Here is a 409,972-nt window from a genome sequence, read left to right as displayed (position 1 = left end):
ATGGAGGTATCATGTGCTTAGCATGATTATGCCCCCACCTGTTATACCTGGTTATTTTTGATGCAGCAATATCATTTGTAACAGAAATTTTCTGCCACTGTTACATTTTCGATATTTACATTCCAAAGAATTCAAAATTCTTAGATGGGCGGTTCACTATTCTCAAATTCCATCGCTTTGTTCATTTCAGAAATCAGTTGTTTTTCCAGTAGGAAACTCTCTTTTATCATAAAATTCCAAAACTTAACAACTGAGTACGTTATAGACGAATTCGTCCATACCAGTTTTCTGTTTCTGCTTTTGCCAGGAGAACGAAACATGGCATTACCAGAAGTATTTTCCAATCATTTTGAGTCTGTTGGACTTCTTTGGTAAATACGAGTAACTCACTTCTAAGCTAGCATAATATTTTCACTGGCTAAGGGTGATCTCAAAAACTATTATACTATTCCAGTGACAAAGTCTTCTTCTCACCTTGCGTTGATAGACAAGTCCAAACTCCCGGAGATGTTGTAGAAATACGAGTAGTCCATCACTCATCCCCTCTGTACTGTAATCCTGTAAAGTAATGATAATACATATATATAATGCATACTACAAAATTTGCAATATCTTACACAGATATTCCAGGAGGAGGATCCAATTTACTGCACTTTTTAAATCTTTATAGGTCATACAGTCCTATTAGCTTCAGCTTTTCCATTTTTACGTGAAGTTCATTAACAATGCACAAACAATATGGCTCTGCTGGTAAAGTAGCAGACTACAGAATGGAAGAACCTGAGTTCAAGCTCAAGTAAAAGCGAGATTTTTCATTTCACCATAAGCTACAAAACGACTATAGACCACCTCTGCAGTGTAGGAGACAGCATGTTGGTCGATTCCCAGTCAGGTTAAATTTCCTGGTTGAGGTTTTTCAGGGCTTTCCCTCAACCTAAGGCAAATGCCAGGAAATTCGGGCCCTGAATGTCACCGGCTTCATTCATCACCAAAATCATATTCATAACAAATCAGTAATACATCTACAGACGCCATCTGGTTCACAACAATAGAACCAGTCTCAACAATAGTACACAAGCCTTTGGATTTCACCCAAAAGATTAACTCACGATATGACAAGAGATGTTAAAGCGAGTATAACAGCAAAAAAATGACTCTAGTATCTATGTAAGGCATCTATAAAACTAAAAAAAGAAAAAGAATGGACTAAGAAGGCCTGTATCTTTCCACGGTAATATATAATACAAATTAGCTAATTTTCTGAAAAAAGAAAATATTCATACCTCCTTCAAAACTAAGAACAGATTAACTAACATGATACTTACTTACTGGCTTTTAAGGAACCCGGAGGTTCACTGCCGCCCTCACATAAGCCCGCCATCGGTCCCTATCCTGAGCAAGATTAATCCAGTCTCTACCATCATATCCCACATCCCTCAAATCCATTTTAATATTATCTTCCCACCTACGTCTCGGCCTCCCCAAAGGTCTTTTTCCCTCCGGCCTCCCAACTAACACTCTATATGCATTTCTGGATTCGCCCATACGTGCTACATGTCCTGCCCATCTCAAAAGTCTGGATTTTATGTTCCTAATTATGTCAGGTGAAGAATACAATGCGTGCAGCTCTGCGTTGTGTAACTTTCTCCATTCTCCTGTAACTTCATCCCTCTTAGCCCCAAATATTTTCCTAAGCACCTTATTCTCAAACACCCTTAATCTCTGTTCCTCTCTCAAAGTGAGAGTCCAAGTTTCACAACCATACAGAACAACCGGTAATATAACTGTTTTATAAATTCTAACTTTCAGATTTTTTGACAGAAGACTAGATCACAAAAGCTTCTCAACCGAATAATAACAGGCATTTCCCATATTTATTCTGCGTTTAATTTCCTCCCGAGTGTCATTTATATTTGTTATTGTTGCTCCAAGATATTTGAATTTTTCCACCTCTTCTAAAGATAAATATCCCATTTTTATAGTTCCATTTCGTACAATATTCTGGTCACGAGACATAATCATATACTTAGTCTTTTCGGGATTGACTTTCAACCCTATCGCTTTACTTGCTTCAACTAGAATTTCCGCGTTTTCCCTAATCGTTTGTGGATTTTCTCCTAGCATATTCACGTCATCCGCATAGACAAGAAGCTGATGTAACCCATTCAACTCCAAACCCTGTCTATTATCCTGAACTTTCCTAATGGCATATTCTAGAGCAAAGTTAAAAAGTAAAGGTGATAGTGCATCTCCTAACACTACATTTATAAAATAAATTGTGTTAAATAATACAAAGAACACTGTGAATTAAAAAATTGCCTCTAAATCAAAACTATGGAGATGACAGATGTCCGTCTTCGATATTAAGCTACTCATATACTGTACATAATACTTTGTAACTCTGGTGTTTTCTTGTTTGACAATGATGTATAAATACTTAAAAAATCACACATGCACTCTACTCTAACATGCTCCTAAAAACTCGTTTGATTTTCTAGTTTTGTTGTAATGGCACAATTCACATATGTTGTAAGTTGTCAACCAGATATTCTATAATGTGTTTTTGTCATGTACCAATGAGACCTGATGATGCCGTAAGGCGAAAGCACTCATCGTAAAATAAAATAAATGTATTTTCATACTCAATGATATAATTCATTGTTTTAAGTGATAAGTATTGTCTGAACAGTAATCTAACAATTGAAATTTCTCAAATTAACTTGAAGCTCCGACTAATGAAGATAAATATGGAAGTCTCGTAAATACCGTACCTTGCCCATGGTGCTAAAACTGAGCTGAAAGAGGAAAGTGAGGCACTCCACCAGGTCCAAGCCACGCGACTCCACAGTGTCCAGGTACTGCAGGATGAAGTACCACACTTGTGAGGGCGTGTCTAGGAGCAGGAACTGAAATCCTTCCCTCGTAATGACAGGACTCCCATCATCTTCATCACTGAAAAATTATCACATTAAGGCCCGATTGTATAAACCATTTAATCTTAGATTAGAGGTTAAATTGATCCTTGTTTCAGCTGAACTTGGAATTTTGTGTTGTATAAAGTCTAATCTGAGATTAATTTGTCTCAAACTAAAGTCAACTTTGACTGAAGAAATTTCTCCGATTAAGTTCGATGATCCAAGTTCAGTTATTTCTTTTCTGTTTGAAATATACGAGTGACAGATTGTGCAAGTGAAATATCCATTATTATTAATATTAATAGGTATGATAGGTACATTTATATATATTTCTTTCAATTTCTTGCCTTAATACACAAACAATCTTATATTTTATAAGGCTCTATCGTGTTCAGCCGTATCAAATAACATAACCTATAATTATATTATGTTTATAACAACCATTAATTATTAATGGATATGATAGGTACATTCATAAATTTTCAATTAACTGTGTTACTAAACGAAAATTGTCGTTTTATAAAGCTTTATTATGTTTAGCAGTATCAAACACCATAACAAGATAACAACTCGGAGAACAGTCAACCTTCTTCTTATTGTCCGCCATTATTTACATTGCACAAAAAACCAGTGCCTCCAACAGAGTGTAATACGGAAAGTCGCCAAAAAGTAGTTGTAAAGTCGCTAGATTTCTCATTATCAACAAAGAAAGATTAAATTTTGTCACTATGGGGTGCTAAAAAGGTCACTAAATCCTATTTAAGCAATATAAAAGTTAAAAGAAATTGTTGTTGAAAAAGAGTTAAAGTCGCTAGATTGGCAACACTGAACAAACCTGTCCGCGCATCACGTATTTCACCTGTTTATGCGATGTTGCCAAATCCTTTTCACGTGAACTTAGATTGCATTTGAACCAAGGTAATTTGATCGCAGAAAAGTTTTATACAATAGAAGAAGTGTCTGAACTCGGTTCACTTTTCGATCTTCGATCAAAGTTGATCTTTAGTCAGGGAGTTTTATACAATTGGGCCTAAGTCTTCCACATAAACTATTTTATCAGTTATTTCCTGTGAATTTTCGTTTTAAGAATAGTCAGATAACTACACAAGCTATCCAGAGCTGACAAGGTGAAGACATAGTGACAATTAAGTAGTGGCACAATGAGAATAAACCTCCCTTGTCCTTTACAAATCTAATAGAACTCACCAGGAATCAAATCCTAGCCACGTCTTAGTGATTTCAACGACTGATTAAGTTAGAAAATAGGCCTTTATTTCTGGATCGTTCATGAATAAACGAAAAGATATTTGCTATGGACAACCTAACCACGAAATAGACGTGAGGAAAGACTATACAGTGGTGAGGTTTAGACTTTCCAGAGTTCTTAGTGTATTAGATATTTATATTTATAAATCCCAAAGATTTATAATTATTTTACTATTAATAGACTTTTATCCAAGAGTCATAGGTATTATTTATTTACAGAATTTCAGACTTTTATCTCTTCCACAAACTCAGGCAGAAGGACAAAACTTATGTTCTAAGTTTGACTGCACTGTCCCATGGCTTTACAGTTCAATAATTAATTTGTAATTTTTGTGTTTTGTACGCATTTAAGGAGAAGTGAGAATGTAGATAAGGACTGAATACTTACTTACTTACTGGCTTTTAAGGAACTCAGAGGCTCATTGCTGCCCTCACATAAGCCCGCCATTGATCCCTATCCTGAGCAAGATTAATCCAGTCTCTATCATCATATCCCACTTCCCTCAAATCCATTTTAATATTATCTTCCCATCTACGTCTAGAATACTTATGTATTTTAAATAACTGAGAAACAATTTTGAAAATGTACCGAGTGTGACAAAAAAGGATTGCTATGTATTAATGTGCATTTTAAAATAATTATTTCCTCACAATATATTTAACAAAACTGTTTCACAAACAGTTGTTAATTTTAATAGTTTCTAAAGCTGTTCATTATGTTATTACAAAAATTTCCTTAGTTAAAACATTAACAAAATTGTAAAAACCTGAACTATGGCTGGTATAAGCTACACTGTAGATGCAAAATAAGACTGAGTTATATACATATTGACTTTGTGTGCAATCTCTTTTACAGAATTCAGCAGACTTCATTAAAAACAATGTCTGTTGTTCAATAACTGTTGTGCTATTTATGAGTGAACATTGACAAATTGTGGCACATAAAGTCAGTGATTTTCATGGAAAGATCGATCTGCCTTTCTCTACAAACCTAACTTAACCCAAACTAAACAAACCTAATCTAACATCGTTCATTTCAGTTCAGTTTGAGTCATGTTTAGTCAAGAAGAAAGAGCGACCTTTCCTTCTTTGCAAAAGTCTTCTTTGTTGCACTCCTGGTTGAGTGTTAGAGAAGGCCATATGGCCTTAACTCTGTCAGGTTAAATAAATCATTATTATTATTATTATTATTATTATTATTATTATTATTATTATTATTATTATTATTATTAAAATCCAAGTTTTTACCATAGTCTTCATAAATACTGTTGTAATACAGAAGTTTATCATTTTTATATCATTCCTTATTTTAGCAAGCAGTATAACCTGGCACTGCAACTGAAATCCATTGTGGTTTAGTGGATAAAGCGTCAGCACATAGAGCTGAAAACCTGGGTTCGAGTTCCAGTGTCAGAGAGAATTTTTCTCTCTTCTATCGATCCTTCACCATATGGTAATGCAGAATTCCTGCACGGAAATATCATATGTACTTCGGTACATCATAATAATATGACATGCGTAAGTAATCACTTAGTGATTCAAGACGGCGCTCATCCTGTCAGAACCCGGCCACTTAGTCACTTGTAATGAGTGCACCTCTGCACATAGTGCACTGTCACATATCGTTGGATTAGAATGTAAACCTGCTAACTGCCAAAGAGAAAATTTTACAAGGGAAGCAAAAATGTAATACATCTTGATTACACAACTTTTAACACTGTTTCACTTCGGAATATGTATGGTGAGACTTTCCTGTGTTAAATTTCAACGTACCTGGTTTACATGTTTCGACCTATTTATGGGTCATCTTCAGAACTGGTCGTTGCTGGTCTTGGCGCCACTTGTTCTTTTTCCTGTGAGGGTGTGTTCCTGTGGTATAGTGTAGAGTCAAAAAGTGTGTGTGTTTTGAAGTTGAGTTGTGTGTTGAGAATTTAGTTGGGGTGTGTTTTTGTGAGTCTGTATATTTCATATTGTTCTAGTTTGTTTAGTTTCTAGCTTTTTGGTTGGATGTGTAGTATTTCCATGTCTGTGTTGATGTCTCTGTGGGTGTGGTTAGCATTTGTGATGTGTTCTGCATATGTGGAGGTGTTTTGTAATTTTGTTTAGAGGCAATTAAAAATAACAAAATTACAAAACACCTCCACATATGCAGAACACATCACAAATGCTAACCACACCCACAGAATCATCAACACAAACATGGAAATACTACACATCCAACCAAAAAACCAGAAACTAAACACACTAGAACAATATGAAATATACAGACACACAAAAACACAACCCAACGATATTCTCAACACATAACTCAACTTCAAAACACACACACACTCTTTGACTCTACACTATACCACAGGAACACACCCTCACAGGAAACAGAACAAGTGGCGCCAAGACCAACAACGACCAGTTCTGAAGATGACCCATAAATAGGTCGAAACATGTAAATGAGGTACGTTGAAATTTAACACAGGAAAGTCTTACCATACATATTCCAAAAATGTAAGTTTAAATTAACTCTGAAACTTTAGGACCAAATCCAAAGTACAGGTGGCATTTGTACCTGTACTTTGGATTTGGTCCTAAAGTTTCAGAGTTAATTTAAACTCAGTTTTTGCTTTCCTTGTAAAATTTTCTTTTTGGCGGCTAGCAGGTATACAGTCTAAGCCGACGATATTCTGTGACACAATATATGAGTGTAGGTCACCAAAGGGAAACTGAGAGGAAGAATTTAAGCTAAGAGGGATTCGATCTGGCATCGGAACTGGAATCTGGTGTGGCTCAGTGGATAAAGCGTCAGCACATAGAGCTGAAAACCCGGGTTCGAGTCCCAGTGCTGGAGAGAATTTTTCTCTGTTCTATCGATCCTTCATCAACTGATTGTATGCATCTGAAGTCTGATTAGTGTAATATATAGCTAATCGATGATGTATGCAATGAAGGGGGAAAGAAACTGGCCACCCTACCCCCATTATCTCCGGACCTAGTTGCCTCATAAAGTGGTGCCTTGTTGGTATTACTTGTGAGGTTCAAACTTGTCTTCAGACAGTTAACTAAACAACAACTTCATGATTGAACTCGCATTATGAAATGAGTGTGATTCTGTCCTTATGGGAAAGGAATTTTCTTATGATATTTCAGCCAGTGCATGAGACTAGTGCCCATCCAGCATTGTGATGAATTTGGGGAGATACGGTAGGTAGCGAAATCTGGTTTCGAAAACCAGCTATGGGATGTGAGGTCAGTGGTTGACTGGATGGCCTTGGCTCTTCATTGGGTGTCGTACCATACATTAAAAAATAATACAACTATTAAGTCACAGTTTCATCAGCAGATGAAATCATCACTCAGCCTCGAAAAATCGCTATGTGACATTTTGGTCAAAAATGGGTTATGTGGTGTGAAAAGATCAGACAGCTCTTGGGGGATTGTCTCTTACCCTCTGGTAAGCAAATATTCAATGGTTTCGCCTGTATAATAAATAAAAATAAAAACCACTTTCTATAACAGCTTTGAAAATGTATGTCTTTTGCTTCTCCTGAAATGTTTTGGTTTTTGCATGTAGTGGTTTTTGAGCCGCAATGACGAAATATAGTGTTGGCAGCTTACTCCAATGAAATCTATTAATTCAGTAGATGGTCTTTTCTTTGTTTACAGATACGTTCAATAATAACTAAAACTAACTTTGTTAGTCCTGGCAAAAGCAAAATCTAGTAAGCAGAAACCAAGTATGACCCTGCTTTTAATATCTATGTATAAATTTAAGAATGCAGTTATATTGTCAGACTCCAAAGCAGCTATTCTATCAATAGTCTCTAAACACACACCTTCATCTCAAACAGCAGAAATAACTAAAATGCTCTCTCAATTAATATCACTCAATAAAAGAATTGTATTCCAATGGATACCATCCCATTGTGGAATCCTGGGAAACGAGAATGCGGATGCTTTAGCAAAGAAGGGCAGCACTGCTACTTACAGACCTGTTACTAAATCTACGTATTACTCTGTGAAAAGATTTATTAAATCTACATACTTAGACTTCAACAAACAAAATTTGATAACACAATCACAAGGGAAAAAATGGAACTCTCTGCATCATAATCCACAGTTAATTCCCGATTTACCACGAAAATCGTCTGTAGCTGCATTTAGATTGGCAACAGGCCATGATTGTTTGGCCAAACACCTGCATAGAATTGGAATATATCAGTCCCCTAACTGCCCATTGTGCAACTCAAACCAAGAAATGGATTCGGAACACCTCAAAATCTGTGCTTCAGTGGCTGACCATGATAATATCTTTGAAAAATATTGGAGTGCAAGAGGTCAAATGACTTTATTGTCAAATGCCTGGCATTAGAAAACAACAACAACAACAACAACAACAACAACATATCTATGTATGATTTGCACTGTGATCCACATCCAATGCCTCACAATCTATTAGCAGAGTATCATCACTACTTCAGGCCATTTAAAAACAGAACCTTTCCAAGAAATCTATATATTATTCATTTCGTTATAATATCCTACAAAACAGCACAAGCATAATGAGGTAAATTTTTAGTGGCTGAAATTACACCTGATGTCTAAAGGCATAGAGGTTTAGAAAAAGAAAAAGAAGAACATATCTGAAAAATCCGTCATAGCAGAAAGCACAGCCATTAGCCACAAGATGAACTCACCGCTTCATGAGGCCTGCATGCAGCAGGATACGGACAGCATCTGCAGAAATGCCTTCTTGCTGCTGCGACCCCACCATGTAATGTAATACACACTCCCATCGCTCCATTGCATAGCTGTCTAAATATGGAATGTCACGTGGTTTGCTGTCAGTCTCCAGTTGCGATGACATGCTCCATGGTTTTCCTCTATAAAGAGAATTGGAATATATATCAATCCCCAAACTGCCCATTGTGCAACTCAAACCAAGAAATGGATTCGGAACACCTCAAAATCTATGCTTCAGTGGCTGACCATGATAATATCTTTGAAAGATATTGGAGTGCAAGAGGTCAAATGACTTTATTGTCAAACACCTGACATTAGAAAACAACAACAACATAAAGAGAGTTGCAATGATCAAATTAATTTTAAATCAGACTAATGCAATTTACTGCATATTATCTTCATCATCATCCTCACTCATTCCCTACACTACACTCTTACACATACACTCAGCCTAATACACGATATAATCCTCCACAGATACACATCATGTATAGCGTGGCCTGCCAAAGTGGTGTGCAACTTGAAAAATGGGTCACAGTCCTTCCATCTATCCACAATGTGTAGAACCCGAATCATGCAAATGAAAAAAATCTCCCTCCCCCTTCCCTATCCCCCTCGCTCTCTCAACACTGGATTTTATTTTATTTTATTTTATTGGGTTATTTTACGACGCTGTATCAACATCTAGGTTATTTAGCGTCTGAATGAAATGAAGGTGATCATGCCGGTGAAATGAGACCGGGGTCCAGCACCGAAAGTTACCCAGCATTTGCTCGTATTGGGTTGAGGGAAAACCCTGGAAAAAACCTCTCAACCAGGTAACTTTCCCCCACCGGGACCCGAACCCGGGCCACCTGATTTCGCAGCCAGATGCGCTGACTGTTACTCCACAGGTGTGGACTCAACACTGGATCTGCAAAGTTTGTTACTATATAATTTTTTTTAGGTTATTTAACGTCGCTGTATCAACTTTTAGGTCATTTAGCGTCGATGGGACTGGTGATAACGAGATGGTATTTGGCGACATTAGGCCAAAGATTCGCCATAGATTACCTGATATTCACCTTATGGTTGGGGAAAACCTCGGAAAAAAAATCAAGCAGGAATCGAACCCGTGTTCAAGCGCAACTCTAGATCAACAGGCAAGCGCCTTGGTCACTTGAGCTACACCAGTGGGATTACTATATAATTTTAGCAACTAACTGCAATATATAGATAATGTTTTTCGTAAATAAAAACCATAACACTATAATGCAGCAGATTCCAGTCATTATAACATATCTAGTAACAAGACAGTGGTTACGATAGAGATGCTTCACAATTGATATACACTCCAAAAACTTTCAAACAATTAGCTCCACCATTAACAAAATTAAACTTCTGCACATGTATACAGTCAATGACTGGCACTATTAAATAAAGCATGGAAACAGGTCTGTACTTCAACATAACCTTCAGAATGAACATAAATACAGGACTTGAAGAACAATTAACATATAGTATTGGTCTGCATCTTTTCATTGTCTGTTACAGTAAAACCTCGTTTTTAAGAAATGATTCCAAAAGTCCCAGCCGAACTACTATAAAAATAATGTAATTAATGCCTGCTTTAAGAATGGTGTCCGGTATGCAGTAAGTGTACAACAAATCATAGAAACTTGAGCATGCCAACACCAATTTCCTAAGAGATGTCAAGAATGTGTAACAGCAGGAGGACATCCTTTAGGCGCCATCATCAGAGGAGGCAAGGGAAAGGGAATTCTAGGAAGAGTTATTCTCTAGAATGATCTGCATCTCTGACATGTTACATAAAGCTAAACATTTCGTATCATGTTGACTAATGCGAAAGCCTGAACTCGTATAGAACTCAAAGTTCATTAAGTGGTTTGTTTCTAATTCCGAGCACTGGTCATTGACAACAAGACTATTGATTATTTATTCAACTGGTCTTTGATTAATTTATATTTATTTTCAATTTGTGCAACTAGTATATCGATGAAATCATTACACAGTTGACTCTGGACTAAAGACATTACTAATGAATATGTTCTCACTCTTTACGATCACAGATCTCTTCAATAGTTGTGTTACCAAGAGCTGACAATGGAGTAACAGTCGGCAAGGGTACAGAATTTAGCCTTTATTTGCCCGAGTATAGGCCGCATTTTTTTTACCCAAAATCTAAGTAAAAAATGTGCATGCAGTTTATACTCAACACATTCTAAACTAGAACAAATTTCTTATAAAATACAGTAACATACGGTACCTTATTACACATAAAAACACGTACTTCAACCATCTATCTCCATCTGTGTAAAGTTGCCTCGTTTAATTATTAGGCAGCAGCATTCCTTTTAAGATTTGTAGGTCTCTATTGCATGCACCGATAATAAAATGAAAATGCGACGTTGTCACGTCTTGTTTGTTGCTGCTATATATTAATATAACATGGATATGGGCTAGGCTTAATTGCTCAAAGCATGAGTTAATTTGAAGATTATTTATATTATTTAGATTATTTATTTTAAATTAATTATTTAAAGAAATAATTAAATGTTTCTCCATAAGGAAAATCGGAAAGTTTGACTTTTTGTAATAATTCTTTTATTGTTAAGGACTGGCCCTTATTGTAAGAACTATATATTTCACGGCGAATGTAATCACATGTAAAACCATCTACTTTATTAAATTTTGTGGCTTTGTGTCCACGCTTTTTAGGTGTCTTAGGTCCCTTTTTTACAATTTTACTTACAGTATTTCTATTTAATTTAAGAATTTTAGATGTCTCCGAAATTTTTCCTTGACCTAAATTGTTTCTCAGAACATACGTGTGAGCATTGCACACAAACGTTTGACACTGCTTACATAATATTGGTCTAGCTTTTGAATTTGAATTGTTATTTAACTCTGATATATTATTATTATTATTATTATTATTATTATTATTATTATTATTATTATTACCATCGTCGTTATTGACGTTCATGGGTATCGGTTCCGACACTTCACTCGCTTCCCACGGCCTCCACATTTTTATTATACACTGAACTGTAATATAATTAATTTTCACTGTGAACTAGAACAAGACACACTGCTAAAATATGCAACTCTGGTTTATACACTCCGCGTGGAGTATTGGAACAGCCTTCAAAAGACTTGACGACGACAATGGGCAGCGACATAATTAAAATTATTGAAACTACAAAGCTTCCGTCCTCTTTGACACCGCTAGCCTACTAATTGAACGTGGCTACTTTACCAGTATCTAGAATCTTTATATAACAATACAAAATGAATGTCAGTAGTATGACATACCCTCCTAACAATGCAATTTTCATATTTCTCTTGAAGGTACTGTTTAGAATCCAACCTGGAAGACCTCCAGGAATGGCCGCTTCCTGCCACACCCGCAAACCACTGAGCACCTGAGCCACTTCATTGTGTTCTCTGCAACGTATTTACAATAAAACATGATAGTATATAATGAAATAGAATAAATATAAGAATTCACTCTCGTGAACTGTCATGACAATTAAAATTTTTTCCCAAGTACTTTCCTCTAAAGATTCATGATACCTACCAAAGTTATCAGCTTATCACTTACTTATATATAAGTGGTCTAGGATTCTTCCTTTATCATAAATTACCAGTCATAAAAAAATTCCATTTCTAGACTTAAAGAAAATATGCACTTCTGAATAAACGTCTATCTATGCAAACATACATACAAGTCTTGTGAAATACTGTGGTCAAAACACTTGAAACAGCAACTGCCTAAAATTATTCTATAGCACTAATACAAGATATTTACTGGGTCATTAATATTTTTTTAGTTTTCTATAGCATGCAACACTGAAGGTTTTTTTTTTTTGACGAAAAAAGTGGAAAAATGGTCTAATTTTCATAGGGAAGGTAGTTTGAAATGTGAAGAATTCGTATAGGACGTCAGATGACTTGAAAACATTAGAAAATAGAAAAAAAATTGGAAAGAATTGATCAGTGTAGTTAACCTAGCCTTAAGTGCACAATACCAGAGCAGGCATATGGTAATTACATAGAAGTAACTAGTTGTTAACATATGCCACTTTTGAACTAGTCTTACATCTCGTAGGCATTACAGTTAACACTGATACTCGTACCTATGTTTGTTATGCATTATGTTGGTTTTTGACAGTTTAAGCATATTGACGAAGCTGTAAGTGCCTCGGCTGCATTGTATATGCAATGGATATTGTCCTTACTGGTAGACAAAGCATTAACAATCAAATATATAGATAATATTATGTCACTTCAGTACTCACCTTATATCTAACTCACTGTCTTCATTCATACTGTTCAATTGCCAATATGAACTTCATTTCATTCATTCATAGAGTTCTGTCTAAGGGCAGATTTCTCACTGCAAACCCAACTTTCTCCAATCTTTCCTATTTTCTGCCTTCCTCTTTGTCTCCGCATATGGTCCACATATCTTAATGTCGTCTATCATCTGATATCTTCTTCTGCCCCGAACTCTTCTCCCATTCACCACTCCTTCCAGTGCATCCTTCAATAGGCAGTTTCTTCTCAGCCAGTGAACCAACCAATTTCTTTTCCTCTTCCTGATCAGTTTCAGCATCATTCTTTCTTCATCGTCTTTCCAACACAGCTTCATTTCTTATTTTGACTGTCCACTTCACATGTTCCATTCTTCTCCATATCCAATGTGAAGTTCTGAAGCATTAATAACGTATACGGATATAGTTCAGGAAATTTAAATTGAAATAATTTCCATGTTACGGTACATGAATCGATCCGATAAATGCTTATCGACAGTTGAAATTGGTTGAAATACATTATCAAAGGTGTGTCTTGTAAAGAATTTTAATATCGAATTTTTTAACGATTTTGTGGTCTAATGATTACAATGACAGACTATTAAGCACAAAGTTTCTGGATCGATTTCTGGTGATTACAATGTATGGTAACATTAATTAATATACATATATGTTTATATAAAAATGCAGTGAAGGTAGTAGAAAGTATTTGGAAGTGAGAAGAAATGGAGAAAAACAGAAGAACATTACAGATAAAAGAGAAGAATTTTTATTCTCAACCTCTTTACTTTCACAACCCCATAAGACACTTTAGTTCATGCATAACTGGCATATGTGAAAAGCTGGCAGTTCCAGTAATGTGCACTTGTTCCATAATCGATTATTTAACACGTGAAATAAAGAGGTAGAACACTTCAAAATATAACGCGAAATGCACATTTTACTTCACTTAGTATATGCAAAGCATACAAAAAGACTAACCTAACCTAACCTGTTACATATTCGTATATGCAAGGCATACGAAAAGTTTAAACTAAGCTAATCTACTTAACCAATCACAGATTCCCACACCACAGAACTTAGAAAAATTAAGTTGGAAGTTTCAGCATTGCATGCTATAGAAAAGCCTTTTCTTTCTTTTTTTGCATAGACCAATTCTAATGGACAGTTTACTAAATTAATTAAAATAAGTGGATATAACATTTTCACTTCTTAAACGTCCATAATTCTGTACAGGGGCGCTACCAAAGGAAAGCAAATTCTAAGCGGAAAATATTTGAATAGAAAGCATCACTATTCATATAAACGTATTTAAGGTCCAGGGTAATTCTTCGAAGGACCATTGGATGAATTTATAATATGTTAGCAGTGCAAAATCGTACAAATGGAGGAATTGGATTTCAAGAGTCATTCGGTTGCAAACAAGGTGTGCTCAAGATGTCACATGAAGTTGTGTGAGAGTTTAGGCAATTAGATTGAAGACATAAGTAGTGGATTTTCGTTCTCAAATTGGTGTCGCCCAACAATTTTTCTTTTGTTGTCGGTATGTAAGTATAACTCGACTACAAACTAAATAGGTAAATAATCTGACTTATCTTTGGTAGCGCTCTTGTACAGAAAAAACCGAAATCCTTCAAACATCCTATTTTATATTTCATAATCATAATAAAATCTACATGTATAAAACACTTTATATCAAAAGTAAGGCGACTACATGACTTCGCTAAAATTATGAAGTTGGAAATAGATCTATTTAAAAATATCTCATTAAGCCAAACTCTAGAATACATGTAAGCAAACTGTTCCAGCATTAGTGACTGTGCCGTGTCGAGCATCGAACCAAAGAGGAGAAGAAACAAGTGAAGATCAGTAAAGATGGCTATGCAATGTACTCCGCATAAATATCCTTGGACCAAAGAGTTTTGATACCTTATTACAGGCTTGCAGAAATGAGCGCCAATTGTGACGTACGTCACCCATCGGAATACGTCACTCATCCCTTCCCTCCAACCCCGCGTCATTGACTTAGTAGGGGAGGGGATTTGTATTCAGTATGTGTTATGTGATTGCGTGCGGGTCACAGAGACGTCATTCAACGCCGATAGACTGTGGACGGGGAACCAATGCTTTCCCCATGCTTTCCACCCCTCTCTCGCCAGTTCTGCATCCCTGGCTTAGTAGATATTATTGTAAAATATGAAGATAAAATAAGAATGTGTTTGATCAGCGACCTTGGACCAAAAAAATTGTAGGTTTCCTTTACCTTGCACCACAAAAAGACAGCATATGGCAGGCAAGTATTTTCCTGGAAATAATTACTTCACAAACTTCGATGTGCAGTGGCCTTGATTACTCCCAATGTTCCGGAACGAGTTTCAGCTACTTACCTATATTCTAAGAGTCATTCCCCTTATCATATGCAGTGGCGAATACCTAAAGGCAGGGGATTGGGAAAACGGTTCTCTCACTATCAACAATTATTTTAAAACATTCCCAACTTGATAATTGTATGCTGTAACAATTGAAAGTCCTTAAATATTAACATTACCGCAAACAGGTACAAAACCTAAGGCTTACTTGGCATATGCCTGAGATATCCAAGAAGCGACCACAGCTTGTGGCACTGGCTGTTCAACAAAGAGTATTCGGATGACATAATGTCTTGCTATCTCCGGAAGTTCTCTAGAAAAAGAAAAATACATAACATAATTTAACCGCATAATACATAGAAAGTTTTAGGCGTTTTTACTTTTAACCATTACGTACTTTCCTAAACTGCTGTAAATTCTGTTTCTCACATAGGGGTAGGCCTACTGGTAGAGTGAGGTTAGATATTGTTAACGTACCTGTACACAGCTAAACATGTTGTTGGATGATTATACAGTCTATCGAGTATTTCTGTCGGAAGTGTCTTCAAATAATCATGCAGATTTTTACATTGTAAATTCTTTGTCTTAAGTGTCAATTTAAGTCCTTTACTGGACTCTGCCATAACTGTGTTGTATATTACTATAGCCTAGAGATGGGTAAAAAATAACACAACAGTTATTTTGGAACTGTTCCGGTCTCGGAACTGTTGCAAAAATGAACAGTAGGTCGGAACCTCCTGTTCCGAAATAACAGTGTTCCGACTCCGAGCTGCTCACTTGCCCAGCTGTTGCGAGCTCGCAGTACCGCGTTGCACAAGGTATGTTCCGACTCCCTCGGAACTGTTGCAAAAATGAACAGTAGGTCGGAACCTCCTGTTCCGAAATAACAGTGTTCCGACTCCGAGCTGCTCACTTGCCCAGCTGTTGCGGGCTCGCAGTACCGCGTTGCACAAGGTATGTTCCGACTCCGAGATAACAGTCGGAACGTCGGAGCTTGTTCCGATGAACCAACGACAGCAGCAGTTACACTGTTCTCGGTGTTCTTTATGTTGTACTTGGAACTTCGTTGGATGAAGTTGGTACTTGAAACTCTCACGTGGTTGGAGGGGGGCGCATGGAAATTGAAATCCTTGCGGTGGCGCGAACTTTAATATCAACATTTGTAAGACTGGCCAATCATCTGTAATGTTATAGTAAGTATTTAATAATCTGTAATATTCATTCCCGCTTTATGGTTTATTTCACCATTAGTTGACTAATTCTGTTTTATAAACATTCTACAAAGTCATAAAGTACGCATACTATTATTAATTCATTGATCAGCTGATTCTATACAAAGGTTAAAGTCGTAAATGGTAATGAGTGGTTTAGTTACAATGTCTGTATGTCGTTTGTTGAGGTTAAGTCTGACAAGCACAAGTTTTTGTGCTATCTTCTCTGTTATCAAAGAACGACAAAAATGTTGTAGCATTATTTGTTGGAAACTACCCATATAAGTACTGATTTGGAGAGCGAGGTTTAATGCGAAGTTTAAATTACACTTTGGTAAAGATGCGATTCCAACATTTTACTAACCCACTGCGGGGTTTCCAGGTTTCAGTACTGCCAATATATATCTTTTTTATTTATGAAATTGTAATATTTATTATTATTATTATTATTATTATTATTATTATTATTATTATTATTATAACTGTGCATTAAGAAAAGTAAAAATAAAAATTAATGATTTGTTTTTTTTTATTATGTAATAGAGAGAACATAAATTATATACCATATGTTTTAAATGTTATGTTATTTTTTTTTAGTTGGCTACCATGTCTTTATAACTTTATGTACGAAAACAAAGTGGTGTATTCTGTCCTTGTAGTCAACAGCTGTGTAATTACTAACATTAAGCTTTTGAGTTCTGTCCGCATGCACAGCAATTTTCCAAAATCGATTCGAATGTGCATTGCAGTGCCATCTATAGATAAGAATGTGTACTATGTCATGCCTATGAGTGCTCCAGTGTGAGCAGCATGTTGAAGAGGGACTATTATAACGTCTTTGGAAGAGGGAGGGTACTGTACCGTTCGTTTGAACGACTCAACGACTCCGACTCATCACCACTGGTGACTGTTATTTCGGAACTGTTATTTGGAACATAGTATTTTTTCGGAACCGGAACCGTCGGAACTGTTCCGGGAAAAGAACAACTTCGCCCATCACTACTATAGCCCACTTGAGTCTAGACGACGAGACATGGTCAGGGTCCAGTGTGCCCAACTCCAGAGACACGAAATCCGCTACTGAATTGCCAAAATTGCGCTATATTCCGCTACGGTTGCGGGTAATGAATACATATTTATGAACCCCTGATCACATATTAAATACGGAGCAACCGAAAATTTTGCATGAAAACAAATCGTGTGAATTATATGAAGTGCATTTCATAATATATTTACAAATGCACTTTAATACAGTCGTGTTGGTATCTTGTAAACAGAAATATAAGTAGAGACGAATGATAAAATTTTATTTTTTATTTTATTTTTAGTGGTTTATTTTACGGCGCTTTATCAACTGCTATGGTTATCTAGCGTTTGAATGAGATGAAGATGATAATACCAGCGAAATGAGTCCAGGATCCATTGCAGAAAGCTACCCAGCATTTTAATGGGTTAAGGGGAAACCCAGGAAAAAAACCTCAATCAGAATTTGAATCCAGGCCCGCTCGTTACACGTTCAGGCATGCTAACTGTTATTCCTCAGCGGTGGACAATAATTTTATTAAAACATATTTTGTTATAAAGACAAGTCTGAAAGCAAGTTGTTTACTCGCGCTTCACTCTAACACTGCAAATTTTAATTTACAGGTCTATATTATATAATGCTATTTAAATGTGGAATATATAGAGGCCTAATAAGTATATTATAATGTATTTCATTACTTACAAACCCCAGAATACACAATGCATATTATCTTATTTTTTAATTTTATTATCATATGGTTCTTCTACTACTAAAAAAAATCGTTAATGTACTGTATATATGGGCTATGCTTTTATGTAGATATTATAAAACTGAATCCTGTGAAGTTGATGGAGTAATTTGTTGGTTGAACCTGGTGATATGAATATCATTTATTTGTAGGTTTCACAGCATACATTTTTATTTTTCAGATCCAATTTTATTCTCAGTAAAGCACTTACAATGACAGGTTTTAGTCTATTTCTTTGCTGCAGTTGAGAAAGCAGTGATAATGAAACATTAATTTCTACATGTAATTACCCAGTACAAGCAGTAGCATCATCTCTTACGGAACTCTTACGGAGTTACGAAAAATCTTATAGAAAAACGAATAAAAAATTTATTGGGGAAGTTTAAGAGAAAATATACAAATTTAAGCTCATAACAACAGTTTCCCCCCCCCCCGCTACATTTTGGGAGGATTTCGATTATCGCCACTACGTCTTCCGAAATCTCCAAATTTCGCAACACGCTACAGTTGGGCGCACTGCGTTTGTAGCAAGAACCCAGTGTGCCCAACTCCAGAAACACGAAATCCGCTATGGAGCTGCCAAAATTCCGCTACATTTCGCTACGATTGTCAGTACTGAATAAATTAGAAACATGATTCATCACCAATAAATAAACCTAAATATTAAATTAAAACCACTGCCTGCTGGATTGCATCCTATAGCTGCGTAATTGCCTGCTCAATCAAATTCAAAGCATTTGACTGTATAAATCATAAAATGCTGCTAGATAAATTAAATTATTATGGAATTAAAGGTGTTGCACACCAATAGTTTCACTCATATCTCATAGATAGGAAACAGAAAGTTGAAATTAATAAAACTATGAAATCTGCATCGACATGGGGAACTATTAATAATGGAATTCCTCAAGGATCAATATTAGGTCCCCTACTTTTTCTAGTGTTTATAAATGATCTTGCCCCCCCTAATAAAAGAGGTAGGTCATCCCATATTATTTGCAGATGACACAAGTATAGTAATTACAGCCAATAACTCCAACACATTCCAATCTTCAACAGAGGAAATTCTCTTCAAAATATGTGACTGGTTCTCAGTCAATAAATTGGTATTAAATTGTAACAAAACTAACATAATTCAATTTAAATCCTATGCAAATTCAACCTCGCAAATTTCTAGCGCAATAATTAACAACAGATCCCTATTAGAAACAACGACAACCAAATTTCTTGCCTTAAAAATCGATAATGTGTTAAATTGGAAAAATCATATTAAAGAAATTACTCCCAAACTAAATTCAGCTTGTTTTGCTATTAGATCTATGCAAAAGATAGTAAATATCAATACCTTAAAAACAATATACTTTGCATACTTCCATTCGGTATTGAGTTTTGGAATAATATTCTGGGGAAATTCCACAGAGAGTAACAGTATATTTCTATTACAAAAAAGAGTAATTAGAATAATAGTAGGTGCCAAATCTAGGGAATCTAGTAGGACTATTTTCAAAAAACTACAAATAATGCCCATGGCTTGTCAGTACATCTTTTCATTAATAGTCTTCCTCGTATGTAATCGTGAAAACTTTGTAACTAATTCAACAGTTCATAGCATAAATACACGTCAAAAAATGACTTTCATACTCCATCGGCAAGTCTATCATGCTATCAAAAAGGAGTGCATTATATGGCAATAAAAATTTTTAATAGCCTCCCTATCGATATAAAAAATGAAACTCAAAACATAAGATTATTTAGGGCCAAATTAAAGAAGTACCTAATTTCTCACGCCTTCTATTCTGTAGGTGAATTCATGAGATTCAAAAACACTAAATGAAATTGATACTAAAACTATGTATTGTACTAGTAGACTATATTGTAAATCTCGTCTGCATATATATATTTCATCTAGACTGTGACTATAAATTAAGACTTTAAATAGTATTAAGTTTTTTGACTTGTTCCATATTCTAGCTGTAAAGCAATGTATGAATACCATGGAATGTTAATAAATACAATACAAAAGTTATTTTGCAGCCAGGTGGCAGGCAGTGCCCATTGCTATTAACATTATCAGTATATGCGAAGTCACTATCTGCCACCTAGCGGCTACTCACGCATAACCGTTGATTGGGCAGGCAGTGTAAGCAGCCATAGGATGTGATCCAGCAGGCAGTGATTAAAACAACATCGAATTCAGCCACATGAACACAAACCATATAACACATGAGAATGGAAACACCAACTCAGTAAGTCAATTGACCCAAAGATCCTACAAATGCCATATGACCATAGACAAAAAAATTATTTAAGATTTTTTTATTACAAATGTAATGCGCTAGTATAACTGAAGAAAGTCCGGAATAATTACACATGTCAATGTTTTTTGTGTCGACAAACACAATGCTGATTATCAAGTCTGATGCGCTGATTCGAATATGTAATCAGATTTTTTCCATCACGTTAGGTTTCTGAGCATTGCAACAATATTGTATTTTATGAATAGCCATAAATACAGTGCGGGCGGTTAGTGACTAGCTATTATTAATTGGCTGTAGAATTTTTTATATCGATGGAACCATAATGAAAACAATGTGTACCTAGACCTAGATCATTAAATAGAGTTTGAACTTTAGCACGTTCATAGTACTGATGGTGGCCGTGAGAGGCGGTTCGCGCAACAATAGCAAAAATGGTTGATCACCTGTTTGTTCACGAGCGAGCGACGATTGCTGCATGCTAGGAAGTGTGGAATTCCGTTGTTCGCGTTCAGAGATGGTGGCATACGGTAAAAGGAAGGAATGCCACAATCCGTCCAGAGACAATAAAGAATTGAAAGCAGGAATTCGGAGCATTATCACAAATGCCCCAAGCGACTTCCTCCAGAAGACTGTGGATTCTATTACCGGCCTCTTTGAGGAAATTGGTGGAAGCCACAGGTGTCTACGTTTAATTTTGAAGTATGCATACGTATTCGCATTTAACAAGGTACACATAAAATAAATTTCAATAATTTAGAGTTTTAAATATAGAACTCATATGCATTAATCAATACCTAGTATACATGTAGCATTGCTTTGGTTTCATCCATTATACCAAATCCCTCTTCACTTGACACATCTGAATCATTGTTTGTTGATATTTGAAACATAAGATAGATTTAGATGGTGCCTGGTAATGAAAACAGAGACAGTCTATATACTTTGTTTAGTTAGGGTGTAGAGGTTTTGTTAGTAGTATGAGCTGTTGTGTGAAATGAAAAGCAAAGGTGTAGTTGTAAAAATTCTCCGAAAATATTATCATACCTATGTGGTGAGTTTACTCCATAATCTCAGAGGCGCGAAATTACTAATCTTGTTGTACCCTATATAGTTAAGATATACCTGTACTAGTAGTTTTAATAATATTTCAACAAATGGTACCGAAAATTTGGGCTGAGGATTAGAAGAGGGAATAGCTATCTCTTACCTGCAATAGTATTTTTGAAGTGAAGGACTTAAAGTCAGCAAATGTGAAGGTGGCTCCCTTGAAGAATTCACATACGCCACAAGATTGGGAGATGTCTTGAATAATATGTGATTTGCAAAATGACCCTCACCCTGTCTCCAGACTGAAATTAAGTATTTCAGGGAGAGCCACTTTGATTATTTTATTATGTTTACATGAGGGCATGATTCACTGTGCAATATACACTAGCATAGTGCAATCTTATTATAAAAATAGTTATTTCAATAAATATGTGTAAATTATTGTTTGTATATATGTATAAAACTTTTGTTGTATATTATCAGATTATTAATTATGAAATTCAATTGTAATCAATGGCGTGGCAAACATTTATTCAAAATGTTTCGATTGTGCAAACCAGTAAAATTAAGTTGCAGTGTTGTCATGATATGCTCCATTATATTTAGATTGACAGTAGCCCTACTGTACCCCCACTTATGCATTGAGCATCAGAAATTTGAACTCCCTCTGTATAACGCTATATTCCTCTATAATTTCAGCACAACAAAAATGCGAAGCCTGGTAATGACATAGCAATTTGTTCTCGATAATATCTTACAAAGGGCACTATTTGGGACAGACAGGTGAATGGAATTATAACTTTCAATGTGTTCACATAATTTTTCTTAGATTGCTCTCATTTGCTACAGCACATCTAACTACACAGATATGCCTTCCATACTGTAGTAGAAGTTAGAAGTATGTAGCATTGGCATAAAGTAATATATCATTCATGAACTTTGTATGAGTAGGGACACCCGACTTTCTGCTAATTGAGTCATAGTTAAAATTACTGTATGTATGAACAAGAATTATTCTGTAGACATGTTTTACAATTGCGATGTAGCGCATTTTGCTCGTCTGTTTTTTTCTTTTTGCGAATTTGGCAATTGTGTTAAACGCAATTTTTTTTCCCTCTCCCTCCCCCGCCCCCCCCCCAGGAATATTGTTGAATCGTACATTTACTGGTCACGAAATTCCATTATTTTATTTTCTACAATGGAACATTCAGAATAAGTACGAAAATAGGTTTGTCTTTCACATTTTATCATGTGAAAAGCATGGCTGCTCAGTTATGAAAAATGAAAATCTGTCTCTTGTACATGCATAATGCCTAAGTTTCTTAACCTCTAACACAAGAACAGGAAATGTGTAAAAGATATTTTCCACATTTTCAGCAAGAATATGCAACAAAGACTTAAAAATAATGTAGGGGGAAGGAGTGTTTTATTACCAATTTTTAAAAAGTGATTTCCATGTTTAAATACCGACATTTTCATGAATTACATATTTAAATAACGACTTTTTCACGAATTACAGTAGTTTTATTTACTGACTTTGATATATTTTATTCACCATTTTACGATGTCCCTATGTATCAGCATTAATCCTAAATCCAAGTGTTTTGGGTAATTTTGCAGAAGAAACTACAGGACCACACATGAGTTCCTTACTGATTAGCTTTAAAATTAAGATTCTTGTAATTGAAGACAATTTCGATATTATTTACGCTATGAATTCCTCAAAATATCTACAAAGCCTTGAAATAGAATTTTGAATGGAGAGCAAATAAAGTTTCCTGACCTCATCAGGTAACCATATTCTTCCCATTAGTCCAATTATTATTACTTTCTGACCTTAAATTAAATAGGGTTTTTGTACAATATTAATATGTAAACATGCATACACACAGCTCCCATTTGTATCAAATAATATGTTAGACTAGATCTAGAAAAGGGAGGTGATGAGGAACAGTAGGGCATTGTGAAATAATTTAACAGTGTAAGTAGTACAAATGTAGATACCTCCAAACTATGCTCAATAATACAATTTTTATTAGAAAGGATGGGACAAAGTGAAAAGTCATCAAGACTGTCAAAAATGCACACTTTTAAGTGAGTCACTTTATTTTAGATATGGTTTATAATAATGTTTCTTTCACTGTTTCATAAATAACTTTTTTCCCTTTCCACAAGACAAAACTTATTTTACATGATTACTGATGATATCCAGAATATTTATCTTGCCACCTTTCCTCATTAATTAAATAATAAAATCTTTTTAAATATATTTTACTGCAAAGCATGTGCCTTGTGATTAGTTCTCCCGTAATGAAAATACTTCATTTTTACCGCTGGACTGTTGACTAGGTGGCAGAACAAGTGAAAGCTGAGGTTTGGGAGAATGTCGTCAGTCTAGTACCTTCATCGTAGCCATTCCTTTTCCGTCTCTGTGTCCATACTCAGTACAGAAATCCAGACTTTTTAAATAATAAATGGAATATTCAGAGTCGAAAGTAAACAGTATATTCAGTGGAGTACACGGAAAGGGAAGACCAAAACAAAGCATCTAGCATCGAAAGATTTAACCCAACTCGTTCTCCAGTACTTTAGCTTTCAGTTTCCGTGAAATTGTTGCCTTAAAAAAAGAAGTACTCGAAAAAGAGATAGAGAGAAAGAGGTCAAACTGAAAAAAGAAAGTCACAAAAATATATATATAACACTAGGAGACATATTAATAACAGAACAGTTTATACATCTTATTTCAACTCTTATTTATATTCTTTTTTCCTTAACATGTTTTATTTTTACCCTTCTTAGTACCCAAGTCTTCATTCGATTTACGCGTTCCATGAACACTTTCCCACATTACGCACTGCACAATCAGCAACATCTTCTCGTCAAACTTGTTTTGACTTCCCCATTTTGTTTAAACTGTACAAAACTTTACTGACTTTCACTCGCACGTTCATGCATAGAATTCATATATCGCCGACTCACTGCAGTCACTCGTTCAACAAAAACAACGCTATATATAGGTAAGCAATAATATTAATAGTATTATACACGATTTGCATTATTTTCATTTTGCTCTTTCACCTTTACAGTTCTTCTGAAAGAATCATTTGAGTCCAGCTCAAGCAGTTTACCTTGAGCAGCAAGAATGTCAAGACGCACATTGGAACAGAACAGTGGGCCATATAAGGCTGTATAAGGCGCATCGCAGGCTCACAGTTCCTTCTCTATTTATCGGTTCCAGGCACCAGACGAGGCCTGGCTCACGATTCCTCACAACTACTGTCCTCGTCACCCTCTCGAAGTGCTGTGAAGAATGTCGTTAATGACTTGAGTGCAACTCCTTTACCTCCCTGCTCAGCTGGGTCTGTACTCGATTCCCATGCAATAAAAGAGTCATTTGATATCGTACTGTCGTCCCAAAGCACCTGGAATATCTGGCACAGCAACCCTGCAATAGGAATGAAAATGTCTCTCATTATTTAGTGCTACCTTTAACGTTCACTGTACATGTAACATCACCATGTTGTACTACCATCTTACTAGACACACAATCACAGATCTGCAATGTGACTCACCTTGTGGGTGCTCCAGCTTGTTGATGAGGGACTGCACTGCATACAGACACTGAAGCTCTAATGCCTCATTGTTATCTACATACTTCAGCACTAATTTCTGATGCTGCTGGAAATGAGACTCATTCAACTTCCACGTCGATTTCTGACCTGCACATTAGCACAATGCATTTTAGTCGGGTACACTTGATCAAAGAATTCTAAAAATATTCTAAACTGCTGAATATTTTAAGAAGAAAAAAAAACCGGAAGGGGGGCAGTAAGTACATAGCGGATTACATCATGTTTTACTGCTGAGTGCAGCAAAATAAAACAGCACACAAAAGATATTCCTCTGCTCACTCATAGAAAATGGGAAAATAAAAACAGATTAAGGATACACGGCACTCAAAACGACTTTTGCACCAGAACAGAAATGGCGAATCTGAGATATTTTACAAATGCCTTAAAAAGCAATCAAAATCAATAATGGCCTGTTTCATCAACAGATGCCAAATGCTTAACAGGATGTTGGCATCTTAACAATTTTTAAGACTGAGTTCCACCAATTTTCTTCGGCAAAATGTTATTTAGGTTTAATTTAATTAGGTTATTTTAAAAATCATGTTTCTTTTAATGTAGGTTTCCATATCTGATTATTATGAAATGTAATTATTCAGTTTAATTAGTCACCACTGCCATCAGGTGTTTACACATTTGCAATGTAAATAAATACAATTCATCTTATTATACCTCTTGAAAATTACGAGTAGTACGAGGTATGAAGGCTCATTTGTGTGGGCTTTTGTTTAGAAACAACCGATAGAAATGGATTGAGGAATAACGAGGAATTGTGACACTAGTTTTACGACATTACAATTACTAACAAAATATATACATTGTTAAATCGCGGGTGCTTGTGTAAAGGGGGTTAAGTTGATTTGGCTAAACTGGAAAAGTACAGATTTGAACTATCCACAATTACTTTTTTCTTGTGTTAAAGGGGTTCAGTCATTCTTCCATCTATGATGCAGTTACAGTGCTCCATATTTTGTGACAAAAGAGTTTTGTTCAGTACCAAAGGAGAGAAGTTTACATACCTTGCAATTTGACTTAACCCCTTTACACGAGCACCCGCGAAATGTAAGAAAGTTTAAGTGAATATGAATATGAATTCTGACATTTCTTCTCTCACAAATTTTCTGGTTGACCGCTTGTCTCCACATCACTGTAGTAGCAGAATGTGTGCATAGGATATATCGTGACACTGATTATAAAGGCCAGGCTCCTTTATTGTGGAGAAGTAATGCAAAGATTAATGGATCAAAGACTTAAAAAATGGAGATGGGAATGAATACGGTAGAAAGTTTTCACACTCCATCTGTCCATAATTCGTTATTGCAATTAATATTGCAGATGCTCTGATGTCTTTCCAAGATCACAATAGATGAGTTTTTGCACCCCACTTGTTCATAATTCATTAATACTATTGTAATGTCACTAATCGCAGAGCCAATCAAAATCGAGATGCTTATGCTATTGTAATAAGTGGAGCAGCTATACTAAAGCAGATAATGTGAACCTCAATGTTGTGGTGAATGAGTTTCGTTTGAGTTTTACATAATACCACCACAATATTTGCTTCCTGATGGAGATATCAGCCATAAATCCTACTGCATCCCTCCGATGAAGAAACCAATGAAGCAATATGGAGGTCTTTCCAATCTTTTGCTACTTAAAATTAGTGAAAAGTGACTAATCTTCTTATTCATTTTGGCTGCTGATTAGTGCAACTGCTTCATTCTATTGCATAAAAACTCAAATTGAAGAGAGTGAGAGTGAGAGAGAATAATACAGCAGGAATCTTTGTCACACATTTTAACAAAATAAGCTCAATTGATAGCTCACGTGCATCATTCATTATTTTAATCAAGACATTTCCAAATACTTACTTTCAATTGCACTCCGGCAGATTGCAGTCATCAAGGCACGAATAAATTTAGGCTCCTTAACTTGGTCGCCTACATTTGCCTGCAAAAAATTTATTACAACACTGAATACTGGTCATTTCATACAATGTCCATTGTTACCTACATAATGAAAGATTCTTTGAAACTCCAGCAACGCTTCGTAAATGAATTTCTTTTTAGCACTTTAACGTAAGTTACTGGTTTTAGAATTCCAATGAAAACTATTGTTTGCATTTCCTACAAGCCAAGAAACATAGAAAAAATTCACTTTTCGTAAAACATAAAATTCACAAATTTTTCTTCTTGTTCAGAAAAGACCGACAAAAACATTTTTCTGAACTTTTACAATAACAAGGAAGTCGTATATAATAGTTATTTATGGTACTTGTGAGGTAAGTGCATCTTTATTGCGTGAGTGGAAAGATTTAAGCACAAGGCGTCAGCCGAGTGCTTAAATTACACGAGCGCAATAAAGATCACACTCACAAGTACCATACGTAATTTTATCCATGACAATAACGAAAAATTATATTTTATAAAAGAAAATATGTTGAAATAAGTCCTCATATAATCACATATCATGGCATGGATTTTAGAATCGATACATGTACTAGGTAGGTTATGATGTAGGAGGCCATGATTGATGAAGAATAGTATCTAAGGCGTTGGATAAATAACAAATTAGGCTATAATACTAATTATATAACTTTAATAGATTTTTTTTTTTTTCATTTTAAACGTGTATTTTCGTCTTTTTTAAGTTTCAGGGATTATTTAGAAGTGTTCACGGGAATGTGATTAAAATAATTTCTCCTTTTACTCTGTAAACTTAAGAGGAATATTAAAACATAATTTGCCATCATGTCTGTTTAGCTCAGTTGGCTAACGCGTGTTGTTTTAAAATCCTATAAACCCAACTTCGCAGGTTTAAGTCTCCTTGCATCCCAAAAAGTAAATTATTATGAATTTAAAAAAAAAAATACATATTAGATATGGATACAACGCACAAATTACGACGTAGTAGATAGAGATAAGAGAAGGAGATTGAGTGTATGTATATTTAAGAAATGGTAATAAAGAAGTAGAGGTAGTGACATCTAGTAACTAATATATTAACTTCCCAAGTAACAGTTCAATGGAAAAGTATACGTACTAGGAAAATACTAATGAACCGTGAGATAAAGTTCAAACTGTGAGGTAAAGTCTTTATCTCACTAGTGGAATAAAGTAATGTTGAATAAAAGCCTACTTTACAAACGCAAAAGTATTTAGTAAAGGCATGCTTTTCGTTATGGTCACGGATAAAAAGATTTTCCAAATGAATACAAGAATTACAACACCATACACCATGTCTAAGGAATGTATCGGAATGACGAGTTTTACTGCAAAAAAAGAGCTGAAGTGACAAAATTCATTTAAGTACTTACACCTATCCAATCACAGATTTGATCAAAGGAAGGGGGGGAGGCCTGCTCCGGTTTTAGGAACTGCTCAAGTTTCTGCTGGACATGGTCCCAGTTGATTGCAGCACTGGAAGAATGTGGACTCGGGACTGCACCACCCACAGTGTATTCCAAATTCTGTAACGGAAAACAGGTACATTGTGACAATTGCACAAATTTGCAGTGTACAATACACAAAATTATCAGTGCTGTGCTACAAAATTAAGGCCAACTACTCATCCGCATTTCAGTTATAAAAATTTAGTGTAAGTATACTGAAGGATGAAATCTTTCTTTTTTTTTTGTGTGTTTTGTCAACACTAATCCAACAAAGGAAAAAAAAACATAATCACAGCCTTCATATTCATTATGTTCATCAAATACCATAATCATAATTAACATATGGAAAGAAGTGTATTAAAAAATACTAAACCTTGTTTTTTCCTGCAGAAACAAATGAAATATAAATGAAATGTGATGTTGAGGTGTATGGTACCTGCATGGGCATGTCTGAATTTTTTTTCCACTAAGAGTTAGTCACCGAAAGCTTGCCTGTGAGTAAGTGTGTATAATAAAGGTCTGTTGAATTTTTACTTGCTGTGAAATGGTAAAATTTGAGCAGCAGTAAGTAGAAACTATTCAGAAGATTCAGCTGGCTTTTGGCGATGATGTCATAGGCATCACACAAAGAAAGTAATGATAAAGTATCTCGTAGCCCACCAACAAACCAAAACGTCAAGGTAATTGACCAAATGCGGATTTTGCTAATGCAGAACCATGATATCGCTGCCGAAAAACCTGCAGATGAGGTGAGGATAAGCATTGGTTTGGTACATTCCATTTTGAGAGGATTTGGCCATACAGAATGTGTCTGTTAAATTTGTACAGAAACTACTAACAGAGGAGAAAGAAACTCTTTTTGGAAGTCTTGCAGAACATGCTGGAATGCACAATTGGCAACCCTGATTTCCTGAACACCGTGATCACTGGAGACAAAGCTACAGTCGTCACAGCAAAAAAGACTGGTAAGCAGCAAAATGAAATTCATGTTGGCCATTCAGACTCCCGTGGAGTAGTGAATCAAGAGTATGCATCACAAGGTCAAAATATAACCAAAGAGTACCACCTAGAGGTCCTCCATTGACTTCGTGATACTCTGTGGCACGAACATTCACACCTGTGGCCAGCACTGCATCATGATAATGCACCCACACATTATTCACATATGATTTAAGTTTTCTTGGCCAATCACAATATTCTTCAATTTCGTCAGACTCCCTGTTCTCCCAACATGAATCCTATTTCTGGCTGTACTCAAAAGCTGAAAATGTCAATGAAAGAGATCCCATTCGAATCACAAGAAGAAATCAATGCAGAACACAATGGCTCAAACTGTATTCCATGCCATTCGTACAGAGACCTTTCAGAAATGCTCCCAAGAATGACAGGACAGCTGGCAGAAGTGCGTGGAGTCGACTTTGAAGGGGATTAGGGCTTTAGACTTCCAGATAAGTATACTTTTCTCAACCAAAGGTCGAATACTTCCCCAATAGGCCTTGTAGTATTGCAGACCACCATGATATAAAATATTTATACATCTTGATTACACAACTTTTAACACTGTATCACTTCGGAATATGTATGGCAAGTACTTTCTTGTGTTAAATATTAACGTACATTAAGTACACAAGAAAGTACATATCATACATATTCCTAAAATATTTAGTACATCAAAACAGATGACTATCATAGTAAAGTGATTTTAATGAGCACTAGCTTCAAAGGATTGGCATCTAGTTAACTACAGAAAAATGTAAAGTTACAATTATGAACTGAAGCAAAACTTTTCAGGTTTCCAACTACAAAAATCGATTCATAGAGGCACAACTGGAGTGAAGATAGCCTAGGTATGTACGTAGAAACTACGACCCCCCCCCCCACACAGTATTTTCTCGAATACCCCATGCCCTTTTGAAAGAAAAAGAAAAACTTTGAACAAATGCATTCAAGACAAATTAAAAACAAGCAAGCATAAATACATGTCCATTAGTAAATACATTTTATCCTGAAACAGGATGCACTTCCCATCCTATGCACTGCTGAATGTCAGTTTCTTGCTCAAATGCCATTTACACGATATCCTCCAATATTAATAGCACAAGTCACGATTTCCATGTTCCTCTGCATCTTTGATAATTTCAAATTTTTCCCTACAAGTAAACTATCACTATCTCATGCCTTTAATAGTACTCATTTTCAGAATTGAAAATATAAGACACACGAACTATACACTTATCACACTTGAACCTGATTCTGACACAAATACTGCTAATCCAAACGCCATTTAAGAATGTTAACAATTGAAATATCCGCACTGGAGCATTGCCTACTTCTGAACATAAAAATATAAAAATTATCCGAATGTTCACAAAATGATCACAAATATACAATATTAATGTCATACTATCAAAATATTACACAATACTAAATAAACTTTTAATCATTTCTCGCACAGAAGCAGCACCAACAGAAGCTACAAACAGACTACTGTGATTAACTGATTAGCAAAATGATGCAAGCTTACTACTCTCTGGAGAAGAATCTGAGCTCTCCCCTGAGAATCTTGATGGATTTAAAACGTTTATCCACAGAGTACAAAAAGAACAGAATACAGTAAACTCAAATGTGTTTTATTAGAGCCTAATGTAGCAATTTCTTTCTATGGAAATCAAATGAGGAATGATATGATCGACAAAAATTATCGTCCCCTCCTGTTTCTGAACTAGTCTTGGCCTCATTTCATGGGTGAAATTTGAATGACGACACTATTTAAAAAAAAAAAAAAATCAATCAACTTAAAACTCTCCACTTCTGTCAGCCAAGAGGATAGGTATCTATCTACCTTTCAAACTTCAAAAAACTTTATGTGATTTTCATTCATCGTTATTGTAATAAAAGGACACCAGTATGTATGTCATTTCATCAGAATAGATCAATGAGGACATCAGTCCGATCCTTAGATGTCTTAATTACAGAGCTTAATATTTGTCGAGAAAACTCCTATAATCAAAAGCACTTTCGAGACGTAAGTACATCAATATACAGATTAAATGTATGTACAAATACGGAATTAAAATTTGGAGTAAGTCTTGATGGGAATCCACCTGTATGTAGGCAACATAACTGTCCACAAGTAGCATATATACAAGGGCTCTTGTTTACTGCACATGCGCAGTGTGTTGTAAGCAAAACTTATACAATAAAGGTGCTCCAAATTTTATTTCCGTATCTGTACAGAATACGTTTTAATTAATGTTAAAGGACAGAAAAAAAATATGGTACTCACGTTTTGTTTAATAAAATCGTCAACCTGATCTGCAGGAAGGAAATCTGTCCACTTGAGGCCAGCTGCATCCCATTTCTCTCGGATCCAGCGTGGTCCCTAAAATTAAATTATGCATATATTATATACAACTAACAAAAGGAGTCTCCCTTCCAGATCACACAACTTGAACTTTAGTTTTGACCAACGTCCTTAGAAAAATAAAATTAGGTTATATCATGAATTTTACTCGTACCTACCACATTTAGTAATATGGATCTATTATTATCAAAGAATCTGCTTGGGGTAAATTACAGGAACACTCATCGGTGATCGAATCATAATACGTGTCAAAAATCTATTGTGGCAGAAATCAGACTTCTCACCCAGGAAGATTGTACAGCCAACCATCCATACGAGATCAGAATTTCGACTTCAAATAGTATGATATCCAACGCCCAAACATTAGACACATACCAACCAGATAATCAAATTTGAAATTCTAATCTAATGCCAAATAAAATCAAATACAAGAGCTGTGGTATCTGCAATAGTGAAAATTCCGTAGTGTCGGAAATACGTACATTAGGGGGAAAACACAGAAGTTGATACTTCTTCAAACCATAGTTTCGTGATAACCTTGAACAGCAAGAAGATGAATATGAATTCAGACCCTTGATGCAAGATAATGGTAACCCATAATTGTATTTCTACTTCAGCATGCTTCTTTAACAGTGTTTTTTGCAGCAAGAGTAAACAATTGTCTGAACAGATAACTAAGAGTCAGGAAAACATATCAATAATTATTATTCTTACATTTATTTATGAGTAATGACAACGTAAGTTTATGCTGAAGATATACCATTATCTTGCCCAGAGGGCTGAATTAATCCAATACGAAATTTTGATTTTGTGCATAAATGTCCATTCCAAAGTGAGAGGAACAAATACGAAGGATGTTACAAAAACATATCCACTCACCTTATCCTTGACTAGTAGCTGCAAAATCTCTAGAATTAGTTTGCCATGAGATGGCTGAGCAACTTCACGAAGGTTGGCAAATGACATTGCCTCAGACAATAACATTGGAACTGTAAAAATCAAATATGATTTTAGAATTTTCTTCTACATATCAGAAGCACAAAGACTTATATATTATAGAGAAATGCATCAGCCCTGTTGAGCTTATAAATTCCATCACAGTGTAATATGGTATAGAAATGTCATCATTTGCACATCTCAAGGGTAAATAAATACCAAATATTAATACTCTCAGAATCTGTAATACGATTATCAGATGTAATTCATCACACTCTCTACTTTTCTGTGTCCTTGTCAAAAAGCTGTGTCTGTTGGACTATCACTTTTAAATCTTTCTTTTTAACCTGTGACAATATTCGCACTCCCATTATGAGTAAACAAACATACAATATTGTATTTTCGGTATTTTATTAAATGAAACCTATAGGAAATACAATGCTCCATTGTTACGCATATGCTCTAAGCTACATGAACCAAAAACTGGTATCTTAAAAATCAGGTAACCTTCTAGCACGTTCTATTACAGAATGCGTAATGTGAAACAAATAGATCTATGGAAGAATTACGGGTAGTTGAGAATATAAGCACAATTCACGCAATTACTTTAATCGGAAGAAAAGTAATATTCTGAACTTAGAAGTGATTTTCGTTACGCAAGTAATGTATTCACAAAATTCAGACTCATTAGTAAAGTTGTCAAAGTGGAAATTAACTCTTTACAATACAAGCAGTATACAAAACAACGATGTAACTATTAATGACTAATAATTGTAAGTTACTTGCATTCTGAAACTTAACATATATGCTAATTTCAACCAGATAAAAAGTACTTCATGTTTTAGATACTTATATACATAAAATGTATAAAAAATTAAAATACAATAACTTCTATGATAAAATACAAATAATAATTTATAAATATTAGTGAAGATAAAAATGGAAGGTGATCTGATCTGTTGGTGAAGAGTAGAGAAAAATAATTGTTTCAAAATTATTCATCACAATAAGAATATAAAAGAATAATATAATATTTAATACGCAATCAATACACACCTATTACTTCGGCTAAATATGGCCAAAATTTTGGAACATCTATAGCTATGTCATCTGCACATTCTAAAAATTCATTTAACCTGAAACAAATTAAAAATCCACACTTATTAACAATACATAGTTACAGATGTTATTACAAATTAGAATAAGAAACTAACAAACAAACTGAAGTTAAAGGAAACTAATGTCCTCAGCCTTTAGTTGTTACAGATAATGACTTGCATCTTTTCGAAAATTACCTTAAGAATAAGTTGAACCACAGTATAAGGAATGTTACTGAATGGATAAAAAGAATACTAGTATAATTCCCGTCGAAATTATATGTAAGAAGTGTTATTAATGCGCTATTTAATACCACAAAGTAAAAAAAAAAAATCCTATTGGGGAAGGGAGAGAGAGAAGCTTTTAATACTACGGTTACCATTTCCTTCTGAAGTTTTGTGAACTCAGTATAAAATTATTAGAGTTCTTCATTTACGTTAACTTTAGAAACCGTGTTTCTTGGGAACCTGATTAATACACGTCTAAGATATACATACAAGACATGAGAAAGCATATGTCAATACAAGCAAAATAGTACATAATACAGGAAAAAACACAGTATAACCGGATTTAACGAAAACTTTTTCTGGACCCTGTAAATAAACCATATACATGTCGCTTAAAAATCCGCAAGTAAAGTCTGTTAAAAATACACCCATCTTTAACAGAATGCACAACTCGAACTGTTAAATTCAGGACGTGGAAATTCAGAAGCAGTAATTTGCACATGTTACTAATACAAGTGTCAGAGTAGTAGGTAGCACATGTTACAGGATGATATAGCATATTATCAATTTTGCGATAAATGAAATTTGCTCCACATTTTATTATTTGTCCTGCTAATTCATAAATGGAATTATTAAAAAAATAAATACATACAAAGCAAAACTGGTATTATTTCGCAAAACGAGGTAAAATTAGCTTGCAATGATCATGTACCAGAATGTATTAACGGATTTTTGATGAGATCAATAGAAACCCTTTTGGTTTTACAGAGAATTGTGAAAAACAAACACCTCTACCCAGAAGTAATGAATTCGATAAACGTGATGATAATAACCTCATCTCAGTTCAACCAATGTTCTGAAATTTCATCATAAATATGTGCAGAAGAAAGAAAGAGGCGAAAAAGGCAATTACATGAAATATTAAATCAAAATATACATTTTCCACCAAAACTGTTGAAATATGCACAATATGCAAAATAGAACTAGTCTTTATCATTCTTCGAAATGCTAAGATACAAGTACTTCAACATAATGTAACAATAAAAACCTGCCTTTTCATGCAAATCCTCGGTCTAACAGTAACCAACCTGCAAGTCAACCAACTTTAGTTGGTATGTAAACCTACCACGAACTTAATTTAAAGATAAAGATAAAAATGGTAGTCTTCAATGATTCATTAAATATGGGTTATACTGTAAGTATCATGCAAAAGATAAAAATAGGGGGAAAAAAAGCTTCTGTGTAGAACATGAGACACAATGTGTAGCGATGCTGGTGGTGGTGGTAGTGGTAGTGGTGGTGGTGGTGATAGTAGTAGTAGTAGTAGTAGTATGGTGTTAAAAAAAGGGGGAGGGGGACAATTCTCTTCCTCACTGTTTTCTCCCTCATTGAGAACGAGTGATTTAGTTACAAGATGGTTAAATTTTAACTTAATAGCATGTAGATGGAATAAGAAAGAAACATAAGATTGTATGTATCTACATTTGTACCAATATGAGCATCTTGGTAATAATTTTATAAGATCTTTAAAACTATTAACATCTAGTACTTCAAGCACTGCTTTAAGATACAAGATAAATTGGAAGCAAAAGATGTTGGGGGGGGGGGGATGAATTGTGTGAGAGTTTTTTTTTGTAGCAATGCACACAATGGCACGAATATGCTTGTATTTTGTCCTGGTAATGAGTACAAAATGTGAATTGAAAATTGTACATTTCTGCAGCCTAATATCGCTCCAGTTTAATTAATATCTCTAAAAGATTATAAATCATTTGTGTAGTTATAAACTCACCCCGTTAGATAGGTAGGAAGTGTTAAGATACCAGCCTTCACTACATGGCTTAGAAGTCCGCCAACATTTTGCCGTGCAGAGGATTTACGTTCAAGCATATCATTTAGGCTTTCACGAACAAATGTACTGAGATTTTCTGAGGAGAATGTCTCTGCAATCAATTCTCCACTCTCCTGAAAAATTAAGGTCATATTTATCAATACCAATGCCAGAATTATGTGACAGTAATAACCACTTTATGAACGATTAAAACAAGCACCTTGTAACTATTATTCAAAAGGAACTCTTCCAAGAGGTTAAGTGTCTTTTTCTGCACTTCCTCCAAAGTAAGTGTTGGGATTAATGGCGCAGAGGACACCACAGGACTCTTAGTGCCACTAATGTCCTCACTACTTGCGGACACTGAGGCTGGTTGCGAAGATCGCAATGAGCCAGAATCTTCTGCATTTCTTCTTGAATTATCACGGGATGACGACCTAGATGTACCACTTCTTGACTGCAGACTATCCGCTAGAACATAAAAACACACAACATGAACTACATCATTTCCTATGTTTCTCTCCTCTCTAAATCTTTAAGAGCCAATTTTTGATCCATAAATTTATAAAATGAGACCTTACTGAAGAGAGATATCACTTGAAGAGGTTTTGGTTGCAAATATGTTGCCTGTTTTGAAATGTTATCGACTTTCTCGTTTCCAGGTATACCACAATGACTAGGTATCCATTGCAATGTTATTTCCTTTTGTAGTTTTTTCAGTTTACTCAGTTGTTTCTGAATTGAAATAATTCTATGTGCCAGCGGCGGATTTTCAGGGGAGGCAAGGGAGGCCTGGCCTCCCTAAATATTTTGTCAGAGACAACACAAAATGTGTTATCCCAGCTCTCATGAGCTGAGATGGCAATATTCAAACTGACCGCGTTTCTAGTCTTAGGGAGGAACATGTAATTCGTGCTGCTAGCAACAGGAAGTGCTGCAGGTAGCACTATGGGCTGGAATACACAGAGTACAAGCATGGAAGTTACTGTACTACAGTGACATCTAGCGACCTTGCGTTCTAATAGTTCGGAGTAGGTAGGCAAAGCAGAACTCAGCTCCTGGTAACCATGACAACAGCTGTTTAGTCAATAGGGAAGCTGTCTTGTTCGCGTGCTTCATACCAAAGATGCCATGAAAGGAGTTGGTTTTGGCTTAGGCTCCTCGCTTCAGTCTGATGCAGTGAGCTTGTAGCAATGGATGTGAGTGATGATATTGTGGTTTCACTGTTGGAGGTTCCCTTTTCACGACGAAATGAAATCGACAGAAGAATTATACTACAGCAAGGTAGACCTACTCCGAAATTTTAATTTCTTCAAAATGATAAAGGTAAGACCAGAACATTTAAATCCTCGTGGTACGATCAACACAAGTGGCTGTGTGGTAGCAGTACGAAGGAGAATCTGTTTTGTTGGCCATGTATACTTTTAAGTAATAACAAAGGCGTCTGGTCATATGAAGGCTACAGTGACATGAAAAACTTGTCTAGGGCTGTAGTTAGGCATAGCTCAAGTAGAGACCACTTGAATTGTTATGTGGCATTTAAAGGACTCTGTAAACAAACCCTTAATATATCGGAAATGTTGAGCGAACAGAATAGACTGTTAAAAATTAAATACAATGAAGAAGTAAAACTCAACAGGGAAATTTACAAAATTTTAATTGATGTCACGTGTGCTCTGGCTGCACAAGAAATCGCGTTCAGAGGCCATGATGAAAAGGAATGCTCTCTAAACCCTGGAAATTTTAAAACTATATTTCTTCTAGTTCTAAGTAGGGATGTGGCATTAAAAAAACATTGGGAGGCTATGGGATACTTTAGAGGGGTATCGAAAACAATTCAGAATGAACTCATTGAGTGCATTGAAGAAGAAATACAAGATGCCATTGGAAAAAGAATTAACGAGGCCCCTTTCTTTGCCTGTATTGTTGACGAGACGACTAACATCACTGAAACATCTCAGTGGTCTATCGCTGTTAGGCTAGTTGACACTGAAGGTGATAGTCAAGAGTTTTTCCTTGGTTTTCATGATATTAATGAAAGCAGAAATGCTGAAGGCTTGTGTAATGTACTGTGTAATGTTCTTCAGAAATACGATGTTCAAAGTAAGTTAGTGGCTCAAACCTATGATGGTGGGTGAGTTGAATGGCTTGAAAGCAAAAGTTAATGAGCTTGCTCCACAAGCTTTATTTACTCACTGTTTTGCACACAGATTGAATTTAGTTTTACAACAGAGTTGTTCTAAAATTAAGTCTGTGAAAATTTTTTTCTCGACACTTCATGGAATACCTGCCTTTTTAAATCGGTCCTGCTATTCTCGACAAAATTGTGGAACAACTTATGCCTACAAGCAGTGATGTCAGGTAGAATTCTAATACCAAACTCATTTCTGTAGTTCACACAAAAAGGGTAAAATTAATCGAAGCGTTCAATGAAATAATAGATTTCCCGGATTCAAACGGTAATTCAGCAAGGGAAGCACAAGGATTTATAAACAACCTACGTGATTTCAATTTTTTATTTCTTCTCTTGACTTTCCAAGAAATATTTAATAAAACTGAGTTATTATTTAATATTCTTCAGAAGAAAACAAATGATATTCGGATGTGTATCAATGCAATTTCAGATTGTGTCTTGTACATAAGAAATTTAAGGAGTGATCAGCAATTCAGTGTATTCATGGAGGCTGCTGGAACTGCTACCAGGTCAGAGTCGTTGACTTCTTTAAGAAGAAATGAATTAATGGAAGAATGTGCCCCTTACAAGTATAAGCAACTGTACTTCGAAATTTTGGACAATATTTTAACACAGTTGGAATCAAGATTTCAAAGTTATGAGAATTTGAAGTTTCTTGAATTAGGTGACACTACTCGATTTTCAATTTATAGTCAGCATTTCCCTACTGAAGCACTAGATTCACTATTTCAGAATTATGAAACTTATTTTGACAGTGTGAAATTGCGTGTTGAGCTTCAAACTGTGTTTTCTCCACTGCACAAGGAGACATTCCATGGCAAGAGTTTGAGCGAACTGATAAAGAAGATGATTGAAAGTGAAATTCTTCCCAATGCCTTTAAACTTTTCTGTCTTATAGCCACAATTCCTTCCACAAGTGCTTCCGTGGAAAGGAGTTTTTCGTGTTTGAATTGCGTAAAAACTTTTTTGAGAAACTCCATGACTCAAGAACGGCTCTCAGCATTGGCATGTATATCTATTGAAAAGGGGATCCTCCACAAACTTCAGAGTCGACCCACATGGAATGATTACCTGACCGATCGCTTTGCAAAGATGAAGGATCGTCGAGTGAATTTGCTTTCAAGTAATGTGAGTACTGGTATATGTATTTTTAAATAGTTTTTATTTGTAACCCTGTATAAATGACACTCGGGAGGAAATTAAACGCAGAATAAATATGGGAAATGCGTGTTATTATTCGGTTGAGAAGCTCTTATCATCCAGTTTGCTGTCCAAAAATCTGAAAGTTAGAATTTATAAAACAGTTATATTACCGGTTCTTCTGTATGGTTGTGAAACTTGGACTCTCACTCTGAGAGAGGAACATAGGTTAAGGGTGTTTGAGAATAAGGTGCTTAGGAAAATATTTGGGGCTAAGCGGGATGAAGTTACAGGAGAATGGAGAAAGTTACACAACACAGAACTGCACGCATTGTATTCTTCACCTGACATAATTAGGAACATTAAATCCAGACGTTTGAGATGGGCAGGGCATGTAGCACGTATGGGCGAATCCAGAAATGCATATAGAGTGTTAGTTGGGAGACCGGAGGGAAAAAGACCTTCAGGGAGGCCGAGACGTAGATGGGAGGATAATATTAAAATGGATTTGAGGGAGGTGGAGTATGATGATAGAGACTGGATTAATCTTGCACAGGATAGGGACCGTTGGCGGGCTTATGTGAGGGCGGCAATGAACCTTCGGGTTCCTTAAAAGCCATTTGTAAGTAAGTAAGTAAGTAACCCTTCATCACATGCTGGCCTCCCCAAGTTTTGAACCCACCGTCTGCCACTGCTATGTGCATATAGGTTTGTTATATACTTGATTATATTAAATATAGCCCCTTGGAGTCGGTAAGTATGTAAATAGATTTTCAGAAATTTGAGTAACACACTGAAGAGCAGTATCAGTGTCAAGACTGGAGGAGGATGAGGTAACTCTTGATATTTTGGAATATAATACCCTGCTCCTGATGTCCCATCATTAGGATTTAGAGATTCATCTGTATAAATTTGAAGGTGATCCTTATATGTGCTGCAGAGTAGTTCCATGGCATATAACTTAAGAATGTATGGAGGATCATTTTTGGAATGATTTCCTGGAATCTGTATGCTATATTCTGGAATCACCATTTCCATGGAGAAATTTTGTTCACAAGCATCTAAATTAGAGTATCATACTCCTACACATATACCTGAAGTACTCTCACCTATAACTACTGCAAAAGGACCCAGTACACAAAATTATTGGTTTTCTGTAACTTTAATGAAGTCAAAATTGTCCAGAGGGAAGATAGTGTTCCATTATGCAAAAATGTAATGAAGTTAAAAGAAATGATTTTGAATAAATGAACCATTCACATTATATCTTACATTTAAATATCGAAAGTATCTAACCTTCTGGGGTGGATTTGAATGGGGCCAACATGCGTTCCTTCTCCATGGATGAAGAAGGTGTTGTTTTGCCCGTGGCAGGACGAGAACTGCAACAAACAAATGTTAATATTAATACCATTATGAGCCAAAATAAGTACGATGTTTTTTGTGCAAAAACAGGTGTGTGAAAACCACATTCTTATTATAATCGCTGTCTAATTTTTTTTTTCCAATCGTAAAGAAACAGACATTACACACAACACATGGACTGCATCAACTGATTCGTGCTGCATGTCTGTTGACCAACCTGTCAGAGTCGGACACAAGAAAAAAACCTTACTGCATTTATGGTGCTTTGATTTAATTAACTGCTAATATTTGCAACTGCTTCTGATTTCGTTAACACATTTAAGTTTACTAGGAGGTTTATTAGATCAAAGACAATTATAAAAACAAGCATCTACAAATTACTGTGTATGATTGTACTATGATGTATGTGCATTATTCGTATAGTCAACAATTCGTCAGCTGAAAATCAGTTCGTATTATCTCCATTTTTGGTCATTCTTAAGCTGTGTACATGACCATATTTCCATAATTTTCTTCACACAATTTTCAAGCATTTTCATATTTCAGGAAGAAAAATTATAGTGTGTATAATTAGTATGCGTATGTTCAATTAGCAGACATACACATATTTCTAGAATTGTTTTGTTCCATTTGGTGCTATCAATAATAATTCAATATTACAACACTCTCTTTCTTGAGATTTGCTTTTATAATTCCAGCCTTGACAATTCCTCTGTTTTCTTTAAAAATTATCATATAATTGGAATATAAAATAGTTCAATATTCAGACAGATGGCTTCACTGACCCTGTTTTCATACACTGATTTTGTTTTCTGTAAGTTAGCACATTGTTCTGTACTTAGATAAATCCCACAGATTCTGTTTTCTGTGGTGCTGTTCACTTATTTGGTGATATATAAAGATCAGTTTAAAGAAGAGCTTTAAAAAATTAATAACTAAAATATAATGGAAGATAAATCAAATGAAATTTTAACAAAACTCGATATGACACCTTCAGGTAACAAGGTTCCTTTTCATAACTTCTTTGTACAGTACTTGATTTAAAATTAAATTTATTCTTTCCTTGAGGCTATAAAATCATAATGAGCAAAATCTCGTTGTAGGGGTGACATGTGGTATTTACTATATATCCATCTATCACTATATTAGCTTAATTTTAATTACTAGGTTTACCTAATAATACAGGATCAGTTTCACCGGAAAAGATGATAAAGATTTCATCTCTAAACAATGATGAACCTTCTACTAGTGGACAGGAGCCTTGGGGAAGGAAACGCACATGAGGCCCACCTTCTTGGAAGAGTAACATTCGTAAAAGATTAAGAGTGGTAAGACTTATGTGTGTGTGTGTATATATAAAATCCAGGAAGGAAAGTTCACAAAGGGTGTGATGGTAACTGCAGATATAAATGCACAGAGCTAATAACATCTCAACAAAGGAAGGAAAATACATCAAATATTTTGGTCCCTTTCAGATACGAAAAAATGTCATTTTTACAGCAAAAATGTAGAAAGAATCCCAAAAAAAGGACTTGTATTTACTGTGACGGAAGTAAGAAGAAATTCACATTAATGTATTTTTGTAACATTATGATAATATATGATAAGGGCATGCAAATAATTTTTCTTAAAGACGCTAGATATTAGTCAAAGGAGAATGTACTTCTTTGAGGCATTTCAAAAAACAGACAAACATACTCCAAGCTTCCCATAAAAAAAAAAAAAAACTGAAGTTGTAAGGAAGCATATTGAGTCTTTTCTAAAAAATTAGTCTCATTATACAAGAGCTGAAAGTAAAAAGGAATATCTGAAGAGTTCTTTTAATTTGCATACAAATGTATTGTATTAGCAAATGATAAAAAATCCAGTGAAAGAAAATATTTATAGAAGAGTTTTCAATACAGGGTATATCATTTCCTTCCGAAAGCCAAAAAAGATCAATGTGACCTCTGTGAAGAATATAAACACATAAATCCATCTATAGATGCAATTGAATTTTGTGTATCATTATTTTTAACACAAAATAAATGACATATTTTTTTTATTACTCTGGTTTAAAACAAGAGTGTTTATGCCATCCATCATTCATGATTCTACATGCTCTCAAACTGATTTATTGAATTATGTTAAAAACTAGAAAAATCAACTTTTTTATTGAAATGCGGAGATAGTAAAAATCCATTGTAAATATAAATGAACAAAATTGCATATTTTGTTCTATCAATATATCATAATCTCTGCATTTCAGATGGATGTGGATTATTTATGTCAACTGCAAGGTGAGGTCAAGGATGAAGAGCAACCTGCTGTTGTAAATTTTGCTGCTGCTGTGGAGGGTCTGGACATGGTCGGGAGGTACTTCTCTTCCTTCAATGTTGATGGGAATGTAATAAACACCATCAACCAACTGCAATGCCAACTACTGACTCTAAGGCTTGCCGGAAAGAGGAAACAAGACTACTCTTCTGGACTACTTAAAAAAAAAAAAAAATGACAAGTAACTTTGAAAATTTAATTTACAGACTAAGCCTAACCAACTTTCACTTTTTCTTTAAAAGAAAATATCCAGTATTAATTAGGCCTAACTGATATCAAGGAATTTCATTTTCCTGTTGCTTCAGGTCAACTTCCACAGGAGCAGACAGGTGAATTATATTTCGTTAAATATATATTTATTGTAAATAATAATTTACTGTATGCCTAATTAAATTTTTATAACGTTTGGTATATTACACACGTATTAGTACTAGTTATTTTAGCCTCTCCTTCCCATTTTATGTAAACCCCTTTGAAAAACTCCTATTTAAGGTGAGGAGGGAAGTAATTTCTCAGAGATTCGTTAACCAGGGATTCTACTGTATATTGGGAGAACCAAAATCAACCTGCACATGTATCAATGAACAATTCTTATAAACTACCACTTCTAAAATACGAGCAATTGTCTGCAGTGTTAAACATATAGATGACATAAACCTGATGATTTTGAATACCAGATAAAGTAAATCCAAGATGATGACGATGATAACATATAGAATTGTCAGTGTTGCGAAAAATGAGTTTACTGAATACAAGATCAATGTACCTGGACAATGGAGGCGGTCTCCTTCCATCATCATTGGAATTTTCCAGTGCTGCATACATATTAGACGAACTATATGTTGAGCCAGGCGCAGGAGTCATAGGCTTCTTCGTACTATCCTTAGCTCCTTTCATGCTGGCTCCATGTCCAAAACCAGAAAACAAGTAACTTCCTCCTAAACTCAATCCAGGATCAAAACTTTCTTTGGGTTTCAGTTTAGTGGTGTCAACTGTGTAGCGTGATGGTCGACCTACAGTTACTTTGTTCCAACCATCCTCATCCATGCCACCACCACCGCCACCTCCTAAAAAAAAAAAAAAAAGAGAGAAGACAGTCTATTAAGTAATGGGCAACACTCATGCAGCTAACATTAATAAATGTTACAGTTCTGTATGCAAGAGTCCCTCATTTATAGTCAACTGGTCGATCTTCACCAACAATTTATTTTCCCAGTTGATGTATCACTAAAATGTAGGTTATTCAGTGAATTTGTCGGTGTAATCAGTCTCTTCTATTGCTCACAGTGGTTTGTTACATTTTAATCAGCGTGTACTTAGATATTTAACATTTCGGAGCTGCCTTATCAGATAAAGTAAGAAATCAGAAATCTATCAATTAGATCCATAGCCAATACGTAGCTCTGAAATGTGGATCTCCCTAAATATGACATGAAGCAAAGACTCTAAAATACCAATTAACAAATGTAAACCTCAGAAGATGTGATGGACAGGATTTTTCTATAGGGGGGGAATCACCGGGACAATATTAACAGAAAAATTTACACAAAATTGGGATCCAATTAAAAGTCTCCAAGAAAACCACTCATCCATCCATCTGGGGTTAAAACCACACATAACAATAATTTCATACGAGCATAATAGAATTGTAATGGCTACTTATATGCACCAGGATATTCCTACTGATAAGACAGCAATAGCTTGTTTTACAAACTGTTCTTGCAAATCTGTACAGACATAGCCTTAAAAACATTTTTTTTTTTTACAAATGGGTAATTTTTATCTTTTAGGAATTATGGATGTACAACATTTTAGACAACAATGTTAGAAAAACAAGAAGGTACAGTACATCCACATAATGACTTCACAGAACTTTGCAAGTGTACAAGTGTGGTTTACGTAAGATGAAGTGTTTAAATTTCGAAGATTATTATATTATGAGACAGCTGACACAGTGGTCTAGAGGCTAGACTTCTGGACTTATGATCCTGTTGACCCGCATTCATTATTCCGTGTACTCCAAATTTATAACTTGTGTCTGGCAAGCCTGTGATCCAGATTACACAGGGAGAGTTCCGGTTTTCCTGTGGCATCCCAACAAATCTCTATCATCTCATCTCATCGTGGGTGTAACGTAGACCAGTCTCCCATGGTGCACCCTGGGCAGTAACTGTAAATTGGTCTACACAAGTGTGGCTGCATATAGGTGAATAACAAACAGTCATCTACCCTCCATTCAGTGGATGAGATAGGTTTAAAACAAATGTGGTATTAAATAATGCTGTATCATGTGTATTTCAATGTTAATAACAAATTGGAAGTTTAAGTCATAAGAACAGAAAGGAAGCAGATCAGATTTATTTTGACGAGATTCAGGAAGTATATCCTGCTGGTGGTAGAAAGAAGTAAAATGTGGCAATGTGTTGCGGCACTACACAACTTGGACGAAGTCTTTTTCAATTTGAAAATATGTTGTTGTTGTTTTCTAATGCCAGGCATTTGACAAAGTCATTTGACCTCTTGCACTCCAATATTTTTCAAAGATATTGTCATGGTTAGCCACTGACGCACAGATTTTGAGATGTTCTGAATCCATTTCTTGATTTGAGTTGCACAATGGACGTTAGGAGACTGATATATTCCAATTCTATGCAGATGCTTGGCCAAAGTCATGGCCTGTTGCCAATCTAAATGCAGCTACAGACGATTTGCGTGGTAAATCTGGAATCAACTGTGGATTATGATGCAGAGAGTTCCATTTTTTCCCTTGAGATTGTGTTATCAAATTTTGTTTGCTGAAGTCTAAGTATGTAGATTTAATAAATCTTTTCACAGAGTAATATGTAGATTTAGTAACAGGTCTGTAAGTAGCAGTGCTGTCCTTCTTTGCTAAAGCATCCGCATTCTCATTTCCCAGGATTCCACAATGGGATGGTATCCATTGGAATACAATTCTTTTATTGAGTGATATTAATTGAGAGAGCATTTTAGTTATTTCTGCTGTTTGAGATGAAGGTGTGTGTCTAGAGACTATTGATAGAATAAGTGCTTTGGAGTCTGACAATGTAACTGCATTTTTAAATTTATTGATGTGGCAGAGAAGATTCCTGAGGCTTTCACTTATTGCAGTGATTTCTCCATCAAAACTTGTTGTTCCATATCCAAGAGATCTATAAAGTGAGAAGAGACAGCACGTAACACCTGCACCTTGTTCCCTGGGGATCAAGGATCCATCGGTGTATAAACAAAGCCAAATTTGTGGAGGGTACCTAATATTAATTGTCTCTAAAGACAATTGTTTCATTATTTCAGTGTTTACTTCTGATTTCAGTATTTCTTCTGTTAAATTTAGATTGTACTCTATATATATTTAATAGTGTTAAAGGGTTTGATTTAATTTGTAAGTTTTCTTTTAAATTCGGTATAATGACTGTTTTAATTCTTGAACCATGGATATGAAACTTTTTTGAGTTTTTAATCTACGGAGAGGACTGTATGAATGCCAATTGTTTCCTGGTAATCTGATAAGTTTTTCATATTGAATCAGTGCTTGAAAATATAATATAGCTACAACTCACGATTGCCTTGTTCGTCTGTTACTGCAAGGTAACACTATACAAACATGCCCGAATTTTCCATAACATCTAGGTAAGGCAAAATGCCCAGCGACTCGATGTGGCTAGGCTTCTATCAGTCATTGTCTGTTCAAAATAGGGTCCAAGCAGCATTATTAAACCAAGAACAGTTTTATTTCTATATCGTTTATTTCGAAATATCTGTTATTATTAAGGCTTAATTTGAGAGTTAAAACCGGATAGTCGTAAATGACTCTCTTGTTTTTCAAGAGTAATTTACTTCTTGAGGAAAAGAGAAATTACTCTATGCAACTGGTTTGATTCATAGCAAAACATTGCCAAACCACGACAAGAAGTATTAAATTATTCACTTGCAGATACAGTACCTATACTAAAAAGAAGTACAAGCTGTAAGCCATTCTTTATTTGTACAGTAACAAGCTAATCTGGGATTCAATACCTACAATTCCAATTTACCCAATAATGAAGTATAACTGCAGTGCAAAAGAAACTTAAGTCTAGTTAATTAAACAAAAGCAGTTTCGCATGTATGATTTTCCTTCTCTGTTTCATATAGCATACAAATAAAGGACTTCACAAAATCTGTTACTTACTACTTTTTCGGTTTTGAGGTGCTCTGTCATCTTGTCTTCGAGGAGTGGGTGGTGCAGAATTGAGCAATAGCTGCTGATCCATTCTTTCTGTCTCTGCTTCCCTCTGAATCTGATCCATTGTTTTGGGGTTTGATTCATCCCTCCTTGGAACCCAGTTATTTTGTCTAAGGTCTATCACATCCTGTAGCATGAATCTCACTCTACTAGACACCTCTCCCCTTTTCTGTGAAGTATCTTTCATTCTGCTGAAGTATTGAGATAGATCCTGAAAACAAAGTCTCATTAGCAACTGCAGGATATACATAATTAACGATTTCTTAAACAATGACGCACTTAATTTGGGATATATTTTACTATTGGCCCGAATCTAGTACGATGTTTTTCGCATGAAATCAGTCACATGAAGACCACACATCTCATAACTGCAGCCTAGCCCTTTCTGACGTGAAAGGAGTTTACTTTATAGGATATGCAGACTTTAGCCTATATTCTGAGTTACCTTTTTAGCAAGTTAGATACTAATTTTATAGAAACAGCATTTAGGAAGTAACAGCCTTCACCAAAATACTGTATTTATATCTAAACTAAATTTCACTTCAGAATAATTTAATAACCACTCGCATGCCAACAGTGAAGAAATTATAGACCTTAAGAATTTAATTATAATAACTCGCTAGCTCTGAAGATACTATTGTTATGTGTGGGGATGCATTTTAACATCAACTGAATCCATCACAATATTACATAGAACTATCTCAACAAAGGGAATATTGTTTTTGTATTGTAGTGTAAAAATAAAGTCTCAGGAGTTATATCCTACAATTAATTTACGAACATATTATGGAATTCATGAGTAACTACAAAAGCCATCAGACAGTGTGTAATGTTATGTTTACACAATTTGCATATTCATTTTATTGAGTAAAAATTAGAAACTCGTATTATTTCATACTTTGTAATCCCATACACATACCTGGTTCTTACTCTCGAGGTCCTTTCCAATAGTTGTAAGAAGTTTACACAAACATTCTAACGATTCCTCGTCTCCTTCAGACAGGAGATGCTTTATGCACCTCTGCATAATATTTGTTGTTAGCATTCCTAATTTGAAAAGTTCGCCAATAAACCTGAAAAATGCAAGAGAAAATCTGAGTGTATTTTTGACAACTGATGAAAGGAATAAAAAAATTATATCGCACTATGTAAAAAAAAAAAAATGCATAATTTCGGTTTATTATGGCACAAGCCACAATTGTACCTACCTGATTTCACATTTGAAGGGTACACGGGAATAACGATCAAGGTCCATTTTAGAAAGTTTCGAGAAAAACTAATTTTAAAATTTAAGCACTTAATAGTTAGTTATATGTGTATTTAATAGAAACTGACGTAGTGGAATGTCAAGAACGATGATTTCTTATTACTAGCTAGACTACATGATAGTACTTCCTTTCCACTATAAGATAGCATTATAACTCAATTTTGATTTTTGATGGATCTTGATCGGTTTCCCGTGTACCCTTCATTTCTCATAATCCTACTTGTCTGTGGTGCAATAATCATGATGAAGATCTGGAACACATTCTTCTATACTGTCCATCCATAAACCACAAAAGAAGTATTAAAATCAATCAGTACCAGTTGCAGAAGACACAGCCCTGCAGTATATAATGACTACACCTCAACTCTGGCTACTAGCAACAGGCATCTATAATGAACACCGATCAAAATACCCCTCATTTCTCGTGAAAAACAACAACTGAATAGATTACAGTGGACTACAGTGGATTTTATGTTGTCAGCAAACAACTGGATACATTAAGAAGATTGATTGATTGATAGCGCAAGCAGCTAAAAGTCCTTTCATTCTGTCCATTTCTTCTTGTTTTGTAAAGCCAACCTGAACTCCCTTGCATTCACATTTCACACATACCCCGACCTGACTTCGTGACTTGCAAAAAATAAGCATAATGGAAATGAGTGACAAATGCAGAACAGAACACACTGAAGTGAAAAACTAAAATTGATATTTAAAGAACCACAGAACTTACGACTATTGTCCACTCGCATTGTATGGAAAGACAAGGCCGTACAAGGAATGTAAAGCCAAGGAGTGAGTAAATTGCAAGGAGTTTATTTCATTATTACTATTAATTACATTATCATCATCGTTATTATAAATAATTTATCAACTTCACAAGACCATCTGATACGTCACATTGTACTGATACATCAGCAGCACATTAGTCATTCATTACTTAGAAAATTGACCCATTTTCAACAACATTTACCTTTTCCTTGAATGTGCGAAGTAATTACATTATTTCTATGGTAATTTGGCTGGGACGTAATAGATAATTCCTTAAAAAAATGGGAACGTTATAATGGGGTTTTAGTGTAATCCACTTTCAAATTGTATTATCGATTATTTATCAAGCTCCAAAACAGATATTGGCGATATATCAACCTGCCTCTGGTTAAAATGATCCAAACATGCCTGGATGCGTTCTCTCACTGCACCGTGGACAAGATCTAACAGCCCGTTTCATAGTCTGATGCAGCTGTATTAATTGGCTGGGGCAGTTGATCTGTCTGTAATTTCTGTAGCGTACACCTTTTCTTTCATGAAATCCCATACAAAGAAGTTCAGAGACGTTAAGTCAGGGGACCATGCTGGCCAGAACCCATAAACATAATGCATGCCTCGATATTCTGCGTTACTAAACATTTAGATGCATTCTCTTTTGGTACTGAACTACAGGTCCTACTGTAAGATGTGATGGGTGGCAACATTCCTCTCCTCTGTCTTCCATTACCTAATCATAACATTTCAAGGCGTGTGTTCTATTGTCATTCCATCAATGGTGGAAATCATTCTTTGTAAACAAACCTAAATAAAAAATCTTGCATGACTGAACATTCAATATATTTCAGCACATGCTTAGTTTATAGTTCAATTTAGTTGACAATCAAGACCCTTTTGTCATCTGACCATTTTTTAAACTGTGAAGACATTTAATAGCCTTACTTTCCAATGCATATAAAACGTGTACAGTGCTCCAATTGTAGCCATGTTTTATTTCCTCTCAGTATTTTGGGTTACTTCACGTATCAGTTCACTACTTTCAGGCATCACAGAGGAAATCTTACTAAAATACAAGTTATACACAGAAATGTTACTCACCTAATATTACCTACAGATTTCATTCGTATCCTACGCTCCTCTTCTTCAAAATTAAGCTGCAATTCTTTCTTTTTCTCCTGCAAATCATAAATAAACAATTTTGAAATTCAAGAACAAAAACTGGGCTTGTAGTACTCGTATAATTATGCTCGTCATTTATGGCATTCCAAGTGACTGTTCAAGCAGTTTCTGTGCAAGTGTATATTAAAAAAAAATGCTAATAAATGTATATTGTACTTTGTATTAAAAGATTTCAATGTAATTCACTGTTGAAGGTTAATCACATACCATAAACACGTCTCCAAATGAATCATACAAATTAAATAATTTTTGAATACACGCACAATGTCTGTTATTGGAATAGGAAAGTATGCCAGTAATGGATTTATGCTTAATAAAAATACTCAAGTTGTATACGAAACTATTCCTTGCAAAGGTGAATTCTCTTTTTCTTTCCATTTTTCAACCACAGCGAAGTTAAAATGACAGAATTGACTCAGATTCAATTATCCGACAATCTCTATAATTTGACCAACACTACTTATACATTTTCGCACTTGCATTATTTTATGAAACACGAGACACATCAGCCTATATATGAACTATACTGAGCATGATGAAACACTTACGGGGTCCGTGGTTTGTTCTATCTCTTTTTGCTTTGCTCCTCGATTCAGTTCTGATTCAGAATTCTTCTCAAATTCCATTTGACATCTGTTAACCAAGAGTTTCCGGAAATTGACAAACTCTGCCTCGTCCTTGTTCTTGCGCTCAGCAGGAACTTGCATTCCTGATAGCACCTTGCACATCTGTGCATATGCCACAGAAAAACTTGGCTCATCCACAGCCTAGGAAGGAAACACAAAGAGTGAAGACAACCTGTAATGCGACTTCAACTTCACAATCAATATATAGAAAAAGAATGAAGAGAAAGAAACAGACTATTTACTATAGGATATTTTATGGTTGTAGCGGGTACATTGACCAAAACTTAAAATGATAATGCAAGACACTGTGAAATAAATTTAAATTATGTTTTATTTAAAGATGCTCGCAACTGTCGCCAGTATGCCGAAATTTTGTCCTAGAGGAGTTCTTTTACATGCTATTAACTCTACTAAAACAAACCTTTCACATTAAAACATACTTAAATGCCATCGACTTTGGTTGGGATCGAACCCGCAACCTCAGGCACAGAAGGCCAGCACATTACTGATTGCGCCACCCAGATCGACAAGACACTGTGAAACAGGAAGTGTAACAACAAGAAGAAATGGCTGCTGAAATCAAGTGTCTATTTACTATTACTATCACACTGGTAAACACACACTTTGGTGCCTTCAATACTAGACCTGTTCCTGGGTATATTCGACTCGCTGATTCCAAAAATGGCACCAGTTTTTCCCTATCAGCTCTAATTCTCGAGATATAGCATAAATGCCATATACCTCTATTCACTCTGGTCGGTCGTCAAAATTCAAGATATTTTATGGTACTGTTTTAATTAATCTCTTTGTAACATGAAAGAAACATATTAAGAATTAAAATAAAAGTGAAATATACTAAATCTATAATTTGAAACGAAAAGCACGAGTTTATAATATAAATATTCCAGTCATTTCACACAGGAAAGGCTCCTAGTGGGATCTGCCAGGACAATCACGCATCATGTTCTCATTATAAGTTTTACACATTTCGCAATAACTCAGGTCTTTATCATGTTATAAAAAATATATCTTTCATTGTTCATTTTCTTAAACAATTATTCGAAGACACACCTAAATGAAATAATTGAATATAAATGCAAATAAAATGTGCTCTCGTTCTTTGGATTGCATACTCTTAACAAAATTAAGATATTTATATTCAGCTGGCCAGGCACATGCGTGGTGATAGGGCTTAAATTCAGGGGCGTATTTTGTGGGCTACCGGCGGTAGCCCAAGGAAATTACAAAAGAAAAAGTTTATAATATAACATAATGTAATAATTTTGTATTATTAGTTTTACCATAGTAATTAAAATTAAAGTAATTGTTAGATATATTTTGTGTAATAATAGGGTCAGCGGTAGCCCAAACCCTTTAACCAGTATATGCCACTGCTTAAATTAAAAGCTCTGTACTCGAAGTCAGTCATGGAGTTCAAGATCACTGACATCATTTTTAAATTATACAGTTACAATGGATCATTGTTCCTGTCCTGTACTCATTTCTAATAATGTGTCCCTGAAAATCGGTATTAAAGTGATACGATTGTTAAAATAAAGTAGCGATATGAGCTCCTTCGCTTTTACTCCAAATCTTTAAAACTTTACTTTAGTTTTGATCTAAACAATGAGAGAAGCAATGACCAATGGTGAATTTTTTACACGAGGTTTTCTTCATTCCCTCTTCCACCGCTATATGGCAGTACTTGCCCTATGCCATGTTCATACACACACAATTCTGAACTGATTTACTACACCCTGCTTACTTTCACCCATGAAGAAGTAGAGAGAAAAAAAAACCCGACATTATAGTATAACTACATATACTGTTTTTCTATTATTTATTCAGTTTTATTTTATTTTTCTTTCTGCATTTCTTTCATTCATATCATTCTCTCTTGGTACAATTATAATATATCTGTTTCTTTCCCATACACCCCCAAAATCTGCAAGTTTCCACTGAGCAGTCAAACAGATTAGTTGTCTGTAATGTGATCCCAATTTCTCATTTTTTTCTCACCTGAAACCGAGAACAGACCATCTTCAAAATGTTGTGTATTCTGTTTTCATCACCATCAATGGTCTTCCTCGTCTTTCTTTAGTTTATTTCAACGTGCAAAAAATTGGTTCAAATGGGATGGTATACACCTGACATCTTTGACATCCGGTTTCAAACTAGACTTGGGTATATGTAATGTAACTTTTATCTCAAAACTTAGGAATGTTTTGCTACTAAGGTATGGAAGAATTTCTCCAAAATATAAGAGTCTATGGACATACCAGGCACCTCAATTCATTTTATCACAAGCAAGAAACGGGATTTAAAAACTCAGGATACTTAGAGTTCATGGAGCTATACTTTGATTTAATTTGTATTTATTTTAGTTTTTACTAAGAGTTAAGCCTACCAAATTTCAAGTGCAATATTCCCAAATAAAATGGCTCACAGATACTATAAAAAATAAATAAACACTAACTCTCAAAACTATCTGGTGCATTATCTGAAATTACCAACTAACGACAATTCAATTGACTGAAATTTGTGTAAAAGCAGCAAGAATTTCATGTATAACTGTACAACCTACAGTAAAAATGAAGACTAAATGCAACGATTAAAGAATCGTTTAAAATTCTGTCACAGAAGAGTGACAATAATATGACATATTAATTTATTAGTTTTTCATGATAATGATAACAATGATGCAATTTCTTTCATGAAATGCTCCTAGTGCTAGAAAAACAATCAACAGTTCAGTATTTGCAATGACAACAGTTGGGATAACTCTTGAATTCAGATTTTCGAATGATCACTAAAACACTCATATACTCCAGTCTGGCATGACATTCAAATATCATCACGATCAAGAGAACATTTCCAAGGGAAGAACTCGCATATCCCAACTGCAAACAATAATGTAACAAAATCAATAGTTTTCTTTACAATTAAATTAAAATCACTTACCTTTTCAAATACAAGATTAATTACTCCTTGCAACCGCTCACTATTGTCAATTGGCAGATTCTTGACTTGAGATACCAGAGTTGAGAATTTCTGAGGTGTTAACTTGTTAAGAACACCTCGCACCTTCTTGTACAGATCCTAAAAAATAATGTTTTATTTTTATATAGTACAGATAACTTCATTACAATATTGCAACAGAAATGCACTAAGAATGAACACATTAAGAACTTCACAGCTCATCAAATATACCGAAGTTGACAGTTTCAGTGATGCAAAATTTGAAACGGTAAGATATGACTGAAAAATTTAGTAATCCTCTACTGACTGCAAATATTTAATGTGAAGAGGTATATTCTACAGTGAATTATACAGTCTTGGATATCATGCACCTATATTCAAAACTAAACACATATTTAATTTGCACACACTTGTATTGTCAGGAATAAAATCTTCAATATGCATCAAATGGAATTATTGAAAATGAGAAAGAGAGCCATTAGTTCTTACATGGAAGATTCTAACAAGAAATGAAGCTTTTCTTTGCAAACACTGCAGTTACTGGTAAATATTTGTAAAATAAATTGAGATGAAGAATGACTAAAAATTATGATTGGTTAACCAAATGTCTTTCATTGATTTATCAAATTTAAATCGATTTTAAGCAGTGTTTGTTTGAATGAAACACGTGATGTCATTTTACAATAATTCCGCATAGCCTACTATGAAGAACACATGTTTTTACAAATATTTTTAATTTTATTGATGCATATATGGCAAATAATTATTATGAACTATTGACACTGATGATGTATAAAGAGAGTTTGGAAGAAAGAAGTTCCCAGTTTACACTCATTTACAGTCACACCTCTTTGTTCCAGCCAAACACGTCAATACGTTGACAATACTTCAGAATTTTGTTCATTATTTATTAATGGAGAAAAATTAATTCCAGCACCGAAAATCAAAACTAGGACCCTCAGCTTGGCGCACTGAGGATTCTGGGTTCGATTCCCAGTGCCAGAACGAATTTTTCTCCATTAATAAATATCTACGTGAATGACTACATAAAGTCATTGGTTACACAATATTCAATAGAGGACTGTGAGGTTCTCATTTAAGTATATTTGTTACTTCAGTTTCTTTAACAGAGAATACAAGCTTCACTATTAGGTGCTCCAATGTTGATTGAGAAGATGAACTGGAAGTAGCAACGTTAGTAGCCATAGATCCACCTTTGAAAGGAGGAACATCTCTAAGATGATACTGGTGACTACTTGTGCTTCCACTATAACAGAATGATTTTTTCGAATTTCTTACAAAATGCTAGATTTTTTTACCTTCACCTTTCCATAATCGTTTAATTTAAGTCAAACTTTTACAACATTTTTCACGAAATGGCTCATATGCCGTAATTTGTAACTAAAGTTCCACAAATATGCAACACTGAATGCAATGACCTCTAACTAATCACCAATCATGCAAAATCTTTGGAAGTGAACTGATAATCTACAGCCAACGAAAACTGAGCTCTTCACAGTTTCATAAAGAAATGGCAAAGTCAGATGCAGATGGACGAAATAGAAGTATTTAATTCCAAGAAGACCATTACTAGGATGATTAACCCACTTCCAAAAACTGTAAACTTTCAATTATATTCGGGTGATTATACTGACAAAAAGACAACATGTCCGAAAATACAATACAATATACGATATGTTTTTTTCATAGTTTGTGAAAGTAAATAGTTGCGATTTCAAAGGGAAAAAACCTATCAAAGTGGGATTTGTGCATAGCAGTACTGCTTCTTTCCAAAGTAAGACGACAAGAACGTTAGTTTACACTAATCATCTGTCATGCACCAAATGATTTTGTGTCGAGACTTCACAAGGAAGTTATTTTTCCTTCAGTACACTATAATCTTTAACCGGTTCGACTAATAGATTAAGACATATTCGATCGGTTAGTAGGATTTTAAAATTAACCAGTTAATCGGTTCAACTGATTAAATCGACACCTCTAGAAATAAGCATTTCCGTAATATTCTGAGCCACTAAGTCAGTTTGTTGCCATGTCTAATCTAACAACCCACCTCAGTTTTGGCGTCCTGTTCATTGTTTGTTACAGGTTTCATGCGACCTGGCTTCCATGCATTCTCAGTTTCCCGCAGCTTCACATCTTCCTTCAAAGAAAGTGTTATGTGGATCGGATTGGACTTGTTACCCTTGGCTTTACTGCCTTGCTGGCTGTTTCTCTTTGGTATAGGTTGCTGAAACAATAATAGTCGATTTTAGAACCCTACAATGAATGAAACATCAAATAATCCAGTAATGTTCACATATTACAATTTTTATACACAGTATATGTACACTTATACAGCCCATATCAAAAGTTCATGACCATTCTGAAAATCTAACATCTCTTAACTCCAGATGAAAATTCAAACACATACCTTGTCTTATCATAAATACTGTTACTAATACTTCAGTGGATTATATGCACGGTTTTAAAGATATCTTCATATTTTTTTCGATATAGATTACTTACAAGTATTTTGAACATTGAGCACCAATCATTTTTCACAATCACCACCTTTGTCTTCACACGAACCTTAAGTCTCTGTGGCCACTCATCTATTGCATTACATACTGTCATTGCAAGTTATCTTGAACTTTCTGAGCGGGGACAGAGGGGCAGAGGGAAGGAAGCGCGTAACGTGGGTGGAGCCAACTGAGTTGTTTGCGCATGCTCCGCATCATAATCTCTTGTCAAAAAACATAGAACTATTTCCTTCACTGCGTACCAGTAGTGTTAACATGGAGCAGCAACCACATGGTAGTAATTATGGTGAAATCAGCGGAAAAAAAATAACGCTGTTATCCACAGCGGAGAAAGAGAAATTATCGCAAATATAATATAAGTGTTGCGAGGAAGAAAAATTAACGAAATGTTTGCTGGAACCTCTTGATAAGGGATATGAGAGAGCGACTAAATGCTCTGGCAAAAGTATTAGTTCCGTGAAGAGAATTAAGAATAATTTTGAATCACAACCGATTGAACCTCACACTACTCCGGGAAAGAATTGGTATGTAGGGGAGAGTCGGGTAGTATCGGACAGTGCATTTTTTTCATCTACCACCATATGGTAGTACCTGAATGATATGGTTACGTTTCTCTATACGACATCACAGAAACGTAACCATGTCAATCAGGTACTATCATCGTATGGTAGATGAAAGAAACTCACTGTCCGACATTACCCGATGTCCGATACTACCCAACTCTCCCCTAATGTTTAGAAATTATTGCTATAATAGTTATGTACAATAGTGAGGGTACTGTGAGCGACGTAATGAATTACTGTTGTAAGTTATTTTGTTATAGTTCTGCAAAACATACCATTTCATTCCAGAATTAGGACTTGTGTAAAGTTGAAGTGGACGACTTCAATCAACATGTCATTCGGGATACAATGAAGAATTCTATCTTGTTCAGAAAGTAGTACCTACGTTTAAGAAGATAATTCCGAATGGATGATGCCATTGACGAAATAATAATTAATTTTGGATCAAACGATGAAGACGATGACGATGATGGCAGCAATGATAGGGATATGGATTGTGTATAATTATAAATTAATGTAAATTCAAACCTACTACGAAGCTATGTTATCCTCTCAAAACCAGAGTGTCGTGAGATGATGTCTGTATTGAACAAAGTTATTTTACAGTAGAGAGCCGTGAAGTGAAAGAACCAACGTTTTCTGAAAAGAGTCACGTTACCCGAGGGAGGGGCATCCTTGCCGTGCCGTTACGTTGATGGGTACATGCCGTACCGAGCAGTTCGAAAGACAGACTTAGGGGATGTAAGGTTCAAGATAACTTGCAATAACAGTATGGTCTGTTGAGGGAAATCCGCCACTGTCTCCACCAAGGAATGTTTCAAACTCTCTATTGCTTGTTTTGCAGAGTCTCCTCAAACACTGCACAGAAATTGTAATTCAGTGAATTGAGGTCAGGGTTACTGGGGGGCCAATCACTAAGGAGCAAGGAAGTCTGGCATATTCGCCTTAAGCAGCTCTTTCATTGAATTCGCTTGTGGGCTGAAGACGAATCCTGCAGGAAGCTGCAGTGTTGACTGACAAACAAGGTGTTCAAAGGTTTCACAACAGAAGCCCTGTCATTTTGGCAGTAAAAAGAATCCTCTTTTGCCCACTATGACAGTAACACTGAAGGAACAGTCTTGATTTAATTTCTCTTTTCTGCTTCAACTGCGGACTGAGGAAATGACCTGTACTTCGCCAGTAGGCTTTTACCCTCAGGTCACTTCTAAATACTCTAGACATCAGCATTCTTGAAATCTGCAGTATACAACCCAGCACAGAGGGATTCCTGACAGGATTTCGCTGAATACGAGCCACCACTGTTGAACCAGGCTTTTGGTCCTCACAGTGCAAGAGCAACCTTGCCTGGGGCAGTCAGCTGTTGTCCCTAGATGATCGTATCTTCTAATGGTCCGAAAAACAAACATCCTGCTGATTTGAAGTTTTTTAAGGGTTGTGGAAATATCAGAAGTTGATCTCCCAACCCTACGAAGTGTGTCTAGTCGTCTACTTAATCGTTTATTCAAGTTTTATTTAAATATAATTCACAGGATATTTTTCTGTATGCCCATCCTTGTCTGTGCATTTGGATGTTGATTGAGCTTATCACTATATTTTACTCTTCTTAAGATTTACAGACTGTTGGAGGTCAATGTTTCCATTCAAGATTCCAATTCTTAGTGTCAGCCATTCCATGTCCTCAAATTTCTGAAAGAATTGACCTTACAATGGTGGTCAGGTTTTGATGGCACACTGAGACATTACAGAAAGAGTTTGCAGACTGTCCAACATTTTTAGATCCAAGAAGAGCTGTGAGTTCCATGACCAATTAATTACGGGACATTTCCAAGTGTTCAATTTGTACCATTCATTCTGATAAAGACGTGATGGACAATGCCATTCACAATTCATACCAGAGGTGCACTAAACTCATACATGTAAGCAGATATGTAACCTTAGGGTTACCTAATAATTATCATTCAGGGTACAATACATATTTCAATGAAAAGATCAAAGGAAGACGACTTACATCACTTCGTCCAACTAACCACATAAACCATACAGGCTACAGTACAATATTTGATTGTAAGGAAAAGCTTATGCTATCAGCAGTGAAACGAAATGCTGTTTGGTTGAGCTAGAAGTGGATGCATAGGGGAAATAACAATGAAATGCAGAAGCTCATACTTTGTTTTGATATTCACAACAGAAATAAAGTTTCAACTTAAATTGTTCATAGTCCCCAATACAAACCACTACACAACATACCAACATTTAATCTCAGCATCACAACCAGGTAAATTTAGCAGAATGACAAATATTGGAACATGCGAATTATAAATAAAGAGAAATACTTACACGTTGATTATTTTGCCTCATGAAGCCTGGAGTGAAAGTATCATGAGATGACCTCTCAGGAACAGGTCTACCAATGTTTGAGAATGACCGGTCACCCATTCGCTGCTGAAAAAAAAAAAAAAAAAAAAAAAACAAACAAACAAGTTATATTACTCTCACAAGAAAACAATATTGCAAAAGTTTAGTATAAAAATATTTAATTCTCAATAAATTATGTTACTAGCAGACCACTCTTTCCTAAAACAGAGAGAGAGAGAGAGAGAGAGAGAGAAAATGGCAGTCATCAGCAGAATGCAATCAATGGGAAGAAGAGGGCAATAATCTGCATCAGCTGACAACATTGAGATCAACAGGTAAATAGGGGTGGAAAGAGAAGGAAATGAGATAATGTTACTATAATACTGTTCTCCAACCACTAGAAAGTCTGAGGGGAATGAGATGGAGCGGGGTGATGCTGTGAATGAATGTTGATGTCATAAGGTCACACACGTGGGTAGACGCATCTCCATTGGCTATCTTTCAAAGCACAAACGATAAAATTGATACACATATTTATACTACCCTAGTTACAAAATTAGATCACGGTTAATTTCCTGGTCTTTTAATCCCTCCATAGAGGAAATAACATATGCAGGAGAGCGCATGTTTTTTAAATTGACGTTATAACGGTAATATTATCTATCTACTTCGCTCCAATAGATGATGCAATAGTAAGCACATTCCTTTCACAGTTGAACTCCTGGTTGGAAAACAGTAGAATAATGAAAGGAAATGGATACATTTCAACTGACAACTACACTTCAGATTCATACTTATCATCAGCATAGGTGATTTCTTGTTTGCGGAAGTGTACACTGAACAAATGTTTTACAACATTCAAAAGATCTTCAGTTACATTTTTATTATTCTGACATTCGTTTCCTATAACATGTAAACTCACCCTGTTAGTATTGTCCTTCAGCACAATTTCAAGATCAGGTAAATTTTCTGGTTTCTTCTTGGACTGAGGATCATTTTGAAGTTCCATAAGAAAGTCCCGCTCATACTTCTTCTTTCCTTCCAAGTTCAAAGGACTCCACTGGTCTGGAAAATATGCACTTTCTTTATCTTTACATCACCTGCTACACTGCATAGTGAACAAAATGAGAAGCATGAGCTACATGCCTCAGCAACGAGGAATTCCGGCTTTATATCAGCATAACAATCTGTAAAGCTTTCTCTCATCATTGGCATTTTCAGCAACAAATCTATCCAAAAAATCAGTTAAAATCATGATGCCCATTGTCTCAAACTCCTTTTACAATGCAATGCCAAGAAAAGACACAGGCCCCAGCACACTAGTCACCTCATCAAGCCAGTCTCTATTACAATGTGAGCCATAGCACAAGACTTGTGTGTTAATATTTTTAAGTGGTTTCTAATAATCTATGGATATAAAGTATTACAATTTATAACGCGCAGGTAACTTCGTATAGTCATATTTTAATAGTACATTATGCAACGAGCCTATAATGATAGTAATTAAGAAGCGAGTATGGATGTTTATGAAACGAGCACAAGCTCGTTTCATAATTTTCATACGAGCTTCTTAATTACCAGGGAAAGGATTTATATGTAAATACATATTTACTTATAAAGCTAATATAATTTATATTTTGCATTATCTTTATGTTTCACAATGTGTAGGGTTGAAAAATCCTACTTTTATTTTCCATATTTTTCCATATTTTAGAGTTTAGTACATATTTTCGTTAATTTCCATATATTTTCCATATTTCATATAAAACAGTCCATATTATATTAGGTTTAACAATAAAACAAAACAAAATTCCATTAACTTTTAAAAATACATTTCAACAATAGAGATTTAAACACATGTTCAGTAATCCCTTTAACATCAGAGTTATTTGAAAATTAGCAGTCCTATCAACAATGGGAAAGTAAGTTACAAAACTGTATTAATTTAATTTAAAATTTTTAACAGACTTCAGTTGTGCAGCTCAACAGTTAAATGCCAGTCAGAGTACACATAGGTTCAGTTTTGTAAATCATACTATAAAGACGGTAAATATGCCAAAAGTACGTCATTCAGTCAATTTAAAATCAAAACTAACAAGTTACATTTCAGAATTTAAAGAAGATGGTTTATCAACTGACAATAAAATATTATTTTGTAATTTGTGTCAGTGTGCAGTATCATCTACACAAAAGTTCCTGGTGCAACAACACATTACAACTAGTAAACATCAGGCCAACAAACAACTAAATTCCAAGCAGAGACAATTGTTTTTAACACAACCAACAACATCGAATGTAAGATCTGAGTTTAACATCGACCTGTGCCGTTCTCTCATCTCTGCTGATATTCCTCTCTACAAACTAAAGAATAAGGTCTTCAGGGAATTCCTTGAAAAATATACTCAACATACAATCCCGGATGAGTCAACACTTAGGAAGACGTATGCTCCATCCATCTACGATGAGACAATACAGAAGATAAGAGATGAAATTAAAGATAGTTCAATTTGGGTTTCCATTGATGAGACTCCCGACAAAGAAGGTAGACTTGTTGGTAATGTAGTTATCGGTTTGTTAAGTGAACAATATTCTGAACGAATTCTTTTACATTGTGATGTTCTAGAAAAGTGCAATAACAAAACTATAGTTAAACTGTTCAACGAAGCTATGGGTATCCTGTGGCCAAAGGGTATTATGTACGATAATGTGTTATTCTTTATTAGCGATGCTGCCCCTTATATGGTCAAAGCTGGACAAGCATTATCTGTTGTATATCCTAAATTGACTCATTTTACTTGTGTGGCGCATGCATTTCATCGTGTGGCAGAAGTGGTCAGAGACAATTTCCCTAAAGTAGATTTGTTGATTTCATCAGTGAAAAAAGTATTTCTCAAAGCTCCCAGTAGAGTTAACGTGTTGAAAGAAATGTACCCTGAAATTCCATTGCCACCAAAGCCAATTTTAACTAGATGGGGTACATGGCTAGAAGCAGTTGAATATTATGCCGAACATATAGACTCTATTAACAATGTTCTCCTTGCATTGGACTCTGAAGATGCAGTCTCAATTGATACTGCGAAAACAGTTACCTGTGACATAAGTGTGAAGAATGACTTAGCTCACATTCAGCATACATTTTCATGCATCATAAAAACGCTCAAAAGTCTCCAAAATAGGCACCTTTCACTATCTGAAAGTTTTGAAATTATAAATAGTACTGTGGAACAACTGAATCGTGGTAGAGGTAAAGTTGCAGATGCAGTAAGAGCTAAGGTGGACACTGTACTTTCAAAAAACCCTGGATATGAAGAACTACAAAAGGTTGTTGCTGTGATGAGTGGTGAATCAACAGTGAAGATTAACTTGGACTTATCCCCAGCAGACATTGTGAAATTGAATTATGTACCAGTTACTTCTTGTGACGTCGAACGCTCTTTTAGTCAGTATAAATCTATCCTCAGAGACAATAGAAGAAGATTCACTTTTCAGCACTTGAAAGAAATGTTTGTAACCTATTGTTATGGTAACAGACAATAAAAATTGTGTTTTGTTGAAACTACATTGGAAGATAAGGTACGTCCATTATATTTTTTGTTTAGTTTGATTAAAATGTACCAATATTTAACGTACATAGTCATTTTTTTATAATTTTAAGTCCATATTTAATTCCATATTTTGGTAAAAATCCATATTTAATTCCATATTTTGGTAAAAATAACTACATATATATTTACATATTTCATATATTTTTAGTCCATATAAATCCGTTCCCTGTTAATTACCATTATAGGCGAGTTTCATACGACGTTTTATGCTCGACCATATTTATAACTTGAAATTATTCACATGTATACATTTTATTTGTATCTGACAAGATCGGAAGTGACCTTGTTCTAGGTCGTGAATTGTGAGATGTGCGCAGACGCGAAAGTATTGATTTTTTCCGAGTAACAATTATGTCATTGACCTTGACGTAATCCCGTTAAACTTGCTATAACCTCGATTATTGAATTCGACATTGAAAAACGATTGCATATCCGAGAATAATCGATATTTGCGGTTTTATAACGGTACAAAGTTGACTTGTCATTGGCTGAACACCTGTAAGATGAGTTGTCATTGGCTGAAAACACCTGTACTTTAATGAGTAGGTGTACATGCATTAAAGGACTGCTACCAGGTGTATAATTACTACATTTCGGCATGGTCCAGCATAAAGTTAATTAAAGTCTAATAGACTTACTTCTATTGTAATAAGTATGGCGGTTATATTGTTGGTTAACTGAGGTTAGGGCGAGTATTTCGAAATTGCTCTTAATTGCCTATGTACGAGTAGTGTGTGTGTGTGTGTGTTTTGTGCATACTAGAATTTTCTGATCTTTACAAGATTACAATTAAATGTATCATTCAGGTTATGTCTTTTTCTTAGATACTAACGTCATTACTATGCTGCTCCAGCTGAACAATTAGCTTTTGTTGGACTTCCCGCAATGGTTCCAAAAATAGGAAAACCGTTGGGAGTCTGTGTATTCAAACACAAGGATTTTGAAGAAGATCCATCTCAACAATCTGTATGTACTGTCATTTGGATATTACAAGCCCAGTCTAAGAACTTTCCAATCACACTTCGTACAATACGATTTCGACAAGTTGCTGACAAAATATTAAGTTTAATATTTCATGACACAGTGTATGTATTGTACAAGACCAGTTATATTTAATTTATTTTGTTGGAAGTCATGTTTGAAATTAATTCAGGCATGATTTAAATTTTCAAAATCTGCTTTACTATATATGTAAACACTAGAAATAAAAGAATATACTCAAACTTCAAATAAGCACACGGTTTTGTATTTATAGGATAGCCATTATTATAGATGTACCACATACAAAAAATAATCGTGACGGACCCTTATCAACTGACTTTCCCCACCATATGTAGGATTGCATGCAGAACTAGCAATCACCAATCAGGAATCTGAACTGTCATTTGTACTGAAGACAGGACTGAGCCATTAACACATGACTTTTAAGGAGTAATAAGGTGAGAAACCATCCGCCCCGCTGGTTGACGACAGAACACATCCACAGATAAATTATTTTTTGTGTTCGGGTCACCTACACGCATTTATTATGAGAATACTGACCATCAAATGTATTATCATAAGAATTATTTGCAAGAGAAAGTTCGTTCTTATTCGCATTAAATTATTCATCAATTTACAAGATACTCAAACAGTTAGTGAAATATTTTAGTTGTTAACTGTAACAATTGAATATGTAAATATATTAAACTGTACAAGACTTTACTCTTAATTAATTTATTATACAAACCAAATGAAAACAAGCATGAGCACACAAAGAGAATGCAGAAAGATTATGGTAATCACACAGTCTACTATATACAGTCGCGAAGCTCAATACGTAGTAAATAAGCAAACATTAGGTAGTTGCTCATCACTATGATCGCTAATATCGCCTCATTACAGCCAATGCAAAATAGTACTATCACAGTCTATTGTTTCTAGCACCCTCAAAACTCAAGCTTCGTGACTGTATATAGTAGACTGTGGTAATCACATGGCCTTAGACAATGACTAAGTGACAGGATCTCATTGGCATCAGTTTGAGTACAATGCACAATGTAATGTTAAGTAATTTTTAAGTAAAATATGTTAGCATCAATGAACTTCATTTTGTTGATACACGAGTGTAGTTCTACAAATCACTCACAGCATTTCTAGTCTTATTTTTTAGTTTAAAATTGAACTATGTTTTATTTAACGATGCTTGCAACTGCAAAGGTTATATCAGCATCACCAGTGTGCCAAAATTTTGTCCCTCAGGAGTTCTTTTACAAGTCAGTAAATCCACTAACTTAAGCCTGTCGCATTTAAGCACACTTAAAGTGCTTAAATGCGATCGACCTGGGCGGGGATCGAACCCACAACCTCGGGCACAGAAGGTCTACACTATTTTTAGTTAAAATTTTATTTACCACATACAGTAGAACCTCTATTATCCGTGGTAATGAAGGGGAGTGGAGTGAATGCTTAATCGAAAAAATGGGATAATCCATAGTATAAAAGATTTTCACAACTTGAGTGCGTAGTACAGTACTTCGGCCTACAATTTCTTAATTTCTTTTGTGTTTATCATGTTAGGTAGTGGATTAGAAGTTCACTAATTTAAATCAGTTTGTCAATGACAGGGTTTTAAGGGCCAAGGGAACTCCTTGTGATGGTTGTCTGTGGAAAGACAGGAATAGTAGAGGTCTTCTGTTGTAGTTTTACATATATTTTATACACTTTAGTACAACGAATTTTATTTTGATATCCATGGAAGACACTCTGCACAGAAGTTATACAGTATGGCCACTCCAACAATAGGACAAAGGCTGAATGGTGCACGGGTTTGTAATTGTGTGAAAGTTCTTGGGATAATTTCTTTGAAAGCAGGTAGTGACTATTCTACAAGTTGGGAAAAAAACACCCACCTACTTCTAGAAGTAACTGTTCCTATTGTCCGACCCAAAAGCATCCCTACTACATACTGTGTAAAGGGTAAAGGCTTGTAATAACCCTCTGCAGAAGAAATAAGTACTAACATAACGTACAGTGCTTCATATTTTTTTTTTCTACAGATAAAAAAAAAAGAGCTAGAGAAAGACAGTCAGATAAGCCACCAATCGATTAATAGGGTGATGGATAATTGAGGTTCTACTGTATTCCAAACTACACAAATTGACCTATCTTTATCTATACTTACCCTCTTTATATGTACGTTTAAGGGCAGTTTTCATAGCAGTTGTAGTTTCTATCACGGGTGTGGAGCTGCTGGCATCCTCCTTGAGTGCTGCGGCAGAAACTTTGGTATTCTCTTCATTGCGAGCTGCTACCAACTTTTCTTCCTTGTCAACTTCTGCTTCTTCATCCTGCATAAACAAACCAGCAAACACAGTTGCAGTGAACTGTTGTTGTTGTTTTCTAATGCCAGGCGTTTGACAATAAAGTCATTTAACAGTAGTAATGTTAATTTTTATGAATTCAAGCCTTAAATCAGTGGTCAGTAAAAATGTTTATTTTATTGCACTTAACAGCAATTGCAGAACATTAAAAATGTATAAAGCGTGTGAGTATGTATTTAAATCAATGAGCTGGAGCGTCATTGTAATTAGTAATTACTAATTATTATGTAATTAGGCCTACACATTGCTTACCGCTGCTTTATGCACAGTCTTACCTATCCTATATCTGCCAGATATTGATATTAAATATTTTCATGATTTTACATATTTTGGTACATATTCAGTTTATTTTTCTTACATAAATATGTACATATTTCACACCATGTAAATTACATAAAAATCCGGTCCCTACTTGTGTGTAACTGATGTGTTTAATTAAAATGCTATGAACTTATACACCAACCTAATACAATACGTAACAGTACTAACAAATGTTCAATTAATTGGACGTACCATGCTCACAATCACTGAAAATGGCCCCTATTTGCCGTCACACACAACTGATATCTGATAAACGAATGAACAGCACCCTTTAAGTTCTACATCATTGATAGCCTTGATTTCTTCTCGATTTAAATGTTTTAGCGAGTGTTCTAATTGTTTTGGCAGAAGACACAGGTCTGTTTGGAAACTTTATTCGAAATTTACATCTTGTTTTCATACACGATCTTCTGTCTTTTATATATGCACTGTACATTTTCTTTTTAGTAGGTTATTTTACGACGCTTTATCAACATCTTTGGTTATTTAGCGTCTGAATGAGATGAAGGTGATAATGCCAGTGAAATGAGTCCGGGGTCCAGCACCGAAAGTTACCCAGCTGCACTGTACAAATACACATGTTCATGCAATGAGAATTTGTTGGTAGGCATTACCTAAATACACAATAATCACTTAACTTTATACACTAACTTTGTAAACTTGAAAATATGATTTGTGACTACAGCGAATGCCATATGGCAACTGAGAATCTACTACGCTGCACTTTAACAGCCCGCACAGGGAGTGGGGTCACCAATAACCAGTCATTTTCTCGCCTCTTGTCATAAAAATGTCTCTATACATACCATTATATTTCCTACGTGAAACAGGACAAATAACGAAAGTCCACAACATCCACTCTCTCCACATATTTAATCATTATAATAATGATTATAGTTCTGATAGAAGAATTGGAAATTGAGCTTAACACGATTGAAGGACATGCTTTATATTATTATGCTACTTGTGTGAACGCTCAGATTTCATATGCAATCAGTGAGTTTCAGAAACTCCAGTCTGGCATGACAATAAGATATCATCATTGCATCCGACACAATCATTTTCCACTGATGAGGAAGTAAACTTTGTAACATATGTAAATTACACTATTATATATACATATTCCTTTTAATTCCCTATTATTAATTTTTTCCCTACTTTACAAGGGGCTGTAATAGGTACAGATTAAATAGATCAGATAATGGACCCCTGCAACAATTTTTGTCTTATGTTCTCCAGCTCATTTAGAGTAACACATACATGAAAAATCTAGGAAACACAGACGCGTCACATACTTTGACAGAGCAAACTCTGGTTATGAAGAATGATTTTAGTCTTAAATTCTACTTCACTATTATAGACTGACTCTAAAACCTTTCTTGGCCATTGCTATCCTTCTTTTGACTTCCTGGCAGCAGCTCATGTTATTAGCCAATTATAGTAAATATATTTAATTTTTTTATGAAGCTTAAGACGTTAGATCTTTTAAAATATTTTTATCCAAATAATTTTTTTTTCAGCGTCCATGCGTGCCATTACACTGGTTGTTTTACATGGGCCCTCCGTCATCATTTACCACAAGCTGCAGTGAATGAGGTTCGAACCTGCCATCTTTAGGACGATAATATTGGCTGGACATATTTTGTCTTGACTGCATAGCTACGAACACAACACAGTCTGGCACATTTTTCTCATTATGCAATTAATATCTAAACTGGTTTAAGAGTTCAATACAAAGGTGGTACTATTTGCTAACTGTGAAGTGGTTAAAATAATTAACTTATATCTCAGACAAAACCTATGGATATTCTTCACAAAAAAAGAAGTAAAATGCAAGCAACAAAGTACAGACAAATGGCATTTCCAGTAATGTAAAATTTGCCTTGCCCTATTTGAAATAATTTATCAACAAATGTCATTGTCCTTAAATATTAAATTAATTAATTATGAATAATGAAATTGGAAACAAATAGGTACTTCCTAGAAGGCAGTCTATGTATGCTCACGATTAACTACAACCATTCATGAAGACATTTCTTTATATCTGACGATAGCAGGATGCAGAAAATAAGCTCAATACCTTATCAAAGTTATAATTTGTCACTCAACTAGCACAATTAATATAATTCACATTAAATAATTTCAATATGACAGCTTTTTAAGTAAATGCATCTTGAAATTATTTCAATTCTGTACAACGAACGAAATTTCAGAATAGTTTCTCAGAGCTTATTAATTCAATACCAATAAAACACTTGTGAATATCTACATGGAAAATAGAAGAACAAATTAAAGTTAACAAAAAAAGGTTGATGTGTTCTAAGGATAAAAATGTGCATCTAATAAGTACAAAAATTCGTAAAGATTAAATAAATTAATTTTACTATTATCCCTAACTTATACGAGTTTACACACCACATGTCGTCTTAAAATTCAATATCCCATACAATAGTACAATACTTACTTTTACAGATTGATTGTCAGCTACTTTGTTCGACTGAATTGTTGGCACCGATGGTTGAGAAGGTACCACCGGAAGGACAGGAAGAGTTGCCTCCTCAGATGAAGGCTCCACAAAGGCATCCATATCCGAACCACCCTCTTTCTCAGCTCCCTTCCGGTTGAGGTCACGGTCGCGCATCTTATGGTGGCGCGACTGTTTTGACTTCGAGCGTTGCGACGCCTTACCTGCAACAGAAACGAGAAGTAAAAAAGTTTAGTATAGTACTAAAGAGAAGCACTTTAATAAAATTATGTAAAGTCTTTCTTTGAAATCGAAAAACACACAATGGCGTTCAACTTCAAGAACTGTCTGAAAATTTCATTATTTTTTACGTAATATAAACTAATAAATGAAATGAGATGAAGTTAGCATTAGCATAAAATAGTTTGACTAATAGAAATTCATGATTAAAAACAAATTAATTTCTACATTTAATTACTGATTTGTTACAGTCCTGTTTACACCCCACCCTCTGCCAGAAATCAGGCGACAGAGCTGAGCAGAGTTTTACATAATTATTCAATGATTGCCCCGACTGTGAACACATTATGAATGTGGACTAATGAAGCGAGATCTGATATATGTATTTCGACATTCACATTACTCGTCACTGCAATGTTTCTAAACAGAGAGTAACAGCAATGCTTACAATACACTTATAACTATTAATCATAAATCAGTGCAAAACTAAGTACAAATAGACTTATGTTCTCATTTTTAAACAGAATGATGTGTAAGTGTAGTCCATGTATGTCTTGCTTCTGAATTACACATATTCCATATACTTTTCCATATATTTCCATATTCCATATATTTTTAGTAAATTCGTTCAAAATTACATGCATCTACTCAAACCTTACAATTTGTAAGTGAAATCATTACTTACTTACTTTTGGGATTATAACAAATACAGGAAACGAAAGTTTATCATATTATTTTAATATAGTAAATTGCGTGTCTCTCGAGAGAACAGTTCACAAAATAATAAAAACTACAAACAAGCAATATCATTTGCAGCATGCATCTTCATAACATTCCGTTTCATTTTTTATGTGGGCCAGAAAATATGCAGGCATGGCAGGACTTCCAAGATTGCATGAGGGGAAAATACAAAGAATTATTTAATTTCATATAATCACTAGTCATTATAGGGATTGAGTTCAATGGCCAGATCCGCCCTCTCTCATGTGATCAGGGTACAAGATGACTGTTCATGTCAATACTGTGTAGTATACAGTGCAAAACAGAAAATCAACTTCTGTACAGTAGCTTTACAATCACTTCATGTGAATCTATTTTTTCACACCTAACTTTCATTTTAAAGTACTTTTTTTTCCCCCAAAGAGCTCGCGTTTCTACACTAATCTACACTAAATACAATTTTTTCTTGCTCACACATAACACACAACATTTTCCCTTAAAATGATGAGGAACTTTGTAAATGAAAAACTTTGATTTGGTAGAATACTTCTACCTTCCTGGATATATCTGCAATTTATAACAAAGACGTCTTTTTTTTTTTAGCATGTGTTGCTCTAACACTGAATGGGCATGACTTAATTCATTTTTCCGAAGTAATTATTTTTGAAACTACAAACGCAACATCTCAACAATTTCCCATTTTTGTTCAAGATCATAGTTTCCCACTTTTACTGGCACTACAAGCAGGAGTACTTCCAATTATAAACTTAAAACTTACAAATTAATGATTCAAATATCCTGTGCTCAACTACAGAATTTTCCTTCATGTAGACCTAATTATCCCACATTCACCAACATTCTGATTGGGTATAGGAAGATATGTTACCCCCATATATGCCATGAAGACGCGGGGGGGGGGGGGGACACACACGAATGAATAGCTTCATGTTTCTTTGGCCTTGGCACTAGAACAAGGTGGTGTGGTCTGCACCATCCCCCCCCCCCCAAGAAAGACCCAGTACTCAATATGACGGCAAACTGATGGAATCTCGGTACGTTTTGGAAGTTTCGGCAACAAGAAAAATCCCGTTACCACCCAGGATTGAACCCATGACCTTCTAATCCGTAGTCACAATTACTCTAACAGCTAATTGTGTACAGGCAAAGTTAGTTTCATATCAAATATCAATCTTAAGATTTCCATGCATAATTATACTTCTCTTATACCCAGCAGGAAATATCTCTTAGATATAATCTTACGTTTTCCAAGAACTAAGTAAATCTGAACACTTGGGGAAGTTTTAAAACAAATAGTTGCAAGAATTCTGTCTGTTGCTGTTCGAGTTACTGAAATCACATGATTATTCCACCGCATAGTCCACTTCCGTTCTCTCCCACAATATGAATTGTCTTTCATGAATGTCAAACACTGGGTCTTCCATCAATAATGGGCAACAATAAACTTATCTTTCATTTTGAAATTTTAATAATTTCAGGTGAATTAAAATAATCAACAGTCAGTAATGAAATTTCAAGAACGACAGGATACAAAATTGAAAAAAACTATGAGATATTAAGATATGCCAGTCACAAATGTATGAAAAAAAGGTTTATCTTTACTAAATTCTTTACATAACATACAGCAACATTAATGCATTCCAGAATAAAAATGGTAGACAACTTCTAGTGTAGCTGTATGTTCACACCTCTATAAAGCCGAGACACAAGCAACATGTCTCAACCCAGATCAAAATAGCATTCAGTCTGAAGCACATCTAAATATAGCTAGCAAAACCGAGAGAGGGGCAGAGCACACAGCCAATGCAGCATAGCTTCCTGCCTCACTCCACAAAAACAAAATTACAATAGATTTTTGTGATTCCAAATTATTTTTGAAACAAATGCACCAACCAATAGAAGATAAATATAAACGTTAGTAGCTAAGACAAAACATAAGATATATATTAGGTATAAAGTAATTAAGCAGATCGAAAATGCATTAATGTAACGAGATTATTAATTTATTTCGATTTCCTCTTAGACTGAATGGTTGCCATTCTGTGAAAAGAAATGAGACTCTAATTACGCTACTGCTATAAACATTTAAAGTTCAAAACTGTCCTATTTATATAAACCAGAATAAGAAACGCGCAATATAAACATGCACGAATGTAAAAACTACAATATACAATCACATTAAATTAATTAAAGTAACCAATACAATATTTTTGAAGATAACTTAGTTTATTTCGCAAAATTTATTTCCGAAAGAGAAGGAAATCCGAACCCGAGATTGGCAGATAACTCAGATCAAAATATGGGACACTAGCTTAGAAATGGTTTTTAACGTATAAACAATTCAAATTATGCAGAAAAAATTGCATCGTTTACAACATTTAATAAACAAACTAAAGCCGCATTTTCAATCAATGTCGTAAACACTCAAAATCAGATTTGCCATATCTAAATAAGGACACAAGCTTATAATGGTTTTCAACATACGAATAATCAACATTTAAGAAATCTACAGCACTGATGAAGTTTAAACAAACCGAAACAGTTACATTAATTTGCATTTTACATTCTTTTTCTAAAACACAATGTCTGTAACATTGTTATTCAAAACACAAAACTATGCATTTGAATCATAATATCTTGTATATTATTTCTATTTATCACTAACAGAGACACATTTTGTAACAAGTGTATATAAATTTAACAAGATTCTCTCTTCCACAAATGCATTTGAAGCTAGTATGGTTAAACAAATGCTTACTAATTTACTAAAATTTGGTACTTCATTTCCCATATTTTTTAAAATCCCCACCAACATCTTTGCTCTCATCGGTGTTAAAGATTTTTAATGAATCTTTAATGATACAATATTCATCATAAGACCATGCTATATAAAATATGACTCAAACTTCAATGCCAACATGAAGCTTATTAGTATTACACTTCCAAGAAAAATCAATTTCTCAAAGTGCCCTTTAGCATTAAGAAATCCTGTAATTTTTCAAGCCTAAATTTTACATTTTATGGTACTCATTCCTCAGAAAATGCAAATTTCACGAATTTTTTCTTAAAGACTTTGAGGTAAAACAGAAATTTTATTATCTTGAAAATATGGGACATTATCTTTAAATATACAGACGTATGACAACCCTGTCCGAACCTGTGCCGGCTTCTTTCAAGGAACGTCAACACCAGGGCCGGGTATTTATGGAGATCGCGAAAATCACAACATACTAGATACAAGAGATTTTTTAATCTCTAAGAATTAAGTGATTCTGATTAATAATAGGCGGATAAAACAATCTCGCGACAAATCCCGAAATAGAGTTCTAATATCGAAATATGAATACATTCTCGAATTATTATGATTATTATTACTGCGTCATTTTATAGCGAATTTCATATTCTTCCGAGGTTTTTTTTTCGGTTCAGCATTACATACGTGTGACATATGGCAACAATGTACGCATTATTTCAGAGACTACTTCCAGGGAGCAGCGCAATCAGACAAGAGTTATTTCTCTTTCCCGCAACAACCGCCTTTGTGAGCTCAAGAAAGGCAGTCGAATGAAATTGAATTATGAATTTAATTAATGACGCAAACAATTTTCTGTTAGCTTCTGTCTCTCTTCCCCCTCCCCAAATAGTTACCGAAATCAAACCATTTTAACCACCGAAATCGGGGTAAAATAAGCACACAGAATCAGACCCCTTGTTATTATTTAAAGATGTTACACCTCTTTCATTGCGGACATTCGCAGAAAAACTGAAATAATAAATACAGACCAACGCCACATTTAATTCAGAAAACAAAAACTTCACTAGACACTTTGGGTGCTATTCATAGACAATTCGCTAGCCCGCGCTATGAGCGTGCTAAACAGGATTCATATCATATCATATCGCTGACATTGGTTTATGAATACGAAAAACGTTAGTTCGCTGATCATCCACCTAAAGCCCGCGCTAAGAATGTCTATGAATACGGCCCTTTTAGTCTAGTACATAATACGATATATGCAAATTGGTTAGCTGGTTAGTTCTGAATTTAGCGTCAGTTTTTGTTGGAACTGTTTAGTAAAGAGAGAAGAGACAGAAACTGGTTTAACTCAAGAAAATTTGGTGAAATCAATAAAGGCCAGTACAGTACGTCATTTACGAGCAACAGTTTTCGTGAAACCAGAATAGAGACTATACTGGGTGTTCAGTTCAAAGTGTGTCATGGCTTGCTGTATTCCGTCATGTGGCTAGCCGATGAGCCTAGAGAATTCAATCTTCCTACACTTCCGCAGAAGCGTATTACCTAAATGCGAGAGAAATTGCCTAGCAAGTACGGCTTTCATTCTGAAGAGTACGTACCGATTCGTACGCTAACGCCGGTAGTGGTAGGAATGTGAACTGTTTGGAAATACGTACTGTCGGGATATGGGGAGAGGGTTAAGACGATTACTTCCGTATTTGTTGACATTAACTTCGACTGTCAACATGGACACGGAGCATTTAATTTGTGTTGTGGAATGTTACCGTACGCAACCGATGATAACAAATACCCTGCGTACGACTTGGCCGCGCAAAACACAGTTCGAAAGAGGTTATGGTAGCACATAGACCGTACAGGCCGTCATCTGTTGCTACGACGTTCAAGTTATACCATACACGTTCTCAAGTTCAGATTGAAGAACGCCTTGAATAATAGGCAACTTCTCTGACATATAAGCTGAAACTCGCTTCAAATCGGTGACTCAACAACAGTGACGTCATGACACACTTTGAAATGAACACCCAGTATATTAGATGATCAGCGCTGGAGTCTCCATTCATAATCGGAAAGTTCAACGCAACAGAGAATTTCTTAAAGCCGTATGTTTTCTTGATAAACAAGCATTATCTTTTCGCAGTCACCATGAATCTGAAATCTCTACCAACAGAATGTAATACACGTAACTTTTTAAATACACAGCAGAATATGATCCTCACTAGCCTCTCGCTATTCCGGCGTCCTCCTACATAGTTTACTTTCTATCACTTCTACAGTAATAGTTTTGTGGGAAATTTGCGCTTATACCGTATTACGTATACACGAACATACAGTATTTATATACATATACACGCACCGGTCACGTGTGGAACGTTCTAGTTTCGATTTAGAAGTTCAAGTGGAGTGGTTGGAGCAGCTTGTAACATTAAGTTTAATAACATTTTAAGTACTCTCAGTAATACAGTACTCTCGTTAATCCGGCATCCCTCTATGTAAGAGTCAACTGAATTAAGCTGTCTGTAATAGTGAAATACAAGAACGATATTTAGGTTTCTCAGATATCAGTAAAAAAAAAAAAAAAAAAAAAAAAAAAAAAAAAAAAAAAAAAAAAAAAAAAAATCAAATACCTGGGACCAACAGTAAGAAATATAAATGGCACTCAGGAGGAAATTAAACACAGAATAAATATGGAAAATGCCTGCTATTATTCAGTTGAGAAGCTTTTATCATCCAGTTTGCTCTAAAAAAATCTGAAAGTTAGAGTTTATAAAACAGTTATATTACCGGTTGTTCTTTATGGTTGTGAAACTTGGACTCTCACTTTGAGAAACGAACAGAGGTTAAGGGTGTTTAATAATAAGGCGCTTAGGAAAATATTTGAGGCTAAGAGGGATGAAGTTACAGGAGAATGGAGAAAGTTACACAACGCAGAATTGCACGCATTGTATTCACCTAACATAATTAAGAACATTAAATCCAGACGTTTGAGATGACCAGGACATGTAGCACGTATGGACTAATCCAAAAATGCATATATAGTGTGTTAGTTCGGAGGCCAGAGGGAAAAAGACCTTTGGGGAGGCCAAGACGTAGATAGGAGGATAATATTAAAATGGATTTGAGGGAGGTGGGATATGATTGTACAGACTGGATCGATCTTGCACAAAATTGGGACCGATGGCGGGCTTATGTGAAGGAGGCAATGAACCTCCGGGTTCCTTAAAAGTCGTAAGTAAGACATCAGTTCACTATGCTCGAGTTATTGCAAAAGTAATGCAACAATATCGAAGTACAACTGCGACGAGAAATTAGAAGCCGAAGCATACGACGACGGCGCGGCTACCATGGTGGGCCATTTCAATGGAGTTTCAGAGTCGCATAAAACAAACGCATCCAGAAGCTTTGTTTATGCACTGTTACGTACACGTGCTAAACCTCGTTCTTTCTCAGAGTGCAAATCGAATACATGAACGTAATGTTTTGCATGCTTAACCGACTTGCAGCATTCTCCGCGAGATCTCTAAACACACAAAGATCTTGGACGAGTTTCTACATTGTAGGCTTCCAAATGTGTGCCCAACGAGATGGAACTATTCCTCAAGGATACCTAACCCTATCAAATGAACTATGTGATGTATTCTCGGCCATGTTAGAGCCTCCACGAGAAATTTAAAAATAAATTCTTTCTCCCGTAAACGAGCACAATTCAGATAAACGCTAAATGATTTTGAATTTTGCTTTCTACTTAACATATCTCTCAAATATTTTTCTACACTGATATCCTCTTCAGCATTCTTCAGAGTAGAAGTAGTGATATTTTGCATTGTCAGAATAAGATTCGTAAAACTCACCGTTATATCTCATTTTTAATGGACGATTACGAACATACTTATAAGGAAACAATGCTTCAAATTGGTAAACCGTCAGAAAGAGAAACAAATATAGATGTGTTTACTACGAAATCACTGACAACAAAGACAATCATCTTGACACGCGATTTCAGACTTTCACAACTTCAGTTTCTGCAGTTACTGTTCAATGAACATTTTCAAACATACAATTACAAATTCCCAAAAAAAGTCTCTTAGAACAGTATGGTCGATTTTTATGGTGTAGTTTCAGGTAAAACATAAATACTCAAGATTTCTTGGATAATGATCGGGTGATCACTGTCTTTTTGACGCAAGGAAGGATATAGTTCAACTTCCGATGAACTGATGATGCAGTATATGAGTCAACAGGTGGTGGTGGTGGTAGTGATAGTAGTAGTAGTGATGGTGGTAGTAGTAGTAGTAGTAGTAGTAGTAGTAGTAGTAGTAGCAGCAGCAATAATAATCTAGAAAATTGCTTCACCTATATTTTGGGTCACTGCTCGCCACTATATGCTATTTTTGTTATTTAAATCTGCAATATTTACAGAAATGTCAATATTATTCCATAAATTTACAAAGAAGGTGAGAGAACTTCAATTTTAATACAAACACACAAGAATGTACGAAAAACAGTATCAATTTTATTTCAATAGTCGTCACTTTACTGCCAGAACACGTATGTATGCACACACACATATAAATATAAAATATACCTAATTTAAAGGGACTTAAGCTGGATTATAATGTATGAGTATACTTGCTACAATGGTGAGCCCTCAGTCCTTGAACACAACTGTTGTCAGACGCATAACTGTGTTTGGATAATTTACCTAACAAACTAAATGACGCACTACATCACTGCATGTCATTTCATTTAATGTCAGAAAGATACACTTGACCAATGCAGGGAGGAAATTGCTCCTGTGCTGGGTGAAGACTCTCCAGATCCACAGCGAACAATATTCTGGTAGTATAAGGAGACCCTCGTTCTCGACGGCTCTAAGAAAAAAATTACTGAGGAAAACGGAAAACATCGAGGAAAATGATTAGCAGAACAGGCGACTCATATACCAACAGGCGAAAGAGAATCTCCATATCCCTCTTGCATCAGCTGTTAAGAAGAAGAAGACTTTGCGTGATCATCTCAGCGTGAGGAAGCTTTGAAGTCTCAGAGTGTCACACACAATCTTTCTGAAGAGCAAAGAACACGTAGCGTACAACAGGGGGTGGAAAATGAAGAAATTTGAAAATGAGAAATCACAGAACGTAAAGAACACCATCGCAGGTGACGAGATGTGACTTTATTATTATGACGTTACAACCAAAGCCTAAAACCGAGAGTGTGCCAATGACTGTGAGGAAGCAGACCAGTGAAGAGGAGTACGATTGCGGAGCATTGTGTAGCGAATTGTACACGAAGCACACAAAGCACGGTGACTACTAAGTGGTACAGTTAAGAGTGCTTGTCTCAAGTCATCCAGAGACTAAAGAATCTCCGGCCAATATCGTGGCTGAACAGTTGGCTACTACACCACAGTAAAGATATCTCATCAGAATTTCCTGCAAAATCAGGACAGATTGTACTTGATCATCCTCCATATAGCCCTGATCTTGTTCCACGTGACTCTGGACTCTTCCCAGAGGTGAACCTCAAGGGCAGACGTTTTAAGTGGATGAGGAGCTTCTGCCAGCATGGGATGAGGTGTGTGTAAAACTGAAGAGAAATGACAAAGTTGGTTATGACTGGTTTAGACGAATGGATAAGTGTACTGAGTGCGGTGGAAAGTATTTTGAAAAATGGCGAAAAGTATAGAGACATCGCAAAACTTTACTAATGACCTTTCTTAACAGGACGCTGACGACTGTTGACAAGGTTAGAGTGGGTTATATGAGAAGATATATAAGTTACAGGAGGTAGAGGACTATGGGTTAGGTTAGGGCAGCGTTTCTCAAACTTTTCTGAAGTGGGGACCACTTTTTAAGTCAGAACAGTTCCGCGGACCATCTTACTCTTGTTCCCTTCGAAAGCAAATTAATCACTTATGTAGCATATTTTAATATCAATGTACTTACATTTTAATGTAGAAATAATTAATTAAATTTAATTTGATTCCATTTTATATTAGTATTAACTAATTAAGTTAATGTTAATAGAAGAAAATTTCTTATATCGTCATCTGCAAAAAGAGAAATAAAAAAATTAATGCAGAAACATGCCCGATTTTCAACAAGTAAAGATGCAATTTTGCATGTAATATTATTGATGTACGACGTACAGTACGTGACCATTTCAATGTGCAAACTATTAAGAAAGTCATAAATACATGAAAAGGTTCGGTACTTTGGTCCTGTTACAGGCACGGCGCCAGATGTGGACGGAAAAGACAGCGAGAAACACCACGTTCATAGTGCTTTAAATCCCTCTTTTTTGCTGAGAGTAGAGTGGGAAGTCGATTGACGGGTAGGGTAAATAAATTTCATAAAATGTCAGTACTGGGAGAAAAAGTGAAAGGCGATTGTCATATGTCATTTACAAACTCTGAGATTTTCAGCTATAGTGTGATACGCAATTCGTTTGTATTTTATGTTTTCTTCTGTCTTTTTTGAAGGACTACAAGGGCAGACCTCGAGGACCACAGGTGGTCCGCGGACCATAGTTTGAGAAACGCTCGGTATGGGGATAACCAAGCGAGATACGGACAATATGCATCGTCACTTTTCCCTATTTTTCAACCTAGTCTATTAAGTAAAACAAAAATATCTTTACACTCTATAAATGCACACATTTTAAACGACATGCTACCAAAAACCTAAGCGTTTCGGGTAATTTTTCATCAAAAACATCATGTGCCCATCTCGTACGGAATCGCTCTCCATTTTTATTTTTTATTCTAAGAGTTAGTACTTAGTTAAAAAATTTAAAGTGCTTTTTCCCCTCAACAGTTGAATAGTATCGCATGCTTTGGTAATTACCCAGAAGAACGAAATCAAAGGATTCGCATTTTCTTTAATTAAACGTTTATACTACGAATAGCATAGAGAACTAAGCACGTGGTTTTACTTTCCGGCACAGAATACTTTCCATAGAATAACCTATAAATATTCAACTGCTATAGGTAGCAATGAATGGATGTATCGCCATCATATTGTCCACATCAGACGTCACGAGCGAACGGATGACCATTTACATGTAAAACACGACTGTTGTCGAAATATGACTTCATTCGACGATGACCTCTACCTCCAGTGGCACTAGAAATATGCTTTCTTGCTGTTGCGATGGAGACAGCCAGACAATCACTATCCAGAAATTTGCACCTAGAACTCTCGAGCTGAGTTCGGAGCACGAGACTCAGATAATAGACACATTAAGATATATGGATCGTAAGTGGAAATTAAGAGAAAGGCAGACAATAAGAAAGATTGGAGAATGCTGGGTTTGCAGTGAAAGATCTGCCCTTGAGAAAGAACGAATGAATGAATTAACAAATAAACTCTCGAGCAAACTTAACTTATGTGTCTCACCACAACTGTATGTTGACTGAATGGTTAAAACGTATCTGTCGAGAGTTCCAGAGGATAATGGGTCAAGTCTACCTGAATAAGTATAACAAACATTTGCAATATTTGAAACACAAATATGAGAAACGGAGAACATCAGAAGATTCGACAGAGAAATGGCGAGAAGGAAGATAAACAGAGACATCCGGCAATGGCATTAACAGAATCTCTCTTGATTCTGACAACAGATGTGGACAATACGACGACGATACATACATTCAAGGCTGCGTACAACAAAGGAATAGTTTAGGTTATTCTGTGAAAAGTATTGGGTGACGGGAAGTAAAATCACGAACTTATTACTGTATTCGATAGTATTTGTAGTACCAAAAAAAAAAAATGTTCTTTGGTCTGGAGTCTTTTTCGACATTTTAAAATAACTTTCGCACGATCCTCAAAATTCGTCACAGATTATCGTCTTGTAAAACAGTCAAAATTACAACTTCATGTTACTACGACGATCTCTACAACAGACTTCTGTATGATAAATGTCAGTATTAAACAATCAATTGAAACAGCGACTGCTTTCGCTAGTGCAACCCTATTTACAGATGGGATTTCTAACGACGTCATTACAGTCCTATGTAAACAATTGAAGGTGACATATCATTAGACTTAGAGTAACTCTCTTCTGGTAATAGTTCACTGTGATTTTTCCGAAATACTACTACAGTATAATACTATCAAGATACAGTACCGGTAATTCCAAAGACCACAGTATGATACTACGAAGAATCAAGTGTAGTCTAAAACACGTGAAGTGAAAATGAACGTCTCTAAGACGAATCGGAAATCTCTGAAAAAATATAATGCCATAAACCTTAAATTGTTTGTGAGAGAGTAAACATGTTCATAATTGAGCACCCACGTGCAATAATAGGGTAAGTATGCATGTAATCAGTATCTACTTACCCCACTATTGCACGTGGGTGCTTCAATTATTCTTCATAGGTGGATGGTATGTGAACTGAAATGTATAATAGCTTAGAAGAAATCGCCCGACACACGAGACAATGTAACTAAATCTATTTTCTCAGTATAAGCGTCTTTTAAAAATCTCGAAACCCATAAATCCACGTCACGAAAAATCCGAATATTTTACAAAGCAAAGTAAATAAAAGTACATGGAGTACACGCACACAATATGTACCACTGCACGACCCTTTTTGCCTGTCGTATAACTAACGTCAATAATATGAAAACAATACACACAAAATAAACTCTGTACGACAGAAAAATTATTAAACTACAAAATACGCGCACAGAAAACTTCATAAACTTGATCAAATATTTCCAAAACTCACAACACTGATAAAATGCAAAGACAAAATAATGAGTTAAGACAGCAACCACAACCATGACAAAATAGTACGCCGTTTCATATTTCATTCTTACATGAACTACAGCATGTTATCACATTCCCATCAGATCAATTCCATGATAATATGGCGAATGTTTCACAACGTAACCATACAATATCTACACTTCGCTCTGACACCGCACGGCACGGTTGTATTGCTGGTAATGGCAATGTCCATAAATAACACCCTGAAAGCGCCACCTCAATCACACGCATAGGATAAGATTTTTTTAATACAGCTACAATCACATTTAACACCTATGTCGGCAATTCTTCAGCGTCTAAAGAAACACTTCTATGATCATACTGGAGAACGTCGAAAGACAACATACCGACGGCAATGGGGACGTAAGAGGATGTATCCATCGATGAAATAGTAACCATGGGATATTAAGTAGCAGGCATTAGCATCAAGGAGGAACAGAAGATATTATGATCGCATGTTCGGTAAAGCTCAGTTTCGCTTGTCATCACCTCCATCTTTGGATCCGCGTCGACCTCCGACGTGGCGACCACGGCTGCCGCTGCGAGCACCTCGTCGACCCCAATCAGCAGCACTCGAGCATTCTGCATCGTCTTCCATTTTTTAAAACGGCAAACACAGAATATGAAGCGACGTTACGCCATAATAACGCGACGCTCTCCACCTCGCAGAAGCTCCTCGAGACTACTGTATTGTACAGTCTGTCGCTGCCGGCAGAATCTAAATCAGTTGCTAGGTTCGGCCGCCACCGGATAGGGGCGCTCCCGTAGTTTCGAGACCTTTTACCTCCGTACAAACTAGTGCCAAAACATGGCCAATGACACACATAGCTAGGTTAATGTACCATAACCGACAGTACAACTTCTCTGAACCCATGAAAATCCGTCGCCATATTGAGCCACTACGCACCAATGGACAAACTGTTAAAAAGGCTCCTGGTTCATATTAAACAGCAAACAAATCAAATCTGCTATCACTAATTAACAGACAGTGTAACTTTACCTTTCGTCACCAGAGTTGGTTGCTCGTGAACAAATGCTAATCGCATGGAAAATGCAGTATCATCGAATGGTAAGCACGTGCCAGGAACGATACAGGAACAGTTTCTGGGGTTCAGAATCAACGTAAATTGTTGTTACTGTTTACAATTAATATCTCTCGAACAAAAGGGGACAGGCAAAATACATATTTGTATAACAAGTAAAACGAAGTAGGCATTATATTGAGAAAATTGCCGTTTAACTCTTTATTACAAATACGTATCATAAGAAGCGCTTCGAAAAAACAGAAACTGACATCAAAACTGCTTTAAGGATTGCACAAGAACGCAAAGTTACGGAAAAATAAACTACCCCTTAAAACTTAAAAGAATCCACATTTCAAACACAATCATGCCGATATAAATCCAGTCTGTGTCCAGACGCAGCAACATTTGAATCGGAGTTACGAAGATCACACACTTTCTAATTCTACGTATGTACATACAATTTAAATGTTCTGCAACAATTCAGTACTTCAAGGTACTTACACTTTAATTCTGAAGACATGCTTACATTAAAACCGCATACTATGTTCCCGAAACATATTAATAACAGAAAAATAATAACACAGAACACTTTATGAACTGCACGGCTTCAGCATTACCCTGGCCGTTACTTTTGTACAAATCCACATCAAATTGATATTAAAAATTTATAACAGATTGTAATATTTCACAACACCTACTTTATAACGAGATTATAATAAAATACTACCTGCTAGAAATAAAATCAGAAGGCTTAGTGCGAAGATTAATACCTACTTCTGCCGTTCCTTTTTTCCGAACAATGATGTATTATAATACAAGCAGTAACATGAGCTGCTACCAAGAAGTCAAAATGAGATTAGCAATGGCAAAGGAAACTTTTAATAGAAAAAGGAGCATCTTCTGCGGACCTCTGGAGAAAGAACTAATGTAGCATTGTATGGGGCAGAAACATGGACATTACGACGAAGTGAAGAGAAGCGTGTGAAATTGACAGACAGAATAGGAAACGAAGCTGTGTTGGAGAGAGTGGATGCACTGGAAGGAATGGTGAACGGGAGAAGAGTTCGGGTCAGAAGATATCAGATGATAGACGACATTAAAATATATGGGTCATATGAAAACACAAAGAGGAAGGCAGAAAATAGGAAAGCCTGGAGAAAGCTGGGTTTGCAGTGGAAGACCTGCCCTCGGGCAGAACACTATAAATGAATGAATGAATACTGAACTAATAACGGGGGCATACAGAATGAATCGTAAGTAATGTCATTAATTTTAGGGCATTATTCTTCGAAATACTTGAAACAAAAAAGCTCAACACAATTTTGCTCGTTTTTACTTCCTTTTCGAAATAAAACTGTTTTATATGAAACATTTAATACAGTATTTTGAGAAGACCGTTGATTTAATTCCAATATGCTCAGTAAACTAAAGAAAACCTAGTACAGTATTATGATGATTAATTATTGAAAGAATTTTAGTTTTGTCCTCTTCCTTGTTAGAACGAAAAGTTGACAGTTAAAGTCAAAGTTCCTTAAATTTTTATTAAAGTTACATTTAATGAGCATCGTTTCCGAATTGACTCATTGATGCAAAGAACATAAACCCGTGGGCTGCAAACTATGATCGTGCAATAGCAAGAGTGCATAATGCATCAACCCCTGGCAAATGTCAATGCATGTTAACCCACTAACAAAGTTTGTATCTTGTGCCGTAACTAATTGTGTTACAAAGACGAACAGGTTGCTTTGCCACTAAGATCGCGATAACACGGGTTTAACGACCGGACATAATTAAGATCTCTCATTAAGTAAGTTTTAAATCTTCTTAAATTATACATACCGAAGAACATTTCATATTTCATCGAATATAAATTACAAGGAAGAAAAATTGCAAAATACAGGCTCTCTACATACCTTCATGAAGAGTAATCAATCATATACTGGAACTAAATGTAACAAACGTTGTAACGAGACAAACCATTGCATATAATTTCCAGATATCGAGACTCTTATGGTTATCAAAGACAATTTCAGATGTTCTGGCGTTAAGAATCTTAGAGACCTGTTATTTGTGGAGAAGGGAAATAAAACTACAAATCAAATTTCGAATATGAAGTCCCAACAAACGATGACTTGCTTGTGGACTTAAATTACATATTTTATCAATGTTTTTGGACCCATACAATGCTACACTCCATACAAAGCACTTCACTAGTCTCTTCCTTACTTATTTTTCCAGGGGTCCGCACAAGATGCTCCTCCTCGTATAAAAAGTTTCCTTTCCTCTTGTTTGCAGTTTTTCTTGAGAAGGATAAATGCGATAACTTCCCGTTGCTTTCTGTACACCACTGTCTGTTTCGCATCTTAATAGATCCCAGGGGGCCCAAGCGTGGAGGTGAGGTGAGTGGATTTGACTAATTGGGTCCTCCGGACTTCACCGCAAGGGTTAAGTATTAAGTCAATCAGGAATTTTGTTTCGATCAGAGACCGGGAAATCCCAATTAGCCTTTGCCCCCCGCATCCTGGACGAGCTTCTACAAATCAGAAAATCTTGGAGGGAGATTGAGCCAATTTTTCCGCAAATGTTTCTATACTTGTGCCCTCGCAGCTCAGTCGGAAGAACGTAGGAATTTAGATGTCAACGTTTCACGTTCAATTCCTCGTCACTCCTTTTCATTTTATTGTGTTTCAAGATAGTGTAATATAATATAAAAAGAAAAAAACTAACACCAATATTATGCAACTGTATTGCTCCAAACCTAATATTAAATTTATGTTACTTATATCGCTAAAGAACGATAACAGAATATATATATATATATATATATATATATATAGGTTTGTTTAATTTAAGATATTATATAATATATAATTAATTATATAAATAAAATATAATATTTTACAAAGAAAAATGATTTTATTATAATAATTAGTTATATAAAATACAGATAATTTATATCGCGAAAAACCAATAATGGAATATAAATAATTTTAATATTATTTATAACGGTAAAGAACGAAAACAGAATATAAACCATAACTTGAATATTATTTATATCGCTAAAGAACGATAACAGAATATAAACGATAACGTGAATATTATTTATATCGCTAAAGAACGATAACAGAATACAAATGCTAATTTGAATATTATTTATATCGCTAAAGAACGATAACAATACAAATAAGTTGAATATTATTTATATTGCTAAAGAACGATAACCGAATACCAATGACTGCAATATTATTTATATCCCTAAAGAACGATTATATAAATGACCAATTTGAATATTATTTATATCGCTAAAGAATGATTAAAAATAAAATGTAAACTTGCTAATCCTCAACTCAATCCACAAGCAAGGTATCTGATTCTTCAACAAATTTGTATATCAACTAGAAAAGAAATTACATCAAGGAAGGTTGTATGATCACCTATTCGCATGTCACTTCACATTCTGCCTGCATATTATGGCTATGATTGTTAATTTTTTCAAGCAATTTATATAGCTGAAAGTCAAAATTACTTCATAATGTTTACACTAGAGGCAACACCCCAAATTAATGCATCACACAATTCTCTGCATAAATACAGTTTACATTAGAGATGTCAAAGCGCACATTTCCTTAATAATGATGGCTGTACTTTTACTTGCTCCCCCTCCAACGTCTCATCACTTCAGCGTAATTTTCAAATATAATTCACTGTATTATAAAGGTAAAGGTACCCTCTATACATGCCATGAAGACACTTACTTGGGGGGAGGGGCATGGAGGTAGAGCACCATGCTTTCTTGACCTCGGCATTAGAATGAGGTGCTGTGATCGACACCACACTGTCTTTCTTTTTTATCCCAGGAAAGACCCCGTACTCAATCTGACAGGAGGCTGAGTGAACCTTGGGGCCGTTCTGGGAGTTTAGCAATGAAAAAATTTCGTCACCACACCTGGGATAGAACTCTGGGCCTTTCATTCCGTAGCCAATTGCTCTACCAACTGGGCTACCCGGCCGCCTCTTCGCATATACCACATAAAAATCACGTCTAAATGATGAGAAATCGCTGAAGCTAGAAAAAAAACGATAAATATATTATAGCGAGGGCAATATTGGCTCGTCGATGTGATAGCTGTAGAAAAATGTGAATTTTTGAGAATACGTCTACATTATTTTTTGTATAGTTTTCCTTGGTACCATCAGAAAGTGAAAGTTATTTAGGCACACTGTGCAAATCGAGTACAACTATGAGTCACTGCAGAGTAGGTAAGTATTTTATTAACGATGCAACATGTTCAACAGCACTGTGCAATAGTAAATATGACGTAATGGACGCGAGATATCTGGAAGACGTAATCCTGGCGTTAAAAGGTCTGAAAGTTACAATGATTGCAGCACATCTCCAAGAGATTGGAAGCTTATTAACATTTATAGGCTAGTCCAAGTCAGTTTCTGAACAATCATTGCCAATAAAGTCGCTGCGCCATACATAATGAAGTACAGAGAAATCCGCCACTATTAAACAAACCAGCTAATGCAATGAATCGTGTCGATTACTATCCTGTCTTTATCTATGGGCTCAGGACAGAACGAAATAACGATGTTTTTCTTCTTTACTTAATGAAGTACAGTATATATTAATGATATAAAGGGCCGGAATTTCCATGCACTATCATATGATAAAACATAGACGGCAAAAAAAAAGAGGACTACCAAAATTTGGGTTGTACATTATGTTACATTTTTATTTTATTTTATAACGAAGTACTACAACTAATGTCTCAGAATTTCCTTCACTTAAGTTCATGTGTTTATCTGAAGTACATTCTTGAACACACAAAATAATCTTTCTACGACACAGAAGTGACAGGTGCATTGCCTACTTCTGTAAAGAAATTTGGGACAAAGTGAGGTCTTTTGAATTTCCGCATGATCATGACCCCATAGGGAATCGAACCTGCGCCCGACTTCGCAGCGTTACGCCTTAACCAACCGCGGCGCTATCGCGCGCCCTAAATTACACATTTCGATTACAACAATGACGATAAACTATATCACAGTCCGTCATTATAAATTCCTTTCCCTCAATCCATTTTGACACAAGATTTCTTGCAGTACTAACAGAATTCGATACAAAAGTACACTACATTGCAGCTTGCAAGCATGCTGCTTTTGCCTTTCTGTCAATATTTTGATATCTGACTTGTTACGAGCGAGAGTTGGGAGTTGAAAATTTCAGCGTAACAAAAAAGGAATTTACGAACAGTTCCTAAACAGCAAATATTGTTTTGTCAATGTTGCCAACTGTTACCAGATATCACATGATTCTAGGTACTGAAGGACTTATTTACTTACCGTACTTTACCTTTGTGTTAGAAAGTTATTCTAAATACTTCAATAATTAGTAACATAGGCTATATAACTATACGAGAAAGGGATTAGGTATTTTGTCTGGCAATATGAAATTTATTCGTTTGACTAATCAATTGATTCACGAGACCTAACCTAAAAATGTATTTTGTTTGACCACATGAAATTATTAGTAGACTCCGAAAACTTACTTGACCAGTCTTGAATTATAACCACAACGCGGCACATAAAATTACTATTATGTATTAATATTAATACTGATATTAATTAATTATTAGTATGTTCACTAGCTTCAAGTGACCAGTTCTGAAATCTAGTAAAATTTTAATTTCATTGAATTCCAGTACCGACAACATTTGTCTCAGCTACCAACGTACCAGTTACAAAATCACTACCATTTGTAGTATTTTTCAGTATCGAAATTCGAAACGAAGTTGGCAAAAGAAAATTCAACCTGCAAACTAGGAAATCACCACAATCCACTAGCATATGTAGCAATGGGGGAAAAATGGTTAGGTTTCACACTTAGGGTATGAAGTAAGCTGACCTGGACTATAGTAGAAAGTCCAAAGACTAGTTGTCAGGTAGGATGCCACGAAACCATATTACCAGTAGCTTTCTTTTATTTATTTTTTCTCAAAATATTTATGCGCACGAGAATAAGTATCCTTTATTTTTTTATTTCCTCGCTCTAATATTCTTCCTCGACACAATTTTTGTACGCAAAGTTCAATTGCTTCTGCCGCGTTTCATTCTGCTCTTCCTCAAAAATAAAGCGCTTCAGGGTTCGAGACATTGACAGTATGTTTAAGTTTTCTCTAAGAAGCATCAAATACTATACTGTACTCAATAAACTTACATTATTATCTGAAAGAATAACAACATTACTGACAAGCATAACCTTGATAAACACTATTTTTACATAAACTTATCAAATACAATAAAATCAAGTGTTATAAAGTTCTCCTATCACTCGAAACCATCAGCTCTATCACTGCAGAATGATCAATGCAATGAAGCGTATTGTTAAAACTGATTGTATGGAAACTAAAATGTAATCTAATCAGGTATGTCAAGGACACGGAGAGTCTTCCCTGTATGTCCTTGCTAATATATTCTAGAAAGTGAATTACACATTGCCAACACACATTTATATACATGTTACATGTAACTGAGCTCTCATAGTGTATGTAGCCAAGGTATTTCTTACCACAAACTGAACTGACCTACAATCCAATAGTGAAAGAAAGTAATATGATCAAGCCCGGGTTTGGATTGTGCCATATTGGATCAGTACAGACACCATCAAGAGAAGTGCATCATCACTATGTCGGCTAGTGTCATTAATTAAACCCAATTCGTAGCGAAAGCGGATTGTGGGACTCCAATCCATGCTCCAATCGAAAGTCTAACAGAAATGCTTTATCACGGACTAGTCACGACATGGTTTATACATCTTACAATGCAGTTGACTAATCGGACACAAGGCAATTAATGATACATAATATCCGTATCCTACTTAATTATGCAATGTGTCCAGATACACGACCTTAAAAAATAATGCATGCCTATCTACACTTCATCAAAATTTGGCCAGAAAACGATGACAATTTATCTCTGAATGTATACAGCGTGATTCACAAGGATTTATCTCCACGTACAGAGGTTATTTCCGAAGACAATTTGAGCAAAGTATGTCATAAACCAGTGTCCTAATCTCAATATTTTCACAGTTCGTTAGTAAAATAACTTTTTTCTTTAGTTTTATGGGTAAAAGAATATTACAAATAGACAATGAACTATTCAGAAGTATTATTTCTTTAATTGGCTAGTGTTCTGAAGCTAAATATGTGTTGTTAATTGCTTTCCACATATTTTGTTTTTCAATTTTTAACTAAAAATTACATTATTCTTACACACTTATCACAAACATTGTTGCAAATCATAAGACTTTAGGAACTTGATTCTTTACAGTTTAATTATGCACATTGAAGTACAGTCTTGAAGAATTTACAAGAGTGGCGTGATTTGTAACAACTGTTGTGATAAATGCATAAGAAAAATGTAATTTTGTTATTAAAAAATCGAACAAAAAATCTGTACGAAGAAACTATGGAATTCACAACACATTTTCTGCTTCAGAATACTAATTAAAGAAATGATACTTCTGAATAGGCTAGTTCATTCTTTATCTGTAATATTTTTTTCTTACTCTTAAAAAAGAGTAATGGTATTTTACAAACTTAAAATTACTGTAACTCTGAAAATATTGAGATTAGGACACATGTTTATATGACATTTTTGCTCAGAATGTCTTCGGAAGTACGGATCTTATTCAGCCATTGGTTAATTTGAAATAAAATTAAACAGTATAAAAACGTGGTGGTCAAAATTCTTTACGAAGGAAGAATGTGAGCGATCCTTGTACACACCTAACAAAGTGACAAAAAATATTACATACGACCATTTTGATATTCTAGGGAAGCTGGTTTGTTTGTATGCATCTGAAGTCCGATTAATGTGACATGTCACTAGTCTACGATGTATGCAGTAGAGGGGGAAAGAAACTGGCCAGCCTACCCATTACCTCCTGGCTTAATTGCCTCATGATTGATGCCGTATTGGTGTCACTTGTGAGGTTCAAACTTGTCTTCGAACAGCTGACTAAACCAAACATTATTGCCGCGCAAGTAATTTTCAGCGTCGTCAGAAAGTACACACATTCCGACGATGTGGTAAGCCTATTGCTTGCATCATTGAGAAAAATGCATTCTACAGCCCGATACAAAGTAAATAAACCAGTATACACCTAAAGAAAGATTTGTTGGGACAGATACAGAAATTTTGTTGAGCTATTTTTCAACATATTCCTCACCTGAATTGACATTTCTCATACCATGGGATCAAAAGAGACGGCTGTCACACACTGGTTTCGATCTCAGGTGGTAGACTTCTACGACACAGGGATACAAAAGTTGATCCCACGGTAAGATAAATGTCTCATCTCCGGTGGAGAATATGTTGAAAAATAGTTTATCTGTATCTGGTCCCCTGGTAGAGGGGCAGAGAAGGCCTGACGGCCTTATCTCTACCAGGTTAAATAAATAAATACTAAATATTTTCATGATCACCCTGTGTGTGTGTGTCTCTGTATAAAGTTCATAAATACAAGTAACTTTGAAACGATTCTGTGTTCTCCTTGGCGAATGCTACTTCTTTACGACTAACAGAAAAATTAACCTTTATTCCAAACGTCATTATTAAAACTAATATTTCATGCTCATTATTCCCGGATAATTGACTTTTAGATACCGAGTATAAAGACGCATGCCTACAATCACTTTTTCGATAAGGATTGTGTTCAAAACTTGTATATCTGCGACAATTTTAAAATAGACTTTTTGCACTATCACAATTACTTATCTGTATACTTTGCATAATGAGAAAATAAAAATAGCTAATCTAAGAAAAAGTACAATATGAAACACTACTTATTAATATAATGTAAATATATTCGGTACTTCAGCTGAACAACAAGAAACTAAGTTCGTGAAAAATACTCTTGGTATGGGTAAACAATACTAATAATAATTCAACGTGTAAGTAAATTTTATGCAGATTTTTTTTTTTTTTGTAATTTTCTGTTTATGTAACCTTGTGCAACTCTCATCGGCTGTAATCATAAATAGCGGGTACAGTTCATGTACGATGTGTGATAAGACTTGATACTTGATAAGGAAGACAGTGTGATGGAAACGTGGACTGCGAAAGCAAGCCACTACAGTAGAGAGGAGGAATACATACAGATGAGACTTGTCCGCTCTATGCTACCTCTAACCAACTCCAACTTATGCATTTGCATTCGGTTTCATTACACATTACTTCCGAAACTTTCATCGTTTTGCAAATAGCATGTAACGTAATAGAATACGTGATCACATGTACAGGCTATATCTTTAAACATTTATAGGATTTGTAGTTTCCGTGTGCAGCATTAAGTTTCTTTCATATACTTATAATAAACAAAATAAAATGGTTAAAAAACTACATTCATACTAAATAATTGGTTTCCACACATTTAATGTAAAACGGTTATTCATAATAGTACATTATGCAACGAGCCTATAATGAAGGTAATTAAGAAGCGAGTATGGATATTTATGAAACGAGCGCAAGCGAGTTTCATAATTTTCATACGAGCTTCTTAATTACCATTATAGGCGAGTTTCATACGACTTTTTATGCTCGACCATATTTCTAACTTGATATTAATAATTTTCTTTGTATCTGACCTTGACCAATGTCCCGTATGTTGTGAGATGTTGGCAGACGCGATAGTATTGATTTTTTCCGAGGAACAGATGTTCACATTGACCTTGCTAGGCCATAAGAACCTACAGAGATAACATTGAAATTAAATTAGACATTGAAAAACGAGATGACAAATTGAATTTATTTGAATATTATTTACAATTAACGCTAATTATTATAGTAACAGAACATAACCTTCTGCGACAGTATTGGATTTCCAGCCTCCGTGACTTTTCGCTAATTCTCTTTCGATTGCATATCAGAGAATAATCGATACTTGCGGTTTTATAACGGTAGAAAGCTGACCTGTCATTGGCTGAACAGTTGTAACCTGAGTCGTCATTGGCTGAAAGACCTGACCTTTAATGAGTAGGTGTACTTTAATGACATGCATTAAAGGTCTGCTACCAGGTGTATAATTACTACATTTCGGCATGGTCGAGCATAAACGTTTATTAAAATATTTTTAATTCACTTCGTCTTTATGTTTCGGTTTTGTCACTGCTCGTGCCATATGTTGTTGTGTCAATTGAACGAAGACAGGTTGGAACCTCGTGACACCACTAAAGCATCACAAATCAGGCAACTAAGCCAAGAGATAATGGGTAGGATTGCCAGCTCTTTTTCCCCCCTTCGTCCCACATAGTAGATATTTAATATTTTCAATTCATTTCGTGTATCTGTTTCGGTTTTGTCACTGCTCGTCCAATATGTTGTTCAGTCGACTGTATGAAGAGAGGTTGGAATCTCGTGACACCAATAAAGCATCACAGATCAGGCAACTAAGCCAGGAGATAATGGGTAGGATGGCCCGCTATTTCCTCCTCCTTCGTTTCACATAATAGGCTACATAGAATGTTCTAGAAAATTAAAAAAACAAATGAAGCAAAGTATAATAAATGAAACATGATTTCATTTCCAGTGCTGTATTTCTAAACAAAAAAAAAAGTGCCCTGGCTCTGTTATTTCGGTATTACCTGTAGCAGTCTTCATCACCATCACCATCATTTCTGCAGTAATACTTATGTAATGTCAGACGAAAATACATGGATTCGAATGTAGATAGAGGTTGTTAGGCATGTGGAGTAGACCTGACAATAAAACTGTTTCTTAGAAAATTTAAATGTATCGCTTTAAGTGACCACCCTCCGCTTCCAAAGATGCTTTGGGACTTACTTCAAGCGTAATTCAATATCATTACCTCTTTCGTAAGTAAAGTTTTTATTTACAACAGTACTTTTTTTTTTATTACATACAGGTCCCGCAGATCTCCACTTATGAAGTAGTTTATAAGGGTAAGATTGTGAAGGAACGCAAGTTTCTGGATACTCTCGTCTAAAACGCCGCTTCTTTTTCTTTTAACCTTTCTTTCCAGCTAAATCTTCCACAATAATACTTCTCTGAACTACAAAAACATTAACACAAATAATTTCACAAAGAATACAACACGCGATCAATACATCTCCACTCCACCGGCCTAACAAGCAAACATTCTCATGGGGACAGATAAGTTATTTTTTTCTTACAGAAAGGAAACACAATATCATGAAAATATTTATTGGAAGAGATACAGATATTGTTGAACTATTTTTCAACATATTCTCCACGGATGAGACATCTGTCTTACCGTGGAATCAACTTTTATATCCCTGTGTCGTAGGTCTGCCGCCTGAGATCGGAACCAATGTGTGACAGTCTGCACCTATCTGTTGATCCCACGGTGTGAGAAATGTATCAATTCTGGTGAGGAATATGTTGAAAAACAACAACAAAATTGCTGTATCTGTCCCAACAAATCTTTCTTTAGGTGTATGCTGGTTTATTTATTCGGTACCGGACTGCAGAATGCATTTTCTCAATGATGCAAGCAATAGGCCTACCATATCGTCAGAATGTGTGTAATTCCTGACGATGGTGAAAATTACTTGCGCGGCAATAATGTTTTAGTCAACTGTTCGAAGACAAGTTTGAAACTCACAAGTGACACCAATACGGCATCAATCAAGAGGCAATTAAGCCAGGAGATAATGGGGTAGGCTGGCCAGTTCCTTTCTCCCTCCACTGACTAGTAAGTAACATATTACATTAATCATACTTCAGTTGCATGCAAACAAATCAGCTTCCACAGAATATCAAATGATCGTATGTAATATTTTTTGTCAATTTGTTAGGTACGAACAATGATCGCTCACATCCTTTCTTCGTAAAGAATTTCGACCATCACTTTTTTATACTCTTTAATTTTATTTCAAATTAACCAATGGCTGAATAAGATCAATAGAAATTACATTATTACATATGGTATCTCTGCTAAGGTAATTTCTCGCGATATTTGGGAACTGATCTAGGTGCTTGGTATTTCAATTTCGAACTCTTCAATTCTCAATTTGGAACAAGAATTGGTGAGAAGTGGACCTTACAGAAGCCATCTTAACAGGGGATCGACCTTAATGAAACGTCTATCGTGCGAGGCGAACGACATCTTCACCTCCCGTGTCTACACTGTGCCACAAAGCAACTTAAATACTGAAAAACTCCCATGAAAGTGTTTTTTCACATCGCACGTCATGATTTGGGCATGAGAAAAGCATCTGCTGAAAGGATCCGTAAATACCTGAACGCTGATCAGAATCGACTCTGAGTAACAAATCACTTGCCACTAAAATATCTCCTCATAACTTTAGCAGTAAACAATAGGGCTAATTGTCATTAAACTGTCTTCTCATCAAATCCTATATAACCTAATCACTGACAGTGGAACTACTTATCACCAATTATGTCCTCGTAAAATCCTATCTAACCTTGTCAATGACAGTATGACTACTTGCCACTAAGGGTGAAGAGGAAGAGGCACTAGTGAACGCCAGATCCATTACCCCTCTGTCCGCATTATTTCCCCTCCACAACAAATTTCGCTTGTAACTTATCGTTACTTCTATCGTGTGTCGAATACAACAATTCGTGACACACATTGTGAATATTTCCTGAATGAATTAAATGGCTAATCTTGAATAAGAACCAAAATGGTCCAATGAGAAGGAGATTAATGGCATATCAAAAGAAGTCATTTTATGTGCTTAAAACGAAAATTTTCCTAACTTCTCGAACTCAATTCATTGCAGCGCCATGACGTTTTCTATAACCTTTAAGAACATATAGGCCTATGTTATACACTGAAAAAGAATACCATAGCGTGAAAAAGAAGTACATGAAAATGTAATTTTTACTACGAATTTCGTATTTTCTGTAGCTATAGTTGCAGAAATCATGAACGAAGCAGCCAATTCACAGAAGTGAAAGCTACAGAAAAAATTCCCTCCACACCTCTTACGTTAACAAGACGGGAATGTCGCAGACTGGTTTCAACCCTGGGGGGCAGGCGCGGTTCGTGACGCAAAGCGTAGCCATAAGAGCACCCCGACAGCACACAACCATATTCTCCATACTGTAAACCCTAAGATGAACATATGGCATGGTTTCGAAATTCAATAATGTAATGCATAGGACACGAAATGAAGCACTACGAACGTACAATTAATAACCCGTTCCTAACATCTAACTTTTAATCCAAACTGGTTAACAAGAGCCAATAACTGCCATTATCTTAAATAAACAGAGCCTGCGTTGCTATCTCGGAATCGTTTCCTAACACTAATGTTACAGCACTTCATATTGTAATACCATTTTGCTACAAGCCATGTGTCAGACGGTCAAGATGGTAGACACAGCATTCCCACGCGCTCCGTAGTGGTGAAGATGGCGGCTACAAGGTCGCCATGGAAACAAGCTGGCGGTCCGTCTTGTTTGTACGGAACGGAAGAAAAATCCATACACTCGTAAAGGAGCTCCAACAAATACCTCACGTTCGAATACCATAACCATCCACACAAAGCATTCCTTGCAATTCTACTAAAAAATCGAACGTATAAATAATTACTAACTACCTTACGTACATGGCAGTCCTTGGAAACGTCTCAGCAGTCCACATCACAAGGTCGTCAGTGCATTTGCCTTTGGGAGGAGAGCAGCGGCAACGATCTGACATGTTTGAAACGATAAAATCACTTAAGATCTCAGGTAGCAGCCATCAGACGAACCACTACGCTTCCACATACGACACCATATCGATCTAGAACTATTTTCACCCTAAATGCTGCGTACAGCTAACTCAACGGCGTGCAATGCCGACACGTGCACAGTTCCAAAAGACTTCGTTGCTACCGGTGCCTGCTTATCATTCTAGTAACACTTCGGGAAATTTCGTACAAGTTCGTGTTTCTGACGTCACAAGCGACAGAGAACCTGTCTTTCTACATTGTGGTGAAATTTCAAAGGAGGGCACGTGCTCTTTCTTCCCCACCACCATCATGCATTTCAAAATTAATGTCCATGATTGAACTGGTAGCACTCAATGGTAGAATACCGTGACGCTCGCAACATTATCACAAAGGCGAAAATCAATTGCTTCGGTGCGTATGACACATGAGAACTCTGCCCTCGAAAAAATAAACATTATTAAAACAGAGAACTTTTAATATTTTCCACTCTTGAGTGTACGACACATTGGTAAAAAAAAAAAATTGGTTTTAACCCTAAAAAGTCCAAATAACTTCATTTCTTTGTCCCGACCTTCATTACCAATAGTAGGTTGTCAGCAATATCGAGAAGATATGATCCAAAAGATTTCTTGCTAGTGAAGTATGGTGCTCTCATGTATATAATCAATGATCAAATCAAATGTGCTCGAATTTTTAATTTTAATTATTTCGGCAAATTCAGTCCATTTCACAGAACGAACACACTAACAAACCATTTTTGTAAGCATTAAAACTTAAATTGGACTGATACGAACAATCAGCGAAAGAAACCTAGAGAAGAATAAAGAAATGTATATAGTATTTGTAGACCTTTTTTTATTTATTTTATTGGGTTATTTTACGACGCTGTATCAACATCTAGGTTATTTAGCGTCTGAATGAAATGAAGGTGATAATGCCGGTGAAATGAGTCCGGGGTCCAGCACCGAAAGTTACCCAGCATTTGCTCGTATTGGGTTGAGGGAAAACCCCGGAAAAAACCTCAACAAGGTAACTTGCCCCGACCAGGATTCGAACCCGGGCCACCTGGTTTCGCGGCCAGACGCGCTGACCGTTACTCCACAGATGTGGACTTTGTGGACCTAGAAAAAGCGTTTGACAAAGTGCATTGGAATAAACTGATGGAAATCCTGGACTGGAAAGAGACGAGGCTGTTCAATAACCATTATATGAAACGAGTCAAAGTCAGACTAGGAGAAGAAACGTCAGAAGGAAGTGAAATAGGGAGAGGACAACAAAGATGCCCTTTATCACCTATATTGTTCAACATCTGCTTGAAGGATTTAGTGAAGAAACTATTTTCAGAACATGGGAAGAGTGATAGTGGGAGGAAGAATAAAGTGCCTAAGATTTTCTGATGATATGACGTTGTTAGCAGAAGAGGAGATTATACTAAGGGATATGCTACTGGAGCTAAATGACAGCTGTAAGCAGTATGGTATAAAGATAAATGCAAACAAGACGAAGACCACGATTATAGGAAGAAAGATGAAGGTAAACTTACGAATTCTAAATGAGGCAGTAGAGCAAGTGGACAGCTTCAAATATTTGGGATGTATTATAAGCAGTAACATGAGCTACTGCCAAGAAGTCCAAAGGAGAATAGCAATGGCCAAGGAAGCTTCTAATAGAAAAAAGTGTCTCTTCTGCGGACATCTGGAGAAAGAACTAAGAGAGACCAGTGAAGTGCTTTGTGTGGAGTGTAGCATTGTATGGGGCAGAAATATGTACAGTAGTGACAAAAAAATCGGACCGACTCTTGTAGCTGATTTCAGAGCCTTGTTCACTCCAGAGCACGACAGACTAGTAACTAAGACTCTCGTGGTTCGAATCCTGCCTGGGAAAGAAACTTTATTTTGTTCCTTATTCAAATTTATTCCCAATACTTTTCGATTGCTGGTAAAATTCATGTTCTGGGAGTAAGTTAATTAAGTAGTAAAATATCGCTGCAATCGAAAATTATTGGGAATAAATTTGAATAAGGAACAAAAAAAAAGTTTCCTTCCCAGACAGGATTCGAACCACGAAAGTCTTAGTTACCAGTCTATCGTGTTCTGGAGTGAACAAGGCTCTGAAATCAGCTACAAGGGTCGGTTCGGTTTTTTGCCACTGCTTTACATTTACGACGAAGTGAAGAGAAGCGAATAGAAGCATTTGAAATGTGGATATGGAGAAGGCTGGAACGTGTGAAATGGACAGAGTAAGAAACGATGCTGTGTTGGAAAGAGTGGATGAAGAAAGAATGATTCTGAAACTGATCAGAAAGAGGAAAAGGAATTGGTTGAGAAGAAACTGCCTACTGAAGGATGCACTGAAAGGGATGGCAAACGGGAGAGGAGTTCGGGGCAGAAGAAGATATCATATGATAGACGACATATAGATATATGGATTATATGCGGAGACAAAGAGGGAGGCAGAACAATGAATGAATGAAGATTAACTACAGATACTTTATCTCTTTCAAGCAATTTCTGTAGACCGAGCCAGGTTACAATCCTTCTCAATTTTTATATTCCCGGAAAATATGTGAAGTTTGAATAGATAGCGATGTAGAGTATGAAACATTTCTTGGTGATAGAGGCCTACTAATTTTTTTTCTTACTTTTTTAAAGTTATGTACTGTATTATCGTTATTACTTATTTATTATGACTTACGGGAAAGCACACACGCTAGATGACCACCAAAGCACCATCTTCACATAAATATAAACAAACAATTTAATTTCTAACTCTAAGGTGCGCGGTAAAAAGTCGAAAGTCAGAAATGGGTGGTTTTGAGTTACGACCTCCATGTGTAAACAAAAAAATGTACTTCTTCCCACTGTATAAAAGGCATATATATATATATATATATATATATATATATATATATACAGGGTGTTTCAAAAATACGGGGCATAATTTCAGGTATGTATTTCCCACATGTAGAGAATCAAAATAATTCATTACAACATGTGTCCGGAAATGCTTCATTTCCGAGTTATGGCCTTCACAACATTGAAATTCACCGGAACGTTTTTCTTTCCGCAGCTCGTTGTCATTACAGAAGATGTTCAAAATGTCCACCTCCTGCTTGAATACAGACCTCACATCGATGTCTCATTGACCTGCGAACACGATCCCAAACTCCAGAAGTATTGCGTATGTCCTCAGAACTTGCCACAATTCGATTCCGAAGGGATTCCAAATCAGGCACCGGAGACGAATAAACCAATCATTTTAAATGGCCCCACAAGTAGAAATCGAGAGGGTTCAGATCAGGTGAGCGTGGAGGCCAAGCAATTGGGCCACCTCTACCTATCTATCGATCAGGAAACCTTCGATCCTAGTACCGGCGAGCCGTACTACTGAAGTGTGCAGGAGCGCCATCATGCAAGAAGTGAATGTGTTGACGATTGATCAGTGGAGTGTCTTCTAAAACATGAGGTATGGTGTTTTCCAGGAAGTTTGTGTACGCCTGCCTGTAAGTCTGATTTGAATACATGTCGCACAGTCTAATGCCTACACAACACTGAATGTAATCTTCGCCTCGGAATGAACTGTCAGAGTGCCCTCTTAATGTCCCCTTTGACGGCAACGACCTGCGGAAAGAAAAACGTTCCGGTGAATTTCAATGTTGTGAAAGCCATAACTCGGAAATAAAGCATTTCCGGACACATGTTGTAATGAACTATTTTGATTGTCTACATGTGGGAAATACATACCTGAAATTATGCCCCGTATTTTTTAAATATCCTGTGTGTGTATATATATATATATATATATATATCGTTTTGCATAATAATGCAGAGCGCCAGAATTCCTAGGAAAAACTAAAGGTAAATGTGCTATGCCATTAATGACAAATATAATTTTTTAAATAAATTTGGTGTGTGTGTGTGTGTGTGTATGTATGTAAAGCTCAAAAATTGCCATAATCCATGTTCTTTCGAGGAATGCCAGTTTTTATCTGGACGCCATTTTTATGCAGTTTGAGGTCATATTTAAATGTCTGAGGTACAGCATTTAAATGGTACTGTAAGTTCACGTCAACTTCCTAGCTATTTTTTCAGCATGTCTGCATGTACAAAATGCTCCTTGTGATGCATTTTTGTTAGATTTTATTGAAACGTTCAGGAAATGTACTCCAAAAGTTAAGAACTGACATTGGCCTGGGTTCTTATACACTTTTTAATTCTTAAAATAGCGCCAGTTTTTTTTTTTAACTTACATTAAATACAAAATTTAGAGAGAAAAACTGGTAGGATTCAGTCGAAATATCAAACTCTGCGTTTTCGGCACTTGTTAAAATCTAAAAAACCATCGCCATAAATGTGATAATCAGTTAATAAAACTGTAATTTTTCTCACGATATTGTGAATACTGTAAGATTCACTTCTTCCTGCATTACGTGTCTCACAAGATTAAAAAAAACTAAAGATTTTATGGTTATACATAAAGAAATTAATTTCGTTTTTGAGGCTTTAACGGCGTTAAATGTAGTGCGAAATATTGCGGAATTTGCATCGCGTCAGGAATAGAAAGACATCCTCCGTTAAGGAGCTAAGTAAGGCTCAATCATGAGAAAATGCGAAGAAAGAAGAAAACTTATCCAGTCTCCGATAATAGAATTTCGATAATGGAGCCAATCTATTTTCAGTTTCCCTATTTTCCTGCATTTCCTGATGGAGTCTATACATATCTCCAAAACAGTGTCTGTATCTATTGCGCAGTACAATGACCCGAAAGATACAGCCGAATAAGATGTTGTAAAAATGTACTGACATTAAAAGATTACACAATGGACGTACGATGAATGAAAAACGGATAAATATAATCAGGGTATTGTAATGTGTACGAAGTTTCTTGATCATTTGTGTTTTAGTGAAAGTGGAATTTTGATGTATTATACAAATAGATCTAAGTTGAGAAAAATAATATTAATTAGAATATATGTATATCCTGGACAAATTAAATGAATCGATAGAGAGCAAAATGTTGCATTTGGTGGCCTGGTATAAATGAAGTAACAGACATAACAAGATACCGAAATGCCCAGCTCGCTCTAAAGTATGCCACAAAAATGTCATACAAAAGGGCATTTTGCGAATGTATGCCATAAAAATGTAGAAGAGCTCGCAACAAGGACAGAGCAGGTCTAATAGGTCTATAAATTAAAATTAATCGATGGAGTTCATAAACTTTGGAGAATATGGGCTGACCTCATACTACATTACATCGAACTACTTCTAAAATGTTTGGACCGGCCAGGAATCTAATTAAGTGTATAGAGACGTAGGCCTATTCTATTGAAATATGGAGATAAAACATTTTATGTAGAAATTTCTGTGATTGCAGGCAGAGAAGAACCAACCAGCTATTAACAAAAATTATCATTGTTTTCAAAAGTTGATAATTTGGTAGGAGTGAAACTAATGTCTGATAAATATACAAAATTATTTCAAGGTATAGGAAAAATGGAGGAATATATTTCCCTTCAGGTACGAAACCACATGGCATTAATTTACAAAGAGGTAGGTAGTCCTTTTCCACTCAGAGATAAAGTTAAAAAAAAAGTTAGATAGTATGGTGAAAGAAGGCATAACGGAAGAAACAATATTAAACCAACTGGAATGGTAAGGTACGGTCACACATCGCTACTTTTGCAGAGCAACTTTTCTACTGCAGCTGCAAAAGTTGCGTATGGTGTTCACACGTAAGCCAAAAGTAGCGCGCTGCACACTACTTTTCGTGCTGCGCAACCCGAGTGCTGCAAAAGTTGCAACTGGAGGTTGCGAGTCTGTTCACACACAAGGCGCTATTTTTGCAGCCGCAGTCATGCTGCAGGTTTCCATCTCCGTGTTGACTTCTCAATATACATTTTGTGGTTATGTTCGCATTATTAAGAAACTCATTCGAAACCTTCCTTATCTATTATTTGCTTTCTGTCGTATCTAGTATTCAGAAATTGACATTATTTTTACTATAAAGCTTTTAAAAACGCCTATATATTTAAATGATAACCAACAGTATATTCACGTAATCAATGTTGGCAACCCTCCTGTTTGTAGCGTAGTGCTATGGAAAATTTAAAAAATGAATTACCCATATCGTCAGCAATTATGCTCAGACTGTGTTGTGTATTTAATAACTGTTACAAATAATTTATTTTCATCACATTTAACATTAAAATATATCCAAACAATAAAAGTATCACTGGCACATTTGGGTGGTAACACTGGTTGCAACCGCAGCAAAAGTTTCAACAAAACCGATATCAAAAATGCTGCGGCTGCAACCCTGAGAACCCTGTTCACACGTCGCTACTTTTAAGCTGCGCGCAGCATGGAAAAGTAGCGGGCAGCAGGTTCGGCAGCCGCTACTTTTCGGGTTGCACCGTTGTTCACACGTCGCAGTACAAGAGTTGCGCAGTTTTTTGTACTGCAGCGCTGCAAAAGTAGCGACGTGTGACCGTACCTGTAGTGTGCCTAAACCTAATGGTGCAAGTTAAAATTTGTGTCGATTACACATATTTAACCCGAAAGATTAATTAACTAACGATTAAATTCTTTTGAAGCTCAAAGGGGCAAATTTTTTTTTTATTTTATAAAATTAAGTGTCTGTCAAGTTGTCATCAAATTGCTTTACTAAGTCACAAGAATACAACTTTTGTAACACTGGAAGATATTTTTACAAATGGTTACCACTTGGTGTTGCAAGTGCATCAGAGCATTTTCACAGAATATTAATAAAAAAATACTTCAGAGATATGGAGGTGTTGTTACATTATCGGATGACACTCTATGGTCATAAACTAGGAGCATAATAGACTCCGTAAGATTTTAAGTTGGTTACAAGAGGAAGGAGTTACTCTGAACCAGGAATTTTTTTAAAATAAATGTTCAACACTAATATTTTTTGTTACATATTAATACAAACATCTTCGTTTTCTGTTGGTTCATATTTAGAACGCAGAATTGTATTAAGTATGATACTTCACCCAAATAAGTGTGCTTGTTTTGTATTTTCCTACATGAAAACTGTGTAATGACTATTTTTTAATCAAAACTCCATCCAATCACTGTTTCTTGAATACCAACAGTATCCATTTATGATTTTATAGTTACTGATTTCTGTAATGTCACTTTGAAGTGCGTCTGGTCTATGTGACACATTTCAATTACTGAGAATCGTATCCCCCCCCCCCCCGCCACCCGTAAATTCATTCAATTTAAAACAGTGCGATGGCAATTTGTCAATTCAAAAGCTAAGAGTTTATATATCAAGCTCAGAAAGCAATTATTATTATTATTATTATTATTATTGCGTTTACGATTAGAGCCATAATAATGTAAATGATTTTTTTAAATTAATTTTGGAAACATTCCACAATACAACCACGCACAAACTGCTACAACAGATATTGAATAAAACGCAGTGGTATTATTTCAAATAAAGAGTAATTTGTTTTAGTAAAATGATTCCATGTCATTCATTCTCGAATGAATGAAATGATAAGAAATATGTTCAGAAGGTTTGGAGATGTCACTGAACCCAGGAAAAAAAATATATAGAGAGAGATACAAAAAATCAATTGTCGGTACCAGAAACGTAAACAATGTTTCAGTGAAAAATTCGAAATCTATCCTTTTGCATCACAATTCTCTGTGTATTTGTCATAAGACAATTCTAATGCTAGATTGAATAATTTTAAGAGATCCTATTTCCATTAAGAAAAGTTGAGAGAACGCAGAAACCTATACCATAAAGTCAGCAAGTATTTATTTCCTTAGTGAATAAAACTTTAAAACATTCCGTCCAAGTAAATAAAGTGTTTATCCCAGAGAAATTTTCGACTAATTGTATATTAACTTTGCTTGAGAGGAGGAGAAATATATCTGAATTAATCCCTAAAATTTTCAGAGTTAAATGATATATGAGAGCGCGAATGTAACTGTGTCAGCTGCCGAATACCTGACGCATTACTCAGCCTGGTCAAATTTTAGTAAGAGAAAAAGTTCCTTGGGAGAACTGCTCACAATGTGCTCCTTTCAACACTCGTCCTTCACTCACCTTGTTCATACTCATTATAACACAATTTCTAACAACTCCCACAGCCTTCTGAATACGTCATAAGATTAAAATGGAACTGACTTCGCTATTCTGGAACGAATACTTCCGAGACGATAACTGAAAATGTGTAACACTGTCTTAAATTAAATGGTCGTCGACCTCGATGACAGCCATTTCATCGCTTCGGTTAATTTATTAACATTTCGCGAATGTTCACAAGAGACTATTGAGCATTTTTACTATTAACATTTGTACTGTCTGATAACGTACTCTAAAAAATTAAATATGGACGGTACCATAACTAATTTGTGGGCAACTCAAGCCACAGCCTATTTTAAGGACCACCCCAGCTGCAGCGCTCGAGAGAGAAAACCTAATATGTACGCTCGAACGCAAATCGTGTATTTACGGGATAAATTTAAAGGAATCTGAATGGAATTACGTACATGTGTTACACATCATTCACACGAATATCAACGCCGAATTAATACTCGTAGTAATATAACTAGTGAACAAGCTAATCGTCACGTTAAAATTCCCACTTACCCTTCCCCATGATGGGAAAGATCCTGAGAAGAACACTAATTCCAGAAGAGAGAAATTTCAGTAATCCAACATGAGCACACGAACATCGTCCGCACTGTATGAAACTGGAGTTCCTACTGAGTCACAAGGAGAGATGACGGAGATGATCGTTCTATTTTTGAATAGAGGCGGCAGCAGCAGTAGTAACGCAGTGTCTTGCACTTTGCACTCTCACTACACAATATGTCTGCCACGAAGTGACGTCGGAACCGAAAACATCTCTACGATTCAACGCTGTACAGTACTAACCGTGTTCGAAGGCACCAGTTACTAACAAATGGATAACCAACAAGACTCTCCTAATATGAGAATCAATTTATCACTGTACGAGTAAAACCGTGTTCGAATAACCACTAAGTATGGTCGAAACACATTACATATTATTATAATCCCGTTCAAGTACACAGTTTCTTGGATTTCGGTTCTATGACAGATTTTACAATACCAGTGATAGTAAGTACATGAATGTATTTCTATAAGGTATACTTGAGTAAAGACTCTCATGTCATGATATTTAGGCAATCTGTGCTACAGTATTCTCAATACATATGGACTGCATTATGTAGTACTCGTACGTATCATCTCTCGATTACAGTATACCAAACAGCACTGCGAGATTTATGAGACTAAAACAATTAGGCCATCTATCATTGGAATACACATTCCCATGAGCCTTCACATTTATCCGTAAATGCCTAAGTATAACAACTTTCAGCATCTGGAAATTTCATATAATAAGAATCAGGTGCAGTGTTCAATGCATGTTCCCTGTCAAATACTTCAACAAAATTACAAAATTATTCTACCTTATGTTATCGTTGTAAGACTGTATGTGTATACGCACGCGTTCAATCTCTTTTTAACAAAGACACGAAATATAAAACCACGAGTATAGTTCAAATAATTCAGGAGAGTACATCATACACTGACGTACCCATAGAGAAACAGTAAAAGCAGACGGACAAGACTACGAATATTACTTTTGATATTACGGAAGATTAAACGTTTATTTTAAAAATCACTGAACAGATTTTCTTGCAACACTCCCTCTGTTTTATAAAATTATCCACACGCAAATGTTGAATGAAGCAATGCCATATTATATTTCCATGTCTTAAAAATCTGGTACTATAACATACGTACGTAGTTCGAGAGGGCCTAATGTTACGACGAAAAAGCAAGTCGGCTCGCAGAAAACAGATGTTGCATTATTTTGCTCTTACGCACCTACCTACACGTGTGCTAAATTGCACATAGATTTTTCTTTTCCTCTCAAACGCCTGTAACAATGGGCAAATGGATTTGACAGCTCCGTTATTTCGCAAAATTGTTCTGAAACGTTGCTCCTAACCAAGATGAGGTTGAAAGATTGAAGTCGTAATCAAGTCACTGACCAAGTCGTCTACTGGATAACCTTGAGATCTGTTGCCATGTTGCTTCTCCAGCACAGTTATAGACCCAAAGGCGATACCGAAAGAGTTGAAGGCCAACGAATAACCGGACAAAGGGGGGAACATGTCGGGGAGAACAATACAACGATCACGTTACTCAACAGTCGACCCTTGACAAACATATATAAAAAAATAATAGTTTCCCTTACACTATATTGATACTATTCATAATGTTTTCTCTTGTTGCATTACGGGTTATTGAGAAAACTTATGCGTTTGAGGGGCAATATGGCTAAAGCATCAGCAACATATTCGAGATGTTTCATTTAAGTCCATCAGATTTTGCTTGAAATATTGCATGTAAAAAAACTTTACATCAAAACAATAAAAAATAAAAATACATACAACTCTCATTAGACGACTGTCATGTGGTATTTAACAGGTTCATCAGTAGCATCGTACTTTCATCAAAGCAAGTCGTAAGCAGCTTAACGGACTCACCAGATTATATTCTAAGGCTAATATAGAAAACTTCTGATAGATGAGTGCTTTCTTTAATTGGATGTCTCGTGTTGATACAGACGACAGTGGCACATTAATTGGGAGTTACAGGAATTAGGTATATTTTAGTGAAAACTGTTTACTTCTTTGTACAAGAAACTCCTTAAAGTGGCGGTCCATGTCCATGGAAAAAAGGAAATATTAAGAATCCAAATTATGTAAAAATGTTGCAGCACGATATAACACCTATTAACCGTAAGATACAGATTACTACCACGAACACAACAAAACACTTCTGTATAAATTATAAATTGAACAATGAATGACATACCTACAAACAGTTGATATCTGAAATAAAAAAGAACCAACGCAATTTCAGTTCATGGAAACAGGAAAGATGGATTAAAAAACCATCAAAACTGAGGTCTTCTTTTGTCCTAAACGCCTTAGGGTGCTATTCATAGACATTTCGCAGCACGCGCTACGAGCGTACTAAGCTAGCTCCGGCTATCCACTGGTTACTTGTACAGAATTCAAATCATATCCTATCGCTAACACTGGTTTATGAATACGAAAAACGCTGATCATCCACCGGAAACCCGCGCTAAAATGTCTATGTCTTAGATATTTGGTGAAAACTAAAATAATTTAGCGAAGAGGATATTATAGGGGAATGAGGGGAAGAGCCACGAATGTTGCATAAGGCGTCAACACATAGAACTTCCATAGTAAATACATGTCCTGTCAAAATTATAAACAACATTTCCATTTCTGAAATGATTCATTAATACGTAATACAACAGAAAGGCATAACACATTTCACATAATGCAATGTCCCATATCTAAGTAATATCTACACTTAATCAAATTGGTTTTGAATCTAATTTGTGCCACTAAATAACATCTCTTACTTTTATTTTAAAAGATATATTTACTGGAATCTCAGGAATGTAACAAATTACAGAATATGAAAATATTTTTTTTTTCTAAAATTTCAGCATAAGGAGTTAGTAATATCAATATCACGGACTATACAGGCCGTTGCTTACGAGATTATATTTATACAAGCTGGCGCATAGCGCTTGAAATAAGGGTCTAGAGTGGTTCCCTCGTAATGCCAATTCCGCCGCTCGGAGCGCTGTTCGTTCCTAGATATCACTGCTCTGCTAGATATTACAGTGGCTGTACTAGATATTCATAGCAGAACACTTAAATGGCATTGACATTTGGGACATTTAAAGGACTCACCGTTGCTTATTAAATGCTTCGTACAATAATTTATGGTCAATAGACGTAATTTAAAAACTTCAACGTCTCAATTATATTAAAATGAATGCCTATCATTCTTGATATTAAAAGATACTACATATTATAAACTAAGGTACTACCTTCCTGTTGTTCAATTCATACACCGTACCTTTTCGGAAATAAAGAAAGAAACTTAATATATTTTACATGAACACTGTAGTCTACCCTTTTCACATATTTATTATTATTATTGTTATTCCAATGAATTGAGATACTGTATTATCTTCCACTTCACTGACTTCATAATTTAATCATTTGTAAGTGGGCCTAACTTATCCTTTTCTTTTTTAAAATATATTGGCGTTGAAGTGTTATGATTTTTACTAATGCAAACAGCAGTCACAATACATGATTAGTACAACTGTGCGATTTTTCTTGCACACCTTGCAGTAGTGAAATAAATATCTAATAGGCCTGCTGATTAACCTGTAGTGGATAGTAATAGCAAATGCTATGATATTTTAGTGTGTAAACAGTTTTTAAATTAGGAGTTAGAATTAAATTAATTAGGAAGTTAGTCTGCAATATATGTGATTAGAAATGGTTTTCGAATTTGACCATTTCCCAAAAAATAAACAAATATCTCAGGAATGATGTCAATTTAATGAAAACAAAGTAAAATCTTCTGTACACCATGCAGTGATAATTATACTTTATCACAATGAATAATTGTAGTAATTATTATTTATTTATTTATTATTCGTAATCTCATATTTGATTTGGTTTGGAGGATGAGGGGAGTACGTTACACTAAACTCGGCATGCTCAACATTAAAATCGCATTGCTGCGTATGTTGTATCCTAAATAATGCAAATCGTATACGTGTCAATATTCAGCAGTAATAATTAACCATTGCCGTGGAATATTTCGCCACTATAAATTTATTGTGATGGTGAATCATACTACTGAATAACGCTGATTGTCTTAAGGGAAGACAAACTAAGAACTATACTAGTTTAATGATGATGATGATGATGATGATGATATAATAACAATAATAATAATAATAATAATAATAATAATAATGTCTGAAAGTAGAAGACACCGGCAGTTCACTTTCAGCAATTATAACAAATTAGAGGGAACGAAATCTAAAGGAAAAACACGGAACTGAAAACAAGGAACTTACCAAAGCAAATGAACCAGATTAACAATGTAGTTTGGAAGCAAAATTTTTAATTGAACAAATTCAGACTTTCGGGAAACAAAATTGTAAATTCCATTAAATGAAGCTTAAAACCTGCATACTGATATTTAACAAGTTTAGTCATCAATAAATCTCAAATAAGACTAATATGCTTGTTATGTTTATAATCTTCATATTCTATCAGTAAGGCAAAATTAATCAAAGAATTTTCACGATACATAATGCTTAGTAATGGAATTATTCATCATTTAATAGGACTGCGAGGCGAACCTAGCGGCAGAAATTGTCATGACGCTCAGAGACCCACTCTCGATCGTGCTATGCGCCAGCTTGTATATAATCTCGTAAGCAACGGTACAGGCGCAGGTTGAAATTCGGATGAATGACGACTCTGACCGAATTTTCTTTTTACACAAAATTACGTTTTAACTACAAATCCATATCCCTGTCTTCTTTGAGTATTCATGGTATGTGGTATGGTCTGTATGGCATTTATTATTTTTTTTACTCCTTCCAGTGATCAATATAAAATAGAGTTTCAGAGAATTTAAAACCACAATCATAACCTAAATCCAATTACGTTAAAATGGAAATCTTTGTTGGTTACTTTATTTTGACCATCAGCACTTCGAATTATATAAACATTTATTCGTGCAAAAAGCGACAATACTCTTACCAAGCGACGACACTCTTACCAATTCAAGTTAAATATTCGAAAAAAAAAAAAAAAAAAAAAAAAAAAACTTTTTTTTTAGCCACACGATTCTTTATTACTAATCCCACACATCATCAATGATAATGAAAATACCAGCAATTCGTTTCTTTCTTTCTTTTTCTTTTTTCTTTTCTTTTCTTTTTTTACGATAAGTGAGTTGCGTTGAATGGTAATCTCTCACAAAATTATTTTGAAAATCTCGGACGAGAAAAACATTGACTATGCTCACAAACGAAAGAATTAGCGGAGGGGATTTAGTGGTCTGATGCTCATCTCCCTGTCCTTCCCATTCTTCTAAAATACTCAAAATACAGATAAAACATGATTCGAAACACTTCCGTTGGATAATGTTACATTAAACTTATAAATTAACATTAATTATTTCTCAGTTTCAATTTATTGTGCACGAACCGACAATGTCAAAACTTTTAATTTGCTAAATCGTGGTACATTTATCTTCATCTTGTTTATTCTTGTTTCGCATATAGGCAGTGCGCTAAAAGAAAGTCAACCAAATGCCAATCAATAATACTCTTACTTAGCATTAAGTAAATTTTCCTCGTCTAGTAATGATTTGGTACGGTAATAATTTTCAAAATGTGTGTGGTGTAAGAAAGAAACCATCACCTTCAAGAAAGTTTTCTACACACGTTTCTTAAAATGTAAAATGCTACTGTCACTACTGAACAAAAAATCACTCACAATATTATCTCGCGGCCTAGTACATATTTCACACCAATTATCAGTAGAATTAACCCAGTACCTATTCTAGACGAAAACTTGTATTAGTTTCAACAGAAAACCTCCAACGGACACACTGACAGAGATTGTAATACAATACCAATAATTCTCAAAAGCTGATAAAATAAAAATCTTCATTAATCTACTATGAACAACTCATCTACGAGTCTTGCTCCCACAAGCAAAATAACGTAAAATTAATTTTTTTGTCGAAAAATAAGAAAAAACGAAAAATTAAGTTTCAGTAGTACCATAAATGAAGACAGCTTCTGGTTACAAAAAATGCAACAAGCATGACCCTACGCAAAACAATGGAGAGGGTTAAATTCGCGGGCGTTCGTGTAAAGGGGGTTAAGTTGATTTGGCTAAACTGGAATAAGTACAGATTTGAACTATCCACAATTACTTTTCTCTTGTGTTAAAGGGGTTAAGTCATTCTTCCATCTATGATGCAGTTACAGTGCTCCATATTTTGTGACAAAGGAGTTTTGTTCAGTACCAAAGGAGAGAAGTTTACATACCCTGCAATTTGACTTAACCCCCTTTACACGAGCACCCGCGAATTGACAATCATTCCTCTGAAAAATGGTCGTTCAAATAAACGATTGCTAAATTAATGTGACTTATTTTACAAAGTGGAATCTGGTCTTATTTTATCGAGGGATTTAACTTATTTCAAGGATATGCATTCATGAAGGAACTTATTTAATTTCAAAGTTCCAACAATAGGCATACAGTGGAAAACATTTTGAACACATAAATAAAAGATTTTTACATACAGTTAGTCATAAAGCTGACTACATGTTCACATTTTCCAAGAATAATATTCTTTGTGTAAATAAAACTTCTGGGTATAGTTAAAGGGCAACAATTTACTGTTTTATTTTTAGTAAATCTACTACCTTCTGCAATCTTGGGTGTAGTGCAGGACAAAACTTTCAAGTAGTAGCATCATAAATTAACGACATATCAGTAACCTTCTTACATCAATTCAAGAGATATTTCTTTCAATTTTGACAGCAATTGTAGGCTAATTTCAAGCAGTGAAGTTATATCAAGTATGGTTATTGAAAATACATTCTTCAGAATGATTTAAGGGGCCTAGAGGTAAACTAGGCTAAAGCTGAATCTACACCGTTCAATTTTCCATGCGCATATGCATGCAATCTGGGAATATTGAAAGAATCAATTTTAAAACGCGCATTCAATTAAGATGCACATGAAGATTTTGTGTCTACATGGTGCGCCGTTTTGAACATCATCTTCACTACATACATACATATGTACTGTACATACATGCAGTACAGTATATATTAGTTAATATTAAATATCAATCTTACATGCAATACTCGAATGCGTAAAGTTGAAAGAAAAGCTCAACCATGTAGATACACCTTAAGAGATATTCTTAATGAAACTGAGTTAGTTGTGTATTCTGAAACTATATGTTCTAATATATTGACACAAAAATAGCCATGACATAATTCCATTGTTCAGTACTTCTACCTAGTAGAAATATTTGAATCACTTTCAAGAAAGCCGTTTATTGTTTGAGGAAAACCGGTCCAAGTGCAAGCTTAAGTCTGTGGTGACATTACAGAATAGAAGATTTTAAAATCTATGGATCCATGGAAAGAGAAGCAAGTCTAGATTCTAGTTAAGTGTATTTATAGCGTTATAGTTCCATAGATTTCATGCTTGGTTTGTAAGTCCCCCCCCCCCTCCCCAGAAATGGTTAACATTAGTATCTAGGTTATACTGCGATCTTGATTTGTAATAAATATTAGAGCTCTGCATGGGCTTGGGTTGAAATTCACTTATGTTTGTCAGATTCGGGTCAGGCTTGGACCTTGAAGAAACGCAAATTAAATTTTTTTCCGTGTCTTATATACCGATTAAAACTACATAACACAAGGATTTCAATGCATAGCACTCATCCAGAACAGTAGACTACCAGTATCTTAAGTTATTATTTAGTTCGACTTCATATTTCGTAATGACATTTGTCTCATCTCTACTCTGTCAGACACAGGGCACTGATTGTTTTACCTGGGAGATTGCTCCTACTGGAGTGTTAATCTCTCGCAGCTGTTCCTGACCTCTGTAGCCTTTGGCCCCTGCTTTATCTGCTAGTTTTCGGATTTTGGGTCGGACCCAGGTGATAATTATAAGCTAATCTCGGGTTTGAGTTCGGGTTGGTTCAGATCTGCCCTGGCTGGGCCGGGCCTAAGAATTTCGGCCCATGCAGACCTCTAATAAATATACAAATATAAATATCAAATCATAAATACCTGTACAACTTCCTTATGATTTTGTACCCAATGAATTGGAGTCATGCAATTGAAAATGCGAGTAAAAGTTCCAGGTAAAGCAATGGTGACCAACTCAGCTGCTTTTACAATGCGCTGTGTGCAAACATGTGCATTCAGGAGCTAAAAAGAGTAACATTTGCACAAAGAGCACGAGTTGATCACCACTGAGGTAAAAAAAAAAAAAAAAAAAATTTCAATCACAGAGATGGAAAGTGCAATGCAATGAAAGACTTTAATAAGGTAAAGAATGATGATCAAAGTGTTTTGATAAAATGAAGACATATTAAACTGATTAGAGTGAAAAATGAAACTCCACTAATTATGTACTTCAAGTACACTCTCAATGAAAACATAATCTGTTTGGCTGGGGAAATCATGAATAGGGAGACCCATAATTAGACAGAAGAGATTTTAGCATTAGCGATAAAAGCGGCAAATCGTTGATGTAAATTGGAAGAAACGAGATGCAGTGGCTAAGCATTGTTTCAAAAACAAAGAGTATGTGTGCCTTAAAGAAAAAAGTGTAGCTTCTTAAAGACGAGCATCAATGAAACCTCTTTATCATTATTTTGACGCCTAATACGTAATATAGCCTTATTTTTTCACGTAAAAATATCTTCCCAACTTATACGAAATTATTGCGATAATCTTACTACTAATTCTGTGATAAAACGCGAAATGTAATATTTTATCAACATTTTTTTTTTCGAAATGAATGCGAAATTCTGTAGTCTCTACCTATAATGATTGTAAAATTGAAGCTCCTTTACAGTGAATCACTAAAACTAGGGTATGAAAAATGAAAGAAACTCCAAGAGCTTCATGTTCCACCATTCTACAATGACCTTTACAGATAACTGCCTTATAAAGCCCAACCAATCAAAAGCAGGACGAAAATAAACACCACAAAGAAAGACACCTATGGCTGTAGACAATGAACAGACGACGATTGCATACTGTTACAAACTGACGATGACGATGATGACCTTGAGGATTAATATTCCTGTGTGACAGAAATTATATTTACAGTTCACTGACCCATGAAACCCAATTAACCAGAAGAAAGAAAAAATCAGTACCACTTATAGCAGGGGTTCTTAACCTTTTAAAGATTGTGAGCACCGTCCACATGTAATATTAAGTGAGCGAGCACCATGAAATGAAATAGGTTTAATAGGCCTATATGAATACATAAATACAGGTAAAGTAAAATGAATGAATAAATAAATACATTTTTAAAACACTCACAGAAGAGTTATGAGTTCCTTGAACTTGAATGTTACTCAGAATTTCAGCGATGTCCAAGTCACTTGTGGCTACATGTAAACAGTTCTGCAGCTGTGAATTAGTTAACTGTGATCGTGCCTTGTTCTTAGGTATTTAATAAGTGAGAAAACTTTTTTTCCATATGTAGGTTGTTCCGGACATAACCAACATTTGAGAGAAATACTACACAGTATTTGGAGTGATAGAAATTTCAGTGCTAAGGAATACTGAAAATCTATCAACTGAAGTTCCACACGAGCAGCCATATTATTCTCCATTATGCGCTTCCACCCTCTTGTATTAAACATGGTTACAAATTAAAAAAAAAAAATGCTTAGAATTTATAATATACGTTTAAACTTGAATATCTCAGAATCATTAAAATGTCACTTAGCGTAGTTTACCTCTAAGCCTTTACTTACAGCCTGTCATCATCATCATCATCATCATCAAGTGTAGACATAGAAAGTGTCTTGAGGGGACCACTGATATTAGGGATATAAAAAAAGTGTGTGAACAAATTCGTTTTATGGTGGGGGTCAAGTTAGGGGTGAAGGTCGAGGTCATTCTGGTAGATTTTACTGGACGTATTTTTGAAAATTAGCAATAATTGGTAAAATATATAAATATATATATATATATATATATATATATATATATATGAAAATTTAAAAACCTCGAATTTCCAATCAAAATTATTTTATTTTCATTTAAAGGATCAGTGATAAGAAATGTTCTATATATTGGAATTAAATATACTTCAACCTTTTGGAAAAAGGAGAATGGAGACAATCTAAGTTTCTGGGCAATAGACTATTATTACTATCTTTTGAAAAATGTCAATCGAATTATAAAGTTTTCAGTCAATTGAATCACAATATTGAGAAACCCCACATGTCGATTTTTTTTTTTTTTTTTTTTTTTTTTTTTTACAAAATTGAGTTATATATGATTTCGTATTCTAAACATTTCGTAGACTCATGATATTATGAAGAGAAACCCCACATATTCCCATCAACATTCATTTTAGTTGGTGTTAAGAAAAAAATAATAAGAGCAAAAATCTAGGACCCAAGATGTTGTTTGTATCTCCTGAAAAGTTTACTTTTCTAGACATGTGGGGTTTCTGAATATTCCGGTTCAATTTAAAGTCACAAAAATTATGATGCTTCAGTTACTGAAACAACAAAATTCAGCATGTGCATAGAGCGTGCATAAAGCAGAAGAGAGACCATTCACCTGTGATAGTAAAACTTCAATACAATTTAAATCTGAAAATAGTATTCTCATATTGTCAGTCAGTAGTACTATATTAGGTAACACAAAAAACAATGCACTTTTACTCAAAAAGAGAAAGAAAAGAAATTTATAAAAATGTACTCACCACCTTCTGTTGTCTCTGCTGCAATCATTTCACCATTGGTTTGCTGCTTTGGCTCCTCCACTGCCACAAATGTTGGTTGCTCCAACTGGGGCTGAGGTACTGCTGAAGTAGTGGAGGGAACAGGAGTGGCTTCCTTTGTGGAAGACTTGTCTCGATCTCTGCCCAGTGAGGCAGACTTATCACGGTCTTTCTGACCACCCTGAGGAGCAGTGCTACCTTTGTCTTTGTCACGGGAAGACTTTTCTCTATCACGACCAGGATGCTGAGAGGAAGATGACGATGAGGACACGGACTTCTCACGTTCACTTCGACCTTGAGACGAAATTGAAGAGGACTTCTCTCTGTCACGACCGTGTGGTTTCTCTTGGTCCCGCTTCTCCTTTGGAGGCTGGGAAACTGGGAATGAGGATGGTGTCGAATCTTCTGCGAGAGTGGGCTTCTTCGTGGCCTTTGTTTCTGCAATAGGTGTAGTTTCTCTGGGGGTAGTTAAGACAGGTGGACTGGGCTGTGTGGAAGGACTCGAAACAGTAATGGTTGCCTGAGGAACGCTGGCAGGAGGCTGTGATGAAACATGTTGTTTCCGCCTTGGAGACTGAGAGGCAGAAGATTTGAGGGCAGGAAACGATTCCCGACTGTTTTCACGGTTGTTACGAACTACGTCGATTGTTGGAGCATTAGTCTGTGCACTAACCACTGGAGTTGACTCTGTGTCCTTATTGGTCACTGGGGGAGAGGAAGAGATCTTTATATCAGTAGCACTCACACTGGGCACAAATTCTGTCACTTGAGGATCGATTTCCTTTTCGTCGGCTACTGCTTGATTGCTAATGTCACTTTTACTACTATTGTTACCACTAGATTTACTGCCTAAACTTGTGGAAGTCGAATGTTGACTCTGCTTCCAAGTTGATGGCGTATCTGTCACTGTAGGAATGGTGGGAGGAGCCCTAGGAGCTAAATTACTTGATTCTTCTACTACAATTTGCTGTTTACTAATTGCGTGGGCATCACTCTGAGAAATGCCCTCTGACAAAGATATACTGTTCGTACCCGAGGGATCAGGACCATTCGCAGTCACCACTTGAGGTGGGGACTCCACAAATGACGATGGAGGCCCCACCTGGGCCACTGAGGGAGGAGAAGAGGGAGGGCTCTTCTCACTTGCTGCTGCTTTTGCCACACGAGCTGCAAAGTCCGCAGCAACATTCAACGCACTGGAAACTGTGGTCTGCCAACAGTGGGAATACAAACAATTCAAAATGCATGCCATCTAACAACAAAGTCCTGAATATCAGAATTTCTACTATAAGTATTCTCATTACAAATTTAATACTTCACTTCCCTCAAACTAGAAACAAGTACTCAACATTGTTAATATGAAAACATGTATCGAATCAAAACTGAATACATCGTCATTTCTGTACTAGAAGAAACACTAACAGTTTTTTTTTTAATCTAAAAGATCGAACTACCTCCCAAATTATAGTGAAATAATTCAAAACACGTCCAAAGAACTACAAATGCAATGGATTTCAATACCTGCTGTTTTTAACGAAATAATCGTTTCCTTTCTGCCCTCTATTCCACAAGAGCAATTCATAAGTGAACTCTTATCTGTCAAAAATTAAATTCGTCGAATGTGGTATTTCTCCATACCCTAGACTTTCATCCTAAACTAAATACTGAATTCTGCTATCCTCTAGTCGGCTGTATCTATTATCAATCTAATAACAATTCCAAATATTTTGTCCAGATTTTGAATCAGTCTAGAACATTCAACTAACCTTGCATGTCAATGCATGACATAGTTGGATCATTATCCTCTGATGTCTAGGATGTGGAATTATTATGTATTTGAAATGCTACTCTGCAATAAAAAGAAGACTTTCTGGTTCTACACTTAAAATCTGAGGATGTCTTTAATACAAGAACATAGTTCCATATGGTGCCACTAGTTATATACAAAATTATAGACTGATAATTAATCAAATCAAAGCCGACTTTGAGCTGATCTGACCTTGCTATATTACCTTATTTACTTCTACACCCTTGTGCAAATTAATAGTCAAGCAGGTGAAACTTGTTTGAGGATGGACATACTGATTCCAGCAGTTTTTTTAATAGGATGATTGCATTACTCTTAGTTATTTCTTGATTTTTGATTCCAGCAGTTTTTTTAATAGGATGATTGCATTACTCTTAGTTATTTCTTGATTTTATCATTCAAGGTTTTTTGTCTGTTCTTAGCATTTTATTGTTAATACCTTTTTGTCAACCGCCTTATTTTACTTTACGTTAGGGTTGCCAACTTTTTTTTTGAAGAAAATACGGGAGACTAAGGAATCGTCAAAATTTCACATATAAATAGAGAAATTATTCTGTTCAGTTACTAAAAAGCAATTTTATTCTACATTTCGGCAGCTGGACTTAAATTAGGAGTATTTTGAGACAGATTTTATCTCGCGTAATAGTTGAAGTTGATTGCAATTTTCAGCTCTGATTTGATTAAATGTGTCATGCTCATGTTTCGAACATCTACCCAATTATTGTTCATGAGATGAAACACCCTCTTTTTATGAGCATTGGTACTTGGTATGCTTAGAACAAAACTAGCCAGTTTTTCCAAACTTTTAACATTAACACAGTTTGATTTTAGACGGGCGAGCACTAAAACCCATTTCTGGCAAGCATTTACTTTCTATAAAGACTGCAGATTTTAATGCATCTCTTGAAAAACAAAATTCATCATATAAAGAATCATCATTCACGGCAAAATCAAATTTTTAGAATAAAAATGTTTACATTATCCAAAAATAAGGGAGAAAAATGCTCAAAGAGAAGAATGATACGGTAGCCAGGAGACTATTAAAAATTAGGCACAAATACGGGAGATCCCAGAAGTATGGGAAGGTTGGCAACCCTAACTGCAATATGGATGTAACAAAAAAAGCAGACCAATTGTGATATTGAGTAAGAATACTTCTCTCACTGAATGACAAATTGCCAAAACTGGCTTAATCAAAGTGCCATAAATAAGAATCTTAAAGACCCTGTCCGGTTAAAAATATCTATTTATTTGATAATTACTGGGAAAGGGGGGAAACACAATTTTCTAAGGTGCGTGTTTGAAACATTGTTCATTTGCAGTTGTAATTTTTATGCAATGTTACAGGAGATGACGTTAATAGTAGCCTGACTGATGCTGAAGCATGTAAAAAAATAAACCCTCAGCAGTATTAAACAGCCATGTTCGTCACAGCCTTCATTTTAATCAGTATTTCTAGAGCAATCGCCAGAATTAAACCCTACCAGTTCGAACCTCAGAAGGAACATAGACGTGTCAGGAGTCTGTTCACTTGAGAACAGAAATAATAATACAGAGTGGTGTAATTGTGATGAATGTACGGTAATGCCAACAAGAGAAGAATATTTTTGTTGCTACGAAAGTAAAAAAGTAACTAATATTGAAAGCAGTGCAGAGTGTGTAACTTTTCAATATTCTTTCGAAAGTGCTGTTTTAGGTACAGATACACTAATACAGCTAGGTATTTAAAGACTGTTAGGGCAAAGGTTATTAGATTAGATAACAGACGAGTAACCAATATTTTATACGCCGGTTTTTGCAGTTCGCCTATAACAGTACCCTTCTGCACACAACAAAATCTAAAATGTCCGCAATTATATCTTTTGCTGTATAAGTTACGTATCTGCCACTAAAATCAGGGCTCTCATATTGGCCATAACCTACTATCCAAATTCCGTTTTACTTTTCCATAATTATTTATAACTGTTCGCCCCTTTTTTGTCCATACATTCTCCTAATTTCAGGACCAGTATGTTTTTAATATAATACATGCTATTGTGTCTCGAGAGTTGCTTAATTTATTGTTTTATAAAAATGTCTGAGAAGTAAAAACCAGTACCATTTACACATATGAATCCACTAATCTCACACACATTAAAGATTGCCTACTCAAGTTTCCCTCTGAATATCACACGTTTCTGTGACCTTATGTGCATTCAGTTTCATCACATAAATGTGGTCCCCTGTTTGAAGGAATACGAGCCATTCCCACATTACAAAGAACATTTTATTTTTCACTCCTTCACTTCGACAAACACATCCCTTTCTGTTTCTTCTCTGGTTCCATCACTGTTACTATCTGATAAAGTGAATAATTTATCTCGATTGCCGCTGCTTGATTGTACTGCAGTTTGTTTCATGTACTATTTTTTTCCTTGGATAAGCACAGACTTCTTTCTTCCTTTTTAATGACTAATCTAATAGTTATTCCTATTCCCTTATATGCACAGATAGAAGGAAGGAATCACATTCTTTATAAAATTCTGCATTATTAATCTGAAGTAAACTGGATTTTAAGAGCAGGATTTTTCATAGTCATCTTCAGTAAAATGAACAGAGCAAAAAATGCATATTTGCTTGGAATTAAGTTTTTGAAATTAATCCTATTCAACCATTCATACTCATTAGACATTTGCGGAGATTTTTCTCTATTCGGAGATTAAAATTTATGAAAACTTACAATATTATCCTCCTGACGAAGTTCAGAGTTATTAGTAAAACAAAAAACACTACAAATCTTCATAATTATTGCAACAATGTATATAAACACAGGCTGCTGAAGGAAATAAGTGAGCAGTACTGCAATGATGCAATCTAACCGCACATCAGGGGCTCAACTGACGTGAAACAAAACTTCACGAGAATTGCTAGAGAATGAATCGACCTATAAAATAAAAATATGAAAGTTAACAAGACAGGGCCTTTAAGATGAAAAATGAAACTGGTTCTCATTCCACTCAAAGGAAAGAAAAATGTGGTAGGTAAGGAGTCACAACAGCCAAAGATGACACTCATTTGTATTTGATGAGAAGTAAAACCAACCGTAGGAAGAGTAGTTTCGATCTCAATAACAATAGGTTTCTGTTAACTCATATTCATCACTCAACCAGCCACTCACATTTGTTGCAGGAGAGCCGTAAAGCACATCATACAAAATGACTCTAACAGACAAAGAAATATAGGAAATGGACCAAGAAAAACTGGAGGGAACTGTAGTTCTGATGAGAAGCTTCTTTAGTTCAAGGATATGGATTCAACATGTTGGGTTGGAGAAAGCTCTCATGAAAGCACATTCATCAAACTGCTCAATATCCAGTAAAGAAGATGGTTTGAGGGGGATTTCTTTTACAGCGGGCTAACATCTCTCGTGCCAATCGAAGGGATGATGATCAGTAAGTGAAAGTGAGGAGCCAGATAGATATGCTGTTTCAGAAACAGCACTATTTCATGCTTCTGACAAAGTGAAGAATTTTTTTAAAACAATGGCGTAACTGTCTTGGAGTGGCTGAAAAATTCACCACACATGAACCCTAATTCTGGTCCATCTGCAAGGAGAAATTCGGGTATGTAGCCTGTACAACAAAAGAAATGACCGAAGTCTCGAATTAAATATGGTACCACAATGAAAAACTCAAGGAAATAATAAAAAAAAATTCAGTTCATGCAAGACCAAATTAAAAAGTAGTAGTTAAAGAGACGTACTTAGATTAGAGCTACAGTGAAACCTCTCATTTACAGACATCGAAGGGACGTAATAATCTGTCCACATCTGGAAGGTGTCCTTTATTGGAAGGGAGGCTCCCCAATCTAACAGTAAATTTATAATATGCATTATGTATCCCTTCACACTTTAAATAAAATGTATTACTGTAGTTTAATTCTAAATACAGTATACTACAGTAAATTCTTTGCAACTTTGATCTAAGTAGATAAGACCGAAAAAGGAAAATAGAGTACTGTACCATGCAATTTTATTTTAAGTCTACAGTTATGCAGTACCATAATTTAAGTCACAGTTTTCAACTTAACCTTTACGTTCAGGTGCCATATCTCTCAAAACAGAACTGATTCAAGCGAAGAGAATAATCCTAGTAACCCTATCATGTGTTGAAAACAATTTCACGATTGCGGAAACCTTGGACAAATCAGACAGGTTAAATTTAAGGACTTTACAGCTAACAAGGGGTAGCCAGCTGGGCTAATGGTAGCCTACGAGACCTTTATTATCTTCTTTCATGTTAAGGAATTTCTGTACAGTTGTTAAAACTAAATTTTCCATTTTTGTAACACATTAGATCTTGAAATCTAAGTTCTGTCCACAGTCAGCAAGTAAAGCAAGCTTTAGGACTGTGAAACAGCTGTCCGTGTCCGTAAACGAGAGTTAAATTTATCATTATTTCTATATTATTTCAGTTAGGACATAAAAATCTGTCCATATACGAGGAGTGTCCATAAGGAGAGGTTTCACTGTATATTATTGTTTGTGAATGAAAGAATTACAAGAAAAAAAATTGCATTCTATTATTTTGCACAAAGGTATAGTAACCTACAATCTTTTTTTCTTCGTCTTTCTTTCGTAAATATGACTGACTAAATGGAAGTGTCGACTATACACAAGATTTCAGGAAAAGGAGAGGGAGGTGATAATATATCTTGGAATATTTAGAAGAAAGTGGTTCGAAACACTTGACAGCTACTGCATATCACTGGTCAAAATGGTAGTGAAATAAGGAGTATCCAACATTGTGAACATCCAGAACACAATTTAATGTTAAAAAGAAATGGTTATAATCCAACTTACTTGGTTACTCATTTGTCACCTATGTCTATTCCGAACACACTTCTGGCATTTCTGAGAAAAACAGTGAAATATAATGCCTGTATGAGACCTTCTACCATGTGCCAAAAGAGTGCAGTCTATATAGGACATGAACAAATACAACAATGTTTTGTAGAGATACACTAACAATTAGTCTGCCAGAAGACTTGGAAACTATGGTGGCCTACAAAAAGCATTAAAAACCAATATTTCTTAACAATAAAACTAAATGCTGATTATGAATGCATAATTTTTTAACTGAATTATCTCCAAACAGTTAGGCAACTTTCATCTAAAAAATGTTTCTCTAGATTACAACAGAATCTTAAAAAATAATGGACATTTGAAATTGCGAAGGCATACTAGGTAAACAAATTAAAGAAGTAACAATTAGAAATCTATTACTTAACATCAGTTTATTAAAGTGCTCAAAATAACTTCCATTAAAAACTAAACACGTATTAATTCTTTTAGGAAGGCTCTCTCTGATATTACAACAGATCACATGATTCACAAATTCATTCAGACATATTTTCTTTGATTGTAGGTGCTACATACATGACTTTTGTTTCACATACCTCCATAAAAAGTAAAACGAAGGCACAATGTAAGTGAGTGCATTGACCTTGCAACAGGTCCAGCACATCTAATCCATTACCAACGAACCTGTATAACAATTCACATGTGTGTCTTGCAAAGTATGACAGTGCACCATCTTCTGCTCTTCTATCAAGGGGTATATTTTCCAAGAATGTAGATAATTTATAACTGTGAAAATAACATGCCTCAAATGTAATTCTACCCTCAAAAAGGAAGATATGTGTTAAAGTTTACAAGAAACCACACCTAACGTTTAACGATAAACAATGCTACAAAGACACACCTCTTATTTTGGGTTTTTAGACCCCAACAATGCATACTGCAGTTACTAACATGTTTAGCTGCCTCTGAATCTATAACAGCTGAAGGATTCATCAAATTGGGAACTATGAACATGACCAGACTATTTTCATTACTGTATTAGGTAAATGGAACGACTACAAATCAAATGTAGCAATTCTGGAAAAAATGAGAATGACATCAGCCTTTGAGACTTATAATTTAAAATTTGTTCGAAGTGATACAACATGCCAATAGAATGCCCCAGAACAGATATCCTAGATTACTAAAAACTTACACTCTGGCAAGTACAAGAAACCCTGAAAGACAACCGAAAAGACTTGCCAACCTCTAATATGAGACAGGAACAGGTCAAGGCCCAAGTCTTTGGAAATTACATGATGATGACAACGACAATGTATTAAGTGGTTTTGAAAAAAATTGTTACCAGAATGTTATCGTTACTCTGCAGCAGGGCAGCTCGTACATGAAGAGTTCCAGTTATCCCAATTGTTTAGAAGCCAATGGAGTTCATTTTGAGCATTTACTAAAGTGATGTAAACTAATACTTCCTCATTCTTCCTTCCTAATATACTTTTCAAATTTCAAGTTCTCATTACCATTCCACTGTATTCTAGAGAAAAAATTTTTTCAGAAGAAAACTGATCAACTTTTTAAGAAAAAATTAAAATACCCAAACACTTTCAATTCATTTAAATTAAATTCCGAGTTATCATCAGATCACTATACCATCGACAACAAGTAGCAAGCTTTGAGTGTAACGTAAAGAAGGTCAACAGACTTTTAAGGTGTCCTATGCTGATCACATTGTTTCCCAATGGTCAAATTTCAAATACTGTATGTTGTCACTTTTTTCACTCATTATTTATAAATTATATTCAAAAGAGAACGTGTTACAGATTCCTTTCTTACAAAGCACTGACATTAACTCCAGGAAGATGACTCACTCCTTTCCTCCCCACTCTTTCGGATACGAAATTAGTCAATAGACCTGTATCTCCCAGCACACCTATCCAGTCACCATTTCATTTCATTTCATTTCGTGGGAATGGGTTCAACCTGGCTGCCACTTAACGCTGTCAAATAGTCTCAATAAATCAGACAAGAAATTACTTCTGAAATCTGCATTCACACAGCTCAGGCTACGTCCACATCCACACCGATGACTTCCTGTCCCAAACAGAAAACCAAGCATACTTCATTGCATCAATTTGCAAGAAATATCTTTTCCATGTTGTTGAAGCTCAACGAATCATACATAATTGAAGACCTCCCTGGAATAAAGGAGGTCAAATCTATAATACAAGTGTCAAGAGACAGAAAAATAATTTCAGGGACATATTTCGTTACCCTATATTTACAAGCAGGACCATTTGAAAGTGGAAATGCCAAACATTCTAAGTAACGAAAATATGTTTTTACAGGAGAGACTAAAAACGGTTTATCTTACGAAATATTTGACGAATACGAATGTGACTTTTATTGTACATATCTTCATTTCCAAGATTCTATAGACTTTATGTTACTTTTGTACTCAAACTCTGGCTACTAGCAACAGGCATCTATAATGAACACCGATCAAAATAACCCTCATTTCTCGTCAAAATTGATGTTACTTTTGTAAAATTATTTAAATATTGGAACGTTCTAAATAATTCATAACCTCAAAACATTCTAAGCAAAGACCTTGTATTATCACTTCATATTCTTAAATACCAGAGTCAGTCACATAGAAACTAGAATGCAATTAAATGATCTGCATATTTTCATGTATTAATATTTGTACTATCAAAACTGTTGCTTCATCACATAGTTTCATTTTTTACATGGATATTATTTTCTCTTGATGTCATTTCCAGAATAATGCAGGAAATACAAAACAAAACTAAAACACAATTGAACAGTTAAACAAAAACTGCTGCAGAGCTCAGTGTAGTTTGGGCATATTCTGAAAGGTAAAATCTAGCATTGCCAACAAATCATCTTTCCTAACAGCAGACAAAACAGATGTCTTTCAGATTAAGCCTAATTGTCCTAATGTCCTGTACTGTCAAGTTTCTTTTTAAAACACTGCAATATGTCCAGCCTTTAATTCACAGAACGTAAGTCAGTAGGCAACTTTTGATGGATCTGCTTCTTTCACTGTCTTTTGGTTTTAACAGACTTTACTTTCTGACGTCCAGAAACATCTGATTTCTTACGCCCAAAATGTAAGTTCCTTAAGCTTTATCCATTTTATGTAATTCATGAAAAAGTTTAAGACACACCCATGTGCCAATGCTTTGCCATCGTACTGGCATATGCATCTGACCTGCAAAGATACTAGTAATTATTGTTAATGTCAATCGAAACAATGTTATTTTAATAAAAAAGTATGAAGAAAATCATTTAAAATAAAGTAAAATTAAACTGAACTTCTGGTGGTTTTATTGCAGGTACAACAGCTTTACTTGTCCTCTGAACATATTCTTCACCTAGAATTTTTGCTAAATGTTTTTTCTGCCAGACATTCTGCCACTTAATTTAGAAACTTTCTTATTACTAACAATAATGCTGTTATAAGAACGAAAATATATGGCAACACGCTTCATAGACAAAAGAGCATGTTTCACATAGAACAATTATAAGGTTACTGCTCCTGCACATAGACCATCTACCATTTCTTGGCGACACAAAAAACACTATTATGCTTTTACACTTGGAACATTTTAGATGGATGGGCCTTGATAGATAGAAAAATTCTAAAGGGGGAAGAAAGACAACAAAAAAAAAAATTACTTAGAACGTTTGGCATTTTCATTCTTCATTTCACTAAGGATAAAAGTTTACTCAGGTATTGGAAGCAAAATTTATTGTTATAAATAAATGCTTCAAAATTATTTCCTCCACCGAAGTCGCATATTTCATTAATTCGATGTTGCATTTTTTTGGGGGGGGGGGAGGTCTTCAAGTAAGCACCATAGAAACAGCCCTACAATACCATACTTCTTAAGATCCACACAAAAAAATTTCTGAATCTTCACAGAGTAGTAAACTATTAATGAAAATAATTTTAAACTATAGACCAAAGCATTACTTCCGTTGGACTGCACATATAAACCGAATTCTACTAAATATCAAACACAAAAAAGAATTATATTTCAGTCAGTCCCAAGTGATGGTGGTATATTTGGTAATTAACAAACTGACACTTTGGCAAAACGGGCTTCCAAATTAGTTTTAAACGAAAAGAAATAATTCTTGCCACATAGTGCAAAAACATTGTTTTGAGAAGTGAAAACAACAGCCTTATCAAGAACAGAAACACACTAAGGGAAATTCGGAGAACTCCAAATGATAATACAGTGAAACCTGTTCAAGACAGAAGTGACATGGCCCTAATTTTTTTTCCGTTGTGGACAGGTTTCCGTATTATTCAGGTGTGACATTAAAATGGAATATTTTGTCATTCATATACATGAAAAACAAAATGGCATGCCGCAAATTGCAATAAGTAAAAATATTCCATTTAACACTAATCACATTAAATCAGCTTTCTGTAGGTGAATCATCTTGATTAAAATCTCATTTTCTGTATAAATATTATCGTAACTCACTCATTAGTCATTAAACATTACTAAAGTTTATTAATCTCATTCTATTTAATATCTAACACTATACCCTAATACTGTACTGCATATCGCTGCACATTATTAATTAATTAGACTAGGAGCCATCTATTAGAAGCCTTGAATAATAGTTTATTTAATTTCTTTCCCAGTTCAATAGCTTGCTTTGCAGAACAGATCCAGAAATTGGCTTGTTCTTTGAAAGGTCATGAAGAACTCACTCTCACTACAGTTCATTTATTTTCACATAAACAGTTCCTTTCTGGTTCCTTTTGTGTCACCTATCGGCCGCAAGCCACTCAATTTTCCACAACTGAACTTCAACATTAATTCACATAGACTTTGTTTCTAATTTTCATTTATGTCGGTAACTTTTACTTCATCCCTTAATGTTAATGCCACATTTTATGCAACTTTTTTTTTTATTTTTTTTTTTTTATTTTTTATTTTTACCTGAAAATCACTACACTTGCGCTCTATTTAGCTACGATAGTATACGGGTGTGAAGCACTGAAAATCTTTGAAGGGACTCGTCTGCCTAGTCAACAGGGTAATAACATTTATGACCGACAGGCCAACACACCCTCCTACCCTCTAAAATTTTGCAAAAAAACTTGTGACCTACATATTACGAATATTCCTTGAAATTACACACTGTTTCAAAATATAGTTAGTTACAAAATATAGTGTGTCCAAAATATTGTTTCCGTTTTGAACACTAGCAGACAGTTTCCATTTCCGCATTGGACGGTTTCCGTTTTATTCAGGAAAAATTACACATAATACATACAAATTTCGCCGGGACCAATAAATTGTTCCAAAATAGACAGGATTCCGGAGTATTCAGGTTCCGATTTGAACAGGTTTCACTGTACCATCTATCTTGATCTTTCACGCTCAGTGCAGAATTTTGTTGCAAGAGCAAGCAATGGACACAGTCACAGAAGAGTATCTCAACTTAACAGAATCAATCCTTTGTATGATATGTCGGCGCAAACCAGAAACCTTAACTCATATTCTTCTAAACTGTACATCTGAACAAGGTAACCAAAATAAATTAATTGCGAAACTGAATAATAATATACAGAGTGTAATGTATAAAATTCTGACTAACAAAATCTTCTGGAGATTGGCTGCACACATCTACAAGGGACATTGTGAGGTTAGCAATAAAGCTGGATTCATGTATTAAGAGGCAAGTGTTTATACCAGGGCTGGGCACATTACGTGATTCTCAGAAATGAGCGCTGTTTGCTCTAAAGAGCAGTTCTTCCAAGCGTGGTGACGTATACATACTGTACGCCATTCAGTGTCGGTGCAGTGGTGACTCTGCAATATGATGGTGAACTTTGAAGACAGAGCTTCCGCTCGTACATTAAAGCGGCTGATGAACATGATAATGATGATGATAAGTACTGTATCACAGAATATTCCGAAATGACATTAGTAATGCACTATATTTTTTTAATATAACCTAACTGATTAAGAAGTTCAATACCCAATGGCATTATTCTTTACAACATGCCACTGAATATGACAAATATGTTGGCAATGAACGCCATAAATTAATACAACAACTTAAAGAAAATTTTTCTCAGGTAAATTATATCAGAGTATCTATTTGATATTTATATTGCATTATAAGTTATTATACATTTAGTAATATATAATTTTAAATTATACAAGTATTATGTTATATCACAGTATAGAATATTACAGTTTATGATATATCATGTCATATATTATATTATATCATATCATATTATGTATTAACAAAATGATAATAAAGCACTTAGTGAATCGGCTATGAGAGTTAGATACAAAATTTTCCACGAAATTGCAAGGCAATTGAAAACATTCAACGAAGGTGAATTCAGCAAGCGATGTTTAATTATATTGGCAGATGAACTCTGTCCACAGCAAGTAGGGGAAGTGGAAGCCATACGCCTGTATCTTAGAACCGTGGTGAGGAGATTGCAGTCTGTGCGTATGGGTTATGTAAATAAGCCTAATGATTTGTGTGTGCATTGAGCGAAGTTTATTCCATTAAATTAATAAGAGTGTTATAAAGTTTGTACTGTACAATAGATTGATGTCATATCCTTATAAACTATTGTGTACTGACAGACTGAATGAATAGAACAACCGTGGCTCTTGTTATATTAATGCAGGGAAGGTAGCTGTAATGCGAGTCCGCCACTGCGTGAGCATTCTGCTCTGGCTTGTCTTGTGGAGCGAGAGCAGCTCTGGCCGGCTATATGGAGCTGCTCTCATGCCCGGCCCTGGTTTATACAATGTCTTGTGATATTCCTTGTACAGAGAAAATATGTCACCAATGCGATCTCTATGGCATGTGCCAGCCATGTGGAACCAAGGCAGCAATTTCTATTCATCTCAACTAAAGTCTATGATAGCGACCCAATAATACCCCAAAATGCCCTATGAAGGGGACACACTGAAGAGTTCTCATAATCATTTTCTGAAAGATCCCTTCTTGTTACGAAGTTCAGAAATGTCATAATTTAGTTTTTTATTCACTTAAGAGATATCTGCTTTTAACACTTTATGTGGGCCATTCTCTTGCTTGAAGGAGCGATAACACCAACAGGGAAACAAACGAAACTCTGTTTCCAAAAACTGAACTGTAAAGTTCTACAAATAAATACTGTTAACATTTAAATCATCACTTTTATAAAAACATTCTATTCCAACACATAAGTAAATATCACTTACTGTTATGGAAGTTTCACTTCATGGTAACATTATAACAACATTTTTTCATTCTTTGTATGGTAAAGGCAAAATTTGCAAATGAAAAAATTTGAAATATCCGACATTAATTCTGTCCTCCACGGTAGTAGGTCAAAATATTTCAGTACGTGTATTGTAGTTATAATTTTAAAAAACCCCGATTAGCATTAAATCACAAATATTTACTTACCGGCTGGGGTGTACCCCGAGCACTTGATTCTCCAGAATGAGGTGGAGTGTTACTTGATACACCACTGCCCTCGTAAATATCGACATTCTTCATAGTTTTTGGATCTACTACATCTAAAGCATGTTTCCGTCGAGTCTGCTTGCCAGTCGTCGTTGACGCTGTTGTCTGACCTGTGGCTGAGTCACCTGCTGATAAACCTGCAACTCCAACAACTCCGCCAGTTGCCTGGACAAGACTCATAACTGGACCACCTGGTTGCCCCATTTGTGCAGGAGGTCCTCCACCAGGCATCACTGTCTGACTAGCTGCACCTGCCAGACCACCAGGCCCTGGACCACCTGTCACACCCCCACCTGCCCGGGGAAGACTCACGTGACCTTGATAATAATCTGCAAATGCAGAATATACTTTTTTACTACACATGTACAAAAATATATTAATTCAAGTATTCCTACCACTCTAATGATAGTCAGTTATACCACTACTCTCACAGCTAAAATCATTAAATGAAAATTCAGTCCTCACTATTAATTTCACTGTACATAATAAAATTCTGTTCTTTGACCAGTGACGTAGTGTCAATGTAAGCTAGAAAGCTCAGCTTCCCCAGTTAATAACTCCATAATAAACCTGCAGTTTATGAACAAAATTATTTATTAATTTTAATACATTTTATATGTATGCCTTAAATGTTGTGATGCAGCAGCTCAGAATGATTTGTGATGCAGCAGTAAACATGAAGCCTGCACACACCAGCTTCCAATCCCCTCCACACACTCGTTTCTTTTATGCATTCTTCTGTGTAAGCCACCCGCAGATTTTCCATCCCTTTCTAACTAAACTACCCTGGTCGCAAGACTCACAAGAAGCTAGCTTTGGCATTGGAAAGAATTTAGCTTCCGAGTTATCCTTTTCGTGAGTTGTGTTCAGTTAAGTGTTAGTGTGCACTGTGGCTGATATAATGAGTGAAAACAGTTCCTGACACTAATTTATGTAGTCAAAAATAATCTTCTGATAAAGATTTTAATGTTGATTGACGTAATTGCACTAACACTGTATCTATTGACCGTTAATATTGTGATTTTTCTAAATATGACAGGGAGCGAGCTAATGTTAAATGCCGGGTAATATTTTGGCGAATCCTCGGACCTCATCTCATCTCACTACATCTCGCAAAAAAAAAAAAAATAAATAAATAAAAAATAAAAAAAAAAAAATAAAAAAAAATAAAATTGCACAAAATTGTAGAAAATTACTAAATTGTAAAACTATAAAAATTTGTAAAAATTGTAATTGTAATATTGTAAAATGTTGACTTGTTCCACATCTTAAAGCTTCATTGCTCATGTAAGATCTATGGAATAAAATAAATTAATGAAATGAATGAATGAATACGTATTGTATGTGTCTATTTATTAGAGATATGTGTAAACCATGAAATCATATTTTACTACCATTTGAGGTGATGCCTTATTGGTGTTACTTATGAGGTTCCAACCAATCTTGGAACTGCTGACTTGACATCGACTACTATTTATTTTAAGACTATATTTTTGCAATATGTTTCCTCATACATGAAAGACAATTTGAGTTAACTTCCCCTGCTCAAAATTCCATGCTACGCCACTGTCTTTGATGTCCTGTCAACTCACTTGAGGTATGTGAATATAAAGGGAATAATTGAGCCTGGATCCAGTAGAGTCCTGGGTAGCTCAATCGGCAGTATGTTGGTGTGTTCAGCCAAAGATTCCGGAATCGATACCCGGCCCGGTAACAATTTTTCCCTTGAAATTATTCAAGCTAACAACTGGTTTCGAAAGCGAGATAAATTCTTATAAACACTGTCTTTCATAACCGATTTGCAATCCTTCAGAGTGTCATATAGTATCCTGTTACAACTGTCCTGGTGAAGATAACTCACAGGCCAACAATACAAACAATTACTCATTCAACTGATGAGTTTTTGGAAATTCTCTTTGATAAATTAAAGCTCTTACTACGCCATTCTTTCATAGGAGTACAACAAACAAATCCAAAATGAGTTGAAGTTTGTGCTTAATGCAAATAAATATATTGTAATGTGCGATTTTTCTGAGCATTATTTCTTCATTCCATTCTTTTCACTGGAATAATTCTCAAACAACAATGCACCCATTAGTGATTTATTCTAAAAATATTGACCATACATTAAATCACATCAGTTATATCATCATTTCAGACTGTTCATCTCATGACACTACAGCTGAGCATCTTTATCAGAAACATTTAATGCAATATAATAGAAAATTCCAAATTAAACCAAAGCACATTTATTATTTCTCTGATGGCTCTGCAGCGCAATTCAAAAACATTTAAAAAATGTCATTAATCTTTGCTTTCATGAAGTAGATTTTTCGGTGTCTGCTGAATGGAATTTCTATGCTACATCACATGGAAAAGGCTCATGTGATGGTGTAGGAGGAACAGTGAAACGTCCAGCAACACGTGCAATTTCACAAAGGTTATATACTTTATTTTTTTTCATGGAGTGCAGTTTCACAGAAAGGACTTTGCCGACAGACCTTCTACTGCCCCCTACTAATTGGTTGTCATAAATAAATGTCTTCCTTACTGTGACGGAAATCTTGTCTTCCCTTGTTAGTAAACCAATCACAACCCTCGTTCAGAAGAATTGACAGGTGCCCGTCAAATCCACGTGGAGGCAAAGTTGCCCCATCTTTTCCGAATTTCAAGAATCCCGTCAGTTTCACTGCATAATTTCGAAGGTCACCAGGATTATGGCAACTGTGCAATGTTGGGACGAGGGGACAGGATGGAATTGTCAGAGTTGTTTGTGTAGGAAGTCATAAATCTGTAAGTAGGTGTTCAAAGGAGCCACCGAACTGCACTCCTTGAAATAAAATAAGGTATACAGTAATAATCAGGTAATGACTCATCAGTTTAACAACTGTTGTGTAGTCAATATTAAAACTTGTGACTTTGAATACATAACCATTTCTCAACATTCTGAAGAGCAATGTCTGGAAGAGCGATATAATTTAAAAAAACAAAACACAGGCACAATTTCTGGAACACAAAAGCTACATGCTTTCATTCCCACAAACATCCTAACAGATAACAAAGGTATATTCCAACTCTCTCATTTATCAAGAAGAAAACATTTCGTTAAATGATGAACTCAACTATACCAATACTGCAGGATTTGTCGTTTGTAATGATGACAATAAATGGTCACTTGGGTGTGTGCTTACATGTAGAAAAAACAGAGAGTGAAGATTATGTTTTTGCATCCCAGTGGACCATGTCCATCATATGCTTATCCTACAAGACTAGACGTAAGAATATCTACTCAATCAATTTTGTGATGTCACTTGATCTGCGAACTTTAACAGGAAGAACTTACTCTCTCCCATATGAGGAGAGCATCGAAATAAACAAAACGCATATATCAACACTTCTATTTCACATCAATAAATTTAAGAATGCAGTTATATTGTCAGACTCCAAATCAGCTATTCTATCAATAGTCTCTAAACACAAACCTTCATCTCAAACAGCAGAAATAACTAAAATACTCTCTCAATTAATATCACTCAATAAAAGAATTTTATTCCAATGGACCCCCTTCCCATTGTGGAATCCTGGGAAACGAGAATGCAGATGCTTTAGCAAAGAAGGGCAGCACTGCTACTTACAGACCTGTTACTAAATCTACATATTACTCTGTGAAAAGATTTATTAAATCTACATACTTAGACTTCAACAAACAAAATTTGATAACACAATCTCAAGGGGAAAAAATGGAACTCTCTGCATCATAATTCACAGTTAATTCCCGATTTACCACGAAAATCGTCTGTAGCTGCATTAAGATTGGCAACAGGCCATTATTGTTTGGCCAAACACCTGCATAGAATTGGAATATATCAGTCCCCTAACTGCCCATTGTGCAACTCAAACCAAGAAATGGATTCGGAACACCTCAAAATCTGTGCTTCAGTGGCTGACAATAATAATATCTTTGAAAAATATTGGAATGCAAGAGGTCAAATGACTTTCTTGTCAAATGCCTGGCATTAGAAAACAACAACAACAACATGTAAATAGTCTTTGCAGGTACAATGAGATTAAAATTGACTACAATTAAAACAAAAATTATTTCTGATGAACATTTATGAACCTTAGCAATACAATAGACCTGTGTATATGAAAACATCTTAGTCAATATCTCCACAAGTTCCAAAATGAAACTTACAGGATATATAAAGATTATATAGACCAACACATTTTATTTCCCCCCAAAATTATAAAATTGCTCAGTTTTTTTATATTTCAAGCTTAAATATTACATGCTATGACCTTGAACAGTATTTAAGGCCATAGTATGGTTGATATATAAAACCAAAGATCATTTACTAAGGCCCGATTGTATAAACCATTTAATCTTAGATCAGAGGTTAAATTGATCCTTGTTTCAGCTGAACTTGGAATTTTGTGTTGTATAAAGTCTAATCTGAGATTAATTTGTCTCAAACTAAAGTCAACTTTGACTGAAGAAATTTCTCCGATTAAGTCAGATGATCCAAGTTCAGTTATTTCTTTTCTGTTTGAAATATACGAGTGACAGGTTGTGCAAATAAAATATCCATTATTATTAATATTAATAGATATGTTAGGTACATTTATATATATTTCTTTCAATTTCTTGCCTTAATACACAAACATTCTTATATTTTATAAGGCTCTATCGTGTTCAGCAGTATCAAATAACATAACCTATAATTATAATATGTTTATAACAACCATTAATTATCAATGGATATGATAGGTACATTCATAAATGTTCAATTAACTGTAATACTAAACGAAAATTGTCGTTTTCTAAAGCTTTATTATGATTAGCAGTATCAAACACCATAACATGATAACAACTTTGAGAACAGTCAACCTTCTTCTTATTGTCCGCCATTATTTACATTGCACCAAAAAAAAAAAAAAAAAACCCAGTGTCTCCAACAGAGTGTAATACGGAAAGTCGCCAAAAAGTAGTTGTAAAGTCGCTAGATTTCTCATTATCAACAAAGAAAGATTAAATTTTGTTACTATGGGGTGCTAAAAAGGTCACTAAATCCCTATTTAAGCAATATAAAAGTTGAAAGAAATTGTTGTTGAAAAAGAGTTAAAGTCGCTAGATTGGCAATACTGAACAAACCTGTATAACATGGTCCGCGCATCACGTATTTCACCTGTACATGCGATGTTGCCAAATCCTTTTCACGTGAACTTAGATTGCATTTGAACCAAGGTAATTTGATCGCAGAAAAGTTTTATACAATAGAAGAAGTGTCTGAACTCGGTTCACTTTTCGATCTTCGATCAAAGTTGATCTTTAGTCAGGGAGTTTTATACAATTGGGCCTAAATGGTTTAAGGTAAGACGAAGTTCATTTCTTTGACTACAGTTGTTGAATAGCTGTAACAAATTTTCTTATAACTTACACGCCAAATTTTACTGTTTTTTGTTCTCATTTTTAATGACTGATAACTCCAAAAATATTTACATTACACTTAAGATATTTTGCATTACTTTCCTTTCCATGGACAACATCGGACAAAAATTTCATAGACATCTAAAATGATTCAGAAGTATGTTGATTTGACATGGACCGACCCGTACCCAGAAATGAAAATGTCAAAGTTACATACACTGGGGTGACTGTGATGGGTGCTGGAAACCAGGATACACCTGTGGTGGAGCCATCAATATCTGTTGTGGAGGAGTGTGTGTATAGTATCCACTACCTGCACTGTTACCATGCCGAGGTTGGCTCGTAAACTGAAACAAAAAGCAACAAACAAATCACTCAAACAATGAACTCTGTACAAATGTGAATGAAAACTCCTCAAACAGAAAATCTGTAAGTTTGATTACAATCATTGCAAAGTACTTGAGCGTAGAACTAACATATTCTTCAAGATCTCATAAATGTACAAGATACCTAGAATGTTGCAATCACATGTGCTCACATTTCCAGTCTTCATGCATGATTTTAACCACAACAATTTTTCCTTTGTATGTGTAGGATGATTTTTATAATACTGATTATAGCAGTGGCGGTCCTGCATATTTCTTAAGAGGAGGAAGGAAGTTAACATTACAAAATTACACCTTCATGAATGGAATATGCTATAAATTTGCATACATGTAAGACCAGGTAGTGGTGGGGTTGGCCTTCCCTTTTGTATAGCAATGATTTGATCTGGCAAACTGAGTTCTCTAAATTGATCAAAATATAATATGTTTTCACTTCCATTCATTGTTGAATAATTGCACAAATTAACAATAATTACAAAGAAATTCACAACCTCGCAGCATTTCTCACGCACACTACAGCATCACACGTGTTGGAAGAGACTAGCTACTAATATGTAACCGGAACTGTTTTATGGAAGTGGGAATGGGAAATATTCTGTTAGGAGAACACTGCACCATCCACGTGGTCTGTGTTGTCACATGTACATTTTACAAGTTCAGTATCACATGCTTTTGAAGAATGTCAGTTCTTGTAAAGTCATACTACCATTATTGTTAAAATATAGTTTAAGCATTTAGGGCCATATTCAAAGACATTCTTAGCGCAGGCTTCCGGTGGATGATCAGCGAACTAACGTTTTTTGTATTCATAAACCAGTGTTAGCGATATGATATGAATCCTGTACAAGTAACCAGTCGATAGCCGGGGCTAGTTTAGCATGCTCGTAGCGCGGGCTAGCGAAATGTCTATGAATAGCATTCTTAAGGTTTAAGTGAACTGCCGGTGGCCGAATAATTTTTTTATGTTAAAAATAATGTAGTTAGGAGTACTTTCAATTTGAAATATATTTGTACAAAACTGACAACTTGGCTGTCGCCCTGTCTAGTAGACAATGAATGGAAGTTAATTTCTGGGGCCAAAAGATATGCGATAACTATGTAGAACAACTTCCTCTTTGTTTTATATAAACCCGACTTTAACTCTCAAATATCCTTGAAAGTTTCAAACCATGAATAGTAGCCTATATAAAGTGTAATTAATAATACTTTATTTACTTACTTACAAATGGCTTTTAAGGAACCCGAAGATTCATTGCCGCCCTCACATAAGCCCGCCATTGGTCCCTATCCTGAGTAAGATTAATCCAGTCTCTATCATCATATCCCACCTCCCTCAAATCCATTTTAATATTATCCTCCCATCTACGTCTCGGCCTCCCTAAAGGTCTTTTTCCCTCCGGTCTCCCAACTAACACTCTATATGCATTTCTGGATTCGCCCATACGTGCAATACTTTATTTATAATTTAAAAAAAGTTTATATGGTGTCTTTCATAACTCTGCGTTAAAACTTTTTATTATGTCTCCTACGTGTTATGGTCTGGTTGAATGCAACATCGCTAGATGGCAGCGATAGCAAGCTTGCTGCATGACAGATCAGTTTCTGTCTGCTGCACTATTTCCCATCCATGCACAGAATCAGAGGAGGATCTCGTCCCTATCCATTCATTCACTTGCTTTAAAACTGCTTCTTCCTCTGGCTGCTAGTGCGCTGTTGTCTATGCATGTTAACTGCAGTAGAGGAGGAAAGGATTGACTTTTCTTTTCACAAACAATCTCGCATCCTTCTCACAGTTTTTGCGCAGCACATGAATGCACGTTGTTTAAAACTCCATCAACCAAGGTTTTCTGATAGCTGTGAACTTAAAAATTATCGAATCTTCTTCGAATTTCAAGGCACATATTTTATTTGTTGTTTGCTCTTCAGTATGTTACTCAAATTTCTGAAAAATCTATTTGCATACTTACTGACTCCAATATAATTAAATATGTTCCAAACCTATATGCACATAGAATTATTCAAATTCAGAAACAACTAAAAAAAACTAAAAGAACTCCAAAAGGAAGTAACATTTCAATGGATACTTAGTCATTGCGGTATACCTGGAAACGAGAAAGTCGATAATATTGCGAAACAGGCAACATATTTGCAACCAAGACCTCTTCCAAGTGACATCTCTATCCAGTGCCTTTGCTTCAGTAAAGATACAAACCAATGGATCAACAATTGGCGCTCTTCTGACAAAGGAAAAATTTTACAATATGTACAAAAGAAACCAAATAACCTGAAAATGTACAAAAACTTGCCCAGACATGTTCAAACATTTTTAACAGGAGCCAGAACAAGGTCACATTGTTACACAATTGTTTTTTTTTTTAATCCAAAGCCACCAGGTTGTCTTTTCGACATACCTACACCGATTTCACATTTCTGATAATCCTACTTGTCTGTGGTGTAATAATCATGATGAAGATCTGAAACACATTCTTCTATACTGTCCATCCATAAACCACAAAAGAAGTAAATTAAAATCATCAGTACCAGTTGCAGTAGACACAGCCCTGCAGTATATATTGATGACTACACCCAACTCTGGCTACTAGCAACAGGCATCTATAATGAACACTGATCAAAATATCCCTCATTTGTCGTGAAAAAGAACAACTGAATGGACTACAGTGGACTTTATGTTGTCAGCAAACAGCTGGATACATTAAGAAGATTGATTGATTTACTTTCAAAAGAAGAAAAATGTAAGGAGGACGTTCCTCCCTTCCCGCCCCTGAGGAATCACCACTGGATTGTACACCAGGGACGGAACAACTAGAGACTTCAGTGACGTCACTACAGAAGAGCCCACACACAGCAGAATTGTTCGTTGCACTACAAACTGAAAACGTTGACCACTTACTTTCACTGATCCAGTTGCGCTCTCACAATACAATAACTATCGTTCAGAAAATGTTTTGCAGCTGAATGGTACCGTACCTGCTAGTGCGGGAGGAGAGGGTGGTCAGACCACTTAAAAGTAACGATCTCAAAGCTTCTAGATGTTCTGTCCCTGGTGTAGTACTAATGCATGTTCGTCCTTCCCGAACTTGCTTTAATTGAGTACCTATTTCATCCAGTTACTTTTCAGTAAAACACATTTCTTCTACAATATTGTACTTACTGACCCCAAAGCTCAAAATTATGCCCTAATTTTAATACTTATGTGTTTTCAAGTATTTTCTATGATAGTTTCTTAATATCCCGCTCATAATAACTGCACAAATGTAATCACTATGCCCAGGATTTTTATTACAATTTTAAAACTATTATTTAGGAATTTATGGGTTTATACGAGAAAAAAATTAAATATAAGCAACACTCTATTAATATATTGCAATAACTGGCCTTAGATTAAAATATCTGTTATTATAACATAGTAAGCCTAAAAAATAGCCTGATGATTCACGTGGTACTGATGAGGTGTCTTACAGGATAATTTACCAATATTAATACATATTAATAGTCTATTATGTTTACAGTACTGTACCTTCATTAAATCATTAATCTGTTCAACATCTACTTGGAGGATCTAGAGTCGACGGCAATTGGGAAGGCAGTAGTCTGCTAGCGTTTGCGTTGGGAGAGAGAGATAGAGAGAGCAAGGCAGCGTACAACATTGCCACATCGTACTTCACGAGCACATGTAATACAAATAGCGCAGGAGAGAATTTAAATTATCAAAAGACAATAATGACCACAGCCGCTGATTACTGTAAGCATGACATCAAACATAAACTCTTTCCTTCACTACTAATATTCTTTGCACGGTTCTCAATCCCACCACATGCTTCTGCAGTCGTTTCTTGCGCGTTGGCAACATTGCAGTCAACATCAAGATGGCCGGCAGCATTCTGCTCGTCAACGTTTTTAAAATAATTATATACCTTACACACTATTTTCCACGCCTGTCTATACAATATTTGTCTCTTTTTACAGTCTCTTCTTCTATTTATTTATTTTACACATTCACAGTAAATGTTAGTTTTACTTATTCAATGTATTGAAACACTCACACGAGAACAAACGAACTCTGGAAGTACTTGTTATACCTAGACTGATTCTGATTGGTTCTACTGTACAAGTTTGTGACGTCACATATCAGAAATGCTACGGCGCATGTAAGACCCGACCGCCTCCCGAACTGCCGTCTAGTCTAGTAAAGTACTGTTTTCAGAACGTGGGAGGAATATAGTAGGAAGAAGAAGAATAAAGCGCATAAGATTTGCTGATGACATGGCATTATTAGCAGAAGAGAACATGATACTAAGGGTGTTATTAGCAGAAAAGGAGTGATAATAAGGGATATGCTACTGGAGCACAAAATACTTACCGTCCTGCATAATAAATGTGTGTAGTGAAAACACACCAATTTGAATACTTGCAAGAGATAAGTAAATTCGGAACAACATGCTCTACCTCCAATACAACAAGCTTGTGAATGAAATTGCCATAATTATTTCAATGAAACACGAGACATAAAATTATTAATCATATATACGGGCAATAGACCCTCGATTTAACAGACAAATTGGGGCTAATGGTGTCCGTTAAACCATAAATTTTAAAGGTAATAAACTGACCGGCAAAAAAAAGCGACACTTAAAATAAATTACATTTTTTCCATATAATTAGGAACCAAAGAATTCTCCTTTCATTTTAAGATGTTTAACACATTAGAACATCCCTCTGAATTGTTTGTGAAAAAAAATTGAGGATATGACCATCTTTAGGGCAATTTATTGCGCCCTAATCTATGAAGTACTTATATTTATGATTTTATTTTGAGGGTAGCCCAATAAAAACTTGTAAGGTTTACAAACTTGTGGCACTTTTACTGATGATCTATGGATATCGGAAAACATTTTGAATCATTCACTAAAATTTTAATCTGTTAGTCATGTGCTGTTGTGAGTAAAACATGCCTCTTAGCCCTGACGATGTCGCAAGGGCAGTTGCTTTGGTGGAGGACGAATACAGCCTTTGTTATGTGGCTCGGGTCAATAGAGCATCACTCGGTAGCAATCACAGTGCAATGCAATGCTATAGGAAACTTGGAACATACGACAGGAGATGGGAATCAAGCTGTAGGAGGAGCACAAGTGCCAGGGATGACTATTTCTCACCCTGCAAGTTCTGCGTGATCGACATACCACAGTGGTACAGGCAAAAAATCGACTGAAAAATGTCAGGCATGTAAGAGTGAATAAGCGGACAGTGAGGAGGTGGTTTGCAGAAGCTCATCTTCTGTCCAGAAAATCTGCATATGGATCCCAACTCTAGCCACAGCACAGGGAAGCACGACTTTGTTTCATGAGGCAGCACCAGGGATGGACTCCAGAGTAGTGGGCCTCTGTCTTCTTCACTGATGAGAGCCGCTTTAAGGGGAGGGGATGGTATTTTTAAAATTTTTTTTTCCTATTTGGTGTAAAATATTAATTTTTTGTATGTAGAGAGCTCATAGCTCTGGCAACTCAAACAAATAAAAATATTTAGAAAAAAAAATATTTGGGGGCCCAAATTTGAAAAAAATATACCCAATGCAGGATTGTACTAAAACTGATATATCTAAACCGTTTTTAAGGATAGATTCAAACAATTTTTTTGCAATGTATTTGCAAAAGCATATTCTACAAACTGTCTGTAACAGAATATTGATATTAGTCCCTACGTTTGTAAAATAAACAATTAAAATTTAATAACAATTTTCTGATTTCTTTTCTTGCAAACAAACGGACGTATTTTTAAAATGAAATCAATTAACAACATTCTGTTACAGAGAAAAGTTTCCTAATAGTCTAAAGAATGTGTGTTCTAAATTTCATGCATGTATCTTTAATAGGTCAGAAATTATATCCATTTTTGTCTGGCAATGTAGAAAAAAAAAAAATGAAGTTACTGGAAACTGATAAAAGCGGGCGTGTTTTTTTAAAAATCCATAGTGCAGGAAGTTTAAAAATGACGTCTCAACATCCGATAAGGGCACAAATACCCACAAAATATTATGCAATGCATTCCACACATATCAAAGGGTATTTTAAAGAAAATATATATATATTTTTTTTAAATTTAATTTACCGGAAACAACAATAAAATTGGGTGTGTGATTTAAAAATCCATAACGCAGGAAGTTTAAAAATGGCGACTCAACATCCGATAAGGGCACAAATACCCACAAATTGTTATGCTATGCACTCCACACATATCACAGTGTGTTTTAAAGCATTTTTTTTTTAAATTTACTCATTTTTCACCAAAAAAATACCATCCTCTCCCCTTAACCTGAGGTCTGTTGATGACGAGAAAGGGTGTGGAGAAGGTCTGGAGAGAGGTACTCGCCAGTTGGTTTCTCAAGGACTCTGTTTGGGGGCAGCTCAGTAATGGTGTGGACAGGCATCAGCAATGTGGCCTGCACTGAGCGTGTTCATCGATCGCGTTAACCCTCAATGCACAAAGGTACATCGAACAGATCCTAGAGGACCACGTGATGTCCTTTGTACCTTTCATTGGCAGAACTTTATGCTCATGCACGACAACGTCCGTCTGCATACCGCTCGTTGTATTGTGCAGTATCTACAGGAAATTGGGATACGAACCCTAGACTGGGCAACTTTTAGTCCTGACATAAATCCTATTGAGAATGTGTGGGATATACTCTGAAGGAATGTCTGACGGTGTGACAACATCTTGGCGCAGTTCAGGGCAACATTGGTGGAGGAATGGGATCTCATCCCCCAAAAGACCCTCTAATGTTTAGTGGACAGTAAGCCTCAATACTGACAAGCTCTCATAGACGCCAGGGGTGAAAATACCATTTTTAGTGATTAGTGACCTCAAGCAGTGCAGTGGTGTAAACATTGGCTGCGTTCAGCCGGGACAGCGCTGAAATAGCGACAGCACTGAATGCCTTGCTGGCCGACAGCGCTGAAATAGCGGGCGCCATTTTTCATAGCAAAATTTATTTTGCTGCAAGCATGCTGCTAGCCAGCGAAAGTGGAGGGGGTAGGCAACAACCAATGGTATCATATATTCCGAAATAGACGGAACAATAGCAGTGTGTTTCTTTGTAAACACAGCGCACATTTTGCAATGGTCGTTCAGGACCTCACAGCTGCTGTAACTCAGCAAAAATGAATAGCTGAATTAGCGCTGTCCCGGCTGAACGCAGCCATTAACTTTGTTTTTATTGGCCTTAAATTGAAAAAATCGTGATGCGAGATAATTTAAAAAAATTTCAAGATCTGCGAAAGTTACAGAAAATTGTGAGTATATGCATGTTGCTAATAAAGTTTCAGTATTTTTTATAATCAGATATGTTGTTTTCATAAAATTATCACAAATATTTGAAGGGATATATTTTTATTGTAATAAATTAAGATTTTTTATAAAAATGTGAAGTGTATCACTTTTTTTTGCCAGTCAATGTATTTTACAATACAACACTGAAATTTTAACACTGCAGTATAGTACAATGTATTACTATTTTAATATGAAACACTATACAGTACAGTACTAGGGTCCGATTATTATAAATACAGTAAAAAAAAAAATTATAGACCGTTTTAGTGATAAAAAGTCCCTTTCTGTTAGTCATTGATGGTCCAAAAGAATATGCAAGCACTTATTTACTGGTAGAAGATTGTTGTGAACTAGTAGGCTGAATGGAAAAAGCAACGATCTTCAGTTGCTTTCCAATTGCATGCTGTTTCTTTATTACTAAAGATCGAAAGTGCCAAAAATAGTCTAGAACTAAAGATTTTAAAATATGTCCGTTAAATTCAAAGTCCGTTGAATCAAGGGCCTATCTGTACATATCTTAGCATGAGAGACGACACAACTAACTTATTATTCTTACCATGGGCAATTGCGATTGCATGAATATCTGAGGTGTGTGTACCTGCGTTGGCAAAACCTGCTGCCCATACACCGACACTTGGGGCACCTGTACCTGTAATCAAAGGAAGCCATTATCATAAAATCATCGGTTACCAGTAAATTTGCCCACAATTATAATGCAATATATTCAATTATGTATTTATTAATTTATTACATTTCAATTACTTGTAATTGTGTTATGTACAGTCAGGAACATTTATCGCGATTGGAGACAGGTGATGCTGGTCCCCACTGAGCTATGGCTTGGTTACCACAGGTGAGTGCCTGTATCTCCGGCACTGATACAATACTTATACCATGTGATCAAATATTTTCGGCCTTTCCCATCAGTCAATTTGAATTAATGTTGTCACTAATGCAGAGCGAGTTCCTAAGCACCGTGGCCTCGACACCTCGTTGATGGGTAACTTGGAGTTAGTCTTACAAGTGCTGTGGGATGGTACTGGAGGCATACTGAACCGCTAGAGTTGTCTCAAACAACATGTCTTGTTCGTTTGCAGCCTCAAATTGTTCCAAAAAGTAAGTACAGAAGTTGATGCAGGCTGACAAATCAGGATCTCTCAACTCATAATGACTATTAAAGGAGTTCAAATTCCAGATGCATCAAAGGATATCACCAAAAGAATAATAACCCAATATTTTCGTAAATGATATAATAAATCATTATACACAATACAAAGGGCGGCCGGGTAGCTCAGTTGGTAGAGCAGCTGGCTACAGACTGGAAGATCCTGGGTTCGATCCCTGGTGGTGACAGGAATTTTTCTCGTTGCCAAACTTTCAGAATGGCCCCGAGGTTCACTCAACCTCCTATAAAATTGAGTAATCAAAGGTCAGAGCGTGGTGCCGACCACACCACCTCATTCTAGTGCCGAGGTCATGGAAAGCATGGGGCTCTACCTCTATGCCCCCCCCAAGTGCCTTCATGGCATGTTAAGGGGATACCTTTACCTTTACCTTTACACAATACAAAGTGGACAAATAGTTAATTATACATTAGAAGTTAAATGTTATGTGCAACTTACATGTGGTGGGTACATCTGCTGCCCAACGTTGTTTGTTTGCATGCTTACAACTTGACCTCTGTGGTTAGGCATACGTGGTCCTCCTGGTCCACGAGGACCAGTTGAATAGAACGGCTGCAAAACATGGAGATAAGCATTAGTAGATATGTCTCAAGTTCTACAAACTTCAGCTTGTTACAGATGTCATTAGAGCCTCACCTGTGATCCTCCAGCCCTGGATTGATTTGCTACGAAGTTCATTGCCATAGGTCCTCCTGAAATAAATGTTACTTTTAAATTGGTATGAACTAATTGTTTAGAAATCATGAATAACTACTCTTCAAATATGTAACCAAATTATTACTGAAGAAGAGAAGTCGAAGATTAAATGACAAAATATATTATGCTATTGTTATATTATGTAGAAAAGAAAACCAACAATGAGCAAAGTGGCTCACAATGGAAAGGTCACAAATGTGAAAAACAATATTTTAATATAATGCATATTATGTAGTCTTAGAAGCGCAACTAGGTTAAAAAGCATAGTTTGTATGCTACAAAAAATTAAATCCATATAGTCACTCATCAACATTTTTTAACTTCACATCAGTACGTCATCTGTAGTCTATCCAATGTCAACATCACACACTAAAATGTCATGAAATCTCAGAAAGGAATCTTTGTATTTCTATATTTTCATTTTTTTTTTTTTTTTTTCCAGTTTACGTTTTGTTGTTTATTGCCACATCATCCTTCATTCATTAACTCATGTGCCAGACATTTAGTTATTGTCACAGTTTGATGTGCATATATGAGCAATGTGGATATCACTTTCCATTTGAAAAAGCTCAACAGTGCTAAAATTAGTCTCTATCATAGCCAATAGGTATTTATTTGGCTGTAAAAAAATTTCAATACTTTCCCAAGGGATAAATATTCAAAAGTTGACGAGCACACTTTCACACTAGCTCTCATAGCTGCAGCTACAAGCAGGATATTGTAGCTAATGTTACCTTCCACATTCATCCGACTCATCTGAGCTGGCTATGAGCGACTAGGTGGCTCTCCCTGCTTGCAGCCGGCTCGAGCATGCTACTGACAGGGTATACAGTCTTTCACACTAGCCCACATGAGCTGATCCACAGTGGAGGAAAGAGTATCAGTGCTGGACGTAAAAAAGGTTTGTACATTAAATTATACTGCGCCAGCAATATGGAATATATCACCTTATGTTACAGTAATCTGATGAAAAGGCCTATCGCTAGTTGGAAGTGTGTCCCATAACACTCCGGGCTTGATGAGCTCTATTCAGAAAGAAGGCAGGAGTTAGGTTAGTAATTTTATTTTTATCTATAATACTATCTGTATTATTTTTGTATTTTTTAGAATGTCTGTGACATTATTTACAGTAAAATTGCACAAATATCTGTGCCCACACTTAGATGAGAGATGCGCAATTGGGTTTTGCCAGTCTTGCCTGGTATGCAAACTGTGTCAAATGAAAATAATGCGTTTAATACAACAGTATGAAATATTTTTTTTTTTTTATACCAGTTACTCTTAGGTCGTTACAACCACTTCCAAGAATGAAAGGATATGAAAATAGGTACATTTATACTTCGAATTTGGCTCACCACTCGAACCAGATATTTTCCCTTCATTATCTTACTTTTAGAGTAACTATTAACATTTCCGAGGCTGAAGCACCTGAAGAACAAGAACAAGAAGAACACCAAGGGCAAGGGGCCTCTAAGAAACTTTGACTCAGGCCCAATGGGAAAATAAAAAGGCCAAAGCGGACCCAGTGAGCATCAAATTATTACGGAAGTCTCAGAAACAGGACAGGAGCAGAGCAAAAGATGCAGAGAGAGAGGAGAGAGAGAGAGAAAAAAAAACACACACGCACGCACGCACACACACACACACACACACACACACACACACACACACACACACACACACACACACACACACACACAAAAACGAGTTAACCATTGCTGCTGCACGATGTCATGATGCAGGGCAGATTTTCTCACTTCAGACCAACATTCTCCTTCAAGGCATGCAAATATATCTTCTAATGTATTTTTCATGGGCACTAAATCCAGTAGCTCCTCAGTGACCTTCAGTTCTGAATCAACACTCCGTAAAAATATTGCTAGTTGAGCTATATCTATGGAGCACACGTCTGTGCTCTCAACAAGAGCCATGGAAAAATACACAAAATTCTTTGCGAGACACAATAATAATTGGTCTTCCAAGTCTGTGCCTAAAGCTCTGACTTATCCAGCAATTGTTATTTGTGGCAAAACAACAGTATCGAAGTCTGCCATCTCAACTCGACACAAAATAGTTGATGCCACACTCATACATTCCTTGATGATGTCACTGTCTGAGAAAGACTGTGCATTCTTCACCAGTATAAGGACAATGTGATACTGACTTCAATCACTGCATCGCTGTGAGATATATCCTCATCTTTGGCATCGTACTAAGTGCAAAAACAAAAGCAAATGCAGATTGTTTTGTTGCATTTCTTTCAATAAATTTAAAAACAGGACAGAGAGCTTGAAATGAAAAATGAATTGATTAAACGAGCAACAGTTTTATTGTAAATACCTTGGTGATTGATGCAGCTTTTAGTTCTTGAATCTTCGTGTATCTTTCATAGCCGGTAATATTTCTAAACTCAACTGCATGTCGAAGAGTATAGTGTCATGGCAACGAACATTGTGGACCATTCGGAGTTTCAATAAATAAAAAATCAGATTCCCAGTGGGGATTGAACTTTCCATCCCCAAATGATTTCCTCTTCTTCCAGCTAACTATATCATCAGCACTCATAGCACTCTGTGTTCGAAGGTTACGATAACAACAAAGAAGCGAACTGCTGAACGAAGAGGTGTTTTAGTGAAGAACCAATGGATAGCTACGAGTGAGGGGAGTGGAAGAGAAATTACTGTAGCTTGGAGCTGCGGGCAAGACCTCGAAGTGCGCTCTAGCTCCCGGTGTCACATTTTGTGCATCTCTGGTCTATGACACTAACGGTACCAAAAAAACGAACATTTTGCCGCCCAAACAGAAATTTTAACCATGAAAAAGACGACATGTCCAGGAAAAACCAGACATACTGTAATTCTACCACAATGCCATGTTAGCCATAACAAACGTGAACCTGACACAGTGGAAACCGTTTTGAATGCAATTACGATTAATCAGTCCACAAGTACCAAATTTCTTTGATCAGATGTATTCCACGAAGTACAGTTTGGCATGTACCACAAGAAATTAAATAAATCCCTATCACTTTGATTACAACTTTGGGATAATGCACATCATGAACAGTTCTGTCCACGGATCTTAATTTCTTACGAGATATACTGTGACATAAGCAGGATTTACTAGACAGGATCATGAATCTTTATAATAACATGAAGTGGGGGGGGGGGGGAACTCGTGTTACATGGCAAAGAAAACATAAATAGACATTGTGTGTAAATGTGTGGGTTAGAATAATTAATGACTTCCTAATTAAACTGTACGTATTAGAGGACAACCTAAAATATGAGGAAATTTATCATCTATTTCTGAAAGACATACTTCCCATTTTTTCCCAGAATGTTCCACTGGCAGTACGAAATTAAATGTGGTTTCAACATGTAGTAGACCTGCACACTTCAGACGTCATGCATGGAGATTTATGCATTTTAAATTTTGTGGAAGATGGACAGTTATAGACGTAAACCAATAGCCTGGTCTCTACGCTCACCAGACGATGTTGATATAATACTATGGTACAAATGAGCATTTTCTAATTCAAGTTGTGCAACATGGTGCAATGACAATAGAGATCTTGTAGCAGGTACTCGTGAGTGCAGATTTCATACCTAGTATCACACTCATTTATGCTTGGTGAGCTTGTCAGAGTCTATTCAGAACCTGAGTCTTAGTTGTATGTCAATTCCTTAGCACTTACTATAGTTGTATGTCAATTCCTTAGCACTTACTACCTAATGAACCCATCATCCATCTGGATTGTGGCCCTGCTCAAATCAGATTCTTGCCACCCATTAATCGAATTTGTTTCGATGAAACGTTTAACAGCTCTGTCAATACTTCCAATTGATGCTTCAATTCTTTCCACCATGTAGTGCCAAGACCTTTAATCAGTGTTACGACTCTTGCAGAATTTTCTGGATTTAACGACGTGTCTCATTGAAACCTATTTTCAATAAAGTAAAAAAATATACAAAATACGTCTTTTCATTAGTACACTCCAAAAACTTAATGTACTCTCATAGAGGACGGGAAGTTTTAACATGTTAACATAGATGCACTGCTGGCAATGACAATAAATAATCCTACACAGGCCAGAGGCAGCATCAAGGATCTTGTAGTTGTAGTTCCCAGATTAACAGTCTTTCAAAAATTCTCAGTGAAACCATGAAACTGCTTGTAAGTTCAAAGATAGAATTAAAGTTTTCTTATTTAATCGCAAGATTGCTTCACTTTTTCAAGCATTCCACTTTTATGTCTCAGTGTATATTATTGATGCTTCCGTTGTGTAAACGTTTTTATTAGTTGATATTAGAGGAATAAATTATAATAAATTGATTTCTAATCCTATTCATGCCCTAGGAAGTAATATTTATCAAGAACTGTATGTATAAAATTCTATTTCAGCAGTCCATTCATGAAAACTGCCATCTGAGATTACCTTGTTGTAATGATGGTTGTCCTTGCATATGTGGTGGACCTTGCTTCCCCATATCAGTGGGCCCTGGAGGTGTTGATGTTGGTGCAGGGCCTGGGGGTCCACCTGTATGTTGTGATTGTGCTTGTTGAGGAGCCTGCTGCTGGTGAGGTGGTGCAATTGGAGGGTTTCCAGCGTGGTGCGTGTGATGCATCGCCCTCATTTGTTGTGTGTTTGGGGGACCAGCCCCACCTCCTTGTTGGGGAAAACTAGCACTCGACACATGGAAGCCTACGTCTGCCCCTGTAACAAAGTAAGAATAAGTAAATCTAGCTCCACAACATGGTTTGAATTGAAAGGCATTATTACTCTCTTTGTGAATTCACTTTAAATCAACGTCTAAGTTCTGTCGAAGTTCATTGTTAAAAGAACATTTACAGGACAAAATATTTCGCAAGTTTTCAGTATTAGTGTTACAAAAAAACATCTGCGCACTTCAGATCAAAATCATTGCCCTATGGCTTGGATGGCATGAAAGATAACGATTTTATTTCAACTATCATTCTACCCATTTGCTTTCAGGAATGGCCATGGCACAATAGCCTATCTTTACAGCTCTTTATAAATTCGGACGGAAAATGTTTAGAAATTAAAATAATTTTGAAAATACTACATTCAATCAAATAGATTTTGTAATAAATTAGTAATATTTATATTTATGGAAATATAGTAAATAAAACAGTATATAGGTATGTTTGATTCTAAATTGTCTGTACTGTATACAACAACTTCGCTGACTTACTAGCGAACATCACAAACAACTCTGTAATGTCTCATGCACAATGATTACAATAAAATCCTTATGCAATTAAAGCATGGAAAATCCAAGGAATAAGACGTTACTACAACTGCAACCTTGTTATAAAAAAAATTAAAATAATAATAATAATAATAATAATAATAATAATAATAATAATAATAATAATAATAATAATAATAATAATAATCTGAAGTATGAAGCCTTTCGACCTGTTACGATCACATAAGAATATTCTTTAAATTATGTTTTTGAACGACCTAATGATCATTTCTCAGCTGGGCAGTAATGGAAATTGGCCTTAAGAATTCTGTGTTAATAGGAAAGATTGGGGAAAACTGAGTTTGCAGTGAAAGACCTGCCTTTGCGCAGAGTACTAAATGAATGAATTCTGTGTTAGGACAGCCTCTATAGGTGACAAGCAGTTGACTTGGTATTTCCGGATACCAATGTATTATGACATCTAATTTTAGTTCCTGTAATAATCGTCATTCTTTTATGGTCTAGTCCTGTATATTCTGCTGTATATATCACAAACTACCTGATAACTTAAAATTATTAATTTTAAATCAGTAATTCGTAAATGGCTGGTTTAAAATCCATTACATTCCACTGATTAGTTTTTAGACATGAAAGACATAAATATATAATTAAGAGTTTTTAATTAATTGATTATAGAATATGTTTTTAGCAAAATATTTTTAACATTGTCTAATGCACGCACTATGCTTAATGACAAATGAAATATGAATAAATATGTTCTTCTCATGAAGCTCATTTCACAAGCTTTAATCTTTCTTCTCTTTTCCTTTTATCCAAGCATCGCTAACATAACACTGGTCTTGCCAAGGTTTAATTATTGTACTCGAGTATGTTTTTGCACTAAAGAAGACTTCAAAATGGTATCAATTATTCATATCTCCATGATTATGTTGTACTTAATAATTCAGTCTGGTAAGTATAATTCTAAACCTCGACATGTAAAGGTACAGGGACATCATTTTATTTTTACTTCAATTTTTATTGTACCTGAGTTTTTGAATGTACTTCACTCCCACCCCTTCTACTAATGAAGTTCAATCGTCCTCCACACAGATCCAAGACTGCATATACAGTCATAGTAGCCTTAAGGTCATAGTGAACAGTACGTTCCAAAAATATGTTCGCGTTTTCCAGTGACACAAAGAGCTTTTAATATTGAATAATTTTCGCACAGGTACTATCGTCCGTTTGCCTACGTCGTATCCTGGTTTCCCCAACCAGCTTTTATTTGCCAGCTAGTGGCTGGGCTGTCTTAGCTCTTTTCTGAGAACATTAATTTCTGTTAGGAATTGGACGTCTATGTAATATTATACAACTGTTTAAAATAACTTAAATAAAAGGGCCTCGTTACGTAATTAACTCCCTTTCTACGACCCTACGACATAACCACTTGGACCGACAGTAGATAGCATGTCTGAGTAATTTTATCTTTTCGGATCGGGCAGAAGTGAAGATTGAATTTACAGTACGTAAGGTACTCTTTTAAAGAGTAGGTACAGAATTATTTCAACATGAGTTACTAGTACGAAGAACGAAACTGGTAATTGGGATTAGGTACAACAGTCTATAGTGCGATAATCTGCACATAGAACTGAAGCCTGTATCGAAATGAACGACCACCATTTTAAAAAATATGTTTAAATATCCATATTATGATTATTTTTTCAATTTAACTTCATTCTCTATATTGTACGCTAATGTGCTGTAGACAGTATAATATACACTGCATAATGAATACGTCCACATGGACAGCTCAGTTCGTGAGTAAAAACACTCATTGTTAATACTGTACTGTATTTTGATTAAACAAAAACCTAATGAAAATGATCAAACTCAAAAGCGCAATATTTCCTAGTTCACGTAAATGGATGAACTACTTTTCTTCCCTTCTATACCTAGTGAAGTCATTTGTTTGTATATTACGCCAGTATCATCGAACTCCAGTCGTGGAATGGGGTAACAAACGGCGTTGATCCAAAGGTATAGGCAAGTTAATATTAAAAATGTTAATAAAAATAAAATGATGTCCCTGTATTTACTCTAGCAATATTATAATTTGAATATTTTTTCTTCTGACCTGAATTAAAAAAAAAGAACCAAAGAAACGTTTTAGACGTGTCAATACTGTATTTCCATGTTACATATTCCTGCAAATTACTTTTGATTAAAAACTAACCGTTGTACACCCTTTGACACGGAAAATGGTCGCTCTCCTCTACTGTTAACGCGAGATTCACACGGGAAAATATTAAGCATCCGAGATCCGAGGATGAAATCAAGTCGTAGCAGCGACGTATCTATGTCACGAAACGACACATTCCCTATGAAACCTTTATGGCTTAGCAATAGTGCTCTTTCTTCTCGTTACAAAGACTTGACTTCGAATCTCTCTAGGTAAAGCGCACGCGTGTGAACACAGCGCACACAATGATTTCCGAGCTATTCCGAGGTGGTACTTAGTTTCTGAACAGCGACCAATTTCCGTATCAAAGGGTGTACAACTTCTATGGATGCAGTAAGGACTACGTCGCCAGCAAACAATATACAGTACTATGTAACTGAAATTTCTTTTAATTTGATGCTTCCATGAGGAACTGTTCTTCATTCGTTAATTATCCTGTTCATGTATATAATAAAGTGGTGAGAGGACATAGCTTTGTCAAACACTAGCATAAATTTCTACAGTCTGAAAATTTAAGTCTCCATAAAAAAAAAGTAACCAGTAAACAAGGAAGTTTAAACAGTGAATTTCTTACATTAATTCATGTATAATGAAAACAACTATCAGTTTCCTTGATAGGGATGTATGGAAAGTGAATTTTATGCCAAATTTACGAAAGCAGCAATTCCGCATAATTACAATTGTTATATATCTCATAAAATTAAAAGGATAATTATTATTAATCACATATTATACCCAGTCTATTACTAAACAATACTTACTTTGTGAGGTTGGAGGAGGAGGGAAGTAACTGGTTACTAGTTAAGGAATATTAAAATCTCTGACAATAAAACTATTTCAAAGCATATTTTGTATCTTAATTACAATCGATTATTAAACCAAAGTACAATATAAATCACATACACTTCCTCTAAAAATATTAAATATTACAGTACTAAACAAGAAATGTAAATAAAATAAAATGAAGCACAGGCCGTATCTTAATCGTTTCCATACTTGCTTTAAATCATGAGAGAAATATTCTTGAACTCCAAATAAATTACTTTCAGTACCCCCACACTCCCGTAATGTTCCGATCGAAACGAAAGTCTTAGTACCTTTCACGAATCTGAAGTAATTTTATTTTAACACCACTAAATCTTAAACGTAATACCTGTGTAACTTGCAACACAGTGTAACACATACTCAAAATTTAAGCCACATGTAACCAATACAACTTTCGTCCAGCGGTAGGGCTAGGATTGCCATACGTCTGTATTTTGTACGGACAGTTTACATTATAACATCCATGTCCATATCCGTTTCGTACAAGTGACGAAATGTCCGTATTTTCTGGCTCGGGGTCGGGAAGGAGAGTAATAATGATTACAATTAGTTGCTACATTCTTCAAGAAATGGCACCTTCTATTTTTTTACATAGCCACCAACGGCAATAGCTATTGTTCTTTACACTTCTGTTTTAAAGATACTGTACATGAAATATCAAAAAATTTCTATCACAAATTACGAAGCTCATTTAGGCTACAGTAGAAAATATAAATTCATCCTTCAGACTGCTAAACACTGAGGATGAAACGAAAGAAAAGTTTTCGAAAATATATATATATATATTCTGAACTTTTATGACAACCGCATTTCATATCTTCATTTGAGCCGTTCAGAGCAGAAGTGGTGTAAGTCAAGAATGGGTAATGAGGGTTGAAGTAAACATTCTGTAAAATAAGCGCAAAGTAGCAATTAATATTCACTTTATTTAAACTATTAGTAGTCAGTGGATAGCAAGAACGACATATTAATTGCTACTTTGCTCTGTAATTTACAGAATTTTTACTTTAAACCTCATTATCAAATTTTGACTTATACCACTTTTGCTCTGAACGGCTAATTTATAGGAGGGAATTTTAAGGTTGTAAGGCAGCCTGAAGGAGGTTTCTGGAGAAGAGGGGAGGGCAGTCGGGGCCAAGTTTCATAGGATTATGAAGAGGAATCCTGGCTAAGGAAACGAATTAATGCGAGAGTCCTGCAAGGCAAATTTATCTCACCTCCGATATCGCGAATTTCAATGGTGCTCCCATGCTTCAAATTGTCCTCTCACATCCTATGAAGTGACAAGAGTTTCTCTCGGTTCCAAAATAATGTTGCAGATAGAGACAGATTTACAGAAGAAAATTAAGAAAAAATATGATCAACTGGGATTCAGAAGGACAGGACTACTTTAATGCAATATATTTGTAAACTGTTTTGAAAAGAAAAAAAAAACAGGTTTCTTTTTAATAATCTGCATTATTATCCAATTTTAATTAAGAGTATTTCAGACACTACATTTTATTAAGACTTCATATCTAGTACGTCGTTAGCAAACTATCCGAAAACAGGTCTGAACCCAAGTAATACCAACATGGCACCACTTATAGGACAGGAGATATGGGATAGTTTCTTTCTCCCTTCATTGCACACATCGCGGATTAGCTACGTATTACACTAACCAGACTTCTGAAAATCTAGTGTATAAGATTCATAGACATTTCGCTAGCCCGCGCTACGAGCGTGCTACACTAGCCCCGGCTATCGACTGGTTACTTGTACGGGATTCATATCATACCATATCGCTAACGCTGGTTTATGAATACGAAAAACGTTAGTTCGCTGATCATCCACCTGAAGCCCGCGCTAAAAATGTCTATGAATACGGCTCTTAGTGTTTATTTACAGGAATTAATTTTTGGGAGCCTTTTTTTTTGCATCAATTCTCTGTCTACTCATGGCCAGTAAAGAACAATCGAAATTAGTTCAGCGATGTATATAATTTTGATTATTTTATGATGCTGTATCAACTGCTATGGTTATCTAGCATCTGAGATGGAGGTGATAATGCAAGCGAAATGAGTTCAGGATCCAGCACTGATAGTTACCCAACATCTGCTCTAAATTAGTTGAGGAAAACCCCGGAAAAATCCTGAAACAGATAACTTGTCCCAACTAGGATTTCAACCCAACCCGGACCAGCTCGTTTCACAGCCAGGTATGCTATAACGTATGGTATTATTTGTTTCACGAGTTAAGGCGGCCTTCCTGCCAAACTTGCAAATGGTGACAAGAGTTGATGGGCTATAATTCCTGGAAAAACCTTGTCATTAGCAAAGGTTGACAGGTGTAAGAATACACAAAACCCATTCAACCTTTTCTTCTCCTTCCCTGCCCATGTTCTGTCTGTCAAAATAAGTTACTTCGGATAGTGTAGTAAATGTGTTACTGATTTTGTGCTTAAAATAGCCTGTGTCTGATTGGTTAGAGAGGCAATGCTTATCATTAAGAGAAAAAAAAAACAAATTATTTATCGGGAGTATGACTATTTTGAAAAAGAATTCGAAGACGATAAACGTGGTCAGTCTATCATTAAGTAAAATTGCCTAAACGAATGTCAAGGACACTGGCAGGTTTATTAGGAATCTATCCATAATATTTTAAAGAACAAATCCAGCGAGTTGCAAAAAAAAGTCCTCCCGAAAAACAAAAAGCGAGTTGCAAAAAAAAAAGTCCTCGCGAAAAAAAAAATCGATGATTTTTGTTATTATGCATTACTCACACAAATTTCAAGCTTATGTAACGACTTTATACCGAGTTTAATGGATATCATGCCAACTGCAAATAATAAACTGGATTTTTCGGCATAGTATTCGTCTTTGTGGAGAATAATAAATTCGTCAGTAAGGAACTAACGGTTCGCGCAAGTATTTAATGGTACGATTAAACAGTGTAGTTCGGCGTAATAAATTTTACCGGTCATCAGGGAAACCCGCAGAGATCTGTATAAATGTTAATATGACAAAAAAAAAACTGTATGATAGACGACAATCGGAAAGGATCCTAGGATTATTGCGATACACGTAATAAGCGAAAAGGATTTGTACCTAATGAGTTGTTGGTTTAAGTCAAGGATTACTACGAGATCGACAGCATGACGTTTACAAAATCGTTCCAAGAACAGCTCATTCCAAATATCCCTGAGAACTCGAACAATGTTATTAATAATGCGAATTATCATTCCCACGAAACTCAGAAGGCGTCCTCATCCAACTACGCGTATTGTAAAGCTGAGCAGAGGTAAGATCTTTATTGGGAAAGGGATAAGACAATGGAGAGAGTAACAGTAAAGTTCCTAATTAGCGTCGTAACGAAAGTGGTAATTCATAAGATGATGAGGACAACACCATGGTATTCGATACCCAGGAGTTACCTTAAACTATGTGTATTAATTTGATCGTGTCTTTTGTTATATTTACAGCTATTGTTGTTAGGTCTTGAAAGTTAGAGGGAAAATTTCAGTATATGGATTCCTCACTGACAATTATATCTTACAATACTAAAAAGAGCAGATTTATCTGCGTTTGTTAAATGCGCATCATGCTTACGGAAAGGCACTTTTCAGTGCCAATAATTTATTTTTTGTGCACAATGTTGGAATTTTGAAGTAAGAGGGAAAGGAAGGAATCCGTGTTCTGAAAGTTATCCCTATCTACAACATGAATATTCTTAGACAATTTCGAAGTCATATTGCTGCTATATGTAGGGTATTTAAAGATTAGATGAGTGAGAGTGAAATGTGATTGGGTAAGTTGAAAATATAATTAATTTTTCACATGTTCAACATTAGATCGTCAAACTTTCGCTGATTAACCCTAGAGATTTCTCGTCTTAATAATTATTTAAGCTCTAGATACGATGGAATCATTCCCCTACTGCTAAAAACGTTTTTGATACCAGACCACAAAAATTTAACTTCCATAAAAATACAGTATGTGTGTGTGCGTATATATATCTTGCCAAATTAGAGCATTTCGAAAGGCTCCTACCATATTCAAAGTTTATACTTTAGGATACATAATGTATGAATATTGAATTTTTAATGCATAGAAGATCTCTTCTCATGGTCACTGGGATCTCAATTTCTTTTCACGGTTCACGATTGGAAGTTTAATAGTACTGGCGATTTCATCAATTTATTGATATCGCCTTACAGTATACATATCGCACAAATGTTTGACACCAAATTAATTTCCTATATAGATCCACTCAAAGAGTACTACTCACACTATTACTAATGACTTTAATCCACAATTTACACCATAAAGAAAGTCTTTCAATTGTTGCACTGTAGATCTTTTAGTTACATGTCAACATATGTGTAAAATGCACTGTGCATCTTCTGAGGTGTGTATTAAAGTCATTCATAGTACAAATATACAACTTTCGTAGACATGATATTTTCTTACATTTAAAATAGAGCTGCAGATACTTAAACCAACAACATATTCACGGAATATACAAAACAATGTCTAAATAGGCATTATTGTGTGCATTTTTTATCTTGTGTTCTTTTTTGCACACTTGTTACGACGAACCCGTTAAACTGTAAGGAAACATGCAGATCTTAATGCCTACTGTGGATACTATCTTTCCACGTGTCGCCGTAAGAACGAAGCAATCAAATGCACTGTTATTTCTTCTTCTGTAAACAACACGAATATCTTACCGATAATAAAGTAATAACTTTCAACAGGAGCACTTAAAGAGCAACACGTATTTTCCCACAATTACAGAACAACTGAATTGCCTTCACATTATTCTTAAATACACTATGTAGGTGGAGATGAAGACAGACTGTAGTTATCTCGCGGACAGGAACCAAGACGCCGACGACTGTCTCCCTCCTCGGGATGGCGGCACAGATGTGTTTTCAATGCATTGTAACTGAAGAGCCGAGACAATTCAGCAGAACCGGTTCTAACCTACTGGCAGGCAGTTGCAAACAAGACACCCTGCAGGGGGCTCAGAGTACGAAGGGATCCACCCGGGATTTTAAAACACGTCCCTTCCAATTGCCGAATCAACATTTTCGAACGAAAAGTCATGGACATTCCTCACAAGGTTTGAGGTATTGCCACTGTTCGCTATCACAGGTGAGAATCTGTTGCATTCGGTATCGATCCGAACGACGTGTTCTTGACCTAGGTTGGTTTTCAATGATGATGATGATGATGATGATGATGATGATGATGATGATGATAATGATAATAATAATAATACTTACTGGCTTTTAAGGAACCCGGAGGTTTATTGCCGCCCTAACATAAGCACGCCATTGGTCCCTATCCTGAGCAAGATTAATCCATTCTCTATCATCATATCCCAACTACCTCAAATCCATTTTAATATTATCTTCCCATCTACGTCTCGGCCTCCCTAAAAGTCTTTTTCCCTCCGGCCTCCCAACTAACACTCTAGCGTGCAGTTCTGTGTTGTGTAACTTTTTCCATTCTCCTGTAACTTCATCCCTCTTAGCCCCAAATATTTTCCTAAGCACCTTATTCTCAAACCCTTCACCTATGTTCCTCTCTCAAAGTGAGAGTTTCACAACGATAAAGAACAATCGGTAATATAACTGTTTTATAAATTCTAACTTTAAGATTTTTTGACAGCAGACTGGATGATAAAAGCTTCTCAACCGAATAATAACAGACATTTCCCATATTTATTCTGTGTTTAATTTCCTCCCGAGTGTCATTTATATTTGTTACTGTTGCTCCAAGATATTTGGACTTCTCCACCTCTTCAAAAGATAAATTTCCAATTTTTATATTTCCATTTCGTACAATATTCTCGTCATGAGACATAATCATATACTTTGTCTTTTCGGGATTTACTTCCAAACCTATCTCTTTACTTGCTTGCAGTAAAATTTTCGTGTTTTCCTTATTCGTTTGTGGATTTTCTCGTAACATATTTACGTCATCCGCATAGACTAGCAGCTGATGAACCCGTTCAATTCCAAACCCTGTCTGTTATCCTGGACTTTCCTAATGGCATACTCTAGAGCAGTTAAAAAGTAAAGGTGATAGAATAATAATAATAATAATAATAATAATAATAATAATAATAATAATAATAATAATAATAATTTAAACCAAACCGTACTTTACAAATGTATTGTCCGGATGTCTTATATTATGCGGAACTTGTTACCAATTGAATGAGATCAAATCAGCAATGACTGTGTAATGATGTTTGTTAATGGTATTGGTGATATTATTACTATTACTCAGACAGTATGCATGTACATTCTGGATGCAGAATCAAAATCTATCCACTGTTTTAAATGCCACTAATATCTAGAGCCCAGAAGTTCAGACATTTTGGTTAAAATAGGCAGGCAAATAGTTATTTAAAATTCAGGAAACAGGGGGTAAAATAATCTGAATATGCATTTAAAATTATGACACTACATAATCAAATCGCCAAATAGTAATTTAATACAGGTCTGTATCACATTTCAATACGTAGGTCTACTCTTAATTTTCTTGATTACGCGCCACAACAAGATTTGTTTCTTTTAAGTTCTCAATACTATCATACTCTCCCGGCTGTCAGAGAATGTTTTTCATCATGGAAAAAGATCGTTTATAGCCTACTTCCACTGAAATGACTGGAGTGTACGTAAAATGTACATGTGGATACACTTTACATCAGTAACAGAACTTTCATTTTCAGAATGTAGGCCTATTTAAGTTTTCCTAGGTCCCCATTCACACGTTTACACTTTTCATTAACAATCAACCCTCTGGATCCCGGTACTTCCAGCAACTGGCTTCCAGTATCTTTTATGATCGTCATGGATGACACCACAGTGTCGTCTCTTTGCTTCTACTTCGTAATAACGTAATAAAATTGCTTCTGGTGAAACACTGTAATATGATGCAACCGGTACTATATAAGAGCGAGATCAATGCTCATTTCTTGTTGACAGTTTTTTTCACATCGTGAGTTGAAGCATCTTCGTCTTCTGATACAGTGTCACTCTCGGTTGGCTGGTCAGGTGGCATGCAGTCATAAATAATTTAATTGTATTTATGTAGAATATGATTCTCAGTAGAGATTCAAGTAACGAGAAAATGTCGTTTAATTTATGTGACTTTTTTAAATTTATGAAATGAACATGAGTTATTGTTCGTCATTTATATTTTATTATATATTAGAATTAGTACATTATTTATTTTTTCGTACTGAATTATTTCAATATGTATACGTAAATAATAGCAGAAAATCCATAACAAAGCATATAAGACAAAATATGGCATTAAACCTTGAAACAAGCAACGCAAACTACTCGTAAAATGGGGGGGGGGGGAGAAAAAGAAAATGGAAACTACCCCCACTGATCCCAATTCTGCAGAAACACGATTATCTGCATTTAACTCATACATATATCCATCCAGTTGAAAAGGAACATTCTGCCGAAATTCCGGGCCCTACTACTAACTAAGCATTACAATTTCTTCACTCGCGAAGCCGCCATGGTGGCTAGGATTGGTGGACTTATCCTGTGGACTTGAGTTCGATTCCCGGCGTACTTTTGATTTAACCTGTATTGAGCAAGCCGTGGTCCAGGTAACAAAGAAAAACGTTTCTAGTTTTGTGTCCGAGTGCAACAATGGATGGAGATGAAGATTTCGCGAATTGCTCAGTTTTGTCTGACGAAGCGACATTTCACGCAAACGGCAAAGACAACAGACATAACTGTGGAATTTGGGGTACCCAAAACCCTCGTAAAATTATTCAACATGAGCGTGATTCACCTAAGGTGAACGTTTCCTGCGCAATATCACGCCTAAAACTTTATACACCATTTTCTCCACCGAAAATACTGTTGTCGGTCATTTACACCTGGATATGTTATAGTTCATTGTCGTAAATTCAAAAAGATTTCAATAGTTTTATTTTTCAGCACTTCGTTACTTCAACACCGACACCCTTTAAAAACCAAAATTGGATTCCTAAAGATTCTTCGCTGGACACCTATCACCGATGCTGCTGGAATCTCGTTCGTCTGCGGCTATCAAAATTGGATAGAATAGCAATTTCTCGCATTTTGACAAGAACTTCCATGATCTGAAGGATCTGTTCAATGACATACATGGGACTGACACCTTCAGGCTATCCAAAGAAAACTGTGACCATCTTCACCGACTATTTCGAAGTGTTCATCTGATCAATGTAACTAAAATAATGAGAGAGAGGAGTGGAAAGGGAGGGGAGAGTGGGGGAGGAGGGGAGGGGAGGGGGAGAGAGCGAGATAGAGATCAAGAACATTGTCTCTTAACTGCATGCAAATCTATAGCAAACCGACAACCGAGCTACTAAATGTAAAGGGTTTCATGCGCCTAATCATATTATAACAATTATTAAATAGAGAACTGTGGAACATACCACGTTGAATTGGTGCTAACGAAAACAATCACTTCACACGTTCTGGTTCACTTTGTACACACTGTGACCAGTATGTATTACTTTAAGCCAGGAATGTCAAAGCGCCTGCGCTGCTTGCTCATACTACAAGCAATACAAATCCAACAAGGTTCACTTTTTTGGAAGACAAAGTACAATCATCGCTCTTAAGGAAATGATGTACGAGTTCTTGAAAGCACGCAGTGCAGGCACTTTGGCATCCCTGTATAAGCTCTTAATTACTTCAGACACGAAAGAAATTTCTTTATCAGTTTATGTATTTCTGTTGGTGTACAAGTCTTCCTTTCTCATTGTACAAAATATACAGATGAAGTATGTCATGTTACAAAAAAATAACCTATTTCAAAAATTCCACTGACATAAACGGTCTTAGCATTCTGTCTGTCTGTCCGTTACAGTTATTACTCCGGAACTACTAGACGCATTTGGTGATATTTACAATATAATAGTTAATTTTATCGAAAATTAAAGATATACTATATATTTTTCAGTAAAAGTGGGACATTCATTTAAATAAAAATAAAATGAGAAATTTACTCCATATATTATATGCTGTTTTTTCGTTATTTTTTATATTAAATTCACAGATAAAGTTGTATGAAATAAAATTTTTCTTTACAGAGATTAATGTTCATAAAATTATGAGTACTATTTGATTATAACTGGCGACTACGTCTAGGATCGCCTCGAGGTAAACAATGCTCTATCTGCTCCCTAGGAGAAAGATACAGCGACAAGTTTGTTTTTAAATACAGTATATCTGTACGAAACACCACATTCCACAAATTGTCAAAATCTATTTTTTCTCTGCAAATAACGAAACATTGTTTCTGAGGCGAAATAATTAATACTGATTTATTGACAAACAAACCATTAACTCTATTGTTCTCCAATATTTCTCACACACAATAGTTTTAACTAGGAAAGGTCTGGACATCGCTGGATATGATTCTGATCCACTTCTTCCTGAAGACTTCACAATGGATAAAGTGGTGAAGAAATAATTCCAATTTTGTATAAGACAGTCATGCCTTGTTAGTAATCGAAAGGATGCAACTGTACTTTTCCTTGGACACTCAGGAATTACATTTGGCTGCATCTTTCATTATTTAAAATTTCGTGGAAATAGTATTAATTCTTGATATTTTGAGCTGATTAATCTTTTAACTCTTGAAAATGATAAAGCTGACATGAAGTTCGTAAGATTTTACTTCCTTTTTAGCGAAACAGCAGCTTAATTGTTAGATAATAAACAGAGTGCCGGTACTCAATGAAAAACTATCGTTTTGTTAAGCTTCATATCATCCATAAGCGTCCCTTTGGTGGTGAAGTGGGGATATGGTCGGTGGAGTTGTCTGACAATTCCCCGGCTAGGTCATATGCACCCGATAACGGCAGATGTGATCCTTCAAACAGTTTGGGGGCTGCGTGTAGGTGATATAACCGCCATAATATAGACACATGGCACCTAGTTAAAACGTTACATTTTTTGCCACATCAGTCCCCAGTATCTTCATGCATTACTTTAGGGGAAGTAAAATATTTCTCATGGTGATGGAAGCGAAATAATGAAATGTTATTGTGCAGTCACTAATAAATTAAAGATTTAAAATTCTTCGAAAAGGGATAAAAAAATGATATTAAATTTATTTATATTTTTGTTCCAAATCACTTCAGGAATCACCTCTATAAACCGGGGCAGAACTTCGTAAATCACCTTGTATGTATGAAACGGGCATAAAGGTAGCGAGCTCGAAGGCTGTGCTTGAATATTTCACTTTAGGCATGAATACATGGCCCTTCTCCCCTGGTTAGGTAGCGAGCTCTGAGGTTGTGCTTGGATATGCGTTAGAATATTTTAGGCATGGCTACAAGTTTCTCCCCCTTCATTATCCTTAATTCTAAGCCCAATTTCAGGTGATCTCATGGCGAATCTTCGGACTTATAAAACACCATATCAATAACACTAGTTTCACAGACGTCAAAAAAACGTGAAGTTAAGAAGTTGTGAAATAACAGTAAGAGCATTACAGGCAAAACACCAGACAACGACTCTTAACCATTTTAACCAAGATAGGTACTGAAAAACTTTGCAATAAATATTCACAATGTAACTTTGTGTACTATCTTATATATTCATTAAACACATCACTACGTCACGCTTTTCTGGCGAAAGAAACTGGCATGTCAAAAGAAATTTAAAAAGAAACGCTCTCAAATTTTACACTGCTTCCACATGAATTGTGAAGAGATTTTTCGAATTTGATTAATTTTCCTCACTATCTATGAGTGAAATGAACGCTGTGTCGGCATTGATGGTGGTGTTACTACATCATACACTTTTATAGGAGTTTATCAGAAACGGCTTTTCCGATTGTAGGTTTACAGATAACTTAGGCTACATATTCAGAGAAGAGTTTTTAAAATGAATTATACTGTACACTAATGGGATGTTGCCGCCACAGAAAGATCTTACTAATGCCAAACCTATATCCAGATTTAAATGCTTTCCTGTTGAAAAATTCTGCTGTCATTTAGCTATTTTCATTGTTCCAACATTTCATTTCACTTTGAACTACATCATGGCTTCGGAATTCCTTTGCCTGGAATAATATCAATGTTGATGTTATGAGTAACCCTAAATTCACAAAATGTAACACAACTTTCGGAAGAAAAAAAACTGGCATTCAATTTGATGATCCGAATTGAGGAACGCTATTTTATAAGAGATAATCATAGTAAATATTCAATTGACGAAATTACTCAAAGTGCGTTGTGTGTGTAGTAAACAGAAAACAATTATTACTGTATGTTCTTGAATGTAGGAGACTTTCCTAAAAGGATGCCATAAATGAAAACTATCACATTACACTTAGTGACCATATTGCTGAGTATTTAAAGATTCGCCGTGTGAGTTTAAGTAAAATATGATTGGGTTAGCTAAAAATCTAATTAAATTTTCTTCTGTACAAAATTAAATGGTCAACCTATGATCACACCCGTACATTATGCATGTACAATTTAAGAGTATCTTACTATGACCCTCTATTTTTCTCAGAACTGAAGATAAAGAATTCTTAAAATGACGGGAGAAAGAGTAAAGGCTGGTTCACAATAAACCGGGAATGGAAACGACAACGAGAACGGAAATATTGTTAAAATAAATGTATTTAAATGTGAGTATTCAGAATTAACTATTGTGATTGCTCACGTTTAAATACTTTTATTTTAACATTATTTCCGTTCTCGTTCTCGTTTCCGTTCCTGATTTATTGTGAACCAGCCTTTACCCTGAAAAACCTGAGCAATCACCACCCTTGCCCACTACAAACTCCACCTGGACCCACCAAGGAAAGCCAACACACTAGTCATTCAAGAAAGTACACAATTCCCATGTTACCGGTTTTTTTTTTTTTGCTCGGTTATTTAACTAGTTGTATCAACTACTAGGTTATTTAAGTCGATGGGATTGGTGATAGCGAGATGGCATTTGGAGAGATGAGGCCGAGGATTCGTCACAGATTACCATGTTACAGTTAACCGACCAGATCTTCAATATACAAAATTCAAATACAACTACACTATCATGCATTCTCTCTAGTGAATTTATATTATGTCCATGTACAAATTACTGTCTTTAATGTGAATACAACTACACTATCATGCATTCTCTCTAGGGAATTTATATTATGTCCATGTACAAATTACTGTCTTTAACGTGAGCAACTAACAATACATATTCACTGCAAACCCAGTATTCTCCAATATTTCCTATTGTCTGCCTTCCTTTTATTCTCCGCATATGATCTATATATCTTATTGTCGTCAATCATCTGATATCTTCTTTTGCCCCGAACTTTTCATACATACATACCGGTACATTAACATAAAAATAGTAAGACGTATTTATATAAAATGTTCAGTACTCTAATAACATCATATAAAACATCAGTTGAGTGGTATTTTAAAATATGTTTAATTTTTAGCGTATGTACAAACGAAGGTTGGATAAAAAGTAATGGCAACAGTACTATAATTTTGAAATGACACTATTATCAGAGGAAACACCACTTATATTCCTTCAAAATGTAATCGCTCCTCATGTTTACCACCTTCTGCCACACTTTTGAAAAACGTAGTACATCAGCGAGTCCATCTCGTTTAAAGTCCCGAAGTGACCGCCCTATGACAAATAATGGACCCTATTTTACTGTAATACTTCACATTCGTTTCATTTTGGTAGAAAGATCATAATCGCACAATCTCGTATCAGGCGAGTGTAGCCTAGATACTTTTCATCGTCAGTGGCGCAGAAGAAACGTCACGGCGCGCCGCGGCGTTGCCAATGCGACTCATTGCATTGCCATGGAGGATGATATGGGTCGATTCCAGGAGGTGTCATCGCTTTCAAAGCTGGACGAAGGCACTGTTCAAGGAAACTGCAGTAGTAGGCAGCATCTGCGCCTTAGTGGTATAGCATGGTGCAGTATTACCCCCATAGAGTCCACACCTGTGGAGTAACGGTTAGCGAGTCTAGCCGAGAAACCAGGTGGCTCGGGTTCGATTCCTGGTCGGGACAAGTTACCTGGTTGAGGTTTTTTCCGGGGTTTTCCCTCAACCCAATATGAGCAAATGCTGGGTAACTTTCGGTGTTGGACCCCGGACTCATATCACCTGCATTATCACCATCTCATTCAGACGCTAAATAATCTAAGCTGTTGATAAAGCGTAGTAAAATAACCTACTAAAAAACCCATAGATGTCATGAACATCGAACCGGGATGTTTCCATTCTTTTGATTGCCTCTTCAAGCGTGGTTCGCATGAGCGAGCTCACGTTTCGTCCATAGTGAGGATTCGTCAAAGGAAGTCGTCACCTCACTCATAGGTTCTGAAATTTTTCTACAATTGCACAGAGCTGCCATTTTTGCACTTCAGTGATTCGATGGAATATCCAAAGCTCTGAAAATCTGGTAAACCAATAATATCGCCCGTGACGGAGTAGTTAGCCCCTATGCCTTCCACCGTGGCGACCCGGATTCGATCCTCATCTGAACAACGAAGGTATTTGTGGTGGAAAGCGGGCGCCAGAGGTCTTTCTCGGGGTTCTCCCGTTCCCCCTCACCATTATCAGTCCACAATATTGGACAATCATCCTCACTCTACGAGGTCCCGAGCCAGGCCTCTAGAACAAATAGAAAGAATGGCTAAAAAGTTCTAACACATTGTGTTTAATAAGGACTATTATTTTTTAAAATAGCGTGAAGAATATAGAGCACGGTTTTGTGGCATTGGACCTCGTGCGACTTAAATTTCGATCCACGAACGTTGTTCCAGTTTCGTAAACATGTCCTTAGGGCACTATTCTTCTGTGCTTCAAGACGTCGCCGTATTTGACTGAATATCGTACAACCCGATGCCACTTCCTGCACTACAGCTTCATCTGACCTTCCGTTATCAGCTTCACAACACCCTAAACAAACTAAAGACTGACTAAAGTGGCTGACGTAGCAGCAGTGTTGCCATTATGTTTTTTATTTAGCCTTCGTAATAATCTTGAGAAGAGCCATCCTGTCTCTTTAATTCTCAACATATTTTATGTTTTGTACGAATTTTGTTCGTCACATGTCACACAGAAAACCTCAATTGTCAACCATTGTCAGTGGTAGGAATTATCAGTTTAATCAGTTTCAGAGTAGCTCAATCTCAGGTAGAAGATCTAGACAATATCTTATCTGAAATGATCAGAATGGCGCAACTGTGAATTTGCGTGATGGAAACTTTTGAATTTGCGAAGAGAAAGAAATTTCTTAATAAAGTGATCGCGCACAGTTCCTTTGATTTACATAAATATCACTATTACTAATTAATGCAAAAAATGCATGATAATATCTCACTTGCATGACACCATTTTACCTGTAGTTGATTGATTTGATTAGTGTGCCCTGTTATCCAACTCTTACACTTCAGCTAATCTCCTGCGATACCAGAGCATAACCTTTCCTGATCAGCATTCGCGTATCTTGCCATTCTAGTACTTGTGTACATTGCTCATATACTAATCACAAAGGATTTATCAATTTTTTTACAGTTTTCGGCAACGCTGTTCACTTTGAACTACATCGTGGCTTCGGAATTCCTTTGCCTGGAATAATATCAATGTTGATGTTATGAGTAACCCTAAATTCACAAAATGTAACACAGCTTTCGAAAGAAAAAAAAAAACTGGCATTCAATTTGATGATCCGAATTGAGGAACGCTATTTTATAAGAGATAATCATAGTAAATATTCAATTGACGAAATTACTCGAAGTGCGTTGAGTGTGTAGCAAACAGAAAACAATTTTATTATTACTGTATGTTCTTGAATGTAGGAGACTTTCCTAAAAGGATGCCATAAATGAAAACTATCACATTACACTTAGTGACCATATTGCTAAGTGTAGAGTATTTAAAGATTCGCCGTGTGAGTTTAATTAAATTTTCTTCTGTACAAAATTAACACACAAGTTTTCCAAAATGTAAGGCAGCCAAGATGTACTGCATGAAGTCCATCATTTTGATTTACATAATATATATTAATAGTCTATAAAAATAATTTATAATCGAAATTTGAAATAGCATCGTATCTTATAAAATTATTTAAAAAAAGAATAATTAATCCTACATAAAAAACTAACAATTATGTATGGTATATTACGAAACAAATTGTAGACAGGTCTGATCACTAAATTAAAAATGGCATATTCATGCCTACTGCACCGTGCAGATTTCATAAATCAATCAACAAATAGTACAATGCACCTTTAAACTAACCTAAACTAGCATCAAATATTAAATGTCATGAAGATGCAGCATCTACTAGGTATGTCTAATGTTCGTAAGTTTTGCTGTCTGCAAAAAAATTCTTCCGAGAAAAACGTTAAACAAAACAGCAATAGTGTTGTTGAAGTGTTAGTGAAATCAGGATAGAATCAGTGAAATGTGTCGTAGTTCCAGTGCAGTGAGTGAGTTATCAGCGAAATGAGTGTAGTGCTGAAAGGTACTTGTGCAGGTATGAACATATACTCGTGGGTTTTAGTTCGAACTTATGGTTAAGATACAAATTAGATTTACTTTAAATGTTATTTTAAGTGATCGTGCTCCATTTAATTTAGGATGCTCCCTGTTATTGTTATTATTAATTGTATTTATTACTGTCATTACTGAGTGTAATTAGTTACCACTGCCATGGGGTATATACCCATTTGCAGTGTGAATAAATGCATGCACACCTCCGCCCACGTGGACTAGCTCGACACGTGAGAAAAACGGAGCCAGAGCTTTCCCTCTTGCAGGGGGCCTTAGCCCTTCTAAGGGACACTAATAGGCTATTTCATTCATTCATACTTACATACAATATCTCCAATAAAAATATACATTCATATGTATGGTACATTCTGAAATCTTTTACATAAGAAAAATCAGTTGCTTTAATTAAAAAATTACACATTCAATTATAAAACAGATGAAAGATGAGAGTTGCTGTCTTCCATTCATGTTGCGATTCAACATAAAGCTGAATTTCAGGGTGGAGGTGTTGAAGATCTGTCTGCTTGTTGATTATAAAAAATTTGAAGTTGATAAATAGCGAGTTACAGACTCAAATAAGTGCATTTATTAATCTGTGATGGATGATAATTTGATGGTGGCATTTGGTAAGTAGGCATAGAATGTTGGAACGAAATATTCTGTGTTTGAAACGTAGGCCTATTAGTTCGATGTATTTGGTAAGCAATTCGGTGGAATGTGGATGTTGTTGGAAATACAATCGATGGAAATATTGACACATATTGGAAGACGAAGATCCCTGGTGTTGTTTAGGGTTTAAAGACAAACCTAACACGTCTCATTACACCAATAATTTCAGACCATGTAAGGAGTTTTTTATAGTCACGGAACTTCCCAAAAATTGAGATATTAAAAAAATATCCTCGTCAATTTCCTTGTCTTGGAACTCCTTTCCTCTCAGTACAAGGTGAGGCAAAGGATTCGGACGGTTTTAGAAGGCCATTTACTGAGCAATACGAAGGGTTATGAATATCGATCGACCGTCGTTTATTAGCATTTTTGATGCCACTTTGTGTGATCATGAAAGTATGGAGCTCAGAACATCGTGCTTTCATTATCGAGATATTTTTCAAGAATGGTAATTCAGTTGTGAAAACCCAGCGTCCTTTCGCCTCCAATTTAATGTTGGCTGCCACAGAGCCGGAATACCATATTGAGATGGGTACACAACTTTATCGATTATAATCGATAATTATCAGCATCAGTTCGCAAGAAGAAACCACCTGGACACATTCGAAATGTACGAACGCCAGATAACATTGAGCGAGTAAGAGTGGCTGTTACGAGGAGTCCACATCATTTAGACGGCAGAGTATAGCACTGAGATTTTCAGAACGTTCTGTGCCCCGAATATTGCATTCAGATCATAAGTTTCATCCATATAAACTTATGATTGTTCAACAATTGAATGAGAGAGATTATGACCAACGCAGGACATTCGCCGAGAGAATGGTGGAAATTTTGGCTGACGCAGTTATGTTCATGAGTGACGAGGCACACTTCCACTTAAATTGTTATGTTAATAAGCAGAACTTTAGATACTGGGCCCCCGAAAATCATAACTAACTACACGAGCATCCGCTTCACTATGTGAAGGTTACAGTTTGACGTGCTGTGTCTAGATACTGCGTCATAGGCCCGTATTTTTTGAGGAGAACGGGAACACTGTGACAGTGAATACTGAACGCTACGTCGAAATGCTGAGGACATTTCAACCAGAACTGCGTAGGCGTCTACGTGGGATTGGTAGACAAATTACGAGCATATGGTTTCAGCTAGATGGTGCCACGGTTCATACGGCAGAAAATTCAATGACAGTTCTGCGCCGCACGTTTCCAGGGCACATCATTTCTCGGAGTGGCGACATTCTCTGGCCTCCCCGCTCGCCTGACTTTACCGTCTGCGACTACTTTCTGTAGGGTTACCTAAGTCCAAAGTGCACGTAAACAGGCCCCAAAATAACTTATGACCTGAAGATTGTCACTGCTCAGGAAATCGCCAACACTGATGGCGAAAAGAGCGACATGCAACTTCAGGGAAAGACTTGAAGAGTGTATAGAGAGAGACGGACACCATTGGAAGGACATAATTTTCAAGACAATCTAACTGTATGTCAACAAAATGACATACATAGCCAGTTCTTTCGGCAGTAATAGATTTGTTCTAATAGACATAACTACGGAGTTATTTCCATTTCAAAATCATCCGATTCCTTTGCTGCATCTTATATTTCCAGAAGTTGTTCCGGATATCTCTTTTCCTGTTTTATTTTATTGTTAATTTTGGTTGTATCTCGTCTTATATTGCAAATGGTATCATGTACTCAACACTCAATATCTGGCCTGTTATTCCATATTCTGTGACATTTTCCTTAACAGTGCGTGTGAATCCAGATTACTAACAGGTTCTCTTTCCTGTATGGAAGCGAGTAAAAATAATAGCTAATTAAAATATAATATATGTATCTACGCCTCCTCTTAGCTTCTGATCCGGATTTCATTTAATTTTGGACGTATTTCCTTATAAAGCACATTTCCTTCCTTGATAAAGTCCAGACTGTGATTATCAATCGCCAGTGCGAGCGAATAGATACACACGTGTGTCGTAACTCAGAATGCAAGAGTTTCATCACACGGAAAATATTGCTTCGTACAGATTTTAAATTGCATGCGATCAAAAATCACAAGTGTGCACTCGCCCATTTAAAACAGTATGTGATTTTATTCAAGGCGATCGTGCAATTAAAAATCGATAGTGCGCGCCAGATCACACTCGCTAAGTATAGTTCTAAACTCTGAGGGAAACTGAAGTTCGAGCAATACATAAACTGGAGTACATACATCTTTGTGAATATGTAAGATTCAAATAGGAACTTATCACACCTGTTCTAAAATACCATCGATCAAATCACATGATCACGTACACCAGCGTTGTCAGACACAGCCTAAACGGAGCGGAGCGCTCCACTATAACTCGTTATGTGCTCCGGTGCTTCCACAGACATAAGTTCACGCTCCGACTGGACGTCTCTAGCACCACAACCGGTTTCGGAGCTTACAACTCTGACACTACTGACGTACATGTTAACAGTGATAGAATGTGCTCATGTTCAAGTTCTTTATACCTCACACATGTGACAACCACCACAAAGCCACTGTTCCGAATCAAAGAGCGAGAAGCGAAAGAGCAACGCAGAGGCAGGCATGCAGTCTACTTCAAAAGCAACAAGATGATTGGGGTGAGGATGGAGGGCACACACACCGAAAATGAAGACTGTATCTTATTTCCACGTGACTATTTGAATGGATTAGTTATTTATTTAATCAAACAGAATTAGGGCCATCAGATCTTCTCTACCACACCACCAGAAATAAAACAAACGGAAATAAGATTAAAATTATAAGATTGTTATCAACAGGCTTAGGATCCGAGACAATTTAAGAATGAAGTGAAGTTAACATGACTATTTGGAGAATATATGGAGTGAGGTGGCGCGGTGAGTTTTGTTTATCTGTGCGTTATCCGGTTCGTGATCATAGGTACAATATTCTTCCGTCTCTCCATACGGAACGAACTCAGACCACTACAGTGTATTTTCAATATATAGTGAACAGTTTTATGGAACAAGTTACAAATATGTACTACATGGTTGTTCATTGTAACGCTAACAACTTCAATGACGCCGAGGGACATGAAAACTTGTGAGGTATATATATATATCCTACTTCATTTCCCATCGTCACTAGATTGTACTAATACAAATGGTTTTTAAGGAACCCGAAGGTTCATTGCCGCCCTCACATAAGCCCGCCATCGGTCCCTATCCTGTGCAAGATTAATCCAGTCCCTATCATCACACCCCACCTCCCTCAAATCCATTTTAATATTATCCTCCCATCTACGTCCCTGCCTCCCTAAAGGTCTTTTCCCTCCGGTCTCCCAACTAACACTCTATATGCATTTCTGGATTCGCCCATACGTGCTACATGCCCTGCCCATCGCAAACGTCTGGATTTTATGTTCCTAATTATGTCAGGTGAAGAATACAATGCGTGCAGTTCTGCGTTGTGTAACTTTCTCCATTCTCCTGTAACTTCATTCCTCTTAGCCCCAAATATTTTCCTAAGCACCTTATTCTCAAACACCCTTAATCTATGTTCCTCTCTCAGAGTGAGAGTCCAAGTTTCATAACCATAAAGAACAACCGGTAATATAATTATTTTATCAATTCTAACGTTCAGATTTTTTGACAGCAGACTAGATGATAAAAGCTTCTCAACCGAATAATAACACGCATTTCCCATATTTATTCTGCGTTTAATTTCCTCCTGAGTGTCATTTATATTTGTTACTGTTGCTCCAAGACATTTGAATTTTTCCACCCCTTCAAAGGATAAATCTCCAATTTTTATATTTCCATTTCGTACAATATTCTGGTCACGAGACATAATCATATACTTTGTCTTTTCGGGATTTACTTCCAAACCGATGCTTTACTTGCTTCAAGTAAAATTTCCGTGTTTTCCCTAATCGTTTGTGGATTTTCTCCTAACATATTCACGTCATCCGCATAGACGAGAAGCTGATGTAACCCGTTCAATTCCAAACCCTGCCTGTTATCCTGAACTTTCCTAATGGCATATTCTAAAGCGAAGTTAAAAAGTAAAGGTGATAGTGCATCTCCCTGCTTTAGCCCGCAGTGAATTGGAAAAACATCAGATAGAAACTGACCTATACGGACTCTGCTGTATGTTTCACTGAGACACATTTTAATTAATCGAACTAGTTTCTTGGGAATACCAAATTCAATAAGAATATCATATAATACTTCCCTCTTAACCGAGTCATATGCCTTTTTGAAATCTATGAAAAACTGATGTACTGTACCCAGGTTAGGTTAGGTTAAATTGTACTAATAACAGTAGAAAATAAGGAAGCACACTGATGTCGTTCTTTACATGCATAGTATGTCTACTAAGTTCAAGCAACTCTATAGACAAGTTGTGCGTACATTGGTTGCTAAAGTGTCCCAGATCCTAAGCCTGGTTATCAATCACATAACCACGGCTTTTATTACGTGTGACACTCGTATGAAATTTCCAATGCTAAGAAAATACCGCCAAATTTCCTGATTCACAAAAGCTGACAGAGACGATCAAATATAATTTCTCAATCCTTAAAATCGCGTAAAAACCTTAATACAGCTTTGTCGTTCTAATGGTAAAAAGTTGTAAATCTTCTTCTGACATGAAGCAACAATCAGGTCACTGATAATCAAGGCTCACTGTACTAAAATTACGTAATGATATTATCTGCGATTTATGATTCGGGCAAATATTACCTTATACTTGCGCAATTTTACTATAGTGTGCCTTATTATCTTATTTTAAGAAATCGCAACTTTACCACTGGAATGACGACAATATGTATTTGTAAAATACAAGAAAACGGGCAATCTATATAATGGGGTGTCGCGACAATTCGTCCCGGTCAATTTATCACTACGACAATTCGTCCCAGAAAATAATTCGTATCTGCAACGATTAGTAAGCTTACATTTTACAAGTTTGTCCCGGTCAATTGATTCCATTTTAATTCATAACTCTATCAGCGAAAATAAGGCATTCTATGTACAAAAGAGCATCAAAGAATGCTTGAGTTTCTATGAAAATGGTCACATCCGGGATTCTCATTTCTCTCCCTTGTAAAACAGAGCTAAGCAGTTGGACTACGTGTTAATTGTGCCAGTAGGGTAAGTTTTCCCTAACGCCTGTCAGATAGCAGCAGGACACAGCCAGGCAAGACAGTTATCATGAAAGAGGGGGATGCTTTCTCCCCATTGGTCCACGCAAACGATGTCACTAGTCACGTGACGGGGTAGAGTCGTGACCTCTAACAAAAGGACCATTTCCGCAGACTAACGGTTTCGAAGCTGGGTACCTGGTTCTAAATGAAGTGCATAGGTAGCAATATAACATGGGGGCATGAGATAGTTACTCTGCTTGCTATAATAAACTCACTTCAATTAAATCCCCCCCCCCCAAAAAAAAAACTCCATAGCAGAAGCTCTTCCACCTTCAAATCATCTGCTTCTCATCTTCTCTCTATCGCTTCAATCCCTCACAATTCTCTCCTACAGCAATCCTGACTTCTATATCCATGTTCATCTCGGCTTGCTCGACTTCAGTTCCTCCTTCGAACCCCTCTGCTGTCGAAAAGTCGCGAAGCGAGGATCATTAGATCCCTCGACAACCGGAGAACTTGTTCACGCAGTCGAAAAGTCGCTAAGCAAGGTTGTTTGATCCCTCGACTCCAAGGATTAAGCTCTACCTCGTTCCCACCTCTCTCTTCTTCCCTCCACATCATAAACCTCCGGCCAACTCTCATGTTTCCCTTCTCTGGCACTCCCGCTTCCCCTCTCCTCTCACTACAAAACACAAACATACGACCCGCGCATCGAGTCTCTACTCTCATCCTCACTCTCTTACCTTTTCTCATTAGAAATAATCTGAGTATTTATAATAATTTTTTTTTTCACGTCGAGTCAATTTCTACCGCGACTCTACTATTTCCCCTACCCCAGAACCAAGGAAAAACCATAATATTTTTCTTGTTATTTTCAATAAACTGTTAAAACAGTTTTCCTTTCCTTCATTATAACACAACATTCCCTGTTAAGCTTCGGCCCTCTTGTCCTGTCACTCCCGTTTTCTCTCTCCACCTCGACGACACGCCAGAGGGACGTCAACGGAGGTCGGCGCACAATTGGCGGCCAACGTGGGGCTAACATCATTGCCCCCCCCCACAGGCTTCGGCCCATCTCGTCCGTCACTCCTGTTTCCCCTCTCTCCACTTGTGACCACAGCAGGCAGAGGGACGTCAACGGAGACCGGCGCAAGAAAGAATTATTTCCATTCGTTGTAACCATCCTTCTGGCCTACGCCTATAGACTCTCATCTTGTTACCCTTTGTTTACTGCATTTCCGATATGATACTGCATACCAAATGGTTTCAAACCATTACTCATACAAATATTCATACTGGTTTGTGTCGTATGCGTTTTTAACAGTTCCATTTGCGCAATGTTATGTTACGGCCTAATTCTTCTCGTTACTTACCGTCCGAATTCAAAGGATAGAATGCTAATCTCAATATTCAAATACTAAATACCTGCTTAACACAGGAGTAGTAAGTTTCAGTCCACCAGTAACAAATAACGTGAGATATGAAGACAGTTGACAAATACAGTAACAGACAATAACGGACTCTAATATGTCTCCGAAATCAAGATGGCATCCAATACTTCCAAGATGATTTCAGAATGGATTTATTACTGATATAAAAATAGAACAGGCGATCGTATACACAGTACCTATGACAATAAGAAATACAATTTTTTCCATTAGACTATAGCTTTCTACAGAACAAATTTCAACATTGAAAAAGGCTGTCATGGCACGTGCAGGACTATACTACGCCCACGTATAAGATCCGAAGTTAAACATGGGTCAGTTCTCAAGATCAATATTCACTTAGGCCCAGGCAGCAGTTACATTCCTTCCGTTATAAAACTGATTTCAACCAAGAACCAAAAGCTGCAGCACTTCAGAATTCAACGGTTCTGCACTGTTTGCGTATCCTGGACAGTAGAATGAAAACTGCCTCACTAACATCTCTTAAGAAAATTAAATGTTTGAAACAATTATGCTTCAAAATCTGCATTTTGGGAACAGTAATAAAGTGTCAAAATTACATATAAGTGTTCTATAATTTCTTTTACGTACGCTATTCCTCACCCACTTCCGTAACGACTGTCGTCTTCCGGTGTCCCAACTCTAATCTGTCCATTCTCGATTATTTTACTTAAATTTATGGCTGCTTCGATTTCACCTGTTTTTAATCGACTTTTCTTCATTCATTTTTTGCCTAAGTCATTATCAACTGTGGTATTTTCTCCATTGACATTCTTGTGACAGTTCTAATACATCAAACGTAAGATCTACACTTTAAATCAACTTTAAGAGTTGATTAATTTTTATACAGAAAATTATTGAAAACAATGGTTTCGTAATTTTATTTGTCCCATTCTTAACTCTCACAACCTATGTATATTTCTTTCATGGCTAAGTTCTGATCGGTTACTCTATACCTCTTTTTAAAATAAATACAAGCTTCGATGCAATATTAAATGAATTCATCCACAGTCATTTCTAAATACGTTAAACTACCTGGTATATAACAAGTCTAATTTATTTCTATCACTGATCTTCCTTCCGTCGACTGTGCCTATGTTCATTGCTCGGGGTAAAAAAAATTAAAAAAAAAAAAAAAACGAAATACAGAACTATAATTTTGAACGATGCGTCTCAGCTCAGTTGCTGGGGGGGGGGGGGGAAGAACCTGTAACTGCTTCTCCAATGTATATGCCACGGGCAAGTACAGAAACTGCATTTCACTTTTGTGATACATATTACTTCAAATTAAATTGAATTTTATCAAATTCAGATAGGTACTTGTTCATCTTCAGTTCAGAAACGCCGCAAATAGAAAATGTCAATATAGAGAGATGATCGTGCGATGATTCAGTAGTGAAAGGGATACTAAAAAATACTTTTCACGAATGTTCTTTTTTCTAAGCGATTGAAAAGGATCAAATCGACGGCCCAATACAAAAGGGAAATAATTCAAAATTTAAAGTTTTGTAAAACCTAGATTTTTAAAGCTTCATGTTACCGTGAGAAATCGAAGGTCGTTTAAATTACTCCAAATTCTCTTCACGATTTTTTATATACAGAGCGGCCCACATAACTCCTTGACCTACGGTAGCGTGAAATATTTTAGATATACTCAAACCGACAATTACAAGTTAAATTAAATGGAAGGGGATATGTGATACACGTAATGTGTTTTTTGTACATTAAATAATTTTTAGGATATTAAAGTCAACTTTTTTTTTTTTTAAATGGGAACGAACAAAAATACATTACGTGTATGAGATGTCCCCTTCGGCGTAATTTAACTTGTAATTATCAGTTTCTGTATATCTGAAATATTTCACACCTATCGATGGTGAAAGAGTTAAGTGGGCCACCCTGTATACTGAAAGTTTCAAATAAGAGTGTGTTAACTGATTTTACAGCAATATTAACCTTTAAAATTCAGGTTTCTCAAACTTCAAATTTTGAGTTGTTTCCCTTTCGAACTGGGCCGTCGAAATTATGAACACAGGAATCAGTTGATCTGATTTGAGAACTTGTTTCTGCCAACAGTTTCACTATATGTCGAAAGTACCGACTTTATTAAATCAACACCTAACATCAATCTTCTTAAATGAGATCTTTTTTTTTTTCTTCAGATGTTGGGAATAACTGTTAAACTACAACGCCCTAAGCACCACAACGATGGTCAATTTTCAAATCAAGTATTTCATACTTATGTTTATGTACATACCGAACTATGATATTCTTTTGTAGGTATATTTCGATGGCCCATAAAACTGTTGCACGCTATATTTCATAAAACATATATTACAACAAACAATTCGTAAGAAATCCGACATGGTAAAGACAGTTTTTCGTCAGTAAATTGCCCATTGTTACGAGGCGCATCCAGAAAGTAAGTTTCCCTGTTTTTTTTTAAGAACACGCACTTTCAGGAAAACATTTATTGGCAACAGGTACAGCAATGTTTCAGCTATTTTTCAACATAGCCACCATCAGAATTGAGACACTTGTCGAATCGTGGGATCAACTTTTGTATCCCTCTGTCGTAGACCTCTGCCGCCTGTAAATGGAACCAGCGTGTGACAGAAGTCTTCAGCTCTTCGTCGTTGCCAAAACGCTCACCGGAGGACAGGAATTTCTTGAGGTGCAAGAAAACGTAAAAATCGCTGGGAGCAAGATCAGGACTGTAAGGTGGATGATCAAACAACTCCCAGCTAAATTCCGTCAAAACAGCTGCTGTGCGCCGAGCCGTATGTGGACGAGCATTGTCATGGAGGAGCACAACACCTGCAGTAAGCATTCCACGCCTCTTGTTTTGAATGGCACGTCGCAATTTTCGCAGTGTTTCACAGTAACGGTCAGCGTTCACTGTTTCACGTCTTGGAAGGAAGTCAATGAGCAGAATGCCCTTCCTTTCCCAGAACACCGCGCACATCACTTGCCGTACCGACAGCGTCTGTTTGAATTTCGTCCTGACCGGAGATCCATTATACCGCCAATGCATTGATTGCTGCTTGGTTTCCGGGGTGAAGTGCGAAATCCAAGTCTCATCGCCCGTGACGATCCTGTAGAGGAACTCGTCGCCGGCCGTCATCGTGATACCGTTGCAGAAATGTAGTGCTGCTCCTAAACGTTGCATTTTGTGTTCGGGTGTCGGGTTTTTCGGCACCCACCTGGCACACACTTTTTTGAATAGCAGGTGCTTAGTGACAATCTCATGCAACAAGGATCGCGATATCTGCGGAAACTGCCTACACCAGCGACGCACCATCTGCTTACTCATGATCTTCGGCCCATAGACCTCACAGAGCTGCCGATGAATTTCAATTGGCGCAATGCTTTGTGCATTAAAGAACTTTATCACCGACCTCGCAGGCGGCGGGGGAAGGAATAAGAGCTTCCATTTCGGACCACTGCTGCCACGCTACTGGCACCAGGCGGGACCTGTCCGGCTGGCATATGATTGATATGTCATAGATCTGTTACGCATGTGCAATTGACACGGCTAATTACGTTTACTTTCAAGGGGAAAAAATCGGGAAACTTACTTTCTGGATGCGCCTCATTTATTGTGCATAGTGAAAACCAATGTTCGATGAACAGAAAATGTACTACATGAAAGCCGTCATAACGCAGCTAATTAGAACTAACACCTTGCTGGGGTTAGCAGTATGAGGGAGTATTGAGGTTTGATGCAATGGTGAATACCGGTACCCATTTTTAACAAAGTTTGTCTATTTATCATTTTTTCTTCTCATGTTGGTGACGATATTATGACTTTAATTACCCACTTCGAATTCTCCCAAACAGAATGCTATCGTTTCATAATTAACAATGTTGTACATCACAGTTCTTCGTGAAATGTCGATGTGTCAATTACATAAAATTAATTAAAGCACTCACTTCAAAGTGACTCATCTTTTTAAAAGTATGAAACAAACCTAGGTGGGGTATGACAGCATTTTGCTATCACAGTTTCGAAATGTGACAGCTTTTAGAAAATTCGCTGTGACAATGACGACTTCGTCACGGTGTGATTTTTGTGTTCGGATGATTCTTGGAGATTGAGAATGTTTTCCATCACGAGCCGACAGAAGTTTGTGTTTATCGCTCTTTTGCGAATTGGCATACTGTTGCCATAAATATTATACAGCAATTACAATACGTGTGACTGACTGACACAGGACATTCTGGCAACAAACTACCTGCCTAAACTGTGTAATGGGTTGAAATTAGAACGTATCACCGCATGATTTGATAGAGGAAAGTGTACCATTATAAGACAAATAGTATATAATTGGTTATTTTGCGACGCTTCATCAACTGCTATGCATATCTAGCGTCTGAGTGTGAGACGACGATAATGCTAGCAAGATGAGTCCAGAGTCCAGCGCCGAAGTTGTCCAGCATTTTCTATTAATGAGTTGAGAGAAAACCCCGGAAAAAAAACCTCAATCAGGTAACTTGACCCGACCAGTATTTGAATCCGGACCCGCTACTTCACGGTCAGACTTGGTAACGCATAAATTTAAATTAATAACTTTTTTTTTCTTCAATACAAAACTTAACCTGCCTATCATGCACCATAAACAACACAAAATAACGCAGATATTACATATTTAATAACAGCTTTTTCTCTATAGTTACATACTGTTAGCCATGGGCTTTGGTATCTCATTTGAGGACTGGTGTCGAACCGAACTAGACAGCGGGCGCGCTTATCACGCGGTGTTCTTACTCTCCTTTCCTCCCTAACCCTAGTTCCTTCTAAATCTAAGGTGTGGGCAGATATTCAGTATCAATAGCATAATCGTGGCTTATCAAATCAGCGTGCACTACTTAAAATAAATAACAGTTTATTTAACGATGCTCGCATATCAGCGTCGCCGGTGTTTCGGAATTTTGTCCCGCAGGAGTCCTTTTACATGCAAGTAAATCTACTGACATGAGCCTGTAGCATTTTAAACACACTTAAATGCCATCGATCTCGGCCGGGATCTAACCCGCAACCTCGAGCATAGAAGGCAGCGCTATTCCAACTACGCTACCGAGGGCGACATACTACTTAAAAACAACCATATCATGTGTAACGAGAGTTCTTGTGCTGTTTAGAAGTAGAGAACATAGGCCTACTGTACATTTTATGTCAGGCCTACCTCAATTGAGGTATTCCAGATTACCCCTCAACTCTCCACCCCACCTTTCCCGGCTGAGACAGTTATGTATCGGTCAGATACGAGTAGACCTGAAGGCAAGCATTGCTGAGTGACGGATTGCATAAGGCTATAAGGCATGCATCACAGCTTTCGGCTCTCGCTGGTCGTTTAAAATCCACCACTGATGCACAGTGCTTTCTTATCCGTTCGTTTCTAAATCGGTGAAGTGAAAAGGATATGGTCGGGGGTATATCCTTTTCTTTTTCCTTCCACTTTATTCCCAGGGCTGTTTTATGTTATATTCAAAAGTCCTATTAGACACAAAAAAATTTAATATACATTACTCCTTATGGAAGTGGTCATCAGCACAGTGCACTTTCGGGCTAGCATCTCTTACCTGTAAGCACGCCAGTACATCCATGGTTATTGGAGGGTATGCAGTATACCAGTGGCGGGGTTTTATTCGTGCCAGTAACTTGTTGGTGGAATTCAGCAATAATAGCTTAATGAAGCACACAATGTTTACGTATGAATTCAAATAAGCATTATAATTAATACTCGGCATGTTCGTTTATAATGTCAATAACTTAAAATTATAAGTCGCTTCTGAAATTGAGGGGTTCTGTGAAAGAAAGGGACAAGCCACAAATTCTGATATGTAGAACCATTATTTCACTGGGATTTTTTACCTTTCATCAGAACCTCAGACTAAATAACATGAATGATTAGAACCGGAGATAGATCCAAGAAATTGGTACAAATTATTTTTCGTGATTTAATACCTGCCGAAATTAGATTTCTAGAAAAAAATATATATATTTATTATATACACACGCATACACGGATCAAATTTATTTTAGAGTTAAAAGTTCCCCACTCCCAAAAAGGAGGTAACAATATGAAATCTTCATAGGTTTGAAGTGGAATGGCTCTTGTGCCAGAGCAGGAAAATGAAGACACCTTCAGTGCACATGATGATGAGGATGATGATGATAATGACAGTAATACCACTAACAAAATTCTTTCCATTTTCTCTGAATTACAAAGTATATCAAACTGGTGTTTAATCAGCATAGATGTTATTCGGTAATAGAAATATTTTAATTAAATTTCAAAACCCACGATTAACTGGAAAACCTTTAAGCAATGGAAACATTTCGAAAACAAATTTGAAATCAGCGCGATGATTCCTATGAGAATCCGCAGTTCTAACAGACAAATGTTTAGTCACTCTGCATACGGATGTTCCTCAAGGCGAAAATACTTCTTCGTTTAACCCTAGATCATATACCCAAATTGCTCCGCCTTATAGGTTTTGACGGTAACAACTTTTGTCAGATTTACTATGCTGCCATCTAGTTGTTACATAAGGAGTCACGTCATAACTCCCATTTTGCATTAGCGACTGTACTGCCATCTCGTGTTCGTCTACGGCGGAGAGTGGCGATCCTGGTGGTTGTTCTCTTCAAAGTGCTGCCGATTTTAACATAGGATTCAGCCACCTGTTACATATATGATCTAGGGTTTAACTCGTCGTCACTCGAAAATTAGTAAAGATTTTGAATAGCGATCATTCTAAAACTAATTTTCATTCTTACTGAACAAAAGTTTGCCGGTTATCAACTTTTGAGGGTGTCAATGTCTATTTTGAACAGGTCACTTCGAAGTTTTTTTTTTTTTTTTTTTTCACTTTCCAAAAAAAATATTTTGACTTCGAATTTTTTTTTCCGCTTTCTTTAGACGTCGATCTATTAATCCTAAAAATTACAGTGCGATTGATTAACTATCATAGAAGCTATGACATGATGTTTAATGGTGCGGTAAATAGCGTCCTCGTCTGATAGCTACCGACTACTCTCCACTGATCGACAGCACCAGCTAAAGGTACGGTCACACGTCGCTACTTTTGCAGCGCAACTTTTGTACTGCAGCTGCAAAAGTTGCGTGTCGTGTTCACACGTAAGCCAAAAGAAGCGCGCTGCACGCTACTTTTCGTGCTGCGCAACCCGAGTGCAGCAAAAGTTGCAACTGGAGGTTGCGAGTCTGTTCACACACAAGGCGCTACTTTTGTAGCCGCAGTCATGCTGCAGGTTTCCATCTCCGTGTTGACTTCTCAATATATATTTTGTGGCTATGTTCGCATTATTAAGAAACTCATGCGAAAGCTTCCTTATCTATTATTTGCTTTTCTGTCCTAACTAGTATTCAGAAATTGGCATTATTTTTACTATAAAGCTTTTAAAAACATCTATATACTTAAATGATAACCGACAGCATATTCACGTAATCAATGTTGGCAACCCTCCTGTTTGAAACTACGCTACAGAAAATTAAAAAAGTGAATTATATCGTCAGCAAATATGCTCAGACTATGTTGTACATTTAATAACTGTTACAAATAATTTATTTTCATCACATCTAACATTAAAATACATGCAAACAATAAAAGAGGACCTATCATTGGCACATATGGGTGGCAACACTGGTCGCAACCGCATCAAAAGTTTCAACAAAACCGATATCAAAAATGCTGCGGCTGCAAGCCTGAGAACCCTGTTCACACGTCGCTACTTTTAAGCTGCGTGAAGCATGAAGAAGTAGCGAGCAGCAGGTTCGGCAGCCGCTACTTTTCGGGTTGCACCGTTGTTCACACGTCGCAGTACGAGAGTTGCGCAGTTTTTTGAACTGCAGCGCTGCAAAAGTAGCGACGTGTGACCGTACCTTAGGCAGCTCTCTCCTTCTCCCTTCTGCACCATCGTGCATGTTCCGATACACTCCTTACCCTATACCCATTTCAGCGAGTGCTGACAACCACTGCATTATGGCATAAAGAACATGCTAAATTAAGACGTACGAGAAATTAAATATTATTTTTACGCAGCCTGTTATATTCAAAGAAAATTTATCAAGATGAAATTTATGTAGAATACTAAGTACAGTATTATTTGAAATTATTTTTGGATCTGGAATGTGCAAATCAATTACCTAACCGTAAAAAATGTCATAATATTCAAGAGAATAAATGTAGACAACATGATGAAATATTATCGACTAGTTATGTAATTACTTCGGAACTCGTCCGTGATCTCAAAACAGTTCAGCGACTGTGAAACAATAAAAAGGTGTACAATTAAAGCTGTCAAATTAATCTGCCAAAGTGAAATAAATAACTTCGACAGTATTATGTTATTCAGACGTGTTCCTAAAAATCGGTCTCTGATCGCCTCAGCCATTACTATATGGTGACACAGATCACAGTTTATATTTCCCATAATGTCCATGGCTCATATATGTTCACAATAACTGCCTGTTCTTCCTGAACTCAACTTGTCTCTTTTTCTCGTCATTCAACATACCGTCCTTGCTTCTTGCCGCGGATTTCCCCATATATATTGATTGATCCACTTAGTTCACGGGTAAATTTACCAAGGTCTCCCAAGCAACTGTGTACGGCGTATGCGGTAAGAATGAACAGCATAACCGAAAGCTCGACATGTCAGTCAGTCACGATACTGGAAAATGAAATCACTTTAGAAAAAAAAATTGTAATAGGCCTACTTTTTGTTTGCGATATAGTGATAACGTTGTTGTGCTGTATGTTTATCGTGACTAAAAGTAACGAACAGTACAAATAATTATTGCGTTTTTAAGTTGTTTAGAACCTTAGGATAAACTATTTTCATATTTACTTAAAGGAAAGACAAACTATGATATAAAAAAGAGGGCTTGGAATAAAACACATTTACATGTCCAAATTATTATACGAAGTGTTTTTTTATGTTTGGAATATGACGAGGTCTACAGCAAGTTACAAACTAGAACACAGATATTTGAAACATTATTTAAAGACATAAGGGAACTTAACTATAACGACGCTTATTTCTTTAAAAAAAATCCACCCAAGTATGACATTTTCATGGAATCGCACTATATTAACAATATTGATTAGCTCAGCGAATAACATCCTGTGAACGGTGTTATCGCCGTGTGAACGTAGCTAGAGTATCAAAAAGTTGCAGACGTTAACCTTTTGATGGGTCGATAATAATTAGATCCCAGTTATTTTGTCCTTCAAGTTTGTATGAATTTTCTGACTTGCAGTTGTCTGGAGATGTCACGATTACATACACGTACGTACACGTCAGTCGTCATCGCTGTGAGTCACATATCAGGCGGAAATGGCAATTTCTCGGAGGTGATTTTCGAACTATAGTTAGTCGGAGCCAGAGACAAAATCGTATGTCTTCAAATCATATCCCACCCTACACGAAACATGACAGTTACGTGGCATATGTCTGCTCTTTAGCTGGGCGAGGTAACGTGTAAAAGAAAATGCTACCGCCCCGAGTGCAGAGAGGCAGGTACAATTTATGACGGTACCCAAGAAAAGATTTTCCATATTCCATCAACTCAAGAACAGACCAACTTTAAAATAGATTTCTAGTCGAATCACCTCTAAATAAAGTTTTTTTGAAAAAGAACAATAAATTCTCACCCCATTCTTTAACATCGAGGGGTAGAAATCCTGTACGAAACAGTATGGCCTTAATTAGGTTCGATCACTGAGGCACTGGTTAGATGTCAACTATAAACGAGGTCCACAAAGGTTGCATTAAACAAGTGTTCAGCCGACTTGGCATATTGATAGGGGAAGTTCTTCCCAACCAAGAGGTCCGTGCTTTGATTCCCTCCCAGTGTGGGCAATGGAAAATTGTTTGTACAGGACAAGGTGTATGCCCCTTGTCATATGCTGTCCTCTGTTGTCTCAGTCGTCACCCTTACCACCTGATCATTAAGGTCAGCAACGTGTTCCTGCCTAGTGTTAGAAGATAATAACGTCCTCTGCACCTTTTACTGGATTGTCTTAGGAAGAAGGCTGTAGAAGTGACAAAGAAAGAATAAAGGAAGTAACGAATCTGTTCGTCTAGTTCTCTAGTTACTAGTGCGATTATCACGTGCTGCTGTGCAATTCCACGCGTTGCGCCAGCCGCTTGTTCTCTCTATGGGCACCACGAATGCTGTCAAAATGTTCTCGATCGTTTCTGAATTGCTCTATTCGACTACGAAAACAGTATGAAAATCATTATTTTTCTACAGACGAAAAGTCGCATTATCATCCGCCATCTTCGGCGCTGACTCCTGTAGGGATACCTCGTTCGCTATCTTGGAACGATCAATCGATAAATAAAATAATGAACATCACAAGCTCCGCGCGAGCGACCTGGTTGCCTGCAGGCAAATCAGTTCAGGCTAATATTTCGAAAGGGGTAAGCTACGGCATGGGCGTGGAGTATGGATGTGAGAAGGGAGGGTAGTGTAGGAGAGTGGGGCACAAAAATCGATACTTGCAGTTGCACCAGTTAAGAATCTAGGCTATGGGTACAATCGGTACCACAAACATCCAATTCACGTGTTTTGTTGTGTAAAGACTTCATCGCCCAAAAATAAAGAAAAAACTGTTCATATTTCTTTAGGATTATGAATGTGGCAAAATAGTACAAATATGATTGTATGACTATGACGTACTATGCGATTCCGAACAGTGCCCACCCACCTACCATACCCCTTAAAAATAAGGATTACGGCATTTATTTTTTGCCTAATAACATTCAAAACTAAAATAACGACGAAAACGACGCCGTCGACAGCAACTTCCCCTGCCGAAATATTGCAGCTACAACTGGGTCAGACACGGGGAGGAGCTAATCAGTACAAGTGCGTGCAAGATGCTGTAAACCATACTTACTGCCAGCGTTAGCCGAGATGATGCGGAATTGGCTGAGGGGTGGGGGCGGATGCTGCGGCGGGGGATGAGCGCAGTGAGACATGAAGCAATGCATCGTCGGTTCTTTTCTACCCCCGTAACGAGACACCATGGCTCAGTTCAATATACCGCAGAGTAAAAAAGTTCACAAACGTCTTGTGGTACTTAAAGGTACACGGATACGCAGACATACCCTTTGCATGTGCTCTTGGATCGAGGGGTAGATTTCATGTTCAATCACCGAGAAAAGTATATCCCAGATATTTTAGCAAGCCAAACTGTGCGGTTTCAGACGAAGCGAGCAAAGATAATTTAACACAGGAAAAGAGACTTCCCTCCCTCGTCATGTCCGGCGGGCTCGTGATTCACACGTCACTCAGCTGATGAAAATTTGTGACAGGATGGGTTCAAAATTCAGAAGCCCGCTGTTTGTAGCACATCAACACTCACACACTGGGGTCCATTGCAGTAAAGTAAGCTAGTCTTCGTCTGCTTGCTTGCATGCAGTTTTGACTAATCGATAAGTGGGTAGGGCTTAGGCCTACTTGCCAAGAAACACTTCACAAAGGCTCACTTCCTATCTTTTTGTATTTGATTCAAAATTCATGTAGCGGTATCGATTACGGTTCACCACGAAGTGCACAGTTTTTCCTACGTAAGCTACAAATTAGTCTAATATAATGTAACAAAACATATTGAAGTCCTTCAATGAAATTGCAGCGACGGGATGACCGTCCCACGTGACGCCATGACACTACACTGAGCGCTTGCTCCCTCTCTTGCGCCCCACCGCAACCATTAGCCCCCTCCCACAAGCAACCAAGTCGTCGTGTACGCACGCGTGTGTTGGATGGCATGGAGATCCAGTCTCACGAGCGGCGGACCCTCCTTCTACCCTGGTGCAAAGAGCGCCACTCCGCCTACACGCAACGTTCTCTATGCGAACCTAGCACAGTGATGCCAACACTACTGTATTTGCATGTACATTTCACCCCAACAAAACTTAACGTAGGTCCCTTAATAGATGACAAAGTGAGTGAAAATATAAAAAAAAATTCTTACACCTAACACTGCACCTGTGAGAAGGCAACGACCTTTAGTCTTTAGGGAAATGGTGCATCCATGCACTGTGTTACTCATGCATCCGCGCAGTGCAGCTGCAAGTTCAAGCTCTACAAGGTGAGTGGTACAGTCTTTCGCAACTTGCCCCTCATCGTGCACGTGTTGTGCTAGCAGTCGTTGTAGAAGTTGAGTATGGTAATTCTGGTTTCACAAGCTTATGAGTTATGACGCATACACCATTTCAGCATGCATCGATCACAGACCGCAAATTCAACACTGCAATACACTTTCTTGAAATAAATTTCGAATTCAAACTGTAGACAGAATATTTCCCCCACCAGAAAAAAAAATTATTCTACCCGGGAATAATTCTGTGGTGTTCGGAAAAAGGGAGAAAAGTCTTTTGTGCGAGATAGTGCGTATTTGCTTGTTTTCCGCACAGAACCAATACGCGGTAAGTGTGAAATACCACATTCAGTATTCCCAAGGTAACACACGTAACAATTTCCCTCTTCTTACCGCTTAAGCGCGACATTCACTTTACTGCTTTAGGCTTTTAACATATTATTTTTAGAGACGTTTAACATAGTAATAATTATAAATTGGAAACTTACCACTGCAATTTCACCTAAATTGCAATGTTAATTATTGTTTTTTTAAATATTTGCAAAAATTAAGTAAAGTCTACTACTCCACGAAACTTATTGCATTCCTGATACAAGTAACATTAAGGAAGCCGTGAAAAAATCAACAAGATTCCAGATGCCGATGTTATTGCTGCAATATGTTATATAAATAATATTGTTAAAATATTAAAATGAAAAATAAATCATTACACAACCTTACCGTTTGTTTTAAGTTCGCATTTATAGACTGGGGGGAAAAAAAAGACAGACGTATATCACGGCCTGCTGGAGTATAGTAAACACAGAAAACATTATATAGCAACAATGTTGAAGAAAGATATTTTGGTTTTCCGAAGTTGCCGTCATTAAACAGAAAGCAACATGGAGATGTCATTGCAACTAATTATAAATTCGTCTTTCAGGTATGTAATAAACGATCTTCGCACAAAATAATGTACGATACACGAGCGGTATGTTTGTTTTCATGTTCTCGGAAATTAAAAAAAGCTCAACTACGTTTCGCATTTTCAATCTTTTCCTCGACCATGAAAACGTCAACATACCGCTCTTGTAACGTATATTACTATTTTGTGCAGCTGCAATTTTGTTCTTTAGATGAACACACAAGTTAATTATAGAGTACATGTGAGTGTGCAAAATTCAAAAGAATACTAGACAATTATCTGCAATAAGGGTTCCAAATTTAATTTACATTTATCTCCAAACTCATTTTGTGACATCTCCCTTTACCCAAACAACACAGAATTATTATAATTGTTGTTTATACCATCGCTGTGGAGTAACGGTTAACATGTCTGACGGTGAGACGAGCAGGCCCGGTTCAAATCCTGATTGGGACAAGTTACCTGGCTGAGATTTTTTCCAAGGGTTTCCGCTCAACATTAAGAGCAAATATTGGGTAACTTTCGACGCTGGACACATTTGCCGAGACGTAAATTATGGTTGACTGCTACGAACACTCATGCAAACGGTGTATCAATAGTCATAATTTGTATTTATACACATATTGGATGAAGTATATATTATGGTTCACATAAATTTAGCTGGCATTATCGCCTTCATTTCACTCAGACGTCAGATAACCATCGCAGATGATAAAGCGTCGTAAAATAAATTTAAAAAGTAATGACTACATCGTCCATATAGTAAATTGAATTAGTCACAACATTGTTGCATTTTCAATTTTTTTTTTCTTTAGAGATAACTCCCGGAGTCATTATCTTCTATTACTAGAAACCAAAACCAAAAATACATAACATGCAATCTGTATTACTATCAATTTTGAGAACACGGTCCTTCACAAATCTATTTCTGGTTTGAAAACAGCACCTTATATTCAGATAACTGTGGAAATACTGAACATACTTCATGAGGTTTTTTTTTTACATGCCCATTTTAATTTATAACCTTACATGGTTTTTCTTGTTTTTTTTTTCTCTCCACGGAGAAAAATATCTCAATTCAATTCTATTTAAAATACACAATTACTACCCCATAATACTAAAGAGGGGAAAGAAACTGGCCATCCTACTTCATTATCTACTGGCCTAGTTGCCTCATAAGATCTGCCTATACACTACAGAAATTGATATAGGCAATACATCCTACAATAAATTCACTAATCCTAGTGTTACAATTAGGCTATTTCACTGAAAATCACAAAGAACACTTACATTAGCAAAAGAGCAAAAGACAGATCTAGTTCCATACAAGAACAAATGAAGAGGAACAGTTACATAGCTACAGAACAAAAGACAGAAATCCAGTTCTACACAATAATGAGTACGACATATTTCAGAATTAGACATGCACCTGCGACATCATCATTGGCATTCGGGAAGTATGAGTAAAAGTATTCTAGTAAAATAAGACAATGGACTAATAAAAAAAATTGAAGTATGATCTAGTTTATTCCAATCGCATCAGTTAACTGGTACTGTGAAGTATCAAATCTCCGTGATAGATCGTCGTCCCTGTAATCAGACTCAACTCTTTCAGTACTCTTCCAAAGCCCGAACGAAGGACAGTGGATCGATGATGATCTAAAGAGCAACTCGAGACGGTAGTACTAGCGCAGAGTCGGGTCATGTGAGTTCTTGTACACGAGTGGCAAAAAAAAAAAACCGGACCGAACCTTGTAGCTGATTTCAGAGCCTTGTTCACTCCAGAGCACGATAGACTGGTAACTAAGACTTTCGTGGTTCGAATCCTGCCTGGGAAGGAAACTTTTTTTGTTCCTTATTCAAATTTATTCCCAATACTTTTCGATTACAGCGATATTTTATTACTTAATCAACTTATTATTCCCAGAACGTGAATTTTACCAGCAATCGAAAAGTATTGGGAATAAATTTGAATAATGAACAAAAAAAGTTTCCTTCCCAGGCAGAAAGTTTTAGTTACCAGTCTATCGTGCTCTGGAGTGAACAAGGTTCTGGAATCAGCTACAAGGGTCGGTCCGGTTTTTTTTTTACCACTACTGTACAACGTAATATTCCTCCATACTGCAAAATTAAACACTGCATGAAGAGATCCAATCCTCCCATCCGACTAAATCAGTTACTTAGTTTTCAGTCATCATAGAGCGTCATGTCATATCATTGAGAAAAGTCGAGCACTATTCCAAGAGCGAAAACTACGTACAATTGCTTACATTACAAACCGGAAACAGATCGATAATATTTTATGCATTTCCCACAGACCTGCTCTGGTAGAAGGCTAATACGTATCGTGTTATAAATCGCCCTCGCCATATATCTATGTATTGGAATATAAAACATTACAGCAATCAAATGAAACACTACTCCCGTATGAGCATTAATACAGTATCCCACATCCCCTAAAAATAAGCGACATATCGCAGCAACTACAGACAAAAATAAACATATCTAAGAAATTGTGAACTATGTTACTTTTAACGCCATTACGCGATTCTCTAATAGCATAACCGTTCTGAATCTCTTTCCGTCGTTATAGCCTCGATCACATAGATTGATTTTAAAACAACTTTTTATCATTTTCATTTTGTATGATTCTCCGATAAGCAAGTTGTAATATAATAATATTAAATTGGGCTAACCGTCTATACTTATCTAGTTTCATTATGCTGCCATCTAGCGACTGCAGAAGTCACGTTATAACCCTGATGAAACTGCATGGCGTAATAGTCTGCATTTGTACTTCCATCTAGCAGACGTTGCCAAAAAAAAAAAATCGATAGTGGAGATTATAGAGTTGTTCTCTTTTATATGTTGCCATTTTATAACATGGGAATGGCGAATCTGATATGTGAGACTCGAGGTGATAGCCAGCATAGAACCATACGTGAAAGCTAGGTTCCTGTCAAATATACACTTGCACCCAGTGATCATATCTTCCAGTACTATTCCAGTAAAAAAGAATGCATCAATGAACAAAATTAAGTAATATTTCTCATGTGAGTGATTTAATTAACGGCGCGAAAACGGGCTGAATCCTCAAAATAACTGACACCAATAAAATTAGTCATCACTGATGAGGTAACAAAGCTAGAAGGTAATGGGGTGGGGTGACCAGTTCCTCTCCCTCTCCATTGCATATATCACTGACTAGTAACATATTTTCCATGTGAACAAGCCTATTGATGAAATTAAAATCTAAACAGTCCACAACAAAAACAATGTATGATACCAATAGAACTTATCGACTGCCACGCACGCACGCACGCACACACACACCTACCTTCGAAATGAGAAAGAAATAATGAATTATTCCTGAGATGTGTACATAAATTTTCGTAGTTGACGGTAGTAGCAGCAGAAAGAACTTTAACGAGTTTTCAATTGCAGACATTCAGGTGGGCGATAAATTTTGCCGGAGGTCCTCTATCTGGAACAGCTGGTAAAACACGATATCTGCATCCAATATGACACAGGGTGGCTCTGTTGAAGAGTTTCAATTTCAGTGCTCCCAAAAGATTAGCGGTAGCCCTGGTTTAGACTGACTTCTGGCCATGACAGACTAGAACATCATCTCCACAAACGAAACATCATATGCTCTCCAAACTGCACCTGTGATTCTGAAGAAACGATGGACAAAGAATATCTCCAAACCTGCCCTACTGTTTCCTCTGAAAGTGATACTGCTTCTAAATACTAGAAGACTCGAGAGCTGCTGATTTATTACCACACACAGTGCATTAGATACTAATCACCAACCAAATTTCAAAACAGAGATTGCAAGCAATGTGCATTCTTTCAGCAATAACAGAGATTCGCTTGACAAGACGAATCAAATTTTAATTTCAAAAGATATATAAAATTTATTAAGCACCCAAATAAGATGAACTCTCTTATTTTTTGCGTTGCAAACAAAACAAACAATTTATTATGAATCATTATTCATAATTCCTTGATTTAATTTTATAAAATATAAGTTTAACTAGGCCTACATGCATAGTAATTCTTACTTTTACATAAATTCACTTGAGATACCTGTAAAGCCTAAAGTACTGTACATTATTTTCCTTAATTTGTACATTGTGCGATTGTGAACGTAAATTTACAAAAAATTGCATAGAAGGGATATAGGTACATCATAATCATTTGTGACATTCTTCCAATTATGAAAATAGTGCTTTAAAAAGAATATCTAAATTAATATTCACCCTCGAAGAATGAGGTGCTTTCATTTGTTATCTGCTTCTCGCCGGGGATGTTAAAATGTATAAGAAAATCGCAACGAAAAGTAGAAACAATTCTACATAACTTCGCCGTTACACTTGTCACCTTATCCTACATAAAAAACACCAATGAAAAACCCCCAAATGGATAATCAGAGCTTTTTAATAATAAGAACCATTAATATTATTACTGAACATTATTCTCTCTTCATACCTAACACTGGTTTTGGGCATGCCGTCTGCTTACAGCGATTTCTCCTGAACTATTGGACGAAAACCTCGAGACTGACTTTTTACATCACAATGCTATCTCTTCAATCGTCATATAATGAGAAAGTAAAAGAAAGAACAGCTGGGAGAAGAAGCGATTTAACATCATCAGAACAAGGACAAGGCAATCTCCCCTCCCACGCTCCGGCCTTCCACAACAGTTCGCGCTTGTAACACTGCAACAGGCCCAACATCCGTATTTGAATGCCTCGCAGAACCAAAACCAGGAACTCACCGCTAACCTTCAATTATTTGGTATCGATATTTTCATTAGTTAAATATTCTGGGGTCCATGTCAAAATTACCTATCTGACCTAAAAATTCCAGAAAAACGCTCTTAATATAACAAATTTATTTTTTTAATATAGTTTACTTTGAATGTATAAACTATGCCTAAAAAGACAACCTGAAGAGAAAAAGGGGAAATTTAAGGGATTTCGAGACATAAATTTTATTCGAAACAGAAAATAACATTTTTTTATAAACTTTTATTGTTTGTAATAAAAGAACATGATTCCAAAAAAATTTAAAGAACGAAGGAAACCAACATTAGATAGATAGATAGATAGATAGATAGATAGATAGATAGATAGATAGATAGATAGATAGATAGATAGATAGATAGATTCTTTATTGCTTGGACAAGTGTATAAAAAGTTTCAAAAGGTAAAAATATGCTGAACATGACCAGCAAATAATTAAAATATGTTCTATCAGAATAAAACTGCCAAATATGCACAAATATGCTCTAACAACAAAGTACTTTTTTCTCTCATAAAATGGATTTCTGTATACTTCAGGAACTCAATGATCTGATAAAAAAAAATGCTAAATTATGAAAATTCTAGCCCTAGTAACTTATCCATCTTAGCCACGGTCACGAGTTTATATCAATTCGAGTCCGATACGAGAAGGCAATCCACCCGTTCCTGGTGACTTTCCACTTACTGTATTACGTGATAAGCGTCGCAGAGCTGAGAGCCGTCCGAGACGTACGGGGGTAATTTGATATTCAACTTCACATCTGACACAGCATAAACGTAACACACAAAACACACTATCCATTTAGTAAATAAACATTTGAATGGTATTATACCGGTCTTTAAATCTCTCCGTACCGTACAGGATATTCCGCTCCAGAAGGTGACGTAATCCTAGGAAAATTCTTGCACTGGTTTCTCTCCTGGTTGGACAGTATTGTCAATGCATTTGGCTTCAATGTAAAGGTCTACAATAACTATGAATAATAAAGTCGGCTGACAAATATCAAATCAAATATCAAACATGTGGCTTCAAGGTATCCTACTGCGAAGACAACACTGTTCTCTAGTAACCCCGTAGCACCTATGCCACATAATCATCAATTTTAGAATAGGTAAAACGGAACTATAGTACTTTCCCCCCCCCCGAAAAATGGAACATGCCATGCTTGGAACTACAGCGCTACGTTGCCAATTCGCGCGACCACGAGATCAGCTGATGCGAGTTACCAGCTGCCATTAAACCATTCAATGTCAATAAAATTCAGACGAAGGTATAAAACAATTAAAAATCGACAGAGAATGAAAACATGAAACGTATAATACTTGACAGTGACACTGTCTACAATAAATGGTGCCAAGAAAGCTATCGGGTACTCACAATGTGGAAACTGCAAAGGCTCATTCTCAATGAAAATTAAACATAACCGTAACATGAACACAGAAGTTTGCGTCCAGGCTACCAAATGGGATCATTCACAATGATTCACATAAGCATTGACACAAACATTACCGTAAGACGTTAGCATGGAAGTTTGCAAACTCCAAACTTTCATGCTTATTCTTACGTGATTTGCAAACAGAACACAATCGTGGAGCGCTGAAGTATACGACAGAATATGAGGAAATGGCGTCGTTATGTTTCCATGGTTACCAAGTATGTTGGCTGTTATGTTTATGTTCCCATCGTGAATGATGGTATGACTTCTTGATTTTACTGTAACGTTAAGTTAACGCTTACGTTATGTTTAATTTTCATTGTGAATGAGCCTTAACACTGGAAATTCAGCCGTTGTTACTATAGCAACAGTACTCCACGCTATGATATTCAGTTGTTTTTCCGATCGCAGCGGAAAAACTAGGTATGGTATTAATTTACAGTGTGCAATACATCCTCGATATGATATTTTTGCCCTCGATAAAAATGTGTGTTCATAGCTGCTTAAAGCATCTGCAGTTGGATCTATTAAACATTTGAAACTTTTTATGCTTTTACGAAAAGATGCAATTTTTTTAAATTTGTGATTTGACTACCAAAATCGAATGTCAATGCGTATTTTAAGTTCTTATTTGATAACGTTTATTTCGCAATTTCAGCGTGTAAAAATCACATTTGGAATACTAAAACCAATACATACATAAATATTAAAAAAGTATACCACGCATCTGTTCAATGCAAAAAGAGAGAGAGAGAGAAAATTTCAAATATAATTTCTCACATTCCACATTATTTATTACTGTAAATTTCCTTCTTTTGAACAATGATGATCTACTCACAATATTGATTCTTTTGCATCCGTATAAATGTCAAAGACAGATTGCAAGTTCATCCGTTTTCCTCGTTCAAACCAATTAAAATTTGCAACTTTTGTGTCGCCTTTTTCAGAGCAACTACACGTATGTATTTACCCCTCCCCCGTTACTCTGCCCTACCGTGTACATTCACTGTGTATGGATATGTATGAGGAGTACGATGTGACAGGGAAGAACAGACTTCAGTTCATGTGATCACGTATTATCGTTTATATTATTATTATTATTATTATTATTATTATTATTATTATAATATTATAATCTCAAGAAATGATAAAATCCGAAATAATAGGATCAGAGAAATTATGGAGATGGATCGAAATATTTTAGAAACAATAAAGAAAAACATTTTAGTATGGACATTTAAAACGGATGACTGCGAACAGAATACCATGAAAGATACTGAATTGGACGGTGGAAGAGACAAGAGGAAGGGGTAGACCACGATAATGTTGGTTGGATGGATGGGGTTCGACGGAACATGCAGAGAAAGGACTAAGTGATGATGCTATGGACAGGGACATTCGGCAACAGCAGATTGATTTGGATTGAAGGAGAATCATTGTATAATGGAATATTTCAAATAAAAAATTATTATTGTTGTTGTTGAGGAATCTACGTTCCAAATTTATTTATTTCCCTTCGAAGCTTGAACACTTTTCGTATATCGCGTTTGTCTTGCATGTCAGTCAATAATCTTGCGCCACGCTTACCATATGACCAAAGATTCTACCACCCCTCCTCCTTACTTGTGAGCATAATGAAATTAAAAGATGTAGAAACGAAACCGAAGAGCCCATTCTTTGAAGTAAACTATATCGCAGTAGTAAGATATTTATACAAAACCGTAGAAAATGCCTTCTCGGCAAATTCTGTATACTTTCATCACACCTGAGTTCAGCCCAATACAGATCTTTTTGTTGAGTACATTTCTTTGGACAAGTAAGGATGATGAGAAAACGAAGAAAGCCAAGAGAGTGAGGTGAGAGGGGTCAATACAATCCCCATTTCTGACTAAGATTTCCGTACTACTGCTAAACATGACATATTTTCCACCATGAAACTGCAGTGAGTCAATCAACAAGGTTACTGCAAATTCACGAACAAATCTATGCACCTTTCCCAATATTTTGTGAAGTATTTATTCTAATAACGCAAAGTGTTACTCAAGGGCGACCATGTGGACGTCGCGATGCTGTTTAATTATCAATTCCACCCTCTGGACATGAATTCATCGAGCAGCTAAAAATACTCTGCTCCACCCTGCCGCGGGGTAGGCCTCACCGCTGACGCGAGCGTCGCACGACTTACTCTATACTGTAGGGGCATGCTCACTGCTCTGCAGTATTCGTATTGGGGATATTCGCTCGCCCAGTGACAGACTGCACGCTGCAGTTTCAAGCTCAGAGCGCCTCCCGGTAGCTGTCTGGGGAGGCTGAAGACAAATACACTGTTGCTGCAGTCTACTTCAAAACTGAGCCCAAATTAAGGACAGGTGTACTTAGTGACATAGGTAAAGATTTTATGTGAATAGTGATATAACAAATAACTCAATAAATCTAGATCTGACCACGACGCTGTTAACATGTATCCTCAATAAAGACGCGTTCAACATATATCGCCATTAAACATAAAGCACAGGAGTGCCAGATGTTTCAGTTTGATCTATACACATAGGGTAGTAAGAATAAAACTGAAGTACTGTCTCGAGGTTTGTAATTATGAGTATTTATTTATTTTATTGGGTTGTTTTACGATGCTGTATCAACATCTAGGTTATTTAGCGTCTGAATGATATGAAGGTGATAATGCCGGTGAAATGAGTCCGGGGTCCAGCACCGAAAGTTACCCAGCATTTGCTCGTATTGGGTTGAGGGAAAACCCAGGAAAAAACCCTCAACCAGGTAACTTGTCCCGACCGGGATTCGAACCCGGGCCACCTGGTTTCGCAGCCAGACGCGCTGACCGTTACTCCACAGATGTGGACTACTTATGAGTATGAACACTTACTGTGACTATATATTCCAAACCACTAGAACATACTCATTTTCATAAGAATAAAAACATTTTACCTAACGAGAATAATACATACTCATCTCAACAGCCTTCTTCTTCTTTTTTTTTTTTCAGTAGGTTATTTTACGACGCTTTATCAACATCTTAGGTTACGTCTGAATGAGATGAAGGTGATAATGCCGGTGAAGTGGGTCCGTGGTCCAACACCGAAAGTTACCCAGCATTTGCTAATATTGGATTGAGGGAAAACCCCGGAAAAAAACCTCAGCCAGGTAACTTACCCCGACCGCGAATCGAACCCGGGCCACCTGGTTTCGTGGCCAGACGCTCTAACCGTTACTCCACAGGTGTGGACAACAGCCTTCTTGATCATTTATACGTTGGTATATACTCGTATTATATATCCTCTTTGACCACATCGCACCGTGATGCTCATTTTTTTTATAGACTTTCACATGCAGCCGGCATGCTATAGTGGTTTGTTTTGATTTTTGTAAATTTTGATAATGAATAGATAAATAACATGAAAGGGAGAGTGAATCAGAAAAATGGCATTAATTGAACAGAAAACAAGAAAGTAATACTGGGAAAACGTCATATACGAGATGTTAGATGGAGATTACAATCAATTTCTAGAATTCCAGGTACCTATATTAATAGTATTTTCTTATTATGGAGCAATTATTTATATTATATGGGTTATATAATTTTAAAGTTACAATTGCATTTTATAATTTATATTTTACAAAATAAACTGTAATTGTTAATTACAAATAACAATACAATCTAACCTCATAATATGATAGACATTCATGTTTTTATAGGTAATGTTTTTTATGAAGAACAAATACGTGTTTAACCAATTTACATTCACTATTGTGATGTGTTAAAGGCTTTTTAAGTTTTTTTAATAAACATGTTCACGTATTTTTCCATAAGGCACTACATCGTTTATAAATTCTGCAATTTTTTCAGACAACTTTAAACTGAACACAAATCAACAGATACTCAGAACTGAGACTGCTACAAACCATACTCTGAATAACATGCAGCTTTTTTTCTTACCAAATATGAGTATATATTCTGCACAAGATGGATGCTTGAGTATATTCCACTATGCTTCCATGTTATGAGTATGTAATTAAACATGAGTAGATATTCAATTCTTTTTATTCTTACTAACAAGAGTATTAACTAAAAAATTCTAGTACATACTATACACTAATTTTTATTCTTATCACCCATAGACAATCCTACACTGAACCTCGCAGTACTGTAGAGTTTTAATGAGCCCAAGATCCCATAATATCACCTTCCACAATACATTGCGAAAAGCTTGGTGGTATGTTCTATGGCATTTCAAGACATGCATTTCCGTTTACTCTTTTTTTTTCTCTTCCAGATTAACTATATAAATCTATAAAGTGGCATGACTTAATCAGTATTTGCGATTTTCAAACTAATGCTGTGATCGTAAGATGGTTTGAGACTTTAACGTTATCAACGTGGTGGGCGGTTTTCGGATATTTGCAGTGTTATAAATGTAGAAACATCCAATATTCCTGAGCTACGTCTGCTCCATCGCCATGGATGGTAGGGAAAGTGGAACAGGGAAGCCCTATGTTGAATCCATTACCAAGACAAACTATCTAGGACAGGACAGGTTGTCCCGTTCCCTTCCAACTTCTCTGACATGAAGGTGGCGCGTAGCTCAGAAACGCTAAACGTTTCTACATTTAGCACTTTGTGTGCTTGTTGAATCTATTGATATTGAGATTAATAAAAGTTTCGGCATCGATTATCGAGTTGTTTCTGAGAAATCTTCGCAGGAGAGGATTCAAAGCAAGAATGTGAACTCCTTCGCTTACAACCTTTACTCTATGACAAAGTATGTACTTTAAGTGTGATGATAATTGATAAACTTTCATTTTCTGTGTTGTACACAAATACATTTTAGTCTGCAACACCACAATCGATTTCACTTCATTTGTAAATTGTGCGATACAAGATGATGTAATTAATTTCATACAGAATAAGTTATCTACACTATGTAATACTGCTATATATGTATTATATTCGTACGTATATTACAAAATTACGAAAATAGTCGTTTAAAAATTCTACACGATAACTGAAAGAACTAAACGAATAATATTTGAACTATTTATTATAATGAATCATTATCTGCTTCTCAAGTCACCAACTATAACATGTAATATTATAGATTTATTAATTTGTCATACAGAATAATATCTGTAATATTGACAATTAATATTCGAAGAGAAAAATTCGCTCCGGCGCCGGGGATCGAATCCGGGTCCTTGGTTCTACGTACCAAGCGCTCTTACCACTGAGCTACGCCGAATTCAATCCACAGCACCGGAAACATTGAAGGAGGAGAATTCGATCTGGTGCTGTGGATTGAATTCAGCGTAGCTCAGTGGTCAGAGCGCTTGATACGCAGAACCAAGGACCCGGGTTCGATCCCCGGCGCCGGAGCGAATTTTTCTCCTCAAATATTAATTATAACATGTAAGTAAATAGGTCCCTAAGTTGTAAAAGAATAACCTTTATAAATGCTTACCCCTGATGGCCCACCTTTATTTAATTGCAATGAGGAGCGAGCATGAATCTAAGAGTACTGCTGTTACTTTTCATGTTCTATTTCCGTAACGGCTAACTTTACAAATTACTCTCATTAAAAATCTTGAAGCTATAAAATATGTATAGTTGGAAACAAATTTTAGGGGGTACTGTTGAAATCTCCTTCGTCAGACTAGACTATGTATGGACTCGTACTGCATTTCTTTTCCAAGGTTACTTCTTCGCCAAGCAGTCTCCTCTGCAGACCTCCTTTCAGATCGCAGCCACAATTTTATTGCACATAAGGCAAGAAATTAAACGCTGACATTGGTGGCCCAACACTTTTTAGGAACAAAAGCCTATGAACTCTTACTGGAAGAGTATTTCTTTTCTTAGTGCAGATATCGTTCATTACAGTAATGCTCATTCACATTCTTTAGTTCAAATTCAAATAGAATCTATAATATGTAGGGGAGAGTCGGGTAGTATCAGACATCGGGTAATATCGGACAGTGCGTTTCTTTCATCTACCACCATATGGTAGTACCTGAATGACATTGTTACGTTTCTCTATGCGACATCACAAAAACGTAACCATGTCAATCAGGTACTATCATCGTGTGGTAGATTAAAGAAACTCACTGTCCGATATTACCCTATGTCCGATACTACCCGACTTTACCCTAACTGGACTCAAGATTCATGAACGAACGAACGAAAAGTAACAATATTGCCCTCCTCTAGCAAACTGCCAGCAATACGTCTGAGCGAGTTTGAAAAATTAGTGGATCAGTGCAGCAGAATTATGACATGGAACTACAATAAAAAGTGTAGAAGTGTTCTGTGTGAAATATGTTTTAATGTGAATTCTTACTGTCATATTATTTTGTTTTATAAGTAGATAGTGAAACTGAAATGCTTTAATCAATTGTATTACATTATTGCAATATTATTCGATAAAGTAATTAGTATTGTCATTAATAAAGTCTTGAAACTTATAAAGTTATATGTAAGTGTTACGAAAATGAATAGAAGAAATGAGTTTAGTAGTGATATCGAATTATAATATGAAGTGCCGACAAAGTTCTTTGTAAAATATGTTAATATAAATTACTACATAGTCATATTATTTTGTTAAAGTGTCATGTAAATAGAGGTGTGTTGGCCTTATGAAATAAAATGTTGTAAATGAATGATTACAGCAGAATATCGTACTAATATTTGAACAGAATGAGTCTTCTCTCTGATTAAACCCAAAGACTGCATGTCTATCATTTCAGAGGCCAGCAGAATTAAAATTTTGTGTTAATATTTATTTCAATTCTAATAATGTCAATGAACATGTAAAAATCGATTATCTTTTACTATTTTGCTTTCCCATACTCCATTAGGTCTTAAATGCACGCTTCCGCTCAATTCTACCACTTAATGCAACGTAAGACAGTTGCCAGATGCTCCGGGTGTGACGTCATGCGCAAAGGAAGACGCGTTTCGAGCAAGTATCTTCCGGGCTGTTAACATACATAGGCAGGGCCGGGTATTTATGGAGATTGCGAAAATCACGACATAATAGATATGCAATAGATTTTCACTAATCTTTACGAATTAAGTAATTCTCATTTAATATGCGGATAAAACACAATCGCAACAAATCGCGAAATAGAGTTCTAATAGCGAAATATGAACACATTCGCGAATTATTACTATTATATCTTTTTATAGCGAATTTCATATTATGAGTTTTTCTTCGGATTTTTTTTTTACTTGAATTTCTTACATATCCAAGTAGACTACATTACATGGTATTCCAGATGTTCTCATTACATTAGGGAATTCAAAAGACGGAGAATTCAACATTTCACTAATAATTTGAAAGCGTTAATTTGAGAGCTGCAAGTATTTTTGTTTTAAATGAATGTGTGTTAAATACAGTCTCAATCCAACAAATATTGTCTATTGGCCATACCGCAGAATCCAACGAACCTTTAATGTTAATTATTTGGAAAGCAATATTCATACGGAGTTAATACTCCAATTTCAAAATAACTGTATTTTCCAAAATTTCCATTAATCTCCGCCAAGAGTACAAATAAATCTGTAACAATCTCTGCCGACACCATTATTAAAAAAAAAAACACAAATTATAAAATTAATATCCATAAATACCTTCCCCTGTACACAGGGTAATTCTATAATTGAAAAGTAAAAATGAATGTCATATTTGGGGGAGGGCAATGGAGATTTGTTTTAAATATCCTCTGGCGGTTCTTTCCAATTTTACATAACATACTATGATTAAGGAATACCGAATCTGTGTCTGAGAACTTAATTACTGTAACCCTCCCCCTCCAAAAAAAAAATCGTGCATAGAGATTAATAGCCTAAAAATTGGATATCGGCTTATTGATCAAAGACGAAGTGAGGATATAAGAAGAGAATTGCAGATAGAAGATATCATTTCCAGGATAAAAAACTATCAGATAAAATGGTTGGAACATGTGGAAAGAATGAATCAAGATCTATTCCCAAGAGTATTATTGAATTATTATCCCAAGGGCAGAAGAGATCAAGGACGTCCATGTAAACGATGGAGAGATCAATTTTTAATTAACACTGAATAATATCATAGTATTTTAAGCTGTAAATTTTAATATTTTATAAAAACTCAACACAATTATAATATATCACTTTAATACTTCACTTAAGCACAATACTTGAAGCCGGAACAGGCCAAAGGCCTAAGCCATGCTGTTGATGATGATGACTTTGTAAAATTAACGCAATAAGTCATTACGGCAAAAAAAAATATATATATATATAATATTTTATTTCTCTGCAAATATCAACAAAACTGATAAGTAGCAAATTACTCTAAAAAACTTCAAATAAGTTAATTCAAAATTAAATTTCAGAAAAATTTAGTGCTTCACAAGCCATCACTAAGCCGTGAAGGCTTAAATGTATGTGTACATCTGTACCTGCGGCCAATGTCCTTAAAAAAAAAAGTCGCAGAACAATTTCCGCTTCAACATTTTGCTTCTGTACTACTAGCCTATTTGTTACTTGACAACCAATGTACCGTACTTCAATTTCCATTATAAAATAGGCCTATAGCCTATCAATAATTTTCAATGCTGCTATCATATTTATATATAGATTTCAGTAAATACAGAAGCATTAATATGTAAATACAATATACAAATAGGCATTTAAGGTACAGTTGTGCAAGTTACATTTAATTAAACCGTAAAATTTATCAACGAAGTCTTGCGATAATAAAGAAAACGCTTTTATGCTCGACCATGCCGAAATGTAATAATTATACACCTGGTAGCAGTCCTTTAATGCATGTCATTAAAGTACACCTACTCATTAAAGTACAGGTGTTCAGCCAATGACAAGTCAGCTTTGTACCGTTATAAAACCTCAGCCAATGACAAGTCAGCTTTGTACCGTTATAAAACCGCAAGTATCGATTATTCTCGGATATGCAATCGAAAGAGAATTAGCGAAAAGTCACGGAGGCTGGAAATCCAATACTGTCGCAGAAGGTTATGTTCTGTTACTATAATAATTAGCATTAATTGTAAATAATATTCAAATAAATTCAATTTGTCATCTCGTTTTTCAATGTCTAATTTAATTTCAATGTTATATCAAAGTTAATATTTAGTTTGCTCTGTAGGTTCTTATAGGCTATCAAGGTCAATGTTGACATCTGTTCCTCGGAAAAAATCAATACTTTCGCGTCTGCGCACATCTCACAATTTACGAGGTATTGCTCAAGGTCAGTTAGATACAAATAAAATGAATAATTTCAAGTTAGAAATATGGTCGAGCATAAAAAGTCGTATGAAACTCGCCTATAATGGTAATTAAGAAGCTCGTATGAAAATTATGAAACGAGCGCAAGCGAGTTTCATAAACATCCATACTCGCTTCTTAATTACTATCATTATAGGCTCGTTGCATAATGTACTATTACGGGCAATGCAGAAAAATTAAAGTTCCCCTTATTTAGCTGCACAGTCAATTCAATTACTTTGAACGAGAATTCAATAAAATAAAATTAGAAATGAAAATGTGTTACAAAAAAGAAAGGACTTACTGAAAGCGTAAAACGTGTCATGTCACAATGTAGTTTTAATCTGAATTGTTACATTTTGTGTTAGAAGTTTTATAACGTGTAAGTAGAAAGATACTAAATGGTCCAATAAGCCAATATGTTCTGTAGCTTGCATAAAACGTAACAATCTTTTCGGATTGCACCGCTTGCGTTGAAAAATCATACCAAATTTTCGAGAAATTGTACTCTCCTATTGCGAGAACTTGCTCTTGCTATTACGCAAACTAAGATTCGTGTTAAAAGATGCGATGGTGAACAATGTGTTTAATCCGCCTTTCTGGATTTAATATCCACATTCACCTTCTCCATACTGTTCTGAAAGATCACATGACACGCCCCCCTCACATTCCAAATAGAAACACAATTGTTTATAATAATTTCACGACCACATTGCTGATACACACACGGTGCCGAGTTAATTTAAGAATACTGGCACAGTTGGCTACAGCAATTAAAGCTAGCTAAATAGGAATAGTTTTGCTCGGAATATTCTTAGAAATCACCTGTTTCCGTGGTTAAAAGTATTGTTGCTTCTATACGTCATTAATGTATTTATTATAATTGTCTTACCCTTTCTCCCTTCACCAGATGTGAAAGGCGAAACTGCACAATTCGTGAGGCGCAGATTTTTTTTTATTTACTCATGAAAACCGAAAGTATAAATCACAAGTTAACTGTTCATACCGCCAAGTCTTGAGCTACGTTATTTGTAACCAAGATTATCACGTTCAGACGGCGAAGTTATCCAACTGGTTCAGACTCTTTCGAAATTGAAAAACAATAACAATCATTTCTAAGTTCGCAAGGATGTTATTCAAATATTTCTTTGATGATCACTGGACTGCAACAATTTCGTTATGTCTACAGAAGAGACTGTATAGTGGACGACAGGTCTATTGACCCCATTCTTTCCTCACGGAGTCCTCCAGTGACCTATTTCTACTACTAGCGGACACGTTTCAACGCAAATACACAACTACGTAATCATGACTTCCTAATAACAGAATAAAACGTGCAGCACAACTCCCATTACTTACGCAGCTCTCGTCTCTACATTTTTCGTCTCTGAAAAATTATTTGTTTTAGCCCTTAAAGGAAGCCCATAATGAGTTGGTTTATCGGATGAAGTAAATGTATAAAGGCATCCATCTACTTCAATCTCTTGTAAATCAAAGATCAAATAAATTGTACACCCTATGCTAAATACGTAATATTTCCGATTAATACGGCAATCTGAATTCTACAGAGAAATATCCGCCGCCACGGTGTCTAGTAGCTATATCGCTGGACCCGGGTTCGATCCCCGATTTATAACTTGTGTTGGGCAAGCCCGTGGTCCAGGTAACACAGGATTTTCTCCGGGAGCTCCTGTTCCCCCTGCGGCATCGCAACAAATCTTCATTATCTCATTTCATAACGGGTGTAGCGAAGACCAGCCGCCAATAGCGCGCCCTGGGCAATAACTGTCGGCAAATTGGTCACATGGGTGAATGACGGAAGTCAAGCACCCGCCATTAGTTAAAAAAAGAAAACAGAGGAATATCCCTTTAACACCCATAGCAACTTATCAAAGAAAGTGGGAGCACAATACAGACAGCCTTGTACCTACTTTTCATCAATTCCGACTCTCCTTAAATTGTTTAGAGGCAGTTTTGCTGGGCATACAGTAACGTCGAAAGTCGCAAACGTTTTGTGTCTGCACGAAAGTTTTTTTTTTTTTTTATTGGGTTATTTTACGATGCTGTATCAACATCTAGGTCATTTAGCGTCTGAATGAAATGTAGATGATAATGCTAGTGAAATGAGTCCGGGATCCACTACCGAAATTTACCCAGCATTTGCTCGCATTGGGTTGAGGGAAAACCCCGGAAAAAACCTCAACCAGGTAACTTGCCCCGACCCGGATTCGAACCCGGGCCACCTGGTTTCGCAGCTAGACGCGCTGACCGTTACTCCACAGGTGTGGACTCTGCATGAAAGCAATTATTATGTAAATAAATCGATTTTACCGTACTTAAAAAATTACACCAGAAAATACAAAACGTAAGTGAATAAAAAAAAAGTTTACAATTTTACAATAGGAATCTTACTATCCTGGTTAAAAAAACCTTCAAGCTTCCAAACTTACCGACAAATATCGGAAGACTTAAAACCACTTACTTTGTACTCGAAGCCCAAAGTATATATTATGTAAATCAAAAAAAAGAAATTATTCGAACACTAAGCTCAATGACATACCGGCCCTAGTACACTTTCTTCACAAGATAACTTCTCAGCGAGTCTATACTATCACTTTCTTCACAAGGAAACTTCTCAGCGAGTCTATACTATCTCAATATCGAAATTATTACGAAATGACACTTTCCGCCGTTTAAACACATGAAAATGTCAACTATGATTGCTTATTACATAATCGTATTCCAATATTCCAGTATTCGTACAATAAGTCCACGTTTTTTTATCAATAAGTTATATTATGTACTGCATATTACGCATCAGTAAAACTGCATCTACATGGTTCAATTTTCCATGCGCGTACACATGCTATCTGGGAAGAATATTGAGAGAATTAAGATTATAACGCGCGTTCAATTAAGATGCATGAAGATTATGGGCCGTATTCATAGACATTTTTAGCGCGGGCTTCCGGTGGATGATCAGCGTCTTTCGTATTCATAAACCAGTGTTAGCGATAGTATATGATATGAATTCTGTATTAGTAACAAGTGTATAGCCGGGGCTAGCTTAGTACGCTCGTAGCGCGTGCTGCGAAATGTCTATGAATAGCAGCACTCTTTGTGTCTACATGATATGCCGTTTTGAACGTCATCTTCACCACGTACATAAAAAAGTGGTCTTCCAATGGATCCCGGCCCACTGCGGACTGAACGGTAACGAGAAAGCAGATATGTTAGCAAATAAAGGAACTTATATCAACTTAAAAACAAAGTTCAAGTTCCCATATGAATCAATAAAGCGAGTCATAAAAATAATAAGTTACAGCGAACAGGCAAAACATCAAAATTCAAAATTGAAAGAATCATTCAAAGATCCAAAACTAATTCCTGATCTACCTCGAAAATCTGCCGTGGCCATGTTTAGATTGATTACTGGTCATGATTGCCTCAGTAAACACCTCCATCGTATTGGAGTACTGAATTCACCTAAATGCTTACTGTGCACCAGAGAAGAGGACATGGAGATGGAGCACCTGGCTAATTGTGAAACTCTTAGGATATTTGTGGACCTTCCATCAAAATATTGGGAAGCAAGAAGGATGATGACTTCATTGTTAAATCCAGAGCATTAGATACACACACACATATACTGAATATCAATCTTGCATACATTGCTTGAATGCGTAAGTTGAAAGTAGCGTTGAACCCTGTAGATGCACCTTAATAGCCCTCTGACGGTTAGGTCCCACTCTGTTCATTCCGTACCTCACCTTGTTGGCATACATGGGGCTGAGACGGAGCCAGCAGTGAGGGTGAGAGAGTGTATGTTAACCCGACTGTTTCTATTTAATTGAAAAGTCTATCAATTTAACATTAACTTATTTTACGTAATTCTTCCCCATGACTTGGTGCATTATTAAATAGGTACGAGATATGAATTAAACGTACATACTTTTAGTGATACCGATTCGGAAATCAAGGAATGTCTTACGGAAGCTACTACATTGCTACTATATGCGTTCCAAATGTTTATTTAAATTAAATAAAAAAAAATCTAAACCTGCAGCAATATAACGCGGTTGAAATTTAGAGCATTCTAGAACATGTATAAACAAAATGAAATACAGAGCTAAGGAAAGCCTAGTAAGATATTCAGTACATCTCAACAGGCTTCTCAGCTTGGTTATCCTGCACTTTAGCAGTTATCTGCATTGCTTCAATAACTCGGGAATGATTACACGTACACTCCTTTAAAATGTCATTGACAAAATGCGTTATCTAAGGCAGAGCAAACCCTACAAGATTAATACAAGGACAACTATTTCCACAATGTGATTTTAAAATAACTTCCTTATCCATGGAAATGCGTGAACAAATCTCAGGCGACTTGGATAGGAACCTTTCTCGCTGACATTCCTTACATACTACATATACTGTATACGCCTATAGGGCAGTGAAGTCGAGTAAATGCCTCCGCAACCTTTGTGACCCAAATGGTAACGTTTCTGGCTAAAAATTGAGCGGAACAGAATTAGATTTCTCGCAGGAATGGGGAGCATATCTATATATATAATTTGAACTGGTAATGGAAATTACGGGAAAACGGCTGAACGGATTTTAATAAATGGCCCCTCATTTTGAAGCTTGGAACTCAAAGTTTTTCGGATAGTACTTTTCAGTGAAATGTCAATTTTCCTACATAATTTTCCTATTTTCCAAAATCCATCTGTCGTCAGTTTTGAGAACTAGCCAATTGCATTCAGGAGAAGCGAAGCGAGCATCAAGTCGGCCGTGTTGCATTTCAGAATAAAACAAAACACACACTACAGTAAACAATATTACACGAAGGCCATGATCTGCAAGAATGCCGACATATTTAGAGCTCAAATTAAATTGGTTATTAAAAACTTAACTCACTAAAAATAATTTACACATTCGATTCTGTGGTGTGTAATTTTCTGGGTACAGCTGTGTATTGGATATTAAAAACTACAAAACTTGAGGTGGTTTGATGACATTAATATTAGAAATGAAATATTATTGTAGTTACTGCCATGACGTGACTATTTTTCATTAATTATACATAGGCCTATTAATGCTATATTGATGATATGAAAGTGAAACGTTTTGGGATTATATAAGTAGATGTAGAGAATAACTTAAATTAGATTTTGATTTATATATTTTACTGAGTGGCGGCTATATAGTATATATAGTATATGTTACTGAATGCTGTAAAACTTAGGTAAAATAATATTATTAAAAATCAAATATTTTATAGTTATTAATCATATATTTATATATATTTAATGGCGGTGAGGTGTAGATATTTATATGCGTGGTTCTCTTCAGTGCTGGCTCGAGAGAGAATATCTTTCACTATTACGGAAGCAAATAACTTTCAGAATGTCTGGTATTCTTCATTGAAAATAAATCTTAAAAACGTTTATTTGAACGTCTAATGAACTTAGCAGCATTTGCTGCACAAGCCACTAGTATAATTCATTTTGAAAAAATCGTCTGCCCAGACATCCTAGATTGCCAAGAACACAGAACATTATGTATACAAGAATAACTGATTACAGCAAGTAGACGAGTCAAATATACGTGAATGAAAATGAATTTTAGAAATAATATAAATTATACATATATTTATTGCAATCACACACTAACGAAAAAAAAGGGGGGGGGGAACTATAGTCTTCGGTATAAATGGCTTTTCAGGATTGCCACAGATCCTTGAAGTGATTGAAGTGATTATTTTAGGAATGAGGTCATGGATTTCAAATTCTTTAAGAGTGTTAACAGTTAATTGTGGGATGGTACCCCTCGCTCCGATCATTAAACCATGCACTTCCCAGGTGCCTTCCACCTGGTATTTTTCTCGAAAATACGGAATAGGCTCATAAATTTATTGTTTTTCTTTGCTGACCTCAGATGGTTGGGTCTGGCTCATCTCAAATCTCACAGTTGGGTCCAGTATAAAACCTTTACTATTAGTCTTGTCTAGAGCCACGATGTTCGCTCTTCTAATTCCGCCGCCTTCAGACGCAACGCAGTGCACCTCTTCATGGATTACAAAGGATCCTTTTCTAAGCTATTAGCAACTGAACGGTCCCTCGATCTAATATCTGTCTTGTTGTTTCAAGAACTGGTCTTGTGACACATACTGACATGACCAGGGATTAACTTTTAGTTGATGTTTGGTGGTGGTTCACATTCTCTATGAGGACGAAAAAACGTAAAAGGCTTTGAAACTATGCGAAACTTGGATGAACACAACAGCAACAGCAGTAAGTCAGTAAGTAGAAGGGGTTGAGGAAAAAGACATCTAATTGACTTCATTAAAAAAAAAAGGAGTGATATAACCAATTCGTCATTTTAAAGTAAAAGCTGTGATGAAAGGGACAAGTAAGATCTTAAAGAATGAATCCTGAATACTTTTGAAGAACACGAAATGTATTAACTATAAGAAATTAAGAAATCACACAGGTATGAAAATTAGATTTCGAAACAATAGGGGGGAAATAAATAACTATTCGTCACTGTATGGGAATGTTTCGAGCTATTATTCTTCTGTGGAAGACTAAGTACGAAATGGTTTCCGCATTTCAACATAAAAACACTGCGAACTCATTACGGGAGATCAAAACATTTATGAATACTCAAATCCATTTATAGTTGCGAAGTGTCCATTTTAATACAGGATTTAATATATTAAATTGTGCACTGGATTCCATTAATGCCATCTCGTTCTTTAGTGGTATTCACAACGAAACTACGCATTTTATCCCCCCCCCCACCCCATACCCGTGCACATACTGCTTGACTTGTCTGTATTGTATATTCCGGTTTTCAATGGTGTTCATGGTAGAGTAGCAGCTGCGTCGTCGTCGTCACAAATCAGAACTCGTTTGCAATATATGCCAACATTTAACAGGCGCAGCGGCACGCCACTGCTAACAGGAATGATTATCCCTGTGCCTTGTACAGTTCGAGCGTCCATTTAATACCCAGACGGTGTCAAAGCGAGCGCTTCAAAAAGAGTTTATTAAGCCTTCTCAAAAGCCGCTCCAACCACAAGAAGCGATAACCAATGATGCGTTAACAATCGTAATTGACGTTCTCATATCAACTCCATATGGAGTAGGAACCAATGTTGTATTATCTGGAATTGATTGATGACGACAAAAAGTTATTTTAATTAAAAGTACTCTTATAGCTTAAAATTTATTCACTGTGGACGGGGTGGTGCAAATCAACGTACTGATGTCGCTATAAAAATAATAATAACAAGGAATAATCTTTGCAGTGAAAATGTGACAACACCACTTGGCATTACAAGTATTGAGATGTATAAACAAAATGTACATTTAACACAAAGCCTTCAACGCTCGAACTATATACTGTCATAGCAGTGGGTAGATGAAATTCTTAATGTAATGTAAAAAGTGGATACATTATTGGAATAGACTGTACAATAGTGACTTTGGTCTAGGTAAAACAAGAAGCTACTTCGAAGTGCAAGTCATGGTCCACTGTAAAAAAAAATCTTGCGTTTCCTGGAATAACTACGTATGGAAGTAGCAAAACAGTGTGTGCTATTAAATAATAGAGTACAAATCTAAACTTGTTCATAACGATAAATACCAAACAATGGTAATATTATGTAGAAGAAAATGACACACTTATTCACTTTTACACAAAATTAAAGAGAATGTTTTTTAATGAGCTGCCAATAGTTGAATTTACTATTCATATGCATAATTTTGGCCCGCCACAATGGCTATACAGATAGCCCGAGTGCTTCCCAATTAAACAGCACGTCGTTCGATTCCCGGAGTGGACGATCATTTCCGTTCCACTGTAATGGATGTTTGTCTTTAGTCTCTTACTAAGTGGCGGTACGTGATAAAATTTAGCCTATAGGTGTTGGCAGTTTATATCTACAAATTTTACATTCTGAATACTGCCTTCAAACCATGCAACATACATTTAACCCCGACAGAAATAAATATGTAACGAAATATAAGAAGGGAGGGGGGAGTTCATTTTTACAATAAAATTATGAATAAACCCTAAATATGTACAGAATCAGCTGTTGCCAAAGCCATATTATGCAATTAAAATATCAATTGAGTTTTGAGCTTTGTGGAAAGAAAGAGTAGCGTAGATGCGGCAACAATTCGAACCATAGTTCATGTAGTTTAGCAACCGCGATTCCAGACCTCTGAGCAGGTGCATTGTTGTGATGGAACACTTTCTTCTTGGCTATACCCGGCATCTTTTCGCAAATTTTCCCTTTCAGTTGCTGCAGGAGAGTTGAATAATATTCCCCGGTTACTGTTTCTTCCCTTTGGTAGATAGTCAATCATGATCATCCCCTTAGAATCCAAGAACACGAGCGTCATGACTTTCCCAGCCAATTGAACAGCTTTTGCTTTCTTTGGAGGCGAAAAATCACTGTGCTTCCATTGTTTCGACTGCTCTTTTTCTCTGGGATGTAGTAGTGCAGGGGTTCTTAAACTAGGGGTCGCGACCCAAAGAAGGGTGCCGTGGCTTTTGGGATGAGTTGCCGTAGCTTCCCGAAAAAAATAAAATTAAAGAAATGTTAATTAAAGTACTTGCGATGATTATATTTTATAATTATTGCTTATTATGAAATATTACAACTCTGTATTAATAATTGCTACACTTATTTACTTCTTTTTATTACAATAGCATAGTTTAACTTCAAAATAGGCCCATAGGTCACGCAAGTTTATCGCCAAATTAACTTTGGATCTTGGCCAAAAAAGGTTAAGAACCCTTGTAAGTAATGGATCCAGATTTCATCAGTGGCGGGCACACACACTCTCATAAAATAGCATGTATTTTTCTCGATCGAGCCAGACAATCCCTCGAAATTTTACATCGGACGTTCCTTTGCTCCGGTGTTAATAAACGCGGAACTCAACTTGCGGAAACCATGGACATGCTCAAGACATTGACTAAGATGCAGCCCACCCGTTCAGTTGAGATCGCATAACCTCGCTAATTTCTCGCACTTTCAGTCGATGGCTATTCAAGAACACATCGTGGGTTTTTTCTACGATTTCTTCACTTATTGATGTTACTAGATGTCCATTGCGGGGGTCGTCTTCCACACACTCTCGACCATATTGAAATAGTGCCGCCCATTTTTTCACAGTCGAAGACGCTGGAACAAATTCATTCCCTCAGCGTATGATCCATGTCAGCTTTAATTTGTTGCACCCTTTTTTAGGAAATATTTAATGAAAGCACGAAACTTGATATTTTTCACTTTTGAAGATCTGTTCGGCGCATTAACTTCAAAATTAAACTACATAAAATATAGTCAACAAATTAGGAATTTCTGTATTTGAACTAATTTAAAATGGCCGTTAGCAATGGTGACATTGTTGACACGTTTTCAATACCATCTATGTGTCTGGTCAAGAACTTTTCAAACGCACCTCGCCTGTTGTGACGCTGTTCAACGAATCGATGCTCAGAAAGAAGATACTGAAATGCCATTAAGAGAAATAAAAATTCAAATTCGACTCAATTAAAATAATATAGTAATTCATTCATTTAGTGTTATCTTTCCTATTTGCTGCCTTCCTCTTTGTTTCCTCATATGATCCATATATCTTAATGTCGTCTAAATATAGTAAAAGAGAGCGCAATTCTGCAACCAGGTAAGAGGCTCGCACTATGAGAGTCTATACTTGTTTTTTTGAAAGATGGGACATGACAGTTAAGCGGCCGAGCTTGGAACTACAGTGCTATGTTGCCAATATGGACTACCATGCTGCCAGCTGATGGAAGTTAGCAATTGACGTTAAGATGGCTGACGTTAAAACATTAATTGGCAATTGACGCAAAGGTAAGAAAACAACACAAAAATCGACAGAGAATCAAACACAAAACGTACCAATGCTAATATTGTGGGCACAATAAAGTCGCCAAGAGAGCTATATGCACTCGCTATGTGGAAACGGTACGTTTGGCAACTCAACCGTTGTTACCATAGCAACAGGCCTACCACGCTATGTGACATTCAGTTGTTTTTCCGATCGCAACGCTCCTATCATGTCTCATCTTTCAAAAAAACAAGTATAGTATTGGTCCAGAGACATATCCTTAACTACACCGCACTGGGATGTAAGACTGTACAAAAGACGGAAGCAAAAGAAGACAAAGAAATGAAGGATGAAAGAAAGGAAAATTATGAAAGAGAACGAGTTGTTATAAAGAGACCGACTGTTACATTCTATACATGTAAATGTATAATTTAGGGTTACTGTATGAAAGTGGCAATTATAACACATTTTTAAATCTTAAATACAAACTCATCTACTTTAGTCAAACTTCATATCCCTTGAAGTGAATAATACTTTACAAAGATTTTACACTCATAACCGACGCGGTCGTACTGATATACAAGGAAAGTCAATGCATGTGCAGGCACCGACGCGAAGTCGGGGATTTCCGTGCACTCACTAGTTTCTTGGAACAATGACTATCGCAGCAACGAGTACAAGAAAACGAAAAAATGGAAACAAGATTCGCGTTAGATGTCATTATGGGAAACGACTGATTTCGAAAGCTTCCAGCTTTCTTTCTTGGGAGGACCCCAGAAATGGCCTTTTATACAGAGACGAAAGTCTTCATAGTCACGATTTCTGAATATAACGACTACTTTTAACCTCCAACGTTAATGACGTAACGCTCGAAGATGTCTTGAAACATTCTGCCCAGAATGATGAGGGCACAACGTTTGCAATATCATCTCACTCTTACGCAAAGAATCCGTAGTATGATAATGGTAAAAACTGCACAAAATCTTCAGCTACGCCGTAAATGTGAACGAATTAAATGCAAAAAGATCACTTCAAAACAAGAGTGATTAAAATGGCGGAATAAAAAGCAACAATTACGTTCATATTTTAACAGACGCCAGATTTCATGTACCGAAATGAATTATTTTCACTAGGCCTACATTATGGTATTTTTTCCTGTAAATGAAGACTCCTTAATAATAACACTAAGTTACTCTACTTTACACATTACTAAACCATATCATTTCCAAGTGATTATACAATTAAGTTAATATCTTTGTAACACGTACGTCGACCATATTTTCATTTTAGCCAGGTGATCTTCAAGCTTACATACGTACAATATGACAATTTTCTCACCATCACTGTATGACTTTTCAAATTAAGCTACTCAATTGAGGCACACAACTGCCATCAAGTGATGTTGCCAATGTGTAAGGAGTCCAAATTTACATCGTACACCATCAAACCGAATGAGATTTTGATTTAAAATGCCTGCAGTAAATTAACCTAACATCACAAAATTCTGTAACAAAAACATGTCAGCCTAAACTTGTAAAATAAATCCTTAAGTGAACTGTAACTTCTAATTTTTTGTCTTATGTAGTAATCTATTAAAGTATTTAAATCTATTCCTGCTGTTTCGACTAAAAGAAAGATATTTTAAGCTGTTTATTTGAATTAAGGCCGAACAGTCATTTCTCAACAGCATTTATTACCTATATAGGCTAGTTTGTTCTAATGAATTTTAACCTTTAAAAGTAAAATTCTTTGTAGTAAACGTCTGACATTAAAACTTTGACGAATTGTTTCTTCTTTATTTAATCGAGACAAATTCAATTGTGTTTTATTAAATTCCAGTTAAGTTATTTCTATTCTGAAGATTTGGCGAACATTACATTTTTTTCAAAGGTTTCGTGTGTTAATCTGAGTGACTGAGGTGGAAATTACTTGGAAGGAAATAATATTTCCAAACCTTCAGATTGTATGTATCCAAATTAAGGTAAATGTATATTAGACAAGTCTACAGATCAGAAAACTTCTGGTCTCAATAATATGCATTGTATAAAATAGTACAATTTGACGGAATTAATTATATGCAAAAGAGAGTAAGCCTTTCTGCACAGAGTACTGAGAAAACAACAAAGCGACAGAATGTAAGTCCAGAGCTGTAATATGTATCATGTATATCTTACCTACTTGGTAAGGGTACACCTGCCCCGAGTCCTCCATCACCTGGGGGAAGGGGATTAACACCAATACGGAACGTGGTGTATTCTCTTTGGATATTATGCCTGGATATGATTAAGTACCATCTTCAAGTCAGCATTGTCTTGCACCCTTAATCACTATGTCGCGTGAAAACTGCTGTAACATCAACAACAATATTGGCCTTGGACTGCCCCAGCTCTGAAGCAAATTCAGTGTCTGAAGTGGGAATGTGTGCACAGTGTCTGTAAGCAATATCAGCAGTAGAGTTGTTGCCTAAACAGACATTTTAACGGCGATATGTGGAATTATCTACTTGTAAGCGTGTAATAAAATACCACGTCTTCAAACTCTTCATATTAATAAATACGAAAACTCCCTTTATAAAAACTTTCAATCACTTTTAGTTCATTTGTGAAAGTGCCAATCTCGTTCCACGGGAAACTACGCCCTATAGCACCAAAACAGCATAAACAATATCCACGTTACGTTATTTCTATTAAAAGCTATGGCACTGTAACGTCAATCAAAACACGACGAAGTGACACGACATGAGCGTTATTGCCGCAGCTCGTGGTTCGTATTCTTCTCATTGAAAATAAAAAAGTAGCACTATGACGTTACACTCGACTACGACGTCAAAGTGGTGATAGTTATGAGCGCTGCAGTAACGCTATGACGTCACACTCGACTATGACAAAGAGGCTGATAGTTAAAGAGTATTGCTTCTGTAAAGAGTATTGCTATCTGTACGTTGTTAAACAATAGGTACGTCATGGATTTATCATCTTCTTATCAATACTGACGCAACTTCATTTTCATGGTTTCACTTGGTCGATATGAGTAGCTTGACGACAATGACACTTAACGCGATAGTCATGAGAGACACATTTCAACAAAATTTTCATTAGACAGAATATAACGGCAGTTGTGCGCTGGTCATACGGTTTGTTGAACGAGCTTCCGCCATGATGCCTTGGACCACGGCCAGAAAGTAACTAGTTACATTGGGACTATTGCGGCCGGATCTTCCAAGGCATCGCTACTAGTGAATTGTGGAGCAGTCGATTCGACTGTGAGTTTCTGTTCACATAATTACATTTCGTTTTTACACCGGTCTCGTATGTGGAACGATCAGTTTCATTCATCACATGCATTCGCGTTATCACGTCATCTCAGGCAGTCGCTATAAGCGGTGCTAAAATCGGATTGAGAACAAATATCAAATCGAAACTGATACGGCAACAGCAGCGAAGACCACAAAAACAACACAAAGTGTTGATGCGACAATTTCTGATGGTATTGTAATATCAAAGGCAAATAGAGTAAATCACCGGATTTCTACCAATATGAAACAGCAATCGCCAATGGAAACTTGTCCATCCGCACCAAGGTCACCGCACATAATTTACCATAGTTTGCTTTTAAAATGTGAAATTTATATCATAGTTAAGTGTATACATGACCAAATTTGAAAGACTTCGAATATTTTGGGAAAGCCGTAGTGAAAAATATTAGAAAACGACAAAAACAAATATAATTTAAAGTTTTATGAATTATTTTCTCTCCCAACGTTGTTATACAGAGCGAAACAAAAAACAGAGAAGTGGGCGCATCTCATACACATCGTCATCAGGCTCAAGGACGGAAATTTAAAAGATGGAGAGAGCAATTTTAACAAAAGATATCAAATTTAACACTGTCTTAATATTATGCCTCTAATATATTTTACGTTAATAATTTCGTAATGTTCATGTTCATTTCATGACCACACAAACTTCCTTAATTGTTGTAGAAAAATGTGCCAACTTCGTATCTACATGGAAGGCATGGTTCAGACCAATTAAATCGTGAGGTGCTTGCTCAAAGAACAGAACTTCCTACTGTCCTACATACAGGAAATTTCTAAGGATTAAGAATTCAGATGAAAATAATAGTTGGCTGTTTAGTAAACATTTCATCCACCGGTGTTGTACAGTTCGTGTCCATATTTCGTGCGTACCGACCTACTTCAGATAGGACACTAATGTAACAGTCAAATTCTCTCCAATCAGTAAACATGCAATCATTACATTTACGAAGCGTGTGAATTTTTATCAAGAGACATCTAAAATGGTTATTGTAACTTAATGCTAATTTCTTGATACGAAATCATATTACGTTAGGAACAGACTTATTTTAAACTGCATACTTTCCCCTTGAATTAATCAAACGACGACAAACGCTACCTGCCATATTTGACGTTACTGCTGCCACGCGGATTTGGAAAACAGCTGTGTATTTACAGAACCAACATGGCCGACAAAAACTTCACACTCTCCCGCGAGTATGAATCTATTTCACAAGCATGGAACACTGAATTACGAAAAAGCAGCAGAATAGTTTATTGCAAAGTCATGCAACCTTGTGCAGATGCTAACACAAGTACGAATTTTGTAGCTTATGAAACTTTTTAACTCGATGCGTGGAACAAAACCTGCATCACACTTCCGACTTCTTCGAATGGAAACATGCATAGATCGTATTGGGAACACATAATCGCTAATATCTGTAAATGTAACTAGCCGTAGTTATTATTCACGCTCTTGCATATATTGCATTGGACAGTTATTCAAATCAGAGCATTCTTAAAATAGATGAAACTACGTTAAAATAAAATTCACATAAATATTAAATTATCATTTAATTCACAACAAAATGGATTTACTGGTCGAAAATCTTATTTAAAGTGTTTAATTTTGGTTGCTTTGTAACGTTCATAATCAAATTAAACAAATCGAAGCTACTGAAGTCACGGTTTTTTATGTTCACAAATTTATTCCAAGAAGTTATTTTCTCTATAGACGCGAATACGTCCTCCTTAATGTTATGAATGGAATAGAGAATTTAGAATATTTAGCTACAGTATGGCTTAAAATATGTGCAATGTAGTCTGACGTCATTCCGAGATTTAGTGACCTGAATACAAAATGGCGGTATTTAAATTATACATTAATAGCTTTTTTACAATAGCACCATTATTTTGAGAATTAATGTTAACTTTTTATTCTTATGTGTATTTTAACACAGTCTCAGTTTAAAATATTTTATGGCTCTATAGGACATTCCCTAATAGTTTATTACAAAATTACAAACCGCAGCTTAAAGAATGCGGAAGTTAATAGTTGATCACATGGGTTTCACTACAGCTGAAGTAATGCCCGAGAAAGACAGAAATCCTCGTTCACTGTTAACTATGCAAAACCGGATGTAATAAACAATTCAAGGAACAGACCGTTGGCTCCGATGTCCATATGGAAGACCAACACGTGCACGTTTCCCAATTGATAAACTGAAGGACAACGTTTGTTAAGGTGTGTCCTATCATTAGAACATACAATGAAAACAGCCGCTTGTAAATGGCTACTTCAACAAATCACGCTATAGTGCAGCAGTAAAGTAGTACAAGATGAAACAGCTAAACGAGCCGAGAGCGCTTAAGGAATCCGGAGAACGTAGGCGTCATTAAAGTCCCAAGGTCTGGGCAACCGGTCTAATTTGGGCTTTATATAATACTGTAATGATAATTTGCAATGCACATCCGATTATACCAGTCCGTTAACGAACAAGTGAAACGACCGTAACCAAAATTACAGAGGGAGGGGGAGATATAACACTTCACATCACGTTTGGTAAGAAATAAGCGCTTGGAACATGCTGATAATTGCGATCAGATGCAACATTCCCTCTCAGACACGAATCACAAAACTCTGAACAACTTCTGCCACTACTTCAACGCACATTCACATTATACCTAGAACTGTTGGCGAAGTGGAAACTGCGTTTTTATAGTAATGCCAATAGTATCATAATTACACATTAAACAACACTTTTAACACACTGACATAAGCAGATAAATCACAATTCGACACCTGAGATCTTAGGTTTTAAAACCGAGAAACGGAAAGTTCACTCGCACTAGCACAACAACGTGGCGGGCGGAGCACCTGCATTCACCTCACTGTTTGTTCTCTCATACTACGTGGCATTGGACTCACTTCAGTCACTCGGTCGGTCGCCAGCCCAGCCAGCCGCTAGGCAGGCAGGCAACCAGTCTCTCCTTTCTCCCTTCCTCTTTCCTTGGACTTTAATTCGCTCCAAGCCCGGTTCACACTGTCCGAGGCGATCACTTCAAATTCGTAAGACGCCAACAATCGAAACTACGTAACACGAGAAGCGAAAATGAATGGGTCCTTGAGACTGGCACTTGATGCTATCGAAATGCCACGTTTCGTTCGCTAACTGGATGAAGTCCACGCTTCCGTTGCGGCACATAATGTAGGTCGAACACCGAGCGATGACAACGCCGAGATGTTTCCGCTACCGGTAAAATGCAAACGCGTGTTTATTAAAACCTGAGACGACAAATTATAATGTTTGTAAACGATGCCTACGAATAAGATCACACGTACGCATAATTTAATCACGAATATCATACGCACGCATAATTTAATCATTTCCTAGAAGTAAACGTAGCGATAAAAGTAATACAAGATTTTCCAATCATCATTCTTATCACGGCAATATCAGGTACAGCTCTAAACCACTTCTCGTTTTATTCAAGAACGTCGCTGACAATATCACTCATTTAACGCATGCAAAATAAATCACAATACCTAATAAAAACTGTTTCTTTGTGAATATAATGCCAAGTCATCACGTTAGTCTCCTTTGACAAAACATGGTTAATTTATATGTTAAAAATGTCTATTGCATAATTGACATCGAACTGTTACCAAAATCGAAAGGAAGAATCATATGCTGCGTTACAGTGTCCGTGCCAATACGACCTCACGTCTACGAAATGTTGCGCATTTGAAGACCGATATTTTACTATCCATCTATCAATTTCTTCTGAACGTCTTCCAACATACGATGTTCATCAATTTTATTACTTACTTATTGGCTTTAAGGAACCCGCCCTCACATAAGCCGCCATTGGTCCCTATCCTGAGCAAGATTAATCCAGTCTCTACCATCATATCCCACCTCCCTCAAATCCATTTTAATATACGTCTGGATTTAATGTTCCTAATTATGTCAGGTAAAGAATACAATGCGTGCAGTTCATTCCTCTGTAACTTCATCCCTCTTAGCCCCAAATATTTTCCTAAACACCGTATGCTCAAACATCCTTAACCCAGGGGCGTATTTTGCGGACTACCCGGGCTACCGGCGGTAGCCCAAGGAAATTACAAAAGAAAAAGTTTATAATATAACATAATGTAATAATTTTGTATTATTAGTTTTACCATAGTAATTAAAATTAAAGTAATTGTTAGATATATTTTGTGTAATAATAGGGTCAGTGGTAGCCCAAACCCTTTAACCAGTATACGCCACGGCTTAACCTTTGGTCCTCTCTCAAAGTGAGAGTCTAAGTTTCACAACCATAAAGAATAACCGATAACTCTTTCATAAATTCTAGCTTTCAGATTTTTGACAGCAGACTGGAAGATAAAAGCTTCTCAACCGAATAATAACACGCATTTTCCATCTCTTCAAAGGATAAATTTCCTATTTTTATATTTACATTTCGTACAATATTCTGGTCACGAGACAAAGTTAAAAAGTAAAGGTGATAGTGTATCTTCTTGTTTTAGCCCACAGTGAATTGGAAACGCCTCTGATGCCTAAAATCACACTGATGATCTCCAATAATTTCATCTACATATGGAGTTAATCTTATCAAAAGAATATTGGACAAAATTTTGCACGACGTCAACAAAAACATCAATTTTATTATTTAAACAATATTAACAATGACTTCATCAAAATATTCCTCATTTCATAAAGAACCGGCTAAGATAAATGATCATGGCATAAAGTCTGTACCAACTTTAGATTATTTGACCAAAAGTTAATAAACTAGGGAAAACGTTTTTTCATCACAAAATGCAAAATGTAACCAACTTTCAAGAACTTCGATCTATTGACATAAGCCTATTTTGTTAATTTAAAATCAAGCTACGACAGAGGCCAGTTGTTTCATAGATTTGCGAAAAGACAAAATTATTTTCTAAGCGATTTGCACGAGCACATCAAGAATCACGTACTGATATTCATCTTCAAATAGCCACATTCAAAAAATCACCTAACAATAAAAATAATGTAAGAATCAAAGAGTGGCACAAGTTTAATTTGGCGTGCTTCAAAATTGAGAGGGGGTAATAAACAAAAGCTGGCGACAAATGGAGCAGAAATTTATCCTCTACTGACTGTGGGGCGAAATTAATTATTTATACTTGACTGACTGATCAAACTACAAAAAAATAAATAAATAAAAATAAATAAATAATAATGAAAATGCGAATGAAATTTTATAACAGCGAAATATACGGTTAGATAACTTAAAGATTCGAGAAAATGAATTAATCAGCTCCTGCAACATGTAATAATTACAATGGATGTAAACAGACTGACAAGCAGAGTCTTAATAGCCAAATGAGTGTTACAACTGTTCTTCTACGACCTGTAGTAAGGTTAGACAAAAATTAATTCATTAACATTAATGTTACGATACATATTTATATCGACAATATGGAAGTATGAATATGATTTTAGATAGTGGGAAACAAAACAGTGACATTCGAGACATTAGGAAACAAAAGAATGCAAGTGATTCTTATTTGTAGTTCCTATAGGTACGAAAATAAATAAGTGAAATTCAAGTTCCTTTTTGCAAGTTACATCTCTCTTCGATCCCATGGTACGACAAATGTCTCAATTCTAGTGGGGAATATGTTGAAAGATAGCGGAACAGTTGTATCTATTCCAATAAAATTGTGTTTTCTTTTTGCAAACGCCTCAGGGAAACATTTTTACGACCCTAGTAATTGCGCTCGAGTCACCAAAATTTGTACAAGCACTTGTTTTGACATTATTAACATGGTGGAAGAAAAAAAAACATAACTTTTTATCTGCCCTCATGAGAATGATTGCTTGCGAGCACGACAAAATGGCGTTAGAGATGACGAATGAACGGAATGCAGGAATTCCATATACATAGCGAAGGAAATTGTAATCAATGAGAGAATTACTTGGGTGAATTCGATAAACTTAAGACACTTGAAGCAATCTACAATACGGATCTCCCAACTTCACTTTCAAGAAAATTTATGTTAAGTATTCTACCATTTAACACCGAATCCGAGGCAAGCATGGTAAACAAATCAGAGGAATAATCGCACAATCGTAGTTTCCATCATTTCAATGATAGGAAGGACTTAGATTTTTTTATGTAGGCCTAATTGCAGATTATATCTATTCACTTTCACTATCAAGAACACAAAAATAGTTGCTATTCTGAAATAAAATTGTCTATTATGTCGACTCATATTTGATACAAATTATACCTGTACTTATATTTGTGTGGACCATCTTCGTTATTTCTGTTACTGAAAGTAGTGGGCAACTGCTCTATTTCAAATACATTGTTCTTCACACGCCACGATTTTCCATCTCTTTGCAGTCTTAATCGGCACAGTTCCAGTGCGCGGAGTATGTGGATTTCATAATATAATTTGGAATTCACTGATGTTTAGAGACGTAATGTAGTTAATTCTGGAACCACCTAATCAATAAACTGATATTTTCGTTGAACAGAATAACAATCCTTCATGGAACAACATACGGTTAATGACTTTTAAATCCCTTCCAACGACCACTTCTACCATCACTATTCATTATGAGTGTAACGTAACTTTTTTTTACTTTTTCACTGCTATAATCGGTGCATAATTAAAACTAATTCCCTATGTTTCTAAGAAGAAGCTTCACAATATGACAATACGGTTCGTTCATTTCCTAAGAGCCGGGGGGAATAAAAAAAAAAAGAAGTGACATAATTATGATGATCGGAGGATGCCGTACATTGGCTGAACGTACGTCATAAGTCTCCATTTTTACTCCTCAATCACTTGCTGCCATCTGTAATAACAGTGACAGAGGTTTCTTCACTGGAAAGCGACACTTAGCACACGCATAATCCGTAAAAATCAGAATTACTAAGACTTTCTCAGGGATTAGCAGCTGAATGATCGCTTTAGACATCGTACCGTACAAATAACTAGTCCCTTGCCCTGTTACTTTGTATAAAAGGATCTTTTTGCTCTATTACTTCGTATTTTAAGGGTCTTTTAAGTGTTTAGTGTAGATCGTCGTCGTTGCGGTAAGTTATAAAAAATATGTGAACTGAGCATTACATAAAAATTATTTAGGTCTGTAATTAGATGTGTAAAACATTTCCTGCACAGCATATTTCACCAATAAAACCAATGTACACAGTTTCACAAAGAAAACCATCCATTTTGAGAATAACAGTTCGCCAAATCAGATTAAAAAACTTATACCGGTACGCTACGAAAAACATATCACAAGTTACATTGAAACACAATTTCAAAATTCTGTATGAAACAGAACAAAAGGCACTTTATGTCACGTTAAATAATTACATAAGCTGTTAGGATGTAATGTTCAGGAATTATAGGAAGTTGACTAAACACAAAATTATGTCCACCGTTGGTATGCCTTGGGTACTGTTATACATTAAGTTTAAAATTACATCTTTCATTATCAACAAAACTTTAAAATAAAATGCTAAAAGAAAACCAGTCGCATCTCCTGAAGTATTCCGAACACTGCACTCCTTCCATGGCATGTACCAATTCATAAACCAAGTTTGGTAGCTCTTTAAACTAAGAAATGTATTGATATTGATAAGTGGTTTCAAGTGTGATTCCTGAGGACCAGTTCATTTACTTTCACGAGAATGGAGCTGAAGCAATGGTACGAACAGAAGTCAGCATTTTTTAAAAACATGGAATATGCAAAAACAAAATAAATAAAAAAATAATAATAGGCCTAATAATAATAATAATAATAATAATAATAATAATAATAATAATCCTATTCAACTCAGTGCAGTTAAAAGCAACGATATCCAACACTTCGGCAATATTCTCTTCCATGTAGCGCGTAACAGATTAGTAGGCCTTGAGCATGAAATGTAGGGAGAGATATAGGTGTAATGGTTGGAAGTACAATTTTTTTTTTTAACAATTCAACCCCAGAAATAGGTTATGTAAGCTCGTATCAATGTGGAATAAATGTAGAACAAAGTTATTATAATTCCCAAGTATTAAACAAGAAACCTATATAGTTCAACAAATCGATTATTTTAAATTGCCTTCCATCATACAAGGGAGAAAAATTAAACGAGTATCGATGGCTAAGAAGCGATACCACGTATCTACAAAAACGGTCATTCAGTTTAACTTCATTATTTATTAGAATAATTACGTTATTATATTCACAAAATTGGACAGTTAACTAATATTTTCTCCTCTAGTAGAAGATCTTGCAAAGCGGGAACATGTAAGAGAAATTAATTTTTTAAAACCGTTTTCTAATTCGCCTGCAAATTTACAGATACAAAGTATCACTTCTGTGCGTGTTTTAACACTAAGAACCCAAACGGAATAATATAAAAGGATGGCAATGCACTATGGCTAGATGGAAGAGAAACGTGCGAGTCTGAAATAAAGAACTTTAAGTCAAAGGAACAGCCAGGCTAAGAAATAAATTGAAAATACCGATACTTTACAATTATATCGAATGGAAACACAATGAATGGACTACAGAAAAGGAATGACCGTGGAGATACGGAAGAAACAAAATCAAAAATATCGACCAAAAGAAAAAATAATAAACTTTGGACGACAGACCTTGAACGTTTGGATTCGTAAAGAAGTACAATTATAAAAAGATGAACTACCGACGGTAACGTGATAAAATACCCAAAGGGCACTTCCCCCACCAAAAATTTACTTACGAATATACTGTTGTCTGCAAGTCAAGTCACAGTCATGTTCACTATGGGCAACACACATTTTAAAGAATGTGTTTCGAGGGTCGAAAGATGAAATCGATTAACTATGCACAACATGTCTATTCGTCTCAATTCATATATTACAGTTTGACTATCTAGTTCAATTCAACGAGAACTGCCAACACACACCGGATCAGTCGCTTGACAGTCACTGGCTGGCAATCACTTCTCGTTTCTTCAGGTTTGTGAAAGTGAGCTTTTCAGGTACCGCGTGGTACGTTTGAGAGCAATTGCCTTTTCAGGAGAAAACCTCACACTGTCATTAGTTTCCATCAGATGAATTGCATTAAGACAAACTTTGGCAATCGAACCTTCGATGCAAAAATAGGGGACTGATGGAAGCGTTCCACTTTATTATAGTGGTACTGAGCCTCTCATACCATAAATTATACTGAACAAAATCTTTTCTGCTGTACTGAAGTTGATCACTCTTATAGGGCTTATTTATAATAATAATAATAATAATAATAATAATAATAATAATAATAATAATAATATTACTATTATTATTAAATCCAACACATTCAACAATGGTTCTGTACTTTCATCATACAGTGCATAATATCACAGTATACAATGTAATGGCACAAAGATTCAATATGCAGAGTGAGAAACATTTGATGTTATAACACAGTCGGATTTAAAAAAACCTTCACTCTCAACAGTTCACCCAGAAAGGTGGGAGTAGAAAGCAGTTATGCCGCAAAAGCACTTACTGGCTTTTAAGGAACCCAGAGGGTCATTGCCGCCCTCACATAAGCCCGCCATTGGTCCCTATCCTGAGCAAGATTAATCCAGTCTCTATCATCATATCTCACCTCCCTCAAATCCATTTTAATATTATCTTCCCACCTACGTCTCGGCCTCCCTAAAGGTCTTTTCCCCTCTGGCCTCCCAACTATATGCATTTCTGGATTCGCCCATACGTGCTACATGCCCTGCCCATCTCAAACGTCTGGATTTTATGTTCCTAATTATGTCAGGTGAAGGATACAATTCGTGCAGCTCTGCGTTGTGTAACTTTCTCCATTCTCCTGTAACTTCATCCCTTTTAGCCCCAAATATTTTCCTAAGACCCTTATTCTCAAAAACCCTCAATCTCTGTTCTTCTCTCAAAGTGAGAGTCCAAGTTTCACAGCCATACAGAACAACCGGTAATATAACTGTTTTATAAATTCTAACTTTCAGATTTTTTTGACAGCAGACTACATGACAAAAGCTTCTCAACCGAATAATAACAGGCATTTCCCATATTTATTCTGCGTTTAATTTCCTCTCGAGTGTCATTTATATTTGTTACTGTTGCTCCAAGATATTCGCAAAAGCACTATCGAAATAAATTAAATCGTTTATTATTATCATCATCACATGAAACTATCATTTCATTGGGCAGTATGACCCAACCCCGCCTGCTGGCTTTTGCGTTTCAAGGAAATAAATTAAATATATGTATAATGCATGCATGCATGCATGCATACATACATAGCTACGTACCTTATACAAAACTTACACGAAAAATTAATATACGGTTTTGACTTCCATTAGCCATAAACGGAATTAATATAATACATTTTTGTTCCATTCTCTCCCGAGCATCTAAGTAGTATCAAGAGTAGCAATCAGAAATCAGACAAGCTTGAAAATTGATGTCTCTATTAGTAACAGTTTGAGAGAGTAAGTTCAAACATGGAGAGTCGAAGACTTGCACAGCTAGATGGATACAGTACAGCCACATTACAATATGAATTGACCAACCTCATCAAATGACATCAATTTCACGATGTTTTATCTTAATATACAGAAATATTACAATTCTAAGAACTAGCAACGGCAGTGACTTACTTCCGGAAGCTTTCGAAATAAAATATCTGTTTTTTAGAATAGCCGACGGCGTGCCATTATTAATCACCATATTAATTGACGCAAAGAATTTTATTTCTGAGACTATAAACACGTATGAAACACTGCGCGCTCACTATCACATTTCCGCGGAAATTTCTACGAACATACAACTCATTAATTGTTAAGCTAATTGTAAAGTCTTGAACAGGGCAAGTTGATCAATGTGACGAATGACTACGTAACACGTTGACTGCCAGACAGGACAGATGTCCTGTGAAAGATGTAGTTACACCTCACCAGTCTCTCGCTCCTCTGTGCGACGATGATAATATATTATTAAAACAAAGGGTCTCAAGCCTAAATGCGACAATTCCATATGGAATCGACAGAAGTTTACCCTATAGGAATGATTACTGTCTCTCCACAATCAAGACATTACTTTTCAATGGTCACAAGACGACATCTCACATAATCCTGGCCTCGAAACTCCGCACTAACAATATCCTCCAATTGTGGATGTGAAATACACAAATGTATTACAGTAGAAACCCGATTATCCGACACCCTATTAACCAATTGACGGTTTATCCGACTATCTTTCTCTCACGCTTTTTTTTTTTGCGACAGAAACATAATATGAAGTACTACTGTACGTAATATTAGTACATATTTTTTCTAGAGAGTGTTATTACAAGTCTTTAACACTTATTATCCAGTTTGGTCTGCTGTTTGAGCTGCCGTACTGTACAACTTCTATATAAAATTTATTCCATGAGTGTCAGAAGGAAACTTTTGTGATAAGTATCGAAAAATGCAAATAATTCAGTGATTTGGGGAAAGAGAAACTGTGGCTCATCTCGCATCAGAATACGAGACTGATGTTACAACTGTGCGCGATTTAATACAAATGAAGGATAAAGTGTATAGACTATGTAAATCTACGACATGGAACTTCTAGGCCTACTATTCCCATCTTTCCGCTGACAGCCATTACAAGAAGTTTCCTTGCCCCTTAAAAGCACGTCGTTGACAACCAAACTTAAATAGTGAACTTCTGATCCACTACCTAGCGTGTTAAACATAAGACCACGGAGGAAATTACGAAACTTCATCCCTTATTCACTTCATTTACGAAAATATTTTATGGTACGGATTATCCGATTTTTTCGATTAACCGTCCAGTCCATCCCCTTCATTACCACGGATAATAGAGGTTCTACTGATCTCTAAGACAGTCGGAAAGTGGTGCCGACCACACCACTCATTCTAGTGCCGAAGACTAGAAAGCATGGGGCTCTACCAACATGTCCGCCATCTTCATGGCATGTAAACGTTTACCTTTAAATTACACATTAAATACAAAATACTATAAAATTTAATAAATGTTATCCTTCACGAATATGATCAACATAAAAAGACAGAGCAATGTTCTGAAAAGTTTTGCCTTCCGGGGTATTCGTTTCCATCCACTACGATAAAAATGATAATTTCAAAGAGCAACACAAGATTTCTCTTATTCAATCTTTCACAACGCCTCCATATCTCATTAGGAGATACAGTATATCTTTGAAATGAGACATCAGTTTTATAACGTAATACAAAATGGCTTCTTATTACTAAGACCATACACTATCTATGTTAAAAGTACGTACATAACTTCTGCGACGTGGTCAGTACGATGCCGGCACTTTACTTCAGTAAAGGACAATACACGTTAGAAAATATTCAGCCCTTCGCTGGATTCGATCCTTGAACAGTGGTTACCAAGCAATATTTTCACACTCGCGTGGCCGCCTATATACGTATGTAATTCTTTTACTGATCGAAAAAGTCTCCATATTCTGAGAAAAGCTGAAGATTCTGTACGATGCTTACAAAGCACTAAATACACAATCATCACATCGGCACGAAACATCTACAGAGTGATTTGAATATCTTCAAAAACTATGATCTAATGTATGAAGGCAATGCAGAACCACAACTAATATGGTAACGTTTGGAAATCTCTAAATTCAATCTACACTATCTTGGAAACTGCAAAGTAGTAAGTGTGGAAAGCCAAATTCTATTTACAGCTACTACTAATCAAGAGTTGAAAATTTTGCTTGATAATCATTAAGAAATGTGCGAGCATCAAATACCCTGTAAGATGTCATGTTGAAAATTAAAAATAAATCGAGAGAAAATTGACAATACAAATCATAGCATTTATTCCAGCACTCTTCGGATACCTTTAAAAATTACACACAGGCAAGTAATTGGAAATTCAGACAGGACTGTGAAATAAACAATCTAAATGAAATTCTGATTTGTGTGTAAATTGCTATAAGATGCCTCATAATAAAATAGTATGGTCTAGGTATCAAGACTACTTAAAAAAATGTAATCCTAATATCCCAGAACGAATATCCGATCCAGTATGTTGCAGACTCGTAAGAATGATTGTATCACTGTCGCATGGGACGGTCCCAGACAAAACCGTCCTGTTCGAGACAGGGTGTTCGATCCGGTATGTTGTCGGCCTAACAATCCACAGAAATGACGAAAGACAAAATGAGAATCGACTCTATAAAAAATTAGATTTTTAGAACCGATGGCACGATAAACACAAACAATGCAAAACTAAATAGAGGAGTCGCACATAAAATCTATTAACAAAAATAACGAACAATGAAAAAACCGTGAAATACATATACGAGTGCAATTACACAGCACAACGAAAAAGACCTAATATGAAGTACAGACTGTAAACCCCATTTCAGTTTGGTTGATAGGCTTCCCCCTCTACTCACACTCTCTACCGTCAATAAAGGGGAAGCTGCTACTGTCCATCTTACTAACGTTCGACTAATTGACTTTCAACACGGTGACAAAATTTTGTTATTGAAAATGTTTACCGGTAATCTGTATTTTGAAAGCCTATACTAAGTGTTAATATTTCATTTTATTGTTGTTTATATCAACTGGCATATTAGAAAGCTACTGAGAGCAGAAGATAAATGTTTTCTTCACCACTAGTTGCTACTCTATAGCATACACAACAGGACAATCTGCACTGTGTCACTCCCCACGACATAATACAAACTTTCTTAATTTAATTATTAGTTGGAAATATTGTAAGAACGATACTAAAATATACACAAACATGTACTTGTCAAACTTGTGCCACTGTATTTTATATTCACTTATGTAGGCCTACTTCATTTAATATTTTATTTTCTTGTGTGTACAACTTGGGGGAGGGGTGCAGGTATAAGAGGTAACAGCTACCATCTCTGTCGCTGACTGACTCAGGGCAAGTAGAAGGGGAAAGAAATGCCTTCGCCTCCTCTCAACTTTTATGAAATGTCGTTTAATTATACTGTGTATGGATCCAAAATAGACAGACCCAGACGTCTAATCGTGATCATATCAATTCTTACACTGAACATTGAATTACCGAGAAAGATGAGCGCGGGTCTTTGAACTTACAGTAGACTAAAATGTTCCGCCAAAGGAAGATAGCGTACATCATCATCATCATGAACAACTATTTGCAAAAGCTAATTGCTGAACCAGTAATTACCTGCTAGCATTCCACAGTCGCACACCAGGTTCCATGCTGCTAGTGGTTTTGATATTTGCGAAAATAAAAGAAAGGAGGAAGGTTTGGAATGCCAAGTGGATAACGGTGCAGCAACCGGTCAACGTGTGAATCTTGCGAGGCCGCTGCAGTCGCAAGGGGAATTTGAACGAAATGTTTGTTGTCTTTGAGCTGAGCGAAGGTCAAGAAACGCGCGCTCTGGCAGCAGCAACAACACAATATCGGGGCCGACCCAAATACTTCCTTGTAACAAATCAAGAGAAAAATGGCAGCTTATAAAAACGGATGCTCCGCTGCGCTACATCGACGTTACATCCTTGTGTAGCAAGTGAACACCTTTCACCTGCATTCCGAATGCGGCCCGGTCTGGCTGCATTCCATCTAAACTGCACCCCTCCACTAAAATTCTCCGAGTAGGTACTACATTCTGAAGTAACTACCAACCTGTCATTCTTTCAGCGATTTGACCAACATAGCCTAATCTGGATAAAATCAGGAAAATAGCTGTTTCCTGATACGTACCAGATACTGTCTTATACCAATAAATATTCATTTCTTAAAACACAATCTGAGACTTAGCACTCTTCCCCACCTCAAGAGCCAATGCGCTAAGCAGCAATGAATACTGCAGCTTATTTGCACTAGTCACTCTTTTATCGTTGTTCGCCAAGAGGCCTTTGTCATCTCACCAGACATCCCGCGGATGTGCAGTTCCTTATTGAAATATCTCCCAGAGACATCTGTCACCAGACAAGTAAAAAAAAAAATCTTGTTGATAATTTAGCCTGAAGCCCTCTCAATCCCTCTCAATCAGAGAGAGAATTCTTTGGCAGGCCTTAAAAATCTTCTATCCACACTACTTTACTTCCCTTCGTATGATTTCATCTTTCCTGAAAAATTTACCACACTACTAAGTAAGAACCTCCGACCACCTACTCTTTATTCCAATGAACACTGCATGCGTAATGCTAACTGCACACTTCCCTGCACCACAATACTATTTTTCGAATTGTGATTGCACTTCAACCACTCACTTCACAACTGAACGACTACCGTATATTTCCAATTTCATAATAAATTAATTACACGCTTCCAGTCAATCGTATCTGACTGCGCAAATATTTTAACTGGAGGTATTCATATTACTTCAGTTTAAATAGTAAATTTCAAGCAATATGTGCTTTAAATACGCCAACATCACGATAAACATGATTGTGGAAAGTAACCGTTGCTACTTTGAAAAATTGTAAAGTGTAAGCCTAACTGTTAATCATTTTTCTCTCAAATACTACTAGAAAAAAAAAAACAAAGTACATAACTGACAATTTAAATATGCTACATAAATATGCATTACAAAGAAGTGAAGAGAAACGACTGAAAGCATTTGACATGTGGCTATAGAGGAGAATGGAACGTGTGAAATCGACAGAGTAAAAATGAAGCTGTGCTAGAAACAGTGAGGAAAGAATAGTGCTGAAAATGAACTGGAAGAGAAAATGAAATTGGCTGGGTCACTGGCTAAGAAACTGTCTACTGAAGGACGCATTGGAAGGAACGGTGAAAGGGAGATAAAGTTCGGGGCAAAAGAAGATATCAGATGATAAACATTACCATCGTATGGGGAGACTAAGAGGAAGACGGAAATTAGAAGATTGGAAAATGCTGGGTTTGCAGTGAAAAACCTGTCTTTAGGAAAAGAAAAACTATGAATGAATAACAAACATAAATCCAAATTGAAGATTCCGAAGTATGAAAGTGTGCGCCGTATTAAGCGGCGTGTTTCAATATCGGGCACATGCAACAGACGCCTCTTCAACTGCTGGCCAACGACTATGATTGCAGTGAGTCATCGGACTGAACCAACTCGTGTTATGTCTTGGGTAGGGCAACACGAACAAAGGATCCACCATTAGAACCTAACAAACGGCAAATGCAGCCCAAATGTCGAATGCTGGTTACCTACGGGCGATATGCGATAGACGTAAAGTTATTAATAATTACGAACATAATTATAGCTGCAATGCATACTCTTTACTGTGACAATGTATTATGTTTCTATCATTTGCAGACGATGAGATCGCAATTTTGGATAATGAAAACGCTCTATTCAGATTTAAAACGCAGTAATTAAGAAGTTCAAGTATCTTAAAGCTGTACAGAAGCAGCTCAATACAATACAGAATTGAATGCTTCCCAAAAAAAAAAAAAAAAAAATAGAAATCTAAGCAACAAAAATTTGCTTCTTGAAAGCAATCCCAATCAATAAAATACTGTATAATCAAATGAATACATAAACAATTTTTTCTTAGCACTTGAAAAATAGGCCCTATGTTGAAAAAAAAAAAAAAAAAGTAAATAAGTTATGTTTCAGATAGTTTGACAGGTATAAAAAATGAGTAAATTTCAGGCAAAAATTCTTATTATTGTAGGAGAAATAGTAGTTTTCTGTTTTTTTTTTCAAAATATGATACAATTTAAATTTACAATAATTTTAATAATCCATAACTTTTTATATTTATATCCAGCATGTGTGTACAAATTTTCAAAGAGCTATATCAAACTGTTAAGAAAATTCAAATTTCAGCTAAGTGTACCTTTAAAATATACAAAAATGTGTGCCAATACTAAAAAAATTATATTTGGATCAGCACGTCGGAAAACATCTGACGACAGAGTTCCATCAAAATCAGAGAGGTCTTTCTAATTTTTCGCGTTAAACAGTGTAGCAGCAGCAGTAAATTGATAACTTGCTAGCTTCGAAACATCTGATAGTAGATGTGCTCTATTGGGAGTTCGCGAAACATTTATAAAAATCCCTTGTTTCTACACAAAATTTATGTTTTTCTGTTGTTTTTATAATATCCAACAAAATGTCCATTTCTACATAGTAACAATTGAATTTACATTATTTTAAATGTAATTATATGTACTGTATAATAAAATTATATTTACATCATTCCATTATAGTTACAACAGTTAACACTAAATAGCGCTAATCATATTCGTTCATTTTTTCTTTACGAATTCGAATGAAACATGATTCTATGCAAGTATTGTATTATTATCTGCATTTAATTATTTATTCTCTTTTTGAAATAGTTTTATTAAAAACATACCATGTTTTCATTTCTTTGGAATAAATTTGGAAAGTAATATTTGTAAAATGAAGGACCTGGAATATATCAATATAAAATATATAGATAAAATACAAAAATTATAAGCTTATTGGTAAAATATAAAATAAAAATGTCCTCCTATAACAATGCGACATTTCTTTATAATATCTTAAATTCATTTCATACATATATGAAGGGTAGTAGTAGTTATCTCCCCCCCCCCCTTCTGTTCCTATATTTTAAGATTTCTTATGAAGATAGACTGTCATTCGCTTATTCATGCTGTTAAAGTTTGTACTCACAAAATATTACGATGATAAAGTATAAAAGAATAAAAAGATCTGACAAAAACATATGAACTACAAAAGAATACAGTGAAAGACAAGGACGAGAAGGAATTAAAAAGAGACGAGGCTACTTAATCAACTAACCTCATGATCACAAGTTTAGCACGTTATCTACTAGACTACGGAACTGACTGGTGTACAGCGGTTCTTTACGACTTACAGGTATAGAAGAAATTTCACAAGTTAAAATCTCGAAAAATAAATTGACACTGTCGAGATTGTTTTTCCATATATTTAAATAGAATAAAATTTCAACAAAATCGGTGTCCGGAACACTGTGATCTTCCCTCGTCAATCTTAAAGAAATAATGAATGCCTGCTTTAACCTTGAAAGGTTATCCAACATGGACATCAACAAATTTCGTGATTAAATTATGAAATTTAGGAATGCTTCAATCTACTTGATATATATCAGTCATTCTTACTGAAGTTCCTAGTGTTAGAAAACTGGGGCATGATCTTGAAGCTAGGGAATTTCTATAGTGGATTTCCCTACTTCACAAGAGTAAGGGAGTTATCCTTTTTCAAGAGTACACCCCAACGAATAAATCGCTTCGTCAACCAGACAGTTTAAGATGTAATGAATGAATTGCTGCTATTAAAATGGCGGCCAATGTTACGCTCCGTGAGATTTTTGCCTGGCAGGCCCCAAGACGGTAACCACTATCGCAGGTGCAACAAAGGGATTGAAACACTTGCCCATGTCTTGGGCTCCTATCATTTGTTAAGATACTCCGAAAATGCAGGCATTAAAACATCCGGACGATAACTGCCAAAGCTCTTCAAAAATATGCTGTCATCTTTAAGTAGTATGTAGGTTAGTTCAAGATGGGTCTTGCCGGAAAATTAATCTAATTGTCATTCCATCTGGTTCTTCTACTGAATATCGACCCCACTATAAGAAATGAATTCTACGAGACACAGCTGGCGTTAGTCCACATAGAAAAATGCTGAATCTACGAGTCTAGCATTCTGTGCTACCAAACAAATTTAATTTAACCAACATTGAAGTGTTGGGGTTGATGGTTGACGCAAGAGGCACAATACCTCGCTTCTTTGCACATTTTAGTCATTTTTTAATCTCAAAAAACATTAATTTGTGACATCGCAGTGACGGCCATTAAAATTTCTTAAAATCGATCTATATGCTCCACTGAATGATATCTATTCTACGCTTTGTCTTCACTTTCCTATTTTTGTGTCGTTTATTCAATTACGTTATTGTTAATAATTTTCTAATATTCTGTATCTTGTTTGCTTCATTCTTCATTAATGTCTGATATGCTTTGTCAATCTAGCAACCTCCTAATGGAGGAAGATAAAGCTTAATAAAGTTTCCTAAATAAATATTAACTAATCACGAACAATAAACAGATTAATGGGAGAAGTCTCTCCATTAGAAATAACTACTGTTGCAACTAAGATTTCAATTTTATTTATCTGATTATGGCGTGGTAGGAGATACTTCACATCTTTCATACCTTAGAGGAATTCTCTTAACTAAGGCTGTTGCTGAATTTGAAGAACCCGAAAACTAGATAAATTATACACAGAAGGTGGAAGTGGAGCCACAGTTTTCGACATGAAAACAGTCCAGACAAACAGATCCTGAAGTGAATGATTTCTGACTGATGACGGATAACATAACTTTCTTACAAAATCCTGTAAAATGACTATATTTCATTTGCTGCAATTTCATCATCTGAATGTCAGAAAGAAGAATTAGTTTACTCAAACCAGTAGCATGTACGTATATTTTTAAAGAAACCTGAAAAATATCTTGTAAAATGTTATGGAAGGAAATTTAAATTTTAGAGATTCTCTCTCGCTAATGTGTAATGAAGTATGTTATTTTCTCTTATTGCAGGAAAATAAAAAAATTCAGTAATGCACATTTCAATTGAAAGAATCTTGTTTTTCTTCCTTAACACTCTAAATAATATTTACTTTGTTTTTTTTTTCTTTTTGCAGATTCAAAATTATTTTATTTTGAAAATTAATGTTAACACAACAAATTTCAAAGGTTTTACTATTTAAGTAAATTAAATGAGATTTTAATAGTTTTAAAATCAGCGGTCATGTCCATCAATACCATGGCTTGACCCTAATCAATCACAATAGTCTGTCTGTTCGTAGCGGTCACACTACAATGATCTTCGCAGCAAGCCTGGAAGCGAATTAACATAGGCGATCTTTGCTCGAAAGTAATCAGCACCGTAGATGTCGAAGAGTAGATGCCGTTAATAAATGTCCAGGGAAAATATCAATTTTTATTATTTTGGACCACGGTAAAATATTACTTTTTATTCCACTTATGTTTTATGTGCATTTTGCCCACGAAAAAGTCTTGCCTTTTATTTACAGATTAATAGTACCATTTTTCGTCCAGGAAAAATGTTCATCTTTAACGTAAGCTTCAGAGTCGCCTCGGATTATACCACTTTAATCTATGTGCGACGAGGCTAAACGAAGTTTTACAGTATTGCATTATTAATATTGTATGTTTATGATAATTTTGTGGAAAAATTCTATAATTTCTAGACAATTCCATAAATTTGTGTTTCGAGATTGGCAACGCTGACAGAAGAAATAACGAATCGTTCACGTGCTGTGTAAATTTTAAAATTGTGACATATCGCCTTGCTATATGCATTGTTCAAATTGTGAACATTCAAAATTAGCTATTCGTCATGTGATCAGACAACAATTCTCGCGGAAGTACAAGGCTCTGTGGGACAGTGGGACGTTTCGATCACAGATTGCATGAAACGAGACCGTGGAGATAGTGTATATTATAAAGTAACAGATCCAGGATTTAAAATTTCAGTTATGAAATTTAAAAAAAAAACTGAAAAGTCGTGAAAATCCCACAACACAGCAGACGTCGCTACTTGCACTTCTGTCTACAAGACGCTTGAACCCTATAACATGGATTGTCTTCGCTATTTTACCATCAGCAAAGGCTCTCAATGTGATATTCATTTTCATCGTCATTTCACTATCAGCGGGAACTGGCAGCTTGAACTAACAACAAAATCGACAAATCTGACCCAGACTTTATTAAACCTTCCGCCTAATTTATTCCATCAAGTAGTTCTATGCTCGACATTATCGTTAACTTATCAGACCAATTTCTGATATCAAGAAAAATGTATCCAATGAGAAGCCCTATGGATTTACCGACTACTTTTCAAATATATCACGATAAGTAACATTTTTTAAAAGCATAACGCAACTAATATAATTATTTCAGAATTTGGTAACTAATACAGACTGACGAGATCATGCGACTATGCGGGTAAGGATCCTGAATCGAGCAGCCTCCGTAGCTGACGCTATGTACAGTGTGTACTATTCCATAAAACAACACGATTCCCCAAACAAGTACAAGAAAGAAATAAGTACCTCACCTGCCGTGACGGGTTCATTGAAACGCTTTGCCCGAGTTCCAGGCACTCACTCAAGCTTGCCCCTCGCTAGCTCGCCTTACTGAACGACCGACGGATCTCATCTACCGCAAAGAAACTGTTTAACCGCAACTTTGCAGTGGCGGAATGGGTCGAGGGAAAGTGTTACATCACGAAACAACCGTTATCATTTATTATCGCGTAGCTACGTTCTACGAGCACACAGTCCGCCAAAAATCTAAAGCAGAGAAATAAAACTGATAGAAAGAGGGAGAGTACTTTTACTCTGCTCACACCAAAACCGTAACATTTTACAAATGCCATACAAATCTGAGAAGAAACGTGTGGTAATGAATCTTGCTTCACAGTCAAGATGCACTAAACATTACGACAAAACTACAGAAACAAGCACTTCATATTTACAGAATGCATACAATAACTACAACAATATGACTATGTCAACTTTCGCACGCTTTCCATATTACGAAAAGCAAATGTTATTCACAAAAATTAAAATTAAAAATTCAATAAGTAACGATAAGCAGTATGTTACTTACTGGCTTTTAAGAAACCCGGAGGTTCATTGCCGTCCTCACATAAGCCCGCCATTGGTCCCTATCCTGAGCAAGATTAATCCAGTTTCTATCATCATATCCCACCTCCCTCAAATCCATTTTAATAATATCTTCTCATCTACGTCTCGGCCTCCCCAAAGGTCTTCTTCCCTCCGGCCTCCCAACTAAACACTCTATATGCATTTCTGGATTCGCCCATACGTGCTACATGCCCTGTCCATCTCAAACGTCTGGATTTAATGTTCCTAATTATGTCAGGTGAAGAATACAATGCGTGCAGTTCTATGTTGTGTAACTTTCTCCATTCTCCTGTAACGCCATCCCTCTTAGCCCCAAATATTTTCCTAAGCACCTTATTCTCAAACACCCTTAACCTATGTTCCTCTCTCCAAGTTTCACAACCATAAAGAACAACTGGTAATATAATTGCATGTTCCACGCGAAAAAGAATATTCACAGTGTAGCTATCTGTTTATTGATACTTCCGAAAGAATGCAGTTTAGTGATCAGTCATTTCAAGAAGGGAATATTGTCAGGAAACTAGCCGAACTCATCGAGAAAAGTCAAGCAACTGTTCAGCATATTACTAAAAAAATTAATAAAAATACACAAATAAATAAAAATTTCCTCTCTCACATTTCACACACAAAAATTTCAGTATTATAATAGCTACAATATCGACAACAGTGCACTATAGTATAAAGTACAGTATACAGTTTTCGCAGAAATCTCTACAAGTCATAGAATCAATAAAGAAAATGACTAAATAGCATACTACTAACTAGCATTCTGGTGTAAATGGGTATTCTGAAAAATCCATTTCCTTCCATACGCACGCGTGGTAACTTCAAGCAAACTTGCTCCCGAATCCGATCACCCTGAAATTTCTGAACCTCTTGGAGTCCAGTCATTGCGACCGAAGGAAATAGTGTGCGTTAAGTCCTAATCTCCGATACACTTTTTTCCAGTTTAACAATATATATTAATTAAAATTCACATATTTTAAAATATATTTCTGCACATACACTGGTATTGAATATTTTAAAATCAAACTACAATATTATGAGATCTCAATTATTTGTATTTTTACGGTCTTACTAATAAAAACTCTATATACAGACGTTTAACTGTCTTATACTTATACAATGAGTAGCTCGTTTATAAGTCGTGTGTAAATTCATTACTAATAATCACTACATATGTCATGTATAACAGTATGACTGTTACACAGCTACGTCATAGTTTCGTCATTACTTCGTTACGAAAGGTAATAGAATATCTGAGGTTCTCTATTGCATCCGGTAGAGCGCTCTAGTGTGGCGTGTTAAATATCGATAGTACAACTGGCTCTAATCGATTACCACACTACATTTTGGTCAAAGAGTACAAGCTACAGCAATATTATTCTAATAATTCTATGATCTTTGGTTTGTTCTTCCGTGGTTACAAGGTAACCATCATCATAAAATGACAGTCGATACGAACAGCTATTAGAGGGGCGGCCATTTTTTCGCTATATACAACGCTTAAACAAGGGGTTTCGTGTATATAACTACTGCAAAACAATTCCCATTGTATAGTTACAGCCTATTTATACGTCCATAGCTTATTCACGGTTTATTAGTAACGTTTTCTGTCTCAACTCTGCATAAGTCTCGTATAAAAACTATACACGGTTTATTAGTAAGACTGTTAATGTGTATATATAAAAATATATCTGCGCGTTTTCATATTCCTCTCGCTAGGTAACAACGGTTTGTACACCTTGTTAAATTTGTAACTGTCAGAAGCTGAATTATCGTACTATTGTTCTGTGTACATTGAATTGATTGGTATCGGCCGTGCAAAAACGTTGCCGAACTGAAAGAATCCCAGCTACTATGCAAATTAATACTCCCTATACTAGGAATAGAGAGTATTTATTAACAACCAACAAATCTGTCTTTATAATAAAATCGGTGTTTAGTAGGCCTAACTAAACTTCAACAAAGCTACAGACGCAGCCCAGGCGATAGTGTTTGCCTGCTAATCCGGAGCTGCGCTCTAGTGTGGGTTCGATCCTCACTTAGAATGATTACCTGTCTCCCCCCCCCCTCGACACTAAGGTGAATGTCAAGTAATTCCATGAATCCTCGGCCTCACCTTTCCAAATACCATCTAGGAAAATATTTGGGGCTAAGAGGGATGAAGTTACAGGAGAATGGAAAAAGTTACACAACACAGAACTGCACGCATTGTATTCTTCACCTGACATAATTAGGAACATCAAATCCAGACGTTTGAGATGGGCAGGGCATGTAGCACGTATGGGCGAATCCAGAAATGCATATAGAGTGTTAGTTGGGAGGCCGGAGGGAGAAAGATCTTTAGGGAGGCCGAGACGTAGATGGGAAGATAATATTACAATGGATTTGAGGGAGGTGGGATATGATGATAGAGAATGAATTAATCTTGCTCAGGATAGGGACCAATGGCGGGCTTATGTGAGGACGGCAATGAACCTCCGGGTTCCTTAAAAGCCAATAAGTAAGTATGTATCTATCTTAAAACTCAAAATGTTGGCGAATTAGGCTACTAAGACCATTATATTTAATTTGAATAGTACATATTTTTACATAAAAGTAACATCCATGCCAAATGTCGTTTAATGTAAAGATTTCTGCATAAACTAAGACGAAATTATAAACAAATATTTATACAATTTTGTATTTGTACTCAAAATTATCAGGATTGCATTATTTCAGCATTCAGGACAGGACAACTCAGGTATAAGCTCGTATTTCCCTACTAATCCTGCCGTCTTGCACTTTGTTCTAAAAGGAAGAAAAAAAAAACTAGGTGATTGACGGGTTTCGCTATACCTGTCACTTCACCGCCTGAGCCGGATCCTCAGGGGAGAAACACGGAATCCTCCACAAGGCATTTCTATCAGCCACATCCATTTGTTCAAATATGCACCAATAACTTCTTGCGATATCGAGAGACTGTTTTCGGAGTATAAGAACATACTGTCCGATCGCCGACGGAAATTGATTCCTGCAACACACTGTGCTGTGCCTTGACTAATAAATAATTTAGAATAACACCAAAAACTACATCCTGACAATACACTCGTAAATGTGTAATTTGTATAAAATTATTCTTATTTATCTTTGTTTAAAATACAATTTCTTTTAATGAACAAGTTTTAATTCCTTGTGCAAATTTGATATTACATATTTAGTACATATTTCAAAGTTTTTAATTAGATATTTTTAATATCAATATTACATAAAAATTCGAACTTCAGTCGTTTGTTGTTTAGTCAAGTGCCCAAAGACAGGTCTGAACCACACCAACATGGCATCACTTATGAGCAGGCTTCGAAACTTTGGACCCGATACCATAAGTTTACTGTGCATGCACTATAGGTTGTTGACTCGCTGCAGGTAGATAGAGTTGTGTTGAGGTAACAACGTTGCTATTTAGAGTAGAGTACGGTAGTATGGGGAAACACACATATGTACATTCTGAAAGTAAATATACATTACACAATGATAATGTCAAAAGACTGTGAAAAGCATTTATTCTCCTGTCTTTTATAAGCATTTGTGTTTAATTATACACAGTGTTAATGGTGGAAATAAGCATGTAGCAATTTTAATTTTTTTTTTCATTTATCCTATTGGTCGTCTTTAGGAAGTGCAGTTACAGTACCGAAATGCAATGTACTACAAGATACATTCTCAGTGTCTCAAACGTAAATCTTTTTCGGTTATCTGCCAAAGTTTGTACTGTAGAAAGCTGCGCTCTACGTCGCATGACGTGATAGGAGCAAAACGAAAAAACCTACATCATTGCAGTCTCTAAAAGACAGTCCTTTATTCTCGGGTGACTATGTCCACTAATTTGCTGTTTATGTTACAAAATGTTCCATATCCGTTATTTTTACATAAAATTGATTTTCACTTTTGTTTTACAAGTTCAGTAACCGGTGTACTTTATGTCTCATTAATTCTCTGCATCATTTTCTAAATTAATTTGAGGGCTTCCGGCATCTCTTGCTCTGACTTTTCTAACCGTGTAACAGTTTCAGACACAGTTTGTATGAAACCAAATTATTCGTCAGAACCTTCAAATCCAGAGCGTTTTCCTTTGCGTATTTGTTGGCATTCATTCTACAGTAACCTCACCCACTGTACGCTTTACCACTATACTCAGTACGCCGTTATGCGGATTTCCCACTGAACTGCTCTATTGGGTCCGAAGTCTCGAAGCCTGCTTATGAGTTATCACGAAACATTTAAAATGTACCCCTTCATACATGCGTGGCCGTCTATGAGTATGTAATTCTGTTGGTGACTGAAAAATGTCTGCATATTCTGAGAAAACCTAAAGGAGATATACAATCATATCATCGGCACAAAACACATATAGGATGTAATTCAGAAACTATGATCTAATTTATAAAGGCAGTACAGAACCACAACCAATACGGTAACGTTTGCGAATATCTAAATTCAATCTACACTACCTCGGAATAAGCAAAATAATAAGTTTTCTGTTCACTGGAAAGGTTCGTACGCACGCATGTTACTCGTGAATTCTGGAGGCGAGAGAGCATTTCTTGATATTTAATTCCTTTCCCGTGCAAAGTTCTTATAAACAAGTGTATGTTGAGTTATCTCTTACTGAACCCAAACACATTCCCTGTGTAAATTATGTTTTTTTTTTAACGACGCTCGCAACTGCAGAGGTTATATCGCCGGAATGTTTGTCCCGCACGCGTTCTTTTACATGCCAGTAAATCTACTGACATGAGCCTGTCACATTTAAACACACTTAAATGTCATCGACCTGTGCCGGGATCGAACCCGCAACCTTGGCCATAAGAGGCCAGCGCTATACCAACTGCGACCACCCAGGCCGACGTAACTTGTGATCTATATATATATATATATATATATATATATAATAAATTTGTCTATGTTTGTCGAATGCGCATCATCATGCTTACGAAAAGGCATTTTTAAGAGCAGACAGTTTATTTTGTATGCACAATGTAGGAATTTTGGAGTTGGAGGCGAAGGAAGGAAACCATAATCTGAAGTTTATCCGAAAAAGCAAATCTCAATAAATAAGGAATCGTTATGCTACAATATAGGCTCCCACACCACACCAAATCTACAACTCACAGTTGACTCGTCTTATCTACGTTCGAAGTTCATTCCCTTATCGACTTAGGGGAAGACCGGGGAGATGGTAAAAGTAGGGCTTATCTCGCTAAGACAACAAATCGACACTACCCAAACTGACCACGTATAATTCTAAGCATGACACTCTGAAAACTGGACACCGAAAATTAATTTCAAAATGATAAAATATTACTGTGGTTAATCTCACACCTTCAAGTCACTTACTTTTAAACATGAGAGCCTGACAACAAATTAACGTGACTGCTTACCCTCCCCGCTCCCGCGCGCGCACGCGTTATCTACCATAACTACCCAAACCCTTGCTACAGCTCGTCAACCTTCTCAATTTCTAACATCAAACATCAAAATTTATCTTCCGAAAGCACTAACAGAAGATGTTTTCGAAAACCTACTGTAGCTTACTTATAAATGCATCTTCGTTCCTCTTTAAATACGATATTTACATCTTCCCCTTCAAATTAATATTTCGTCAAATGCAATTTCATCTCAAATTTTACTAAATTGTATCACCCATCACTGTTCAATATAAATGCCAGTTACGTACCTCTCACAGGCCTCCATTTGTTCCACTTTCCGTTATTTTTTGCTTTTTTTTCCAGTGACCATCCCATCATCCTTCGTACACCGCCTGAACTATACTGCTATATTCCAGACTGGTCATTAAGTGAGCAAGGGTTGCACACTGCTGCCAAATTTCACCAGCTACTTTTGGAACTATTAGTGAAACGCATTCAACCGTTATAATAAAGTTTCCACAACTATACCCTCTTTTCCCAAGAAACGTTTAAACCTCAGTAGCTGTTACAACCAATTAAGACAGGTTGAAGTTTTCATCGGCACGAGGGGGTGGGCGTACAGCCCCTTCTCTCACCTCTTTATTTCCAGAGAGAGGGAGGTGGAGAGAAGGGGAGAGTCACGGTATTAAGTTAACCCACGATCTGCACTGCAAGTTATGTGCCCGTGTGCACCATTCTCGATCATCTAGCCCGTTTATCAGCAATCACGGAAACATGGTTAATTCTTGACAGTGATCAAGTTACAGATGCGGTGCACCGACATTTTCCTTCGATCAACTCAATACCGTCAGCTGACGGTACGCTCGCTTGAGAAGAATCATCTGAGCGCTAGATTACCGCGTAAAAAACAGCGAACGAACGCACTCTGTCAATTATCGCTTCGTTTTTGTTTGTCGGACTGCTTTCAAACATCCTCGCAATTTTCAAATAACAAGTTTCAATAATCATGGAAGAAAAAAAAAAAAGAGCACCGAACTTCTCACAGTTCGAAGTGGGAATTCCTTTAGAACTCCTCAGAAATTATGCATCCATATTATAGAATAAAAGTACTGACGGAAGTTCTCTAAGAGAAAAGCAGGCTACCTGGTTGGATTTAACCTCACAATTCACATGAGTTATACGTGTTTACATAATTCCACATAATTTGTAACGTAATTTATACAGTGGTTATTTCATATTAATAATAATTGGGAAAATTTCAGTATACGGATACCTCACTGACAATTATTTTGAAATAGGCTACTAAAAAGGGCAGATTTGTATGTGTTTGTCGAATGCTCATCATCTTGCTTACGAAAGACACATTTCAGTGCCAATAAATTTATTTGGGAAAATTTCAGTATATGGATACCTCACTGACAATTATCTTGAAATAGGCTGCTAAAAAGAGCGGATTTGTATGTGTTTGTCGAATGCTCATCATCTTACTTACGAAAAGACACATTTCAGTGTCAATAATTTATTTGAGAAAATTTCAGTATACGGATACCTCGCTAACAATATTAAAAAAAAAAAAAATTCGTCTGTGTATGTCGAATACGCATCATCATGCATACGAAAAGGAAGTTTTTAGTGCCAATTTATTTTGTGTGCACAAGGTTGGAATTTTGGAGTAAGAGGGAAAGGAAAGTATCCTTGTTCTGAAATTTATCCATTTATTTTGTGTTCACAAGATTGGAATTTTGGATAAGAGGGAAAGGAAGGTATCCGTGTAATTTCTCTTAATTCAAGCGTAAATAGCCTAATTGTCCAGAACGTCATGTAGGTCCTAATAGTTTCAAACGGCAAATCTATAGCTAATAAGTGATAATCTCGCATTCTACAAAATGGTCATTTAGTTTTGCTATATTATTACCGGCATAGAATAACTACCTTAGGTATTATTATGTTAACAAAATTGGACAATTAGGCCTAAATAATATTTTGTCCTCAAGGAAAGTCCCGATCTTCCAAAGGAGAAACATATATAAAACATTAGTCTATTTTGAGAAAAAAGAACATTTTTATTATTCATCTACAAACTTACTCTTTCTACAATAACACCAATTCTGTTATTTCCGCAGTGATTTGCGTGTTCAAGATACATCATTTCATCTTCAATTCCATCAAGTACGTCAAATCGTACCGCCATTTTGGTTTTCTCGACTTGACCATGTTCAATTCAAGATAATCGGTCCCACACCCGTGATCAAATTTGATCATCATCAACTCGCTTGTTTAACTTTGATCGAGATTGATACTCCGCAAATTGGCGTTGAAGATGGTCAAGTGCCGACTTAACCATGGTCAAATTTTAATCGAGAATGGTGCACATGGGGAATGGTAACAGATGATAGTAACACTGTTTCCATTCCATACATAACGCACGCTTTTCTTTTGGTCAGAATCTTCTACCAACATTACACCAACACCATTCTACCAACATTGTGAATGAGGGACTGAAGCTTTAGCTCTCATTAAAATATCCAAACAATTCTCAAGCATTATTTAATTTGGCTTCATACATAGGGGAGACTGTTGTACTTTCAAACACTTTTCATATTTTTTTTATTTTAATTTTGGGAAATAAAATGTTTAAAATGAAAAAAAGCTTGTAATAATTACTGAAGAATTCTTTACAACTTCCTGTGTAGTTTCCTGTTCTACACATCTATTAAGGATGGAAAAAATAAAATGAGGGATATGTAATGTGTTCAAAGGTACAACAGGTTCATGTACCTTGGAACACAACCTCTTTTAAGTTGGAGCAGATAGAATATAGGTGGGAAATATAGCCGTAAAAACTGACAATCATATTTAAAATGTATTTGCCATCATAAACCAGAGCAGTCTTCTCTGCTTTAGATTTTATTTCCTGGAGGAACAAGAACTGCTTCAACAGCTTTCTTCAAGGCATTCGAATCAATTGGGGCCTCTTAACTCCAGACTTAATTCGTGACATGGTCTTAAAATAAAAGAAAGACAAAAACCAATAGTATTGTGTACCTTGGAACATGTTCCATGGCACAAGATGTTTTGTGTTCAAAGATACAAGAGAGTGAAGGTTTAAATAAATATGGCTCCCAAAACTAGAAATTCGAATAAATTATGAAAATTAAAATATGTTATTACTAACCAGATGATAGGGAAAACACTTTATTTGATGGATAGTAACAAATACAATCTCGTTTTGTGTTAGAAAACATATATCAATGAACGAAATGTTTACTTTTGGTACCAAAAAAATTCTTTTTGTCGACAGAACTCACACTTTACAATAAATCAAACAAACTACGGCCAGAGCTACTTCTCTACAATCTACTTCAGTTTGAGTCCTCTACGTAGTAGCAAAAAATAAGAAACAAAAAATGTTCAAAAGTACACTATGCTGAAAGTACAAGTCTCCCCTAAACTGAACAATTAATGCTGCCCGGTACGTATCCGTAATTTTGGAGCAGTTATCTCCTCACTTGATTGAAGAAAAACGAATATTGCAAACGAGTATTGCAACGTTGGCCCCCATCAATAATGATGTACAATCACTACAGGAGCGCGTCGTCAATACCTGCCACTACATCCGAGACCAACCAGAAGTGTTTCAAAGATAGTGTGTGATTCCCTAAGACGTTGGGCAGAAGGGTGCATTACTATGAATGTACACTTGGTCAAAATGTAAGTGGCCTGCGTCTGAGAGAGTAAGTTCGAATCGGGTATTTCCCTGAGCTCTCGGGACAGCCAGGCTCTGTTCAAAAGATTGCGTATATTCTTCTAGTAGTTATAATGGGAAACAACTATTAATCACTAAAATCTTTCGAGAAAATAATTCGTATACGAGATTTAAAACAGACAGATCGTTCAGTGTTTAAAACAGTGAATATTGTAACACAAACACTATAGTGGAGTACGACCATTGCTCGTTACGTCATTCTGACTGCAGTAAAACTCTTTTAGCGTAGTTTGTACAGCGTTAGCTAAGAGTTCGTGAGATTGCAAGTTCAAATCTTCGTGGAGTTAAACTTTTTTTTTGTTGCCTTTTAAATGGATCAGTGAAAATATAACAGGTTTTCGTCATTTTTTTATCCTTAGAATACTTTTCGCTTTATTTTTTTTTCGTGTTAATAGGAACTATTGACGCTAAATGGAAGTAACACTAAAGACGAAAATTAAGGGCTTTCATATTAAAATGCTGTGTTAATTATTTTATTAATCCCTGCTGCTTTGTACTCTATTGCCTAAGGAACATTCAGTAATATGTTGACGGTTAAATAATTGGCAATAATTAATTTACAAGTTGTGCTGCAGGGAATATGATTATACTAATTTAAATCCGTTATCAGGGCCTAATTGTAAACAAGAAGAAAACCCATAATTCTGATGACAAAATATACTGTATCCTGATTTCCTGGAATTATAACCACAAATTTTCACCAATTTTGTAATTGTCTATAAGTAACACGAATTAACATAAGCAAAATTATTTGATTATATTACACTAAAAGCAGCTGTAAAAAATAAAAGGACAAAACAAAAAATTCACTACGAAGATTCGAACTGTTTGCATAGAAGTTAAGTAGTTTAACCACTGTTCCACGCTAAGCATGCTGTGGAGGTATTAAAATGCTGTGATAGTTATTTTATTAATCTCTGCTGCTTTACATTCTATTGCCTAAGGAACATTCAGTAAATATGTTGACGGTTAAATAATTGGCAATAATTAATTTGCAAGTCGTGCTACAGGGAATATAATACCAATCTAAATCCGTGATCATCAGGGCCTAAACGTAATAATTGTAAACAAAATATATCCTGATTTCCTGGAATTATAACCACAAGTTTTCACCAATTTTGTAATTACATATAATTAAGTAACACGAATTAACATAAGAAAAATTATGATTATATTACACTAAAAGGAGTGTAAAAAATATGATTATATTACACTAAAAGGAGTGTAATAAATAAAAGAAAGGACAAAACGAAACATTCTCTACGGCAGTAGTCGTCAGCACTCGCTGATCAATGCGTACGCGGTGCCGTCCCGTGTGCACTGTCGTGCAACAGGGAGAGATAGAGAGCATACCCGCTAGCAGCTACGAGGTCACTACAGTGCACTGCGTTTTCCGCGGGTAAGAGAGGCTAGCCCCAGCATGCTCTGTGCTGACGACCCCTGCTCTACGGATATTCGAAGTATGCTGTGGAGGTAGTCCAAATCAGCGCCTTGTGTTATGGAGTTAACTGAAGTGGCGCACGGAGGTTTATGGTAGTGAACTGAGCGCTCACCCGAAGGGACTTAAATAATTTTCACTGCTCCAGAGACCGGCTACTTTCATTTTGATCAAGTGTACATCACATTGAGCAACTCCTATAGCGATGGTGAACAAAGTACTCTTAGCTCTTAAGGTGTGAGTTTTAGGACCCATGTTTGTTAGACTTTTTTCTTGTTTTGGTGCACATTACCTCCTCTCAAAATGTGAAATACATTTTTAACACTCTGTATACTCTATTATGCATTATTTCTTGCCAGGGTGCTGTTGTATTGATGCACGTACACTTGGTCAAAATGAAACTGAATGGCCTCTTGAGGAGTGAATTTTATCTCCTGTTCGGATGAGAGCGGTTCACAGGAGGAAACTTCTCCGCGCAGTTTCCGTACACAACCTCCACAATGTGCTTGTAATGGAATAGTGGTTAGGCTGCTAGACATCTGTGCAGGAAAGTTCTTATGCGCGTTCGATTCTTTACTGTTGATATGATTTTTTCTATTATTTACATTCAACTGATTCTTAATGTAACATCAGTTACATTTGCTGAAGTTATTACGCGTCCCATGTTACATAATTGCGGAGCACTGATGTCGCCACGTCATTGGTCAATTTACAATGGACGGGTAGGACATGTTGATTATTTTTATTTAGGGATTATAAGTATGTCGAACATTTGCCTTTATGAAGTCAATTGTTCACCTATCAGGTAGAATGAGTCGTCTCCCGAATTTGAATAAGTTGTCATCGCACACATTTGCCATCTATCGATATAATGGGTTAATAAAACCGCCATTTTGTCATTTGCCTTGCAATCATTATGGCACAGATGATTTGTGGGACCGTGTCCAGAATTCTTAGGAGGCTAAAGCTAGAAAAAGAAATTATTTCACAAGATTTAGTTAACTATATGCCAAACAGACTGAGAAGAGTTATAAATGCAGAAGACTACTGGAGTGGTTATTACGGTTGTGGTGTTTTGTTTCTTTCTTTCTTTCATCTTTATTCTTTTGTAATTATATGTATTAATGAGGTAAAGGTAAAGGTATCCCCGTAACATGCCATGAAGGCACTTGGGGGGCATGGAGGTAGAGCCCCATGCTTTCCATGACCTCGGCACTAGAATGAGTTGATGTGGTCGGCACCACGCTCTGACCGCCTTTTACCCCCGGGAAAGACCCGGTACTCAATTTTATAGAAGGCTGAGTGAACCTTGGGGCCGTTCTGAAAGTTTGGCAACGAGAAAAAATCGTGTCACCACCTGGGATCGAACCCCGGACCTTCCAGTCCTTAGCCAGCTGCTCTACCAACTGAGCTACCCGGCCGCCATGTATTAATGAGTGTTTTTAAAAAGATAGTTTGAATTTTTGCCACAATATTATTTTAGTTACAAATCATAACCCCTCTTTAAAGTTTTATAGGCCAATGATAAGAACCAAATAATAATAGATTAAATTATTATAAGGACAAAATAAGAGCGAACTTCATTTTTTCAAAAGTATATTTAAAAAATAAATATATAGGCCTAACAAAAAAGGCTTCATATAGTACCATGTGATTTTAACGTGTAACCCAAAAAAAGAAAGTAACTCTTTACCACCTAGCTCAGAGTACTGCAGTATGAACATGGACTGAACGAGCAACAGTGCAGACTACGTCACTCCAGCACCGTAAGCGACCAAGTGTTTGTCATAATTAGGGCTCGGAAGTTGATGAAATATATTTGTTTAGACACCACAGACAAGCAGGATGCAATATAAACTCGTTTCACTTCAACATGAACCAATATAGCCTACTTTTATTTTGCATTTTTCAGACATTTTTTAGGAAATGTTCTACTTTTTTAAGCATTTGTGCCCCATTTTTCTTTCGAACGAACATTTTTTACGGTGTAGTCGTCTATATTCCAAAACCTACTGCAGATTATTTACGTAATTCGATTGCATCATGCAGAAATTTTCCTTATGGTTGCCTTGGCTCTCGATCACGTGTGTTACGTGGTTCCCCCAATTCAGCGCAATAGAATAAATATTGCAGCTGCAGTACCCGCAGTCAGCATATTGAATCTCACAAACGACAACGCAAAAATTCCGAAAGTAAAGCAACCAGCGATCCCTCAAACCCGAGACCCTATGAATGGCGATGGCTTTTTACTGCAATGCTGAATAAGAGGTACGTTTGAAAATTTCAGTTCCTCTCAATAATTAAATGTGCACTGGTGTGATTTCGGACACATTCAATAATAATAATAATAATAATAATAATAATAATAATAATAATAATAATAATATTAAAATCTTGGTCACTTTTTAATTTTAAAGTCATATTTTCAGAAATTTAAGGTTATTTTATAGGTCATTTTTCTGTGATTTTTAGGTCATCAGCTTCAGAGCCCTAGTCATAAGAATCACCATTCAACACATTCATCTGTTCTATTTCTCATTTATGAAACATTTTTACACAAGACTTATGATTATAAATAGGTATCGTTCATCACAACACGCAGTCTTGTGAATATAACTTGGCTCTCCCTAACAATCATCTCTCTGACACGGAAATTGGTCGCTGTTCAGAGACTAAATCCCACCTTGGAATAGCTAGGGAATCATCGTGTGTGCTGTGTTTACAGGCCTGCGTTTTACATAAGAGATTCGAAGCCCAGTCTTTGAAACGAGAAGAAACAGCTCTATCGCTAAGCCATAAAGCTTCGTAGAGAATATGTCGTTTCGTGATGCACAGATAATGCCGCTGCTACGACTTGATTTCATCTTCGGATATCGATGCTTAATATTTTCCCGTGTGAATCTCACGGTAACCCGAACAACACTTACGGCAAATTTACATTAAAGGAGAGCGATCATTTTCTGTGTCAAATAATGGTGTACCAGATTGACACTTGGTCTTATTAGAGAAGCGGCCACTTTCATTTTCACCAAGGGTAGATATTTACTTTAACATTAAACAATTATACAATTCCTGATCAGTACCAACATAATGAGTCAGAGGAGCTTCACAATTCTGGACTATTCTCTTGAAAATGGAATTTACGATCTAAATATACGTGAAACTTTTACAGTGCACAATTAAACTAACTTAAGATATTCGGATATCTGTGCAGTAAAATGACCAAGAACTGAATTTAAATATGCTCAAATTGCCAATTTACTCTACAAACGGTATAGTGAATGCTGCTCTAAAATGAAATAATAATAATAATAATAATAATAATAATAATACACACATATGGTGGCTTTTAAGGAACCCGAAGGTTCATTACCGCCCTCACATAAGCCCGCCATTGGTCCCTATCCTGTGCAAGATTAATCCAATCTCTACCATCATATCCCATCTCCCTTAAATGCATTTTAACATTATCCTCCCATCTATGTCTCGGTCTTCCCAAAGGTCTCATTCCCTACGGCCTCCCAACTAACACTCTACATGCATTTCTGGGTTCGCCCACACGTGCTACATGCCCTGCCCATCTCAAACGTCTGGATTTAATGTCCCTAATTATGTCAGATAAAGAATAAAATGCATGCAGTTCTACGTTAGGTAACTTTCTCCATTCTCCTGCAACTTAATAATCCGTAGGGCCACAGCCCTTGAAGGGCACAGACCGACCAGTCGGCTGGTGGCCTTACGTTCACATGCCGAAGCAGAGGTGGACGATCACCCAACCAGTATGGAGGTATCGTGTGGTTAGCACGATGATCCCCCCCAGCCGTTATAGCCGACTTTCGCAACCGGATTCGTTACCTATAGTAGCTCCCCAAGTGCATAACGATGCTGGGTAGGCACCAGTCCCATACGCTGGCCGAAATTTCAGGAGAAAATTTCTGCCCCATGAGGACTCGAACCAGCGCGCATTCCGTAACGCGAGTCCTAGGCAGGATGCCTTAGACCACGTCACCTCGGCGCGGGACCTCCTCTAACTTCATCCCTAATAATAATAATAATAATAATAATAATAATAATAATAATAATAATAATAATAATAATAATATAGTACAGGTACACAGAAAAAAGTAGTCTGACCTATTTCGTATTAATTATCTCGTAGAGGGAGAGGATTAATTGTTCCTGTGGGGAAATGGGAATCCCTTCCTGTGTCACCCCTTCAATTCATCAGTTCATTGATTAAATATAATGGCAATTAGTGAAGCAATTCGTACACAGAGACTTGTAATTAACACTACTCGCGCAATACACAATTTTACTTTCCTATATTAGGCACATAAAGAGAAATTATCGTGATTGTGCTAAAATCCATTTCAAGATTTTCACGAAAATACACATTTCCTGCATCCTTGACACCGAGAAATTGGTTTGCACACCGGTACGGGAATTTCTTGGAACTAAACATGTTATTGTACATTTAACTTTGTACAAGCGTTCGGTATCTGAATTTAAATTTTGTTCAAAGTAAACTGTATATAAAGAAAACTGAAAAAGGGCTGTGTAAATTATCATTAAGTGTTGGTAAATGAACACTGCGTCCGAATTTCGAAAACTAAAGAAGATAATCTAGACAGCATTTTCTTTAACGTGACTGGAATTGATCTTTTCAATAAAAGCGGCAAATTGTGTCAAAAAGTTCCACACAAAGCACAAACACTAGATCTATAAATATTCCGTAAGGTCAAGCTGTATCTCAAAATAAACCCACATTACAAAAAAAAAAAAAAAAAAAAAAAAAAAGTCGAAGTGTAAAGCCATACAAACGCAAAGACATGATAGTCCAGATACCAATCATTCGAACGACGTTTTAAATTTGACTGTTACAACCATTCTTACCAATAGACCTACTTTTCTCCTAAAAATGCTGAAAAGTAATTGGTTCCTAAGCATGTGAATTACATTAATATAGATCAGGATTCTCAGCAAAATCTTGCAACCTTACAAGAGTGGCTGCAAAATTACTCACGATCTAACATGTCTTATTACCGCATTTTATAAAGCGAGAGGTGGGCAATTTTTGGAATTCAATAATAATTGAAGGAGTGACCCAGTGATGCTAGCATCGACATTACACAAACGCATACTTCCGAATCAGGAGGAATGGCAAACAAGCATACTTTCATCTTCACCTGGCCGCTCGATCTACCAGTCAATCGATCAATCCATCTGTCGATCAATTATCAGTCAGTGGGTCGATGCAACTTATCAGTCAACTAATCGGTCTTAAGATATTTTAGGCTTCCACGGTATGTGTTTAGAAGATATGTTTAGGGTCTGTATCATGCACCTAGGTTTAAAGTCTGAAACATTTCAGAACTATTCTGAAGTTCCTTCATCAGGATAGCTTAGTATTAGACCCATAAGGTCGTCAATTCTATTCGATTCGTTGTACCTGGCTAATACTTTGATACTCTAATACCTGTTTCCAAACGGATTTATTTTAGCTGGCAGAGTTAAGGCCGTAAGGCCTTCTCTTCCACTCAACCAGCAAAAAGTATACATACATATGCATGAACTTACAAAGAATTCAACAATTTGATTTAGATGAGAGTTACATGTATACAAGAGTTATTTACGAATTAAACAACAAAATACTATGAACAATTAATTAAACACTGAAATAAGCTGTGTAGCAGAATTAGGCTAAAATACATAGAACGTTAATATATTTAAAATAATATTAGATAATAGAAAGAGATTATTATGCAGTGGCGTATACTGGTTAAAGAGTTTGGGCTACCGCTGACCCTATTATTACACAAAATATATCTAACAATTACTTTAATTTTAATTACTATGGTAAAACTAATAATACAAAATTATTACATTATGTTATATTATAAACTTTTTCTTTTGTAATTTCCTTGGGCTACCGCCGGTAGCCCGCAAAATACGCCCCTGTATGAGACAATTTTGAAAATACAGCACTATCAGGATGATGTCTAAAGAAAGAAGTAACAATGTAGTCAGTGATAGTTTAAATCAGTATGATTGGAGTGAAATGCTAATAAGGTTATCTTTTAAGCTGTTTTTAAAGGTGTTTATTGTCTTTCAGCCCCTAATACTTTGTGACAAGGAATTCCATTGACGCGAGGTGGATACTGTAAAAGATGATGAATAACAAGATGTTCTATGAAGAGGTATACTTAGCGTGCCACAGATAAGTGATCTGGTATTTACGTCGTGGTTGGAGTATAGATAAGAGAAACGAGACGAAAGGTAATTTGGTGTTGAGGTGTGCAGAATTCGAAAGAATAAAGACAAAGATATGAAGTTCTAGTAAGAAGTCTAAATTCAGAGTCAAACGTATCTTCAAAACCAATCCACCAAACATCTGTTCTCCGTCCGTCCGTTTGTATGAACGTATCAATGAACTGGCAGATCAATATCATTCTGCCTGCGTCTCCATCTTGTGTAGCTCTTTTTTTAATCTTGTACATCTCTGTCTCGCGAAATAGCGTCGTGATCAAAGTCTAACTCTAAGGCATCATGCCTGCACTCGCATTAAGGAGTCCTCACAGGAAAGGAATTTTCTCATTAAATTTCGGCCAGTGTATGGGACCGATGTTCATCCAGCATTGCTACGGATTTGGGAAACTACGCTAGATAGTGAAATCAGATTTCGAAAACCAGTTATAACAGCTGGGAGAGAGGGGGGGATCATCTTACTGACCACACGATACCTCCGTAATGGATGGTTAATCGTTTATCTCTGCTGAGGCATGTGGACGTGAGGCAAGCAGTCGGCTGGCTGTTGGCCCGTCATGGGCAATCGAGCCACGGATTTCTTACCCTCTATCTACTTTGTAATCTATTAACATACCCAACAGCCAAACAAAGTCTTATATTAATAGCCATTTGTTGTGGGTATGAAACTTTTAAACAAAATTTTACTTGATACTAGAAATACTGATAATAGTAGAGTTTTTAAAACCAAATTAAAAGATATGCTTTTTAGCAAAAACTTTTACACAGTACAGGAAAATATTCAATGTAATTTTAACTAATTTTTATGTAAATACTTTTAACTTTGACGAAACCTATTTCATAGTCTGTCATTGGTGACATCTTATCATCTACATCTTCAGAATAAAATTATTTTACAGTGAAATAATTTGAGGGCTTAATGTGAAACTAATGTAACTACAATCGATGTTTTATTCACACCAAAATTCTTAACAGGCAATACTATTTCATGAACTCTACCATCATGTTTTGTAGTTACGAATTGTGTTATATACAAGACTGTTCGAACTGAGTTACGATTTTTGCGACCAAGTAGAAGAACAAATTATTATCGATTGGTATAAAGAACTAAAAATGTCAATTTTTGTACTTACCGGAAGATCCCGGAAAATAGGGAGGGTTGGCAACTCTAGCCTGACGGGAGCTTCAAGCAAACGATCCCTTATACGTATGTGCTGCTCCAATATCGTTAATATAATAATGTAAGTAAATTTAATGAATATTTTCTATAGGAAATGCAATAAGAAATGCTGAACATCCGCCTCAGACTACAACATAACCTCTACATTATGTTGAACAGTGAAGTAAAACTACCAGGAGTTCAATGACACATTATCTGAAAATGTACAATTAGGACCAAAGAGGCACCCATGGGCATTAGTAAGCATTGTAAATGAAATTTATCATGTAGTTCAGACGAAACTTACGAACAGACTACTTCGCATTTGCAAGAAAATATTACCGGTATGTACTTCTCGGACAACTATCTTAGAATCGGGCACCAGAAAGAGGGGTGAAAGCAACTTTCAAACCCTGCCGCAATAAGGGTTCCCATGCATATATCCAAGTCCCGTAGGATCGATATGGGGATGACTACAGGTCATTGCCCCTTAACTGACGTCACGTGTTTTAGAGGCCATGTTCCAAGAAGACTCTCTGGCGGACAGAGCCCACGCGGTAACCACATGGCTTTCAGATAGCAGAAGTGTGTTACTACAAAGGAAAAATTCGTTAGGCTACTGGCAACTGTACCAAATAAGTTACGTAGTAACGCATATTATTTCTTCAACCAAATTTCTAACCTAGCCTTATGGAATCATCGAGTTCTATCTACAAAAATTCCCACTAACATTTCAAGAAAAATCGCTCTTCTTTCTGGAAATGGAATTTTCCCAAGAACATTCAAAACAATAATGATACCTACAAATTTATCTTCATAAGAATTCATATGTACAAATTATTACCGCACAACCATACTGTAAAACTGCAATGTATTATTTTATTAATATTTCTGTGCATGGGAGGCCGAGACGTAGATGGGAGGATAATATTCAAATGGATTTGAGGGAGGTGGGATATGATGGTGGAGACTGGATTAATCTTGCACAGAATAGGGACCAATGGCAGGCGTATGTGAGGGCGGCAATGAACCTCCGGGTTCCTTAAAAGCCAGTAAGTAGTAAAATAGTAGTAGTTCATTACTTTCATAATCATAGTTTAAAAATTTAACTTCAGGCTGATATAACAAACAATAGGATGGCCAAAGATTCTTCCAGAGGAAGGAATATATTTTGTTATAAAAACTACTTTTCGACTGGTTCAATCTAGACAATGTAGTCCTCACTGTACGATCAATTAGTATGTGCACCTACTACTCAAAATGAATTATTATTAAGATACTCATCTTTGGGAGGAAAGTTTAAAGAAAATGAAAATCACAACGAAAACTAATTTGTGAGTTGCTAAAGCAGTTCCGAGAAATGTATGAAAACGCTGTATTACTCGTTTGTGCGAGATCGTGCGTATTTGCTTGGTTTCCGCAAAAAAACCAATCCGCGTAAAGTCTAAAATTCTACATTCAGTATTCCCAACCTAACACACACAACAATTTCCCTCTTCTTACCGCTTAAGTGACATATTGATTTTACTGCTTTAGGCTTTTAACATATATTTTTAGAGACGTTCAATATAGTAATAATTATATATTGGAAACTTACCACTGCAATTTCACTTAAATTGCACTGTTAATTATTGTTTTTAAATATTTGCAAAAATTAAGTAAACTCTACAACTCCACTAAAGTTACTGCATTCGTGATGCAAGTAACATTAAGGAAGTCGTGAAAAAATCAACAAGATTCCAGACTCATCATAGACTGGGGGGGGGGGGGAGAAGACAGATTTATATCACGGCCTGCTGGAGTATAGTAAACACAGAAAACATTTTAAAGCAACAATGTTGAAGCTAGATATTTCTGTTTTGCAAATTTGCCGTCATTGAACAGAAACCAAGATGAAGATTTCATTGCAACTAATTTGAAATTCCTCTTTCAGGTATGTAATAAACGATCTTCGCACAAAATAATGTACGATACACGAGCGGTATGTTTTCTTTCAATTCTCGGAAATTAAAAAAGCTCAACTACGTTTCGCTTTTTCAAACTTTCCCTCGAACAAGAAAACTTCAACATACCGCTCTTGTAACGCATATTACTATTACACACTTAGGGTGCTATTCATAGACATTTCGCTAGCCCGCGCTATGAGCGTGCTAAACTAGCCCCGGCTATCGACTGGTTACTTGCACAGAATTCATATCATATCGCTAACACTGCTTTATGAATATGAAAAACGTTTGTTCGCTGATCATCCACCTGAAGCTCGCACTAAGAATGTCTATGAATACGACCCTCAATGTTTTATAAATGGTTTTGGAAAGACAAAAGTCCGATTAGTTTTAGTTCTCAACCTATACAGACATGTAAGTAGTTCTACATAAGATATAGATAAATGCATTTTTTTATTGCCTGTACTATTACCAAATGCTATCCTATCCATCTCCAATAATACATGTGGTAGCCGAAGCTTCTACCGCTTTATTAGAGACCAACTCTTATGCAGAGTGAAAAATACAATGAAAAAATTGTTACAATCGATTTCGACTAAATTACTGGAGTTTGCAAATAAAGTACATCATTTCGATGTAGCAGGCCTACTTCACTAAATACAAAAATCAATTTCATAGAACAGAAAATACTTGCGTACCAAAGACTTTTTTTTTTATATCGACAAAAGACAAATATTGTATTTGCATTCCACATTACTATATTTAGCATAATAAAATATAAAATGACAATGAAAACATTAAAGACTTTCTCTGTATAATCTAATTGCCATGTAAATACAGATCTTTCTAATAGTAACCAAAACCAAGTATTGTTAAAAACAGCATTAAAAATTACGAGACGTAGGCTACAGATAGTAAGACCGGGTACTTGTTCATGGAGAATAACACAAAAAGTGGAAGAGATGCAAGAGAAAAGAGAATGTCTCCGAAAATCCGTCTCCTTATGAAATACAAACATCTTGATCTTAACTTTATACACTACAATGAATTTCAGATATTTCGATACATGCCACGAAGTCTTTAAAAAACAAGTCCTTGAATCCTCTACCATGTAACTTAACGTTTACTTTGTGCATTATTTTCTGAAATTATCCCCAACGAACTATTTGCCAATGTATTATTCTTATAGTTCAATTTGTACATCTAAAGAAAGTTATTTACCTCAAATACTAAAGTTTGAGTATTTCAAAGAATACGCAATAATTAACAAACTTCGTGCTCAAATGCAAATCTTATAGCTCTTAAAATTATAATTATACACATTTACATTTTTGACATTCAAACAGCGATGTTTTATCAAGGAAATGACTGTCCACACAAGCTCAGGTTGATCCATTTAACGAAGTATGCAACCCTGTGAACTCTACTCGTTCTACGTAATTTTAAATAACGGCATTTTACTCTCCAATACTGAGTTTGGAAAGTGTTCTGCAGAAAAGTTTTGCTGCAGGTAATCTATCTTTAAAGCATCTATTTGAAAATTGAACTTCCTCCAGAACATAACATTAATAAAAACATTCAAATTTGTACATTCCCAAGATTAACACCACAGTCTAATCCTTAATGACTAGAAACAGAATATCCAATCATTTTTAATAGAGAACTAAAGCCGAAAGCATTCTAATTGTAACAGGTAAACTGCAAACGCAGGTAAATTACCTGTAGTACGGCTATACAAATAGTTTGAACTCTGTCTGCCAATGTTCCATAGCTTAATTGTCTTCGTCCCACTAACTGACAAAGGCTTCTTGGAGAAAACCATGCCAAATACGATTCCAGACAGTTTCAATTTGCATTTCGTCCTTCATCTCTAGTAGACAATGGGAAGTATTGGGTTTGAAGTTCGAAGGGTTTACCTGCCTCCTGCCATTATGAAGGATCATTAGCCTTTATGAATAGCTAGCAGTACGCATTAAAACGTCTTCAGGTAGTGTTATACAGAAACGAAGCTTGGGAAATAGTCATTAACAGATGAATGTATTAGCGGTCAGTACTACAGCTCGTATGCATGACTGAAATGAAAGCTAGTATCAACACTGTGACTTCTGTACTCACTATAAGACCACTGCAGTTCCTTTTGTTTACATATCAACCACATAAGGTATGGTGTTCGTTAATTAAGATGCATATCAACTATATGAGCAAATACAAAAATACTAGTCACATCGTCCAAAAATATATAACTAAACTATGGTTAAGCTGTAAGAATTAAAAAAACAACAACAATACGTGCAGTTATAAGGTAAATTCAAATACAAGAAAGAAGAAAAATGTAATGTCAAATATTGGAAAGGACACTTTTTCACTATCCGCAAAGAACGCCTGAAATTCCGCCATAACATTGCTTAAAAATTAGTCCCAACTATTACTTTGAAATAATTTTAGCTGATATAGATATATGAAATACATTTTTTCTTTATAAGTTATTTTTAATATTGATAGAATTAGGCCATAGTTCCCTTTTTCTCACTAATTTACGAAAGTTCTGTTGTATAATTTGTTTTATCGATTTGTAACAAATCTTAGGAATGATTTATTAGATCAAAGTAAATACCGTGAAGCTAATCGTTCAATTTATACATACTAAATCTTACACGAGATCAAAGTCAGCTCTTTCATTATTACGCTAATATAACTTCAAAATAACAATTTCATTAATTTGTTTATGCTCGACCATGCCGAAATGTAGTAATTATACACCTGGTAGCAGACCTTTAATGCACGTCATTAAAGTACACCTACTCATTAAAGATCAGGTCTTTCAGCCAATGACGACTCAGGTTACAACTGTTCAGCCAATGACAGGTCAGCTTTCTACCGTTATAAAACCGCAAATATCGATTATTCTCGGATATGCAATCGAAAGAGAATTGGCGAAAAGTCACGGAGGCTGGAAATCCAATACTGTCGCAGGTTATGTTCTGTTACTATAATAATTAGCGTTAATTGTAAATAATATTCAAATAAATTCAATTTGTCATCTCGTTTTTCAATGTCTAATTTAATTTCAATGTTATCTCTGTAGGTTCTTATGGCCTAGCAAGGTCAATGTGGACATCTGTTCCTCGGAAAAAATCAATACTTTCGCGTCTGCGCACATCTCACAACATACGGGACATTGCTCCAGGTCAGATACAATAAAATTAATAATATCAAGTTAGAAATATGGTCGAGCATAAAAAGTCGTATGAAACTCGCCTATAATGGTAATTAAGAAGCTCGTATGAAAATTATGAAACTCGCCTGCGCTCGTTTCATAAATATCCATACTCACTTCTTAAATACCTTCGTTGCATAATGTACTATTAACCGTTTGAATATACAGCGGAACAGTACTTTACGTATACATGAAACCTGGTGGAGTTGAACATGTAAATATAATAATCCTCAAAAGCAAAAACATTCATATTTATTGGTAGGTATCTACTGTTCTTTGTAAAATGTTGCTTTTTGGCAATAAGGTAACATATATAACATGTTTTCTATTAAAAAAACAGGATTAATTTGTTTTAAAGCATGGGACAGTGCCATTTCTTAAAAATCATACTAGGATTAGGGGGAAAGAAACTGGCTACCCTACTCCATTATATCCTGGCTTAGTTGCCTCATGAGTAATGCCTTACTGGTGGCATTGAGGTTCAAAAGCGTTTGACGTGTCGTTCGTCGTCGTGAACCGAGAAAATACAGGGATCTTTGCGTTAAATATGTGAAGTCTTGTCAAACAGAAATTGAATAGTCACTGACCAAGGCTAACGAGTGAAATATGTTGAACACATTTAAAATTCTGAAGTGGATATTCTGTTATAAAAATGCAAAGATGGCGTTTATGCAAATTTTCTGCTATGCTCGTTTTCTCTAGTATTACCCTTCATTCCCACTACACTATTACATTCTTAGTTCAATGATGACTAAGCGATTACGGATGTACAAATATGCATACCATTACATAAATGAAATGCGAACAGAAGTAAACGTTTGAAAGTAACTGTTAAAACAGAGCAGGCGAAATACGGTATTCTGCTGAAGACACTTTTTTGTAGACAATGATTTTCAGTACACAACTTCGTAATGTATACATTTCATATCAACAAAAACAATGTATTTACTGCTCTCGAAGTGTGAAAAATGTTTATAGGGCCCTATCACCTCTGTCAGAATCACTTTTTTTTTTTTGGAAGGGAGGAGGGGCTAGATTTTTAGGGAAGACCTTACAGGGTAAAGTCGATTTCAGATGGATCTTAAATATTCCCTTTCCCACGGGTGACTCCATGTAGCAAAATTTTAATTTTAGATATTTAGAAATTCATGCAGAAACACTACCTGTAAAAGCCACTCCTAGGTGTACTTTATCACGTTTAATTGCATCTGTTTGTGTGTTTTTAAGGGTTTACAGTAGTAGCATACCGTCTCCAATATCTTTAAACAGATCTTGGGCTATTAGAACTATAAACCTAATAACTTGATGGCACTCCCTAGCCAAGTCAGATCTGTTGAGACCCGAACGGATTAAAGAACAGTCCAAAGCAATAAAATTATAGTGATATGATGATTGCCGAATTAAAAATATGAAACTCAATATTTTATTGAAAAAGAATTAATTTCTGCGGAGCTCTAAAGAAATAGCACATTACAGCGATTAATACGAAATTGATTCGAAATACTTCCTGGCATTACTATGGCAAAACAAAAAGTAACGATAATGGATAAAATACTGTCAGTTCCGAAAAATTATTAATTGCAAATATGTCTGAAGTAGAATGTCAGAGCAAGTGTTCCAGGATGTAGGATATACTGTACGTTACCAGTCACAAATTACAATTTGAAGTTCGTCGTGTAAAAGCAGAACTTAGAACTGCGTAAATATGCAACAAAATATTACTCACTTAAGGCTTTTAAGGAACCCGGATATTCATTGCCGCCCTCACATAAGCCCACCATCAGTTCCTATCCTGAGCAAGATTAATCCAGTTGCTGTGGTCGTGCCCGAGAAGCAATCCCATTCCTAGGCTTATTTTGAGGTTTCTAACAAGTTGTTTTTTTACGGTGATGGGTTGTTAGCCCATTGTTGTTCACAGCTACCCTCCATATCTGGAGGCATTCTCCTCTATCCGCAACCTGAGGACACGCCATGTCGTGGTGATAGGGACCCACACATTATAAAATTTATTCCTTACTCTATTATAAAATTTATTCCTTACTCTATTACATTACTAATGATTTAATAATTACGTGACATCAATTTCTTACTCAAATGTAGCATTATTTTATTGTGTTAACTACTCTGTCACGTTCAATTTAATAGTCGATCAATACTAAACAGAAATCGTATTAGAAGAGTAGAAACATGGACATCTGAAACAGTGTACGGTGAGAGGAAAAAAAAAACAAATCTCTGGACGACTTACGTACGATTCTTTTTCAGTAAAGTACTAAAACACAATTCCTCCCATGAGAATGTTATTGTAAATTCTCAAATTTTTCTGTACATATCTCTACGTAATTACATTTAAAAATCCACCCAACAGTGTTTAAGGAAGATTCAATCAAGCAATTCAGAAGGTTTCAATCGTATTTATCTTACTTCTGAGTGTTCTTTAAATTCTTTACAGTTGTTACAAGAATCTACTGAGCATGTTTGATATATTTTTTGCTAGGTCTTCCTCATCCTTTCTTGCCAAGTATTTTGCCTTTCAATAAATGAACTAAAAGTGTGTTGCAAATGTGGCTTTCAGGTAAAGCTCCCCGTGAAGCAGACTTGAATAATTCCAAGGGAAAAATTGTTCTGGTCCCGGAACAAGTTTTCCCTTGAAATTATAAAAGTGTGTTATGTCTGATTATATAACCAATTAATTTCTTTTTTCTTTCTCCGTTGTCTTCACTAATGTTTTATTTTCATGTACCCTCTTCAAAAGTTTAATATATGTAACATTATCTATCCAGCTGATTAACATTCTGCGCCAGATCCACATTTCCACAACTTCTGAACGATTATTTCCTTGTTTTTCAATTTGCCAGCTTTCGCTTCCTTATATAATAATACAAACCAGATAAAATGTTTGATAAATGTTTTCCTGAATCAATGATGACTTGAACGTAAATCGAAAGAGGAAGTGTTAACTTGAGATTAAAGGTTCGTTCCAACAAGCGGTTCATGGATCAGTTCATGTACGGTTCCTGTACCATCTTATGCGCATGCGCTAGTTGAGCATCTGCTATGGGATTGAAACTGGACTGGACGCTGCTGGAACGCTTTCGCGGATCGTTATGTACTAAATCCAGAGATGCTATAACTATGATCATCTTTGCTTAGAACAGGATGCTTATTATTATTATCGTTTCGCAGCTAATTCTAGTTGCAGAAAATAGAATTTCGATCATTTTCTATAAAAAGATGACAAAAAATATGGAAGGCAAGAATTCCGCTAATTCAATGTCGTGTACTGGGGGACTCTCATCTAAAAATAGTTCTTTTTTAAATTATCAATGTATGTACGTTATTTATTATACTTTTAATCAAAGCTGCATGTTGAAATTGTAATTAAGTATTTCAATACCCAAATAATTTCCATTCCCTTTCTTTTTGGCGAAAATTTAAATTAAATCTATAGTTTTATTATTCGTCTGTACTGTCACTTTTCATCTCTAACCTCACTGATGTGAACAGTCGATCATGTCTTTCTTCAGTATCCAGGAGACGTTGGTGAGCTTATGCGCATGCGCGTCTTGCGTACTCTTCCGTACATGCCTCAATCCACGGACTATTTCTGACCGTTCCGAACCCGTGTCAAAAGCTTGTTGGAACGCCCGACTGCAGTACATGTTTCCGGTTCAGGACTGGTTCGGATTGTGTTGGAACGCTTTTTCTGTGTTGCGCATGCTCACGATGGTTACGGACGGTTCCTGACTGTTGTTGGAACGAACCTTCAAATGAACTTTTTCACCTGAAAACAATATGTCGCCTGTAACTTCCATTATAAAAGAAATTACAATCAGAACATTTCAATGTGCTTGCCTATGAAGATTAGATCATTAAACAGTTCACGATTACTTCTGTTACTAACACTACGTTCCGTCTGCTGTAGTGTAGCCAGGACGTGACCGACTCACTGGATAACCGTCAATGGCAGTGCCAGATCACGATCAGCTGATCAGCTTTTCTCTCACGTCAACACCAACTTCAAGAATAGTTTATCTTCCGGAAATGATTTCCTAATGCAATCGGTACACTTGAGCCGGAAAAATCGTGAATGTTATTGTATAAGAAACGTATATTATGTTAGAGTGTGATCGTACATAATTTTACAAATTTTTAATTATAGCCGGTTATACATAGTAGATGCGTACAATAGTTTAACTGTTGGAAGTTTTACGCCAGTACAGTACTGAAAATGAGCTTCTTTCCTAATATGTAAGCTTAGCTCTAAGTTACGATGCGTACTCTTCATTTTTAAAAACTACCACCACAGGGTGTGATTTTAACTTCTAAATTCTTAATTTGAAGATATTGTCTACAAGAACATTGTAACTGTGAGCCTACAAACGATAGCATTAATTAATAGCGTATCTCCTAGACTTAACGTTTATTGAACGATCACCAATTTAACTCCATAAAGGTAAAGGTATCCCTTCACACCATACGTGCGTGGGGGCAGGGGCAGAGCGCCATGCTTCCGTGACCTCGATACTAAAATGAAGTGGTGCAGTCGGCACCATGCTCCAATAGTCTTTTTATCCCCAAGAAGGATCTGTTACATAATCAGACTGAAGACTGAGTGGACCCCAGGGACCGTTATAGATTCTGGCAACGGAAAAATTTCCGCCATCTGGGATTGAACCCATGCTGATATTTTACTCTTAAATTCTAGATAATTCAGAAACTGTATCATTGATATTCATGTTTACAAACTGAAACCTTTTAGGAAAGTAATTCTAAGAAGGTACAGTATGGGCCAAAATGTTACTTTATTCTTAAATACTGAATTTTAAGAATTCAGACGCATTAGCACTGAAATTATCTTGGTTACAACGTTTCAGCTCTTGAGTAAATACTTCCTGGAAACGACCTATGTTCAGTACATGACCAACAAACGATTAACTTACACAGTAAACAACTGCTATTCTACAGTATACAAACGAAGAGTGAAAAGTTTCGTTATAATAACCATACAACTACCTTCCCCCCCCCCCCCAATCGTCTCTCACACACATTGCAAATATCGGGGGCGGTAAACTGCACACACGTTTCAGGTATATGACCTAAAAGAAGGCAATTTACACACATGTAATTTGCACACACCGATTTTGGATATGTAATCTGCACACTCAAACAACCCAGGTAATAAAAACTGGATGTAAATTGCACACAGAGTTATAATGGCATGTATTTCCTTTGAACATACTCCTACTACAATATTAACGTATTAACCAATAATTCATATTCGTACGTAGTATTTTGTTCGCTTAATGAATTCCAATCGGGATACATGCTTCTCAGTAAAATCTTTTATATTTCTCTCCATAGATTCTTTCTTTTTAAGGAGCCTTATTTTTAATTTTTGCTGCAGTAGATATCCCCTGAAATTTCACGTATAGGTATATTTGAAATTCAGTTAACCTGTTCGTAAAAGTATAAATATCAGGAAGAGCAGAGTAAAATGTCTTGTTGAATCTAATATGAAAATACGTACAGACATTAATTAGTTGTACGCTGCAAGCTTTCTGTTTTAGCTGCCCAGACTGAAGGAGGAAAAGTAGCGTCATCGTCTACATAGGTGTCTACTAAAATAAATCGTCACAAAAGTTATCTAGCTTTTCATCTTGTGGCTTAATGGCCACTAAATTAGATACAAAACAGTCGCCATCCTCATGTAGGTCTAAAAATGGTAGAGCGAATACAAATTTTAACCACTTGCCGATTTCAGAATCACTTCTATATTTGTTTATTAAAGCATACTTTTTAATCTGACGAAGCCAAGACTGACTTAGGTGGAATGTACATCCAATGACATTGGCTTCACTCCATACAACACTTATTGCAGCATAGATAGCACTTATAAACAACTATGTTCAAGGACCAGTACTTTATACGATGAAAGAGTAATAGAACGGAGAAAAATTCTCTCCGGCGCCGGGATTTAAACCCGGGTTTTCAGCTCTACGTGCTGATGCTTTATCCACTAAGCCACACCGGATACCACCCCGGCGTCGGACAGAATTGTCTCTGATTAAGTTCCAATTCTTGGTTCCCTCTAGTGGCCGCCCTCTGCACTACGTCATAGATGTCTATGAATATAGGACCGAAGTCCACACATGTGCTGAGGTGCACTCGTTATGAGTGACTAGTTGGCCGGGATCCGACGGAATAAGCGCCGTCTTAAATCACGAAATGAGCTGAAAACCCGGGTTCAAATCCCGGCGCCGGAGAGAATTTTTCTCCGTTCCATTACTCTTTAATCGTATGATGACGCAGAATATCTGCATGGAAATATCATATGTACTTCGGTACATTGAAATAATATACCACTACTTTATGTTGAACTGCTGTGTAACTATCCGAGTCAGTCTAATTCATACAGTACCTCTCTCCTTTCATTACAATTGTCAATTGTGTTTATCGCTTGTAACATTGGTTGACATTGCGTTCGATTTATGTGTCATTTATTAAAAAAAAAAATAATCCGAGTCATGCTGTGTGTGTAGTTTACATACGACCCTTACTACCTAGGTTTTGTTGTGTGTGCAGATTACATGCCACAAATGTACAGCAAAGGTATGGGAAAAAATATACCTGAAAAGTGTGTGTAGTTTACCTCCGCCCGCAAATATCATTAAAAACCTGTTCAGTGAACTCTTTCGAAAATTTAAATTTCAAGATTATGTTATGCAATAAGGAAAAAGTAAAGACGTTTGTCATGAAATTTCACAAGAACAAGTTATACGTAAGAACAAACTCTCTTCTGAAATATCTGAAAATTTCTCATTTCTCCGCATTGTGAAATACTGCAACATATATACTTTTTATTTTAAATAGCCTTTATTAGTAACAGCACTAACATTAAAGAGTATTCACGGCCATTATCGCTGATAAACAGGGGTATCAAAGCATGAAGAAAACCAGAATGAATACCGTCTGACCATGGTTAAGTGGAACGGAGTGTATAGGCTCGTAAGAAAAATGAGGCCAAGGCGGAAGTCATGGGTGATACAGTCAGTCCCTAGCTCTCTCAATCAGTTCAGCCTCCAAAAATGCAAGTTGCATAGTAAGACACCGAACATTAACTTTTTTAGTAAGTTATTTTACGACGCTGATTCAACATCTCAGGTTACTTAGTGTCTGAATGAAGTGAAGGTGATAATGCTGGTAAATGAGTCCGGGATCCAACACCGATAGTTACCCAGCATTTGCTCATATTGGGTTGAGGGAAAACCCCGGAAAAAACCTCAACCAGGTAACTTGCCCTAACCGGGATTCGAACCCGGGCTACCTGGTTTCGCGGCCAGACGCGCTAGCCGTTACTCCACAGGTGTGGACAACATTAACTTCAAAGGACAACTGAAACACTGAGATAGAACATAATCTGACAATGGTGATCTTTTGTATTCATTCAGTGTTGAGCCCAACAGCAGGTCTTTCACTGCAAACCCAGCTTTCCTATTTTTGCCTTCCTCTTTGTCCCCTCATAAGATTCATGTATCTTAATGTCGTCTTCATCTGATAGCTTCTTCCGCCTCGAACTCTTCTCCCGTTCACCATTCCTTCCAGTGCATCCTTCAGTACACAGTTTCTTCTCAGCCAGTGACCCAATCAATTCCTTTTTCTCTTCCTGATCACTTTCAGCATCATTCTTTCTTCATCCACTCTTTCCAACACAGCTTCATTTCTTATTGTCTGTCCATTTCACATGCTCCATTCCTCTCCATATCCACATTTCAAATGCTTCTATTCGCTTCTCTTCACTTTGTCATTATGTCCATGTTTCTGCCCCATACAATGCCATACTCTATACAAAGCACTTCACTAGTTCTTTTTCCAGAGGTCAGCAGAAGATGCTCCTTTTCCTATTAAAAACTTCCTTGGCCATACAACCAGCTTACGGTGGACAAGGTCTAACATTGGAATTGGATTTAAGCAATAAGTTAAAAGCAACGAAATTACACATTAATATGAAGTTTGAAATGTTATTTCAACACAAAATGAATTACATACAGGTCTTCAATAATAGTGAGATTTGGTACTGGAGATTTTAATAGTACAAACATAATTATTATATTCTATAAGTTGTACCCAAGTATGTTTTCATTCGCCTAGGCATTTCTGAAAGACTAACGCGTCATACGTTAAAACAGCAATTGATTTCTTTTTTCACATTTTGTGGACTGGTAAGAAATAAAACTCCAATGCGTCAAAGGATATGCACAAATTCAAACAGTAAATTTCTATGTGCTACAATAAACGGTTATAATAAGTTAAATATCAAGTACTTAATTGATAGAGCTGTATACAGCTGAAGTCTGATTAGTGAAATATGTAGCTAATCGGCGATGTATGCAATGGAGGGGGAAAGAAACTGGCCGCTCTACCTCAATATCTCCTGGCCTAGTTGCCTCATAAGTGGTGCCATGTTGGTGTTTATGGAGTTTTATGGCACAGACCTAGAGTGCAACTGTAGATATAATTAGAGTCACTTGCGTAACTTTACGCAGTAACTCATTTATTGCTATACTTGTTTTTTTGAAAGATGGGACGTGACAGTTAAGCGGCCGAGCTTGGAACTACAGTACCATGTTGCCAACATGGACTACCAGTTGCCAGCTGATGGAAGCTAGCAATTGTCGTTAAGATGGCTGACGTTAAAACATTCATTGACAATTGACGCGAAGGTAAGAAAACAATACAAAAATCGACAGAGAATCAAAGACGAAACGTACCAATGCTAACATTGTGTGCACAATAAGGGTGCTATGCATAGACATTTCGCTAATCCGCGCTACGAGCGTGCTAAACTAGCTCCAGCTATCGACTGATTACTTGTACAGGATTCATATATCATATCGCTAACACTGGTTTATGAATACGAAAAACGTTAGTTCGCTAATCATCCACCGGAAGCCCGCGCTAAGAATGTCTATGAATATGGCCCTAAATGTTTCCAAGAGAGCTATTAAACCCTCGCCATGTGGGACCTGTAAATTTGGCAACTCAACCGTTGTTACCATAGCAACAGGCCTACCACGCTATGTGATATTCAGTTGTTTTTCCGATCGCAACGCTCCTGCCATGTCCCATCTTTAAAAAAAAAAAAAACAAGTATAGAAAGACATTACTTATTCGTCTGAGAAGAATGGTCAGAAAGTAATTTCTGTCCATCTAGTATTGTTAGGCCCAGAATATCTGCATCATCTATTAAATGTTTATTTTAAAAATTACACAGCATATATTACTGACCACTGTATGGAAATAAGGGAACGTGTATAAATGGTGAATGAGATAGCCTGTGGGGAACATCACGTTCCTGTGGTATGTAGTGATTAGGCTGAACGTGCAAATATTCACTAAAATATACCTGCAGTCCTTTTATATTTAATGTACCAAATGGTTAACGTTACATCAAATTGTATCAAGCTACGCCGTCCATTCACATCGTACGTTTTTCCGAAGTTTTAGATTTGAGGCTTCATAAATACTTTCTCGATTTTTATGCGAAATTGATTTATACTGCCGTCCAATGTGCGAACTCGGCCCAAGTAGTACCTCCCTTCCGACGGGCTTCTCGTGTGTTATACTACAGTTAATACCGTATGCGTGAAAATGCAGTACTAATATAGTACTTGACACTTTTCGTTCTAAAATGCATCATTGGTTTACTTGACACAAAACGTGACAGAATCAAAGAATTATACATCGCAAACAATTCTGTTAATAGGGAAACCTAAAAGATGAGCATTAGAGATTTATAATAATAAAGGTGCTGTCTCTCAACATTTCTCCTCCCTGCTGCAAAATAATTTCTGTACACCTAAACAAATCACAAGTGGCCATGAAAATACAGCCTTTGAGTAGTTGGCAAAGATGAGTACAAGGAAACCTTATGTAATTATCTGCTGGAATGCCTGAAGGTAATAAGTTGACACCGACTGCCATACCTGCCCACTGGTTGTGGATCTGTGTGAAGCACAAGGACTTTCCCAAGGTGGTAGTCATTTACATTGCAATACAGTCAACTCCAATACCTTGTGAACTCGTCAAATACTCTCGCCGTTTCCTGAACAAGAAAACAGTATGTGAACGTGGTACTCTACTCCTTTCATCCAAAATAAATTAGAACTCATTTATACGTGAAAAGAATTCTTAACAGACATTATTAGTGAACAGAAAGAACAATGACTAGTGTGTTCGCTATCCATGATTTTGGTTCGAATGGTAGGAAGTCTAAGATGATAATAAGCAAATACAAATTAGAGATATGTTTTCTTGGGGCACTCCAGTTTTCTACCGCGAACATTCTGCTTTTCTTCTTTATGCACTATAATATAATTAATATAGATATCAAGAAGGCACTGCTATATCAGGACATGGACACTACAAAATTCCGAGCTGAAATAAACCCACTGGACAAGTAAGTAACAAGAATCCCTATAATTACTGCCAATACCTGCCCTCAGCTATGACAATTATAATTACAACTGCTGTCATCATCAGACATCGGATTCTAGGGCAAATGCCTATTTTGTTTCTTTAGGAGAAAAGTAAAAATAATTATTAATATTTGTGTTTCATGGAAATTGAAAGGTATTCAAAGAGTTTTATAGTGCCCTAAAATGCCCTAAAACGGTTATTAGAGCCTAATTTGTTAATATTCGCCTAAAAATGCCTAACTCACTGTAAAGTTTCGCATTTTACTCTTACTTTTTATAATTTATACATGCATTCAATGCGAAATTTAAGGCATTTAAAAAGTGGAAAGTTTGCTTCACACCGGCCATGAAACCATTGATAAAGGAAACAAAATGTTTTGAATCTCACGACACTCGCAATAGATTTCACCGAATTTAACATGTTTGGAGGCATAAATGCCGACAAAGAACCAACCTTAGTTTTGAAGCAGGCAACAATCACAACATGTGCTGCTACCGATTCAAAGATATACTATACTATAAAAATGACTTTTCGGTCTGAAACCGATTAGCTGTACTGCCCTTCAGAGTGTCATAAAATCACAATTTTTGGAGAAAGAGTGTTTTTGAAATATTTATGAAAAGTCGTAAAACTGCGAATTAGTAGAGTAAACCGTTACAAAATATTTAAAAGAATGGCCCTCCTAATGTTAACACTACCAGGAAATGCAACAATAAGTGAAACTTTGTATTTTTGTCCAATTGAATCTCAATAACAACGGTTCATTTGTATGCTCGTTAACAGTTGCTCTTTCCCTCACCTTATTTGTGTTGAGAAGTTTTGAGCGGTAGGACGTTTTCCTGTGAAGTTTAACGCGATAATGCCGAAAAATATAAGTGCAAAATCTACATTGATCCGGCAATGGCTAACAGAATATTCACAATTCACTTATGATGGAAAAATAATATTCTACAAGATTTGTAGCAAACAGGTATGTAACAATAGTTGAAATATATAAATTCTATTAATTTTAATGAGTAGGCCTATAATATTTATACATTGACTGAGCTATCCTGAGGTATAATTCTTTTTAAGACCACTACACTTTAACCTTTTAAATTCCGATAGTTAAAGTATTTGCAGGTCATTAAAATTTTGATTGTTCGAACCCACTAACTTTGTGATAGAAATACGGTAATACAACAATTAGGATTTTATTTTAATTCAGTTTACTTTACAGTTTTAGATTTCGCAAGAAAAGAAGTGCCACCTAAAGCAGCATGTGCAAGGAGCGGCTCATAAGGCTAAAGCTCAGCAGAAAAATCAACTGCAACATACTTCATCCAATCTCAGCAGCAATTTCTATGCTGATTTAACCAGAGCGTTTGTTGCTGCTAACATTCCCTGGAATGCAATTGAAAATCCGGTTTTAAGACAGTTTTTACAAAAATACTGCAAACAAAATATCCCATCTGAGTCGACCCTAAGAAAAAATTACTTAGACAGAATATACAATGAAACTTTAGCTTCCATTCGGGAGGATATAGGTGATTCTTACATATGGGTCTCTGTGGATGAAACCTCGGATCCTATGAATAGGTATATAGCAAATATGGTAGTAGGAAAACTTAGTCCTGATGGACCTTCGATTCCACACCTCGTATGTGTTAAGGAACTTTCGAAAGTGAATAGCCAAGCCATTGCTTATTTTGTAAATAAAGGCCTACAGTCTTTATACTCAGGTAATATAGACGATTCTAAAGTTCTGTTGTTTTGTACTGATGCTGCCTCATACATGGTTGCTGCAGCTCCACTTCTTAAAACATTTTATCCTAACCTCACGCATGTAACCTGTCTAGCACATGGCCTTCACAGGGTTTCTGAAACAATCCGGAAGGAATTTCCTCTTGTCAATTCGTTTATTTCTAACACAAAAAAATGTTTTTGTAAAGCCCCATCCAGGATTTCAATATTCAGAGAGAACTCTCCAGATATCCCACTCCCACCCACCTCAGCCGGTTGTTACACGATGGGGAACCTGGATTCAGTCAGTGGTGTATTATTCTAAGTATTTTAAAGAAGTGGTCACAGTTATTGATAAATTACCTGAAACTGATAGTGCAGCGTGTGTGAAAGCAGTGAAAGATTGTCTGAATGACTCACGAGTGAAAAACGATATTGCCTACATAACATCAAACTTTTCTTTCATACCTGCAAGCATTGAACAATTAGAACGTGAAGAACAATCTCTTTGTAGCCAAATAGCAATAGTAAAGGAAGCTCAAGTGAACATACATTCTGCTTTGGGCGAAACTGGGAAAAAAGTTAAAAATAAGTGGGACAACGTATTAAATAAGAATGTAGGATTTTCATTGTTGGAAGGAAAAAGTATCAAGAGTGATATCGGGGGAAAGTGTAAATGTTCCAGTAAGTATTGATGTTTCTATTGTACCTAATTTAAAATTTGCGCCTCTCACATCAGTTTCGGTTGAAAGAAGTTTTTCTGCTTTCAAAATGATTCTCAGTGACAAAAGGCAAAGGTTAACTGTGGAAAACTTAGAAAAAATTCTGGTGGTGTACTGTGCAGATAATTATAATAAAGTCTGAGCATGGAACTGAATTTCAATAACTTAAAATGAGTAATCTTGATATCAATAATCATTATTTCATTAGTTTCAATATATTAAATTTGTGCAGCTCTGTTTATAAATATAATATAGTATTCTTTTTTAATGTTTAAGCATACTTTTTTGTGCGTATTTTAGTGTATAACTAAAAATTTCAGTGAAAGAAATAAGTATGATACCTTGATGTGCCTAAAATGCCTATTTTCATTAAAATAGAGCCTAATTTTACAAATTTTGAGCTTATTTTAGGCGCCTAAAACTGCAATTTTTAGTGCCTAAAAATCCGATGTCTAGTCATCATTATAGTCATTGTAGTTGTATTGTTAAAGTTGTTTCACTTCGGCAATTTTTCTCCCTTTCAGACTCTATTTCATTAAGTTACGAGCTCAGAACCAACTAAGGCAATCTTCCACTTTTATTAAGTGGTACTCGACTTATATGTACATTAAACTATAAACAACAGACAAAAGAGAATTCTCCCATTTCGATGTTGAGACAGTGTGCAATAAAAATGTCACACTAAAGTGAATATCAATATTATCACAGAGATCTACCTGATTCAAATAAAGAACAAACAGAAACTTATAAAAACACATACACAAATGTAAGATTTAAACATTTAAGGTGGAAAAACACGGCTTCAAACGTGACAAAGTATGACAATAGAGTAATGCCAGAAAAATCGTGAGAATAAGCTTATCTTAAGATTTTTTTTTTCAATAATATTGAATTTCCTGAAGAAAAAAAAATTATACAAGCGTCCTATCACTGTGAATCATTTCTGTTAAACTGACTTTTTCGGTGAAAATTAAACTGGATACTTCAGAAGAATAAAATGAACAAAAACGAGAAAACAGAAACGTGGTAATAATTGTATTTAATCAAATAAGTAGTTTCTTTTAAAATATCAGGCGCTGCATTAACATTTCTCAAAGGCTTCTGGAAGTCCTAAATCTCGATTTTTTTTTCTCTTCTAATTTTTACTTAAAGGAGACTATAAAATACTTTACATGCAAAACTTGTGAAAATATGAATCAATAACACGAATCACAACCAATAAAATTATGAATAATAATTATAATAAATCATCATCCATGCAGGTTATAGTCCAAGAAGAACTGTTACAGTCCACAAAAGTTTTCAGCCCATCTCTTGATTGAACGTCCTGTTAATAATAATAATAATAATAATAATAATAATAATAATAATAATAATAATAATAATAATAATATCGCAACGAGTTTCTTTTACAACTGTCACCATCTCTTGCACCCTAATTTCCATCTTTTTCTGTCATAGCAATCTTCTTCCTCCAGATCTCTTGCTTGCATTGCTTCCTGCACAGCTATTCCTCAGGATCGTCTAGGTCTTCCTCTCCTCCTTCTCATTGGTGGAGTGCACTCCCATATTTGCTTTGGTCAACTACCTTCATACAGTTAACTCTGGATATAGTGAACGTTCGGTTACAGTGAACCTAAATCGTTGGTCCCGATCAGCATATATACATACACTTAGCGGCAAAAAGAATGAGCCGCTGACAATTTCTAAGTTCCAGAGACATAACATTGCGCATGCTCGTCTCGTCAAAGCCGTAGTTCACTAGGTAACACATAATTAAACCATTTAAATTTGCTGTATTTTATTTAAGAGTCTAAAATATGTAATAAAATCGAATGGCGGGTTGATTCTAGATACACCAGGGCCCTTGAAAAGTGAAATAATAATAAAATTGATACATACAAAATCAACCGGAGCGAATATGAATTGGAAAACCACGTATCATGCCAAACCCATATTAACAGTCACAGTAGCATAAGTCGTTACGGCATTGGTCTATTGAATAAGTTGATAGTAGTAGTTCAAGGTTCGAATCTCCCCCAAACATCTTTTTTTAATTACAAATTTGCCATCGTATGTGCCTCCCAAAGCTATAATTATGTATGTGCCAATATCTCTTAGAATATGCCCAAACTCTAATACCTAATAAACCTCCCTCTCTCTTTCAAGCAATACTGCTATCTGTTAATACAACGTTCTGTCTCGTCATTACGCTTGAAGATGGCACAGAAACAATAACTCATTGCCCTGGTTCGCACAGGTTATTCTGCGTATGCTACTCTCCGACAGGACTTCGATTGGAGAAATGTCATTTTCTTCGACCAGGTAATTGTCTCCAGTAGCATCCTGCGTATGCTACTCTCCGACAGGACTTCGATTGGAGAAATGTCATTTTCTCCGACGAGGTAATTGTCTCCAATAGCAACGATAGTACTGCCCTAGTTTATTGTATGAATGGCCACGGATACAATGAACGCTTCGTGAGACGAATTAACAAGTCGGGTTGCGTGAGAGTCGCGTGCTGGGGGGTGGAAGATGATGATGATGATGATGATGATGATAATAATAATAATAATAGTTTTGGATGTCATACCTTGGGGCAAGGCTTTTGGAACGCATCCACGGCCGGTTTACGGCAGATGTCTACGAACACATTTTGGCAAATGTAATGATCCTTTCCGCCCGAAAACGATATCCAGAAGGAAAACTTCTCTTCCAGCACGATAATCATCTGATACACACTGCCAACCGGATTCAGAGATGGTTTACAAGGAGACGTGATGTCGACCCAGTCGACTGGACTCCAAATTCACCAGATATGAATCCGATCCAAAATTTGTGGGCTGCAGTCAAAAGGATCCTACGCTCTAATTGGGCAGAACAACCACCCATTCGGACACCTGAGGAATTGTGGGACAGAGTTCTAGATGCGTGGGAGGAGGTGACCAAGAATTTAGACCTGTTCCATAATCTTATAGACTCCATGCCGCGCAGAATGAGGGCAGTTGCTAACGCAAGTGGTTTGTGGACGATATACTAGTCCCCACCACAGGCCTTTTTTTTGTTAAAATATTTAAAAATTGTTTGTTTATGTTAATTTAATTATTTATTTGTGTTTGATATGCGCCCGGTTTTTTAGGATGTGAAACAAGTATTTTTGTTTATACAGGCCAGGTCTTGCCTATTAATAGCCCACAGGTGATGGGCAATACTATTTTTACAAGGCAGGCATAACGAAGTTTGTTAGCAAATGCCATTTCACATTTAAACTAATAAATTAAGTAAATTAAAATAAAAATAATAATTTTACCGTACCGGGAGGCGAACTCACAACCTCTGGTACGGATGTCAGATTTCTTACCACTGGGCCACACACTGCTCGTAAGGTTTACTACGTTATAGACGGATGACTTTCAATGAAGAGACACCACAGCAATACCTTGTAGTGCGTTACGTTTACACGAGTGAACCGAGCGATAGAACTTAGCATTTCTATCGACCAAGAGTCGGCCAATTCTTTTTGCCGTTAAGTGTGTATCGACTAAGTTCTATCACGCGGTTCACTCGTGTAAACGTAACCCACTGCAAGGCATTGCTGTGGTGTCTCTTTATTGAAAGTCATCCGTCTATAATATAGTAAACCTTACGAGCTGTGTGTGGCCCAGTGGTAAGATGTCTGACATCCATATCAAAGGTTGTGAGTTTGTCTCCCGGTACGGTAAAATTATTATTTTTTTATTTTTAAATTAATTTATTAGTTTAAATGTGAAATGGCATTGTTAACAAACTTCGTTATGCCTGCCTTGTAAAAATATTGTTGCCATCACCTGTGGCCTATTAATAGGAGACCTGGCCTGTATAAACAAAAATACTTGTGTCACATCCTAAGAAACCAGACTCATATCGAACACAAATAATTAAATAAACAAAAACAAACAATTTGTTAATATATTAACAAAAAAAGGCCTGAGGTAGGGACTAGTATCTCGTCCACAAACCACCTGCGTCAACAATTGCCCTCGTTCTGCGTGGCAGGGAGTCCACAAGATTATGGAACAGGTCTAAATTCTTGGCCACCTCCTCCCACGCATCTAGAATTCTGTCCCACAATTCCTCAGGTGTCCGAACAGGTGGTTGTTCTGCCCAATTAGAGCGTAGGATCCTTTTGACTGCAGCCCACAAATTTTTAATCGGATTCATATCTGGTGATTTTGGAGGTCAGTCGACTGGATCGACATCACGCCTCCTCGTAAACCATTTCTGAATCCGGTTGGCAGTGTGTATCGGATGATTATTCTGCTGGAAGAAAAGTGTTCCTTCTGGATATCGTTTTCGGGCGGAAGGGATCACTACATTTGCTAAAATGTGTTCGTAGACTTCTGCCGTAAACAGACTGTCGACGCGTTCCAGAAGTCCTACCCCATCGTATGACATTCACCCCAACACGCGACCCTCACGCAACCCGACCTGTTAAGTCGTCTCACGAAGCGTTCATTGCATCGATGGCCATTCACACGATAAATTAAGGCAGGACCATCGTTGCTACTGGAGACAATTACCTCGTCGGAGAATATGACATTTCTCCAATCGAAGTCCTGTCGGAGAGTAGCATATGCAGAATAACCTATGCGAATCAGGACAATGAGTTATTGTCTCTGTGCCATCTTCAAGGGTAATGACGAGACATGACGTTTTATTAACAGATAGGAGTATTGCTTGAAAGAGAGATGGAGGTTTATTATTTATTAGAGTATGGGCATATTCTAAGAGATATCGGCACATAATTATAGCTTTGCGAGACATATAAGATGGCAAATCTGTAATTAAAAAAAAATTGTGGGAGATTCTAACACTGAGCTACTACTATCAACTTGTTCTATACACCAATGCCGTAACTACTTACGCTACTGTGACTATTAATATCGTTTCGGTATAATACGTGGTGTTCCTGTTCATATTCACTTCGGTTGATTTTGTGTTTATCAATTTTATTATTATTTCACTCTACAGAAGCCCTGATGTATCTAGAATCAACCCTACATTCGATTTTATAACATATTTTAGACTCAAACAAAATACAGCAAATTTAAATGGTTTAATTATGTGTAATCTGGTGAACTACGGCTTTGACGAGACAAGCATGCGCAATGTTATGTATCTGGAACTTAAGAAATTGTCGCCGGGTCATTCTTTTTGTCGTTAAATGTGCATTAAAAAGTACATTAATATTTTCGTTTACAGTCAACCTTGTATCCTGACAAATTCTTATTTGAAGTCAGGTCTTCTTGTATAAAATTGAAAGAATGTGTTGAGAACAACATTCTAAGTTTCTTACTCCTTTAGTCAAAGGACAAAGGTAGGATTAGTGATTTTTAGACAATGAGCTGTACTGTAAATCCAGGCGACACGTGACAACCTTGCTTCACTCTACCATCGAAGAGTTGACATTCTCTTCTCAGGCACTCTACTCTTATTTCTAATCCTCCACCGCCAAAGCGTTGCCTTTTGTTCTCAGAAACATTTCCATTATGACTGATAACATCGAAACAACGGAAAATTAAATTGCCTTCTTTTATTAAGAGGGGACGGACATTATGTCCAGAGCATAAATGAAGGTAAGATTTCGATGGCTTTCGAACTCCATCAACCCCCTCCCAGTTTCCATTAAGTTACCCAGGAAATTCCAAGGCTGAGTATGGAGTCACACCATAACAGCGTTTGTCATTCCTACCTGATCCAGTGTTCCAACAGTGAATGTACTGTATAAAAATGTCGAAGAGTAAAGTGTTTTCTTTGGAAGATAAGGCGAAGCAAATATTATAAGTGACACTGAATGTTGTCTTTCGCAAGCAGACATGGGCCGACAGCATAATTGAAGTAAATGAACTGTGAGTAACACTATACACTGTAATCCATTCCACAAAAATTAAATATTTTATTTTCTTGTTCACAATTTCATTCATTTCTGTCATTTAAGGTTAGGGGAGAGACACTTCGGCAGTAGTGAACGAAATATGCAAGTCCGCAGAGGTCACTAGATCCGGAGTTGACTGTACATTCTTTTTAAGTGTCCATACCAATTTAATCTTTTTGCTTCTATGGTCACCAAAATATCCACATAAACTCCCACTTTTTTCCTGTATGTCCTCATTTCTAATTCTACCCAGTCGTGTGTTTACAGCATCATCTCCAATAGTCCATCTCCGTAGCTTGCAGTTTCGTCTTATTTCTTTTATTCTTCTCCCATAACTCTGCTGCATATGTATCAATCCCATCTACAACTGTTTCATATAGTCTGACGTAGTAATTTTTATCTTCGTACTCCATAAGATACTATTAACTGGCTAATTGCTGTTCTCGACTGGCCTATTCTCCATTTTATCTCTTCTCGTTCCCTCCATTTGATGATAGTCTACTCTGAAGTATTTGAAACTACTGGTCACCTCAACAGTACTCCCTCCCAACTGCAAGTTCTCCACTTTACTACCAGTTATTATATATTTAGTTTTTAGTGTATTTATTGTCAGTCCCCATTTAGTGTACTCACCTAACTTCTGTAGGATATAAACAATGTCACTCCCATCTTCTGCTATTAATGCTTCATTGTCAGCAAAATTTAATGCGTACGATGGGTGGCAACATTTTCTCTGCCAAGTTTTTGAGGCTTCATTTAAATATATTTTAAAAAGCGTTGGAGTTATACAACAGCCTTGTTTCAGTTCTTCATTGGTGAGTATATCCTTTATTAATTTGCCACCTACTTTGATGCTAGAAGTCATGTTCTTATACAGGATGAGTTAGGAGGAAAGGTACATGGCATGAGGGATGATAACATTGCTGATTCTGAACAAAAAAGTTTATATGAACATATACCCTGTTCTCAACAGTATCTGACATACAGCTGTTTGATCAGCATCAGTCACATGTCCTTCACCAGCACTCACATGTGGACGCAACTAAAACATTAAGTTGCAGTAGGATCAATGAAACATTTCGTGGGCATTGAATCGGTCGCAGTGGAGTCATTCCTTGGTCACCGAAATCGACCGACCTTATTCCATTGGATTACTGTGTGTGGGATTGGCTTAAGAGTGAGTCTACAAGCGTAAAGTGAAAACAAGGAAGGAATTTCTCGCTTGCATTTTACAGGTTTGCGCTCAAGTAAAGGAATGTTCGGATCAGCTCAGATCAGCAATACAGCAGCTGTCAACAAGAACTACAAAGTGAACTTAAGTTGACAGTGGACTTTTTGAACATGTTCTGTAAAGAAAAGTACACAAACAGAACATAATGTAACAAAGTTTTAATTTACTATCCACCTGCACTTTTCCCGTCCCTCATTGTTTCCAGTAGTTTTCTCTGAAACCATTACGAACAAGACATATGTTCATATGAACGTTTTTATTCAGAATCACCAATATTATCATCTCTCAAACCATGTACCAATTCTCCTGACTCACCCCGTATATAGCTGTCTTACTGCATGTATGTATTGTGACTTGTTTGAACCTAGTTGAGGTTTGAGGGGAAAATATGCTGTCAATACAGGATCTGCCTGCTCTGAAGCCATTTCACTCCTCCATATCACCAATTTCTTTCACAATTGTGTTCTTTAATATATTTCCATACATTCGAGATTATGAATTTGTTACACTAAGTCCCAGATGGTTATTAGTCTCACCAGTCTTCATTTTTGTGAATATTGCGTATGTATGATTTTGGCCACTCGGGTGGTAAGCTATGTCCTTGTAAAAACAAAGTAAACACATAAGCTAAATAGTTTCCATAATTAGTCATTCATTCGGTATATCCCAAGAGCTTTCCCATTTTTTTAATGTAGCATTACAGTTTCCACCTCATCCATTCTCATATTCTATATCGTCACTGTTCACTCATAGTGAACTGTGGTCTAGTCTCATTTAAAAGTTGGGTATAGTATTGCTGCCACCTATACTCGTCAATATTTTCAGACCTTCCTTCTTATAATAATGATAATAATAATAATAATAATAATAATAATTTAACTGTCATGGGAGTTAGGCCATTTATTGGCCTGTTTTGCTGTGACTTCACACTTTAGTAAAGTAGATTCTTCATAGATCGCTGCCATTATTATTATTGGTAACATCTAAAACGGAAACTAATATTTCTAATTTTTATCATTGAATTTTCTCCGTATATCTCACTAAAAAAAAAAAAAAAACGAAAGACTAAATGCAGGGATAAAAACAAATACATTCACCCCAGAAAACAGAATTGCTGAATTAGCTGTGTTTGTTAATTATTACATACTAATAAAAATATAATAAACATTGTAACATTAAGATGTATTTTCACTTTAATTTACAAAATTGCAGTACTGATTATAGCAGTAGTAGTAGGGTTTAAGAAGGGCGCGTCAGCTACTATGGCTATTTGCGCCCTTCTGATTATAGCAAATCTGTAATTTCAATAAAATTGAAAATGTGTAATATTAACACTTTGTAAATGTATAATAATAATAATAACAATAATAATAATAATAATAATAATAATAATAAAAAAGGTAAAGGTATCCCCGTAACATGCCATGAAGGCACTTGGGGGGGCATGGAGGTAGAGCCCCATGCTTTCCATGACCTCGGCACTAGAATGAGGTGGTGCAGTCGGCACCACGCTCTGAATGCCTTTTACCCCCGGGAAAGACCCGGTACTCAATTATATAGGAGGCTGAGTGAACCTCGGGGCCGTTCTGAAAGTTTGGCAACGAGAAAAAAAAAAAATTACAAATGGCTTTTAGAGAACCCGAAGGTTCATTGCCACTCTCACATAAGCCCGCCATCGTCCCTATCCTGAGCAAGATTAATCCAGTCGCTACCATCATAACTCACCTTCTTCAAATCCATTTTAATATTATCCTCCCATCTACATTTTGACCTCCCCAAAAGTCTTTTTCTCTCCGACCTCTCAACTAACTCTATATGCATTTTTGGATTCACCCATATGTGCTATATGCCCTGCCATCTCAAACATCTGAAATTCCTAATTAGGTCAGGTGAAGAATACAATGCATGCAGTTCTGCTTTGTGTAACTTTCTCCATTCTCCTGTAACTTCATCTCTCTTAGCCCCAAAGATTTTCCTAAGCATCTCATTCTCAAACACCTTTAGTATCTGTTCCTCTCTTAAAGTGAGAGTCCAAGTTTCACAACCAAACAGAACAACCTGTAATGTAATGTAATGTAATGTAATATAATAATAATAATAATAATAATAATAATAATAATAATAATAATAAATGAATTTGAGGGAGACAGGATATGATTGTAGAGACTGGATTAATCTTGCTCAGGATAGGGACCAATGGCAGCCTTATGTGAGGGTGGCAATGAACCTCCAGGTTTCTTAAAAGCCATAATTAATAATAATAATAATAATAATAATAATAATAATAATACGCAAAGACAATGGATTGAAAAAGTTCTGTAGTTACATTTTGGGTTAAAATGGGCTCTAACAGTAAAGTTTGAGAAACTTTTACATAAAGTGATTAAGACTCATTTAGATGATGCCCTTTTCGTGTAATGGAGCATTAAATATTGTATGCTACAAGGAGCAAGAGAAGCATGCATTATGCAACTTGTTTCTTCCTGTTTACATGATGTTCAGAGGCGCAACAATCCAAAACATGTCTTCTACAGTTGTATATTATTCTGCAGCTGTTTTTGCTGCTGCAAGCATTATAGTTTCTTGTACACATAAAAGAAAACAGAAGCATTGGCTCAGTAATTTCCTCGAGGAACGCAACAGAACTCAAACATTCTGCAAGAGATTAGAATAGATGCTAGCGCTCTCTCTCTTCATAAATTTTACAGGAATATCACTAAGTGAATTTGTTCTACTTTCACAAATGATCAGATCTGTTATTCAAGACAAAAATATGAGAGAGGCTATACCAATAAGTATTTATGGGCAAATTCTTGAATGAAGTCCTAGATTCTCTATTTTTACAATTTTTGTCAGAAGACCAACCAACAAAGCACTGTATAATTGAAAGGCTTGGAGCCACATAGTCATAAGTCACGATCAAATTTTACAGGAAAATAACTAAAATCTTAAATCCTAAGAGTTGTTTTCCTGTAATATTTTAGTGTGGCTTTATCACTATGTTGTCCCAAGTCCTTTAATTTCTCATGTTTGAATGAAATCTAAAGCTTCTTTTTTTGAACTTCATGCCATATTGAACAAAACATACGTAGGCATAGTCTACTACATAATATAACAGATAGATTTTGAAATTTTAATACACAACAATGCAGTGAAATAGTATTGCAAGGTATGCTGCAAGGAGATACCAACTGGATGAGACATACTTGTGCTTTCTTGCATCTAGTCTAGAACACACACGATGCATGCTCCATTACATAGATGCTTCACATTTCCACTAGCTCCATGCCGCACGTTGCACCAAAAGAGGCATACTCCAAACAAGCTCTTACATCATACAATCTACATTTTACTTACAAATGAAGGGTACACGGGAATAATGATCAAGGTCCATTTTAGAAAGTTTCGAGAAAAACGAATTTTAAAGTTTAAGCACTTAATACTTATGTGTGTATTTAATAGAAACTGACGTAGTGGAATGTCAAGAATGATGATTTCTTATTACTATCTAGACCACATGATAGTACTTTCTTTCCACTATAAGATAGCATTATTAACTCAATTTCGATTTTTGATGGACCTTGATCGTTTTCCCCGTGTACCCTTCAAATGGCTTTTAGAGAACCCGAAGGTTCATTGCCACCCTCACATAAGTCTGCCATCAGTCCCTATCCTGTGCAAGATTATTCCAGTCCCTACCATCATAGCCCACCTTCCTCAAATCCATTTTAATATTATCCTCCCATCTACGTCTCAGCCTTCCCAAAAGTCTTTTTCCCTCAGGTCTCCCAACTAACACATTATACGCATTTCTAGATTCACCCATCATGTGCTATATGTCCTGTCCATCTCAAACGTCTGGATTTAATATTCCCAATTATATTAGGTGACAAATACAATACCCACAGTTCTGCATTGTGTAACTTCATCCCTCTTAGCCCCAAATATTTTCCTAAGCACTTTATTCTCGAACATCATTATCCTCTGTTCCCCTCTCAAAGTGAGAGTCAAAGTTTCAGAACCATACAGAAGAACTGGTAATATAACTATTTTATAAATTCTAAGTTTTAGTTTCTTTGAAAGCAGACTGGATGACAAAAGCTTCTCAACCAAATAATAGCAGGCATTTCCCATATTTATTCTGCATTTAATTTCCTCGTCAGTGTCATTTATATTTGTTACTGTTGCTCGAAAGTATTTGAATTTTTCCAACTTTTCAAAGGATAAATTTCCAATTTTTATATTTCCAATTCGGAAATTCTGACTTCACCATCCTGCTGCACTCAACTGATGTGACCGAAGAACATCTGAAAACCTGCAGCACACTGTCTGAAGAGAACGACCTAATTCAAAAGTACTGGAGAGCAAGAACGCTAATGACTTCAATGCCAGATGCCAGGCTTTAAACAACAATCTATTTCCATTTCGTACCATGTTCTGGCCATGAAACATAATCCTATACTTCGTCTTTTCGGGAATTATTTCCAAACCTATCTTCTTGCTTGCTTCAAATATCTACATCCTACTTATCACTTAACACGCAAACACAGCACAGTGCTATCCAATGCTAGCTAACTTTTATAAATGTAGTAGCCTGTACCTCATTAGAAAATTACCTTTTTATCTTTGCTATTAGAATACATAAAACACTAACATAGTACAATGCTAAATAACTTCATATAAATGTTGTTTTCTAATGCCAGGCGTTTGACAATAAAGTCATTTGACCTCTTGCACTCCAATATTTTTCAAAGATATTATCATGACCAGCCACTGAAGCACAGATTTTGAGGTGTTCCAAATCCATTTCTTGGTTTGAGCTGCACAATGGGCAGTTAGGGGACTGATATATTCTAATTCTATGCAGGTGTTTAGCCAAACAATCATGGCCTGTTGCCAATCTAAATGCAGCTACAGACGATTTTCGTGGTAAATCGGGAATTAACTGTGGATTTTGATGCAGAGAGTTCCATTTTTTCCCTTGTGATTGTGTTATCAAATTTTGTTTGTTGAAGTATAAGTATGTAGATTTAATAAATCTTTTCACAGAGTAATACGCAGATTTAGTAACAGGTCTGTAAGTAGCAGTGCTGCCCTTCTTTGCTAAAGCATCCGCATTCTCGTTTCCCAGGATTCCACAATGGGATGGTATCCATCGGAATACAATTCTTTTATTGAGTGTTATTAGTTGAGAGAGCATTTTAGTTATTTCTGCTGTTTGAGATGAAGGTGTGTATTTAGAGACTATTGATAGAATAGCTGCTTTGGAGTCTGACAATATAACTGCATTCCTAAATTTATTGATGTGGCATAGAAGATTCCTGAGACTTTCACTTATTGCAATGATTTCACCATCAAAACTTGTTGTTCCATATCCAAGAGAGCTATAAAGTGAGAAGAGACAGCATGTAACACCTGCACCGGCACCTCATTCTCTGGAGATCAAGGATCCGTCGGTGTATAAATGAAGCCAGTTTGTGGAGGGTACCTAATATTAATTGTCTCTAAAGGCAATTGTTTCAGTATTTCAGTGTTTACTTCTGATTTTAGTATTTCTTCTGTTAAATTTAGATTATATTCTATATTTAATAGAGTTAAAGGGTTTGGTGTAATTTGTAGGTTTTCTTTTAGATTCGGGATATTGATTTTCTGTTTTAATTCTTGAACAATGGATATGAAACTTTTTTGAGTTTTCAATCTGCAGAGAGGACTGTTTCCTGGTAATCTGATAAGTTTTTCATATTGAATCAGTGCTTTTTCTTCTATTGTCACTTTGATGCTGTTAATATTAGTGAGGAATCTCATAGAATCTATTGGAGTTGTTTTGATTCCACCAGTAATGAGTCTGAGAGCTTGGTTTTGAACATATTCTATGTCGTTTATGAAAGATGAAGTAATTAAAATTTCTCCACAGTATGTCAGCACTGGCTGTATAAACATTTTGTATGTAGTGTTCAAAGTATTCCTAGACCATCCCCATTTCTCTCCTGCTAGTCTTTTTAGAAGGGAGTATCTTTTACGAGCTTTTTCGGAAATGTATTTCAAATGGTTGCTCCATGTTAACTTACTATCGAAAATAACTCCAAGATATTTGGATTCATAAGTCCTAGGAAGGTGTTGGCCATTGTATTGGATATTGAATTCTCTTTCTTTTTTACCGAGTGAAAATATTTGGTAGTTACTTCATATAAATGTAGCAAGCATCTACCGGTACCTCATTTAGAATATTACCTTTTTATCTTTGCTATTAGAATACACAAAAAAAAGTGACAACTGATTTCACGTATATGAATGTCAACCTATCAACTTATATATTTTTTATCATTTGAAGGAATATTTAAATTTTTTCCGGGTTTGATACCATTTCATTCTTTTTCTAGGTCATGAAAGAGGAAAAAAGGAAGAATTCACAGAAATTCATGAATAATATTTGCTATGTCAGCAATTGGTTTATTAGGTTTTGCACAAATTCATATAAAATATTCATTTGTATGCTGCAATCACTTCCAGCATTATTTGTCTATTTACGAAAATAGGCAATGAAAAGTGATATGAATGTTAAAACACTGGGTAAACAAGTTATCCCCTGACCAGAACAGAGTAATATTGCTATCAGTAGGCAATCAAATAGCATACATTGCAGACCCACTCTGAGTCTCGGCAAAGATCACAATTTAAAGCCATTAACTTGCTTTCCAACATTTCTCACACAGAGGGTTTAGAGGAAAGGGTTGGACATCACTGAAGATAATTCTAAGCCATTTCTTCCTCAAGCTGTACAGTGGAAAAGTGGTGAAGAAATAATTCCAATTTTGTTCAAGTGTTTTGACGAAAGTCATGTCCTGTCGTTAATCGAAAGGTTGCAACTGACATTTTCTTGGTGAATACTCAGGAATTATATTTATTATTTGAAATTTTATGGATGATATCTTGTTATTTTGAGTTGATTAATCTTTTAACTTAACTGTTTAAAATAATAGAATTTTGTAAGATTTTACTTCCCTTCTTAGCAAGACAGTCAGCAGCTTCATTAACAGATATCCACAGTATGCCGGTCCCACTGCAAAACAACCTATTTTCAAACAAATAAAAAAGAAAGAGAGAGACAGAGATCTGGTACAACAGATTCATAAGTGTCAAAAGGCTCCAATTTCTCCGTCAAAATCTGTAGTTCCATAACCTAAAGATTTATATAACAAGGGAAGTGGACATTAGCACCAGCACCTGCTTTATTTTGTTGGACAGTAGGGATCCATCAGTGAAAATATGGAATCTTATTTCTTAGAGAATCTACTATGAATAGTTTCCAATGCTAGAAATTTTAGACCATCTTTTGGAATGTCAATTTTCTTCATATCTTCAATCAGGTCCAGATAATACTCTATTTCTATTGCTTGTGTAGGGTTAGTTTTATAAATTAGATTTCCTTTACTTGTTGGGAGGGGAGATTTATCTTTTCCTTAATTGCATGTACTTTAGAAAGAAAACTTTCTGACATATTTGAAGTTAACCATGAAGTTTCTTTACTCCCAATTACTTACTGAATAGAAGTCTGATCAATTTTTCGTACTGAATAATAGCATCCTTTCTAGTTCATATTCAATAGGAGACTGTTGAATTATTAGTTGCATTGCAGTTTAGGGTTCCCAAACATATTGGAAAAAAATATGGGACACTTATCCGTTATCAGTAAGTTTAGTATGCGCACTCATCAAATGTGTCAATCTTTCAAAGTGTGTGTGTGTGTGTGTGTGTAGTAAAGTTTACTACACAACAACTATACTAATGGCCGGTTTCACCAACCTTCGTTATCATTATAACGTCTCGTTAAATAATTTAATGATACGTTAGTCTGTTTTTGTGTTTCACCAAGTATCATTATTGCTAACGCATCTTTAAATTCATCGTTAATTTATTAGGACCTATTCGTCGCGTTAAAACAGTAACGATGCGTTAAGAAGTCAACAACATGGCGGATGTAATTATTCGATGATGAAGTTATTAATTTAGAGCTTAAACATAACGACGAACTTATATGTTGTAATAACACTCGGAATAATCATTTTGAAGATTTAAGTGATAAAGAATTCCACGAAAGCTACACATTAAGGAAATAAGTAGTAAGAATGATTCTAGAAGAAACTGAATACCGGTATACAGTATAGGTTAGAATACGACAGATAGAAATCACCCACTTAACGCCTCTTCAACAGATTCTTCTCGTTTTAAAATAACGTTGCGGTAAGTTTTGAAATAGTAATTGATGATATGAACGGGGTATCAAAAGCTGCATTGTCTAGATATGTGAATAAATTATCAGACGTACTATCAACATTACAATAGTCATTATTTCTATAGGCCTAATAAGCTTATAGCTAAATTTTATGTTGTCATAGACAACATAGATTGTGTACATGTTCCAATCGTATATCCTGGCAGTAATATAGCCAAAAGATTCTGCAATAGAAGATCCTATTTTACCTTCAATATTCAAACAATTTCATAGGCCTATGTAAAGCTCCGCATAGAAAAAATTGTGGCTAAACTAGCGCTGAGGTAGTTTCCTTCGTACTCTGCTTATACACCTTGCACATACGAATCTGTGACAGGTTACGTTTGATTAGTTTAGGTTTTTGTTATGCCTTGCATATACGATCAACTGCATTACCACAAAAAAATCCCCTATAAGTTCAACGATTTTCACTTCTACCTCAGAACTACCTCAGCGCTAGTTTATTGAAATTGTAATAGGTTAGAATACGACAGATAGGAATCACCCATTTAACGCCTCTCCAACAGATTCTTCTCGGTTTAAGATAATGTTACGGTCTACACGGATAGCACAACATTCCAAAGGAGGATGCCTTTTAAATGAAAAGGGTGCAAAGAGATTTTCTTTTAGGAGACAATGGATACCCCTTAAAATCCAATTTAATGACACCTCTCCTGAATCCTGCCACACAAGCATGGCAAAATTGTTACAGGGTACTAATAAATCTGCATGAAATACAGTGGAAAAGTAGTATGCAATTTATGGAAAAGGCGATTTCCCGTCCTAAATTTAGGCCTAATATAACTGCTTAGAATGCTTTGTATAGAATTAATGTTGCATCAATTTTTAAGCTGTCGACCTTCTCAGATTTCCTTTAGAAGCTACAATTTAACTGCTCTACATTCCTATTATTTACATTTGGAAGCAGCTGTCTTATTTTTTTTAATTGCGGTATGACAACATAGGCCTACCGTATTTAGGAAGATGTTCTTAAAATTACTGCCTCTTACCCGTTTGCCTATGATTGTTTCCTCATGCCAAACAAAGTCAGCCATGATCATATGTAACCAATGAAATTCGCGATTTCGAAGCCATGGTCGTATGAAAAACAAAACATGCAAGATACATGTACAAAATCCCCTCGTTAGTAAACGCCTGTTAATTTTAAAGATACGAGGCTTGGTGAAACAGTCAACTTTTAAAGATTCCGTTAAAATTAAACGATCCATTTGCTGACAAGTCGTTAGTGCTGATTTAAAGAAGCTTGGTGAAACCAGACATAAGAGTAAGTAAACAAAATTGTTAGAGAGCATATTTGCATTAAGTTTAAGCTTCTTTATGTAAGTTGGCTTCAAATTGCTTTTACTAAGTTATTACAGAAATACCTACAAAATACTTTACTCACGTAATAATATTCTTATAAATCAATCCGCCTTCGCCTTGCAATATTTTCTCTGAAGAATGAATTTCACTTAATAATAGTTTATTTTGAAGAATCGTGTCATGAAAAGTAACACAATCCTCACTGAAGAATGATTTACAAGCACTGATTTTACTGTTTTTACAGACAATTTATTTTTCTCCTCAGTTCATAGAGCGTTCATGCAAGAAAATTTTCAACACATGCATTTGTTCCAGGGATTAGACATAATGAATTCCACTACCCTCTTCAAATTTGAGAGTTCTCCTTCAGTGCTTCTAAAAAGATCCACCCAGACTTCATCTAAACGTTTGGTGTTGCCATCACTCGCCTTGAGAAATTAATAACTAACAATTATATTGTTTCATAATAATCCACCTACAGTCACCCGCAATGATGAAGTGCGATGTATCATTTGTAATACAGAATAGACATTGTAACTTTCCCATTTTTCTCAGTTTAGAACTCCAAAATACGGGACGCAAAGCTGTCCCAAAGACTTTTTTCGGGACAACGGGACACATTAGCAAAAAATGGGATGATCCCATATTTAACGGGACATCTGGGAACCCTATTGCAGGTACTGGAGCAGATTTTAAAGCTCGTGTAATTAATCGGAGAATTTATTTTCTAATTGTTCATCTTTTTAAATTTTTCTGTTATTAAAACTTCACCACAGTATGTAATTACTGATTCTATATGGATATTAGTAATAAAAGTTTTTCTTCAACAATCCCATTTTATGCTTAACATATGTTTTGTAAGTGATAAACGCCTTTCAGCTTCTCGTGTTATACATTCTACATGTTAATTTCGACAATAGACCAACACACAGTATACACCAAATTTTAAATCATAATTATCATAATGGTAAATAATGCCCTGTGTTATATTTAAATTATTTTCTTCCATGCTCAGTCAGTTGAATTTGAACGAAATTGATACTATGAGTTGATAATTCCAACTAAATATACTACCGCAATATCTTTGAGAAGTGATTTTGCTGCAAATATAGGTAGAATTACAAAAATTTAATTTTGCATTGTGCCTATCATATACAAATGTTGCAGTAGAAAGGGTTTTCAGTTTAATTAACATGTACTGGTCTGATGAAAAAAGTCGTGGTAGTTTTGATACAGTGAACGCTATTACCTATTACAATGAAAACTCATTTCAGTCTATCATGCACAGAATTTTTTGATTATGTCCTTTCAAACAAAGAACTCCTGAAATCAATTCAACTCATGAGTGTAAATTTGATTATAAATCGTAGGGTGAAAAGTGGTCGTATTTTATTAGGAACGATTAACACAAGGACTATAGAATATAGTCTTTTATTTTGTATTCTATTTGTACAGCCAACACATCCACTCTTATTACCGGAAATTATATCGTAAGATAATCTAGTAGAGCATATTACCGTCAAATGCAATGTTGACTCTCAAACACTCAAAATGCTGGCACTCGAAACTATACATAAACAGTATCCTAATCCAGAGTGGCTCCACATATATATATATATATATATATATATATATATATGGGACCCTTCTAGATAAAAATGCCAATGCATGAGCAGGAATATACAGCAGTATCATCTTTAGATTTCATATTTCACTTGGTCTGCTAGCAACACATTATGATGGAGAACTACAGGCAATAAACACAGCCCTTAAACAATTCACGAGTCATATTGACAAATTTAAAAAAAATTGTAATACTCACAAATTCCAAGACAGGACTACAAGCAATCAAATCACCACACTCTGAAAACTATAACATAAGAGAGACACATATTCTAGCAAAAATACTCCAAGACCTCTGTAAAGAAACTGTAATCCAGTGGATATTCTTACACTGTCAAACTGCAGGGAATGAAACAGCCGACTTTCTTGCAAAAAAAAAAAAAACAAAAACAAAAAAAAAAAAAAAAAAAAAAAAAGGAACGAACATTACACAAACTACCAACCATAACGTGTCTTTTCATAATGCGAAAATCTGGATCAGCCATAAGTCCATCAAGCTTGTAAAGCAAAGTATATTGAAGACAGCACAAACAAATAATGGAACATACTGTTGGATGACAAATTTATCATTCCTGATTTACCTAGGAGGAAATCAGTGGCATTTTTCCTGTTAACTGCAGGCCATGACCGTTTTGGTTTCACATCTACATAGAATTAACACATATCCCTCACCACATTGTACTCTTTGTAAGGATGCGAATTCCACCATGAATGAAGAACATCTGCTGAAATGTTCGGTGATTAAGAAGGACGATATTAACATACCATCGCAACTTACAAATTATTACTGGGATGACCGTAGGAGAATGGAGGAAATCCAATATCCATGAGCATTGGTAACATTTTGTATTGTACTTTTAAATCAGTAATTTGCGATAGTTAATGCACTGCAGTAAATACACTCGGGTTATTATACTTTTATTTGATCAAATGTATTAAAATGTATTACATAATTACTGAACTGTTTAATTTCTTTGTGTGTAATGTAGATTTTTCTTTCTAATATTCAAGATGAAATTGCCCTTAGTATGGGTTTTCAGCTTCTGCATTACAATTAATTACCAGTATCAGCAAATGAATGGTATATACTTACTTACTTACAAATGGCTTTTAAGGAACCCGAAGGTTCATTGCCGCCCTCACATAAGCCCGCCAGCGGTCACTATCCTGTGCAAGATTAATCCAGTCTCTATCATCATACCCCACATCCCTCAAATCCATTTTAATATTATTCTCCCATCTACGTCTCGGCCTCCCTAAAGGTCTTTTTCCCTCCGGTCTCCCAACTAACACTCTATATGCATTTCTGGATTCGCCCATACGTGCTACATGCCCTGCCCATCTCAAACGTCTGGATTTAATGTTCCTAATTATGTCAGGTGAAGAATACAATGCGTGCAGTTCTGTGTTGTGTAACTTTCTCCATTCTCCTGTAACTTCATCCCGCTTAGCCCCAAATATTTTCCTTAGCACCTTATTCTCAAACACCCTGAACCTATGTTCCTCTCTCAGAGTGAGAGTCCAAGTTTCACAACCATACAGAACAACCGGTAATATAACTGTTTTATAAATTCTAACTTTCAGATTTTTGGACAGCAGACTGGATGATAAGAGCTTCTCAACCGAATAATAACACGCATTTCCCATATTTATTCTGCGTTTAATTTCCTCCCGAGTGTCATTTATATTTGTTACTGTTGCTCCAAGATATTTGAATTTTTCCGCCTCTTCGAAGGATAAATCTCCAATTTTTATATTTCCATTTCGTACAATATTCTGGTCACGAGACATAATCATATACTTTGTCTTTTCGGGATTTACTTCCAAACCGATCGCTCTACTTGCTTCAAGTAAAATTTCCGTGTTTTCCCTAATCGTTTGTGTATTTTCTCCTAACATATTCACGTCATCCGCATAGACAAGAAGTTGATGTAACCCGTTCAAATGAATGGTATATACTGAAGTGAATTTTAAATCGAAGTGTTCCGGTTTTTCCTTTGGAAAATCTGGTTGCCTACTCATGCAATTGAATAACAACACTTTGAGGAACAGATTTTTGTCAATGTATGGGCTGGAATTACTTGCCAGTTTCTTACAGGATCTCTACATTATCATAGATACGATTATATAAGCAAGGTATGAAGGAAGTATGAAAGTGGTAGGAAATAAACTTCTTTTTTTTTAATTTTCGCAATAATATGGCAAACAAGGAAGATTATATGAGCAAGGTATGGAGGCAGTATGAAAGTGGTCAGGAAATAAACTTTTTTTTTTTTTAATTTGTAGCAATAATATGGGAAACTAGAAAGGGGCTGGCACCATCACAGTACTATAAAGTACTCTGTAGGTATCCAGTAATTATACTGTTCAAGTGCATATTGCTGATTTATATTACGAGTATTTTTAAACAAGTGCTATCAAAACCTTACCAAGTTCAGACAATTCTTCTTTACGGGGGGGGGGGGGGGGGGGGAGTGAGTATCACTGAGATTCACTGCCAACTCTGTGAGATTTGTGGAACAACAAACATGAAGTAAATAATGAACCTTATACAGCCAAGAGACAGAATGAGATAGTATGTTATACTTGTCCCTTTCCTGCCAAATACGAAAGAAAACTCAGTGTTATGAAGATTAAACAAATTTTACATGTTCCATAACAATTCAGTGCATCATGATACCAATGATAACCACTTCGTAGTTTACATTCTTGAACTATCACTCAAAGCACATAATTAAATAATTTACTGTGCACACAAGTACGAACTTATGGTAACTTTCGTAAGTAAATTAATTCCACTATCTATTCCACTATGTTTATTTTTATTTTATGAGGTAAACTTTTATGTAACTACCTCTTTTGATCTCATTATGTACCTAAATTGTATCAGTATGTAATTACTTAATTCCGATCCAGTTTTATGTTCAACTACGTAAGCAAGTTTTAATCCTGGTTGAGTGTAAGAGAAGGCCTTACAGCCTTAACTCAGCCAGGTTAAATAAAGCCATTATTATTATTATTATTATTATTATTAAATTAAATGTTCAATTTAGCACAATTTCTGACAAAATAAACACAAATTGTAATATTTTTATATCAATAAAAGCTGTTATTAAAAACTAACAGTTTATAGCAAGATTTCATTTGCATTAGCTGCCTGGCAAGTAACCTACAGTATGATGAAATCAAATAGGCTGGAGAAAAAGTTGTAAAATTATTCCATTATAGATAAGCAAAAATTGTAAACGTATCATCCTAACCACTTATCAAATTTATCAACTTTTGCCATAAAGTAAGAATGTGAAAATGATATAATTAATTATAATCCTTTTCTAATGACTGACAACAAATAGTTTTACCTGGCTTTTAAATTATGTGAGATAAGTGAACATAAATTATGAGTATGCTACATTTGTAGTAGTAAAAAAAAATCTTATTTTGCTCTATTTCTCGCATTAGTAGGGTTATGCAAACTTTGTAAATCAATTCATGTCAATATCTTTAAGTTCTAGTATTTGTGTCTGATGTCAGTTGAAGCTGAATTAATTTCTGTAGCTAACATTTTTCTAGAAAATTAGTTCTTTCCTTTGACGACTACAGTTATGAACCAACTATTGAGTACTTTAAAGAAAAATACCATAACACACACATGATTGGCCTTTTATTGGCGCCCATGGTGTTATTCCAAAATTCTTCAATATGTTTAGAAAACAATTTGGCTTATCTCAATCTTTAATAGATGCCATTGTCACAACAATTTTGAAAAAAAAAAAAAAAAATCATGTCAAATTTTAAATAATCATTTACATTCTTAAGATATATTTTAATTAGATTTTAGTATATATATATATATCAATTTCTTTTCTTCTACTTATTCTACTTTGTATTCCACATATTCACTATTATGCCCTACATTTGTGTGTAAAGAATGTTTTCAATTTCAGTTATAATTATGTAAGTAATTTCTCTGACACAGACATTTGGGGACATTTATGCCATTTTATTTAACGGATATAAAAAAGTGCAACATAAATTGCACGTATTTTCTCATTTCATATTTTACACAGTAGCTAATTTTTAAATTTCAAAAGTCTGCCATCATTTTAAGTTACATTAAAATTATAATTTCAATTCAAGGAAATAATTAAGAATTGCACATGCTAGAACACGTGAGGTACTCTGTGTACTCTGAAGCTTGGCTATTATTTTGTGTGTATCAATACCATTTCAGTAAAACAGGAACAAATACTGACAAGAAATTGTACTCTCCAACAAGTAATTAAATGTCTTTTTCATTTGTTAGTAAGGCTGGAACAGAAAGAAATTACTTTTTTATTTTTTTTTTTTTTGTATAAAGGAGGTGGCAGCACTTCGGTACAATTCAAATATCCTGCTCAAAAACAGTTGAATGGGCTTCAAATTTATATCCCCAGAAGAGACCTTGGGTACTACTTCTGGAGGGACCTATACCCTTTTCACCGTAAGAAAAATCCTAAGTAAACACAAGCACCTGGCTGTCATACCCATGACTGGCTCTTAGTCGAAACACTCACACAACAAAGGAAAATATAGTTCCATATTTGGAAATCATAACCTTGTATTATTTGAAAATAAAAGTTGAATTCTAATTATTCGAAACATATAACATCACTCATATGTAAGACTCTATATAAAAGAAAAGCTACTTTTATATTTTGTTATTTACGTTGTAAGGAGATGAATACTAAGAGTAATACCAAGGTAGTCTGTTCTTGTAATACTCTGGCGCCACTTGAGGTTGTTGTCGTAAGCACGTGATAGTATGGCTTCTGCATACTCAATGTGTGTGGTTACTAAACATAGAGGGGAGAGAAAAAAAAATAGTGTTGAATGTATATAGTAAGCTGAGTTGAATTCAATTAATTAATTACAAAGTAACAGTTTCCTAAGCAAACTAATACATAGTAGTGAGGTTAGGTCTATTTTGACGAGTAATGGGAAATGTTTAACATGAAACAGAATGCACAGTAGTGGGCAAGATCACTTACTGAGACTCTCTGGCACCAAACTGCAGCCAATCAAGCCTCACTTTAGTCACGTGCCATTATTTACTGTAGGATTATTCTTACAATGAAAAGATTATAGATACCGTAAAGTGGGGTGACTTTGAACACTAAGGTGACTTTGAACAGTAATTTAGCGCCTTTCTAAATTAAATGCGGTACCCAATTGCGAAAAAACTGTTTAAGTTGTCAATAAATTAGTTCAGTTTTTTCGCAATTGGGTACAGCATTTAATTTAGAAAGGGGCTAAATTACTGTTCAAAGTCACCTCGGCGTTCAAAGTCACCCCACTTTACGGTAGCTTCCACTTTATATTCTGAGTAAGGAGTCAGTTGTGTTCTTTGAGTTTCAAAACTTTTTTATGCAATATTCACTCAAAATTTATCTGACAGGTAGGCAGGGATTTTATTATTTGGTACGATGAAACAATGAAATAAAAACTCAACTTCAAAACTGACATTAGAAATATTGTCTGAAAGAGACCTAATATTTTATAGTTGGAGCACTGTTAGCAAACATGCGTGGGGGTGGGCACATTGGTACACAGTAAGGGGGGGGGGGTACTTTGCAGTGTATCAATGTACCCCGCAATTCCTTTTATCCATATTGGCCTGATAGAAGAATTTATATTAATTCATTTTATTAATGATGGAATAACAATAAACGGTTTCAGACATGGTCATAGAATAGCCTATATTAAAAAAAAAGCATGAGATTTCAGAAGAAGTGGCTTCAGCTATTAATGCAGTGTTAGACAAAAGAATGAGTGTTCGAGAGGTAGCTAAATATTACAACTTAAAATGAAACACTCTGCATAACAGAATAATAAAGCAAAAACATTTCTTGGGAAATAATGAACAGGGTCAAGATATGATAGCAACTCCAAAACAGAGTGCATTTTCATCAAAATATGCAACTCAACAAGTATGATATTCAATTATGCACAAGTAACGCTTAAATGTTCTCAAATTCATTATGGGTTGACAGAATATTAGAACATTTGCTTATGAATATTCCAAACATGTGAACTGGAAATATGAAAATGTGCTGGTGTTGACTGGATGCAAGACTTCACGAAGAGACATCCTTTGTTAAGTCTAAAAAAATCAGAGAACATCAGTCTTTCACATGCAATTAGCTTTAACCCCTGCAATATGAAAGAATTCTTTGACAATTTATTATGAAACGGTTCTTTTAAAGAATTATATTCCCCCTATACGAATATATAATTTGAATGAAACAGTAGTAACTACTGTGATGCAATCACCAAGGGTCGTAGCTGAAACTAGGGTGAAGCAAGTAAAACATGCAGTTTCAGTCGAAAGAGGCCAATTGGCCACATTCTGTGCCTCCTGTTTTCGTTTCCCCTTGGAAGAAATTCAAGAACATTTTCCTTCAGAGTTCCCATAGAAGTTTGGGCTTCACTGACGAAATGAGCTGAATGAGCAGAAAATTATTTCTGGAAGTACAAATATAAATGACACTCGGGAGGAAATTAAACGCAGAATAAATATGGGAAATGCGTGTTATTATTCGGTTGAGAAGCTTTTGTCATCTAGTCTGATGTCAAAAAATCTGAAAGTTAGAATTTATAAAACAGTTATATTACCGGTTGTTCTATATGATTGTGAAGCTTGGACTCTCACTTTGAGAGAGGAACAGAGATTAAGGGTGTCTGAGAATAAGGTTCTTAGGAAAATATTTGGGGCTAAGAGGGATGAAGTTACAAGAGAATGAAGAAAGTTACACAACGCAGAGCTGCACGCATTGTATTCTTCACCTGATATAATTAGGAACATTAAATCCAGACGCTTGAGATGGGCGGGGCATGTAGCACGTATGGGCGAATCCAGAAATGCATATAGAGTGTTAGTTGGGAGGCCAGAGGGAAAAAGACCTTTAGCGAGGCCAAGACGTAGATGGGAAGATAATATTAAAATGGATTTGAGGGAGGTGGGATATGATGGTAGAGACTGGATTAATCTTGCTCAAGATAGGGATCAATGGCGGGCTTATGTGAGGGCGGCAATGAATCTCTGGGTTCCTTAACAGCCAATAAGTAAGTAAGTATAAGTAAGTACTGGAGCACATCCAAATACATACGAAAGCTATAAAGAGTGATCACATGTATCTCTTGAGGAATTTGGAAGGTCAGCTATTGTGTGACAAAGAAGAATGGGAGAAGGGCAATCTGAAGCTGTCATTGAAACACTGATATATGTCCATTTAAAACCTAGTGCAAAGCTGCTTTAATAACAAATCCAAGCAATACAGTAACAATATACTTCAATGCTGAACTGGTGAGAGAGGCTTACATCTCAGCTTTCACAGTGAAGAATATTCTTTCTGGTCTTAAAAAATATGAAAGTTGGCCATTCTGTAGGAGTCTTCAACAACAGAAATTTCCTATCACCTTCTCATTGAAGAAGAATCAAAAACAAATTGTCAGGTACCTCCTGAAGTACTGGGCCCCAGTTCTCAGACATCTTGTGTACACCATCCATGCCATCTTCCCTCACACATCAGTCAACACTTCATGCTCCAACCTAGAGATCACACCCAATTCAGGAAAACATGTAACCCCAGAAATGGTACGACCATATCCAAAAACCAAGCCTAAAAAGCTACAGAACAGGGGACGACCAAAATGTAAATCAAGAATTCTTCCCAAGACCCTGGACAAGGACAAAATTCAAGAATGGGAGATTCTGAAGGCCGAACAAGTAAAAAGAAAAAATTGGTTACTGAAAGTAAGAAGCTAGTGGAAAAGCAGAAATAGTTTAAATGTGAATACAAAATCATCAGATAACAAGGCACAGTCTTCCACAGTGAGTCATCTGAGGAGTCCCTTACTTTTGTGCGAAACTATATCCCCATCCATATAATGATCTGATCACTAAACAAAATAACTAAAGAAGAAATAAAAAATACAAATTCTATAAATATTGAAGATATTCAATCAAATAAAAATGTTGTAATAATAGATCTTGAATTTAAATTAATAATATCCCATTCAATAAAATAAGTAGAAATACAAGGTATAAATCATATAGCACCTGTAAGTCTTGAATATAAATAAAATTTAACAGACATTAGCTTATTACCAATACCAACTTTAGACATTTCATAATCAAATCATCCCCCTAAAAATCTAACCAACAAAGCCAAAATCTTTAAAAATTAATAAAGAACATAGTGATATATGTGTGTCTGTGACTGATCCTAATTGAGATACATGTAACATTTCCATCAATGATTATGTTTCGGTTAAATTTTGCACAAAAAAAATCTGTCAGGTATTATGTAGGTATGACAAAAAATGGTTAATCGTAAATTTCTGCAAAAATTGTTATCGTGAGTTTCTAGTGAACTTTCCAAGAAAAAACAGAAGGAACTTCGAAATTTGTTTTGTCTGAAAAGCAAGATATTTCAAATGCACACACTGAAGATATTGTTCTTAAGCTGCCTGAAACACAAAACATCAAAGGTTCAGCTCGTACATCTGTATAACATTTGGTGTGGATCTTTCTCAACACAATGTTTGCTTATAACACATTTTGTTTTGTGATACTCTGATGTTAGTTGAGTTTAGATAATTGTCAGTTAATTAATAATGATTCTTAGCATGACAAGTATCTACAAAAACACTGCAATATTATTTAGGAATATATGCTTTTTACAGTAGGCCTATTTTTTTCATAATTTACAGCTGTTAGAATTGACCTGAAGTGTTTACGGTATTTTTAATGTGATGTTTCTGAATTATTATCTGTGATATTTTAACATCAGAAATAAATGCTTAAAATGTTTCAATTGAAAAGAATGTTAATGTACCAATGCACCCAAGGTCTGTACGAAACTGCCCTTGATTGAGCACTTTGGTACAGAATGTCGACATTAATGAAAGTGGCTAAAACTGAACAAATGTAAGTAATGATAAATTCCTTATTGTAGCATTAAATTCAGCATGAGGCAAGTGTTATACTGTTAAATTTTCATTTCAGTAGGTGTACTAATGTTCACTAAAAACATTTAAACATAAGTATACCTCCCCTACAAATTATCTTTATCGTCTTCATGCAAAGAAACGATTACCGTAAGATGACTCACAATGTGTGAAATAGGATGTTTCATATAAGGTATTTATTAATACAAAAATTATGATTCCTTACCTATTCTAAAACTTCCAATGAATTTCCCAAAGTATGTACACTAGGTCAAAATGAAACTGGCCGGCATCTAAGTGACGAAGTTTGAATCGGATATTTCCGTGAGCGCTCAGGACAGCCAAGCTTAGTTCAAAAGATTGTGTATATTCTTGTAGTAGTTATAATGGGGAATACACTATTAATTACTAAAATCTTCCGAGAAAATAATTCATATGTGAGATTTAAAACAGACAGATCGTTCAAAGTGTTTAAACAGTGAATATTGTAACAGAAACACTATATATAACAGGTTCTCAAGTGGAGTATGACTATTGCTCATTACAATGCCATTCTAACTGCAGTAGTAGGCCTACTCTTGTAGTCAGGGGCTAGACACAAGTTCATTTGACTAGCAACCACCATTGCACACAGAAGCAAAGGAACGAGGGAAGCATTAGTCCCACTAGTTACTGAGTGTGGATTTTCAGCTGGTGAAGCTGAATAGCTTAATGTCCCAGATCAGACTGCTCGGAGGTGGGTTACAAATTATTTGGCATCCAGTACTTCCAGCGCAAACCTGGTAGTGGTAAAAGACTTATTTCCACGCCACAGCAAGATACTAGATTGGTCGAGGAGGTTAAAAGGAACCCCTTTCATACTGCCACAACCTTGAGAGCTGCTGTTAATTTTCCTGGCCACATCCAGAATGTTAGAAACCATTTAAAAAGTTCAGAAATAAGATTGCGAAGGGCCACTCGTAAAAATATCTAAGTGTTCATGAGGTTGCAAGTTCAAATCTTAGTGGCGTTACTAAACTTTTTTTTAAATGTATCAGTAAAAATATAACAGGTTCTCGCCATTTTTTTATCCTTAGAATACTTTTTGCTTTATTATTTTGGCTCCCATCTTTGGCCAACACGAAACTTAAAAGGAAGAGGGCACATAATTTGTTACAAATATATAGGATATCTGTGCCATAAAATAAGAGTGAACTTCTTAAATAGAAAATGAAATCGTTAATTGTAGTATAGAACAAAAGAAGAAATACAAAATAGAAGGAAACAAAAACACCACATCCTCAATATTCACTCCAGTAGCCTTCTGCATTCATAACCTTCCTGAGTCTGCTTTCCATAGAATTCATTATTCGTGTGAAACAGTTTCTTTTTCTGGCTACTGCCTCCCACGAAGACTGGACAAGGTCCCACAAATCATCTTCATTCCTCGGAGGCGAGTTGAGAAAGTTCTTTTGTAAATGCGTTTTTACTCTATACCAGACATTTTCTATGGGATTCAGGTCTGGCAATTTTGGAGGCCTACATATCGCATCAATATCTTGCCTCTCCGACAAAAACACTCCTGAATCACCTTAGATGTATGGGACTGGGTGGTTGTCCTGCTGAAATTCAAGAATTCCATCAGGAAAACATTCCCTAGCGTAGAAAAGCATTTCACGTTCTAATAATCGTTTTTATTTAGGTCCATTCAATTTTCCTTCGATACGGTCAATCATTCCAGCTCCCTCTTGAGAAAATCCATCCCCAACACGGAACACCAACCCTGCCACTTCTGGCATTGGAGCAGTGTATTTTTCCTCATGTCAGGTACCAGATGGACGATAAACAAGAACAGGGCTGTCATTAGCAGTGGAAAATCGAACCTCATTCGACAAGATAACTCTACTCTAGTCGTGGTCAAGATTTTCCTCTGCACATGCCAGGCGATCTATATTATGTCAATCTGTAAGGATATTTTTACGAGCGGCCCTTCACAATCTTATTTCTGCACTTTTTAAATGGTTTCTAACATTCTGGATGTGGCCAGGAAAATTAACAGCAGCTCTCAAGGTTGTGGCAGTATGAAAGGGGTTCCTTTTAACCTCCTCGACCAATCTAGTATCTTGCTGTGGCGTGGAAACAAGTCTTTTACCACTACCAGGTTTGCGCTGGAAGTACCGGATGCCAAATAATTTGTAACCCACCTCCGAGCAATCCGATCTGGGACATTAAGCTTGAGCAGCTGAAAATCCATACTCAATAACTAGTGGGACTAATGCTTCCCTTGTTCCTTCGCTTCTGTGTGCAATGGTGGTTGCAAGTCAAATGAACTTGTGTCTAACCGCTGACCGATCAAAGGTTTCCACTTAAGTAGTGAGAATTTCGCTCGCCAGGTGGCAGTGATGTTACAGTTTTTCGTGTTAATAGAAACTTTTAATGCTAGATGGAAGTAACACTAAAGACGACAATTAGGGGCTTTCATATTAAAATGCTGTGTTAATTATTTTATTAATCCCTTCTGCTTTCACTCTTTTGCCTAAGGAACATTCAGTAAATATGTCGATGGTTAAATAATTGGCAATAATTAATTTGCAAGTTGTGCTACAGGAAATATGATTAATTGTACTAACATAAAACCGTGATCATCAGGGCCTAAACGTAGTAATTGTAAACGAGAAGAAAAACCATAATTCTGATGACAAAATATATTCTGATTTCCTAGAATTATCACCACATATTTTCACCAATTTTGTAACATGAAGTAACATAAGCAAAAGTATTTGACTATATTACACTAAAACGAGTTGTAACAAATAAAGAACAAAACAAAAAATTCACTACGGAGATTTGAACTCGAGCTGCCTGCATAGAAGTTAAGTAGCTTATCCACTGCTCCATGCCAATCATGCTGTGGAGGTAGCCCAAACCAGCGACTTGTATTATGGAGTTAACGAAAGCAGCGCATGGAGGTTTACAGTTGTGAACTGCACGCTCACCCAAAGGGACCTAGAAAATTTTAACTGCTCAAGAGGCTGGCCAGTTTCATTTTGACCAAGTGTACATAATTTTCCTCAAGAGCACTCTCAAAAATCATGTTGGTAATGAGTAATGACTTATTTCTTCTCTACAATACCAAGTCTGCCATTAACAATTATTTGATTTGAAGACAAATTCTATATTATACAGAGCAATGAAGTCATAATCCTGTGGACCAGAGTTCGATCCCCAGTAGCCCTGATTTATGACTGTATTGGACAAGTCTGTGGTCTAGGTATCAGAGCAGTTTTCTCCAGAAGCTCTGGTTCCCCAACAAATCTCCATCATCTCATTCTGGTGTAACGTAGACCAGTCTCTTATTGCACACCCTGGTCAACAACTGACAAATTTTACTGGTCTACACAACTGGCTTCATATGGGTGAATGACGAACAGTCGAGTATCCATCATTAGACCAGAAAGTTACGTACTTTCAGTACACATTAACAAGTTCCACATACAGAAGAGAAGGTATAAATTTTGCGAAGAGAATTATACAGCACACATTCATGGTTCATTATTGTATACTATTGTGCTATTCATTAAAAAAAAGTCAAACATCCTGACAGGTTTTTAAATTATTTGGCAAGAATTTTTTAATCTACTTCAGCAAAGTAAAGTTATCCCAATTGCAGGCAATGGAGACTCTCAGAGAAGTGGAAGGTTAAGATTCTCTCCTATGCATACAATTGAGGGGCGTTTTCACAAAACTTAACATCTACAAAATTTTGAATTTTGAGATATTGGTGTATCCTTATGTTTTAGCACCCGCTGAATTCATTGGTGTAGTCGAAATTTAGCTAAACTTAATATCTATCGGCGTAAAATGTCGGTAAATTACTAGAGTTTTCACAAAACTCAACATCTACTGCTAGTAAGTTTTAACAAAACTGAACATCTACGCAGCATTTCATTACATCTTCATGTTTGTGTGAATTAAATAAATATTTTGTATATAAAATAAAATGTTTGATTACGTGTCTCCTGTTCAAGAAATTGAATGAGGTCCTAAGAGGCACAGGGAAACATCTGTGCGTAAACATTTCAAGTACAATGATCCAAATGCAAAATCCAACATAGTATGTTCGTATGGTTTAGATATGCATCTTGAAGGTGAAAATAAACGTAGTAACTGCTCAGTGGCTGATTTGTTACTAAATGACGTAGTTAATTTAGACAGAAATTTTATCAAAATGACACTAAGGTAAACAGGATACATTTTCGCTTAAACATATGACGTCACTGTAACCTGCAAGGGGGACAGTAGAATCTGAGAAAGTGAGAAATAAAGGATGTGTATCAGTAGTATATCATGTGAAGAAGGAAAATAGCAAATCTGTGGTCGTATGTGCTGCCACTTTTGCAAGCATTTTTAATATGTCAAAGAGCAGATTACTACGTTTAGCCATAGGAGAGAAGGCTGTAAAAAAATCGCAGAGGTCGAATACTGAAGGAAAGAGAAGAAGAGCAAACTGAACTTATTAAGAGGAATATATTAAAATACAAATGTCGCGAAGTTCATTATTCTCGACAAGATTCCTGTCATTCTTACCTCCCACCAAAACTAAATATTAAGTTGATGTGGTGAAGATATTGTAATGAAAATGTTCGCCATGGCTATTTTCCCTGTTCCCTCTCAAAATAGAAATCAGTTTTCTACAAACATTTTAATCTTGGCTTTGGAAATTCTCGCTCGGATACCTGTTCTGCATGTGCCGAGTTCTTGATGAGAATTAAATCAACTCCTGATTTAGAAGAAAAGAACAAAGTCAGAATTTAATAAAGGCTCCATAAGCTGAAGTCAAATAAGTTTTTTCAAATAATGAAGGAGACAAAAGAATACGAAATAAATATTTCTTTCGATTGCCAAGAAAATCAACCACTCCCAAAAATACCAACAGGGGAAATATTTTATAGTAGACAAGTGTGGCTGTACAACTTCACAGTACTGCAGGTGGAAAATAACACGAGTACACATATTTCACACTACACATAGTTGGAGATTCAAAGTGGTAGTGCTTCGAATGAAACTGCATCTGCATTAAACCACTACATAACAGAACTGGAGAAGAACTTGAAAAACGATAAGAAAAAGAAACTTGTTCTTCAGCTCTTCTGAGTCTTGTGCCTCACAGAACAAGAATTCTAGTCATGTCCATTCTCATCAGAATAATAGAAGAGTCTACTGTTTTCAGAAATATTCTGCATTATTTCCCATCCGGGGGCACAGTTATGTTCCTCCAGACTGCGTTTTCGGAAATATTGAGAAAGGGTACCGAAGTCTAGATACGATTACTTTACCATCAGAATACCATTCGATAATAGAAAAGCATGGTAGATATTTAGTTCTTGGCGAAGACTGGAAATTATTTGATATTAAATCCAAATCGCAAGAAATTTTGAAGAAGCAGCTCCTATTCAAAATGATGATGTCCGTGTGCTGCGATATGAGAAGGGCCAAATATTTGTCAAGACAGCATATACAGGATCAAGTATTGAATTTGAAGTTCTTAATCCAGGAATTCGTAATGCAAACAAGATTGATACAGCTATGGAACTTAAATTTGTAAATCATGTTAATGGAAAATTGTGTGCTGACATAAAGAAGTTATTAAAGTACTTTGATATATCTTCAGAAGAGGCTAGAATATTTTAAGGAGACCAGTGAACAATATTATTGTTCTTGTATGTCTTAATAAGTGTCATTGTGTGTTCCAGTGAACAATATATAATACTATTGTTCTAGTATGTCTTATTAAGCGAGTTCCAGTGAACAATATTATTGTTCTTGTATGTCTTCATTGAGTATTGCTGAACAAAATTGGGTGGTAAAAAAGAACAGATGCATTTATATGTATGGAAATTCCTTTCTTGCATAGTAAGACCTAAATTTAAAAGGGGAACAGAATTTTGAATTGAAAATATTAATAAAAACATTTTGAAAGTGATGGAAAAGTTCTGTAGATGTTGACTTTTGTGAAAATTTGTTATTTTCAGGGTCTATTTAGGGATGGTACTTACTTATAAAATAATATGTATAATATCATAATTATTTCTATTATCCTCTTTTCAGTGAATATATAATACCTCTGAAAATACTCTGTTTGAATTGAGAGTTAATTAAAAAAATATGTCTACTGAAAAATTTGATTTCTGTAGATGTTAAGTTTTGTAAAAACGTCCCTCAATTGGCATTAGTAGCACTAGGGATGCCAGTCCTAAGTGCTTGCTGTTTTTACCCCCAGGGAAAATTCTCTGGTACTGATTTCTGTTGGAGACTGAGTAGACTTCAGAACCATAGTGCAGCTGGAAACAAGAGGGCAAATGAAAAATCCATGATCCTATCCAGAATGCAGCCTGCAATATTCGATTTTGTGGCATAGTGCCTTAGCCAACATGCTACCACACACCACCATACATCAATCCCAAATATTTTTTCGTGTCGCTTAAGTCCCTTTTTCTTCACTTTGTTACATCTAGGTTTATGGCAGGTTTGAAAATTACTCTGCGGAGATATGCTTACCACTGGAGGCATAGATCCGTAGATTTCTTTTTAGAGAAAACTGAAATCTACATGTTGCTCTATCTTTTAACAACTAGTGTTACATTAATCTTTAAAAGTATTTTCTCATGAACGCCATTGCTGGTATTTATGTCACTACAGTAGTATTTCAATTATCCGAACTCCAAATATCCGATCATGTTTCAGGACAGTTTGAAAATTTTTGTTCAAAGAAAGTTGCATATGTTTAGGTCTTTTTATTTCGTGTACTGTACTACCTTACATAAGAAAAGTTCTATTCTGTATGGAATTTGAAGAGTTCTTATAGTTTTAATCCATTTAAAATACTATTTTGTTTGAATATGTGTAACTGTTCATTATAAACTATAGATCTATAGTCATTTTGCACTTTCAATACATGCAGTAGCTTACTACTGTTGTTTCCGGACTCTTCTTTTCTGATCCAATTATCCAGATTCCTGCATATCCGGATCATACTACCACCTATTAGTCCGGATAAGTGGAGCTCTACTGTATCTCATAAATGGCTAGTTACTGATTAAATTTTCAAAGCAATTGGTATAACTTTTGCCTGAGACTTTTCAATTGAAGATTCCGTAGATTAACAAAACAATTAAAGATATACAGTGTATTCTATCTCGTGCAAGAAAAAATCACCATGTAGACCCATCAGTTTTGTTAACTTCGATTACTAACTAAGCTGCCTTGTCCATCCACTGACCTCCTGTAAATTTCTTTCTTTAATTTCTTCATAAATTCCCCCCCCCCCCAACTTACATGGATTTCCATTCTACTTCCATTCAAGTGCGAATTTAAACACCTTTCGGTAATCTACCATCTTGCATTTTTTGTACGTTGCCATACTATCTTAACTGTGTTATTTCAATATAATCAATGATAGTGTCTCTCATATTTATCTTTTCTCAACATAATTTCTAATTCCTTCTTTTCTTGATATTCTGGCTGATTAACGTGCAAAATCCATCTCCAGCAATTAATTTTCAGCTGATCCATTTCCTCTATTGCAATATATTTCAAAAGTGTATTTAATAGCTTATAATGTTGTAAGTACATGTTATAAAACGCTAGTTGAGTTTTAAAATACAGTATACCGGTATATTATTTCAATAACTATAGTCCATCCAAATACCAATATGAAAAAAAAATACATCCAGCAGTTCAAGAGAAAAGACTGATGAACGAGCAGACAGAATTACTGGTAGCATCACAGTCTAGTAAGTTATATGCAGTCACGAAGCTTGAGTTTATGAGGGTACTAGGAACAATAGACTGTGCAGGTACTATTTCGCATTGTCTGTAATGAGGCGATAGTAGCAATAGCAACTATCTATGGATGCATATTTACTACATATTGAGCTTCGTGACTGTATATACTAGACTGCGGTAGCATGCAAAAATCACTTTTCCAGTATCGAGAACACTGAAAGCATTTAATTATTCCCATGAAATTATAGAAATCGATTATTGAATCACAACACTTTCTCACACAATGAACACTAATAATTTGTCATTTGACTTCCATAGCTAATGCAGCAGAACAATATTGTAAACCTGAAACTGCAGTAGGCCTATTTTGAGGAAATTCTCAAATATGTAAATTATCAGCATCTAATTATTAATCTCGCCTAATCAAATGCACTATATTACCATAATCCACATAAGTGAAAACGGCACAAAAATCTGTATGGAAAAGATCAAATCAGTGCTTATTTCACCACCACGATATAGGCCTATTATTTATCAATCATATCTTCATACTAATTCCTATAATGATGTACAAAATTTAGGTTATTTTGAGAACACCGGCATAACCCTAAGAGTTCCTTTCTCCTTACTGATTCGAAATAAACATCTAAGATGAAACTGCATTTTCTAATATAAATATGACATCAGTCAACAGTCTTAACTATATTCTATAAATGACAAAAGTCTTTTCACGGTTTAGTTTTCGTAAAAATTCGTTTATCCTCACCATGTACAGTCCAAGGTGATCCTTATGTCCTTTTGCACTAAAGAAAAGTATTTTCCCTGGCCCAAAAATGGTACTATAAACCTATGAATAAATGAAGAGTAGGTACTTTCGTTGGATAAAATATACAATGCAAATAAAGTATGCCTAAAAATTAGTATTTTACCGTGGATCAAAATAATACTGTGAACTTTCCTCGACATAGCCTAATTAGCGGCATGAAGACCTATACTTCCTAGTACTATGGTGCTGATAACTTTAGAGCAAAAATAACTTTAAGTTAATTTGCTTCCTTAGATACGGTGAAGAACACCGAAAGCAAAAATAAGCCAAATATATTACTGAATTACAAAGCGTATGTAGCATAATAACATAACACAATAAGGATCAAGTGTTTACTGTTTATGATACCTCGTTACATGTCATTAAAAAATACAATGTCAATCTTGTCTATTCAAGAACCACCTATATAAGACTCCTACAAAAGACCTTTCCGGTTTCGAACACATGTAATTTACGTTCTATGAATCTCAGATGCATGAGAATATTACTAATGGAAAGGGAAAGTTTAGTTCCTTATCGTAAAGATGTTCAACGTGTCCCCCCTTGATAACCTGGCACACATCAAGCCTATAGTCAAGTTTCACGTAGGTACGCGGATTTTCTGACCTTCAGAGTTTGAGGTTATGTCTGTTCACCTCACCAGAAAGATGAAAAGTGTCTTCGTCAGAAAACACCACGGAATGAGTAAATTAATCATCGTTTTCAATTAAAGTCTGCATACTATGCAGAAATTTCTTCATAGTACTTTGTCCTTTGCTTTTAGAGTTTACAGCAACTGTAGTCAGTACGGATGAAATCACTTGCGAAGAATCTTGCCTTAAAATCAATGTACCATTTACGGATTGTAGGCCCTCTGGGTGGATCTGCACCGAAATATGTTCGGTAATGCAGTTGCACATTAATAACCGACTGGTTCACATGAAAATCAAGCTTTTCTGTATTCTATAGCAGCCATTTCGCCTCAACAATGAACAAGTTTATTTATAAGCGCTATTATGAGGCAGTGTTATTAGGCTATGAATTAGAGTTCACGACCAACCATGAACGAGACCAGTATCAAAGTAGAGTAGCTAATGCCAGCCTATCGAAATTCTGTAAGATTAAATTCTAAAACATGAGCATTCTCACATTTAAGCTTATGGATCTTATTCAACAAAATTATCATTCGTGAGCCCAAATTATGGATATTCGGCTGTTAAATACAAACATTCTCGATTAACAGACAATTTAGATCGCTGTTATTTTTAACCTCCATAAGAGCAGTCAACAGCATGGTAAATATTCTCCATTCCAATGATTAATTGATTATTCGATTTTCTCACAAATATTCTATTTCATTTAATTTAATTTAACGTACCGGTACTTCATATGGACGGGGTCAGTCTCAAACACGAACTGAACAATAACATTTCGCTTAATAGTTTAATGGTACAAACACGAATATCCTACACCAGTATTTATGTTTCAGACTATCATAAATGTATGATGACACATATTTATATAGGTAGTTACAATCTCATTAAAATTCAATATGACCATCGCTATCCCTGCACTGTATAAATGAACTTGTAGCCTTCGACCATTCCATTATTTACCGTATAAACAATGATACACTGAACAATCCATAAGGTTCCATGAGTCAGCTCTATTTCATCATACTATCTACCCTATGACCTAGTTCAGACCTACTATTTTCGTACTGTTGAAATTTAATGTGATCGGAAATAAAACTTACAGTGAAATCCAAATATGCCAAACAATGTACTACGTACCGCAATTTCTACTTCCCAGGCCTGTATGTGTGAGGTAAAAAAAATTGATAAGGCACGTGTAACAATTTGTTATTTGCATAGTATGAAGAACAATGAAAGCATATAGGCTATTCCACAACTTTAACTTACTGACAATGACAGTAGTAGGCCTATCTTACAGTAGGCCTAGTCTAAAAACAAACGATAAGGCGTAATTTAACTTTTTCCAGTATAAACCCAATGACTGCAGGCCGCAGTATCATAGGCTATGTAAAAAAATTTATTCGAAGGAAAATAAAAAGGGGTTATGATATGAAAATTATTCTAGAAATTCACTATGAACATTGCTGTTCCGACATCGGTTATTTGCAATACCGGTACGCTACAAATTGTCAAATAACGGAGCCTTCATAAAAAAAAAAATAATTGCAACACCAAATTAATATCTCAATTATCTCCAATACTCATAAATATGGCAAATCCTAAATAAATACACAAATCAGAAAAATTACCACACTATTCTAAAACTCAAGATTCGCCTCATTCAAATCACAAAAACCACAATATAAACAAACATGTCAAACATGAAAATCAGAATAACATTCGTTCACTGTCAGATACCAGAAACAAACGAATGAAATGTCATTACAAAATTAATGTTTTAACTATGAAACAACGTGTTCTAAAAAAAAATAATATCTATGTGTCTTCAAAACCGTAACAAGTTTTCCCGGGCACACCCACATCAATCTGAATTATATATGCGTGACATTAATTGGATAATCTGGCAGTTTGTCAAAGTACTAGTCTGTGGTACACAAATACTAAGGACACTTCAATATGCATATTTGTTCAAACAACATAAGCAATACTACAGATCAAGAATGCATTGCATAATCTATGGCTGTTTATGTGGCAAAATTTGCGTAACGTGTGAAAGGTAGGCAGGCCTATGCTTACCGGTTGGAACTCCAATCGTTGAATCCAGGTTGAAAACTGAAATGCTACTTCCAAACTTCTCGTTAACTTACCACAATCAAATCAAGTAATGTAACTAACACATTAAAGGATACGTATTAGCGTAACGAGAAAATCCTTGTGTCTGTCCACTTTGATGTTTTCCCTTTTGCAAGCTCATGGCAACGTGTGCTGAAATACGTTTGAAGTCCTCATAGAAGGACTTTTCGTTTCGGTAAGAATGCTTCGAATAATCTCCTGTGAACGAAAGATACACATGTGTGAACACAAACTTGAAAGCCTGTTGTATCATTCAAAAATTATGTTTATGCATAATATAATTTGTAATTGGCGGATGATTTAGGATATTTTATATTTCAACAAACGTCCAGCACCTTTTCTGGTTCTTCAAGGAGATGGCTTCGTACATTTCCGTAATACATTCGGTTACCGTCGAGTCGAGCGGCTAAAGGTCGGAAAATGGCGGCTCGTCTGGATATTTCAATGGAGAGTATTTATACTAATTCTGTGATCACTAAACACCGTCTTCTGCAAGTTCTATTATTTAATTACATTAAGACCACTAACATATACACTACCACCTTTCACTAATATGGATAAAACAATTTGTAGCCAACAAACAGTCCTCTTCTCTGTAAGTTTGCCCCAACAGCATTTGAAGGAGCAACTTCAACGGCATCTTTCGGAAATTAATCCAAGGGCCAGCTACGTTCGTGAAGAGCGCGCCAAAACATTGTTTCGTCAAGTATTTTCATTAAGCAAGTGTATTGTGCAATATTTATTCATACAGTATAATTAATATAATAAAATAAAAATATTTAGTTACAACGATTAGTTCAATAAGCCTTGGCTAATTTGTAATAAATTTGAAATCAATTATAACCAGCAAAATAGAATAACTTGCGGCATCTATGAAACCGTATTAGAACTAATTGGAATGTTTACATTGAATGTTGGTATGATGGTTTTGCACTTCAGGTTATATTATTGAAACAGAAAACAAGAATAGATAATATTTATTATGGTATGTTACCCGTTGAATATTGAGTAACCTTGCATATTACAAATTCCACAATCAAATTTCCCAAATTGTTTGGTAAGTTGGGTTAGAAAACGTCACTTGAAAACTGCAATCTGCACAACAAATCTAACCTTTAAATCCAGAGTCAAAAATGACATCGCGGGGACAAGCAGAGACAGAAAAATTGAAACAAAATTTGGAAGGACAGTTGGAAAGATTGGTTCAACAGCTGGCAGATTTAGAGGAATGCAGGTAGGAAGTTAATGAGATGTAAATGAGAAGTTTTGAACTGTCACTTTACTAGCAGTATAAATGATATTCTGCCTTTGCGCAGAAATGATCTTGAACCAGCAGAATACGAAGAAACCAAAAATGAAACAATGGAACAACTGCGAGAATTCAATGAATCTCTTTCCAAGATGATATCGGGGGATATGACATTAGTTGATCATCTAGGTTCTATGCAGCTGGTAAGTGATAATGCATTAAACGTTGTATGTCACTGAATATTAGGTAAATATGTTTTACATTTTCCTTAGAACTATTCAATTTTGCACGGAAAACCCATTTTTACTAAATGTTTCAAGCAGGCCCACAGATTACCTATAAGTTATGGATGCTGAACAAAGCATTCAAACGTCTTAGAATAGCAAGATATTTAATAATTAGGCCTATCATGTAAATTTCAATTTATATAAACCATTTTCTTGTGAGGCATTTAAATGTCGCACCTTAAATGTTACTATTTAACATTCTTTGTCTTTGGCAACCTCACCCAGTTGAAGATTAAATATTATATTACTGACATATTGTGAATTCTTAACATAACCCAGGCAACACAAGCAGCTATCAGTGCAGCTTTTCACACACCAGCAGTAATTCGCATGTTTGCACGTCGTGAACCACACCTCTTAAGGGAGCGATTAGCTGAAATAGAAAGAGATGAGAGACTTGGGAAACTTTCAACCCAAGAAAGCACGAGAGAAAAAGTGAGTAATATTTTCAGTCTGTATCCTGAAAATATTTTGATTAATTAGCAGGCTTTATGTTGTTTACTATTTTGTAAATTGCGTACAATGAAGAAAGTTGCACATTCCTGGTACTGTGAGATATTAATATCAGTTTAGTATATACAGTCACGAAGCTCAATACGTATTAAATATGCATCCATAAATAGTTGCTCACCACTAGGATCGCTACTATCGCTCCATTACAGACAATGCGAAATAGTACTGGCACAGTCTATTGTTCCTAGCACCCTCAAAACTCGAGCTTCGTGACTGTTTATACTAGACTATGTTAATATTGTGAAGTACCTAACTTCTAAAGATTTAAGTAATAATTCATAGAATATATTAACGAAGAACGTCTTCATAGCCATTATAATTGCAACTGTCTTGGCAGTAATGCGTGCATTGATTGATGATTACAGACTGAAATACTGAATGCACTGAGACAACTGGAGGAGCGCTTATCACCAGCTGAACTTCAGTTTCTGGAGCAACAGATATCTTCTAGTCTTTGTGACACAGGAAAGCAGTTTGTCCGTGTCAGTGAAATGTCAGGTAGGCCCTAATACGAATTTTACTTGCTTTATATTTAAAGTGAACATACCGGTATCTGCTATGGCAGATAATTCAGAGACCATTATAAAATTATAGGTAATTTTACAGAAGATCTAGACGAAAGGAGGCATTATTTCTTTCTCCAACAATTGCATACCACAAATAGACCTTGTATGGAGTAGTAAGCATGTGGTTTTACTTTCCAGCACCCAATACTTTCCACAGAATGACCTGGAAATCTTCCTCTGTTGTACATAGTAATGAATACGGAGAGTTGAGGCAGATAAAAGTAAACACATCTAACCTGTAAAAAGTATAAGAAATGTCATATCACCATCTGTTGTGCTTGATATGCTGACCACGAATGTGTACTATCGTCCGGCAGCACAGTTCCACTGAAGCAGGCTCATCCTGAAATGAGTGGGGGCAATATCTTGCCACACTTCTCTACAAGCTTCACGTCTTATATGTGCATACTTCCTTACAAATGGCTTTTAAGGAACTCGGAGGTTCATTGCCGCCCTCACATAAGCCCACCATCAATCCATATCCTGAGCAAGATTAATCCAGTCCCTACCATCATATCCCACCTCCCTCAAATCCATTTTTATGTTATCCTCCCATCTATTGTCGGACCATCGAATCTATGCCCCTTCAGTGCTGTCGTCATTCTTGGAAAAGTTAACACCTCTACTCACCCCATTCCACCCGTCTCTCTCCCACTACGTCAAACAGCAGGCCACGAACCTTGCCGAGTAGGGATGTTGCCAAACTTCCGTCAAACAGTGTCATGTCTCTTAAATATTGCTTATAATAATGTAAGGTTAATTATTACTTATTCATAATTTAATTCAAGAACGTCTAATGACGCTGATTGACTTATGCAAAATGCTATTACTTGCTTAATAATATTTCTTTCACCACTCCGTGCTACAGTATTCATGTTGAGTTGACAACACTGGACTGCAAGTGCAAATAAACTGTCCCGCAAGAAGGCTCAAAATTGTGAGTAGTGGGGGAGAGAAAGAGAGAGGGATAGAAAAGAGAGAAATAGGAATACAGGGAGAGAAATGAATTGCCGAGGTTGAAAAGGAATTAAGGTTCAGTTCGCATATCTTATGGGGGCACAGATCCAATGGTCGGACTATACATCTCGGTCTCCCCAAAGGTCTTTTTCTCTCTCCATTCTCCCAAACACACTTAACCGCTGTTCCTCTCTCAAAGTGAGAATACAACTTATATGTGTATAGAAATGAAAATTCTTATGCTTATGAATCTTTTGTTACAGAAGCTGGAGAAAAGGCATTGGCAATGGCTGGGTCTGAAGTTAGAGCTGTTAATCGTATCTGAATAAAGCAGTGCATGTGGAATACACAACTACTAAGATATGGACTGTGTCAGTGATGTCTACGACCTACAGAGAAACTTAGCACTATTGGATATTCAAATACGCAGGGTCAATCCACCAACATTTTGCAATGGATGTCATTGAAATATATTTTATATTGGTGGATGTTTTTGTACTATTGCCATTTTTTTCCTTTTTATCTATTTGGAAATAAAAACAGTTGGATATGTTTGTAAAAACTAAAGCTATTTTATGTAGTGTATGCATTTTATTACATATTATTATCTATTATAAATGTCTGTTTACGCCTGTCCTCACTGTTTATAATGTATAACCTTTTTCTTTCTTCCTTGAAATTACAAACATAAATTAAAGGAACATGACTGTCAAAGCAGTACGTTATATTAACATTAACTGTTTTTAATTAACTTATATTACAATATATTCCTTTGACTGTGCCATACTCCAAATGACAATGCCATCACTGAATTGCTGACGCATGCGCAGATGGTTTAGTTTGAAGTTAATGCTTCGAGACTAGGCAGGTTAAAATAAAAAAATAGTCCATCATGAGTGATTTGGAAGGTGATAGCGATATAGTTTATGACGAATTAAGTTCGGAAAATGAATATAATTTTAATACGAGAAGAAACTCCGAAGGCTGTGAATGAACAGTTCAAGAAATGTTCCAACAACATAAAACCCCAAACTATAGTCCCGTCGCTCTTATTTCCGGCAGCCAATCACATTACAGGTCGGCTACATTTAAACGTGTGGGTCTTGTGATTCGCTGATGAAGATAAAGAAGGCTCGATAAATACTTAATATAATCGCCCGCCATTTTGGCTTTTTTGTTGGCGTTCGCAGAAAGCACACGAGGACGTTATTTGCTGAATTACAGTGCGTTTGATTTAAGATCATAGGAGCTATGACAAGATAATGTTTAACGGTGAGGCAAATAGATCCCTCGTCCGGTAGCTCGGCAACGAAAGAACAAAAATGGCGAACGATACTACCTACCTAGACTTTATAGAGCCTTCACTTTCTAAGACGTAAGCAAAGAGGCGGAGTCACACCGGGAATAACAGCGTCGCGACTATAGTTCTGAGACTGTACGTAACTGGCACATGTGAAAAAACAAGTTCGGTATTAGTTCGTATGTGTTCTGAAATGCTTGTTGGAACAAACCTAATATTTACTCCGGCAACAGTTTCAAATAAGTGAATACATAATGTTCAAAATGTGTTTAAAAAAGGTAGGGAACGAAGAAAGTCCAGGAGCATGGCACATCAACAATAAAAATTGCAAGTTGACACAATTAAGATATAAAAATAAAATATACTGTATACTGGCATTGCTAGTCCTTACAGAGTGTCCATCAACAATCTGGAATGTTTGCTTCTCGTTTTAATAATATTGATGTTAGTAATCACATTTGCAGTTCCTATCATAATACAGTACTTTTAAATACACTGCCTTACTATTCGCTATAAATCAGTGGGTAGCTTATTCAGGAAGTAGGCCTATTGATGCTAATAACAGAGATGCACTATAAGAACTTAAGCTTTCCACGAATTTCCAGAGCCTCTCCAATAGGTTGCCAACATGGTACCTTTCAGTCAACGACAATCTTCTATGCTGTCTTACTGCTCCAGAGTTATACCCTCTTAAGTTCTACATACCTGCATCCACAACAAAAAGATGCAGAAGTCCTGGAAATATACATTTTACAAATTAAAAAAATAAAATGCTACATGAATGTAACAAATTAACATCCACAAAATATTTCAATACCTAATACAAATTTTCTTTCTGGTTTAATCAAAATGGCATACTACTGAGATCTATAAATGAAAATAAAATTAATCTATGAAATTTATATAATCTCTAACATATGACATTTCATGAACGAATTTATTAAATATCACTGTATAACTAAAATCATGTTCTTCTACAGAGATATGTTGGAAAAATGATAGGCTCGACTGTATGTAAATCGCTGAAAGCGAAGTCGATATCAACCAAAAGGCAGAAGACAGCTCAAAAACATAAACTTTAATTATCTGTATTGGACACAAAAAAAAAATTATAATTCCAAAAATTATCTAACGTAATTGATAACTTGTACATTTAAGTACCTGTAATTAATTTTGCATAAATTCACTTAAAATAAGATGCCTTATTTTCCGCTTGCAGCCACAACTACGCAATAAACATACACACTAAAAAGTTCGCGTCAGAAACAGTGACATGGCATGCACTTAAAGGAACTGTATATAAACAACCACAACCCTAACATATCATTATTGGCCTACTTTATTATACAGTACTATATGCCTGTGTTTTCGTTAATCATGTATCCTTCCATTTGTCTGTTTACTATTTCTTCAGTCTTACATTATGAACAAATGAACGTGATTTGAATCTGTGAGGTCACACATGTGTATGATTTTCTGAATGCCATACACTAATGTGTTAAACTATTACAAAGAAAGAATATTAATTAAGCTTTTCCATTTCCCCATACCTTAATTTAGTACACTGCTTGTTATATATGTTATTCTTCACACTATTATGATGCACACTGCTCTTACCCTGCCTTCAAAGCAATCGCCCATTACATTTTGATTCGCTGCAGTGCATGGTATACTCTCAGCTTGCCCTACAGTGCAACGAATTGGACTCATTTCATATTCATAAGTTTCAACTTCATCTATCATCTTTCATTAGTTTAAGGTTCACTGGAGATGCAGCAGATATAGTACCGTGATTTGCATGTAAATAACCTGTGTGAGGGAGCTGCATAAGTCCAGGGCAGACTTCGAACATGGGTGCTGTGTAGCTGAATCCACCATGGTGAAACATAGTAATTCAATCTTCATGTCAATCTAAGATGCAGCAGGATGTAGTAACGTGATTTGCGAACAAATGGCATCGATATAAGGAGGCTACAGAATTCCTAGGTGGATGGAGGGTTGTTGTTTACCATTTGAACTCTGTAAGATCTGGGTGCTGTAGCTAAATCGATAGATGGTACCAAACGATTGTATGCAGTCCTAAGGATTTCAACAATCATCCCCATAATGAGGTTGGCATAACAAGCCTCAGGCTGCAATGCAAGTCTTCGGGCCATACTTGGTAGGGAAAAAAATATGTGAGGCGACTGGGTTGTTGTGCAGTCTAAAATGTCTGGAAATAGTGGTAATGACAACATTTTGGTCAGCAATCTTGAAGAGATTCAATGCTACAAATAAATTGTTGTAAAGTGTTGATATCAATGCTGGGACTGTAATAAACTTGTACACTCTTAGACAAAAAAAAATGACCGGGCTCCAGATTCTATGTCCGATTCGGAAGACTTCGGGTGCATTCATCAGAGCATGATACACACGCGGACGAATTTCTTCTGTCGTAAATGTTTCCAACACTCCACTGCCACACTATATGATGATTATATAACATGTTTCTTAAAGAGTCATCGTCTCTCTCGCATAGCGTAGTCGGTAGCATTGTGGTCTTGTATCTGAAAGGTTTCCAGTTCGAATCTCAGTCTATACTTTGTTTTTTCATTCTCATTTTTTACTTCTTGTATACTGATAATATCCAGTATTGTGAAATATTTAACAGAGTTAATATTTACAAAGGGCAAGTTAGATACATAATAGCAATCAAAAATAAACCTTAAGTAAAAGAAATCCTTCTCGGATAGGAATAAACAAACATCATCCTTTTCTTTGTATTAAACAAAATAAAGAAATACATCTCAGAGACCAATAAACAAAAATCAAAATAGACAAAAAATTCAATACCGGGTATGTAATCCCTCCGCACCTATAACTGCCTCCATCCTACAGGGTACACGACCTTGAATCGCCTACACAAGAAGCTAGACTGTTACCATGGAGCTATTACAAAGCAGATCTGTAACGGCACTATTTACGAGTGTAACCAATATCTGGAACACATTGGTTTTGTCTTTAACATTATTCATCCCGTTTTTGCAATATTATTAATATTATGATGATGATGATGATTATTATTATTATTGTGTTTGTAATAATATGAATATTATTATTATTATTCTGGTTGTTGCATTATTATTATTATTATTATTATTATTATTATTATTACAGATACTACTACTACTACAACAAATTATAGTAACTGATCAATACTCCTTATGGAGAAGGGAGAAGATCCAAGAACTGAGCATCTATTTTAATTCAAGGGTAATTAGGAAAAAGTCTCCGATATTACTGAATGTTTTTGTTTAATTTTTCAACTAATCCAAACTCCTGTGCACATTAATAAATGTATCATTTTGTTTCTAGCTAGAGAAAAAATAAAACGAAACATATATAGGCTACTTATACGAAGGCAGATACGAACCCGGGTTTTTTGCGTGTGAAGTCAGAGTTTTACCACGGAGCTATGACACACACACAGTTCAAACCGTTGTATGCCGATATAAGAGTATGTTCTTGCATCTCGCTGGTTTCGTCCTTACTACTCTGATTTTAGTCTTGTGTATCAGGTGCACAGCCTGATTTACGCTTCACATATTTACACTTCAAGAGTCCGGTCATTTTTTTTGTCTAAGAGTGTACAATTCGTTACTTGAATATATTTCAGAGAGTTGTTCTATGTATGACACATGAAAAGACTAACATCAGAAAGAGTAACAAAGGCATACAAAACAGCCACAAAATGAAAAAGTTGAAAATGGACGAAACGGCCGTCGGATGAATACATTTCTGGTGATTATAAACAAGCTGATCCCTGAACTGGAGAAAAGGAAAGAATCATTGGAAGAGATTTATAAGATATTTGAATTTCTAAGTAATTTGCCAGGCTGAGACAACAATGAACTCTTAAAATAAACTAGAATACTGCAAGAGCATTACAAAAACGACTTAGAGGAATATTTTTAGATGAGATTATTCATTTCAAAGTATACACTGTATTAAGAGCAACGAAATAACAATATCCTCCCTAAGTGCACTGGATAGAATGTTGCATGAAAGGCACATTCAAGAGCTCTTTCCTAATTTAGAAATTGCATTACGATCTTGTCAGCTGCTGTAACCAACTGTTCTACCGAGCACTGTTTCGCATTCCTCAAAAGATGTAAGAATTATTATGATCAACTGTTTCGCAAGATTGAGTCAACAGTGTTGCTGTCTCTTCCATGAATTCTGACATTAATTTTTTGTCTTTTCTCTTATGGACATTCATCCAGCAAAAGCAGTATCTTAAAGATCTTTAGAATAAGTACTCCTCTTACAAAGATACCAATTTCAAACTTCAAAGTCGACCGAAAGAAGGTAAACATTTTATTGTAATCACTAATATTGTTTGCTATTTACGAAAATAGGTATTTAAAATTCACAGAAATATATAAAAGTATAAGTAGTCCATAATGAGATTCTAAGTACAAGTAACCAGAAATAGGCAAACTTGCCTTTTACAAGCATTCTGAAGAGATGGGGGGGGGGGGGGGGAGTTGTAAAATAGTATACTATTATCATTTGAAATAACTACTGAAGCTTTCCTGGCGACGTGATAATTCGAAATTTTCTCAGGCTTCCAGCCAGGTCATAAGTTGGTGATCCACCGACGTTTCGAGGATGTTCATCTTCCTCATCTTCAGGGTTAAATGATATCTGAGGGTACCCAGCTCCTGGAAGCCCGAGAAAATTTCGAACTATTATCATTTGTCTGCGCATAAAAAGATGTTATCAACTGTATTCAATAATCCTCTTACAAATCCAGAGTGATATTACCTGACTTTTAAATTGTTTGTAACGTGAAATAAATGTGGATTCGAAAAAAGCACATTTGCAATTTCTTCTACAGGAAAAAGTCAGTCTCTCCTCTTTATACATGCATACATTACAATACAATATAAAACATACAGACTTACAGCTAATATTCCAGAGACAAATTACTTTCTTTGTGTCAGGGATGCTGAGAACTTTCACTTCTCTCAAAAAAATCACGAAATTGAATTTTTGCAACTAACATGTTAAGTGAACTCTGTCTACAGTAAGTTTTACGGATATGTACATAACATCAATATTTTATATGGCTTGTTTCAAACTATTTACTTAATTTTGTATTGCACAATGAAACAATACCTAATTGAAGTTTCTGTCATTAGTTACTCAGATGTGGCATTGTTAACAATCATTGCATGAATTCCATTCCCGTAGGAACTAAATAGAATTATGTCTACCATTGTTAATGGGCACACTGCAATACAATCTTTAATTCTTAATATAAGCACAAATCCATTCTCTCACACATTCGACTCAGGGAATCAGGAACTGTAGATTATACTATATCCTCCTTGTGGCACAACGTATGGTAACTCCAAAATTAATTTTTCTCTGAAAATTAATATAGTATCATGGTAAGTATTAATATGATATTTTTTAACGACAGATAGCATTAACATAGGCCATTTTATTAGAAACTTTGTAATGTGATAGTTGTTGTGAAGATAAGAGAAATCTAAGAGTATCAAATTCATGAGTTTATGAAGTGCAATTGTTTTGAAACTTGAAACTCTACATGATCTTACTAGGTAAGTCCCTAATAAAGTGGCCACCACATCCAATGTACTTATTTTGGATAAAATACATTAAATTCTACGCCATGGTACTTAATTATAAAACATAAAATTTACTGTACTGTATTTCTGCTCCTTTTATCTGTCAGTACACAGAGTGGCTGGAATCAACCGAGCAAGATGTGAAAGTTCGCTTCAAAATGAACGTCATTAAGAAAGGAACCAAAACTGTATCTCCACTTTGTCATCTCGGTCAAATGAGGCACTTGAAGATTTCAATGTTTAAACTATCTGCAGTGCAAGTGTTTACATTCTAGCTCCATTTTCAATTGATTACATCTCTTTCTATCTGTTATGCAGTGGCGTAGCATGAAATTTTGAGCAGGGGAAGCTAACTCAAGTTTTTCTTGTACATATGAGAAAACGTATTACAAAAATATAGTCTTAAAATAAATAGTAGTCAATGTCAAGTCAGCAGTCCGAAGATTGGTTGGAACCTCGTAAGTAACACCAGTAAGGTTTGACCTCAAATGGTACGTAGTAAAATATGATTTCATATCTCTAACAAATAGACATGGTCATTTGTTTTTTAAATTGCACTTTTGTTCGTAAGTCAGTCTTGATAATAGAATTGTCCTAAAAATTCAAGTAAATTGGTGTCAGGAACTGTTATTTCACTCATTATTTATTATATCAGCCACAATGCACACTAACACTTCAACTGAACACAACTTACGAAAGGGATAACTCGGAAACTACATTATTTTCAATGTAAAAGCTAGCTTCTTGCGAGCCTTGCGACCAGGATAGTTTAGTTAGAAAAGGATGGAAAATCTGCGGGGTGGGTTGCACAGAAGAACGAGTGAAAGAAACCAGTCTGCTTGGAAGCTGGTGTGTGCAAGCTTCTTGTTTACTGCTGCATCACAAATCATCTTGAGCTCCCGCATCACAATATTTAACGCATAAATATAAATTCTATTAAAATTAATAAATAATTTTGTTCATAAACTGCAGGTTTATTATGAAATTATTATTAATTGGGGAAGCTTAGCTTTTTAGCTTACATTGACGCTACGCCACTGCTGTTATGTAGTTTTCACCCATAATTGTAACAATTTCAGATTTACAAAGGAGCTATCAAAACCAAGCTCAACACTTTAAGAATCTGAAATGTTTACACCCTATGCATTGTAAGCAACTTGCAAGTCCTGTACAATGGTATAAAAGCGAGAAATTACCAGCATACACTCTCATTTCAGTACTATGCATGTATGAATGCATATAGCTTACAAGAGTATTGCAACATGTACCTTGTTTAGGGGGCACGTTATGACACCTTCGAGAGTATTCTAATATCCACATCCTATCCATGAAATGTCCCTAAGGCCAGATGACTGGATGATGACAAAAGACCACATCAACCCAGTACATTCTGTCGATGCTCCTTTGGACGCACAGTTCAGAGAGAAAGTTCAACAAGCCACTGAAGAGGATCTAATCCTAATTTCACGTGTTATTACATGATGCTTGGATGTGTATCACAGCCTTGTATTAAAATTCAAGATTTGTATCCTTTTTTGTTAAAGTCCCATGCACTATATCATTCACGCAGATTACTCTAGAAACTTTGACTTCAGGGTTAATGACGACAATGCAGATGGAACTTCAATTGCTGGATTGCATAATGTGTACTAATTGGCATTCATACAGTCCTCTCTGTAGATTGAAAACTCAAAAAAGTTTCATATCCATTGTTCAAGAATTAAAACAGAAAATCAATATCCCGAATTTAAAAGAAAACTTACAAATTAAACCAAACCCTTTAACTCTATTAAATATAGAATATAATCTAAATTTAACAGACGAAATACTGAAATCAGAAGTAAACACTGAAATACTGAAACAATTGTCTTTAGAGACAATTAATATTAGGTACCCTCCACAAAACTGGCTTCATTTATACACCGACGGATCCTTGATCTCCAGAGAACAAGGTGCCGGTGCAGGTGTTACGTGCTGTCTCTTCTTACTTTATAGATCTCTTGGATATGGAACAATAAGTTTTGATGGTGAAATCATTGCAATAAGTGAATGTCTCAGGAATCTTCTATGCCACCTCAATAAATTTAAAAATGCAGTTATATTGTCAGACTCCAAAGCAGCTATTCTATCAATCGTCTCTAAACACACACCTTCATCTCAAACAGCAGAAATAACCAAAATGCTCTCTCAATTAATATCACTCAATAAAAGAATTGTATTCCAATGGATACCATCCCATTGTGGAATCCTGGGAAACAAGAATGCGGATGCTTTAGCAAAGAAGGGCAGCACTGCTACTTACAGACCTGTTACTAAATCTACATATTACTCTGTGAAGAGATTTATTAAATCTACATACTTAGACTTCAACAAACAAAATTTGATAACTCAATCCCAAGGGAAAAACTGGAACTCTCTGCATCAAAATCCACAGTTAATTCCCGATTTACCACGAAAATCGTCTATAGCTGCATTTAGATTGGCAACAGGCCATGATTGTTTGGCTAAGCACCTGCATAGAATTGGAATATATAAGTCCCCTAACTGCCCATTGTGCAACTCAAACCAAGAAATGGATTCGGAACACCTCAAAAACTGTGCTTCAGTGGCTGGTCATGATAATATCTTTGAAAAATATTGGAGTGCAAGAGGTCAAATGACTTTATTGTCAAACGCCTGGCATTAGAAAACAACAACATAATGTGTACTAAAGCCATCTTCACTTGTAACGCATTCAACAGTCAACATATGAAGCCACGAAAATTGACAGGCCAAACGTGAGATAGGGCACCATATGATAAAGCATCAATGTGTGGGTTAGCATCCTCAGTACCAGACTAGTAGGACCATACATGTATCCAGAGAACCTCAATGATGCTGTATACACAGCATTTCTTCAGGACATTGTCTTCGCGCTCTTGGAAGATGTTCTCCTTACTACAGAAAAACTTATTGTATCAGCATGATGGAAAACTCCCCACTACAGTCTCGGAGCTAGGAGACAAATGGCCAGCAAGATCTCCAGATTTAAATCCATTGGGTTTCTTCCTGAGGAGCACTGGAAGAGCTTGTCTATCAAAAACCTGTTGACTGAGATAGTCATTGCAACTTCATGAGGACAAAGCAATGATAAGCCAGGAACAGCTGTCACATTCAGGAAGGTGTCATCTGCCATACAGCAGTCTGCCTCTAGATGGAGGGGAGCACTTTTGAGCATATTTTGTAGAAGACTGCACAACATGCCAACCCATGATCACTTATTTTTTCTTACATAACCAGATATGCTCCATTTGATCAAATACAATTTCTCATATTATCCAAGGTATGTATTGACTGCACCTAGCCGGTCCCTCAATTTACTTCCTGACACATTACCATTCACTTCCACCATTTTTGCTCAGTCAATTCCGACCATAGTGCATATAAGAATGTCCATAAATTCGCGCACACAGATTTCGTGTGAATCTCAGATGAAAATGTTAGTGATAAAATTTCGTCTGAAGAATTTTTAATTGAACAACTGGACAATACTGCACAACACAGAAGTCTTAATAGTGTACTGTAATATTTACTATGTTTGTCACTAATTTTATTAACAAAAAATAAAAAATGGATAAACAATAATTTCTTGCGAAGTTATGAAGGAACATTATGCAACACACAAATAATTTGTACATTACGCACAGAGAATTAAAATTAAAAAAAAAATAAATAAGGGGGGGGGGGAACGTAGTTGAACCATCATGAATATTTAGTTTTAAATCAGCATACATATACCGGTAGGTTGAGCTATGATCATAGGAGTAACATTTATTTGCAAAATACAGTGTTGCCACATTATGTAATTAATAATTCTCTGGACGAATTTTGCATTTTCGTCTCCATTTTTATCCAGGATTCACACTATGTAAGTTTGTGTATGCGAATTATGATACATACCAGTACTGTATATTTTTTTCCATTAGGAGAAATTATTTTCTGACTTTATCAGAGACTGGGTTGTATATATGTGTTTTGAAGTTTATAAAAATAAAATTCAGATATATCTACTCATACCAAGATAAGCCATGACATGTGCAGGAAAGCATTGCATACAGCATTTATCTGATAAGAAGTTTTTCTTCCTTCTCATAGGAATAGTGAAAAAAATAATAATAATAAAGGAAATGTACATTTATTAAATTATCATTTTTAATTAACTTCTGCATTTTATCCGAACTAATTAAAATACAAACTTTATATTAGCACTTATTCCATGTCATCCAGCAATTAGTGCCACGTTGCAATCAAGTTTATAACACTTAGATTTGCATAGGTAAGTAGTACCGGTACTTCAGTTCTATCACTTACACCTCAACAATGTGGTACAGCTGGTGTCAGCGTTTTTGGCGTGTGTCCTAGATATATAGTGCCCAGTTTGTGAGCATGTTGCTAGTGCAGCTGAGAATGGTACACGTCACATCAGCCATTTGTCAAACACAGTTGTCAGAATGATTGCAGCAAATGTAAAACACTCGCACTTAACATTCCCATTACTTATTTCACACGCCAAAAACGATGATGCAGACTATAATTTTAAACAATGAATTATAATAGTTTGTGCAGAAAAGGAGATACGTATAAAAGATGAGCATACTCATGATGGCAGAAAAACGAAAAAATGACAATTCACCCAAGCAATGAAAATAAAAGCTGTGCATTAGGTGTATAGATTAACTTTCATCTTCATAACCAGGTAAAGAAATTATGCTAGAAGATGAATCTGTCCTAAAACCAACACCTTTTAAGTCACAATGCACTACTACAATTTCTCTTTACTGAATGATAACATTAAAACCAGACCTTCAGTAAACAGTTGGTAGATTGTGGGGTACAGTAATTATCTACACAATGCTCTGGACTTAAACTTGGCTTTCTGGCTGAAGAGACAAACACTTTTATGTACTCTAAGTCAATTAATGATTTAGATATAATTACCGTACGTAATCAAACTAAGAATTCCTGTCAGCAGGATTAGTGAACACCACGAATTAAATGAAAAGCATTTCTCTGCACTGGAGGCCTGAACACTCCGAGAAATAAATGGAAACTATATCAAATCACTTGCCATAGTGAAAACAAAAGCCTTATAGCTCAAGACAGATTTGTACTTAGACCTATGTTCAGTAAGATTTCTTTTACTGGTTTTGATGAATACTACTGACCCACAATGTCTGCAAACTTTTTAACACCATGTATAAAAATTTATCTTGCACTGTTTGTTTCATAAGAGAGATCATCACAACGAAATGGAATTACATATCAAATGCTGGAATGCAAGAGAGCGAATAACATCATTGTTAACTGCTGAACATTAGATACCAAGTTAATCAACATATAAAAATCATTACAAACCTCAAATACAGCCCAAAATTCTAATTTGATTGAGTGTTCTGGACAATACTAGTTGCAATTCAGTGCAGTGACTGTTACAGAACCTTTTTTTTTTAATGACAATGTATCAACTGTGAGATTATTTTAGAATCAGTGTAATTGATGACTGTGAGATGGTAAGTCCGATAATTCGTCACAGAATTACCTTCCTCTACAGTTGAGGAAAACCTCGCAAAAACACAACCGAGTAATCAACTCAAGAGGGATCGAACTAGAGTCCTGCTCAACCAGTTAGGAAAAATGGATATTATATATTGCTGCAGAATGCCTGGCATTGTTGGCAATATGTAAAATTTTTCATTTTGTGGACAGCCTTAGGTTGGATGCACACAGAATCAGACGCGACAAGACACGAGGAGACAACATTGGATGACTGTTTGAACTTGGTTGTGAGCAGATGGTCTGATAACTGCAGCATATTGCACATGAGTGAGTAGCCACGTCCATGATTACATGCTTCCTCTATTTACAGATGCTGTTGTTGTGTAGTGCACAGCTCGTTGCGGATAAATTGGTTGTTTTAGTACAGCGAAGATACATTCTGTACAATCTCACTTTGAAACAATATCACGACAATAATGTGGTTTCTAAAAATATGGGAGGAAATTCAAATGAGATAAAAGCACCAAGTGAATAATAATTAATAATAATAATAATAATAATAATAATAATAATAATATGTAGTATATATACTGCTCTGCTCTATATTACCACTCATTACTGATTTAATATATTTTATCCATGACCATAACAAGAAACATGTGTTTACTAAATACTTTTGCGTTTGTAAAATAGGCTTTTATTCAAAATTACTTTATTCCACTAGTGAAATAAACTTCACCTCACAGTTCATTAGTATTTTCCTAGTAACCACAGCTGCACATATACCACTTTTCCATTCAACTATTACTCAAGAAGTTAGTTAATAGATGTCACGACCTCTATTTCTTTATGACCACTTCTTATGCCTCCGTACACTCAATCTCATTCGCCTTTCTCTATCTACTACTACTACTACTACTACTACTACTACTACTACTACTACTATCATCACTACGTCGTAATTTGTACATTACATCCATATCTAATAAGTTTTCTTTTTTTTTTTTAACCTTCTGGGAAGTGTGAAGAGACTTGATCCGGCAAAGTTGGATTTATTGGATGAGCTAAACAGACATGATGATTAATTACGTTTTAATATTCCTAAGTTTACAGAATGAAAATGTGAAATTATTTTAATCACATTAGTCCCGTGAACGCTTCTAAATAATCCCTGAAACTTGAAAAAGATGAAAATACATGTTTAGAATGAAAAAAAAAATATTAAAATTTATATAATAATTTGTTATTTATCCCACACCTTAGATACCATTCTTCACTATTCATGGCCTCCTATATCATAATCATAACCTACCTACTACACGTATCGATTCTAAAATCCAAGCCATGATATCGGATTATATGAGGACTTATTTTCAACATATTTTCTTTTATAAAAGAGAATTTTTTGTTATGGTCATGGATAAAATTATGTATGGTACTTGTGAGCGTGATCTTCATTGCACTCGTGTAATTTCAGCATTCGACTGACGTCTCATGCTTAAATCTTTCCACTCGCACAATGAAGATACACTTACCTCAGAAGTACCATAAATAACTATTTCATTATTGTAACTTGTGAAGTAGTCATAATTCATAAACATACAAAATGACGTTTGTGCACTATTTAGTAATATTTCATTATGCTTCAAGATCGAACATTCTCTCACCAGTCGAATATAAACCAGTTTTGCAGCTCTCTGATTCGAACCCATGCCCAAGTGCTGTTTCAGAATAAGAGTCCTACTCACTACTGACTGAGCTATGTTAATATTCTGTGTCTAACATCAAAATATTGGAAAGCATGAAGAATAACTTCATTGTTAAATCAAGAACATCAGATACACACGCACGCACATACATACTTAATTGCTTATCAAAATCGTTGTATTCCATGTAATAATAATTGATTGGTAGACTGATAGCTGTTTTAGTATAAAACTTAAAACTTAGCTTGGGAGGTGTCTTAATTGTTTGATACAGTAATTGTACATGTTTTTGTGTTTTGTATAGTTTCCAGTCTGTGTGATTACTTCAACACAAGTGATGATTGGGAGGTAAAACATGGATACAAAGCCATATGAAAATAATAAAAAAAAACCTACAAGGTCTAGTAGATAGTACTGAAAATAATAAGATATCCGACTGGAAGTGAAAACAGCAGCAGAACTACTAAATCCTCTTAAGAGTTCATGATATATACTGTTTCCTACAAACGTCAGCAACAACGAAAATTCAAACGAAAATGTTAACAGTTCACTTTGAAAACAATGGTACCATACCATTTAGAGAAGTTATGAATTTACACCACTGGATTACTATAAAATGATACTGAAGAAGCAGGAACAAGAGTGTACAGAAAACTATATGGCTATTGGATTTCAATAGACAAAAGAAAGCTACATTTAAAGATCTCCAAGTAATATTATTGACCTAGCTCAGCTTTCATTGGGATCCAAAACATTAAGAAAAGTAGTGCTGCTGGAAGAATAATAAAAAAAAAACAGCAACAGAAGTAATTATTTCCTGTACAAAACTAGGTTAATCACAACAAATAAAATTATAACAACACTAAACCACTTGATAAAATTATAGAAATACAACAGTGTATAATACATCTCTTCTCATGTTAGTTTAGGCTGAAACAAACATGCAGATTTCCCCTCTAAAGAAAAAGAGACGAACAAAATCATAACAAAAAAACCATTTAATAATTTAATATACATTAATTAAAAATAATTATGAGAGTTGACGAGGGGGGCGGAACCAAAAGTAAAAAAATGGCAAAAACTGAAGGGCAAAAAACCAGAAACACAAACTGTACATACTGCCCGTGTCTCACGTCCTGCACCGAGAGTTCCCTAGTGCTTATAGCCACGCCTCTTAGGTCTGCTCGGACTGGCACGGCAGCTGCAGCGTGGCGGCACGGCAGCATATTACATGTTATGAAAACATTATCCTATGCCATCGCAGGGATCTTTACTGGTTATAATACTGGATACTCTAATCGTGGTTACCACTATCGCTATTATCTCTGATGGCGATTTCCTAAAATGTATGTACACACTAGGCCACTCTTCGTTCAGTCTGGACAACTGCTGAATTACTATAGAACAGCATTTCTCAAAGTATGTTCTGGGGTTATTTAACGACATTGTATCAACTACTAGGTTATTTTGCATCGATGGGATTGATGATAGCGAAATGGTATTTGGCGAGATGAAATCGGGGATTTGCCAAAGATTACCGGACATTCGCCGTACGGTTGGGGAAAACCTCGGGGAAAAAATCTAACCAGGTAATCAACCCAAGCGAGAATCGAACCCGCGCTCGAGCGCAATTCTGGATCGATAGGCAAGCGCCTTAGCCAACTGGGCTGCTCCGGTGGCTATTTTATACTTAGTGGATACTATAAAAAATACATAGAAATGTTACGAAAATATGAATCAATAATAACATGAAACCACCGATAATAATAATAATAATCCAAAAATATGCGTAATAATAATATTCCAATAATATGCGTAATAATATGTTTAATGAACATCTAAAACGGAAAATACCCATAATACTTATCACTTTCATCAATGGATTCTCTGCGTATGTGTTCACTAAAACAAAATATCGAAAAGACAAAATGCAGAAATACAGTAGAAATGAGACTACAACTTTCCGCCATAAAACCAGATTGCAGGCTTAAAAAGCAAATACATTCGTCCCACTGAAAGAATTATTGAGATAACAGCTTTCACTTGTCTGTTAATTATTAAACACTAATAAAATATTACAAGGATTCCACAGTCATACTTTAGATTAAAAGGGGTTTCGCTGTGGAAAAAGTTTGAGAAACACTGCCATTGAAGAAAGAACTCCTGAAAAGGCCGATGTGTTGAACGTAGGGTAGTAGGCACATGCAGTACGGTACCCAGCACCTCCTACTCTCCCCCTCTGCATCTCACTCCGCAAAGAAACAGCTCAGGAATTGAGGCACAGGCAGTAGTAGCACTATTCCTGCTAGATACAGGACCAAACTACATAGCACAACTCTTAACATAAAACAAATTGCTAACCAATGCACACTTTGCAGCAACAGTCTGCTTGACCCAATGAATAAAATACTGCCTATCTTAGGTCTAATAAAGCAAGAGAAAAAACGTGTCCTCACATCTCTAGTGGAATGTCATATTCCAAATGGGTTAGTAATTCACAAATGGAAGACCAGTCAATAAAAGGATATATTGACAAATACTTAAACATGTTCATAATTCATGTGGTAGAACGATGAAAAAAGAACATACTGACTAAAATACTTGAACTTGTTTGTATCTCTCACATGGTAAACAAAACCACGTCTGTAAAACTGGAACTCAACCAAAAGGAACTGTACACAAAGTAAAAAAATATGTATAATCCAACACATCCAGAAGCAGTGTAAGAAAATGGAGGAATTTAAAATGTAACAGCTGGAAAGATAAAAAAAATACAAGATAAAATCAAAATAATCGGGATATGGAAAGCAGGCGCCTCAAATGAAAATGCAAGATAAACTAATACTTTCACATCTAAATCTAGCATCAATGTGGATCTGACAAAGGCACTTTATTCCAGACAGCCTCTAAATTTAATCCTTTAAAAAATGTAATAAGTTTCAATTGGACCATCTATGCTTATCTTATGTTACAAATATAAGTTTTTTTATTGATTTGTCACATTAATGTTTTCGGTACTATGTGTACCATCTTCAGATGTATACTTGATACTAATTATGAACCAGGCCAATAGATGCATGTATCGTGGACTTGAATAATCTGTGTTTGTGTACGTAATATACTATACCCATGATCAATTACTGTGGTTACATAGGTAAATACCATAAAACACTTATATGCTATTAAATAATTAAAACAAACAATTAAAATCAATTATTTAAAATCAATTGTTTAAAACACCGTGGTCGTTTCTGATATGACGTGATCTTGGTTATATGATATCACATCATATCAGAAACAACCACAGTGTTTTAAACAATTGATTTTAATTGTTTGTTTTACTTATTTAATAGCATATAAGTGTTTTATGGTATTTACCTATATAACAGTGGCGGCTGATTGACTGACGCAAGTGAGGCCGGACCTCAGTCACTTGGCTTAACTGAAATCAAATTTTGTGTTTTTATATAATGTATTAGTTATTTGAATGAAGCATATATCGCTGTAGAAGCATTTGAAAACTTTGATGTATATAGACCTGTTTTGCAGTAAAATTTGTTCCTGAGGCCGGGATTGTTCGTGCCGGGTCTGGCTTGTGATGTATTTAGACCTGTTTTGCAGTAAAATTTGTTCCTGAGGCCAGAATTGTTCGTGCAGGGTCTGGCTTAATGCATTTCATGTCCTTTCACGGGCTTTGAGTTTATGCTTAAAACGTTGTAGATGAGGCACAATTCGGCTGGCCTGGTCAGGTTTCACTCGTCCCATCCATGAGCCGGCCTCAAGGGTAGAGTGGGGTGGGAATAGCAGTGGTGACTTGTCTTCCTAACTAGGCCATAAATAACAAAATTCCAGCTCTTTGGCAGGCAGAGACCCACTCGATTCTCTCCCCTTATGTCTCAGTTTATGACATAAGCGAGGGTGTTGTACTATTGTACTTCGTAGTACAGTAGTGAATCTGGGCCAATGTTGTTATGTATTTTGGGAAAATATAAACAGAAACAAATGAGAGAAATAATGCTGGTGCAGTTAATTCAGTGTTAGAGTGTCCTTTTTCGAGAAGAAATAATACTAAAAGAAAGGAAGTTTTAAATAAAGAGAGAGACTACCGAGATACCTACGACATCGCTGATAATAATTTTTCTGACACACAATCTTAAAACGCGAGTTTCTATTGCATCCTGGTATGGGCAACATAAATGGTTATGTGGTAATGTGATGCAAAATAAACTTCTCTTGGCCTTGTTTGTTGCTGTCAAAGGAAAAAAAATAAAAAGAAAAGAAAGAAAGGGGAATTTCAACACATAATATGGGATGCTTCATCACACTGAAAAAATCACTGAAACTCAGAGCATAACAGCTTATTTGGTGAGTGAAATTATTATTTTTCATTGATAGTAATAAGAATAGACTAATAGTAATAATAAAAATAATAATAATAATAAAATACAGTAATAATGATATTAATAATATAATAACAATAATAATTAATATCATAAACAAACATTTCCTATCGGAGGCACGTAAACTAGTTGCATCTGGCCTCACCGAGGATTTTGATCACCGGCCGCTACTGCTATGTAACCACAGTAATTGATCATGTGTATAGTATATTACGTACACAAACACAGATTATTCAAGTCCACGATACATGCATCTATTGGCCTGGTTCATAATTAGTATCAAGTATACATCTGAAGATGGTACACATAGTACCAAAAACGTTAATGTGACAAATCAATAAAAAAACTTATATTTGTAACATAAGATAAGCATAGATGGTCCAATTGAAACTTATTACATTATAGTTAGCTTATCGGAAAATCAAAACAAGATGAAATTCTTTAAAAAAATGTTTATGTGATAATGTTACTGTAAAATCATATTTTCATTACACTCGGATAAGCTTAAAATTATATTATATGGAAAGCAGTCTTATCAGTTTTCATCATACTGTCATTATTTGACATCAGTATATGCAACATAAATGCATCTAAGTTTTATCCCAATTATGTGACAGAGAAGAACAAAAATTAATAAAACACAATAACAGAGAACTTCATAAAATTTAAATACAGTATAAAAATTTGTTTCTAACAACAAACAACATTAGTTACAAGTTGTGAACTGCCTGAGATTATAAAAATATTAAGAGAAAGATTATACCAGGTCTTTCTGTGGAAAACAAAATGATATCTTTACAGAAGATTTAAGAAGGCTAAAATATAACTTCATACATATGAATTTTCATATCCTAGCACTTCTTATCTGGAAAATACTGTCTGCCACTCTTGGTTTCCTGTCACAGACTAAGTATATGCAAGACTCCAAGTGTAACAACTTTTGAACAGGAACCCACATCCACTAATGCCAGTCTGTAGTATCCAATTAATTTAAAATTTGACTCATCCAAAGCTGGTCGCAAGATACAGAACATGATCACAAACTTGCTTGTGCTTCCAGTGCAATTTATGAGAGTACATGTGATTTCATCGACAATCATGTGACAAGTTCGAATCTTTGTGCCAAGTCTGAGTAAATATAATTAATTGATTAATGGCAGCTGTTACCAGCAGATATGAATTCCATTCAAAGTTGTTCTGCACTGAGTCTTTACAGGCTACGAAAGTTTTGGCCAAATGAAATTGCCTTGTATATATGTATAAACCTGTATGTGTGTGAGTTTAAACACACATACAAAATATGAAACAACTTTTATCATTTATATTATGATAAAAATTGTTCAGTCTAAATACATTCTCCTATATAAAACACCAGTACAATAAGAAATATATACATAGATTTACTATTTTTGGTGTAGTCATACCTAATACTAAACTGATGAATTAAAATTGTTACCGTTAATCATATAAAATGACAATTAATTGGACGGCCGAATATTAATTGTAACTTTTAGTGCACTAACACAATTTATGTTAGCTCTAAACTTATTTACCAGATTCTAACGCAACTTCTCACTGTTATGAGGATTTTAACCTCATTTGCTTACTTATTCATACGTCTCCTTGAAAAACGATTTTAAACATTGCAGTGTGCCAAAACATATATAGATAACTTCAAATTATCTCTTACCAGACATATCCAAATTGATATTTGAGGAGAAAAATTCGATCCGGCACTGGGGATCGAACCCGGGTCCTTGGTTCTATGTACCAAGCGCTCTGACCACTGAGCTATGCCGAATTCAATCCACAGCACCGGATCGAATCTTCCTCCTTCAGTGTTTCCCTTTGTGGCCTGACTCCAAGTTAGGTTTATATGTTGACATATATGTCTAGTGTCAACTGCCATTATACAAGGAGCGCACTCAGTTGAGTGACTTATTTGGCCGGGATTCCGCAGTTATGATGCACTGCTAGCTATGAAAATATTATGGATTTATTAATTTGTCCTACAGAATAATCTCTGTAATGTTGACAATTAATATTTGAGGAGAAAAATTCGATCCGGCCAAATAAGTCACTCAACTGAGTGCGCTCCTTGTATAATGGCAGTTGACACTAGACATATATGTCAACATATAAACCTAACTTGGAGTCAGGCCACAAAGGGAAACACTGAAGGAGGAAGATTCGATCCGGTGCTGTGGATTGAATTCGGCATAGCTCAGTGGTCAGAGCACTTGGTACATAGAACCAAGGACCCGGGTTCGATCCCTGGCACCGGATAGAATTTTTCACCTCAAATATTAATTGTCAACATTACAGAGATTTTATCTGTAGGACAAATTAATAAATCCATAATATCCAAATTGGCCTTCGTCTTTTAAAAGTTTCATAGCTTTGCTTGTCTGTATATTTCGCAATATCTTTCTTCCTGTATACAGTGGAATATCATTAACACGTTTTTCTAAGGATCAAAGGACTTTAAACGTAATAAATGGGAAAACGTACCAACTAAAGTTTTAGCATGTTTTTAGTGGAAGTGGGACTGTGACTTCCAGAAATATACGTCCTTTACAGAAAAACTTAGTAATGAAGAACATTCTAACAACATTCCACTGTATATGGTAGTGCTTGGTAAGTGACAATGATCATTAACAAAAGAATATGAAATGTTAACATCGCTTAAGGGGAGCAGGTACTGCCTATCTCGACAATGTTAAAATCACAGAAGTCAGGTACGCATAGCTCAGAAACTACTTGAGAGAGAAAAACAATTTTTACAGCACTTATCAATCTTAAAGTCCTCTATTTTTTTTAAAACAAAATGTATTATTGTATCTTTAAAATTGTGGTCTCAAAAAATAACATGTGATTAAAATTTAAGAAAAAATTAGGTCACAATAAAAAAATTTTTATCAATTATAGGAATTGAATGTACTTAATGAAATTATTCTAATACATAGTTAAAGGTTATAAATATAACATGTAAAAATTTCAAATCTCTATGTTCAATGGTTTCAGAGCTATGCGTACCTGAACTCTGTGATTTTAACATTGTTGAGATAGGCAGTACCTGCTCCCCTTAAATTCGATAAAATAAAAATTGTCTGATTAGATATGTCATGATGGTTAAAAAAAATCATTAATCATTCCGATTCAATTAAAACAACAATCCTACTTAATACTGTTCATCTGAATTATATAGGCTATCTACTAAAAGTCATTCATAGATGTCTATTTTAAAGGCAACCACGATCTAACCTCAGGAACTGTTGCTAGTATCCCTACTGAAATAGTGAATACTCAATATCTGGGACATATTTTCATTGAAATTGTATTTATATACAGACTAGGGACGGGACGGCAATACTCTTGATACTGTAGAATGGAAAGTATATTTAATACTTTAATACAATGTAGTCATACAATTTCTCATATTGTGAATTCTATGGTCTCTGATATTACTTCAACAAAATTTTGTGCTTATACGGCACATGAAAATTGGCAAAACTCATAAAACAGTTTAAAAAATGGTACTTCTTAAGACGAATTCACAAGATAAAAATGTAGAAAATATATGTTGAAAACGTTCTATTTAATACTTCCAGATGTAATTTATTACATATAATCACTTATCAACTATAGTAAATAAACAATCTTGTTTTGAAATGTGACGTAATATAATGTTTAAGATAACGAAATATCTTTTCAAGCTATGAATATATTGTTGTACTTCATTTTTATTTTAGAATGTTTTAGTCTGATTTCTCTCTTCTTATACTTCAGTGTAGACTGAAAGAAATATCAGGCATCATATATAAGAGTATCGGACCTTAAATGCTTCCAGAATTATCAGTGCTGTGTACTGAGTAACAAGAAATTCTAGTATGGTCCCACCTCTAATATAGACACACAACTGCAATTATTTTTCATTTAACAGTATATTGCAAGATTTCTTTGACAAAGTGAAGAGAATCGAGTGTGAAGAGAGGTCGAAGTACAATGACAACAATAATAATTAAAGCATATATGGATGCAATATCTGAACCAATATTATTGATACATTCAACAAGCAAATGTCTTCTTAAAGTGTATGTTTAAAATTTGTAACTAAGTATGAAAAATATCACGGTAAATGGAATTAAAAACTGCTTATATAAGTTCATGTCAAATGAAAAAAATGCACACTTCCTGGTTCCCTTTGAATAATTCCAATTTGATTTTGTCTCCTCCACAACAAAGACACAAAAAATGCACTTCCATACATGGAACTGTAGAAAACATATTATTTTACTTTGAGTTGAACCATAGTTAATTTTGTACAAAATCATAAAATGTTCACTTTATAACTTTCCAGTCCAATTTCTTGAAATCCCAGTATTATTAAAAATATAGATTTAATGTTTTAAGAGAAATTTCATGTATGAAATATTATTTTATCATGAAGCAAATGTGGGTTTTACATTTTTCTATCTTACAAAAGTACATCTTCCATTGCCAATAGTAATAACGTCCTTTTCTTACACAAACACAGTGGCTGGCTGCAGTGTAGTCACGTGACTATAGAGAAGATGAAGTTAAACAATTCGTTTGTGTCAACATTAGTCGGTAGTTTACAATGAAACTAGTCTTCCTGTGAATGGTCCCTACAGTATTACAATAGGTGTATTCATTAACTCCAGTTCTTCTCAAGAAAATAAACTATTTTGTACTACAATATGCACAGCAGTACAATACAGCAAAAGGAGGCAAGTGGACTGAAGTGGTAACATATGACGACCAAACTAAAACAACTGGAATCCTTGCTTAAGCTAACAAATGTCGGGTACATAATAGTACTAAATAAATGCATTCAACTTTCATTGCACATTGCACATAGTCAGACAGAACTAAATCATTCTATCGATCAGTTGCCATGATGATAATAATCACCCCATTGTTCAAGGCCTGTAAGTACCTTTTTTAGTCTATTTCTATTCTGAAGTGAGCAGGGACAGGTGGGGTGGAGGGTAAAAAGCATTGTTATGAGCACTCACAAGTCCTGCAACATTAGTGCTTTTCAGTCTGTCTTCACTAAGTATAAATTACTCCTCTTTAGTTCACCAGCCAGCACCAACACATTTCAAGTACTGCACCCAACGCAGTTCAGTGTTTTAATTAATTTACAGCAGAAGCATACACAATTGCAAAACTTCAACTAAAGAGAATGTCAAAAGTTGAAAAATAGTTCTCCATAACCTATTTACCTTGTCAAAATAAAAGAGACAGATGTAAACATTCAAAACATACGACATTCTTACTAATTGTATTCTTGTACCAATTACTGTCTAAATAGACTGTGTTAAAAAATCTAAATTTTGATCGATCAATTGTGAACCAACTTCCATAACACCATCTTTGGTGTCTTGTTCTTATCCTCACATATGCATAAACATATAAATACATACATACATACATACATTCATACACGCACACATTTATACATATATGTATGTATCATTTCACTAATTTCATCCTCAACTCTACACAGAAGTTCAAGACAATACATTCTGCATAATAAGAAACTTCTTCAAACAGGCCATGGTACAAGATCCTCTATAACTACTGTAAAAGTGTTGGGTTGCTTCATTTTCTTGATCTTTGTTGGTGTGCTGGTCTTTGGCACACACACACACACATGTACAGAACAACATGAACTCCACCATATTATCCTGAGTTTGCTACATGACTACACCTCACCACTCAGCGCTTCCTACGGCAGACACGCTTGTGCTCTTTCTGCCAGTGCAACTGCTGGCACTCAATGCTGCAATAAGCAGTGTTCCAGCAGCAATGATATATGGCTTCACATTCACAGTTGTAGCACTGAAAAACAAAAAAAAAAATATGTGTCATCACACACATTGCTTCATCTGGTGTTCATAGCAAGGTTAGGCCTACTTGCACATGAATGTCTGATGAGTAACAAAACAAATCACGACAGACTGTCATCAAAGATAACATTAAGTTAAATTACTTACTTACTTACAAATGGCTTTTAAGGAACCCGAATGTTCATTGGCGCCCTCACATAAGCCCGCCATTGGTCTCTATCCTGTGCAAGATTAATCCAGTCTCTATCATCATATCCCACCTCCCTCAAATCCACTTTAATATTATCCTCCCATCTACGTCTCGGCCTCCCCAAAGGTCTTTTTCCCTCCGGTCTCCCAACTAACACTCTATATTCATTTCTGGATTCGCCCATATGTGCTACATGCCCTGCCCATCTCAAACGTCTCAATTTAATGTTCCTAATTATGTCAGGTGAAGAATACAATGCGTGCAGTTCTGCGTTGTGTAACTTTCTCCATTCTCCTGTAACTTCATCCCTCTTAGCCCCAAATATTTTCCTAAGCATCTTATTCTCAAACACCCTTAACCTATGTTCCTCTCTCAAAGTGAGAGTCCAAGTTTCACAACCATACAGAACAACCGGTAATATAACTGTTTTATAAATTCTAACTTTCAGATTTTTTGACAGCAGACTAGATGATAAAAGCTTCTCAACCGAATAATAACACGCATTTCCCATATTTATTCTGCGTTTAATTTCCTCCCGAGTGTCATTTATATTTGTTACTGTTGCTCCAAGATATTTGAATTTTTCCACCCCTTCGAAGGATAAATCTCCAATTTTTATATTTCCATTTCGTACAATATTCTGGTCATGAGACATAATCATATACTTTGTCTTTTCAGGATTTACTTCCAAACCTATTTTTTTACTTGCTTCCAGTAAAATCCTCGTGTTTTCCCTAATCATTTGTGGATTTTCTCCTAACATATTCACGTCATCCGCATAGACAAGAAGCTGATGTAACCCGATAACATTAAGTTAAATACCCTGTATAAATATTTGTAGTATTTCTTTGTTTTCTAACTACAAAAATTAAATAAATGCATAAAAAATAAATAAACAATATACATATATACAAAAGGACATATAAACATACATAAATAATTTGATAACACAATCTCAAGAGAAAAAATGGAACTCTCTGCATCATAATCCACAGTTGATTCCCAATTTACCACACAAATCGTCTGTAGCTGCATTTAGATTGGCAACAGGCCATGACTGTTTGGCCAAGCACCTGCATAGAATTGGAATATATCAGTCTCCTAACTGTCCATTGTGCAACTCAAATCAAGAAATGGATTCAGAACATCTCAAAATCTGTGCGTCAGTGGCTGACCATGACAATATCTTTGAAAAATATTGGAGTGCAAGAGGTCAAATGGCTTTATTGTCAAATGCCTGGCATTAGAAAACAACAACAACATAAATATTCTAACAATTCTAAACTGTCAGTCGATGTTATGTAAATATTAGGTGAAGAATGCAGTGGTTGGTAGAACTGATAAGGCTCTTCTCACAGGACACTGGAAGAACTCTGGGAAGTCATCCAAAAAGCACAAGAATAGCTCTCAGAAAGACCCAATCTGATCCTTATCTCAATAAATGAGATAGCTAAAAGGAACATGAGATTGCTAGATATGGTATAATATTAATTCATACCAATTAGGCAGTCCTAATACTTCACATTTCCTATACTAAAATTCTGAATTTCTCTACAAATAAAATAGAGTACGATTATCATTTTCTGAGCTTCGAACTAATGAACATGTTTTATGTACAGTTAGTTACAAACTGTCCACTGTATCATCTGAGCAGCTAAGATATGAGTGAGAGCAGCTCATTTGTTCTGTGTGCCCGTGTCAGAATGCTAATTTCATAACACTTAATTTGCTTCTGGGGCTGCAAAAGGGTATCTGTCGGATACGGGGGGGGAGAGCCATTAATCCTTCCCATTGAAGGTTTTAAGGAACCAACCTGGACAAATACCCAACGTCCCATCCCTACCTTCCCATGGTGCAGCTGTTAGTAAGCATAATTTTACAAGCTGAACTAAAGGGAGGGGCTACTCACCAATTAGCACTGGTCAGCTTGATGAGTTAATGACTGAATTTGGTATAATTTTCCTCTATTCAATACCTAATTCCCTCTTTACCCTTTCCTATCCAGTCCTCTGACTGAACTCTTACTTTCTTCGACCCCAACGGCATTAGAGCATTTGAGGCCGAGGGGTTCATTTCCCTTTCCTTCCTCCTCTTTCTACTTTTCTGTTCCTAGTGCTGACCTGCTATGGCACTAAAATCGTCCTCCAGTGGCTTAAAGGGGGAAAGCTGATGATCAACAAGATCTCCCAGCTAGGTCCAATGGACCCGTCGACCAACAGCAGGTGTGGTCCTCCAGACATTCTGGGGGTTGTGTGTGAATGAAGTAGCCACCAAAACGTTAAAATATGGTGTTCACTTAAATAGGCTACAACTTGCCATTTAACCACCAAGAAATGGATTCAGAACACCTCAAAATCTGTGCTTCAGTGGCTGGCCATGATAATATCTTTGAAAAATATTGGAGTGCAAGAGGTCAAATGACTTTATTGTCAAACGCCTGGCATTAGAAAACAACAACAACAATTTGCTTCTGGTTATATTTATAGAAAGCTGCTAATGGCTTCATTGCCAATTGCAAGGCACTAGACAACAACATATTTATAGAAAGAATAAAAATCCAGGGGACATATATTAATATAGACAATATTTACTGGAAGCCGCCATGGTGATCTAGTGGCTAGAGAACTGGATTTATAATCCTGTAGACCAGAGTTCGATCCCCGGCATACTCCTGATTTATAACTTGTGTTGGGCAAGCCTATGGTCCAAGTAACACAGGGGTTTTCTCCGGGAGCTCAGGTTTCCCTGTGGCATCCCAACAAATCTCCTCATCTCATTGCATGTGTAGCATAGACCAGGCTCCTATGGCGCACTCTATGCAATGACTCTGCCAGTAAATTGGTTCACATAACTGACTTCATATAAGTGAGTGATAAGTCAAGTACCCGTCATTAGCTTAAAAAATACTGGAAGTTAATGCAGCAAGAACTAGTCCTTTAGAACTATGACGAACGCATGATATTTTCCGGGGGGGGGGGGGGGAGGGGGAACTAGTAATAGCAGCCCTAAATATCCACATTTCATTAACTTGAAAAAATTCATAAGTATACAATTCTTTTAACGTACCCATTGTTTCTTCTTTATTTCAGACACGACCTGTTTGTGTTTATCTGCCATTTCTTGTAATTCTAACCTCATTCTTTCTTCAAGCTCCCGCAATGCTCGCTGTTTCTCTGCTTCCATTTCTCGTCGCAACTGAAATAAATTATTCATTTAATTTGTCTTATAAGTTAATCAGCTCTCAGTCCATTTCCTTAGTTATAAATGTTATAAACAAAATTTGAAGTGTTAAAAATAATAAACAAGCTGGGTTAGTAAAATATCACATTAAATTTCAATTCGATATTCAATTAATGCACTAACTTTTTCTTCTATTACTCACAGCTACTAAAACTGATATGTCTCATCAGGTCCATTATCAATGTCTATGATATACAATTATCATTAAACTGTTATAAAATACTTAAGTAAATAATGGGATAATGGCAGATTATTGTGTATTTCTGCAATTTTTAAACATCAGTACTAAGTGAGAAACTTCCAAATGTCACACAATTCTTTGTAAATGCCAGATCATAGAGAAGGAAAGGAAGAGACAGATAGATGCAGAAGATCGATAGAATACAAGTTAGACATTATGGGTATTCTACAGCCATGTCAACAGAGAGAGAAATGATGGTCAGAAAAAAAAATATTGATGGTTCAGTTCTCTCTTGAGCATTAAAATTATATTAATTCCATGTACAAAAATTGGGCTTCAAATTTATATTAACTACAGGGGTATAAGTCTTCTCAATTCTGGATATAAGATCTATACAGCCATAATCAAAAATAAACTATCACATCCTTACGAAGACAAAATCACTGAAGAACAGAATGGATTCCGAAAAGGAAGATCATGTTGTGACAGCTAATTCACCATGAAGATTTTAATTGAAAAGCACAGAGAATTTAATATTCCAACCCACTTAGCTTTTATTGATTTCATAAAAGCTTTTGATAGAGTTGATAGAAATAAACTTTTAGAGATTTTACGCTATGATAATGTGCCAAACCAAATCATTCTCTCCATTTATAATTTATATCAACAAAATGAAATTGCCATAGGTACTGAACGCGGAACTACTAGCTGGACTTCCATCAACCAAGATGTTAGACAAGGATGCGGTCTTTCCCCTCTGTTGTTTATTATATATATGAACCATATTTTATACATTTGGAGACAAAGTCATCACGCTGGAATTCAAATTAATCGAAACACAGTTCACGATACACTAATGTTTGCCGACGATCAGGTTATTATCGCTCAAACAGAGGAAGCTTTACAAAGAGCCATTTATAATTTGCAAATAATCGCCTCAGATTTCAATATAGAAATCTCAAAAGAGAAAACGAAAGTCATGGCATTTTCGGGAGAGAACCCAATTCCAAGTAAGATCATGATAAATAATACTTTAATTGAACGTGTTAATTCATTTAACTATTTAGGTTATAACCTCTCTTACATCACTGATGAAGATATGTCGAACAAAATATCTAGATTTATAAAAATCACTGGCTTCATTAACGCCGTCTTCAAATCCTCCCATGTTCAGAAACATACAAGGCTAAAGGTATATAAAACACTAGCTCACCGGTCCTCACTTACGGTAGCGAGGCATGGACAATCAGAAAAGCTGAAGAGCAAAGGCTGACGACAGCTGAAATGAGGTTCATGAGACGAACAGCGGGATGCTCTTTGCTGGAACACCGTAAAAATGTGGACATATTGCAGGAACTAAACATGGATCCTATAGTTAATTTTGTTCAACAATATCGACTTCAGTGGAAAAAACATGTCGAAAGGATGGATCGCACAAGATGGCCTAAACAGATTCTTACTTATGTACCAAGAGGAAAGAGGAAATTGGGAAGACCACGCAAGCGCTGGCATGAGACCGTAACAGATCCTGCAGGGTCTAATACGTGAGGGATATGATGATGATGAAATTTATATTAACCTCTGAACAATTGAATTGAAGCTTATTCAAATGTTCTGGATAGATTTGGCAGTCATACTTACTTTCTCTAAAACTTCTTTGCTGGGTTTGTCTGAGTCCCTAGAACTACCAGATTTCTTATCTGCTGTTTTCATTAGACGGGATGATGTCTGCACAGAAACAGATCGACAGCGAGGTTCTTGACATGATGAACTCACCATATCTTCTTGCGAAAGACCTTCTCTCTGCAACAGTGATATCAGTCACTTATTGAGTCTACACATTTACTCACTGCCAGTAATTCTGTATACTGTACATCAGTACCAATAATACTAATTAAAAACTATAACTGTAGATGTGATATGCACATTCATCTACGATCAAAATTGTGTAAAATAATAGTCAAATATTGTGAGTCCCAAGACTATTAATTTCTAATGTACGAAAAACAATGTGCACAAATGAACAAATACGCATTTTAAATGAGAGCTAGAAAGATGATAAAACACAAGTACGCACTCGTACTTTCGGTTTTACAGAATGTACAGTCTTAGAAAAAGGTTTTGTCGCACAGATACTCTGCAAGTTCCAGAAAGAGGCAATGCACATGATCAGAGGACATGCGACCTTGTTCACAAGAGAAGGACTAGTTGAGGTAATAAAATTAGTTTTGTTTCGATATGTGTCTGATCATGTGCACTGCCTCCTTTCTGGGACTTGTAAAATATCTGTGCGACAAAACTTTTTTCTAAAACTGTACATACCACAATTATGTTCTTTCATGTGTCAGCTTGCTTCTACAGTACTAATGTAAAGGTAATTAATTTATAAAAAATGTTCCACGTACAACGAAATTCATCCATGGAAATGGGTAATTCCAGAACATAGCATACAAATTCCAGGAAATCATTCCAAAAATGGTCCTTCATACATTTTTAAGTTAGATGTCATGGAACTAATCCGAAGCAAATATAAGATCACCTTCAAATTTATACAGATGGATCTCTAAACCCTAATGATGGGATATCAGGAGCAGGATATTATATCCCACAATATCAAGAGAGTTACTTCATCCTCCTCCAGTCTTGACACTGAATTGCTAGCTATTGATGCTGCTCTTCAGTGTGTTACTCAAATTTCTGAAAATCTATTTACATACTTACTGTCTCCAAGGGGGCTATATTTAATATAATCAAATATGTATCAAACCTATATGCACACAGAATTATTCCAATTCAGAAACAACTAAGTAAACAACACTTCCATAACTATTACTATCTTACTCAACACAAAATCAAAGAAACAGAAATCTTCACCAGAACACACCAGAGTAGCAGTGACAATGCAGCCAATATTTCATTGTAACTACGTAATAAAATGCTGTCCATGAAGCGCTTACAATGTAGCCAACATCTCACTGTAGTTTCATCTGCTCATGAAGCACATGTTGTGCCTGTTTGTTGTTAGGCACAACTTTGTTGTGGCCGATGCTATTGGTCACTGTTATGTTATGATTTAATTCTGACACCAAGTTATTATGTTGTTTACGTCAGGATATTTCAGGATGGTAATGGTCGAGCTATTATCTTAACTAGGTACTGCATATTCAAGAACAGGATCACAGGTTGGATCAGGCTCGAAGAATATTAGCTTAATCAAATCAAATAAGTCACTTCACTGGTTATACTATAATATATTGTAAAACTTTCTTATATACATGAGTTATACATTTAGCTATTTAGCTGAGTTATGAATAGTTGCAAAATGTTTAACAGGTATAGTAAGTTATATATATTTCGTGTTACTTCACTTGGCTTTACTTTACTTAACCAATGAAAGAGAATCTAGGATATACCTACCTGGTATACCTACTCAGTTACACGAGTTTAAATGAAAACAAAATGGTAAAATAAATCATTGATTATATTTGAATGCAGTTGATTAAACAATGAAATAATATGGAAACTTCAGTGCCTTAGCTTGGTTACGTAAGGTGCAATTAGTCGAACAAACATCGTAAAACAATGCAAAATCATTTAAAGAATTTACCTACAAAGGCGTTTGTTGACTCAGGTGCCATTCAGCTTGGATCCCCAGATACTGATAATAATATTGTCCATCGAAATATCTCGTGAGGTAGTACCATTCAAAAACCTCGGAAAAATCCATTATGTCTTCAATAAATGAGGAGCATCGTTTCAAAACGTATTATGTGCAACTTACAATTTTTTTACACGAACGACGAAAAACTGGATTACTCGTAAACCGGAGAAGTTTCCAAAACACTACACAAAATCATTTTTAAGCACTGGTTTCACAGTTTACAAATATGACGACTTGGAAACATCAGACTTCACAGCATGAAAGACAAATAAATAGAAAATAACAAATTTAATTTCGTCCACTGGGGGACTTAATACGTTTTGAAACGATGCTTCTCAAATGCGTTCAAAGTAGAACTTTGAAATATACATAGTTCACCGAATTTCAAGCACTGATATTTCCTTATTATATTCTATGTGGTATATTACTCTGACACTAGTAACATTTAGTATATCTCTCTCGACATTAGTAGCAATTGGTATATAACAGAATTATTTTAACTTACATAAAACGAATGTGGTGACGGGGGCAGCCGTGGTTGCCATGGCTTCAGCTTCTCTTTGTCAGCTTCTACCGCTCTCCGCTCCTACAGCAGCTAGGCTCGTCTGAACTGACTCTGAACGCACGTCGGCGGAGATCATTGATCTTTATCATGTCGGTAGCGTCATGACGCTATCGGGCCGCGAGAAATAGCGTGAGTACTACTGAGATGTACTTCGTATACGCCAGTTTTACTCTCAACGCAAACGCTGGATTTGCGTTAATTTAACATACAGAAAAATCATGGGTTCTACTGCCATCAGCTGGTCTCAATATGGGTCTCAAAGCAAGAGAGGGCTATGGAACAATCTAATCACGCACGCATCCTAGCACATGGGAAATAAAGCTGAAGAAAGCTGACATCGCGTTCTGCTTCACAATGCGAGTCCACATGTTCGCGTCTTTCTTGCTAACGCGTACTGTTCATCAAGGACTTGCATATACATGGTGCTGTCCGTAAAACTTGCTATGAAATTCATGACAGTTGCTATGTTTGACCACCGTAATTTATCCCTTAAATTAGCGGGGCATAACACACACATATTACTATGTATGAGGCATAATGGTTTTATGTGGGACATGATTTATAAGAGGATGACTAAAGTTGATTGAATAAATAAAATCAAATAAACTACTAACTATTAATACACAGTGGAGAATATCTCACACGTTTACCTTCACATCTGTACTTGACTTGCTGCTAGATGAGATAGAAGGTTCCTCGTCTTCTTCTTCAGGTGATGCTTCACCCTCTGACTCTGCTCCCTGGCCTCTTTCTCCTTCATCTTCTTCCTCGTCCTCTTCCTCCTCCTCTTCGTCTTCTTCTTCTTCCTCTTCAGTATCTTCTTTTGGGACTTTTATCACTTTGTGCTCCCGTACACTTTCCTGTTAATAAGACATAAATTTCATTCAAATTTATACACCAAGTGTTTCGAAGATGAGAGAAAAACCTAATATATTATTAGTAGAACTATGAAAAGGGAACAGTTAAAGCTAGTGATGGTACCGAGTATAGCTGCGGTGGATGGAATGGAGTGAATTTCCCCTACAGACTGTACGCTGCTTACGTCAAGTTGTAGGGAAAATTCACCCCATTCCACCCACTGCAGTTATACTCGGTAACATCACTAGCTTTAACTGTTCCCTTTTCATAGCCCTAAGTATTAGGTTTGTAGTGAGTTTTTTCCACTAGAAAAACTCTTTGGAAAGTGTCATCCACTTTTCTACTGTATCTTCAATCACAAAACACACAAATTTTAATTCAAATCTTTCAATATATCAGTATAACAATGTATAATAAGTATTAACGTCGAATAAGTTGGCAAAAATAATAAATCTAAAAAAAATATTATTTTATTGCGAAATTAGAGTTGTAATAGTAATATGCGTTACAAGAGCGGTATGTTGAAGTTTTCATGTTCGAGGAAAAGTTTGAAAAAGCGAAACGTAGTTGAGCTTTTTTAATTTCCGAGAATTGAAAGAAAACATACCCCTCGTGTATCGTACATTATTTTGTGCGAAGATCGTTTATTACATATCTGAAACAGGAATTTATAATTAGTTGCAATGAAATCTCCATCTTGGTTTCTGTTCAATGACGGCAAATTTGCAAAACAAAAATATCTGTCTTCAACATTGTTGCTTTAAAATGTTTTCTGTGTTTACTATACTCCAGCAGGCCGAGATATATGTCTGTCTTTTTTTTCCCCCAGTCTATGATGAGTCTGGAATCTTGTTGATTTTTTCACGGCTTCATTAATGTTACTTGCATCACGAATGCAGTAACTTTAGTGGAGTTGTAGAGTTTACTTAATTTTTGCAAATATTTAAAAACAATAATTAACAGTGCAATTTAGGTGAAATTGCAGTGGTAAGTTTCCAATTTATAATTATTACTATATTGAACGTCTCTAAAAATAATATGTTAAAATCCTAAAGCAGTAAAATCAATATGTCACTTAAGCGGTAAGAAGAGGGAAATTGTTATGTGTTAGGTTGGGAATACTGACTGTGGAATTTTAGACTTTCCGCGGATTGGTTTTGTGTGGAAACCAAGCAAATACGCACGATCTCGCACGAACACAAATTGCATTGAAGGATGTGATTTTCAATGCCTGCTTTAATGTGTGGTATAAGCTATGAAAATTTTGATTCAACAAACATACTGGTATGCAGAAGATTAATCTTTTCCAAGATTCTGCTGTAAGTATAGGTCCAGACATGGATTATTTTGTTTATAATAAATGACCAACAGTATTATATCAGTGGCTCATACAAAATCCCTTTTAGGTCTTGAAGAATTTTATAATACTCTTGTAAATATAACATTTTAATTATTGTATCTGACTAAAAATATTTCCACATTTGACTATGTCCATAACGCTAACTTCGTGCTTATGACAAATAAAGATTATGATTATGAACACTATTTAAGAGTATCTTACATTACTTGTATTTCAGAATCACTCTGTACAGGGCGGGCCATAAGTCACAATACCCTTAGATATATACAACTGTAATGTACTGTAGAATTACTAAAGCTGGTAACAAAAGGGTGTGGCAACACTGAAAGACAGCTGATACTTACTTACTGGCTTTTAAGGAACCCGGAGGTTCATTGCCGCCCTCACATAAGCCCGCCATTGGTCCCTATCCTGAGCAAAATTAATCCATTCTCTATCATCATACCCCACCTCCCTCAAATCCATTTTAATATTATCTTCCCATCTACGTCTCGGCCTCCCTAAAGGTCTTTTTCCATCCGGCCTCCCAACTAACACTCTATATGCATTTCTGGATTCGCCCATACGTGCTACATGCCCTGCCCATCTCAAACGTCTGGATTTAATATTCCTAATTATGTCAGGTGAAGAATACAATGCGTGCAGTTCTGTGTTGTGTAACCTTCTCCATCTCCTTTAACTTCATCCCTCTTAGCCACAAATATTTTCCTAAGCACCTTATTCTCAAACACCCTTAATCTCTGTTCCTCTCTCAAAGTGAGAGTCCAAGTTTCACAACCATACAGAACAACCGGTAATATAACTCTTTTATAAATTCTAACTTTCAGATTTTTCGACAGCAGACTGGATGATAAAAGTTTCTCAACCGAATAATAACAGGCATTTCCCATATTTATTCTGTGTTTAATTTCCTCCCGAGTATCATTTATATTTGTTACTGTTGCTCCCAGATATTTGAACTTCTTCACCTCTTCAAAAGATAAATTTCCAATTTTTATATTTCCATTTCGTACAATATTCTCGTCACGGGACATAATCATATACTTTGTCTTTTCGGGATTTACTTCCGAACCTATCTCTTTACTTGCTTCCAGTAAAATTCCCGTGTTTTCCCTAATCGTCTGTGGATTTTCTCCTAACATATTCACGTCATCCACATAGAAGGCCAGCTGATAACAATGATAAAAAAATTTGGGAGCAGTGACAATTACAGTTGAATAATGATAGTGGAATTGTGAGCAAGATGGCAGATACGAGTAATTTATTTGCTTGAAGAGCAACTGGTTGCGAGTGTTTGGGTCCACGAGAGGCAGCACAAGGGGACAGACAATGCAATAAATTATGACACAGTTTGGAAGGAGATTTGGAAGACCATCCCCAAGAAAAGCAACACTGTTAGCACCAGTACCATGGCCTCTAAGAAGTCCCGACTTGACAACACTGAAAAACAGCCTATGGGAATACATAAAAGAAAAAGTGGCTGTTAGACGAACTGAAAGACCTGTAACAGCTGCCTTTGCATACATAATACCACAGCGGTTACGTAAAATGTCACAAAGGACTTGGAGATGTATCCAACTCTGCATAGACAATGATGTAGCTCAATCAGACCCATTAGATTAGGTAAGTAAGAAATATCTATGGGTAAAGTGACATGGCCTGCCCTGTATTTATTAGTGAAACTCAAAAGAATATTAATTAATGCTTCATGTGATGTATAGAAGAAATAATGCAGATACACAGTTGTGTATTTTTTTTAATAAATGATTTGTTCCTGGTAATACACACACAAATAAAGAATCTTAGTTTGAGTCACATGTCACATTAAAATGATTCGTATTAACAAATTCGTATAGCACACACAATCCATACCTGTGACACTCGGGATCGTGACATCTTGCGAGGGCGACTCACAGGTACAGCCTCTTCCTCTTCTTCTTCATCATCGTCGTCATCATCATCTGAAGAGTAATCATGATCACCATGTGCATTGTTGCGTACTTTGTCCAGTAAATCCTGGTGACGTTTAAGTTCTTCACATGCTTTATTCCAAGAAGAAGTACGTTTCACCTGCAGTGTATGGATGTTCACAGAAATAGGTCGGATGTGAGACTTCTCAATCAGTGCACGTTGGTGATGTCCTCCAAAGAACCTAACATCATAATGTTCTCCTTCCATCTTGATCACCTGTGTAATAAAGTTTAAGAACGTAATTAGATGTCACCTCACTTTGAGTACAATCAGAGTACATCTACAGAGATTAAACAGGGAGCCCAAAGACAAGTATAAGCTTGAATATACCGTATTGCATCATGGAATCGTCGTCATAGCATAATGGTGGCATCCTTCTTTATAGACAAATTGATCAGGATTTTAAAATTTCACTGCATAATTGTCACATGGATATTTCTGTTTATCACAATCTAGAAGTATTTAAAGATAACATGCCTCTTCCGCAACACAGAATACCTTTACGCTCAAGGTCGAATGTGCGAGATGTTAGAACCAAGCCAATAGCCATAAATGCCTTCAGAGCAGTACAATTTCGCTGTAAGTGGTTGATGCTTACAAGTGTTCAAATACTTTTTTAGACCTAGATCATTCATCTTTCTGCAGACTGGTCCAGTAGTCAGATAATATCGACTTATGTGATTCAACAATACTGTGAATGTTTTAGTCAATAAAAAAGTGTTTTTAATTCAATAACACCACAGTAATTTTTATTTTTTAAAGGTATTATCCACGTTACGGTTCCAGCATCTCACACTAATACTGGTTCCTCTCCTTCCCCTCTCCTTGTTCCATTATGATTCATTATTCTTCAAATAATGGTCACACAGTATATTTTCACTCGGAAAAAAAAAAGGCATTAAAAATGTGACGATTATGCGATGAAATGTGGTATTAACTGACTTACTCCCTTGGACACTTCAGCAGTGCACTTAACATTTCCCGAGGTACTATATGAACGTGACTCCATTCAGTTCAGAATACTGAAGAAGAATATGCAAAGAAGTTTTTTTCCCCCCCACAGTGCCTAAATATACGTAATTAACAGTGTTAACCATGATTTGTGAGTGTCTTTTACAAGTGGTAGTGACACATCAGAACCACTGTCAGCACATCATTCTATATTTAATGATAAAAGACTTTAATTGAAATCAGTCCATGTACTTTCAATGAGGAAATTATCTTATTTCACAGCCGATATTTCACTCCAAAACCTCTACAATTTTTTATGAAGATAATTTTTCAGGCTCTAAGTTCAGTACTTATAGGAATGTCAACAATTTACAAAGATTAATATGTCAACTGCAGCAATTTCAGAAACCAATACAAAACTAAAAGGCTAAAAAGAAACATCCATTTATCTATAATTTAATAGTGGGGTTGACAGACTACTTCGTGCTGTATACACAAAATATGAACTAATGTAACACCAAAAATACTGCTTCTGCAAACTAACCTCTTTCTGTATCAACAATGAACAAACTAAACAAAATGGCGAGCTTGCTTGCTAGATAGCCCTAAGATAGTCGCCATATTGTCAACTACTGATACATGCATTGTGATCCAACTGAAATCGGTCTTGCTCTAGATAATAAAGTGGCCAAAATGACTATCTGAAAATTTAGTTTCAAAAACAAAAAAACATTATTCTATTATTCGGCATATGTTGTACATGGTCCCTCCAATTTATTCTGAATCTTTCTATGATAGATGTAATTGATTCCAGTTTCAATTCTTGTCTGATAACATTTTCTTTATGGTCCCACAGTGAATACCCAGCTACAAATCTGAGAAATTCATTTCCAATGACTCAATTTATGATAATTGAGTCTGTTGTTATTATTATTATTATTATTACATTATTATTATTATTATTATTATTATTATTATTATTATTATTATTACACAGCGCTCAACACAATTAAAATTTTATAAAACTCTAGCAGTTCCATTATTAACTTACGGCTCAGAGAACTGGTCATTAAACCGCATATCAAAAAGAAAAATTCAAGTAAGTGAAATGAAGTTTCTACGAGGTGTTGCCGGTTATACTTTATTGAATCATCAAAGAAATGAAAATACCGGACAATTATTAAATATTTTTAATTTAGAAGAAAAGATTAAAAATCAGAAACAAAATTGGTACCAACATATTATAAGAATGACTAATGATAGATTACCAAAACAAATTATGGATTATGTACCAACAGGATATAGTAATGTCGGAAGACCGAAAATAAGATGGACAGATGATTTAAACCTTGAAGACGGAATAGCCCAATAGGCCTAATCCCTGTAGCTGAAGAAGAAGAAGATTATTATTATTATTATTATTATTATTATTATTATTATTATTATTATTATTATGAAGGTACCGGTAAGGTTACAATAATTTATGTGGATGGATAAGTGCACAGAGGGGAACAGGAAAAAATCAATTTCATGAAGACACATACTTCTTTATTATATGTTTCATTATGTTCCACAACAATTCAGTTCTTTATCATCTTAACAATAACATTCCTATTTGTATGTTGCTTTATGCTCGACCATGCCGAAATGTAGTAATTATACACCTGGTAGCAGTCTTTTAATGCATGTCATTAAAGTACACCTACTCATTAAAGTACAGGTGTTCAGCCAATGACAAGTCAGCTTACAGATATTCAGCCAATGACAAGTCAGCTTTGTACCATTATAAAACTGCAAGTATCGATTATTCTCGGATATACAATCGAAAGAGAATTAGCGAAAAGTCATGGAGGCTGGAAATCCAATACTGTCGCAGAAGGTTATGTTCTGTTACTATAATAATTAGCGTTAATTGTAAATAATATTCAAGTAAATTCAATTTGTCATCTCGTTTTTCAATGTCTAATTTAATTTCAATGTTATATCAAAGTTAATATTTAGTTTACTCTGTAGGTTCTTATAGGCTATCAAGGTCAATGTGGACATCTGTTCCTCGGAAAAAATCAATACTTTCGCGTCTGCGCACATCTCACAATTTACGAGGTATTGCTCAAGGTCAGTTAGATACAAATAAAATGAATAATTTCAAGTTAGAAATATGGTCGAGCATAAAAAGTCGTATGAAACTCGCCTATAATGGTAATTAAGAAGCTCGTATGAAAATTATGAAACTCGCTTGCGCTCGTTTCATAAACATCCATACTCGCTTCTTAATTACTATCATTATAGGCTCATTGCATAATGTACTATTAATGACCTATTATCCAAGACACTTCTACTAAATAACCTACCTTCGCAGGCCAATATGGGAAACCTTTCTGCTTGGCATACACAAGTTGATGTGGTGGGCGACAAGGCTGACAAAACCAATGCTTATCCGTTTTTTCATTGGAGACCCGATAGCAATCACGACATTGTCGAATTTCTTGCAAGTCATATATGCAGTCCCGCAACATTTGTCTTGCCATGTCAGCCAGAATGCTATGCACTGTAATGTGAAGAGTTATCTTATGTAGTAAGCTTCAATGGTCATCAGCAACATCAATGAAAGTAATGTAAGCTATCAAAATATGCAAAATTAAACTGTTGTGCTAATTTAAAGATTTGCAATGTGACTGATTTAATCTCGCTCAGTCTCATCAGCATTTTTTTTCCCTTAGCACATTTTTTACTGATATTCGTTCTTTATGAAAAGTGACCCAGTTTCTCACACTTTATTATAGAAACAAATGACCCAGTTTTTCACGTTTTATCAACAAGTTTCCCTACTGTAAACTTCATTGGACAATAATTTCTGGAGATATTCTTTTAAATATCTCTCTATACATCTTAAAATAGGAGTTTATCATATAAAGCAAAACCCTGCTTAACTGAATTTCGTTTAATCGAAACAGTGGAGTAAAAATACATACTATATTTTTCCTCACTTTAAATTTAAATACACTTTTTAAGTCATATATAACAGATAAGTGATATAACCACATAATTGTACATAAAGAGCTAGTGAATTATTAGATTCCTTATTATTTCAACAACTATTGCAGACTAATACTGAATTTACACGTTCAAATATATGATTTTATTTCATAATTTCATTCAATTTCAATGCCCTGATTTAAAATCCTACAGTTATCACTCGAGTATGCATAAGACATTGCAAGCTCGCAATCTATATCTCTGTCTCTCTCAACGCAGCGACCCGCATTCCTACATGGCAAAGAAAGTAAGAACTGTGGAACCAGCTATGGCTGAATGAAAGATGTGCCTTCACTTCCACAATGCCGTAGGTGCTACAGTTGTTAATGTACTGCTGAAAATAGTACCCATGAATTAACCGAAAAAATATGTGATCCAAAATTCCTCCGCCCCCTCTAGTTCAGATAAATGGGGTTCTACTGTACATATTGTAAATTAATATACACTACTTTGAGGTGTATTTCAAGCAAATGATCTTAAACAATAACAGTTTAGTGTAATATACTAATCCCAAGATCCAATATCCTTTATAATCATGCTGACATCTTAAGTTTTGGATATCTTGAACTACAGGGTGGGTGGGAAGTAACTCCTTATTGTAATGTGCTTATAACTTTTGTATATATTAATATTTTTTTATGAAACTTAATACATGCTTTCTTTACAGTGGTAGAACGTGATCTGTAATGGCTGACAGCATCACAGTGCAGGAGAGAGCTCAGGTTGCCGCCCGCTATAAAGTCTGGCGTTCTGTTGTGCAGGTGCAGAGCATGGGCCTCGCGCTACACTGGATGCAAAGACAATCAAGAACTGTCATGCTAAACTGATGACCACAGGATCTGTGGCGGATATTCGTAGAAGCGGCCGTCCCTCAACATCCAGGTCAGACGAAAATGTGCGAAGGGTTGAGGAAATGTTCACCAGAAGTCCACAAAAATCAACACGACAAGCCAGTCGTGAAAGTGGTCTCTCCCGACACACAATCAGAACTGTGCTGGAAAAAGAATTAAATTTCCGGCCGTGGAAGCCACATTACTGTCAACAGCTATCGCCGGAAGATTGTGACCATCGAATGGAATATGGTGAACTTATGCTAGGTTGGTATGGAACTGGCCCCAGTTGTTCGAGAATATCATTTGGAGCGACGAAGCAATTTTTCATGTTGGAGGGTTTGTGAACCGTCACAATTGTCACTACTGGGCACAGCATGATCCAGGGGCAACAGTTGAAAAGTCTCAAAGCCGCCCTAAGGTCACAGTTTGGTGTGGCATTACATCCAACAAACTTGTGGGTCCGTTCATTCTTCGAGACACCATGAACTCTGAACGGTACCTAGCCATGTTGGAAGATGAATTTGGCCAATTGTTTCCACCTGGGATAATATCAATGGCCTAATTTGGATGCAAGATGGAGCCCCACCACATTTTGCACTCAACGTCCGTGACTGGTTAGACTGACATTTCCCAGGACGTTGGTTGGGTCGCTGTGGTCCGCATGAGTGGCTAGCACGGAGTCCCGACCTCACCACGTGTGACTTCTTTTTGTGGGGTTGGGCGAAGGAAGAAGTTTATCGCACCAAACCACGAACTCTGGATGAACTGGAAGATCGTCTACGCCAAGTCCTCAATAACATACCACAGGAATTCCTGCACAAGTCAACTGAAAGTATCTCTCGCCGGTTACGAACATTAGTGGAAAATGCTGGAGCATATGTGGAGTTTTAAGTTAATCCATAGGACTCCTACCATGTTAAACTACAAAGCAAAATTTGTTCCAGTCAAATAGAATAAATACTAACAGATTTATAACCATATTACAATAGGGAGTTACTTCCCACCCATCCTGTAAACCAAAAATTATACTGTCGTCTAGGACATGTATGGAACGGGATAAAATTAATGTAACAGAATATTAAAAAAGAAGATAAAAAATATCTTTAATATTCTCATAGTTAGCAGTGCATATTTCTGTACAGATTATTGTGCACTTAACTGCGGAATCCCGGCCAAACAGTCACTCAGTTGAGTGCGCCCCTTGTATAATGGCAGTTGACTTGGACATAAAGCGTCAACGTATATGCCTAACTTGGGGTCCGGCCACAAAGAAAAACACTGAAGGAGGAGAGTTCAGTCCGGTGCTGTGGATTGAATTCAGAGTAGCTCAGTGGTCAGAGCGCTTGGTACATAGAACCAAGAGACCCGGGTTCAATCCCCGGCGCTGGAGCAAATTTTTCTCCTCAAATATTAATTTAATGTAACAGACTTCCACCTCAGTAGGAATAGTCGGACACAATAGGCCTAAAGCCACAGAAAAACCATTACTAAATAAATGGCCAGTTTCATCAACAACCGTCAAAGTCTAAGTAACTGTTACAGTGATTTTAACTGAAGATTTAACAAAGATGTCGTTTCATCAACTTCTGTCAAGGTTAACAACTGTTTAAATCTCCCATTAGTTTAAATGCTCATTATTCATCACTTAAATTTTAAGTTACTGTTAAAATTGGTAGCTAGAGTACATATTTGCCAAGTACAATTGTTATATGCTGATTATTTAAATAGTGAAAGAAAAGAAGGAATTATGCCAAGACGAAATGATTATCTTAGGTTATCTGAATAAAAGTTTCTTGAGAGATATAGAATACCTAAAATAGTTCCAGCAAAAGTGTTACAAAAAATATAAGACAGGTTAGAATATCCAACTGACAAAAACCTACCACTAACTCCAATGCAGCAATTAAATTACTCATTGGTTTAAGATTTTACTATTGGGAATACTGTAGGCATTTCAAAGGCAACTGCAAGTCGAATGTTAAGTGGATCTGCTACCATTGCTAGTTTGAGGCCACAATATTGTATTTCCGAGGGAAGTATATCGTGCTGAAATTATTCAAGATTTATATAATATAGCAAACTTTCCAGGAGTTTTGGGTGCAACAGACTGCACTCATGTTAAAATCCAAACGCCTGGGGGTAATTTGGATGAAATATTTCGCAATCGAAAAAAATATTTTTCAGTAAATGTGTAAACTATATGTGATGCCAATCTGTTAACAAGAGATATTGTTGCCCGTTGGTAAGGGTCTGCACATGATAATACTATATTTAATAATTCCCACATCAAAATACAAAATCGGAAATCTCTTAGGTGACAATGGTTATCCTTTGAAGAAGCATTTATTAACACCAAATAACACAGACTACAAAATACCGTATAAACAATTCAAATCAGAGTCATATAAAAAAACCACTAATGAAAAGAGTAATCTTCATAACAGCACGATATTGTTCCAAGATGAAAAATATGATTTAACAAGAGTTTTGTTAACAAAACCCAAACAACTACTGGTGAAATGCATTATATTTAAATGATTGTTAAAAAATTAAATGTTTGTTAGTAAAACTCTTGTTATAGTATATTTAACAGAGGTTGATGAAACCGGCCATTAGACTTTTAGAAAGAACATGTAACATTCATGCCAATTTATGATGAGAAAGATGCAAAACTCATTTGTTAGTAATTATTAATACAAAATAGACAATTCAAGAAAGGTGTTAATAAAAAATATCGAATATTAATGAAATAGGAGTTTACACATTTGCTCCATAATGTGATACTCCACCTCCATGGTAAATGACAACGTTGTGTACAATGGTCTCTGCATCAGCACGGAACTCTTGCAGGCTGCGGTACTTGTTATTGGAAGCCTTCTCCTCCATTGTGCGAAGATCCATTGGTCTGTAGATAAGGTAGTCTACACGCCATAAGTCACTTTCATCTGTCACCCAGTTAAAAAATCCTGGCTGATCACTTGGAATGGAGCCACTGCTGACTCTCCTCTGCTGGGCCAGCTGGTTCAACACTGCTGACCGATCTGATATGAACGAATTCTTACTTGGAACTTGCCGATCTGTGATGGTAGCAGGAAGCTGAAAATAAATAACAAAATGAGCTAACTTTTTCAGAGGTAACATTGTTCTCTGAAGTAATAATGCATACTACGCTTGAAGTTCGTGGATCCAAATTATACCAAAGACCAAGTTACTATTACTTCTTATAACACATGTCCAGACATTATCGACGAATTACAAAATATCCACAGAGATCTGAAAGGTCTTGAATCTCGCAGTATCTGCAACATCGAGAATAGCTAGCAAATTCTTACATAGTTGCTACTTCTAGATATGAGAGGGCATGTGTATGCAGTAGATAATTTATACAGCCAACTGCAACGAAAGTAGGAACTATGTGTGAACAATATAGTAACCTTTGTCAGAATTTTGTTCTTAACATTAATTGAGGCGGTCAGAAGCAAAGGGGTGTAAGTGCACTTACGTTATTTTCCATAGAATGTGATTAAAAGTTACTAAGCATTCGTAAATTCCGTGTTTTTAATTTTAAATGTTAATGTGCAATGTGGTTAAAAGATATATCCCTTGTATGACTTGAGGCTTTCCCCGCATTTGATGTAGAATAACTCTTCTCGGGTTCTCAGCCAGGTGAGTTGGAGATTAGCTTCCAAGCTTTCGACGGCTAGCTCTGCCATCTTCTTCAGGGATGAAGTGATGTGGGACCATGTCTAGCCAGTATATATGCAATAGTACGGCTTCCCGCTGCGAGCCAATCAGGAGCTAGTTCCTAGTCCCGACCGTCAGGCGCATTGTGATTGGTGGAAGCGGTAGCCAATCAGGAGCTACTTGCTGGTCCCGACTGTCTGCCGTGTGCTGGTGGTCTAAGCATATTGATGGCAGGTTTCCATGCTGTACTCAGCTGTAGACCCCCATTTCTGTTGAAATTATTGCCATCTAGCTGGATTTCGATGGCTTCCTTGATAACCAAGTCCCAGTAACCTGATGTCTTGTCCAAGATGGTGGTGGCGCCAAAATCTATCTTGTGAAGTATTACCCCGATAAGTCTGCAGTAGCCCAACACAGCCTAGAAACTGGTCACAAGATAGATTTCAGCGCCACCACCATCTTGGACAAGACATCAGGTTACTGGGGCTTGGTTATCAAGGAAGCCATCAAAATCCAAAATCCAGCTAGATGGCAATAATTTCAACAGAGACGGGGGTCTACAGCTGAGTACAGCATGGAAACCTGCCTTCAATACGCTTAGATCACCAGCACACGGCAGACAATCGGGACCAGCAAGTACCTCCTGATTGGCTACCGCTTCCACCAACCAGAATGCGCCTGGCGGTCGGGACTAGGAACTAGCTTCTGATTGGCCCGCAGCGGGAAGCCCTACTACTGCATACATACCGGCTAGACATGGTTCTACATCACTTCATTCCCTGAAGAAGATGGCAGAGCTAGCTGTCAAAAGCTTGGAAGCAAATCTCCAACTCACCTGGCAGAACCCGAGAAGAGTTATTCGATATATCCCTTTATCACTGAAATTTTAAATGCTTTAGTTTGCCCTGGATGCACTTATATCATTTTTTTTAGAAATGTCACTTACAGCCCTTTGCTTCTAACCGCCTCAATTGATCAAATGGTGCGACATGAAATGCAATCTAAGATTGCTCTCCCAGAGAAATCTCCACTTCCAATTTCTTCTTCCAAAAATGCCTCTGGTCTTGGTCAGATTTGAAACCACAATATTTGAGTCCACAGGCTAGGAAATTATTTAACCACTGAGGATAACGAAGTGCTATAAATTCCTTAACTTGACTTCCTTTGAAAGAAGGCAAACCAGAAGGCCTACATTATATAGAGGTTTAGGAATTGTAAAATAAATAATGAGAAAGGACAACAAGCAAAATTCATCCATGTCACTCTAACATTATATCACAAAAAAGATAATGTATTTATTCATATAGATGCATTTACATCAGAAATAAAACACTTCAACCACACCATGCAAGCAGATCTAACAAATAGCAGGGTTAAGTAAACAACAGTAATAATGTTCTCCAAATGTATGCATCCACTACAAATAATGTAAAAAAAACAAACCATTATAAAAAATATTAACAAATTTTCTTCTTCTTTCTAATGGCCGAGATTTTGGTTTTTACACTAATTTTCTTCTAGCTTTCCAATACAGGCTTGAGATGATGTACATTCATAATGAAAAAGTGAATTCAGAATCAACACAAGAATTCTGTTACATGTAATGGAATGTTCAATCTAGTAAATATCTTTCACGAAACAGTTGTGATCAACAGTTTAACAAAATAAAGTCCTCTAAGTATCTAGTAATACCAACTCACATAACAAAAAGCAGGAAACATCAGCTCTTTATCCATTCTGAATTTCCCATTTGCTCAAATGCTGTCAGTAGGAACCTGAATTTTTAGCATATAATTTCATCAAAATTAGCATCTATTTTTCTCAAGATTATCATCTATTTTTCTGAAATTAGCATTTACTTTTTTTCCAAAGGAAACTTTGTGCATTCTACCTTTCATTTCTCAAAAGATAACATTGTGAACAGTTCAGCATTTTCCTCTTTCAAATTACATCGTCTGTCTGAAACAACAGCACCATACTGTGATAAAACACGTTCATTGTCAACATTGTTTGATGGTGTCCACAGTACTAGCAAACAACATTCTGAAAATGCTTTATTCTCTAACGCAGCAACTGCAGAATTTACAAAAAAATTATCTTAGCATCTGAAGCATAGAGTCCCTGGAATGAATACTGCTGTCATGAGCAGTTATAGTTGTTAGCCCATTTTACGAAGGAGCATGTGTCTCACAAATTCAACCAACTCTGCCAATATAACTAGGATAATCAACCAACTCTGCTGCGATCTCAAAATCAAATGCCCAAGTACACTGACGCAATGCATTTCAGCCAAGCCCATATCGAATATACAACTTGATAATCGATATATATATATATATACACGAGGGGGGTCCAGGAAATAACGACCGCCATTCGCGCATACCCGCTGCGCAGCTGATTCCCCTTCCTTGTTTGAAGGTCAACTGGCTTCCTTAACATGTGTTCTCATAATGTTGTGAGTACTGGTTGCAACAAGTCGCCATTGTGCATTTTGTGTTACTTCAAAATGAACGACGTGATTGATAATCCCGCCGACTGTGAGGTGAGGAGTGTGATTCGATTTTTGAATGCCCGACATTTGAAACCTGCAGAAATTTACCGGCAATTGAAAGAAGTGTATGGTGATACTGTAATGAATGAAAGAAATGTGAGAAAATGGTGCGAAATGTTCAACAATGGGCGAACAAATGTCCACAATGAAACTCGACCCGGACGCCCATCACTCATCACAGAAGACCTGAAGACTAAAGTGAACGACAGAATCTTGCAAGACAGGCGCACATCACTCGACGAATTGCATATTGCCTTTCCTGACATTTTTCGTTCTTTGCTTGGTGAAATTGTATCGCAACATCTTGGCTACCACAAAATCTGTGCACGATGGGTTCCACGGCAACTGAGTGACCAACACAAAACTCAGAGAATGGCCTCAGCATTGACATTCTTGATGCGATATCACACAGATGGAGACGCCTTTCTTGATCAAATTGTGACTGGTGATGAGACCTGGGTGTCTCACAACACCCCAGAGACCAAGCGCCAATCACGTCAGTGGCATCATCCCTCATCACCCAAGAAACCGAGAAAATTCAAACAGACTCTCTCAACACAAAAAGTCATGGCTACTGTCTTTTGGGATCGTTTTGGATGTGATGAAGAGTTGAAGAAGACAGTGAACACCTGGCTTAATGAACTGGCGGCAGAGGAGTATAACACGGGAATTCTAAAGCTAGTGAACAGATACGACAAATGTTTAAATGTAGGTGGTGATTATGTAGAGAAGTAAAGGAAGCTTCAGTTATGTAACAGACTTTGTTTTTTCAAATAAATATTTTTTTTTTTTTAATTATTACAACAAAACGGTCGTTATTTCCTGGATTCCCCTCGTATGTATATATATATATACTAGTGGCTTGTGCAGCAAATGCTGCAAACTAAGTTCATTAGAAGTTCAAATGAAATTTTTTCAGATTTATTTTGAATGAAAAATACCAGGTATTTTGAAAGCTATTTGCTTCCATAATAAAGAAACATACTCCCTCTGAATGGTTTTTATGCCAAATACTATTTCTTGAACTATGTATCCTATATATCTTGAGTTTCAACGCGAAAACGCAAGTAACAATGTCAGGGCGATCAGTGGGTTTTTCATGTGGGAGTAAAGCAATAGCTATTTCAGGTCATTGTGGATTGTAAAAGTCAGGTTTGCTATGCTTTTGAACAATAGACATAGCATCTTGGTATAGCTGCTGCATGTAGAGCTTGAAATGTAGAGGTAAAATCATTTTATCTTGCTAAGAGATCTTGCTGAAATGATCGAGAGACTACAAAATTTTGTAGGCCTCTTATTTTGTCAGTAAGTAACACCGCCTTTCCTTAGGAACTGTAATTTTTGCGCTTTCTCGAGCCAATACCGAAGAGAATATAAGTAGGCCTACTTATCTACACCACACCGCCATTAAGTATATGAAAAAGACCCAACCCCACTTGATAATAACTATAAAAATATTTGATTTTTAATAACAATATTATCTTACGTAAGTTTTGTAGTTTATATTATATAATAGCCGCAATTCAGTAAATTATGGAAATGAAGATCTAATTTAACACATTCTCTATATCTACTTATATAACCCCAAAACGTTTCACTTTCATATCAGTATAGCATTAATATGTATAATTAAAGAAAAATAGTCACATCATGGCATTAACTGTAACGAAATTTAATTTCTAATGGTAATAATGTCATCAAACCACCTCAAGTTTTGTAGATTTCAATATCCAATACACAGCTGTACTCAGAAAATTACACACCGCAAAATCAGACCTGTAAATTACTTTCAGCAAGTCTTAAAATTTTTAATAACCAATTGAATTTGAACTCTAAATAATATTATGTCAGCAATCCTGCAGGTCATGGCCTCCGTGTAATAGGTACTGTTTTTTGTAGTGTGTGTTTTGTTTTATTCTGAAATCACGGCCGTGCTGAAATGCAATTAGTTCTCAAAAATGAAGAAAGATTGATTTTGGAAAATAGGAAAATAATGTAGGAAAATTGATATTTCACTGAAAACTACTATTTTTCCGAAAAACTTTGGGTTCCAAGCTTCAAAATGAGGGGTCATTTATTAAAATCCGTTCAGCCCTTTTCCCGTAATTTCCATTACCAGTTCAAATTATATATATATATATATATATATATATATATATATATATATATATATTTATATACACACACATATTTGGCAATCATCTAACCTTCATTATCAATATATGAAATTTATTGACTCAAGCAGACATTAATTGATTAAGAGATAATCGATCGACATGTTTTGAGTATTTAAGAAATGCCTTTAATTTTGTGCGCTTTTCACTAGAAAAATAGCATTTTACTGATAAATCGTTATTAAATAGCATTTTTCTCATGATTTCACAATTTGATAGGAAATCTGCATTTTTCGCACTTCCAATTTTGTTAGAAAATCATGCTAAATCACCTTACAGATGAAAAAAATACTTACTCCACATTTAAAAAATTTGCGGATTTCGCAAATGCGAAATTTTCAGGTTCCTAGCTATCAGCAAATAAGGAACTAGACATGGACATCCACACTAAAGCTCAATTAAGGATGTAATCTGATAATGTAACATTGTTAATACAAATATTCTAATGATATAATAACATTCTTACATAAACTAATTTATTTCTATGTACTCACTCTCTCTTTTAGACGGACACATGTAAAACCCAAAAGATGGTTCAACTGTCGACGTTTGAGCTTCAATTTGTCATCAATTTGTGTTTCCAGCATCTAAGTGAACAAAAGTTTCAGAACAATGACTTTCTGAAGCATAAAATTATCAAATAAGTCACACATATCAATATATAGAAAAACAAACTTTTATCGAATTTATTTCTATATGTACTGTTAGTCAAATGGCTAATTTTCCATGATGGAGACCCAAATTCAAAACCCAGAAAGTCCAAGTGAAATTTATAATGAACAAAGGCATATTTCTGCAGAGAGAAAGGATGTGCCATTGGAGATCAATGGGTAGCATTAGTAACACAATATAAAACTGAACTGTTGAATGCCATTAAAACATGTTTTTTAAATATGGTAGTAATTTTTTCCAGTCTCAAAATTAATATGTTTTACATTAAATTCTAAGCTTCGGATAAAACTGTGTGTTTACAGCAAAGCAAAAGGCAGTCCTCTTTCATAGAATAAAAATCTTGACCAACATTTATAGTATGTACAATACTCACACCAATACACTCAAATTACAAATGTGTACCAATTAAGCAGAGAAGACCAGCTGAGAAGAATCAATGACTTAGATGTCAAGTGCTTGGTATCACAAATCAATCAACAATTGTGTCCTACCATGCATATTTATAATAAATGAATGCATACCATTCTTAAATATTATATTCTTTCATTCATTCATTTATTGACAACATTCTTAATGTTATTTTGTGTCTTGATGCGCTTTTCTTAACAAACTGCATTTATCATCAATAATTCGTTGTCCCTCTCACTGTTTGACTCTGAAAATGAATATAGTTTTTTCACTAAAATATATCCCATTTTAACTTAACCTCAAATAACTTCACAAAACTATTCATAAGAAACATCGTCCTCACTATTTGATGGATCTGATTCCAAACGATTGATTCCATCTAAGATCCATCAGGAATTAAAAGACAGTTTGGTGAATTTATGATGTAGTTCATTGTTCTTTTTATAAACGCTTTGCTGAATATTATAATGCCATCGATGAACATTTTGATGAATTTATGAACTCGCCCACTGCATATATAACAAATGAAGTATGTAGATTTAATTAATACAGTGAAACCTGTTCAAGACGGAAGTGACATGGTCCTACTTTTTTTTCCGTTGTGGACAGGTTTCCGTGTTATTCAGGTGTGAAGTTAAAATGGAATATTTTATCATTTGTGTAAATGAAAAACAAAATGGCATGCCACAAATTGTAGGAATTACAAAATATTCCGTTTAACACTACTGATTAAATCAGCTTCCTGTCGCTTATTTAATTGGTGAATGATCTTGATGAAAATCTCATTTCCTGTATAAATTGTATCGTAACTCACTCATTAAACACTGTAAAGTTTATTAATTACACTAAATTTAATATCTAACCCTATACTATAATACTGTACTGTATATCACAACACATTATTTAATTGGACTAGGAGCCATTCATTAGAAGCCTTGAATTCTGGATTATCTTATTTCTTTTCCAGTTCAAGGGTTTGCATTGCAGAATAGATCCAGAAATTGGCATTATCTTTGAGAGGGCAAGAAGAATCCACTCCCACAACAGTTCATTTATTTCTATGTAACCAATTGTTTTCTGTTTCCTTTTATGTCAACATTATTGACCGCAAGCCACTCACTCATGACACAGCTTTTATTTTTGAAAGTGTTAAGTTACACCTGAGTTTTCTATTCCTAAATTTCAACATAATTTTCCATACGCTCCGTTTCTAATTTTCCTCGATAACTTCTACTTCATCAATCAATGATAGTGCAAAATTTTTACGCAACTTTTTTTCATCACGAAATCACTAATAGACTTGCGTTCTACTCAGCTACGACAGTATATAGGGGTGACGCATTGAATTTCTTTGAAGGGACTCGTCTACCTAGTCAATAGGGTAATAAAATTTATGACCACCAGGCCAACACACCCTCGCACCCTCAAAAATTTTGCAAAGAAAACTTGTTTTTATCTTAGTGACCTACGTATTTCGTACATTCCTTGAAAGCACATACTGTTTCAAAATATAGTTTACATTATACAGTAGTGTGTCGAAAATATTATTTCCATTTTGAACAGTAGCAGACAGTTTCCGTTTTATTCAGAAAAAATTACACATAATACATATGAATTTCGCCAGAATCAATGAATTGTTCCGAAATAGACAGGATTCCAGATTATTCTGGTTCCAATTTGAACAGGTTTCACTGTATCTACATTTTTTGTCTTACATGAATAAAATCAGGTTTCCTATATTTGGTATCACAGAGAAGTTTTATGATACAGTACAACCACAAGCTATGTGGATATCTGGATGAAAGAATATGAAACATTAAAATGGGTTTGTAAAACATTATTCTTGTAATGTTAATGGTTGTAGAGGGAGTACATAACAACTCATGGCTGTACATCTAAGAACGTACCTTGCACACAGGACATACAAAAGTATTCTTGACATCTTCTTGTAGCACCTCCTCCTTGGCAAGGCATGATACATGATACACACGATGACAGCTAGTACAGCAAATTACATCACCGCCTGCATGGCACTCAAAGCAGTACCAGTCATGGCCATCCTTCTCCAACTACAACAAAAGGCCCAGATAATAGTAATATGCGTTACAAGACCGGTATGTTGACGTTTTCATGTTCGAGGAAAAGATTGAAAAAGTGAAACGTAGTTGAGCTTTTTTAATTTCCGAGAACATGAAAACAGACATATCGCTCGTGTATCGTACATTATTTTGTGCGAAGATCGTTTATTACATACCTGAAAGAGGAATTTCTAATTAGTTGCAATGAAATCTCCATCTTGGTTTCTGTTCAATGACGGCAACTTTGGAAAACAAATATATCTATCTTCAACATTATTCCTATAATATGTTTTCTGTGTTTACTATACTGCAGCAGGCCGTGATATACGTCTGTCTCTTTTTTCCCCCAGTCTATGATGAGTCTGGAATCTTGTTGATTTTTTCACGGCTTCCTTAATGTTACTTGCATTACAAATGCAGTAACTTTAGTGGTGTTGTAGAGTTTACTTAATTTTTGCAAATATTTAAAAACAATAATTAACAGTGCAATTTAGGTGAAATTGCAGTGGTAAGTTTCCAATTTATAATTATTACTATATTGAACATCTTTAAAAATAATATGTTAAAAGCCTAAAGCAGTAAAATGAATATGATGCTTAAGCGGTAAGAATAGGGAAATTGTTATGTGTGTTGCGTTGGGAATACTGAATGTGGTATTTCACACTTACCGCGTATTGGTTGTGTGCGGAAAGCAAGCAAATACGCACGATCTCGCACAAAATATTTTAAATTTACATTCGATATAGTTCAATGACTGTTGTATAACTCCCAGAAAAAAAAGAAGGATTTTCTCTTTTTGGAAGAATTCTATTCTTTCTGTTGTAACATCAATTTTTTTAGTTGGTATTTTAATGCTGTATCAACTACTACATTATTCATCGTCAATGGTAATAGTGAGTTAGTATTTGGCAAGATGAGACTGAAGACATTCACTTTACATTTGGAAAAAACCTCGGAAAAACCAACCAGGTAATCAAACCCAAGCAGGAATCGAGCCCACTCCCGAGAGTAACAATTATTACATGACATTAATTAAATTTGTTCCATACTATTTCCATGAATATAGATTCATGTAAGGCAAAATGAACCACAGGCCATTGTATGTTCCAAATACCTCATCATATTCTAATTTGGAACTGTAGATGTCGCCTCATTAAAATAAGTATAAAACACACATTTACTACTGTGGATATGAGATATTACTGATAAACAAATTGCAAAACAAGATTTTGTAACATCATAACTCTGTATCACAATAGAACCTAAATATTTTAACAGCTGTGATATGTTGTGAAAGAATGTTTTCCAGTGTGCATTAGGTCTTATATTACTAACATATCGTCATTGTTCCTGCAATAACTCCTATGTGCAAAATATAAAATTGTTCAGTAGGAAGAAAAACACATTTATTCATTCTATGGCAGTAGTACATAGGAGACTATGAATTCTTAATTTTCGAAAGGAAGAAATATAATTACATATAAGAGATTTTATTATTTGCCGTATCACTATTTAAGTTATTTAATAGAGCAAAAATCTGAAAATCGATAAATATGTCACATAGGAGTTATTGCAGGAACAACAACATTAACATTAGTTCTCACCGTATCTTGTGGTAGTCTATAGCCTTCCTGCTCGACACCTATTTTGGATCCTTTATATCCCATCCTCTTGATGAGCCGTATCAAGCCATCTCTAACACAATGGTTTAATTGTCGCCGTACTTCATCTAAATGCAAAATAAATTTAATGTAACATTAATTTTTACAAAATAAATGAATAAATCATCTGCATTGCATGTGTATAAATAGAATCCCAAAAGCCATGTTTCACTAATCATCCGAACGGGATGAGCTCTCTAGATTGTCCAATGAAACGCTGAGTTGAAAATTCAACTGTGAGATCGTAACAGGCCATATGGCTTAATACCTGGGGAAGAAGAAGAAGAAGAAGAAGAAGAAGAAGAAGAAGAAGATTATAATACGTAATATAAACAAAAGCCTATCCCGGTCTGTGCTGTATTTATAACAATCTATCTTACATACTACAAATTTCATATATAATTAATTTTTAGAAAATAAGATTATAATACTGAAAATAAACAAGGACCTAACCTGGTCGGTGCTACAATAATCTATCTCGCAGACTGCGTGCAACAATGACACTAACTAATCACAAGAAAAGAAAAAACAATACAGTTAACTCAGTCAAAAGGAAAACCAACATTGGACTGCAAGGGCACAAATTCAATTCCTGTATAGGTAACACCTTTCTTTTATTTATCTTCATCATTTCCAACATGGTCTCCTATTTTATAACATCTCACATAAATTGGTCAGAGCATTGTAGCAGTCACATATGCCTAAGTTATATCAATGTCAAGTACTTCATCCCACCCATTCTTCCTTCCCTTTTCCTTTTCTCCCTACTCGTCCCTCATGTTAATTTACCTTAAAATACTAAATAAAACTAGCCTAATTTAGATAATCTTTCCCAACAATTATATACGCATTACACAAGGCGTGTCCAGAAAATTTCCAGCCATTTAATATAAAAAAGAAGAAAGAAAAGAAAAGCAGCCTATCTAGGACAATGATTCCTTAGTTCCCTTGAAAGTAATTCCCCTTGGGACCTCATATATTCACCCCAGCATCTCTTCAGCTTTTCAAAACAGTCTGCAAAGTCCTCTTCAGCTACCTCACCATGTTCTCCTATCTTGTCAATGATCTGAAATCTCTTCCCTTTCAAAGGCGTTTTTAGCTTTGGGAGCCAAATCTGGCCTGTATGAGGATGACAGACCTGTGTGATGCAATGTTTTGCCATGACTATTTGCCTAAGATCCTCTGGCAAAAATCTCTGAAACAATAGTCTGTGGAATTCTAATTCTCGTTCTGTCAATCCCAATTTTCGTTTATTGCAGCCTACACATGTTCAACATTTTTTAGTGTTCTGCTTGTTGACAATCTACCAGAATATGGATCATTTTCAAAGTATTCCTGGCCATCTTTCAAGCCTCGGTACCACAATTTTTACCTGGCCCTCAGTCATTGAATCATCCCTCAATAGCTTCAATAATAAATCCTATGTAATGGAGGGAGGAAAGGAAATGACCACTCTTCCCCATTATCTCCTGGGTTAGTTGGCTCATGAGTGGTGCCTTACTAGTGTCACTTATGGGGTTCAAACCTGTATTAGGGCAGTTGACTAAACAACACAACAACCATTACCAAAACACAAGTGCTTCAGCAGACAAAGGGATTACACACACCAAACAAATCTTAAGGAAATACATTTGAGGTACCATCAAAAAGAAACCTATAAAATTTTAAACACTTACTTAATTTAAGTTTGGATCCCATCCCCTTAAAAGTAGTCCCTGCATTGATGTAGATGTCCCACAGCTTTTGCTATGTCTCAAATGCTCCTTCTCTGTAAGTAATTGTCTCAAAATGCTTGAAGCATCTGTTGCGATTCATCCTAGTTCTCAAGTGTCAAAACACAGCCCTTTTAAGTTAAATTTAATTTTTGAAAACAGAAGTCTTATAAGGGACTAAATCTAGTGAGTATAGAGGATGTAGGATGACTATCATGGTGTTTTTTGCCATAAAATCCCATGTTTTGAAGGCTGTGTGTACAAGAGCATTACTGTGGTGCAAGAGATAGTTTCTGTCATGACATATTGCGGTGCAGCATCTGTAGCTGCTAGAACACTGGTCTTTCGTCCATGGGGTCCGGGTTCGATCCACAGCCAAGTCATCAAGGAATTTGTAGTGGATAAAACAGACGTGACATAGGATGTTTCTCAGGTCTCTCCATCAACAATCTCCATCTCCCCCTCATTTCACCTATCATCTGCATTAGGGAAAATAGGCTGAGGTAAAGTCTCGGGGATGGTACAGATATAGGAAGAGATTGGGGCTCTGGGCTTCTGAGACTACTTGTGTGCAGACAGGACTTGGCTCTAACAGGTGTTGAAGCAGGATGGCCCATCTCTCAGCCAATGAAGACAGAAGAGCTTGGGGCTCAGGCCCCTGAGGTGAGCCCCTGAAGTTATCAGGCAATTCATCCACGACATAGGATTTGGTTCTATCCGGGGCTGAGCAGGATGGCCCACTTGTCTGCATCGAATTCACAAATTCCACTCAGACCATCTATTGGACATGACAATCATTGCATATATGGGGCACATTGCACTCCTGACTTCTCTTGCCTTCTTGGATTTTGGAGATTGTGGGCTCATCCGTTAGCATCTGGTCTTGGGGTCGTAGTTGTAAACCCACGACTCTCTTCTGTGATGATCCTTGACATGAAGGTAGGCACATCATTAGCCAGTTGAATGAGATTTCCGCAGATGTTGACACGAAGCTTCTTTTGATCATCAAACAACAGAGTGGGGACGAATTTTACAGCAATGCAACACATGTTCAGATCACCTGTGAAGAGGATTGCCTGAGCTCAACCAAATGAAAAATAATGTCAGAAACTTCTTGAATCGTTATTCGATAATCAGCTCAAGTAAGTTGTCCAATTTATTCGACATTTTCAGAGCTGTGTTAGTATGTCATCATCCAGATTTCTTGTTGTCTATCAGCGATGTTTGGCCCTTTGTAAAACTAAAGTGTCATTCAAAACATTGAGTTCAGCCCATGGTTTCGTAGCCATAGGCCTCCTGAAGCATTTGTATGGGCTCTGCAGCAGATTTCACAAGATTAAAACAATGCTTCACATTTGATCTGTGCTCCATTTTCAAGTTAATTTTAAATATTCGAAATTTTCTCGGGCTTCCAGCCAGGTCATAAGTTGGTGATCCACTGACGTTTCGTGGATGTTCATCTTCCTCATCTTCAGGGTTGAATGATATCTGGGGGTACCCAGCTCCTTAATTTATAGTGCCAGAGGGAGGAGTCAGCCGAGGAGCTGTGCGCCGATTGGCTGTTATTAGTGCGGACCACGGCGTTCTAACACAGCACAGTGCTGCACAGCACTGACACAATGTCACAAGATCAGGTGTAGTAAGAGTCACAGCTCAATGCTATTTGGCAGACTGATGTATCATGGTCAGGAATATTCAATCCTGCAACCATTCACGCTGCACTGGCACCAATTCTGAGCATCTCGTACATTCCAGTTTCTTTCTGATGGCACTTCACATTTGCTTTCAACACATTTTCTACATACAAAAGTGTAACAGTTTTCTACAGTCATTGATTTCCACATTATGTCGTGAGTAAATAACAGTTTTTACTCATAATTTCAGAAATAACTTGCTCACTTTTTCAAAATCCCGATTCAATCCAACATACTCTAAATGAAGTTTTTATTCTTTCATAAAAATGCTACAATCATTCAATTTTAAATTACTGTATTAACTTTTTCAAATACTTAACAAAATCAATTTAAAATCATTTTGCTCAATATTAACCAATACAGTTTTCAAAGTATACTATCAGTAAACTTTAACTCACCTTCTTTGGCCCCATGTACACGAGACATATAACGTGTAATTCGAGACACATTTGGTACTTGCCGCTGGCTGCGTATAATCTTGATGGCATCCCACAAATGCTGTGTGATTTGTGGACATGCAAGTCGCCGACGGGACATTGCCGAGAAAAGGCTGCATGAGAAAAAAAAAATTATAAAGAGAAAAAGATTAAAACATACACATTACAAGTCACTGTAAGTGTGTAGGGTTGCATACTTAACACTCTGACGTGCTGGTGGCATAAGAAACTACTCCCACAATGTCCTTTAAAACTTCACTGCTTACTTTTTTTAAATAATAACTCTCACAAATGACTGAAGCACTTTGCAAACAGTACTGATAAATGGAGAAAAAGAATAGATGATCAAACTTTCATTTTATGACTGAAAAACATATTTTAGAAACTTCCTCTTCCCGGTTTTTGGATTAAAGCATGATGTGGCTATCCTGAGCTTGCTGAGAAGGCTCTGAAGTGGTTGGTGCTCTTTTCAATAACATAGTTATGTGAGCAAGGATTTTTTGTGCTTGTTTTCGTCAAAGACAAATATCAAAACTGATTGAATGCAGAGGCAGACTTCAGGCTAACAATGATCAAAACTTGACCTGATATAAATAAAATGTTTCAATGATGCAAGCTCAAATGTCAATATCAAATTAATATTTTTGTCACTTCCATTCTACTCACATTTTAAAAAATAAAACTGCATAACTTATTTAGTGATTAAGAATGAATATATTGTTTTTCATAACAAGATTCAGCCTTTTAAAAAATATTTCCCCATTATAATTACTGGCTTTTAAGGAACCCGGAGGTTCATTGCCGCCCTCACATAAGCCTGCCATTGGTCCCTATCCTGAGCAAGATCAATCCAATCTCTATCATCATCATATCCCACCTCCCTCAAATCCATTTTAATATTTTCTTCCCATCTACGTCTCGGCCTCCCCAAAGGTCTTTCTCCCTCTGGCCTCCCAACTAACACTCTTTATAGCCTTCAGAATGTAGGCACTGGTGTTACTTAAGATATAAAAAAAAGTGGTACATAATGGACAAAGGCTGGGAAACCCTAATTTAGACAGAAACAGTGTTATGACGATTCATACCCTTGTTTGGTGGTGGAAATGAGTTAAGAAAGCATTTAGTGTGATTTTCCAACAAATTAATATATTTAACTACAAAAGCAGGAAAAATTCTTAATAGTAAAATCACTAACAAACAGTAGCTAGTAACAGCAATACTGAAATCATAAGGACCATATTGTCTAATAATACTGCATCAATGTAACAAATAATATTAACTATGAAATAAATAATATTTTCTGTGAGTACCTACATGCATTGGAATTTAAATACTGCTTGTTTTACATAAAGCTTCAATAATAGCCTAACCTAAAATTAACTTATATCAATGAAAAACTACGTAAGCAATACTGACTATTAGCAGTGCATAGATAATAAATCATCAATTGAATTACAACTCTATATTCTTTTGCAAGATTCTGAATGTAGAGACTTTGGTATATGCAAAAAGGTTGTTATAAAACTCCTATCAAGTTATGGCTGAATCCCAAAAATACTCTTATCACCGAACTTCTACGAAACAACGCAAAATGTTACTAAATCATCAAGAGAGACTATAATTAATTTGCATTATCATAAATTTATATTCACAGCTGATTAGTATAAGTTTATCTTATCAAAATTAACATGCACATCATACACACCAGAACTAAAAAATGCATAGGAAAACCAAGAGTAAACTGCTACTAAACATAACAACTTACACATTCTAATCCAGGCAAAAGGCATTCTTACAATAAACTATGTGAAATGTTTTAAGATATGTGATGTCAGCAGCACATTCCATACACAAAATTTGGCAAAACAGTACTTTTGAAAAGCTTTTTTACCCAATATCCCTCAATGGAATGTAATAACTAATTGATCACATAAACTAAACTAAAGTACACTAATACGACACTTGAAACCAACAGTATATCCCAGAACTGTAACAAGACACCTGCTCATAAATGATAATGAGGCTGTGGCAAGGTCAATGTCTCTAGAGCATATCAGCCCACATGCAGTGAACACATCACACCAGGAAATAAACATTAGCCTAATACCAACTGCTGTTCTAATTTCAACTTAAATAAAGTAGGACTGAGCACTGAAGAATTTCACAGACCTAATTACACTAAAATTCTCATGAATCCATACAGGGTGTAAAAAAAAGTGTACAAAACTTAGGGTATGAATTCCTCCTATGCACAGAAGAAAAAAATGGTTATATCAACATGGGTTATTTAACGAAATTTATAAGCTTGTACTTGCTATTTGGGAAAAGGAAATTGTACCAGAACAATGGAAGGAATCCATAATCGTACCTATTTTTAAGAAGGGGGACAAGACTAACTGTAGTAACTTTCGAGGAATATCACTTTTGTTGACGTCGTACAAAATTTTGTCTAATATTCTTTTGAGAAGATTAACTCCATATGTAGATGAAATTATTGGGGATCATCAGTGTGGTTTTAGGCGTAATAGATCAACTATTGACCAGATATTTTGTATTCGAAGATAATGGAGAAAAAAATGGGAGTATAAGGGTACAGTACATCAGTTATTCATAGATTTCAAAAAGGCATATGACTCGGTTAAGAGAGAAGTTTTATATGATATTCTTATTGAATTTGGTACTCCGAAGAAACTAGTTCGATTAATTAAAATGTGTCTCAGTGAACGTACAGCAGAGTTCGTATAGGTCAGTTTCTGTCAGATGCTTTTCCAATTCACTGTGGACTAAAGCAAGGAGATGCACTATCACCTTTACTTTTTAACTTTGCTCTAGAGTATGCCATTAGGAAAGTCCAGGATAACAGAGAGGGTTTGGAATTGAATGGGGTACATCTGCTGCTTGTCTATGAGGATGACGTGAATATGTTAGGGGAAAATCCACAAACGATTAGGGAAAATACGGGAATTTTACAGGACGCAAGTAAAGAGATAAGTTTGGAAGTAAACCCCGAAAATATAAAGTATATGATTATGTCTCGTGACCAGAATATTGTAGGAAATGGAAATATAAGAATTGGAAATTTATCTTTTGAAGAGGTGGAGAAGTTCAAATATCTTGGAGCAACAGTAACAAATATAAATGATACTCGGGAGGAAATTAAACACAGAATAAATATGGGAAATGCATACTATTATTCGGTTGAAAAGCTTTTATCATCCAGTCTGCTGTCAAAAAATCTGAAAGTTAGAATTTATAAAACAGTTAAATTACCGGTTGTTCTTTATGGTTGTGAAACTTGGACTCTCACTTTGAGAGGAACATAGGTTAAGGGTGTTTGAGAATAAGGTGCTTAGGAAAATATTTGGGGCTAAGAGGGATGACGTTACAGGAGAATGGAGAAAGTTACACAACACAGAACTGCACGCATTGTATTCTTCACTTTACGTATTAGGAACATTAAATCCAGACATTTGAGATGGGCAGGGCATGTAGCACGTATGGGCGAATCCAGAAATGCATATAGAGTGTTAGTTGGAAGGCAGGAGGGAAAAATACCTTTAGGGAGGCTGAGACGTAGATAGGGACCAATGGCGGGCTTATGTGAGGGTGGCAATGAACCTCCGGGTTCCTTAAAAGCCAGTAAATAAGTAAGTAATATCAACATGGGTTCGGAAATTCTTGGTTTCTGAGTAAGGCTTGCAAGTATGATCATAGTGCACTCCAGTACATTAATTTGTTAGCTGTAATTATTATGTTTACATTTCCTTTGATGAACTATTCAAAATGTATATCTCCTGCCTGAATAGAGGCCGCAGTTTGTAGTCTCATCAATATCCAAACATGCCTGGCCTCCACATCCACACAAGCTTAAAGTATTGCAGGTCTATGTTTTCCAATCTTGCTAAGAAGTGAGCCAATTGTCTCTAGCTTTCTATCGACAAAATTATTAACTTGACTGGAACATTGTGCACACCAAATTGTTCGAAATGCCTGTTGCATTTTAACCAGAGAATCTGTCATCCAGTACGTTTTCAGCACAAAAACATTCCCTCGAAGTGAGTATTGCATGACAATTATGCCACAGGTGCCAATATAAATTCTCACAAAAATCATAATTTTCAATTTTAAGTTTATGCTCCAACGAAGAGTTGGGCTGAAAACTTTTGTGAATCGTAACAGTCCTTCTGGGACTATAACCTGTATGGCTGATGATGATAATGACTAATTCTCAAAGAGAAATTATAACTCATCAAAACAGTAAAGTTTATATGGATGCACTACATTATTCCTAAATTGAGCTTTATCTGTTATGCATCAAGATCCTTATCTTTTATTATGATACAAACATACTTATGGCCACCCTACTCTGTTATCTCCTGGCTTAGTTGCATCATGAGTGATGGCCTCTTTCTTTTTTGGTGTCGCTTTTGAGGTTAAAACCTGTCTTTGAACAGTTGATTAAACAACAAACACATTTAAATTGGCATAATTTGCATACTTTCATTCTATAGCCTAATGAAATATGGATTAATATGATGAGGCAATTCATCTGAAGCTTAACATGTTTTTGTTTTACAAAAGAAATCTGTAAGAATAATAGGTGTGCACAAAAGAACATCATGTAAAAAGATTTCCTAAAACTTAGAAATACTGACTAGCAAAAGGTTCAGAACAGAATTTAACAAAATTTCTGCATACCGTAAAACGGGGAGACTAGACATGCTGGGGGGACTTTAATACATTTTGTAGGTTGATATTTCGGTTCCAAAACATGAACTTATGAAATGTATCAAGTCCCCCCAGGTGTATCAAGTCACCCCGTTTTACGGTACTCATAACTTCTACTCAACTAATGAATTGCTTATGTTTGTAAATTGAATTAAACAGTTTGCTATGTATGTATTGTATATTTTTGTATAATTTGTTTCACATCTCAAAGCCACAATGCTGATGTAAATCTATGAAATACAATAAATTAAGTTGGAATTGGTGGGGGAGAAATCAAAATGCGAAGTAGTGCTTTCATGTTACTCTGGCAAAAGCCTTTATGTGATCCTTCTGAAAGTAAGTTCACTAGCTAACCTAATTATTTTAATCATTTTTATATAATAATTTGTCTATAACACACACAAAATAGAAAACTACATAGCTCAGTTAAAAATTCAGAGTAGTTAATTTAAAATTATATAACAATCGTTCAAAACTCTGAATCCATTTTGATAAAGAAAACAATGAGATTAGATATTCACCAAAGAATAATAAATGGTTTTGAGAGAATTTATAGATGCGACTTTTCAAAGCAAAGATAGGTAGTTAGAGCTGCTTCAGAAATGCGAGCTTCACATTTTTCAATCTGATACCTCAACATTTCTCTCCTTGAAGTTGCAAAAAATCTAGAAGACACGAAACAAATATCCAGAGATTTATTCAACTGAACTATCAAATCTATATAGTTGAAGCCAGCAGATAAGTTTTGAAATAAAAGGTGGTCATTCTCAAGGTACTGAAAATACACTTTGCAGTCATTAACTATTTCAGTTTTTTCACCAGATGTATCAGTCATGTATTCTGTAACACAATATAGAGTGGAAGGGGACTAAAGAGTTCTTTTGAGAGATGAATCAGAGCAGTGAGTTCAACAAAAAGTGTAGTATCACTGAGGTCTTTTATGAATGGGTTTTGAGAAAAAAGTACCATTTTTAGTTGAATTTTGAAATGCCTATTGCAGGAAAATAGGAGATGTTGGGGAGGTGGCGTTATGGGAGTTTCTAGAGCAAACAGCCAACAAATGTGTCCTCACTGATTTGTTGCAAAACATTGACGGTTTGGCGATAATTTTATTGAAAATCAGTAACAAAGTATGTGATTGAAAGTCGTGATGACCATGCATTCAGTAATGTAGAAGCAAGACTAGAGCATAAGGGAAATGCACAGCCACCAATGTCCCTCTGTGAAGCATTAAGTTTGAGTTACTAAGTCCACTGCTGTAGAGTAACAGTTAGCCTGCCTGATCGTGGAATTGAGGGGGTCCATGTTCAAATCCTGGTTGGGACAAGTTATTTGGTTGAGGTTTTTTCCAGGGTTTTCCCTCAACCTATTAAGAGCAAATGCTGGGTAACTTTTGGTGCTGAACTCTGGACCGAGCCTGCTAGCATTATCACCTTCATCTCACTCAGATGCTAGATGACCATAGCAGTTGATAAAGTGTCGTAAAATAGCCAACTTTCGTGCAGTTAGGTACATAATTATGATGTCTTACAGCTCAACAGCTACTGTTACATGAACACACATTGCAATATGTATTATTTTAATGTACCGAAGTACATATGATATTTCCATGCAGATATCATATGTAGTTCGGTACATTAAAATAATATATATGATATGCGTAAATCACTTCGTGATTTAAGATGGTGATTTAAGATGGCGCTTATTCCGTCGGATCCCGGCCAACTAGTCACTCATAACGAGTGCACCTCAGCACATGTGTGGACTTCAGTCCTACGTTCATAGACATCTATGACGTAGTGCAAAGGGCAGCCACTAGAGGGAACCCAAGAGTTGGAACTTAATCTGAGACGATTCTGTCCGGCGCCAGGGTGGGTATCTGGTGTGGCTTAGTGGATAAAGCATCAGCACGTAGAGCTGAAAACCCAGGTTCAAATCCCGGCGCCAGAGGGAATTTTTCTCCGTTCCATTACTCTTTCATTGTATGATGACGCAGGATATCTGCATGGAAATATCATATGTACTTCGGTACATTAAAATAATATATATGATATGCGTAAGACGGTGCTTATTCTGTCGGATCCCGGCCAACTAGTCACTCATAACGAGTGCACCTCAGCACATGTGTGGACTTCAGTCCTACATTCATAGACATCCTATGACGTAGTGCAAAGGGCGGCCAATAGAGGGAACCCAAGAGTTGGAACTTAATCTGAGACGATTCTGTCCGGCGCCGGGGCGGGTATCCAGTGTGGCTTAGTGGATAAAGCATCAGCATGTAGAGCTGAAAACCCGGGTTCAAATCCCGGCGCCAGAGGGAATTTTTCTCCGTTCTATTACTCTTTCATCGTATGATGATGCAGAATATCTGCATGGAAATATCATATGTACTTTGGTACATTAAAATAATATATATGATATGTGGCGCTTATTCCGTCGGATCCCGGCCAACTAGTCACTCATAACGAGTGCACCTCAGCACATATGTGGACTTCAGTCCTACGTTCATAGACATCCTATGACGAAGTGCAAAGGGCGGCCACTAGAGGGAACCCAAGAGTTGGAACTTAAACTGAGATGATTCTGTCCGGCGCTGGGGTGGGTATCCGGTGTGGCTTAGTGTATAAAGCATCAGCACATAGAGCTGAAAACTCGGGTTCAAATCCCGGCGCCGGAGGAAATTTTTCTCCATTCCATTACTCTTTCATCGTACACATTGCAATGTTGTGCCATCTGCTCATTTTCATTTATATATATATATATATATATATATATATATATATACTCCCCTCCCTGATCTCTCAAAAGGACCCTATTTAGTCCCATTTTTACTCGATATATTACTTCTAGAAGTTTTATGTCAAAATATTTTTTTTAAGTAATGATGGACATTTGACTTTCGTCAATCACCCAAGCATCCCGATCTATTAAGCAATGCATCGAAACTTGTAGTTTTTCGCCTGCCATGTAGATGTTGCCCTTGATGTACCATAGGAGGTGAATTACGTAACACCATATATCATGATTAATGGAGCAATTATGGAATACCAGTAGGGAAAATGGGACTACATCACAAAAATTTACCTCAAACATCATCTTTGTCTACCACAAATTCCACTTGGATCTGCCGGGATTCGAACCCGGGTTACCATTGTGGAAAGCTGATGCTCTAGTCATTCGGCTAACAGTGCGCCCCTACGTAAGAATATGAATTATGATGTTACATAGGCATGCATATCCTCCTAAAAAAAACTGCGTGTGTGCATGCACACTCACAGTTGAACATAGTTCTACAGACAAACTTCAATGAAATATATAAAGCCTGATGAATTCCTATTGTCATGACAGAATCCTGTCTTACACACAGAGTTCCAGTAATCAGTAAGTTACAAACACACACATAATACCGTTTGTCAAAATTTGTTCAGTTAAATGTACAGATCATATGAAACTGTAACAACATAGAATTTTCCCTACAAAATGAATATTTTTAAAAGGCACCTAATGATACACAACAAAAAATTATTTTCCTATCACAAGAATTTAACAATTATTACCGAGAAGAACTGAAAACGATTTTGTTTCGTGTAATGTCAGTCAATTCTACTATACATCAACTTGAAAGTATTACTATCATATATAGCTTTCAATGTTTTCCTAATTTTCTTCATGTACATGTAATGCACTTAGAAGTAACTCAAGCATTCAAACTCTGTTTAAAATCTCTCTTGACAAGGTTATATTTCAATCGTAACTCTGCCTTGGAATAACGAAGAGGTTCAGAGACAACAGAAACATGTAAAAAAAAACACACACACAAACTTTCAATTCAAACTCATGAAGAAGACAACCTTCTCTCTCGTAAAGCAAGGATAGTGCAGCGTTAAATGTGTCAATTGCTGATGGAGACAAACCCATTCAGGAAGCAACAAAAAAAATGCGTGTCAGATATCACTTACTTTTCTTCAAGAAAAACTCATAATAACTGTAAGAAAAAGGGCCACTTTCAATCCATAATTAATAAAAATGTGAATTCAAGTCTCAGAGCGCAGAGTATCAAATCCATGCAGATCACACATAAAACTTCATGTGAAAAAGAATATGAGGGAATTAAGAAACTCCCAAACAAATCAAGTGGGCCTTACCAGACGAACAAGCAGCTGCATATTTGACTCAAGAAAGGTCACGATGCTCTCAGAACAAAGTCCACTGCACATAACAAAATAAGGCAGTTTCAGTCTGCAATTAATCAAGTGCTATTCAGTCAACAATATACTGCAGGTTAAAGTGCACTTTCTGTATCAATAGAAGGCTCTTCTTGTTAAAATTGTCACAACAAATATAGAAGTAATTTGGAATTCTCCCTGCTTATTGGTTATCACATGTTTATCAAAGTATAATGGGTGTTACCATAAGGTAAGGTCCAAGCAAGTCACTTCCTTATGCCTATTACATTTTCAGTACAAAATAAAAGCCAGAACTTTATACTTCAAAAAGTTTATAACAGTAGCATAATTACTTTTAATAACAGTAGATGGAACAAATAAATACGAAATAGTACATATATATTATATGAATAGTTTACCCTAACACGAACCAGGAAGATCCAGTAACACATATTATAATAAAATTGTGTTATTATATTATGAACTGTAAGCTAATCAATTAAGCCCTGTATGAACGTTTTCAATATTTCTTTTTAATAAAACTAGTATTTATAAGGTCTCTAATTAAAATATTTATCCCTTTGCTTCAAAATTATGTCTCATGGTAATATGATCACCAGGATTCTAGAAGACAATAATAACATGACAAAGTTGTTTTTAAATCACTTTTTTTTTTTAATTTCCAACTAATTACAAAGTTTACTGATAACCACATAAAAAATATTTATTATGTGATAGGTATATACTAAACATACACCACTGTGTCCTCAGAGAATTATTGCATTTCGAAAATTTGTTCTGTTTTATAAATAATGATCTAAGGTTAACAAATAAATATTTAAGTACTTCTACATACATTTTAAAATACCGCCAATCATCATGGCTATATTGTAACTTATTACAATCCTTCAAATTTTCAAAATGTGTTCCATCACAAACATCTGATATTTTGCCTATACCAGTATGTTTAAAACTTTTATTCCTTCCCAAAATGAAAGATACAATAGGCCTAATGAATTAAAATTCGCTAAAATATTTTCTAATGAATAAGCATTTCTATGCACTTATATACGTAACATTAGACACTAAAATTATTACAGTGGCATGCAATGTTTCAATGTCTGTAAAATACAAAAAAATCATAATCCCGAAATCAAAACGAATTCTGATTCAATCTCCAGACATTTCTCAAACTACAAAACTACATTGTTTGTGTTAAACTAGGAAAATAATGGTTTGATTGAAAAAAATATATATTGTTGTGTAAAATAAATATTAAAATTACTATCACTATAATTGGCATCTTTTCTGTGCTATTATTTATTTGCCATGCATATATTTTTATTATATTTCATTCTTAAATATTTTCAGCTTTTATATCTACCAGAAATGAATTAAAATGTAAGACAAACACACCAAATAGTAAAAATGTAACACAATCACAGCAAATAACCACAGTTCAAAATGCGAAGTAAACAAGACAAGACAGGGCTAGCAATATTCAGAAAATACACAGTATATTATAGTGAAGAGTTTATCTTTTACACTCCTATAATTCGTAATGTATCACCATGTTATTCCAGTTACATAGAACAAATCCATGCCACATCAATTCAGTAACTTTCCATTTTACTCATTTTTCTTTTACTTCAAACGCAAACATGAAGTACTGTTACTATTTTATTACATAATATCGAACTCTATATACATAACTGTCATGAAATAAAGTAGATACGTCTATATGAAGAAAATTCACTAGACAGTTCTAACAACATGGCTATTCACAAAAAAACGCATCAGTAAACATTTTGTTCTACTACTAACAACAGGTATAACCTATTTCATTATACCACAAAAAAAGCTTTAAATTGTTACTTTAGAATTAAAATGGAAACATGAAAAAACATTAATGTTCTCAAATGTACCCAGTAGTTTCACTGAATACAAACAATTCATAATACTACTGGGCCTCACCATTCACAAATGTAAAACTTCAGTGAACAAACTGACCCAAGGGTGTGTTTCTGGATTGCTAGTCAACAAAACTTGTAAATATACCAGAACACCATGCTGCAGTCTGGTCACTGTGTAGCAGTTTGGGAAGTGATTATTTCCTTAACACATAAACCAGTCAGTGATACTGCGTCAGCAACGGAAGCATGCATTACTACGTATACACTATACATATCTCCTCAGCAATAATTCTGATAAGACAAGGTCATACTTCATAATCTTGGAGTCAACATGTAAACACAACTACACAAAATGGAAGAGATCAGTGGACATTTGGAATGTGAGTAATAGAACTGTGTTTACTACTTTGTAGCAAATGCACTTCTTCTTGTGGCTAGAAACATTAGTATTCTGAATTAGATAGGAACATATTAATTTAGAAGCTCCATCTCATGGTCCTTTCTATTTTCTTCGTATTCATATTCTCTTCTCACAAGCTCTAAAAAAGGGTAGGCCTAATTACATAATAGATAAAAATGTATTTCAAAGATTAAGTGATGCAGTAACGAAATTTCGAATAGTAATCAGTACCACATTTTGGAAAAATTAATGAAATTAATAAATGTATGTCATGAAGAACAGTTACTTAAATTCCTTTATGTTTAGCACTCTTCTCACAAGATGTCTCTTATTTATAACAGATCCTACTTTAAAAACCAATGGTATTAAATTGTCTAACGAAATATAAGTTAAAATAATCTGTTTTTACTTCATCACCACTAATTCTGAAAACACATATACCCTCATATTATTTATGCTAACTTATATTGGAAAAAAAATTATCAAATCAAGCTTATGGACATTAAAAATAGGCCGAAAAATGTTTTTCAATGGGAAAAATCAGCATTATTTATTAGCTATCTGCATGTTAATTAATATGTTTTGGGTTATTAAACATTTTTAATCACTTAAATTTTTCTTTAGGCCTATTCTTGGAGCCACAGAAACAATAAAAATATAAATACAAGGACATTAATGTATACATGGGTTCATAATGCTAATTATCTGTTTAAATTAATCACAAAATTAAAATGCATATTATGTTAATTATAATGTATATTGACATAACAGAATCTTATACAATGCTGACAAGATACTGCTTTCACTACAAAGAAAAATGTTAAAAGGTAAATAAAAGGAAAGTAGTCTAGTATTATATTAATTTACTTTACTTGATTTCATAACAATTTTACACAGCTACCACAAAATACATTCATTTCACTACATATAATTAATTAAATATGCCAATGAAATCCAGAAGGTGTAAAAGTACATCCATTTATGGATAAATGTATAAAATTTACCAAATTATAGCAATATAATCAAGTTATCCAAGAGAAATTAATCTATACATGAATTATAATTTTTTCTGATACATTAAATTAGTTTAACATGTACATATTTCAATTATTTGTATTAAGAATAAATATGATACTAGTATAATTGTATCAAGATTTGTCGGTTGATTATATAGTTTTATTAATGAATTTGTTACTTTGTTTACTGTATTTATTTAATATCTAAGATAAACAGTCTGGCTAGTAAGCAAAATTTGCAATATCAGTTGCTGAAGGATGACATAGGCCTACTCATCAACAGTATCAGAACAGTTAATAGTCCCTCATACACGTTGCTAGTACAGTTACGAAACTACAAATATCTAAAGCCCACATGTCTGTACAGTCCCCTATCAACCATAGTATACCCAGATTGGATCCAGAGTGCATGGCTGAACATAATTATTTTTCAACTTGGCCTTTTCTTTTCCCTTTTAACATATTAGCTTTAAATTTCTCAATCTCCTCGCAATTTGAAGTTATATGTCAAAATTAATATCAGTAAATACGGAACTACCACCGCTACTACATGTTATTAAATACAATTCATTCACTATCTTCTGCCCAAAGGCAGGTACTTCACTGCAAACCCAGCATTCTCCAATCTTATTTTTTCTGTCTTCATCTTAGTTTCCATATACGATCCACATATCTTAATTATAACAACATACAATTAAGATAAAAGATTAAAATGTTCGCATTTTATATTTTCATTTAAGCTTATAATATTAGAAATTTGTAATTTATTGGTTAGCATTGATGAGTTAACAAGGAATAATGTAGCAAATGTAATTGGTTTGCAATGTGAATTTTGTCTGGTGAAAGGATACACTATGAAATATCGCGTGAAATAATGTACCAGTACTATACCACTTTCCTTGCCTTTCATGTGTATGTGTACACAACACAGAACTGCACGCATTGTATTCTTCACCTGACACATAATTAGGAACTTAAAATCCAGACGTTTGAGATGGGCAGGACATGTAGCACGTATGGGCGAATCCAGAAATGCATATAGAGTGTTAGTTGGGAGACCGGAGGGAAAAAGAGAGGCCGAGACGTAGATGGGAGGATAATATTAAAATGGATTTGAGGGAGGTGGGATATGATGATAGAGACTGGATTAATCTTGCACAGGAAGGGACTGCTGGCGGGCTTATGTGAGGGCGGCAATGAACCTTCGGGTTCCTTAAAAGCCATTTGTAAGTAAGTATAGTTTTCCCATACAATGTAAAATGCTCCAAACTACACAGTGATTATTTTTTTAACTATTGTAGAAACAGAAGAATATTACAGGCACTCAAAAACTGTAATTATTAATTTTAAGGTAAAAAAAGTAAACAAATGTAGTATGACACTCTTACTGTACATACATGACTGTAAGACATAAGGACAAGGAGGTAGAGCTTTACTTGCTTCGGTGGGCTTTATTCAAGTGATATATCTTCATATATATAAATTATTTTATACATTAGGATGTTTCAATCTGCATTTCCAATTACATAAATCAACCAACAATTGAGGCATTCCCTGGTATAACAACTTAATGTAGGATACATCATTTTTCAGTTTCCAGCATATACTGAATTCTTAATATCTCCCTCCTAACAAAATATTATTTTCTTCCAACAAACACAGTACCCTCTAGAAACATTTGAATGTCATTCTGCACAATGCTGTTACACTTACTTACGGCTTTTAAGGAACCCGGAGGTTCATTGCCACCCTAACATAAGCCCACCATCAGTTCCTATCCTGAGTAAGATTAATCCAGTCTCTACAATCATATCCCACCTCCCTTAAATCCATTTTAATATTATCCTCCCATCTACTTCTCGGCCTCCCCAAAGGTCTTCTTTCCTCCAGCCTCCCAACTAACACTTTATATGCATTTCTGAATTTGCTCATACGTGCTACATGCCCTGTCCATCTCATTGTAATACGAGATCTAAAATGTTTATGCTCTGTATCTCAAATTCAAGATTTTGAAGTTAAGTCCTTGTTTCAGAGAACCTCTCAATTGTTCCGTATATTTATGAAGTAATTTATACTATATTTTATTTATACTTTTTATTTAATGTTTAATTTAATATTTTCTATATTTGACTCTTATGAACTTTATATGCATAGCCAAAAATCCTTCACACTTTTACGCATATAAACTATTACTAACAAAAACTGACAAATTTTAGAAAATTCCATAAATAATATTAGTGGATCAGCATTGAAACATAAGCTACTATTTCCTATCTTTTCAATCTTAAATTTGGATATTTTTAAATAAGAACAAAGCTCCTGCACTACAATTTATTTCCAGCTGTATCAATCCAGTTTATTATCAGACAGAGACTAGGTTGTACAATCATGCTTCTAATTGCAGACCACCACCATGACAACAGGATGGGGGTAGGCTGACACACAAACACTTCCCAGTGCTTGGCAGTCTTGGGGGACATGCAGAATTGTAAACTTGTATTCTAGAATCACCTGTGTGTGTGTGCAACTTTCTGTAAGTAGATAGGTACCTAATGCTCATGATTTAACAATCGAGTTATTTTCTCTCTTGCTTCCTGGTATTTAGATGTAAGATTTGTATTTTTGAAGTGCTTTACAGTGTGTTAAAATATACTTTCTGTAAGTTTACGCTCATTTCCGAAACTATTTCAAAGAAAATCTAATCTTATAATCCTGTATAGTAGGCATCTTTGCAGTTTATATTACAATACTAGCCGTACCTGTGCGCTCCGCTGCACCCATTAGAAATAAATATAAAGTAATTACATAATTAAAACAGGACATTTGATCCAGGGAACATTCGTGTTTGATAGAAGGATAAATCGTTTATTATGTTACTTAATTTAAATTGTATTTAAAAAAATTAAAATGCGATCATTTTGATCCAGTCATAAAAATTATTTTTGGAAATACAGGAAATGAATGCCTATCAAGTTTTCTGTGCATAAGAAGCTATTTTAATCTTACCTGTCCTCGATTCAATCAGAAGTTAGGTACTGTAATAACATTATAGCATTATGTCCATCCAGAGAAACTACACTTTCCAATGGTGAATTAATAATTCATTATACAAATCGGTTAATTTAGCTTCCGATATTACTTCATACAAACACAGAAAGCATTCTCTGTAGGCTATGTTTCATAGCTTTCGATTGTTATCCAAGGCCCCTTATAGACGAAGTCATTTGTTTTTTATTTCATTACACCGCCTTAGATGGTGTTGTTATTGTAATTTTGAAACTCATTTATCTCATTAAATATCAGTCCTATCAAAACTTTGCATGGAATAAAACTTATCGGAAATTATTTTTAAAGAAACATTTGTTATGTAATATTTTTCATGGAAATTAATAAGGGAGGTATTTCGATTTATTTAATTCAAGCCCCCTTATAACCCCCCTTTTAAATAAAATACTTTGAATGCCATATAGCCTAAATTCTAAGTTACAACGAACTTAATTTATATTCCAATTTTCATGTAAGTCGGTTCAGCCATTATCACGTGAAAAGGTAACAAACATCCAGACAGACAGATATACAAACAAAAATTTCAAAAAAGCGATTTTCGGTTTCAGGGTGGATAATTATATATGTTAGGACCAATTATTTTTGGAAAATCAAAAATTACCAGAAAAATTTCGGCTACAGATTTATTATTATTATAGATGTGGTATTATGCATAAAGATATCGGAATAACAATAAAATAAAACAAAAGTTAAAATGTTAAATGACAGGATAAGGTGTTGATTCAATTTTGTTCCTCAGTAAATCCTGTGAATTTTGTTAGTGAACAATCTAAAAATATTAATAGCAATTACATTCCATAGAGTTCACATTATTCCAGCTATCTGAATTTAAAACCTGCAATTGACATTGTTCTTGGCAAAAGACATAACTTAAGATACTTGTAACTTTCTCAGCTCTCTCTACAAATATTAAAACATGCTTTATTTTCAAATAAACTCGAGAAATTTTATTTCACAAAAATGTTTTTCCCCCACAGCAAAAGACTACAGAAAAATAAATCAATGCATATTTTTCTTATAATATGAGATGAATAGTTATGTTTACTGGCTAATTAAGAAATAAGTACTTAAGTGCTCTCTCATTTTTAAAGCTCTTCCAAAATATTATAATGTTATTGAAACACAGGGGCGTATTTTGCGGGCTACCGGCGGTAGCCCAAGGAAATTACAAAAGAAAAAGTTTATAATATAACATAATGTAATAATTTTGTATTATTAGTTTTACCATAGCCTAGTAATTAAAATTAAAGTAATTGTTAGATATATTTTGTGTAATAATAGGGTCAGCGGTAGCCCAAACCCTTTAACCAGTATACGCCTCTGTTGAAACATCACCACAATAATAATAAAAAAAAAATAATAATCTTTCACAAAAATACGAGTTTCAGTGGTCTATTAAGCTTATAGATAAACAAATGTTATCTCTCAAACATTTCTAGGTTACTTAATTGCTTTTTAATTACTTAATATTATTACTTAATTACTTTCTAGTCTACTTAATAACTTTTGATTGGTAGCCCAAAATTTACGAATTTCATTCACTTTCGTATCATGTTACATCTAATTATATAGTAATGGTAGAAAAAATCATCATCATCATGAGATCTTCCTTGTAGTCTTATATCTCTAGGTGGCATCTGTTGAACATATTCTAATAATTTTATCCATTTCTCTCATTCCTTTCACATGTTCTGAGGAATCTCAATTTTCCTGTGTTTAATTTTAACAAATTTCGTTTCGAAAATTCGGCCACAACACATTATTCCTGGAAGTGGTGTCAAACTTAGAGATAACTAAGTGTTCACGTAGGCTTCCGCGGCTGGTGTACATGGTGTGTGGATAAGCTTCAGGGCTTCTACCGCGTTGTCTTGGTGTTATTGGCTGACGTTTCGACCGCTGTGTTGTGGCCATCTTCAGAGCAGTTGTTGGATAAGGAAATAGTCTGCCCGCTCTTATATATATAGTAGTCTCGAGGGGGGGGGGGAGATAACTATTTCAATGAAAGACTGGAAGCAAGTCGTACACTTAGGAATAAAAAAAAAAAGAGATTACTTGAAGGAAAAACTCAATGAGGTAGAAACAAGTAGTAAGAATAAAAACATTACATATTTATATAAGGACATTAAGGAATTTAAGAATGGATATCAGACAAGGGTAAATGTGATCAAGGATGAGAACGGTGACTTGCTTGCAGATTCTCATTGACCAGATGGAAAAACTACATTGGGCAACTACTAAATGCATACACGCCAAATAGAAATGATTGCGACGAAATTCAAATACAAACTGCTCAGTCATTTATATCCGAACCCACACTTTCAGAAGTCGAAATTGCGATAGAAAATCTGAAAAAGTACTAGTCTTCAGGTATCGATCAAATTCCAGCAGAATTAATACAAGAGGGTGGAAACACATTATCTAGCAAAATTTATAAACTTGTACTTGCTAGTTGGGAAATGGAAACTGTACCAGACCAATGGAAAGAGTCCATAATTGTACCTATTTTTAAGAAGGGGGGACAAGACTAACTGTGGTAACTTTCGAGGAATATCACTTTTGTTGACGTTGTACAAAATTTTGTCCAATATTCTTTTGAGAAGATTAACTGCGTTCGTAGATAAAATTATTAGGGATCATCAGTGCGGTTTTAGGTGTAATAGATCGACTATTGATCAGGTTTTTTGTATTCGACAGATATTGGAGAAAAAATGGGAGTATAAGAGTACAGTACATCAGTTATTCATAGATTTCAAAAAGACCTATGTCTTGGTTAACAGAAAAGTTTTATATAATATTCTTATTGAATTTAGTATTCCCAAGAAACTAGTTCGATTAATTAAAATCTGTCTCAGTGAAACTAACAGCAGAGTCTATATAGGCCAGTTTCTATATGATGCTTTTCCAATTCACTGCGGGATAAAGCAAGGAGATGCACTATTACCTTTACTTTTTAACTTTGCTCTAGAATATACCATTAGGAAAGTTCAGAATTGAACGGGTTACATCAGTTTCTTGTCTATGTGGATGAAGTGAATATGTTAGGAGAAAATCCACAAACGATTAGGGAAAACACGGAAATTTTACTTGAAGCAAGTAAAGCGATAGGTTTAGAAGTAAATCCCGAAAAGACAAAGTATATGATTATGTCCCGTGACGAGAATATTGTACGAAATGGAAATATAAAAATTGAAGATTTATCTTTTGAAGAGGTGGAGAAGTTAAAATATCTTGGAGCAACAGTTACAAATATAAATGACACTCTAGAGGAAATTAAACGCAGAATAAATATCGGAAGTGCATGTTATTATTCTGTTGAGAAGCTTTTGTTATCTAGTCTACTGTCAAAAGATCTGAAAGTTAGAATTTATAAAACAGTTATATTATCGATTGTTCTGTATGGTTGTGAAACTTGGACTCTCACTTTGAGAGAGAAACAGAGATTAAGGGTGTTAGAGAATAAGGTGCTTAGGAAAATATTTGGGGCTAAGAGGGATGAAGTTACACAACACAGAACTGCATGCACTGTATTCTTTACCTGACATTTAGGAACATCAATTCCAGATGTTTGAGATTGGCAGGGCATGTAGCATGTATGGGCGAATTCAGAAATGCATATAGAGTGTTAGTTGGGAGACTGGAGGGAAAAAGACCTTTGGGGAGGCCGAGACGTAGATAGGAGGGTAATATTAAAATGGATTTGAGGGAGGTGGGATATGATGATAGAGAGTGGATTAATCTTGCACAGGATAGGAACCCATGGCTGGCTTATGTGAGGGCGGCAATGAACTTGCGAGTTCCTTAAAAGCCATTTGTAAGTAAGTATGTGGTGTCAAAGTTAAAGTCTTGTATAGTTTTAAATAGTTAGGCTTGAAAATTTGAATTAACATTCCCAATATTTGTTGAAACTTAAACTGCTTTATCTATGTAAAGATTATTATTTTTTGGTCCTACAGAAGATATCTGTTATGATAACAATTAATATTAGAGGAGAAAAATTCACTCCAGTGCCGGGAATCGAACCCTGGTCCTTGGTTCTATGTACCAAGCGCTCTCACCATTGAGCTACGCCAAAATTCAATCCACAGCACCAGATCGAACCCCCTCCCCTCCAGTGTTTTCCCTTTGTGGCCCGACTCCTAGTTGGGCATGTATGCTGACATTTTATATTAAGTCAACTGCCATTATACAAGGAGCGCACTCAGTTGTGTGACTTGGTGGCTGGGATTCTACAGTAATGTGCACAGTAATCTGTAAACTAATATGCACTGTTGGTCGAAGAATCTACGTAAAGATTATAATTTTTTGGTTCTACAAAATACATTTGTTATGGTGACAATTAATATTAGAGGAGAAAAATTCGCTCCGTCACCAGGGATCGAACCCGGGTCCTTGGATTTGTTATATTGGTTTTCGTAACCTAAATCTGTATTTCGTTTAAAACTTCAGAAACTGTAACTTTTGTTGCCACATAAGATCTTCCATTTTCTTTGTATCTGTAATCAAATCAGTTCCTTCAAACTGTGTTCAAATATCTCGAAGAAGCATTATTTAAAATGTCCTGTCCAAACAATTTTTGACAGTACATGGAAAATTTGGCAAATCTGAGAGATTTTACATTTTAAATAATGCAAACTGTGAATGTGGAGAAGGGAATCAGTCTGTCAGACATCATCTGTTCGACTGCCCCTTATTTTTTATGAAAGGTACATATTGACGTCATATTTAAATAAGATCCACTTTGACTATTCAGCACCACTTTACTGAAATGGAGTTTGATTCATATATAATTCCTCAAGATTAAATAAATCTTAATATATTCCGATTAGATGTTGATAATCGAGCAATATTTTATATGTATATAAGTATAAATAAGTACAGCTGTAGATATTTTTCATCTTTTGTAAATAGTGTATTTGCTAAATTTGTAGTGTATCAGTACTAGCACAATAATGTATATACCCTAAATCAGTGGTCGTCAACACTCACTGAAATGGGTAAAGAGTAAGCAGTGTATCGCAATATGCACCATCGTGCGGGAGAAAGCATACCCACTAGCAGCCACGGATGCATGCTGGTGCTCTACAAGACTTGCGGGTAAGAGACGCTAGCCCAAGAGTGTACTGTGCTATGACCGCTGCCTTAAATTGTTACACTTATAAACCTAATATATCTATGGGTGAAATAGGGTTCTATATATACTAGATATTCAATAACAAAACTCAGTTCACATTAATCATAATACTGAATTCATTCAATACTTCAGAAAAATAAAATAATTTTGTTGCCATAACAATGATAAAACACAGATCCACTGAGATTAAATTGACATTCAACTCAAAATAGTACATTATGCAACGAGCCTATAATGATAGTAATTAAGACGCAAGTATGTTTGTTTATGAAACGAGCGCAAGCAAGTTTAATAATTTTCATACGAGTGTCTTAATTACCATTACAAGCAAGTTTCATACGACCTTTTATGCTCGACCATATTTCTAACTTGAAATTATTCAGAAGTATCATTTTATTTGTATCTGACTCAAGATCGGAAATGACCTTGTGTATAGCTCGTGTGAGATGTACGCAGACGCGAAAGTATTCATTTTTTCCGAGGAACAATAATGTCATTGACCTTGATGTAGAGAATAACATGAACTAATTCTGGTATAACCTGGAAATTGATTTAGAATTGAAAAACGAGATGACAAATTGAATTTATTTGAATATTATTTACAATTAATGCTAATTATTATAGTAACAGAACATAACCTTCTGCGACAGTATTGGATTTCCAGCCTCTGTGATGTTTCCCTCGTTATCTTTCGATTGCATATCCGAGAATAATCGAAAACCTGAACTTTAATGAATAGGTGTACTTTAATTACATGAATTAAAGTACTGCTACCAGGTGTATAACTACTACATTTCGGCATGGTCGAGCATAAAACTTTTCTTTTTAATCTCTAATTGTGACAACGGAATGTTTACATTAAAAATCCCCATGAATTTTGGGAAAGACAGTGTCCTCAGGTTTTCTAAATTGCTGTAAAATTAACAACAAAGATACAAGTACTTTAAATTGCCTCTTAGTATTCAAAACCCTCTGTTATTGATGGTCACATCTATCTAGAACTCAAAACTGCCTTTCTCTACAATGAAGCTACAGATCTAACTAGTCAATACATTTTTTCTTAGCAGGACACAAGACAGTTATACTGGCAATGCTGCCTGGCCCATTGTGTTGGCTGCTAGGCACTCTTCTCCTCACGGGAGGTGTGTTAGCAAGTTTGTATCTCATTTGGCTCCAGATTCGTCGGGGAGTTACAGGATTTTCTCTACTTGCAACATCAGATGCTCTCGCTACAATTGCAATATCCATTGCATTTCTCCTGAATGCACCTCAACATAGTGACAATGCAACTAGAACTGAAATGGTTTGTATCCAAAATCGCCATAATTTCACTGTTAATCTTTATATCTTGACAAAACCAGAAATCCTGAATTACAAAAATATAAGCACACAATTCATCAGAATTAGATTTACAATAAGATCTCTTCGGATATTCAAAGCATGAGCAAATTCTAGTAGTTACATTACGAACAAATCTGAAGTTTGTAACACAATAACTTTCGATTATAATATCCCAAAATATATAAAATATCAGTATTTGACAGTTAAATAAATACACTGTTCAAACTGTTCACATTTTGACATGCCAAATGCAAGGATTTCTTAAAAAAAAAAAAAAAAAAAAAAAAAAAGAACAGTTTATTGGGCTGTTACCAACTTGCACCATCCAATTTTAAATTTTCCCAGCTATCTTCCCACTGAAGCTTCTGGGGGGGGAGGGGGGGGCACACACAGATCACATATAACAGACTGATCAGCCCTTATGGGCTTGGAAGGCAACAACTTCTATCAATTTCACTATGCTGCCATTTAGTGCCTGCACAAAAAATCACGTTATAAACTCTCATTTGAATTGCATGGGGCAACTGTACTTTCATGTAGCGGTCAATGGCAATCCTGGAGGATGTTCTCTTCCACATGCTACTGTATTTAACATGGAGATGGCCAATCTATTATAGGCCTATATGTGATCACGGACATAACAAAAGTCTAAACTTACCTAACCTGTCACAATTAGGAATCTGTAGGGTTTCTGTAGCACGGGACTCTAAAGGTTTTTTTTGACGAAAAAAGTGGAAAAACAGTATAATTTTCAAAGGAAAGGAAGTTTTGAATGTGAAGAATCCAATAGGAGTCAGATGACTTGAAAACATATTTAGAAAATAGCTAAAAATTGGAAAGAATTTATCGGTGTGGGTAACCTGAAAGTGATTATTTAATACCTGAAATAAAGAGGTAGAACACTTCAAAATGAACGCGAAACGTACATTTTACTTCACTTAGTATATGCAAAGCATATCAAAAGCCTGTCACTGATTCGTATATACAAGGCATACTAAAAGCCTAAACTAACCTAACCTATCACAGCTTATACAGAAAGTCTAAACTAACCTAATCTAACTGGCCTGTCACAGATTTCTGCACCATAAAACTTAGAAAAATGTTAGTTGGAAGTTTCAGTGTCATGTGCTATAGACAATTCTGAAGTTTTCTCGATTTGTATGCAAGACATACGAAAAGCCTAGCCTAACCTAACCTAACCTAACCTGTCAGATTCCTGCACCATAGAACTTAGAAAAATGTAAATTGGAAGTTTCAATGTCGCATGCTATAGGAAAGCCGATTTTTTATTGGAACAAAATTAAGACACACGATAAAATTAATATAAATTTCTCTTTTTCTAGAAACCCAAGAAATGCAACGCAGGACAACTTGCATTGGCCTCAGCTTTGTTCATAGTTCCATTTATCAATACATTTGTGTCAATGGTAGCCCATACAGCAGAGAATTCTCATAGCACACAAATGGATACAAAGAGTCCTCGTGGATGGAGAGTTACGACGAGTCCTAGGCTGGCTTCCAGTGTAGCTGCACAGTGGCTGATACCGATTGTGTCTGCCCTTCTTCTACTATCAGCTAATGTACGCCACTCACGGCCATACAGGTCTGAGGATGAAACCTGCATCTCAGGGACAGCAATGATCCCTATGACAGTAGAGACAACAGAACAGTGCCTGCAGCAGGAAGACATTTCCGACTACATTGCAACTATCATGAACAGCCCCAATTACTCCTATATTCATAATCAGGCAACGATCAATTCCTACAGGCATGAGGCAGTAAACAATTCGGATATGATCAACAACGAAACGTCTTCTATTGTAAACAAGATTTACAGTATTGTTATGGAATCACTAGAAGCATTTAATCAAACACGAAACCAAAATATCCCTTCTCTTTCTCTACGAAATCGCAGAGCTGTAGGTGAGAACCGTCAAACATTCACTCAGTCTGAAAATACACAAAATGAAAGTGATTACGGAAACTACTATAATTCAGATAACGATGCAACATACTACGTTGATTCAGATGAAGACTTTAGCCTATATCACGGAATTAAAGATGAAGTTACCAATCCATATTCTTCCAACACGGTGACTAATGCTGATACTGAAAGTCTTACCGATTCATTTCCTACAACTTTAAGTACGACACAACACGAACCAAACACACCCATTACCGACTCCATGCCGTTAATAGAAACTAACAATGAATATGAGGAACTAACAGAGGCATCAGAATCAGATTTTGTAATTTCTTCTATTCCTCCAGACCCCACACAAACAAAAATCGCTTCACCACCTGTTGCACACACTACCCTTATAAGAGACGATGTTTCCATATTACATTCCGAAGAGGAGTTTACAACAACTACCAATTACCAAGACCTGTCTGATACTGAAACAGTTCCACCAACAAGCGTAAGTTCAGAATCCAGCCCTGAACCAGAGGCAACAGAGAATGAAGAAGCTGATGTTACAACAAGTGAATTTATTACCCAACAAACTGTTTCGCAAATACCTATGCACATAAAAACAACAGTGCCACAACTTGAGGAATCTTCCACTCCTCCGCAAATAAACAATGGACTAATTCAGATTCAAATACCAGATACTGTGAATATGTGTGTTGTGAAATGTTATTTCTCTGGTTCTTTTCTTAAGAAATATTTATTCATTTTGTTGTTTCTATGTTACTTTGTTCCCATAGCAATATCTTTAGTAATCTTCGTTGCCACACATAAAAGTCTTAATATGAAAGAGACTGATGGAAAAGTAAAACCTACAGAAGAGCCATCGACTACAAGACAAGATACTACTGAAATATTATCATGCAACATGCATCTAGCAAAAATGATTTCAGCATCCAAGACAGTCAAACAATTCATCATTACTAGTATACTACTTTGGACACCTACATTTATTGAAACATTACTGCGGGTATGGTTCTGTGTTAATACACCAGAATGGTTAATTACTCTACTTTTTTTATTGGGACAAACACATACCATTATACGAAATGTTTTAAATATACGACTCATCAGGAGTTACGCATGCAGTGGAACTATTGAACCATCTGAGGGTGAACAAGACAAAGCCAACCACGACATTCCAAAAAAACTTTTTACCAAAGTAAAAGCGGCCTTTCTACCATAGCAAGAATTAATTTAGCCTACGTTTTAATAACAGACAGACAAACAATAAGTCATACACTGTTATCCATAAAGTTTCTTTAACCTAACCTATCACACAAAATAAATACTTACTCTTTATTTGTTATTTTATTATTCATGTTGTACTATTTCAAAGTCTAAATAAACTCCAGTTCAATATAAAAACTTCTTCACAAACTCAGTCTATATGTCTTCAAATAACTACTGGTGCACGTTTATCACTCAAGCACACTTCAAGTTGTTTACAGATTGTACTGAAGAAACTGGAAGAGTGAACCAACAAATTGCGTCAACCTTAACCTTGTTCCCGAGGCCAAGAAATTGTCTCTACTGCATGCCGTTTATACTTAAACATCAGAGTCTTCATCCATTTGGTTATCTCACTTTAAACGAACAAAGAAAAATACGGCACTTGCTGAATCTTGCAGAATATTTTAACGTACACCTGTTTCTTAACAAAAAAACACTTTAAACAGAAAAAGTATCATGTCTTACATGTGAATTTTGTCGCAACTAACAAACAATGTGCGTCTAACAATATTCGGAATAATGTGCTGAAATTACTACAAAAATCTTATCACAAAGTAAATCTTGTCAATATCTTCATCTTGCAGCAAATCGTACCTCCTTCATACGCGCCAAAGAGCTCGCAACATCTCTAATTTCATCTTCACACGTCCGTAATAGTGACCTCTATGGCCCATCCTTAACCTTCTCGTGCACGTTACTTGCGCGCCATATTTAACTTCGAACTTTTGAAAATTAAAACACGGTATATTATATTCGTAGCGTAATCCATTAATTATTATTACATATCACGTTATAAAACTATATATCAAAATACACATATATTTACGCCAAATCTTAGAACCAAAGTTCCACTATCAACTTCTTTATACGGAGGAGCCCTAAAGGCTAGCACTGCAGCCCGAATTGATTCACATTACATCCAGAGAGAGAGAGAGAGAGAGAGAGAGAGAGAGAGAGAGAGAGAAATTAATCGTCCGGCCTTAATTAAGGATGACCATGAGGATCCGGAAATTAATAGCAAATAAAAATATAATTAATTAAATATGAATATTGTTATACAAATAAAATGTAATAATTAAGCACCACTGATTATCAATTACAAAATAAAATCTTGGAAGATGACTTTAAAATTAGCATATCCTTAATTAAGGCCTTCTGAGTGGTATAAATTCCTTTCCGTTTCACTTCTATTCCATATCTGTAAATTAGCGCGGTGTTTGCTTGCGCTGTTTTTTTCCGCATCATAGCTCGCATACATTTACTGTGCCACATTTTCATGGTATATTTAAATGAATACGCTTAGGCCTACCATATTGAAACCTTCGTGTAAAAAAAAAGGGGGGAGGGGAGAGAATTCAAAACGATGAGTCGGTAGCCTACACTTAAAAAGTGGGATTGGATCATATTCATATATCTACTATCTTTTATCTTATCAGTACTTCCTTTTCTGTTAACAAATGGAAAACGAAAAACTCACTGAACTTTTAAGTCAAAATCCAATGCTGTATGATTTTGAAAATAGTAGTAAATACAATAATTTTAAAGAAATTTGCGTTTTAAACAATTTTTCTCGTTCAAAAGAACAGCACACGGACCACATTTGAAAAAGTGATAATCAACTTTTGTTAGTTCAATAAGTCCCCAAAGTTAGCTCTGTCTGCCTCCAGATTAGCTGGCACGAATTCGATTCCCAACAAGGTCCGATATTTTCGTGTAAAATTTGTACCTTGGAATTAGGAGGGGTGGCAGTGCATAACTTGTAATCACTAGATTGTGCTCCAAATATGTCTGGTTAAATACCAAATCTCTGTTGATAGTGATTCGTCCATCATATGGTGATGTTAGGCCTGGCTGGCAGCACCCTTGGTGCTATTCGACAGGAGTAGGTTATGTGTCGGCACTGAGTTTCCCCTTCTCCCTTCATCATCTTCCCTACATTACACTTACCTTAATACACGGCTTAACCCTTCACAGATACACATCATGGCCAACTGAAGTGGTGTGTAACTTGAACCCGAATCACGCAAGTGAAATGGGTAGGAATTGGATACACATACTTGAGTTGAATATACGCTGAAGACTGAGATATAGTGTGAAAAGTAAGTCCAGGGGGAGATTCATTTTAGGGGCATATTCACAGCAGATTTTTGGTTGGGTGAGCCACTACAATGAGAATAAGTAATTTAATTGAACTAACACGAATGAGAGGGGAGAAGTATAATGTGAATCAACCTTTATTATACCTTACTATTCTTTTATGGGAGAATAATTGCTTCAGTATTAATGGTCGTTTTCTTGTAGATACTGCAACTCAGCTGTATGGTGGCATTTGTTGTTGGTCCAGTGAAGTCGCACTGAAGCATTCTGTTATCCCTTGAGAGTACTATGGCTCCATAAACTGATCTATTTTTTATTTGGTTATTTAATGATGTTGCATCAATTACGGTTATTTAGCATCGATGGAATTGGTAATCTGATATCAAGATGAGACTGAGGATTCACCATGTTATTACCCGACATCTTACAGTTGGGGAAAACCTCGGAAAATCCAACCATGTAATAAGCCCAAGCAGAAAAAAAACCCGCGCCAGAACACAGTTGCGTAACAATAGGCAAATGCCCTACTGCCTGTCACACTGGTAGCAACAGACCAATGTTATCTGTATTTTAGTCAAACACTACATCCAACTATACGATTTTGGGTAGATGCTATTGAAACAGAGTGTGATGGTGGAATGGGAGCGCCCCGAAGAAAACCCTCAGATACCTTGGCTTTGTCCATCATAAATACGATTTTGCCATTGCCGGGATTTGTACCCAGGTCCGCAATAATTGTAAGTCAGTGCTCTGTCAACTGCTATCAAGGCAGCAGCACAGAATATTATTCTTAAAAATTAACATCATGTGTTTCGAGGAAGTAAAGGGTGCGGCAAAACATCCTCCCTAATTTAAAGTTTAAATAAAAAACAGATGGATCAAAATAATGAAATTGTATTAATATGAATTGTATCTAAAGAGTGGGAAATTTGGAAATTTAGGTTTACATGCGTTGCCATAGCAATATCAAATGACATGCGCAAAACAACAATTGAATATGACATTGAAAACACGGAATTGACATTCAATTAGTGCAAATTATAATCTGTAACGAATTCCAACTATGTCGTGGACGGATGAAGAACGTACTTAAGCTGTGGTATTGTTTCTGGTAAGTGGTAATTCTGTTGTCGCTGCTCAAATGTTTCCCAAACGCTTAATTTCTTCTCGTGGCGACGTCCCCTGGCCAGCACGATCACCAGACCTTGTACCCTGCGATTTTTTCTATAGGGGCATCTTAAGGCTGAGGTGTTCAAACATCGGCCGAGGACTTTGCCAGACCTAAGAAATGCACTGCTGGAAGAAATTGGTCTTATTCCTCAAGAAATGCTAGTTAGAGTGATTCAGAATTTCCGAACGCATTGATAGTGAAGGACACCACTTGAGAGACACATTATTAAAAAAAATGAAAAATTCCCACTGTTAAGATACCATTCATATTAATAAAGTTTCCTTATTTTGATCCATTTGTTTTCTATTTAAACTTTAAATTAGGGAGGATGTTTTGCCGCACCCTTTATTTTGTACCTACTAAGACGAAAACCAAAAAAATGGTAAAAACTGTCTCACTATAGACATTAAAATTGGAATGGTTTCCCCAAAGTATCACATTTTCAACAGTGTAAAAATAGTCACAGAATAAATAGAAAATACACGTTGATTACTGGGCATAAATTTTGTGAAAGTCCAGCTGTCACATAGGATATAAATTTCACTCAAGTCCAAATGTCACATTTTTAATGATGAAAAAATAACCACAAAAGATATTTGAGAACTTAAATTTGGTCGAAGTACAGCTGTTCTGATCGCTAACAAGTACAATGCGTCACTGTTACTCTTATTATAACAAGGATAATAGATTAGAGGCCGTATTTTACGTTTCACTCAAGCTGGCATAGATCAAGCATATTCTATTCAGAGTTGAAGTTGGCTTACAGGGCCCATATATCTGTGAGCTAGTTTCAAGGACAATCACAAAAAGGAAAAGAGGAAAAAGAAAAAACTAACAACAGGAGGATATTAGTAAATTTTTTCTCACTGTATAACATTAATAGGCTTGAATAATTTCAAGGGAAAAATTGTTCCGGGGCCAGGTAGCTCAGATGGCAGAGCGCTGGTACGTTCAACCAGAGGTCCCGGGATTGATACCCGGCCCCGGAACAATTTTTCCCTTGAAATTATTCAAATCTGCTTTACAGGAAGCTTTACCTGAAAGACTAGATTTGCATAATATATACACAGAGATTGTGTGCACTTGATGTGGGTCTCTGGCAATTCGTCAGCCCACGCGAGTTGTGTGGATATAAAGGGAAAAGTTGAGACGGTGTCGGGTGGAGTTCCCGGGTAGCTCAGTTGGCAAAGCGCTGGTACGTTCAACCAGAGGTCCCAGGATCGATACCCGGCCCCGGAACAATTTTTCCCTTGAAATTATTCAAATCTGCTTTACAGGAAGCTTTACCTGAAAGACTAGATTTGCATAATTAATAGGCTTATTTGGTGAGAAATTCTCGATGAGTAAGAACCAAATTATCAGGTAGGAACAATGCTTCCTAATTTGTAATCAATCAATCAAAGTAATGACTTAACAAGTCTAGTGATGAGTTTGGATGGGATGGGTGCAGAATAACAGATCCGCATATTCACATTATCATTTTAATGACTGATTATTTTGTTTTTCTGTTCATTGCCCTGAAAGGTAATTTAATTTTACTTAACATATTTAATTTTGTTCATTTAACAACCTTAATACGACTTTTCTTTTAAATGGAGGTAACTTATCAAGTATCATCCTCCCATAAAAGTTTCTATATCACTTATCCTCTCTGGAATAATACTAAGAGACATTTAACAATATTTCACTGGTAAGATAGCTCAAGAACAGAGGCAAATACAAATTTAAATATTAATGGTAGAACATAAGTACACTTTATAGTTTTGGAGAAATTTCATTTTTTGCAAAGAAGAGTTTCAAGTATTAATTTTATTGTTCATATAGGTAATATGTATAAGGCTTTATCCATAATGTTCTGCATATTCTTAAATCTAAGAAAATATAAAATTACCACAACTGTGTAAATCACGAAACCACTGTTACACAGCTTAACAAGGCTGTCAATGAAGAACAATAGCACATATCACTCCAAACCTCACAATTCAGATCAGTGATGCAAGTGACTAACCTGCAGGAGCAAGAGGCAGTGTGCGACTTCAAGCGACAATGAATATGAAAGGTTCATTTTCCTTCACTCACGAGCAGCGCTACAAATGGTGATGCTCAAATTTTAATCCTGTTTGAATCTTGAAGTGGCGACAATCAGCCTCTCAAATGGACTACACTGAGGTTTTAATTACCGAGGTACAAAAAATATGTGCTGTTTGGGATATACGTGATAAACAGCATTAGAACATATTCATATAGGACATTAACAACATTGTACGACACTTAATTCCTCACAGATATAAAATGCATCAATTACCATTTTTTCGGACCCACAGAATACAAAAATGATATTGATTTTTGGGTATCACTTAACAGTGTTGAGATATTGCTATCGCACCCTATAGTGGAAATGTTTGTTCCTGTGGAGGAAGGGAGGCAGCTGGCACTACTGTCTCTGAATCTAGGTAACTTTCTCCTTCTTTCTCGCGGTTTATTACTTTTAGAGGCTGTTAAACCTCTAGGAATGTTCAAGTATATGGGCTATTCCATCTCAAATCGACCGAAATATAGAGAAAATTGACCTTGCAATTTTTAAATACAATGAAACTTTTTCTGTCCATTGACAACTGTGATACAATGCTTTGTGCAAAGTTTGAGGCATCAGAACTTCATAGTGTTTAAATTAAAAATATTTTAATTTATCGTATTTTCATAAAATTAGCAACTTTAAACTGTTGTGGCTCCGAAACCCTTTCACCCAATGATCAAAATCATGGTTCATTTTGATGTTGAGAAATTAAAGTTTATATTGACATGTAAACAGTTTTTCTTACTTTTTATGGAAATGGAGAAATTTAGATTTTTCTTCATTAAGACGCCTTTGCCCACGAAAAAATATTTTTAAAATATATGGTTAGATTCCGCTTTGAAAGTACAAATAAACACATATTTTTTTACTGGTGTACCGTTGATTCGAAAGTATTGAAAATATCAAATAAAGAAAATAAATAGTACACGCGTGAACTAACCAGCTGACTGTGAGGCGGGAGCTAGTCTAGGCAAGCAAGGCTAGGAGACAAACACGTGATGTTTCGTTTAGTAGTGCATAGCTGGGCTAGCTTTATCACAAGTTTTCATAAACAGAGGAGTAAGATGACGCCCAACGCTCTCTTATCTTCAGCTCTCAGCCAGTGCATGCGGTATTGCGCCGTTCAAGTCTAGGCGTGTGAAAATAATTATTTAATACCCTCGAAACTTATTGCCAAGCCACTACGCAAACAATGCCGAATCCCTCTTAATAATGCTAGGTTTTTTTCTCAATATTTTTTACATTTTTACAAATGGGCAAAAAGCCTAAAAGTAAGTAAAATCAGATTATCTGTCTCTCTGTATACAATAAAAATAAGGATTACTTCTTAACATAACCTACCAAATGTCAGCTTCAAAATGAGCTCTCGTTCAATGTTCTGCAGTAAATGGTTCCAGAGTTCTGAGCGCTGAAAGAGGCTTGTTTTTATAAAATACGCTAAATTTGTCGCTCAATAGTACGAAAACCGTGACTTTCGATAGTATATTTTTGCAAATGCACCCTCCTCAGCACCTTGTATAAATGGGGAAAAATTAGAATATTAAAAAATGCGAGGTTTTTTATTGATCGATTTCATATGGAATTTGCTGAAATGTATTGTGAATAACATGAAGTAGTGTCTTGTAATACCTCACTCTATGCAGATCGTGCTTACATTGTGATAGTGAAGTGACGTTTCATACAGTGCTATGTAACAGAATTAAGATATTACACTAAAAAGTCTGCCATCTGATATAAGATATCATATAGAAATTTCTATAATTTCTGAATATATCGCAACTGTAAGACATTTCCTAATTTATTCTGTTATGTATATGGAAAGTATAATAAAAAATCTCAGCACAGGGCTATCACAGTCCTACTTGTGAAGACTTAGAATTTATATTTTGGGAACTATAGTAGATTTGGAGATAAGGATAAATACTGAGTGCCTAACTTCTACTTCGGTGACATCAGCGACGAGCATGGGGAAAGGTTTCATCAGAACATTTTAGAAATCGAAAAATGTTACAAAGGCAAATCATTAACAAACATGCTTGTTGATTACTGCTGGCTGGCAACTTATCACAGATGTTTCGGAGTCATCTTATTGGCATAAGTCATCCAGGAAGAAGTTTTGAAAAGATGAGAAATTTTGCTATATTTTAGTTTACTTTGTTATATAAAATACAATTGTATAATTATTAGAAAAATATATTTGGTTATTTTAGATAATATATCATTCGGGTAAGATGGCTGTAGTGATTCTAGCAATATCATTGCAAAAGACTCTAAAAATGAAGTATGAATACACAACAATATTACAAATGTTGTGAAAAATTGAACACATCCTCATAAAAAACTGTTAGGTGATAGAGAAAAACGGACTTCAGATTTGAAATCAGCATATGCCAATTAACTAAAATCGCATATTTTCATTCCTGTGAGCGACAGAACTTGAAATTTGTTGTATAGTGTAAATTGTATTGAGATAGCAATATTTTGTGTAAGTTATGTATGCGTATACATCTTTGTGTTATGAATTTTGCGATAATATATTCGTTGCTTGTTGTGAGATCTTCTATCGTAAGGTTATAATATAAATAGTGACCTTTATCACAACTTATTTAATATAAGACATTTGCCACATGAAATCTGAAAATAAAATAAATATTTAGTTATTTCTCCTCCCTCAAAATACCTATCTATTTAAAAGCTTTTCACTTAAAGACAGGGTAACCATGCGAGTAAATACAGTAAGTTCACGAATGTTTGAGGTAAAATGTTACATATATAAGACTTTAAAAATAAAAAAAAGGTC

At 35.8% G+C, this 409,972-nt stretch overlaps 5 protein-coding genes and 1 non-coding gene across 16 annotated transcripts in view; 3 read left to right on the top strand and 3 right to left on the bottom strand.

Annotated features, from left to right (window-relative positions):
- Nucleotides 1-17,854, bottom strand: part of mrn (general transcription factor IIH subunit 4 marionette) — a gene marked incomplete in the record, with an annotated part of 36,280 nt that extends 18,426 nt beyond the window's left edge. Inside the window, 7 exon segments of the mRNA XM_069844367.1 lie at nucleotides 475-558; nucleotides 2,772-2,952; nucleotides 8,870-9,055; nucleotides 12,231-12,362; nucleotides 15,809-15,913; nucleotides 16,078-16,247; nucleotides 17,821-17,854. Of these exon segments, the coding sequence (XP_069700468.1) occupies nucleotides 475-558; nucleotides 2,772-2,952; nucleotides 8,870-9,055; nucleotides 12,231-12,362; nucleotides 15,809-15,913; nucleotides 16,078-16,223 (834 nt within the window).
- Nucleotides 17,855-23,957: 6,103 nt separating this feature from the next.
- On the bottom strand, nucleotides 23,958-315,397 carry LOC138712484 (eukaryotic translation initiation factor 4 gamma 3-like). Of its 5 annotated transcripts, XM_069844352.1 has the most exons (31): nucleotides 315,258-315,397; nucleotides 314,979-315,120; nucleotides 153,809-153,837; nucleotides 150,031-150,309; nucleotides 145,533-145,588; nucleotides 145,335-145,448; nucleotides 144,269-144,361; nucleotides 136,197-136,326; nucleotides 130,492-130,880; nucleotides 116,360-117,587; nucleotides 69,649-69,872; nucleotides 66,665-66,830; nucleotides 60,819-60,961; nucleotides 59,879-59,983; nucleotides 56,510-56,686; nucleotides 54,421-54,558; nucleotides 51,382-51,600; nucleotides 50,753-50,829; nucleotides 48,542-48,695; nucleotides 47,569-47,833; nucleotides 44,146-44,446; nucleotides 40,995-41,080; nucleotides 36,585-36,835; nucleotides 36,326-36,498; nucleotides 34,265-34,344; nucleotides 33,152-33,261; nucleotides 32,195-32,290; nucleotides 28,834-28,986; nucleotides 27,389-27,467; nucleotides 25,461-25,607; nucleotides 23,958-25,333 (listed from the first exon to the last, which is right to left on the bottom strand). In XM_069844352.1, the coding sequence occupies exons 2-31, from the start codon at nucleotides 315,041-315,043 to the stop codon at nucleotides 25,146-25,148; spliced, it is 5,715 nt and encodes a 1,904-aa protein (XP_069700453.1). In that variant the 5' UTR covers nucleotides 315,044-315,120; nucleotides 315,258-315,397; the 3' UTR covers nucleotides 23,958-25,145. The 5 variants fall into 5 exon arrangements, with proteins under 5 accessions (XP_069700453.1, XP_069700455.1, XP_069700456.1 ...); XM_069844354.1 differs by lacking the exons at nucleotides 153,809-153,837; nucleotides 314,979-315,120; nucleotides 315,258-315,397 and adding exons at nucleotides 217,259-217,430; nucleotides 221,065-221,325; XM_069844355.1 differs by lacking the exons at nucleotides 153,809-153,837; nucleotides 314,979-315,120; nucleotides 315,258-315,397 and adding exons at nucleotides 217,259-217,427; nucleotides 221,065-221,325.
- Nucleotides 315,398-316,014: 617 nt separating this feature from the next.
- On the top strand, nucleotides 316,015-319,130 carry LOC138712488 (protein LZIC-like). The gene is made up of 5 exons (XM_069844364.1): nucleotides 316,015-316,156; nucleotides 316,239-316,374; nucleotides 316,738-316,893; nucleotides 317,337-317,469; nucleotides 318,758-319,130. The coding sequence occupies exons 1-5, from the start codon at nucleotides 316,056-316,058 to the stop codon at nucleotides 318,817-318,819; spliced, it is 588 nt and encodes a 195-aa protein (XP_069700465.1). The 5' UTR covers nucleotides 316,015-316,055; the 3' UTR covers nucleotides 318,820-319,130.
- Nucleotides 319,131-340,650: 21,520 nt separating this feature from the next.
- Nucleotides 340,651-402,722, bottom strand: LOC138712486 (zinc finger MYND domain-containing protein 11). 4 transcript variants are annotated; one of them, XM_069844363.1, is made up of 13 exons: nucleotides 401,891-402,722; nucleotides 385,738-385,801; nucleotides 376,826-376,977; nucleotides 372,965-373,089; nucleotides 371,190-371,351; nucleotides 368,697-368,789; nucleotides 362,583-362,889; nucleotides 358,276-358,472; nucleotides 354,875-355,189; nucleotides 351,435-351,644; nucleotides 348,200-348,361; nucleotides 346,204-346,332; nucleotides 340,651-342,939 (listed from the first exon to the last, which is right to left on the bottom strand). In XM_069844363.1, the coding sequence occupies exons 3-13, from the start codon at nucleotides 376,962-376,964 to the stop codon at nucleotides 342,817-342,819; spliced, it is 1,962 nt and encodes a 653-aa protein (XP_069700464.1). In that variant the 5' UTR covers nucleotides 376,965-376,977; nucleotides 385,738-385,801; nucleotides 401,891-402,722; the 3' UTR covers nucleotides 340,651-342,816. The 4 variants fall into 4 exon arrangements, with proteins under 4 accessions (XP_069700464.1, XP_069700461.1, XP_069700463.1 ...); XM_069844360.1 differs by lacking the exon at nucleotides 385,738-385,801 and having other exon boundaries at nucleotides 401,891-402,721; XM_069844362.1 differs by lacking the exons at nucleotides 385,738-385,801; nucleotides 401,891-402,722 and adding an exon at nucleotides 387,769-387,905.
- TRNAM-CAU (transfer RNA methionine (anticodon CAU)) lies at nucleotides 361,110-361,183 on the top strand. The gene has a single exon. It is a non-coding gene; the product is annotated as a tRNA-Met (tRNA).
- Nucleotides 386,476-401,962, top strand: LOC138712485 (mucin-3B-like). 4 transcript variants are annotated; one of them, XM_069844359.1, is made up of 4 exons: nucleotides 386,476-387,587; nucleotides 391,492-391,620; nucleotides 398,349-398,587; nucleotides 399,969-401,962. In XM_069844359.1, exons 3-4 carry the CDS (start codon nucleotides 398,375-398,377, stop codon nucleotides 401,778-401,780), a joined length of 2,025 nt encoding a protein of 674 aa, XP_069700460.1. In that variant the 5' UTR covers nucleotides 386,476-387,587; nucleotides 391,492-391,620; nucleotides 398,349-398,374; the 3' UTR covers nucleotides 401,781-401,962. The 4 variants fall into 4 exon arrangements, with proteins under 4 accessions (XP_069700460.1, XP_069700457.1, XP_069700458.1 ...); XM_069844357.1 differs by lacking the exon at nucleotides 386,476-387,587 and adding an exon at nucleotides 387,946-388,051; XM_069844358.1 differs by lacking the exon at nucleotides 386,476-387,587 and adding an exon at nucleotides 387,947-388,051 and having other exon boundaries at nucleotides 398,352-398,587.
- Nucleotides 402,723-409,972: the final 7,250 nt, after the last annotated feature.

The sequence above is a fragment of the Periplaneta americana genome, chromosome 13, assembly GCF_040183065.1.
Source record: "Periplaneta americana isolate PAMFEO1 chromosome 13, P.americana_PAMFEO1_priV1, whole genome shotgun sequence".
In the NCBI taxonomy this organism is placed as follows: domain Eukaryota; kingdom Metazoa; phylum Arthropoda; class Insecta; order Blattodea; family Blattidae; genus Periplaneta; species Periplaneta americana.
The sequence above is the reverse complement of the archived record's forward strand: the minus strand, read 5'-3'. Positions and strand labels throughout refer to the sequence as shown.

Bases quoted from the DNA above. Each gene is read 5' to 3' on its own strand.
- LOC138712484 (XM_069844350.1), bottom strand. From the start codon at position 187,715: ATGGTGTCTCGTTACGGGGGTAGAAAAGAACCGACGATGCATTGCTTC. The intron at 28,987-32,194 runs GTGAGTACCATA...TTTCCGTTACAG, and splicing joins ACGATTTTATTAAACAAAAC to AATTTGGAATACACTGTGGG. The intron at 27,468-28,833 runs GTAAGTACTTAA...AATTTTTTGCAG, and splicing joins AAATCTGTGATTGGATAGGT to GCAAATGTAGGCGACCAAGT.
- LOC138712488 (XM_069844364.1), top strand. From the start codon at position 316,056: ATGACATCGCGGGGACAAGCAGAGACAGAAAAATTGAAACAAAATTTG. The intron at 316,894-317,336 runs GTGAGTAATATT...TGATGATTACAG, and splicing joins AAGAAAGCACGAGAGAAAAA to ACTGAAATACTGAATGCACT. The intron at 317,470-318,757 runs GTAGGCCCTAAT...CTTTTGTTACAG, and splicing joins CCGTGTCAGTGAAATGTCAG to AAGCTGGAGAAAAGGCATTG.
- LOC138712485 (XM_069844356.1), top strand. From the start codon at position 388,024: ATGGAAGAGATCAGTGGACATTTGGAAT. The intron at 388,052-398,348 runs GTGAGTAATAGA...ATTTTTTCTTAG, and splicing joins GATCAGTGGACATTTGGAAT to CAGGACACAAGACAGTTATA. The intron at 398,588-399,968 runs GTTTGTATCCAA...CTCTTTTTCTAG, and splicing joins ATGCAACTAGAACTGAAATG to AAACCCAAGAAATGCAACGC.
- LOC138712486 (XM_069844360.1), bottom strand. From the start codon at position 401,916: ATGAATAATAAAATAACAAATAAAGA. The intron at 351,645-354,874 runs GTATGGATTGTG...TCTTATTAACAG, and splicing joins CACGATCCCGAGTGTCACAG to GAAAGTGTACGGGAGCACAA. The intron at 342,940-346,203 runs GTACGTTAAAAG...TTTGTTTTTCAG, and splicing joins AAATAAAGAAGAAACAATGG to TGCTACAACTGTGAATGTGA.